General features: G+C 42.7%; 1 protein-coding gene and 2 pseudogenes across 2 annotated transcripts; 2 read left to right on the plus strand and 1 right to left on the minus strand.

The window, feature by feature from the left end:
* The first annotated feature begins 51,720 nt into the window (after positions 1–51,720).
* On the plus strand, positions 51,721–385,106 carry CFAP46 (cilia and flagella associated protein 46). Of its 2 annotated transcripts, none has more exons than XM_073596084.1 (60): positions 51,721–51,782; positions 61,940–62,017; positions 69,219–69,343; positions 73,261–73,392; positions 76,498–76,562; positions 77,986–78,150; positions 78,245–78,368; positions 83,460–83,554; positions 92,378–92,488; positions 95,398–95,497; positions 99,556–99,654; positions 101,307–101,497; positions 102,237–102,465; positions 116,011–116,131; positions 119,607–119,733; positions 122,238–122,365; positions 131,339–131,481; positions 138,970–139,103; positions 141,834–142,046; positions 150,506–150,713; positions 153,414–153,563; positions 156,451–156,558; positions 161,394–161,557; positions 171,223–171,354; positions 177,446–177,611; positions 182,891–182,978; positions 184,899–185,058; positions 204,669–204,852; positions 205,023–205,176; positions 207,147–207,424; positions 208,955–209,071; positions 214,162–214,323; positions 215,857–216,005; positions 225,896–225,994; positions 245,180–245,270; positions 254,424–254,567; positions 256,770–256,970; positions 260,839–260,945; positions 274,567–274,749; positions 277,566–277,698; positions 283,210–283,407; positions 296,229–296,417; positions 296,738–296,854; positions 301,671–301,850; positions 305,405–305,572; positions 308,552–308,649; positions 314,342–314,424; positions 314,549–314,721; positions 322,147–322,271; positions 326,132–326,208; positions 330,027–330,191; positions 336,263–336,330; positions 339,921–339,981; positions 346,271–346,306; positions 347,057–347,159; positions 353,375–353,487; positions 359,003–359,084; positions 363,137–363,273; positions 380,155–380,238; positions 384,934–385,106. In XM_073596084.1, the coding sequence occupies exons 2-60, from the start codon at positions 61,969–61,971 to the stop codon at positions 385,053–385,055; spliced, it is 7,908 nt and encodes a 2,635-aa protein (XP_073452185.1). In that variant the 5' UTR covers positions 51,721–51,782; positions 61,940–61,968; the 3' UTR covers positions 385,056–385,106. The 2 variants fall into 2 exon arrangements, with proteins under 2 accessions (XP_073452185.1, XP_073452187.1); XM_073596086.1 differs by having other exon boundaries at positions 207,150–207,424.
* Positions 234,732–235,309, minus strand: LOC141105422 (ras-related protein Rab-8A pseudogene; annotated as a pseudogene).
* Positions 294,717–295,481, plus strand: LOC141105423 (proteasome subunit alpha type-5 pseudogene; annotated as a pseudogene).
* Positions 385,107–432,708: the final 47,602 nt, after the last annotated feature.

The following is a 432,708-nucleotide window of genomic DNA, read 5'->3' on the forward strand; positions in this document are numbered from 1 at the left end:
CAGTTGTGTGACAATAGAAAATTAATATTTGCTATTTTCACACTGAATCTCCTCCCCGCCAATCAGGAAGCGGGCCATGAGACCTGTTTTCTGATTGGCCAAAATGACAAGTGATCCTATTTGACCACGATGAGGAGGGAGGAGATGTGGAGGCCGCCAGAGGGGACGCAGGGGACAAAGCGCTGCCTGGGGGTAAGTGCGGGGCTCATTGATCGACCTCCTGGGTGGTGCTGGTGGGTGCATTGTTTACAGCCCCCCCCTCAAAATATACCACCAGCCTCCACTGGTTTTGACTCAGAAGATAGAATAAACATGTATATAAGAAAATAAGAAAAGGAGGGGAACAAATACTTGAACTACAATAAAGACCGTCTGAAGCTCTATGCAGAAGAGGAAGGCCGGCTTGCCACATTCTAAATTTATATTTCATCTTATTTTATGACATTTTTCAAAAGAGAAACAAATCACATGGATAAAGCATACAAAAATATATATTAAATAACATCATGGGACAAGGTAGGTCATAACAATATAAGACCAGAATATCAGGAATACATGACAACAACACATATTAATATGTTCCAAGAGCAGAAATTGACCTATCCATACAAATTGCATAGAGAATCAAGCCCATGCTACTTTCATAAGATATGCCTGCCAGGGCTGGGCTCAGGCCTCCCTTCTCAGTGCTCAGCTGCTGTCGGTTAATTGCCAGCACTCATCGTCCCACAGTGCCTAACCTGGTGATCATTTTCTGCACGTCAGCCAGCCCCTTCTGGCTATTTAAACTGCCTGGTTCTTTTCTCCCATGCCTTCGCCTTGGTCAACATATCTGAAGATTCTCTGCTGTGTTCCTGTTAAAGACTTGCCCGGCTAACGTCCCTTCTGGTTCCTGATTCTGTATGCTGTCTCTGACTACACTGATCTCTGGCTTCCTAATTTACTGGCTTGCACTGACTACCCGCTTTGATTACAAAACCTTGGCTATGTATTGACTACATTTACTATTTGAACCATTTTTACCACTATATTAAAAGGTGTGATTTTTACTGCATTTTCTGTCTCCGTCTTATTTATGGTTCTTGACAGTAGGCGAAGGCCATGAATTCAGAAGATGCAGGCAATCCACCTAATGGTAATATTTTTCCCAGATTGAATGAGCAGGATCACCACATGGATCAGTTTGCCATAGCATTACAGATGCTCCTGAATCGTACTGCTCACCTGGATTCTTCCACTGTAGCTGTTCCAGTACAACAGGTGGGGCAGGCCATCCCTGCTGCTGCTCCAGTCTCTGTGCAGGCATTCGCCTTGAATATTACCTCTGTAAGAGATATGTCTGGTTCTGCTCAGCTTCCCCAGCGATTTAGGGACAATCCAGTTCAATGCAGAGGGTTTCTCAACCAGGTTGGGATATACTTTGAGATGCTGCCCCAGGCGTTCCCCACGGACAGAAGCAAAGTAGGCTTCATCAATTCTTTGCTTTCTGATAGAGCCTTGGCTTGGGCAAACCCTCTATGGGAGACACAAAAACCCACTGTCCTGAGTTACCCAGAGTTTGTGGTTTCCTTTAAAAAGGTATTACACGTTCCCGCTCGCTCCACTTCTGCTGCCAAGAGCCTTATGTCCATCAAACAGAGTAAGAGAACTCTTGCTGATTAAGCCATTGAATTCTGTACTCTGGCAGCAGATGTCGTTTGGAACAATGAGGTCCCTGTGGCTGCTTTTTCTCATGGTCTGTCAAATAAGATCAAAGATGAGATATTAGCCCGAGACATACCTACAGATCTGGAGAAGTTGATCCCATTTGCCATTCTGATTGACTCCAGACTCTGAGAGAGACTTTCCTTTAAGGAGTGCGGAATCCTCCTGTACATTTGGCTCCGAGCTTTGCAGTCTCACCCCTTGCCTTCCATACCTCCCATGCCTTCCGGTCCCGAGTCTGCCAGTGAAGTAGAACCCATGCAGTTGGGCTTCACATGTCTCTCTGCGGAGGAGAGGGCCTTTAGGAGGAGGTAGAGATTGTGCCTCTATTGTGGCCAGGCAGGTCACTTGTTGAAGTCCTGCCCTACCTGTCTGGGAAATACTTGCACCTGAGGTCCTGTAGGGGGCAGACCTTAGGTGGCGTTGTTACGTCCCCAGTTATCCTGAAGCATTTTGTTCCAGTTACCCTTTCTTGGTCTGAGTCATCCATCGAGACACAGGCTCTAATCGACTTCGGGGTTGCAGGCCTGTTCATAGATAGTGCCTTTGTGTTTAAGCACTCAATTCCGCTACAGCTGCGTGACACTCCACTTGCCATTGAGGCTATTGATGGGAGACCTCTACAGCCTGCCCATGTGACTCATGAGACTGCTCCATTGACCTTGGCCGAAGTGGCTCTTCACCATGAGAAAATCCAGTTTTAAGTTATTTCCTCACTCCAATACCCGGTGGTTATTGGTTATCCTTGGTTACAGGGGCACAGTCCCTCTTTTGCTTGGCTTTGGGCTGAGGTTCTTTCCTGGTCACCACAATGCAGTAAGACATGTTTTTGAAAATGGCCAAGGTCTTGTGCACCTCTTCACTCACCTCCCTGCCAGAGGAGTACCACGAATTTGGCGATGTCTTTGACAAAGATTGTATGATTGTGCAAATAACCTTCAATCTGGTGACATGCCCACTTGTGGCCGGGTTTACCCTTTGTCAGTCTCAGAGGATAAATCCATGGAGGACTATGTTGCAGACGCACTTTCTTGAGGGTTCATCCGCAAATCTTCGTCTCCTGCTGGTGCTGGCTTCTTCTTTGTGAAAAAGAAGAGTGGAGAACTGAGACCTTGTATCGATTATGGGGGTCTCAATCACATCACGATTAAGAACGCGTTTCCGATTCCGTTGATTACGGAATTATTTGACCGCCTCAAGGGAGCAACAGTTTTCACGAAGCTCGATCTGAGAGGGGCATACAATCTCGTGAGGATCAAGAAGGGCGACGAATGGAAAACTGCATTTAATACTAGGACAGGACATTTGCAATGCTCCTGCAGTTTTTCAAGAAATCATCAACGATGTCCTCTGAAATATGTTGCAGCAATGTGTGGTGGTTTATCTCAAGGACATTCTCATATATTCTAATTCCCTAGAGAGCCACCACAAAGTTGTCTCCTGTGTGCTACAGAGGCCGAGAGATAATAACCTGTATTGCAAGTTGGAAAAGTAAGAGTTCAATCGTGAAAAGGTTTAAATTTCTGGGTTATGTAATTTCTACTGCTGGTTTTTCGATGGACCCAGAGAAACTATTTGCAGTTCTACAGTGGCCTCAACCCGAAGGTCTACGTCCGCTACAACGTTTTCTTGGCTTTGCTTATTATTATAGGAAGTTTATTCGTAATTCTCTTCACCGGACAAACCCCTGACTGATATGACCAGAAAGGATGGTAACTCATAGAACTGGTCTCTGGATTCTATTAAAGCCTTTGAGTCTCTCAAGGCTGCCTTTGTTTCAGCTCCTGTGTTGGCACATCCTAATCACACGTTACCCTTCATTCTTGAGGTTGATGCATCTGAGACTGGAGTTGGTGCCCTTCTGTCTCAACGTCCTACCGCTGAGAGCGCTATGCATCCTTGTGGCTATTTTTCCAAGAAATTGTCTCCTGCAGAATGCAATTACGAGATTGAGGACAGACATACAGTATCTCACAAAAGTGAGTACACCCCTCACATTTTTGTACATATTTCATTATATCTTTTCATGTGGGAACACTGAAGAAATGACACTTTGCTACAATGTAAAGTAGTGAGTGTACAGCTTCTATAACAGTGTAAATTTGCTGTCCCCTCAAAATAACTCAACACAGAGCCATTAATGTCTAAACCTCTGGCAACAAAAGTGAGTACACCCCTAAGTGAAAATGTCCACATTGGGCCCAAAATGACAATATTTTGTGTGGCCACCATTATTTTCCAACGCTGCCTTAACCCTCTTGGGCATGTAGTTCACCAGAGCTTCAAAGATTGCCACTGGAGTCCTCCTCAACTCCTCCATGACAAAATCACGAAGCTGGTGGATATTAGAGACCTCAGCAGCACTGATGCAGCCCCAGGCCATGACACTTCCACCACCATGCTTGACTGTAGGCAAGACACACTTGTCTTTGTACTCCTCACCTGTTTGCAACCACACACGCTTGACACCATCTGAACCAAATAAGTTTATCTTGGTCTCATCAGACCACAGGACATGGTTCCAGTAATCCATGTCCTTAGTCTGCTTGTCTTCAGCAAACTGTTTGCAGGCTTTCTTGTGCATCACCTTTAGAAGAGGCTTCCTTCTGGGACGATAGCCATGCAGACCAATTTGATACAGTGTTCGGCGTATGGTCTGAGTACTGACAGGCTGACCCCCCCACCCCTTCAACCTCTGCAGCAATGCTGGCAGCACTCATACAACTATTTCCCAAAGACAACCTCTGGATATGACACTAAGCACGTGCACTCAACTTCTTTGCTCGACCATGGCGAGGCCTGTTCTGGGTGGAACCTGTCCTGTTAAACCGCTGTATGGTCTTGGCCTCCATGCTGCAGCTAAGTTTCAGGGTCTTGGCAATCTTCTTGTTGCCTAGGCCATTTTTATGTAGAGCAACAATTTTTTTTTCAGATCCTCAGAGAGTTCTTTGCCATGAGGTGCCATGTTGAACTTCCAGTGACCAGTATGAGAGAGTGAGAGCGATAACATAAAATTTAACACACCTGCTCCCCATTCCCACCTGAGACCTTTTAACACTAACGAATCACGTGACCCCAGGGAGGGAAAATGGCTAATTGGGCCCAATTTGGACAATTTCACTTAGGGGTGTACTCAGCTTTGTTGCCAGCGGTTTAGATATTAATGGCTGTGTGTTGAGTTATTTTGAGGGGACAGCAAATTTACACTTTTATACAAATCTGTACAGTACACTCACTACTTTACATTGTAGCAAAGTGTCATTTCTTCAGTGTTGTCACATGAAAAGATATAATATAATATTTTTTTTTTTTAAATGTGAGGGGTGTATTTACTTTTGTGAGATACTGTAGCTGTTAGCGATCATTTTAGCTCTTAAAGGATGGAGGCATCTCCTCAAAGGTACCACTGTGCCAGTTCTCATTTTGACTGACCACAAGAATCTGACATTCTTGTCTGAGGCAAAAGGTTAATCTCCCAGAACGGAGCGATGGGCTCTTTTTCTGTCAAGCTTCAATTACATAGTCTCTTTTTTACCAGGTACCAAGAATGTAAGGGCTGATGCATTGACGCAACAGTTTTCCTCTGCTTCCAAGATGGAGTTGGTTCATGTTCCAGTGATACCTCCTGATTGTATTCTGGTCGCTCAGATCCACTCTCCTCCTGAGAAACCTTGCTTTTTCCCTGAGAGTCTCCGCACTGCTTTGCTCCAGACTTACCATTCTCCCAAGGCAGCTGGACACCCAGGGAAGAATCAACTAATTTGGGCCATTTCCCAACCATTACGGTGGCCAAGTCTCTGCACAGATGTAGCCGCTTTCATAGCCGCTTGTGCCGTGTTTTGCTCAGTGTAAGACACCACGACACTTTCCAGTGGGTCTCCTACAACCCATACTCAATGGAGAGGGGCCTTGGACCACATGTCTATGGATTTTATTGTGGAGTGATACAACTCCCAGGGCTACAGAGTTATTATGGTATTACTATGGTATTACTATTACTATGGTATTACTTATGGTGGTTGACCGGTTCTCGAAGATTCCACATTGTATTACACTTAAAAAGTTGCCCATGTCCAAAGAACTGGCATCCATTTTTGCTTGGGAGATCTTCCGACTACATTGGCCACCCAAGGTTATCATCTCGGATAGGGGTAGCCAGTTTGTCTCCAGATTTTGGCAAGCCTTTTGTGCACAGTTGGGAATTCAGCTTTCCTTCTCCTCTGCGTATAACCCACAGTCCAATGGGGCCTCCGAACGAGCCAACCGAGCCTTGGAGCTGTTTCTACGCTGCTATATTTCTGACCACCATAACAACTGCTCAGACCCCCTACCTTAGGTGGAGTTTGTTCACAATAGTACCGTCAATACCGCCTCCTGATTGTCTCAGTTTTGGCGAATTATGGTTTCCAACCATCCATGTTGCCTGACTCATTTGCTTCTCAAAGAATTCCTGCATTAGAGGAGCATCTCCGTGGTCTTCGTTCCACTTGGGTACAGGTCCAAGAGTCCTTGCAATGTGCCAGTGATGGGTACAGACTCCATGCTGACCGCAGACGCCTACCTGCACCCCGGGCCGACCCAAGACACTGTGCTGCCTGAGCCCAAGAATGAAATGCTGCCCCCCCCAAAAAAAATCACGCCCACCAAAATGCCCACACATTCATTATTTTATATCATGATAACTAAAATTAAATTTATCAGAAAATCAGATTGAAAAATACCATAAATCTAGTCCTTATTTTGTAGACCCTATATAATTTACGCAAACCAATCAATATGTGCTTGTTGCGATTTTTTTTAACCAAAAATATGTAGCAGGATACATACTGGCCTAAACTGATGAAGACATTTTTTTTATAGCCAATATCTATAGGAGGGGTGTCCACCATCCTTGCTAAGTTTCATTGTATACAGTGTGTCTTATTTTCAGTTTGATGTGTATTATATGTGAAGTGGTGTATCAGAGACCGGTATTGACGCAATATTGAAGCCTATTGAGATTTCCATACATTAGAGGATTCCACCTTTATTGTTAACTTATTAACCACTTGAGCCCCGGACCAGGGGCGGACTGACAACTCATGGGGCCCCCGGGCAATAGGGGCTCATGGGGCCCCCTTTGTCCCCACCCACCCACACACAAGCCACACCCTCACAAAGCCCCACGTATATATTGCACTGCTACATTACATGCATTGGTCACAGAATTTCTCTACTTCATGTTCAAAATAAATGTTAAAGATTTAAGAAAATAAAGAAAAATAAACTCACTTTAACCACGTACATTTACTGCAGGACTGCGTCTCCTGTGAGCAGAATCACGTACAGGAACTTGATTCTGCACTTGCGGGTCTGCATGCTGTTTGACCTGCTGCCGCTGTGATTGGACACACCGAGAGCTAAACAGCGGGTCCGGAGGACCCGATGTCCGCCAGGCCCAGACGATCGTTTCCAACAGAGGCAGAACTGTGGTCTGCCTATGTAAACAAGTCCCCAGAGAGCCTCCCCCACTTACATCAGGGGCCCCAGAGAGCCTCCGCTTACATCAGGGTCCCCAGAGAGCCTCCCCCACTTACATCAGGGGCCCCAGAGAGCATCCCCTACTTACATCAGGGCCCCCAGAGAGCCTCCCCTACATCAGGGTCCCCAGAGAGCCTCCCCCACTTACATCAGGGTCCCCAGAGAGCCCCCCTTACATCAGGGTCCCCAGAGAGCCCCCCCTTACATCAGGGTCCCCAGAGAACCTCCTCCTTACATCAGAGTCCCCAGAGAGCCTCCTCCTTACATCAGGGTCCCCAGAGAGCCTCCTCCTTACATCAGGGTCCCCAGAGAGCCTTCTCCTTACATCAGGGTACCCAGAGAGCCCCCTCCTTACATCAGGGTATCCAGAGAGCCCCCTCCTTACATCAGGGTCCCCAGAGAGCCCCCTCCTTACATCAGGGTCCCCAGAGAGCCCCCTTCTTACATCAGGGTAGCTAGAGAGCCCCCCTTACATCAGGGTCCCCAGAGAACCCCCCCTTACATCAGGGTCCCCAGAGAGCCCCCTCCTTACATCAGGGTTCCCCAGAGAGCCCCCCTTACATCAGGGTTCCCCAGAGAGCCCCCCCTTACATCAGGGTTCCCAGAGAGCCCCCCCTTACATCAGGGTCCCCAGAGAGCCCCCCCTTACATCAAGGTCCCCAGAGAACCCCCCCTATACATCAGGGTCCCCAGAGAGCCCCCTCCTTACATCAGGGTTCCCCAGAGAGCCCCCCTTACATCAGGTTCCCCAGAGAGCCCCCTCCTTACATCAGGGTCCCCAGAGAGCCCCCTTCTTACATCAGGGTTCCCCAGAGAGCCCCCCTTACATCAGGGTCCCCAGAGAGCCCCCCTTACATCAGGGTTCCCCAGAGAGCCCCCCTTACATCAGGGTTCCCCAGAGAGCCCCCTTCTTACATCAGGGTTCCCCAGAGAGCCCCCCCTTACATCAGGGTTCCCCAGAGAGCCCCCCCCTTACATCAGGGTTCCCCAGAGAGCCCCCCCTTACATCAGGGTCCCCAGAGAGCCTCCCCCCATACATCAGGGTTCCCAGAGAGCCTTCCCCTTAAACCAGGGTCCCCAGAGAGCCTCCCCCCATACATCAGGGTTCCCAGAGAGCCTCCCCCTTAAACCAGGGTCCCCAGAGAGCCTCCCCCCATACATCAGGGTCCCCAGAGAGCCTCCACCCCATACATCAGGGTCCCCAGAGAGCATCCCCCACTTACATCAGGGGCCCCAGAGAGCATCCCCCACTTACATCAGGGTCCCCAGAGAGCCTCCCCTACATCACGGTCCCCAGAGAGCCTCCCCCACTTACATCAGGGTCCCCAGAGAGCCCCCCCTTACATCAGGGTCCCCAGAGAGCCCCCCTTACATCAGGGTCCCCAGAGAACCTCCTCCTTACATCAGGGTCCCCAGAGAACCTCCCCTTACATCAGGGTCCCCAGAGAGCCTCCTCCTTACATCAGAGTACCCAGAGAGCCCCCTCCTTACATCAGGGTCCCCAGAGAGCCCCCCCATACATCAGGGTCCCCAGAGAGCCTCCCCCCCATACATCAGGGTCCCCAGAGAGCCCCCCATACATCAGGGTCCCCAGAGAGCCCCCCAATACATCAGGGTCCCCAGAGAGCCTCCTCCTTACATCAGGGTCCCCAGAGAGGCCCCCCTTGCATCAGGGTCCCCAGAGAGCCCCCTCCTTACATCAGGGTCCCCAGAGAGCCCCCCCATACATCAGGGTCCCCAGAGAGCCTCCCCCCCATACATCAGGGTCCCCAGAGAGCCCCCCATACATCAGGGTCCCCAGAGAGCCCCCCAATACATCAGGGTCCCCAGAGAGCCCCCCCTTACATCAGGGTCCCCAGAGAACCTCCTCCTTACATCAGAGTCCCCAGAGAGCCTCCTCCTTACATCAGGGTCCCCAGAGAGCCTCCTCCTTACATCAGGGTACCCAGAGAGCCCCCTCCTTACATCAGGGTATCCAGAGAGCCCCCTCCTTACATCAGGGTCCCCAGAGAGCCCCCTCCTTACATCAGGGTCCCCAGAGAGCCCCCTTCTTACATCAGGGTAGCTAGAGAGCCCCCCCTTACATCAGGGTCCCCAGAGAACCCCCCCTTACATCAAGGTCCCCAGAGAACCCCCCCTATACATCAGGGTCCCCAGAGAGCCCCCTCCTTACATCAGGGTTCCCCAGAGAGCCCCCCCTACATCAGGTTCCCCAGAGAGCCCCCTCCTTACATCAGGGTCCCCAGAGAGCCCCCTTCTTACATCAGGGTTCCCCAGAGAGCCCCCCTTACATCAGGGTCCCCAGAGAGCCCCCCTTACATCAGGGTTCCCCAGAGAGCCCCCCTTACATCAGGGTTCCCCAGAGAGCCCCCTTCTTACATCAGGGTTCCCCAGAGAGCCCCCCCTTACATCAGGGTCCCCAGAGAGCCCCCCCTTACATCAGGGTTCCCCAGAGAGCCCCCCCTTACATCAGGGTTCCCCAGAGAGCCCCCCTTACATCAGGGTCCCCAGAGAGCCTCCCCCCATACATCAGGGTTCCCAGAGAGCCTTCCCCTTAAATCAGGGTCCCCAGAGAGCCTCCCCCCATACATCAGGGTTCCCAGAGAGCCTCCCCCTTAAACCAGGGTCCCCAGAGAGCCTCCCCCCATACATCAGGGTCCCCAGAGAGCCTCCCCCCCATACATCAGGGTCCCCAGAGAGCCTCCCCCACTTACATCAGGGGCCCCAGAGAGCATCCCCCACTTACATCAGGGGCCCCAGAGAGCATCCCCTACTTACATCAGGGTCCCCAGAGAGCTTCCCCTACATCAGGGTCCCCAGAGAGCCTCCCCCACTTACATCAGGGTCCCCAGAGAGCCCCCCCTTACATCAGGGTCCCCAGAGAGCCCCCCCTTACATCAGGGTCCCCAGAGAACCTCCTCCTTACATCAGGGTCCCCAGAGAACCTCCCCTTACATCAGGGTCCCCAGAGAGCCTCCTCCTTACATCAGAGTACCCAGAGAGCCCCCTCCTTACATCAGGGTACCCAGAGAGCCCCCTCCTTACATCAGGGTATCCAGAGAGCCCCCCCTTACATCAGGGTCCCCAGAGAGCCTCCCCCCATACATCAGGGTTCCCAGAGAGCCTTCCCCTTAAACCAGGGTCCCCAGAGAGCCTCCCCCCATACATCAGGGTTCCCAGAGAGCCTCCCCCCATACATCAGGGTCCCCAGAGAGCCTCCCCCCCATACATCAGGGGCCCCAGAGAGCCTCCCCCACTTACATCAGGGGCCCCAGAGAGCATCCCCCACTTACATCAGGGTCCCCAGAGAGCCTCCCCTACATCAGGGTCCCCAGAGAGCCTCCCCCACTTACATCAGGGTCCCCAGAGAGCCCCCCCTTACATCAGGGTCCCCAGAGAGCCCCCCTTACATCAGGGTCCCCAGAGAACCTCCTCCTTACATCAGGGTCCCCAGAGAACCTCCCCTTACATCAGGGTCCCCAGAGAGCCTCCTCCTTACATCAGAGTAGCCAGAGAGCCCCCTCCTTACATCAGGGTCCCCAGAGAGCCCCCTCCTTACATCAGGGTCCCCAGAGAGCCCCCCCATACATCAGGGTCCCCAGAGAGCCTCCCCCCCATACATCAGGGTCCCCAGAGAGCCCCCCATACATCAGGGTCCCCAGAGAGCCCCCCAATACATCAGGGTCCCCAGAGAGCCTCCTCCTTACATCAGGGTCCCCAGAGAGGCCCCCCTTGCATCAGGGTCCCCAGAGAGCCCCCTCCTTACATCAGGGTCCCCAGAGAGCCCCCCCATACATCAGGGTCCCCAGAGAGCCTCCCCCCCATACATCAGGGTCCCCAGAGAGCCCCCCATACATCAGGGTTCCCAGAGAGCCCCCCAATACATCAGGGTCCCCAGAGAGCCTCCTCCTTACATCAGGGTCCCCAGAGAGGCCCCCCTTGCATCAGGGTCCCCAGAGAGCCCCCCCATACATCAGGGTCCCCAGAGAGCCTCCCAATACATCAGGGTCCCCAGAGAGCCTCCTCCTTACATCAGGGTCCCCAGAGAGCCCCCCAATACATCAGGGTCCCCAGAGAGCCCCCCATACATCAGGGTCCCCAGAGAGCCCCCCAATACATCAGGGTCCCCAGAGAGCCTCCTCCTTACATCAGGGTCCCCAGAGAGCCCCCCAATACATCAGGGTCCCCAGAGAGCCTCCTCCTTACATCAGGGTCCCCAGAGAGCCCCCCTTACATCAGGGTCCCCAGAGAACCTCCACCTTACATCAGGGTCCCCAGAGAACCTCCTCTTACATCAGGGTCCCCAGAGAGCCTCCTCCTTACATCAGAGTACCCAGAGAGCCCCCTCCTTACATCAGGGTCCCCAGAGAGCCCCCTCCTTACATCAGGGTCCCCAGAGAGCCCCCCCATACATCAGGGTCCCCAGAGAGCCTCCCCCCCATACATCAGGGTCCCCAGAGAGCCCCCCATACATCAGGGTCCCCAGAGAGCCCCCCAATACATCAGGGTCCCCAGAGAGCCTCCTCCTTACATCAGGGTCCCCAGAGAGGCCCCCCTTGCATCAGGGTCCCCAGAGAGCCCCCTCCTTACATCAGGGTCCCCAGAGAGCCCCCCCATACATCAGGGTCCCAGGGAGCCTCCCCCCCATACATCAGGGTCCCCAGAGAGCCCCCCATACATCAGGGTCCCCAGAGAGCCCCCCAATACATCAGGGTCCCCAGAGAGCCTCCTCCTTACATCAGGGTCCCCAGAGAGGCCCCCCTTGCATCAGGGTCCCCAGAGAGCCCCCCCATACATCAGGGTCCCCAGAGAGCCTCCCCCCCCATACATCAGGGTCCCCAGAGAGCCCCCCAATACATCAGGGTCCCCAGAGAGCCTCCTCCTTACATCAGGGTCCCCAGAGAGCCCCCCAATACATCAGGGTCCCCAGAGAGCCTCCTCCTTACATCAGGGTCCCCAGAGAGCCCCCCAATACATCAGGGTCCCCAGAGAGCCTCCTCCTTATATCAGGGTCCCCAGAGAGCCCCCCAATACATCATGGTCCCCAGAGAGCCTCCCCCCATACATCAGGGTCCCCAGAGAGCCTCCCCCCCATACATCAGGGTCCCCAGAGAGCCCCCCAATACATCAGGGTCCCCAGAGAGCCTCCTCCTTACATCAGGGTCCCCAGAGAGCCTCCCCCCATACATCAGGGGCCCCAGAGAGCCTCCCCCCCATACATCAGGGTCCCCAGAGAGCCCCCCAATACATCAGGGTCCCCAGAGAGCCTCCTCCTTACATCAGGGTCCCCAGAGAGCCTCCCCCCATACATCAGGGTCCCCAGAGAGCCTCCTCCTTACATCAGGGTCCCCAGAGAGCCTCCCCCCATACATCAGGGTACCCAGAGAGCCTCCCCCCCATACATCAGGGTCCCCAGAGAGCCTCCCCCCATACATCAGGGTCCCCAGAGAGCCTCCCCCCCATACATCAGGGTTCCCAAAGAGCCTCCCCCCCATACATCAGGGTTCCCAGATGTAACCCCCCCCAGAGGTTCCCCTGTACCTGGCTGTGCACCTCCAACCCCCAGCACAGGGGAGGTTGGAGGTGGTGATCGTCAGTTCTGTGGTGCCTGTGGATCTCACTGGGGCTTGTAGTTCTCCATCTGATTCTGTACAGTGGATAGGGGAGGGGCCTCTGACCCGGGAAGCAGTCGGCAACAGTGTACAAGCAGAGAGTGAAACTTGTAGCTGCCCGGATCAGAGGCCCCTCCCCTTTCCACTCTATACACTCTGGAGGAGAAATACAAGTCCCAGGGAGATGCTGAGAGCACCATAGAGCTGCTGATCGCCGCCTCCCACTCTCCCCATTGCATTCAAAACTGAAAGCCACAGGTGCAGGGGGAGATGCCAGGTCTTGCCAGCCCCCCCCCCCCCCCCCGCACAGCGGCAGTCGCCAGAACGGCTTCACCGCAGCACGCCTAGCAGCATACCCCTAGATCCGACGAGCATGTCTCACGGGCCCCCTACTGGCCGCGGGCCCTCGGTCGGCGTCCGAATGACCGAATGGTCAGTCCGCCCCTGCCCCTGCCCCGGACCATTATGCTGCCTAAGGACCAGAGGTCTTTTTCCAATTTGGCACTGCGTCGCTTTAACTGCTAATTGCGCGGTCATGCAATGCTGTACCCAAACGAAATTTGCGTCCTTTTCTTCCCACAAATAGAGCTTTCTTTTGATGGTATTTGATCACCTCTGCAGTTTTTATTTTTTGCGCTATAAACGGAAAAAGACCGAAAATTTTGAAAAAAAATGATGTTTTCTACTTTTTGTTATAAAAAAATCCAATAAACTAAATTTTAGTCATACATTTAGGCCAAAATGTATTCGGCCACATGTCTTTGGTAAAAAAAATGTCAATAAGCATATATTTATTGGTTTGCGCAAAAGTTATAGCGTCTACAAACTAGGGTACATTTTCTGTAATTTACACAGCTTTTAGTTTATGACTGCCTATGTCATTTCTTGAGGTGCTAAAATGGCAGGGCAGTACAAAACCCCCACAAATGACCCCATTTTGGAAAGTAGACACCCCAAGGAAATTGCTGAGAGGCATGTTGAACCCATTGAATATTTATTTTTTTTGTCCCAAGTGATTGAATAATGACCAAAAAAAAAAAAAAATATTTACAAAAAGTTGTCACTAAATGATATATTGCTCACACAGGCCATGGGCCTATGTGGAATTGCACCCCAAAATACATTCAGCTGCTTCTCCTGAGTATGGGGATACCACATGTGTGGGACTTTTTGGGAGCCTAGCCGCGTACGGGGCCCCGAAAACCAAGCACCGCCTTCAGGATTTCTAAGGGTGAAAATTTTTGATTTCACTCTTCACTGCCTATCACAGTTTCGGAGGCCATGGAATGCCCAGGTGGCACAAACCCCCCCCAAATGACCCCATTTTGGAAAGTAGACACCCCAAGCTATTTGCTGAGAGGCATGGTGAGTATTTTGCAGCTCTCATTTGTTTTTGAAAATGAAGAAAGACAAGAAAAAACTTTTTTTTTTTTCTTTTTTCAATTTTCAAAACTTTGTGACAAAAAGTGAGGTCTGCAAAATACTCACTATACCTCTCAGCAAATAGCTTGGGGTGTCTACTTTCCAAAATGGGGTCATTTGGGGGGGTTTTGTGCCACCTGGGCTTTCCATGGCCTCCGAAACTGTGATAGGCAGTGAAGAGTGAAATAAAAAATTCACGCCCTTAGAAAGCCTGAAGGCGGTGCTTGGTTTTCGGGGTCCCGTACGTGGCTAGGCTCCCAAAAAGTCTCACACATGTGGTATCCCCGTACTCAGGAGAAGCAGCAGAATGTATTTTGGGGTGTAATTTCACATATTCCCATGGCATGTTTGAGCAATATATCATTTAGTGACAACTTTGTGCAAAAAAAAAAAAAAAAATTTGTCTCTTTCCCGCAACTTGTGTCGCAATATAAAATATTCCATGGACTCAACATGCCTCTCAGCAAATAGCTTGGGGTGTCTACTTTCCAAAATGGGGTCATTTGGGGGGGTTTTGAACTGTCCTTGCATTTTATGCACAACATTTAGAAGCTTATGTCACACATCACAAACTCTTCTAACCACTCGAAGACAAAGCCCTTTCTGACACTTTTTGTTTACATGAAAAAGTTTTTTTTTTTTGCAAAAAAATTACTTTGAACCCCCAAACATTATATATTTTTTTAAAGCAAATGCCCTACAGATTAAAATGATGGGTGTTTCATTTTTTTTTTTTTCACACAGTATTTGCGAAGCGATTTTTCAAACGCATTTTTTGGGGAAAAAACACACTTTTTTTAATTTTAATGCACTAAAACACACTATATTGCCCAAATGTTTGATGAAATAAAAAAGATGATCTTAGGCCGAGTACATGGATACCAAACATGACATGCTTTAAAATTGCGCACAAACGTGCAGTGGCAACAAAATAAATACATTTTTAAAAGCCTTTAAAAGCCTTTACAGGTTACCACTTTAGATTTACAGAGGAGGTCTACTGCAAAAATTACTGCCCTCGATCTGACCTTTGCGGCGATACCTCACATGCATAGTGCAATTGCTGTTTACATTTGACGACAGACCGCCGCTTGCGTTCGCCTTAGCGCGAGAGCAGGGGGCGACAGGGGTGCTTTTTTTTTTTCTTTTTTCTTTCTTTATTATTTTTTTGCTTTTTTATCTTATTTTTAAACTGTTCCTTTCATTTTTTTTTTTTTAATCATTTTTATTGTTATCTCGGGGAATGTAAATATCCCCTATGATAGCAATAGGTAGTGACAGGTACTCTTTTTTGAAAAAATTGGGGTCTATTAGACCCTAGATCTCTCCTCTGCCCTCAAAGCATCTGATGACACCAAGATCGGTGTGATAAAATGCTTCCCCAATTTCCCAATGGCGCTATTTACATCTGGCGAAATCTAAGTCATAAAATGCTCGTAGCTTCCGGTTTCTTAGGCCATAGAGATGTTTGGAGCCACTCTGGTCTCTGATCAGCTCTATGGTCAGCTGGCTGAATCACCGGCTGCATTCTCAGGTTCCCTGTTGAGACAGGAGAGCCAGAGAAAAACACGGAAGACGGTGGGGGGGGGGGGCATTCCCTCCCACGGCTTGTAAAAGCAGTCTAGAGGCTAATTAGCCACTAGGATTGCTTTTACATGAAAGCAGACCGCTGGCTGAAAAGAATGATACCAAGATGATACCTAAACCTGCAGGCATCATTCTGGTATAACCATTCAAAGTCGTGAATGGTGTACCTGAAGACAAAAAAATGGTTAACAATAAAGCACAATAAACGGTAAAGTATAAAAAATTGCATGCCTGAAAAGCAAACATGATAAAACATAATAACAATAAAACATTGCAGAATAGAATACAGTAAAAAAAGAGCAGAACAAGAGAGAGAGAATAGAGAGATAGAGAACAATAAAACGACAACTATTTTTTTTTATTTTATATATATTTTTTTTTTTTTTACACTTTTTTTGTAACTAACTTTTATAACGGTAACCGGTTCCAGGTTCGGGTCTCTCAAAATGCGATGGCATCTTGGGAGACCCTGTGAAAGTGTGCCTAGTCTGTGCAATGCTGTACCCTACGCTAATACTCAACTAATGAATGGTAGCGTTCAAAACATTCACCAATGCAAAGACCAGGATTGTCAGGACAGGAGGGACAATAATAGAGGGTGTCACGCCTATATCCGCGCTTGCTGCAGACACGACATCTTTTTTGGGGGTTCGTTGGGTAGGGGTACTCGGGAGGACATAAAGAAAATGCCTCTCATGCAGCCGACTGCATTTGGTTGGGGATGTGAATGGGGGAAGTACGGGCGCTGCAGAAGCGGTGGGTTCCCAATTAGGATTGGCAAATGCAGCAGGAAGGGCACTATGGGCACGACGGGCCTGTGTTTGTCTTCTTGGTGGCAGCGGGACACTACTTGTGCTTGCCACCTCACCAGCTTGAACTGCACTTATGGGACTCGCCACGTCACTAAGTGTTACTGCAGTGCTGGTTTGACTACGACCGGGGTGTACTAGGCCGCTGGCGCTTGCCAATTCAATAAAAAGCTACCAAAAAAACTGTTAGCGATCACAGGGATCAGGCCTGACTCTGCGAACGCTGCAGTTATGCATTTAGTGTTTTGTAAGTGACAGTGATCGATCGATACTGCACTTGGGTGGGCTGGGCCGGGCAGAGGGGCAAAATGCAGGTGCTAGCAGGTATCTGGGCTGATCCCGCTAACACTGCGTTTTTGGGAACCCTAAACTGCTGGGGACGCTAGTATAGATCTGATCGGATCAGATATTGATCCGTTCAGATACTATACCACTAAGGGAGCTGTACGGTGCGTGCGTGGGTGTTAGCGCTACTGGCGCTAACCTGACGCTGCCTGGGGCTGGTGCTGGCCAGTTCACCAAAATGCTACCAAAAAAATGTTAGCAATCGCAGGGATCAGGCCTGACTCTGCGAACGCTGCAGTTATGCGTTTAGTGTTTTGTAAGTGACAGTGATCGATCGATACTGCACTTGGGTGGGCCGGGCGGAGGGGCAAAACGCAGGTGCTAGCAGTTATCTGGGCTGATCCCGCTAACACTGTGTTTTTGGGAACCCTAAACTGCTGGGGACGCTAGTATAGATCTGATCGGATCAGATATCGATCCGATCAGATACTATACCACTAAGGGAGGCGTATGCTGCGTGCGTGGGTGTTAGCGGTACTGGCGCTAATCTGACGCTGCCTGGGGCGACGCATATCACCACCGGGCGATCAGGGGGCTAAACCTTTATTCGGTAATAAACGGTGGGTGCCCTGACACTAAAAAAAATAAACAAACTAACCAGCTTCACCCGTAACACTTATACGGTGATCAGTGGTGAAAGGGTTAACTAGGGGGCCATCAAGGGGTTAAAACATTTATTCGGTAGTATATGGGGGTCCCTGTCGCTATAAAACGCTGACGGCGAACCTAAATATTTAGGTCCCTAACTAGCGTCACCAGCGACACTAATACAGCGATCAGAAAAATTATCGCTTAGCGACACTGGTGACAGGGGATGATCAAGGGGTTAAAACTTTATTAGGGGGGGTTAGGGGGGTATCCTAGACCTACAGGGGGGTAATACTAACTGTCCCAACACTGTAACTGTCACAAACTGACACCAATGCAGTAATCAGAAAAAAAAAAAAAAAAAAAACTGCTGGTGTCAGTTTGTGACAGGGGAGGGGGGTGATTGGGGGGGGGATCGGGGGGCGATCGGGGGGGGGGGATCGGGGTGTTTAGTGTGCCTGGCATGTTCTACTGTGTGTGTAGTGTTGGTGCACTCACATACCTGTCTTCTCTCCTCAGGCCGGAACGGAAATTACCGAGCCGAGGAGAGATGACATCATTTCCTTTGCTGCTGTTTAGCATACAGCAGCAAAGGAATGATGTGATTGGCCGGCGGCGATCGCGAGGGGGGGGGCCACGAACGGATGGCCTCCCCCTCATCTCCGATCGCCGTGGGACCAAAGACGACCGCCTCGGGCACCGGGGGGGGGTCCGATCGGACCCCCCACCCGCGGAAGGCAAATCACGTATATATACGTGATTTTGCCTGTCCGTGCCACCTTGCCGACGTAAATCGGCGTGAGGCGGTCGTCAAGTGGTTAATCAGTAAGTTAGCTCTGCACTTTCTTTTCTTGTGGTGTGGGAACACTTAACAGTGCTTAGCGACAGGCCTTTTACTGGCACTTTTTTTATTTTATCTCCAGTAGTTTAATGTAAATAGTAGTGTGGTGATTACCTATTATACTAAAGATCGGCATGTGGAATAAATAAACATCAACAAATTTCAGTTGTGCCCCACCAGGCCAGTCCCCCATGGACGATGTGCCTGGCTGCTGAGTTCATTGCCCCATCCTTGCACTCAGTGCACTGATTGGCACTGATTGGCAGCACTGGCAGGCAGCAATGATTGACACTGATAGGTGGCACTGACTGGCACTAATAGAAAGCACTGATTGGCAGCACTGATTGGCACTGATAGGCAGCACCGATGGGCCCTGATTGGCACTGATAGGTAGCACTGATTGGCAGCACTAATGGCACTGATAGGCTGCACTGATTGGCACTAATAGCCAGCACTAATTGGCACTGATAGGCAGCACTGATTGGAAGCATTTAGTGGCACTAATTGGGAGCACTGATGGGCACTGATAGTCAGCACTTATGGGCACTGATAGGTGGCACTCATGGGCATTGATTGGCAGCACTGATGGGCACTGATAGGCGGCACTGATAGGTGGCATTGATGGGCACTGATTGAAAGCACTGGCACTGATTGGCGGCACTGATTGGCACTGGTAGGTAGCACTTATTGGAAACACTGATTGGCACTGATAGGTGGCATTGGTTGGCACTGATATTAGGCGGCAGTGATTGGTACTGACAGGTGGCACTGATTGGAAGCACTGATTGGCACTGATTGGAAACACTGATTAGCACTGAGTGGAAGCACTGATTGGCACTGACAGGTGGCACTGATTGGAAACACTGGCACTGACAGGTGGCACTGGCAGGTGGCACTGATTGGCACTGGCAGGTGGCACTGATTGGCACTGATTGGCACTGACAGGTGGCACCGATTGACACTGACAGAGGAGAGGAAATTTCACACTGAGCTGATATTGATGCTTAATGAATCTCTTTCATGTAATGTAACCGCATGCAGAGAGAGACCAACTGTCAAAATTCTGTGGTGATGTCAGGGGTGGGCGGGACTCGGGGTGGGCAGGACCCAGCAGCTATCAAACACCAGCCAATGATTGCGCTGCTTAAGAAAAGGGGGCAGGGCCACATACACGTAGCAGCCCGCCCAGATCCCATCCCATTGGCTGGTGTTTGATAACTGCTGGGTCCCGCCCACCCCCGACATTAACGCTGAATTTTGACAGCTGGTCTCTCTCTCTGCATTCAGTTACATTACGAGACAGTGTCACACACTGAGCGGCTCTGACAAGTAGAACGATCTGCTCAGTGTGAAACTGTCTCAGCAGGGGCTGCACACTCATTGGATGCCGCCCCTCTTAAAATGCCACCTGGGACCATGGGCCCACTGGGCCCCATGGTAGGGCCTGCCCTGCTGCAGGAATACTGTCAGGGCTGGGCTCAGTCCTCCCTTCTCAGTGTGCAGCTATTGGTTTATTGCTAGCACTCATCGTTCTACAGTGCCTCACCTGGTAAACATTTCCTGCTCATCAGCTAGCCCCTTCTGGCTATTTAAACTGCATGGTTCATTTCTCCCATTCCTTTGCCTTGGTCAACATATCTGAAGATTCTCTGCTGTGTTCCTGTTACAGACAGGGTAAGTACGGGGCTCAATGATCGACTGACCGGGGGGTGCTGGTGGGTGCATTGTTAAAAGCCCTCCACTCCCCCCAAACCCCCCCAAAATATACCACCAGACGCTGCTGGTTTTGACTCAGAAGATAGAATAAACATGTATATAAGAATATAAGAAAAGGGGAAAAGAAATGCTTGAACTACAATAAAGACCATGTGAAGCTATATGCAGAAGAGGAAGGCTGGCTTGCCACAATCTAAATTTATTAGGGCTGTGGAAATTAAAGATTAACTCCTCGATTAATTGATTCTTTTTTTGATCTATCAAAATTCTTTTGATCAGTACTCACCTCTCCGCTGGTTTACGGGTCTTCAGGGAGTTCCGTCGAGATCCAATGACATCACGCACATTGACGCCACCGGACTCCTCCCCCCTTCCCTTCGATAGCAGACGGAGGCACTTGGGGAAGGGGGGAGGAGTCCGGTGACGTCGAAGTTCTGACTGAAAGTAACGCGTACAGGGGAGGAGCTACGTATGATGTCATCCGCTGCTGCCCTACAGAACTAACATGAGTGTCGGATTTTCATGCTGTGTTTTTATCATCTTTATGTGAGTAGTTTGTGTTTGAACACAAAAATTAAATCTTATACTTAAACGGTGAGCACTTAGATCTTTTCTTTCTACCCATGACCTGGCGTCCTTGCTGAGATCTAAGGAGACGTGAGAAAAGTTTATGGTCCGTGTTAACCCTTTTAATACCCGCTTGCATGGCCACCTGTTTGCACAGGGGTCCATGCCATAAGGTGAGAGTGATTAGTTAGGTGGAGGGATTGTCATGCTACTGTGGAAAAAAAAAATTACTTACGTTGTTGCTACAGTTTAAATTTAAAACGTATTTGTGTGAACTGTGAAGTTAAGTCATGGATTGTGGAAACTAACTAGTGTCGGGTGATTGTATATAATGTATACCACATTTACCACTGACTAATGCAGAGTTGCAATGCAAGGAGATCAGCTAAAAGTAGTTGGATCTGTATGTGCATTATAATTAATTGAAATTAGTCGATTAATCGATTTTTTAAAAATCGATTATTCGAACATGAAAATTTTAATCAGTAACAGCCCTAAAATTTATATTTCATCTTATTTTATGACATTTTTCAAAAGAGAAACAATTCACATAGATAAAGCATACAAATATACATATATGGAATAACATCATGGGACAAGGTTGGTCATAACAACATAAGACCAGAATATCAGGAATACATGACAACAACACGTATTAATATGTTCCAAGCGCAGAAATTGACGTATCCATACAAATTGCATAGAGAATCAAGCCCATGGGACTTTCATAAGATATGCCTGTCAGGGTTAGGCTCATGCCCCACCCCCCCCACCTCCTCCTCAATGCTCAGCTGTCAGTTAATTGACGGTACTCATCGTTCCACAGTGCCTCACCTAGTGGTCATTTCCTGCTCATTAAAGCTCATCAAGCCTGATCTTGTTTGCTGTCTCCGACTATGCTGGTCTCTGGCTTTCTGATTTACTGGCTTGCACTGACTACCCACTTTGATTACCGAACCCTGGCTATGTTTTGACTACGTTGTCTATTTGTACTATTTTTACCACTATATTAATAGGTGTGATTTTTACTGCACTTTCTGTCTCTGTCTGATTCATGGTTCCTGACAATGCCATTAACAAATTTAAAATGGTTAAAAAAAACAGTATTTTATTTAATAAGTACAAATGTTTAAAAAAACAACAACTGGATGATACATAGAATGTGCATCAATAAAAACACAATTGGAGTACTTCCACCAAATATTGGTCTGTAAAGATGTACATAATTGCAGCTTCCAAATAACAAATATAAGAACAGTAACTAGGTTATATCATAAATCTCTCAATGTGTTTTTTGAATACTAGTTCACTTCATCAGGAGAAAGTATGACTGACGTAATGTCTACGAAAAAATATATCACAAGGAGTCAGAAAATATATACACATAGCATTTTGTGTACTTATACCTAATGTTGTAAGTGTATGGGTATTCCCACAAGGTAAACCATACTTACAAACCATATTGTAGAGATGAGGTAAAAGACTAAAAGGCGGCTGCTGAATAGATGAGGACCAATGTCAAAGGTCTGTCCCAGGAGCCAAAGGCAGAGGGCCAAGAAGCAACATCATCTATTATCCATGAACAAAAATGAAATGGGATTCAACTATCCCCCAGTATATCTAGTTGATATAAATAAAATATGACATCCAATGGTAGGATATAGATGGAACTGTATTACAGATAAGATATCAGGGTTTAACTACAGGTACTGTTGATTTTAGGGCTGTAGGCTGAACAAAAAATATTGAACAGAATTCTCCATCTATACAGCAGAAAGAGAGGGGGGGGGGGGGTCAGACCTCTTTATATATCTGTTATACATATCAGATATATCTGCTGTTATTCGGGAGTAAACAACATCAGTTTCTGACATGAACACTTCTAAACTCATATCATTGTTCTATCAGGAAAAGTGTTTGCACAAGTTTTTTGTTGTATATATGGGCAGTTTACATATTTTTTGCTATTACCAGTGTTTTAGAGGAGCTTTTATCAAACATTGGACCCAAAGCTATGTCAATAAGAAGAAACAATAGCTTGACCATTTGACATATTTTATCGATGGCATGTATGATACTATAGTGCCAGCTAGAGATTAGTGTTACAAAAAATGCTTCCCTCTTGGAAACCGATGCAGAAAAGAGGTAGAAAGGAATACACCAATATGGGAATGGTTATCCAAACTTTCAAAAAGGTCAGGCACACATGCTAACAGTGGGACGCTACAAGAACAAGCCATGGGGATTTTACAAGACCAAAGATGAACTGTGCCAGAAAGGAAACCAAGACCCTACCAGAGGGGATAACACTAGAAGCCATACTACAAGCATACTAATAGCAAGAACACAGTTTCTGGTTTCCTGTAATCATTTGAGATGCCTGTTTGCTATGAAAATGGCAGACCAGCTATAACACAAGCTAAGTGACTTTTTAGTGCACCCCTATAGCATACAGGCCATCATCAATGCTCATTTGCTAAGAACGTTATATAGCGTGTACATGTGTGTTGTATGCATGTAGTACTATGTACTGTATATCCTATATTGTTTTCCTACAATTGTAAATAGCTTGTATAGGCAACATTCGTGTTTAGCTTAGTTTACTTTGATATAATACAGGGGTTTACCCTTCCTTGCTTTACCGCAAAGTAGCCGAAAAGATACAAGCAAAACATCACCATAACTTCATACTGAGGAAAATATATCAAAACTCTGTCCTCCCTCACATGATCAACATGGCCAGAAGCTGCATACCCAAACTGTGGAAAAAAAATAGAGCTCCCTCGATCTCAATGTGGCTGGCCAAAATGAATGAAATACTCTGCATGGAGGATCTCATTTCCTCCCACAAGGGAACACATGAAAAAGTCTGGAAAAACCTGGTTCGACTGGATTGATTTTCTATCCACTGCAGAGTATGAAGATCTCCTTTGCAATGACCCTTCATGACTCTTGTAATGCTCTGTTATTGGCTGGATTGCAATTAGTGCACTATGGTCCATGGTTAGGGGAGAGGATTCCCTGTGTATCTACCTCACCTTTCCCCCTTACCCCCAAGATCTCCCTACACCCCCCCCCCCCAAGTGGCATCATATCATTTGTAGACCCCTTCCTACTACCTTCACCCCCTCCATTCCTGTCCACCCTAGACCCCTATATCCTCATTTACATTTCCTTGCCTTTTTCTTACCTTGTTACTTAAATTCATGCACTGTAATGTGTGCCCATATTCCTAACACCTGGAACTGGTTGTTCTTGGGTACTGGCGGATATAATACGAGTATTGGATTAACCACGTACATTTGTGCACCAGAATATCTATGAGTAAGTTATCTGACAGTTTTTAATGTATTGATCCTCGTGACTTATTTGTTGACTGTGTTGCGTAAACATACTTTCTGCATTCTGTCACATTCTGTCAGTACAGAAGGCATGGATCCTGTGTTCCTGAAAAGCAGGGACATGGATCCATGCCTTCCCCTAGTAAAAGCACCTCCCACAGTACAAAAGCACTGGCTAGGAACACAGTAAACCCTTTGATTGCCCCTGATGTTAACCCCTTCCCAGCCAGTGTCATTTGTACAGTGACAGTGCATATTTGTAGCATTGATCACTGTAGCAGTGTCACTGGTTCCCAAAAAAGTGTCAAAGGTGTCAGTTAGTGCCCGATTTGTCCGCCGTAATATCACAGTCTCTGCTATAAGTCGCTGATCACCGCCATTATTAGTAAAAAAAAGTAAATAAATAAAAATCCCATAAATATATCCCATAGTTTATAGACGTTATAACTTTTGAGCAAACCAATCAATATATGCTTATTGGGATTTTTTTTTTTACCAAAAACATGTAGCAGAATACATATTGGCCTAAATTGATGAAGAAGTTTGATTTTTTTTTACATTTTTTTAATTAGATATACCATTTTATAGCAGAAAGTAAAAAATATATATATTTTTATATTATTGGTCATTTTTTTGTTTATAGCGCAAACAATAAAAACACAGAGGTGTTTAAATACCACCAAAAGAAAGCTCTATTTGTGGGAAAAAAGGATATAAATGTTATTTGGGTACAGTGTCGCACGACCGCAAAATTGTCAGTTAAAGTAATGCAGTGCCGTATCACAAAAAATGACCTGGTCATAAAGGGGGGTAAATTTTCCAGAGCTGAAGTGGTTAAAGGAAGTGAAGGAGAATCTCCCCAATGGGGCATGGACACTAATTTTACATCTGTTTAGTAAGTACTATAAGTTATGCTAACTCCCAGTCTTATAATTCGGTCTACTACCTCTTCTGTTAAAATTACATATATTAACACTATACAGGTATCACAAAACTGATTTTTTTACAAATAGCAGACACTGAAATTTATCAGGTTAAAATTAAAATTTAGGAGAAATAACCTAAATCAGACAAATATGTTTTTTGGGGTTTTTTACAGCTATACTCTATGCATATCTCCTCCAAATAAGTAGAGTTAGCTGTTTAATGTTACCGCACGGCTGACAATCTTATGAATAGAGGTATTTTATGCAGCCATAAACAGTTTTGTGTATTCTAATCATATAAAACACTTTAATACCCGTTCCATATTTTGACAGGTATTATGCAGCGTACTGTATGTTGGCTGAGAAGATAAATACAGGATGTTGAAAGGCTCTGTGTATAGGAGCTTTTGGTAATGAATGTTCTTTTCTTCTGCATCTGTAATGAAGCTCTGCTTTATCAAGATTTAATTTCAACACACGGCTGCATACAAGACACCGTGACCTAAAAAGCTTGCCGATAAGATAATTATCTTTTCAGACAGGGGCTGTGGATTTTTGGAAAAGAAAAATGTCCAGGTAGTGTTCTGCATGAAAGGTAGTCCTAATTATCCAGTTCCATTATTTGGCTAATGCTTTGTTCTTGCTTTTAACATGACGGCGACTCGTCTGTTAAAGGAGCTGCGTTAGCACAATAGAAAACCACTGTCAATTAGCTGTCAAGGGTTAAGGTGTATTTCCACTTTTGCAGCCAAATTGGGAAAACACCTATTTGATATTTGTTACCTGTTCCCATTCACATAGCATACCTTTAAGCAAAGTTTTTAAAATTCCTGCCTACATTTTTAAATGCTCTTTCTTGAAAATTCCAAGACTAAACAATAGCTTTCCATTTTCTGTAATATTTATCAGGGGCTTAGGAGTTAATGTTCACCACTATTAACCCTGCTCGTACTGTGCTGGCAGACAGTGGCATCTCCAGCTTTCATATTTAGGGGGGCACACTGGGGACATGGACAAAATTAGGGGGTCCAACTATAAAATGCATTAATTTTGCGTGGGTGGCACAGTAGTGTAGTGGTTAGCACTTTCACCTAGCAGTAAGAAGGGTCGTTGGTTCGAATCCCAACCACGACACTACCTGCCTTGAGTTTGCATGTTCTCCCTGTGCCTGCGTGGGTTTCCTCCCACACTCCAAAGACATGCTGGTAGGTTAATTGGGTCCTGTCTAAATTGTCCCTAGTATGTATGAATGTGAGTTAGGGACCTTAGAGTGCAAGCTCCTTAGGGACTGATGTGAATGTACAATGTATATGTAAAGCGCTGCATAAATTGACAACGTTATATAAGTACCATAAATAAGTTTATTATTATATGCAGCCTTATCAATGCAGCCTTATCAGTGCCCATCAAATGCAGCCTGATCAGTTACATAGTTACATAGTAGGCGAGGTTGAAAAAAGACACAAGTCCATCAAGTCCAACCTATGTATGATTATGTGTCAGTATTACATTGTATATCCCTGTATGTTGCATCCATTTAGGTGCTTATCTAATCGTTTCTTGAAACTATCGATGCTGCCCGCTGAGACCACCGCCTGTGGAAGGGAATTCCACATCCTTGCCGCTCTTACAGTAAAGAACCCTCTATGTAGTTTAAGGTTAAACCTTTTTTCTTCTAATTTTAATGAGTGGCCACGAGTCTTGTTAAACTCTCTTCTGCGAAAAAGCTTTATTTTTATTGTGGGGTCACCAGTACAGTATTTGTATATTGAAATCATATCCCCTCTCAAGCGTCTCTTCTCCAGAGAGAATAAGTTCAGTGCTCGCAACCTTTCCTCATAACTAAGATCCTCCAGACCCTTTATTAGCTTTGTTGCCCTTCTTTGTACTCGCTCCATTTCCAGTACATCCTTCCTGAGGACTGGTGCCAAGAACTGGACAGCATACTCTAGGTGTGGCCGGACCAGAGTCTTGTAGAGTGGGAGAATTATCGTTTTATCTCTGGAGTTGATCCCCTTTTTAATGCATGCCAATATTCTGTTTGTTTTGTTAGCAGCAGATTGGCATTGCATGCCATTGCTGAGCCTATCATCTACTAGGACCCCCAGGTCCTTTTCCATCCTAAATTCCCCCAGAGGTTCTCCCCCCAGTGTATAGATTGCATTCATATTTTTGCCACCCAAATGCATTATTTTGCATTTTTCTACATTGAACCTCATCTGCCATGTAATTGCCCACCCCATTAATTTGTTCAGATCTTTTTGCAAGGTTTCCACATCCTGCGGAGAAGTTATTGCCCTGCTTAGCTTAGTATCGTCTGCAAATACAGAGATTGAACTGTTTATCCCATCCTCCAGGTCGTTTATGAACAAATTAAATAGGATTGGTCCCAGCACAGAGCCCTGGGGAACCCCACTACCCACCCCTGACCATTCCGAGTACTCCCCATTTATCAACACCCTCTGAACTCGCCCTTGTAGCCAGTTTTCAATCAATGTACTCACCCTATGGTCCAGGTGCTCGTGTCTTGTGATCATGCGGACACTCACCAGCTTCTTTAACCCCTGCAGGGGTAATGCACAGTCACAGTGTATGCCACTGTGCGGCAATCCACCGGCTGTTTCTGGGTCACGGTGACGTTTTAGGCATAAGAGAAGAAAGAGGAGATTCCATAGCGTAAAACCATAAAACACTCTTTATTGAACGCAGATGACAGAATGGTACTCACATTTAAGCAGTTTATAATAGGCAACCAAATGTCATCAAAACAGGAGAGCGTCAGATTTAAGTTGGTGATCCTCTGGGAGATGATGCAAAAGCGTCAGAATAGGCCACGCCCTATGCGTTTCGTCATAGGGAGACACGAGCACCTGGTCACCAAGATTAATACAAATACCTGCCTTGTTTTACAAAGATGTCAAGTTTTTCACTTAAACTGCACTGAGCACTAGTCACGATTTAACCTATGTCATTATTCAGCAATGTTATGTTTGTCAATCACTATATGGGGTTTTTATGCGGATGGAATAGTTTTGGCTAAAGTCATTTTTTGATTTCATCCCCTGTTCCCCTTCCCCCTCCCCCAATTCAAAGGGGGCCAACCTAGCCGTTATATTTGCTATATGCGATTTTGTTTATATTTTGTTTATAATTTACATGCGATTTTACATGTGGAATCTGGCTACACACGATTTACAAAGTATTTTTTAAACTAGGACAACGTTACACCTACACACTCCAAAGGGGGTCACTTTGCTGTTTTATGTTTGGTTTTATTTTCGTTGAATTTTTTATTTGCAATTTTGGTTTATACTTTATATGCGACTTTACATATGGGATTTGGCTACACACGATTTACCAAGTATTTCTATGAATTAGGACTGCGCCACACCCACACACTAACCTTTCACTTACCTTCTGTTTTTTCCACCTTGGTGGAAATCACATTTGTGGAGGCAGCAGTCCTTTATGCGATTTCTTCCATTGTTTCCATTTTTTTTCATTTTCTCCACTTTTTTCTCCACTACTACAACGTTACACCTACACACTCCAAAGGGGGTCACTTTGCTGTTTTATGTTTGGTTTTATTTTCGTTGAATTTTTTATTTGCAATTTTGGTTTATGTGACTTTACATATGGGATTTGGCTACACACAATTTACCAAGTATTTCTATAAATTAGGACAGCGCCACACCCACACACTAACCCTTCACTTACCTTCTGTTTTTTCCACCTAGGTGGAAATCACATCTGTGGAGGCAGCAGTCCTTTATGCGATTTCTTCCATTGTTTCAATTTTTTTCCATTTTCTCCACTTTTTTAATTTTCTGTTCCGTTGCGGGGATACACCACTCATATTTCATTACTATACCCTTGAATGTTTGCCAGCCAATCATGAGAGCTGTTGAACCAGGTCTCTGAAATTCCCACAAAATCCAAATCCTCCTCGTACAACAGTATCTCTAGTTCACCCATCTCGTCCGCCATGCTCCTGGCATTGGTGAACATGCCACATAGTTTAGACCGGTCGCATATTGTCCTCGTATTGGGTGTTTCGAGATTGCAACTAGGACTTGCTACTATACTTACCTTGTGTTTTTGTGCTTTGGTCAACCTACCACTAATGCCACCAATACTACCCTCTGGAATATCTTCTGCGCTGACTATCTCTACCTCTGGACCCTCCCCCCATCGCCTAGTTTAAAGACCCCTCTAACTTTTTGGCCATCTTCATTCCCAGCAGATCTGCACCCTCCTCATTTAGGTGCAGTCTGTCCCTTCTATAGTACCGGTTATCGACTGAGAAGTCGGCCCAGTCCTCCAGGAACCCAAACCCCTCCTTACTACACCAGCTCTTCAGCCACTTGTTTACTTCCCTTTTTTTTTTTTTTTTTTTTTTGCCACATCAGCCAAGTAAAGTTCATCAGAGCAAGTTTTCATTTTTTTCAACTTTCGAGTCAAACTTATCTCCTTAATACTTTCACATCATTGTGGCATTTTCTCATATTTAACATTTTTTCTTTTTTCTTTTCTGTTCCATCCATATAACAAATTATCCTAGTTACAACTTACATTTCTAATATTCCTAGACCGGAGTCCCCACCTCCCCCCCCCCCCCAGGACCCCAAACCCGCCCCATACGCACCTACCCTCCCCTCGGCCCCCCCCTCCCCTCCCCTGCTACGCATCCCATAGGAGTCCTGATCTAAATCACTCAATATCCTCCTCCTACTCCTTATTGAAAATGTAAGGGTATTATCTCCAACTCTTATTTTACGTTTAGATTTTTTTTAGGGTAAGTTATCTGGCTCTTTGTCCCATTCCTCCGCCGCCTGGGAAGAGAACTTATACTTTGTCCAGTCCCTCCACGTCTCTTTGTACTCCTCCATCTCCAGTCCTTCACTACAGGTTGGAATTTATCTGTTCTTTATCCAAATAAGTATGAAATCGCACAATGACGTCACGTGGGGCGTCTCCCCTGATTTCCGGAGGCTTTCTAATCCTATGTACTCTGTCCATCTTTAGTTTTCTACTGACTTCAGAAGGATTTATCAGGTCTTTAAATATTACTTCCATTTTCTCTTGTAAATTCTCTGCTCCTCCTTGCGATTCCGGGAGGCCTCTGATCCGGAGGTTCTTTCTTCTGCTGCGGTTCTCTTGGTCCTCCAGTCTATATCTTATATTTCTTTGTTCAATCTGCATTGCTTCCATCTGTTGTTTCAACTTTTGGATTTCAACTCCTTGCTTGTCAGTTAAGGATTCCACTTCCTCCACTCTTTTCAAGATGTGACTCATGTTTTCATGCACGATGCTGATCTCTTCTTTGATTGAAGCCTCCAACCTTGCAAACATTTCTGCTATTTCTCCCTTGGTGGGGAGCGATCTGTCCTGCTGAGTCTCCACTGGAATTTCTGCTCCTGGTTCACTACCTAGGGGTCTTGGTTCCACGTCTGCCATTTGTCTTCTTGTTCCCGTTTTACCTGGGCATTCTGGCATTTTACTTTTTGCCCCTGTTGCCCCTGTTGCCCCAGTTGATTTACCCGGGCTCTCTTTACTACTATCATTCACCATATATCTCCTGATAGTGCCTGGGCTTGTGCTGGTTCTGGGTGGGTTTACTGTAGTCCCTCTTGTTGATTTACCTCTCATTTCCACATTCCCTTCTTCCCTTAGGCAGGCAGACCGGCTGATAATCAGAGGCAAAGTTTACCTAATATTGGTATGAAATAACGTGATATGAGTTGTCTTCTTGACCTTCTCGCGGGGAGCTTAGGGTCGCTTCTATTCCGCGGGGGAGCCTTCTTCCTATTTCAACCTTAGTTGCGCTCCCACCTGTCACCTCCACCCTAGATATATTATGAGGGGCAGGGGAGGCTTTGATTGCTACCCTTGGTCCCAGAGAGGGATGCCCCTTTTCCTCCCAGGCCTCCCGGTATGGATTATTCCCCCCTGCTAGGCCGAGCTTCCCTCCGTTTCTTCCTCTTTACCTCCGACCACCCTCCATGTCTCTTCCTATACCCAATATATCATACAATATATCATACAGTTTCAAAAAATTATGTGCACTTTGAACCTATTGTTGCGTCAAGACTTAGCGACAATACTTAAAGTCATTAAAGATCGTAATCACAGGTAGCATTCTCTCTAGAGGATATTCTCATGTATCATAAAGGGTAGCTGAATAGCTACTTATCCTCCACTCCAGGCTTCGATTTTAGCAGAAAGTCTTACCCACCATACGTCCTTTGTATCACACCTTTCAGACCTTTAAGACTCCTGGGGCTCCCACCTGTGCCTGAGATGGTTGTTACCTTTTTTCTTTAGCTTCTAGTGAAGACGCGCTGTCATCTCCTTTGCTGATGTAGTCATACTTGCGAGGCTCTTTTCCTGTCCTCTGCAGCCGTCAGCATAGCCCCGGGGGGGGGAGGGCACGGCAATCCCGGCTGAGCTCCGGGCTATGATAGCCCCTTGCCTCGCTACACGAGAGCGCCGCTCCCACCGCCCTCACCCCTCGTAGCCGATTCCTGGGGATGAAAGGTAGAGCCGCCGAGTGTCAAGAGCCGCTCACGACGTGCAGCTCTTTGGGACGGGAGAGCGGGGGGGGGCTAGCGTGCGCTCCGTGAGCTCCTGTCCTGCATCATGGCTGGAGAGACGCCGGGCTCCCCGCTCACCGTCTCAGCAGCCCGACCTCGCCCACATCCGGCTCCTCCCTCACCGACCTTTTGCCACTTGTTTACTTCCCTAATCTCCCTCTGCCTTTCTGGTGTGGCTCGATGTACCAGCAGTATTCCTGAGAATACTACCTTGGAGGTCCTTTTCCTCAATTTAGCTCCTAAGTCCCTGAAATCGTTCTTTAGGACACTCCATCTGCCTCTGACTTTGTCATTGGTGCCAACGTGTACCATGACAGCTGGGTCTTCCCCAGCCCCTCCCAGTAATCTGTCCACAAGATCCTTAATGTGCTGAACCTGAGCGCCCGGTAGACAACATACTGTTTGGCGCTTCAGGTCTTGGTTACAGATTGCCCTCTCTGTCCTAAGAATTGAGTCCCCTACCACCAGAATCTGTCTTTCCTTTCCCTTCGCTGCCCCCCCACTCTCACTGTAGGAGTTCGTCCCCCGGCAGCTAGGAGAGTCCCTCAACTCCAGCAGTGCTGGTCCCTGACTGGTTTCACCAATGTCACTCAATGGAGCGTACTTATTGGGATGCTCCAGTCCTTTATCGGATTCCTTGGCACTTCCCCCTCTACCCTTCCTGACTGTAACCCATCTACTCTCTGCTACTGCCTGCACTTCTTTGTCTCCACCCGCCTCTGTGCTGACCCTGCCGGCCCCTGCCGTGTACGTTCCTGGCTCTCCTTTAGTATGGAGGGACTTCTCAGTGCTGACAGTTGCTTCCCCAGATTCAGAACCTGGGCTTCCAGGGAAACAATGTGCTTACATTATGCACAGCAGTATTCGCCCTCAATCGGATGATCAAGGAACGCGTACATGCAGCAAGATGTACAAAGAGTTGCCTCTCCACACCCGCCAGGCATCGTACCTATTAAATTTAGTGAGTATTGGGCATTATACCCTGTCCAAATTACCTAACAGCTAGCTTCCTGGCACTAATCAGTGCCCATCAATGCATCCTAATCAGTGCCCATCAATTCAGCCTTACCAATGCCCATCAAATGCAGCCTGATCAGTGCCCATCAATGCATCCTAATCAATGCCAATCAATTCAGCCTTACCAGTGCCCATCAATTGCAGCCTGATCAGTGCTCATCAATGCAGCTTGATCAGTGCCTATCAAATGCAGCCTTAAGAGTGCCCATCAAATGCAGCCTGACCAGTACCCATCAATGCAGCCTTATCAGTGCCCATCAAATGCAGCCTTATCAGTGCCCATCAATGCAGCTTTGCCAATGCACATCAAATGCAGCCTTGCCAGTGCCCATCAAATGCAGCCTGATCAGTGCCCATCAATGCATCCTAATCAGTGCCCATCAATTCATCCTTACTAGTGCCCATCAAATGCAGCCTGATCATCGCCCATCAATTCAGCTTGATCAGTGCCCATCAAATGCACCCTTATCAGTACCCATCAAATGCAGCCTGATCGGTGCCCATCAAATGCATTAATGCAGCCTGATCAGTGTCCATCAATGCAGCCTAATCGGTGCCCATCAAATGCATCAATGCAGCCTGATCAGTGTCCATCAATGCAGCCTGATCAGTGCCCATCAATGTAGCCTAATCAGTGCCCATCAAATGCATTAATGCAGCTGATCAGTGCCCATTAAATGCAGCCTTACCAGTGTCCATCAAATGCATTATTGCAGCCTGATCAGTGCCCATTAAATGCAGCCAGATCAGTGCCCATCAATGCAGCCCGATCAGTGCCAATCAAATGCAGCCTACCAGTGCCTGGATCTCCCACTGTGTCACGGAGCTTGGATTTGAACATCCCGGTGGCCGCTTTAATAAAGCCCCGCCTTCTAGACCGGCTCTTATGATACATGTCACACTGATCCAATTTCCTGACACTGGATCAGTGTTCCATCTATCACAGAACATGAGCCGGTCCAGGAGGCGGGACTTTGTTACAGCGGCTGCTGGAGGGGGAGGGGAGGACGGGCTCGCCAGGACACCCCTACCTGGTACCCCCAAATGTGTGGCACCCAGGGCAGATCGCCCCCTGTTGACATGGATGCCCTCTCCTGTGATTCCTCTGCTCCTCCTTCCTCCCTCTCACTTACCGGCTCTCCATCTGCCCCCCCTCAACAGGTCCCACACACCTACAGCAGGGCCGAACCTGGGCATCACAGTGTGTGCCATAGAAACTTAAAGCGCCACCGTGCCAAGCCCAGGGAGGCAGCGAGTGGGCAGTGCCACTTGAGCTGTGGCACCCTCCCTCTGTCTCAGCTCGCAGCACCTGGGCGCCGTGCACCCTGTGCACCCACCCCGGATTGGCCCTATTGGGGGGGCACATGTGGGGGCACAGTATAATGTCGGGGGCCATGGCCCCCTATGGCCCCCCTAGTGATGCAGCTGCTGGCAGATATCATTATCAGCTGTGAATTAGATTTGAACACTGTATATCCTAACAAATTATAAAAAAGATCTAGAAGCTGGGCTTCTTGCATTGCATGTTAAAGAGAGAGGATCAGTGTGTCCCTCTTGGTCAGTGGGGACAAAAGTATTATTATTATTAATATACAGGATTTATATAGCACCAACAGTTTGCGCAGCACTTTACAACATTAGGGCAGACAGTACAGTTACAATATAACTCAATAAAGGAGGAATCAGAGGGCCCTGCTCATTAGAGCTTACAATCTAAAAGAGAGGGTCAAGTGATACAAAAGGTAATAACTGTGGAGGATGGGCTGATGAAGAAAATAAAAGAACAGTTGTTAGGTGTGGGCAGGATAGGCTTCTCTGAACAGAAAAGTTTTCAGGGACCACCTAAAAGTGGATAGAGTTGAAAACAGTTGGACAGATTGGGGTAGAAAATTCCAAAGGATGGGAGAGGCTTGAGAGAAGTCCTGGAGGTGAGTATAGGAGGAGGTAACGAGGGAGCTAGAGAGCAGGAAGTCTTGGGAGGAACGAAGAGAATGATTAGGTTGGTATTTTGAGACTAGGTTAGTGCTGTAGCTGGGGGCAGAGTTGTGAAAAGCTTTATTAGTTATTAGTATTTTTAATTTAATTTGTTGGGTTGAGAGTAAGTCAATAGAGGGATTGGCAGAAAGGGGTAGCAGACACTGAGTGGTTTGTAAGGTGGATGAGTCTGGCAGCAGCGTTCATGATGGACTGAAGGGGGGGATTACCTATTTAACCCCTTCCCAACCAGCCACCGCAGTTGTACTGCGGCAGGTTTGCTCCCCTGTGCGAACCGACGTAACTGTATGTCGGTTCACCTTTTGACCACGAGGGGGCGTGTGCGTGGCAAGACGCCGGAGCCGATGCGCCGTGCCTAGCGAATGCGATGACCGCCGGGCACCCGCGATCACGCCACACAGAGACAGAACGGAGATCTGTCAATGTAAACAGACAGATCTCTGTGCTGTCAGGAGTGAGGAGAGCAATCTGTTGTTCATACTAAGTATGAACAACGATCGGTCTCCTCACTCAGTCAGTCCCCTCCCCCCCCAGTTAGAATAACTCCCTAGGGAATACAGTTAACCCCTTGATTGCCCCCTAGTGGTAACCCCTTCCCTGCCAGTGACATTTACACAGTAATCAGTGCATTTTATAGCACTGATCGCTGTATAAATGCCAATGGACCCAAAAATGTGTCAAAAGTGTCCGATCTGTCCGCCATAATGTCGCAGTCCCGATAAAAATTGCTGATCACCGCCATTACTAGTAAAAAAAAAAAAATTATAATAAAAATGCCATAAATCTTTCCCCTATATTGTAGATGCTATAACTTTTGTGCAAACTAATCAATATACGCTTATTGCAATTTTTATTACCAAAAATGTGTAGAAGAATACATATCGGCCTAAACTGAGGAAAAAAATTAACTTTTTTTTTTTAAATTGGGGATATTTATTATAACAAAAAGTACAAAATATTGTGTTTTTTTTTTTTCAAAATTGTCGCTCTATTTTTGTTTATAGCGCAAAAAATAAAAACCACAGAGATGATCAAATACCACCAAAATAAAGCTCTATTTGTGGCAAAAAAATCCACATCAATTTTGTTTGGGTACAATGTTGCACGACCGCGCAGTTGTCAGCTAAAGCGACGCAGTGCCGTATCGCAAAAAATGGCCTGGTCATTGAGCAGCCAAATCTTCCGGGGCTGATGTGGTTAAAGGTATCACTGTGACTGACAGAATCACTGTAATGCCCTGTACACACGGTCGGACTTTGTTTGGACATTCCGACAACAAAATCCTAAGATTTTTTCCGACGGATGTTGGCTCAAACTTGTCTTGCATACACACGGTCACACAAAGTTGTCGGAAAATCCGATCGTTCTAAACGTGGTGACGTAAAACACGTACGTCACGACTATAAACGGGGCAGTGGCCAATAGCTTTCATCTCTTTATTTATTCTGAGCATGCGTGGCACTTTGTCTGTCGGATTTGTGTACACACGATCGGAATTTCCGACAACGGATTTTGTTGTCGGAAAATTTTATATCCTGCTCTCAAACTTTGTGTAGATAAGAAATGTTTGCGCTGCGCTTGATAATCTAAAAAATGGTGTCAACGATCACTAATATATAGATATCGAATAAACAAATGAACTTCCTGTATATAGTGTTCACATTAACATCTACATTGTGCTTACATATCAAACAATTAAAGTGCAATGTGCATATACAATAACGCCAAAGCAAACTTAATCAAGTGGTGTATCAGGCAACATGCAATTTCTCGCATCTAGTGCAGCATGCAAAAAATCAGATAACATAAAATTGAAATAGCATAAAAGTGCTCAGTGCTTCCTAAACGCAGTCAATATAATCTGCGCTCAGTGATCTCCATATTTTAGTGTCCATAAAATGTCCAAATCAGAAGTGCATCTGTGTCCAGCGAAATCCAAAACATCCAGTGCAATAAATTCGAGTGCTGCAAACAATCGTGATGAATTCTGGTAACCCCCCAAAGTGATTGCGCTCACCTCAGAGCGTGTGACACAGTGGCTAGCTATGTCAAATCACGCTTGGTAGCCACTCATTGGGCTCTGCAAGGTATAATAGATGCGATCTCCCCTCACTCTGGGTTGAAAGGCTCCATAGACATCCAATCATAAAATGAAGAGAGACTACATAGTGTAATACTATCAAACACTATTTTATTAAATATAAAATCACTTCCCACAGAGGGGTACTCACATTCTCCTGGTGCTGCTGTGCACCAGACAATAAAACGCTGTGTAAAACCGCTAGTTAGTATGCCGCAGGGTATGTGTTTTCTCCCAGCTCAGCTGTGTGCTTTTTCGTCCGTCCTGGCCCCTCCTGCAACTTTCCTTATCAGAACCCTGAAAGTGCATCAGCTGCTTGTATCAAATTAGTCATTCCCTTTTCAGAATCAGTCCTGCACAAGACATGATCTAACAAAAGGCTATTCCTTCAGAGCAGAAATAAGTAAGAATCTGCACTTGAAAATCCTTGCAATGTACATAGATCGGCCAGAGGGGGTTGTTTTTTCTCAACAAAAGTGGAGTTACTCTTTAAAGCCTAATACCAGACCATTTCTTGATGGATTCCCCAATCTCCTAAAAAAACAAAAAAACACTGCCAAACCAGTAAACCAGTACTCATCCTCTCTTTCTTCAGGTTGAATGAAGCCCAGTGTCATCATAAATAAGCTTTTGTTGAAGTGTTGACAGTGGGAACTATGGCTCCTGCTCATTTCTATACATTTTTGTTAGCAGTCTAATGCCCCGTACACACGTTCGGATTTTCTGACGGAAAATGTGTGATAGGACCTTGTTGTCGGAAATTCCGACCGTGTGTAGGCTCCATCACACATTTTCCATCGGATTTTCCGACACACAAAGTTTGAGAGCTTGCTATAAAATTTTCCGACAACAAAATCCGTTGTCGGAATTTCCGATCGTGTGTACACAAATCCAACACACAAAGTGCCACGCATGCTCAGAATAAATAAAGAGATGAAAGCTATTGGCTACTGCCCCGTTTATAGTCCCGACGTACGTGTTTTACGTCACCGCGTTCAGAATGATTGGATTTTCCGACAACTTTGTGTGACCGTGTGTATGCAAGACAAGTTTGAGCCAACATCCGTCGGAAAAAATCCTAGGATTTTGTTGTCGGAATGTCCGATCAATGTCCGGCCGTGTGTACGGGGCATAAGAGCCTATGTTGACAGGCTTTAAGCCCCGTACACTCGATCAGAAAATTGTATGAAAAATACTGCTTTCAAATCGATCGAACGATAATCTGATCGTTAGTACAGAGCTTTCGAGAGCCGATCATGACAGTTCATCTGGTATTATCCGATCCGTTATGCACAATATTTTTTTTTTTGAACGATACCAGATGGTATGATTTTTGTTTAATCAGTACAGCTGCTGTTCGAAAATGTAATACAAATACATTACAGCACATTACACCACTTCCAATTTTTTTTTTCTTTCGTACGAGAATTTTGGTAACTTTAGTAAATGGACGATCATTCATCCGATAATCTCATCATGTGTACCAGGCATTAGACTTGTGTCAATGGGCAGATGCAGCATGCTTTCAGGTGCAATCTTCTTGCATTTGATGTTATTTAGAGATGCTTATGACACATCACAGGAGGCACCTCCATGGTTAACAGAGGACAGAATTAAAATTAGACTTGAGAAACTTAACATTAATAAATCACTGAGAACAGATGGCTTGCATCCGAGGGTACTTAGGGAACTCCGTCAAGTAATTGCCAGACCATTGTTCCTAATTTTTACTGACAGTCTACTGACTGGAATGGTACCAGCTGATTGGAGAAAAGCCAATGTAGCACCAATATTTAAAAAGGGCCCAAAAGAAATCCCTGGGAATTACAGACCAGTTAGCCTAACATCGATAGTATGTAAGCTCTTGGAGGGGATGATAAGGGATTATATACAAGATTTAAGTAATAAGAACGGTATCATTAGCAGTAATCAGCACGGATTCATGAAGAATCATTCTTGCCAAACCAATCTATTACCTTCTATGAGGAGGTGAGTTGCCATCTAGATAAAAGAAGGCCCGTAGAGGTGGTGTATCTGGATTTTGCAAAAGCATTTGACACAGTTCCCCATAAACGTTTACTGTACAAAATAAGGTCCGCTGGCATGGACCATAGGGTGAGTACATGGATTGAAAACTGGCAACAAAGGCGAGTTCAGAAAGTGGTGATAAATGGGAAGTACTCGGAATGGTCAGGGGTGGGTAGTGGGGTCCCCCAGGGTTCTGTGATGGGACCAATCCTATTTATTTTGTTCATAAACAACCTGGAGGATGGGGTAAACAGTTCAATCTCTGTATTTGCAGACAATACTAAGCTAAGCAGGGCAATAACTTCTCCGCAGGATGTGGAAACCTTGCAAAAAGATCTGAACAAATTAATGGAGTGGGCAACTACATGGCAAATGAGGTTCAATGTAGAAAAATACAAAATAATGCATTTAGGTGGCAAAAATATGAATGCAATCTATACACTGGGGGGAGAACCTCTGGGGAAATGTAGGATGGAAAAAGACCTGGGGGTCCTAGTAGATGATAGGCTCAGCAATGGCATGCAATGCCAAGCTGCTGCTAACAAAGCAAACAGAATATTGGCATGCAATAAAAAAGGGATCAACTCCAGAGATAAAACAAAAATTCTCCCGCTCTACAAGACTCTGGTCCGGCCGCACCTAGAGTATGCTGTCCAATTCTGGGCACCAGTCCTCAGGAAGGATATACTGGAAATAGAGCCAATACAAAAAAGGGCAACTAAGCTAATAAAGGGTCTGGAGGATATTAGTTATGAGGAAAGGTTGCGACCACTGAACTTATTCTCTCTGGAGAAGAGACGCTTGAGAGGGGATATGATTTCAATTTATAAATACCGTACTGGTGACCCCACAATAGGCATTAAACTTTTTCACGGAAGGGAGTTTAACCCCCCTGGCGGTATTCCTGAGTCTGGCTTGGGGTGAGATTTTAGTACCAGAAGCGGTAACGCCGAGCCAGACTCGGGATCGCATCGCTGGATCCTGGAAGACGTGACTTACCTTGTCTCCGGGATCCCGCGATGTTCTCCCGCTGTGTTCGGCGGCTGGATCTTCCGCCCAATGCACTGTGTGCCCTGGCTTCCGTTCCCTGCGAGCGTAGCGACGCAGGGGGTGGAACTGGCGGCAAATTCAAAATGTATAAAGAACAAACACACTGACACATTGTAATCCTATTGGATTACATTACTAAATAAAATAAAATAAAATTGACCTCAGATTGCCCCCCAGTGCTTTGTCCAGTGCCCCTGCCTGCAGTTTTACAGTACTTTCTGTCTGGAAACTGCAGAGCGACCATGGCATCAAAAAAGCGCACTTCAACCTCAAAACAGGCGTATGACCTGCTGGAAAACAGCGACAGCAAGACAGAATCGCTTGCAGAAGTGAGTGATAGCGATTCATGGGGAAGTTCGTCATCAGGCACGGAAAGCGATTTTAGCGATGATCCTGTGCCCAGCGATGTGCAGACTTGGTGCTCGATTGATTGCGGTACGGAGCACACAGCGCCCCCAAGGTTCCCGTTTACCGAAGCGCCTGGTATCAAAGTGGAGGTTGAAGATGACAGCCCCTTGGGATACCTCCAACTCTTTTTGACTGATGAAGTCATAGAAAGAATTGTTACAGAGACCAATTGGTACCAGGAGCAACAAGCTGCTATACCTCAGAGGTTTTCAAGGAGCAGAAAATGGGAACCAGTGACCAAGGAGGACATCTGGAAGTTTCTGGGCCTAATTATTCTCCAGAGAGTGGTGGGGAAACCCCTGCAAAAGTGGTACTGGACAACCAACAAAATATTAGCCACTCCTTTTTTTGGCACCATCATGTCGGAATACAAATTTTCTCTCATAAATGAAATATCTGCATTTTCAAAATAATGAAGAATTTGATGAGACTTCTCATCCAGCTCCAAACCTGAAAAAGATTTGGGACCTATATCAAATTATTCTGAAAAATTTCCAGCAGACCTATATACCAGACAGAGACATCAGTATCGACGAAAGTCTAATGGCCTACAAAGGAAGACTTAGCTGGATACAGTACATCGCATCTAAGAGAGCATGATTCAGCATAAAATCATTCATGCTCTGTGAAGCCAGCACTGATTACATATGGAATTCGGTCCTTTACACCGGGAAAGGGACCAAATTCAACGAAAGATTCAATAATTATGGAATGGCAACCGATTCTGTTCTCACTTTGATTGAGCCATTGCTGAATCAGGGGAACTGTGTAACCACAGATAATTTTTATACTTCTCCAGAACTCTATGAGTTCCTTCTACAACACAAGACGGATGCATACAGGACTGTTAGAGCTAACCGGCGTGACATGCCGCCAACCTTTGGCAATAAAAAGCTCAAGGCAGGAGAAATAGTTGCCTGGCAAAAAGGCAAAATGATTGCACTGAGATGGCGCGATAAAAAAGATGTGTGCCTAATGAGTACTATTCACAACACCTCTACTCTCATGGTACATACAAAAGGTGGAAAAGACGTAATGAAACCTCAACTCGTAATAGACTACAACAACACCACGGGAGGTGTTGACAGAGCTGACCAGGCCATGACTTTTTATCCTGCTATGAGAAAGCAACAAAAAAAATATTACAAAAAAATCTTCAGGCATCTACTTGAACAGTGCCTGTGGAATGCGTTCATTCTTCTAAAAAAAAAGAGTGACAAGCCTGTGATTCATGCAGACTTCGTTTGGAAAGTTGCCGAACTTATATTTCTCAAGTACCAAACACCAACCACTGTAAATAGATCTGGACGTCGTGCTGCTGGTGTTGTGAACCCGGAACACCTGACAGGTCGACACTTTATGGACCACATTCCACCAACGGAAAAGAAGGCAGCACCCACAAGGATGTGTGTGGTTTGCTGCTCTAAACGTGACGACACAGGAAGGAAAATCAGAAAAGAAACCTGGTTCTACTGTCCTGACTGTGACGTCGGACTTTGTGCTGTACCCTGTTTTAAAATTTTCCATACCCAAGATGTTTACTAAAGCAATATGACAACAAATATTGCACTCTTGTTTGGCCAAAAAAAATTTCAGTGTTTTTGATTTATATTATTTACTAAAATTTATTGAATAAAAAGTATTATTACTATTATATTATTATTTGTTATTATTTATAGTTATTTATTATATTATAATTTATGATTTTGTGTTTCAAACTTTATCATACCCAGGATGTCTACTAGACTCTTGTTTGGACAGATTTCAGTGAGTTATTCCTAAGAATTACAGGCCTACAATATAAAACGCCACATTTCCATGCAAAAATAATGGTACCGCATTCAGCACCTAAAATCCGAAATAATCATACCGCCAGGGAGGTTAACAAGACACGTGGCCACTCATTAAAATTAGAAGAAAAGAGGTTTAACCTTAAAGTACGTAGAGGGTTCTTTACTGTAAGAGTGGCAAGGATGTGGAATTCCCTTCCACAGGCGGTGATCTCAGTAGGAAGCATTGATAGTTTCAAAAAACTATTAGATAAGCACCTGAACGACTCCAACATACAGGGATATACAATGTAATACTGACATATAATGACACACATAGGTTGGATTTGATGGACTTGTGTCCTTTTTCAACCTCACCTACTATGTTGTATAGAACTCTCTAACAGCTGTTGTTAACCTCCTTCTGAGCTGCATTTGACCTCTTTCTAATCTACATTAACCCCTTAGAGCCGACACCTCCCACCCTTTAAGGAGTTGTGGTGGAGCTTATGAACATGTGACTGGCTGTCATGGTGGTCATATGATCAGAAAGCTTCTGTTCACAAGCAGTGATCGGGAGCTTTCCGCTAGCCGCCAGTAACTGTGCCGGGAGCGCGCTCTCGGCACAGCTGTTTTTTGCACTAATGCGGGCAAATATGCGGCCACTCAGTGCCAAGGCTCACCCGTCGAGAGGCCACATATTTGCGTGCAGCCAGTACTAGGAGGTTAACCTGCTGGGAGTTGCTTCTGTATCCTTTTTGACTTCTATGGGGAGAGAAGCAGTTTTATGTGAACAACAGCCCATTGACATAGTCTTTACTCCGTGGTGTTATTGTAAAAAAACAATATGTTTTTAACACCATATTTGTAGTTTTGTCTTAGCTCTTCTTCTGTGGATTCAAAATGGTTTGTGATCTTTGTATATTAAGTCTATCGGGTTGATTAAATAAAGGCAAATAGGCTGTTCTTTTTGCAAGGGAAGTGGAAATGTCCAAGGACATATACCCCAGAGCTTGGAAAAAAGTGGTGAAATTTCACTTTGCATAGAAAACCCAATCATGCACATTGGAAATGATTGGATGAAAGAGGTCAGCGTCTCTTCACCATCTTCACTAAGCTCTGGGGAAACTGACCTTGCAAAGTGAACAGCCTTGTTTCGTTTTGTAAATCAACCCCTATCATTCTGAGTTGTTTGGAGACAATTTGACACAGAGATCTAGGTGTAGATCAACATCTACACTGAATTATCTCTTGAAAAAACCTTCATCTAGAGTAACCTAATCTATTTCCCACAAAGCCGCAAAAGTATGAATTTCTCTGCCGCAGAAAAGAATGCTCTGAGAATCTTGGAATCCCCCTGAAAACAAACACTTAGGTTTTGGAAATGAGGGTCTGCAGGGTTTTATCCGGCATGTCAAGGACTTTTTGATATTTTGTGAAAAAGTGCATAATCAGCAAAAATGAATGCTCTGTGAAATTAAAGTTATCCGTGTCTTCCTTGTGCCATGTGACAATAAAGGATATTTTCAGTTGGCTAGTCTGTTTTCCTTACAGGCGTTGCAGTTCCCAAACCTCTCATTGATATCTTCAGACATTCTCACCCTTGCTTTTGTGTTTTATGTTGCTAACTCTGTCACTTGACATAAGCCGGTAATTGGTAACTGAAGGTGAATGACAATGCCCAGGACATAAAGTACTTGTTTTGTCTCAAAGCGACATGTGCGGTTCGTTTCGCATAGAATAAATATTCAGACAAATTTTTCTTATTTGGAGATTCGGAGATATATAAATACCTCAATTACAGTATAAACAACCTTTACCGAATACTCCGAATAACTAAATTAAATTTGTCCGAATTTACAAAATTCAAATTGAAATTTGAATTACATTTTTCATCAAATTCCATTCAAATTTGAACTGTAAACATATATCTGAAATCAACGACTGTGGGGTTTATTTACTAAAGGCAAATCCACTTTGCACTACAAGTGCACTTGGAAGTGCAGTCACTGTAGATCTGAGGGGGACATGCAAGGAAAATAAAAAACATTATTTTTGCTTGTACATGATTAGATGATAGAAATTAGCAGAGCTTCCCCTCATTTCAGATCTTCCCCTCAGGTCTAAAGCAACTGCACTTCCAAGTGCACTTGCAGTGCACTTGTAGTGCAAAGTGAATTTTCCTTTAGTAAATCAACCCCTGTGTGTGTTATTAGAGTATCGTTTCAAAATAATGCTGTTTTTGTTAAGCCAAAGGTAATTTAAAGAGTCATTGTAATCATTTGATGAAGATTTTTCTTTTGTTTGTTCACTTTGCCGCATTCGAATATAAAAAAAAAAATCTAAAATTTTCAACTGATTTAGAATTTATCGATTCAAACGCTTTGAATCTAAAAAATAGATAAATTCAAAGAAAATTAAAAAAAGACATAAAATTAATTCCGAATACGAATACGAAACGAATCAACCAAATTTAACTAAACGAAATAACTAGATTAACAAATCTAAACTAAACTAATTTTTTCGTCATGCACATGTCAAGTCTCAGGTAGTCCAAACTCTCTCAGCAGCTGCAAAATTGCTGGCAGGTGCTTGGCTACAGCAATATGGAGAATGAAACATTGGGGCAGATTTACTAAAACTGGTGCACATACCTCCCAACTTTTTGAGATGGGAGCGAGGGACACCTATTAGCAAATGTATGTAGGCATAGGACACATCCACTGCCACATCCCCTTAAAGGAGAATTATACAAACAAATTATTAGTTAAACCCACAAGTGTTTTATTTTTACCTCTACTATTCCTTTATATTGGCTTTTGAAGTTTTCAAATGCAGCAATTTAGTAACTGGATGAAAGATTTAGCACTGGGAAACACTTTTTGAAAGATAAATAGTGCATTTTATATACAACTATATAGATCAGACCAAAATGAGGGACATATGAGGAGGAATGAGGGACAGAGGGACTTTGATCAAAATCAGGGACAGTCTCTCGAAATCAGGGACAGTTGAGAGGTATACTGGTGCACACAGAAACTGGTGCAGCTGTGCATAGTAGCCAATCAGCTTCTAACGTCAGCTTGTTCACTTAGGCTTTGATTGGTTACTATACAAAGCTGCACCAGATTCTGCGTATCCTAGCTATAATAAATCACCCCCATTTCTTTTTATCTTTCTCCCTCCTTACTAAGATACTGTTGTTATGCTGCACCATTCTTTTCCAGCCAACAGAGGGAGAGCTAAAGCCAATCAAGGGCATAGACTTCTACACAGATCACTGAGAATCCTGGGAGTTGTAGTTTGAGACAGCAGTCATATAATGGGATGCATAAACTCCTTACACTATAGATAGTAGATATAAATCTGAGAGTACAAAGGCACTGTGCATCTTTGTCTGGATATTAGTCTGCCAGCAGGGGACCATAGCAGCAGAGAACCAAGTCTAAAACTTGGAGTGAAGACACCGGGGGCAGCGCAGCACCACCTACATCTCAGCACGTGCACTGCTGCAGCAAGGAGACTGGAGCACCCACTCACCCTCTGATTCCCACCGCTGATTTCTCAAGGCTTTTGGGAAGAGACGGAGGCCCCCGCTCTACAGCGAGAGGTCACCACAGCACTGGTGAGAGGGCTATTCGCCCATTGCTGATGCTGCTAGCATGGACTGAGCCCCTGAGAGCAGGACATCAAATGTACTCAATCCATACCCCACCCATACTTCACTCTTCCCAAACCTAGACTGCACCAACCCTATACCACATTATACCAAACCTTTACCACATCTCAACCACATCTAACTTGCACCTGGGCCAAGGCTTTACCATACCTATACTGAACCTATACTGCATTAAGGTTAACTGGGACTGTGGTTAAGCACAAAGGGCCCCAGCGATAGCCGGCAGATGAACAACCCAAAGGACTACCGCTCCTGTAATAATTACCCTGCCCCCTCCGCACTCATCCTCCTTTTCTTTTGGACAGTACATACACAGTCAGCCTAGGACTAGCATCGCCACCATAAATTTTCTCTGGCAGTATAGTTCCAGCAGTCAGTAGATAAAACTTTACTACTGCTCACTGCTACACTTGAAGTGGCCTTGCTATTGTTTATGCTGGTCTGGATGACAATTGTCTTCTTATTCCTAGTTCCTACTGTCAATCACTTTGTTTGTTAAATTGTATTATTACCATTTTATGCTTGCCTAGTTACTAACTATATTGGATGTCAATTTATTAGGTTTGCTTTTAATACGTGGTTTTGTGCCTGTTTTCTTTGATAACGCACTACTATTTGGTATGATGTCGTACTTTAAGTAAACTCCTGTGATATTGTATGTTTGTGCACCCAACATGGTATGTCAGAGGGGCTGAGGTTCATGAGAAGGTTGAGGCAAAGAACAGAGGACCCATTCTATTCAGCAGCTTCTACAGGGGAGCACTACACATCTTTTTGTGATTTTTCTTTGTTTGTAATTAGTTGGGTTGGAATCTTCTGCGTGCATATTTTACACTGCCCTCCTATCAAATATTCCATCTGTACAGTACATACTTTACAATTGCCTTTCTTTTCAGATGTGTAGCATTTTTTACATGTAAAATTATTTTTAAAAAAATTCCTTCTGACTTTTCAGTCACTTTTAATCTTGTTCATCCGTCAAGATCTTTACTATATTGGAGTTGCAATTACAGGTAACTGCAATTGGTATCACATAAACAAATGCTAAAAAACACAGTGAAGAAGAAGGACATGGGTGCAATTCTTGTAGTAATGTAGTTGCAAAACTTCCCAATTTTTACAATAGTAAGTCTGGATTCTATACTATTAGTATGTTGGACTGCAGTCGTTTCTGAATGTTAGCCAACATTATCTACTAGATTTTAATTGGTATAAATCCATAGCATTATACATGGCATTCTTCACTTGTGCTTAGCTATTACTGAAACCTGGCTTTATGAATCTGACACTACTTCTCCTGCTGCCCTCTCCCATGGTGGCCTTCTTTGGACTCACTCCCCCAGACCCAATGGACAGTTTCTCTAAGGATAGCTGTAATCTACCGGCCCCTGTACCATTATCAGCTTTTCTTGATGAATTCTCTTCCTTGCTCCTCTACTTTCTCTCGTCTGAAATCCCCACCATCATTCTCGGTGACTTCAACATCCCTGTTGATAATAACACTACTGCTACTTCTCAGTCCAACCTCCTCCTTTGACCTGAGGTAGTAGATACATGCTTCTACACACTCTGACGGAAACAACCTTGACCTTGTTTTCTCCCACCTATGCACTCCGTTCAACCTCTCCAACTATCCTTTCCCTCTCTCGGGCAACCACCTTATTAGATTCTCTCTCTCCCTCTCTACCACCTCCTCTCCCTCCAGCCGCCTAACAGTTACCCGAAGAACCTACACCTCCTCAACCCTTCTCTTCTCTACTCTGCTACTGACCATCTCTATGACCAAATCTCACCTCTGTCCTGCCCCAACTTAGCCACTTCTGTCTACAACACTTCACTGTCATCCTTCCTAGACAAGCTCGCCCCCCTCACTACACACAGATTTAGGGCACGTCCCCTACAACCTTGGCAAACAGATGCCAGTAGAAGTCTAAAAAAACATAGCCGTGCACTTGAGCGCCAGTGGCTGTTGGCTCCAACTTGTCTTGCATACAAACGGTCACACAAATGTCGGCCAACGAACGTAGTGACGTACAAGATGTATGACGAGTTGATAAAAAGGAAGTTCAATAGTCATGCGCCATCCTTTGGACTCCTTCTGCTAATCTTGTGTTTGATGAGCATTGATTCCGAACATGCGTGTTTTTACTTTGGACTTTTGTCCGACGGACTTGTGTACACACGATCGGAAAGTCCGACAACATACATTTGTTGGCGGAAAATTTGAGAACATGTTAGCCAACATTTGTTGGTGGAAAGTCTGACAACAAATGTCCGATGGAGCATACACACGGTCAGACTTTCCGCCAACAAGATCATCTCCCACATTTGTTGTCAGAAAATCCGATCGTGTGTACAGGGCATAAGTCTCAGAAAGATTTCAACCATTATAAATCTGCTCTCCAAAAATACAATTCCTGCCTCCTCACTGCTAAGCAGACCTATTTTATCACTCTCATTAACAACTTATCATCCCGTCCCCATCAATTCTTGTCTACCTTCAATTCTCTACTTCGTCCTCCACTGCCTCCACCCACTAACTCACTCACTGCCCAGAAGATCGCCAATCACTTCAATCACAAACAAAAGATTGAAGCAATTTGTGAGGAGACCTCCACTGTACAGATGCCTTCTCCACCTAACACCCCATTTCCACAGGTACAATCATTACTTCCTTCATTCACCCCCGTCACTATAGATGAGGTTGCTAAACTTTTCTCTAACATCCACCTTACCACCTGCCCCCTGGACCCTGTTTCCTCACAATTGCTACGTCACCCTCTGGCTCTATTCTACACTCCCTAACTGACATTTTTAATCTCTCCTTCTCTTCAGGCAGCTTCCCAAACGCTTTAAAACATGCATTAGTCACCCCATTCTTAAAAAGCCCTCACTAGACCCCACCAACCTACGCCCCATCTCCTTGCTCTCCTTTTTATCCAAACTCCTTGATAGTGACCACCTCACCAAAAATAACTTTCTTGATCCCCTTCAGTCTGGATTCCACCCTCAACACTCCATGGAAACTGCTCTCCTCAAACTCACAAATGATCTGCTAACAGCTAAATCCAATGGACTCTACTCTGTGCTCCTACTCTTAGACCTCTCTACTGCCTTTGACACAGTGGACCACCCCCTCCTCAAAAAAAAACTCCATGCCTTTGGTCTCCATGACTGTACTTTGCTGGTTCTCATCCTACTTATCCAACCGCTTAGTGTCACTTACAACTCTACTGCCTACTTTCCTCTCCCTTTCTCTGTTGGGGTCCCCCAAAGTTCTGTTCTTGGACCTCTCCAATTCTCCATCTACACCTCCTCCCAGGGTCAGGTAATAACCTCCCATGGCTTCCAGTACCCTCTCTATGCTGACAACACCCAAATCTATCTCTCTACCCCTCAGCTCACTCGTTCAGTCTCCTTATGTATCACTAACTTACTAACAGACATATCAGCCTGAATGTCACACCATTTCCTCAAACTCAATCTATCCAAAACTGACCTCATGATTTTTCCTCCTCCACGTGCCTCTGCCCCTGATCTCTCTGTCAAGATCAATAGCACTACTATCAGCCCGTCCCCACATGCCAGGTTCTAGGCGTAACCCTGGACTCTAAACTATCCTTTTGGCTCCACATCCAAACACTTTCCAAATCTTGCAGTCTCAACCTCTGCAGTATCTCCAAAATACACCCCTTCTTAACCAATGACACCACAAAGCTCCTAGTTCACTCTCAGGTCATCTCCCGCCTCTACTACTGCAACTCCCTCCTCACGGGATTACCTTTACACAGGCGATCCCCCCTTCAGTCCTTTATGAATGCTGCTGCCAGACTCATCCACCATACCAATCGCTCTGTGTCTGCTATTCGTCTCTGTCAATCCCATCACTGGCTTCCCCCCAACTAATTAAATTCAAAACACTAACAACTACTTACAAAGCCATCCACGACTCCATCCACAACATCCACAGCTCCCAGCTACATCACTAACCTAGTCTCAAAACACCAACCTACTCCCAAGACCTTCTGCTCTAGTTCCCTCGTCACCTCCTCCCATGCTCGCCTCCAGGACTTTTCCAGAGTCTCTCCCATCCTCTGGAACACCCTACCCCAATCTGTTTGACTATCTCCTACTCTGCTTTCTTTTAGACAATCCCTGAAAACCCTTCTCTTCAGAGAAGCCTATCCGGTCCCCACCTAACAACTGTACTTTTACTTTCTCCATCAGATCATCCCCCGCAGCTATTACCTTTTGTATCACTTGACCCCCACTCCTAGATTGTAAGCTCTAACGAGCAGGGTCCTCTGATTCCTCCTGTATTGAATTGTATTGTAACTGTACTGTCTGCCCCCATGTTGTAAGACACTGCACAAACTGTTAGTGCTATATTAATCCTGTATAATAATAATAGTAATAATTCCTGGGTCTGCACTCATTATATTATATTTTTGGGTCTGCACTCATGATATAATATTCCTGGGTCTGCACTCATTATATTATATTCCTGGGTCTGCACCTATATATTATATTCCTGGGTCTGCTCTCATTATATAATATTCCTGGGTATGCACTCATTATATAATATTCCTGGGTCTGCACTCATTATATAATATTTCTGGGTCTGCACTCATTAGATAATATTCCTGGGTCTGCACTCATTATATTATATTCCTGGGTCTGCACTCGTTATATAATATTCCTGGGTCTGCACTCATTATATAATATTTCTGGGTCTGCACTCATTATATAATATTCCTGGGTCTGCACTCATTATATAATATTCCTGGGTCTGCACTCATTATATAATATTCCTGGGTCTGCTCTCATTATATAATATTCCTGGGTCTGCACTCATTATATAATATTCCTGGGTCTGCTCTCATTATATAACATTCCTGGGTCTGCTCTCATTATATAACATTCCTGGGTCTGCACTCATTAGATAATATTCCTGGGTCTGCACTCATTATATTATATTCCTAGGTCTGCTCTCATTATATAACATTCCTGGATCTGCACTCATTATATTATATTCCTGGGTCTGCTCTCATTATATAACATTCTTGGGTCTGCACTCATTAGATATTATTCCTGGGTCTGCACTCATTATATTATATTCCTGGGTCTGCACTCATTATATTATATTCCTGAGTTTACACTCATTATATAATATTCCTGGGTCTGCACTCATTAGATAATATTCCTGGGTCTGCACTCATTAGATAATATTCCTGTCTGCACTCATTATATTATATTCCTGAGTCTACACTCATTATATTATATTCCTGGGTCTGCACTCATTAGATAATATTCCTGTCTGCACTCATTATATTATATTCCTGGGTCTGCACTCATTATATAATATTCCTGCACACATTATATTCACCTGGTGCACTCTCAGTGTTCTGATGAGAAAAGCTTATCAGCACAGTGGCTAATGCAGGGCATACATGGGTCAAATTCTGAATGAATTTTCTTTCTAATATCAGAACTTTTGTGTGTTTTGTGTTCTGATGTTGCCACCATTAATTTTCAAAATTCCACCAACCAAGCCTTCAATTTCACCCCATGTTGTTACAGAAAAGAACTTTTGTGGCAGGGATTCTTCTTTTCTTTTTAGGTCACAGCTCACGCACATTTCTTTTTCGTCTATATTTTTCCCACGATTCTTCCATCATTTATTAGAATTTTTTTTTCTTTTCAAAAAATTTCCAAAATGCCGATCACTCAAATTCGATGGCTGCATGAAAATCTTGTTTGTTGCAGCCCACTAATTCTTAGTTACAATTTTCAATAGAAAATTCTTTTGGAATTCGCTCCATGTATGCCTAGCCCAAGTGGTTAGCACTTTCTCATAGCAGCACTGGGGTTGTTGGCTCAAATCCCAACCACGACATGACCTGCCTGGGAGGGGGAGTATCACTATAGTCATTGGGAATACTTTTTATTGCTTTTGCTGCAAACGACTAAGTCTGTGACAGGCTCTCTTTAACCCTTCAATACACTCTGATCTGTGAGGCTCACACGTAAACTCTCCATATTTAATACACAGGACATTCCCTCCCTGGTTCTGATCAGGAGGGGGAAGAAGTTTGACCCAGTGCGGCTCCTGTAGGCGGAGTCAGCGGCGTCCCTGGTTGCCTGGATACAGTGTTGTGTACACGTTGTGCGGCTGCTGGATGGAGGTGAGCAGGTTGTGTGTGGATGAGATCGGGGTGGTGTGCTGTCACGTGTCCCTCCTGGTCCCGAGGAACTGAAAGTCCCAGCATGCCCGATAGTCAGAGAACGAGGCAGCCTGCTGGGACTTGTAGTTCCTGGAGAGAGCTCAGTGATGGCAGGAGGGGCTGAGTGCCCGGATCTCACTGTTCTCCCAGGGAGATGATCAGCATTCACTGTTCTGATTTATTTATTGTATTCATATTTATATTATTTCTATATGGGGATATGTGTGTTATGATATGCAGTGATCAGAGCTGTGTGAAGTGTCCTTGTCTTATGATATGCAGTGATCAGAGCTGTATGGAGGAGGACTGTGTTATCTTCTTATAAAGACATGGTCCACCATGTGACAGCCATATTTATGGCTCATTTAAGCTTGCAGCTTTGTTTAGCATCTGCAGTAAATCACTTTTCAGAGGCATCTGACAGGTGGCTGGGAGGTGATCTACTGGGTGCTTCTTTTAACCCTTAAATGTCCAGAGAACCGCCCTGCAACCACATACATTACATGCAAATGCAGGGTGGGTGTGGTGAGCCCCCATTCACCAGTGCCGCCTCATCAGTGCCCATCAGTGCAGCCTCAATAGTGCAGCCTCATCAGTGCCCATCAGTACAGCCTCATCAGTGCCCATTAGTAGAGCCTCATCGGTTTTCCATCAGTGCAGCCTCATCAGTGCCCATCAGTACAGCCTCATCAGCACACACCAGTACAGCCTCATCCAAGCTCATCAGTGCCCATCGGTGCAGCCTCATCAGTACCCCCTATCAGTGAATCCTTATCAGTGCAGCCCTATCAGTGCCATCTCATCAGTGCCCATTAGTGCCGCCTCATCAGTGGACATCAGTGAAGGAGAAAAATTACCTGTTTCAAAATTTTATAACAAACTATGAAAAATGTTTTTTTGTTTTTTTTAATTTTCGGTCTTTTTTCATTTGTTTAGCAAAAAATAAAAGTCTCCACTGGTGATTAACCACTTGCCGACCGGCTCACGCCAATATACGTCGGCAAAGTGGCTTGTTCCCGCGAATCGATATACGGGTACGTCTTCCCCTTTAAGAGCCGCTGGCAGCACGCACGTGTGCCTGTGGCACAGCGTGACATTTACACAGTAATTAGTGCATTTTTATAGCTCTGATCGGTGTATAAATGTCAACGGTCCCAAAAATGTGTCAAAAGTGTCCGATCTGTCCGCCACAATGTCGTAGTACTGCTATAAATGCAGATCGCCGCCATTACTAGTAAACAAAATGCCATAAAAATGCCCTAAATCTTTCCCATAGTTTGTAGACGCTATAACTTTTGCGCGAACCAATCAATATACGCTTATTGTTAAGTAGAAGAATATATATCGGCCTAAACTAATGAAGAAATTTATTTTTTAAAAACATTTTTGGGGGTATTTATTATAGCAAAAAGTAAAAAATATAGTTTTTTTTTTTTTTTAAATTGTCATAGTTACATCCTTCCTGAGGACTGGTGCCCAGAACTGGACAGCATACTCTAGGTGCGGCCGGACCAGAGTCTTGTAGAGCGGGAGAATTATCGTTTTATCTCTGGAATGAATCCCCTTTTTAATGCATGCCAATATTTTTGCTTATGCAATATGGAATATGCAATATGTTTGCTTTGTTAGCAGCAGCTTGGCATTGCATGTCATTGCTGATCCTATTATCTACTAGGACCCCCAGGTCCTTTTCCATCCTAGATTCCCCCAGAGGTTCTCCCTCCAGTGTATAGATTGCATTCATATTTTTGCCACTCAAATGCATTTTTACATTTTTCTACATTGAACCTCATTTGCCATGTAGTTGCCCACCCCATTCATTTGTTCAGATCTTTTTGCAAGGTTTCCACATCCTGCGGAGAAGTTATTGCCCTGCTCAGCTTAGTATCGTCCACAAATACAGAGATTGAACTGTTTATCCCATCCTCCAGGTAATTTATGAACAAATTAAATAGGATTGGTCCCAGCACAGAACCCTGGGGAACCCCACTACCCACCCCTGACCATTCTGAGTACTCCCCATTTATCACCACCCTCTGAACTCGCCCTTGTAGCCAGTTTTCAATCCATGTACTCACCCTATGGTGCATGCCAATGGACCTTATTTTGTACAGTAAACGTTTATGGGGCACTGTGTCAAATGCTTTTGCAAAATCCAGATACACCACATCTACGGGCCTTCCTTTATCTAGATGGCAACTCACCTCCTCATAGAAGGTTAATAAATTGGTTTGGCAAGAATGATTCTTCCTGAATCCATGCTGATTACTGCTAATGATACCGTTCTCATTACTAAAATCTTGTATATAGTCCCTTATCATCCCCCCTCCAAGAGTTTACATACTATTGATTTTAGGCTAACTGGTCTGGTCTGGTCAGTTTTTTTTACTCTCCTCTGCTATGTGTCTTTCATGTTTTGCACCCTTACATTTCTTCTTGCATTCTTTATAAAGTCTGAATGTTGATGATGATCCCTCAACCTTGTATTTTTTGAAGGCCTTCTCCTTTGCTTTTATTCGCATTTTTCATTGGAGTTAAGCCATCCAGGACTTTTGCTCGCTCTTTTAAATTTATTACCCAATGGGATGCATTGGCTAATGCCCTTATTTAATATGCTCTTAAAGCAAACACATCTCTCCTCCGTATTATTTGTTCCTAAGATTTTATCCCAATCTATACCTTCTAGCAAGGTTTGTAGTTTAGGGAAGTTGGCTATTTTGAAATTCAGTGTCTTTGTATTCCCCTTATGTTTCCTATTTGTGTGATTCTAGTTGGTGCGTTTACCATCTGACCCATAAAATTGTCCTGCAAGACATTTAGGAACTGGCGAGCCTTAGATGAATGTGTGGTCCCCCCCAGTCTATGTCTGGATAGTTAAAATCCCCCATTATAGTAACACTTCCCATCCTTGCTGCTAATCCAAATTGTTGCTCTTTTTTTGTTTATAGCACAAAAAATAAAAACCGCAGAGGTGATCAAATACCACCAAAAGAAAGCTCTATTTGTGGGAAAAAAAGGACGTCAATTTTGTTTGGGTACAACATCGCACGACCGTGCAATTGTCAGTTAAAACAACGCAGTGCCGTAACACAAAAAATGGCCTGGTCAGGAAGTGGGTAAATCCTTCCGGGGCTGAATTGGTTAAATGTGGACTTGAATTCAAGAAATACAGATTTGTTATATCATAAAAAACATCTAGAAATGTCAAAAGAAAAGTATGGGATTTTTTTTTTTGCAGAATCATACTTACCTATGTGGATGCAGGACCTGTCCTCGGCTCTGGGACCCGAGCGATCAAACACCGCCGATTGCTTGGTTCTCAGAGCTCCATTAGCAGAGAGCTGGTGATTGTCAGTCACTGCTCTCTGCTGTGCTCACTGGAGCACTGGGCTGTGGAGGGAGTGGCCTGCTCAGGCTCTCAGCGGCTTGCTGAGAGGCTGAGCCGGGTGCCGGTCCAGGGATGTGGTCAGATCCTGACTTGGCCATATAAACTGACCCTCGTTGCCACTTCATTCCCCCTTTGATCATAATCATAGCGATTAATATGAGCGAGATTAAGCATCACTAGTTAACATACAGTTTTTGTTTTTTTCCCCTCTTTATGGTGGCCTCACTAGCAGGCACAAAACATTCTTCTAACGAGACTATTCCCCATTGTCAGCTCCAGTCAGGTCTCTCATTAACTTATAAAACACTGGGATAGGGACCCTTGGCCCATGGTAACAATAAGAATACAAAAAGAGTAAAAATATTACTATTCCCCATACACTATAGGGAGAATCAGAAAATAATTAAAACTTGTCTCTGCAATACTTGAGTTGGTGATCAAGATATGGTTTGCCAGCTTACTGGTGGAGCTAAAGCTCCGAGCAGTTAGCCAAGTTTTATAGGGTGCATAAGTGGTGTTATAACAGGTTATCTGTTTTTCAACAGAGCACATTGAATAGGTAGTCTCATTATGTATGCAGGTACCAGCTACTGTGCCCTTGCATTGATAATGAGAGTGCCACAATAACATCTTTGTAACTATGGATCCTACTCTGGTGGTCTTTATACAAGGGTCACATGAATTACCCTCCCCCTTTTTAATATAAAGATTTTAGTAAACATTACATCGATGAATATCCTCAAGCTTCAGCTTATGCGTAGACCAGCCAGCGTCGGGGGTGTGGTTGGAGCAGAGCTTAGTAGATATCCTTTATCTTCCGCCGTGCGTTGAGCCAGCAGCTTCCAGGAGTGTGTTGGCCGCAGGGCTGCAGTCTGTCTATCTTCTGCTGTGCGTAAATTCAGCAGCTTCCAGGGGTGTGCTGAACACAGGGCTGGAGTTCTTCCTTCTGATTTCTCTGGTCAATCTCAGTCTCAAAGGATCTTGGGGATCTACTGTACTGTGCCAGGAGTCTGTAAGGTCAGCAGCTCGTTTTACCCTGGAGTGGTGTATCCAGGGTGTCACCTCGGCTACCTTAATGGCTGTTGGGGTAGATAGCAGAACAGTGTAAGGACCTCTCCATTTTGGCCCTAGTGGGGTTAAGTTCCACTCCTTTACCCACACTGTATATCCTGGTTTAAAGGGGTGTACTGGGTTCAACAAGCTTATGGGAAGTTTCTCTTGAACCCATTTCCTTATGTCTTGCTTACTCTCCCCAAGTCTCTGTATCAGTTCACGGTTAACTACCCCCCCCCTATCTGATGCAAGTCTCCTCTTATCCCTCTAATGATGGGTGGGGGCCTACCATACAGTACCTTAAAGGGGACAGATTTGTCCTCTTTGTTGGGGTACTCCGAATTCTCAGTAAAGTAATGGGAACATCAAGGTCCATTTCATTTGGATTTCCTAACAGAGCTTGGCCAGTTGTGACTTGAGCATGCGGTTCATTCGTTCAACTTTTACAGAGCTTTGGGGCCTTTATGCGGTGTGTAGTTTCCAAGTAATCTTAAGTGCTGTTGCTAATTCGCGGAGGCACTTGTGGACAAAGGCAGGTCCATTGTCTAAGCCTATGGTGGAGGGGATTCCATATTTGGGGAAAAACATCTTTTACAAAACTGCTTCCGTCAATAAAGTACTTAACGTTTGGATTTTCCAAGGGGCTGTCTTTCAAGTCTGGTCGGCTTGCATATCCATTACCTGGATACGGTCATAAGTTAGGGGTTCTTGTGAGGTGGGGAGCAGAGTGGCTGGGTTTAAAGTGTTTACAGTCTCTAAGTGGATACGAGGATTTTCACACAGCATAGCTTGATATTTAACCATTCGACTGTTAGTGAATCAGTGATTTCCCTTGTAATCCATTAATGCTTGTACTTGGTGTGGGACTTGGACATAAGTCTCCTGACCTAATGACAACTTGTCAGCTTCGGCCACAAGGAGGGCTGTTGCTGCGATTGCCCGCAGGCAGGATGGCCATCCCTGAGCTACAGTGTCCAGTTGTTTCGAAAGGTATGCTACAGGGCGCTGCCACGACCCCCAGAATTGTGTCAGGACTCCTACTGCTATTCCTTGTTTTTCACTGACATATAAATAGAAGATTTTTTGGCTATCCGGCAGGCCTAGTGCAGGAGCCTGCATTAGGGAGACCTTAATGTCTTGGAATGCTCTGTTTTGTTGTTCTCCCCATTGAAAGGGTTACTTTTCTCCCCCCTTTGTGGATTCATAGAGGGGTCTGGCTTTTGTGGCAAAGTCCGGTATTCAGATTTGGCAGACTCCTGCCGCCTCCAGGAATTCACGTACTTGCCGTCTGGTAGTCGGGGTGGGAATCTGACAAACAGCTTCTTTTCTGCCTTCTCCCAATTGTCTCTGTCCTTGCGATACTCTGAATCCCAGGTACTTTACAGTCTCTTGGCACAATTGCGCCTTTCTCCAGGACACCTTATAACCTGACTTCCACAGTAATTGTAACAATTTATTAGTAGCTTGAAGGCACTCTTCTCTATTTTTGGCGGCGATCAATAGGTCATCCACATACTGAAGGAGGACTCTATTCTCAGGATCAGACTTGAAGGATTTCAGGTCTTGGGTCAGGGCTGTTCCAAATAGTGTAGGGGAGTTTTTGAATCCCTAGGGTAAACTTGTCTATGTCAGTTGTCCCTTACCCCCAGTCTCTGGGTCCTCCCCACTGGAAAGCAACAATGTCCTGGGATTGTTCTGCCACTCTGAGACAGAAGAAGGCATCTTTCAAATCCAGAACTGTGAAATAGGTGGCCTCCCCTGGTATTAATCCCAATAGGTTGTATGGGTTCGGGACCGCTGGGTGGATGGTCATTACAGCCTGACTGACCGCTCTGAGGTCTTGAACAGGACGACAGTGAGCTGTTCCGGGTTTCTGTACTGGGAGTAGAGGTGTATTCCAGGGAGACTGACAGGGTTTTAGAACTCCATAGTGTAGGAATCTGTTTAAGTACTTTTGTATTCCTACTAGGGATTTTCGAGGGACTGGGTACTGTTTCAGGCTGACTGGAGTGGCTCCTGATTTTAATTCAATAAGGATTGGGGGAATGTGTCTGGCTTATCCTGGTGGGTTGTCTTCTGCCCATAGTCCCGGGATGTCTTGCAGTATGCGGGCTTCAAAGGGATGGGGCAATTTTAGGATAGCCTGTCCGTCAGATTGGAAGTATATGTGTGCTCTGAGTTTAACAAGTAAGTCTCTGCCCAGCAAGGGAATAGGGCATCCGGCATGTACAGGAACTGATGTTGGACTTGATGCTCCTCCCAAAACTACAAAGTCTTTCTAAAAGGAAGGGTCTTTTGACTTTATACTTCTGCACTGTTTGGTTAACTGTGTCTCTCCTCAGTATTAAAAAGGGTCAATAAAAGTTGCTGGCAGTCCGACCAAGTGGGGTTATGGGTCTGAATTATTGACCGGAGCAAATCTATCATGGCTTGGGGCTTCTCAGAGTAGGCAGGGTTATGAATCTTCCAGTTCAGTAAATCTGTTGTGGTAAAAAGGGGTGTAAACTAGAGTCCGATGTTCCCCCACCGCCTGTTTTCTTAGGGGCATTTGCAGAGGTATGTTGAAAGATGGGGCAAGGGTCCGGCCATTTGCATCAGGATTTCTTGGAGTGGAAGTGGACACTTGATTGGGGAGCCCATTGACTACTACTGAGTTCCCTATTTCTGTCCTGCCTATACCCAGAGTGTTACGGTTCGGAGTATATTTACTGAGATTTGGCATTGACAAACTTGCTGAATCTGATGTAGGTGGACAACAACTTTTCTCCTAGCTGACTGACTGACTGAGGATTTGTCCAAAAGATGCACAATCGTCTGGAGGAACATTCCTCCTGACTGACTAGCTGAGGATTTATCCGAGAGATGCACAATCATCCGGACAGATATTCCTCCTAACTGACTGGCTGAGGATTTATTCGAGGGATGCACAATCATCCGAATGGACAGACCTCCTGGAAGGTGCGTCTTGGTCATGTTTCTGTGAGTCTGACATAATATTCTCAAATAATCAGTCAATGGTCTCTAAGTCAAAGGTTCCCTGTGGGGGCCACCGCGTTCCATAGCAGGGCCAATCTTTCTCACACAATGTTATCAATTTCCTCAGGGCTAAGTTTTAAATTGCAGTTCTTAGAAAATCCCTTCCTAAAGTTGGAGATCATGGATTGTAGGGGAGATTCAACACTATGTTTCCCACCCATTCTTGTAACCTAAAAGACATTAAGACAGACACAGAGGTAGGGTAAATGATGAGAATTCAGTAAGGGGTCTGAATCCTCGACACAAGTAGAAACAATAGACAATGCTTACCGCTTACCTCGGTCAGTAGCCTGGGCGCGGTCTCCCGGCCAGAAAACGCACTTAGAAGAGGTCAACTGTTACCTCACCGCAAAGTGATGTCTCATACACACATGAATCATACCAGACAATCAAAAAGAGAACAAATCAGCGCAAATATGTATATGAAACACAGCAGCTGAACACCAGGGTCAAAAATCAAATCCCTAAAAGACAATAAAAAAAAGGTGGTGCAGCGCTAAAATAAAAGCAGCAATTAAAGTCCATAAATAAATCAATCAATCCGACCGATCATATGTGATGTGACTTCATGCTGACATCTCAGTGACTTTCTGTGATCCCTCCACCAATGTAAAGGATGGCCTCTCACCTTATAGCAGGGACCCTTTGATTATAGAGGGTCAGAAGTGCTTTCCCTTACGGGTCATATGTGGATGATACACCGCAGATCCAGATCGGTCAAACAGCAGGACAAGGGCAAGCATATGGCAGCATATGACACAATTTATTAACTAAAATGACAAGTGTAGCACTTACAAACAAGGCACTCATCCAGTTCCTGATATTGTATCGTGTAGCGTGTATAGGAAAAAAGATGCGAGATGGCTGCGGGTGATGTCACAAGGTTTCCTTTCTTCCATGAAGCAAGGAAGCGTCGTGACATCACCTGCGGCCATCTCGCTTCTTTTTTCCTATACACGCTACAATATCCGGCACTGGATAAATGCCTTGTTTGTAAGTGCTACACTTGTCATTTTAGTTAATAAATTTGTATTTTATGGAGAGCACTATGTTGTACTTTTTCATTAAACCTTATGCAAAACTTTCGTTTTCCTTGCACAAAAAGAGGAACTCAGCAGGTTTCTGTATGGGAGGGGGAGTGAGTAAGTCCAGTGTGTCTTTAACTACAACCTGTCATAAGTAGTTTCGATCATGAAATACAAGAAATATGATTCCTAGCTGAAATTCTAAATCAGTCTTACTACACACATAACTATGGCCATATAAACTGACCCTCGTTGCCACTTCAGTATATGTGTGAATATAACACCCCCTATGCAGTCTATATATACCCTCCCCCTTCCTGTTCATGTATGAGTATGACACCCCTTATGTATATATATATACCCTCCCCCTTCCTGTTCATGTATGAGTATGACACCCCCTATGTAATGTAATGTACTATATATACATTCCCACGACCTGTAAATGTGTAAGTATGACCCCCCCAGCCCCTATAAAATGTAGGAAAGCTGGATATAAAAAAAATTGAAAAAAAAGATATATATGTGTGTGTGTATCTATCTATCTATCTAGGCCCAAGTGTGTATGAGCCCTAAGGCTCCGTTTCCACTTGTGCAACCTGTCCTGCGACTTGGGACTGCAAAGTCGCATGACAAGTCGTACCCCATGATTTCCAATGACTATCGTTCATATCTGTGTGACTTCAAAGTAGTCCCTGCACTACTTTAGTCCAACTTTGATGCGACTTGAGGTCCATAGACCTCAATAATACACAGGCATTCCTTCAAATCGCAGCAAAATCACACGACTTTCAGGTCGCAATAGTGGAGACCTAGGCTAATACATCATTAAAACCACATGTACTGAGGTTATTGTGTGGTATATGACACAACCATAGTCAGTCTTGTTTTATTGCTACAGCCTTGTCATTTTCAGTAAGAGAACCTGTCAGTACACAAATATGGCAGCAGCCATTGCTCACTTGCTTTTGAGGGTCCTGATTATGAGGCTGTCATCTTTAATCCTCAGGAACTTCCTGACCCCGAAAAAGTAAATGCGTGTTAAGAGCTCTGACCCCTGATATAAATGTGTTTGCTGTAGGGGAGTGATTTGCCAAGAAATAAAGTAAAGATGAAGATGACAGCACTGGAGCTTCTACCTTCAAAAATGATTTACCAACTGCAGCTCTCGAATGAGTCACAACAATTTCCCCTTTCACACGGACGCTTCCGCCTGACGGACTCCGCTGATCCCCGCAGAGCAGGCAGATGACAGGTCCGTCTCTGCTTGCTGAGCACAGTGGAGATTGACCCAGTCCCGCTGTCCTCTATGGGGAGATCAGATGAAAATGGAACGCCTGTCCATTTTCATTTGATCCGCCAGACAGATGGAAAATAGGATCATCATCTGTCTGGATTTTGCAGACAGGATTGGATCGGATAACGGCAGATGTCGGCAGACATGTCACCGCTGACATTCGCCTCTCCATAGGGGTGAATGGAGGGTTCGAACAGGTCTGTCTGAAGAAAACTGACAGGCGAACCTGATCGGAGAGCCTGTGTGAAAGGGCCCTTAAATCTCCTGGACTCAAATGTGAAATAATGTCTGCAACATGTAAACCTTTTTTTTGTTCTTACAGTTTATTATATTTTGAAATACAAAAGCTCAATGGATCTGAATATAAGACAACACCTCTCTATAGCTGAAAATCAACAAGGTGAGTCTAAGCTCCTGCAATCTTCTCCAACCTATACAATGAAGTAGTACAAGAAGCAGAGTGCTCTTCTACAGTATGTGGCCAAACGTATGTGGACATCCCTCCACATAATGGAGTTGAGCTGTTACTTGTGATAGGTGCTGTTTAAGCTGGTCATGCACTGCCAGAATTTCAAGTTGTGGGTGGCCCTGTGGGTACCACCAAACTCCACAAAATTAAATTGAAAAATCAATGGAGCCAGGTGGCAAATCAGATGCAGTCATTGTCTGGGAATTCAGATAGCTAAGGGTGCTGCAACTGTCTGAATACAATAGCCAGTAGGAGAGAGTCCTCCTTCCATAATGTTTAGTGTGGATAGGAAAATCAAGTGATCTCTGCCATTTACCCCTTATGTTTGGCTAACCTAAATGCTACAGCATACAAAGACATTTTTGACAATTGTGCACTTGCAACCTTGTGGCAACAGTTTGGGGAGGTTCCTTTTTATTCCCCTGTACACCAATGAATGTCCATAAAGACATAGGTTGACAGGTTTGGCAAGGAGGAACTTGAATGGCCTGCAAAGATACCCGACCCTAACCCTGTTGACTAACTTTGAGATGAAATGGATAGATGCCCAGAACCCAAGCAGTCTGCGTATTGGCATTCATCCCTGAGCAAATACTGCCCCAAATGTTATTATTGCTCGGAGCACCGTCCAGCCCCATCTAGCAGCAGCAAGAAAGTTCCCAGTATTCCACAGAACAACAAAGTGAAAAAAAATAAATAAATAAAAAAAAAAAAAAATATATATATATATATATATATATATATATATATATATATATATATATATATATATATATATATAATGTTATATTGCAGAAAGTATAAAATATTGTTTCTTTCTCGTACATCACGGGACACAGAGCCTCAGTAATAACTGATGGGTTATAGGGTATCACTAGGTGATTGGACACTGGCACACCCTAACCAGGAAGTTCAACCCCCTATATTATACCTCCCCTTACAGGGATACCTCAGTTTTTTAGCCAGTGTCTTAGGTGTTGGATGTGTAAAGATGTCCTGTGCTGAGCTCCAAAGGGAATATCCTATATCCTATACTGGGGCAAGCCAGGCGAACCGGATCCATTTCAAAGTGTCCTTTCTAGGCCGAATTGGATGGTACCCAGGCCTCGTGTCCGAAGAAACGAGGTTTTACCTGTAACGCTTCCTCTTTTTTAGAGAGCTGGACCCTGCATTTCAGAAAATGGTTTTTCTAGCCTTATTTCTGGCCGGGTGCTTTACAGGCCCAGAACTGTGGATCCCCCTATCTGTAGGCGGCCCCAGTCTCTGAAGGTTTTTTCAAACGGAGCCCACCGTGAGAGGTGAAGATTGGGTCTGTATAACAGAACCCTGCGGCTGGATAAGGTAAGGGAGATTCCACAGAATTTTTTTATTCCAGTAGGTTTCTCCTTTAAGTAAATGCATGCTATGCCTATTGTCGCCACCGGGGACTGCCAAGAGCACATACCTTCTCATGCTGATTGTCTGTCTCAGTGTTTCACGCTGCACAAGCTCCTCCAACCGAGTTCCAGGTAGGACGGGATGGGGGGCTCTCCTCAGGGATATTCCCCCCCAAATTAGGGGGCCGCAGGTGGTCTGTGAGGCGGTAGTATACCGCACTATCGCCGCCGCCGCCATTGCCAGGTGCAGGCCCCATCACTGCCGGCCTCTCTCCTTCCTTCGCCACCCCCAGCCTTCCTCCACGCTTATCCAGCGGAGGGTCGGCTTGCGCAGGAAGCGCTCGTTTGTTTGAAAGACGAGGGGGGGGCGGAGCATCAGCGCAGCGTCCAGCGTGCTCAGACGCCCACATTGCCGGCTGCAAGGCTATAAGAGGCACACTTTATAGGTGCACACAGCCTTTGGAGGGACACTGAGCTGACGGTTGCATGTAAGGTGGGACACAGGCATTCCCCTAGGCAGCATTTACTAAGGAAACACTAGACTGGGCATTGGTAGCAGGGCTGTTGCTAGACTACATCGCTCAGCAGTCAGTGTTCATTTTTGTGATACCTCCACCTTGTTGCTTTGCACTATGGGTAGAAGAGGTTCAAATACCCCAAGAACCTGAGGCTCTAGGGGATCTCCTTCGGGTTCTGAGGGCCCCCTGTCTGCAGCATCCTCCCCCCCTGAGGGGCCAGGGACGGCTAGCCAGGGAGAGCCGTTGGGGTCAGGGGCTTCACCTGCTTCTGGCACTTCAGCCCCTGTATATATTACGCAGGAGGTTTTTTCCTCAACCATTAATGGTTTAGAGGAAAGATTAATGGCCGTGATCACATCTTCACTCAGTGGAAGAAAACGCACTAGGCCTTTCTCTGCTACCCAGGAACCTCAGGCTGAGGAGCTCTGGGATAGGACGGATGATTCCTCTTCAGAGGAATCAGGTGGAGAAGGGCCCTCTGCAGCTTCTCAGGATGAGAAAGTCTTAGTGCAGATCCTTGCTGGATTGGTCTGCTCCACATTTAAGTTGCCCGTATCTGAATCAGTTAAAGAACCCTCTTCTTTGTTGGGGTCACTGAAACCTCCTCAAACAGCACTTGCTTTTCCTGTTCATAATTTACTTGAAAAGCTCCTTTATTCTGAGTGGGATTACCCAGATAATCGTTTTTTCCACCGAAAAAGTTTTCAACACTTTATCCTATAGAAGAAAAGTTTATTAAGATGTGGGAATACCGGTCGTTGATGCCTCCATTTCCTCCGTAAATAAAAGTCTGACTTGTCTTGTAGACAATGCTCAGATGCTCAGGGATCTTGTGGATAAAAAGATGGAATCCCTGTTGAAAGATGTTTTTGCCTTAGCAGGTTCAGTGGCTCAACCTGCAGTAGCAGCGATTGGAGTCTGTCAATACTTAAGAGACCATGTTAAGCAGGTCATCAAAGTTTTACCTGAACAGCAGGCCCAGGGGTTGGCTAACCTTCCAGCGGCCTTATGTTTTGCTGTTGACGCCATCAGAGATTCTATCATGCACACCTCTCGTCTTTCACTTGGGTTGGTGCATATGCGTAGAATCTTATGGTTAAAAAATTGGTCAGCTGAAGCACCATGTAAGAAGCTCCTGGCTGGGTTTCCATTTCGTGGTGCAAGGCTGTTTGGAGAAGACTTGGATAACTATAGCCATAGGATCTCTAGTGGGAAAAGCACTCTTTTACCTGTTAAGAGAAAGAGTAAGCGTCCCTCTTTCAAACTGACTCTTTCCCCAGTGCCAGGGGCATCAGCCTCCAGGCAGTCGCGACGGCCTCCTCCGTCTGGGTCAAGAAACAAGAGTCAACCCCAGGGACAAAAAAAGTCCTGGGGGAAGAAGTCTACTAGACAAAACACTAAGGCCTCTTTATGAAGGGGCGCCCCCGCTCGAGTGGGGGGGAGACTGCTACAGTTCTCAAAGCTCTGGCAGGAGGACTTCCAGGACAGATGGGTAATCTCCACAGTAACCTTAGGTTACAAACTGGAGTTCCAAGAATTTCCCTCTCCTCGTTTCCTCGGGTCAAATGTCCCCAGGGATCCAGAGAAAAAGCAGTCGCTCCTTCTAGCGTTAGAGCGGCTTTTGTCGCAAGAGGTCATTATGGTGGTTCCCACGAAGGATCAAGGATTGGGCTTCTATTCCAACCTTTTTACGGTCCAAAAGCCAAATGGGGATGTCAGACCCATTCTGGATCTAAGGGATCTGAATCGATTCCTAAGGATTCGGTCTTTCCGCATGGAATCAATTCGGACAGTAGTCTCCATCCTGCAGGGAGGAGAATTTCTGGCATCGATAGACATCAGAGATGCATATCTGCATGTGCTCATTTTTCCTGCTCATCAGAAGTTCCTGCGCTTCGAGATAGGAGGGCGCCATTTCCAGTTTGTGGCTCTGCCTTTTGGAATAGCCACTGCACCTCGAGTGTTTACAAAGATCTTGGCTCCTCCTCTGGCCAGATTAAGGGCTCAAGGTATAACTGTCATAGCATACCTAGATGACCTGCTCTTGATAGACCGGTCGATAGCCTCTTTGAACGGGAGCTTGAGGACCACAGTTAAGTATCTGGAACACCTAGGTTGGATTCTCAACCTAAAACCAGTAAGAAGACTGGAGTATTTTGGTCTGATCATAGATACAAGCCAGGAGAAAGTTTTTCTACCTCAGGCAAAGATCACGGCTTTAAGGGAGCTGATTCTGGTAGTCAGGACCAAGAAGGGTCCTTCTGTCCGCCTTTGTATGAGGCTGCTAGGAAAGATGGTGTCTTCATTCAAAGCAGTTCCCTATGCTCAGTTTCATTCAAGACTGCTGCAACACAGTATCCTGTCGACCTGGAACAAGAAGGTTCAGGCATTAGACTTTCCAATGCACCTGTCTCATGCGGTGCGTCAGAGCCTCAATTGGTGGTTAATACCTGAAAACTTGCAGAAGGGGAAATCCTTTCTACCGGTTACCTGGATGGTGGTAACAACGGATGCCAGTCTTTCGGGTTGGGGAGCAGTTCTGGAACAGTCTGCGGTCCAGGGGGTATGGTCCACAACCGAGAGGACCTTACCCATCAACATTCTGGAGATCCGTGCGGTATATCTAGCCCTAAGAGCCTGGACTCTCAGGCTACAGGGTTGCCCAGTCAGGATCCAGTCCGACAATGCCACAGCAGTAGCTTATATCAATCATCAGGGAGGCACCAGGAGCCGAGCTGCTCAAAGAGAGGTGAACCAGATCTTTGTTTGGGCAGAGAAGCAGGTGCCATGCATATCGGCAGTTTTCATTCCAGGGATAGAGAACTGGCAGGCGGACTATTTAAGTCGCCAGCAGTTACTCCCAGGGGAATGGTCTCTGCATCCCGACGTCTTTTGGGCCATATGCCAAAGATGGGGGGTTCCAGATGTAGATCTCTTTGCATCCAGATTCAACAGAAAGATAGACAGATTTGTAGCAAGGACAAAGGATCCTCTTGCATACGGGACGGATGCGTTGGTGATTCCGTGGCATCGGTTCTCACTGATTTATGCATTCCCGCCTATTCTGCTACTGCCAGGACTTCTTTGCAGGATCAGGCAAGAAAGGAAGTCGGTACTGCTGGTAGCTCCCGCCTGGCCCAGGAGGACTTGGTATGCAGAAGTAAGGATGATGGTGGGTTCCCTGTGGACCCTACCGTTGCGCCCAGACCTGTTGTCTCAAGGTCCAGTGTTCCATCCTGCCTTACAAACGCTAAATTTGACGTTTTGGCTATTGAAACCCACATTCTGAAGAGTCGTGGGCTTTCAGGTCCTGTGATATCTAGCTTGATCAATGCAAGGAAGCCATCTTCCATAGTAATTTATCATAGAGTCTGGAAAGCTTATGTATCCTGGTGTGAATCCAGGGGTTGGCATCCCAGAAAATATGTGATGGGTAGAATTCTTGATTTTCTACAATTGGGATTAGAGATGAAGCTGGCCTTGAGTACCATCAAGGGCCAGGTCTCGGCCTTATCAGTATTATTTCAACAGCCACTTGCTACACATTCTTTGGTCCGAAACTTTATGCAGGGGGTGACGCGTCTTAACCCACCAGTTAAGGTGCCCCTAAACCCCTGGGACTTAAATTTGGTTCTGTCTGTTTTACAGAAACAGCCTTTTGAAACAATACGCCAAATTCCTTTGGTCTTGTTGACAAGAAAGTTAACTTTTCTGGTAGCCATTTCTTCTGCTAGAAGAGTATCAGAATTGGCAGCTCTTTCCTATAAGGAGCCTTATTTGATTGTACACAAGGATAGAGTGGTATTGCGCCCTCATTCTAGTTTTTTACCGAAGGTGGTTTCAGATTTTCATCTAAACCAAGATATTGTTCTGCCTTCCTTTTTTCTCGATCCCTGTTCTTCGGAAGAAAGGTCACTACATTCTTTGGATGTAGTAAGAGCAGTCAGTGCCTATCTGGAAGCAACTGCTCAAATTCGCAAGACGGATGTTCTGTTCGTGCTGCCAGAGGGTCCCAATAGAGGACAGGCAGCGTCAAGAGCTACCATTTCTAAATGGATTCGACAAATGATTATTCAAGCTTACGGTTTGAAATGGAAGATTCCTCCGTTTCAGATTAAGGCACATTCCACAAGGGCTATTGGTGCTTCTTGGGCAGTGCAATTCCGGGCCTCTATGGCTCAAATCTGCAAGGCCGCAACCTGGTCTTCAGTCCATACATTCACCAGATTTTATCAGGTGGATGTGAGAAGGCATGAGGATATCGCCTTTGGGCGTAGTGTGCTGCAGGCAGCGGTACATGGTCCTCAGGTCTGATTGAACCCTTCTTGGTTATGGTTCCCCTCCCCTCAGATAGCATTGCTCTGGGACATCCCATCAGTTATTACTGAGGCTCTGTGTCCCGTGATGTACGAGAAAGAAAATAGTCCCGCCCCTCTTCTAATACACTTATATTGCTTTGCTACAAAACTGAGGTATCCCTGTAAGGGGAGGGATTATATAGGGGGTTGAACTTCCTGGTTAGGGTGTACCAGTGTCCAATCACCTAGTGATACCCTATAACCCATCAGTTATTACTGAGGCTCTGTGTCCCATGATGTACATCAAAAGAAAAGTATTTTACAGGTAAGCTGTTATAAAAAAAATCCTATTTTTCCTTCCCAAAATTGTGGGTGTTTTCTTGTTTATAGCACAAAAAATAAAAAACGCAGAGTAAAAGAAAGCTCTACTTGTGGGAAAAAAAGGACACAAATTTTATATGGGTACAGTGTTGCATGACCGGGCAATTGTCGGTTAAAGTAACACAGTGCTCTATCGCAAAAATTGGCCTGGTCAGAAAGGGGGGTAAATCTTCCGGAGTGGTTAATGGAGACAAAAACAGTAATAGAAACCTGACAGTGGTTCAGACCCCTCACCACTCTATCCACCTCTACAAGAAAAGTTTTTTGACTAGTTATGCTGTGAAAAGAAAAAAAAAAGATTTAGGTTGGAATTCCAGTTTTAAATTTCTTAAATTGAGGTATCCTTTTATGTTTGTATTTGGCGATGTTCATAAATGTTCTTCTTTGCTTGTTTTTGTTATCTTTTCTTCTATCCAGTCTTAATTAACTAATATGTTATGTGCAGTGCCTCAGACTACTGTGCATGTGTCTGTCTTTAAGCAGGGATCGGAGGGGCACCCCTGACACTAATTGTGTGCTCTAACAGATGTTTTTATCTTATTTTCTAACCTCTGTCAAGATGCTGATGCCCTGAACAGTGCGTACAAATTAATTAAAGCCGCTAACAGGGATGGATCAACAAGAGATGCCCCAGAAATGTTCAGCTCTGATCTGTATGTTCTATGTGCAGAACAAGCCCTTCAAGTAAGTGTCTGTAGCAAGAAGATATGGAAGAATGCTAGGTTAAGCTGACTGAGCCTTAATCAAGGTCTTCTTGTACTTGTAATGATCAAGTATCAGGATTGTGTGAAAGGAAAGGCATTGTGTTGCCTGTAGCAGTCTGTCATATCTCAGTTACTCTTCCTGTAGTACAGATTGGAAACTAATATATTTAAAGCCCAACTCCAGGCAAAAAAAAAAGAAAACAGTTCCGCCTTGCAACTCCCTATGTGTGCCTAATCTGGTGTTGTTTAAAAAAAAACAAAAAAACATAAAAACTTCCTTGAATGCGCTGTCATGATGTTTGGAGCTCCTTTTCCAGTACCATTGACCAGTGGCCTCAGCGGGTTTTCTATTTTTTTTTTTTTTTGTCCCATCTGGTTGACCAGTCTTGTGTCTGCCCCTTGTATGATGTCCCTGCTGAATGCTGCTGGACCATGTAAGGATCCTATGGGCAGCCCTCACATCACCAAGAAGCAGACTGGACCCCCCTACACTATGGAGCAGATGAAAGAAGACCTGAGACCCAACGTGTCACGAGATAATAGATTTAAGTAGGTATTTGGGGCTTTTAGACTTTTAAAATATAAAAACTATCAAATAGGCGCAGAGTTTCTTACCCTTCACCAACCAAAACTAAAACAAAAAGTTTAGACTGGAGAGATACATAATTGTGCTGAAGAGAACCTCCCATGATCTAAATGTGGAGGCTGTAGTTTTTCATTTTCAAAGGTTGAAGCATTGTCGGTTTCATTCTTTTTCATGCTTTGTCACTGAGCTGGAATAAGTTTTATTCCTGACACATCACTACCTCCAGGTCAGTGACATTAAAAATAATAATACAAAAGTTAGAAAACCCTGGAGTCAAATTAGCAATGGCTTATTTCAATCCAGCTGTTATGTGACCTTCAGGCACTTCAGGGGCACCAAGAAGCAATGTGGGAAGACCAAAAAGGCCTGAGACCCAGTTTGTCATAAGACAAGAGTTTTAGATAAACATTTTGGACTTTAGGATTAGAAAAATAAAAACTATAGAAAAGGTTCAGAGGTTCAAACTCTTCACCACTCTATCCAAAACTAAAACAATTTAGTAGAGATATGCATTAAAACACATCTCTAGGAAGTACAAAACTATTACCCTTGCAGTGGTGCGTCTCTGCACTGCAAGGGTTAAATGCTTATTATCCCAAGGGGATGAGGCATAAGATGTAAATCTTATCTTCCTCCGCTCTAGGTTGTGGGTGTTCCCTTGCCGTCCTCATTTACAGTGCAGGACTAGTGGCCCTGCATTGCCCTTAATGACACTGATGTAGGACCATAGCTTGAAGTGTCCTACAGAAGAGGCTTAGTGGGAGCAGTCACACAGAGGGAGGGAACCTGCCTGAGCGAGGTATTACACCTTTTTCCTTCTCCCCTAGAGTTATAGTGGAACTACTGTATACTTGCCTTCTCTCCAGCATCAAGGTGTCCCAGAGCTCCTGGCCAGCCGCTGATATCTTTGACCAGTTAACTTCCAAGTATCGATCTTCGTCCATTTTCATTGGCTGGGCCAAGTTGACTTTACGCCAGCACGTGCACAGGAGTTCATTCACTTTGGCATTGCCAGAATTGTACATTGAGCTGTGTGTGCACAGCTTAGTGTGCAGGGTGTACTGGCAGATAAGGAACTTTAATGCAAAAGAAACATAGTATATCTCTTCTGCAATAAAAATCATGTCTGTTTCCATTGTTCCACCTAAACAAGCATTTAACCCTTTCAGTGTCAAGGGCTCCACTGCAAGGGTAGGTTTTTGTATTAGAGTTGGACTTTAATTGGTCTAAAGATAATCTGTCATGATAGAAATGTGGAGACTGCTTTTTCTCAGTTTGAAAGGTGCATGCATCAGTGGTTTCATTCTTCTTCTTATTCTTCCAGGTCAACTGTGCTGACACATCCCTCCCTGAATGCTTGTTCCAAGTCATTGACATACAAAATATTAATGCAAAAGTAAAAAGAAAAGCCCTGGGGCCAAACCAGCAATGTCTTTTTTTCCATCCAGATAGGGCCTTAAAGTAGAACTATAGGCAAAACTTTTTTTTTTCATTTTGGACAGAGCAAGGGAGGGCCATAACCCCTGTCAGTGTTTTGTATGGCCACCTGTGTCCCATTGCAGAGATTTCCCTTCATTTCCTGTCCCATAGCCTTGGGGACTCCCGCTCAACATAAATAGTGTCCCCATAGGAAGGTTTCCCCTCTATTACTTTTCTGGGGACAACCCACAATTTGGGATTTTTTTTTTTACCTTTACTTTTACTTTCAATCATAATGGTAAACAGGACAAATAGAGAGGATGAATCTCCTTAAGGGGGGCACAGACGGCAAAAAAAAACTGAATGTTCTAATCCCTCTCAACTTTATCCAAAACTAAAGAAAAAATTGCCTTTAGTTATACTTTAATGTTATTTTAGGATCCAGATCCCTAAGCCTGCACTGGATCATGACCTGAGATCCTACATTATAAAAATGTGGGAATTCTGCCCTGTGTGTCAAAAAATAAACATAACAGAGGCAGCTAACACATGAGTAGTAATACCAACTTACATCACAAATCACATAAAGAGTGTAGCGCCCAAAAACACAATAATAAAGTAAATGATCAATAAGACAAAAAAATAAATGAAATCACATATTTGTACTTTCTATTGACTGTAGATGGTAGTCCAAATTAATATCAAAGAAATAGTCCATATACATAAGAATCATTCAATAATTGAAATCACCAATCCAGTGAGACAGATGTATAGCAGTGATGTCCAACCAAGTGAACCACCACCATCAAGTGGAATGAAAACTCATCGGACTTTGTGGCTGCCGTTACAGCAGCATAGACGCCTTAAACATGTATGGAAATCCCTCTGGAAATGTCACAGTGGATCAATCTCGTAGATAGCCCTGGCCAGGATCCAACTAAGAATAAATACGCTCACCAAAAGCCCAGAAGGAATCTCATAGTGTAGTATATTTATTGCAATGATAAAAGCAAGTAAACAAGCATAAAAACTCACACAAGGCAGAAAGCGCACAGCAAGAGGTCAGAACCAAGTAGCCCACTCCGACGCGTTTCATTCAAAGGGTGGGCCAAAGCTATCTACAGGATTGATCCACTGTGATGTTTCCAGAGGGATTTCCAAATGTGTCTAAGGCTTGTATGCTGCTGTAACGGCAGCCACAAAGTCCAGTAAGTTTGCATTTCACTTGATGGTGGCGGTTTACTTGGTTGGACATCACTACTATACATCTTTCTGGTGGCTTCAATTATTGAGATCCTACATTGCCTGAGAACCTTAAGTGGAAATAAACCCTCCTATCCATTACAACGAAGGAGGCTGCCATCTTAGCCTGTTCTTGGTTTGATCTGCAGTTGCTATGGTGTTGCACATGTGATCAGTTATGGCACCAGCCATTTGATGGCTTGCTGTTTTTGTTGAGAGCGCAAGCAACTTTGACAGTTATCATTCACGGCATACCTTCAATGTAACTATTTTGGGAAACCATTAAATCTAGAGGTTTAGTTCCACTTTAAGGCTGTATAATTAGTTTTGTAAACTTAATCTTTGTTCGGAAACTTTGCACAAAGCAGGATAGGGACTTGGCGTTCTGTGTTTTTTTTTTTTTTCCCGGTAAATAACGTATGTAAGTGACCTTTACAGTTCCTGATTTGTTCTAGCTTCTTATTGATCTGTTACTTTTTAAGTTTGAATTACACCCACATGCTTGTCTGAAAGTCTGCGCCTGTAATGACTCCTATTTGGCTGCTGTCTTTTTATTTTTGTGCAGCATTTTTAGTCTGTAAAGTAATTGGTCTTTCTGTAGTAACTTAACAATAATGGGCTCTTTTTTCTATCATTTTGCTTTGTTGTAGCTTGGAAATCATGCTGTGACCAAAGACTGTCTTCAAATGTATTTCAACAGCAAACCTCCTCCAAACCAGTTTTATGGGAGAGCCTACCTGTGCAAAGCCCAATTACACACCCCCCTGTCTGCTAATAATGTGGTATGTTTTTTATATAGGAAATGCTTCAGAGAGGTTCCGTTTGTTAGATTTAGAGTATTAGATTTAAGCGGACCTTTCAATAACTATAAATCTACAGCTTTCTAATATGTTACAATACACAAATACCTTGTAAATATTTTCATTTTAATCCAAAAGTTTTTTATTAGTATTGAAATGAGCATAACGTAAAAACACCATTGCTGACAAAGACATGCACCTATGTTGTACATATTCAGTCAAAAGAATAGAGGAGCCATTGTCGGCGTAGTGCTGTGATTGCTGTGTGAAGCAGTAAAATACTTTCTTAGCATGGATGCACTTACATTTATCAATGCCTCGCTTCTAAATGGTCAGGGAGGTGATTTAGGAGAAAAATTACTGCACTGTTAGGCCCTATTTACTCTTGCAGTTGGGGTGGGAGGTGGGGTTGAGCCACATTTTTAATGCCCCCCACTTCTCCCTCTTAAAGTAAGTAAAACTTGCTTAAACTGAGTGCCATTGTGTGCATACAGGGTTTAAAGGGGTTAAAACAGGTGGTGAGGATAATATCTAATGCCTCCTCACCGCCTGTAAAATGTCCAAATATGTAAACGAAGCTTCAAAGAGACCCTGTTGCCAGACCATTAATTTCAACACTTATATGTGCTTTTAACACATTTTATGCATGTTATTTACCTGTATAAACCTTCCTTTCCTAAAGCCTCTAGACCACGTTGGTTTCCACCATCCTGTAACTGTGTTGATTAACAGCCCAAACTCAGAGCTGCCACTCAGATGACCCTCTATATAGGTGACACTCTATAGTATTTCCCTTCACTCCTTCCCAATTGCTATATTAAATGGCTATGCAGGGAGGTGAGGGGAGGGGTGTAAGAGTTAGGCCAGCACAGACAGTATTTAGACACTCCCAGAAGAGGAGAGGGATATGACGTGCAACGAGAGAGGGGCTATGCTAGAGAACTAAAAATAATTTATGGAAAGGAAAAACACCGCAATTAAGCAAGTGAAATTCCTGATTGATCTGTGCTTCTCCCTGAATTGGTGGCAGTTTTATGAGCTAAACATATAGTTCTGACTCCTTTGGGACTTTTTAGGCAACCAGTATTGACAACGTGCCATAAAACATACAGTATCTCACAAAAGTGAGTACACCCCTCACATTTTTGTAAATATTTTATTATATCTTTTAATGTAACAACACTGAAGAAATGACACTTTTCTACAATGTAAAGTAGTGAGTGTGCAGCTTGTATAACAGTGTAAATTTGCTGTCCCCTAAAAATAATTCAACACACAGCCATTAATGTCTAAACCGCTGGCAACAAAAGTGAGTACACCCCTAAGTGAAAATGTCCAAAGTGTCAATATTTTGTGTGGCCACCATTATTTCCCAGCACTGCCTTAACCCTCTTGGGCATGGAGTTCACCAGAGCTTCACAGATTGCCACTGGAGTCCTCTTACACTCCTCCATGACGACATCAAGGAGCTGGTGGATGTTAGAGATTTTGCTCTCCTCCACCTTCTGTTTGAGGATGCGCCACAGATGCTCGGTAGGGTTTAGGTCTGGAGACATGCCTGGCCAGTCCATCACCTTTACCCTCAGCTTCTTTAGCAAGGCAGTGGTCGTCTTGGAGGTGTGTTTGGGGTCATTCTCATGTTGGAATACTGCCCTGTGGCCCAGTCTCTGAAGGGAGGGGATCATGCTGTGCATCAGTATGTCACAGTACATGTTGGCATTCATGGTTCCCTCAATGAACTGTAGCTCCCCAGTGCCGGCAGCACTCATGCAGCCCCAGACCATGGCACTCCTACCACCATGCTTGACTGTAGGCAAGACATTCTTGTCTTTGTACTCCTCATCTAGTTGCCACCACAAACGTTTGAAACCATCTGAACCAAATACGTATCTTGGTCTCATCAGACCACAGGATATGGTTCCAGTAATCCATGTCCTTAGTCCGCTTGCCTTCAGCAAACTGTTTGCGGATGTTCTTGTGCATCATCTTTAGAAGAGGCTTCCTTCTGGGACAATAACCATGCAGACCAATTTGATGCAGTGTGTGGAGTATGGTCTGAGCACTGACAGGCTGACCCCCCACCCCTTCAACCTCTGCAGCAATGCTGGCAGCACTCATATGTCTGTTTCCCAAAAACAACTTCTGGATATGACGCTGAGCATGTGCACTCAACTTCTTTGGTCGAGCATGGCGAGGCCTGTTCTGAGTGGAACCTATCCTGTTAAACCACTGTATGGTCTTGGTCACGGTGCTGCAGCTCAGTTTCGGCATCTTGGCAATCTTCTTATAGCCTAGGCCATCTTTATGTAGAGCAACAATTCTTTATTTTCAGATCCTCAGAGAGTTCTTTGCCATGAGGTGCCATGTTGAACTTCCAGTGACCAAGTATGAGAGAGTGAGAGTGATAACACCAAATTTAACACACCTGCTCCCTATTCAGACCTTGTAATGCTAACGAGTCACATGACATTGGAGAGGGAAAATGGCTAATTGGGCCCAATTTGGACATTTTCACTTAGGCGTGTACTCACTTTTGTTGCCAGCGGTTTAGACATTAATGGTTGTGTGTTGAGTTATTTTGAGGGGACAGCAAATGTACACTGTTATACAAGCTGTACATGCAATACTTTACATTGTAGCAAAGTGTCATATTTACAAAAATATTTACAAAAATGTGAGGGGTGTATTCACTTTTGTGAGATACTGTATATCACCATACCCATGAGCAAAAGTAACTTGGAGCTGGAGCAGATAATGTAACACTGAGCAGCAACAGACTAAGGAGGTGATCTCTCCTCCTGTCAATATGGTTGTCAGATTGGCCCCTTGAACTTCCCTAATCTCTTCCAGTCTGAGTAATGCTGTACAGTAAATTACCAGAAGCAGAAATCAAGTATCAAATATAGGTACTTTCACTAGTTGTATTTAAAAATACACTTTTTCCTTTTAATAAATACTAAAATGTATCGATTGGTGTTTTTATATCTGCCTGGAGTTTAGCTTTAATATTTTAACCTGAGGATAGATATGTGTTATCTGTATACATATTGTTTGATGTGATAAAGTTATTACGTATTTTTCTTTTAGGATGAATTGGAAAAGTCAGTGGTCCACTATCTGAAATCAATTGATTTTGCAATGAAGAAGCAAAGGTTTGAGCAAAATCAAAATGTATTGTATTAAGCATGTGATACAGATATCTGATCTTCCTCATAGCAACTTTATAGAGTCACTAAATCAGCAGTTTACAAATTTCAGTTAGACGTGCCACTGTCACAACCTTTTGCCAAGTCCAATTGTCACCTGTAATAATGATGTTCATAATTGGACAAAAGTCTTTGCCTGCTGCATTCACCACCTGTCTATGCTGTAGAAGCCATATGTTTCAGTTTTATCTGCTAAAATTGTCACTTGAATGCCTTCCTTGTGCCCCTGGGACTCTGATCTGGATCCCAGTGCCATTTGCAACTACGCTTCAAGGGATCCAACAGCTCGCAGAGAGACCCGGCTCTCTGTTCACCAGAGCCTGAAGTAGCAGACACTTCAGTGGTTTAAAGAGCATTTAAATATTCAAATTGAAAATAGAAAAAACAGTAAATTCCCAATTTCTGCTTTCTTTTTTTTTTTTCTTGAATATTTACAGCAGTCTTTCAGAACCTTTTTTATCAGAAAAAAACCTTTAAATTAACATTCAGGTCACAAGGAACTCCTGCTAATAATCATGTCTTCAGCTCTCGGTACATTTGTGTAAGCAGTAAGCAGAGCTATAAGAATAAATGAAATAAGGATGTGGCATACTTAGCATATTTGACACTCAGGTCTATTCTATACAAAACTATTTGTAGCAATAGTAATAATAAAAAAAAAAAAACAACTAATTATAATAATGGCTAGAATTATTGTAGACCGTGAAAACTCTAGTGTTTCCTCTTTACATTGGCAGTCAATCGAAGAAAGACCCCTTTACACTGGGAATATTGCTCCTTGCATTAGTGATCAATGGGAAGAATGCTGCTCAGCCAAAAAGATAATTTGTGTCGTGGGTACTTATCTGAGAGGCAGAACTTTTTATTTGCGCAAGGAACCCCTGGCAACCTTTGGGAGAAACCCTGGGGTTCCCCAGAACCCTGGTTAAGAAAGGCTGGTTTAGAGTAATAAAAAGAAGAACAATCATTTTTTGCGCCTATAGCACAAAAGCAACTGTATGATGCTACAGTCTGTTTCTGCCATTTTTGGAAACCTCATGAGCTACTAGACAGAAAATCCACAATTCCATCCAAAATTGGGCCTCTGTTGCTGTAACCTCTGCAGTCAAACCCCTGGGTCCTGTTCAATATGAGAGGCACCGCTCTCCCTGCTAGTTTTTTCATTATTGTATATAATGAAGAATGCAGCATCAGGAGCAGAAAATGCAGATCTTCAAGTTTGACCAAAAAGGAGTCAGGAATTATGGCAGGGAGATCTTGCTTTTGGAATATGGAAGACACTTAAGAAGTCGTAGGCTGACTTGAGCTGCCAAGTGGCACCTAAATTCTACTTTTACGTGAACTGGTCCTTTCATCTGTTCCTTTCCAGATACCAGTTCCTGGTGTACAATGCCTCTGTCCTATACTGGCAAACTGTGCGTCCATTTCTGAAGCCAGGCAGTCGCCATCTCCTTACTAATAGCCTTGCTAGTGTTGTAAAGGCTTTGGGTGAAACAGATGATGATGACAAGATTTGGAGAGCTGACTTGATGATGTGAGTATTTTGGGTTGTCTTATTGATAGGAGAAGAAAGCTTGCAAACGTTTAGTCATGTCATGTGGGCAAACATTTCTCTTCTGTCTTATTAGGGAGCTGCTGGAATGTTTTCTGGATGGCCAGAAGATGAAGGAAGCTGTGGACTGTGCCTCACTGGCTGCTGAGTTCATTAAAGCCAATGTCCCTCACAAATACCCTCTACTATTTTCTAAGATGGTAATCTGCTTTGCCTTGATTTCATATGTGATCGAAGTATCTGTATTAATGACCTTTGAAGATGTACTCTTAAAGCGAAACTACATGGCATCTGAGCACCACAAACCAAAAATGCTATTTAATTGATTTTTAATTTTCAAAGCAAACTCCCTCATCCATCCATGACTCCATGCTTTATTTTGTTGAGAAATCACTTTGTAAAACACCCCCTAGCATTTCTGGCCAGGGCCATCTTGAGTAAAGGCAAATGATTCATGTGGCATTTACTTCCTGGAATCCATCTGCCCTTAGCTCAGGCACAGGAGGATGTGCTTGGCTGAGAAAGCCCCCCTCCTGAAGACTTCTGAGATGAATAACATCATTTGCCTATGCATGGAAACCAGAAAGTAACTGAAAAGATGTAAAAAAAAAAGTTAAAACAAGTAAGTATGATATACTTTATTTACTATTGCTAGCAGCATAAGGATTAAGAATAGTCAAATATGATTAAGAGAGTGAAGTTCCACTTTAAAATAGTGTATTGTCTTAAAAACAAGGAGCTGCTTAGGTCCCCAAATACCATTAACTTAGGCCCCTTTCACATGGGAAATGCTACTGAAATACAATCTGTGGTGGATCAGAATGTCAGAAGCTGCTGGCCTACAGTAAGCAAGTGATCAGGAGGCGATTGCAGCGCAGCCCTATACATCTCTATGGAGTGCTTTAGCAGGCACCTGTCGAGGGCGACATGCCCTACTTTTTTTTCTGAGCCGCACTGCAAAGTTTTATAGTCATGGCAATAAAAAGGAGAGAGTTGGGGCAATGAATGAGGCATGCAACACACAGCTGGTAATAAAGATTCACATATTTATTAGCACGTAAGTATACAGATAAAAACATGAGATATTACAAAAAATTAAGAAGGTTAGTATGAGCTGATAAGCATTTCCTTGACATCAAATTGATTAACCGCTTGCTGACCGCCTCACGCATATATACTGCAGCAGAAGGGCTCGTACAGGCAAAATCACGTACCTGTACGTTGCCTTTTAAGAGGCGGCCAGCGGGTCCCGCGGACTCGATCGCCGCGGGGATACCGGCGATCGCCTCACAGGGAGGAAGAACGGGGAGATGCTGATGTAAACAGCATCTCCCCGTTCTGCCTAGTGACAGTGTCACTCGATCTATGCTCCCTGTCATCGGAGCAGAGATCATTGACGTCACATACACAGCCCCTCCCCCTGACAGTTAGAAATCACTCCCTAGTACTGATTTAACCCCTCCCCGCCCCCTAGTGGTTAACCCCTTCACTGCCAGTGTCATTTACACAGGAATCAGTGCATTTTTATAGCACTGATTGCTGTATAAATGACAGTGGTCCCAAAAATGTGTCAAAAATGTCCGATGTCCGCCATAATGTCCGCCATAATGTTGCAGTCACAATAAAAATTGCTGATCGCCGCCATTTAAAAAAAAAAAAAATATTAATAAAAATGCCATAAAACTATCCCCTATTTTGTAAACGCTATAACTTTTGTGCAAACCAATCAATAATTGCTTATTGCGATTTCTTTTACCAAAAATATATAAATAAATAAAGCGTTTTTTTCAAAATTGTCGCTCTATTTTTGTTATAGCGCAAAAAATAAAAAATGCAGAGGCGATCAAATACCACCAAAAGAAAGCTCTATTTGTGGGAAAAAAAGGACATCAATTTTCTTTGGGAGCTACATCGCACGACCGCGCAATTGTCAGTTAAAGCGACACAGTGCCAAATCGCAAAAAGTGCTCTGGTCAGGAAGGGGGTAAATTCTTCCGGGGCTGAAGTGGTTAAAAATACATGATCTCTGAGAAATTCCAAAAATTCATATACATGATTTAGATCACAGGTGTCAAACACAAGGCCCGTGGGCCGAATCCTGCCCTCCAGGCCATTTCATGTGGCCCTTACACCTCTCCTGCAGCTGCAGGAGAGCTCCAGCCCTCCTCTGGTCCTCCTCCAGACCCCTACTTTCTGCTTTCAAGCAATGCATCCAGCTTCTTCCCAGCAGCAGCAGCATAAGGAAAGAGGGTGCACTGTGATGTTAGGGAGAGTAGGGGACTCAACTTCTGATGGTGGGGTGACTCTTGACATCTAATGTAAGGGCAGGGGATGCGCTGGACATCTAATCTTACAGATACAACCGGCCCTTTTGAGGACAATCATAATGCTGATGTGGCCCACGATGAAATTGAGTTTGACATCCCTGATTTAGATGCAAACGCATGATTAAGATAAACTGCATCCAAAAAGCTTGACGCGTTTTGTGGAATGTGCTCCACTTCCTCAGGAGCAGATGCAGGACATAAATCCAGAATATAGTCATGTCAATGTGCACAAGACTGCCTAACCGGTGACTGAAGTGCATTAAAAACATGTCCTAACTGCATGGTTTTGTCACACCGACAATGCCCACATGAAAGGAGCCCTAAAGGCCTACTTCGATGGGATGGATGAATTGCTAAATGGCTTCCCATTTCTTGCATCTAATGTAAATTTTTTGTGTGTGTGTGTGTGTGCACTTCACTGCGTTACGCTGATTGATAACAAAACCTACACAAACAAAATATACGGACCTGTACTATATCATGAGTACCTGTCGGAAAACATATACTGTTTTTGAGGTGGAGCAAGAATGGTAAGTTCTGGAGGAAGTACACAAATAAGCACAGTTGGTGAGACATACTTAAAATGCACTAAAAGCAGGTAAACACTACAAATAAAAAACAAGGTAGCCAATGATACACAATGATAAATAGAACAGGTATAGGTAAACTATAAATCAATGCAAAAGCAAACTATATACAGTGATGTACATGGAGGGTGAGAGATTGGTAGAGAATAGCAGGATATCAGTTCATGAAGTTTTAATGACCAGCACCACAAGGCAACTGGTAAAATGTCAACGCTGAATTTCAGCCAGGAGGAACAGATTATCATTATAAATGTGCTTTACTGCCTTGTGCAAAAATGCTGAGCTTTTGTTTTAAAAGTCCATTCTTTTTAACATGCCCCTTTTTCCTCATGTTTCATGGTTGTTCAAGTTTGTGCACTGCAGTTTTATTCCTATGAAGAATTGTCTCCTGGTTGCATGACCTTTCCCTTGTATTTTTCTAAAGGGAATGGAGATGTGCTGACAACATGCTTTTTTCTATAGGTGGGTATGATCTCTGCCACACTCTTTTGCGGCCCACTTTCAATGAAAGCACACTCATGAGCACCTCCTGCTTGGATGTCATTGAATTCCCTTGGTATAATGGGTAATGCAGTTTCCCAACTTTGGATGTGCCTAGATCCCCAGCACCCAGGCTAAGTAAAACTGAAAGAAAGAGATGATGACATCATATAAAATAAAAACGTTTCTAAAAAAAAAAAGGCATTTTTTTTTTATTTAAAAGTGTTTTATTGAGGATGTTGAAAGTAAGCTAAGGGTCAACATGGCCAGGATTCTGGAGGTCAGCTATAGGCTATTTGCCAGGTCAGGTGACAATGGGTGAAAGAGGAAGACATCCAATAGTGGCCGGCAGTTGCTGGAAGACAATTCCAATAGCAGGTGAAAGAGGGAAATGGCGAGTTTGTGGCAGCTTGGGATTTTTCCTATTTCAGCTTTATGCCCCAGAAGGAGATTGGACACACAGAGCACCATAGGTGTGCACCCCCAGAAAGCAAGGATAACTTGCGACAAATTTGTGGCTGTGTTGAATTGTTAGTCTGGTAACTTGCTGCACATTTTCCCTTTCAAGTTGTACACTTGCAGAGCACTTGAAGCACACGTTCTGGTTGACACTTTTCCAATTTGTAACAAATATGTATGGCAAGTCTCTAGCGAGAGCCGAGTTTCAGTGATGAGTCTACATCAAGAGCTCTGCAAGTCTACAGCATGAAAATTCAGCCACAGTGCCCCCTGTGGTGGGATGACTACAGCACAACATAACTGAACCAGAACTTGCAGCAGACTTGCAGAATGTTTGCGAAGAAACTTGATCTGGAGTCATGCAATGTGGACTTGCTGCAATTATGAAACAAACTTGTGAAGCCTGGCAAGTCTAGCAATAGCTTAGCAAGTCATTTTCAAACTTGCTGCACAATTGCTTGCTATCTGGGCCTCAAAGCGCTAACACATATTTGTGTGTGCATGTGTATATATACTGACGGTGTCAGCAGGGCAGAAATTGGTGTCAGTAGGGCAATGGATGGTGTCAGTAGGGCAGTGGATGGTGTCAGTAGTTTTTATTTTTATTTTATTTAAATTTTTTTTTTTTTACACATTTTTTTAGGTGCTCCATTAGGGAGCTTTGGTGAAATATCAGGGGTTTAAACAGGGGTAATCTGCACCACACAGGGTAATTAGAGTGTGTCCAGGCACACCTAGCACACCCCGTGCGCACGCCTATGCACAGCACCAAAATACTTAACAGTTAGAATAGCCCATCAAATTTAGCTTTATTTTAGCCAAAAAGGAAATCGTTTTCTGAAGTTATAGCATGATTACTTTATGCAGCCATTTAAGATAACAAATCGTTTTTGATGAGTTCTTAAGTCTTTATTTCATGGCAATTTTAGCTGCTTTTTTGAGGCTTTCATGTGTGTCAAATGTAACATAGCAGACCTAATAGCAGCCTTGAAACAGTGATTTATAATTCTGCATTAACTTTTTATTGCTGCAGAAAGAAATGTAAAAGAAAACCTCCTTCAGGGGGACGTCTGCTTGTGTTCACTGAGATGTAGCCATAATTTCAGACAGGCTATGGTTTCCTATCAAAGGAACATGTTGGCTAGCTTTCCCTTTACCTGTTGTGTTCAGTTGGAGGTGGGATACCAACCTGAGAAACCTGCTATGATAGTATGTTATTGAAATTCCAGGGTAGAATGTGAAAATAGGTGAATCTGTGTGTATTTAAGAGGTTCGCAAAGTCTTTTTTTTATCTGTACTTAGTATTGTGGAGTTCGTCTAATAATTTATGTAAAACGCCTCTATCCATGTGACTAGTCAATTAGATCTATACATGCAAAGTGCATTTAATGTTTGTTTTCTGTCTGCCATGAATAATGAATTCTTCTCTTACATTAAGGTGCATCACAAATTAATTGACTCTGCTAAAGCGGCTAAGGAAACTAAAAGTTCAGCAAGTTTGTCAGTCATCTATAAAATTCAAAAGCTCAGATCGTAAGTACCGCTTTTTCACTGGGGAAATTCACCTTCCAGTTTTAATGCCATTCCTACGTGATACAACAGATTAATTGAGAAGGTTGTTGAGTGGGTATATAAAATAATCAGTGGCAATTAAGCCCTATTGAGGGGCCCCGTGTGAGCACAAATCATGAGCCCCTAATCTGTGCAGATTTCCAGATTAAAGATAAAATGACAACTGCATCTTTAATGTTTTGTCTTTTTTAGATCATTAGTATTAGAATTGTTAACATTTGGTTTAGCTGTGAAATGCCAATAGAAAAACTGCACCTCTCTAAGCTCCTAAACAACCTCTTGGGAAGTCCACTGCTTCTATGATTTAGCCCTAGGAGGGGAGAAACATGTTAGAGGGGTGTGGCCTAAGGACGGGGACTGTCTAAGACCAGCTATACACTTAGCAGTATAAGGTCCATGGATTCCGGCCTCGATTTTACTAGTTGGTTTAGCTGTTATAACTTTTCCTTCTGTGCAATAAATAAATATTTCCTATTGATTTTTTTTTTGTCAGTTTTGAAAAGCTGGGAGGACAATCGAAAATTCACATTACATTTTTACCAAGACCAGATTCTCAAAATTTGTAGGCGCCTACCCTACCGAAAAAAAACAAACACAAGTTTCTTTTTAATAAAATTACAAAAACATGCAGAATTACAATTTTTTTCTTATTAAAAAAATACTTGGTTATATTGTCAGCCCTCTTTCTCCAAATAGAGCTTTGTTTCTTTCTCGAACATCACGGGACACAGAGCCTCAGTAATTACTGATGGGTTATATAGGTATCACTGGTGATTGGACACTGGCACACCCTATCAGGAAGTTCAACCCCCTATATAATCCCTCCCCCTTGCAGGGATACCTCAGTTTTTACGCCAGTGTCTTAGGTGATGGACGTGTATAGATGTCCTGTGCTGAGCTCCAAAGGGAATATCCTAAGATCCTATACTGGGGCAAGCCAGGCGAACCGGATCCATTCAAAGTGTCTTTTCATGGCCGAATTGAATGGTACCCGGGCCTCGTGTCCGAAGAAACGAGGTTTTACCCGTAATGCTTCTCTTTTTAGAGAGCTGGACCCCGCAGATCAGAAAATGGCTTTAAACTTCCTAATTTCTGGTGAGGTGCTTTACGGTCCCAGAACTGTTGGATCCCCCTATTCGTAGGGGGCCCCAGTCTCTGACGGTTTTTTCAAACGGAGCCCACCGTGAGAGGTGAAGATTGGGTCTGTGTAAACAGCACCCTGCAGCTGGATAAGGTAAGAGGAGATTCCACAGAATTTTTGAGTTCTAGTGGCTTTTCTCCTTTAAGGTAAATGCATGCTATGCCTATTGTGACCACCGGGGGCTGCCAAGAGCACAAACCTGCACATGCTGACTGTCTGTCTCAGTGTTTGTTCATCGCTGTTTATGTCCCAGCGTCTCAAGCCGGCTGCAAGGTAAGATGGAAGGGGGGATTTCTCATGTTTGAATGTTCCCCCCAGGCTAGAGAGGGGCCACAGGGGTCTAGAAAGTGGTTATTCCACCCGGGCTCTGTGGCCTAATGGCCACCATCTCTGAAGATAGCTGTTCAGGCAGATCTTGTTACCAGCCTCTCTCCCTCCACCCCCCCCATCCCCAGCCTTTCTCCAGAAGCATGACAGGAGAGTCAGCCTGCGCGGGAAGCACTCGTTTTTTTCAAAACTCGAGGGGGGGGGCGGTAGAGGAGGGGGCGGGATGTCAGCACAAGTGCTTAGACTCCCACTCAGGCCAGCTGCAGGCTATTAAAGGCACTCTGTACAGGTGCACACAGCCTTCTGAGAGACACAGAGCTGAGGGTCGCATGTAAGGTGGGACACAGGCATTCTCCTAGGCAGCATTTACTGAAGTAACACCAGACTTAGCCAGACTACATCGCTCAGCGGGCAGTGTTCATTTGTATACCTCACACCTTGTTGCTTTGCACTATGGGTAGAAGAGGTTCAAGCACCCCAGGAACCAGAGACACTAGGGGATCTCGTTCAGGTTCTGAGGGCCCCCTGTCGGCAGCATCCTCCCCCCCTAAAGATGGGCCAGGGACGGCTAGCCAGGGAGAGCCATTGGGGTCAGGGGCTACACCTGCTTCTGGCACTTCAGCCCCTGTATATATTACACAAGAGGTTTTTTCCTCAACCATTAATGGTCTAGAGGAAAGATTAATGGCCGTGATTACGTCTTCACTCAGTGGAAGAAAACGCACTAGGCTTTCCTCTGTTCCCCAAGACCCTCAGACAGAGGAGCTCTGGGATAAAGGAGATGAATCCCTTTCAGAGGATCGGGATGGGACGGATGATTCCTCTTCGGAGGAATCAGGTGGAGAGGGACTCTCTGCGACTTCCCAAGAGGAGAAAGTCTTAGTGCAGATCCTTACTGGATTGGTCCGCTCCACATTTAAGTTACCCATACCTGAAACTGCTAAAGAATCCTCTTCTGCTTTGGGGTCACTGAAACCTTTCCAAGCAGCACATGCTTTTCCTGTTCATACTTTACTTGAAAAGCTCATTTATTCTGAGTGGGATCACCCAGACAAACGTTTTTTTCCGCCGAGAAAGTTTTCAACACTTTATCCGATGGAAGAAAAGTTTATTAAAATGTGGGGAATACCGGCTATTGATGCCGCCATTTCCTCCGTAAATAATAGCCTGACTTGTCCTGTAGACAATGCTCAGATGCTCAGGGATCCTGTAGATAAAAGGATGGAATCCCTATTGAAGGATGTTTTCTCCTTAGCAGGATCAGTGGCCCAACCTGCAGTAGCAGCGATTGGAGTCTGTCAATACTTAAGAGACCATGTTAAGCAGGTCATCAAAGTATTACCTGAACAGCAGGCCCAGGGGTTTGCTAACCTTCCAGCGGCCTTATGCTTTGTGGTTGATGCCATTAGAGATTCTATCGTGCAAACCTCCCGTCTTTCACTGGGGTTGGTGCATGTACGTAGAATCCTATGGTTGAAAAATTGGTCAGCCGAAGCACCATGTAAGAAGCTACTGGCTGGGTTTCCATTTCGTGGTGCAAGGTTGTTTGGAGAGGACTTGGATAACTATATCAAGGGAATCTCTTGTGGGAAAAGCACTCTCTTACCTGTCAAGAAGAAGAGTAAGCGTCCCTCTTTCAAACGGACTCTTTCCCCAGCGCCGGGGGCTTCAGCCTCCAGGCAGTCTCGACGGCCGCCTCCATCGGGGTCCAGAGACAAGAGTCAACCCCAGGGACAAAAGAAGTCCTGGGGAAAGAAGCCTACTAGGCAAAACACTAAGACCTCTGCATGAGGGGGCGCCCCCGCTCACTCGAGTGGGGGGAAGACTGCGACAGTTCTCAGAGCTCTGGCAGGAGGATTTCCAGGACAGATGGGTAGTCTCCACGGTAACCTTAGGGTACAAGCTGGAGTTTCAGGAATTCCCCTCTCCTCAGTTCCTCAGATCAGGTGTTCCCAGAGACCCAGAGAAAAAGCAGTCGCTCCTTCTAGTGTTAGAGCGACTTTTGTCGCAGGAGGTCATTATGATAGTTCCCGAAAAGGACCAGAGATTGGGCTTTTATTCCAACCTTTTTACGGTCCAAAAGCCAAATGGGGATGTCAGGCCCATTCTGGACTTAAGGGATCTGAACCGATTCCTAAGGATTCAATCCTTCCGCATGGAATCAATTCGAACAGTAGTTCCCACCCTGCAGGGAGGAGAATTTCTGGCATCAATAGACATCAGAGATGCATATGTGCATGTGCCCATTTTTCCTGCTCATCAGAAGTTTCTGCGCTTCGAGGTAGGAGGGCGCCATTTCCAGTTTGTGGCTCTGCCTTTCGGGATAGCCACTGCACCTCGAGTGTTCACAAAGATCTTGGCTCCTCTTCTGGCCAGATTAAGGGCTCAGGGTATAGCTGTCATAGCATACCTAGACGACCTGCTCTTGATAGACCGGTCGGTAGCCTCTTTGAATGGAAACTTGAGGACCACAGTCAGGTATCTAGAACACCTGGGTTGGATCCTCAACTTAGAAAAGTCTTTCCTAAAACCAGTAAGAAGACTGGAGTATTTAGGTCTGATTATAGATACAGGCCAGGAGAAAATATTTCTACCCTAGGCAAAGATCACTGCTTTGAGAGAGCTGATTCTGACAGTAAGGACCAAGAAGGGTCCCTCAGTCCGCCTTTGTATGAGGCTACTAGGGAAGATGGTGTCTTCATTCGAAGCAGTTCCCTATGCTCAGTTTCACTCAAGAATGCTGCAACACAGTATTCTGTCGACCTGGAACAGGAAAGTTCAGGCATTAGACTTTCCGATGCACCTGTCGCATGCGGTGCGTCAGAGCCTCAATTGGTGGCTCATACCCGAAAACCTGCAGAAGGGGAAATCCTTTCTACCGGTTACCTGGACGGTGGTAACAACAGATGCCAGTCTGTCAGGTTGGGGAGCAGTTCTGGAACAGGCTGCGGTCCAAGGGGTATGGTCCAAGACAGAGAGGACCTTACCCATCAACATTCTGGAGATCCGGGCGATACATCTAGCTCTAAAGGCCTGGACTATCAGGCTACAGGGTTGTCCGGTCAGGATCCAGTCCGACAATGCCACAGCAGTGGCTTATGTCAATCATCAGGGAGGCATCCGGAGCCGAGCTGCTCAAAAAGAGGTGAACCAGATCTTAGTCTGGGCAGAGATGCATGTGCCATGCATATCGGCAGTTTTCATCCCGGGAATAGAGAATTGGCAGGCGGACTATCTAAGTCGCCAGCAGTTACTTCCAGGGGAATGGTCTCTGCATCCCGACGTCTTTTGGGCCATATGCCAAAGATGGGGGGTTCCAGATGTAGATCTCTTTGCATCCCGATTCAACAAAAAGATAGACAGATTTGTGGCAAGGACAAAAGATCCTCTTGCATGCGGGATGGATGCGTTGGTGATTCCGTGGCATCGGTTCTCACTGATTTACGCATTCCCGCCTATTCTGCTACTACCACGACTCCTTCGCAGGATCAGGCAGGAAAGGAAGTCGGTACTTCTGGTGGCCCCCGCTTGGCCCAGAAGGACTTGGTATGCAGAAATAGTAAGGATGACAGTAGGTTCCTCGTGGACACTACCGGTACGCCCAGACCTGTTATCTCAAGGTCCAGTGTTCCATCCTGCCTTACAAACGCTAAATTTGACGGTTTGGCTATTGAGACCCACGTTCTCAAGAGTCGTGGGCTGTCAGGTCCTGTCATATCTACCTTGATTAATGCAAGGAAGCCAGCTTCCAGGATGATTTATCATAGAGTCTGGAAAGCTTATATAACCTGGTGTGAATCCAGAGGTTGGCATCCCAGGAAATATGTCATAGGTAGAATTCTTGATTTTCTACAATTAGGATTAGAGATGAAGCTGGCCTTGAGTACCATCAAGGGCCAGGTCTCTGCTTTATCAGTATTATTTCAGCGGCCACTTGCTTCGCATTCTTTGGTCCGAAACTTTATGCAGGGGGTGATGCGTCTTAATCCTCCGGTTAAAGAGCCCCTAAACCCCTGGGACTTGAACTTGGTCCTGGCTGTGTTACAGAAACAGCCTTTTGAACCAATAAGTCAGATTCCTTTGGTCTTGTTGACAAGGAAATTAATTTTTCTGGTGGCCATCTCTTCTGCTAGAAGAGTATCAGAATTAGCAGCTCTTTCCTGTAAGGAGCCTTATTTGATTATACACAAGGATAGAGTGGTACTACGCCCTCATCCTAGTTTTTTACCGAAGGTGGTTTCTGATTTTCATTTAAACCAAGACATTGTTCTACCTTCCATTTTTCCAGATCCCTGTTCTCCGGAAGAGAGAGGCCTATCTAGGGGCAACTGCTCAGATCCGCAGGACGGATGTTTTGTTTGTGCTGCCAGAGGGTCCCAGTAGAGGACAGGCAGCGTCAAAAGCTACCATTTCTAAATGGATTCGACAGTTGATCATTCAAGCTTACGGTTTGAAACAGAAGATTCCTCCGTTTCAGATCAGGGCACATTTCACAAGGGCTATTGGTGCTTCTTGGGCAGTGCATCACCAGGCCTCTATGGCTCAAATCTGCAAGGCCGCAACCTGGTCTTCAGTTCATACATTCACCAGATTCTATCAGGTGGATGTGAGAAGGCATGAGGATATCGCCTTTGGGGTTGAACTTCCTGATAGAGTGTGCCAGTGTCCAATCACCAGTGATACCTATATAACCCATCAGTAATTACTGAGGCTCTGTGTCCCGTGATGTCCTTCGAAAGAAAAGGATTTTACAGGTAAGCTGTTTTAAAAAATCCTATTTTTTGATCACCACTGGTATTTGATCACCACTGTGTTATTTACTTTTTGTGCTATAATCAAAAAAGATTGACAATTAAAAAAAATATATATATTTTTTTTTTTTTTACTTTCTGCTATAAAACATATCCAATAAAATAAAAAAAAAATGAATTTCTTAAGTTTAAGCAATTGTGAATTCAGCTACATGATCTTGAAAGAAAATTACAGTGAAGCTTTTTTAAATAGTTTACAAAAGATAGAAAAAAATGAATCAACTCAAAGAAACAAAATTTTACATTAAAGACTCTATAGAGAAAATACTGTTTTAATGTAATGTACCCAATAACAACTTAAAGTACATAAACCTTAGACATCAGATTCACATTACAGTTCATCATCTTTCAGATGTCAGTTTGTAAAAAAAATAGGTGTAACCTACGTACATATAATGTACATTAGTGATGGTCATCTCCATCTAGCAGCCAACGTGCATCCTACTTAGTTCTATAATATCCTAATAGAGCGCAAGCACAAAAAGCCTCCAGAAACCTGCCAGGGGGGCCCAAAGGGTTCGACTGCCTAGGTGTCTCTAAAGAGTTTAATCCAGCACTGTGATGTAGGTGTACAAATAATGTAAAATGCTACTGTCCCTAGCATTTGGCAGGGCTGTGCCAACCAGGGAAGGTAAATGGAAAGTATGAGGCTGGGTCTTGCACAGGTAATTCAGGTTTATGGCTGGTTTACAGTAATTTTGGTGAACACGAATGTATGTCTTGTCCAGCCCTGGTGGAGGGAGGGTATAAGGTACTTTTTAGATGGTACATGGTGCCAGACCGCCTCTCGAAAATGTACCAATGGGTCTCCTCTCTGTGCTTTTAGGGTTGTGGTCAACCTTGCATGATTTTCCACGTGGTGGACCTGTTCCAAGGTGTGCTGGTTTTGGATCAGAGTTCATTCCCTGATCTATTCTGTGACAATTATGAATATATTTAAGACCCTAAGGTGGCTCTTCCTAACGAGCTTGTTGCTTGCGCGCCCAAACATGTTTAGTCTTTAATTCACTTTATGTTTCTTGTGGCACAAATTGCTATAGCGACTGCTTGAAAGAAACTAGTGGTAGATCTGGCTACTATGAAAAATAACTTGACATGGATTATGCTCAACGAAAAGCTGGTTCATATCTTGAAGGGTAAGACTGCTATGTTTGACCGTGTTTTGGATCCTTGGATTAAGTATTTCAAAAATCCAGCTGACTGAGGAGTGTGGGCAGTGGAGGGGAGGTGGGCGCTTGGACGGTCTTTCTTCTTTCTCCTTTTTGTTTTATTTCTTCTTTTCCCCTCTTTCTTCTTTCTTGTTCCTTTTCCTTTCGTTGTCTCTCCTTCCCTTTTGTTCTCTCTTCTCCCCGTTCTTTCTTGAGCTTGGCAAAATTATATGTTCTAATATAGGATTGTTGTATGCTTTATGAGAACTTTTTGTTGAACTTATACTGTACTTTACACGGCAACCCTTTGTGTTAAAAATGACTGGTAGTATATTATTTGGATCCTTTTTTACTTGTTCTTATAGAGGAAGCTTTCTCCTCCCCCTCCGGTGCCACATTTTGCCACCTTTCATGGGGGAGGGGGGAATGGGTACCTGTTTTTGACCGGTATCCTTACCCACTTCTGGGAGACAGCGCCGCAGTGCCGTCCCTCTTAAGTTCGGCCCCCCTCATTCTTCCCTCACTGCCAGGCCAGCTAGAAAGCACAGCGCGCTTTGCACATGCGCAGTAGGGAACCAGTTGTGAAGCCAAAAGGCCTTACTGCTGCGGCGGCAGCACTCAACAGCCGATCTGAAAATCGGCTGGGTTTGCCGACAACGTGGGCTCCCTGGACAGGTAAGTGTCCATATATTAAAAGTCAGCAGCTACTAGTAATAAAAATAGTATTTATAGCTGCTGGCTTTTCTTTTTTTTTCCCCCAGGCAGAACTCCTCTTTAAGCTTTACCTATAGGTAAGCCTATAATAAAGCTTACCTATATGTAGTGTAAATATCTCCTAAACATGCACCATTTAGGAGATATTTACTGTACATGCAGCCAGTTATCACTGGCGCATGCGCGCTGAGGGAACGGCCGCCTGTGCTGTTTCTTCAGAGCCCTGTGCCATGGCCCGGGAGCTCCCGCATGCACGTGCAGGAGTGACTTCATCACGGCTCCGGCCAGTAACAGAGCTGGAGTCCGCGAACCCAGAAGGAAGACCGGGTGAAGATGGACACTGTCTCCAGCGATGACATTGCATCGCTGGAAGGCTTAGTTTTGAGGTAAGTTTCACATAATGTGCTAGTATGCAGTGTATACTAGCACACTATGCCTTTGCCTTGCAGATAAGGAAAAGAAAAAAAAATGGTTTACAACTGCTTTAATGTTTTGATATGTTCCACCTGCGTTGTGGACCTTATCCCTGATGTCATTCTTTGCCTACAATCTGTGTCCTCTTTGGAAAAAACCTTTCAGTAAACATATTGAAACAGAAAATATGTCTTGTCCAATGTCACCTCTTTTACATTTTCTCTCTTAGGCAACTAAACAGCTCTCTGACAACAAAGGACATTTTTACAAGTCTAAGTGAAATTTATAAACTTGTGGCTGTTGCTCAGGAACCCGCTTTATCCTTATCCACATCTGAAAAGTAAGCTTAATTACTTCTTTTGTCGTTTGGTTCTTTTGGTGTCATGAATTTTTAAAGTAACTGAATGATTTTACAATTAGCAGAATCTCCCAACTGTTTGAATAATGAGAAAAGGGCACAGGTGTCTCTTGCTGATCTGAATGTGCTTGCTAAGAGCTACTTCACTTTGTACATGATCTCTTCCTTATTTGGGATGTTACACCCGGGACCGTTATGGCAGCACCTTAGTGCGGACACAGAGTCTGTGCGTTTGGATGTATTGACGTGAGAGTGGCTTAGATAGGAAAAATCATATATAGGATCAAGCATGCTGTTCATGTATTATGGACAAGGAACTTTCATTTTAATAGAGGTTGAATTTCATTTAACTATGTTCGCTTGACTCCATTATGAAAGTTAATAGGATGATTTGATTACAACATTAAAAATAGTCTTGGCTGTGATGCTGGAAAATGCCACTGTATTGTTTAGCATGTTTCATTTTATAAAATTGTACTCAAGGTTTATGAGAAATCACATTGAGATAATTAAAGGCACCCACCTCCTTCCCCCTTAAAGAAGAATTCCAGGCATCAGATTTTCAGCGCTGTCACACTTTGAATGTCAAATACTCAGCCACGCAACACTGTACCCAGATTACATTTTTTGAATTTTTTTAGATGGAGCTTTCTTTGGTGGTATTTAATCACCACTGTTTTTTTTTTTTTTTTTTTGCTAAATAAATGAAAAAATACAGAAGATTGAAAAAACCCATATTTTTTACTTAGTTTCTGTTTTAAGTATTTGCAAATAAAAAATCTTTCTTCATAAATTTAGGCCAAAAGGTATATTTCTTTGTTTAAAAAAAAACACCCAAATCCCTGTATAATATTTAGTCTGTAAGAAAGTTATAGAGTCTACTATCTATGATTATCTAGATAGATAGATAGATAGATAGATAGATAGATAGATAGATAGATAGATAGATAGATAGATAGATAGATAGATAGATAGATAGATAGATAGATAGATAGATCTAGATATATATATATATTGGAAAATTGATCAATCCTCATCATATGACTGGTGTGGCGGTGATCAGGGACTTGTGACAGTATGTTAAAAAAATATATATAATGTAAAAAAAAAAAAAAAAAAAAAAGTTTAAAACTTTTTTTTCTTTTTTTTACATACTGTGACCAGAGCAGTGCAGTGTTGCCATAGTGACACTGTACTACTTTGGGGAGGTGATCATGTTTTTTTTTTTTTTACACTGTGATAACTTATAAAAGTGATGATCACGGTTATAAATAAACATTTTTATGAATAGTATCCATTCATAGCCATTATGTACAATTGTGATAGCTGTGACTGGCCACAGCTATCACATGGTACAGGTATGCTGTGATTGGTCCTCTCTGTACCAATGCGATCACTGCGACCATTCACAGAAATCACAATAGTACACAATGAATGGCTATGAATGTGTACAGATGACATGTGACCGCTGTGATTGGTCACAGCAATCACATGGTACCGGGGCTGGGCAGGAATAGGGTAAAAGATTTCGATATTTAAATGATTAATGAGATTTCTAGCCATATGTGCTGTACAACATCCACATTCCACATTAATAATTATGCTTCCAAAATCATTGTGTGCTGTAAATTGCCTCCGGCATTGTTGATGTTTCTTCTTGCTGGCTGCCATTTTGCTGAAGCCCAGAGCCCCCTGAGCAGGAGAAAATATTTAGTCTGTCAGCAGATCAGCCTCTACATTTTTGGCACAGTGCCAAAAAATTGAGAGTAACTGAGCAAGTGCAAAGCAGGGTGAGATTGCATTTTTGTAATTTAAAAAGTATAGAATTATTGGTAATGTTCAGTGATGAAGTTATATAGCAGTACTTAATTTTCTGACTAAAGTTCCACTTTAAGAAAAAGTTGTATGTTCTACTATGTCCTTACAATACTGATTCCTGAATAGGAGTGTCTGTGTTCAATATAATCAGTTGATGCACTTTCAGCTTTACAATGAGAAAAACTGCAGTGTCTGCATCCCTTTAGAAATAATAAACTTAGGGAGTATCTCACCAAAAATATAATTCCTATTGCAGAGGATTCCTAAGATTTTGTTTTATCTTTTACTGTATCTTAGTGCAGACTTCTGTCAAAATCAGTGAGCCAATTACACAAGCAGGAAAGGACAATTCTGGGGGAGTTCTGTACACCAACTGTGGACAGAAGGTCTCCAGGTTGCCACATTGCATTCATTACTTGACAGTTTTTTTGTTTAAGCTTCAGTGGCTGCACATTGAAATGAAAAAGTGATTTTTAATAACATTAAATTACAAAACGGCTTGTGCAGCAGCTTTTTATGCTATCATTATTTTTTCAACAAAAGTTGACAGAAATTTACAATGGCTGCAAATTTTTTTTTTAATAAACTAAATCACATATGACTTGTGTAACTATGATAAATGCTCTATCTATCTATCTATCTATCTATCTATCTATCTATCTATCTATCTATCTATCTATCTATCTATCTATGTATATATATATATATATATATATATATATATATATATATATATATATATATATATATATATATATATATATATATATATATATATATATATATATATATATATATATATATATATAATATATCTATATATCTATAGATAGATAGATAGAGATATATATATATGTATATATCACATAAGCAGAGTTGCCCTTTCATGGTTATCACTGCCCATGCACCGTGGTTATTTAGTTACAGCTCTTTAATGAATATGAGGTAGTTTAGTATAGTATCAAAAAATGTTTTGTTTTTTTTTTTTTTTAAAGAATTTACTGAGCCACTTTATTTGCTGTTTTTTTATTAAGCCATGATAATTTACTTTGAATTGTCATATTTATTTACAGAGTTCCTCTGCTGATTGAACTTGCTCATCTCTCACTGGAATTAAAATGCAATCAACTTGCCGCAGCTTGCATCAATGATTTGAAGTTGACAGATCTCGCTGTATGTTTCAGAGCTATTATGATTTGCACATGCTGTGTGCTGTATTAGAAGGGGCAATTTAATAGATGGGTTTGAATGCCATTTTTTTCCTTTGTTCGCTAATTACAAAACAACTTTGGATGTTCCATCATTAGGATCAGGAAAATGCTTGCTGTTTCTTTGATTTTTGATGTGTATTTGGTCACTCAGATTGTATTGACAAGTACCTTTTCTGCTGTACTGCTCACTGTAACAAGCTGTTAAATGGATTCTATTTTGTAGTAAATCTTAGACTGCAAAGGTGGTGATAGAGGAAGGGTACAAACTGCCTTGTCTTCTTCAATTCAATTTTAAAAGTTGTTATTCTGTCCTGTTATGTACAACTTACCCCCTGTTCTGTACGGAACGAGGCCCCACTCGTCTCCCCCTCTTCTCTGCGGCGCCGGCATTGTCACTGTGGGCCCCACACTTGGGCACGCACTGCGCATGTGCAAGCTGCGCTGTGACTGGCCGGGCAATCATCTGGGACCTGTGACGTGTCCCAGATGATTGCCGAAAGGGAGGGGGGGGAGAGGTGAACTTCCTTCTAGCGCCGCAGTGCCCCGGGAGGAAGTGGGAGCTGCAACCCTCTTAAAAGAGGGTTTCCACCCCCCCCACACCCCTCCAGAAAAAAATGACATGCCAAATGTAGCATGTCTGGGGGTCACCTTCCCTTAAAGCAGAAGTTCCATTTTTGGGTGGAACTCTGCTTTAAAGTATTAGTTCACCTTTTCATAAAAAATGAAAAGGTGATTTAACACCATACACTCTCTCTCCACCCCCCACCTCACTGCACTTACTTCTGTGTTTGATTAGCTATCACTGCCCAGTGCCCACGCAGCTACTGCAACAGCCCTGGGATTTGAAAGCCCTGCTCTTCTTCCCCATATTTCCTTAGGGCTTCTGGGACAGATCAGAGTGATTCCGATTCGTCACATGCCATAACTTGACCACTTTGACCCGTCGGAATCTCTCTGATCCATTATGAAAGCCAGAAGGAAATATGGGGAAGAAGAGCAGGGCTTTCAGATTCCTGGACTGCTGCACCAGCTGCGTGGGCAGTGACAGCTAATTACCCAAAAAGGTAAGTGCAGTGGGGACCGACAGGGTTGGGATGTTGTAGGGTCTTAGTTCACTTTCTAATTTTGTTCGAAAGGCCATACACTAGTAGAATTTTATTTGATAGTTTGTTTTAAGAAAATTGATTTGATTTTCTAATCATTAGTGGGAATAAAGGGGTTGTAAAGTCAGAAGTTTTTTTCTCTTAATGCATTCTATGCATTAAGAGAAAAAAAACCTTCTGTGTGCAGCAGCCGCCCTCCAGCACCCCCTAGTACTTACCTGAGCCCAATCTTCCTACAGCGATATCCACAAATTCCTCGGCCTTTCGGGACTCTCCTCCTGATTGGCTGAGACACAGCAGTGGTGCCATTGGCTCCCACTGCTGTCAATCAAAGTCAGTTAGCCCATCAGGAAAGAGAGTGGACGGGGCAGAAATGGGGCTCCGTGTCTGAATGGACACAGGGAGCTGTGACTCAGCTTGTGTGCCCCCCATAGCAAGCTGCTTACTGTGGGGGCTCTCGACAGGAGGGAGGGGCCAGGAGAGCCAAAGAGGGACCCGAGAAGAGGAGGATGCAGGCTGTTCTGTGCAAATCCACTGCACAGAGGAAGTAAGTATAACATGTTTGTTATTTTAGGAGGGAAAAAAAAAAACGAGATTTTACAATCACAGTAAATTGACCTTCGTTTTTGACTTAGAAAGAGCAGGATACATTTTTTTTCTTGAATGAACTTATCAGTGAATGTGGTTTTTGTTTGGTAAAGTCCATTCATTCCAAAATCAAATATTGAAAGCAAACAAAACAAAATTTTGAAGCATTTTCTAATGACAGTTGTCAAGTCATCTTATGTATTGAGAATTTTCATACAAATTTTCGTATCATATACACATTTGTTGGAAAATCTACTTTTGGATGACTTGCTTTAACCTTGGTGCTTTAATTTCCATCTGTGCTAAAAGCTGGTGTTGCCACAACAATAAACCACACGTTTCCACTATGAGGACTTGCACTTTTATGGTTGACTTCCGTTTTCCACCCACTAAAAGTATTGAGGCAAGGGGTCTCTTGCTTACTTAAGGGATTGCGAAAAAAGCAACTGCCTGGGCAAATTCTGGGGAACAAAAGCAGGAACAAAGTGGCTAATTAAACGTACATTTCCTTAGGGTTTTCCTTGGCAAGAAAAATTTAAATACAGTCAATGTAACGTAAGTGTCATATTGATTTCAGTGATTTGTGATGGACCATTTGGAGCTAGCTATAGTAGCTAATCATGTTATCCAAGGCATCTGCTGAAAATCATAGTATACCAGTGATTTGCAGTTTCATAGACAAGCACAGTAGCCAGGTAACTATATACAAATAGTCAGGGAATACATCTAGATATGTGTAGGTGCATTTCTGTATCAAATTAGCAATAAAATAGGCCGCCATTATTCCTCAAAATTCCCCTATTGTGGTAACTACAACGTCTTCTTCAGCTTGTTGGTGTCCTGACAAGTATGTCTTGCAGTTTAAAGTTTCATCTAAACCCAAATCCAATAAAAATGTTGCGTTTTTCAGCTTACCATCCCCTAGATATGGTAGCTGAAATAGTTTTTTCTTTTTTCAGGCTTTTTTTTTTTCCCTTTATTTTTACCTGGTGATCCTGCCAGTAACACACTTCTTGAGCTAGGTCTGATAACACTCACTCACTATACTGTATCTATAGATGATCATTGTTGTCACACTATCACAAGAAGTGTGTTTAGGAGTACAGAAGGCCTGCCCTTTCCTCTTATTCATAGTATAGGATAGTGTTTTATAGTTCACAGAGCTGACCCCGGCAGGGCTGATAGAGCTTAACCACTTTAGCCCCGGAAGGTTTTACCCCCGTAGCGACCAGGCCATTTTTTGCGATACGGCACTGCGTTACTTTAACTGCCAATTGCACGTCCTTTTTTTCCCACAAATAGAGCTTTCTTTTGGTGGTATTTGATCACATCTGCGGTTTAAATTTTTTGTGCTAAAAACAAAAAAAGAGCAAACATTTTGAAAAAAATAAAACAATATTTTTTACTTTCTGCTATAAAACATATCCAATAAAAAAAAAAAATCAAATTTCTTCATCATTTTAGGCCAATATGTATTCTGCTACATATTTTTGGTAAAAAAATGCCAGTTATTGATTTGGTTTGCGCAAAAGTTATCGCATCTACAAACAATGGGATATTTTTATGGCATTTTAATTTTTACTATTAACAGCGGTGATCAGTGATTTTTAGTGGGGCTATGACATTGCGGTGGACAAATCGAACACTAAGTGACACTTACTGGGGACCAGTGACACCAGTACAGTGATCAGTGGTAAAAAAAAATGCACTGTTACTGGCAGGGAAGGGGGGGTTAACATCAGGGGCGATCAAAGGGTTAAATGTGCTCCTAGGGAATGCTTTCTAACTGTGGTGGGGGGGGTGGACTGATTGGAGGAAGAGGGAGATCTGTGTTTCTGATTAGCAGGAATCACAGATCTCTCTCTTCCTCTGTATCAGAACGATGGTCTGCCTTGTTTACATAGGCAGACCGTCATTCTGCTTCTCCTATGAATGACCGCGAATGGTCGGCGGCCATCGCGGCCGCCAGACCCGCTGATTGGCTTCTGCAGTGTCAAATCACAGCGGGAGTGGGTCTCCAGCAGTGCGCGCCCCAGACCCAGGAAGAGGAAACTACGTACAAGTACGTTGTTTCGTGCATCTGGGCCACCCTGCAACAGTATATGTACGGTGGGCGGTCCGGAAGTGGTTAAAGTAAGACTGCAGAGTGCAAAGGACCGCATTGGATTTCTGGCAGGATTAACAGGTCTTTTATTGCAGTTATTGAATAGATATAATTCAGTGCTTTAAATTGTATATTTAACAGCCCAAACGGGAACAAATAATAGATGCTTATTATTAGGGTTTAAACACACTTTAAAAGTCATTTTAACCATTTCCCATATTCTAGGATCAAAGAACTCTTATAACTTTAGAATGTCTACAGAGTGAACTTGAGGTTCTGTCTCTTGGTCCTCGGGTTGAAATGTACACCAAAAGTGTTGTTGAGGTATGTATGATTGTAGTTGATTTGTACTGATTTTACTTATGCAGGACACAGTACATCTTAAAGTTTTTCAATCTGCCACACTATCAACATAGATGTTCCTGAAACAACTACCTATACTGATGAAAAGTCCAATAGTAAAGTAAAAGTATTTAGTGCTGCTACCCAATCAATCCAGCATCAGTAGAACTCATGGGCGCCCGATCTGCAGTCTCACAGCTGTAACATGTATCCATAAAAGTGATCCGCACCACTGCTGCTGCTCTTAAAATCTTATTTATTGTGGAAACCACAGTGTACAAGTCAGGAATACAGTGAGTTGATGCGTTTCAGCCTACACGGCTTATGACTGAAGCTGTGTAGGCTGAAACGCGTCAACTCACTTTATTCCTGACAGCAGTAGTGTGAATCACTTTTATGGCTATACTGATGAAACAGCTACATTGGGCTTCCATTGCACCATGTGACTAAATACTGTTCCACTGGTATTTGTTCATGTAAACTCAAATTACAGGCTTCAGAGAACTTCTAGTCAGCCAGAGCCTAACAACAGCTGTTCTCAGGTGACCAAATACTAGCATTAGGTAAGTCTGTGAAAGTGGTCATTTATCCAGGTCATGGTATATCTATTAGTAGTTAGTGACATTCAACTGGACTTGTTCTGTAATGTTGAAGACCTTTCGTTCCAGCATTTATATGCACTTCCAGGACTAACTCCTTGATCCAATTACCTTCAAAAGCCAGATATTATTGTCTAGGAACAGGATGGGAGGGGTGAAATTTGGGGAACCACCCTGTGCTAGTTACATAGCCCCAACATTGGTGTCAGGAAGGGCTTCATCAATTGAAGAATAAAGCCCTCCTGACACCAAGGATGGGCTTATCTAACTAATGCATGGTGGTTTTACAATGATCTCACCTCCCATCCTATCCTTTTAACATTAACATTCACCCTTCCATGGTGATTGGATCAAGGATCTGGTGCTACGTGTTTGGATATAAATTCTGGAAATATTTGAAGAAGTGGCTTGTAGACTATATGAAACATCAACATTACAGAATAAGTCCAATTGAATATGACTCACTATCATTAAGTACAGTATTTGGTAATATATTTGGTCACACAACCATCTACCATGAATGCCCAGATTTATTTAGATTAAAACAAGTATTTCAGGGGAATTCTGATCAGCTGAGTGCTTTTAAATGCTTACCATGTTCAGCTTTCTCTTGAATCAAAGAGTTGATTTAAAACTCCCAATAAAACATTTGGATGTACATCTCACAGCAGGGGGGGATTTGCTAAAACTGGAGTGTGCAAAATCTAGTGTGCCTCTGCATAGAAACCAATCCGCTTCCAGGTTTTATTGTCAAATTTTAATTGAAGAAGCTGAAGTTAGAAGCTGATTGGCTACCATGCGCAATTACACCAGATCCTGAGTGCTCCAGTTTTAGTAAACCTCCCCTTATGAGTCAAAGTTAAAAGCACTGTCGGAAGAATATTAAAGAAACCCTTATCTTTGACAAATACAGGTTTATCAATAGATGATTATTGAGACTAAGCGTGGAGAGTATTTATAACTATGCACACAATCATACATAGAACTTGTATTTTCCAAGAATACATTACCTAAAGGTTGTTTTCCTTAACATAGGTACAGTTAAAAGTTATAAGGAAACTAGAGACAACATTACAGGATGCAGTACATCTTGGTGACCCAACCTCAATCCAGGGTGTGTGCACAACTCTGTGGAATCTTTGTTTGCCTTTACTGCAGAGGTATCTGCGCAAGCACCTGAAGAAGCCTCTGGTGGCTGTTGCCGAAGCATTAGAAGACATAGATAGGCAAGTATTTAAAGTATTTGTATAGTGTAAAGAAGTCAACTAGACACAAATCAATATGTTATTAGACTGTTAGGGTTAATATAGTAGGTAGAGCTGAGTCTATCCGGTCCATTGTGCACAAAGTGATACCCACACCATCCATCTGCCATTTCTAAAGATGCCGGGATATCCAGGGGAACCTAACATTTTCTTTACATATTACTTATAGTATGCATGCATACTAAGTATTTTAACCACTTAACCTTAGGTGGACGTCATATGACGTCCTTAGGTTGAAGTGGGAATATCTGAATGATGCCTGCAACTTCAGGTATCATTCAGATATCGGATATCGTTTTTTTCAGCTGGCGATTCCCTCACATGTAAAAGGGTGGAAGTGGTTGAATTTTGTAATGTATGGGAAAAGTATGATGGGTTTGTTGAAAACCATATAACAGGCAAGGAGGTTAAGACATTTGGACCTCCTTAATTGATGAAATGCTTTGTTCAAGTTGTCCACGCACAAATTGGCTAAATAAACAGAGGAGGCATCAGTTAGGGTGAGTGATTTGTAAAAGGTGTACCTTGTATGAAAAAAGTTCAAGGGGTTTATGCATCTATAGGCAAAAAACAAAACGAAACAAACTATAACCATCAGTATGAAATTAAGGGTATTCTAAACAGTTCCTTTCTTACTGTGTTTTTTTCCCTTGTAATAGTTTTGCTGCTCATAATACAGACCATTATCTTATGTCTTTAGCTTGTTGACTGTGATGCGCTGCCAAATTCACATGGAAATAGCACAGATAGAGGATGAGGATGATCGAACTGAAGTTGCCATAAAACACATACAGAAAGCTTTAGACCTTGACGGTACTGGACAATACCAAAACTTCCTGAAAATGTATCTACATCGTCTTCAGCTCCGAGCTACATTGTACACTAAACCAGAGCGTGTAGAGGATCAGGCAGCCATGATTCTTGAACAGGTGATACTCCTCAGTGTCCACTCACTCACAATTCATGATCCAACAAGTTGTGACACTGCATTTATTTGATTGTGTTTTATTGATTCAATTTAATTATAGAACTAAAATCAAAGGAAGACCAATCGATGCTTTAAAATCTCATTAGTTTAACTTTGAGCTTGATTAGAAGTAATGAATGAAAGTCACAGCTCCCTGTGTCCATTCAGACATGGAGCCTTGACCCACCCCCTTCTCACCCCTGATTGGCTAGCTGACTTTGACTGACAGCAGCAGGAGCCAGTGGCACCGCTGCTGTGTCTCCGCCAATCAGGAAGGAGAATCTGGGGTGGGGGTGAGGGGGGCTGCTGCACACAGAAGGCTTTTTATCTTAATGCATAGAATAATTATAAATAGATGTCAAGAGCAACTCCCCCCCAACATCAGATGTCAAGAGTTCCCCCCTTATATCAGATGTCAACAGTCCACCACCCTCTCTTACATCACTCTCTTCACCCCTCTTTCCTTGTGCTGCTGCTGGAAAGAAGCTGGGGGTGAAGCTGGGAAGCAGAAAGTACAGGGTCTGGAGGAGGACCAGAGGAGGGCTGGAGTCAACTGTTGGCGTCTGCTGAATTCTGATTCCAGGGGAGGCGGAGACGAGGGGGTGCTGCAGCTGCACAGAGAGGCATAGGATCTGTAGGAGGAGTTCTGTCCTTCTCTCTGCTGCCAACTGCTGAGATGAGGGGGCAGAGGCAAGCCTCTCTGTGGCTGCACAGAGAAGCGCAGGATCTGGCGGAAGTGTTCTGTCCTCCTCTCTGCTGCCGACCGCTGAGATGAGGTGGGACGGAGTCAAGGGGGGGAGGGGTTCTGCAGCTGCAGGAGAGGTGTGAGGGCCACATGAAATGGCCTGGAGGGCTGTATTTGGCCCCCGGGCCTTGTGTTTGACACATGTGATCTAAAGTGAACAAAAAAATATTTTCTTTCTCGAACATCACGGGACACAGAGCCACAGTAATTACTGATGGGTTATATAGGTATCACTGGTGATTGGACACTGGCACACCCTATCAGGAAGTTCAACCCCCTATATAATCCCTCCCCCTTGCAGGGATACCTCAGTTTTTACGCCAGTGTCTTAGGTGATGGACGTGTAAAGATGTCCTGTGCTGAGCTCCAAAGGGAATATCCTAAGATCCTATACTGGGGCAAGCCAGGCGAACCGGATCCATTCAAAGTGTCTTTTCATGGCCGAATTGAATGGTACCCGGGCCTCGTGTCCGAAGAAACGAGGTTTTACCCGTAATGCTTCTCTTTTTAGAGAGCTGGACCCCGCAGATCAGAAAATGGCTTTAAACTTCCTAATTTCTGGCGAGGTGCTTTACGGTCCCAGAACTGTTGGATCCCCCTACTGATGGGGGCCCCAGTCTCTGATGGTTTTTTCAAACGGAGCCCACCGTGAGAGGTGAAGATTGGGTCTGTGTAAACGGCACCCTGCGGCTGGATAAGGTAAGAGGAGATTCCACAGAATTTTTGAGTTCTAGTGGCTTTTCTCCTTTAAGGTAAATGCATGCTATGCCTATTGTGACCACCGGGGGCTGCCAAGAGCACAAACCTACACATGCTGAATGTCTGTCTCAGGTGTTGTAATCGCTGTGTATGTCCCAGCGTATCAAGCAGGCTGCAAGCAGGTAAGGTGGATGGGGGGATTTCTCATGTTTGAATGTTCCCCCCCAGGCTAGAGAGGGGCCACAGGGGTCTAGAAAGTGGTTATACCACCCGGGCTCTGTGGCCTAATGGCCACCATCTCTGAAGATAGCCGTTCAGGCAAATCTTGTTACCAGTCTCCCTCCTTCCCCCCCCCCATCCCCAGCCTTTTCTCCAGAGCATGACAGGAGAGTCGGCAGTGCGGGAAGCGCTCGTTTTTTTTCAAAACTCGAGGGAGGGGGGGGCGGTAGAGGAGGGGGCGGGATGTCAGCACAGAGTGTTTAGACTCCCACTCAGGCCAGCTGCAGGCTATTAAAGGCACTCTGTACAGGTGCACTCAGCCTTCTGAGAGACACAGAGCTGACGGTCGCATGTAAGGTGGGACACAGGCATTCTCCTAGGCAGCATTTACTGAAGTAACACCAGACTGAGCATTGGGTAGCAAGGCTTTTAGCCAGACTACATCGCTCAGCGGACAGTGTTCATTTGTATACCTCACACCTTGTTGCTTTGCACTATGGGTAGAAGAGGTTCAAGCACCCCAGGAACCAGAGACACTAGGGGATCTCGTTCAGGTTCTGAGGGCCCCCTGTCGGCAGCATCCTTCCCCCCTAAGGATGGGCCAGGGACGGCTAGCCAGGGAGAGCCATCGGGGTCAGGGGCTACACCTGCTTCTGGCACTTCAGCCCCTGTATATATTACACAAGAGGTTTTTTCCTCAACCATTAATGGTCTAGAGGAAAGATTAATGGCCGTGATTACGTCTTCACTCAGTGGAAGAAAACGCACTAGGCTTTCCTCTGTTCCCCAAGACCCTCAGACAGAGGAGCTCTGGGATAAAGGAGATGAATCCCTTTCAGAGGATCGGGATGGGATGGATGATTCCTCTTCGGAGGATTCAGGTGGAGAGGGACCCTCTGCGACTTCCCAAGAGGAGAAAGTCTTAGTGCAGATCCTCACTGGATTGGTCCGCTCCACATTTAAGTTGCCCATACCTGAAACTGCTAAAGAATCCTCTTCTGCTTTGGGGTCACTGAAACCTTTCCAAGCAGCACATGCTTTTCCTGTTCATACTTTACTTGAAAAGCTTATTTATTCTGAGTGGGATCACCCAGACAAACGTTTTTTTCCGCCGAGAAAGTTTTCAACACTTTATCCGATGGAAGAAAAGTTTATTAAAATGTGGGGAATACCAGCTATTGATGCCGCCATTTCCTCCATAAATAATAGCCTGACTTGTCCTGTAGACAATGCTCAGATGCTCAGGGATCCTGTAGATAAAAGGATGGAATCCCTATTGAAGGATGTTTTCTCCTTAGCAGGATCAGTGGCCCAACCTGCAATAGCAGCGATTGGAGTCTGTCAATACTTAAGAGACCATGTTAAGCAGGTCATCAAAGTATTACCTGAACAGCAGGCCCAGGGGTTTGCTAACCTTCCAGCGGCCTTATGCTTTGTGGTTGACGCCATTAGAGATTCTATCGTGCAAACCTCCCGTCTTTCACTGGGGTTGGTGCATATACGTAGAATCCTATGGTTGAAAAATTGGTCAGCCGAAGCACCATGTAAGAAGCTACTGGCTGGGTTTCCATTTCGTGGTGCAAGGTTGTTTGGAGAGGACTTGGATAACTATATCAAGAGAATCTCTTGTGGGAAAAGCACTCTCTTACCTGTCAAAAAGAAGAGTAAGCGTCCCTCTTTCAAACGGACTCTTTCCCCAGCGCCGGGGGCTTCAGCCTCCAGGCAGTCTCGACGGCCGCCTCCATCGGGGTCCAGAGACAAGAGTCAACCCCAGGGACAAAAGAAGTCCTGGGGAAAGAAGCCTACTAGGCAAAACACTAAGACCTCTGCATGAGGGGGCGCCCCCGCTCACTCGAGTGGGGGGAAGACTGCGACAGTTCTCAGAGCTCTGGCAGGAGGACTTCCAGGACAGATGGGTAGTCTCCACGGTAACCTTAGGGTACAAGCTGGAGTTTCAGGAATTCCCTTCTCCTCGGTTCCTCAGATCAAATGTTCCCAGAGACCCAGAGAAGAAGCAGTCACTCCTTCTAGCGTTAGAGCGACTTTTGTCGCAGGAGGTCATTATGATAGTTCCCGCAAAGGACCAGGGATTGGGCTTCTATTCCAACCTTTTTACGGTCCAAAAGCCAAATGGGAATGTCAGGCCCATTTTGGACTTAAGGGATCTGAACCGATTCCTAAGGATTCAATCCTTCCGCATGGAATCAATTCGAACAGTAGTTCCCACCCTGCGGGGAGGAGAATTTCTGGCATCAATAGACATCAGAGATGCATATCTGCATATGCCCATTTTTCCTGCTCATCAGAAGTTTCTGCGCTTCGAGGTAGGAGGGCGCCATTTCCAGTTTATGGCTCTGCCCTTTGGGATAGCCACTGCACCTCGAGTGTTCACAAAGATCTTGGCTCCTCCTCTGGCCAGATTAAGGGCTCAGGGTATAGCGGTCATAGCATACCTAGACGACCTGCTCTTGATAGACCGGTCGGTAGCCTCTTTGAATGGAAACTTGAGGACCACGGTCAGGTATCTAGAACACCTGGGTTGGATCCTCAACTTAGAAAAGTCTTTCCTAAAACCAGTAAGAAGACTGGAGTATTTAGGTCTGATTATAGATACAAGCCAGGAGAAAATTGTCACGGGCATGGCCAGAGCGGAGGCTGTTGGAGAGGACTGTGTGCAAGCCTGTTGCCCACCGATTATGGGCCCTAGCATTTGAGGTGAATGAGAAATCCAGTCTGAACTGTATTAATCGGACTCAGTCATGTATATATTGTATGGGGACTCCTTACTGTATATTTGTGTCCCTGAAGAGGGAGGGGGGATTCCTCCAGCAGCCCCCTGCTGATAAGACTGATTCATTCTGCTGGGACACATCCTGTGAGGAGATGCTGGTGTTATCAACATGTGTTTATGTTAATTGAGAGAGCTGATCACATTAGCCACCAGCCCTGGCTAATAGACGAATGGTCTAGGCTGAGGAGGGGGGAGATTGTTGTTTGTATTGTTAATTGTATTAATGTGTGAAGCCCGGTGCCCACAAGACTGTCATCTGGTCTGGGTACATTTTGTAGTAAATTAGGTCATGTTAATTAGGTTAGCTTTGAGTCATCCCTGATATAAAAAGGTCTGTGAGATCTCAAAATAAAGGCAGTTCTGATGTACTCCAAGACTGGTGTTGTCTAGTTCTTGGGGTTTCTATAGCCAGATCCATTGGACTCGTGTTCCAGAACTTAGGAAGCGGTATACAGACGGAAGCACTCAAGCGGAGTGTGGGGCGTTCCGTGACAAAAATATTTCTACCCCAGGCAAAGATCACTGCTTTGAGAGAGCTGATTCTGACAGTAAGGACCAAGAAGGGTCCCTCAGTCCGCCTTTGTATGAGGCTACTAGGGAAGATGGTGTCTTCATTCGAAGCAGTTCCCTATGCTCAGTTTCACTCAAGAATGCTGCAACACAGTATTCCGGTCGACCTGGAACAAGAAGGTTCAGGCATTAGACTTTCCGATGCATCTGTCGCATGCGGTGCGTCAGAGCCTCAATTGGTGGCTCATACCCGAAAACCTGCAGAAGGGGAAATCCTTTCTACCGGTTACCTGGACGGTGGTAACAACAGATGCCAGTCTGTCAGGTTGGGGAGCAGTTCTGGAACAGGCTGCGGTCCAAGGAGTATGGTCCAAGACAGAGAGGACCTTACCCATCAACATTCTGGAGATCCGGGCGATACATCTAGCTCTAAAAGCCTGGACTATCAGGCTACAGGGTTGTCCGGTCAGGATCCAGTCCGACAATGTCACAGCAGTGGCTTATGTCAATCATCAGGGAGGCACCCGGAGCCGAGCTGCTCAAAAAGAGGTGAACCAGATCTTAGTCTGGGCAGAGATGCATGTGCCATGCATATCGGCAGTTTTTCATCCCGGGAATAGAGAATTGGCAGGCGGACTATCTAAGTCGCCAGCAGTTACTTCCAGGGGAATGGTCTCTGCATCCCGATGTCTTTTGGGCCATATGCCAAAGACGGGGGGTTCCAGATGTAGATCTCTTTGCATCCCGATTCAACGAAAAGATAGACAGATTTGTGGCAAGGACAAAAGATCCTCTTGCATGCGGGACGGATGCGTTGGTGATCCCGTGGCATCGGTTCTCACTGATTTACGCATTCCCGCCTATTCTGCTACTACCACGACTCCTTCGCAGGATCAAGCAGGAAAGGAAGTCGGTACTTCTGGTGGCCCCCGCTTGGCCCAGAAGGACTTGGTATGCAGAAATAGTAAGGATGACGGTAGGTTCCCCGTGGACACTACCGGAACGCCCAGACCTGTTATCTCAAGGTCCAGTGTTCCATCCTGCCTTACAAACACTAAATTTGACGGTTTGGCTATTGAGACCCACGTTCTGAAGAGTCGTGGGCTCTCAGGTCCTGTCATATCTACCTTGATTAATGCAAGGAAGCCAGCTTCCAGGATGATTTATCATAGAGTCTGGAAAGCTTATATAACCTGGTGTGAATCCAGAGGTTGGCATCCCAGGAAATATGTCATAGGTAGAATCCTTGATTTTCTATAGATGGGATTAGAGATGAAGCTGGCCTTGAGTACCATCAAGGGCCAGGTCTCTGCTTTATCAGTATTATTTCAGCGGCCACTTGCTTCGCATTCTTTGGTCCGAAACTTTATGCAGGGGGTGATGCGTCTTAATCCTCCGGTTAAAGCGCCCCTAAACCCCTGGGACTTGAATTTGGTCCTGGCTGTGTTACAGAAACGGCCTTTTGAACCAATAAGTCAGATTCCTTTGGTCTTGTTGACAAGGAAATTAATTTTTCTGGTGGCCATCTCTTCTGCTAGAAGAGTATCAGAATTAGCAGCTCTTTCCTGTAAGGAGCCTTATTTGATTATACACAAGGATAGAGTGGTACTACGCCCTCATCCTAGTTTTTTACCGAAGGTGGTTTCTGATTTTCATTTAAACCAAGACATTGTTCTACCTTCCTTTTTTCCAGATCCCTGTTCTCCGGAAGAGAGATCTCTACATTAGTTGGATGTAGTAAGAGCAGTTAAGGCCTATCTAGGGGCAACTACTCAGATCCGCAAGACGGATGTTTTGTTTGTGCTGCCAGAGGGTCCCAATAGAGGACAGGCAGCGTCAAAAGCTACCATTTCTAAATGGATTCGACAGTTGATCATTCAAGCTTACGGTTTGAAACAGAAGATTCCTCCGTTTCAGATCAGGGCACATTCCACAAGGGCTATTGGTGCTTCTTGGGCAGTGCATCACCAGGCCTCTATGGCTCAAATCTGCAAGGCCGCAAGCTGGTCTTCAGTTCATACATTCACCAGATTCTATCAGGTGGATGTGAGAAGGCATGAGGATATCGCCTTTGGGCGTAGTGTGCTGCAGGCAGCAGTACAGGGTCCTCAGGTCTGATTGCACCCTACTTGGTCGTGGTTCCCCCCCCTCAGGTAGCATTGCTCTGGGACATCCCATCAGTAATTACTGTGGCTCTGTGTCCCGTGATGTTCGAGAAAGAAAATAGGATTTCTTTCTCGAACATCACGGGACACAGAGCCACAGTAATTACTGATGGGTTATATAGGTATCACTGGTGATTGGACACTGGCACACCCTATCAGGAAGTTCAACCCCCTATATAATCCCTCCCCCTTGCAGGGATACCTCAGTTTTTACGCCAGTGTCTTAGGTGATGGACGTGTAAAGATGTCCTGTGCTGAGCTCCAAAGGGAATATCCTAAGATCCTATACTGGGGCAAGCCAGGCGAACCGGATCCATTCAAAGTGTCTTTTCATGGCCGAATTGAATGGTACCCGGGCCTCGTGTCCGAAGAAACGAGGTTTTACCCGTAATGCTTCTCTTTTTAGAGAGCTGGACCCCGCAGATCAGAAAATGGCTTTAAACTTCCTAATTTCTGGCGAGGTGCTTTACGGTCCCAGAACTGTTGGATCCCCCTACTGATGGGGGCCCCAGTCTCTGACGGTTTTTTCAAACGGAGCCCACCGTGAGAGGTGAAGATTGGGTCTGTGTAAACAGCACCCTGCGGCTGGATAAGGTAAGAGGAGATTCCACAGAATTTTTGAGTTCTAGTGGCTTTTCTCCTTTAAGGTAAATGCATGCTATGCCTATTGTGACCACCGGGGGCTGCCAAGAGCACAAACCTACACATGCTGAATGTCTGTCTCAGGTATTGTAATCGCTGTGTATGTCCCAGCGTATCAAGCAGGCTGCAAGCAGGTAAGGTGGATGGGGGGATTTCTCATGTTTGAATGTTCCCCCCCAGGCTAGAGAGGGGCCACAGGGGTCTAGAAAGTGGTTATACCACCCGGGCTCTGTGGCCTAATGGCCACCATCTCTGAAGATAGCCGTTCAGGCAAATCTTGTTACCAGTCTCCCTCCTTCCCCCCCCCCCATCCCCAGCCTTTTCTCCAGAGCATGACAGGAGAGTCGGCAGTGTGGGAAGCACTCGTTTTTTTCAAAACTCGAGGGGGGGGGGCGGTAGAGGAGGGGGCGGGATGTCAGCACAGAGTGTTTAGACTCCCACTCAGGCCAGCTGCAGGCTATTAAAGGCACTCTGTACAGGTGCACTCAGCCTTCTGAGAGACACAGAGCTGACGGTCGCATGTAAGGTGGGACACAGGCATTCTCCTAGGCAGCATTTACTGAAGTAACACCAGACTGAGCATTGGGTAGCAAGGCTTTTAGCCAGACTACATCGCTCAGCGGACAGTGTTCATTTGTATACCTCACACCTTGTTGCTTTGCACTATGGGTAGAAGAGGTTCAAGCACCCCAGGAACCAGAGACACTAGGGGATCTCGTTCAGGTTCTGAGGGCCCCCTGTCGGCAGCATCCTTCCCCCCTAAAGATGGGCCAGGGACGGCTAGCCAGGGAGAGCCATTGGGGTCAGGGGCTACACCTGCTTCTGGCACTTCAGCCCCTGTATATATTACACAAGAGGTTTTTTCCTCAACCATTAATGGTCTAGAGGAAAGATTAATGGCCGTGATTACGTCTTCACTCAGTGGAAGAAAACGCACTAGGCTTTCCTCTGTTCCCCAAGACCCTCAGACAGAGGAGCTCTGGGATAAAGGAGATGAATCCCTTTCAGAGGATCGGGATGGGATGGATGATTCCTCTTCAGAGGATTCAGGTGGAGAGGGACCCTCTGCGACTTCCCAAGAGGAGAAAGTCTTAGTGCAGATCCTCACTGGATTGGTCCGCTCCACATTTAAGTTGCCCATACCTGAAACTGCTAAAGAATCCTCTTCTGCTTTGGGGTCACTGAAACCTTTCCAAGCAGCACATGCTTTTCCTGTTCATACTTTACTTGAAAAGCTTATTTATTCTGAGTGGGATCACCCAGACAAACGTTTTTTTCCGCCGAGAAAGTTTTCAACACTTTATCCGATGGAAGAAAAGTTTATTAAAATGTGGGGAATTCCGGCTATTGATGCCGCCATTTCCTCAATAAATAATAGCCTGACTTGTCCTGTAGACAATGCTCAGATGCTCAGGGATCCTGTAGATAAAAGGATGGAATCCCTATTGAAGGATGTTTTCTCCTTAGCAGGATCAGTGGCCCAACCTGCAATAGCAGCGATTGGAGTCTGTCAATACTTAAGAGACCATGTTAAGCAGGTTATCAAAGTATTACCTGAACAGCAGGCCCAGGGGTTTGCTAACCTTCCAGCGGCCTTATGCTTTGTGGTTGACGCCATTAGAGATTCTATCGTGCAAACCTCCCGTCTTTCACTGGGGTTGGTGCATATACGTAGAATCCTATGGTTGAAAAATTGGTCAGCCGAAGCACCATGTAAGAAGCTACTGGCTGGGTTTCCATTTCGTGGTGCAAGGTTGTTTGGAGAGGACTTGGATAACTATATCAAGAGAATCTCTTGTGGGAAAAGCACTCTCTTACCTGTCAAGAAGAAGAGTAAGCGTCCCTCTTTCAAACGGACTCTTTCCCCAGCGCCGGGGGCTTCAGCCTCCAGGCAGTCTCGACGGCCGCCTCCATCGGGGTCCAGAGACAAGAGTCAACCCCAGGGACAAAAGAAGTCCTGGGGAAAGAAGCCTACTAGGCAAAACACTAAGACCTCTGCATGAGGGGGCGCCCCCGCTCACTCGAGTGGGGGGAAGACTGCGACAATTCTCAGAGCTCTGGCAGGAGGACTTCCAGGACAGATGGGTAGTCTCCACGGTAACCTTAGGGTACAAGCTGGAGTTTCAGGAATTCCCTTCTCCTCGGTTCCTCAGATCAAATGTTCCCAGAGACCCAGAGAAGAAGCAGTCGCTCCTTCTAGCGTTAGAGCGACTTTTGTCGCAGGAGGTCATTATGATAGTTCCCGCAAAGGACCAGGGATTGGGCTTCTATTCCAACCTTTTTACGGTCCAAAAGCCAAATGGGGATGTCAGGCCCATTTTGGACTTAAGGGATCTGAACCGATTCCTAAGGATTCAATCCTTCCGCATGGAATCAATTCGAACAGTAGTTCCCACCCTGCAGGGAGGAGAATTTCTGGCATCAATAGACATCAGAGATGCATATCTGCATGTGCCCATTTTTCCTGCTCATCAGAAGTTTCTGCGCTTCGAGGTAGGAGGGCGCCATTTCCAGTTTATGGCTCTGCCCTTTGGGATAGCCACTGCACCTCGAGTGTTCACAAAGATCTTGGCTCCTCCTCTGGCCAGATTAAGGGCTCAGGGTATAGCTGTCATAGCATACCTAGACGACCTGCTCTTGATAGACCGGTCGGTAGCCTCTTTGAATGGAAACTTGAGGACCACGGTCAGGTATCTAGAACACCTGGGTTGGATCCTCAACTTAGAAAAGTCTTTCCTAAAACCAGTAAGAAGACTGGAATATTTAGGTCTGATTATACATACAAGCCAGGAGAAAATATTTCTACCCCAGGCAAAGATCACTGCTTTGAGAGAGCTGATTCTGACAGTAAGGACCAAGAAGGGTCCCTCAGTCCGCCTTTGTATGAGGCTACTAGGGAAGATGGTGTCTTCATTCGAAGCAGTTCCCTATGCTCAGTTTCACTCAAGAATGCTGCAACACAGTATTCTGTCGACCTGGAACAAGAAGGTTCAGGCATTAGACTTTCCGATGCACCTGTCGCATGCGGTGCGTCAGAGCCTCAATTGGTGGCTCATACCCGAAAACCTGCAGAAGGGGAAATCCTTTCTACCGGTTACCTGGACGGTGGTAACAACAGATGCCAGTCTGTCAGGTTGGGGAGCAGTTCTGGAACAGGCTGCGGTCCAAGGGGTATGGTCCAAGACAGAGAGGACCTTACCCATCAACATTCTGGAGATCCGGGCGATACATCTAGCTCTAAAAGCCTGGACTATCAGGCTACAGGGTTGTCCGGTCAGGATCCAGTCCGACAATGCCACAGCAGTGGCTTATGTCAATCATCAGGGAGGCACCCGGAGCCGAGCTGCTCAAAAAGAGGTGAACCAGATCTTAGTCTGGGCAGAGATGCATGTGCCATGCATATCGGCAGTTTTCATCCCGGGAATAGAGAATTGGCAGGCGGACTATCTAAGTCGCCAGCAGTTACTTCCAGGGGAATGGTCTCTGCATCCCGACGTCTTTTGGGCCATATGCCAAAGATGGGGGGTTCCAGATGTAGATCTCTTTGCATCCCGATTCAACAAAAAGATAGACAGATTTGTGGCAAGGACAAAAGATCCTCTTGCATGCGGGACGGATGCGTTGGTGATTCCGTGGCATCGGTTCTCACTGATTTACGCATTCCCGCCTATTCTGCTACTACCACGACTCCTTCGCAGGATCAGGCAGGAAAGGAAGTCGGTACTTCTGGTGGCCCCCGCTTGGCCCAGAAGGACTTGGTATGCAGAAATAGTAAGGATGACGGTGGGTTCCCCGTGGACCCTACCGGTACGCCCAGACCTGTTATCTCAAGGTCCAGTGTTCCATCCTGCCTCACAAACGATAAATTTGACGGTTTGGCTATTGAGACCCACGTTCTGAAGAGTCGTGGGCTCTCAGGTCCTGTCATATCTACCTTGATTAATGCAAGGAAGCCAGCTTCCAGGATGATTTATCATAGAGTCTGGAAAGCTTATATAACCTGGTGTGAATCCAGAGGTTGGCATCCCAGGAAATATGTCATAGGTAGAATCCTTGATTTTCTACAGATGGGATTAGAGATGAAGCTGGCCTTGAGTACCATCAAGGGCCAGGTCTCTGCTTTATCAGTATTATTTCAGCGGCCACTTGCTTCGCATTCTTTGGTCCGAAACTTTATGCAGGGGGTGATGCGTCTTAATCCTCCGGTTAAAGCGCCCCTAAACCCCTGGGACTTGAATTTGGTCCTGGCTGTGTTACAGAAACGGCCTTTTGAACCAATAAGTCAGATTCCTTTGGTCTTGTTGACAAGGAAATTAATTTTTCTGGTGGCCATCTCTTCTGCTAGAAGAGTATCAGAATTAGCAGCCCTTTCCTGTAAGGAGCCTTATTTGATTATACACAAGGATAGAGTGGTACTACGCCCTCATCCTAGTTTTTTACCGAAGGTGGTTTCTGATTTTCATTTAAACCAAGACATTGTTCTACCTTCCTTTTTTCCAGATCCCTGTTCTCCGGAAGAGAGATCTCTACATTCGTTGGATGTAGTAAGAGCAGTTAAGGCCTATCTAGGGGCAACTACTCAGATCCGCAAGACGGATGTTTTGTTTGTGCTGCCAGAGGGTCCCAATAGAGGACAGGCAGCGTCAAAAGCTACCATTTCTAAATGGATTCGACAGTTGATCATTCAAGCTTACGGTTTGAAACAGAAGATTCCTCCGTTTCAGATCAGGGCACATTCCACAAGGGCTATTGGTGCTTCTTGGGCAGTGCATCACCGGGCCTCTATGGCTCAAATCTGCAAGGCCGCAACCTGGTCTTCAGTTCATACATTCACCAGATTCTATCAGGTGGATGTGAGAAGGCATGAGGATATCGCCTTTGGGCGTAGTGTGCTGCAGGCAGCAGTACAGGGTCCTCAGGTCTGATTGCACCCTACTTGGTCGTGGTTCCCCCCCCTCAGGTAGCATTGCTCTGGGACATCCCATCAGTAATTACTGTGGCTCTGTGTCCCGTGATGTTCGAGAAAGAAAATAGGATTTTTTAAAACAGCTTATCTGTAAAATCCTTTTCTTTCGAAGGACATCACGGGACACAGAGGTCCCACCCCTCTTCTAATACACTATATTGCTTGGCTACAAAACTGAGGTATCCCTGCAAGGGGAAGGGATTATATAGGGGGTTGAACTTCCTGATAGGGTGTGCCAGTGTCCAATCACCAGTGATACCTATATAACCCATCAGTAATTACTGTGGCTCTGTGTCCCGTGATGTCCTTCGAAAGAAAAGGATTTTACAGGTAAGCTGTTTTAAAAAATCCTATTATTTCCTCTGTTCAGGTGGATGATGATTGGCGTGATTAGTCAATTGTGCTGCAAAGTCAGGATTGAAATCATTTCGTTCCCATAGTCTGCCCTAACTGCCTTATTTTTGTTTTAAATGTGTCTTTTCATTCCCATATTTTCATCAATTTTTTACAAATCCAGTTTACTATCAAAACATGCTAGAACACAAAGAAACAAAAATATTCCTTCAGTTATAAAATACATGTCATGTACCTACCGTAAATCTTTACCAATCCGCTCGTTGCATCCTCTTGCAAAAATTATCCTCAAACAAGGACACACAACCCAAATAAACCAAAAATGAGAAAAATCATATCAGAAGCAATTTTCTGTAGTTCAGAACTTCAGGAAGATAAATTAGCCAATGCTAGTTCTTGTTTTATTCTTGTTGCAGGCAAAACAAAGCAACTCTAAGGAATCTGTAAGGAAGAAGCGTCCATTACTTGTGAATGTTGGCCTTTGTCTGGCCCCTGATGTTTTTCAGATGGTTCTGGATAGTGAAAACGAAGCCAAAGGTAATCTGCTAGATGCTGGTTGTGTGCATCTGTAGTGTACATTTTCAGGTCTGCTTTAGGAGATCGGTGATTAGAGATGGATTGTGGCCTTTTCTTTATTTTATTCTTACAAAACAACCCCCAGGTAATGCAGATTTAAACTGTATGCAAAAGGAAAACTTTTTTGCTTTTAGTTTGGTGAATTTGGTTGGGAGGTGCTGGGTACAAAATCGATTTGCATTGAAAAGTTGAGAAAGGTTCCATGCTGTAGAGTACAATGGTCCGGACTTAGAAGCTCCTACAACTCCTCTAAGCCCCGATGCAGTCAGCATGATATAAACACTGGAACACATTAGCTTGTTATGCTGAAACTGGGATGGACTTCTATAATGAAATACATTTTTTTTGACTCTTAAATTGTTGAGAGCACTTCTTTTTCCTTCTACCTACAAGGTTTTATTTCTGTTTGTGTTGGCATTGGGCATATTCACCCATCTATGTCTTGATGACCATTATAACTGAAAAAGAAAGTGATTACAAATCCTAAACTTTTGTTATGGGAGCAGGAATAGAAAGAAAAGGTTATCAATGGGGAAACTCTGTTCTGGTAACAACTGTCTAAGGGGAGGTTTATTCTCACTTCCTGTTGTGTGTTCTGGACAGGAAATGAAGGGAAATCTCCTCAATGGGACACAGTCAGCAAACAAAAAACCCAACAGAGGTTTCAGCTACTCCCCAATTATTTAAAACCATTGCCTGTATATGTTGTATATACAAATGCAGTACGGTAAAGGGTATAGTGTATATTTGTTATTGTACATGTCTAATTGTTTTTACATGTGACTCTGTAATTCTAGATTCTGACATCATTTATGCAAATATTCTTTACCTTACATTCTGATCAGGTTCCAGACACAAGGGCGTATCGCCCAGTCTGCTCCTACAAAGACTAATTTCAGCTGAGAGCAACGCTGGACAATATTTTTACACTGGAGTGAGAACTAATACTCCTCTTTTGATATGGCAAGCGCAAATGTTTTTTTTCAACTGCACAAAAATAGTAATTGCATTTATGTGAGTAGTAACCTGAAAGGTGCACTTCAATCAATACTAAAAATTAAACTCTGAAGTGTATACAGGCAGCACTGTGTTTTGGCCTAGGCTGAAAAGGCCCAGGCCTAGGGTGGCACTTTGCGAGGGGGCAGCAAAGAAGCTGCCCCCCCTTCAAAGAAGCTTCCCCCCCTTCTCCCGAGTCCAGCACAAAAACAGTTCCAGCGGCCGGCGGCTTGCTGTAGCCCCATGGTTATTATGGGGTGAACTGGGCAGGGACTGGCACCAGTTATGGGGCGTACTTGTCGGGGGGAGCAGGGAGGGGCTGGTGACTGGCTAGACCGTCCGCGCCTAATGTGACTGTTGGAGGCGGGGCCTAATGCTCCGCCTACCCTCCTCCGCAGCATCCTTACATAGCGCAACTTCCTTCCGGGCTCTGTGTCGATAGGAGAGAGGAGGACGAGGGGAACCCCCAGGCCAGCCAGGTGTGATTAAAATGCAATTAGAGACCCTTATTGGGGCAATATGTACTAGGAAAGTATAGTTCTTCCCTTTTAGATTTTTTACATCAGAAAAGATGGGGAGCGTTGTTATTTTCAGAGTCAAATTCTTCTGACTTTAAAATGAAACATTTGTCCATCATTTTGGCAGCAGAGCCATAACAGTCCTGCAATTTTCTACTGAAAATGTTCAATGTTTGAAATCCATCTGACAGTCATCAGTAATATTACATGCCATTTCCTCTTGTATGTAACAGAAACCACTTATGTGTTAGTAACAGGGGCAGTTATTTATTTATTATTTTAGTCTTGCCACCTATATATTTTTTCTGATTTAAAGACATCCAGTACATTTTCAGAAATATAAATGCACATAAACTGAGTTTTCTTCTATATAGCACAAGGTACTATTTTTGTAAGTCATGTGCCACTCAAATATAAAATGCTCAGAGACCCGAGCAACCAGCCGGCGCGGCTTTGCTCTGCTGTTCGTAACAGTAAACCAGAAGCGATGACATGACATCACTTCCAGTTTACTCGGGAACCATCAGCACCAGTTTTGAAAAATTTAAAGCATTCAAAAACATGGATCTTGGTGCAGAGTGCAGAGGAGGGATTTGGGGTCCATTAGACCCCAGATGTCTCCGTAAGGAGTACCTGTCACGTCCCTATTGCCATCACAAGGATGTTTACATTCCTTGTGACAGTAATAAAAGTGATTGAAAAAAAAATGAAAGCAAGTGTAAAAAATAAATAAATTCATAATTTAAAAAGAAACTGTAAAGTGCCCTCGTCCCCCCATGTTTGCATGCAAAAGTGAATGCGTGTGTTGGTCCCACACATGTATCACAGCAAACGCCTAATCATGGACAGTAATCTTAGCACCAGACCTCTGTAAATCTAAAGTGGTAACCTGTAAAGCTTCGCCTATGGATAGTAAAATTTACGTCGTTTGTCGCCTTTGCATGGGCGTGCGCAATTTTAAAGCGGCTGGGGTAGGACAAACTTAGATGGGGGGGGGGGGGTGCTCATTTTTAGTCTTGCCTAGCACAAAACCAAAATACACCACTGTATACAGGGAGCACAGCCTTCCTGCCTTAAGCCGCGTACACACGAGCGGAATGTCCGTCAGAAAAAGTCTGACGGAAGCTTTTCATTGTCTATTCCGATCATGTGTAGGCCTCATCAGACTTTTTTTTTCTAAAAATTCTGACGGACCTAGAAATGGAAAATGTTCTAAATATTTCTGATGGAACCAATTCTTATTGGGAAAACTGCTCGTCAGTATGCTGTTCCGACGTACCAAAAACGACGCATGCTCTGAAGCAAGTACGAGAAGGAAGCTATTGGCTACTGGCTATTGAACTTCCTTTATCTAGTCCTGTCGTACGTGTCGTACATCACCTCATTCTGGACGGTCGGACCTTAGTGTGACCGTGTGTAGGCAAGACCGCTTGAGCGGAATTCCGTCGGAGAAACCTTCAGAGTTTATTCCGACCGCAAAACCGGTCATGTGTACGCGGCATAACACTTTAGTTTTTTCTACCCAGGCATCACTGTAATGCGCCAGTCTGCACCACTGTCTTTTGCCATGTGACCTGAGAACCCCCTCTTGCAGTGCCAGGAGAGGAGTTCCAAAACACATCCACTGCAGGCTTCTTGCCATCTCCTACACTTGGACTTTATAAACAGAACATCTCCATACTAAGAAGCTTTTCACAAGCAAGAAAATGCACACCTGCCTTGGAAACTGAATGTGATTAGTGATTCAGGAAGAAGAGGAAGTACATTCCCAGTGACCCTGTGAGGTGCTGTCTTGATTCCGCTTACAGTTGTAATTGGAATATGAATATGAAGTTATATTAAATGAACATATTGCTTTCAGCAAAGCTGCCTTGTTTGCTATCTTCTTGATTTGGCTATACTTACAACTTGTCTTATATTAGTCTCCATAGGTAAAGGTAATAAAGGACGTTTAAGTCACTTATGTATGAGAGCACAGCATCATACAAAGTGTGTTTTGAAGACTGAAGGCCATTTAATCCGAACAGACAATAAAAATGATGTTGAGAGGTATGTCCACATTTTTTTTTTTTTTTTAATTATGAAGGGGCCTATTTATAAAACAGTTGTTGTGCAGGTGTGATAAACATCCACACCATCAGAATGGAAATTGCTGTACTTCCTGTATTATGTGTTTTTCCTATATCATCAACATCATCTAGTTTTTTTTTTCTTGATTGAGGTATTTCTGGAAAAAACACAATTATGGCCACCAGGTGGCGATGGCAGTATAGTAACTACACATGTTAGAGAATTTACGATAATTTTCACCTTTAATGTGCGGATGTTTGTCAATCTGCACAGTGAACCTTTTATACCCCTTAGTACCTTCCGTTGCTTTCTTCTTTGGTTACCACAATATAAATCTGCTTTGTAAGTCAACTGCAGAATAGCAGGTGCTATATTGTGGGTAAAAAAATGTAATTGGTTTTTGCAAAACTGCTTAGTAACACAAACCTTTGAATTTTATTGGTCACTAAACATAAAGTGCATAATTCTCCCAAAACACTTTATGTAAAGAGGATAATAATGTTCTTGGGTGAATATGCCACTATTGCAGAATATTATCTATGACAAGATGGAATATAGGACAAATAAAACTAGAACACAAGCTATAGGAGGTAGCTGGCAGCATAAGATGGCATCTTCAGGTTTTCTCTCACCAGTATCTCCTGGAGTCCTCCTAAAGTGACAATGCATATGCCAACTTTGTCAAAGTCGGTGCCTAAAGCTGAACTGCAAGAATGATCTTCATCACTTACTTACATTTGTCAAACGTTGCACAATGTATGTATGCCTATCTCACACGATGGATCACTGGGGAAGCTGAAAGTCACTGTAGTAGTTAGTGCTACTACAGTGATGGCTGCAGTCTTCTGGGTCTTGCCTAGGTTCTGTATGAGTGGCTTCCCCTCTGTATAGTGACCACCCCTCTGTAGAATGATCACTCGGTCAGCAACATCAGCATTCATAAAAAGCCTTGTTTTTTTAACAAATACAAGGCATTTTCTGATTGGACAAAGTGGAGAGGAGGGGTGGAGATGTCACCATCTCCACCTTATCCAATCAGAGGATGCCTTGCATTCCTTTAAAAATCCTTCTCATTTAAGTGACCCTTCTCCTGTGGTCATTGTGCAGTGGGAAAGTTGCTTACACAGAACCTGAGCTGTGCCTGGAAGATTGCTGCTATCACTTTAGTAGTATCATATACTTCGGCTGTTGTCAGCTCACCCAGCGGATCATCAGGTATGAGATATGCATACTTGCATTGTGCCCAGCTGGATAATTACTCAGTATGCAATAGAGATAATTAATGTCGTTCAGTTTTAAACATGGCCATATGCACATTGCTTCTGTTGGATAAAGCCTGTGTTTGCTGATAGATTGCTTAGGTGCCGAGCATTACCCCTTCAGATGGGAATGGGGAGTGCATAATCTCCATAATGTGCTAGTTTAGTTGTTTTATTTTTCCTGGCAGATTTTCTTTGTAAAATGCATATAGCTTTACACTGCTACTCACAATTCAAAGCAGTAAACTCTAGGTGTGTGCCTGTTATTAGTCATCTCCTGGACTTCTGTGGCTTTGTAAAGGGGGCGCTCTTTATGTTTATCTGATAAGAGCTTTAGCCTCCACATAGGAAAGGATTCTTCACAGTAAAAGATGTGAAAATGTGAAATAGGTCTCCTCAAGCACTAGTTCTGGCCAGCTCGGTAGATTGTTTTAAAAAAAAAAGCTGGAAGCATTCCTAAATGCACCAACTGGATACCAACATTTTGTAAGTAATACCATCAAAGATTGTTGATCCAGTGTATATACGATTGCGCTCCAAGGGATCAGGAAATTTTTTTTCCCTGGTGGAGCAAATTGAACCATGCTTAATTGGGGTTTTTTTAGCCTTCCTATGGATCAACTGTGGAAAAAGGACTGTGAATATGGAGGTTTTCTATTTATATATTTATAATTGGTCTAAATGGACTTTGGGATGTCTTGGATGTCTTTTTTTCATGTAAAATCCAACCAGTTTCCATAGCCACTGGCTCTGGTCTGCTCCTTATTGCGCTTCACTATTAAAGGGTGGCTTCACTAACCAGTAGCAAGACTAGTGAGCTAGTCGTCGAAGTTAGGTCCCTTGGAAGCATGTCAGAGCATCTATCTGGTTATGGCTTTGGGGTGTTGTATGGGGGATCTGAGTTGACAGGCAGGTAAAGGGAGGTGCCTGCCTTTAAATGTAAGTAGCAGTTTGATAGGTAAGCCCAGAAGTACATTTTAAGGTAGCAAATAAACACATAGTTGACTTCCTGCCAACTGCATCCTGGTCTTCTCTCATAACTAAACTCCAGACATTTTTTGTGGCTCTATTATTATATTATTATTTGTACTGATCTATGTTTTGTCAAATCAAGGGCATTAATGAAGGAAATATTTTTACCATACTATATTGTACTTCATGATATTATATCATTCTTTATTACATCCTGTTGTACTTTTTTCATGGTTGTTGATGTTGCACTAGGGCCAGACTCTGGGCAGATTTGGCCAAAGTTGCTCGGAAACAGGAGGTCTGGGATGTGTGTAGGACAGCGTGCAGATTTTGCCTCTTATATGATGATGGCCGCTGGAATGTGCCCACACAAGCTGTTTGTAAGTTTACTTACTTTTTTCCATCATTCATAATATATGCAACATCTTTGACATGTCTAACCTTTTTATTCTTTGAAGTGTAAAATGAAAAGTATGTGCTATACATTTGTTCTAAATATAGATGGGTATCAAAGGGTTAAACATCTGGTGTTTGAATTATGCAGGTCTACTGTCTAAAGGAACATGAGTGTAAAAAAATATTCTATACAAGCATATATACTGTCATTGGTTTGGGTCAACTTTAATTTTACTGCTTTTAAGTTTTCATATCAAAGTTTTATATTTGTTTTGGATGCGTGTGTCAGCAATTGTGCATGTCAACTAGTCAACCTCTATCTTTCATTTTTAAAGCTTAACTGAACAAAATGAAGATAGAAGCTGCTTGGTTGCCATGCACAACTGCTCTAGATGCTGGCTGCTCCAGTTTGGATAAATTCCCCCCATGGGTGTTGTTCAGAGACAGTACAGCAGCAGTTGTCTCCTTTCAGACACTCTGGGGGAGATTTACTAAAACTGGAGAGTGCAAAATCTGATGCAGCTCTGCATGGAAACTTCCAGGTTTTTTTTTGTCAAAGCTTTATTGAACAAGCTGAAGTTAGAAGCTGTTTGGCTGCCATGCACAGCTGCATCAGATTTTGCACTCTCCAGTTTTAGTAAATCAACCCCTCTGCCTGTGATTGAAATCTTGGAAGGAGAGGGGGACAGGGGTCACTAATCCGAGTCATTCACTTGTGTGTAAATTTCAGATTGAGCTATTAAGCAGCATTATATACACCTTGGGGGTTATATACAAAAGGCAAACCCACTCTGCACTACAAGTGCACTTGGAAGTTCAGTCGCTGTAGATCTAAGAGGGACATGCAAGGAAAATAAGAAAAGAGCTTCCCCTCATTTCAGATCTTCCCCTCAGATCTTCAGGACTGCACTTCCAAGTACACTTTCAGTGCACTTGTAGTGCAAAGTGGATTTGCCTTTTGTAAATAACCCCCCTTGTCTGTATAATTACCTGTAGCACACCCCACATAGGAGCTGCAGATGAACAAGGATCCTCACTCCTACACAGGCAGGCACACCAAATCTTTACAGGAACACAGAGTCAGGGAACAGTCTGTAGCTTTGTTTTTTGTTGTTTATTAGGGGGTTAACAACTTGGATGGGGATGGGAAGTTATGGGATGCCCACTCTCTTGCTCAACCTCTACCGGTACACTCCTGGGGGAACTTGACAGTTCAGTATTGGCCCATACAGGCAGGAACTCATAGTCCCTTAACATGTGGAGTGACACAGCATGTAACTTTTCCTTCTGCTTCCTTTGTGGTCTGTGAACCCAGCACCACCTCTTGAGGCCCTGCCAGCCCACCTGGCTGCAGCTGCCTCTTTCACCAACCCTCCTGGATGCCTCTTCACACCAGTCCACCTGACTGACTCTTCACCAGCCCACCTTGCTGATTCTCAGGAGATCTCTCAGGGAAAGGACTGAAGACTTAAGCCCAGTGCTGTCTTCAAGGGAGACTGGCTACATGTGACAGTCTCCCCCCTTTATTGGCCTCCAACAGTGTTGAACTACTCACTTAGTCCTCTCCTTGCTCCCATGCCACCAGTAAAGATTCCTTCCTTTCTGTCTTTGGCAGGATATCTCCAGCATCCAAGCCCTGGTCCAAGGCAGGTCAACCCTCCCAGACTAGGGGGTACTCCTCAGGGCCACCGACAGCTTCCTCAACACTGCATCTCCATCTTCCACCCGACTGCCCTGCTGGCATGGCCCATGTCTATTTATGAGGTGAACTCAGTCCCCTGCCAGCCCACTAGTGGAGATTGGCTGAGGCCTCATTAATATGCATGGAAGCTCCTCCTAACCCCCGCCCTCTAATTCTAGAGGGTTCTTCAACCTTCCAGAGACCAGAGGGCTGCCAGAATGAGTCATCTAGCCATGAGCTCAAATAACCCTGACCTTTTGTAAAGACTCACATATGCACACTATGAGTCAGAGTATAATTTGCCTATTCTACACACTACATCTAGCACACACTAGAGTGTGTTACATACCTCCATAATTTAACCCCCTGCCTGAAATACCCTCTAGTGCCCCAGTATCTATGTATCTATGCTGTCAATCATATTAATTTGTTTGACAGATTTTGCAAGTAGTGGCGGTGTAAAGAAATAATTTTGATACATGTTCATCCCATAGTAACGAACACTCTTTGCATTAATCAAATTTTTCATAGCCTATATCTGAGCAGTAGTTTAAGATGTGAAATATAGATAAAGTGTATTTCTTTTCTCGGACATCACGGGACACAGAGCCACAGTAATTACTGATGGGTTATAGGGTATCACTAGGTATTGGACACTGGTCACACCCTAATCAGGAAGTTCAACCCCCTATATAACCCCTCCCCTTCCAGGGATACCTCAGTTTTTACACCAGTGTCTTAGGTGTTGGACGTGTAAAGATGTCCTGTGCTGAAGCTCCAAAAGGAATATTCTAAGATCCTATACTGGGGCAAGCCAGGCGACCGGATCCATTCAAAGTGTCTTTTCATGGCCGAATTGGATGGTACCCAGGCCTCGTGTCCGAAGAAACGAGGTTTTACCTGTAACGCTTCTCTTTTTAGAGAGCTGGACCCGCGGATCAGAAAATGGCTTTAAACTTCCTAATTTCTGGCGAGGTGCTTTACAGGCCCAGAACTGAAGGATCCCCCTACTGATGGGGGCCCCAGTCTCTGACGGTTTTTCCACAAATGGAGCCCACCGTGAGAGGCGAAGGCTGGGTCTGTGTAAACTGAACCCTGCGGCCTGGATAAGGTAAGAGGAGATTCCACAGAATTTTAATTCTAGTGGCTTTTCTCCTTTTAAGGTGAATGCATGCTGTGCCTATTGTGACCACCGGGGGCTGCCAAGAGCACAAACCTTTTCATGTTTGATCTGTCTCAGCGTCCGCTGCATTAGCTCTTCCTCCAGCTCCAAAGGTAGATGGTGGGGGGTTTTCTCTGCTGGGATGGTCCCCCCAGGCTAGGGAAAGGCTCAGGTATGCTGTAAGGCGGGTGAGACCGCACTGTCACAGCCGCTGCCGCCGCCGCCACCGAAGCCGCATTGCGATGCAGGGCCCATCACTGCCGGCCTCCTCCTTATTCCCCCAACCCCAGCCTCCCTTCAGACTTGTCAGAAAGGGTCGGCTCGCGCGGGAAGCGCTCGTTTTTCAAAAACGAGGGGGGGGAAGGGGGGGCGGGGCGTCAGCACAGCGTCAGCGTGCCCAGACGCCCACAGTGCCAGAAAGCATGGCCATTTAAAGCACACTGTACAGGTGCTCTGAGCTTTGGAGAGACACAGAGCTGACAGTCGCATGTAAGATGGGACACAGGCATTCCCCTAGGCTGCATTTACTAAAGAACACCGGACTGGGCATTTGGTAGCAAGGCTTTTAGCCAGACTACATCGCTCAGCAGTCAGTGTTCGCTTTTGATACCTCACACCTTGTTGCTTTGCACTATGGGTAGAAGAGGTTCAAGCACCCCAAGAACCAGAGGCACTAGGGGGTCTCGTTCAGGTTCTGAGGACCCCCTGTCTGCTACACCATCCCCTCCTGAGGGACCAGGGGCAGCTGGACAGGGAGAGCCATTGGGGTTAGGGGCTACATCTGCTGCCGGCACTTCAGCCCCTGTGTACATTACACAAGAAGTTTTTTCCTCAACCATTTCTGGATTAGAGAAAAAGCTAATGGCCGCGATTATATCTTCACGCAGTGAAAGAAAATGCACAAGGCCTTCCTCTGCTTCCCAAGACCCTCAGTCAGAGGAGCTCTGGGATAAAGGAGATGAATCCCTTTCAGAGGATCGGGATGGGACAGATGATTCCTCTTTGGAGGATTCAGGTGGAGAGCGACCCTCTGCGACTTCCCAAGAGGAGAAAGTCTTAGTGCAGATCCTCACTGGTTTGGTCCGCTCCACATTTAAGTTGTCCCTACCTGAAACTACTACAGAAACCTCTTCTGCTTTGGGGTCACTGAAACCTTTCCAAGCAGCACATGCTTTTCCTGTTCATAATTTACTTGAAAAGCTGCTTTATTCTGAGTGGGATCACCCAGATAAGCGATTTCTTCCGCCGAAAAAGTTTTCTACACTTTATCCTATGGAAGAAAAGTTTATTAAGAGGTGGGGAATACCGGCCATTGATGCGGCCATTTCCTGTGTAAATAGTAATCTGACTTGTCCTGTAGACAACGCTCAGATGCTCAAAGATCCTGTGGATAAAAAGATGGACTTCTTATTGAAAGATGTGTTCTCTTTAGCAGGATCAGTGGCCCAACCTGCAGTAGCAGCGATTGGAGTCTGTCAATACTTAAGAGACCATGTTAAACAGGTCATCAAAGTATTACCCGAACAGCAGGCCCAGGGGTTTGCTAACCTTCCTGCGGCTTTATGTTATGCTGTTGATGCCATTAGAGATTCTATCGTGCAAACCTCTCGCCTCTTGCTTGGGTTGGTGCATATACGTAGAATCTTATGGTTGAAAAACTGGTCAGCCGAAGCACCATGTAAGAAGCTACTGGCTGGGTTTCCCTTCCGTGGTGAAAGGTTGTTTGGAGAGGACTTGGATAATTATATCAAGATGATCTCCTGTGGGAAAAGCACTCTCTTACCTGATAAGAAGAAGAGTAAGCGTCCCTCTTTTAAACGGACTCTTTCCCCAGCGCCAGGGGCATCAGCCTCCAGGCAGCCACGAGGGTCTCCTCCGTATGGGGCAAGAAACAAGAGTCAACCCCAGGGACACAAGAAATCCTGGGGGAAAAGGTCTTCTAAGCAAGACACTAAGACCTCTTCATGAAGGGGCGCCCCGCTTGCTCGAGTGGGGGGAAAGACTGCTGCAGCTCTCAGGGCCCTGGCAGAAGGACTTCCAGGACAGATGGGTGATCTCCACGGTAACCTTAGGGTACAGACTGGAGTTCCAAGAATGTCCCTCTCCTCGTTTCCTCAGATCAGGTGTTCCCAGAAAGCCAGAAGAGAAGCAGTCGCTCCTTCTAGCGATAAAGCGACTTTTGTCGCAAGAGGTCATTGTGGGGGTTCCCACAAAGGATCAAGGATTGAGACTTTGTTCCAATCTTTCTATGGTCCGAAAACCAAATGGGGACGACAGACCCATTTTGGATTTGAGAGATCTGAAACGATTCCCAAGGATGCAGTCCTTTCGTTTGGAATCAATTCAGACAGTAATCTCCGTCCTGCAGGGAGGAGAATTTCTGATATCAATAGGCATCAGAGATGCAGGCCTATATGTGCCCAGTTTTCCTGCTTAACTGAAGTGTCTGCAGGCAAAGATCACTGCTCTAAGGGAGCTGATTCTGACAGTCAGGGCCAAGAAGGGTCTTTCTGTCCGCCTTTGTATAAGGCTGCAGGGGAAGATGTTGGCTTCATTCGAAGCAGTTCCCTATGCGCAGTTCCAAGCAGAACTGTTGTAAAACAGTATTCTGTTGACCTGGAACAGGAAGGTGCAGGCATTAAACTTTCCAATGCACCTATCGCATGCGATGCGTCAGAGCCTCAGTTGATGGCTCATACCCGAAAACCTACAGAAGGGGAAATCCTTCCTACCGGTTGCCTGGGATCCTCTTGCAGGCAGGACGGATGCGTTGGTGATTCCGTGGCATCGGCTCTCACCGATTTATGCATTCCCTCCCATTCTGCTACTGCCACGGCTCCTTCGCAGACTCAGGCAAGAAGGGAAGTCGGCACTTCTGGTGGCCCCCGTTTGGTCCAGAAGAACCTGATAAGCAGAAATAGCAGGGATGATGGTGGGTTCCCGGTGGACCCTACCGATACACCCAGACCTGTTAGCTCAAGGTCCGGTGTTCCAGCCTGCCTCACAAATGCTAGATTTGACGGGTGGGCTATTGAATCCCACGTTCTGAAAAATCGTGGGCTTTCAGGTCCTGTCATATCTACCTTGATCAAGGCAAGGAAGCCAGCTTCCAGAATGATTCATCATAGTGTCTGGAAAGCTTATGTATCCTGGTGTGAATCCAGGGGTTGGCATCCCAGGAAATATGTCATAGGTAGAAATCTGGATTTTCTACAATTAGGATTAGAGATGAAGCTGGCCTTGAGTACCATCAAGGGCCAGGTGTCGGCCTTATCAGTGTTGTTTCAACGGCCGCTTGCTTCGCATTCTCTGATCCGAAACTTTATACAGGGGGTGATGCGTCTTAATCCTCCGGTTAAGGCGCCCCTAAACCCCTGGGACTTGAACTTGGTTCTATCGGTGTTACAAAAACAACCTTTTGAACCAATACGTCAGATTCCTTTGGTCTTACTGACGAGGAAACTAATTTTCCTGGTAGCTATCTCTTCTGCTAGAAGAGTATCAGAAATAGCAGCTCTTCCCTGTAAAGAGCCTTACTTGATTATACACAAGGATAGAGTGGTACTGCGCCCTCATCCTAGTTTTTTTACCGAAGGTGGTTTCAGATTTTCATCTAAACCAAGACATTGTGCTACCTTCCTTTTTTCCAGAACCTTGTTCTTCGGAAGAAAGGTCATTACATTCTTTGGATGTAGTAAGAGCAGTCAAGACCTATCTGGAGGCAACTGCTCAGATTCGCAAGACGGATGTCTTGTTCGTGCTGCCGGAGGGTCCCAATAGAGGACAGGCAGCGTCAAAAGCGACCATTTCTAAATGGATTCGACAGTTGATTATTCAAGCTTACGGTTTGAAACGGAAGGTTCCCCCGTTTCAGATCAAGGCACATTCCACAAGGGCTATTGGTGCTTCTTGGGCAGTGCATCACCGGGCCTCTATGGCTTAGATCTGCAAGGCCGCAACCCGGTCTTCAGTTCATACATTCACCAGATTCTATCAGGTGGATGTGAGAAGGCATGAGGATATCGCCTTTGGGCGTAGTGTGCTGCAGACAGCGGTACAGGGTCCTCAGGTCTGATAGCACCCTACTTGGTTGTGATTCCCCCCCCTCAGTTGGCATTGCTTTGGGACATCCCATCAGTAATTACTGTGGCTCTGTGTCCCGTGATGTCCGAGAAAAGAAAATAGGATTTTTTATTACAGCTTACCTGTAAAATCCTTTTCTTTCGACGGACATCACGGGACACAGAGGTCCCGCCCCTCTTCTAATACACCTATACTGCTTTGCTACAAAACTGAGGTATCCCTGGAAGGGGAGGGGTTATATAGGGGGTTGAACTTCCTGATTAGGGTGTGACCAGTGTCCAATACCTAGTGATACCCTATAACCCATTAGTAATTACTGTGGCTCTGTGTCCCGTGATGTCCGTCGAAAGAAAAGGATTTTACAGGTAAGCTGTAATAAAAAATCCTATTTTTATCACTCCCCACTGATTTTGCTCTTGGACAAACTAAAGTAAGAAACTATAAAGACGCCTGGTCACCAGTGATTTTAAACAATAAAGCTGCCCTCCTTATAGTGAAAAACTATATACACATTAAACCAGAAAAGCATACGGCGCTAATTGAGCCATAATAACATACATTAGAAAGTGTTATAAAAATCACCTAAAAAGTCCATAAGGAAGCATGATAAATCCCTCAGCATGTGGAGTAATCTTCTATGTTCAGGTGAATAATCCTCCAATAAGACAACAAATGCCACCACCACAGTGAGAAGTGCGCATTCGCCTACACTTCAGTGACCTCTAAATGAATTAAGGTCAATGAACGCTTTGGGATATTTGATAGCTCATCCAGATCGATCACAACCTCTTCATTAGATCTTCCAAAATTGTCCTATATCTCCCATCATCACTCCAAAGGATACCACCACAATAAGCCAGAAAAAAGTAATATAGTGTAGTATTTGCACCAAGTTTAAAAAGGTAATAAGGTATTGCACTCACTTGTAAACGTGCCCTGACTCGGCACAGATGTATACAGTCTTTCAAATATTAGCATGGCCGCATCTCCCTCAGGGATCCACGTGCATTCCACCACCTGGAAATTCGGGATGGACATAATGTCAGAACAAACCCACAAGTGAGGACACCCGTGGGGCCTCGACTATTTTCTCTACTTGTGTCCTCAGGAGGCCTCTTGGACAAACTAGACTGTGTTTACTACACTGTGGCGACCCATCACAAACACGTCCACGACCCAATTTGGGTCTCAACCTTTGGTTTGGTAAAGCTTTAATTATATAAAATATCTTAAGCCTCAATTCACAACTATTCATTTATGCTCATGTTTTTTGTGCCTAACCCTAATAGAAATCCCATTCTCTTCAACACAGGCTTTTTATGTCTTTATACTCAGTCAATTGAAGCTCGCTTCTCAAAGGTTTTTGTATCCGTGTCTTGGCTTCAGAGACTTCAATGGAAGTGGCTGTAAACACATGACATGATGTTTTCACCTGCATTTTTGGGCCTAACAACTGTCATCTACACTTCTCCTCCTCTCCTCCCACCCAGAAGTTTACATACATGTACAAAAAAGCCTGTAAAACACTTTAAAAACTTGTGGATGTGCATGCAAATACGTGCAAAAAAAAAAGATGTATAAGCACTTACTACGTGGCTACCAGGTGTTAATGTACAGTGGGCTAAGGGCCCATTCATATGGACATATTAAAAAGTACTCCTGTGCGAAGGGCTGTGTTTGCTGCACAGAATGCATAGATGTTCTGTGCATCTGTGTGCAGGCAGTCCCATTCAAGTCATTAGGGATTCATCGGCCACCCCCAATTTGACATCCGTGTGAGTACGGGTGAACTCACACTGTCTTTCAGATGTGAAATTGGGAACAGCGGCTGTGTCTGTGCAGCTGCTGCATCCCAAATGACAGCAATGGGACTGCCTGCACGTTTATTCATATAATACCAGTGCATCCCATGCAAGAAAACCTTTAGGAATGCCCCGTGTGAACAAGGCCTCAATGGGAAATGTAAATATCTGTGAAACTGCATTGATTGAACTTGTTAAACTTTTGGTTTTATTTACAACCTATCATTAGCACAAAAGGCAAAATCTGTGTCCAGCGCAGTGGAAGAAGGCCGAAGTTCAGAACTGGAGTCATCTAAGTCCAAGACTGAACTGTTCAATGACGAGAAGGCTTTATTAAGAATGCTTGCAGAAATCCGATTCATCAATGCAGAGGTTAGTGTTTGAGCTGAAAATACTGTTTCCTTTTGATTTTATCCATAGCGCATTAATCACGTTGCTTTCGTAGCCCAAAGCGTTAGAAATCAAGTTGTGAAGAAGAAACCTAAAAGCACCAAGAAGTAACATACATGCATATTTCTGCACATTTGAGGGGTTTCATGTTATTTAGGGATAATTTACGTAGGAAGGTTCCTTCTTTTGCTGCTGAGTAATTTAAAGGAAACCTACCACAACATAAACAAGGAGACTGCCATTGGTTATCCTTCCTTCTGAAAATGCTAATTGCTTTGGCTGTTTTGCTAACGTGATTATCTTGCTTCAAAAACAATATGTAAATTAGGAGTTCTGACCTATCTCTGTCTTTCCTGATTTGTGTTTTCAGAGGTAAATGGAAACCCCCATTTATTTTAACCGCCTGTAAAGATTAATTGTTTGTGGCACATTGGCTAAGGCTTCATGCACATGTAGAAAGCATTTTTGCAGTAGCGTTTTTTAGCTTTTGCGTTTTTCAGCCTTTCTTTTTAGCAAAACTATACTCCCACAAAAGCTTATGGCTCAAAAACGCTCACGTACGCTGAATAGCTGTGTTTTACTGTGTTTTCTAGCTTTTTTCAGAGTTAGAGCATTTTTACAGCTGAAAAACTCCTCTCAAAACCCACTAGTTCTGGGTTTTTTTGCCAGCCAGAAAATGCCACTGCCAAAAAAAGCTGATAACAGCCTTTGTGTGGATGGACACATAGGATAACATGCTGGGGAATTTACTGGCTGCAGAAAAAATGCCTGAAGCCAAAAACAGGAGCCGTAAAAACGTCCAGTGTGCATGAGGACTTAATGGCCCAATAGTATAAAACTATTCATGGCCCAAAATGGTATAAAACAAATTCATGCTCTACAGGTAGATACTCTAAATTTAATTAAAATGTTAGTGGAACCAAAACTGATATTTCAATTTTTAGTAGCTGCTTGAGAGGTAAGCCACTTAAGGGTTTATGCTATCTAGGGATAGATCTCTGCTCCTCAGTCTCTAGAACGACACACCTATCGCAATTGTTAGAAGGGGTTTGCACTCTACTTGTTGGATATTGCATGCAAATAACATGCTTACTTGTTCCTCCTGTAGTGTCAAAGATTAAAAAAAACGCCTGCAAGTTCATTCAGTTTTTAGCCAGTGTCACTGCTCAATTCCAGTCTAGACTTTGGTTGCTAATATTATTTGCTCTTTTCAAAATAAGCCTCCCTATTATGTGGGTTCCCAAGCAAGTTTGCATGAGAAGGAACCAAGCGCCAAACGATCAATTCAAAAGCCTGTATATCTTTTATTCTTGACAGTAAAGTGACAACTGGTGGAAAGAGGTATCTAACACATTTCAGGGGGGGGGGGGGGATCCCCCTTCATCAGGGCTTTAACACAGATTAATACATGAATAATGAGTGGTGCACATGGTTTTCACACAAACTCTTCAAGTGCGGCTGCCGGTCCCGTTCACTATAACAAGGCAGCTTCAGCAATCCGCACAGCCAACAATTATCTGCAGTGATCTCTGGCTGTGCAAACAACCACGAATAGCTTTGGCCACTGGGCAACCTGTCATTATAATGTACGAGGCCTGCAGCCGCACCTAGCTGCTCACAGCAGCAGCATCAGAATCAGGAAGAATCCTGCTGCTGTTATTCGCACTGGGCTAAATTGCTGGTATTAAAGTGGATGTAAACCCAATGTCATCCTTTCTAAACTACTGCCATAGGGGTTATCTATAAGGATATACATGCCTCCTGCATGTATCTTTACCTGTCAAATGTCTCCCCTCTGTCTGGTATTAGACCCGAAAAACTGCAGATTCTGTGGGTGGGTCTGTTGTCTGGAGCTCGGTGGGTGGAGTCGTGATGTCAGTAGACTCCCCGCCCACCTCTACACTCCCCTTGTCAATATGCATTTTCTCCTGTGTATTTCTAACACTGAACTTCTGCTATGATCTCTAACATCCAGTGAAAAGACAGGAAAGTAACCACATGACTTCAGCATGCCAAATCATGGTGAGGTGTGGAACAGCCAATCCTTGCAGAGCTGCTGAAGAAAGGAGTGGGGTTGGGAATTAAAACATACTGCATGTCTCTTAGGCTAGTGCACGAGATATGTAAATGACGTGTCACTCACAGCAAGGGGGAGAATGTGACAAAGTTTTTCTCAGTTTGTCAAGAATTGTCTCACTGAACAATAAAAGGGGATTGCTCAGAGATGGATTAACTCTGTGTGGCAAGACTGGGCTCAAATGATAACAAATCTTATACTCTACAGTATGATTAAAAAAAGAAAAAACATTTCGGGTTTACATCCACTTTAATGTAGTCATAGGCGGGGGGAAAAGCAGCTTCAAAAATGCGCCTTTTCAAATGTGTTTAGGAGCATCAAATGCTTGGGAATCTATTTTTTTTTATTGGCCAGGATATTAATTTATTCTGGCCATTGAAATTAAAAAATGCTCAAGCGCTAAACACTTTCCACACCTTTATTCAGATTTAGGAACATCAGATGCTTTTTATGCTCAAAAGCTACTCCCCCTGAATGTGACTTTGGTGGGGGGGGGGTGGGGGAGGGGGGCGGTTCTGCCTCTAAACTCCTAAACTCCTAAATTCCTAAATTCCTATAATGTGCATGGACAAACAGGTTAATATGGAGTGGCTAAACAATAAAGGCAGCGCTACATATGCAAAAAGTGTTAAATCATAAACCATTTAAAGTGCAATAAAAATAATATAACAAATAAATAAAGTGCGAAGTGCTTGCTTGTGCAACAATGTCCATAAATTAATTCAGGAATTTTGTAATTAAAGTGATACTAAACCCAGGACCCTGCATTCACTATATCTGGTCTCCCACAGTACACAGAACATGGAAATGCAATTATTTTAGTAAATATAAACCGCTAAATACCTTTTCTCATCAGCAGTACATAGCAGTCTTATGACTTCTACCAGTGTCTGGTTAAGGCTTGTAGGAGGAGTTGTCATTCTCCTCTTAATGTGCTATGAGGCTGCATGACCCCAGACCCTATGTCTGGACAGTGCTGATTGGCCCTTTCTTGGCCCCAAGAAAGAAAAAAAAAAACACTCTCTAGCAATACACACCAAACTGAGCATGTGCAGCGTCCCCCCAAGGTTCTATTCTATCAGGAGATGGATTGCTGACTATAGAAGATCAAAGAAGACAGGATCAACAGCCTTTTTACACAATGCAGAGGATTAACCCCTTAGGTTCCACAGTGAGCATAACAAGCATGCTTTACTGCATATACACAATGATTTTACCATTGTGGGTTTAGTAACACTTTAATACTGATTATTAAGCAAAGGTCCATGTATTTGGGTAAAGTAAAAGTGTCCCCACACTTCCACTTCCTGTTGAAAATAAAAGTGCTTCCATCACAGTGTGCTTCTACCACTCAAGGAGGCTCTTACCAGATCCAATGGATCATTATATTATAAATGGTCAGACAGAGCTCAAATAAATTAGACTACCTGGTGTCCCGACCTTCACTAGGTTCCTCTCATCCACCATGAAATATTACCACCAAAATGAAAATGAATACAGATCCAGCTTGAAGTAAGACCTGGTTTTAATAAAATACACAATAGCACCAAAATTGAGTAGCACAAAAATGCTCAGAATATAAAAAGACAATTACAGCATTTCCAATAGCAGCTATCCCAATGTAGAAAGCTAAAACAAAACTGGTCGGGGCTCCAGAGGTCGGCGGGTGTTCGCGATGATGTCACGTTGCAGCCATGCCCAACATGTTTTGTTGGAAATGACGTTGTCGGGAGACAGGCTAGCCTGTTACACATTGTTGCACAAGCACATTACACTTTATTTATTTGTTTTATTAATTAAGAAAGTAATTCGTTGGACTTGTTTACAGGGAAAACAGAGACAGAACTCCCAATCCCTAAATTGCAAACCAAAAACATGAAGAGGGAGACTGATGGCTGGCTGATCATTATTGTTTTCTGAAACGCAAGCTATTGCATGGTCATCCTGACGTTTGATTGTTAATTCTGTAATGTATTTTTTAAATATGTTAAAATAAAATTTATACTTTTATATTAACCTTCGCTGGATTGGCTCACTGTTAACAGACACACTATCTCCCCTTCAAAATCCCATTTCATTAGAGAGAGTTTTATCTCCCTCTTCATTTTTTTGGTTTATATGTTATATTATTTTTATTGCATATTTAATAGGTTTATGAATTAACACTTTTTGCATATGTACCGCTGCCTTTTAATATATTTACTGTTTAGCGATTTGTATCACAATTGTTTGGTGGCTGCTTCATTTTTTAAATTTTTGATCTTGTACGTGGATTTCTGTATATTTTAACATGAAGGGGCATTTAGAGGCGGAGAAAAAAAAAAGCTCAAACACCTGTAATAGCAGTGTTTTTGAGCTCAAGTGTGCATGAGGCCTTATAGATTTGGGTCAACTTTTCCTAATGGTCAGATAATTTGCTACTATTACAAAATGAGTCCCAGGTGTTTAATGACTCAAGCATAACCTTACAACTTCATATACTGTATGTAAAATGTGCATTACAAAGTGACAGTCATTTCTGTATTGCAGTGGTATAAGATGCTATTTCCCTTTTATGCTGCCAAGTTTTTGGTTTGGGCACTGGCTTTATAATGGCCTTGGGAATGGTAGGGTCAGTCTTGAGGCAGTGGATGCTACATGAGGTTACACGCTTAAATTGAGGTGCTGTCAAAGATTTGTAAGTACTGGTGCTATGGAATATATTATCTATTTGGAGTATATGGAAACATTTACCTTGCCTTTAATTGCTTGAAGTGCAAAGGTTCTCACTGCTTAAAGAAGAACTGCAGTCTGCTCACACAATTTGTAATAATAAACATCTTTGCCATTCTGAAGCTTCCCTCCAACCACTTTGAATATTATTTTATATACAGTTGTGCTCATAACTTTACATACCCTGGCAGAATTTATGATTTCTTGGCCATTTTTCAGAGAATATGAATGATAACACAAAAACTTTTCTTTCACTCATGGTTAGTGTTTGGCTGAAGCCATTTATTATCAGTCAGCTGTGTTTACTCTTTTTAAATCATAATGGCAACAGAAACTACCCAAATGACCCTGATCAAAAGTTTACATACCCCAGTTCTTAATACCGTGAATTGCACACTTTAACATCAATGACAGCTTGAAGTCTTTTGTGGTATTTGTGGATGAGGCTCTTTATCTTGTCAGATGGTATAGCTGCCCATTCCTCTTGGCAAAAAGCCTCCAGTTCCTGTAAATTCTTGGGCTGTTTTGCATGAATTGCACATTTGAGATCTCCCCAGAGTGGCTCAATGATACTGAGATCAGGTGACTGAGATGGCCACTCCAGAACCTTCACTTTATTCTGCTGTAGCCAATGACAGGTCAACTTGGCCTTGTGTTTTGGATCATTGTCATGTTGGAATGTCCAGGTTCGTCCCATGCGCAGCTTCCTGGCTGATGAATGCAAATGTTCCTCCAGTATTTTTTGATAACATACTGCATTCATCTTACCAACAATTTTCACCAAATTTCCTGTGCCTTTGTAGCTCACACATCCCCAAAACATCAGCGATCCACCTCCATTCCACAGTAGGAATGGTGTACCTTTTCATCATGGGCCTTGTTGACTCCTCCCAAAAGGTAGTGTTTATGGTTGTAGCCAAAAAGCTCAATTTTGGTCTCATCACTCCAAATGACTTTGTGCCAGAAGGTTTGAGGCTTGTCTCTGTGCTGTTTGGCGTATTGTAAGCGGGATACTTTGTGGCATTTGCGTAGTAATGGTTTTCTTCTGGCGACTCAACCATGCATCCCAACTTTCTTCAAGTGCCTCCTTATTGTGCATCTTGAAACAGAGAGTCCTGTATTTCACCTGAAGGTATTTGTGGGTTTTTCTTTGCATCTCGCACAATTTTTCTGGCAGTTGTGGCTGAAATTTTAGTTAGTCTACCTGACCGTTGTTTGGTTTCAACAGAACCCCTCATTTTCCACTTGATTAGAGTTTGAACACTGCTGATTGGCATTCTCAATTCCTTGGATATCTTTTTATATCCCTTTCCTGTTTTATACAGTTTAACTACCTTTTCCCACAGATCCTTTGACAATTCTTTTGCTTCCTCCATGATTCAGAATCCAGAAACGTCAGTGCAGCACTGGATGAAAGGTGCAAGGGTCTGTCAGGAGTCTAGAAACTCATTGACCTTTTATACACACACACACACTAATTACAAGCAAGCAGATCACAGGTGAGGATGGTTACCTTTTAATAGCCATTCAAACCCCTTTGTGTCAACTTGTATGCATGTTATCAGGCCAAAATCACCAGGGTATGTAAACTTTTGATCAGGGTCATTTGGGTAGTTTCTGTTGATTTAAAAAGAGTAAACACAGTTATAATAAATGGTCAGACATAATAAATGGCTTCAGCCAAACACTAACCATTAGTGAAAGAAATGTTTTTGTGTTATCATTCATATTCTCTGAAAAATGGCCAAGAAATCATAAATTCTGCCATAAGCTCATGAGCACAACTTTATACTGTGATTCTGTACTTCCCAAATATGCTGCAGAAATCTCCCTCCACTAAGTCTAGCTGCATCCATTTTAATGGTGGGCAGCTGAAGCTGCTGCCTGTTCACATCCTGGATTTACACAGAGGCACACTCCCAGCTCTGCAGCCCTGCAGCTCTCATTGGCCCTCTTATGACTCACCCCCCCCCCCTTTCCTGGCAAACTCTTACAAGAGTGCGAGAGAGCTGTGCATGATGTCATAAGCCTAGGCTTTTTATCAGACAAGATACAGGAAGAAAACTGGCAGAAAAAAAGTTTTACTATCCAAAGTTAAAACAACAAGAGCAGATTTATTAGATGGAAAGTTGAAAAAATGACTGAAGGTCCGCTTTAAGACACTTATGAGTAGACAATGTTCTAACAAAGGAAATATTATGAACATTATATCTGTATATAAAGAAAAATAACATAATCAAATCCTAAACGCTGCAAGACCATTCATTACTAAAGCATATTATGTTGAAAGGTAAGAACAGCTCATTCCTGTGGTTTTCAAGAACAAGACATTCAGTACCTTATCGATTTAAAATAGTTTAGAATAGCAATTTTTGAGCAGTGTTTGCACCAAAATACTTGATCAATATCCATAAGCTAGTCCAAAATTATGCATATGAGCTAAAATATCTAAAATGTATTTTTGTATTTTCTGCTACTGATGTACAATGTTTCCACATTATAATGTACTCATATGGGGGTGGATTTACTAAACCTGGTAGCCAATCAACTTCTAACTTCAGCTTGTTCAATTTAAGCTTTGACAATAATACCTGGAAGCTGATTGGGTATTATGCAGAGCTGCACCAGATTTTCCACTCTCCAGCAAATCAACCCCATGGTCTTTGTTGACTGTCTTTCAGGCTACGATACACTTATTGAAGTCAGAGGGTTGTAAAATCAATGAACGTCCCATCCCACCAGAAGACACAAGTATGCGCCCAGCATCTTATGTCCCTGTGAATCTGGAGGAAGACCCAGAATGGATTGTTTATAGGTAAGAACGTGCTACCATGCTTACAAGTGATAAGAATAAAAAAAATATTAATAGGTTGACATATTTTTATAATTGGCATATAATTTTATATTTTTTCGCTCATTAGCGCCTTGAGGCGATTCAGTTCGCATTTGCAGCGCTCTATAAATTTTTCATTCATGCATTCATATTTTTGGTAAAGCAAACCCATAGTTAAAGCTGAACCAGATATATAAAAAAAACACATGTAAATGCAATGACTCTGTATTAATACCATCCTCCTGTTATTGCACCTGCACTAAATCGAGAGTGGTAGGTGCCATTCTAGGAGCCAATCAGGTGTGCTGCATGCACATTTGTGTACCTTGCTGAGAGAAGGAAAGCAGAGGGATGACTTCATTGGTCTGCTGTTGCTCCCTAACTATCCAATTAAAGGCTGGGGACAGAGAGGTGTCCATTGCGTCCATGGTGGTTTGCATAACTTTTATAGAGAAAAGTCAGCTCACCAATCCAGGTGTGCTGTCTGGAAGGCTTTGTATATCTCAGCAATTGGTGAGCAGAAATACAGTACTTTTCCAAGTAAAACAGGAAACTTATTACGTATTTCAACTTTGTAATGTAACTGTTTGCCTAGAGTTTAGCTTTAAAAATATAGTCTTTATTAAAGATGAATACAAATTTCAACGTTCTAGCAAATTTTAACATTCCAAAATTTGTTTTGCACTCACTTCTAATACTTGGCCGCCCGAGGCTGTGATCTGGACAGTGGGCCATTGCACCTTGCAAAGCTTGCGAGCTGTCACTTGATCGGTAATTTCCCTCCTCCTCAATGTCATACATTATTGCCTTAGCTGAAATTCTGATAAAAATTCAAGGTAGAGATATGCCATAGAAAAACTCTATGGAGCACACAGGTTACTTTTATGCACCTCAAGCATGGGCTGCTCTCTCTTCTTTGTTTTTACCCGTTTTGGGCAGCCTGACCTTTCATTTTTAGCATTGCCAAGAAAGATATAATCTATAAGAAGGATTCTTTATCCTGTTGAAGCTTTAGTAATGAAAACTTTTTAGCTCTGGACATTGAAAAAGTTACGTGAATAGAGACTTTCCAGGTCATTTGTGATATATGTTGACAATGTTGATTCCTGTTTGTGATGTTAGTGCCTGGAGCCGCTTGTGGTTCTGTTTATCTGGTTCCCAGCAGGTTCTGGTTCAGTGATCATACGTGTACTTTAGGGATGCTGTCATTATCAATAAAGAACAATACAATTACATGGAATTGAATAGCATGAGAATCACAAGTTAGGCTGTGAACACACAAGGTTGGTCGTTAAATGGGGACTAAAGCCTAAATTATATTTACATGATTTACTGCATGTAAGATAAGGATCTTCTAATAAGATCTTTGTAAAGTAGATATAAACAATAACAAGATTTTATTTATCCTTTTTCTTTTCATAAAATATTGTTTTTCTTATTTGTACCTTTCTGATACTAACAGCCTTGGACCATACTTGGCAATGTGTGTTGGACACCTGACCATCATGCTTAGCGATCTTGCCCATTACATCCCTCTCCAAAGCCATAGGCATATTATGGAGTTGCCCCCAACCCCCCCCTCCTTTGGATTTTGCAGTTATTCTGCAGCTATTTGTGCCCACTCAGCCAAAAGAGCAGGTTCTGATGTTAACCACTTCAGCCCTGGAATATTTGGCTGCCGAATGACCGGGTCATTTTTTGCGATTTGGCACTGCGTCATTTTAACTGAGAATTACGCGGTCGTGCGACGCTGTACCCAAACAAAATTGATGTCATTTTTTCCCACAAATAGAGCTTTCTTTTGGTGGTATTTGTTCGCCTCTGCTGTTTTTATTTTTTGCACTATAAACAAAAAAAGAGCTACAAAATACAATATTTTGTACTTTTTGCTATAATAAATATCCCCCTTTTTTTTTTTTAAGCAAATTTTTTCTCAGTTTAGGCTGATATGTATTCTTCTACATGTTTTTGGTAAAAAATAAAATCAAAATAAGCGTATATTGATTTGTTTGCGCAAAAGTTATAGTGTCTACCAAATAGGGGATAGATTTATAGCATTTTTATTATTATAATTTTTTTTACTAGTATTGGCGGCGATCTACGATTTTTATCAGGACTGCGAAATTATGGTGGACACATCGGACACTTTTGACAAATTTTTGGGACCATTGGCATTTATACAGTGATCAGTGCTATAAAATGCACTGATTATTGTAAAAATGTCACTGGCAGAGAAGGGGTTAACACTAGGGGGCGATCAAGGGGTTAACCGTGTTCCCTGTGTGTGTTTCTAGCTGTAGGGGGAGGGGACTGACCTAGAGGAAATGACAGATCGTGGTTCCTAGCTATTAGGAACACACGATCTGTCACTCCTCACAGAACAGAACAGGGATTTGTGTGTTTACACACACACATGTCCCTGTTCTGCCTCTCATGCCAGCGATCGCTCATGTCCGGCGGTCATTGCGACCGTTGGCCACGAGCATCGGCACCCCCGCAGTGCAGCGGGCGCAAATGCTATCCCAATCCCGCGAGCCGACGTATAGCTACGGCGGTTTGCGGGATCATGCCAGCCTGCTGCAGCATAATGAGGGCGGCTGGTCAGCAAGCGGTTAAACAAGCAGACCTGGTTCTCAGTCAGTGGGCTTAATTCACAAAGAGTTATTTTCCCCCCACCCCATAATGTAGATTTGCTTTTTATATTTCTTTTAGAGACTGGATTACCCAGCTTTCGGCATATGCAATGGATAATTTTTTGAAAGCTGCAGAGTTGGGTGTGGAGCTACAGGAGGCGTGGGTTACTCACAATGCAGCTGTGTACATCCTTAACCACAACAAACATATTATCGGTTCTGGGAGGTTATCCATTCTTGTTGAGCCACTGAAGAAACTTCTTACAGCAGTCAAGAAAACTGGACATAATGGGTGAGTTTCTGTTTTTTCATGTCTCCAGCCATGGTTGGCCTTATTGTCATACTTGCAACAGAAATACAGACATGAACCATTGGTAGGTACAATGTAGCAACACGGACATCACCTCCTTGTATGGCCAGCTTTCCTCTGCAGAGAATCACTTGCAGTCAATGTAGTCAAAGTAAAGTAACCACATGTTAAATATGTGCATGTTGACCGATAAGAGAAGTTTAGGACTTTTTAAAACTTTCAGTCCACCTCCCTAGTCCCCCAAATACTCTGAGTACTCTAAGCACTCCTGCTCATTCCCAACACACATTCTTACCTCCAACAGCAGCAGCCTCCCTTGTCTACACCCTGGTTCTTTGTGCACAACCCAATAGATTTTTACCATGCAGGATGTAGACGATGCAGGAGGCTTCTGCTGTTAGAGGGCATTAGTGAGCATCTCTGGGGTAGGGCCTTCATTTTTTCTGGAGTCCTCATTGTTCAGACGTAATGAATGCATATCATTCTGAAATAACATGCTGGTCTAGTGATGATACAGCCATGACAATTCTAGTACCTGAATTGCAGTCTTTTTTGTTTTTTGACTGTGTGAGTTGTCACTGGGGAAAGGTGACTAAGCAAACATTTCTGCTGGCCTTCTTCAGCAGACTGGTGACATCATTAAACCAAGATGCTCTTCTCAGGTCTAGGCACAGTCACTTGGCTGGCTCTCAAGGACTGTTTTTTTTAATGGTTCAGTGAAAATATTTCTTTCTCGAACATCACGGGACACAGAGCCACAGTAATTACTGATGGGTTATATAGGTATCACTGGTGATTGGACACTGGCACACCCTATCAGGAAGTTCAACCCCCTATATAATCCCTCCCCCTTGCAGGGATACCTCAGTTTTTACGCCAGTGTCTTAGGTGATGGACGTGTAAAGATGTCCTGTGCTGAGCTCCAAAGGGAATATCCTAAGATCCTATACTGGGGCAAGCCAGGCGAACCGGATCCATTCAAAGTGTTCTTTTCATGGCCGAATTGAATGGTACCCGGGCCTCGTGTCCGAAGAAACGAGGTTTTACCCGTAATGCTTCTCTTTTTAGAGAGCTGGACCCCGCAGATCAGAAAATGGCTTTAAACTTCCTAATTTCTGGCGAGGTGCTTTACGGTCCCAGAACTGTTGGATCCCCCTACTGATGGGGGCCCCAGTCTCTGACGGTTTTTTCAAACGGAGCCCACTGTGAGAGGTGAAGATTGGGTCTGTGTAAACGGCACCCTGCGGCTGGATAAGGTAAGAGGAGATTCCACAGAATTTTTGAGTTCTAGTGGCTTTTCTCCTTTAAGGTAAATGCATGCTATGCCTATTGTGACCACCGGGGGCTGCCAAGAGCACAAACCTACACATGCTGAATGTCTGTCTCAGGTGTTGTAATCGCTGTGTATGTCCCAGCGTATCAAGCAGGCTGCAAGCAGGTAAGGTGGATGGGGGGATTTCTCATGTTTGAATGTTCCCCCCCAGGCTAGAGAGGGGCCACAGGGGTCTAGAAAGTGGTTATACCACCCGGGCTCTGTGGCCTAATGGCCACCATCTCTGAAGATAGCCGTTCAGGCAAATCTTGTTACCAGTCTCCCTCCTTCCCCCCCCCCATCCCCAGCCTTTTCTCCAGAGCATGACAGGAGAGTCGGCAGTGCGGGAAGCGCTCGTTTTTTTCAAAACTCGAGGGGGGGGGGCGGTAGAGGAGGGGGCGGGATGTCAGCACAGAGTGTTTAGACTCCCACTCAGGCCAGCTGCAGGCTATTAAAGGCACTCTGTACAGGTGCACTCAGCCTTCTGAGAGACACAGAGCTGACGGTCGCATGTAAGGTGGGACACAGGCATTCTCCTAGGCAGCATTTACTGAAGTAACACCAGACTGAGCATTGGGTAGCAAGGCTTTTAGCCAGACTACATCGCTCAGCGGACAGTGTTCATTTGTATACCTCACACCTTGTTGCTTTGCACTATGGGTAGAAGAGGTTCAAGCACCCCAGGAACCAGAGACACTAGGGGATCTCGTTCAGGTTCTGAGGGCCCCCTGTCGGCAGCATCCTTCCCCCCTAAGGATGGGCCAGGGACGGCTAGCCAGGGAGAGCCATCGGGGTCAGGGGCTACACCTGCTTCTGGCACTTCAGCCCCTGTATATATTACACAAGAGGTTTTTTCCTCAACCATTAATGGTCTAGAGGAAAGATTAATGGCCGTGATTACGTCTTCACTCAGTGGAAGAAAACGCACTAGGCTTTCCTCTGTTCCCCAAGACCCTCAGACAGAGGAGCTCTGGGATAAAGGAGATGAATCCCTTTCAGAGGATCGGGATGGGATGGATGATTCCTCTTCGGAGGATTCAGGTGGAGAGGGACCCTCTGCGACTTCCCAAGAGGAGAAAGTCTTAGTGCAGATCCTCACTGGATTGGTCCGCTCCACATTTAAGTTGCCCATACCTGAAACTGCTAAAGAATCCTCTTCTGCTTTGGGGTCACTGAAACCTTTCCAAGCAGCACATGCTTTTCCTGTTCATACTTTACTTGAAAAGCTTATTTATTCTGAGTGGGATCACCCAGACAAACGTTTTTTCCGCCGAGAAAGTTTTCAACACTTTATCCGATGGAAGAAAAGTTTATTAAAATGTGGGGAATACCAGCTATTGATGCCGCCATTTCCTCCATAAATAATAGCCTGACTTGTCCTGTAGACAATGCTCAGATGCTCAGGGATCCTGTAGATAAAAGGATGGAATCCCTATTGAAGGATGTTTTCTCCTTAGCAGGATCAGTGGCCCAACCTGCAATAGCAGCGATTGGAGTCTGTCAATACTTAAGAGACCATGTTAAGCAGGTCATCAAAGTATTACCTGAACAGCAGGCCCAGGGGTTTGCTAACCTTCCAGCGGCCTTATGCTTTGTGGTTGACGCCATTAGAGATTCTATCGTGCAAACCTCCCGTCTTTCACTGGGGTTGGTGCATATACGTAGAATCCTATGGTTGAAAAATTGGTCAGCCGAAGCACCATGTAAGAAGCTACTGGCTGGGTTTCCATTTCGTGGTGCAAGGTTGTTTGGAGAGGACTTGGATAACTATATCAAGAGAATCTCTTGTGGGAAAAGCACTCTCTTACCTGTCAAAAAGAAGAGTAAGCGTCCCTCTTTCAAACGGACTCTTTCCCCAGCGCCGGGGGCTTCAGCCTCCAGGCAGTCTCGACGGCCGCCTCCATCGGGGTCCAGAGACAAGAGTCAACCCCAGGGACAAAAGAAGTCCTGGGGAAAGAAGCCTACTAGGCAAAACACTAAGACCTCTGCATGAGGGGGCGCCCCCGCTCACTCGAGTGGGGGGAAGACTGCGACAGTTCTCAGAGCTCTGGCAGGAGGACTTCCAGGACAGATGGGTAGTCTCCACGGTAACCTTAGGGTACAAGCTGGAGTTTCAGGAATTCCCTTCTCCTCGGTTCCTCAGATCAAATGTTCCCAGAGACCCAGAGAAGAAGCAGTCGCTCCTTCTAGCGTTAGAGCGACTTTTGTCGCAGGAGGTCATTATGATAGTTCCCGCAAAGGACCAGGGATTGGGCTTCTATTCCAACCTTTTTACGGTCCAAAAGCCAAATGGGGATGTCAGGCCCATTTTGGACTTAAGGGATCTGAACTGATTCCTAAGGATTCAATCCTTCCGCATGGAATCAATTCGAACAGTAGTTCCCACCCTGCAGGGAGGAGAATTTCTGGCATCAATAGACATCAGAGATGCATATCTGCATGTGCCCATTTTTCCTGCTCATCAGAAGTTTCTGCGCTTCGAGGTAGGAGGGCGCCATTTCCAGTTTATGGCTCTGCCCTTTGGGATAGCCACTGCACCTCGAGTGTTCACAAAGATCTTGGCTCCTCCTCTGGCCAGATTAAGGGCTCAGGGTACAGCGGTCATAGCATACCTAGACGACCTGCTCTTGATAGACCGGTCGGTAGCCTCTTTGAATGGAAACTTGAGGACCACGGTCAGGTATCTAGAACACCTGGGTTGGATCCTCAACTTAGAAAAGTCTTTCCTAAAACCAGTAAGAAGACTGGAGTATTTAGGTCTGATTATAGATACAAGCCAGGAGAAAATATTTCTACCCCAGGCAAAGATCACTGCTTTGAGAGAGCTGATTCTGACAGTAAGGACCAAGAAGGGTCCCTCAGTCCGCCTTTGTATGAGGCTACTAGGGAAGATGGTGTCTTCATTCGAAGCAGTTCCCTATGCTCAGTTTCACTCAAGAATGCTGCAACACAGTATTCTGTCGACCTGGAACAAGAAGGTTCAGGCATTAGACTTTCCGATGCATCTGTCGCATGCGGTGCGTCAGAGCCTCAATTGGTGGCTCATACCCGAAAACCTGCAGAAGGGGAAATCCTTTCTACCGGTTACCTGGACGGTGGTAACAACAGATGCCAGTCTGTCAGGTTGGGGAGCAGTTCTGGAACAGGCTGCGGTCCAGGGAGTATGGTCCAAGACAGAGAGGACCTTACCCATCAACATTCTGGAGATCCGGGCGATACATCTAGCTCTAAAAGCCTGGACTATCAGGCTACAGGGTTGTCAGGTCAGGATCCAGTCCGACAATGCCACAGCAGTGGCTTATGTCAATCATCAGGGAGGCACCCGGAGCCGAGCTGCTCAAAAAGAGGTGAACCAGATCTTAGTCTGGGCAGAGATGCATGTGCCATGCATATCGGCAGTTTTCATCCCGGGAATAGAGAATTGGCAGGCGGACTATCTAAGTCGCCAGCAGTTACTTCCAGGGGAATGGTCTCTGCATCCCGATGTCTTTTGGGCCATATGCCAAAGATGGGGGGTTCCAGATGTAGATCTCTTTGCATCCCGATTCAACAAAAAGATAGACAGATTTGTGGCAAGGGCAAAAGATCCTCTTGCATGCGGGACGGATGCGTTGGTGATCCCGTGGCATCGGTTCTCACTGATTTACGCATTCCCGCCTATTCTGCTACTACCACGACTCCTTCGCAGGATCAGGCAGGAAAGGAAGTCGGTACTTCTGGTGGCCCCCGCTTGGCCCAGAAGGACTTGGTATGCAGAAATAGTAAGGATGACAGTAGGTTCCCCGTGGACACTACCGGAACGCCCAGACCTGTTATCTCAAGGTCCAGTGTTCCATCCTGCCTTACAAACACTAAATTTGACGGTTTGGCTATTGAGACCCACGTTCTGAAGAGTCGTGGGCTCTCAGGTCCTGTCATATCTACCTTGATTAATGCAAGGAAGCCAGCTTCCAGGATGATTTATCATAGAGTCTGGTAAGCTTATATAACCTGGTGTGAATCCAGAGGTTGGCATCCCAGGAAATATGTCATAGGTAGAATCCTTGATTTTCTACAGATGGGATTAGAGATGAAGCTGGCCTTGAGTACCATCAAGGGCCAGGTCTCTGCTTTATCAGTATTATTTCAGCGGCCACTTGCTTCGCATTCTTTGGTCCGAAACTTTATGCAGGGGGTGATGCGTCTTAATCCTCCGGTTAAAGCGCCCCTAAACCCCTGGGACTTGAATTTGGTCCTGGCTGTGTTACAGAAACGGCCTTTTGAACCAATAAGTCAGATTCCTTTGGTCTTGTTGACAAGGAAATTAATTTTTCTGGTGGCCATCTCTTCTGCTAGAAGAGTATCAGAATTAGCAGCTCTTTCCTGTAAGGAGCCTTATTTGATTATACACAAGGATAGAGTGGTACTACGCCCTCATCCTAGTTTTTTACCGAAGGTGGTTTCTGATTTTCATTTAAACCAAGACATTGTTCTACCTTCCTTTTTTCCAGATCCCTGTTCTCCGGAAGAGAGATCTCTACATTAGTTGGATGTAGTAAGAGCAGTTAAGGCCTATCTAGGGGCAACTACTCAGATCCGCAAGACGGATGTTTTGTTTGTGCTGCCAGAGGGTCCCAATAGAGGACAGGCAGCGTCAAAAGCTACCATTTCTAAATGGATTCGACAGTTGATCATTCAAGCTTACGGTTTGAAACAGAAGATTCCTCCGTTTCAGATCAGGGCACATTCCACAAGGGCTATTGGTGCTTCTTGGGCAGTGCATCACCGGGCCTCTATGGCTCAAATCTGCAAGGCCGCAACCTGGTCTTCAGTTCATACATTCACCAGATTCTATCAGGTGGATGTGAGAAGGCATGAGGATATCGCCTTTGGGCGTAGTGTGCTGCAGGCAGCAGTACAGGGTCCTCAGGTCTGATTGCACCCTACTTGGTCGTGGTTCCCCCCCCTCAGGTAGCATTGCTCTGGGACATCCCATCAGTAATTACTGTGGCTCTGTGTCCCGTGATGTTCGAGAAAGAAAATAGGATTTTCTAAAACAGCTTACCTGTAAAATCCTTTTCTTTCGAAGGACATCACGGGACACAGAGGTCCCACCCCTCTTCTAATACACTATATTGCTTGGCTACAAAACTGAGGTATCCCTGCAAGGGGGAGGGATTATATAGGGGGTTGAACTTCCTGATAGGGTGTGCCAGTGTCCAATCACCAGTGATACCTATATAACCCATCAGTAATTACTGTGGCTCTGTGTCCCGTGATGTCCTTCGAAAGAAAAGGATTTTACAGGTAAGCTGTTTTAGAAAATCCTATTTTTAAAATAAATTATACTGTTATTTAATAAGTTGGAGGAAAAATGTAATGCAGTCTTGCAAAAATGTTGACCAAAGGTTAGTTCTTTCCACAGAAAAAAGTGTAACTAATACTTCATCTAAAATTTTTCTTATGCACAGGCTATTATGTCATTGAAAGCATTTGCCTCCTTTTATCAAGCAAAAAATTGTTTTACCTACATTCTCTAATTTTAAAAAAATGGCAGCACCATGCTGGTCCTCGTAACTTTTGTTTGTGCATCCATAGCCTAGGCGTTAAAGCAAAGACAATGTCCATTTTTTTTTGTATAGTCCCTTGGCACAGGGTCATTCACACTTTATAATGGGATTGATTTACTAAAACTGCAGAGTGCAAAATCAGGTGCAGTGCTGCACAGAAATCAATCCGCTGCCAGTTTTTTTTTTTTTTTTTGCCAAAGCTTAATTGAACAAGCTGAAGTTAGAAGTTGATTGGCTACCATACACAGCTTCACCAGATTTTGCACTCCTCAGTTGTAATAAATCAACCGCAATGTCAGTAAAGTGCTGCTATCCATTACAGGGATGTGTGTAATGCACATGGAGTAATTCATTCCTTTGGCACATCCCACTCAGCACTCAGAACCCGGACAGGGTGGTGCGCTATTCAATGGCATGTCCAGCTGTACTGATAACAGGGGTAGGCATTCAAGGTGACAATGCAACCCATGTATACATGCTCTAGACAAGCAGCATTGTTTAGCCATTAAGGGAAGTCCTTAGGGACAGATTTTTGTATTTTTTTTTTAAATGCTCTGGAGTTCTGCATAGGCATAAACTCTCCAAACTGAGTTCTACATAAGGAAAGGTAAGATATACCTTTTATATATATATTTTTTATTAGGAAGGTTTAGATACTCTTAATAGTTTGTTTTGAATTAAATTGATGATCAGTCCACCAAAAACTGACATTTGAGATATGGTTAAAGAGGTTGTTAAGCCATGCAACAACCTTGCAACAATTACCTCTGCTATGTTAAATAATGTCCCCAGTGCATTTGTTTCTTAAATGAGCGCCTGAAATCAGGTACACAGCCGGAGTTTTAATAAAAAACAAATGCACTGGGGACATAATTTAACATAGCAGAGGGGATTGTTGCAAGCTTGTTTTATTATGAAAGCAGTAGGATAGGAGGATCATGGAGTGGACAGAGCTGACAGGCAGGGAGGGGAGGGGGGAGGAGGACACAGGAGAGCTGCAGATAGCAGTGGATGACAGAGACATGTAAACTGACCGGGGTGTCAGGGTTCAGCAGCCATAATCAACCGTGGCCAGTTTACGGGGGGGGGGCAGAACCAGGCAGGTTCAGACAGGTATTTCAGGTGACACGGGGGGCCAAATGACACAGCACAAGCACTGTGCTGTATAACATGCTTTAAGGGAATAGGATCCAATTTTTTTTTTTTTTTTTTTTTTTTTTTACGGTAGCAAATACTTTAAATGATAATGGTGTAATAAACCTGTTGCTATCTGTGACCTTTAAAAAGCTCCACCATTGAACAAATGGGACAGTGAACACAAATGTTGAGAACTATAAGCAGTGGGAGGGTGATTCCGTCTATGGCCATAATTTCAGATAGTGATGGGATGATTGGATACGATAACTGTGAATCTTGTTTTATGAATGTCAGAATTTTTTCTTTTAGAAAGCGTCTTTTTTTTTTTTTCTTTTTTTTTTTCAAATTCTTCAGTTCCAATAAAATATAACCTTCCTAATCCCCTTCATTTGTATGTACTGAACAGTTCACCAAAGTTCCAGCTTTTCCTATTTGTTGCTTAGGAACCCAGTGCTATTGGTGATCCTCTCCAGCACTTTAGCCAAAGGATTAATTCAACCTTGGATACCTGTGTCAGAAAAAAGACCAGAGACAAGTCCGCATACAGAGAAGAGAAAGAAGGTGTCAGGGAAGGGACCTGAAAAATCGAATGCAGCACATGTTATATCAATTGATCCAAATGGTCTTCCTGATATAAAACTTGCCCTGGAGGTACTGTTTAATTTTACAGCAGTATTCATTGAGAAATTAATGACGTTTATATGGTGCTAACATTAACCGAGATTGGACAACGCTGTTAAGCTGCTTGGCTCCTCTGAATAACGATTCTAAGGTTTCTTTGTAGATAATCACCTCATTCTGTGCTTTCTTCGTAGAGCCTTAAACATAAGGCCACTTTTTCAATGTAATAGTAGATTTCAAAAGCCATCAAAAAATGACACTGACATTACACTTTAGCCTTCAGGTTACCATATAATCTCACAAGTATATTGTGCTTTGAATATCAAAAGACTAGAACTCATGAAATTTAATTAGTTCAGTTCTGCAGAATTCCTGGGGACACTGAAAAGAAATATCTGATTGTTACAATTGTCATTTTTTGATTTGGTCTGTAACGTTGTCATTTGTCGTCTTCCATTGAATAATGGGATTTGCGGTTTTTCTTTTTTTTATGTGATTTTTGTCAAAAGTAGACTTCATCCTGTAGGTATTTTTTAAGAAATTGTACAGGGTCATCTAAAATGTTTGGTGCCACATCCTTTATAATTTGGGAACTTTATGTCCAGGATGTTTAGAGAATACATTAATTATTATTAAAAAATTTACAGGTATTATTACGTACAGCATATTGCGCCCACATTAAAGTTGTGAAATGTTATTCTATCTATGTAGTGAAGTGTCTCATGTCAAAGTGCTGTACTATTTATACTAATACATAACTCCAGCTAAATTTATTTATTTTTTTTTAGTGGGGAAGGTTTATGCCCCGTACACACAATCGGATTTTCCAACAACAAATGTTGGATGTGAGCTTGTTAGTGGAAAGTCTGACCGTGTGTATGCTCAATCGAACATTTGTTGTCGGACTTTCTGCCAACAAATGTTGGCTAGCAGGTTCTCAAATTTTCCGCCAACAAATGTTTGTTGTCTGACTTTCCGATCGTGTGTACACAAGTCCATCGGACAAAAATCCATGCATGCTCGGAATCAAGTACGAGCCAGAGATATAACTAGCGTTCGTAATGGAGATATCATGTACCTATTGTACGTCACTACGTTCGTAATTGTTGGCCAACATTTGTGTGACCGTGTGTATGCAAGACAAGTTGGAGCCAACATCCTTTGAACAAAAATCCACGGTTTTGTTGTCGGAAAGTCCGATCGTGTGTACGGGCATTAGAACCTTGCTCATGTTTTTACCAACATCTCCCATAGGAAGGATTTTCTTTTTATTCCTGCCCCAACGACAGTTGCTACTGAGACACTACAGATTGTTGTATTTTATTTATTTATTTGTTTTGCAATGTTTAATGGTTATATCCTGTGTCCGGTTTTATTACTTTAGATGTTGCTGTTTCCCCTCCTTTTCATTCGTGCTGAATGTGGTCACTGGGAATGGAAGTGCAGGGAATTTTCCTGTGGGGAGACTGACAGCAGTCCAAGTTTTAAAAAAAGTTTTTGATGGAGTTACATTTTAAAGATTTAAACACAATTACTTAATAAGCAGGTGGATGTTTTACCTATCAGTAAGGAATTATGGTTTCATAAAGTCTAGATTTTTTCCCCCTTCCTCCCTGGATCAGACAATGTTTGGAATTTTTTTTTTTCTCAATAAAATTTTATATTGCAAGAGAAAAAGATAATAACAATTGTACAAGAATAATAACATTTGTACAAATATATATTTGTGGCATAAGCTTAATAATGAGTACATAAATTCACCAAAGTAATTGTTAAGCAATAATCAATATAACGTAGATTTTACGGACGTCTCCTATCTGCTAGACATACATCCTGCCTCTAATCAGATGAGGAAATTTTTGTAACAGAATCTCAGGAATATACATAATAAAGCTATTGAGATGTATAACAGGTATTGTCTTTGTAACATATATTGTTGAGTATTCTGTATTACCGCACGATATACCCTGATAAATAAAGAATTTACAAAAAAAAAAAATATATAACTTTGATTGGTAGTGCAATCCGTAAACTATTTCTATAGCCGTAACAAAACGTGACCGATTGTCAACGTTATTTCTTAGATTGCATTTAATCTGAAAATGTATTCAGTGTTATTCAATCAATATATACTCAATGCTTGTATAAGCTACACAAGAAAAAGAATAATATAGAAGAAAGGTAAAGAGGGTGAAAGAAGATAAATAGGTAAATAGACAAAGGTCCAAAGATTGTCAAAGTTCATTTTCTGTTAGGCTACTTTCACACTGAGGCGTTTTACAGGCATTTTTGCGCTAAAAATAGTGCCTGAAAAGCGCCTGTAAACTTACTTTTCGGCAGCCCTAGTGTGAAAGCCTGAGTACTTTCACACTGGGGCAGTGCGCTTGCAGGAACGGAAATAAAGTCCTGAAAGCAACATCTTTGGGGAGGTGTGGGAGTGGTGTATACGGCGTAAAAGCGCCCCACTAGCGGCCGAAAAGCGCCGCTATAACAGGAGTAAACCGCTGCTAAAACTTGCGGCGCTTTACCGCTAACGCCACCCCACCCCAGTGTGAAAGTAGCCTTAATGAGTCATTATCTTCAGAATATTTGAAGATGACCCAGGATTACCATGTATGTTTAGAAATTTTAAGTCACAATTCAATGGATGTGCAATGGATTCAATATACACACCTTTATCTTCCTGGTCCTATTTACTTTTATTCAGATGATCTTTGTATTAACATTTAGGTGTGTGAGTTTTGTTTGGATTTGACAAATGGAAGCAGTCCAGAAGATGTAGTACCTATTTCCATAAGACAACAGTTGCTATCAACATGGGTGAAAGTTAAGCAGCTGCTCCAACAACAAATAGGGCAGAAGCTGGGGACGGATGATGAGGTAATTTGGTGTGGGAGTTGTGTTTTAATTTCCATTGTTAGATACTTTGGTTCTTTCTTCCTTGTGCTCTACTTCATACATTACTATGGTCATAACAACTTGTGTGTATATATTGAAGCAAAGTGGGACTTTAAATGAAGCATAACTGCAAAATAAATATGCAAGGATATGTCTGATATTTCTATGTCTACATACAAGATTGGGGGTAAAAAGTGTAGCAAGTGTAAAAAATGATAACCATAGTAGTTAAATAACTTATATTTCATATATATACACACATATATTACAACATAGTCCATGGGTAATGGATATATTGACATAAGGTACACAGTAACAATAATGGTTAGATAACTTGTAATTCATATATGTACACGCATTCTTCACAACATAGTCTATGGGTAATAGGCATATTGACATGAGGTACATATTTAAGGAAAATAACATAGATCTTAAATTAATTAAGGAATAAAATATTGTAAATGGGATAACTAAATCCAGGGAGACTTCAGACATATGCTTGCAAGTGGTAGCATGTATGTTCTCTACGCGTTTCGTGGAGTAACATCCACTCATCAGGAGCAATTCCAAGGGTAAAATATCTATAAAAGGACAAATGAATAGAGAGGGGTCAGCCAGGATAGCACAGAGGCAGAGAGGGGAAGAAAAAGAAAATAACTTCCCCAAATATTCTTACCTATAACAGGACTGGTAATAAAAGGTAAAATATAGACAGTTGAGGGCACCATATGACGTGAGTCTACACAACAACTTGTGTGGCTTTTCCGGAGCTCAGCAGCATTAGTAGTTGGTAGAAGTCTATGCTTCACTGGTGTTGTTTTTCAGACAAACTAAGTTGGCTTGTGCAAGAAAGAACAGTGAGTTTTTTGGGGAAAAGGAATTAGCTCCACATTACAACAAGTTTTGGCATGTTTACAAAATTTTGCCCCATATTTCACTTGTTTTAGCCTCAATACAATGGTTGTTTGTTGCTATGCAGTAGATTTGTAGACGAAGATGTGCACAGAGTATGTTGGGATACCGCATGCATGTTAGGAAGCCTGCTGGAGCTCATTATAACGAAAGTGGGGGTCACTGGGCCTTGTCTACTCCATAGCTATCAACTGTCCCTCATTTGTAGACAGATGCTCCCTCCATATTTCCTTCTCAGTTGTCCCTCTTTTTGGGCTGATGTATAGACCTTTAATAAAGGTATACTGTTTAACAACATTAAGCATGTTCCTAACAAAAACTTTAATCCAACCTCTAATTTTTTGCGTTTTCTATTTTGAAAAGCCTGTGTAGTAGAAGTAGTGGTGGGAAATAAAGCACATGTGAATTTACCCACAATTTTTTGCATATTAAAGGGGTTGTAAAGGTAAAAATTTTTTCACCTTAATGCATTCTATGCATTAAGGTGAAAAAACTTTTGACAGTACCGCCGCCCCCAGGCCCCCCGTTTTACTTACCTGACGCCTCGAATCTTCGCTGCGCGTCCTCGTCATCTTCATTGCAGCTCAGCCTGGTCGCTGATTGGCTGCAGTGGATGGATTGAAAGCAGCGCAGCCATTGGCTCGCGCTGCTGTCAATCACATCCGATGACGCGGCGCGCCGGGGGGCGGGGCCGAGTGATACAGCGAGCGGCTATAGCCGCCGGCTGTATCACGGGAGCGCGCCCGCAAGCACTCACCACCATGCGAGCCCTCGCATTAAGGTGGTAAATGCTTGCGGGGAGGAGTTGAAACAGCCGCCAAGGGACCCCAGAAGACCAGGTTCGGGGCCACTCTGCGCAGAACGAGCTGCACAGTGAAGGTAAGTATAACATGTTTGTTATTTAAAAAAAAAAAAAAAAATAACTTTACAACCCCTTTAAGTCTTCATGGGTCCTTTTCCTAGAGGCAAGATTTAGTTTGTGTACATACTTTGTGCTGAAACGTATCCCTCTTTTTCAGAAAGTTGGGGGGGGCGGGGGCGACTTACTGGCTTACATGAAAGCCATTTTTTCTATTGGTGTACCTCCATTGGTATTCCCTTGTGCTTGCTAAAGAGAGCACCCATGCGAAACAAAACAAACCCACCGACCAAGAGGCTGCCTATACAGCCCTGATGAACCCAATACTAGAGAGAATGTGTCTTGGGTAAAGACTGATATGTGCAAGCGATGTGTGTCCATTCTTTAGTTCAAAGCTGAAGATCCCTCTGACCTCAATTTTATTTTATATTCCTAGGCTTTCTCTTAGTTTGCACAAACAAGATGATTATATTGGTTGCTGACTTGATTTTGCAATTCAATTTGCCGCTATTTCCTTTGGGATGTAGATGTGGTTATACATTGATGTCTGCTGATTGTGTATGCAGTTATGGAAACCTGTCTAAATTACGTTTGTGTGCTAAGTGTCCATGTCTTTCGCATTTCACAATATGTGTTTATGTGTTTGCTGAAGCCTACCAAGGTCTGATAGAAGATGACCTTTTACAGTGATATGCCTTAGGAGGTGTTTAAATAAAGCTGCTGTAAGAGAGGTCTGTTGGCATATTGGGCATATCAATAGATTCGTATTTTTAAAGGGCATATCTCATGTATTTGTTTGCTTGCATACATGTTTGCCGCAGATACTACTGTAGTCTTCGATACTCTGCATTTTTGTATGTATTTATTTATCTTTATTTGCTGCTGCAATGTGTATTTGGGGACAGTTCTATATAGTAATGAGTGGACTTACTCTGTGATATTGTCTCTAAGTGTAAAAATGCTTTCAATAATTTCCATTAAAGAACAGAATTCATGCGTGTACAATGCAACAGATGGGCCCTTACTCATCTTTTTGAATATTCAGCCAAAAACAATGCAATATACTGTAATTTTTCATCAGGTATTTACTGTTTCTAGGAAAATAATGACGGACAGAATCCAATGACCAAAGTCCTCGTCGCTTTAGAAATGCATTCCTGCAATGGACTTGAACTGATGGAATTTACTGTCCCAAGCCTAACTCAGGTATTTATGGTTTTAAGCTGATTGTAAATATATAATATAATGTGCATATGATTACAACGAAAACGCCACCAAAGTTTCCAAGTGTTTTAACTTGGTTAGTTCTAACTGAGCACTGAAAAATGCTAATAAGGAGCAGTAGCTTTTACTACTAAGCTATGAGCATTAAAATAGCTACTGATTTTTAAAGGCATTCAAAAACTTTCCTGCCTGCACCTTGTGTTTTTCACATGCATAAGATGGTATTGATAATGTAGTTACGTGGTGTCATTTGTTGTCCCGAACGCACATGCTATGGTACCCCTGTGTTAGTGGGGGGGAACAGAGGAGCAGGAGAGGAACGCAGAAGCATGTGGGGGAACAGGGAAACATGTGGGGGACCAGGGCTGCATGGGGGACCAGAGGAGCGGGGGGGTACCAGAGGAGCATGGGGGGACCAGATGAGTATGGGGGGGTGATAGAGGAGCAGGAGAGGAACGCATAAGCATGTGGGGGACCAGAAGAGCATGGGGGGACCAGAGAAATAGGGGGAGGACCAGAGGAACACAGGGGGGGGAGCACGGGGTGGGCAGAGGAGCAGGGGGGAACAGAGGAGCATGGGGGGGACCAGAAGGAGCACGGGGGAGGGGACAGACAGCTGACAGCTATGGCCTGGGAGTTTCTCACTTTCCTGCCTAATCTTGTCCCATTCCGGGGGGGGGGGACCAAACTGATTCTTTGCCCCTGGTGAAATAATGTCTAGCTTCCCCACTGGTACTGCCTGTAAGAGAAATAAAGTAGAACGGCTAATGGCTAGTGAAGGGGGGGCTTAGGTGGCCATCGGGGTTGGCCGGCCGGGGGGGGGGGGGGAGGTGGGTTTGTCCGGCCGGCTTGGGAGAGACCTGTCACCTGTCAAAGTGGGCAGGTCTGGATGAAGTCCAGGGCAAAATTTTTGTCCCAGTCCAGCCCTGATTACAAGGTAAGGCAAACAAACAACACAGTGAATATAACTACACTAATACCTAGTTAAAGTATCAAAACATTTTAAAGTGTACAGTGCCTTTAACGCGAAGTAAATAAGCTTCAAAATAAGCCTTCACTAACCTGTGTAACTGCAGGCACTGTAGAACAGTTTATTCCTAAAGTTTACAATAGCTCAGCTTACCCTACTCCCCACACCCAGCATGACTTGGCTGATTGCCAGCCTTCTGATCTCTAATGATATTGTGGTCTATTTTCTTCTTGACATCACCAAAGCACAAAACATACTATTTAGAGAATGCAGCGCTACAGGAATCTGCCAGAGACTGCAGACACTCATCAGGAGAAGGTCAAAGCCTACAGACATGTTACAAGAGATGGTCAGAGACTGCAAACATGCTAAGGAGATTGTCAGAGGCTTGGAACAAGCAGAAGTTATTGGAGACTGAGGGCATGCTTTAGGAGAATATAACAGACTGGAGTCATATCACATTACATAAGACTACTAGAAATTACTGTGAATAAAGTCCTTTTTACACCTCAATGCTTCCACATTTCTGATCCTTACCTTACTGCCCTTTATTAGATTACTTGTGCCACATTTGATATTTCTCTCAGCAAGATCCATAATCAGATCAATAAAAGATCAGAAGGAAAAAAAGGAGAGAACAAGTAAAAAAGAAATAAACCATTTGTGGAAAAAGGGGCTCCACACAGCGCAAACCCCTCTCCTTAATTTTTCCCTGCTCCTTGTGTGTCTGTCTGCTTGCTCCTGACTCCCCATCGCCCGCCCGCCCGTCTGCCCGGCCGCATCATTCATTCAGAGTCCTCTGTGAATGGAAAACCACAAGTCCCGACAGCCTTTGCAGCTGTCGACTTGTAGTTCTCAATTAACTACTCTATGCAGACCAATCAAGTTCCTCCACCACAAACTCGCTCATCCATGTCTTTATGGACCTTGCCTGGCCTCAACCCAATAGAACACCTTTGGGATGAATTAGAGGGGAGAAATCAAGCCAGGCCATCTCGTCCAACATCAGTGCCTGACCTCACAAATGCGCTTCTGGAAGAATGGTCAAACATTCCTAAAGACACACTCCTAAACCCTGTGGACAGCCTTCTCAGAAGAGTTGAAGCAGCTGCTGCAAAGGGTGGGCCAACTCAATATTGAACCCTACGGACTAAGATCGGGATGCCATGAAAGTTCCTGTGTGTTAAAGGCAGGCGTACCAATACTTTTGACAATATAGTAATATATGCTGTGTGTGTATATATACAGTATCTCACAAAAGTGAGTACACCCCTCACATTTTTGTAAATATTATATTATATCTTGTCATGTGACAACACTGAAGAAATGACACTTTGCTTCAATGTAAAGTAGTGAGTGTACAGCTTGTATAACAGTGTAAATTTGCTGTCCCCTCAAAATAACTCAACACACCGCCATTAATGTCTAAACCGCTGGCAAAAAAAGTGGGTACACCCCTTAGTTTAAATGTCCAAATTGGGCCCAAATTGTCAATATTTTGTGTGGCCACCATTATTTTCCAGCACTGCCTCTTGGGCATGACATCACGGACCTGGTGGATGTTAGAGACCTTGCTCTCCTCCACCTTCCGGATGCCCCATAGATGCTCAATAGGGTTTAGGTCTGGAGACATGCTTGGTCAGTCCATCACCTTTACCCTCAGCTTCTTTAGCAAGGCAGTGGTCACCTTGGAGGTGTGTTTGGGGTCGTTAACATGTTGGAATACTGCCCTGCGGCCCAGTCTCCAAAGACAGGGGATCATGCTCTGCATCAGTAAGTCACAGTACATGTTGGCATTCATGGTTCCCTCAGTGAACTGTAGCTCCCCAGTACCAGCAGCACTCATGCAGCCCCAGACCATGACACTCCCCCCACCATGCTTGACTGTAGGCAAGACACACTTGTCTTTGTACTCCTCACCTGGTTGCTGCCACACATGCTTGACACCATCTGAACCAAAATGAGTTTATCTTGGTCTCATCAGGCCACAGAACATGGTTCAAGTAATCCATGTCCTTAGTCTGCTTGTCTTCAGCAAACTGTTTGCAGGCTTTCTTTTGCATCATCTTTAGAAGAGGCTTCCTTCTGGGACAACAGCCACGCAGACCAATTTGATGCAGTGTGTGGCGTATGGTCTGAGCACTGACAGGCTGACCCCCCCACCCCTTCAACCTCTGCAGCAATGCTGGCAGCACTCATAGGTCTATTTCCCAAAGACAATCTCTGGATATGTTGCCGAGCACATGCACCCAACTTGGTCAACCATGACAAGGCCTTTTCTGAGTGGAACCTGTCCTGTTAAACCGCTGTGTGGTCTTGGCCACCATGCTGCAGTTCAGTTTCAGGGTCTTGGCAATCTTCTTATAGCCTAGGCCATCTTTATGTAAAGCAACAATTCTTTTTTTCAGATCCCCTGAGAGTTCTTTGCCATGAGGTGTCATGTTGAACTTCCAGTGACCAGTATGAGAGAGTGAGAGCGAGAACACCAAATTTAACACACCTGCTCCCCATTCATACCTGAGACCTTGTAACTCTAACGAGTCACAAGACACCAGGGAGGGAAAATGTCAGATTGGGCCCAATTTGAACATTTTCACTGAGGGGTGTACTCACTTTTGTTACCAGTGGTTTAGACATTAAAGGTTGTGTGTTGAGTTATTTTGAGGGGACAGTAAATTTACACTGTTATACAAGCTGTACACTCACTACTTTACATTGTAGCAAAGTGTCATTTCTTCAGTGTTGTCACATGAAAAGATAGAATAAAATATTTACAAAAATGTGAGAGTTGTTTTCACTTTTGTGAGATACTGTGTATGTATGTATGTATGTATGTATCATTCTATGTATCTATCTATCTATAGAAATATATATAGATATATGTAGATATATATAGATATATCTATATATATCCCCTTTTGTGTGCACCAAATGTCTTTACAAACACAGATATTGCTTTGTATAAATAGCAGTGACATTATCACTGTGCTGAACATGGCCTGTGCAGCCAGTAGAGCAGCAGGTGGGATCTAGGAAGTCCACTCAGAACAGGCTGCCTGCAGAAAGCTATAGGAGGGGATGGATACAAGACCAGTTACCCTTCACAAGACCAGAGAGCAGCAGTGACTGGTCTTTATTACAGGAAAATTGTAGGTGTTATTTTATGCTAGATAACTGCAAAGATTTGGAAGAAGTACAGAAGGGATACATTGTGGGGGATTTACTAAAACTGGAGCACTGAGAATCTGATGCAGCTGTGCACGGTAGCCAATCAACTTCAGCTTTTTCAGTTAAGCTTTGACAATAAAACCTGGAAGATGATTGGTTTCTGGGCAGAGCTGCACCAGATTTTGCACTCTCCAGTTTTAGTAAATCCCCCCCCCCCCCCAAAAGATTTAAGTAAGAATATTCATTGCTGTTCAATTTAGCCAATATTTGTTTAGCCCAGATTTCTGTCTGAACTTTGCCCATGCATGAACATAATTGAGCCATGTGAGAGCTGCCCCAAATACATTGTTGAGATTGACAGGCTTGGTTATGTACAAAGATGGACGATGCTGTCATAAGAGAGCCGTATTGACATGTGTCTATTGACATTATTCTGCTGCTGGTGCTGAACATCCAGTGTTGGGAAGATTTGGCCATTGCATATCACGCTCCCTGCAGCTGAACACAAGGAGCGTCAGGCAGCACAATCTGCTTTTTATGGTCAGAATAAGACTAGACTACACAGCTGAAGGATTTGTTTATTTCTCTGAATGAAAGTGAAATCATTAATCCAATGTGCCTTAAACTAAAATTCTACCACTCCAAGTCATTCAGTGCTAATATTGTGTATCATTGCTAGGTGCTGAAAATGACGCTGGATTGCATTTGGTCGGATCCCCTTGTGGAACTGCAGACATTAACCAGGTTGGCGCATTTTGCATACAATGCGCAGGACTTAGAATTAGCATTATCCAGTACCGAGAGAGCTCTAAAGTTTGATGACAAGACAAGAAAACAGGAAGTGTAAGTATGTTTTCTATGTATTATTTGCATTGGCTGCATATATGGAAATAGAAATCATAAATTAGGCAATACTTAGGTAGAGTGTATTGTCTTATCTGCTGATAATTTTCATGTATAGACTTCTATTGTCAACTTATCTTTATGGTCACAGAAGGGGAAATTTACTAAAACTGGCGCACATGGGATCTGACGCAGCTGTGCATAGTAACCAATCAGCTTCTAGGTTTTAGGCTATGTTCACACTGATCCGACATGAAAGTCGTAAATTTGCCCTGCGACTTCATGTCTGACTTCCATGCGACTTCAGTGAACAGGATCCGTCTTTGATCCTTGCCATTGAGGTTTATATGAATCTTGAGGGGGAAACCCACGCCAAAATATAAAATAAAAAACGGCGTGGGGTCCCCCCAAGACCATTCAAGACCCTTCGGTCTGGTATAGATTTTAAGGGGTACTCCCCGCGCCATAATTAAAAAAAAAAAAACATTGTGGGCCCCCCCCCAAAATCCATACCAGACCCTTATCCGAGCATGCAGCCCGGCAGGTCAGGAAAGAGGGGGGAGGAGCAAGCGCCCCCCCGGCCATACCAGACCACATGCCCTCAACATGGGGGGATGGGTGCTTTGGGGCAGGGGGGCTCTGTCACCTCTTCCTGACAACCCTGGGCAGTGGTTGTTGGGGTCTGCGGGCAGATGGCTTTTCGGAATTTGGAAGCCCCCTTTAACAAGGGGGCCCTTCTTCCACCACCACCCCCACCACCCCATGTGATTGAGCATGGTACTGCAACCCATTCATCAAAAAAAAAAAGAAGTGTAGTGTTACAAAAAAACAAGAGACAGTTTTCAAAAAGTCCTTTTTTAACTAAGGAAGAACATTCCCCATAGTAGCTCTGTGTCTTCTTCCTCCGGTCTTCTCCCTCCACTTCTTCTCCTGGTTCTTCTCCCGGTTCTTCTCCCTTCGCTTCTTCTTCTCCCGGTTCGACTTCCTCCGCCGACCCAGTCCTCCTACGACGTTGGCTTCTGCTGTTGTGTCAGGTCCAGTGTCTGCCAGTTTTTATGTAGCCATGCGGCGTAGCCATCCGAGGACGTCACCTGGAGACCCCCACCTCTCGTGATGTCACACGGAGACCCCTCCCCCAAGGAGGCAGTAGTATGGGAGTTGGGTTGAACTAGTTCATATTTGGCCAAGCACTCAATAGCTATGGCTAACCAATTAGTTAGATGGCCAAATCCAGTGATATACCGAGACATATGCCAAACACTAAAGGGTATATTTATAAGAAAAAAAATATGGGCAGATGTGACAAGGAGTTCCCAAGCCCCGACTAATTCTGCCTGTATTTTCCCTTAATGTAATTATTTCCTGATGATTGGTAGCTCCATCTAGTGACCATAATGAGTTATTTTTTCTGAGGTATTTCAGAAAAAATACTGCTTTATGGCCACTAGATGGTGCTGACCATCAATAATCACAGCAATAAAGTGGATATAAAACACAAAATGTAACATTTATTACATCCTTTCCCAAACTTTTCAACATAGAGGAACCCTTGAAATATCTTTCTGGTCTCAGGTAACCCCTGCTAAAAATGACTAGAACTACAACCTATTATACATTAGTGTGATGGTCATTGGGAAGAATGCTCATTACACTTGTGGTCATTGGGAAAAATGACCCCCTTACAGATGGCTAAAAAGATCAATGGTGTCTGTGGGAACTTATCTTAGAGGCAGAAATTGCTCATATCTCAAGGAACCCCTAGCAACCTCTGGAGGAACCCTAGGGTTCCATGGACCCTGGTTGAGAAAACATGATTTATTATATTGCAGCTTACCAATTCTTAGATGGCTGCAATCATTTTCTTTTTAGGGTTTCTTTCCTATATTTTCACCTGGTGATCCTGCCAGGAAGCCTGTTTTTATTAACAAAACAAGCTGCCCTGCAGATGTAAAAGTTAGAGGGTTAATACAAACCATTAAACACTGACAGGGGTGCTTACAATAGTCAGCTTTTATTTATTTATGTAAAACCTTTATCCCAAAAGGAAAAAAAAGCTGTTATTGTAACTGCCTTTAACCACTTAAGGACTGTCACAGATACATATACTGCTGGAGGATCAGCCCTTAAACACAAAATCACGTACCTATACGTGATTCCTGTGATCGGCTCACAGTGGGATCCAATCAGCAGGTCCGGTGGCAGCAATGGCCGCCGACCACTCGTGATCATTTACGGGTGAGGCAGAACAGCGGTCTGCCTATGTAAACAAGGCAGACCGCTGTTCTTCCAGAGAGTAAAATTGAGATCTTGTGTTTCTGCTAAGCAGAAACATGGAACTGTTTTCAAAGCACATCCCCCACAGTTGGAAAGCACGCATAGGAAACACGTTTAACCCTTTGATTGACCCTGATGTTAAGCCCTTCCCTGCCAGTGTCATTTCTACAGTGACAGTGCTTTTTTTTTTTTTTAGCACTGATCACTGTATTGGTGTCACTGATCCCCAAAAAGTGTCACTTAGTGTCAGATTTGTCCGCTGCAATGTCGCAGTCCCGCTAAAAAAATCGCTGATCGCCGCCATTACTAGTAAAAAATATTTAAAAAAATAAAAAGTCCCTAAATCTATCCCACAGTTTGTAAACACTATAACTTCTGCGCAAAAGTGAATTAATATACGCTTATTGGGATTTTTTTCACCAAAAATATGTAGCTAAATACATTTTTTTTTATCGGTTGTTTTATAGCAGAAAGTAAAAAATATATGTTTTTTTTTTTTTTTTCAAAACCTTTTTGGTTTATAGCACACAAAAAAATGCAGAGGTGATCAAATACCACCAAAATAAAGCTCTGGGGGGGGACGGGGGGGACATCTATCCCATAGTTTGTAGACGCTATAACGTTTGCAAAAACCAATCAATATACAGAAGCTGGGATATTTTTTTACCAAAAATATGTAGCAGAATACATATTGGCCTAAACTGAACAAGAAATTTGAGTTTTTACATTTTTTTTATTGGGAATGTTTTATAGCAGAAAGTAAAAAAATATATTTTTTTTATGAAAATTGTCGGCCTTTTTTTTTTCTATATAGCTAAAGAAATAAAAACTGCAGAGGGGATCAAATACCGCCAAAAGAAATCTCTATTTGTGGGGAAAAAAAGAACACAAATTGTATTTGGGTGCAGTGTTGCACGGCCGTGCAATTGTCAGTTACAATAAAACAGTGCCGTATTGCAAAAAATGGCCTGGTCGTGAAGTGGGGTAAATCTTTCGAAGCTGAAGCATCATATGTGGGCATGCCTAAAAATGCCCACTCCTTCAGACTGACAAGCACCCACCATGGACCCGCCAAGAGCCGGCCCATTATCTTACATTAGTGCTGAGGGCTGTTGAGAGAAGTACTGAGGCTGGGTGCTGTGATGTGTTCAGGAAGCTGTGTACTGCATTAATAGTAATCTTGTTTTTGTTCAGAATATGACATTTACTGTTATTTATGATCACTGAGCAATAGAACCTTGTTCAGAAAAACAACGCTCTATAAATGAAACCTGTGGAGACTCGTTACTTTCCTTTTTCTTCTGAAAATGCGTGTTGCTTGGCTGAGTCTTGCACCAGCACTCTTAGTCAATGACTCTGTGTCAGTATGCAGATAGGGACCTCTGACACATCGTTAACTCCTGAACGGCTTGCTTGTTCTGGATCAGTGTCTCAGAAAGCACTAAAAACCAGTGGGTCAGTATAACAGCCAGGTAACTAGCGTTTTTAGATGGGGTCAAGACAAGCTGTCCCCGTATTTTCCTTCATACTTTAACTAAGGACGTGGACAAAATGGATGATGCTGTCATCTCCATGTATGGATCATTTTAGATCTTCAATATTGTGTGCTGTGGTTGACTTTTTTAGATTTTATACATTGTTAATTTATTATATTATTTTCTAAATAAATAGCAATCTGATATCATTGTTAATATTTATATACTTTTATACTTTTGTTATTCTTCTGTCCTTCTGGCTTTGGTGGTAAACACACAGAATCTTCCTGTCTTTATTTTTGTTTAGCAACTTTTATTAGGTTATATAAAATTTACATAGACTTTTTTGATTTACAGTGAATTGGGTGCTTACAAAAGAGCTGTCTACAGCAAGGCTGTATTTTAGACCAGCGTTACAAAGTGGTCCATTACCTTACTGTCACCATCATTTATGAGCTGAGCCCAACTGAAAGGCAACACTGACATCTGCTGCCCAAATATAATATTGCACAATCCTTTCATGCATTTAATACAAGGATTATGTCTGCCTCTTTTATAGAGTGATATCTATACCACTCCATAGCTGTATTATTATTATTAATAATAATAATATAAGTAGTAGTTTTAAACCACTTGCTTACTGGGCACTTAAACCCCCCTCCTGCCCAGACCAATTTTCAGCTTTCAGCGCTGATGCACTTTGACAATTTCGCAGTCATACAACACTGTACCCAAATTAGATTTTTATCATTTTTTTTAACTCAAATAGAGCTTTCTTTTGGTGGTATTTAATTACAGCTGGGGTTTTTATTTTTTGCTTAACAAACAAAAAAGATGGAAAATTTTGAAAAAAAAAAATCATGTTTCATAGTTTGTTATAAACTTTTGCAAACACGTAATTTTTCTCCTTCATTGATATGCACTGATGAGGCGGCACTGATGGGCACTGATGGGCACTGATAGGTTGCACTCATGGGCACTGATAGGCACAGATAAGGCGGCACTGATAGGCACAGATAAGGCGGCACTGATAGGGACGGATAAGGCGGTACTGATGGGCACAGATAAGGCAGCACTGATGGGCCCTGATGGGTGGCACTGATGGGCACTGATAGGTGTTACTGATAGGTACCACTGATAGATGGCACTAATAGGTGGCACTGATAGGTGGCACTGATGGCCACTGGTAGGTGAAACTGATGGGCAGCACTGTTGATGAGGCACTGATTGGTGACACTGATAGATGGCACTGTGGGCACTGGTAGGTGGCACTGGTAGGTGGCACTGGTGGGCACTGGTAGGCGGCACTGGTGGGCACTGGTAGGCGGCACAGGTGGGCACAGATGAGCTGGCGGGAGCTCTTCTTGATCGGGACCGATGTCCCTCTGGGAGCCGCCGGTGATCGGCTTTTTTTTTTCAGTGCTATCAGCGCAAGGAGAAAAAATAACTGATTACCGGCTCTGTTTACATGACATGATTAGCTGTCATTGTCTGACAGCTGATCACATGGTAAGGGGTCAGGATCGACCCCTTACTCCGATCTGTGATCAGCCGAGTCTCATAGACTCGCTGATCACAGAGCGCTCCAGGGGTATGTAGGCCGCTCAGGCATGGGAGGATGCCTATTGACGTCCTCCCCGGAAAGTAGGTCCATGCTGTAGCCATCATTCGGCTATAGCGCAGATCTGAAGAAGTTAAAAAAAACTAGGAAGGAAAAAAAATAGAGCCTTGTGTCTAGTGATTAATACATAATTAGACTTTTTTACATTGGTATTTAAAAGTCTAACAATTACATTTTCCTATTTGCCCTGTTTTTGTCTGTTAAATATACTATCAGAAGTGTTTTGTTTTATCTGATGGATAAGTGCAAAAAATACTAATTGATCCTGCCAGTAATGTGACCTGATAACATAGGACAGCTTAGTGGTTAGCACTTTTTTGCTTGCAACACTGGGGTCCCCAATTCAACTCCCAATCAGGCCACTATCTGCATGGAGTTTACATGTTCACCATGTGCTTGCATGGGTTTCTTCCAGATACAGTGAGGGGAAAAAAGTATTTGATCCTCTGCTGATTTTGTACGTTTGCCCCCTGACAAATAAATGATCAGTCCATAATTTTAATGGTAGGTTTATTTTAACAGTGAGAGACAGAATAATAACAAAAAAAAATCCTGAAAAATGCATTTCAAAAAAGTTATAAATTGATTTTCTATCTTAATGAGTGAAATAATTATTTGATAATTATTCAGTTCTCCTCTGAATCATTCAGATGTTTATTAGCAAACTTCAGACGGGCCTGTACATGTGCTTTCTTGAGCAGGGGGACCTTGCGGGCGCTGCAGGATTTCAGTCCTTCGCGGCGTTGTGTGTTACCGATTGTTTTCTTGGTGACTATAGTTCCAGCTGCATTGAGATCATTGACAAGATTCTCCAATGTAGGTCTGGGCCGATTCCTCACCATTCTCATGATCATTGAATCTCCACGAGGTGAGGTCTTGCGTGGAGCCTCAGACCGAGGGAGGTTGACAGTTATTTTGTGTTTCTTCCATTTACGAATAATCACACCAACTGTTGTCACCCTTTCACCAAGCTACTTGGCGATGGTCTTGCAGCCCATTCCAGCCTTGTGTAGGTCTACAATCTTGTCACTGACATCCTTGAACAGCTCTTTGGTCTTGGCCATGGTGGAGAGATTGGAATCTGATTGAATGATTGCTTCTTTGGACATTTGTCTCTTATACAGGTAACGAGCTGAGATTAGGAGCACTATCTCAGCTGGTTACCTGTATAGAAGACACCTGTGAGCCAGAAATCTTGCTGATTTATAGGGGATCAAATATTTATTTCACTTATTAAAATGCATATCAATTTATAACTTTTTTGAAATGCGTTTTTCTGGATATTTTTGTTGTTGTTCTGTCTCTCGCTGTTAAAATAAACCTACCATTAAAATTATAGACTGATCATTTCTTTGTCAGTGGGCAAATGTACACAATCAGCAGGGGGTCAAATACCTTTTCCCTCACTGTACTACACTCTCCTCCCACACTCCAAAAACATGCTGGTAGGAAAATTGGCACCTGTCAAAAACTGACCCTTGTATGTATGCAAGTGTGATAGATTGTGACCTCCTTCACGACAGGCACTGATGTGATTGTACAGCATGCATACATTGTCAGTATAAATACCTGTAATAAAATAATAAATCGCTCCCTGCGCTCTCTCTCTGTGCTCCCCTTTTATCACTTATCATCTCTGTGTACAACAGAACCCCCCCATATTATGGAGAAGATAAAAAGGGAAGGTGTTCTGTAATAATGCTCCCCCATAGTAGGTTGTCACCCTAGGACAGCACATGTGTTACTGAAGGAATCATCAAGTGAAAATAAAGGGAAGCAAGCCTTAAAACCAAACGAATGCAGCCACCACATTTAGCGTTCATGTACACTACAGCTGCTAAACTTGAGTTTAGGAGCTTTTGGCATTTGTCAATGTACACATAGGCTTTTACATGAGTTTAGAAGCTGCTGCGGTTAGGGGAGGTTCAACCCGCCTCTCCTGAACGCAGAAGAATCAGGTTCAGGATAGGAACGTTTTGATTTCTGTTTACAAAAACATGGCAAAATTGCAGTAAAATTGCAGTTTCCCGCAGCTGGTGGCCAACCTAGTCTCTGTGTACATGAGCCCTTATGGACTGGTACGCTGGAATATATGACACCGATGTTCTTGAGTTTAAATACGTTGTAATCAAGCTATTTATTTTGTTTGTGGTCTGTTTAAAGATGTTTATTCTTTTATGAAAATTGGACATAAGATATAAACATATAGAATTTTGGGGGACATTTACTAAAACGTGCACACAGATTCTGGTGCAGCTTTGCATGGTAGCCAGTCAGCTTCTAACAAAAAACCTTCTGTGCTGCAGCTGCCCCCCCAGAGCCCCCCCCTTTTTTTTTCTTACCTGAACCTTTTCACTCCAGCCACAATCACGAGCTCCAGCCTCTGTTTCTGTCCTCATTGGATAGATTGATAGCAGCAAGAGCCATTGGCTCCCACTTCTGTCGATCAAATCCAGTGACACAGGGCCGAGGACTTGTGAGCACGCCTGCATGGGTGCCCCCCATGGAAAGCGGCTCTCTGTGGGGGTACTCGATAAAGAGGAGGGGCCACGAGCACCACCTGGGCACCCCAGAAGAGGAGGAACAGGGCTACTCTGTTCAAAACCCTTGCACAGAGCAGGTAAGTATGACATGACAAGCCTATTTCTGACATTTGTTGTTTACAAGTGTAAAACTGTATTTTTTTGCTAGAAAATTACTTAGAACCCACAAACTTTTTAATATATTTTTTAGCAGACCTAGAGAATAAAATGGAGATTGTTGCAATACTTTATGTCACACCATATTTGCGCAGCGGTCTTACAAACGCGATTTGTTTGGAATAAATACACTTTTTTGAATGAAAAAACTGTAAAGTTAGTACCAATTTTTCTGTATAATGTGAAAGAAGATGTTACGCCGAGTAAATTGATACCTAACATGTCATGTTTTAAAATTGTGCACGCTCCTGGAATGGTGTCAAACTACGGTACTTAAAAATCTCCATAGGCGACGTTTAAAAATGTTTACAGGTTGCCAGTTTTGAGTTACAGAGGAGGTCTCTTGCTAGAATTATTGCTCTCACTCTAACGATCGCGGCGATACCACACATGTTTGGTTTGAACACCATTTACATATGTGAACGCGACTTGCGTATGCGTTCGCTTCTGCGCGAAGGGATGGGCGCTTTACATTTTTATTAATTTTTTTCTTATTTATTTTACTTTTTATTTTTACACTGTCCCTTTAAAAAAAAAAATGATGGATCACTTTTATTCCTATTACAAGGAATGTAAACATCCCCTGTAATAGAAAAAAAGCATGACAGGACCTCTCTAATGTGAGATCTGGGGTCAAAAAGACCTCAGATCTCAAATTTACATTTAAATGCAATAAAAAATAAAATCTTTTTTTCAATAAAAAAAAATGTCCCTTTTAAGGCCGCTGGGCTGAAGTGACATTTGATGTCGCTTCCATCATCCAACGGCATTGAGTCGAGTGGGGGCCATCTTTCCCTCACTCGACTTCCTGCCTCTCAGGATTAAGGACCGGATTATCTCCGCCGCTACTGACGGCTCCGGTAAGCAGCGGAGATGACCGGGATGCAGCGGGAGGAGTTTGGGTACTGAGGGAATCCGCCACGTGGACCACATTTAGCTTAAAGCGGACCGCCATAATCCCAGTATTTAACGTCAAAGTACTGACGTATAATGACAGCAGGCGGTCCGGAAGTGGTTAAACTGCGTAGAGGGTTCTTTACTGTCAGAGTGGTGAGGATTTGGAACTCCTTTCCACAAGCAGTGGTATCAGCAGGGAGTGTCGCTAGTTTCAAAAAACTTTTAGATGAGCATCTTAATGATCACAACATACATGGACATGGGATTTAATATTGGCATAAACTCACACACACATACCACAGGTTGAATTTGATGGACTGGTGTCTTTATTCAACCTAACAACTATGTAACTATATCGTGTATGGATAACCTCTGACCTTCTGTTTTGCAAGCCCCAGAATGCTAGGCCTGAAAATGTCTGTAAGTAAATGCTGGATCTTGTGGTTTCTCAACAGCTTTGTACTTGTTGGTTATGTGCCATTTCCTACATCATAGAAGTGGCACCAGTTATTGCCAATATATTTTAAATCCTTTATTTTTTCCACATTTAGACTAAGTATATTAACAATTGAGTAAATGCTTATTGGTATTTTATAGCTATTCCTGTTGTGCAGAAGAATACTAAAGTGTGATTGTAAACATTACAATGCCAGTGCATGCTTCAATAAATAATTCGGAAATTGCTGGGCACTCTTCTAGGCACAGTTCTAAGTTGGGATGTGAGATGTTAAGCGTTGCTGCCTGCATCCAGGGCCAGAGCATAATGGAGAACTTGGCTGGGAAGAAACACTTGCGTCTCTCTGCCATAAAAGCCTTTGAAACAAGTGCAAGGTACGTTTTAATCCCATAATAGAAGAAATCTGTTTTAATTTAAGTTATTTGGCATATCAAAGCAGTAAAGTAAAATAATATATAGCTTTTTATTTAAAGTAAGGAATAATTGTGATAAGAGCTATCCATGGGTGTAGTTTTTATTCTTTTTTATTACACACATAAATAGGCATATTAAATGGTAAAATGCGTAGAACAACAGTCCTCAGTAAACAGTTCAAGATTCATTTGTCAATATTGACCTAACACTTTTAGAAGTTCCTCACAATGGTTTTTTTTTTTTTATATCCTGTTTAGAGAGACTTCTCATCACTTCCTGCCCAGACAGGAAGTGAGGTGAAATCTGAAATCTCCCCAATAAGAACACAAAAAAAACCAAAACAAAACAGACAGTGGCTCTAACCTTTCCCTGTTATATCCAAAATGAAATAAAACATTAGGGTTGATTTACTAAAACTGGAAAATGCAAAAGCTGTTGCAGCTCTGCGTAGAATCCAATCAGCTTCCAGGTTTTTTTTTTGTCAAAGCTTAATTGATCAAGTTGAAGTTAGTAGCTGATTGGCTACCATGCACAGTTGCACAAGATTTTGCACTCTCCAGTTTTAGTAAATCAACCCCATTGTGTCTGGAATTAGGCTTTAAAGTAGATCTAAACCATAACAGGGTGAAATTAAATTTCATAAGTTACTGCGGTTGAAACAGTTGTTGTTTTTTTTTTTTAATACAGTTTTTGCCATTTTTCAAATAATTTTCCTTCTCATCCTTTGAAAGACATAGGAAATAGTTCACTTTTGGGTTATATAGCCACTTGGACACTTGTAAAAAATTGTAGGTCAGCCCAGGATAATCCCTCCTACTACTAGCATGCCTGAGTTTTTTTTACTAGGAGGTTGGACATCTTTTCTTCAACTCTGGTATGTAAAAGACTAACCAATTTTTACTAGTTTCAATTTTTCTTCAATGAAGACTATACCCTACACTGCTGCTAGAGCCGATCTCTGCAATTGCAGCTACCCAACATGACAGCCCTCAGCCTGTCTTTTGGAGTGCTGCACCCAGACCTAGGTGGACTGGATGTTGTGGTGCTAGGAAGTCACTTGTAAGTTCCATATAAATTTCTTTCCAGACTCCGTTCTGGTAAAAATAAACTGCAGAGAGATTTTCAGGTTAAGAGCTCCTGGTATTGCCTCAGTGCTTGCTCTGTCTCTAAAGACTCACTTTTTGAGTGAGCCAGTCAGACTGAGGATCAGGAGTTACCTCAAATATGTAGGTCACTGGACACGTTTCAATTTTACCACTTCTGCCAGTTTCCACTGTGGAAGGGGTTATTTCTATGGGACTGAGCACTGTGGAAAGGATTGAGGCTGCAACAGTGAACACTCCATATTGAGACTATGACAGTGAGCGCTCGATGATCTTTCCTGCCATACAGTGTCAAGGAAGCATCTCCCCACTGCTGCTCCAGCTTTGCAAAGGGCCGCAAAGAACTTTGATCATTGGAACGTTAGTGCTGCCCACCTACAGTGACTCCAGTAATCTCTGGCCATCTGGCCCTCACCTGCTAAAGTACATGCTGTTGGGGTTTTGTGAGTAACTGAGGCCATGCATCTTACCTGGAGCAGACCCGTTGTAACAAAGTGCCCCCTGCTCACACTCTAGTAATTGGCTCCGGTGCTGCTTGCTTCATGGAATTATGTTTTTATTTGATCTGCTGTGGCCTTAACCGCCTCTGAGTCAACAACTGGCTGATTCTGAGTCTCCCCAGTCCTTATCGGTTAAGCTTGCATTCAAGGAGTTTGTCTCCTGCCATTATTCCTAAATTAGAAGAGACCACTTTGGCTTTTATTGCTTTGGTGCGTGCCACTAGAGAATCAGCCTTTTATTTTTACTAGTGCTATTCCGAGTTTCGGATCCTTTGGAGCCCTGAAGACCGCAAAGGCCTTCCTATTGCACCCACTGACAAGATGTTTATTTCACAAATGATTATTAGCCTAGTACCCATTTAAAGAGGACTTTGGTAAAAAGTGGTCTGTTCAAACCTCCTAGGGTATCTTTCTTAATTCTCCTCTGCTTCACAGGATTGAGAAAGAAGGCATTCTGGGAATCCTCATTGCTATGGATTGGCCCAGGCAGATGTGTACTGAGACCTGGTAAGACTTCTGAAGGATGTGCTCTAGGCTCTACCAATTCATCAGGGTGTTGTGTCTCATGGACTGATTTACCATCCTGCTTCACAGTCCCTGACTTTAATAGCATGGCTGTTGAAGTCCTGAGAAACAGGCATCTCTGAAACAGTGATTCCTACAATGTTAACAGTTAGGAAGTTTACTTTCCTACAGCTAGATCTGAATCTACATTTGGCTTACAGTACTATTAGGGGCGGTTGTATGTCTTTTCTATCTTGTTTCAGAGGTCACTGGCCTCTCATTCACTGATTAAGACCTTTGTACAGGGTGTTTCCCATGTAATTCCTCCTATTTGTATCCCTGTGACTCTGTGAGATCTTAATCTAGTTCTCTTTTTGTTCAGAAACTTAAATTTAAACCCATTAGGGACATTCTTTTGTCTGTTCTCACCCACAAGGTGTAGCCATCACTTGAGCAAAGTGTCTGAACTGGCAGCTTTATCTTGCAAGGGCTCCTTTTTGTTTTTTTTCGGGGATAAGGAAGTGTTGATGCCTAGAACTTTCTTCTTGTCTATGATGGTTTTCTGCCTTTCATCTCAACCAGGGCATCATTCTTCTGTCCTTCTGCCCAGCTTTCATTCACCAAAAGGAAATTTCCCTTCTTCTGCCTGGATGTGGTTTGGACAATGAGAGTCTATTTGCTGTTTTCAGAAAGACTGTGATTCCCTTTTTTGTCATCCTAGATTAACCCACAGGATTGGGTTTCACTCTTTGCAGTCAAGGCGCACTCTTCTAGACCTGTGAGTGCTTCTTGGACTTTTCAACATACAGCAAGCAAGTTCTACCAGGTGTATGCATAGGCGTCATTTGAAGCCAACTTGGGTTTAAAATCCTTCAGGTTGTCCCACAGTTTTCATTATTTTTCTTGAGCCTGCTACCAATCGTTTACTGTGTGCCCACCCCTTTTTTGGAATACTTTTTGATGCCTCAAAGGTGAAAGACATTCTGTGACATTCTACATTCTAATATTTGAGAAAAAGATAATCAGATTTTGTCCTCACCATAAAGCTCTTATCTTGGAGTCCATTGAGGGCTTAGGCATGCTAGTGGTATGAGGGATTATCCTGGACTGGCCTACGTTTTTTCTTTTTTTTGTTTGCCAAAGTGCAATCCTCCTGCACATGACAGTGTGACCCAGAAGTGAATGACTTCCTTTTGCTGTTCCGGTGACTCCAAGAAAAAGATTTTTTAGGTGAATGCAAAAATCATATTTTGCATCTCATTGCTGCTGATCTTACCCAGCCTTTTTCAGCCACTTTCTGTCTACACACACCAGCTCTAGCTTTGGCTGCACATCATTGTTGAGGACCAGTTTACCGAGGTTAGTGTACTATGCCTGTGAAATATCTATTAACATGGCCATTAGTACTCTCCACCAAATGTATGCACTGTATAATGGTGTAACAAAGCAGGAGCACAGCTGAGACAGTTGTCACCTGATAACAGGAAGTGCTTGAACAAGGAAATTAATGGCATGATCATCAGGTATTTTTTTATGTTTTGATGCATCCTAAACTTTATTCAGTTTTGTGTAGTTAACACAGGTCATAGCTGGTACATTTAATGAGGATGATAACATCATGACGTTGACATGCAAATAATAGTATAAAATGTACTTAAAGTGGTGTTCCGGCCGAAATTATACTTTTTAAATAAAAATACCCCTATAATACACAAGCTGAATGTATTCTAGTAAAGTTAGTCTGTAAACTAAGGTCTATTTTGTTATTTTATAGCAGTAGTTTGTTATTTTATAAACTTACAGCAGGCCGTGGCCATCTTAAGTGTGGGCATCTGAAGCCAGACTGTATTTCTTCCTGGATCTCATCCTTGTAGATCTCGCACATGCTCAGTGCAGCACAAGCAGTGTAATAGGTTTCAGGTCAGATTTCCATAGCAACGGCAGTTTCAGAGGAAGTTGCCACCCCTTCCCAGAAGGCATTGCAAACAGGAAATGATGCGATGGGCCGCGGCCAGGGAGGAGGAAGTGAAAAATGAATACAGCAGATATACAGTAGGTGCTGAGAAAAAAAATAAAAAAAATATCCAATTTGTTTACAGTGCACAGTTTAGTGAGGGATACTGAAGAGTTGTAAAAGTGGGTGGAACTCCACTTTAATACAGCATTATAATAAGATGATGTGGCACTTAGACAATTGTACCAAATTTTTTTTTTATGTCAAACATATTGTTTCACAGAAAACAGCAATAAATTGCAGTGCCTTGCAAAAGTATTCACCCCCTTGGCATTTTTCGTGTTTTGTTGCCTCACAACCTGGAATTAACATGGATTATTTGAGGATTTGCATCATTTAATTTACAGAACATGCCCACAACTTTGAAGATGTGTTTTTTTTTTTTTTTTTTTTGATTGTGAAGCAAACAACAAATAGGACAATATAACAAAAAAAGTCAATATGCTTAATTATTTACCCCCCCACCCTAGTCAATACTTTGTAGTGCCACCTTTTGCGGCTATCACAGCTCCAAGTCGCTTTGGATAAGTCTCTGTGAGCTTGCCACATCTTACCTCTGGGATTTTTTTTTGCCCATTCCTCCTTGCAAAACTGCTCCAGCTCCTTCAAGTTGTATGGTTTGCGCTTGTGAACAGCAATCTTTAAGTCTGACCAAAGATTTTCTATTGGATTGAGGTCTGGGCTTTGACTAGGCCATTCCAAAACATTTACATGTTTCCCCTTAAACCATTCAAATGTTGCTTTAGCAGTGTGTTTGAGGTCATTGTCCTGCTGGAAGGTGAACCTCCACAGAGTGGTACAGGTTTTGCTCAAGAATATCCCTGTATTTAGCACCATCCTTCTTTCCCTCAACTCTGACCAGTTTCTCAAGCCAAACTGCTGAAAAACATCCCCACAGCATGATGCTGCCACCACCATGTTTCACTGTGGGGATGGTGTTCTTTGGGTGATGTGATGTGTTGGGTTTGCGCCATACATAGCGTTTTCTTTGATGGCCAAAAAGTTCAATTTTAGTCTCATCAGACCAGAGCACCTTCCTCCATACATTTTGGGAGTCTCCCACATGCCTTTTCGCAACTCAAAATGTGCCATTTTGTTTTTTGCTGAAAGTAATGGCTTTCTTCTGGCCACTCTTCCATAAAGCCCAACTCTATTGCTTAGGTGTTGCAGCCCCTGGGGCCTTTCAAAAAGGTGTGTATATGTAATGACAGATCATGTGACACTTAGGCACACAGGTGGACATCATTTCACTAATTATGTGACTTCTGAAGGTAATTAGTTGGACCAGAGCTTTTTATGGGCTTCATAACAAAGGGGGTGAATACATACGTACATGCGAATTATCAGTTTTTTATTTCTGAAAAATAGTTTTATGTATATATTTTTCTAATTTTACTTCACCAGCTTGGACTATTGTGTTGTGATCCATCACATATAATTCAGATTAAAAGAGCTAAAGGCTGTAATGTAACAAAATTGGTAAAAAGCCAAGGGGGTGAATACTTTTGCAAGGCACTGTAGGTTAATTAACCATATAAATACATTGTAAGTGTTAGAAGGGGAAATAAAAACAAAGATACTGGAAATGTCTACAGATAGAATGGCATTTGGGGCTGATTTGGGATCTATATCATATTCAGAACAGTGGATGGTAGCAGCTTTAGCATTCTTGACAACAACTTTATATTATGTTAACATGGATGGTAATGGAATATCACTAATATAGTGTAATAACTTGTCCTCAGAATAGGTTTGTTTAGACGGATAAAGAGTATGGTAGCACACAATAATTAGTACAGGTTGTAAGCACACACTTATGGAGCAGTCAAGGTGGGCCCCCCTCTCCACCCACTGTAGGTTAGCACTAGTATATTATATGTGTGATTGGTATGTTTCAAGTTTGCTTCATGGTATAATGTGATCTCTTCAGATTCGGGAGTGAAGCCGGGAGCCCCTCTCTGACACTACAGGCAACTAAACATTTCTGGTATGCTTGCTCGCCACTGACAAAATCTGCTAAAGAGCGAGAACCTCTTAAGGATTCTGTTATTTGTGTTATTAAGGCCCTGAATGAAGCAGAAACCAAGCAGAAACAGGTAAAGAATCACAGTACACTATATAATGGGCTATACGATGACAGCGAATGCTTGTTGCTTCCCTTCTAACTTTAGTGTTAGTCATTACAGGAAGTGTTACCATAGGACCCAGATTACACGATTACCAAACCTGTGGTCAGTGTTGGATATTATCTAAAAATTAAGATACATTCTCTGCCAAAAGGATCCAAACTAAATACAGATGGATCTCAAAAAATTTGAATATCATCAAAAAATTAATTTGAGTAACTCAATTTAACAAGTGAAACTCGTATATTACAGTATATAGCTTTATTACATACAGAGTGATATATTTTAAGCATTTATTTCTTTTAATTTTGATGATTATGGCTTACAGCTAGTGAAAACCCAAAATTTAGTATCTCAGAAAATTTGAATATTACATATATTATATTACATATTACAATAAAAAAAGGATTTTTAATACAAACATTTTGGCTTACTGAAAAGTATGTAGATGTACATTTTAGTATGCACTAAATACTTGGTCATGGCCCCTTTTGCATGAATTACTGCATCAGTGCAGCGTGGCATGGAGGCGATCAGCCTGTGGCACTGCTGGGGTGTTATGGAAGCCCAAGTTGCTTTGATGGCGGCCTTCAGCTCGCCTGTGTTGTTGAGTTTGGTGTCTCTCATCTTCCTCTTGACAGAATCTCTATAGTGTTTAGGTCAGGTGAGTTTGCTGGACAATCAAGCACAGTGATACCATGATCATTAAACCAGGTATTGGTACTTTTGGCAGTGTGAGCAGGTGGCAAGTCCTGCTGGAAAATGAAATCGGCATCTCCTAAAAGCTGGGCAGTAGAGGGAAGCATGAAGTGCTCTAGTTTCTGGGTAGAGGGCTGCGCTGACTTTGGACGTGATAAAACACAGTAGACCAACACCAGCAGATGACATGGCTCCCCAAAATATCACTGACTGTGGAAACTTCACACTGGACCTCATGCAACTTGGATTCTGCTCTCCACTCTTCCTCCAGACTCTGGGATGTTGATGTCCAAATGGAATGCAAAATGTACTTTCATCCAAAAAGAGGACTTTGGACCCCTGACCAGCAGTCCAGTCCTTTTTCTCCTTAGCCGAGGTAAGACGCTTCTGACGTTGTCACTGGTTCAGGAGTGGCTTGAGAGAGGAATGCGACAGTTGTAGCCCATGTCCTGGATACGTCTGTGTGCAGTGGCTCTTGAAGCACTGACACCAGTCGAAGTCCACTCCTTGTGAATCTCCCCCAAATTCTTGAATGACCTTTGCTTCACAATCCTCTCAAGGCAGTGGTTATCCCTGTTGCTTGTACACCTTTTTCTACCACACTTTTTCCTTTCACTCAACTTTCTATTAATATGCTTGGATACAACACTCTGTGAACAGCCAGCTTCTTTAGCAATGACCTTTTGTAACTTATCCTCCTTGTGGAGGGTGTCTTCTGGACAACTGTCAAGTCAGCAGTCTTCCCCATGATTGTGTAACCTACTGAACCAGTCTACGATATTGAACTTTTTCACAATATTGAAATTTTCTGAGATACTGAATTTTGGGTTTTCACTAGCTTTAAGCCATATTCATCAAGATTAAAAGAGAGACGTGCTTGAAATATATCACTCTGTGTGTAATGAATTTATATATTATATGGAGTTTCACTTTTTGAATTGAATTACTGTGTAACAAGCCCCTGCTTGCTCGGTTCCACTCTCCCGACACTCCTCTGCGGCTATAGAATCAGATTGCAGATCGCAACGTCTGATGGTTCAGTCATCCGATGCTCCGGGATTTGAACTACAGCTATGTGCCCTTCGAATCCAGTTAAGATAGCTCAGAACAAACACCAGGCAGGCTGTATGTAAGTTAAAACAGGGATCTCTTTTATTGAAAGGAATGCAGACTCTTTTATACAGTAAAAGAGGAGGTGCATACCTCCTGCTCATATTACTCTGAACATACACCTGTGACCAGAAACCTAATTAACATGGGCTAATTAACTAATCCCTTTAGACAGCCTAGATGACTCAGTCATGACCTTTAGGCCAGACTGGCTGTCTTGTAGCTCAGAAAACACAATCAACATGATCACAAATCAACACAGAACTCTTCTTCACACAAGAGCAGAGTTAATTAACACAAACAACAATGGGGATCTAATGACTCTTAGATCCCATACTAGACTTATTTACAATAAACACATTCTAGCAGGCAACAGACAGGTGGCTGGAATTGACATCAGCATCTCCTAACATCATTTGTCCAAGCATTATGAATAAAGCCACTATTTCTAATATGGCAAATCCAGGGTCCCCAGAGTCTGTGTCTCTTGGGGGGATATGGACGCAAATCTAAAGTAACGCCACCACAAGGGTCCCCAGGCATACAGCTCACAAAGAGCACCGTTCCGCCAAATGCCAGGGCCGTAATTGGTAGGTAAGAGGCTAGAATTCTGTCCCCTCCAAAAGTCTCTCTCCCGGCTAGGTCTGTCACATACTGAAATAACTTTTTGATGATGTACAAATTTTTTGAGATGCACCTGTGTTACAAACTTTAAAGGGGTTGTAAACCCTCGTGTTTTTTCCCCTTAATGCATCCTATGCATTAAGGTGAAAAAACTTCTCTCACTGACCAGCCCCCCCACCCCCGTTTTACTCACCTGAGCCTGTTCATTCCCACGCCGGAGACGCGCTCTACCTCTCTGTTCGCGGCTCTTGATTGGATAGATTGATAGCAGAGCAGCCATAGGATCCCGCTGTTGTCAATCAAATCCAATGACGCGGGGGGCGGGGCCGAGTCCAGTATTCTGTCTCTCTGGACGCAAATGCTGGACTCGGGAGCACGCCCGCACGGTAACCCCCAGGGAGAGCGCTTCTCCTAGGTGGTGTACTGATGCGGGAAGGAGCCGTGAGCGCCGTTGAGAGACCCCAGAAGACGATGATCTGGGCCACTTTGTGCAAAACGAACTGCACAGTGGAGGTAAGTATGATATGTTTGTTATTTATTTTTATTTTTTAAGTGAGGGTTTACAACCCCTTTAAAGCTGAATTACAATTTTCTTTTCACTAGAACTGAATGGAATGATCAATTCCAGCATAAATCATGCCTCTGTACCATGTTGCTCTGTTGTCTGCAGATCCCCTGATATTCTGGTTTTAGTTGTGGCTTTGTATCATGTGACACTCTGTATATCCTGCTAATAGACTCTGTCCCTTCCACTGCCTCTTCCTGCAGCAGCTAGAGTCTATAACACTCCTCTTTGTAGTCTTTCGGACTCTGCAAATGATGTAACTTCCTTCACAGCTCTGATGGTGGGTGGGAATGAATACATCCTAATTAGTATTCAATCCCGCCCAGTCATACCTACAAAAAGAGTCCAAACCTCCTAAGTCCTGCCTCACAGATCACAGCATTATTTAGGAAGAAAAAAGTTTCATAGACAACCTGTTCTGAAAGCTAGCTGTGCTGCTGCTGGGCAGGACTGAATGGATCACAGTTAGAATGCAATCCTGCCCAAGTAGATATGCCAACCAGTGTGAACAGGAAGAATCCCACCCCTCAGTTCCTGCCTTCCCAGATCCCCTCCCATAGCCCTTTCTCTATAGTCTTGCAGTAAGCCATTATTCTTTGGCATGCTGCAAGACAGGAATGACACAGGTGGAGGTATGACACACTTTTCACCACCCACACGAAGGCCCAAAAACACCCAGAGTAACCCTAGTACCCACCCACATCAACTCCCAGAAGTAGTACACATGACTCCCATAGCCTACCCCAAAGCTACAGAGGCTCAAAGGTTCATGGGACATGTAGTATCAGAACTGGAAAAGGAAGGAAACAGGAAGTCAGAGAACTTTGAAATTCAATAATGACAGAATGTCCCCTGTGCATAAGTGTAATAGCTTGGTACATGTGTAAAAGATGACACCACGTCGTTGGGGAATGCTTTGAGTCTTGCTTCCCTCTAGGACTGGAAATGTCCTGAAGCCACTACAAAAAACAAAAAGAGGACACACCAGCCTAATGCTTTATCCCACAGCATTTATTTTAGATCAACAAGGGTAATACATGTGAATTAAAATTACTCGTCGAGCTACTCCTCTATAGCCCAGTAGTCCTAGACTTGGCACACTCCAGAGTGCAAGGGGACCTCATGGGGTCCTTTAACATGTTTCAAAGGTAACCACTTCTTTATCATGGCTCTGAAGAAGAAGTGGTTACCTTTGAAACTCGTTAGCCATAAAGGATCCCAGTGAGGTCCCCCTGCACTCTGGAGTGTGCCAAGTCTAGGACTACTGGGCTATAGATAAGTCGCTCGATGAGCAATTTTAATTCACATGTTTGTGAGTATTACTCTTGTTAAACTTTAGTAAATTATGTGGGAGGATGCACCAGGCTGTTGCACCCTCTTTTGTTTGTTTTTTGTAGTAACTTTGAAATTCAGCCAAGAGGAGGAGTGAAATCACAGACACAGAAATCTGCTGTATACAACTAAAGTAGGTAAGATATAGATAAACTGATACTGGGGTTGTGATTCATTTACATGCATAATGCATCTGTTGTTTTGGGGAGGAAATGCTGGAGTTCTTATTTATAAGTCAAAGCCCACCTTTGACATACAATAAAAAAAAAGCTGTTTTCACTTAATTACTTATCAGACCAGACAGATTGTTGAGCACAAAACCCTACCAAAAATACAATATTTTGCACGAAGGAATCACCTGCACCTTTTCAAAAATCGCACCATAGAGAATAACGTGATTTACATTGTCATGCATTGCTGAGCATTAGCAGGCAGAGGAGAAATTGCACTTGTGTGAACTGGATTTTAGGACTTGCAATCCTGCCGTTCACATACTGTAAGTGTCTTATTGTAAGGGACCCATTTTAACAAACTATCACTCCTTCTGTCACGTTCTTGGACAATCAGCTTCTCTCCAACAACTTTAAAGACACAATTGTGTTTGGCTAAAATGACTGCATTGCCAGTGTGGCTATAAACATTGGGGTATATTATCAACACTCGTTTGAGGAAACCATTTGGGTGTGTGATGAAACAGCGTCAATGGGATAAATAAAAAATCTTCACAGACATGCTAAAACTAATCAAAAAGAAGCTGTTTCTTATTCAAAGTAGTTCAATTAATTATTCATTTGTTCTTATTTGAAATTCGCCCAAATGAAAAGTAATGAGATTTTAAGAAGATATAACTATTCCATATTTGTGCTTAGGAGGTTCCCCGAAGACCTCATTGTTAATAATGTGTATTTTCTTTTTTCAGGGGTCAGAGAATGATACCACTTTATTTCACCTGTGGCCTATGATGGACATGGAAAACCGTAAAGTGCATGACCGAGATAGTCCTAAAGGTACGTGAGTTAGTAATCCTGCTCAAAAGAGGTCTTCAACTGTCTGTTCTTGTAAGTTATCATAAGAAGAATGTTCATTAAGGATTGACAAGCCTTGAGTTAATTAAGTGTATGTCAAGATTTTCCATACTGTAAAACTGCTCACTATTATTTATTAATGACTGGAAAAGATTATATGTTGTTGGATGATCCAAAAGAGTGGAAATGTACATGTTTGGAATGGCTCAGATGTAAATTAGTAAAAGAAGGTCTTTGTAATTATAACAGCTACTGGCCAACTCTGTTGTCTAGAGCTCTTGGCAAATCTTCTCTTAAAGGGACTCTCTAGGGAACTATTTATAAAATATTTTGATTTTTTTTACTAACTTTATTGCAGATTTTGTTCCTGTTTTGAAGATACTGAAATAAATCATTACAGTGTACTTATTTTTAAATATCTCAATATGACATGACCATACTCACCAGACATGGCCAATCCTTCATTTGCTAATATATTGTTCTAGAAATGGCGACAGTTTTCTTTTGAGAAAAAAATACTCTAAAACACATATGCATTAGTGTCAGATTATATAAATATAATTCTTCCAGAAATTTGCATGCATATTACTGTATATACCATCAGTTATCTTGGATAGTTTTGGTATATCTAAAGGAAATATAGGGAAATTATACTCTCAGACTGTAACATGCATAGTCAGCTTAAGAAATATACAGTGGTACCTCGGTTCAAGAACTTATTTTGTGGTCGCAAACCGAATTGGTTTGTGAACCGAGGAAAGTTTTCCCATAGGAAAACTTTTCAATGTAAATCAGTTTTCAATGTAAATCAGGTTAATCTGTTCTGAACTTTTTTTTTTGTTTATATATATATATATATATATATATATATATATATATATATATATATATATACATACAGTAAAATTATGAAATGTATGTACAAAAAGAAAAGGATTTTATACCTATATTACATTAAGCTGACCTATTTAATGTGTACATCTAAAAAGAAAAAAAAAACTATAGCTCCTCTTTAATACTTGTTTGAAACAATCCCAAACCCCAATTTAAATGACTAATCTAGGGGCCAGCAAACAGCACTGTGCATCCAGGAAAAGATCATCTGAGAGCATAATAATGTTGTAGAATTCATATGAACTGTTTTTTCATTATTCCCAATCAAGTGGGCCCACCCTCATGGTAGTTAGGGAGCAGAAACTCCTATCTGAGTGGACAGGTTCTCCTAAGACTCTCCCCTTGCATTGCTCTTCTCAATATGAACATGTCAGAGCAGGGAAGATGGCCATGGCTCGTTTTCGTGAACTAAAGCAATTTTTTGTGAACTCTTCTGTTTGTGAACCGAGTTGTTCTTGAACAGAAGCGTTCGTGAACCGAGGTATCACTGTACTTTGCATGAATGATCTTTCTTAAGCTGACCATACTCGGTCTCAATGTACAGTATTCTTTAGAGCTGCCAACATATTGGAGGAGGGTTGCTGTCATAGTTAAAATGATGGAAGAACCTTGTTGGTCATATTCATGTTACGATATGTGGATCAAATGTTAAACATGCAAGTACTCTTCCTGGTATAGAGTTCATCTACTCAGATTTATATCTTCTAGTTAGTGAAAGACAGACTGTCAGTGAAAAATACACACATCTAGAGAAGCATGGCTTATTATTGACTGTCACATGTAGACCCATAAGGATTTCTGGGTCCTTTCATGTATTCATTCTAATTAGTGGCTGTGCAATACATTTTGGGCCAGTAACACATTGATGTATCCTATTAACAGTATTTATCCTACTCAGACTCTGAAATCAGTTAATTGTACAGCTCCTGTCATACCTTAACCTCTTTGGCTTTAATCTGTTACCTTTACCTCTTTGGCCTTAATCTATGTAATGTTATTGTGTTGCAGCCATCTCCAGTGAATCAGTTGGGTATAATGAGGAGTTAAGCCTGAAAGCTGGACTTTATGAGCTCTTATTCATATTACATGCTGATAAGAATGATTGGGAATCAGGTCTCAAAGTACTGGATGAGGCCATCAACATTCTGCCACGTACTAAACACAGACTGTAAGTTTGTTACTTCTTTTTCGCTCTACTCATTTATTAAAGCTGAACTCCATGCAAACAAGCTAAATGCTCACATATATGGGAGTTATTTACCTGCCAAAAGATTTGCATCCTGTTCATCTAGTTTTGATATTTGCACAGCTCTGCCACATGACCGGAGACCTGATTTTTCTCTGCAGCTTTCCTAAGCACTGTGTAACCTTAGCTGGTAAAAGCAGAAGCAAAAAAGCCTTGAGTGCAAGAAGCCTGGACTTGTACTTGCCTTCAGTCCTAATCTAGCTAGCTAATCGTAGAAATTGACCGAGACGTCTTCTCTTCATTATGTGAGAAATTTGCCAGCGGAAAGCTAAATATAAACAGGGGATACAGGGGATACCATGACCCAAATATGGGCAATGGTCATATTTGTGAAACAACTTGTTACTAGGTGGGAGGAGCATGATGGGGAGCTGAGAGACTCAAAGTCGCTATTGGACTGTATAATGGCTTTGGATCCACCCACTGTGTGCTGTTAGTGAAAAGTAAAGAAGACATGATGGGGAACTAGTCTCTCAATTCCCCATCAGGCCCTGCCCACCCTAGGACAAAACGCCTAAGCCACGCACCTGTTAGTGTAACACTAAGTGAGAGCACTAAGGAAGAAGTGTCCAGTGTGGACAGTCCATTCTCAGTGCAACACAGCATTCAGCATAACAGCAGAAAGTGAAAATAAATTGATTGTGAAGAGTGAAATGTCTCCTTCTCCAGGGTTCTGTAGTCCATAACCTGGATACACTATGATGCTAAAGGAAAGCTTCTTCCCACATGGTCTTTCATCAGATGTTGAAGACCTACTTCTCAAGGCTTCTACCCAGGAGTTTTCTTGGATGAATCCTCTCCTTTCTGCAGCTGTTTTTTTGGACCAGCATTTGGCTCCCAAGCAGCCATATCAAGTTCAGCACTGTCAAGGGCCAGGTTTCTGCCCTTTCTATGTATTTTCAGAGAATACCAGCTTTTCACTCCTTGATTAAGACCTTTGTGCAGGGCTAAATAGCAAGCAATTGTGCTGAAAGTTTGAAAATACTTGCAAGTGTACAACTTGCTAGTGAAAATGTGCAGCAAGTTAACAGACTTACAATTCAACATTCCTACAAATCTATGGCAAGTTATCCTTACTATCTGGGGGTGGGGGTCTCCCATATAGCTCCTCTGTGACTCCTGTGTCCTGGTGACCATTAGAACAATGGGGGCGCCTGTTCTGGTGCCAACTAAGAGAGGGATTCCCCTGATTTTTTTTTTAAATGTCCATGTTGCATCTCCCACATAGGAGATGAAGGTTTTCTTTTTTCCAATGGCAAAAGAACAAATTACGGGACTGAACCTTTCCCTAATATGCCCAAAACTGGAAAACCATTTTGGCAATACAAACTTTATAGGGCCCTTATAAATGCTTTCTGAATCTGATGATCCTTACAGTACTACCTTTTAGAAGCTAAGACTTTACAGTACAAAGGCTAACAACTCATCATCTCCAGTTCTCAAATGTCGTAATTATCAGTACTGTTGTATTTGAATTTGGTAGGTCTACTTTTAGCCTGATCGCCAACTGCAATGGCAGAAAGTGTATAAGCTTAGTTCTGGTAATACATAATGATAAATATAATATGTATTGTTTAGGTTAAATGTTATTGTTGAATATGTTATAGAAACTCACTCTCACTCGACTCTGTAATCATTGTGAATGTGCCATGTGCATTTTATATACTTCCTCGCCTACGCAACATTTACTGTCAAGCATGCTAAAATAAAACAAAAGTCATACTTTGCAAATTAGTCATATACCTATGCACCTTTTAACTTATCTTCTATATAGTCCTGATCTCATCCGGGTTCAAAAAATAGTTCCTGGGTGGTTTTGTAAAGGCATAAACGGATTAAAGCACCTGTCTATAGCAAATCCAATGTCTTTTTGAGCAAGGGATTTGCATCAGCTTTATGTGTGTCTTCTCCATCTATAATATGAAATGGTTGACTGTTATACCTGCTTTAAATGCATGGCAACGCTTGTCATTTTGTTACCCTTCAAGCAAATATCAGCCTAGGAGCATGTCTAATCAGCAGGTGGGGGAAATAAATCAAATCGCAGTCTCATAAAACCCTATTTCAGTTAAATAATACTCATCATTTTCAATGCCTTTTTCCCCTCCAGTCCCGATCAGGTCTTAGGACTTAAACTTTGGAATCATATCACATGATATCTGTAAATAATTTGCCACAACATCATTACTATAAGTACCTACTAGAGTTTCAAGTGTTCTCAATGCCTTTTACACATTTCTTGACTTTCTGTATAAATTCTGCAGTGGAGCATCTCTATATTTAAAAGGCCAAAAAAAGAATTGACTTGTTCTTATGTGCCTTTTCTGTATTTGAAGTCTCATGGGCTGGGTTGTCGAGATGTTATTATTGGCATTCTAACATGACTAACCAGTCAGGAGCTTAAGGGCCATGTAACACTTGTGACCCTGTCACTGGTGAGAACTTTTGATCTTTACAGATATAGATATGTATGATTGCTGGAACAAACTGGGGGTAGGTTGTTTACTTCCCCGTTCATTTATTACTTATAAAGGCTGTTGGATTATTTTCTTCTGTTTCCACCTTATTTCCTATGATAGTATTGGATTATTTATAGTAAACAGAGAACAGAGTTAGACTCACAAGCATTAGGAGGAAACTGGACCAAGGCATTGGAAAGCCTCAGGTACACAGGTGTATACTGTGTGTATGTGTGTGTGTGTGTATGTAGATATAGATATAGATATAGATATAGATATAGATATATATATATATATATATATATATATATCTATATCTATATCTACATACAGAATCTCACAAAAGTGAGTACACCCCTCACATTTTTGTAAATATTTGATTTTATTATTTATCTGATGAGACCAAGATAAACTTGTTTGGTTCAGATGGTGTCAAGCATGTGTAGCGGCAACCAGGTGAGGAGTACAAAGACAAGTGTCTACAGTCAAGCATGGTGGTGAGAGTGTCATGGCCTGGGGCTGCATGAGTGCTGCCGACACTGGGGAGCTACAGTTCATTGAGAGAACCATAAATGCCAACATGTACTGTGACATACTGAAGCAGAGCATGATCCCCTCCCTTTGGAGACTGGGCTGCAGGGCAGTATTCCAACATGATAACGACCCCAAACGCACCTCCAAGACGACTGCTGCCTTGCTAAAAAAGCTGAGGGTAAAAGTGATGGACTGGCCAAACATGTCTCCAGACCTAAACCCTATTGAGCATCTGTGGGGCATCCTCAAACGGAAGGTGGAGGAGCGCAAGGTCTCTAACATCCACCAGCTCCGTGATATCATCATGGAGGAGAGGAAGAGGACTCCAGTGGCAACCTGTGAAGCTCTGGTGAACTCCATGCCCAAGAGGGTTAAGGCAGTGCTGGAAAACAATGGTGGCCACACAAAATATTGACACTTTGAGCTCAATTTGACATTTTCACATAGGGGTGTACTCACTTTTGTTGCCAGCAGTTTAGACATGAATGGCTGTGTGTTGAGTTATTTTGAGGGGACAGCAAAGTTACACTGTTATACAAGATGTACACTCACTACTCTACATTGTAGCAAAGTGTCATTTCTTCAGTGTTGTCACATGAAAAGATATAATAAAATATTTACAAAAATGTTAAGGGTGTATTCACTTTGGTGAGATAATTTGCCATAAAATGTGATCAGATCCTCTTAAAAGTCACAACAATAGACAAACACGACGTGCTTAAAGCGGAATTCCACCCAAAAGTGGAACTTCCGCTTATCTGATTCCCTCCCCCTCCAGTGCCACTTTTTTCCACCTTACGGGGGGAAGGGGGGTGGAGCCGGCACCTGTTTTTGACAGACACCCTGTCCCAACTTCGCTGGATTCCAAGACAGGTAAGTGTCCTAAGATTAAAAGTCAGCAGCTACAGTATGTGTTGCTGCTGACTTTTCATTTTTGGAGGGATGAGGGTGGAACACTGCTTTAAGCTGATAACACACAATCATATTCTCATGTCGGTATTGAACACATCCATTAAATCTTCACAGTGCGGAAGGAAAAAAGTAAGTGAATCCTAGCTGGTCAAACCTCATTGGCAGCAATGACTTCAAGCGAGCACTTACGGTAGCTCAGGAATACAACTGCACAATGTTCGGGAGGAATTTTTTACTTTTAAAGAGGAATGGACAAAAATTCCTACTGAATGTTGTGCAGGTCTGATCCAGGGCTAACAAAAGTGCTTACTAAACCACTTCAACCCAAAAGATTTTACCCCCTTTCTGACCAGAGCACTTTTTACAATTTGGCACTGCGTCCTTTTAACTAACAATTGCGCGGTCATGCAATGCTGTACCCAAACCAATTTTGTGTTCTTTTTTTCCCACAAATAGAGCTTTCTTTTGATGGTATTTGATCACCTCTGCGGTTTTTATTTTTTGAGCTATTAGGCTACTTTCACACTGAGACGCTTTACAGGCGATACAGCGCTAAAAATAGCGCCTGCATAGTGCCCTTAAAGAGCCTCTCCTGTCTCTCAGGCTTTCACACTGGAGCGGTGAGCGTGCAGTACGGTAAAAAAGTCCTGCAAGTGGCATCTTTGCAGAGTTGTAGGAGCGGTGTATACACCGCTCCTAAAGCGCCCCTGCCCATTGAAAACAGTGAGGCAGCGCCACCAAACCGCTGGGAAACCGCCGCTGCAGCGGCGCTTTACGGGCGGTGTTAACCCTGTTTCGGCTGCTAGCGGGAGTTAAAACCACCCCGCTAGCAGCCGAATAGCGCAGCTAAAACAATGGTAAATCATTGCTAAAAATAGCGCTGCTTTACCGCTAACGCCCGCCCGCCCCAGTGTGAAAGTAGTCTAAACAAAAAAGAGTGTCAATTTTGGAAAAAAACAATATTTTTTACTTTTTGCTATAATAAATATCCCCAAATTAAAAAAAAAAATAATTTCTTCATCAGTTTAGGCCAATATATATTCTTCTACATATTTTTAGTAAAAAAAATAGCAATAAGCGTATATTGATTGGTTTGCGCAACAGTTATAGCGTCTACAAACTATGGGAAAGATTTATGGCATTTTTATGATTTTTTTTTTTTTTTACTAGTAATGGCAGTGATCTGCAATTTTTAGCGGTACTGCGACATTGCGATGGACAGATCAGACACTTTTGACGCTTTTTTGGGACCAGTGACGTTTATACAGTGATTAGTGCTTTAAATAGGCACTGATTACTATGTAAATGTCACTGGTAGGGAAGGGGTTAACACTAGGGGGCGATCAAGGGGTTAAATGTGTGTTCCCTCAGTGTGTTCTAACTGTATGGGGATAGGACTGACTGGGGAGGAGACATATCTTTGTTCTTATTTAGTAGGAACAAACGATATGTCTCCTCTCCCGTGACAGAACAGGGATTTGTGTGTTTAAACACACAAATCCCCGTGCTGGCGCTCGTGCACGCGAGTGCAGCTGGTGCGTACCCTCTGGCAGCTCTAAAGGGAAGGACGTACCCATACAGGGTTTCGCCCAGGAGAGCCATTGTGCCACAATATATATGCGTGAGCCGGTTAAAGTCGACCAGGTAGGGTTCACTCCAGTTAGGTTTTCCTCCAGCACTGTGAATGTTTAATGGGTGTGTTCAATAAAGACACAAGACAATACAATTGTTTGTATGTTATTAGCTAAAAACACATTGTGTTTGTCTATTTTGACTTAGATGTGGATCAGAACACATTTTATGGCATATTATTGCAGAAAACCAGTTAATTCCAAGGGGTACACATATGGTTCCACCGGGTTAACTTACTTTTTCTTGCCACTGTATATGTGACAATGCTGCGGTGCTGCACCTTGTCATGGTGTCAGAAGGGTTAGATGTCACCTAGGATTCTCAGTCAGGCTGATTGCAAGGCTCCTATTTTGTTGTCTGATGTCTGTTCTAAATGTTAAAAACTAGTTTTGCAGCTATCTCCAAAATTAGTAACTCCTGGACTGTGGGTTCTTGAGCCCAGATGCTTTGTAGAGACTTAGGAGGGATGAAGTCTCTAACTCCACATCTTACTGGAAACCAGCAACATGTCTCAAAAAAGTTGGGAAAGGGCAACAAAAAGCTGGCAAAGTAAGGGGTACTAACAAAGAAGAGCTGGAAGAACATGGAATGAATTTGGTTTGAATTGGCAACAGGTCAGTAACAAGATTGGGTATAAAAAGGGCATATTGGAGAGTCAATGTGTCTCAGAAATAAAGATGAACAGAGGTTCACCAATCTGTAAAAAGCTGTATCTAAAAATTGTCGAACAATTTCAGAATAATATTCTTCAACATAAAATTGCAAAGACTTAAAATATATATTCTTAGATTGTAAGCTCTAACGAGCAGGGCCCTCTAATTCCTCTTGCATCAAATTGTATTCTAACTGTAATGCCTGCCTTCATTTTGTAAAGCGCTGTGCAAACTGTATAATAATAATTTAAAAAAATCTTAAAATGGAGGATGCAAAGTGTGCTGATCTGCGCACACATATATATCTTCCAAGCCAAGAAAAAAAATAGATGCAATCCGTGTGTGACAGACCTAGCTGGGAGAGAGACTTTTGGAGGGGACTGCTAGCCTCTTGCCGATCGATCGTGGGCCCTGGCATTTGGGGGAACGGTGCTGTTTGTGAGCTGTATGCCTGGGGACCCTTGAGGTGGTATTACTGTGGATTCGGGTCCTGGTCCCCCAGGACACACAGACTCTGGGGACCCTGGATTTGCCATATTAGAAATAGTGGCTGATACATAATTCTGGGACAAATACTGTTAAAAGATGCTGATGTAAATTCCAGCCACCTGTCTGTCTTGCCTGCTAGAATGTGTATTGTAAATAAGTCTAGTATGGGATCTAAGGGTCATTAGATCCCCATTGTTGTTTGTGTTAATTAACTCTGCTATTGTGTGAAGAAGAGTCTGTGTTGATTTGTGACAATGTTGATTGGGTTTTCTGAGCTACAAGACGGCCAGTCTGGCCTAAAAGTCATGTCTGAATCATCTAGGCTGTCTAAAGGGATTAGTTAATTAGCGCATGTTAATTAGGTTTCTGGTCACAGGTGTATGTTCAGAGTAATATGAGCAGGAGGTATACACCTCCTCTTTTACTGTATAAAAGAGAGTGTATACCTTTCAATAAAAGAGATTCCTGTTTGAACTTACATACAGCCTGCCTGGTGTTTGTTCTGAGCTACACAACTGGATTAGAACGGCACATAGCTGTAGTTCTAGTCCCGGAGCATCGGATGCCGAACCATCAGATGTGCGATCTGCAATCTGATTCAATAGCCGCAGAGGAGTGTTGGGAGAGTGGAACCGAGCGAGCAGGGGCTCGTTACACCGTGCGATTATAAAAGTATAAAAATGTGCATATCCACAAAAAATACATATATGATGTTGTGCCTATAATCACATGACAAATCTGCAATAATGAATACAGATAAAGGATTTCATAGTCCACAATAAAAAAGTGATACACAAATGATTGTGACGTGAAGGTTGAATGTCCAATCCGACTGTGCAAATGTCTTTTAAAGTTACATGGTTTCACCATTAACTGCGTGTGTCCATGTAGATTTACTATCTTCTGTTTCACCGTGGTGTCACCTCTGTGCTATCTAACCTCGCACCTCAATTCAGCTTAAGATAAGCATGTAATAATAATCTCTGATCAAGTGGTGCTGTTGCATCCCCTCTCTTCTGGGGGTCATCTATCTGCCCTTCCCAGCTGGCTGATCTCTATAATAGATAGGATTTCCATGGTGGTCCTGGGGGTCCCCTCTTTCCATCCCATCTGTAATTATGCAAATGTAAAATCAACTGCCATAGTGTAGTATCGTTTAAAAGTGTATTAAGAATAAACAGCTATTACCCACTCATTCATTTAATATGTTAAAAACGCATGAGTGCCAAACTTGTATCCGTGCAGATGCCACTTCGGGTATGCCTCCGCTCACTCCCTACGCGTTAAGTCACTCCCACATGACTTCTTCAGGGAATAGCGGTAGGTCTATGTGATGTCTTTATATAGCTTAATATTGTTTAAAGTAGATGTAAACCCTCACATATACCCAGTGAATTGAACAGCCTCAGATGATACACAGAGATGAAAAAAACCTCCCTACATAAGTTTTACATCAGGTTAGAATTTTCACTTCGCTTATACTGGAAGACAGCTGATTAGAGGAAATGCACCCCCTGCCCTCCACATTGACAGAAGAACAAAGATACTGTCAGTGCTGTGCTGTGACAAGACAGGCTCTCTGCTAAACTATTTAAAACAACCACCCACGACACAAATTTTCAGCTGCTTTTATCTCCCATCTTGTGAACTTGTCAGAAGTTATCATGCGGATAACAGAAGAACAGAGCAGCATAAAGACACGGGACTTAGAGCTTTGGAGAGAGATAAGAAAACACTGCAGATATATGTGCCTAGGTCAGATTTCATGAGTTGGGTTTACATCTACTTTAACCATGTGGTATCTATGGCCACCATCTTATCTTAAGCTGAATTGGGGTGAGAGGCTAGATAGTACAGAGGTGACACCACAGTGAAAAGGGACAGTAGTACAGTAAATCTTCATGAACACACGCAGTTAAAGGTGAAGGGATGTACAACAGCATATATGTGTTTTGCGGATTTGCACATTTTTATACTTCTATAATCACACTGATTGCATCTATTTGTTGCCTTTGGAAGATATATATGTGTGCAGATCAGTACACTTTGTATCACCAATTTTAAGTTGCATACATTTTTATAAATTTTGTTGGTTTTGTAGGATACACATAGCACATGGCACATTTATTCTGGTAGCGCAGCACTATTTACTTTATACGCACATTCACCATAATAGCTAAGGATAATCTTCTGAGTGTTTGCAGCAGCTGGATCACCTTCTTTTTTTATTTCACACACAAGGTAGCACGAGAGTAACCGACCATACACAAAAAAAATATCATCATCTCCAGTAGATAATATCATCAAAATATTGAGAGAATCTAGATAAATCTCTGTGCGCAAGGGACAGGGCCAAAATACAAGATTGGATGCCCGTGATCTACGGCCCTCAGATGGCATTGCATTACAAACAGGCATGAAGTTTTTGATAGACATCACTGCATGGGCTCAGGAATACTTCCAAAAGTTACTGTCTTTGAACACAGTTTACCATACCATCCAAAAATGTAAGGTAAAGCTCTATCATGCAAAGAAGAAGTCATATGAGAAAATGATCCTGAAACGCCACTGTTTTCTCTGGGCCAAAAATCAATTATAATGGTCTGGTGCAAAGTGGAAAGCTCTTCTGTGGTCAGACAAATCAAAATTTTAAATTCTTTTTGGCAACCATGGGCACTGCGTCCTCTGGACTAAATTGGAAAAAAACCTCCTGGCTTGTTATCAGCACTCAGTTCAAAGCTTGCATCTCTGATGGCACAGGGGTGCATTAGTGCGTATGGAATGGGCAACTTGCACATCTGGAAAGCCACCATCAGTGCTGAAAGATATATGCAGGTTTTAAAGCAGCATATGCTACCTTCCAGGTTATGACTTTTTAAGGGAAGGCCTTGCATATTTTAGCAGGAAAATGCTAAACTGCATACTGCACCTATGACAACAGCATGATATCATAGTAGAAGAGTCAAGGTGCCTACCTGGCCTGCCTGCACTCCAGACCTTTTACCAGATGAAAATATTTGGTGCTTGAAATGAAAACTACAACAAAGAAGACCCAGGACTATTGAACAGTTAGAATCCTATATCAGGCAAGAATGGGACATCATTTCTCTCCCAAAACTCCAGCAATTGGTCTCCTCAATTCCAAGATGTTTTTAGATTGTTAAAAGAAGAGTGTATCTTTTGCCTGGGTGCATATATGGAGCTCTTTCTCAAGCCGAAGCAGCCGGCGGCATCAACCCCGGATCCTGCCAAGATGGCGACGGTATCAGCCACGAGGACAGAGCCTGATGCGCCTGCAGGAGGAGGAGAGTGACATGATCATGGTAACGATATGCTGTCATTCTCTCCATCTAGCGATCTCTCCCCCGCTCTCTGTCTCTCACATCCCTGGGCAGTCCGGGGGGGGGGGGGGAACCCAGCAGCTCATTACAATGGGTCTCACAGGGCATCCAGCACTCCCAGCAGCGGAGATCAGCGGTCGGTGTGCCACTGCCCGTCTCACTACAAGCCTCCATAAGTGCAGCACCACTGACTTTGCCCTTACATGAGCCCCCACCCGCACTCAATGGAGAGCAGGCACTGTGGGCGCTCTTACAAAAACTGCCCACTAGAGATGATCTGGACTCTGTGGCAGCCAAAATGGAGGCAGCACTCCGCAGGGAGATTGTGGGAATTAAACAAACAGTGGCAGAGGTTTCCACACGTGTCACCTCTGTAGAAGCTGACACTGCTGCCTTACGCCAAGATGTTACTGCCTTACATGATACACAAGCGAAAGTGACAGACCAAATCGCACAACTACATTGTACACCTGGAAAATCGTAGGCGCAACATCAGAATCCGCGGCTTGCCGGAAGCAACCCAGCAAGCAGACCTCAAGATGACGGTGACTGCTATATTTAATGATTGCCTAGAGCGCCCGACGGAAACACCTATTGCCATCGACAGAGTTCACAGAACCCTTGGTCCCAGAAACACAGCAGACGACAGACCTAGAGATGTCCTTTGCTGCTTGCATAATTACTCCATCAAAGAGGACATTCTGCAACGGGCTTGGCATAGAGGGCCTATGGACTTTGACGGAGCCCAGGTTTCTCTCCTGCCAGATGTCTCTCGGAGGACCCTGCAAATGCGACGCTGTATGAAACCTCTACTGGAGAAATTCGGAGAACGGGGAATCACATATAAGTGGGGTCACCCTTTCCATTTGATTGCACAGAAGGGAGGCCCACCTTCCTCAATTCCCTTGGGCTGCCATTGATGTCATTACCCAACTGGCTAGCGTTTGTACTGACTCCCAGCATCAATAACCCAGCAGGGAAGCCTCCTGATAGGTCTCAAAGGCCTCGACGCAACCGCCAATCTCAATGCAATGCAATGCTCGGCCCCGGTTCTCTGGGTTCGCCCCCACTTCTGCCGGCCTACAGTTCTGGTGCAGCGACCGGTTTGTGAAAGCTAATTATAATAACCTCTAGAGATAAGTATCTGCTTAGCGATAATGTTCTGCTGCGGCTGGTCCCCCCTCTGTTCTCCCCCCTCCTCCCCTTCCCCTCCCTCCTTCCCCTCACCCTCCCTCCTTCTCCTCCCCTACTTCCCCTCCCCCCCTCCCCCTTTTTTTTTGCCCATGGGACAGAGTAAGACATTTTTCAATACAAATGCCCTGTATGGGGACCCAGGGATTGTTCCGGTTGGACCTTTATCCCCCTCAGGGGTGTTGGCTTGGGGGTGGGGTGGCTGTTGGCTCCCATTGGGTCTAGGCTCGGTGGGGGCGAGCGGCCCCTCCATTAGACGGAACCGGGGGCAGGTTGTTGGTGTCTGTAATAGTTCACCTAAGATTCCAGATACTACTGAATGTCACATTATTGACTGTTAAAAATGTTTTAGAAACTGTTATGCCAAACTTAATGTTTAAAATTTCTTTATAGCTTGTGTTTCCTTTTGGATCTATTTCTGTAATATGAAGCCTAACGTAATAATGCGGACCCTGATAGGACCGTTACCAGTGAGATGTATTTGAGGGGGGGCCCCTTGCTCTGGGAGCCCGACCTCTGAAGTGCCTTGCCTCTCCCCCCACCATAAAAGGTTCTGCGTACCTTCAGTAGGCGATTCTTAGAATGGAATAGAGAGTGCTCTCGGATTTACTCTTGGAGGTTGGTTACCTCTGCTTCTATAGTCCTGTCTGGGCGAGTTTTATGGCGTTATTCACATTCATGGAGTTTTGCGAGCAATTCGGACAGAGTTTTCTCTCTGGCTACTTTGAGTCTGTGGTTTGATGAATATACTTCTTATGTAGCACTTATGCGCTGCCCAAATAGATAAAGAATTAGGGACCGACTGGTTGTTACTCTCGAAGAGTCTCAACTCTCGTAAAATGTCTGCTCTAACTGCTGGATCCTGGATAAGAGATTTGTTTAGTCGCCATGTGGCTGTTTTAGGTGCTGATCGCTGCAAGGTTAAGGTCAAAGAAATCGGAGCAATGTGCCCTATCTGGGCTCCCGAGACCAGTGGGATCGTAGTGTGGGAGACCAAGAAGAGGTCAATCCTGGAGTATGAGCTATGAGCTGCCGAGAAGAAAGTGTAGTCCCTCTCCTGCGGATGGAGAATCCGCCAAATGTCAACTAATCTTTGGGAGTGTAACAATTTCCTGATTCAGTTCCGGGACCTCAGATACAGGGCCGAAGAACCCGTCGATGTGTCTTTGCGAGGATCAATGGTAAGATTAAGGTCTCCTCCTAACACCAATGTTCCCTCTGTGAAGGAGGCCAGGGCGTTCAAGCATGATTCGAGCACCGGGAGCTGGTCCACATTTGGCAGGTACAGGTTCGCAAAGGTAAATGTCTGTGACTGGAGAGTACCCTTAACAAAAAGGTTCGGTAATAAGTGCAGCAGGTCATTAGCAAATGCCATAAGGACCCAACGCAACCTATCCTACATCCCTGCCTTATCTTCCTCCACAGGAACCAAAATTCATGACTCCGCAGAAATGGCAGAGTCCTTCAGGGTATTCTATGAGGCTCTCTATAATCTGCATTCCCACCCCCCGGGAGAACGGCCCCAGAATAGTTTGGAGGCCATAGAGGCCTACCTGGCGGCAGCGAACCTGCCTTCCCTCAACGAGGGAGAGGTGGTCTTGCTCTCGCAGCCTATCACTACGGATGAGCTCACGCAGGCCTTAGCAGGCACTCTGAGGGCGAAAGCGCCCGGTTCCGATGGCTTCACAATTTTTTATTATAAAACCTTCCAAGCTCAACTGGCAACTCACTTTGTCACTGCCTTCAATGCAATATTAGATAATCACGCCATACCATCAGACCTCTTGCAAGCCAGCATATCTGTCATCCCTAAGCCTGAGAAGGACCTGCTCCTCTGTGCAAGTTATAGGCCTATCTCCCTCCTTAATTGTGATTTTAAATTATTTACGAAAATTTTGGCTGAACGAATAGGCTCTGTTCTCCAACGCATAATCCCACTAGACCAGGTGGGCTTTGTCCGCAGATGCCGAAAAGGCGTTTGACAGGGTGAACTGGACTTTCCTCTTGGCTACCTTGCGACACCTCGGCATGCCAGCCCCCATCCTAGCTTGGATATCTGCCCTTTACTCTTCCCCTACCGCATCAGTTAGAGTAAACGGATGACCTCCAACCCCTTCAAAATAAGTAATGGTACGAGACAGGGATGCCCACTTTCCCCGCTCATTTTTATACTTTCCCTAGAACCCCTATTACAACACATTAGGCTTAATCCGGACATTGAAGGACTCGAAACGAGCACCTACCACCATAAAATTGCTGCCTATGCGGATGACCTGCTATTTTACATTTCGGACCCGCATACGTCTCTCCCAATCTTATTATCAGAAATACACCAATATGGAAAGCTCTCAGATTTTAAAATTAATCTCCAAAAGTCAGAGGTGCTAAACATTTCTCTTACCCGTGGCGCCCGGGCTTCCCTTAGCGGCAATTTTCCCTTCCGGTGGACACCCCAGGCCATCCAATATTTTGGCACTAAAATCCCCTCTGACTTACACCTCATTTACCAACTCAACTTTCAACCACTCTTGAGCGCTTTCTCCTCAGACCTAGACAGATGGAGGAACCTGGCGGTCTCCTGGTTTGGTAGATGCAATGTCTTAAAGATGAATATCATGCCGAGACTGCTTTACCTCCTACAAGCACTGCCTGTTAGGATACCACAGATCTTCTTCCGTAAGTTACGCTCAGTCTTTATTAGATATGTATGGGCGGGGCAAACCAACGAGGCTCAAGAGATCTCTTTTGCAACGATCAAAACCCAGAGGGGGTCTTGGTCTCCCTGACCCAGCTCTGTACTACACAGCAGTCCACATGAACAGAGTGGTGGACTGGTGTAGGCACTCATCACATAAGCTATGGATTGGTTTAGAACAGGAAACAGTTCCTTTTGCCCTTGAGGGTCTACCCTGGAGTGGAACTCGTTCCTCCAGAGTATCCCCTTCACACCCATTAATTGAACCTACCCTACAGGAGCTTTGCAGATACTTTAAGATTGTGGAGATGCCCAGTTTTCCCTCCCCGCTGACACCCATAATTGGACATCTGGACTTTTTACCAGGCCTCACTGATAGGTCCTTCCGACCCCAATTGGATCAGAGCCTAGTTAGAGCCTCATCTTTTTGTGGGCCATCTGAATGGATCCACCTCTCAAGCATGTATCCTTCACTCCTCCATGTTGGGCAAATGGAAGATCTTACAACTGTCACATTTCCTCAGATCCCTACCGGAGATCAGCGGTTTTTGCAGACAACCAACGCCCTTTGAGGAGTTATGCCTAGGAGAGGAGCCAATATGGAAATCTCTTTCTTATTCTTGCAATATCTTACTGACCCATACATCCCAACAGGATCCCCCGTATCTGAGGAAGTGGGAGAGAGATCTTAATATTACGTTTATGGAAGATCAAAAAGTTTGGATCCTCTTTTTTGCACATAAATCCTCCTTGTGTAGCAAATACCAAGAAATCGCCTACAAAATCCTGACGCGTTGGTACAAGACCCCCTCTGTGTTAGCATCCATATTCCCGGGACATAGTCCCCTCTGCTGGAGATGTGGCACACAGAACGGCACATTACTTCACATTTTCTGGGAGTGCCCAGTCTTGACTCCCTTCTGGAGGCAGGTCCTGGGAATCATCCACAAACTTACTGATGTGGCTCTCCAGGACAACCCAGCAGCTATACTCCTGAATCTGACTCCAATGTCCAGCAAGCGCTACCGCAAATCCCTATTGAAACACCTCTTGAGCGCGGCCAGGGCATGTATCCCCAGCATGTGGAAACAGCAGTCCCCCCCCCCGACAGTTACACAGTGGTTTGTTAGAGTTTGTGATATTCAGCGGATGGAGCACCTTACATATATTTAGGCGTCCTGTCCTTGGATGGCTTGGGGTCGCGGGTCGTTGGCCTCGCCGGAGCTTCACACCCACCCCCCTTCCTTGTTATTCCCTCACTTTTGATCCTCTTTATCCCTATCCCATTTTTATTAATCTATTTATTTTTATTTTTTTATTTTTTTCTCTCTTTCTCTAATGACACCACTGGTGTCACTTACCCCTCTTCCCCATAATGAAGAAAAACCCCCGGTTTACGGCATCCCATTTTGGTATTGCTCCTATGTTCCTAGGATTGAGAACCATACTTTATAGGGAATACGACGTTTAGAATTAAATTACCAAAACATAGTAGCGTAATATTTGTCCAATAGGGACAAGCAGGTCTTACTCCTTGTGAGGTCACTTATCCCCCAGTTCATTATACTGAATAATTGGTGCAGCTCCATTGGAACTACGTTTAGTTTATTTTTATTCTTGTTTCCGGTTAGAGGGATTAGAGGGATTTCTCTTCTGTACTGCTAGATAAAGCAGACTAAAGTCGCTAATTCACGACTTCCTGCATCACTAGCACATTCCAATGGAACCCTGAATCACACCAATGTACATTGTCTTGCTTGAATTTTTGTGAATAACTATTAACGGAAATGCTTGATTGCCATGTTGTATTCCTTGTTTACTTGTATAAACCGCATTCCTTTAACCACTTGACCACTGGGCACTTAAACCCCCTTCCTAACAAGACCAATTTTCAGCTTTCGGTGCTCTCACACTTTGAATGACAATTACTCAGTCATACAACACTGTACCCATATGAAATTTTTGTCCTTTTTTTCACACAAATAGAGCTTTCTTTTGGTGGTATTTAATCACCATTGGGTTTTTTATTTTTTGCGCTATAAAAGAAAAAAGACTGAAAATTTGGTAAAAAAATGAATTTTTCTTTGTTTCTGTTATAAAATTTAGCAAATTGGTAATTTTTCTTCGTAAATTTTGGCCACAATTTATACTGCTACATATCTTTGGTAAAAATAAGTACAACTTGGTGTATATTATTTGGTCTTTGTGAATGTTAGAGAGTCCAAAAGCTATGGTGCCAATATCTGAAAATTGATCACACCTGAAGTACTGACGGCCTATCTAATTTCTTGAGACCCTAACATGCCAGAAAAGTACAAATACCCCCCAAATGACCCCTATTTGGAAAGAAGACATTCCAAGGTATTTGAAAAGATGCATGGTGAGGTTTTCTTAAATTGTCATCTTTTCCCACAATTCTTTGCAAAATCAAATTTTTTTCATTTTTTTTTTTCACAGAATTGTCATATTAGAAGGTTATTTCTCACACACAGCATATGCATACAACAAATTACACCCCAAAACACATTCTGCTATTACTCCCGAGTATGGCGATACCACATGTGTGAGACCTTTACACAGCGTGGCCACATACAGAGGCCCAACATGCAGGGAGCACCTCCAGTCGTTCTGGAGCACCCAGGCCAATTCTTATATTTCTCTCTTACATGTAAAAATAATAATTTATTTGCTAGAAAATTACATAGAACCCCAAAGCATTATATATATTTTTTTAGCAAAGACCCTAGAGAATACAATGGCGGTTGTTAGAACTTTTTATCTTGCACGGTATTTGCGCAGCAATTTTTCGAACGCGTTTTTTTGTGCTTAAAAAAAAACAAAATAGTAAAGTTAGCCCAATGTTTTTGCATAATGTGAAAGATGAAGTTACACCGAGTAAATAGATACCTAACATGTCACCCTTCAAAATTGCACACGCTCGTGGAATGGTGCCAAACTTCGCTACTTAAAAATCTCCATAGGTGACGCTTTAAAATTTTTTACTGGTTACATGTTTTGAGTTACAGAGGAGGTCTAGGGCCAAAATTATTGCTCTCGCTCCAACGTTCGCAGTGATACCTCACATGTGTGGTTTGAACACCGTTTTCATATGTGGGCGGGACTTACGTATGTGTTCGCTTCTGCATGCGAGCACACGGACAGGGGCGCTTTAAACATTTTTTTACTTTATTTATTTTAGTTTGACACTTTTTTCCCCCCAAAAAAATTTTTGATCACTTTTATTTCTATTACAAGGAATGTAAACATCCTTGTAATAGGAATATGGCATGACAGGTCCTCTTTACAGTGAGATATGGGGGTCAATAAGACCCCACATCTCACCTCTAAGCTGGGAAGCCTGAAATTAAAAAAAAAAAAATGATCCTGGCTTTGATCGTAGCGGTGAGTCGGTAGAAGCACCGGAGGGTGGCGGGAAGGGGGGGCATCCCCTCTCGCCTCCCATAAGAACGATCAAGCAGTGGAACAGCCACTATGATTGTTCTTATGGTGTAGGGAATCGCTGGCTGAAAAAGATGATATCTGAATGATACCTGTAGCTGCAGGCATCATTCAGATATCCCCGCTCAAAGTCAAGGACGTCATATGACGGTGGGCGGGAACTGGTTAAAAATTGAGGAGTATTGCAGAGTATTGTGGGGTATTGCGGAGTAGTGCAGGGTATATTGCAGAGTATTGCTGGGTATATTGCAGAGTATTGCTGGGTATATTGCAGAATATTGCTGGGTATATTGCAGAGTATTGCTGGGTATATTGCTGGGTATATTGCAGAGTATTGCTGGGTATATTGCAGAGTATTGCTGGGTATATTGCAGAGTATTGCATGGGAAAATTGCAGGGTACATTGCAGAGTATTGCAGAGTATTGCCGGGTATATTGCAGAGTATTGCCGGGTATATTGCAGAGTATTGCCGGGTATATTGCAGAGTATTGCCGGGTATATTGCAGAGTATTGCAGGGTATATTGCAGAGTATTGCAGGGTATATTGCAGAGTATTGCTGGGTATAATGCAGAGTAGTGCGGGGTATAATGCAGAGTATTGCGGTGTATATTGCGTATATTGCAGAGTATTGCGGGCTATAATGCAGAGTATTGCAGGGTATAATGCAGGGTATATTGCAGGGATGGCTGAGCATGGAGGGATGGATGGATGTGACTACAATTGTCACTGAGCACCACCGTGGGCACTACACATGCAGCCCACAGCGGTGCTGCCATCCGATTCCTCCCCCTCTCCCCTCGCACTGTACCGATCGGTACAGAGAGGGGAGGAGAGGAACCGGCGTCATGACATGACGCCGGTCTGTTTACATGTGATCGCTCCGTCATTTGACGGAGCGATCACATGGTAAACAGCTGCGATTAGCGGCCATTTACCGTGATCCGTGAGGACCCGGCGGTCACGGAAGTTCCCGGGTGCGCGCCCCAGGGGGCGCGCGAGAGCAGGATTCTGGGATGACGTCCATGGACGTCCACCCAGAACTAGCCGACCGCGCTGCAGCCGTCTTTCGGCTATGGCCCGGTCGGCAAGTGGTTAAATAAAGATTTTTTAAAAAAAGAAAAAAAAAAAAGAAGAGAATATGCTACATCGTGGTAAACATGGTTCTGTCCCAACTTTTTTGCTGCCATCAATTTCATTATGATCTAATTGTTTTCTTAAAATGGTACATTTTCTCAATTTAAACATTTGATATGCTTTTTATTTTCTATTGTGAATAATATATGTGTTTATGAGATTTGCATATCATTGCATTCATTTTTTTTGTAGATTTGTCCCAACTTTTTTGGAATTGGGGTTGCATAAAAATGGTTGTTCACTTTTTCAAAATGCTGCAGTTACTAATAGACTAACACAAATCTCAGTAATCTGTTTGTTACAGAACTTACAATTGATACAAGGCATGCAGAGATAATTATTTAATAAGCAGTGGAATGGTCAAGGTTCGTCCATAGCATCTAACCTCGATATAGATAGATGGAGTATAAATGATTGTTAAAGCGTAACTCCACCTTTGTTGAGAAAAAAACATTCCCCTCTGGGTGGTGTTTTTTTCTGTGCCTCTGTACTGAGTGGGTCTTATGGGAGTGGTTTCATAATTAACTGTCAGGTGTGCAGCTACATGGCACTAATGAGGAAATCTGCTGGGCCTGCATCCTTTTAGACGTGTTCCTATTGAAAGTATATCTCAAAAAATTACATTTTTGTTGCAAGGGATGCCTGAAATCTGACTTGTATCTTAGGCAGACTTCTGGGAAAATTGGTGAGCCAATCACACAAGCAGGAATTATGTTTCTGGGGAGTGGTCAGTACACTCTCTGTGTACAGAACAACTCCAGGTAGCCATATTGCAATGTATTCTAAGAAAATTACATTGGCTGCAGATTGAAAAGGAAAGGTAATTTTTAAGAACATTCAGTTACAAAATGATTAGTGTCGCAATCATATGCGCTATATTATTTTTTCTTTATGTGCTATTTTTTTCCCCACGAAAGTGGAGTTACCCTTTAAATGTTTAAATTCTACATTAAAAAAAAATAATGTCTTTTCAGGTAGGCTAAATTTGTTTATTGATTCATTTATCTAGTAATGCATTTCTCTTTTCTCAGTGTCATCTTCAAACACCGTGTTCTTGTAAAGGCACGTTTGGGTCATAACTTTTTCATGGACATCCAGAAGTTCAAGGATGAAAGTGAAGACTATGTGTCATACATTTGGCATCATGTTGCCAAAACCTGCAGAAGCAGCCGTGAACAGTTAGCCTGCTATATGAATGCAATTGATGCTTTGAAGGTTTGTAAACCAGATCTTTCTATAGACATGTCAGTTTTGAAGTTTCAGGGTACACTTAGACCCTAGTGTGCTCATTAACACCCTGGAAACTACCCAACACACAATTTGTAATATTTCAAGTCAGTTTTGCATTATTCATTACATACGTAATCTGTATTTTGTCTTTAAAGAAGCCAGAAAATGATTGGCAGAAAGTGGAGTACTTGCTAGAACTGGCAGAATGGTTGTACTGCAAACAGTTTTCTCTAAGCGATGTTATGAATATGCTTGATTGGGCGGTGGACATACTGCTTCATATGAAGTTTTCCAGTAATGCAGAGGAAGGTGAGACACACATCTGTATAGTTTATAATATAATATTAACTTTCTTGAATTGTGTTTTTAAAGTCAAACGCTGCTTTTGTTTTAGCCTTTTTTGGCTTAAACAGGCTTAAACCCTATCTAAAGCCTATCCTACTCCCCCTCCTCTACCCAATTTGGCATGTCATTTTTTGGGGGGGAGCATGTACCTAGTTTTGACAGGTACCTGCTCCCACTTCTGCTTTCACTTCCCCTCTCCTCCTCCCTCCCTGCAGTCTTCTGGGACACGTCACAGCTCCCAGAAGACTGCAGAACCATTCGCAAATCGCAGGGTGGCTCACGCATGCTTTGTGGGCAGCCATATGTGAAATCCCAAGCAGCACAGCCAGTTGCCCACAGTTAAGATGCAGTACTGGGAACCCAAAGGCTAGTAAAGAATTGAGGACGGTACTTGATCCATGGACAAGTGAGTGTCCTATTATTAAAAATTAGCCGCTACAGGATTTGTAGCTGCTGACTTAATTTTCTGTTATAGCGTGGAAAACGGCTTTAAAACCCCTGCCAGATTTTTTCCATCTGTGTCACAGATTTTCCTTAATTTCCTGTTATATAGACACAAGAGGAAGTGAGATAAACTCTCTCTCTTTCTCTTGAGAGAGAGAGAGAGAGAGAGCTAGAAACTCTCGTAGACCACCCAGAACAAGTATCCCCGTGGAGTGATTTCCCCTATAATACTTCTCTGGTGACAACTCAAATTTTTGTATTTTTTTGTTACTTTACTTACAGTCCCAGTGACAATGGTCACCAGGAAAAATAGAGAAGGAATCTCATCAGCATGGACACAGCAATAAAAATTGATGGGTTCTAACTCCTCGCCACTCAATCCAAATGTAAAAAAAGTTTTAAAACATTAAAAATGAATCTATGACATGGAAGAAACCAATGTTATAAAAACAGAAACTACAACTCAATTCCACAATAGATGGAGACCTTGTTACATGCTCACACTATCAGAGACCTTTAAAATAATTTTTTCCAATTAAAACTTCCTGTGGATTTTTTTCAAGAGCTCAATTTACTTTTAAGAGCTCCACTAATGCCCATACAACACTACATAAAGTAGTACTCCTCTTTTTCTATTCGTTATTTATTACCCATTTCCTATCTTTAAAAGTTAATACCAGTCTTCATAAGCTTTCTTAAGGCTATTATCACATATCTTAAACATATTAATGTTCCTGATAACAGATGAATACGTGTTTAAACTTTGTTTATTCATAGCTATCTTAATTTCCTTTGAAAAGAACAAATAATTATCATTTATTTTGCCATACTTCATTTGTTCTTTACAAGTCATGTATATTTGAAGTATATTTTACCTCTTGTTATTGTTGTTTGTTTGCATATTTGGTATTTTTATATACCTCACTATGTTCTGTATTTCATTTTTTTTTCCTTTGCAATAAACTTTATTGTGAAAAAAAAAATAAAACATTTTAAACCCTTTACTCAAAAAACATATCTTTGCCTTTATTTGCTGATGCGTTTTCCATTGAAATCAATGCAAATGCATTCAAGTGCACATCAACAGCTGTCATAACGCATATCAATGTACATCAATGCAGATTGCTTTGCCATACACAATTAAACACACAGCAGAGCACATCAATGTTCATCGACATGCATTAAAATGCATTTCCATTGATTTTGTGAAGAAGGTATCGGGGAAAAGATGCACCATAAAGGATAGGCCTTTAAATTCAGCTCTGTGTATAAAAGTGTCTCAACCCAGAAGTACAACTTAATTAAAAAATCTGAAGTTCTGATAGACTGTATTTATTTGTGATGTATTGCAGTTTATTGTTGTTTTTTTATCTTTTATGTCTGTTATTTTATGTATTCCATTTTTAAATGTAGATAAAGTTTATAGGTATTTACTAGATTTTTTTTGTGCATAAATGCTTTTTCGTTTCTTCAATTGCCTGAAATGTAAGCAGGTAAAACTCAAAAAATAAAACCGAAGCCTAGAAAGAAATTGTCCCAGAATAAGGAGCCAGCAAATGAACAAGATCCAAACCCTGAGGTTACCGAGACAGGACCTGGAGAACAGCCTGGCAGCCCTTGTAACTCCCTGGAAGACTTGAAGAACATTAGACAGCTAGAGACCTTAGCACGAGCTCACACTTTATTGGCTTCTCTTAGCGGTCAGGGTTCACATAATCATGAGCAAGACTGTCTGATGGCATATGGGTATATAATCCGTATTTGGCAGGTATGTTGGCAAATTACTTTCTTTTCTGCAGCAAACTTCAATTTGCTAATGCAGACAATAACATTCTTTATATTGTATATATATATTGTGTATGAAAATTATTAAAGTTAATGATCAGAGATATTCTTAAAATGTTTAAATTAATTGGAAATCTCAGGCATCCAGGAAAGGTAGAATGGGAAGACGGGACTTAGTAGAGCTCAGCGTAAGGATTGCACAATGGTAAGAAGACAAGATATGTTTATACACTAACCAAATCAGTGCGATTTACCTTTAAATAGACACTTGTACTGCCTATAAAAAGTAAAATGTATACAATTTACAAACTACAAAAGATGTTTTACCATTGGTGCATGCCCATTTTAATAGAATCTTCAGTATTATATACTGTAGATCTATTATTAAGTTGACGTATAATTGCTAGCAAACCTGGATACAGATTGAGGTATAAAAATTAAAAAACTGACAGTCCAATGAGAAATTGCAGTCACATTGCTACAAGTGTAAAATAAAGATCCTTTTGATAAAGCTTTGTGAATTAGGCTTAGTCTGCTTTGGCTGCTGCCTCATTTCTCTCTTGTCTTCTGGAACATAGGGAAGAGTGCAGAATCTGGTGCAACTGTGCATAGTAGCCAATCAGCTTCTACTTTCAGTTTGTACAATTAAGCTTTGACAAAAAAAACTAGAAGCTGATTGATTTCTATGCAAAACTGCAACAGATTCTGCACTCTCCAGTTTAAATAAATCAACCCCACCGTGTCATCTAAAGACTGCCAGAAAAATAATATTGTCTTGCTGTTTATGTCTAAAGCCACAACTTTTTAGAACTTTTTAGAAACTATTATACATGATGATGTTTGTTAGCTTTTTAAAAGTAGGTGGAGTCACAATTGCCACCTGGTACTCTTCTGATACCCTATGCATTTTGTATCTTGTTTTGTAAAAAAGCTCAGTGTGCATATATTACATATAGAAATGTCACTAAAAGGCCCCTGTGCAAGAACCATAGCTGAGCCTTTTATTTAACTTCTGCCCATATACAAACACTGGGAGAGAAAGGGGCAGTACTAGAAGCCAATCTGGCTCCGCTGCTGTGCCCATGTGCTTTCAGTGGACATGCTGACAGTAGAAGAAAACATAGTGAGAAAGGTAGAGGGGGTTGAAGGTCCATTGCTGTTCTGCTACTCCTTCAATGTGCAGTCAACAGTCTAGGATAGTTCTTGACCAAGCTGCAGTGGAGGTTAAGGGTCTGGCTGTGATGTCTGACGGGAGTGCCTGGATAGCAATACTGGCTGCACAGATGTACAAGTCCTTTGGCTGGTAAACTGTTCTCATGTGTATTTCCACTACATCTTTAGCTATATACTATAATATATGAAACAGTGGTCATACTGTTTGGAAGCTTGGTTATTGAAATAGATCATGTATTTTGAGAATCGCTATTTGTGACTTTATTTGTTCTAATATTAATAATGCACACTGTTCTAATGCATTATTTCTAAAGACATCTGATTTATCTTTTCAATGAAGGCGTCATTGCCTGCAGCATCTTCTTTCATGAAATCATCACAAAAAAATCCTGCCTCTGTTCAAAATCCACAATCTGCATCATCCCGTAAAGAGAAAGGAAAGAAAGAAACAAGTGAGGTAACTTGTATGTGACTGAATGAACAATATGATTACTAGATTTAAAATGTTTAATTGGAGTCTATCACCTTTACACTCAGCTTCTTTAGCAAGGCAGTGGCCGTCTTGGAGGTGTGTTTGGGGTGGTTATCATGCTGGAATACTGCCCTGCGACCCAGTCTCCCAAGGGAGGGGGTCAGGCTCTGCTTCAGTATGTCACAGTACATGTTGGCATTCATGGTTCCCTCAATGACCTGCAGCTCCCCAGTACTGGCAGCACTCATGCGCCCCAGACCATGAACCCCCCAACCACCATGCTTGACTGTAGGCAAGACACACTTGTCTTTGTACTCCTCACCTGGTTGCCGCCACACACGCTTGACACCATCTGAACCAAATAAGTTTATCTTGGTCTCATCAGACCACAGGACATGGTTCCAGTAATCCATGTCCTTAGTCTGCTTGTCTTCAGCAAACTGTTTGCAGGCTTTCTTGTGCATTATCTTTAGAAGAGGCTTCCTTGTGGGACGACAGCCATGCAGACCAATTTGATGCAGTGTGCGGCGTATGGTCTGAGCACTGACAGGCTGACCCCCCCCCACCCCTTCAACCTCTGCAGCAATGCTGGCAGCACTCATACATCTATTTCCCAAAGACAACCTCTAGATATGACGCTGAGCACGTGCACTTAACTTCTTTGGTCAACCATGGCAAGGCCTGTTCTGAGTGAAACCTGTCCTGTTAAACTGCTGTATGGTTTTGCAGCTCAATTTCAGGGTCTTGGCAATCTTCTTATAGCCTAGGCCATCTTTATGTAGAGCAACAATTCTTTTTTTCAGATCCTCAGAGTTTTTTGCCATGAGGTGCCACGTTGAACTTCTAGTGACCAGTATGAGAGAATGAGAGCGAGAACACCAAATTTAACAAACCTGCTCCCCATTCACACCTGAAACCTTGTAACACTAATGGGCCACATGACAACGGGGATGGAAATTGGCTAGTTCGGCCCAATTTGGACATTTTCACTTAGGGGTGTACTCACTTTTGTTGCCAGTTTTGGGTAGAAATATACTCTATGTCAGTGGTCTTCAAATGGCGGTCTGCTAACCACATGTGGCCCTTTGTTTACCTTTTATCCTTGGGGCACTATTTCTCACCTTGACACCAACAATGGAGAATGGTTCCTCCTACTGACACCAACGATTGGGACATTATTCCCCCCAACAAGGAGACTCCTCTATGTTAAGATACATTAGCCTTTAGTAAACAGAAAATCTCGGGAGCATGCAGTAACCTGCAGCAATCAATCAGAATTCACTGCTAAAGTCTGACTAATGCAAGATAGATTCTGAGCATTTTACTCCATGCTTTGCTTTTTTAAATAAGCATGTTTTTTTTTGTGCCTAACAAGGATCAGATAATAACATAGAGCATATTTTTTATATCCATTGTAATATAACTGAATATGTAGGCAAGGTGGATCCGTTTATGCCCATCACAAAGCATTGTGGCTTGTGGCATTGACTTCTTTACTTCTTATATAACTTGTTATGCACTGGTAAAATGGAATTGCCTGAACAACACATTGCACCCTATTTCTAGTACCACTAATTTGCTCAAATGCACTAACCTTGGAAAAACAAGCTTGGTTCTTCAAAGACTTCTGCATTATTCCATTGCGTGCATGAATATGCTGGTAGCATTGAAAGAATCAATTGGATGTAACTAAATACCATTGTTATGTAGTCTTTTCTGCAGGAGATAAAATGTAGAAAGTCTCAGAATAGTTACCTGTGACCTGTGAACCAAGCATCCCTCATACACGGAATGCCTGTTGTTTTATTCAACGCGAAGGGTGAAAAGTTCCCAGAAGCACATGTGGCTTTCATTCATAATGAGAGGCTTGTCAACACAGACCAATGCAGAGTGCCCTAATACTGGCCCCTGCACAATGAATGAAACATGGCTACATCAGCTACATTTTGTTAATTAAAGGGCTAGTATATTACTTGTCAGCTTATCAAAAAAAAAAGGCCTAATAATTACTATAATATTCTCAAAACTCTATGTAATTTCTTACACTTGTATAGAGAATATAGCAGAACTCTGGGCCCAGAATAATTACAGATTACACATTTGAATCTGTAAAATTGAATTGATTAAATTAGAAGTCTTGATTAAAATAGAAAGTTTAAATTTAGCAACTGGTTGAAGGGGAAACAGCAGCGGTACCAAGGCTTAGGCGTATGACTTGTATACAGCTACACAATATACATATCCCATGGGTTTTCCTCTAGCCAGCATCAGCATCATTACCACTGCTTGTCGCCAATCCAGACACCAGTCTGCTGTGGAATGTTGAGATCTGCAGCAGTGACATTACAGAAAGGTGCCACATCCCGCTGAATATATGACAAGTCAGCTGACAGTTCTCTGAGTGATTTGAGCTTTAATGAACTGACAGGTGACATAGGAAGTGACACTTCAGTGGCCATGTCTTTCAGTAGTCACCGGACCGCAGAATGTGTACTGTAACTCATTCCAGAGTCACTCTGATGATTGCAAGATATGGGAGGTGACACAATGATTATTATGGTGTAGTCTGGCAATATTAGCATGCTAAATGTTCTATTTTATCAAGCATAGATGGCCAGATATTGCTCTGAAAATGACAGCTCCGGAGCTATCTGCCCATATTTGCACTGTTTTTAAAGCGGGCCTTCAGTGATTTTTTCAAATTTCCATCTAGTAAATCTTCTGCCCTTGTTGTTTTAACTTTGGATAGTAAAACATTTTTTTTTCTGCCAGTAAATACCTTATACAGCCCACTTCCTGTTTCTTGTCTGGTAAAATGCCTAGGCTTATGACATCATGCACAGCTCTCTCTCTCTCTCTCTCTCTCACTCTTGTGAGTGTTTGCCAGGAAGGGAGGGAGGATGAGTCATAAGAGGGCCAATGAAAGCTGCAGCGCTGCAGATCTGGAGGTGTGTCTCTGTGTGTCTGTGTAAATCCAGGAAGTGAACAGGCAGCAGAGTCAGCTGCCCACAGTTAAAATGGTTGCAGCCAGACTCATTGGAGGGAGATTTCTGCAGCATATTTGGCAAGTACAGAATCACAGTATAAATAAAATAATATGCAAAGTGGTTGGAGGGAAGCTTCAGAATGGCAAAGATGTTTTTATTACAAATTATGTGAGCAGACAGCAGTTCCTCTTTAAGCTATTGCTGGAATCTACCACTGTTTTCATGAACACTTCTGTAGTTCACGCCTGATCCTCCATGCTTCACCATTGTAGTATAAAGGATCAGGACCTGCTAACCTCCCTTTAAAATGAGAAGCATCTCCAAATGTCTTTGGCAATCGTTGCAGCCAACTAACACGTAGATGTGGAAAAATTTGGAGCATCGCTTGCTTATATCTCCATTTGTGGCTAGCAATCAATTCAAATCCAAATAATTATCTTAACAAAAGACCTTTCTGTAAACCTTAGATGCCTGAGTGCATGTTTATACCAATGCAAAAGGTGGGGGAACATAGGGCAGAAACCTCCAGCTTAATTCAGGGGTTAGCTATAGTGATCAGGGCTGATGATAAGGCAGTACAGCTGGCCTTCCTGTACTGGACCAGGCCCCATCAATTCAAAGGGGGGACCCGGGCACCTGCTGAGCCGGAGGGCCAGCTGTACTGCCTTATTGCTGACTCTTGTGGATCCCCCTGCAGTGATGCCGGCTCCTACTCCTGTTTTTCCCTCCAGCTGTGCTGCAGGAGGATCAGTTCTATTAACTGTGCCCCCTTCCACCTGCTCTCGGGCCCCCTTGTGTGCCCCCCTTCCCTCCTCTCCCGTTGGCAGCTGCTGTGAGGCACACAGGGATGATGTTTCAGAATGGAGAGCAGGGGAAGGGGCCGGTAAATATGTCCTTTCCTGAATTACCACAGTTAGTGAAAGGTACAGATCACTCTTGTGTCTATTCATCACTGAAGCATAGTAAAACAAAGTTTAAATAATAAAAAAAATAATAATTTAAAAACAAGTAAGGACTTGTTCACTTGTGCTTTGCTCTCTGAAGAGCATTCAGCATTTGGATCGCTCTTTGAAGAACATTAGACAGGCAGTGAAGAAGCATATTACCTGCTCACCGTCTGCTGTAACTCCACACTAGCGCACCACAACCATGAGCTTTGTAAGTGGTTGTGGGGCACTTGCAGAGCAATGCTTTTCACTTGAATGGGTCTTGTTCGACAAGGGTATCATTTCTGCCAAGGTTGCAATGCATAGCATCGTGGCATTTTAGTGAAAATATAATTTGATATTTTTGGAGTGTCGGATGGGGCCCTGTGATTTCTTACAGCAGCCCTGATAGTGATCATCCATGACAATCCAACCCAGCCAATCAAATTTCTGGGATAGGTGACTTGGAGTGACATTTTTCTAGTAAAGTTGTAACATGTTGACAAACATAAAATGAATTCCCCTTCTCATCAACATACTAATAACATTTTTAAGTAAAACATTTTTAGTTTTGAATGAGAAAAAAAAAAAAAATTTTTGGTTTCATTACATTTTTTCATTGCATACCTTATTTTAGATCCAGTGATGACAGACCATGGCTGGTGGGAGAGGCCTGCCTCAATACTCCTCTCATGAGCCCTGATGCAAGCAGTGGGCTGGCTCTTGAGAGGAGCTATGCAAAAATAAAAATACCTCAATGGGTCGAGGTCAGTTTGGATATTCCTAGGAGGCTCCATTTTCATGCAGACTACCCTAAGTAATACCCATTTGTGATGCTGAGCCTCCACGATTGGAAGAAATTAAATCCATGTATACCTACCCCTGGAAAAAGTCACACCCACCTACAATGCAACAATGATTCAATTCAATAAATTAAATAAAAAATATGGAGGAGATTATCAGTTCCCTTAAGGTCACTGATGAAAAATTTAATTACACTTGGTTTAGTTGGTTTCATCAATACGGAGGAATATAAACGCTACTGGAACTCGTGAGAAAAGTTGAAACTTACCACAACACAGATCTCCTCTCTCAATTTATATGGCTTATAAAACCCTTTAAGACTATTTGTTTCCCAACATTTTTTTTTCTTTTATTTCAGCCTGTCACGGTCAAGGAGAAGCCTAAGCGGAAAGGACCAATTGACGTACTACCTTCAAACGCAGAGGAGTGGGCTGTGTATGATTGCCCTGATGAGCTCAGAGATGCATTTAAACAAGATACATCTTCCCAAGTCATAAACAGAAGTACCATTGTAAAACCAGTAAGTCTTATAAAGAACTGTGACCAGCAGGTGACAGAACTAATCATACATAGAGGATGGAAGTCAGATTCTGAGAATAAATGACACTACGGTTTGTTAATCTTAATTACCAGTATGGTAAAAATTAACATGTTAGCAGCAGCCCTCATTGTGGGAAGATCTTTATATTGTAAAACATCACTACTCGAGCCTATGTTACAGATTTCATAGACTCTAATAAATCACACCTCACACTGCAACAGTGTGTGTTACATATTCATTGCAGAAAAAACAAATATATATATTTTTTTTAATTATAATGTTTTTTTTGTTTTTTTAGGATTTTTTTGAAAGTGGTTGTAAATTCTAAAAAAAAAAATAAAAAAAATAATGCAAGACAAAGGCATAATGAATGAGCTAGTATGCATACTAGCGCATTATGAAATACCTTAGATCAAAGCTGTTGCAGCAGTCCCTGTACACCGCTGTGACCGCCGACATGTCTCCCAGAGCTATTTCTGTGTTTGCGGGCTGCAGCTCTGTGATTGGCCAGAGGCCTGATGATGTCACTCCCGCACATGCGCATGGGAGCCGCCAGTCATGGCACAGCTCCCGAAGAAACATCACGAGTGGGCTACAGTGAATATCTCCTAAACGGTGCAAGTTTAAGAGATATTATAGGCTTGCCTGTAGGTAAAAGTGGTGTAACTAGGTTTACAACCACTTTAACACACTTTGACCAGATCAATATTATGCTACCACAGTAACATTGTACTACTCTGGGGAAGTGATCAGTGTTTGTTTTTTGTTTTTTTACATATTATGTTTGCATATAGCAATGAATTTCATTGCTACAGTGCCTTAAAAAAGTATTTATACCCCTTGAAATTTTCCACATTTTGTCATGTTACAACCAAAAACGTAAATGTATTTTATTGGGATTTTATGTGATAGACCAACACAAAGTGGCACATACATGTGAAGTGGAAGGAAAATGAAAATGATAAATGGTTTTCAAGCCCGTAACATAACAAGATGTGGAAAAAGTAAAGCGCTGTGAATATTTTCCAGATGCACTGTTGCTCAATCTCTATCAGATTGGATGGAGAGCGTCTGTGAACAGCAATTTTCAAGTCTTGTCACAAATTCTCAACTGGATTTAGGTCTGGACTTTGACTTCCACTTCACAATTATGTGCCCCTTTGTGTTGGTCTACCAAATAAAATCCCAATAAAATACATTTACGCTTTTGGTTATAACATGACAAAATATGGACAATTTCAAGGGGTATGAATACTTGTTCAGGCAATGTACCACATGCATTTATTGACCAACTGTAGTGATTTGAACTGATCTCTACAGAAGGTCCTTTGTAATGTATTATCAAAAAACTATTAACTATCCATTTTGCGCTTTTAAGTTTTTCTCAGCGGAGGGGGTCACGGAACCAATACTGACTTTGTTTTATTGTTTGCTATTCTTTAACACATTTTTCTTAATTAAGGAAATCAAATCTGATAAGTGTTATTTTTAAATGATTGTCTTATTCTGCAGACATACAGTCTTTACTACCTAAATCTGCTTGTAGAAGAATTACACAACATCTCGTATACACACTTGACACTTCCTGTTCTCCAACTGGCAGAGGTTATCGCACATGATGTTGTGGAAAGTAAAAGTCTGTCAGATCTCTACCATCTAAGGTAAGTACTATCTACTACACTACTATATTTGACTGATTTAGTGTACACGGGTTGCCTTTTGATATACAAAATGCCATGTTTCACATTTACACTCTAAAGTCACTTTATTAGGTACACCTGTTCAATTGTTTGTTAACACAAATTGCTAATCAGCCAATCACATGGCAGCAACTCAGTGCATTTAGGCATCTAGACGTGGCGAAGACTTCCTGAAGTTCAAACCGAGCATCAGAATGGGGAAGAAAGGGGATTTAAGTGACTTTGAATGTGGCATGGTTGTTGGTGCCAGACAGGCTGGTCAGAGTATTTCAAAAACTGCTAATCTCCTGGGATTTTCACACAAAACCATTTATAGGGTTTACAGAGAATGGTCCAAAAAAGAGAAAATATCCGGTGAGCGCCAGTTGTGTGGATGAAAATGTCTTGTTGAAATCAGAAGTCAGTGGAGAATGGGAAGACTGGTTTGAGATGATAGAAAGGCAACAGTAACTTAAATAACCACTCGTTACAGCCAAGGTATGCAGAATACCATTTCTGAATGCATCGAACCTTGAAGTAGATTGGCTACAGCAGCAGAAGACCACACTAAGTGCCACTCCTGTCTGCTAAGAACAGGAACCTGAGGCTACAATTCGCACAGGCTCACCAAAATTGGAATATTGAAGAGTGGAAAAACGTTACCTGTTATTGTTTTCAGCCGTGACATTCAGATGGTAGGGTCAGAATTTCGTGTAAAATACATGGGGGATATTTTTTTGGCATGCTTTGGGCCCCTTAGTACCACTTGAGCATCATTTAAATGATTCATCCCTTTATGATTACAGTGTACCCATCTTCTGATGGCTACTTCCAGCAGGATAATGTCACAAAGCTAAAATGATCTCAAACTGGTTTCTTAAAAATCACAATGAGATCTCTGTACTCCAATGGCCTCCACAGTCACCAGATCTCAATCCAATAGAGCACCTTTGGCATGTGGTGAAACGGGAGATTCGCATCATGGATGTGCAACCAACAAATCTGCAGCAACTGCGTGATGCTATCATGTCATTATGGACCAAAATCTCTGAGGAATGTTTCCAACACCTTGTTAAATCTATGCCACAAAGAGTTAAGGCAGTTCTGAAGGCAAAAAGGGGGTCCAACCCGGTACTAGAAAGGTATAACTAATAAAGTGGTCGGTGAGTATATAAGATGACATACTCTAGAGTACAGTAGGTTTAAATACAGTATATTACACAATAGATACGAGCCAGACTTAATCTGGCAAACTGTTGTTCAGTCCGATTAATCAGCGTTGAATATCTTAGAATCTCAGTCAGTCCACCTCTTGGTTCGCTTAGAAAAGCTAATTGTTTCTGCCCTACCATTCTGACACACTAATGAGACGTGCAGGATTCATTATAGAAAGAGGGCTGCAAGAGCCTTTCAAGGACAAAGAGGGCAAAAAGAACCCCCGTGAGTCCATTCTCCCAAACACCTACATTGTAAAATAAAAAAGTAAATGAGTTTGATCCATACAGTAGAGTATCATACTATGGGGTTTGATTTATTTAAACTGGAGAGTGCAAAATCTGGTGCAGCTCTGAATAGAAACCAATCAGCTTCCAGCCTTTTTTTCAGCACTTAATTGAACAAGCTGAAGTTAGAACCTGATTGGCTACCATGGACAACTGAACCAGATTTTGCACTCTCCAGTTTTAGTAAATCAACCTCCATGTCTTTTGTTGTTGGTCTCCTATTTTCTTAAAAAGACACAAAAGTAGGTTTAAATTAGTAGATACAATGTTTCCAGAATTAAACTTTAGCACCACATTTGACAAAAAAGATATGGCTTTTTCCCATAATAAACCATGGGATCCTGACAGTTTCCAGCATTCTTAATTGTTCTGCACCCGCCAGCCTGTTTCAAGATATAGTGCTAAAAGGGCATCACAACCAAGTGACCACTTTACCAGTTTTCCATTAAAAAGGGAGCATCATTTGCACATTAATTTGTCTCTCATGCAATTCCACTGCCTAGGGAGGTCTGGAAAAAAGCCTGGTGTGCCTTTAGCAAGGGACTCTTGTCTGGTGCAGGTGCCATCTTTCTGTGCCACAATAATGTTTTGTTTGGCAGAATGGTAACTTTGACAAGATGAAAATAAAGGAACTTCAATTGATGAGACAGTTAGAGAGTCTTCATTCTACTGAACTGTTAGGGCCTGTGTAGATGGGCTTGTGCCGATGGCATTCGTTTGCCATGGGATTAACCACTTCAGTACCCGCATATAGTCAAATGACGGCTGCAGATGGGATCTCCCATCCTGGGGCGGCCGTCATATGACGTCCTGGGCTTCCCGGCCGTCTAGGGGGCGCCCGCCGCATTGCCCGGGACCCGGTGCGTGTGCCCGGCGGCTGCAATGTCCGCCGGCCACCCGCGATTGCCCGTTAACCGAGCAGGACCGTGGATCTGTGTGTTTAAACACACAGATCCACGTCCTGTCAGGTGAGAGGAGACCGATCTGTGTTCCCAGTACAGGATCGGGACCCGGTGCGTGTGCCCGGCGGCTGCAATGTCCGCCAGGCACCCGCGATTGCCCGTTAACCGAGCAGGACCGTGGATCTGTGTGTGTAAACATAAAAACAGACACACAGAGAAATAGGTGTCAGTTTCTTCCCCCTTGCTGTGAGTGACAGGTGATTTCCTTATCTCATGCATGTGAGAGAGGCATTCTATGTACTTCACATCCCCCCTCCTTTCTTCTCCAGCTCTGCCAGGTTTGGCTGCTCCACACCTCTGCATGATTGGGTATGCTGAAGTCGTGTGGTGCCTTTCCTGGGTTTTAACTGGATGTTAGTGATCATGAGGCATAATCCACAAGACCAGCAGAAGTTCAGTGTAAGAAATATCGATGCCTGGCCAAGGGGAGTATAGAGGTGGGCGGGGATTCTACTGATGTCACAACTCCGCCCACCGAGCACTGAACATCAGACCCGCCCACAGAATCCAGAGTATTACGGGACTACAAACAGCTAAAGGGGAGATTTTTAACAGGTAAGGATAAATGCAGGAGGCATGTATATCCTTATAGATCAGCACTATGGAAGTAATTTAGAAATGATGAGAGTGGCTTTAAATCCACTTTAATTACCACCTTAATCAGCTACAGAACCTGTGTAATTAACTAATATGTGTTTGGTTTTAAAGGGATGAGGTGGCAACCCTATCTGACCCTTTGACACCTCATTTAAAGTGTGAGGCTCAAGCAAAGTGCATAAGGCTAAATAAAGCAGAAACATAATTATTTCATAAGTAGTCCCGCACAGTTATAATAATAAGACTGAACATTCAGCTTCCTCTATAAGCTTAACCTTTTTGCCAAAAAAAAATCTTCTTTTTGAAGAGGTTCTTTTATCACATACAGACCAGATGCTCATGAACTACGTCTCAAGTAACATTTAAGTACCTATTTAAAATACACCTGTCACTAGATCCTTATGGCCTGCCATTGTTAACATTTCAGTTTGAAAATGTTAATTTCCCATCTGTCATGCCTATACTGTGGCTTCAGCGATTTCTAAGTCAATGACCCAGAACAAGGATAGCAATATGTAATGCTAGAAGTTTTTTGACACTCATTTACAGAATGCTTGCTCTGTAACTGTGATTCAAAAGTATTAAATTCAGACTTGGCCTCTACTTCTCTCATGACAAGTGTTATTTTACAGCCACATAACTGTAGATATAAACTAGTAATACTTTTATGGCTGCACCGACCACATAATCCCAGCGTTTCAATTCTTTTATTGTATTTGAGTGGAAACCGCTAACCTACTTTCTCCTCCACTTTGGTACATTTCACCCCACAGGTGGCTTGAAGATTTTGATTTACAGCCCATGAACATGTATGCTGCAAGTTAGAAGTTAGAGCAAGTTTAGATCTTCTGATCTGTGTACTTATTTTAGGTAGTTTTGAAACCAGTGGATTAGCATGACCGGTAATGTTTAAGGGGAGTTACTGGTGCACAGAGTTAAGGGTATATGGTCCAGCCAGCACTGTGTGTGTATATATGTGTGTGTGTGTGTGTGTGTGTGTGTGTGTGTATATATATAAAAAAAATATATATATATATATATATATATATATATATATATATATATATATATATATTATAATATTATAATATTTTTTTTTTTTTACCAGTGTTCAGGGTAAATACAGGATTTAAAAATCTGTCTGACTCTTTTAGATGTTGAATTTTAAAATTGAATATCAAAACAGACGGATTTTTAAATACTAAATTTCACTATATAAGCTCAGTGTACTGTTAAAAAATAAGTGTGAAGTGCAAAACTCCAGTGGGTGTAGCTAGATGTCCGCTTGCCGGCTTCTCACTGTATCCTTACTGTGGACAAGTGCAGGGTGTAGCAAGATGGTGACAAGGGAACGTCACTTCCATTACAAAATCTGACGGGATGCCCAATCTGTCAAAACACCGGGAAGCCAAGCTGATCAGCGTGGACGCACGGCAGAAGTGATGTCACTGGAAGGAAAGGCGGTACCAGAGGAGAGGGGAAACAATGCAAGCTAAGCGCTCGGAGCATTCGGCTGAAGGACTACAAAGACCAGCGACTCCACCATATAAGAGGAAGGGGGCACAAAACTTACTCAGAATTCACAAAAATCATAAATACATATAATAATTAAATATGAAACTATCCAATTGGTAATAATAACACAATTTGCAGAGGATAGTAATAAATATAGAATGAACTAGACAAACCTAATAGCAGAAAAAAAATACATGGATGTAAAAAATAAAAATTTAATTAAAATTTAAATTAAAATAATAATAACGAAAAAAGGGGATGAAATAATAATGATAGAAAAATAACAACTATAGTAGTATTGGTCAACATGTAGAAGGGGGGGGAAACATTACTGATATAAAGATGGGAATTCATGAATAGACCCCCCCCCAATAATCTGAAAATTCGATAATTGAAGGAAGTGACATTAAGGGTCCACTGTAAAATAATTGTTAAAGTAAAATTAATATGGTGCAGTGATAACTAAATATATCTTTAAAAAATGATGAACAACATAGGGCTAACAGGTAAGACATATATGATAAGGGGACCCCAACCATTTAAAACAATGTGTCAATTTCCTCATTCAACTCTCCCGGAGAGAGAGTATTGAGAGAATAAATCTAGTATGTCTCTTGTTGGCATAGGCGTTTGAACCGTTCTGCAGCAGGGTATGTGGCAGGTTTGGCCTCAATGACCCACACCATGAGTCCCGAGGGGGATTTTTGGTGATATTCAAGATAACGCCTGGGGACACTGTGTTTATCACAAGCACTTTTGATAAACCGCCTGTGCTCCTCAAAGCGTTCACGCAGGGTTCTACCCACGTAAAACAAACCACATGGGCATGTCAGACAATAGACAAAATACTCAGTAGAGCAGTTGTAGAAGTCTTGGATAGTGCAAGTCTTACCCTGGCCTCATGCACACTGGACATTAAAATAATGTTATAAAAACGCCAGTAGCTTTGCAGTGAGTTTTTCAACGTTTTTGCAATAGCGTTTTTTAACGCTTATTAGCGATTTTTAAAAAAATAAACAATTATTTATATTTTTTACATCCATTTTTTTTTTTTCTGCTGTTAGGCTTGTCCAGTTCATTCTATATATATCACTATTCTCTGCAAATTGTGTTAGTACCAATTGGATAGTTTCATATTTAATTATTGTATATATTTATGATTTTTGTAAACTCTGAGTAAGTTTTCTGCCTTTTTCCTCTTATATGATGGAGCCGCAGGTCCTTGTAGTCCTCCAGCTGCGGCTCCAGCCATTACTATATAGAGTCACCTGTACTAATGCCCACTTAGGCCTCTAGAAGGAACCGAATGCTCCAAGCGCGTAGCCTACCTTGTTTCCCCTCTCGTCTGGCACCTCCTTTCCTTCCGGTGACGTCACGCCTGCTGTGTGTTCCACGCTGGTCAGCCGGGGCTCCCAAGCCAGCCATCTCCATGCCCAGCAGCAGAAACAGATTACAGCGGTCCTGCAGGATGGGATCAGGAGGATTCACATCCATACCAGATGTGACCAGATGAGCCTTTTATATATTTTTACCTTGTGAGTGTTTTTAATCTGTCTTCATTAAAAACATTTTAATGGGATACTACACTTAGCTGGCACTTCCTTCCCTCTCTGCTTTCTTCCTTCAGCATGAAAGGTAGGCAGCTAGCATTTTTGCAGAAGGAGATATGCAAAACTGAAATAATAAAAACCTGGCTTAGACTCAACTCCATTACATTCTATACATATATTGTAGTATGGGTGAAATGTAGTTGGGAACACTCCAGTGACAACCTACAATACTTAACCATGTAGCTTATTTTATTCATAACCATGCAGAAGAAACATATAAAAATACATAAGATACACATATTGGCCAATAATTAAAAACAACTGAACAAAGCCTCTGCCCCTTGAACAACTGGGTGTTTAAATATAATACAACGGGAAACCCAAGCATCTGAAATTGGTAAATTAATCTTGTATTCCACATAACGTACAGTGAGGGAAAAATGTGTTGTTTGCCCACTGACAAAGAAATGATCAGTGTATACTTTTAATGGTAGGTTTATTTTAACAGTGAGAGACAGAAAAACAACAAAAATATCCAGAAAAACGCATTTAAAAAAAGTTATAAATTGATTTGCATTTTAATGAGTGAAATAAGTATTTGATCCTCAATCAATCAGGCTCCCAGGTGTCTTCTGTACAGGTAAGCTGAGATTATGAGCACCCTTTTAGGGTACGTTCACAATGGAGGCGGGTCTGAACTCGCACGATTTCAAACTTGCATTTCATTGCGAATTTGGGGGCGATTTGAAAGACATCTGTGCTGGTTCATGCACAGATGTCTATTGAAATTGGCACCGAAGTCAGCATAAATAGTGCAGAAACTACTTTTGGAAATTGGTGCGGTACCGCAAAATCGGTGTCACACCGATTCGGAAGGTGGCATTCGCTGTCGGCAATAGGCTGTGATTTGGCATGTCAAATCACCCCCAATGTGAACGGGGGCTGAAAGGAAGTGCTCCTAATCTCAGCTTGTTACCTGTATAAAAGACACCTGTCCACAGAAGCAATCAATCAATCAGATTCCAATCTCTCTACCATGGCCAAGACCAAAGAGCTGTCAAAGGATGTCAGGGACAAGATTGTAGACCTACACAAGGCTGGAATGGGCTACAAGACCATTGCCAAGCAGCTTGGTGAGAGGGTAACAACAGTTGGTGCGTGTATTCGCTAATGGAAGAAACACAAAATAACTGTCAATCTCCCTTGGTCTGGGGCTCCATGCAAGATCTTACCTCAAGTGAGTTTGAATGATCATGAAAATGGTGAGGAATCAGCCCAGAACTACACGGGAGAATCTTGTCAATGATCTCAAGTCAGCTGTGACCATAATCAAAAAGAAAACTGGTAACACACTACCCAGTGAAGGACTGAAATCCTGCAGCGCCCGCAAGGTCCCCCTTTGCTCAAGAAAGCATATGTAAAGGCCTATCTGAAGTTTGCTAATGAGCATCTGAATGATTCAGAGGAGAACTGGGTAAAAGTGTTGTGGTCAGATGAGACCAAAATCAAGCTCTTTGGCATCAACCCAACTCGCTGTGTTTGGAGGAGGAGGAATGCTGCTTATGACCCCAAGAACACCATCCCCATCGACAAACATGGAGGTGGAAACATTATGCTTTGGGGGTGTTTTTCTGCTAAGGGGACAGGACAACTTCACCGCATTAAAGGGACGATGTACGGGGCCATGTAGCGTCAAAACTTGGGTGAGAACCTCCTTCCCTCAGCCAGGGCATTGAAAATGGGTCATGGATGGGTATTCCAGCATGACATTGACCCAAAACACAAGGCCAAGGAGTGGCTCAAGTTGAAGCACATGAAGTTCCTGGAGTGGCCTAGCCAGTCTCCAGACCTTAATCCCATAGAAAATATGTGGAGGGAGCTGAAGGTTCGAATTGCCAAACGTCAGCCTCGAAACCTTAATGACTTGGAAAGGATCTGCAAAGAGGAGTGGGACAAAATCCCTCCTGAGATGTGTGCAAACCTGGTGGCCAACTACAAGAAATGTCTGACCTCTGTAATTGCCAACAAGGGTTTTGCCACCATGTACTAGGTCATGTTTTGCGAAGAGGTCAAATACTTATTTCACTCTTTAAAATACAAATCAATTTATAACTTTTTTGAAATGCGTTTTTTCTGGATTTTTTTGTTAAAATAAACCTACCATTAAAATTATAGACTGATTATTTCTTTGTCCGTGGGCAAACGTACAAAATCAGCAGAGATCAAATACTTTTTTCCCCTCACTGTATATCACTTATATCACTTGTTGGGTCCCAGCATCCATTGGACTAAGCAAGAATTGTCTTAACCCTACACTGTAAAGGTATGTATTCACACATTCTCCAGTAGGTGTTGTTCAAAGGAACAGTGCTAAAAGGTCCTGTCAATGAGCCAGACAGCAGAAGGCTCGTTGACAAGACCAAGGTGCATATAACGTGGGTGTTATGGACAGTCACAAAGCTCAGCACACATTTGCACTTTGTAAGTTCCACTTCAGGCCAACTGGCTGGTAACCCCACCACTGAGAATAATGATATATCGCTATCCATGCATCAAACCATCTCCACTCAGGCACAGTAAGAGAGGTAATTGGTAAAGCCTTGGTCAAATTAAATAAACGTTAGATACCCAATAAGTGGTATAATGCAAAACACCTCATCCACTTCATCCATATACAGCAGCTTAGGCATGCCTCAAATATATTGCACACATGACATCCGGTGCTTGGAACAGTGAGCAAATTCAAGTTTAGGCCCCTTTAAGGATAGCAATAATACAAGGCAATGCATCCTTATAGGCATCCAAAATGAAGGCAGATGTGAATAGCATATACTTATCAGTCTCAATCTGGTCCACTCAGCACCCCACAGGAGCAAAGGGGCTTATCCAGGAAAACCTGGTTTCGCCATTCAGGCCAGCTTTATCAGAGGTGTTGAATTTACTTGTCTCAAGGCCCATAAATGCACTTGAAAATGGCCGCCAAACACTGGCACATGCACCGTGCGCAATAATGTCACAGTGCATGTATGTGATGATGTCACAACAGCCGCATGCACATGGGCACGCCAGCGTTATCACGCATCCAAAAAAAACAAGAAAATACAGGCTGTAAATGTTTTTATTCTGCTGACACCATAAAGAAAAAAACTTAAAATTCCCACTTAAAACATTAGAGGGCAGCACAAATTATAAGCCCAGCAGTAACAGCCGTCTGATCAAAAATGTAACAAAATATATTTCACTAAAAATAATAATACATGAAAAATAATTGTTAAAAAACAATCCACCAGCGACTCCTCTCAGTTTATCATCCCTTATGAAATACTATTTTTTTATATGTGGGTAGGGACTTACAGAACTATTAATGTTGGTATTGTTTGTAGAAGCAGATATCAGCAAATACAGATTGATAACTTTACCATGATAGGTTTCCTTTATGTGTCACCATGTACACCTTTGACTTTGAAATGTTGTCATTCTGGCAAATTGTTAAAAGAGATCAATAAATCTGAAAATTGATTTCCTCATTTATTTTCAACCCTATACCCACTGTTGCAGCAAAACTGAAAACATGCTTTCCCCTTTACAGACTCCTATGTCTGACAATTTACATTCAGTAAATAATAATAAAAGTATTTTTCTTTGTGGTTTCCTGTTTTTACTATGTGTTTCAGTGATTGTTTTTTTTAACTTTTTTGAAATTGATGTAGCAAATTAATTATTCCTTTTATTTTCCTTTTTAATAGAATTTCCCAAATATGTGGAGATTTAAAACTCTACAATGCAGCCGGTTATCACCAAAGAACAGTCAGCAATATGTCCATTAGCGAATATGAACTGATAAGGTATGTTGCATATGTTTGCTTAATTTATAGCATTGTTATATAATATAATGTTCCTCAAATCATGGGATAACATAAGAACAAAAAAAAAATATATAAAAATAAACATATATATAAAATATATATATGTATGTATATGTATGTAAAATCACACATTTTGGGTTGTCCCCAGAACAGTGATAGAGGAGACAACCAATGATTTCCTCAGATGTGTCCATGGCAGCCTAGGCCAAAAGTTAATGTTAAACATGGTAGGACAATTAAACCCTATATCCTGACCTCCCCCCACTCAGTTATATCACAAGGAAACATTATATTCCCGGCCTGCAGACCTTCGTCCACTTCCATGGTGTATTTTCACTCTCAATGGAGTCATGGGAGGGGAGTAAGAGACGGCACCCCTTCCATAATTTCCCTCTACCCTCCATCTCCCCAATCCCCCCTTTTTTTCTCTCTTCCCCTCCCCCTTCTTTCTTCTGCTACACCAAAACGGTTAACTATGCATTTACCACAATCTTACGCCTGACTATAGCTCATCTTCATCCAAACTTCTACGAGACCTTTGTTATACTTGGGCATGTATCCTCTCTCAAACTATTCCAGTTGACTTGTGAGAGGCTGTAAATCCACCAGTTACACTCTTTGGTCATGATAATCATATCATTTGGTATAATGCACACCAAGCATCTTTTACATACAAGATGTGGTGTATGGAATGAATACAAAAAAATAAGTTATAGCACTTTACAGCCTGAAGTACACAGTGAAATCACTGGAGTGGTTAGCGGTTTCATACACAGCCAAGACACATTATAGGTAAAATCTGTAATTGCAATATAGTATACACCTGAGGCATGGGCGGCCATGACATTTTGATAACCATCAATATTGAGAACAGATAGAAACATTCAAGAAAAGAAAATACTAAAAATAAAGCATTTGGACATGTCTATAAGGTGGAGCAGTTTAGGTTACTGTGCTATAAAAAAAGTGACATTTCTAGACTCTGTGGATTCAGGTCGGGCTCTTTTTTTTTTTTAAATATAAATCTATTTTTCCTGAGCATTGCAGAGAACACTGTTTAGAAAATGAAATTTTTTGACATTCGTCAGCAAAATGTCTGCCTAAAGTATGCGCATACAGTCAGAATATTTATACAGATGGTTTTATGAAGGAATGGTAATCACTGCAGATTTCTGCATGTTAACATTGTACAAATGATATAAAAAGGACAAAAGATGTTATGACCATGATGTTAAAGTTGATCAACTTTCATAGAAGTCGTTAGTGACAGCACCAAAAAAAGCTGCAGGAATCATCTAATTTCCAGCTTTGGGGCTTATTCACTGCAACGGTAGAAAATGAAAACAGGAGTTCCAGCAGCAACCAGTCAGGTTTTGGCTTTCTGAGCAAAGGACTGAATGGTTATGAATGCAATTGCACTTTGTTCTCATTTTCTTACTCTAGTTGTTATGAATTAGACCACCATACCACAAATGAAATGTGACCACATCCATATCCTCTATATTTTAGGGCTGTTAATATTTCTATTTCATATTACAAGCATTTAATTAAAATAATAAACCATGCCAATTTAATTACATACAGAAAGTATACATTAAAGATTATTTTCCTCTTTTAATGACTTACTAGATCATAAAAGATGTACAACCTTTACTAAAAAATAAAGGAACGAGTTATTTATTAACAGTTTTCAGGAAAACCATTGCAATAAATCATCTGAAAGTGGAGAATTCAAATTGTGAATTAACAATCCAAATTTTCCAAAGAATCCAATGCAACTATCCATTGTTGGTCTGTTTATAAATGTCTTACCCAGATTCACACATTTTTTTTAATTGGAACCCAGTTCCGAAAAAAAAAAAATGTGACTCTTGGGCAAAAGTTTTGTGAATCCTGTGTAAAAACGTAAAGACCCATATGTGCTCAAAGAGAATATTTTGCCAATTCAAACTAAAGTTCAGCCCAAATTTTTCTTCTTCGTTTTGGATAGAGTGGAGTAAGAACCAAATGTCAGGTTTCCACTGCTATCTGGAGCTTTACCAGACAGGAAGTCTGGAAGGAGAAGAACTCTCCATCAGCAACACAAGCAGAAATAATAGGATTTTTATAACAGCTTACCTGTAAAATCCTTTTCTCGGAGTACATCACGGGACACAGAGCCATAGTAGTTACTATGTCGGTTATAGGCCACCTTCAGGTGATGGACACTGGCACACCCTAAGACAGGAAGTCCACTCCTTATATAACCCCTCCCACTACTGGGAGTACCTCAGTTTTTGTAGCAAAGCAATATACGTGTATTAGAAGAGGGGAGGGACCTCTGTGTCCCGTGATGTACTCCAAGAAAAGGATTTTACAGGTAAGCTGTTATAAAAATCCTATTTTCTTTATCGTACATCACGGGACACAGAGCCATAAGAGTTACTATGTGGGATGTCCCAAAGCAATGCCAACTGAGGGGAGGGAGACACAACAAAAGTAGGGCACCATGAGACTTGAGGACTTATACTGCTGCCTGCAGTACACTACACCCAAAGGCAATAACCTCATGCCTTTTTACATCCATCTGATAGAATCTGGTAAATGTATGAACTGAAGACCAAGTTGCGGCCTTGCAGATTTGAGCCATGGAAGCCTGGTGATGCACATGAAAGCACTAACAGCCCTAGTGGAGTGTGCTTTAATTTGAGAGGGTGGAATCTTCCTCTTTAAACCATAAGCTTGAACAAATACTTGCCGAATCCATTTAGAAATAGTAGATTTCGATGCTGCCTGTCCTCTTTTAGGACCTTTAGGCAACACAAAAAAAAATCAATTTTTCGAATCTGAGCAGTCGCCTTCAAGTAGACTTTGACTGCTCTCACCACATCCAGAGAATGTATTGACTTTTCTTCCGTAGAACAGGGTTCTGGAAAAAATTAAGGTAGAACAATATCCTGGTTTAGGTGAAAACCTGACACTACCTTCGGTAGAAAGTTAGGATGAGGACGCAATACCACCTTATCCTTGTGAATAATTAAATATGGCTCTTTACAAGAAAGAGCAGCCAACTCTGATACCCTTCTTGCTGAAGATATGGTTGCCAGAAAAATTAGTTTCCTTGTCAAAAGGACCAAGGGAATACGCCATATCGGCTCAAAAGGCTGTTTCTAAATTTAAGAACTAAATTTGGGACTTAAATTTAAGAACTAAATTTAGGTCCCAAGGGTTCAGGGGTGACCTAACTGGAGGATTAAGCCGCTTTACCCCCTGAATAAAGCTACCAACCAAAGAATGCGAAGCAAGTGGTCGTTGAAATAATACCGATAAGGCCGAGACCTGGCCTTTGATTAAGGCCAGCTTCATTTCTAACTCCATCTGCAGAAAGTCAAGTATTCTTCCTATGACATACTTCCTTCGGTGCCAACCCCTGGATTCACACTAGGAGACATATGCCTTCCATATGATTCTGGAGGCTGGCTTCCTTGCATTAATCAAGGTAGATACCACTGAACCTGATAGCCCATGCTTCTTCTGAATGTGGGTCTCAAAAGCCAAACCGTTAAATTTAGAGGTTTGTAAGTTAGGATGGAATACCGGACCTTGCGAGAGAAGGTCTTGACGTAGTGGTAGGGTCCACGGGTCCCCTACCACCATCCTTATGATCTCTGCATACCAGGATCTCCTGGGCCATGTTGGGGCCACAAGAATCACCGACTTCCCTTCCTGCTTGACCCTGCGAAGAAGTTGTGGAAGCAGCAAAATAGGAGGGAATGCATAAATCAGTGAGAACTGATTCCACGGGAACACCAAGCCATCTGTTCTGCACGCTGATACCTTGTTCTTGACACAAAGTTGTCGATCTTTTTGTTGAACCTGGATGAAAACAGATCTGTGTCTGGGATCCCCCATCTTTGGCATATTGTCAGAAAGATATTGGGGTGAAGGGACCATTCTCCCGGGAACAACTGCTGGCAACTCAAGTAGTCCGCCTGACAATTTTCTATTCCTGGAATGAAGACTGCCGATAGGCAAGGTACATTGTTTTCTGCCCAAGTTAGGATATGATTCACTTCTCTCTGGGCCACATGACATCTCGTGCCCCCTTGGTGATTGATATAGGCCACTGCTGTGGCATTGTCGGATTGGATCCTGACAGGACAATTCCGTAACCTGAACATCCAGGCCCTCAGGGCCAAGCGCGCTGCCCGAATCTCTAGAATGTTGATGGATAAGGTCATTTCTGATCTGGACCATTTCCCTTGGACAGTCACCTCTCCCAGGACTGCTCCCCAACCTGAAAGGCTGGCATCTGTTGTTACCACCTTTCAGGTAACTGGTAGGAAGGATTTTCCCTTCTGCAGATTCTTGGTTATCAACTACCAACTGAGGCTTCAGCACACCCTTGGAGACAGACACATTGGGAAATCAAGAGCTTGGACTTTCTTGTTCCAAGCTGATAGGATACTGTTTTGCAGCAGCCTCAAATGAAACTGAGCATAAGGAATGGCCCCGAATGAGGCCACCATCTTTCCTAACAACCTCATGCAAAGTCGAATAGAAGGATTCTTCTTTGCCTTGACCGCCTGAATCAATTGCTTTATGGCACTGATCTTCGCCTGGGGCAAAAATACCCTTTTCTGGGCTGTATCTATGATCAGACCCAAGTATTCTAATCTCCCTGATAGTTTTAAGGAGGATTTCTCTAGGTTGAGAATCCAACCTAGGTATTCCAGGTAGTTGACTGTGGTGACCATACTTTGGTCTAAGCGGGCTACCGACAGGTCTACCAAGAGCAGATCATCTAGGTAAGCTATAATCGTTATATCTTGGGCCCTTAATCTGGCTAGAGGAGGAACCCTTGTAAACACTCGAGGTGCAGTAACTAGACCGAAAGGCAGAGCTACAAACTGAAAATGAAGATTTTCTACCTAGAAACATAGATATTTCTGGTGAGCGGGAAAAATAGGCACATGGAGGTATGCATCCTTAATGTCGATTGAGGCCAGAAGTTCTCTACGGTTTTGGTACCGTGAAAAGGTTTGAATAAAACCCCAATCCCTGCTCTTTCATAGGGACCACTGAGATCACTTTTTGAGACAAAAGATGGTCTAATGCTTGAAAGAGAGACTTCTTTTTCTCTGAATCCCTGGGAACGTTTGATTTGAGAAAACGAGGATACGGGAACTTTCGGAACTCTAGTTTGTACCCTAGAGTTATTGAGGAAGTCGCCCATCTGTCTCGACACTCTTCCTGCCAGACACTTGAATACTGCAGAAGTCTTCCCCCCCACTCAGACGAGCGGGGGCGCCCCTTCATAAGGAGGCTTTAGTATTTTGTCTTGTAGTTTTCTTTCCCCAAGACTTCTTTTGTCCCTGGGGTTGACCCTGGGGTTTACCTCTTGAACTTGATGGCGGAGGCCGTCGTGACTGCCTGGAGGCAGATGCCCCTGGCACTGGAGAAAGAGCTTGTTTAAATGAAATACGTTTACTCCTCTTCTTAACTGGTAAAAGGGTACTTTTTCCACTAGAAATTTTTTGGATGTATTTATCCAAATCATCCCCGAACAGCTGTTCACCATGAAAAGGAAAACTAGCCAGGAGCTTCTTGCATGGCGCTTTGGCTGACCAATTTTTCAACCATAAGATTCTACGCATATGCACCAGCCCAAGCATAAGGCGTGAGGCCTGGAGAATAGAATCCCTCATAGCGTCTCTTGCAAAACATAAAGCCCCTGGTAGCTCGGCTAAATCCTGGGCCTGCTGATCGGGAATAACCTTGAGCACCTGTTTAAACTGGTCTCTCAAGGATTGACATACACCAATTGCTGCCAGCGCAGGCTGAGTCACTGAACCTGCCAGAGAAAAGTGATTTTTAATAGGAATTCCAACTTTTTATCTGTTGGATCCCTAAGCATTTGAGCATTGTCTACCGGACAAGTCAAACTTTTATTCACAGAGGATATAGCAGCATCAATTGCAAGTATCCCCCACTTATTAGTGAATTTTTCCTCCATAGGATAAAGTGTTGAAAACTTTTTAGGAGGGAAAAAATGCTTATCTGGATGATCCCACTCAGAATACATAAGCTTTTCCAGCAATGGATGGACAGGAAAGGCACGCACAGCTTGAGGAGGCTTTAGCGAACCCAAACAAGAAGTGGGCTTATCAACTGACTCAGTTAGGGGTAGCATAAATGAGGAACGGACTATTTCAGTAAGAGATTGCACCATAAATCTTTCAGATTGTGCAGCTGCTCCTTCCGCATTTGACCCCTCAGAAGAGGAGTTATCAGCTTCTCCGCGGTCCCCTAAGTTAAATTTGTTTGCAGTGTTGGAAACAGTTTCAACATTTGACAGCCCTGATGGCTCAACAGTAAAGTTAGCCCAATTTTTTTTTATATAGTGAAAGATAATGTTACTCCGAGTAAATTGATACCCAACATGTCACACTTCAAAATTGCTCCCACTCGTGGAATGGCGACAAACTTTTACCCTTAAAAATCTCCATAGGCGACGTTAAAAAAATTATACAGGTTGCATGTTTTGATTTACAGAGGAGTTCTAGGGCTAGAATTATTGCTCTCACTCTACCGATCACGGCGATACCTCACATGTGTGGTTTGAACACCGTTTTCATATGTGGGTGCTACTCACATATGCAGTCGCTTCTGCACGCAAGCTCTTATTTATTTTACTTTTTATTTTTACACTGTTTACAAAAAAACAAACACATGTGTCAGTTTTATTCCTATTACAAGGAATGTAAACATTCCTTGTAATAGAAAAAAAAGCATGACAGGACCTCTGAAATATGATATCTGGGGTCAAAAAGACCTCAGATCTCATATTTACACTAAAATGCAATAAAAAAAAAAAAATAGCCCTTTAAGAGTTATGGGCAGAAGTGACATTTTGACTTCGATTCCGCCCTGCAATGTGGAGACGGGTGGGGGTCATCTTCCCCTCACTCTTCTCCATACCCAGCAAGGGGTAACATCCGATCGCCTCCGCAGCTGCTGACGGTGCCGGTAAGCGGCGGAGGGCACCGGAGCGCGGCGGGAGGGGGCCCTGCCTCCCGCCGCCATTAAAAGTGCTCTTGTGGCAAATCCTCCACAGAGACCACTCTTATCGGAAAGCGGACTGCCGGCTGAAGAAGAAGATACCGGGGTTATGGCAGCTAGCTGCTGCCATAACAACGATATTCCTCTTCAAACTTAGTATGTGTATCGGCGTGCCGCGGTCCGTAAGTAGTCAAATCCTTCCCCACTCTATCCAAAACTAAAACAGTTTTTGGAACTTTAAAATATAACGCGAGTACAACTTCTTTTTTTTTTTCTGGAAGTGCATATATAATTTAGCTGCGCATTTAAGTTCCTATCTACCTCTCTAACCACTAGGAGATGAAAGCAAGGGCAATTAAATAATCACTGTAGACACCTGTATTATGTGTCTGCTTACACTAGAAAATGCTTCTGACGTATGCATTTTCCCCCAGAGAGAAAGGTTTGCATTTACTGTAAAATGCTGTGTCTATACAAAAAGGTCAGAAGTAACTTTATAGATGTCGATGGTTGAAATGGGAAAAAAAAAAAGGAAGTACTTCAATGCTTGAATGAACATGGTTTGCAATGCATATAATTTGCAAACCCACTTGTTTCATTGCCTTTTCTCCTTCCAATACTATATTGATCAGAAAGTTGGAAATATTCTATAACAAAGGATATGTATTCTTCACAGCCTTCTTTGTGCATCATGGCCAGAGAGATATTACAAGGAAAGGACCTGCAGCAATTTTAACATTTTTGACATTTTGTTCTCGGTTATTTATAGTTAGTCATACTACACATGAATGCACATAATGTCAGATTCTGATATTGATGCCAGTCTGTAAATCAGCTCTGTAAACTTCAAACATCTGTTAGTACTCTTTTTACAACTTTAAGACATACAAAATTTGGGGAAGTAATCGTCCTAGTCACAGTATATGACTTGGCAAAAAAACATTTATAGAGACCTTTGACCATCTCATTAGCTATAGCTTTTATACTGCTTGCTTGGAACTTTCAAGTTAAAGTCAAGATTATGAAAATGACCATTACTTTTATTTTCTAGATGTATAAGCTTTTATAAGCCAACTTAACTGGTCATATTTCAAATCTAAAGATAAGAAAGCATGACAAACCTTGTGACTTATCCCTGTATAAATGCCAGTTTACATTGAAAGAGGGATACACTTGAGACACAACTAAATGGGTCTTATTTATGTGTATTATTTCTTTAAATTATTATACAAAAGTCTAGAGCACTTTAAATTAAAGCAAAAAATAACTTTTGGTTCCACCATCAGATATGACAAGGAAGACTAGTTTTGAAATACAATGTAAAGGTGCACATTTGTACATACACCTATGGGTAGATAACACACACCTTTTGTATTTGTGCGCGTAAAGATCATATGCATATACCCAAATATAAAGCAATTACATTTAGAGGTTAGTTAAAAAAAGGAAATATGGCTCTATATGAATGCTTGGATTTATAGACAACAGACCTTGAATTAAAATAAAAAATTCTGGTTTTCATTTTAAAAAAAGAAAATAATGAAGAAATGTACCAACTTAGAACATATTCCAGAACTGCTTAGTAAAACAGAGCTTATCACTCTCATTCAGGTAGCCAAGGTTTGGCAGAGCTGGTGCTTTAGGGTTCTAGATCTGTGATAACAGGAATTGGATCAAGAAACTTCATTAAAGCAAGGTCCCTCACAGAAGAACACATTGAAAGAAACTGCTCTTCTTCTTTTGTTCTGGGGTTATTTTCACTCCTTGATTACTGCCCTGGGAACTGTTTCCCTCCATTTTTTTTGTCCATTTTTGCTTTGATGTCTCGCACCAACATAAAAAAAGCATTTTCCACATTAATATTGGCCATTGCACTAGTCTCCATAAATTGAATTCCATATTCAAGTGCCAGCTTTTCCCCCTTCTCCTTAGAAACTTGCAGTTTTTCATTCACGTCACATTTGTTTCCAAGAATAATTTTTCAACATCAGCGGAGGCATGCTCTTCAATATTTTGTATCCAGTTTTTTATATTGTTGAATGACTTTTCATTGGTAATATCATATAGCAGCATAATACCCATTGCTCCTCTGTAATATGTGATTATACAAAACCTCTCTTGTCCAGCAGTATCCCATATCTGTAGCTTAATTCGCTTGCCATCTAATTCTATAGTTCTATTTTTAAAGTCAATACTTATGGTGTAGATGAAGGTAGAGTTGAAGTCATCCTCTGATAACTGCATAATATCCATACCATCACAGCCAGCATTGATAGGCTTATAAGTGGCTCCGGCTCTCCTAATACTACCACTTTCTCGGGTTATCAGCCTTGCAGCCCGAAGGTCTACACAGACCTCTGCTCTTACATCCAAGGCCACGGGTGACTCCTTTAACTCACATGTATTTCTTTGTTTCTAGTTCTTACCAATTGAGACAAAATTACACTCAGCATAACTGCTTTATGCATGGTCAACTTGAATATACTTGTTGTACTTTGTTCTCTGTAAATCATTGTACAATTAGTGCTCATACTTATTGTACGCTTTACTTTTATTCAAATAAAAATTTGTTATGGGGGAAAAAAAAAAAAGTTAAATGTTAAACAAAATACAAAAATCACTTCAATTGCTGCAGCTGTATACCCCTTATAATTGTAAAAAATATTACTTGCTTAATGTATTAATTGGTGTGTTTTGTATTTATTAGAGGTAGTAGATAGAATTATTTTATGTAATGATTTTTTAATTTTATTTGAGAAACTGTGTTCTTATTTTAGAATTTATTTGTGTTTGAAAACAAATCCATTCTTAGTACTTTGCCGTGAAGTCAGTATAGCTACTATTGTCCTTTTTCACCTGCTAACTTTTAAATGAATGGCTTTGCTTACCTTCAACCCCATTCATACATTAGCAAACCCATATACACCAACAATCCCTGGAGGCTGTTGCTGTGTGTCGCGGAAGGGAGAGTAGTCGTCTGACAGGGAGACAGGTGGCTGGGAACTATCTGACAGGGGAAGGGGGTGCATGGGCAGGGAAGAGAACTTTGACTGGGGAAAAGGAGAAAAGGCTGGGAGAGGAGGATTCTGACAGTGGGAAAGATGCTTGGGAACAGTGTGACTGATGGGGACAAGGCCATGGGAGGATTAGTTGTCATCATTCCTGAACTAACAAGCTGGGAGAGGTGTGACAGCCATGAGAAGAGTGGTGGTCAACACTCTTGGACTAACAAGCTGGTGGCTTTTGTTTGCACTCCTACAGGAGCGAGGCGATCAGCTTCTGTAAGGGTAAAGGCATCCCTGTGCTTCAGACTTGCACTACTAAGGTCTGGAACACTGTGGGCCATATGCTGAGCTTTAGCGGGCTACATGTTGGGAACCAGGACTCTAAAGTAATAGGTATTGATAGATGATGATAACATTCTATAAAACGATGGAGGTTTTGCACATTTTTTGCAGTAAAAGTTATCCATATTTCCCATCTAATAAAGATAGGATGTCATAATATTTAAAATGTCTCTTGTTCATCTGATGTGCAATATACTGTTACTTTTTATGGATGAAATCATGTACAGTGAAAGACAACAATGCTACATTGCTATGTCAGAAATAATTTGCAAAAACTGGAACAAAAAGGATTAGATTTATTGCCTTAAAGCAGAGTTCCACCTTCCCATCAAAAAATGAAAAGTCAGTAGCTACACATACTGTAGCTGCTGACTTTTAATATTAGAACACTTACCTGTCCAGCGATGTCAGCACCGCAGCTGATGTTTCCTGCGGCTGTCGTCTTTCCTTTCGGCTTCACGGCCGGGCCCCTACTGCACTCTCCTACTGGCCCGACAGTAGGGGAAGGAGGATGAGGGGGCCGGACTTCTGATGTATGTCACCGACAGAAGTAGGGACAGGGTACCTGTCAAAAACGGGTACCCGCTCCCCCCCTAAATGGTGCCAAATGTGGGGGGAGGTGACAGATAAGCGGAAGTTCCACTTTTGGGTTGAACTTCGCTTTAAACAATCACAGGGCTTCCTTTTTCAAAAGAAGAAAGCTATTTGGGAAACCTTCATTATTTGCTCCACGTTTCCAAACTTCTTCCCACTACCTCCTGCAACTGGTGCACTCAGAATCTGGTGCAGCTGTGCATGGTAGCCAATCAGCTTCTAACTTCAGCTATTTCTATTAACCTTTGGCAATAAAACCTGGAAGGTGATTGGTTTCTATGCAGAGCCACCCCAGATATCACACTCTCCAGTTTTAGCAAATAACCCCCAAAGTGTCAATCGTTGGGCACCATCCTTTTTAAACTTGCTGTTAAATAACATATTACATTAAAAAACAATAATATGTAAAAAGTTAGATTTGTGAACTGCAATCTATTTAACTATGTATTCTAGTGATGGCTTAGGAACTTTGAAACGTTACAACAAGGCCTGTGGAGTGGAGTTAGTGAGAGAGTTCACTGGCAGTATCATGAAGTGAAAAGAATGTAGGCCACAAATCCCCTGGGCTTCTAAAGTTGCTTCAACAATGCAAATCTCTTTAAACTGTTGAAATGAAGGATTTTAGATTGAAGAGTTGTTGAGAAGGTATGCGTTTGCAACATTTATATATTTTTTTAATAGGCTTCAAAATATTTTTTCAATATATGGATATATGCATTGGTATGAAAAAAAACTCTTATAACATAATCAATGGGAATTCATAAACAGATTGAAAAATGATTGAGCGCAGCCTATTAACTTAGGCTTAAAGTTACCTTGTCGCTAGGAAACTTAAACTGAAAAAGCCACACTCTCCAAAATTAGATCACTCATACTTTCCTTTCTGATGGGTGGAAACTTCAGTTTGTATTTAGAGCTATGGTTGCCACTGGAAACCAACACTTTTGGGAGTGTCACATATCTGGTCCCTTTTCTACAATGTGGTTCCTCCAATTGGTGGCTACGTCACTGTGTCTTGTAGTGACGTGGGAGATTGTGAACTACAGTGTACAGCGGGGAAAACATATTAATTAAAGCTGACGTTTATGTATTTTTTGGAGCCACAACTATCAGATAACTATTTGTTAGCATAATGGGGAAGAATTAGAACCTCTGTCAGGTTTTAATTGCTTTATGTCCTGTTACAGTGGCTGAGGGTAACCCAGACAGCAATAGTCAAAAAGGCTCTAACAGTGGTCATCAAACCTGTCCTCAGTGCCCACTAACAGGCCAGGTTTGCAAGATAACTGAAATACATCACAGGAGATATAATTTGCTTCTCAGTGATTGCAGTATTCTAGTTTGCATCTCCCCAAGGTAATACATAAAACCTGGCCTGTTAGTGGGCCCTGAGGACAGGGTTGATGACCACTGTTCTAATACCCCTCTGCACTCCAACCTTAATCCCTATAATTAACTTATTGCCTACAGGCCCACAACTTGTAGCCACCAAAACTTTGATTTGTTTTTGTTTGACCTCTGTATGTATCCAATGTAACCACTTGGCCAAGCAATTATAAAAATGAGTGCATGCTTTCCTCCCAATTTCATTAAGCCAAAGGCCATTTGCAAATGCAGAAAGATTTAATGTGCAGATACGTATCTAAGGGATACCTTTCTCAAGTAAAAAGTGTGTGTGTGTGTGTATATATCTATATATATATATAGATATATACACACACATATATACACATATTTACACATATTTATTGCAAGCGAATAATAGTAGTAAGTGCTATTTTTTTTTTTTCAGTTCTCTGCTAATGTCTTTTTTGGTTGGTGGTGTGAGGGCTAAAGGGATGTTTATTCCATATTTATTGTATTTGAAGTATAGCTGTCTTATAAAGGCATTTCCTGCTTTACACAAAAACTGAGCCTTTGATTAAGGTTTAGCAAACCAGAGACTTGCTGCTGTGGGAACTGCCAGACAGTACAATTGTCAGTCTTCACTTGTGACAGTGAAATTGCAGCCTGTCATTGTCAGCATATTGATGCTCTTGCTGTTGCTTATGAAAAGAGCACATCGATATCAGCCTTCTGTGAAATCTGTTTCAGGGTGCCACCTTTTGGACTAAAGCTGGCTATACATTAGTAGAATTTATTTCTACATTTTTTGTTTTCAGAAGGATTACTTGATTTTCTAATGGATATAGTGGGGTCAAACTGAAAATAATTTTCAACCAAAGTGACAAGAAAATTTGCAGAAGCAGGATGGAAATTTTTTCTTGACTGAAGAAATTTCTAACTGTGTTTACGGTTTTCGTTTGGGAAATTATATTCATTCCAAAATTGAATGTTAAAAGCAAACAAAATTTTGACATGCTTGTGAATGACATTCGTCCGAATGTATGCAGAGTTTTTGTACAAATGTTTGTACAAATATTCGTACAAACATTAGTTAGTAAATCTACTAGTCTATAGCCAGCTTTATTAATGACAAGCAATGTTTCAGTCAAGCTGCAGTGCTCTGGCATCTTTATGTAACCCTATTAGCTAAACCCTATTTGACAGTAGAGCCAAATAAGGTGTGCATTAACAGTGTCCATAACTTAAATATTACAGCTGAAGTACCTTACTGCCCTTCTCTGCATTGCAATCCCAATCCCAATACAGACTGCACCAGTCTATGCAGTTCTATTACTTGCAGCTCAAGCATGCAGTTGTGGCTCAATACTTATCACTGGGTTTTAACCTTTCCCCTACTCCTATCTTTGGTATGATGCAGCAGGGCCCTGTACAAAAAAAGTTTATATCTCAATGTTATGCCATGCTCTTGTCTACCAATTCGACAGCATACCCATGCCGGGTGTTGGAGATATGGTTGCCAGATGTGGGTGACTTGCCTGGTGAGCAATGGGAGATGCCGCTGGAAGTGGTGCGCAATAGCTCCTTAAATACATCTTAGCGCCTGTCCCAGTTATACATACTGGTGAGGGTACACTACACCCCTTTGAAACTATTTAAAATGAGCCTCCTTAAGGAATCACTATGTCCCAAATGAAGCAGGGATCACGGTACTCTGATATACATGTTATTGCACTGCCCGAACTTGGAGAGATATTGGGAGGCAGTTCTTAATACTATTAATCAAGCCTTCCAAACTAACCTTACTCTGGACCCTAACTGTTGTATCCTAGATATAGTAGATGAGGTGGTGACAGACCAGTTTGACAGGGAGGCGGTCTATAGAGCACTATTTCAGGCACGTAAAGTTTTACTACTCCATTGTAAAATCACTTCCCCTCCTACTCTTAAAGAATGGGTGGAACACATGGGTACTACCCTCAGATATGAGCGGGTTATTTACCAGCATAGGGGTTATCCGGCTAAATTTAACAGGGTCTGGGGTGGCTGGCTGGATATTCCCGGCCTAGCTCCAGCAGACCTAGACATGGATAGAATATAATGTTGACATCTTTGTATCTATATCTACTGTACCCTACATGTACAGCCGTAGCCTGTCTCAAGTGCGCAGCAGGATGGTGGAGTAATTCTTAGTGACTCTGCGGTAAGGCATGGAATTTGACTAGTACTTCCTTGGTATGCTGTTGATTACTGTACCTTTGAAACCCCATTGTAACAGTCTAGTCTCTTTATGACTCTGAACGTTCTGGAACATGCTGTTTTGTATATGTGCAATTGTTTCATAGTTACATAGTTGGTAAGGTTGAAAAATGACAGCCAGCCATCCAGTTCAACTTGTGGTGTGTATGTGTTTATGTCAATAGTAATTTCCATATCCCTGTATGTTGTGATCATTAATATGCCCATCTAATAGTTTTTTTAAACTATCGATGCTCCCTGCTGATACCACTGCTTGTGGAAGAGCATTCCATATCCTTACCGCTCTAACAGTAAAAAAAACCCTCTACACAGTTTAAGGTTAGGCCACTTCTCTTCCAATTTCAGTGAATGGCCATGTTTTTAAACTCCCTTTCACTGAAAAGTTTTTTCTCTATGCTGGAGTCACCAGTAAGGTATTTGTATGTCCCTATCATATCCCCTCTCAAGCATCTCCTCTTCAGAGAGAATAAATTCAAAGTTTGTAATCTTTCCCCATAGCTGAGATCCTTTAGTCCCTTTATTAGCTTTGTTGCCATTCTCTAGACTCTCTTCAGTTCCAGCACATCCTTCTTGAGGACTGGTGCCCAGAACTGGATGGCATACTCAAGATGCGGCTGGACCAGAGTCTTGTAGATTGGGAGAATTGTATTTTCATCTCTGGAGTGAAAGCCATTTTTAATGCATGCTAATATTCTGTTGGCTTTGCTTGCAGCAGCTTGGCTGGCATGCCATTGCTGAGCATGTCATCTACTAGGACCCCCAGGTCCTTTTCTATCCTGGATTTCCCCAGAGGTTATCCCCCTAGCTAGTAACTTGCATTCATATTATTAGCACCCAAATGCATTATTTTACATTATTCAACATTAAAAATTTGCCATGTAGTTGCCCAACCCATTATTTTATTTAGGTCTTCTTGTAGAGTTTCCAGATCCTGCGCAAAAGTTATGGCCCTGTATAGCTTTGTATCATCCGCAAATATTGAGATTGAGCTATTTATCCCATCCTCTATATTGTTTATGAATAAATTAAGCAGAATTGGTCCCAGGACAGATCCCTGGGGGACCCCAATTACCACACCAGGCCATTCTAAGTACTCGCTATTTATCACCACCTTTTGGGCCCACCCCAGTAGCCAGTTTTCAATCCAGGTACTCACCCTATGGTTCATGCCGACAGACCTCAGTTTGTAAAGTAAACGTTTGTGGGGATCTGTATCAAATTCCTTTGCAAAATCCAGATGCACCACATCCACAAGCCTTCCTTTATCTAGATGGCAGCTCACTTCCTTGTAGAACAATAATAGATTGGTCTGGTAAGAATGATCCATCATGAATCCATGCTGATTACTATTAAAGTAGAAGTCCAGCCTGAGCTTTTTAGACTGAGCTTCTCCTAAGGGTCATAGAAGTGCAATTCGTTTTGCACTCCTGTGACCCATTTTCAGCGGAGAGCGATCTGATGTCCGCTCTCTGCTGATGTCACTGCCATCAGTCGAGGCAGCACGTCATCCCAACTTCCCAAGTCTGGATCCGCCAGCTGCCTTGAATGATGGCAGTCTCAGCGAGCCGCTGAGATGGCCGCTCCCTGCCCCTCCACAGCTCAGTGCTCCAATGAGCGCGGAGAAGCAGACCAGGAGCGATGCAGTGTTTGATGGCTCAGTTCTCAGTACAGAGATGCCGAGGGACAGCTGCAGCATCGGTCTGATGCTCCATCCACTTAGGTAAGAATGATTAACAGAAAAAAAAAACCATACTCCTCTTAATGATACTGTTTTCATTACTAAAATCTTGGATATAGTCCCTTATCATCTGCTCCAATAGCTTACAAGCCATTGATGTTAGGCTGACTGGCTTGTAGTTTCCAAGGATAAATCTCGCCCCTTTTTAAAATATTGGTACCATGTTGGCTTTTCTCCAATCAGTTGGTACCATTCCAGTCAGTAAACTGTCCATAACAATTGGGAACAGTGATCTAGCTATCACCTGACTGAGTTCCTTAAGGACCCTCGGGTGCAAGCCATCTGGTCCTGGTGACTTATTTATGTTAAGTTTTTCAAGTCTATTTCATTGCATTATGTGATGTGTTATTAACCTCACTGGCGGTATGATTATTTCGGATTTTAGGTGCTGAAAGCGGTACAATTATTTTGCATGGAAATTTGGCGTTTTATATTGTAGGTCTGTAAATCTTAACAATAACACACTTAAATCTGTCCAAACCAGAGTCTAGTAGATATCCCGGGTATGATAAAGTTTGAAACACAAAAACATAAATTATAATATAATAAATAAAAATAAATAATAAAAAAAATAAAAAAAAATAGTAATAAAATAAATTTCCCCACAATTCAGTATCGCTCAATTCTCAAGTGTTCTAATTTACTATCGCTGTTTTCTAGCTGGTCTAAAGCCACTTTTGACGTAAAGGGACACTTTTTGGTTGCTATGGACAATCTCCAGTTTCCAGGCAGAAAGAACAGTGTATATCATGTAAAACTGCATGCAGGGCATGGGCCAAAGCACTGGGGACAAAAGGGATGTGAAATCATTTCACACAGTACTGTAATCTGTAAGATTACAGTACTGTATGTGTTATGATTTTTACTTTTTTTTTTAATTTGCCGCCAGGCTCCGCCCCCGTGCGTCGCGACGCTCGCATGGAACGGAGCCTGGCAAGGAGAGGCTTCGGAGGAGGACGGAGCACTCGGACACTGCGGGTGACATCGCAGGATCCCGGGGACAAGGTAAGTAAGGAGGCACCAGGATCCTGCGATGTAATCCCGAGTTTGGCTCGGGGTTACCGCTAATGGTCCTGAATTTTAAGCCCGAGCCACACTCCGGAAAACCGCCAGGGAGGCTACCATTACAGTCTTGGTTATTATACCCCCCTTTTTCCTTCGTGAAAACTGAGAAGAATGCCTTATATTTTCTGAAGGCCTTTTTTTTTTGTTTTTATATGCATTTTTACGTTAGAATTTAGCCACCCAGGATTAATTTTAGCTCTTTTAAAAATATTTCCCTTTCGAACGCACTGCCCAATACCTTTATTTAGTATGCTCTTAAAGCACTCCCATTTTTCCTCAGTGTTCCTAAGATATTATCCCATTTATTATCCCATTTATTATCATATAGCAAAAGAGCGCAGTTTAGGAAAGTGGGCTCTTTTGAAATTCAGCGTACTTGTATTACCCTTGTGCTTCTTATATCTATGAATTATACTGAATCTAATTGATCTGTGATCGCTGTCTCCAAAGTTGCCACATATTTCCACATCCATGATCAGGTCTGTGTTGTTTGTAATGAGTAAGTCTAGTAATTATCTCTTTTTGGTGCATTCACCAACTGACCAATGAAATTATCCTGCAATACATTTAGGAAATGGCGAGCCTTTGATGAATGGGCAGTTCGTTCTGCCCAGTTGATATCTGGAGAATTAAAATCCCCCATTGTAATGACATTGCCCTGCCTTGCCGCTATTCCAAGCTGTGATAGGAGGTCCGCCTCCCTCTCAGGTTAGAGGGCCTGTAGCATACGCCCAGTATTACTTTGCCATTATTTTCTTCCCTTTGGAGTACCACCCACAAGGATTCCACCTTCTCCCTAGCTCCATTAGTAATGTTGTCCCAGCTAATCTGTACTAACCCATACCAGCTGCTGGGTTTTGTCATGTGTTATTGGGCTCATAGTTTTTTTTCTTTCTTGTCCACTGAGGGACACAGCTAGCTACACCGGAAGAAACCATTTCTTCAGCTCTGTTTTATAAAAGAATAACACAATTTTTGCTAGCATTTTTTTTTTAATTCTTCATTTTTTTTCTTCATTCAAGCCTGTTCTGTTTATTTGCTGCTGAAGATGTCTCTCTGATTGCAGCTATCTGGCTTGGTCATCCTCAGCTCTGTTTTTGGAATACCGTATCTGGACCCCGCTGGACTAGATGTTACACTGATAGCCTGGAAATGACTTTTGGGCACTGAATCCTGCGCAAGTTGCTTTTGAGACTTTGTTCTCAGAAGTTGGTTGTAAAGCACCTTCTAATTTAGCTGTACAGGGTGCATAAGGCTCATGCTTTTCTAAAGACCCTAGGACTTCTTGCAGCACCACTTCTGATGGTGCTAAAATCTGCAGCCTGAAGTCCTACTGCTTTCTGCTCTTGGAGTCTGTTCTGTGCTTGGAGTCAACTTTAGCTCCATTTGTTATGACTAGAATCTCTTCCCTTTCAGCTGAGGTTTTTATTACGGCCATGGGAGCCTTTATGGCCCAAATTGCCCAGTTATTTGCTGACTCAGCTCAGACGAGCTCTATAAATTCCAGACTTTGAAGGTATGTAGAGAAGAGAAGACTGCAGATAAACACGTACAGCTTTCTGTATGTAGGAGGATTTTTATCATCTCGGTGTATCACCTGAGGCTATTCACTTCTCACTGGGTATATGTAAGGGTTTACAACCACTTTAAAAATAATGTAGAGTTTTAATCAGTAAATTGGAACCTTATTAGGATTTCTATAGTTAACAGATATAACATACTGTATGTATAACATATAACATGTGTTTTTGTAATAATTTATTTTAAATATTGTAGCTATAGACAAGAAGCTGCAGTGGCAAAGGAAGAGAATCAAGATGGCAGTAATGATGATGTAACAGACCAGCCTCTAAGTGGTAAAAAAAAGGTAAATGTGTTTGAAAAAGAGCTAAATATATTATTCACTACTTACTATTACTTGCTTAAGGTGTAGCCCTCCTTTCCATTTTTATCCTTACCTGTCCCAAATCCAGAGATGTCACCTTTAAAGCCACAAAGCAGCTTGTCAAAATATTCAAAGCTTGGCCTACACATACAACGTAAAGTCATACTTCACCTCCAGCCTTTCCATGGGATTAAATGAAGAGCACACAGTGCATGCATGGGCCTGGCTCAGAAGATTTTGATAAGAGGCTCTGTACCTATATGGGAAATATCTCCCTGGACAGGTGAGTATCAGACTGGCATGGGAGTCAAGGGCTGGGTAACCTACAATACAAGGGTGCAGAATAAAGACACAGTCTATAAAGTTTATTAGAAAGTGGCTGAACCAGTTAATGTAGAGTCTTTATAACTTCAGTGGGCAGGGTTGACAAAGTTATGCCTGCTAAAAGCTCTATGAAATGATTTCCATCGAACAAAAGTACCCCACCATACACACACACACTTTCCAGTGCAATAATACAGAGCTAGCTTAGAACAATTATACCTACATATTACACCTTGCATACAGTATAACCATAAACTATGTATATATAAGAAGTTAACAGCTTCCCGACCAGCCGCCGCAGTTATACTGCGGCAGGTGGCTCCCCTGCGCGAGCCGTCATAGCAATACGTCGGCTCGCAGGGTCGGAATAGCAGGCACGTGCGCCCGCTGCACAGCAGGGGTGCCGATGCTCGTGGCCAACTGACGCGATGTCCACTGGCCACAAGCGATCATGAGCACGAGGGACAGAACAGGGAAGTGTGTGTGTAAACACAAATCCCTGTTCTTTTCTGAGAGGAGAGGAATGACTAGCTAGGAACCACAATCCGTCACTTCCTCTAGTCCACTTCCTCTAGGTCAGTCCCCTCCCCCTTCAGTTAGAATCACCTCCCAGGGAACACAGTTAACCCCTTGCTCGCCCCCTAGTGTTAACCCCTTCACTGCTAGTGACATTTTTACAGTAATCAATGCATTTTTATAGCACTGATCGCTGTATTAATGCCCATGGTCCCAAAAATGTGTCAATATTGTCCGATGTGTCCGCCATAATGTCGCAGTCACAATAAAAATCACAGATTGCTGCCATTACTAGTAAAAAAAAAAAAATCATAAAAATGCTATAAATCTATCCCCTATTTTGTAGACGTTATAACTTTTGTGCAAATCAATCAATATACGCATATTGTGATTTTTTTTTTTTTTTTACCACAAATATGTAGAAGAATACATATCAGCCTAAACTGAGAAAAAAATACCTTTTTTTTTAAAAAAATGGGGATATTTATTATAGCAAAAAGTACAAAATATTGTTTTTTTTTCAAAATTGTCGCTCTTTTTTTGTTAATAGCGCAAAAATAAAAACCACAGAGGTGATCAAATACCACCAAAATAAAGTTCTATTTGTGGGAAAAAAAGGACATCAATTTTGTTTGGGTGCTACGTCGCACAACCGCGCAATTGTCAGTTAAAGCAACGCAGTGCCAAATCGCAAAAAGTGATCTGGTCAGGAAGGGGGTAAATTCTTCCGGGGCTCAAGTGTTTAATACTTAGATGGGCTTCATTCATTATGTTGTTGTTGGTGTAATAGTAAGCTTTAAGGCTGCATTTATACCAGAGCCAATGGATTTTCAGGGGTTTTTATTTGTTTTTGCATGCGTATACAGTTTTTTTAGAAGTGTATTTCAAGTGTTTTACATGTGTATTCACATGTAGGCCTTTTTGTTTTAGCCCATAGAAAACACTAGGGGGAAGCAACTAGTTCTTACAGGCTCAAAAATGCCCGAAAAACACCTGAAAAATGCCTAAAAACTCTCAATTCAAGCATTTTCAGGCACTCCCATTAAAATCTATGGGGCCAAAAATGCCCAAATCTGCCTCCAAAGTAGCTGATGTTACATTTGGAGCTTCAGGCTTTGAGCTAGAGGCGTCTGAGCGCTCATATGTGAACAGCCACCATTGTAATAATTGGGAATTTGGATGTTGAGCATTTTGGAACTTCAAACTTCAAGCTACAAAACGATCAGGTGTGAATGGGGCCTTGGTCTCTGCTCAGGTATAGGAAGAAGGTCAAATTTCAGCATCCGAAAAAAAAAAAAAAATACTCATACATTCCAGCATAAGAGGATATGTGAGTTCATAATAAGTCTAATGATTTTACCCATATGTATTAATGGTAAAAAAAAACCTGTGTTTCAGTGTTTTTCTCATCTGCAAGTCTATGACTGCTTGAGTTTTCATGTCAGTCACTGTTCAGCAAGGATGCTGACTGCACTATCTTCTGTATAGACAGTAACCTAACCTAAACATCTATTTATAAAATCCGGTCATAGCAGTATGTCATAGGAACAAGTAGCTTTAACAAAATCTTTTAAAAATTAGAAAATAACTTAAAATGTGTATTCATGGAAAATGCACTGTTCACCTTAAAACAAAGATCATATACCAGGCTTGCATGAAATTATATTGGATGATTGGGGGAATCCACTCAAAATTAAAGGTGCCCGAAGTAACTAATCTCCGAGAACAAATCAGGGAACACTCCTTATTTCAATCTAAGAACAGTCTTTTAAAGGCGAGCAGAACCTTTTATGAACACGGAGACAAATGCAGAAAAGCGTTGGCGAATGCCATTCGAACCCAACGCAACTTATCCTACATCCTTGCCTTATCCACCCTAGCAGGAACCAAAACTCATGATTCCACAGAGATGGCAGAGTCCTTTCTGGCTTTCTATGAGGCTCTCTATAATCTGCACCCCTACCCCTCGGCAGACCTTCCCCCGGATAGGATGGAGGCAATAGATGCTTATCTTGCGATGGCAAATCTGCCCTCTCTCAATGATGAGGAGGTAGCTTTGCTCTCACAGCCTATAACCACAGAGGAACTCGCAAGCGCTATTGCAGGGTCTCCGAAGGGGAAATTTACAATTTCCTATTACAAAGCTTTCCAAGCACGATTGGCGACGCACTTTGTCACCGCCTTTAATGCAATTCTAGACAATCATACCATTCCACCGGACCTTTTGCAAGCAAGCATCACCGTCATCCCCAAGCCAGGAAAAGATCCGCTTCTTTGTGCAAGCTACAGGCCTATTTCCTTGCTTAATTGTGACCTTAAGTTGTTCACCAAAATTCTGGCTGAGAGATTAGGCTCTGTCCTCCAACGTATAATCCCCCTAGATCAGGTGAGATTTATACGCAATAGAGAAGCACGGGACAGCACTACAAGGACAATAGTTGTGGCAAGGGCTAAGCGTCTTAACATCCCATTCATCCTGTTGTCTATGGACGCCGAAAAGACGTTCGACAGGGTGAACTGGACTTTCCTCCTAGTCACCTTGCGACGCCTTGGGATGCTGACCTCCATCCTGTCCTGGATTTCTGCCATATACTCCGCCCCCACAGCAAAGGTCAGGGTAAACGGAGTCACTTCCAGCCCTTTCGCTATTGGTAATGGCACGAGACAGGGGTGCCCGCTTTCTCCGCTCCTCTTCATACTTTCCCTAGAACCACTACTGCAACACATTAGGCTTAACCCTGACGTTAGAGGACTCGCAACGAACACTTACCACCATAAAATTGCCGCCTACGCGAACGATCTTCTGTTTTACATCTCAGAGCCGCATACCTCTCTCCTGGTCCTCTTAGCCGAAATGCGCCAATATGGTGATCTATTGGATTTTAAAATCAATTTGCAAAAAGCAGAAGCGCTCAACATTTCCCTCACTCCAGACTCCCAGGCTCGCCTTGATTAGTAACTTTCCATTCCGATGGACTCCTCAGGCTATCCAATACCTAGGCACTAAGATCCCTTCTAACTTACATTTCATCTACCAACTCAAATTCCAGCCCCTCCTGAACATTTTCTTTTCAGATTTAGACAGATGGAAGAGCATGGTGGTTTCCTGGTTTGGTTGATGTAATATTCTAAAGATGAACGTCATGCCAAAACTGCTCTACCTTTTACAAGCTCTGCCAGTTAGGATTCCGCAGAGCTTCTTTGGTAAGCTATGTACAATTTTCATCAATTATGTCTGGCAGGGTAAGCCTCCACGACTTAGCAGATCAATTTTGCAGCGGCCTAAACTCATAGGTGGGGTTGGTCTCCCCGACCCAGCCCTTTACTATACTGCGGCCCGCATGAACAGAGTAGTGGACTGGTGCAGACACTCACCCCATAAATTATGGGTCCGCCTGAAACAGGAAACGGTGCCGATTCCCTTAGCGGGCTTACCTTGGAGCGGGACCTGGTTCTCGCGATCTTCCTCCCCGCATCTATTGATCAAGCCCACAATGCAGGAACTCCACAGATACTTCAGGGTAGCAGAGACGGCCAGCTATCCCGCCCCGTTAACGCCCATAATTGGACACCCAGACTTTACACCAGATATCTCTGACAGGTCCTTCTGGCTCCAATCAGACTGGAGCCTGGTTAGAGCCTCTTCTTTTCTTGGCCCTTCTGAGTGGGTTGACCCCTCAGGCCTATATCCAATCCTTAATTCTTCCATTTTGGGCAGGTGGAAGATTTCACAACTTTCCCACTTCCTCCGATCCCTCCCTGAAAACGGTTGTTTCCGTAGACAACCTACGTCCTCCGAAGACCTATGCCTTGTTGATGAACCCATACGTAAGTCCCTCTCCTATTCTTACAACATCTTACTTGCTCACACATCTCAACATGACCCCCCATTTTTGAAGAAATGGGAGAGAGATCTCAACACCACATTTACTGAGGACCAAAAGAATCATATCCTCTTTTTTTGCACATAAGTCATCTTTGTGTAGCAAGTATCAGAAGATCATCTACAAGATCCTGACGCGTTGGTATAGGACTCCTTCGGTGTTAGCGTCAATATTCCCAGGACACAACCCTCTGTGTTGGAGATGTGGTACCCAAACTGGCACATTACTTCACATCTTCTGGGAATGTCTAGAACTGTCCCTTTTCTGGAGACAAGTTCTACAGATAATTCACAAGTTCACCAACATCTCTCTTCAAGATAACCCGGCAGCAGTACTCCTAAACCTGACACCGATGTCTTGCAAGCGATATCGTAAATCCCTACTAAAACACCTTCTGAATGCAGCAAGAGCGTGTGGCCCCAGCGTATGGAAGCAACAATCTCCAGCAGTGGTGTCACAGAGGTTTGTCAGGGTGTGCGATATACAGTGGATGGAGCATCTTACAGCTGCCCTAGGGGATAGAGAGAAGTAACACAACACCCGCTGGACACATTGGGATCTGTTCCAATTCTCAGATGATTACAAGTCCTACCTTTGAGTACTCCTGTTGGCCTTGGGCCATCGACCTTGCCAGAGCTTTCTATCCCCCTCCCCTCCTTATGTCCCTTCTACTGTTCATTCTCTCTTCCTTCCTATCTTTCCATCCCCCATTGACACCTTCGTTGTTGTCCACTTTTCCTTCCTAATAATGAGAACATTCTCTCGGCTTGCGGGGTTCCATTAGTGCCATTCCTGCGAATCCAGGACTAAGAGTCACACTTTATAGGAGGTAGACTGTTTTGTTTTAGTCCTCTGGAGTCCAAGGGCTCAGTACCTGCCAGTTAGGGATAAGGACGTTTTACCTCTCTGGTTGTCGTTCTTCCTCTCTATTGTAATTACCCAATGGTATACATACTGTAAGTCCAATAACATTAACCCTCTTTTCAGTTTGGTGGTTCCCGCCGCGGTTCAGATTAACATACAGGACATAACTGTTGCGGAGTCTATAGACCACAGTTTCCTGAAGTATGACAATGTTATGGAACCTTGACTGCCATGTCACTAATTTATGTAGTTTTTTTTTATGGGTTTCTGTCGTTGCCTTTCATTTGATATTGTTGATTAAAATGTGTGATATAATGCCATTTTGTTTAACCCGCATACCTTAAATAAAGATTTAAAAAAAAAAAAAAAAAAACAATTAAAAGTGCCCTTACCCTATTATATATTTGGGGGTCACCACAAATTTAGTCATAATACAACAAGAAAAAAGAAACAGTGGAAATGCAAAACCATCTTGAACTACAAAATATTTATTTATTAAAAAAATAGTATACAAGTTGTATCAAAAATGCATTTTTTTTTTTTTTTTTTGCAATTTTGATACAACTTACACTACAGTGTATACTTTGTTTCAAATAAATAAAATATTTGGTAGTCCGTGTTGGTATCGCATTTCCACAGTTTCTTTTTTCTTGTTGTATTAGATCATATACCATGCTTCACAAAGAAAAGAAAAAGATTGCAGATGTTCAGGCACAAAGTACAGCAATAATCTTGCCCTGTGTGGTTTGTAGGAGTGTATTCTGTGATTGCGATCACCCTTAAGTGAGCTTAGCTCAGGCAATATTTCTGCATCATTTCATCATCTTGTTTACTTCCTTGTTTGTTATGTTGGATTGTTTGTTGACCACTGCTTGAACTTTCTGAAACTTAAAATTGAAACATTCCGAATAAAAAGGAAAACATTTTTTTCCAAAGTTTTAAAAATGAACATAGATTAAATTTGTGTTCTGTTCCTTTTTGTTGTTTGTTCAAGTAACCGTATACCTGAAAATGTATTAGAGGACTATTCCCTCTTCAGCTATATTACATGAATGTGTTTACTTTTTCTCGCCCTTCTAAGCTAGTAATGAAATTGACAAATTGTATTGTTGTTTTATTTATTTTGTATTGTATTATAGTATAGAGTAGATTGAGAGAAAAAAAAAAGGTTATTTTGCTGCTGGTGTCATTTCATATTCATTTTAATGTTCTTAATCCTTCTTGGAGATGATGCTTTCATTTTTTTCAATCTGCATCCCTTTTCACATTTGTTTTTGATTAGTTCTTTCACAATCAAAAGACTTTCTGAATAGCCGAAAAATGGTGAAAAACATCCCAAGACTAATGAATAAATGACTTTGGCTTCTCTACAACCAGGCTGCTCATACATGGATCAATATTCGACTGGTCCCTACTGAACCGGCCAAATTTTAATCCATGTATGGCCACCTTAACAGGTAGTAGATTTCACAGAATGGTGTAGACAAGACAGCAGTGGTCCTGTGCAGCAGATCAGCTTAAAGTGGTTTTAAAGGCTGAAGGTTTTTCACCTTCATGCATTCTATGCATGAAGGTAAAAAACCTTCTCTGTGCTGCTCCCCCACTGCCCCCCTAATACTCACCTGAGCCCCCTCTTGATCCAGCAATGTGCACCAGAGCCTCGGCTGTCCTGGGACTGCCTCTTCTCATTGAGATTGCAGTGGGAGCCATTGGCTGTCAATCACAGCCAGTGAGCATAGAGAGTGAGGGTAGGGCCGATTCACAGCTCTATGTGTCTTATAGAGCTGTGGCTCTGCCCGCCCCGAGCATGCACCAGTGCCCCCATAGCAAGCGGCTTGCTATTGGGGGCACTGGTCAAGAGGGACGTGCCAAGAGTGTGGGAGACCTAAGAAGAAGAGGATCGGGGTTGCACTGTGCAAAAAACAGTGCACAGAGCAGGTATGACATTTGTTTTTTGTTTGTTTTTTTAAAGCTGAATCTTTAATATCCCTTTAAAAGCCACTTGCGGACCACCCATTGTACATATACTGGGGCAGGGCAGCCGCTCTGTGCCAGATCACACACAGTGGGAGCCCAGCGGCACTCACCGATCAGACAGTACATAGGCAGAAGGACAATCTATGTAAACAAGGCAGATTGCCTTTCCATCAGAAGGAAAAGTATTGATCCTGTGTTCCTGCATTGATTTCAATGGGCAGAGGCGCTTTAGGAGCGGTGTATACACCGCTCCTAAAGTGCCTCAAAGAAGCTGCTTGCAGGACGTCCTGCCAGCGCAGCGCCCCAGTGTGAAAGCACTCAGGCTTTCACACTGGGATTGTAGATCAGGCTTTTTTCAGGCGCTTTACAGTCGCTATTTTTAGTGCTAAAGCGCCTGAAAAATGCCTCCAGCGTGAAAGGGGTCTAAAGGGATGCAGGCCCAGCAGATTTCCTCATTAGTACTCGGCAGCTGCACACCTGACAGTTAATTATAAAGCCACTCCCATTAGACCCACTCAGTACAGAGGCACAGACAAACACACATGGATTTATTCAAAATAACAAAAGGTACATAGATCACCCAGAGGGGAATGTTTTTTTCTCAACACAAGTGGGGTTACGCTTTAAGAAAAAATTTGTTTTGGTTTTACATACACTTTAATATGGATAAAGCAGCCAGTACCTACATTATGTTTTAGTTGTGTCTGAAAAACACTACTGTAATCCCATTAGCTCCACTACTGATGGATGAGCTCCTAATCCATGTCAGACACTATCATGCTTATTCAGTTAATCGCTGCACAGTGCAATAACCTGTAGCAACTAATCAGGTTTTAACTTTTGAAATTAAAACATTTAAAGCGGAGTTCCGTCGAAAAAAAAAATAAATAAAAGTCAGCAGCTACAAAAAGTGTAGCTGCTGACTTTTAATAATTGGATACTCACCTGTCCCACAGTCCAACGGTGCGGGCATAGGAAGCCTCGCTCCTTTCTCCCTCCTCTCCACGGTGCCGGCATTCTTACTGTGGGCGCCATGCTGTAGCTTCTCAGCTGGGCACGCACTGCGCATGCGCGAACCACGCTGCGCACTGTGAATGGCCGGGCAATCTTCTGGGACCTGTGCCGTCCCAGAAGATTGCAGGGAGGAGGGGGGAGAGGTGAACTTCCGAGGCCGTGGAGCCCCGTGTGGAAGTAGGAACCGCATGGCTCTAAAAAGAGGGTATCTGCCCCCCCCCCCCAAAAAAAAATGACAAGCCAAATGTGGCATGTCAGGGGGTCACCATCACTTAAAGCGGAAATTCCATTTTTTGGGTGGAATTCCACTTTAAAGGTGATTTCTAATTGCTTTTAGGTTACTTTTTTTATTAGCGCTAGAGAATAAGTCTGCATTTTTGTTCAGTTGATAAAGATTCATAGTGGATAAAACAAAAAAAGCACAGGCTTGCTTGTAAGAATGAAATGCATAATATATGAAGGGTCCTGTAAAGACCTATATTGTGTGTGAAAATATTCTGGACTAAGAGTTTATCTTGGTGGACCGTTTCATTTTAATCCTGTTGTTTTTCCTTAGCTGCTGAGCGTACGTGCAGATGGGAAAGGATTAAGTGGACTTTCACTTACTTATCTGTGGCTGGAGAAGGCTGATATATTGATACAGCTTGGGCATTTCCAATCAGCTAGAATCCTACTGTCACAAGCATATAAGTCATTCCAGGTGAGAACACATTTCTTTAAAATCTGACAAACTCTAACAAAACAGTAGCTGTATAAAATATTATGAAAGATTAAATGATATTGAAAAAAAACATAACATTGATGTAAAACATCTGGAACAAAGGTAACAGAAATCTATAAATATCACTCCTTTATGGGAGCAGCTTTGTAAATTTGAAGGCTTTTTTAATGTGTTTATTAGATATAGTTGGTCCTTCTGTTTTTTATTGATACCGGTCAGATGCAAACTATTAATTTAGGTTTGAACCAGATTGGTAGCTGTTAAAATGTGTCCCCGATTAATTTAGTACAGACACTTTGATTAATCAGGCTTTGTAATAGACAATGAACCTGCAAAGGTTGTTTTTGGGCATTTCCTCTTTCAAGTGGAATAGCAAGTGGGGGTCCCGGATCACTGATGAAAGGAAATAAGGTGGACTGGTGCAGCACTATAATGCTTAGGTGAAAAACTGAAGCCCTGAGCAAGTAAGAAGCATTCTATATATTCATTTTAAGACATCGTAAAGGGGCTGAAAAACCTAATTGTGCTGATTCCTTCAACTTTATTCTTTGATAAATCTTGGTAGAAGAATCCTATCATGTGTATGGGTAAATGTGGCAACTGTAGAGTAGTGGCAGGTATTAATACAGACTTGTTGCACAAAGCAATCAATTATTTTTAGTATGCTGTACTCTGTAACCCAGGGGTGCTCAACCTGTGGCCCATGGGCCACATGTGGTCCTTGGAGGCCTCTGATGTGGCTCCCGACCTCAAACCAGGGAAGTGCTTGCCCGGGGTCTTCATTAATGGTTATCTGAGCTTGCCAACCGACTATCCCAGAGCATCAGAGTGCATCAAGCCCCCTCCTGTCCCAGGCAAGATGATAACAAGTGCCCATTACCTGGGTCCTTTTATAGCAGCCTGGAGAGCGATGTCAGCAAAAGCTGGAAGAGGCTAAAAAGGTCAGTGTATTAAACAACACATACACTACACTATTCGCACCTATAAAAGGGTTAAAAACTATTATGCCCCGTACACACGGTCGGATTTTCTGACGGAAAATGTGTGATAGGACCTTGTTGTCGGAAATTCCGACCGTTTGTAGGCTCCATCACACATTTTCCATCGGATTTTCCGACACAAAAGTTTGAGAGCAGGATATAAAATTTTCCGACAACAAAATCCGTTGTCGGAAATTCCGATCGTGTGTACACAAATCCAACGGACAAAGTGCCACGCATGCTCAGAATAAATAAAGAGATGAAAGCTATTGGCCACTGCCCCGTTTATAGTCCCGACGTACGTGTTTTACGTCACCGCGTTTAGAACGATCGAATTTTCCGACAACTTTGTGTGACCGTGTGTATGCAGGACAAGTTTGAGCCAACATCCGTCGGAAAACATCCTAGGATTTTGTTGTCGAAATGTCCGAACAAAGTCCGACCGTGTGTACAGGGCATTAGGCTGCTTTGACACCGATCCACTGGGTGCAGTGCAATGTACCTGCAGCTTTCCTGCGGGTTACCTGTGCTTTGCCGTAAACTTCTATTATACGTTTTGGGTCTGGTGCACTTTCTAAAAGCACTCTGAAACTCTTGCATTCAGGAATTTTGATACGCTTTCAGAAAATGACCACACCTGGGTAAACCGCAGCACATCAGTGTAAAAGCAGCCTTATAGGGAGCTCAAGAGAGTAAGGGCTTGTTTACATTGCTGTTTGGGGGGGGGGGGGGGGTAAAACCATATAGTTGAGACATGTTTTTACTACACCCCCCAACCACTGGTGTAGCGTCAGGGATCACAAAGGCGGTCCTGTCATTACACCAGTAGTTAGGGGGTGTGTCACTCTCTGTTTTACACTTGGACAGGATGGGTGGTGGCGGTTACATATACAGGAACCGGTTCTCACCATTTTCCTCCTATAACTGCTGAAACCTGGCTTCTCCTGGCATTCAGTGACTGCAGGTGGAAAATGATCATTATGCTGTTCAAAATAAAAAAATGTGAAATTCTGAACCATTTTATTTTATTGTGGCCCATGACCGGTTACCAAATCACTTAAGTGGCCCTCGCTGTTCAAAAGGTTGAGCATCCCTGCTGTAACCTGGGCTAGTTGAAGTTAAACACGATCTTTCACTCAATAGGAGTCTTTATTTAAAAATTTAATTAAGTTGGCAAATTTAACTATTATATTCATTGCAGGATATCGGCGACAAGCACGATCACCTAAGATGCCTTTATTTATTATCTGTGCTGGCAAACTGTGAGAAGAATCATGGACAAGCCAGGTCTTTGCTTCTGGAAGCCAAAGATCTAAAGAGGGATGCAAAGCTTCTGTATGAAACCACATGTTCATTAACTGAGGCAATTTTAGGTGAAGAAAAAGAAGAAAAAGAACGAAAGGTATAGGTCATTTAATTGTCTTGTTACATCAGTAATAGGGTTGGGCCGAACATCTTCCGTTTTGGTTTGCACCAGAACTGTCGAACAGGCAAAATTCTAGTGAACATGCGAACCCTATTAAAGTCTATGGGACACGAACATGAAAAATCAGAAGTGCTCATTTTAACGGCTTATATGCAAGTTATTGCCATAAAAAGTGTTTGGGGACCTGGGTACTGCCCCAGGAGACATGTATCAATGCAAAAAAAAAAGTTTTTAAAGCAACTTTTTTCAGGAGCAGTGATTTTAAAAATGCTTAAAGTGAAACAAAAAAAAAGAAATATTCCTTTAAATATCATGTCTGGAGTCCCCTTAGTCTAGTAAGGGGACCCCAGTGGCGCAAAGTGGCGCATCTGTGTGATGTGCAGAACAGTGCCGCAGCAAAATTATATTTTTAAAGGAAAAAAATTTAATTTAAACTTGCTCGCAGTTGTAATGTAAAAAATGACGTGCGGTCCCTCCAGTATATACCAGGCCCTATAACAAGGGGACCGCCAGATCCTGCCCCCCCCCCCCCTTATGTGAATGGGTATCGGATATTATACCCATACCCATTCACCAAAAAAGTGTCAAAAAGTAAAAACCACAATAGACAGTTTTTTACAATTCCTTTATTAAGAAAGAAAAAGTGTCCCGCGATGTACATCCATCGTCAATCACGCCGCCCGATGGACCCGAAAAATAGAAGAAGAAAAAAATGAAAAAACTCTACTTCCATGGGAGAGCTCCTGCTGACTGCTGTCTTTTACATTTGATAGCTCTTATATAGTCAAGGGCAGGGCCACCCGCTGGCGTAACCGGATGACCCCGCCCTGGCTCAACATGGGGACAAGGTGCTTTGAGGGGCACCCAAAAGCACCCTCCCCATGTTAAGGGGAAGCGGCCTGGTATGGTTCAGGAGAAGGGAGTGCTTGCTCGCCCCCCTCCTTTCCTGGCCTGTCAGGCTGCTTGCTCAGATAAGGGTCTGGTATGGATTTTGCGGGGGCCCACACCATTTTTTTTTACATTTTGACGTGGAGTTCCCCTTAAAAACTATGCCAGATCCAAAGGGCCTGGTATGGATTTCGGGGGGGACCCCACGCTGTTTTTTTTTTTTTATTCTGTCATAGGGTTCCCCTTAACCACTTTAATACACTGTATTATATACTCTGCACTGCACTATATACCCTGCACTGTATATATGTATTCTACACTGATTGCACTCTGTGTGTGTGTGTGTGTGTGTGTGTGTGTGTGTGTGTGTATGTATATATATATATAGTCTACACTGAATGCACTGTATGTGTGTATATATATATATATATATATATATATATATATATATATATATATATATATATATATATATAGTAATACACTGCTTGCACTGTATATATATATTCTACACTGACTGCACTTTATTTATATATATATATATATATATATATATATATAAATATATATGTATTAGGGCTGCGGAAATTAACGATTAATTCCTCAATTAATCGTTAATTTTTTTGATCGATCAAAATTCTTTTGATAGGTACTCACCTCTCCTCCGGCTTCAGGGAGTTCCGTCGGAGATCTGGTGACGTCACAGACATCGACATCACCGGAGTCCTCCCCCCTTCCCCAAGAGCCTCCGTCTGCTAACGAAGGCCTTACAAACCAGAGCTGGTTTGTCAGGACCTGAGGCAGGTGTCCTACCTGAAGAAACAGTTGAAGTCACGAGCCGTGGCTCTACATTCTGCAGGGATAGCGATCTAGAGCTCCGGGTGGAGTGTGGACAAGGAGATGAAGGTCCAAGTCCAGGAGGTGGAGGAGAGGTGAGCAAGGTCTTACGTTGTACGGTGCTGAAAATGATTCAGGGATCTTATCCATGTACAGTTATCTTAATGCAGCAAAATATGACCCTTCAATAATCCCAAGGTCATCTTAAAGTGTATCTAAATGCCAAATAGTTGGATGCTCTTGGTGGGGAAAAAGGAGACAGAATCTTTTTTAGGTTTATCAGTGATGGATGGAAAAAATATCATGGCATCACTAACATGAAAACTGGGTACAACACTTGTGGGGCGGTGCAGTGGCAGTAAACACTTAGATTCCAGTTACAGTAGCAGAACTGTGTTGAAGTTGATTGAAGTTCAATAAAACACAACTACCCAATGAAACTAACTAGTGTCGGGTGATTGTATATAGTGTATACCACATTTACCACTGACTAATGCAGAGTTGCATTGCAAGGAGATCAGCTAAAAGTAGTTGGATCTGTATGTGCGTTATAATTAACCAAATTAATCGATTAAAAAAAAAAATGATTAATCGAACACGAAAATTTTAATCAGTATCAGCCCTAATATATATATATACATATATATATATATATATATATATATATATATATATATATATATATATATACACTGCCTGCACGCCACTAACTAACCTGCCTAATCTAGCTCAAGTTTTCTCAATCTCCTCCACATATCACACTACATACGGCCGCCGTGTAAGCAGCCTTATATAGCGTGGGACGTGGACTTAGCCCCCGAGCCATGATTGGCCAAAGGCACCTTGCCTTTGGCCAATCATGGCTCTCACAGCAGATTGCGCTGTGATTGACCAAAGCATGCAGGTCAGGTGCATACTTTGGCCAATCTGCAGGCCATCAATGCACTGCGATCTCGCAGTTGGGGAGCGCTCTACGGCGCTCTAATTTGCCGCAAATGCCCCATTTGTTCGGTTCATCTGTGAACAAACACCCGATGTTCGAGTCCAACTTACGTTCGATTTGAACATTGGGACCATCCTTAATCAGTACCCAAGATGCTTCTTTTTTAGTGAAAGCTTATAGGCTCAAGTGGTTGAGACACTGTCATATCATTGAATGGTAGTTACCCATGAACAAGCATGTACTCAGTGTTGCAGTGTCTGGTTGGCATGCCATGTACTTAGTGTCATAATTGGGCTATGGAGCAGCCCTGACATGAAAATTAGAATAGTTCAAAGACTTATAATATACTAATGTTAACAAACCTCGGGTACTGGAAACACAACCATCCACTATTTACAGGGAGCTGGTATTGGCCGACCAGCCCATAAAAACTTTTAGCAGCTCCTCACTATTTTAGAAAATGACAAAATTGCAAGTCCAGACCTACCCGGACTTAATTTTCGTGAAGTAATTGAACATGACAGCCTACATATTTTTCCTATGACAGCTTTCATTCAAATTGTGAGCATAGCTGAGCTTGCATGTAGCAAGATCATCCTCTGACCAGAAACACCTTTATGTAATGTATAAAACATGTTTTCAACCATAGAAGAAGACACTTTGGAGTACCTAATGTACAATTGCAAAATTAACCAAAGCTCCTGAAATATAGCATTTTAGTCATTCAACCAACAATACTGCTTAGGTGTTAAGCTGTAAATTTGTCATTTACATAAAAATGCCTAAGGTTTAGGCATTATGTATGATGTGAACGTTAAAGTGTATGTCCAGTCCTAACTTTTTTTAGACTTCAGATAAAGTCAGAAAGACTGGGCTTATGCTTTAGGAAAAACAAAATGAAGGTAAAGGGAAAGATGAGAGAAAAGAAATGGGAGGCAAGTGGCTTTCAGTTCCTATGATCCCAGTCTTAATGCAGGGCTGATCACCAAATGTACGTGTAAAGTCAGCCCACAGCTATCAGCAAAACAAGCCGTAATTGAATCTTGGAGAACATGGCTGAATTTATTTTCAACTTTATGGAGTAAACTCAACTGACAAACCACAAATATCTTACAAAGATCCACATGAGGCAATTATTTTACACTGTTAATCATGTGTGTGTAATAATTTTTTCAGGCCTGTAAAATTTTGGATACCGCAATAAATGCTCTTAAAACCATGTTGCACAAAGAAAAAAACAGGGAGTCAGAATATGGACTTTTTATAGCCAAACTGAATGCAAGGTAAGAAGTTGTCTTTTCTTTATTCACATGGATATAAGTTATCATCCCCGTCTGTAGCTGAAGGCTGCCTGTGTCAGGAAAACTCTACTAAAGTCGGTCTTACTTTGCAGGGTTTTGCAGATAAGACTAATGTGTTTTTTGGAATTTATTTTGAACTTAATATTAGCTTGTTAGCAGGGATACTAAGGGTTTAGACTGTTTGTCCCATTTCAGGCCCCAGTACCCAAAGCAGATCCACAATGCTTAAGTGTGTACTGATGGCAGGTTCGAAACCCCACTACACCACCCCCCTGACCCACCGCAAAACCCCACTGTTCACCATGGAGCTACTTAGATTGTAAAGCCTTGCACTCTCCTCTTGGTTCCAGGCTAAGGATCAGAAGGACCAACCAAGCACCTGGGGCCATAATATGAGAATAACATTATTCGTACAGCTGCCTGTGGCCCAGTGGCATTCAAACTCACTTTACATGCTGACACTTAAATACCCAAGTATCCTCTATGAATAACAACACATCCAGCTAGAAGCCAAGTTTGTCTTTTCTTTAGCGTACATCACGGGACACAGAGCAGGCTATATACTTAACTATCTGGTTTATGCACCACCTATGGGTGAATGGACACTGGCAGATCAATCAAACAGGAAGTCCTCCCCTATATAACCCCTACTATAAAGGAAGTACCTCCGTTTTTTTGCCAGTGTCTGATGGTGGTGGGCACTGATGTGCTGTTGGAGGTCCGGAAATGGTTCTGCTGAGAATCATGGGCTTCAGTCACAGCCAAAATGGTTAGTATCTGAGCTTCGTTGGATAGGAGAGAAGAATCTTTGAGGTTGGCCTGTAATGCAGCCTTACGGTGCTGGACCCTGCGTAATGGAACCCTGTGCAGGTTGCTATACAGATCCAGGGGTGTGGACCCCAGATTAAGGGGGAGCAAGTCCTTGAAAGTCTTTTATGACAGAGCTCGCCATGATGGGTGAAGGTTGAACACCTGTTATGATTCAGATTCCTGTAGCAGGAATGGCAAGTTTGCATTTGCATTATCTCTTTTTTTTTTTTTTTTTTTTCTTTTTTTTAAAAAGAGCGATCTGACTGTCTGGTCATTCTCCCTGTGGTCACTGGGGGCATTGTGCTGTTTGGTCTGGCCAGGTTGGTCTCTCTGTGTGGCCATTTTATGTTTGAAATCACATGTGGGCTCAAGGATCAGCGAGGCTTCTAGAGACACGGAGCAGGCTATGGCCTGATAATGAAGTGTGAGTACTTCCTAGGGGAGAGCTGCGTGACCAAACAGGACATGATTATATACTGCATTAGTGCATAATTTGCATAAAGGCTGCCTAATCTTGCTGCCTAATCTGGGGTGGGGCTTGTACAACTGTTTGTCAATACATCCCTGTATGGGTATGAGTTCACGTTAAGGAATTGTGTCTCCAGAGTAGTGTGCATTTGTTCTGCAGGAGCTTACATTGTGACTGCACTGAAGCATCATAGAGGCTGTATTCAGGCTACGTTGGATGCATATGTACTTGGCTAGCCCTGCAAAACTAGTATGGGGCCAGATGCAGTTGGGCAGGTGCAACATAATGTATCATTATGGCATGCATACCTGTGTATTTGCATTGAACTGCATACATACATGCATATTTGCATTGAACAACATATTTACATGCATATTTGCATTGAACTGCATACATCCATGCCTGTTTGCATTGAACCGCATATTTATATTTTTGCGTATATTGAACTGCATATTTACGTTCGTATTTTCATTGAACTGCATACATACGTGTGTATTTGCATTGAACTGCATACATATGTGCATATTTGCATTGAACTGCATACATACATACATGCGTATTTTCATTAAACTGCATACTTCTATGCATGCTTGCATTAAACTAAATACTTATATGTTTGCTTGTATTGAACTGCATACATACTTACATGCTTATTTGCATTGAACTGCATACATACATGCCTATTTGCATTGAACTTGCTTGTATAGAACTGCATACTTACATGCTTGTTTGCATTGAACTGCATACTTACATGCGTATCTGCATTGAACTGCATAGGTACATGCTTATTTGCATTGTACTACATACTTATATACCTGCATAACTGCATACCTGAGTACCTGCGTACTTGCATACCTACAAGGTTGCATAGCGGTAAACCTACAAGATTTTGGACCTGCATCCTTGGGAACTGCATATTAGGTTTTGGCAAATATACCTGCTACATTATTTACTTGTTATACGGGTTAAATGGCTCCAGAAGGGAGAGGCAGTAGGGGGAGGCAGGTGCACCACCTTCAGGATCAGTGATCTGGCAGTGTTCATATCTCCCAATGGACCAGTGGTATCAAGTTAATCTGAGCCACTGTGGTGTTTGGAGTTGCAGTGATTGCTGACGCATTTGTCTTTTTGTAAGATGATCTGCGGTTGCATCACCCTGAACACTCCTGATCTCAGAGCCTAAGCAGGATTGAGCCTGGTTAGTACTTAGATGGAAGACTGCCCTGGAATACCAGGTGCTGTAAGCTTTTCCCCTTTAGAGTGAGCGAGGCATCTGAGGCTGCTGTTTTTTGAGAGTATCTCAGGCCAGAGGATCTTAGGGCAGTCTCTGAAGTGATTTGCTCCATCTTTAGCCAGCAGAAACCTGGTAGGTTAAGAACACCTCTTTGGAACCTTCAGGGTCTGCCACAGAGTCATCAGCCTTTTGCTCTACATTTGGTCTTGGAGCAGAAGTTATGGCCTTATTATTGTAAACACTCAACTGGTAGCAACCCCAAAACCAAACGGGAACATGAGGTCTATCTTAGATCTCAAGGCATTAGACAAGTTTCTAAATGTCCTTCTGTTTTAGATAGGATTGGTCCAATCAGTGTTGGCCTCTCTGCATGAGGTAGATTTCAGGTGCATATCTTCATGTGCCAGTTTTTTCCAGGCTCATCAAAGATTTCTGCGATTTGCAGTAGAAAGTCGCCACTTTTATTTTTTGTGACACCACCATTCAGGCTGGCCACAGCCCCTGGAGGGTTCACAAAGCTCCTAGCCCCGGTGCTGGACTTGCTGAAGATGCAGGGGACGTCAATCTCAGAATACCTCAATAATCTTTGCTCAGGGAGCAGTCGGTTCCAGATTTAAATCGAAATATAGGAAGCAAAGGGTATCCTTTAATACATCATTGCATGAGGAAATCATATTTATGTTGAAGCAGTTCCCTATGTGCAGTTCTACTCCAGGTCTTTTGTAGAAGAACATTCTCTCTATCTGGAACATGAAGATCCAAGCATTGGATTACCGTAGGGCTCAGTACCCGGGGTATTGCAGAGCTCAAATTGGTGGTTGATTTTTCAGAATCTGGTAAAGGGGAAATTTTTCCTTCCAGTGATATGGAAGATAATAACCCCTGTTGCCAGTCTCTCCAGTTGGTTTGGAGGTTTGAAGGTGGCTACAGTTCAGGGGACTTGTTCTCCACAGGAGAGAATACTGCCCATCAATATCTTGGAACTTTGGGCTGTACACCTTGCTCTGGATTATTGGACGAACCAGTTGCACAGGTTTGTGGTCAGGGCTCAGTCTGACAATGCCATTGCAGTGTCATATATCAACCACCAGGGTGGCACCAAGAGTTGTGCAGCTCAGGAAGGTGGACCACATTCTGTCTGAGGCAGAACAGCATGTGCCGTCTCTGTCGCCAGTACATATTCCAGGTATAGAAAACTGTCAGGGAGTTTTTTCCAGCAACTAACATTGGGATAATGGTCCCTGAATCCTGAGATGTTTTCGGCAATCTGCCAACATTGGGGAACTCTGCAGGTGGATCTCCTGGATTCCAGGTTCTACAACAAATTGGAAAAGTTGTGTTTGGGACAAGAGTCCCATTGGCAATAAGGGTAGATTCACTTGTAACACTTAAGGGACCATTTCCCCCTAATCTACGCCTTTCCCCTGTTTTAACTACTGCTGCATCTTCTGCGAAGACTCCGGGAGGTGGCAACAGTGATAAAAGTGTTAGCCGGCTTAAGCTGGATACACACTATACAATTTTCTGTAGATTTTTTTCTTCAGATTTACCAAAACCATAAAGTATGAGGTCAAACCTTAAGAGTTTCAATTTTAATGGAATCAGGCAGGCCCTTGCACTACATGGTTTTGGTAAATTTAAAGGAAATCAGACAACAAACGATGTATAGTGCGTATGGGGTCTTAGTCCAAGAGGGCTTGGTACACTGACATAGTGAATCTTGCGGGGGATGCTCCTTGGACACTCCAGGTCCAGCCATGTTCTTGGGTCCTGTTAAGTCCGCACTGTTGAGTGCCAGGAAGCCGGCTTCAGGAAGCTTCTATGGAAATTTTATATGCCTGGTGTGAAGCCAGGAAGTATCACCAGCAGAAATATGTGGGGGGGGGGGATTTTTCCTTTATCGGGAGCAGAAATGAAATCGGCCTCAAGTACTTTAAATGGACAGATTTAGTCTCTAAATAAAATATATAAATATAAAAGAAAATCTCAAATTTTGGGTTATCCCCAGAAAAGTAATAGAGGGGAAATCTTCCAATGGGGACACTAGTTCTGGTAACCTGGGGGTCCCAAGGAGTTCCTGTTTGGCTATGGGACAGTAAGTGAAGAGAAATTTCCACATTGGGACACCAACGGCGAAAATAAATTTGACAGGGATTATAACCCTCCTTTGCTTTATCCAAAATTAAAAAAAAAACAAATTTGCCTATAGTTCTACTTTAAGTATGTAGCCTGCTCTATATCCCATTGATGTACGATAAAGAAAATTGGATTTTTTCTACAGACTTACCTTTAAAACCCATATATTGGAGTACATTACAGGACACAGAGGTCCCTCCCCTCTTTTTGGGAATTCATTGCTTGCTACAAAACTGAGGTACTTCCTGTATAGGAGGGGTTATGACTTCCTGTTTGATTAATCTGCCAGTGTCCATTCACCTATAGGTGGTGCATAACTCAGATAGTTAAGTATGTAGCCTGCTCTGTGTACCATGATGTACTTCAAGAAATGGATTTTACAGGTAAGTATATAGAGAAAATCAAATTTTTTACTTCAGCAATAAAATGGCAAAATTTCCAGATAGTGATGACATAAAACAGGTACATTATAACACTTTAACCACTTGAGCCCCGGACCATTATGCTGCCTAAGGACCAGAGGTCTTTTTCCAATTTGGCACTGCGTCGCTTTAACTTTTAATTGCGCGATCATGCAATGCTGTACCCAAACGAAATTTGCGTCCTTTTCTTCCCACAAATAGAGCTTTCTTTTGATGGTATTTGATCACCTCTGCAGTTTTTATTTTTTGCGCTACAAACGGAAAAAGACCGAAAATTTTGAAAAAAAATGATATTTTCTACTTTTTGTTATAAAAAAAATCCAATAAACTCAATTTTAGTCATACATTTAGGCCAAAATGTATTCGGCCACATGTCTTTGGTAAAAAAAATGTCAATAAGCGTATATTTATTGGTTTGCGCAAAAGTTATAGCGTCTACAAACTAGGGTACATTTTCTGGAATTTACACAGCTTTTAGTTTATGACTGCCTATGTCATTTCTTGAGGTGCTAAAATGGCAGGGCAGTACAAAACCCCCACAAATGACCCCATTTTGGAAAGTAGACACCCCAAGGAAATTGCTGATAGGCATGTTGAACCCATTGAATATTTATTTTTTTTGTCCCAAGTGATTGAATAATGACAAAAAAAAAAAAAATATTTACAAAAAGTTGTCACTAAATGATATATTGCTCACACAGGCCATGGGCCTATGTGGAATTGCACCCCAAAATACATTCAGCTGCTTCTCCTGAGTACGGGGATACCACATGTGTGGGACTTTTTGGGAGCCTAGGCGCGTACGGGACCCCGAAAACCAATCACCGCCTTCAGGATTTCTAAGGGTGTAAATTTTTGATTTCACTCTTCACTGCCTATCACAGTTTCGGAGGCCATAAAATGCCCAGGTGGCACAACCCCCCCCCCCCAAATGACCCCATTTTGGAAAGTAGACACCCCAAGCTATTTGCTGAGAGGCATATTGAGTCCATGGAATATTTTATATTTTGACACAAGTTGCGGGAATGTGACACCTTTTTTTTTTTTTGCACAAAGTTGTCACTAAATGATATATTGCTCACACAGGCCATGGGCATATGTGGAATTGCACCCCAAAATACATTTAGCTGCTTCTCCTGAGTATGGGGATACCACATGTGTGGGACTTTTTGGGAGCCTAGCCGCGTACGGGGCCCCGAAAACCAATCACCGCCTTCAGGATTTCTAAGGGCGTGAATTTTTGATTTTACTCTTCACTGCCTATCACCGTTTCGGAGGCCATGGAATGCCCAGGTGGCACAAACCCCCCCCAAATGACCCCATTTTGGAAAGTAGACACCCCAAGCTATTTGCTGAGAGGCATGGTGAGTATTTTGCAGCTCTCATTTGTTTTTGAAAATGAAGAAAGACAAGAAAAAACATTTTTTTTTTCTTTTTTCAAATTTCAAAACTTTGTGACAAAAAGTGAGGTCTGCAAAATACTCACTATACCTCTCAGCAAATAGCTTTGCGTGTCTACTTTCCAAAATGGGGTCATTTGGGGGGGTTTTGTGCCACCTGGGCTTTCCATGGCCTCCGAAACTGTGATAGGCAGTGAAGAGTGAAATCAAAAATTCACGCCCTTAGAAAGCCTGAAGGCGGTGCTTGGTTTTCGGGGTCCCGTACGCGGCTAGGCTCCCAAAAAGTCTCACACATGTGGTATCCCCGTACTCAGGAGAAGCAGCAGAATGTATTTTGGGGTGTAATTTCACATATTCCCATGGCATGTTTGAGCAATATATCATTTAGTGACAACTTTGTGCAAAAAAAAAAAAAAAAAAATTTGTCTCTTTCCCGCAACTTGTGTCGCAATATAAAATATTCCATGGACTCGACATGCCTCTCAGCAAATAGCTTGGGGTGTCTACTTTCCAAAATGGGGTCATTTGGGGGGGTTTTGAACTGTCCTGGCATTTTATGCACAACATTTAGAAGCGTATGTCACACATCACTCACTCTTCTAACCACTTGAAGACAAAGCCCTTTCTGACACTTATTGTTTACATGAAAAAGTTTTTTTTTTTTGCAAGAAAATAACTTTGAACCCCCAAACATTATATATTTTTTTAAAGCAAATGCCCTACAGATTAAAATGGTGGGTGTTTCATTTTTTTTTTTCGCACAGTATTTGCGCAGCGATTTTTCAAACGCATTTTTTGGGGAAAAAACACACTTTTTTAAATTTGAATGCACTAAAACACACTATATTGCCCAAATGTTTCATGAAATAAAAAAGATGATCTTAGGCCGAGTACATGGATACCAAACATGACATGCTTTACAATTGCGCACAAACGTGCAGTGGCAACAAAATAAATACATTTTTAAAAGCCTTTAAAAGCCTTTACAGGTTACCACTTTAGATTTACAGAGGAGGTCTACTGCTAAAATTACTGCCCTCGATCTGACCTTCGCGGTGATACCTCACATGCATGGTGCAATTGCTGTTTACGTTTGACGACAGACCGCCGCTTGCGTTCGCCTTAGCGCAAGAGCAGGGGGCGACAGGGGTGCTTTTTTTTTTTTTTTTTTTTTTTTTTTTCTTTATTATTTTTTTGCTTTTTTATCTTATTTTTAAACTGTTCCTTTCATTTTTTTTTTTTTTTTTTTTATCATTTTTATTGTTATCTCGGGGAATGTAAATATCCCCTATGATAGCAATAGGTAGTGACAGGTACTCTTTTTTTGAAAAAATTGGGGTCTATTAGACCATAGATCTCTCCTCTGCCCTCAAAGCATCTGACCACACCAAGATCGGTGTGATAAAATGCTTCCCCAATTTCCCAATGGCGCTATTTACATCCGGCGAAATCTAAGTCATAAAATGCTCGTAGCTTCCGGTTTCTTAGGCCATAGAGATGTTTGGAGCCACTCTGGTCTCTGATCAGCTCTATGGTCAGCTGGCTGAATCACCGGCTGCATTCTCAGGTTCCCTGTTGAGACAGGAGAGCCAGAGAAAAACACGGAAGACGGTGGGGGGGGGGCATTCCCTCCCACGGCTTGTAAAGGCAGTCTAGAGGCTAATTAGCCGCTAGGATTGCTTTTACATGAAAGCCGACCGCTGGCTGAAAAGAATGATACCAAGATGATACCTAAACATGCAGGCATCATTCTGGTATAACCACTCAAAGTCGTGAATGGCGTACCTGAAGACAAAAAAATGGTTAACAATAAAGCACAGTAAACGGTAAAGTATAAATAATTACATACCTGAAAAACAAACATGATAAAACATAATAACAATAAAACATTGCAGAATAGAATACAGTAAAAAAGAGCAGAACAATAGAGAGAGAGAATAGAGAGAGAGAACAATAAAACGACAACAATTTTTTTTTTATTTTATATATATTTTTTTTTTTACACTTTTTTTGTAACTAACTTTTATAACGGTAACCGGTTCCAGGTTCGGGTCTCTCAAAATGCGATGGCATCTTGGGAGACCCTGTGAAAGTGTGCCTAGTCTGTGGAATGCTGTACCCTACGCTAATACTCAACTAGTGAATGGTAGCGTTCAAAACATTCACCAATGCAAAGACCAGGATTGTCAGGACAGGAGGGACAATGATAGCGGGTGTCACGCCTATATCCGCGCTTGCTGCAGACACGACATCTTTTTTGGGGGGGTTCGTAGGGTAGGGGTACTCGGGAGGACATAAAGAAAATGCCTCTCATGCAGCCGACTGCATTTGGTTGGGGATGTGAATGGGGGAAGTACGGGCGCTGCAGAAGCGGTGGGTTCCCAATTAGGATTGGCGAATGCAGCAGGAAGGGCACTATGGGCACGACGGGCCTGTGTTTGTCTTCTTGGTGGCAGCGGGACACTACTTGTGCTTGCCACCTCACCAGCTTGAACTGCACTTATGGGACTCGCCACGTCACCAAGTGTTACTGCAGTGCTGGTTTGACTACGACCGGGGTGTACTAGGCCGCTGGTGCTTGCCAGTTCACCAAAACGCTACAAAAAAAACTGTTAGCAATCGCAGGGATCAGGCCTGACTCTGCGAACGCTGCAGTTATGCGTTTAGTGTTTTGTAAGTGACAGTGATCGATACTGCACTTGGGTGGGCTGGGCTGGGCTGGGCGGAGGGGCAAAACGCAGGTGCTAGCAGGTATCTGGGCTGATCCCGCTAACACTGCGTTTTTGGGAACCCTAAACTGCTGGGGATGCTAGTATAGATCTCATCGGATCAGATATTGATCCGATCAGATACTATACCACTAAGGGAGGTGTACGGTGCGTGGGTGTTAGCGGTACTGGCGCTAACCTGACGCTGCCTGGGGCTGGTGCTTGCTAGTTCACCAAAACGCTACCAAAAAAACTGTTAGCGATCGCAGGGATCAGGCCTGACTCTGCGAACACTGCAGTTATGCATTTAGTGTTTTGTAAGTGACAGTGATCGATCGATACTGCACTTGGGTGGGCTGGGCTGGGCCGGGCGGAGGGGCAAAACGCAGGTGCTAGCAGGTATCTGGGCTGATCCCGCTAACACTGCGTTTTTGGGAACCCTAAACTGCTGGGGACGCTAGTATAGATCTGATCGGATCAGATATTGATCCGATCAGATACTATACCACTAAGGGAGGTGTACGGTGCGTGCGTGGGTGTTAGCGGTACTGGCGCTAACCTGACGCTGCCTGGGGCTGGTGCTTGCCAGTTCACCAAAATGCTACCAAAAAAACTGTTAGCGATCGCAGGGATCAGGCCTGACTCTGCGAACGCTGCAGTTATGCGTTTAGTGCCTTGTAAGTGACAGTGATCGATCGATACTGCACTTGGGTGGGCTGGGCGGAGGGGCAAAACGCAGGTGCTAGCAGGTATCTGGGCTGATCCCGCTAACACTGCGTTTTTGGGAACCCTAAACTGCTGGGGACGCTAGTATAGATCTGATCAGATCAGATATTGATCCGTTCAGATACTATACCACTAAGGGAGGCGCATGCTGCGTGCGTGGGTGTTAGCGGTACTGGCGCTAATCTGACGCTGCCTGGGGCGACGCATATCACCGCCGGGCGATCGGGGGGCTAAACCTTTATTCGGTAATAAACGGCGGGTTCCCTGACACTATAAAAAATAAACGAACTAACCAGCGTCACCCGTAACGGTTATACGGTGATCAGTGGTGAAAGGGTTAACTAGGGGGCAATCAAGGGGTTAAAACATTTATTAGATAGTATATGGGGGTCCCTGTCGCTATAAAACGCTGACGGCGAACCTAAATATTTACCTCACTAACTAGCGTCACCAGCGACACTAATACAGCGATCAGAAAAATGATCGCTTAGCAACACTGGTGACAGGGGGTGATCAAGGGGTTAAAACTTTATTAGCGGGGTTAGGGGGGTATCCTAGACCTAAAGGGGGGTAATACTCACTGTTCCAACACTGTAACTGTCACAAACTGTCACCAATGCAGTAATCAGAAAAAAAAAACAAAAAACTGCTGGTGTCAGTTTGTGACAGGGAGGGGGGGGGTGATTGGGGGGGATCGGGGGGCGATCGGGGGGGGGGATCGGGGTGTTTTGTGTGCCTGGCATGTTCTACTGTGTTGTGTAGTGTTGGTGCACTCACATTGATGTCTTCTCTCCTCGGCGCTGCAACGGAATACCGAGCCGAGGAGAGATGACATCATTTCCTTTGCTGCTGTTTAGCACACAGCAGCAAAGGAAGTGATCTGATTGGCCGGCGGCGATCGCGAGGGGGGGGCCACGAACGGATGGTCTCCCCCTCATCTCCGATCGCCGGGGGACCAAACGGGACCGCCTCGGGCGGCGGGGGGGGGTCCGATCGGACCCCCCACCCGCGGGAGGCAAATCACGTACATGTACGTGATTTTGCCTGCCCGTGCCGCCTTGCCGACGTACATCGGCGTGAGGCGGTCCTTAAGTGGTTAAGTACTATGTTAAAGTCTATAAACCCACATCGTCTAGTATAACGTTAAGGTTATTGTTCCCATATGATAATCAGCTCCTGTCAGGTACTAGAAAGGCCATAGCAGGAGAAGTCCAAATAGGGGAACCAAGAGAACAGTTTCATTACCTCACTTCTACATTTTGCTCCACCAGGCCACAGTACACCACTAACTTTCACCCACTATATATATAATAAATCTGCCAAAAGGGGCAGAGCTATAATGTTACTTCCTGCAACCACACATGGTTTTTAGAACATATAGTAGGATCCAGTGCAATTCTAAAGCCCAGGTGTGGGTTAACAATATAGTTCAATTCAGGGATTGGACAAAATTATGGAAACACCAGGTAAAAGAACAAAATCGGTACCTAATATGGTGTTGGAGCACCTTTGGCATCCAAGACAGCCTGAATTCTCAGGGGAATTGCCAAGTATGAGTCTTGGATGGTGGATAATGGAATCTGATACCATTCTTTGCAAAAATCATTCCGGTTCTCGCACAGATGCCGGAGGCGGAAAACAAGCCGTGCCTTGTTCTCCAAAATAGTGGCTCTGTGATATTGAGGTCTGGTGACTGAGGTGCCCAGGGAAGGTGCGAGACTTCATCAGCATGCTCGTCAAACCACTATTTGACAACACCAGCTGTGTGACATGGCTGTGAGTGGTGCAGCCCATATTCACTTGATGATTATCCCTGATCTGCTGATTGAGTTTAAATTCCACTACCAGGGCAACACTGCCTCTTTTTTCAGATTATATTAAAGTGGTTGTAAACCTCTGAAATTAAAAATTAACAAAGCATATCCTTCTGTAGTGTGCCCCAATCCAAAGCACATCGGTGTGATTTCTGTCTGTCTGCTGTCTCCTTCCTCTTCTACCTGCATGACTCACTTCTGACATGTTATGCCTACTCCAAGGAATCCAGGGGGAGGAGGAAGGGGACTCCAGCACACAGATGGTGATTGACAGCCTCAGCTGTGCATGTTTCCCTATGAGACTGTATAGAGAAGGGTGTGTCCATTCTCTCCACTCAGGTCTCCGATTACACTCAGTTCTCTGTGCAGTGTGACATCAGATTACTAGCGCCCTGCCTCTGGAAGCTCAGGAAAGCTGTGTAAATCTGTAGATTCTCTCTCTACTGACTTTTTTTTTATCAGCATTCCTACTAACAGATGAGATAAAAACCAGTAACCCATCTAGCCATCTTGCTTTTTTTGTACCATTTATTGCCATCCAGGGGTTGGACAAAAATATGGAAACACTACATGATTTGTAGGTGTAAACATGACGACATATTTTACGTTGAAAGCCGAAGTGATGTAACATTCTTTTGCTTCCACTGTCTGATGAGACACCCAGCTAACAGGTGGGATGCCTCACATTCGTCATTTACTGCGTACGCTGCTAGTAATGCTGAGTCATGTCAGAGCTTACTGAGTTTCAAAGAGGGCAAATTGTTGGTGCCTGCTTAACTGGTACCTCTGTGATTGAAGTTGCCAATTTGAGTCGTGAGCTACAGTATCAAAGTTTATGATGGAATATACAGTTATCAGGAAAACATCATCTAATAAGCATAAGCTCGGCGGACATGGTCAACTGACCGAAAAAGAGACATAAGGACATTGCGCATGATTGTGACATGGAATAAGAAAACAAACTGCTGCTAAAGTGACTGCTGAGCTCAGTCACAGTCTTCCAAAGCCTCTGTCCACAAAAACTTTGCGGAGGGAACTCCATAAGCAAAACATTGACGAGCAAGCTGCAATTGTCAAACCACTATTGACCGATATTAATGCTCAGAAGGGGTGAGAGTGGTGCAACACCCATAAATCGTGAAATATTGTTCAATGGATGACGGTAATATGGTCCAATAAATCAAGCTTCGCACTGTTCCCAACCACTGGGCTTGTTTACGTGTGGCAAACATCATCCCAAGTTTACAAACAGGACTGTCTTGTACCAACGGTAAAGCATGATTGCGGCGCAATCATGGTTTAATGCGGCATATCTTGGTATTCTACAGGCCCCATCATCACCTTGAATGGTAGAGTGACTGCCAGCGACTATGTACAAATTTGGTCAACCATGTGCACCCCACAGTGTATACATTTTTTCTCAAACAGTGCCATTTACCAAGAGGAAAATGCACCGATTCACACAGCTGATGTCAAATTGTGGATTGATGAGCATGCAGACGAAGTCTCGCACCTGCCCTGGGCGTCGCAGTCGCCAGACCTCAATATCATAGAGCCACTATGGTCAATTTTGGAGAACAGGGTTCAGGCTCGTTTTCTGCCTCCGGCATGTCTGCAAGAACTGTAACGATGTTTGCATTAAGAGTGGTATCAGATTCCATTATCCACCATCCAAGACTCATGACTGGCAATTCTCGCAAGAATTCAGGCCGTCTTGGATGCCAAAGGCAGTCCAACACCATATTAGGTAACAATTTTGTTCTTTTACCTTGTGTTTCCAAATTTTTGTCCAACCCCTGTACATATGAATAAAAATTACAACATAAGAAAACGATGCCAGAGGATTCATGGTTTTTGCATATTTATATTTTAATTTTTTTACAGGAAATTTTTAGTTCTAGTTAAAAATGCTCAAGATTTGATCAGTAGTGGAACTACAGCGTCTCAGACTGTTGTGATGTTGCTTGATATGTGCGATAAAATGAGTCAAATAGAAGCTGATCTTCTGCGCTATGGACACAAGGAGTACAGAGCTGAGTTCCTAATGGACCACTCAACTATCCTCAGGTAATTCAATAACGTTACGTGATTAAGGCCACTTAGGCCGAAACACATAAGCAACTGTTACCTAATGAAAATTATTGAGTTTCAATAAAATATGCTGCAGAGAATTTCCGGAGTGCTGCCATTTTGTTTTTCTGCATGTGTGATTCTGTGACCAGGCTGTTCAATTGAACAATTGAATTGTGGTCCAAAAGGATATACCTCAGATTGTTGAATTCAGTAACTTACAATGCTATATCCCATGTTACCTGTACATTGTTGAATCAAAAGAAATCTCTACAAAAGAAATCTCTACTTTTAAGATGATAAATATTTTTAATTGCTACACAAGCCATCAAAGATTTTTAGTATTTTGAGTATATCTATCATATTCCAGCCTACTAAATAAAAAAAGTATAGAGCCATGAAAGTATGAAATATTACATGTGACATTTTCTATTTACCACTTGTAGGCAACAGGTGGCATTTTAGAGGCTGTAACTGTGGGATTTCAGCAGTGATTTACTTGTATTCCACACCGTGAAAATGGAAATAAAATTCTAATGCAATTCAGGATGTGGTACTGTAATTAAGGCTCTGTTTCCACTAGTGCGACTTTTCATGCGACTTGGGACTGAAAAGTCGCATGACAAATTGTTTCCCATGATTTCCAATGAGTACCGTTCATATCTGTGCGACTTCAAGTCGCAGCGACTTCAAAGTAGTCCCTGCACTACTTTGGTCCCACTTTGATGCGACTTGAGGTCCATAGATACAGGCATTGCTTCAAATCGCGGTAAAAAGTCGCGGTAAAATCGCGGTAAAAATCGGGGCAAAATCGCGCGACTTTGGGGACGCACTAGTGGAAACATAGCCTAAGCCCACACATGCAACATAGATTCTGCAGTGATTTCTTGGTGTGATGTGAACAGCCTATGTATTTCCATCAGCTGTTCATGTCTTATCACGGCAAATGAGTCAGAATGAATGAATGAGTCAGGGGTACACTTTCCATTCCCTGTCTTCTAACTCATACCAATCCATATAAATTATTAGTTAGACAAGGGCATTCAACAAGCTGAAAAGCAGAGCTCAACTCTCTTCAAAAACATGCTCTGGAAACTGCAAATGTTTATTGGTGAAAAAGTTTACCAGTAATGAAAACAGATATAGAAGAGAAGAACTTACATTTGCTCCCTTTTGGTCTGTTAAATATTGCATTGTATTTTGGTATATCTGTTCAATACGTGCAAAATATACTTGTTTATCCTGCCAAAAAATTATGGCTGCCCTGTGTCTTGTGTAGATACACTATATTGTCAAAGGCATCCCAGTCTTAGACCACATACACACTATACAACTTTTGTTGTCTGATTCTCTTTAGATTTACCAAAACCATGTAGTACAAGGGCCTTCCTGATTGCACACAAATTGAAAATCATAAGGTTTGACCTCATATTATTATATGGTTTTGGTAAATCTAAAGGAAAAAAATCTAAAGAAAATTGTCTAGTGTGTATACAGCTTTAGTCTGTAGGGTTCAATAATGAGTTGGCCCACCCTTTGCAGCTATAACTCTTCTAGAAAGGCTGTCTACCGGGTTTAGGAGTGCGTTTATGGGAATGTTTGACCATTCTTCTAGAAGCGCATTTGGGAGGTCAGGCACTGATGTTGGATGAAAAGGCCTGGCTCGCAGTCTCTGCTCTAATTTATCCCAAAGGTGTTCTATCGGGTTCAGGTCAGGACGCTGTGCAGGACAGTCCAGTTCCTCCACCCCAAAATCGCTCATCCATGTCTTTATGGACCTTGCTTTATGTACTGGTGTGCAGTCATGTTGGAACAGGAAGGGGCCATCCCCAAACTGTTCCCACAAAGTTGGGAGCATGAAATTGTTCAAAATGTCTTGGTATGCTGACGCCTTAAGAGTTCTCTTCACTGGAACGAAGGGGCCAAGCCCAACCCCTAGAAAACAACCCCACACCATAATCCCCCCTCCACCAAATGATTTGGACCAGTACACAAAGCAGTGTCCATAAAGACATGAATGAGCGAGTTTGGGTTGGAGAAACTTGACTGGCCTGCACAGAATCCTGACCTCAACCCGATAGAACACCTTTGGGATGAATTAGAGTGGAGACTGCAAGCTAGGCCTTCTTGTCCAACATCAGGGCCTGACCTCACAAATGTGCTTCTGGAAGAATGGTCAAACATTCCCATAGACACACTCCTAAACCTTGTGGACAGCCTTCCCAGATGAGTTAAAGCTGTTATAGCTGCAAAGGGTGGGCCAACTCAATATTGATCCCTACAGACTAAGACTGAGATGCCATTAAAGTTCATGTGTGTGTAAAGGCAGGTGTCCCAGTACTTTTGGCAATACAGTGTATACTAAGTTGTCACAAGAACCTTAATTAGCCCTCCAAGATAGAAAAGGGTGTCTCTATCATGCCATGAAAAATCCTGGATGTTGTTCACATAGCCTCTGCTATACAAAAGTCCGGTGTTCTGGCAGAGCCATAGATTGTCTGAACATCACAACCACAAGCCCCTTCAACAAAAGAAACAACTTGACAGGTGGGTATTCCCTGAGAGCCAATTATTAGGCAACTTTTGTCCCTCCCTGTGGGTTTAGGATTGGTAGAACAAGTAATATTTATTTTTAGACTATAGGTCTACACTAATGTGTTTTAGAGTAACTGCATTACTTAAATATTTACCTGAATTTCCAATTTAATGAGAGTGGTTGAAAATTTTTTATAGTTTTTTTTCCCTGCTTATTTTGGCCTCCTGATTCCAGCATTCTCGTTATTTTTGACTCACTTATTTCCATTTTTTGAAAGGATCCTTGCCAGCACAGTGGAAGATGAACAACGTAAACACAGTTTCTATTTGGATGCATATATTATGGTAGAGAAAGCAATAAGCATACTAGAGCAAATACTGCACAGTATTGAAAATACTTCTCGAACTGAGGTAAACGATGCAATTAACCTCCCTTTGGTAACAAAGATTTTTTTTTTTTTATTTTGTCTTGATTTTATTTCATTTCTGTCTTATGCCCCATACACACGGTCGGACTTTGTTCGGACATTCCGACAACAAAATCCTAGGATTTTTTCCGACGGATGTTGGCTCAAACTTGTCTTGCGTACACACGGTCACACAAAGTTGTCGGAAAATCTGATCATTCTAAATGCGGTGATGTAAAACACGTACGTCGGGACTATAAACGGGGCAGTGGCCAATAGCTTTCATCCCTTTATTTATTCTGAGCATGCGTGGCACTTTGTGCGTCGGATTTGTGTACACACGATCGGAATTGTCGGAAAATTTTATATCCTGCTCTCAAACTTTGTGTGTCGGAAAATCCGATGGAAAATGTGTGATGGAGCCCACACACGGTCGGAATTTCCGACAACAAGGTCCTATCACACATTTTCCGTCGGAAAATCCGACCGTGTGTACGGGGCATAAGAAGCATTTTATATCTGATTTTTAGATGTATTTGTATATGTATGGCTTAGTGCTATTGTGCCAGCATCAGTGTCATATAGAACATTCAAAAGCAAAAGTTGAAACTCAATCTGTAGATTCTCTTAATCATACTTCTTGTTAGAACTGTTATCTATGTATCCATGCCTTATACTTTCTATGCCCACTGCGTAAATTATATATTTTTTTAATTGGATGCTGGTATGACTGGTAGTGCTGTTATACAAATGCAGGTTATTTCTAATAATACAATGTACAATTAAACCTTCACAAGGTGAAATATGTTGGTATTCATTGTAAAACTCTTGGTCATTCACAGCACTTTGCACTAGTTTCCTCAGTGCACGAATGGGGTGCATCAAATGTAATACAAAACATGTTGAAGGAGTTGGGCAGACTAAAATGATGAATTTTGTTAATTTAGAGCAGGGGTCTCAAACTGGCAGCCCTCCAGCTGTTGTGAAACTACAAGTCCCATGAGGCATTACAAGGCTGACAGTTACAAGTATGACTTCCAAAGACAGAGGCATGATGGGACTTGAAGTTTCACAACAGCTGGAGGGCCGCCAGTTTGAGACCCCTGATTTAGAGATTCTTCAAATTTTTCTCTTTTCAAGGGGGAAACAATTGAGGGTGATTCATGTGGGATGATGATTCAGAAGATTTGGTGACAGCACACAATGAGCTTTATTTATAGACTCTTAAGGGTTAATTGGAATTTTTCTTTTTGACGATTAATTTTATAGATTATAAATTCTGGAGAGGTTTTTGAAAGTAAACCTAATGCCGCGTACATATGACCGGACTGGTCCGACGGACAATTCAACCGTGTGTGGGCTTCATCGGACCTGCAGCGGACTTTTTCGAAAATCTGACGGACTTTAGATTTGGAACATATTTCAAATCTTTACGTCTGAACTCCGCTGGACCCAGTTCCTATCGAAAAGTCCGCTTGTCTGTATGCTAGTCCGACGGACGAAAACCGACGCTAGGGCAGCTATTGGCTACTGGCTATCAACTTCCTTATTTTAGTCCGGTGTACGTCATCACGTACGAATCCATCGGACTTTGGTGTGATCATGTGTAGGCAAGTCCGTTTGTTCGGAAAGTCTGTCGGAAGTCCGCCCAAAGTCCATCACATAGACCGTCGGACCAGTCCGGTCGAAAAGTCCGCTTGTGTGTACGCGGCATAAGTAGAACGACATTTAGTTTGCTTACTTACCCATCTTCAGGCAGCTAAAAGAACCAGAGTCTTACCCACTTTCTTCTCTCCTGGGGCATGCGCCTGTTCCATGCGATTTCTTTGACTTTACCATCAAGCTTCTGTATCAGGTTCTGTATCGGGTTATCACTCTCTGCTGCTCTCAATCCCTCCTCTCCCCTTTGATCCCGGCGAGCCGTCCCATTAGGTTCTGATGGGTAATGGACCGTGCATGTCTCCTCTCCTCTCCCCTCCTCTCCCCCCTCTTCCCGGCAAATACCGGCACCCGTTTGCGGAGGTTCAGTGGAGCCGTCCAAAATCCCGTCTGCAGCGGCCGCTGCAGCTAAGGAGTCAGGGCACCGCTCCCCCCGTTTCCACCCTCCTCCGTTGGAGCCCAAGGACGAGAGACCGGGAGCTGAGACCGCCGGAACCGACAACGCCGTTCGGACAGGGGCGAAGGGGGGGGCGGCCAGAGACTAGTGCATGGTCCACGGGCCTGTTTTAGCAGGCATCACGGTGTGAGGGACACCCAGCAGCCCAGGCTCAGCTCCGACCCCACCCCACCCACATCCGGCTTCTCCTCCTCTCCGTGGGATAGATGAGCGACTTTAAGGTCCCGAAACGCGTAGAGTTAACAACTACCGTTACAACAGTGTATTCATGAACCTACCACGGCCGTTTCTCTTCACCCAGTATATGTACTCCTTTTTTCCCAAGTGATGCTTTAATGCATCCATTTTTGTTTTCCAGTATCATTTACACTGCAATTAATCACGCTCTGAAGTGACCCGTGCAACTGTAAAATACTGATATATATCTTCTAACAGAGTCATTATGTATGTTTTTAGATTATTTTTCCTGCTTATCTTATCTTTACTATTATTTCTAATAGCGCTTTAATGCGCAAGCTACTTTTATGAGTATTCCCTGCAATGCAATTAATCATGTTATTACGTGACCCGTGTACTTGTAAAATACTGTTTTAAACCTTGGTTGGGCAATGCATTTATATGTGATATGTAATTTGAGGTATTGATATGCAATGTATGTACTGAACTGTATACCCCCAACTTATGCTCTAAGATGACTCAATTAATAAACCATTTTCTAAATTCATTTCTTTAATGCATCCGTGTGCTTCACTCAAAGTCCCGCCCCTCAACCCCTCCATTTATACTAATATGGGATGGAGGATGGGATCTGTACGGCCCCCCTTCCTCACACAAAGTCCCACCTTTTGTTATTTTCCTACTTTTGTTCAACCTACAGGGATGGAAGTACACGGCTGCAATGCTAATTTAGCCCTAGTACTTGTTATGGCTGCTTCTCAGCCGTCTACACTATTCCCTTATTTCCTTTCCAGTTCTCCCTGTGCAATAGGTGGTTATTTGCACATACCACTGGAACAGCTTACCTCACCACCCAAACCCCCCCCCCATCCATCTCAACAATACTTTTTATTTTTTCTAATGCCATTCTCCTATATGTGTAGTGTGAGCACGCATGGGGGTCACTGTCCGTCATTGTGCATATCCTGTGTCACTCTTGTTACTTCCCGGAGCTGTGACTAGCACTGTGGGTTTTCCCACCGCCCCCTCCTCCAATAGGGCGGGTGGGATTTCCCCCACTGCTCGTCAGCGTTATGCAATCAGTGTCAGCTGTTTGGTGTCTACTCGGCACCTATAAATCAGCTGACCGGCTTCTCCATCTCCAGCAGTGGGGAGACCAGGTTGACGCCCAGGGCCGGCTATGCCGGGCTCTTTTGGTGTGTTCCCTGTTCCTCACTTGGCTACAGCATGACGTTGGAGGTCGGATCTGGACGGCTCACCCGGCTGGGGTTTTTTACCCCCCCAAGGTGTGATTGGCACCTCTGTCTTTGATGCTTAATTCTATCCTCACACCACTTTCCTTGGTTTTCTTGTCCAATTTCACTGTGCAGCAGGCAATCTTTTTTCACTTTATTCATTCTCATTTGCTTTTTCCCCCTTTTCTTCCCCCTTCTTTCTTTCCTCCTCTCTTCCCATTGCCCATCTTTCCTCTCCTTTTCCTTTCTTCTCTTCACTTCTCTTTGTCTCTTCACTATGATCCTCATCATTTCTCACTCTCCATCACCACACATTCCCCCATATTCCCTTTCCATTCCAGTGCACCTCATTCACTGGCTGTTTTTTCTCCAGCAGGTTCCCCCACCTGGGGTCATTCACTTCTCCCATGCACCATACCTCCCATTCACTTTTTTCCTGTCACTACTTGGGGCTATTGCCGCTGCTGGCTGCGCTGCCGGGTCGGGCCCCCTCAGCTCCGGGGAGTGGCATCCTTGGCCGGATTGTCCTGTGCGGCGATGATCTCTCCCATGCGTGGCCACGCTCATGTAAGTTTGTGGGACAAATGTATGGATATGTGTGGGGTTTTTCACATTTTCTGCATTTGCCCATGCATTTTTTCAGATAACCACCCATGTCCCTATTTTTTCATCTTTTTAGATAACCAATACGGTTTTGCTCCTGATGAGCGACTTTAAGGTCCCGAAACGCGTAGAGCTAACAACTACCGTTACAACAGTGTATTCATGAACCTACCACGGCCGTTTCTCTTCACCCAGTATATGTACTCCTTTTTTCCCAAGTGATGCTTTAATGCATCCATTTTTGTTTTCCAGTATCATTTACACTGCAATTAATCACGCTCTGAAGTGACCCGTGCAACTGTAAAATACTGATATATATCTTCTAACAGAGTCATTATGTATGTTTTTAGATTATTTTTCCTACTTATCTTATCTTTACTATTATTTCTAATGGCGCTTTAATGCGCAAGCTACTTTTATGAGTATTCCCTGCAATGCAATTAATCATGTTATTACGTAACCCGTGTACTTGTAAAATACTGTTTTAAACCTTGGTTGGGCAATGCATTTATATGTGATATGTAATTTGAGGTATTGATATGCAATGTATGTACTGAACTGTATACCCCCAACTTATGCTCTAAGATGACTCAATTAATAAACCATTTTCTAAATTCATTTCTTTAATGCATCCGTGTGCTTCACTCAAAGTCCCGCCCCTCAACCCCTCCATATATACTAATATGGGATGGAGGATGGGATCTGTACGGCCCCCCTTCCTCACACAAAGTCCCACCTTTTGTTATTTTCCTACTTTTGTTCAACCTACTGGGTAGTCATAATGTAATGCCTGATTGGTGTATTTCTATACGGAAAAGATAAAAGGTGTTTTTTTGCATATATTTATATAGGCTCTGAATGTTTGACCAGAATAAACCACAGGCTTGTAAGCCCTGTAATTACTAACTACTCTTGTACCCTGTTTTTTAAGGATATGTAATATTTTTTTATTTTGTTTAGTTTTTTTTAATAAATATCCAGCTCAGATCAACTATTGTTGGCTTACAAATGGTGCAGCAAATATTGATGGGATTTTGTTCTCTCCCCATACCAATCTATGGGAATGCAATAACAGCTGCACCTGCAATTAATTCTGAATGATCTCAGAAATGTTTCAAAGTGATGTCAATGACTCTGCCCATCAGTGTCACTGACAGCTATTTGCTGTGATCACCATAGCTGACGTGCTCATATGAATAAATGCTAATACTAAAGAAATAAATAAATGTGTTAATTCAATAGCCTTTATACAAAGTGCATGCCATACATTTTACGGTTCATCTGAAGTATTTATTTTCTTTTCTGCCTTTTTCTCACAATACATATTAGTCATTCTTTAGACATTGTGAATTATGTCTCAGCATGAATTCATTTTGTGTTACAGGCAGGGGGTATTCGTCTGCCTGTCTTGAGAAAACTTGCTAAAATGAAACTGGATTTTGCTGAACTGTCACTGGAAATAATGCATCTTGTCATCGATGAGGAAAGTAAAAAACTGCAGGAGGAAAAAAGCAAAGGAGCCCTTTGCGTCATGGTGGAAGAGTTTGTCAGAGCCACCCCAGATTATAATTCTGTTGAACAGGTGTGAAAACTTTTACAGTTGCATTTCGTGATCTCCTGCCTGTGGGTACACACCCCGGGCTGAACTTGCTTGGTGTGGGAGTTATACACTATACAAATACATCTGATTGCAATTGTTTTTCTTAAGTCTTAAGATTGCAAATGGCGATGGAGAATAACTTTTTCTGGTATCATAATCAATTTTATAACCAGATAGAGGTTGCCATGGGAGCTAAAGCTGCGCTTTAAGGGAATAGTCATTTTTTTAAAAAAGCAAGTGAAGTTTATTGTGGATGTGTTATGAATGGGAATGGAGAATAATAATTTCTAGTATCAAAATACATTTTATAACCAGATAAAAGGAGTTTCTATTGAAGTTAAATATTCCTCAAGTGTTGACAATTTTTTTCTGAATAGATGCTAACAAGAGGATTTTTTTTAATAAATACTAGCCCCAGCTAAAAGTGTATAAAAGATATATAATGTTATTGGAGGACACACTCGAAGGGCTAGAGGATTTTTGGAGGCACATAAATAAGAACGGGTATGGCATCTGGTTTACAGGGAATATGCATGAACAATACATAAATGTATTTTAAGGAAGTAGACAGGAATGGGTTATGCCGTGTACACACGGGCGGACTTTTCGACCGGACTGGTCCTACGGGACGAATCCGGTCGTATGTCATCACGTACGAATCCGTCGGACTTTGATGTGATCGTGTGTGCGCAAGTCCGTTCGTTCAAAAGTCCGTCGGAAGTCCTCTAAAAGTCCGTCGAAAGTCCGTCGGAAAGACCGTCGGACATTTGATGCCGAAAAGTCCGCCTATGTGTACACGGCATAAACCCCTACTAACAGCTGTCACACCCTAAGTGGTTTCAATGGTATACTCAAAGGGCAATTCACAAGGATCAGACGGAACTGTGATCTAGAGTCTGGTTATGAGGCCCAAACTGACATACTAGCTCTAGTAATAGTACTAGCTCTGGAGAATGCAAAAAGGTTAGTTAAGAATCTGAATAGGGAACGGTTTCTAATCAATAAACAAACTGAACAAGGTTCAATAGGCAACACACAAAGATAAAAAGTACTGGCCCATATTATTTGGGGACCTCACAATAGGACCAAATCAAAGTTTATATATAGGAAAGCCCCTGGATTAAGAACCAAAATTGTCCAGAACGTTCCAGACCCCTTCTCCCACCAAAAAAAGTTCACGTTTTTGGATACAGGAACAGGATTTTATAGAAGTAAAATATGTCTCCTGTGCAGAGCTACAAAAAGTAAAGAGAAAAAGAGAGCTGAAATCCAGTCCAACTATATGCATAAACAGTAAATAGTTTAATTTCATGTGAAATACCAGGAAGCTTTCAGTTCATATTATTGAGCATATTAATGTGGTTTTAAGGGCTCGAGGTTTTTTACCTTCGTGTATATGCATGAAGGTAAAGAACCTACTGTGTGCAATGCCCCCCCCCACCTCCTACAACTCACCTGAGCTTCCTCTTGATCCATCAATGTGCACGAGAGCTAAGCTTCTACTGGGTCCCTCATTCCTTATTGGCTGAGACAGCAGTGGGAACCATTGGTTCCCACTACTGTCAATCACAGCCAGTGAGCCAATGAGGAGGGGGCGTGGCTGAGCCGTGGCTCTATGTGTCTTATGGAAGCATAGAGCGGGGCTTGGGAGAGAGCATGCATCAGTTCCCCTATAGCAAGCTGTTTGCTACTGGAGGCACTGGCTGAAGAGAAGGAGCCAGGAGTGCAGGCAGGGGACCCAAAAAGAGAAGCATCGTGGCTACGATGTAGTGCAAAACTACTGTATAGTGCAGGTAAGTAGGACATTTTTTTTTTTTTTTTAATGAGCCTTTAATGTCACTTTAATAATATTCAGAGAGGTTTAATAAAAACACAGTGTCTCAACCCAAACCGTTTTAGAATGGCTCATAATAGAGACCCTAGTGGTCTTGGTATTGATAAGGTAGAGAGACACTGGAGAGGATCTAACCTGAAACAAGAGTTTTCCAGAAAAGAGACCCACAGAATACATGAGTTGGACACACTAAACCCGCATGGCAGAACATCCATATAGGTTTAAACTGTTTTATTAGCAATTTTTAAAGCTTCTAAATTATGAAAGCTATATTTTATATGCACTTGAATTGCATAAATAGGTATTTTTATATAGTTTAGTTCTAGGGTATACTTATTATTTTTAATGCTATTACTATTATTTATCTTTTCCTATCATCTAATTAATATTATGTTTTGTATTCTAAGTACCAGCAAGAGGTAGTATGAATTTTAACCACTAGGTGGCACCAAATATTATTGAGCGTTATTTAGTTTTATGCAGTATTTTGTTTTGATTGTTTTTAAAGTCAAATGACCCCCCATTCTGTCTGTATCATGATATTAATAATTGGCAAGATATGACCGACCGATTATTTAAAGAATGTGGCAAGATTTTGTGACCAGTTTGGCATAGAATTATTGCATATGTTAGGTGGAAGAGATGGCGTCTGGCTTGCCTCCCTCCTGATGATGTCCTGGAGTAGACAAAACATGTAGAGGTGGGACTTCCAGTTGTAACATCACTTTAGCCATATGGAGCGCACGCTAGCTCCATAGTAGTATGGAGCAGTGGCACTTCCTGACAGTTGTTGGCTGGTCATTCCAGGTGCCAGGGGGGCACTGTAGGATGTGAGTGTAATACTTTTTATCGTGGGAAATTTATTAAAATAATAATATTACGCTATGACCATTTCTCAGGTCTGTTCTCTGAGCATTATATGTGAAAGAGTTGGGCAAAATATTGCCTGTGTGATTCCCTGGTGGTCTGGATAAGTGGTGGAGAGTGGAGACTACAAGTGGAAAGGAACAGCATATTAGTGCAATTTCACATTCTTCTCTTTATTAGAAGGTCAACATTTTTTGGTGAGCGGGCATCCTGAACAGTGGCATTTGGAGTCACACCAAAGGTTGTTGGATTACACGTGAAAAAGGAGCATGTTTATCACATAGAATCTTTATGGACTGATTAAGCACTTTATGTTCCAATGTTCTGATTGCACTTTCAGCACTTTTTCAAAAGCACTATATATGTACTGTATGTTTTTCAAATGATTTGGGTTCACACACTTTATTACTTGATTTATTGATTCATTTCTAGTATTTGCATAGATTTTGTTGCACTTGCACTTTATTAATTGATAGGTCATTAGTAATGGTGATAGTGCTGCTCTTTTGTATTTAAGATTTGGTCACTTTAGTGTATGAGGGTTTCCACTTCAGTGCAGCAGCTGATTTTACACAGGTCACCAGATAGGAAATATTTTGTTTTATTAGCTCACTTCATATTTGGATTGGAGGTTTATTTCACACATAGCACAAGTGCAAGTGCTTGTGACCCTTAATTTTTCGCAATTTTTTTCCTACCTGAGATAAGCCAGCCTTGGGGGCTTTTAGCTTCTTTTATGCAGACCACCTCTATAAGAATACCAAAACATTGTGTGAAATCAGTAAAACCATAACAACATTCTGGCGGTATGACCCCTTTAACATGGCCTGCACCTAATTCATGAAAGATTTGAGCCAGTTTCAGTACCAGCATTGAAATGCACACCTGATTCAGGTAGTTCTTACTCCCACCACTTTTGGACTCTGTCACTATAATTGCAAAAAAAAAATAATTTCTGCCAGTCAGCAGATAAGGTGGGGGCAATTAAATCCAACTCGAAGTTGACATACAGAAAGACTTCAGTGCTTGGGGTTCTGTTTCAAATATCGCAGTCTGTCCGAACAGTAAGGTCACCTGCTGACCGTTCACCTTCCACAGGCAGCTTAATTCTTCAATAAGACACAGAAGTCAATTTCCAGTGCAATTTTGCTTCCACTAATTGCAGTACAGAGGATGTTTTTCCAGTCTTTGGAAATAGAAGAAGACTTTCCTAATCCCTGTCTCTGCAAAGAACAAATGCTGACTTAGGGAACATGGAAGAAACAGGAATGGGTTAACTAAGATTAATCTAACTAGCACTAAACCGGAGAGGAGGACAGAGGGATACACCAATCACATAAGTAAACCAGCTGTAGTGGCTCTAAACCATGCATCCCTAAATGGCAGCCCACAGGCCAGGAGCCAGTTTTTTGCCTCAGCCTCCATCACTGCTAGGAGTATCACAGCAAAGCGGAGAGGAAGGCCAGATTGCCGGGAGGTTCAGCTTCTAAGGATGGAGGGCAGGTGCAGGAGCTGCCAGAGTTAACTTTTGAAGTTAACCAGCCAGTGATTGGTTTTTAGGATGCAGGGCGGTCCCAGCACCCAATCACTTGATGGTTAACTTGAAAGGTTAACTCCAACAGCTGCCGATCCCGCCCTCCATCCAGAGCTGTGTTTACTCTCGCTCTCTGCTCCATGCCCGAATAAGGTTGGAGAGTAATAGATGTAGCCTCTATACCAATAATCATAGTACAGGATATGTAAAGAATTGTATCATCATCCAGAAACTTTGAGGATATGTAAAGAATTGTACCATCATCCAGAAACTTGGAGATATGGGAATCGGTGGCTTGGTCCCCAACCGAGCCTACCTTAGAGGACAGGGGCAATTGGACTATCTTGGTACAAATTAAACAAAAATAAATTCAAATGTATGTACAAGTATATAGAAAAATATGTTAAGATTTATTAATACATAATTAATAAAAAATGGCAAATAACCAAATACAGATTAAAAGCATGGTAACAATCCATGTGTATCACCAAAATAATGGTCCCCAAATAGGGAATGGGATAGCCAGTCACGGATAACATCTCAACTAGTTTTGCAGTCTAATGCCGCTTCGTCAGGAGGATATCTGTCATTTGATTGACAAATGATCAATAACAATACAGTTGACCAAAATAATAACATTTCATACAATAGTGTCAATAACAAAGTATATATGGGGGAAGAGCAGAGCTGCTTACCTATAACCCTGGCAGACACAGGACGTCACCAAAGGGTCCCCCGCGGCGACTAGGGGGGACATACAAATCAATGGACTGGTATCTAAATAGATGGGGTGAAACAGTTAAAATGGGTGGAGCTGTGGGTGGAGAAATGTGACTGTGGTGAAAGTGTGGGGAGAGGGAGGGAAAGGGTGGGGAATTGTGTATGAGTGAGGAAGTGAAGAGGCAAGGGGGGGAGTGGGGGCGGGCAAAAGAGGATCAAGGGATGGGGGAAAGGGATTAGGTGAGGATGGGGAGATGTGGAGACAGTGGGTAAGTCGGGTGGGGGGGAAGAGAAGGAGGGGGGAAGGGGGCTGCGAGAGGGGAGGGAGGGAGAAAGTTGGGAAAAGGAGAGAGAAGAGAAAGTGGGAGGAAGAGGGAATGGGGGGGATGAGGTGCAGGAAGGGAGGGAAAAGGGGAGGACAAAGACGCCAGAGGGAAAGAGGGTAGAAAAAAAATAAGAGATAGAAATTAATAAGGAAGAAGGGGGAGGGAAAAAGAGCGGGAAAGACAGAAAAGGAAAAGAGGGGAGGGGAAAACATGAGAAAAGGAGGAGAAGGAAGGGGAAAAAAGAAAAGGGGAGGGAAGGGAGAAAAAGGGAGTGAGGGGGCAAGGGAGGGGGATAAAAGAGAAGCCCTTCTCCTTCCCGCCCCTCCTCTCTCACTCCCCTCCCCCTTTTTCTCCCTTCCCCCCTTTTCTTTTTCCCCTCTTCCCCCCTCCTATCCCTTGCCCCCTCCTTCCCCTCCTTTTTCAACATTCCCCCCTCCCCCTTCCCCCTCCCTCTTCCTTTTCTGTCTTTCCCTCTCTTTTTTCCTTCCTCCCCCTTTTCCTCTCTCCCCCTTCCCACCCCCTTCTTCCCTATTAATTTCTATCTTTATTATTTTTTCTACCCTCTTTCCCTCTTGCGTCTTTGTCTTCCCCTCCTCACTCCCTTCCTTCGCCCCATTCCCTCCCCCCCCTTTCACTCCCCTCCATTCCCTCTTTTCCTTCCCCTATTCTTCTTCTCCCTTCCACTTTCTCTTCTCTCTCCTTTTCCCAACTTTCTCCCCCCCTCCCCGCTCGCGGCCCCCTTCCCTCCTCCCACCCCCGACTTACCCACTGACTGCACATCTCCCCATCTTCACCTAATCCCTTTCTCCCATCCCTTGCTCCTCTTTTGCCCCCCCCCATTCCCCACTTCTCTCCCCCCTTGCCTCTTCACTTTCTCACTCATACACAATTCCCCACACTTTCTCTCCCTCTTCCCACACTTTCACCACAGTCACATTCCTCCACCCACAGCTCCTTCAAGTTTATAGTCTGCCAGGGTTGATAGGTAAGCAGCTCTGCTCTTCCCCCATATATACTTTGTTATTGACACTATTGTATGAAATGTTGTTATTACTTTGCTTAATTGCATTGTTATTGATCATTTGTCAATCAAATTACAGATATCCTCCTGACGAAGCAGCATTAGACCGCAAAACTAGTTGAGATGTTATCTGTGACCAACTATCCCACTGTGATCTTCCCCATTTGGGGACCATTATTTTGGTGATACACATGGATTGTTACCATGCTTTTAATCTGTATTTGGTTAATTGCCATGTTTTATTAAAGCGGAAGTACACCCATTCATAAAACAGTTTCATTTCCGGCACGTGCCGGAAATATAACACTTCCAATGGTTGTGCTCTCAACCAAACTGTCAAACCATCCAATGGCTGCTGTCATAACTGATCACATGGGCAGCATCATGGCAGTTGTAGATCAAACAGAGGCAAAGATGGCCGCTTCCTTGGCTTAAAACGATAGGGGGGTTTACTTACACTTTAACTATGTATTAATAAATCTTTATATATTTTTCTATATACTTATTCATACACTTGAATTTATTTTTGTTTAATTTGTACCGAGATAGCCCAATTGCCCTTGTCCTCTAAGGTAGGCTTGGTTGGGGACCAAGCCACCGATCCCCATATCTCTAAGGTAGGAGAGTGAAGAGACTGCAAGGGCTGTAGTGTGAATGGAGGGGCTGTAATGTGAAGGGGGAACAGAGCTGCAGGGACTGTAATGTGAATGGGGGGGAGAGCTGCAGGGGCTGCAAAGTAAATTGGGGGGACAAAGCTCAAAGCTGGGGGGTGGTAATGTGAGTGGGGGGGCAGAGCTACAGGGGCTGTAATGTGAAGGGGGGCAGAGCTGCAGGGGCTACAAAGTAAATTGGGGGGACAAAGCTGGGGGGTGGTAATGTGAGTTGGGGGGAACAGAGCTACAGGGGCTGTAATGTGAATGGGGGGGACAGGGCTGCAGGGGCTGTAAAGTAAATTGGGAGGATAGAGATGGGCGGGTGGTAATGTGAATGGGGGAGGGGAGCTTTAGGGGCTTTAATGTGAATGGGGGGCAGAGCTGCAGGGGCTGCAAAGTAAATTGGGGGAACAGTAATGTGAATGGGGGGGGGGCAGAGCTGCAGGGGTTGCAATGTAAAGTTGGGAGACAGAGCTAGGGGGGTGGTAATCTGAATAGAGGGGCTGAGCTGCAGGGGATGCAATGTAAATTGGGGGGACGGAGCTGGGGAGATGCGGTGATGTGAATGGGGGGGCGAGATGCAGGGGCTGCAAAGTAAATTAGAGGGACAGAGCTAGGGGGGCAGTAATGTGAATGGAGCAGAGCTTCAAGGGTGGTAATATGAATGGGGGGGGGGGGGCAGAACTGCTGGAGCTGTAATGTGAATGGGGGGCAGAGCCGTAATGTAAATTGGGGGGGTAATGTGAATGAGGGCAGAGTTGCAGGGACTGTAATGCAAATGGGAGGGGCTGGGCTGCAATGTATTAATTATGAGGACAGAGCTGTGGGGGGATGTTAATGTAAATGGAGGGGTGGGGGCAGAGCTGCAAGGGCTGCAATGTAAATTATGAGGACAGAGCTGTGGGGAGACAGTAATGTTAATGGGGGGGGGGGCAGAGCTGCAATGTAAATTATAAGGACAGAGCTGTGAGGGGACGGTAATGTGAAATGGAGGGGGGCAGAGTTGCAAGGGCTGCAATCTGAATGAGGGGACAGAGCTGCAAGGGGGGGTGTGATGTGAAGGGGGGCAGAGCCATGAGGAGATGTGATGGGAAGGGGGACAGAGAACACTGCTGTGGGGGGGTGACGTGAATGGGGGGCAGAGGATACTGACGTAAAAAGAGAATTGTGATATAAGAAAAAGGGGGCTGTAATGTGAAGGACCTGAGTCATCGCAGAAACTTGTGATTTGGACCTCTGCTAGCAGAACATTTATCTGATCGGACCTCAATAAATTTTAATTCAATACCCCTGCTCTAAACCAACACTAGATATTGGCATACTACAGAACAATAATAACTTGATGCAGTCCTATACAACACAGAGCAAATACACATAAATGGGACAGAACATTCAGAGTTGAGTTTGCCGGGGATAAGTCTTCAGTTGCTAGGAGGCTGTCGGCTGCAGAGTCAGTAGTGTCCTAGCTAGCAAGAGCCTAAACATGCACTGAGGACTGCGTGTATGCAGTATGGACACTCCAGTATTAATGCCATCCCCTTCATGCATGTACCTCTTCCAGACAAGTACTGTACATGAATGTGTCACGTGCACTCATATTTGTCATGCGGAAGAGCAAGAGAGTGCCTAGGAAATGCTTTGTATATTCCCCGGTTGTGTTACTGGGCAACATTTCCTGAAAAAACTCTTCTAGTACTTAGATTTTACCTGTGGTTTACTGTTGAAAAACAAATTTAGGTCCACATGCTGCTACCATTTAAACAAACCACACCTACAACCAACATTTATTTAACCATCTCCTGGAACACACTCCTCTAGAGTCCGAATTTCATGAATTCCTGTGTAAATTGAGGCACTGATTAGCTGCTCAAGCAGAAGACTGCATTTAAAGAAACAAAGTTTTCCTTTTTAAAAATATATATATATTTTTTTAATAATCAACAGCTGTAATATTCTTTAATTTGTAGTTGTTTTTATATATTTAGACAGTTTCTTCATTTTTATGCAACACTTTGCAGAGAACATATAGCCATTACCATCAGTCGTTGTCTCATTTGAACTTTCATTTTAATGTGGTTGTGAGATATGCAGTATGTGACTAAATAGTTCTGTTGAGCAATTATATTAACACGCATACTGGATTATGTGAGCATTATTAGTATAGTGCTTGAAAATAGTACTTTAGAATGTGGTTTTGGTGCTTTGTTTCCTCAGGAAGGTCATACAGTATTCTCTGTAATCTTAGCAACTTAAAATATCAAGCTTAAGTTTAAAATGCACTGATGCAAATAGAGTCCTAAAAACAGAACTGCCCTAATGTAGCTAAGGAAAGACTATACAGGGACAAATTGATGCATTGCCAACATATGCTGTGGCCAAGGGCAACAAGCCTGAATGGTTGACCGTTTGTCTTCTAGTCATTGCTTCTAGGTGTACCAACGGCAAACCATTTCTTGTTTAACATCTCTGTCCCCATAAAATGATTGCCCTTTGTAGCTAAGACATCTGATCTAGTTATTGTGATACTAAGGCAACCCAGGAAGATGGGGTAGGAAATGGCACAATACAGTTGGCCTAGGGGGGGTGGGAAGTATAAATCCAGCCATGATTATACCTATACCCATAATGCTAACAATTATGTCAGTGATGAATAATCAGCATCATAGTAGTACAGAGATTATCACAGCCTCGTAGCACTGGATTTGACTCTGCTTGAAATTTGCATGTTCATTTTACACACAGGTAAAAAAACTCGTGTTACTTAATTTTTTTTGTAAATTCTTTACTTAAAACAGGAATGGCATGTAACAAGAAAATTGCAAGAATATAATGCATCTACATTGTTACAATCAATGGCATAGGCAGCAATACTATATGCTGTGCAGCAGTGCATTGTAGATAATAAAGTGCAGTAAAAAGCATTATTATTATTATTCAGGATTTATATAGCGCCAACAGTTTACGCAGCGCTTTACAATATAAAAGGGAGACAATGCAGTTATAATACAATAAAATACAAGAGGATTAAGAGGGCCCTGCTCAGAAGAGCTTACAATCCTAATAGAGTAGGGCAGGTGGTACAAAAGGTTGTAACTGTGGGGAATGAGCTGGTGGAAGTTGTAGGAGATTAGTTGGAGACGTGATAGGCTTTCCTGAAGAGATGAGTTTTCAGGGATCGCCTGAAGGTAGCAAGAGTAGGGGATAGCCGGATAGATGGAGGTAGCGAGTTCCAGAGGATGGGAGAGGCTCTGGAGAAATCCTGGAGACAAGCATGTGAGGAGGAGATGAGAGAGCTTGAAAGCAGGAGGTCTTGAGAGGAGCGGAGAGGTCGATTTGGATGATATTTGGAGACAAGATTAGTGATGTAGCTCGGGGCAGAGTTGTGCATTACATTACATATCATCTGGTATGATCTTTGATGATCACGAAATGTGCAACCCTGTTTGTTTTTCTATTTTAAGGAGGCCCCAAAAGGAGAATGGATAGTGGAAATAAGTAAGAATTCAGGGAGTAAGAAAGAACAAAAGGATAAAGTAGTTAAGAGGAAGAGGAAAAAAAAGCCAAAAACAAAATCACATATTTGTGTCTAAATCCCCCTCTCCTATGTGTTCCTTGAACTCAGAATCCTGCATATACTAGTATATTCCAAGTTGGTGTCCACAGTAAACAAGCATGCTCCAGAACATTCAACAGCTCAAAACACAGGCCTCTCTGTAGGTTGTATTTTCTATTGTGGGATTCGGTGGATGCATATGGAATTTGACTGTGCCATATGCTTTGGCCAAGTCAGAATTAGTATAGGGTACCCTGGCGATTTGGGCTGAGATGCCACAGCAAACAGACATCTTAAATGATTGTGTGCTTCCAACCTTGTGGTAAAGGCCCATTTCTGTCCCAACATGACCTTGCCCTGTGCACAAAGCCATGTCCATAAAGTTCATGTTTGGCGAGCTTGGCTTGAAGAAAGTGACCTGTTAAGAACCTTGACCATTAACACTACTGAACACCTTTGGAATGAATTGGAACATCTGTTAGGAGCCAAGTCTTCCAATGCTTTTTTGGTTAATTGGGCACAGATTCCCACAGATGCACTCAAAAATCTCCTGGAAAGCCTTTCCCAAAAAGTGAAGGCTGTTTTTATCATTATAATACAGGATTTTTGTAGTGCCAACAGTGGGCCCTGCTTTTTAGAAGGGAGGGTCAAGTGATACAAAAAAAATAACCGTAGAAGATGAGCTGATAGAGAAAATAAAAGTTCAGTTGTTCCTTGTAGTTGTGGTCGGGTTTGAAGTAGTGTAGCGGGATGTTTCTCACACGCTCCGAGTATGACTGTAGCTGTGGTCGGGTTTGAAGTGGTGTAGTGGGATGTTTCTCACACGCTCCGAGTATGACAGGGGGGCGAACACATTCTCTCCGGAAGGCAGACTCTTTCAAGTAGAATATGTCATTGAAGCAATCAAGCTTGGCTCTACAGCCATTGGTATCCAAATTTCAGAAGGAAGGAGTATGTCTTGCAGTCGAGAAGAGAATCACATCACCTTTAATGGAGCCCAACAGCATTGAGAAGATTGTAGAGATAGATGCTCATATAGGCAGTGCTATGAGTGGATTAATTGCAGATGCAAAGACCTTAATTGATAAAGCTTGAGTTGAAACACAGAATCACTGGTTTACTTATAATGAAACCATGACTGTAGAAAGTATCACACAGGCAGTCTCTAATTTAGCGCTACAATTTGGAGAGGAGGATGCTGATCCTGGAGCCATGAGTGTTCTATTTGGAGTTGCTCTTCTCTTTGGTGGTGCAGATGAGAAAGGGCCTCAGCTTTTTCACGTGGATCCTTCTGGAACTTTTGTTCAGTGTGATGCTCAGGCCATTGGCTCTTCTTCTGAGGGGGCTCAGAGCTCACTACAGGAGGTTTATCATAAGTCAGTGACTCTCAAAGAAGCCATTAAATCATTGCTCACTATCTTAAAACAGGTGATGGAAGGAAAATTAAATGCCATAAACATTTGGCTTGCAACGATAGAGCCTGGAAAGAAATGTCATATATACTGTAAGGAGGAGCTAGAAGAAGTTATAAAGGACATTTTAACATGACTGAACTACCAGAGCAGATTGGACCACAACTGCCACATCTTGCTTTCAATTCCCACTTTTTTATTATTTTGTCTGTATTTAGATGCCGGTTTAAGTTGTTTCAAATAAAATGTTCTTACTCTTAAAAGCTGAAAAAAAAAAGATGGATAGTTCGTCAGATTGGGGTTGCAAAAGAGGGCAAAACTCCATAATAATGCCCATTCTTCAAAAAGGGATGTCTAACAAACTCATTGGGGTTGATTTACTAAAAGCAAATAGACTGTTCACTTTGCAAGGGATGTTGCACTTTGAAAGGGAATGTTCCCCAGAGCTTAATGAATGAGTTCTACTGACCTCCATCATCCAATCATGTGCAAACACAAATGATATATTTTTGTTATTTTATTTTCCTTGCACATGATAGGGAATTCTTTGCAAAGTCAAATTTTACTACATTCACCAAGCTCTGGGGAAATTCCCTTGCATTGTACAATTTACCTTGCAAGTTTCACAGTCTATTTGTCTTTAGTAAATCAACCCCATGTACTTGTGATGGTTAGATGTTGACAAACCTTGGGCAATCTACTGTAGCTTATATGTGACCTACTGTTAGGAAAAATGTATCAAACTGACCAATATCCCGAAGTGTAATTTCAATTGATGTCATTGCCACAATAACACACTATAGGACCTATATTTTCTTTATCTATGATAATGATGTAACTGTGTTCAGTAACTGTTCTCCTGACTTTTTTCTGTTTGGTACAGGAGTGGAAAACGCTTAGCCGTACAATATCTTCCTCCATGCTGTCTCAGTTGGCGAGTGCTTTGACACTAGCAGGTGGTTGTAATGATCTAAAGGCACAGTGTTTGTATCTAACTGGAAGATGCCTCCTGCTGCAGTCTTTTACAGTCGATCCGCTTGATGCAGACATGTACTGGAATGAACATTATTTGGTATGTTGATTTCTTGTCATCTGCGCTTGCTGTTATTAGAGAAAAGAGATGCACAGCAAAAACGAAGAGATTTACTCTTCTAAAAAGCCACAGCTGTGTACAAATAGCTTCGAATTTTATATGTTCTAATCAGCAATCTGGAAAGACCTTAAACAAAATAACACTGGCATGGCACTCCTGCTGGTTGCTGGCAATTTCTATATACAGCCATATTTTTGTATTCTGTTTGATGTAATATACAGTATATCTGTGCCTTCAAAACTTGCCCAAAACAACACTTCACTTAAATTGTTTATTTCACATTTCATTTTCTTTTATAGGATGAAAGAAAAACTACAGGCGCCAATGGAGATAGTGAATCTGAATGGCCTGATGCCAATACAAAGCCAACTAATAAACAGCTGAATCAGCTAGCAAGGAAAGCTGCGGCTTTTAAGGTAAGCATTTTTTAATTTATTTTGTGTATGGAAGCTGTATTGTATATATTTTAGATAATTATGTATATATACACTATACTATATTACCAAAAGTATTGGGACACCTGCCTTTACACACACGTGAACTTTAATGGCATCCCAGTCTTAGTCCGTAAGGTTCAATATTGAGTTGGCCCACCCTTTGCAGCTCTAACAGCTTCAACTCTTCTGGGAAGGCTGTCCACAAGGTTTAGGAGTGTGTCTATGGGAATGTTTGACAATTCTTCCAGAAGCGCATTTGTGAGGTCAGACAATGATGTTGGATGAGAAGGCCTGGCTTGCAGTCTCCACTCTAATCTATCCCAAAGGTGTTCTATCAGGTTGAGGTCTTTGTGGACCTTGTTTTGTGCACTGGTGTGCAGTCATGTTGGAACAGGAAAGGGCCATCTACAAACAGTTCTCACAAAGTTGGGAGCTTGAATTGTCCAAAATGTCTTGGTATGCTGACGCCTTAAGAGTTCCCTTCACTGGAACTAAGGGGCCAAGCCCAATTCCTGATTAAACAACCCCACACCACAATCCTCCCTCCAATGATTTGGACCAGTGCACAAAGCAAGGTCCATAAAGACTTGGATGAGCGGGTTTGGGGTGGAGGAACTTGACTGGCCTGCACAGAGTCCTGACCTTAACCCGATAGAACATCTTTGGGATGAATTAGAGCAGAGACTGCGAGCCAGGCCTTCTCGTTCAACATCAGCATCTGACCTCACAAATGTGCTTCTGGAAGAATGGTCAAAAATTCCCAAAAACATACTCCTAAACCTTGTGGACAGCCTTCCCAGAAGAGTTGAAGCTGTTATAGCTGCAAAGAGTGGGCCAACTCAATATTGAACCCTACGGACTAAAACTGGGATGCCATTAAAGTACATGTAAAGGCAGGCATCCCAATACTTTTGAAGAAAATATACTGCAAAATAAAATATAAAGAAAATATAGGCATTGACTTTTTTCTTCGAAAAGGATTATGTTAAAGGACAGCTGTACCTTTAGTAAATTATCCTTAAAAGCCAACTCTGGGCAAATGTATTTATTTTTTACTATGCAGTGGGGCTGTCCCTGCACTACATGGGTCAGCCCGTTTTTTCAAGGGATGAGCACAAAGTTCATACTCACCTGATCCGCCAATCCTCTGGAAAATTGCGCTTCCCCGCAGTCCAGCGGTGGACTGTTCATGTCTATGGAGCATGCTGACATCAGGAGCAGTCCATTTTTATGACCACTGGAGAGCAGTGTTGCCGGAGCGGTCTTGTGCAGGGAGGATTGGTGGGTCAGGTAAGTATATCTCCGCTGTCCTCTCCCATAGAACAAAACAAGCAGTTACCCTTTGTAGTATGGGCACAGAACCACTGCACAGGGGGAAAAAAATGTGCCCGGAGTTCTGCTTTAAATTACACACCCAAATGTAACCTGCCTGGTAAAATACATACCTTCTTCACCATGCCTTTTTCACTGTGCTGTCCTGTCTGGCACCACACAGTCTTTGAAAGGAAATCCTCCCAGCTCCTCTCCCTACAGCTCATACCTGCTGTTGCCCCTTTCATTCTATAGATGAGCTATACCGGTGACGGCCCCCAACAACCTACTGGAGTATGTCTCATTTATATGATTGAATAGGGCAATGGCATGCATGTGCAGTAGGAGCCAGCCAAAATGTTTTCCCTGCAAAAAAATTCTCACAGCATTTAATCGCATTTATAGAGCATTAAAATAGATGTTTACCTTGGTCTGTATATTACTATCCAGTATCTCGATATTAGACCTCTAAAAAGAGCTAGTCATGCTGTTTTACATTAACTGTAACATTCAGTCATAAATGAATTGGTTTGTGAGACTTTTGAAAGATTTACTTTGAGCGTGGCATGAGGGTCAGAGGTCAGAGATTGCCTGAAGTCTGACAGTGTGTGAGACCATATATTGGGTAAGGGTATAAAAGTTTTTTTTTTAAAACAGAGCCCTATGGCTACTTCCATTCCTCCTAACTGCAGGAGACTCCTGTGTACCCTTGGGAGATGGAAGACATCTTGTAAAACCAGTTGAGAACATAGTAATTGCCAGATTTCTGTTAAACTCAGGACCACGACTCTCAAGTTGAAAAGTCAGATTTGAAGTATGATTAACCAGGGAGGTATACACTAAATGAAAATCACTCACAAGTTAGCCTGTACAATTTTAATAATTTATAACTAGGAATACAGATTCTTACATTGGTCTGGTTTCGATCTACGTGCAGCCCTCTCTGTTTGACAGAATTCAATTGTTACATCAAATTCTGTCAAACGGACAAGCTGGAAAACCATATTTCCAATCAGCCAATCAGCTGCACCAATGATCATTGTATTCTGACAGCGCCAGCAGGTCCCACTGTCAGAATACAATGCCCCGACAGGGGGGAAATCCTCCAACCACTTCCTTTGCTTGGATAGAGGAATATGTTCTTTTGTTTCTGTTGTTCAGCCCGCTGGCTCAGTTCAGCTCATGTTGCTTTGGTATAGTGTATTTTTTTTTTTCAGTGTATCATGTGCAAACATATAAAAGCAAATATTCATGCCACAGTTCAGACTTATCAGTTATCAAAGACAGCAAGGTAAATAAAAAAAAAACAGGAAATAAATAGATTTTTTCAAATACATTGATACAGAAAGAAAGCTATCCTGGGTCTTAATGTGTTAAAACCTACAGAATGGACATGGAAAGCATTTTTTCTACATAGTTCAGCATGCTGCCTTACTTCACTAATTTCTAATGTAAATGCACTTACAGCACCTAGATGATCTGAAATATCATTATAATATACAGTTTAACGCATTTACTTATGAAAACACATTATGAGGGATAGTACATTAACAGCAGCATTGGTATCTCAATCAGGGGCACAGAAGACTAATACACTATATTTTGCATGCTGACACATTACTGTCTGTTGACTGACTGGCTAACAATGCTTTTAATTATACAAAGGTATCATCATGAATAAGTGTCATTTTCGTTATACGTAATACTTCATATTCCCATCGCACACATTGCTGGTATAAGCTCTCAAGATTTTGGTGCTGCAGCAACAACCAGCTGGATACTGGTTCAAGGCACAAAGTAGATATTTGCCAGCACACCAAGGACCGGCACAAAGTGGCGTCCAAACGGGTAGTTTATTGCATGATCAGAACACAAGAAAGGTGCAACGTTTTGGAGTCACGCAGGACCCCTTCGTCACATGCCTGACGGGAAAGGGAAAGTAAAAGAAAATCCCAAATTTTGAGTTGTCCCCAGAAAAGTAATAGAGGGAAAATCTTCCACTAGTTCTGGTAACCTTGGGGTCCCCATGAAATTCCTTTAATTTGCAGGGATGTTCTCTAGCTTCCTGTTTGGCTATGAGACTATGCAGGACTGGATTAGGTGAGTATATGTGGCTTCACAAGGTAAGACTGGAAAGAAGACTATCGGTAAGGGTTAGAGAGGGGTGCCAGTGAGGACTAGGAATAAAATAGTTTTTGGCCAGAATGGGGGCTTTAAAAAAAAAAGAAAATATTTGTGTTTGCATAGCAAGAAGGAGATTTTAATAAGTGTATCTAGTTTCACATTGCCACGCTTATATTAACAACATAAATTTAAAAAAAGTGAGCCTTTATATCAAGAATAAGCAGAAATAAAATGTAAATAACAGTCCCAAAGGAATTTAAGTCCAAATCCACCCTTGTGACAATAATAATAAAGAAATCTTGTGTAATCCAATGCTTGCAACATCCAAGTGCAACGCCACCTCCGATTAAGAGGACTCTTACCAGAATCTTTGGCCCCCTTATTTATAAAGAGTCAAATGGGCATGTGAAGTAAATCCCATTTGCAGGGGACCTGACTAGAACACCGTCTCCTGGGTGCCTAATAGCACATTCAAGTCTCCAGACAAAGTCCGCTTAGTGTCCAATCCAGTGACCAGTTTGCCAGAAACCGGAGAAATGGTCCTCTGCGGCGATGATGGCCACCGGTGGAGCATAGTATGGTGAACTTTTATGGGTCACTGGATTGGACAATAAGCAGACCTTGTCTGGAAACTTGGAGGTACTATTAGGCCCCCTGGAGACGGTGTTCTAATCAGATCCCCTGCCAATTGTATTTAATTCACATGCCCATTTTACTATATATATATATATATATATATATATATATATATATATATATATGTGTGTATATATGTATATATATATATATAAAGAGGGTCCAAAGATTCCAGTAAGAGCGCAATTAATTGGAGGTGTTGCAAGCAACAAAATGTCTTTATTATTGTCACAGTGGTGGATTTGGACTTGAATTCACTTTGGGATTGTTATTTACATTTTGTTTTCTGCTCATTCTTGATATAATGGCTATAAATTTGAGGTTGTCACTATAAGCTCAGCAATGTGAATCTATATCTGTATACAATGTATCTAGTTGTTTTTGTCTGCTGATATTTTTTGACCTACCAGTGCAATTTCTGTTTTGTTTAGGCTCAGTTCACATATGAGCCGCATCCGTCGCACAGCAGGGGTCCGGTGCGTGCTGGTTCACCATTTCAGGTCCGATTTCAGCCCAGCATTTTGGGCTGAATTTGGACCTGAAACGGACCAAAAAAGGAGCACGTTTTTCCTGCAAAACTCACCAGACCTGCTGCGGAGATATGTGAACCGGCTCCATAGAGAGCCAGTCACATTCATGTGCTATGCAAATTGGATGCGGAGAAATTCGCATAGGTGTGAACCCAGCCTTAAACTAATCATTTATCTGTTTTTGTTTTTTCCAGATGAGACGAGCATTGGCAGAAGTCTACCTTGCCCAGTCCAATGAGATTTTACTTCAGTCCATTAATGCTGCAATAGACAACAAGCTGATGGACACATTGTCAGCAGCAAGTCTTGAGATCTGTTCATGTTTTGGGCAGTTTGACTCTCTAACATCAGGTTTTTTTCTTGCTCTTCATCAGGTACAATTATGCCAGGCAGTTTTTTGTTATTGACTTCCGTTGAGTGTAAGTTTGAATCTTGGTACTTAGCACGATTACTGCGTATGCTGAAAAGCCTTAATTCTTGGTTACCAAGACTTTCCATCGTTTTGAAAAATGTCTTTTTGGAATATTAAACACATCCACAAGTGTTTGCTAGCTCTCAACATGGTCTAAATTTCTCCTGTAGTGCTTTTATTAGTTATGTCCTAAGCAAATAATTGGGTGTTTAGCGATGGTTTAAAGCCAAACTCCAACCACAAACTTCCATAGAAATTCTTAAGAAAAAAAAGTTACCTTTTGTAATGATTAATTAGTGTACCAGATACTATAGCCAGCATTCAGCTTCCAGCACTATGGTTATCAGAGCTGCAGCTCTTATATAGTGAAGTCATCCTTATGTTTATCCATTCTTTCACCTCCTCTTATCCCTTCACAAAACACATTCCATTCTGTGAATGGATAAGGGGAGAGAGGGGCAGATAAATAACAGGATCACTTCATTACATGAGCACTGCAGGGCTAAGCGTTGAGTGCTGGCTATTGTATCTGGTACACTACTTGATTAATTTATACAGTAAACAAATATGATGTGAACATTTTACACCCCATTAGCAAAGGTAGCTTTTTTTTTTGTCTTACAGCAGACCTTCCCCCCCAAAACATGAAAAAACACATTTGCACGCAGCTCTGCCTGCTCAGCAGGAAACACATTATGCATGCATTGTAAATTGGCACCATTTATGTACTGGTGATGTAGTCCTGGGCCTGAGAAGACTACATCACCAGTGCCTTCCAGGGAGTTATTGTAGTTCATCTGCGAGATCTTACAAGAAAAAAAAAAATGAGGACTATTTCCTGAGATCTTGCAAGATTTCTCAGGGAAATGCATGCTTTATTCTGCACAGAGGATGTGGATATCATTGGTGAACTAAAAATAAGAAACCTGTCGCTGATAACTTTGATTTTTAAGAAGGCAGCATGGGATTTGTGAAGATTACTATTAATGAGGTATTACTAATCATATGTATATCTTGTCTATACTTATTTAATCACTTCAGCCCCGGAAGATTTTACCCCCTTCCTGACCAGAACACTTTTTGCGATTTGGCACTGCGTCGCTTTAACTGACAATTGTGCGGTCGTGCGATGTTGCACCCAAACAAAATTGACGTCCTTTTTTTCCCACAAATAGAACTTTCTTTTGGTGGTATTTGATCGCCTCTGCGGTTTTTATTTTTTGCGCTATAAACAAAAAAAGAGCGGCAATTTTGAAAAAAACGCATCATTTTTTACTTTTTGCTATAATAAATATCCCCCAAAAAATATATATAAAAAACTATTTTTCTCCTCAGTTTAGGCCGATATGTATTCTTCTACATGTTTTTGGTAAAAAAAAAATCACAATAAACGTATATTGATTTGCACAAAAGTTAAAGCGTCTACAAAATAGGGCATAGTTTTATGACATTTTTATTATTTTTTTTTTACTAGTAATGGCGGCGATCTGCGATTTTTATCGGGACTGCAACATTATGGCGGATACATCAGACAATTTTGACACATTTTTGGGACCATTAGCATTTTTAGCAGCGATCAGTGCTATAAAATTGCATTGATTACTGTAAAAATGTCGCTGGCAGTGAAGAGGTTAACCACTAGGGGGCAATCAAGGGGTTAATGTGTTCCCTAGTGTGTGTTCTAACTGAAGGGGGTGGGGACTGTGCAGGGGAGATGACAGATCGCTGTTCATACTCTGTATGAACAGACGATCTGTCTTTTCTACCCTCAGAGAACTGGAAACTGTGTGTTTACACACACAGATCCCGCTTCTCCATGTGCCCCGGGCGATCAGGGGCACTGTCATCGGCTCCGTGTGCGAGCAGGGCAAAGCGCACGCGCCCCCTAGTGGCCACAGGGTGAAGCGATGTTACATAACGTCATTTCGCCCAACTGTGCCATTCTGCCGCAGTACAACTGCGGCGGATGGTCGGCAAGTAGTTAATAAAGAAGAGGGCAGGGGGGTAATGTTAGCTTTAGGAATTTATATAGATGCCCCTGGCTAGAGTTCCACTTTAAGATACTGACTGAAACATAGCTACATGGGCTTTATGTTTAAATTGCATTATTTTCTAAATATAAATGTATTTTTTTTTTTGCTTTACTGCATGTGGGAGGGCCTTATTGCTTTGCACTTATTCTAATCACCATAGTGCACCTCACCCCTTGGACATATATATATATATGTGTGTGTGTGTGTGTGTATATATATATATATATATATATATATATATATATATATATATATATATATATATATATATATATATATATATATATATATATATATATATATATATATATATATATATGTATGTATATATATATATATATGTGTGTGTGTGTGTGTGTGTGTGTGTGTGTGTGTGTATACACACACTAAATTGTCAAAAGTATTGGGACGTCTGCCTTTACACGCACATGAACTTTAATGGCATCCCAGTCTTAGTCTGTAGGGTTCAACATTGAGTTGGCCCTCCATTGCATCTATAACAGCTTCAACTCTTCTAGAAAGGCTGTCCACAATGTTTAGGAGTGTGTCTATGGGAATGTTTGACCATTCTTCCAGAAGCACATTTGTGAGATCAGGCACTGATGTTGGACGAGAAGGCCTGGCTTGCAGTCTCCACTCTAATTCATCCCAAAGGTGTTCTATTGGGTTGAGGTCAGGACTCTGTGCAGGCCAGTCATGTTCCTCCACCCCAAACTCGCTCATCTATGTCTTTATGCACCTTGCTGTGTGCACTGGTGCGCAGTCATGTTGAAATAGGAAAGGGCCATCCCCAAACTGTTCCCACAAAGTTGGGAGCATGAAATTGTCCAAAATGTCTTAATATGCTGACACCTTAAGAGTTTCCTTCACTGGAACTAAGGGGCCAAGCCCAACCCCTGAAAAACAACCTCACACCATAATCCCCCTCCACCAAATGATTTGGACCAGTGCACAAAGCAAGGTTCATAAAGACCTTGAATGAATAAGCGAGTTTGGGGTGGCGGAACTTGACTGGCCTGCACAGAGTCCTGACGTCAACCCAAAAGAACACCTTTGGGATAAATTAGAGACTGCGAGCCAGGCCTTCTCGTCCACATTAGTGCCTAACAAATGCTCTTCTGGAAGAATGGTCAAACATTCCCATAGACACACTCCTAAACCTTGTGGACAGCCTTCCCAGAAGAGTTGAAGCTGTTATAGCTGCAAAGGGTGGGCCAATCCAATATTGAACCCTACGGACTAAAACTGAAAACTGGGATGCCATTAAAGTTCATGTACGTGTAAAAATCTATCTATCTATCTATCTATCTATCTATCTATCTATCTATCTATCTATCTATCTATCTATCTATCTATCTATCTATCTATCTATCTATATAATATGTTCAATGAAAGTGAGTGGTTAAGGTTATTATGCGAAGTAAGATTTTGTCAAAGTTGATCATGATTTCCACTATGTTGGTTTGTATTTGTATCTCCACAGAGCTGTTCTTCATGTATGATGATTAAAAACATAGTGCTAACGGCAACACGCAATACTGGCAGCTCTCAGTTTGCAGCATTACTGAACCTCCTGCATTATCTACAAGAGAAAGGAGATGAAGGATCTCTTCGGAAACAGGTTGAGCAACAACTGGCCACCATCTCAAGAGTAAGAATCATACAATACAGTTCGAAAGTATATACAGTACTTTCAAAGTGCTGACATTAACATACGTGAAATACAGTTTATCTCTAATTAGTCAGTAATATCTTCAAGCATTAATTGGCTTGAATTGTTGTGCTTTATGTGTACACATACATATAAAGTATAGCAAAGCAATATTTAGATATTGTTGCAGCACTATCATGATATTTTTGATTTTTTTTTTTTTTACGTTCAATATGTTTTTTTTTTTTTAACCACTTTCAAACCACCCACCAGACATATACTGAGGCAGGCTGGCCTGGCTGCGCGGACGGAAATACCTGTAAGGTTTGTGCATGAGATACAGTGGGCGCGTGCCCAAGGGTCCAGTGGATTCTGTCTGCCACCCGCCATCGCACTACAGAGAACAGGGATCTACCTTTGTAAACAAGGCGGATCCCCGTTCTGACAGGGGAGAATACTGAGATCTGCTGTTCCTAGTGATCAGGAACAGCGATTGCTGTGTTGTCCCAGTAAGCCCATCCCCCACAACGTTAGAACACACCCAGGGAACACAGTTAACCCCTTTATCCTTCCGGGGGTGAAGTGGTTAACAGGGTTACAGTCAAACCAGTAAAGACATAGCAAGTAAAAATCAGGAATCTGCTATTGAGTGTACGGAAATCCCCATGCTTGTGCTCCACCCTGTGCCTATTTTCTTAGAACACCCCTTCTTTCTGGACTCGTACGAAAAAATGTACGAAAAATACTGTTTTTGAAGCGATTGTATGATAATCGTATCGTTAGTACAGAGCTTTTGAGAGCCGATCAGGTCAGTTCATCCAATATTTGATTGGACATGCACAGAAAAAAAAAAATTTGTACAATGCCGCTTCAGCCCTGGAAGATTTTACCCCTTTCCTGACCAGAACACCTTTCTGCACTGCGTCGCTTTCACTGACAGTGTGATGTTACACCAAAACAAAATTGATGTCCTTTTTTCCCACAAATAGAGCTTTCTTTTGGTGGTATTTGATCACCTCTGTGGTTTTTATTTTTTGCGCTATAAACAAAAAAAGAGTGACAATTTTGAAAAAAAGGCAATATTTTTTACTTTTTGCTATAATATCCCCCAAAAATATATAAAAAAACAAATGTTTTCTTCAGTTTAGGCCGATATGTATTCTACATATTTTTGACAAAAAAAATCGCAATAAGCATATATTGATTGGTTTGCACAAAAGGTGGGCGGTACAGTGGTGTAGTGGGTAGCACCCTCGCCTAGCAGTAAAAAGGGTCGTTGGTTTGAATCCCAACCATGACACTACCTGCCTGGAGTTTGCATGTTCTCCCTGTGCCTGCGTGGGTTTCCTCCGGGTAATCCGGTTTCCTTGCACACTCCAAAGACATGTTGGTAGGTTATTTGGTTTCTGTCCAAAATTGGCCCTAGTATAAGAATGTGAGTTGGGGACCTTGGATTGTGGGCTCCTTGAGGGTAGGGTGCGATGTATGTGTGGAGCGCTGTGTAAATTGACGGCGCAATATGGGTACCTTAAATAAATATCTTAAATAAATAATAATATAATAGATGAGTATCTTAATGAGACGCAATGTACAGGGATAGGGACAAGTGTAGACACGCACCCACACTCATTCCGTTTGAACTGGATGGACTGGTGTCTTTATTCAACCGTACTGTATGTAAAGTTATAGCGTCTACAAAATAGGGGATAGTTTTATGGCATTTTTATTATTCATTTTTTTTATTAGTAATGGCGGTGATCTGCGATTTTTATCGAAACTGCGACATTATGGTGGACACATCGGACACTTTTGACACTATTTTGGGACGATTGTCATTTATACAGCGATCGGTGCTAAAAAAATGCACTGATTACTGTGTAAATGACACTGGCAGGGAAGGGGTTAAACACTAGGGGGCGATCAAGGTTAAGTCTGTCCTAGGGAGTGATTCTAACTGTGGGGGGGATGGGCTACCACTGACATGACAGCGATCACTGCTCCCGCTGACAGGGAGCAGTAGATCCCTGTCATGTTACTAGGCAGAACAGGGAAATGCCTTGTTTACATAGACCTCTCCCTGTTCTGCCGCTCCGTGACACGATCACGGGACACCTGCGAACATAGAGTCCGCAGGACCCGCGAGCACGGTCACGATGTACGCGGCGGGTGCGTGCGCCCTGCCGGCAGCCGCCGACGTAGATCAGTGTGCGGCGGTCGGCAAGTGGTTAATCAGTACAGCTATCATTCGAAAATGCAACACAAATGCATTACAACACTTGACATCACTTCTGAATTTTTATTCTTTCTTACGAGAATTTTCGTGACTTTAGTAAACTCTTCAGATTCGATCTGAGATTAGCATGCAAAAATAAACAGACGATCATTCGTCCGATAATCTCATCGTGTGTACCGGGCATTAAAGTGTGTCGCTTGGCTGGGACCTAAATGGGTGTAGCAAGCAGGGTTTGGGCTAATTGGTGCAGGTGGTTAACGTTGTCCTGGCCTAATATCCAATGTTTTGGCTGTCTTGGAGTAATGTAGTGGGGCTCCCATCAGATACAGTTACCTTGGTTGTTAATGCAAGTGTTTTTTCAATTAAGTATAATATTTCAATTCATGAGTGGATTAACCAAACATCTACATGTCTTGTGTTAGACCTACTTTTTTTCCAATGTTTTTACAGGTGTCCGTCCACCTATCGAAAAATGTACAGCTTTCATTATTCACTTACCACCATATAAAAACAATATTTGAGTTAAAATAAGACAGATAGAAATGTAACATAGTTCAAGGCAAATGTTCTGTAAGTCACCGCACATTTTATTTGATCTTCAGAAGACTGTTGTCTGAAAATCACCAAAAAACGAAATGTTTTCATAGCCCAAGTTCAGTTATGCAAAAGTATGTCTGTTGGGTTAACGGCAGATAAGCTCCGTGTAGCTGTGCAAAGTAATATTTTCTCATTTTCATATCTTTTAGGTATGGGGGAATCTGCATGTCCCAATGCAGCATTTCAGTATGTTTGGTGAGCTGCCACCAAACTTCAGTATTATTATTCTGCAACATTCAGAAAACAGGTAAATTTCATATTCTATCTAAAGCTTTCCTTGATTTTTAGGAGCTTGCATCACTTTCTTTCGCTTATTTTCTGTTCACTTTATCAATGTATTACAGGTTGCTTTGTTGTATAGTTTGGTACAGTGTTTTGAACGTCTGTTCTCAAGTAACATAGAAAAGCAGAAAAAAGTGGTCCATTGAGTCTGTCATTTTTTTTTTTATTTAAACATGTTTGTATTTTTTTATTTTTTTTTTGTTTGTTTTTAACCTTTTTGTCTGAGTATAGATCTATGTTTTACCCATGCATGTTTGAAGCTACTTACTGTTGACTGACTCTCTACTTCTGCTGGAATTATATCCAAAGCATCAACTACCTTTTCAATAAATTAATACTTTCTAAGATTAGTTTTGATCTTTCCTCGTGCTAGTGTGAGGCCATGTCCCTGTGTCCTTGATCTTGGTTTCATATTGAAAATACCGCCCTCTTGAACCTTATTCACCCCCTTGATGTATTTAAAGGTTTCAATTATGTCTCTCCTTTCCCTTCTTTCCTCTGTCTAGACTATACATATTAAGTTCCATCAATCGTTCCCGATATGTTTTTTCCCGCAGACCTTTCACCATTTTTGTTACCTGTCTCTGGACTCGTTCTGTCTTATCAATATCTTTTTGTAAGTAAGACCTCCGGCACTAGACACTGTATTCTAAATTAGGTCTTACTAAATATCTATATTGGGGAATCAGGACCTCCTTCCTCCTACTGGTGACCCCTCTACCACTCTAGTGATGCATTCTCAAATTCTGTTTGTTTTTCCCACTGCCTGACCACACAGTTTGTTCATTTTGCAATCATCTGAGATAAGCGCTCCCAGATCTTTTTCCTTTGTAGTGTTGGCCAACCCTGTACCCCCAATGTTGTACTCTGTCAAGGGATTCTTTTTCTCTAGGTGCATTATTTTACATTGATAATGCAATATTGAAATGCAGTTTCCACTGATTTGACCAATCTTCCAGCAATGAACCACCCAAGGGTTAAGTCCTAGCTTGTACAACTTTTGTATTGGATCATTATGTGGAGCTGTATCAAATGCCTTGCTGAAATCAAGATAGGCTATGTCCAAAGCACCACCCTGGTCCAAAACATCGGTAATATAGTCAAAGAATTCAATCAGATTAGTCTGACTTGATCTGCCCTCAATAAAACCATGCAGCTTTGGGTCAAGCAAGCTATGTATTTTTAAGTGATCAATGATCCTTCTTTTCAGGAGTGACTCCATTAACTTGACTACAACCAATGTTAAATTCACTGGCCTGTAATTGCCAGCTTCTACTTTGTTGTCCTTCTTAAGGATAGGTACAATATTAGCTTTCACTAGTCATGTGGAACATGTTAGAAGAGCTTGAATAAAAAGATCTGTTAATGGTCCAACTACTATACCTAAAAGTTCTTTTAGAACTCTGGGATGAATACCATTGGGGCCCATTGCTTTATTAGGCTTTAACAAAGCCAGTTCCTCTGTTACCTCTGTCTCCTAAATCCTAAAGATGAACCATCATTACTAGAACCAAAGGGATTTGCCAACTTGTTATTGCTAGTACAATTCATTTCTGAGAAGACCTAACAGAAATACTGTAATTATTTAAATGGTTTGCTACTTACAGGTCTCCTTCAACATAAGTGTTGCGCCCAGTTTTCATTTTAGTGATCCCATTGTATTTCCTTCTATCGTTGATGTACCTAAAAAAAGGTTTTATCTCCTTTCCCCATCAGGTCACATAGTTACATAGTTACATAGTAGGTGAGGTTGAAAAATGACACAAGTCCAACCTATGTGACACAAGTCCAACCTATGTGACACAAGTCCAACCTATGTGTGATTATGTGTCAGTATTACATTGTATATCCCTGTATGTTGTGGTCGTTCAGGTGCTTATCTAATAGTTTTTTGAAGCTATCGATGCTCCCCACTGAGACCACTGCTTGTGGAAGGGAAATCCACATCCTTGCCGCTCTTACAGTAAAGAACCCTCTACGTAGTTTAAAGTTAAACCTCTTTTCTTCTAATTTTAGGTCTAGGTTTCAGTTTCAGTCTTCCATTGCTGTTTTCCCTTCTGAAAACATTATTCATTTTTTGTGATGCTTACTTAGTGACTGTGTTATCCTGGGTCACCAACTAGTTAAACAAGTCAATATTTCTGACTTAATTTGCTGTATGTTTGTTGTGGGTAAGTGGGAACAGCGTTATATTAGACTCCACAGGGTGCAAAAGGAGCACTGAACAGGTCTTTTTGACCCCCACCAAACTCCTTTTAACTCATTTTAAGTCTAACAGTGTGCCAAACAGCCTAGTACATACTTCTGTATTCACTGAGCTTTTCATCCCTTCCCATCAACCCAAGTATTGCATGCAGTGTTTGGACCATGCTACCCTATTCAATTACATTTTTCGTGGTAGGGTGTTCTGAACAAGGGGTAAGTGCAGGTGCTGCTACTGTCTCCATAGTCTATATACTATATACTCAGCTTTGTGTAAATGAACAGCAATAATGATTTCACCAGTGTAGAGAACTCAAAAGCATGCACTGTTAAGGGGCCTGGGAATGGCAGTTGACCACCACTGCCTCAGAACATAGAATGAGTTTAAACAAAGTAGAGGAAGGTGAGAATGTTGCCTTTAGCTGTCTTTTGTATGCTACATGCATTTCCTATGGTGTATAATAGATCGGTGTTTCCCTACTGATGTTGCACTGAAAGGTCAAAATCTTTTTTTATAATTAAATTTATTCTCAGATTTCTTCCACAACAGCTGCACTGTTTGACCTCATGCTAAAAATGCTGCATCCCACCTTCTGAATATGCATATTCACATCAAATAACAGAGCCCCATAACTGTTTACACTCTTAAAGTGGTTTTGAAGCCTGAACTTTTTTTTTTGTACCTTAACCACTTAAAGACCGCCTACTACAGATATACTGCAGCAGGGTGGCTCTATTACATGAAACAACGTACCTGTACTTCATTTTGTGCAAAAGACACTGGGGCGCACGCGCACACGTCGATTGGACAGAGGGTGTGCCAGTCAGCAGGTCTGGCGGAACCGATGTCCGCTGGAAACCCGCGATCGCTCTCCAGAGAGGCAGAATAGCGATCTGTCTATGTAAACAAGGCAGATCGCCATTCTGACAGAGAAGAAGATAGAGATCAGTGTTCCTGCTAAGCAGGAACACCTATCTCTGTATTCATCCAGTCAGACCATCCCCCACTCACTTAGCGAGCACCTTCTAGGGACACACTTAACCCTTTGATCGCCCCTTCCCTGCCAGTGTCATTAGTACAGTAACAGTGCATATTTTTAGCACTGATCACTGTAATAATGTCACTGGTCCCCCAAAAAATGTCAAAAGTGTCAGTTAGGTGTCCAATTTTTCCGCCGCAATGTCGCAGTCCCACTAAAAATCGCAGATCACCGCCATTACTAGTAAAAAATAAATACAGTCAGGTCCGTAAATATTGGGACATCGACACAATTCTAATCTTTTCGGCTCTATACACCACCACAATGGATTTGAAATGAAACGAACAAGATGTACTTTAACTGCAGACTTTCAGCTTTATTTTGAGGGTATTTACATCCAAATCAGGTGAACGGTGTAGGAATTACAACAGTTTGTATATGTGCCTCCTACTTTTTAAGGGACCAAAAGTAATGGGACAATTGGCTGCTCAGCTGTTCTATGGCCAGGTGTGTGTTATTCCCTCATTATCCCATTTACAAGGAGCAGATAAAAGGTCTAGAGTTCATTTCAAGTGTGATATTTGCATTTGGAATCTGTTGCTGTCAACTCTCAATATGAGATCCAAAGAGCTGCCACTATCAGTGAAGCAAGCCATCGTTAGGCTGAAAAAACAAAAGAAACCCATCAGAGAGATAGCAAAAACATTAGGTGTGGCCAAATCAACTGTTTGGAACATCCTTAAAAAGAAAGAACACAACGTTGAGCTCAGCAACACCAAAAGACCTGGAAGACCACGGAAAAAAACTGGGGTGGATGACCGAAGAATTCTTTCCCTGGTGAAGAAAACACCCTTCACAACAGTTGGCCAGATCAAGAACACTCTCCAGGAGGTAGGTGTATGTGTGTCAAAGTCAACAATCAAGAGAAGACTTCACCAGAGTGAATACAGAGGTTTCACCACAAGATGTAAACCATTGGTGAGCCTCAAAAACAGGAAGGCCAGATTAGAGTTTGCCAAACAACATCTAAAAAAGCCTTCACGGTTCTGGAACAACATCCTATGGACAGAGATGAGACCAAGAGCAACTTGTACCAGAGTGATTGGAAGAGAAGAGTATGGAGAAGGAAAGGAATTGCTCATGATCCAAAGCATACCACCTCATCAGTGAAGCATGGTGGTGGTAGTGTCATGGCGTGGGCATGTATGGCTGCCAATGGAACTGGTTCTCTTGTATTTATTGATGATGTGACTGCTGACAAAAGCAGCAGGATGAATTCTGGCAATATTATTTGCTCATATTCAGCAAAATGCTTCAGAACTCATTGGACGGCGCTTCACAGTGCAGATGGACAATGACCCGAAGCATACTGCAAAAGCAACCAAAGAGTTTTTTAAGGGAAAGAAGTGGAATGTTATGCAATGGCCAAGTCAATCACCTGACCTGAATCCGATTGAGCATGCATTTCACTTGCTGAAGACAAAACTGAAGGGAAAATGCCCCAAGAACAAGCAGAAACTAAAGACAGTTGCAGAAGAGGCCTGGCAGAGCATCACCAGGGATGAAAACCAGTGTCTGGTGATGTCTATGCGTTCCAGACTTCAGACTGTAATTGACTGCAAAGGATTTGCAACCAAGTATTAAAAAGTGAAAGTTTAATGGATGATTGTTAATCTGTCCCATTACTTTTGGTCCCTTAAAAAGTGGGAGGCACATATACAAACTGTTGTAATTCCTACACCGTTCACCTGATTTGGATGTAAATACCCTCAAATTAAAGCTGGAAGTTTACAGTTAAAGCACATTTTGCTCGTTTCATTTCAAATCCATTGTGGTGGTGTATAGAGCCAAAAAGATTAGAATTGTGTCAATGTCCCAATATTTATGGACCTGACTGTATAACTATTCCTGAAAATGTTTCCTCCTCTGTCCTCCTACCTATCCTGCCTAACCTGTATAAAAAATCTGATCTGCTCCAGTTCTGTCACGTGATTCTGTAGCTCTGTGTAAGGGAGCGCTCAACAGCGGCTGTGAATTTCAGAAGCCATGACCCATGGGCTTCCATTGTCCAACCATTGTCGACGTTCTCTCCTTTCCTCATTGACACTGGGGAGTCGGAGCTGTGGGATTATGTGACTGGACCAGATTAAAAATAGTTAAGTACACAGATCTTTTTAATACAAGTTGGGCAGAATAGGTTGGAGGAGAGGGGAGGGAACATTTTTACCAATAGTTGGACTTTTCTTTCACGGCTTACTGGTCCTATATCCATGTTGATCTACGCTGGTTACTAGAATTTGAAGGTACATTACATTATTTCTGTAAAACCATTTACAAGAAGAAGACAATTATTTGTTACAGTTTATCAAACACTCTGCATTTTATGTTCATTACTGAGTTTTGAGAATCTGAATCTAACTGATCTGTGTTTTAGTAATTACATTGAATTTAAATCTGCTTTAATATTTCCAATAGATCTTTCTTGTACGGAGCTCTACTTGAAAAGCCAAAAGTTATCTCAACACAGAAAGGAAAGTTACACCAACAACAAAGAACCAGTAAGTTTGTTAATGGCACTGTTCAATGGCAGGAACATTTGTGCCGAGAAGTATCTGTTCTCTTTTTGTTAATTAGGACTGTTCTTGTTACTGCATTAGTTAGTTTTCTACTTCATTTCATCAGTGCGAGCCAGAGTGGCCCGATGTTCTGTGAATCGTCAGATGTTTTCCAGCTTGTTGGAGAAAATGGAGCTGTTCAAACAAGATACCATGCAGAATCTCCTCAAAAGGAAACATCAACTGAGCTTCACAAGGCAGAAGAATGCGTTTGAAAACATTAACAACAATCCAGCAATGGTAATGCTTGCAACGCTAATATAGCTTGATGAATCTGTAAGATGATTGTCCCTGGTTGACATTACTCATTTTCTGTTTCTTGTGTGCCTTTAGTATGGGCACGTACATTTTATTAAGGACTAACTCCTTGTTTATGTTCACTTTAAAAGTTATTTTGGGCCAAGCTGACCCATATGAACTATTTCCTTTACTAATTGATGCTCCCGCTGTCATTGCTGTATAAACTGTATGCAGCATTAGCTCCATACAGTATACAGAATTGTGTTCCGGCAGAAGTACAGCGACTTCCCATCTGCTGTCGGGACAAAAATCTAGTTGGGGTGAGTGCTACTTGGCCATTCACCGGAAGCCTTGTATTTCATCAATCAATACAAGGCTTAATTTAATTAACGGAGGTGGAAAGGTGAGTGAATGACATCACAATCTCCACTTTAGCCATTCAGAGAAAGTCTTCTATTCATTGATAAAATACAAGGCTTCCTGTGAATGGCTGTGCCCGACTCCGTTTTGTTCCTGCAGCAGATGGGAATTCTCCATACCACTGCCAGAATACAGCACCGTTAAGCGTATGTAGCTGGTGCTAAATATAGCCTATATAGCACTAATCACAGCCGTAGCGATTAGTAAAGGGGATCGTTTTTTTACCAGCTTTGTTCAAATAAATTATTTAAAGTGAAAGTAAACCTAGGGTTAGGTTTTAGGATATATGCCTGATTTTTTTAACTCATTTGCCCTGTAAATTCCTCACGTGAATATGTATCTGCTATTTTCTCTGGTATGCCATGTTTACTTCTTCCCTGAGACTGTTGTGAAATGCACTGTCTGTAACCCGTCTAGTTTATGTACATGATGGAGGTTCTGTGGGTACAGGAATGATTGAAAAGGAGGTGCAGAAGGACACTGCATTGTGAACAAGCATGAAAAGGATAAAGTGAAATAAGGGTTTTTAAGGACAGACAGACTTCTTTCTCATCCTTTGGGCCATTCACATTCAGGATCTACAGCTGCCTTCAGAAAACAAGAGTTTTTTTTGCTAGTGTCCTAGGTGGATAGACCTCTTTTCTTCAGCTCTGCTGGGAGTCTAACTACATTTTTACTATCTTTTTTGGATCTTTCTTCAGTCGAGATTCCTTACTACACCGCTGTTTGATCTGGTCCTTACATGGCAGCTATCCAGATTAGCCTTTCTTCAACCTAGTTTTGCAGACCCTTATCCAGACCCCCCTGTACTAAATGTTGCAGAACTAGCCTGGAAGTGATCTTCAGGTACTGGGTTCCGCTCATGGTACTTTTTTAGGCTCAGAACTGGTAAAATTTAGCTGCGGAGTGCTAACCACATCGGCATTGCCTCAGTGCTTGCTTTGTTTCTAAAGAATCACTAGGTCTAACTAAGTAGGCCATTTTGGTGGAGCACAGGGAGCTATCATTAGGCAAACTAAGCAGCCGCCTAAGGCGCACTGCCACCTAGGGTGCAGCCACAGCTGCTGGGAGGGAGAAGGCAATCACAAGCCGGAGGTAGAAGGGTGTGCAGTGGCATTGCTAGAGGGGGGCTGGGGGGGTCACATGCGGAAGCGGTGCTCACATGGGAGCTTTCTCTCTCCTCTCCCCCACATGCTGCTGCAGCCCAGCACACACAGCACAGGACACAGACATAGGCGAGTGGAAAGCATAGAGCGGAGGGAGGATTTACCAATCGCCCCACCCACCTAGACACTGGTTGAAGGACCAGCGCTCCCTCGGAGGCTGTGCCCAGCCCCGGATCCAGGCTCCTGCTGTCACCATTCTGGCCTTCGATCAGGATGGGAGATCGTGGTGTGGAGTGGAGTCGGCTGTTCTTGAGGTGCCCTAGGCTGTGTTGAAGGATCTGACAGAAGAACTCAGGGGGCAGAGGATCAGGCCACCAGGCCAGCTGACTACCAGGAAGAGAGGTGAGGGAGTCATCACACTGAGGCCGAGCAAAGTCCTTAGTGAGGTGACTGGGGTCGAAATTTGTAAAGAGAGGGTATCCGTGGAGAGTGGAGGGGGTATTTGTGGAGAGATGAGGGGGGTATTTGTGGAGAGTGGGGGGGTATTTGTGAAGAGGGGTATATGTGGAGGGTGAGGGAGGGGTATTTGCACTGTTATTTATATATATATAATATATATATATATATATACAGTGCAGTCAGTGTAGAATAGATATACACTGCAGCCAATGTAGTGGGTGTAGTGTGTGTGTGTGTGTATGTGTATATATATATATATATATATATATATATATATATATATATATTAGGGCTGTTACTGATTAAAATTTTCATGTTCGATGAATCGATTTCTTTTTTTTTTTTAATCGATTAATCAACTAATTTTGATTAATTATAACACACATACAGATCCAACTACTTTTAGCTGATTTAGCACCATTGTTATGGCAGTGGCCGAAGCTGGACATAGCGGGACATGGCTAGGATGTCACACGTCATAATCTCAGCCTCAACGTGCCCATAATCGCAGCCTCACCATGCCCATAATCGCAGCCTCACCATACCCATAATCGCAGCCTTACCGTGCCCATAATCGCAGCCTCACCGTGCCCTTAATGCAGTCTCACCGTGCCCATAATCTCAGACTTATCGTGCCCATAATCTCAGCCTCACCGTCCCCATAATGCAGTCTCACTGTGCCCATAATCGCAGCCTCACAGTGCCCATAATCGCAGCCTCGCCGTGCCCATGATGCTGTCTCGCCGTGCCCATGATGCTGTCTCGCCGTGCCCATAATGCTGTCTCACTGTGCCCATAATGCTGTCTCACTGTGCCCATAATGCTGTCTCCGTGCCCATAATCACAGCCTCGCCGTGCCAATAATTGCAGCCTCACCGTGCCCATAATGCAATCTCACCGTGCCCATAATCACAGCCTCACTGTAGTCAGTGCCTGTGCCTGGAGTACACAGTCTGCGGGCATCTCCCGCTGTGTGTCTCGGAGCTGAGTGTGAAAACTTTGGCCGCGCTGTGAGAAAAGTCCCGCCCTCCTCCTAGATCAGCTCGTGTGATAGACAGAACACTGCTTCTATCAGACGAGCTGATTTAGGAGGAGGGTGGGACTTTTCTCACAGCGCGGCCAAAGTTTTCACACTCAGCTCCAGGACACACAGCGGGAGATGCCCGCAGAGGGAGGGAGCGGAGCTCTGCACCCACAGCTTGGCCCAAAGCGGCCCCAGAGCAGGCAGCCTACTGATCCAAAAAATTTTGATCGATCAAAAAAATGAATGATTAATCGAGGAATTCATTGTTAATTTCCGCACCCCTAATATATATACTAAACTGTCTGCACGCCACTAACTAACCTGCCAAATCTAGCTCAGTCTACACTGAATACACACACAAAAACAGTCAGTGTAGAATATACAGTCCCTGACAAAAGTCTTGTCGCTTCTCTATTTTGTAGAAACTCCTGCTATTAACCTGACTTTTAATTAATCAATTATTGTTAGAAATAGCTCATATGAAAAGCTAAAGCCCTCCCAATTATGTTTAATGCACTGAAATAAATTAGTTTCACTGAAAAAAGATTTATCATTTAATCAAGACAGACAGGTCTTATTTGGCAAGACAAAAGTTTTGTCGCCTATACAGAAATTGAACAACTTTACTAAAAATCCAAAAATATGTTAGCAAATTAAGTAGTAGTGCTGTGAGATCAAAATTTAATATCTTGTATGACTTCCATGAGCTTGAAGGACAGCATCCATGCGGTTTGGCAAGGATTAATACAATTTATTGATGAAGTCATCAGGAATAGCAAAGAAAACAGTCTTGCATGCCTCCCAGAGTTCATCAATATTCTTTGGTTTCGTCTTCCATGCTTCATCTTTCATCCTACACCACATATGCTCAATGATGTTCATGTCTGGTGACTGGGCTGGCCAATCCTGGAGCATCTTGATCTTCTTTGCCTTAAGGAACTTTGATGTGGAGATGGAAGTATGCGATGGAGCACCATCCTGCTGCAAAATTTGGCCTTTTTTATGGTTGGGAATATAAAAGGTAGCTAAGATTTCTTGATATTTTAGACTAGTGATGTTGCCTTCCACCCTGCAGATCCCTCGCACACCCCCATACTGGATGTAACCCCAGACCATGATTTTGCCTCCACCAAACTTCACTGTTTTCTGGGTAAATCTCGGCTCCATGCGGGTTCCAGTAGGTCTCCTGCAATATTTGCAGCAACTGTGGTTTAATTCGAAAGAAGATTCATCTGAAAAATCCACCTTCTGCCACTTTTCCAGAGTCCATCCTTTTAGCAGGCTGTGGCCCTTGGCAAATGCCACACGGTTTTTCAATTGTCTTTTGTTTAGTGCTGGCTTATGGGCACTGATTCGACCATGGAGGCCATTTCGAGACAGAATCCAACAAACTGTTCTGGTTGACACAGGTGACCAGGTCTCGTGGAGCTCTGCTGCAGTGGAAAATGGGCTGGCCTTGGATTTTCGTGCCAACAAACGATCCTCTCGAGCAGTTGTCTTGCGGGGTCGGCCTGACCTGGCCTTGTCCAAAACGTCTCCAGTCTCTTCAAATCTCTTTTTTATCCTCTGAACTCGACGCTGAGACACATTGAAGGTGTCTGCCACATCAGCAGTGGATCTGGTCTTCAGCCTCTTGATAATCAACACTTTAGTCTCTGGGTGAATCTTAGGCATGTTTGCAGAGGTCTAGTTGCAGTTGAGAAGGTCTAGTGTACTGTTGTTCTTTTTATACACACCTGAGACCTAATTGATCCATTATTAGTTACAGGTGAAGCTCATATAACAAGGCGACAACACTTATGTCTTGGCAAAAATTGACTCAATGGGCTTTACCAAGCTGTGAATATTAGAATACTTTTTGTCAGTTTCGTTTTGCACTGAAACATTATTACAAAAGCTGTTGGGATTAAAATGACCCATTTCTTGTAACAAAATCTTGATTAGAAATATATTTTAGCGGCACTTCAGGTCAGAACAGGCCTCGCTATTGTCGACCAAAGAAATTGAGTGCTCGTGCTCAGCGTCATATCCAGAGGTTGTGTTTGGGAAATAGACGTATGAGTGCTGCCAGCACTGCTGCAGAGGTTGAAGGGGCGGGGGATCAGCCTGTCAGTGCTCAGACCATACGCCGCACACTGCATCAAATTGGTCTGCATGGCTGTCATCCCAGAAGGAAGCCTCTTCTAAAGACGATGCACAAGAAAGCCTGCAGTTTGCTGAAGACTGGATTACTGGAACCATGTGCTGTGGCCAAGATAAACTTATTTGGTTCAGATGGTGTCAAGTGTGTGGCAGCAACCAGGTGAGGAGTACAAAGACAAGTGTGTCTTGCCTATGGTCAAGCATGGTGGTGGGAGTGTCATGGTCCGGGGTTGCATGAGTGCTGCCAGCACTGGGGAGCTACAGTTCATTGAAGGAACCATAAATGCCAACATATACTGTGACATACTGAAGCAGCGCATGATCCTCTCCCTTCGGAGACTGGGCCACAGGGCAGTATTCCAACATGTTCACGACCCCAAACACACCTCCAAGATGACCACTGCTTTGCTAAAGAAGCTGAAGCTGAAGGTAAAGGTGATGGACTAGCCAAGCATGTCTCCAGACCTAAACCCTATTGAGCATCTGTGGGGCATCCTCAAACGGAAAGTGGAGGAGCGCAAGGTCTCTAACATCCATCAGCTCCGTGATGTCATCATGGAGAAGTGGAAGAGGACTCCAATGGCAACCTGTGAAGCTCTAGTGAACTCCATGCTCAAGAGGGTTAAGGCAGTGCTGGAAAATAATGGTGGCCACACAAAATATTGACACTTTGGGCCCAATGTCAACATTTTCACTTAGGGGTGTACTCACTTTTGTTGCCAGCGGTTTAGACATTCATGGCTGTGTGTTGAGTTAATTTGAGGGGACAGCAAATTAACACTGTTATACAAGCTGTACAAAAATGTGAGGGGTGTACTCACTTTTGTAAGATACTGTATATACAGTGCAGCTAATGTAGTGTGTGTGTGTATATATATATATATATATATATATATATATATATATATATATATATATATATATAATTCAGTGTAGACTATATACAGTGCAGGCAGTCCAGTGTATATATAATATGAAAAACCAAGATAAAACTGCGCTAGTAAGTAACTAGACGTGTAAATGGCAACACCACTAACGTGAGATATAATCGCAAGACAATAAAAGTATGAATATGTGCAGAAGGTCTAATTCACTCAGCTCCTCCACCACCACCATAAGTTAGGATGTACTTTTACCAGAGTCTTGACCACCTATTACAGGGGCTCATAAATCTCATATGCTCCATCCACGGTTGTTCCTTAGCATACAAAGAGCAGGAGGATCATCCAACTGTCACATGCCAAACGATACTCCTCTGGTCTAAGATCGTAGTATCCAGTAGAATGCATCAGCAAAGAGATAAACGCCACATATTGTAAATCTTTAAAATTAGGTTTTATTCAAGTAATGCACTGACATGCCATTACAATGAAAGAAAAAACCTCATCAGCCAAAACAACGGGCTCAATCCAAACATGAAAACAGAAAACTATGCCTTTACCCAACCGGTTTTCGTCGCAATAGGACTTCTTGCGGGGCTCCTGTCTGGTCTTTTGTTCAGATGTTTTCTAAGTTCTACCAGATGGATGTTCTAGTCTCATCTGGTGCCAACTTCAGGCATAAGGTTCTTCAGCCGGCTTTTGGACTGCCAACAGTTCCAATTTCTCTTGTTTATTCTTGAGCCTGTTACAGTTTGTTTACTTACCGATTAGTTGGGTCTCAAAAGTGAAGGACTTTATGTGTCCCTCAGTAGATGAGAAAGAAATTAGAATTTTTGTACTCACCATAAAATCCTTTGAGGCACGCAGGCCCTGCCTCTCTGTATTTATGTTTATGCCTTCGGTATTGCTTTGCTACTAAACTCAGGTATGCTGTGAGTAGGAAACTTGGGGGGATCAGAAATTACCCAATTATGGCTTGAAATCGAGTTATTAATGGTATTTTCAGTCTGTTTATGGCTAACTTTAGTGTCAGTCATAAAAAATGAAAACTCACAAGAAATTAGTTACTAGTAGAATATATAAAAAAAGTTTAAATTTTCTTTCCTAGCATTCAGTAACGTTGCAGCTCACAATTCAAGCTAAGCACCTTCATTGTTTGTACATAGCTTTCACTGTCTTTTTCCATAAAATGCAAACCTCCACTTCCTCCAAGGAAATTTTAAGGCAAGTCAGCTAAAGATATACACAAGGATACTGTATGTAGGGTGAATCAACCAACTAGAAATATTTTTTTTTTTTTCTGGTGGCTCTGTGCTACAGATAGGTAAAATCCAGTTAGCTCTTGTTAGTTTTTTTTAAACTATATTTTCTGTTAATTATTCATTCTGTATAGGATGTGTCCAGTATTTCAGAAGATGAGACTGAGAAGAAATGCAGTACACAATTTCATGAGATAGTAGAGGACTTGAACACATACCTGAGCCCTGTACTGCTACAACTGGAGGTCTCTCTGCCAAGGTACGCATTGGCTTTCTCCTCATTTTAGTGATTTGATGCAGTTATTTTTGTATATGAAGCATTTGCTACTTTTATTTAATACACATCCTGATGGATGTTTTTTTAATGGATGTCAGGGGAGAAAAACTGATCTACTTATCCCAAATAATCTATTTTGCTTATAATATTCATATATATATATATATATAGGATCTCCATAATCGTCTATTGTGTAGCCATAGTATGCTTCATGCATAGGACAGTGTAGAAATTTTAGATCTTAGGCCTTTCTCAACTAGGGTTTCTCTACAGGCGTCTAGGGGTTCCTTGGGCTATTAGAAACTTTTGCCTCTCAGATCTCAGTAACCATTTACAACAATTGTGTTTTTAGCTATCTGTAAGGGGGGATTCTTCCCAATAACTACAAATGTAAAGAGCATACTTCTTAGTAACCATCTCACTGATGTACTGTGAGCTGTAGATATAGTAATTATTAGCAATGGGTTCCCTGAGCCTACAAAGTTATTTCAAGGGTTGCCCTGTGTTAAAAAGATTGGGAAAGGCTGCCTAGAGGGTCATGGACTTAATTGCGCACACCTTTCTAGCTTGCTCATTTATGCACAGGGGCTGACTAAACTGGAGCAAAGAATTAGAGCAAAGAGTTAGAAAAACAAACCATAGAATGTTTTTGGTTGCCATGAACAAAAACTGTATTTTCATGTGTCCTAGTGTTTGTAAATTTGCCTAATATCCCAAATTTCTGTTTGGAGTGATGTTTATCTATCAGCAAAGCAGTAAACATACCATCAGACTTGTATGTCCTTTAGGGGTTGATTTACTAAAGACAAATAGACTGTGTACTTTGCAAGTGTAGTTGCTCCAGAGCTTAGGAAATGAGGGGAACTCTGCTGACTTCCATCATCCAATCATGTGCAAGCAAAAATGCAGTTTGCTTCCTATTTTCTTGCATGTGATTGGGTATTCTTCGCAAAGTGAAACTTCACCTCATTTAGTAAGCTCTGAAGTAACTACACTTGCAGAGTGAAGTCTATTTTCCTTTTGTAAATCAGCCCCCTATTGTCTACAGTTCTGCATAACAAAGGATTATATGTAACACAACTGGCTTTAAAAATATACAAAAGACATAAAACATTTTTTTTTAGATGTTTGAATAAAATTCTATCAATGTTTACTGAAAATATAGATCAGTTTTCCTTTAACCACCTCAATACCGGGCACTTTCACTCCCTTCCTGTCGAGGCCATTTTTCTTTCAGCGCTGTCACACTTTGAATGACAATTGTGCAGTCATGCTACACTGTAACCATGTGAAATTGTTATCATTTTATTCACACAAATAGAGCTTTATTTTGGTGGTATTTAATCACTCCTGGGTTTTTTATTTTTTCCTATAAAAAAAAAAGAAAAAAAAAAAGTTTTTCTTAGTTTCTGTCAGTAAATTTTGTAAATAAGTAATTTTTCTCCTACACTGATGGGCGCTGATGAGGCAGCACTGATAGGCTGTACTGATGGGCACTGATTTGGTGGAACTTATGGGCACTGATGAGGCGGCACTTATGGGCACTGATATGTGGCACTGATGAGCACTGATGGGTGGCACTGGTGGGCACTGGGCACAGATAGGTGGCACTGGTGGGCACAGATAGGCAGCACTAGTGGGCACGGATGGGCGGTACTCATGGGCATTGTTGGGCAGCAGTGATGGCATTGATTGGCAGCACTGATAGTCAGCACTGACTGGCATCACTAATGGCCACTAATTGCTGGCACTTGTGGGCACAGATTTCTGGCACTTGTGGGCACAGATTGCTGGCAATTATGGGCACTGGTTTGCACTGATTGCTGGCAGTGGTGGGCAATCATTGCTGGCACTGGTGGACACTTAATTGTAATCAGGGCACTGATGATCAGTGCCCTGATTACATACCAAGCTGTCCCCTGTGAGGAGATGCCGCTGATCGGCTCTACTCTCCTCACACGCTGTCAGTGTGAGGCAAAGAGCGCCGATTACCGGCATTTCCGTGTTTACATGTGACCGGCTGTGATTGGACACAGCCGATCACATGGTTAAAGCGTCGCAGCCACGGCTCTTTACACAGATCGGGGTCACGCCGTGTCCTAGCAACACAGCGTGGCCGCGATCACCACGCTGTGCGCCCCCGCAAATGGCTAAAGGGGTTGTAAAACCTCAGGGTTTTTCACCTTAATGCATTCTATGCATTAAGGTGAAAAACCTTTTGTGATGCAGCAGCCCCCCCAGAGCCCCCCTTTTTTCTACCTGAACCCGGTCTTCCCAGTGACGGGGACAAGCACACCATCTCCAGATGGTGTCTCGGGTACTGATTGGCTCCCGCTGCTGTCAATCAAATACAATTACCTGGGAGCTGGGGGCGGGGCTGAGTCCTGCTGTCTGTGTCAATAGACGCACCAGCAGGACACGGAAGCGTGCCCGAGGGAGAGCGGCTCTCCAACGGACACTCAAGAAGAGCAGGAGCCAGGAGCGCCGCTGAGCGACCCTAGAAGAGGAGGATCGGGGCCACTCTGTGCAAAACCAACTGCACAGAGGAGGTAAGTATAACATGTTTGTTATTTGTTTTTGTTTTTTTAAACTGACCTTTACATATCCTTTAACTATTCCCTCCGCAATAGGGCTTAGTGCAAAATATTTCTGTTACGCAACCACATTGCTTAATGGGGAGAGAAAACTATTTTCTTTACCTCCAGTGGAAAAGTCCAGTTAAGAGTCTTGTGTAACGCCTTCTAAGGATGTTCTGGCATTTTTAAAGATTTTGTCAATTCATGACAATGCCCCATCAGTTATGATTTATTATTTCTGTTTATTTGTTTTTCAACATGTATATATTGAGCTAGCATCTTGCATGCACATAAATATATAATTTAAACTTTGGGAGTTGGACCATCTCCAGGATTTCTCCAGAGCCTCTCCCATCCTCTGGAACTCGCTACCTCCATCTAGCCGGCTATCCCCTACTCTTGCTACCTTCAGGCAATCCCTGAAAACTCATCTCTTCAGGAAAGCCTATCACGTCTCCAACTAATCTCCTACCACTTCCACCAGCTCATTCCCCACAGTTACAACCTTTTGTACCACCTGCCCCACCCTATTAGATTGTAAGCTCTTCTGAGCAGGGCCCTCTTAATCCTATTGTATTGTATTGTATTATAACTGTATTGTCTCCCTTTTATATTGTAAAGCGCTGCGTAAACTGTTGGCGCTATATAAATCCTGAATAATAATAATAATTTATAGAAGGTCCTAGTTATACTCTGTGATAAAACATATTATTATTTATCATATATAGCGCTGACCACATATGATACCGTTAGATATTACAGTTCACTAAATTTAAGTTAAAGGGGTTGATTTGCTAAAACTGGAGAGTACAAAATCTGGTGCAGCTTTCAGCATCTTAATTCAGCTTGTTCAATTAGGCTTTGACAAAAAAACTGATTGGTTTCTATACCAAGCTGCACCAGATTTTGCACACTCCGGATTTAGTAAATTAACCTCAAAGTGTACAAAATATATGGAGTCGATATTGGGCAGACGTTTCCCCAGCCATTTTTCCTTGGAAGACATCTGCCTATTTATGGCTACTCTAAGCAATTTTGTAAGGAAAAAAAAACTCTCTACCGAACTGTTATTAATCAACCAGGGGTTGTTTGTTAAGTTCATACCAGGCATTGGCTTTTATAACATAAATTTGAACTGACACATTTGCTTCCAGTAAATAAATGATACAAGATACACGTATCTTTTTGAGAAATGTCTTGCTCAGACATGAAAAAAGTGAATGATATAAACACTATTCTGATTTTGCGATAATTTCTAATTTGCAGACAGCCAACTTCACCACTATCATCCAGCGGGTCAGTGCGAGCAAAGTCCGGAGAGAAGGAGGAGAAGCCAGCATCAAGTATGTACCACCAATCAGGGCTGTTTGGAGCTTAAGCAGTCTTTTGCTTGGTGCTATTATCAAGTATTTTCTAAATTAGAAATCTGGAAGAGTGCTTGAGAAGTGCTTAGTTATTAAAAGAGAAGTATGGGTTTCCCAAAAAACAATACTCACCTAAGTGGATGCAGCATCTATCCGATGCTGTATCTGTCCCCCACCACCTATGCACTGAGAACTGAGCAATCAAACACGGCTGATTGCTCAGTTCTCCCCTCAGCTCTGAGCAGAGAGCGGTGACTGTCAGTCACTGGCTCTCTGTTCTGCCCCTCCAGCGTTCACTGCAGAGCTGAACTGTGGAGAAGTGGGATGGGCTGGCTCCATCTCCTAGTGGCTCACTGAAAGGCTGAGACACTTGCTGGTCCAGGCTGCTGGGTGCATCCCGACTATAAAGTTGGAATTGATCCAGTGCCTGGACTGGCTGAGTGACGCCAGCCGACATTGGGCTTTAGCCTGCTGTTGGGGGGAAAATGAGTCACTGAAGTGCAGAAAGATCTTGCACTCCTATGACAGTAATTTTGTGTGGCTCTAAAAATTGAGTCACTGGTGTACCAGTATATTGACTGGAGGAAAGAGAGTATTTGACCAGTTTCAGTACTTCTGTGTACACTGGAGACAGAAAACATTGCAGGCCTGAAGGTAAAGTGAAAATATCTGTGGCAGATGGCCAGGTTGTTGAACTGAGTGGAGCAGTGCAGCTCATTTGTATTATCCCCAAAGGATATGTATTTTTTTCATGTTGTACCTTTTTATTGAAAAGTACACAAACCTGACTTTTCTGTACTGCATTTAAAGCAGAACCTCACTCAAAAAGTGAAGTAACGCTGGTTCCCTCCCTCCCTTTAGCCTGTAACTGGGTTACAGGTTTTTTTGGGTGGGGGGTGAGTACCAACTTTTATTGATGCCTGCTCCCAATTCTGCAATTCCTGCCTAGACGAGGATGACACTACTTCCCCCACCCCCTTCACTTTCCCAGCCTTCTGGGACATGTCACATGCCCCAGGAGGTTGTAGGACCATTCGCAAGCTAGCACGTGGAAAGTGAGGTTCTACAGCTGACTCCCATATCCAAGATGGAAGCACCAGAGACCCACAGCTCTGAACTCCAGGCACTAAGTACCTGATTTTTAAAAGCTATTTGTAGCTGGTGGTGTAAAAAAAACAAAAAAAAAACAGTTGAAGTCCCTCTTTATGTAATACAACTAAAATAAGCCAAGCCTGTGATTTGGAAATTAAGGAAAACCAGCTGACTGATGAGCTCATCTATTTGTGACTCTGCTCTCTCCTCTTGTCAGCGGGTTTCTTGTTAGCACATAAGCACTGCAGGATAATTGACAGGCCTCTTGTGCTGCTTCTTTTTCTGCATTCTTAGCTTTGCTGTACAGGGGATAGTATAAGGAAGTCAAATTTAGGTACTTTAACTGCAGGAAAACCTTGGATTGCGAGCATAATTCGTTCTGGAAATGTACTTGTAATCCAAAGCACTCATATATCAAAGAGCGAATTTCACCATAAGAAATAATGGAAACTCAGATGATTCGTTCCACAACCACAAAAACAAAAATATGTCAATAGGGAATGCATAAAGCAGAATCCAGCAGGAGCTAGAGTATAAAAGAGAAGACGGTGCCTATAAGTGTAGCAATATGGTTACATTTAACCACTTCAATACCAGGCACTTAGACACCTTCCTGCCCAAGCCAATTTTCAGCTTTCAGCGCTGTCGCAAATTGAATGACAATTGCGCGGTCATGCTACACTGTACCCAAACAAATTTTTTATCGTTTTGTTCCTACAAATAGAGCTTTCTTTTGGTGGTATTTGATCACCTCTGTGATTTTTATTTTTTGCGCAACAAATAAAAAAAAGACAGAAAATTTTGAAAAAAAAAGTTTTTCTTTGTTTCTGTTAAAATTTTTTGTAAATAAGTATGTTTTCTTATTCAATGACGGGCACTGATATGGCTGCACTGATGGGTACTGATGGGCACTGATAAGGTGGCACTGATGGGCACCGATGAGGTAGCACCAATGAGGTGGCACTGATGAGGTGGCACTGATGATGGGCACTATTAGGCGGCATTGATGGGCACTCATAGGCGGCACTGATGGGCACTCATAGGTGGCACTGATTGGTACTTATGGGTGGCACGGATGGGCACGGATGGGCACTGATAGGTGGCACTGATGGACACTGGGTGGCATTGCTGGGCTTCACTAATTTTTATTGTGCCATAGATGTGCCAGTCATGGGGGATGTACCTGGACATCCACATGTTAGGAGCTTCCCTGGTGGTCCTAGCGGCTCCCCTGGTGGTCTAGTGTGGGCATGCGAGGGCGGGCTGCACTGATAAACAATCAGCACAGACCCCCCCCTGTCGGGAGAGCCACCGATCGGCTCTCCTCTACTCGCGTCTGTCAGACGCGCGTGAGGAGAAGCCGATCACCGGCTTTTCCTGTTTACATCATAATCAGCTGTGATTGGACACGGCTGATCAGGTGGGAAAGAGCCTCCGCCAGAGGCTCTTTACCGAGACTGGTGTAGCGGTGTGTCAGCGGTGTGTCAGACTGACACACCGCACCACCGATCGCTGCGGGTGCGCGGCGGCTGTTATCCTGCAGGGCGTCATATTACGCCCAGTCAGTATAACTGAACCACCGCCCAGCCGCCATTCTGCTATAGGCTGGGCGGGAAGTGGTTAATGAAGGTACAACATTTAGCAACTCACATGGTTGATGAGTAAAAGAGACACATCTAAGTATGCAGGCATCCGGGGTAAAGCTGTCCACATAGATCACCCTCCGCACCGCCATCAACGTCATCCCTTCCACGCTGCGCTCCATGAGTGCTTCAAGCCACGATTTCAGTTCGCTCTACTGCAGGGTAGTCTTTCCGGTCACAATTGCAGGCTGATAGTGGTGAGAGCCGGCGGTGCAGAGGATGGTCTATGTGGACAGTTTTACCCCGGATGCCTGCATACTTAGATGTGCCTCTTTTAATCATCAGACATGTGAGTTGCTAAATGTTGCACCTTAGTTAACTGTAACCATATTGCTACACTTAGAGGCGCCTCTCTTACCTGAGCCTGAAATAAGCTAAATATGAAGCTAGTTAAACTTTTGCTCATAACATCACTGTCCCTCCCTGTGACATTGACAGCCTCTCAGAAGTAATGGTTGAAGTCTGGCTTTAAATGGCGCTACTTTAAATCGTATCCGAAGTGACCGCAGGCTTCTACTCAGTTGCTACTCAAATTGCAAGACATCGTACGTTTTTTAAGTTAAAATATATTTTTAAAAATTGTTCGTCTTGTAAAACACTCACAGACCAAGTTACTTGCAGTCCAAGGTTTTACTGTATTGCTTTTAAGACATAGCTGTGTGAGTTGTCTTTTTTTTTTCTTTTATTTGCCTAGAAATCATTTTTAAGGAATAAGCTTCCCTATCATCCTGACACAAAGACAGCAATGTGTTTCCTGGAATTAGTATTTAGGCCATGGGTGCTCAACCTGTGGCCCTCCAGCTGTTGCAGAACTACAAGTCCCATCATGCCTATGTGAGTCATGCATGTAATTGTCAGCTTTGCAATGCCTCATGTGACTTGTAGTTCCGCAACAGCTGGAGGGCCACAGGTTGAGCACCCATGATTTAGGCCATAAAATTCTACATGCCAGTGAAGCGATGAATATTAGTTGAACCCAGAACAGGTCTTTTTTTCCTACTGGACATACCTTATTGTGTATACTCTGACTTGTGTCTTATGCAATCATTTCAATTCCTGTAGGTGCCTCAGTAGAAGTGGGAGATTGCATTATCATATTGGCAGATAGATTCCTTCAGCAGATGCCCCTGGAGGCGCTGCCAGTTTTCAAGGATGATGGTGGGAACTCCGTGTCTAGAGACTTTTCTCTTCAATTACTGTATAACCGGATTCATACAGAGCAGACAGGTAATGTCTAATGTGTATGTCACAATGATGGTCATAAATGATAACATTCTGCTCTCTGTGTGAATAGTATCTCAGTGTATTAATGAAAGCAGTATTCATCATTGCACAATGTTTTTTCTCGTATATACAAAATTGGTAGTCTTTTTAGTAGGTAAAGTTCCTCAAGATGAATTTACTTTAAAAGAGAAGTGCTGGAAACCAAAATAATAAACATACATACTTAGATGGCAGCAGCAGCATTTAACCAACCGCCGGCTCTACATCAAGAACCGAGGGATCAAAGACCGCTGATGGCTCAGTTCCCAGGTCTGTTCTGAGCACAGAGTGGTGACTGTCAGTCACCGTTCTTTGCTCTGCCCCTCCAGCGCTCACTGGAGTGCCGGGCTGTGGAAGGGTCAGGGGCGGCACACTGAGAGGCTGAGCCAGCTGCTGTTCAGGACATTATTGTCCGGATCCCTGCAGAGTCTGGACCGGCTCTGTGATGTCAGGCGAAGACGTACTTAGTTATTATTCAGGAAAAAAAAAAGATGTGCATTTATTATTTTTCTTCTTAGGAGCCTGCAGAGCATTGCACTTATGATTTAGCAGATCGTCAGTGCAATGTTAGGCTCCTGCAGACTCTTAGTACAGCTGTCTGCCTGTACCTTTTGTAGGGGCAGATAGTTAGTGAAGTGCAGGAAGAGTAATGAGCTACAAGGGAGCTCATCAGCACCCTTGCAGTTAATTGAGAACTACAAGCCATCTGCTGCGGTGACTAATGGGACTTGTAGTTCATTCAGGCGGAGTCCTGCACAGCCACGCTGTTGTTAAATTGTGACAGCAGGTGCTCTGTCATGGGGGGAAAATCGGGAAGTGTAAGGAGAGGTGCACAGTAACATGTTACATTACACCCTAACTACGGGGCTAGCAGGTTACTATGGGTGAACATATCCTTTACACTTCTTAAAATCCTTTACAATTTAAATAAAGCAATTGATAAAAATACACTGTATAGTCATAGATTTTTTCATTGAAAACATTCAGTCAAAATGATTGTATAGGCAGCTGAAGTTATATGCAAATCTTGACCCCACCCCTTTCTGCAGATGAGCCTTTCTGTTGGCCAATGAGACCATCCATCACAATAAAGGAGCAACAATAAGAATCTGGATGCAGGTGGGGCTTGAGAGCAAGCGTAACTCTTACAAGAAAAATAGAGATTTGCATATTACTTCTGCTGCCTATACAGTATGTTTGCATTGACTCTACTTATACATTTTTTTAAATATTTTGCCCAACTCTTTTACATTTTACTGTATATATATCTGTACTAGTGTTGCACCGATACCGGTATCAGTATTGGTGCCAGTAATAAGCATTTGCATGAGTACTTGTTCTCGTGCAGATGCTCAGATACCTGAAACTGATACCTTTTCCCTGCGGTGCGATTTAAGCCCATACAAAATGAATGGGCTCAAATCGCACTGCAAAGAATTGCATGTGATTTGAAAAGGAATACAGTGCAATTCCTGTCCCAATCACATGCGGTTTCCCACATCGCTCCTGTGCGAACCCAGGCTTGTCATAGTAACTCCAGCCTGGTTGCACAGAGGAGCGGTGCGGGAAACCACATCTAGTTCGGAAAGGAATAGCACCATATTTCTGTTTAAATCACATGTGATTCTTTGCAGTGTGATTTGAGCCCATTCATTTTGTATGGGCTCAAATCGCACTGCACAAAAAAAAATAGGTATTGGTAATTGGTATCAGCAAGTACTTGAGGAAAAGTATGGGTACTCGTACTTGCTCTGAAAAAACTGGTATCGGTACATCCCTAATCTGTACCCTCGCACTTTTTTAATATTTTGTTAGTTTAACAGCTAGCACTTCATACTAATGAAGAGGAATTGGCTTTTAAAAATTATACTAATCCACCTGTGAATAGTGCAGCTTACAGCCATACCTATCTATGTGAGTCCTGTGCAGTTTCATTGAGTACCATCCTATGGTGGCACCTACAACAGCATTCTCACCTAACTTGCCCAATAATGAGAGTGAAATTCATTAAAAGTGGACAAACAAAAGAAACATCTAATTTGAATCAATATTTGGTGCGATCATCCCTTGGCTTCAAACCAGCATCAATTCTTCTAGGTATGCTTGCACACAGTTTTTCAAGAAACTCTGCAGGTAGCTTGCCATGCCATACCATCAGAGAGGTGTGTGATTGGCCCCAAATGTATTCTGCAGCAGGACAACAACCCCAAACATACAGCCAATGTCATTAAGAACCATCTTCAGTGTAAAGAAAATCAAGGAGTCCTGCAAGTAATGGTTTGGCTGCCACAGAGCCCTGATCTCAACATCATGGAGTCTGTCTGGGATTACACAAAAAGACAGAAGGATTTGAGACAACCTACATCACTAGAAGATCTGTGGTTAGGTCTCCAAGATGTTTAGAACAACCTACCTGCCGAGTTCCTTCAAAAACTATGTGCAAATGTACCCAGAAGAATTGATGCTGTTTTAAAAATATTGATTTGATTATTTCTGAAAGCATTCTTAATTTACATTAAAAAATTCACACACGCCTAAAACTTTTGCACAGTACTGTGTGTGTATATATGTGTGTGTGTGTGTGTGTGTGTGTATGTATATATATATATATATATATATATATATATATATATATATATATGTATAACACGCACTTTTTCCCCTTTAAAATCAGGGGAAAATCGTGGGTGTGTGTTATACGCCGAACCGCTGCCTCGGAGGGGAAGGCGGGAACGAGCACTGCTGATATAGACAGAACTGAGTGTACTGTGTACTGGGCTCGGCTCGGCTCGGCTCGGCTCGGCTCCGCTCACAGTCACGCCCAGTCCCGCCTAGGGACAAAGGGCGGGACTGCGAGACGAGCCGAGAGGAGCCGAGTACACAGGACATCTGGCTCTGTCTATCTCGGTGGCGCTAACAATTTAAAACCTCGGTAACAATTTAAAAAAGATCATGCTGCAATTTTGGGCAAGGCTGCAGATGGACACTAATAAGGCTGCATTGATGGGCATTTAAAATGTAAGTTTTTTTCCTTAAACTTCCCTCCTAAATTTGGGGTGGATGTTATACGCTGGAGCGTGTTATAAGCCGATAAATACGGTATATATATATATATATATATATATATATATATATATATATATATATATATACTCTGTCCTTCTTGTTCATCTGTAGAAGCCCTTTGAGTGGCTACTATATAATATTGATTATCTCATTATAATGACATCTGAATATCTATATACAGTGTATATATAATATATATATATAATAATCCAGATGTGTTGGAGGCATTCACAGGTCTTAAATAGAACCTTGTGCAAATCAGCAATGTTTGTTGAATTGATATTTCGACAGCACATCATTGATATGTTGATACAATAAACATTGCTGATTTTTTTGCACAAGCTCCTTTTTCGAGACCTGCGAGTGCCTCCAACACATCTGGATCCTGTATGACTGGTATCCAACACATCTAGATTATGCATTCTGCATGAGTGTACCAGGCCAGTGTTCCACCGGAGTAGTGCAGAGGCTACCTATGGATATATTGTGTGTGTATATACTGTATATAGTACTCATACCTACACACATATTTTTTGTCTTGTTTAATATATAAGCATTTAGCTTTTTACCTACATTGTGTTTCATGTTCATCTTTTTACAGATGGGTTCGTTGTTTAACGTTCTGTATATTTTTCTAAGGTTCAAAAATATGTCAAGGACACCAGTGATTATCGCACATGCTGTCAGCACTGGATGGAGGAAACATGATTATTATCTGAACACAAGATGTACAGAACATTAATTATATTGCACTTAGGCTGGCATGCTTCAAGAGGTGTTTTTTTTGTAATACTGGAGTGAGTTTATAACTCAGGAAATGAATATTTGAACTCTGGAACTTGCTATAAATATAGTTTCATATGCAGTTCACAGGGGACATGTAGCACCTTTTACTCCCCGGAGAAATGACACTATCAATTTCTAAGCTAAGACTTGGTCAATTTACACTAGTCACTAAAATCTCATATAGTTCTTAGAATGTTAATGGAGTTTTAAAGGTCATTTTCAAGCTTTTTCAATTTGAAAATTTAAAACAATACCTGGTGTTATTTTCATGAAGATCTTTGTTGACCCTTTATGGGGTGACAGCGCTCTGTGCCTGGCTCCTGCATTGTCACTCTGTCACATGCTCTATAAGTGGCAATGCCAACCCTGATTTGCAGGTGTGATCTGCTATTATCACCATTAGAAAACTGACATTGAGAAATGCCATTCAGCCAACAGTGGAATGCCTGTGGACACGTGTTCTGTTGCCTTATGGTGAAACCTGTCTTGAAAAAAATTTGGAAGCAATAATTGTTGTTATTATTATTATTATACAGGATTTATATAGTGCCAACAGTTTTCACCGCACTTTACAACATGAGGGCAGACAGTATAATTACAATACAATTTAATACAGTAGGAATCAGAGGGCCCTACTTGTTAGAGCTTACAAAAAAATCAATTTTTTTTTTCTAGTTGCTGAGTTGCCAAGCTGATCCTCTGGTTTCTGTACCTTGGCTGATGTAGAACATGTATGCAGCAAGCAGAGTCGGAGCAAAGTCCGACTCCTAATATGCTTGCTGCAGATCAGTGTTAGAATACTAAAGGTATTAAAGCGAAGATCCACCCAAAAATGGAATTTCCGCTTTTCCAGTCCCCCCCCCCTCCGGTGTCACATTTGGCACCTTTCAGGGGGGAGCACATACCTGTCTAATACAGTTATTTGCTCCCACTTCTGGCAATAGATCGCCGCAGATTCCGCGGCAATCAACGCTATGTCCGACCCCTCCTCCATCCCCCTCTGCTGTCTTCTGGGAGACAGACAGGTCCCGGAAGACAGCAGGGACCAGTGAGGACACTCAGTAGGGAACCAGGCTGTGAAGCCACAAGGCTTCACTTCCTGATTCCCTTACTGAAGATGCCAGCGCCTGCACCCGGGAGCCAAGGGACAGATCGGCTTCGGGTGAGGACATCACAGGCACCCTGGACAGGTAAGTGTCCTAATATTAAAAGTCAGCAGCTAAAGTATTTGTAGCTGCTAACTTTAAATTTTTTTTTTTTTTTTCGGCGGAACTCCACTTTAAGGGGTCAACATGACAATTGGGGAGCTGGGTTTTTCAGAAGCAGGCATCTAGTAGCTGCAATACAACCTATTTTTTCTTATACTAATTTATAGGTTACCTTTTGCAGTAGCTAAGGAGTTTTGTCTTTGGCTCATACATTTCAGTTTTGCTAGTGAGAGACAAGGGAGTTGATATACTAAAGTCAAATAGACTGTGCACTTTGCAAGTGCAGTTGCACTCTGCAAAGTGCAGTTGCTCCAGAGCTTAGTAAATGAGGGAATGCTCTGCTTACTTCAATCAATTATTAATCCAATCATGTACAAGCAAAGCTGTTTTTAATTTCTCTTGGGTAATTTTTGCAAAGTGAAGTTTTGCCTCGCCTACTAAGCTCTAGTGAGGCAACCGCACTGACAAACTGCACAGTCTATTTGCCTTTAATACAGCAACCCCAATATGTAATGATTTTCTGCAGGCACTATTACTTACTAATCCTCTAACACAGGGTGCTGGCTACCAGTGGTCACTGGCTGCTCCACAAGCGACACGCACCAACTCTCAAAGAGAAAAGGGCGCTGCTCACCATTTAAAAGCCTTGGTTTCAGTTTATTAAACCCTTTATTGTATAGACAATACAGTTTGTGATAGTGTTGCCCTAACAAATCATTGTCATTCTAGATTGATTGATCCACCTGCTGGTTTGTATGGGTACATTAGAGTGTTTTCCTACTGTGCAATTCTTCATGAAACCACAGCAGTGTCCCAAATCAATGATTTATTTATTTTTTTTAGCATGCTTGGCAATACAACATCTTTGTTGCCATGATCTGCGCTGTGGACTTTATATCAATTATTAATTATAGCTGATGTTTTGACAAGAAACAATGCATTTCTGAGTTATTCTTTGTGAACTTCACCTTACAGAAGAAGACGAAGGAAAGCGAGAGGTGAGGAGTGCAAAAGAATCCAAACAGAAAAAAAATATAAAGGCTGTGAGTATGTCTGGTTTGGTATACCTATTGTTAAATGGATAGATTTTTTGTGTGCTTACTAACGTGATTTTGATTGATCTGGAGGATGTGATATCTTTGTTCTTGAATTTTCATGTCAACTTCATTAATAAAACCATCATCGCTTACACAGGGGAATTTATAAAAGGAACAAAATAAGTAGAAATTATTCTTTAGATCCTTGTATGTGCTTTTGGATAGTAGTTTCGGGTCACCAAACTTTGGTCCCAAAGGGCGACACCTTTGTTTTTATTGCACCAAACTTTGGGGTTGATTTAATAAATCTGGAGAGTGCAAAATCTGGTACAGCTCTGCATAGAAACCAATCAGCTTCCATTTTTTTTTTTTGTCAAAGCTTAATTTTACAAGTAAAAATTAGAAGCTCATTGGCTACTATGCACAGCCTCACCAGATTTTACACTCTCCCAGGTTTAGTAAATCAACTTATACAAATTAAAAATGCAGCGCTGGACTGAGTGATGTAAGCGGGTAATGATAAACTCTATATGTCAATATAGCAAAATCACAGTGAAAAAATAAATAACAGTCATTAATAACAAAACAACCATTAATAACAAAACAACGGTGCATTGAGTGCTCATAAATCGTGAATTATATATTAAAAACAAATAAACCAAAATTTGTGTCATAAAAGTCCAAAAATTTTGATAGGTAGATGTTTTTGCTAGCAAAGAGAGACACACACACTGAATCATTTCAGAAGACAGTCAATCTTAGCTGGTCCGTTTGTCAGAGAACCTGAATTATTTAGCAATTAAGCATAAGCACAGCAGCAGAACAATAGTGAAGCAAGCTACAGTTCAACTTAACTTTTTCATAATAATCTGCTGCTATTGTGTTAGTGTTGTGAACTTGATAGTGATACTAGTGTTGCTAGTGTTGTGATAGCCTCACAGGCTGCCCGTGTTGTGGGGGGGATTTATTATTATAGATTCTATATTATAATGCCATATCAATATCTGACACAACTTCGTATGCCGCGCCCGCCATTGCACTTGGAGATTGAGAAACGAATGTGAAAGTTGGCTGACTGTTGGGGTAGAGTAGACTATTTAACATGAACGACGAAGATTCGACAAAGCAACTAAAAACATACAAACGTCAAATCTTTGGCTTATGGTGTCTGTCGAAAGTTCTAAGAAGATTCGATGGAGCAGCTAAACTGTACGACGCTGCAATCATACATTTCCGGTCAAATGCATCCACCCATAGGCTATAGAAAAATTCTAATGTTGGTTGACTAGTAAAATAATAAATATAATTATTACTAGTCATACAACATTAGAATTCTACTACAGCTAGCTTGTAGACAGAAAATTCGACCAGAAATGTACGATTACGGCGTCGTACGGTTTAGCTGCTCTGTCGAATCTTCTTTGAACATTCAACAGACACCATAAGCCTTCAATGACAGATTCGACCTTAATTAATTTGGATTTTTGGATGCATGCAATTTTTAACGAAAAACAAAATAAATAAAAACGAATTTCGGAAATAATTAAATACATTTATTTTTCGGATGAAAACGAAATTCCGAAACGAAATATTTTAGTGTGCACATGTCTAATAAATAGTAAGGAGCACAGATTGTGGTATTGAAAATATCAGGTCAGCATATTCAAACACACTACCAGAGTTTGAGTGTTAACGATATAGGTCAGGTGCAAAATGAGAAAGCACTCTGGCCTCCTGCATCACCTTTGCCACCACTTTATTTAAAAAATCCAATAAAATACTCACAAGAGTGTTAAAATGACAGATGTAATCATCCATCACATTCCATAGTCAAGACATCCTCACATCACTATCTTTATAATTATCAATGGAAGTACTCCTTCACCATATTGCTTTGGACCCATGTTATCTGATGTGTTTTGAGAGACAAGCCCGCTGTCTCAGAGCTTTAAAGGACTTGATTCTCAAAACACGTAACATGAGTTAGTCCTGTCAATGGGATGTAATGGAGGAATACATGTCTGTCATTTTAACACTCTTGTGAGTATTTTATTGGATTTTTTAATAAAGTGGTGACAAAGGTGATGCACAAAGCCAGTGCACTTTCTGTTTTTGTGATTTTGGACCAAATTACACTGAATAAATTGATTCTTGCTGATGGGATGGTCTAGAACACTGTAGATAGTAGCTAATGAAAAAAAACCTTTGTACTTTGTAAACTTGTCAATGCTAAATTTTGCATTTTAACTGGAGTATACCTTTACATTTGGCTGCTGCTCAGTTATCATTGGATTACAGTATTGTTCTTCGTGTGCTAGGTCTTTAGACTTTTTTTCTTGCATGCTTTGAACAAAATGTAACATCATACCTGTAATTTTAGTAGATTTACATCCATCTTTGAGCTGTTTAAACTTCTAAATAATCTGTAAGGCCTCATGTACGCTGCTGGTAAACGGATGTTTAGGAGCAGTTGGGTGTTTTTTTCAGCTGCCCCTGAACTCTCCTCTGTTATTTTATAGGTACATGTACACAGGGTCCTTTATAGTTGTTTCTAGGCAGTTGAGTTTAGAAACATTTTTTGGAAAGCAAAAAAATGCGTTCAGGACAGATGTTCAGAGGCATTTGAAACGCCAAATGCCTGTAACAGCTTGTAAACGAGGTAACTCACATTTAGCCACGTTTCGTTTACAGGCTTTTTTCATTTTTGGCTATATGGAAGAAAAAAAAAACGCTTCTAAACGCAAACACGGCTAAACGCGGCATGTAAACATGGCAAAACTGAAGTTTTAAACATCGGTTACTATCTGTCAAGTTAAATCATTCAGGAAAGGTTGTAAAAATGTCCCGTCTACATGAAGCCTAACTCTGCAGTCTGTTTGGGAACCCTGCATGAGGTTCCTTTTCTGTAGGTCCAGTTAGTTTTATTATGGGTCAGACATTTGGGTACCAACAAGCAGTGGCATTAGTTATTGATTCCTTATGGGATATATTGTATATCTGTGGTCAGATTTTAGTCTTTCAGGCATCTCAACAATTGAGGTTTGGAGCACTGGGAGGTTCTATTTCCTTTACCTTCATTACTGCTACTATATCCCCCCCCACCCCTATAATACTTGGTGCCAACAATGTTTACCACCACTGCCCCCACCTCTCCATTTAAATAGTGAGGAACCATTAACCAAGCTGACAGCATCACCTGCTTCCTGCTGCTTGTGTAGGTAAGGATCATAAATGCATATCTTGGCAACTATTGAGGACTATGGAATGGGTGTAGAGAAAGCTCAAGGATCCCACTCTACTTTCCAGCAAGCCACCTTCAGCTCAGGGCATACTGAGTGTGGTACATAGTAGTACACCCCTTCAAACATCCAACACAACGTATGAGGAGACAGCCAGCCATTCCCCAGTGCTCCAGAAAATCTGTATAATGTATAATCAACTTCACAGTCAACAATCCTGTCTGATGTATTTGGACCTAGAACTGGTCCTCAGTCATAGCTGATCATTGATCCATTTTGTTCCCTTAAAAACAGTAAATTTATATCAATTTAGCATTTAGTGGTGTTTAATACAGAAATGTTTGCATTTTTTTTTAGGTACCTATCAATCGAGAGCTGCTAGCTAACTGCATGCCAGTGGAAACCCACCGTTTCAAGTGTATCCTTAACCACTTCAATACAGGGCACTTTAACCCCCTTCCTGCCCAGGCCAGTTTTCAGCTTTCAGCGCTGTCGCACCTTAAATAACAATTGTGCGGACATGCAACACTGTGCCCATATTAAATTTTTATCGTTTTTTTTTTAGACAAATAGAGCTTTCTTTTGGTTGCATTTAATCACTACTGGGTTTTTTATTTTTTGCTAAACAAACAAAAACAATCAAAAATATTGAAAAAAAAACACCTTTTCTTTGTTTCTGTTATACAATTTTGCAAATGAGTAACTTTTCTTCTTCACTGATGAGGCTGCACTAATGGGCACTGATGAGACAGCACTGGTAGGCGGCACTGATATATTGCACTGATGGGCAATGATAAGCTGAAATAATGGGCTGCACTGTTTAGCAGTGTAATTTTCCCTGTAACTGTAAAGCCGGTTATCGGCTTTCCTTTCCTCAGACACTGACAGCACTGAGGAAAGAAAATGCCAATACCTTGATTTCTTTTTGTGAGGAGGTACTGTAAGTAAAACCTTGTACAAAGGGTGGCGGTGGACGTGGTATATTTGGATTTTGAAAAAGCGTTTGAGACCGTTCCCTACACACGGCTAATGTGTAAGGTAAATTCTACAGGCTTAGAAAGATCAATTTGTAATTGGATAGAAAACTGGCTAAAAGACCGAATTCTGAGAGTAGTGGTTAATGATTTGTACTCTGAATGGTCTAAGGTTATCAGTGGTGTAGCCCAAGGTTCAGTGTTGGGACCCCTACCTTTTAATATATTTATAAATGATATAGGGTCTGGGATTAAAAGTACAATTTCAGTGTTTGTTGGGGACACCAAGCTTTGCAGTGAAATAACGTCCTTACAGGATGTCTCCAACTTATAAGCCGAACTCAATGCACTGTCTAATTGGGCAGCTGTGTGGCAAATTAGGTTTAATGTTGATAAATGTAAAGTTATGCACTTGGGAGCTAAGAATATGCATGCATTATACATACTAGGGGGAGTACAACTGGGGGAATCCATAGTGGAGAAGGATCTGGGGGTTTTGGTAGATCATAAGCTTAATAATAGCATGCAATGCCAAGCTGCGGTTTCCAAAGCGAGCAAAGTCCTTTCTTGTATTAGGAGAGGTATGAACTCCAGAGAGAGAGATATCATTTTGCCCCTGTACAAATCATCAGTAAGACCTCATCTGGAATATACAGTTCAGTTTTGAGCTCCAGTTCTCAAAAAGGATATCAGGGAGCTGAAGAAAGTGCAGAGAAGGGAGACTTAATGCAGTTTCTGTCTCATCCCCAATAACACTATGGGAGGCTTATAAAGCTGTCCTCCGGGGTCGCGTTATTCGAATAGCGTCTCAACGCAAAAGAGAAAGGATTCAGGCCCGATGCAAGTTAGAGCAGAGCTTGGAGGACCGCTCGGCAGCCTTTAAATTAACCCCCACCCCTGCTAACTGCAGATCTTTAGACAAGGCCCGTACAGACTTGGATCTATGTCTGACAGACGAAGCGGACCGTACCTTACGTTGGGCCCGCCAGAAATGGTATGCTAAGGCAAACAAACCCAATGCGCAGTTGGCTAATAGACTGCGTACCTTTACCCCGAAATTTACTCCCATATCCTTGCGCACCCGCCATAACATCCTCACGGGAAACCCCCAGCGGGTCTTGGAAGAATTCTGCCATCCACTTACCAAGCTCTACTCCCCCCCAGATCACTCTTCAACACAGGGCCTGAATGCTTTTTTAAAAGAGTTATCTTCACCTTCCCTATCCGAATCCGAATGGACCGAGATATACAGGTCTCTGAATATCTCCCTAATGGACCGAGATATACAGGTCTCTGAGGTTCTCCAGTGCATTAAGGAACTGAAAGTGGGCAAAAGACCAGGCCCGGATGGTTTCACTGCTTTGTATTATCGAAAGTTTGCAGAGGTTCTGGCCCCACACCTAGCGGCTATGTATAACTCGGTCAAAGGAGGTCACCCATTTACATCAGACTTACTGACTGCCAACATAGTGATGATTCCTAAGCCAGATAAGGACCATTCTTCCTGGGCAAATTTTTGGCCAATCTCTTTAATTAATATTGACATGAAGATATTGACGAAAATTCTGGCCAATCGCCTGAATTCCTTTCTACCGCGCCTGATAAAAAAGGATCAGGTGGGATTTGTCCCCCGTAGACAGGCAGGATATGCCATTAGACGACTCCTCCAAATCCAACATATAGCACATGAAAGGTCCCTGGTGACAATGTTTCTTTAGATGTTAATAAGGCTTTCGATACCTTATCCTGGCCCTATTTGACACAGGTCCTCACTCACTACGGTTTCGGCACCTCCTTTTTGAGTTGGGTCTCAGCCATATGTCACTCCCTCCAGGCTAAAGTCCGTTATTATGGATATGAATTGCCTACTTTCCCTATTAAGAGGGGAACCCGTCAGGGATGCCTGCTCTCCCCACTCCTATTTATACCAGCACTTGAACCCCTGGCAGAGGCCATACGCTCTCACCCAGATATATCAGGAGTAGAAGTAACAGGCACCGCGCACAAACTGTCACTGTTTGCGGATGACATTTTATTAGCCATTACTAAACCCAGAATCTCCCTCCCCAATTTATTCTCTCTTAGACTCCTTCGCCTCGTTCTGAGGCCTCTCAGTTAACCCGGCAAAATCTAAAGCGATGTCTATCAACCTTCGGGCCCCGGAATTAGAATTCTTACAATCGGCATTCTCATTTCAGTGGTTAACCTCACTACCCTGTTTGGGTATTAAACTTACTCCGAGGTACTCGGGATTATACCAAGCCAATTTTCCTCCGCTTTTCCGAAAGCTGGAGGCTGTGCTTGCCTCTTGGTCCACACTTCCGATTTCTTGGTTCGGCAGAATAGCGACGGTACGCATGATGTACCTCCCTAAATTGCTCTATTATTTTAGAGTTTTGCCAGTCCATGTGCCCCCCCATATCATTCGAATACATCAACGTAAAATCATGCAGTTTATATGGGGCCCCAAGAGACCCAGGATCAAGAGGCAAGTGCTTTACGCGTGCAAAATCAATGGTGGCCTTTCAGTCCCTAAGCTGCAAGCATATTATACAGCTGCGGGTATCGCCCCTTATCTCACCTCCATGAGAAACAACAAATGCCACTATGGGCCACCATGGATTTAGTCGACGCACACCCAACGCCTCTAGCTTCTCTTCCTTGGCTTCCTAAAGCACATCGCTTCTCTACCATAGGTCCCTGTCTGGCTCACTCCCTTAACCTCCCTGGCGGTATGATTCTTTCGGATTTTAGGTGCTGAAAGCGGTACAATTATTTTGCATGGAAATTTGGCGTTTTATATTGTAGGTCTGTAAATCTTAACAATAACACACTTAAATCTGTCCAAACCAGAGTCTAGTAGATATCCCGGGTATGATAAAGTTTGAAACACAAAAACATAAATTATAATATAATAAATAAAAATAATTAATTTAAAAAAATTAAAAAAAATAGTAATAAAATAAATTTCCCCACAATTCACTATCGCTCAATTCTGCAAGTGTTCTAATTTACTATCGCTGTTTTCTAGCTGGTCTAAAGCCACTTTTGACGTAAAGGGACACTTTTTGGTTGCTATGGACAATCTCCAGTTTCCAGGCAGAAAGAACAGTGTATATCATGTAAAACTGCATGCAGGGCATGGGCCAGAGCACTGGGGACAAAAGGGATGTGAAATAATTTCATACAGTACTGTAATCTGTAAGATTACAGTACTGTATGTGTTATGATTTTTTACTTTTTTTGAATTTGCCGCCAGGCTCCGCCCCCGTGCGTTGCGCCGCTCGCAGGGAACGGAGCCTGGCACGGAGAGGCTTCGGAGGAGGACGGAGCCCTCGGACAGTGCGGGGGACATCGCAGGATCCTGTGGACAAGGTAAGTAACGCCGCCCCAGGATCCTGCAATGCGATCCCGAGTGTGGCTCGGGGTTACCGCTAATGGTACTGAATTTTAACCCCGAGCCACACTCGGGAATACCGCCAGGGAGGCTACACTGTGGGATGCGGTTAAGTACTCAGCAGGCCTAATTTTGCCTCATCTCCCACTACTTCGTCTCCTCCACTGCCCTTTATTTCAACCAGGTTGTGATAATCCACTGCAGTTTAAATGGTGGTCTGATAATGGCTTTACAGATATCCATTTGTTATTCACCCCAACCAAGATCATCCCTTTCGCTGCTTTAAGTTCCTCACACGATATCCCCCTTAAGGAGCATTACAGTTACCTTCAAATTAGACATTTTCTCCAACAGCTTACAAAATCCCATTCTTCCCCATTTACCATGACCCCATTTGAAAGCCTTTGTAGATCGCGCCCCCAATCCTCGGGTCTGATTTCCCTCATATATATCGCTATAATTAATTCCAAGACACCACCATTGAGACCCTACCATCTCCAATGGGAGGCCGAGTTCGGGAAACAATTAGACCCGGAGGACTGGCAAAGTATGACTGTTATGCTATCCAAATGCTCTAAGAATGCTCTCTTTTTGGAGAACGCTTACAAAGTCTTCTATGGATGGTACTATACCCCAGCTAGATTAGCAAGCTTCATCCCATCTTATTCCCCCCTCTGTTTTCGTGGGTGCTCACAGGAGGGCACGATGACGCATATCTGGTGGACCTACCCCAGGGTTTGCAGATTATGGGTCAGAGTATACGCACTACTACGCAATCTTTTTAATACCACTATAAAGTGGGACCCTTTTGAGGCCCTTTTATGGAAACCGATTACAGAACTTCTTCGTCCTGAACGCCAATTAGCAGCACATATTTTTACTGCAACTAAATTGACCATAGCAAGGGCCTGGAAAACTCCGAACCTTAGCTTTGAAGCAGTTAAAAATAGTGTGAATGATATCATGGTACATGAGAAACTTACGGCCATATTGTTGGACACACATGATAAGTTCCTCAGGATATGGCAACCCTGGGTGACTCATAACCGTCCATCAAGATTTGACCTAACTCTTCTTTCCCTATAACGAGCCTCCGTTCCCCCCACCCCAGGGTCCTCCCCTCCTTTCCCACCCCCCTCTTCTCCCACTTTCAATTTCTCTTTCCTTCTTCTCATTCAGGCCCTTGGGCTTAATTCTACAGAGATTGGATATTTAATGTAACAAAAAAGTTATTACATACAAAGGGATGTTATCTTCTTTGAAGTTATTCAATTTAATCTGATTTTATTTCTGGTTCTTTTTTTTTTTTTTTTTTTATGCAATGTTACGTATCACAACAACATCTCGCTATGCACCCTTTAGTTATTTATGAGTATTTGCAAACATAATATTCTGTGCTTACAGTTTACCGCTATGTCAGTAAATGCGAGATGAAGACACTGCTTAGTATGTCGCCTGGCCTCGGCTTTGAACCGCCTGAGACCAGGCTTAAATCCTTGAACATCAGTTCTACCTGCCGGATATGGGCAGTCTTATACCTGTTAATTCTTGATGTATCCATCACTGTTTTGTACTATTCTGTTGATATATATTTTCAATAAAACTCTTTGTACAAGAAAGTGCAGAGAAGGGTAACCAAACTGATAAGAGGCATGGAGGAACTCGCCTATGAGGAAAGATTAGAGCAGGGGTCTCAAACTGGTGGCCCTCCAGCTGTTGTGAAACTACAAGTCCCATGAGGCATTGCAAGGCTGACAGTTACAAGCATGACTCCCACAGGCAGAGGCATGATGGGGACTTGTAGTTTTGCAACAGCTGGAGGGCCGCCAGTTTGAGATCCCTGGATTAGAGGAACTGAATTTATTCTCTCTTGAGAAGAGGAGATTAAGGGGGGATATGATCAACATGTACAAATACATAAGTGATCCATATAGTGAACTTGGTGTGGAGTTATTCACTTTAAGGTCATCACATAGGACAAGGGGGGTACTCTTTACGTCTAGAGGAAAAAAGATTTAATCTCCAAATACTAGCTGTACAAATGTGGAATAGACTTCCTCTGGAGGTGATATAGCAGATATCGGGGTTGATTTACTAAAAGTGAAGAGTGCAAAATCTGGTGCAGCTGTGCATTGTAGCTAATCAGCTTCTAACTTCAGCTTGTTCAATTAAGCTTTCACGAAAAAACCCTGGAAGTTGATTGGTTACTATGCACAGCTGCACCAGATTTTGCTCTTTCCAATTTTAGTAAATCAACCCCATTGTCTTTTGGAGCAACTGCCATGCTAATCATATCTTATTATTGTGTTTTTTTTTTCTTTAACAACATGTAACAGATATTGTGGATCCTTACAATGAAATACTAGAACCAGGTAAGGATGTACACTGTTAGAACACTAGAGTAATAAAGGCGTTCTTTCTATTGCTCTGCACATTATTCACAAATAGCGTTTGTGCAAAGTAACAACTTCATTAAGTGCCTGCTCTCCTGCTGACTAAGCTCCAAGTCAATCTGGTTGGAGGTTACACAAAGTTAAGGACTCTACCTCTGCCTCCCAGCAGCGGTCAGGCCTGGCAATAGGCTGTTTAGGCACTGCTGCATCGTGAGAAATAGGGGAGAGAATCACGTGCCCCTCCCATTCCCTGAAGGTACCAGGGGTGTCAGGTATTGAGCAACAGGTTGCCCCAACAGGTGGTCAGAGCAGCAGTAAAGGGAAGTATAAGCAACAAAAAGCAATCTTTTGAGTTGTCTACCTAGCACTGCATGGGCAAAGCACAGGTTTACTTTAAAGTTATTACCCTAAGTTGTGTTTTTATGCCAAAATGTTTATGTAGATCTATTCCACAGCTAACACAGGAACAGTTTATTTGTTCCATAAAGATAACTTAATCATGTCCTTCTGCAACCTTTCTATCTTCTATCTTGTCATTCCACACAGTACAGATGATGCTGCAGTTATTTCATATCAATTTGTTAGGGTCTAATGTTGGTAAATACAAGGAGACCTTATTTGTCTTCGTATTATTCATTGTTTCACACATGCCAGAAAAACAAAACAAAGTAAATGCTCTGTATTAGAGCTGAAACGCTCAATTTTCTGTTTATTGTGTCTCATTTTCAGAAACATTCAGCCCGGCCTACAGAATGAATGAGGTGCTTGTAAAATACGGACAGCAATTTACAGCTCATTGGGAAGGAATTATAGGCAGCACACGTGTGCCCAGGTTTGTTCTCTATGCAAGATACAGCAATTGTTTTTTTAGCGTCGATAAAAGCTAGTCAATGTACTTCATTGTTATCTTTTAATTGTTTTGAGTTGACTGTTGTATTGATGTTTTTACAGTCAATATTGTATAGTCCTCACTGAAATGAAAGGTGACACTAAGACAAGCCAGACATGTTCATTTCAATTTTGAAAGCCACAGTAGAGATTAACAAATGTAAAGTGCTTGTCCAGACAGTTTTGTTTTCTTTCTAGTTTTGATTAGTGTAGAGAAGTGGTAGAACCTCTTTCAGACATTTGCTTTTGTCATTGTTGCTACAGGGTACCAATAGGTCTCAAAAACAAAACACCTAGGAATTAAATGATTTCAGAGCATCTACAGTGCCTTGAAAAAGTAATCATAGCCCTTGACATTGTCCACATTTTGTCATGTTACAACCAAAAACATAAATTCGTTTAATTGGGATTTTATGTGATAGACCAGAACAAAGTGGCACATAATTGTGAAGTGGAAGGAAAATTATAAATGGTTTTCCAAATTTTTTTCCCAAATAAATATGTGAAAAGTGTGGCGTGCATTTGTATTCAGCCCCCCTGAGTCAATACTTTGTGGAACCACTTTCACTTCAATTACAGCTACAAGTCTTTTTGGATATGTCTCTACCAGTTTGCACATCTAGAGAGTGAAATTGTTGCCCATTCTTTGCAAAATAGCTCAAGATCTGTCACGTAGCACTGTTTAATCATCAAAAGAAAGGGTATGGCACAACTGCAATTCTACTAAGACATGGCCATCCACCTAAACTGACAGGCCGGGCAAAGAGAGCATTAATCAGAGAAGCAGCTAAGAGGCTCATGGTAACTCTGGAGGAGCTGCAGAGATCCAAAGCCCAGGTGGGAGAATCTGTCCACAGGACAACTATTAGTCGTGCACGCCACAAATCTGGCCTTTATGGAAGAGTGGCAAGAAGAAAGCCATTCTTAAAAGCATAAGAAAGTCCATAAGAAAGTCCCGTTTGCAGTTTGCAAGAAGCCATGAGGGGGACCCAGCAAACATGTGGAAGAAGGTGCTCTGGTCAGATGAGACCAAAATTTAACCATTTGCCTAAAAGCAAAATGCTATGTGTGGTGGAAAACTAACACTGCACATCACCCTGAATACACCATATCCACCATGGTAGTAGCAGCACCATTTTGTGGGGATTGTTTTTCTTCAGCAGGGACAGGGAAGCTGGCCAGAGTTGATGAGAAGATAGATGGAGCCAAATACAGTGAAATCTTAGAAGAAAACCTATTAGAGTCTGAAAAAGACTTGAGACTGGGGCGGAGGTTCACCTTCTAGCAGGACAACAACCCTAAACATACAGCCAGAGCTACAATGGAATGGTTTAGATCAAAGCATATTTATGTGTTGGAATGGCCCAGTCAAAGTCCAGACCTAAATCCAATTGAGAATCTGTGGCAAGACTTGAAAATTGCTGTTCACAGACGCTCTCCATCCAATCTGACAGAGCTTGAGCTATTTTGCAAAAAAGAATGGGCAAACATTTCACTCTCTAGTGATGCAAAGCTGGTAGAGACATCCTCAAAAAAACTTGCAGCTGTAATTGCAGTGAAAGGTGGTTCTACAAAGTATTGACTAAGGGGGGCTGAATACAAATGCACGCCACACTTTTTACATATTTATTTGTAAAAAATGTTGAAAAACTGTTATCATCCTCCTCCCACTTCACAATTATGTAGCGCTTTGTGTTGGTCTATCACATAAAATCCCAATAAAATACATTTACGTTTTTGGTCGTAACATGACAAAATGTGGGAAATTTCAAGGGGTATGGATACTTTTTCAATGCACTGTATGCATTCTCTACACATTTAAAAATATGTTTATGTTGCCTTCTATGTCCCTATTAGAAGCATTTCCCTTCACTTCCTGACCTGATGAATAGTAACGCTAAGTCTCCCCAATGGGCAAACAACACTAGAATAACAATGTTTTGGTTGGAGTTCCATTGTAATAGTTGCAATTAATAAAAATCGGAGCATGTCTAGGGAAAGATTAATACTAACTTCACTTAGCAATTAAGGTTCACTGTTAACAATGTGTCCACTATTGGATCACATTGCATTTTCCACAATAGGATTTTGGAATGGTACAAGTCAAAACTTAACAAAAAGGAGGTTTGGGACTTTAAATGAGGCTATTGACTTGTTGAGGTTTGATTGTTGATATCTTTTATTGGCATGGATGAATATATAACAATGGTACAAAACATGTTTAAAAGTAATTTCATATATATACACATGCACACATGGCATTGACATTGTAAATTCATAGATATACACATGTCAGCTTGGCAGCACCTGACAATATTGAATAAAAAAAGTTGGTAAAATTGTATAAATTCATATATATATATATATATATATATATACACATGTCATCTTGACAGCACATCACAAAATTGAATAATTATTGTATAAAATGATATAGACATAATTGGAGATAGTAAATCTGAATTGAATCCTATTAAAGGCATTAGACAACCTTTCTGGCCCTTGCCCCACTATATACCATCGTAATCTATTTTATGTAAGTACCCAGGACTGGCAATCCTGTCCATTCCTGCTATGTTTAGTGTAACATTAGATTATGCTATGTGCCTCATATAAAGTCCCAAATACCCCGCTTATTCTACAAGTCAAAGGTTGTTGGGAGTTTTATCAATAACGCCATAAATAACCAAATATGTACCTCTGTATTAGAAATGTTTTAGTTTGTGGTTTGCATTATTCTTTTTGAGATATATATTTTTTAATAGTAAATAAAGAAGGCACTACATTTTAGGGTGTAAACTTCTCTAATAATGTGCTATAACTTTTTTTTAGTGCTATAGAATTTAGTAAAACAAATAGATATTTATGATCAAATTGCAGCCCAAACTCACAAATCCAATATACCGCCCACAGATCCTGGGCCGTATTCACTTCAGTAATGGGTGCTAGTTACCCCTGCAATCTATCACTTATGCACTTGCAAGCACTTGAGAGAAACGTGAAGCCACACAAAATTGATTTGTCCAGACGCAACTGTGACATTCCACCCATGACCTCTTCTCTGACAGGTTCTGCCCCCTACTTGGGCTTAATTGTAGAGCTTTGGTGTGTAACTTCACATTTTTCCTTTTGAAATATTAGTTATTGGGCAAAATGGGAAACCATTGGGCAGTATGGGGGCAGGTTCTAGTATATTCAGCTACCTTCTTGTCCATTAACAAATTCAAGTACCAGTTACAATGTTAATCAATGTGGAATATAAGTAATGAACAACTAGAACACATAGACAGTAACTCATATTAACAACTGCTCAAATGCTGTGTTGCATTGTTAAAGGTGTGCACAGGAAATATCTTACATTTTGTTTCCTTCTACTAAACCTTATCAACATTGTAGGCAAATTTAGGAAAACCTCTCTTAGCCCAAAATGGCTGTTTACATTCACTATATAGCCAAAAGCTTGTGGACACCTGACTATCACACCTATATCAGCTTGTTGGATATCCCATGCTAAAACCATGGGCATTATTATGGACTAATTCCCTCTCCCCTTTGCAGCCATAACAGCCTCCACCCATTTGAGAAGGCTTTCCAGAAGATTTTGGAGTGTGAGTCTGTGCAAAATTTTGCCCAGTTAGCCAAAAGAGCATTTATGGGGTCAGGTGCTGGTGTTGGGGTAAGAATACCTGGTTTGCAAACAGTGTTCCTATTAAAGTATTACTAAAGGCAAAACTTTTTTTTTCAGTTTTTGGGTGGAATGGAGATGGATTAGAACACCTATTAAAAAATTTAAAAAAATTAAAAATGTTGGGTTGTCCCCAAAAAAGTAATAGAGGGGAAATCTTCCAATGGGGTGACTAATCCTGGTGACCTGGGGGCCCCAAAGGATTCCCTTAAAGCGGAGGTTCACCCTAAAATAAAAAATGACATTAACATTCTAAAAAAAATATAAAAAAAATTTGAAAAAAAAAATGTTTACTTACCAGAAACCCCTGTTGCTAGGCAGTCTTCCTAATCTGCCTCTTCCTATTCAGCAGCGCTGTTCTGTTACTTCCTCCTCTTCTGTGAGCTGGCCCGTTGTATTCTGGATTATGTGTGTGTCCCAGAAAACAACAGGGCCATTCACAAAGCGCCGCGCAGTAGGAAACAGGCAGTGAAGCCGCAAGGCTCCACTGCCTGTTTCCCTTAGTTAGGATGGAGGTGCCGGGCACCCGATCCAATGGACGGATCGGCCTCTGGGGGCCAAAATCGCAGGCTCGCTGGACAGGTAAGTGCCCTTATTAAAAGTCAGCCGTTACAGTGTTTTTTTTTTTAAATGGCCAGACCTGCGCTTTAATTTGCAGGAATTTCCTCTCACTACCTGTTTTGGCTCTGAGATGGGACACAGATGACAAAAAAAAAAAAATCTAATGGGTCTAAAAAAAAATCTAACTCTCCCTTACTCTATCCAAAATGATAAAAAAAAATGTTTGCCTATAGTTCTACTTTAATCCCAGAGTGTTTGAATGGGTTGAGGTCAGGGCTCTATGCACACCACTCAAGTGCCTCACACTAAACTTGTCAATCTATGTCATCTATGGAGCTGGCTTTATGCACAGGGACACAGTCATGCTAGAAAAAAGGCCTTGCCCAAACTGGTGCCACAAGCACACAATTCTAAAAATTAATATGTATGATGTAACATTAAATAGAAACAACTTAACTTAATAAATTGCAAGGGTTTGAACAAACGTTTATCTATTTTGGTCAGGTTGCTCTTATCTTTACTGCAAATGTGAACACTATGGGGGAAATTCATAAAGGGTGCCCCAGACAACCTTTAGATATCTGTAAAGCTGCTGCAATTAAACCGTCGGTGCTTGTGCCCAATTCATGAACCTGTTGGAGCCCAGCACTGAAGTCTAAGAATCCTTATTGGACCTCTGTACACCGGCTGCTCAAGGCTGGTCTTAATTATCGCCAATTTCCTAATCTGTGAACTGGCAATAATTCTTTAAAAATCTTGCACTGCCATAGTGGCAGGTTCTCAAAGTGGCAGTAGTTAGAATTATCTGAATTTGGCACACATGTCAGCAATGATACTAATGCCCCGTACACACGAGCGGAATTTCCGTTGGTAAAAACTTGGATGGTTTTTCTGACGGAATTCTGCTCAAGCTTGGCTTGCATATACATGGTCACACAAAAGTTTGCTGAACTTTCGACCGTCGAGAACACGGTGACGTAACAACACTTGGTCGAGCCGAGAATATGAAGTTCAATGCTTCCGAGCATGTGTCGAATTGTTTCCGAGCATGCGTAGGAATTTTGCGCGTCGGAATTTGGTACAGATGATTGGAATTTCCTATCGGAACTTTTTCCGACCGAAAAATTGAGAACACGCTCTCAATCTTTTGCTGGTGGAAATTCCGCCAGCAAAAGTCCGATGGAGCATACACACGGTCGCATTTTCCGACCAAAAGCTCTCATCGGTCTTTTGCTGGCCGAATTTCCGATTGTGTGTACGTGGCATAAAGCCGCGTACACACAAGCGGAATGTCCGACAGAAAAAGTCAGACGGAAGCTTTTCATCGTCTATTCCGATCGTGTGTATACTTCATCTGACTTTTTTTTTTAGAAAATTCTGACGGACCTAGAAATGGAGCATGCTCTAAATATCTCGGAACCAATTCCTATCGGGAAAAACGCTCGTCTGTATGCTGTTCCGACAGACCAAAAACAACGCATGCTCTGAAGCAAGTACGAGACGGAAGCTATTGGCTACTGGCTATTGAACTTCCTTTTTCTATTCCCGTCATACATGTTGTACGTCATCTCGTTCTGGACGGTTGGACTTTGGTGTGACCGTGTGTATGCAAGGCCGCTTGAGCGGAATTCCGTCGGAGTTACCTTGGAGTTTATTCCGATGGCAAAACCGGTTGTGTGTACGTGGCATAAGACTGTGCTTTCCCGAAATAGGTGCAGGTAGTTCTAATAGAAACTACTGCCACAAAAGTGTTGTTAATGCTTTATTGAATTCCCCAAATTGTCTTAAATTGTGGACTGTTGTGGAAATTTTTATATACATATTGTGGGTGTTAATAATGCAACATTTTATGTAAAGTAAAAATATTCATGCTTCTGAAATAAAACAACTAAAAAGATGACTCTTTTTTTCAGCCATGCAGAGTGGGAAAATCTCATGACCAGTTGCAGTGCATTCATTTTCTATGGCGCAGAGAAATTTCTGGCTCATGTAATGCTGGATAAAATTCTTGTCATGGATTTTAAAGGTGAGCATAAAATACAAAAGTAACTTCTGAAACTCTGAACGGAATTGATAATTATATGGCAAATAACTGCTTCTTTAAAATTTAATAAAATGATAATAGTAAACAGGACAAATAGAGAGGGTGAATCTCTGTAATGGGGACAGAGACAGTAATACAAATCTTCTAATCCGTCTCCACTCTATTCAGAAATAAAAAAAAAAAAAAAAAAGGTTTAGCCTTTAGTTATACTTTAACCTACTGTAAATGTATTACAATTAATGGAAGATAGCAGGTAAAGGACTTGTAATGCCGCGTACACACGAGCGGACTTTACGGCAGACTTGGTCCGGCGGACCGGGGTCCGGCGGATAATTCAATCGTGTGTGGGTTCCAGCTGACTTTTTTTCCCCAAAAGCTTGACGGACCTAGAAATGAAACATGTCTCAAATCTTTCCGACGGACTCGAGTCCGGTCGAAAAGTCCGCTTGTCTGTATGCTAGTCCTACGGACAAAAACCGACGCTAGGGCAGCTATTAGCTACTGGCTATGAACTTCCTTGTTTTAGTCCAGTCGTACGTCATCATGTACGAATCTGTCGGACTTTGGTTGATCGTGTGTAGGCAAGTCCGTTCATTCGCCTACGCACCGCCGGACCAAGTCTCCCGGAAAGTCCGCTCGTGTGTATGCGGCATTATGGTTACGAAATATATTGTGGGTTTTTTTTCTTGTTTTTTTTTTTAAGATTATCCTAAATTTGACCTGCAAATCATAAATGGGTATAAATATGACAACAGATTTCCAGCAATGATTTATAGCCAAAATTTTAAAATAATTGTAAAAAGAAAGTTTTATGATAGCAAATATAGGTTTCACGTCATCATAGACATTTCACCATAACCTAAAAAACTATTAGAGTAATACATTTACATACATTTTGATTGTTGTTAACAGGTTTAAGAACCCCCCCCCCTTTAAACCTGCAAGAAGTATCCCCCTGGCATACGTGTACCACGTATCTTTTAATAGATTTGATGCTATAAGAGATTAGAGTAGGGGAGGTAGACAATGTACATGAATCTTCCAATTATCATTTCTAGTTTTTCAGACATGTCATATTAAAGGTGTTCTCTATTCCTGGGTATCTCCATGCTGTGTGTAGGTTACCCTAGCAGCTATAGGACATTAGCTTGATAAACATTAGTAAAGTCAGGCACTGTTCTTATATAGACTAATAAGTATAGACCAAACCATGTGTACAATGATTTGACCCCTCATCTGATCAATGCTCAAAAAAACTCAGTACGAATAATATCATGTGACCATTAAAATCATAAAATTAATAAATAACATGGGTGAAGATGCAAATCACATAATACCGCATCCATGAATTCATGTGCCACAACCAATGCTGAAACTTGTGCAAAAAAATAAGACAATAAAGTCCACTATAGTGTTCATTCTTTATAGCCTATCCACCATACTATGTAAAACGGAAATCCTGAGGACCTGAATCGTGCTCTTCTTCCAAAAACAAACAGGTGCTCCACCACATGCGACAATATAACTACACTCACCAGAGCCCCAAGGTCATTAAGACCAATCAAGCATTTTATTAATTAACAGGATTTAATAATCAAAAATTCTTTAAAAGTTCTGACACTTCTTCAGTGGTGGTGTTATCCCATCAGGCAGATGGCCCCAAGTACCAGGAAATGAACAGATAACAATATGATCGTGCAATACGGTTTCATCAAAAAAATATGATCATAAAAACTCTCTACACAAAATTTGCTTACATTAAAATATGCCCCGACCCGCACCAGCTCAATCAGTCTGCACAATGCCACTGGCAATCCAAATACCACTCCAGAGGACCTTCGCCCCGCTGTTGCCTAGTAAGGCCGGCATGCGTTCCACTGAAAACCCGATATAGGGCACTTTCACATTGAGGCACAGGGGCGTTGGTGGCAAAGCACCACTAGTTTTCGTGGTGGTTTTCGGCCGCTAGCGGCACGCTTTTAACCCCCGCTAGCGGCCGAATAAAGGGTTAAAAGCGCCACTGCCGAGGCACTGCCCGTCAGGATTAATTTATGAAATGTGTGCTAACAAGAATATTTCTTGTTTTTCTTCTTTTATTTCCAACATGCCATGACAGTTGAAAGCTGAATAATTGATAGGAAAAAATACCTTTACCTGTTGGCATACTTTTTATACATAAACCACAGAGTGTTGTCCCCGTAATTCCCTGTATTAAGGTTCGGGGTGTGTAATGCGTTGAACCTTGGTTTCTGAGATTTCCTGTTTACCATATTCCAGTACTTAGAGAGGTTTATGTGATAGCATTTGTAATAAATAACAGTACAGTGACCGAAATGATAAATCATCCCAATCTGCACGGAGATGACCTTCTCTTACAGCAAGATAAGATCCATTAACCTTATCTGGACAACCTTCAGCAGTGGTGACACACTTTTGAAATTGATAAATAATAGCAATGTGCAAGCATTTCCTTTACAGGACTGCCATTGGCAACTCTTCCCTTTAATTACTGACATATCATATACTGTAAGTAAATAGGTTTGGTCAGTAAGTTACCTTTATTTAATCAGTTTCAGCACTTCAGTAATCCATGACACTTCAGTGTCAGTAATTAGCTGAACTGGCAACTCTGCTGCTGTGTTAGTTCGTTTTTTCATTTAACATATTACACATATTTTTTGCATGCATTTGCTAAATTTTGCATACATTTCATTTTCTGTACACAGTTCTGAGAAAAGATGTTATGCACGCTTAAAATGTAAATTAGTCTGCATTTTAGGAACCATTTACACAGAAATTCAGGAAATTCATAATGCAGGCAGCTCCCCTATTTGTAGATATGTATTCTCCACGGATTGATCATTATTGATAGAGAAAAAAATAACCTCTCGGTCAGTGGCACAGGCTAATTATAGTCAGGTGTAATATTCAGTTTGGGTATGAGCTTGACTTGCCCTGCTAATAGTAAAAAAAATAATTCAGAGAGTTTTGGTAGCTGCACCTCAGAACAGAATTCCGTTTAATTGCGATTGAACCAATCAAAAGAGATTTTAGTGAACCAAGTGGCAAATAAGGACCTTTGTACTGAGAGAGTATGAAGGTTGCCATTAATAAACTCATCTTCTAAAAATACTAGTCATTTAGCTGTCTTGCCATTCTGAAAATGTTTGTTGCCTGGCAGTCATTCTTTCAGAATCACTTACAGTGCCTTGAAAAAGTATTCATACCCCTTGAAGTTTTCCACATTTTGTCATGTTACAACCAAAAACGTAAATGTATTTTATTGGGATTTTATGTGATAGACTAACACAGAGTGGCACATAATTGTGAAGTGGAAGGAAAATGATAAATGGTTTTCAAAATTTTTTACAAATAAATATCTAAAAGTGTGGCGTGCATTTGTTTTCAGCCCCCTTTACTCTGATACCCCTAACTAAAATCTAGTGGAACCAACTACCTTCAGAGATCACCTACTTAGTAAATAGAGTCCACCTGTGTGTAATTTAATCTCAGTATAAATACAGCTGTTCTGTAGACCCTCAGAAGTTTGTTAGAGAACCTTAGTGAACAAACAGCATCATGAAGGCCAAGGAACACACCAGACAGTCTTAGAAGAAAACCTGTTAGAGTCTGCAAAAGACTTGGGACTGGGGTGGCATTTCACCTTCCAGCAGGACAACAACCCTAAACATACAGCCAGAGCTACAATGGAATGGTTTAGATCAATGCATATTCATGTGTTATGCCGCGTACACACGGTCGGACTTTTGGACCGGACGGGTCCGACAGACTTTCCAGCGTACTTTTGCCGGACTTTCAACGGACTTTATAACGAACGGACTTGCCTACACACGATCACACCAAAGTCTGACGGATTCGTACGTGATGGCGTACACGGGACTAAAATAAGGAGGTTGATAGCCAGTAGCCAATAGCTGCCCTAGCGTCGGTTTTTGTCCATCGGACTAGCATACAGACGAGCGGATTTCTGGGTCCGGCGGAGTTATGACGTAAAGATTTGAAGCATGTTCCAAATCTAAAGTCCGTCAGATTTGCGACGGGAAAAGTCTGCTGAAGGTCCGGTGAAGCCCACACACGATTGGATTATCCGCCAGATTTGGTCTGTCGGCGTCCGTCAGAACCAGTCCGAAAAGTCCGACCGTGTGTACGCGGCATTAGAATTGCCCAGTCAAAGCCCAGACCTAAATCCAATTGAGAATCTGTGAAAAGACTTGAAAATTGCTGTTCACAGACACTCTCCATCTAATCTGACAGAGCTTGAGCTATTTTGCAAAGAAGAATGGGGAAAAATGTCACTCTCTAGATGTGCAAAGCAGGTAGAGACATCCCCAAAAAGACTTGCAGCTGTAATTGAAGTGAAAGGTAGTTCTACAAAGTATTGACTCAGATGGGCTGAATACAAATGCCCCCCACACTTTTCAAATATTTATTTGTAAAACATTTTGAAAACCTTTTCATTTTCCTTCCATTTCACAATTATGTGCCACTTTGTGTTGGTCTATCACATAAAATCCCAATAAAATACATTTACGTTTTTGTTTGCAACATGACAAAATGTGGAAAATTTCAAGGGGTATGAATCCTTTTTTAAGGTACTGTATATGGAACAGACATGCAAGTAAAAGGTGAGAGTGAAGAGAGAACATACAATCTGCAGGTAGCTTTTCTGAAGAAGGTCAGCAATAGTAGCGTCAGCTATACTGTAGTTTTCCCTTAAGATAACAAGACTTGTCATAGATTGCAAAAGGTTACAAAACATTTTCATTATTTAACAGGCAGAAAATTCACAAATGGGAGGAATTCAGCACTATATCTACTCCAGCGTCATAGGCAAAACTTTTTTTTCCATTTTGGATTTAGTAAGAGAGGGTTATAACCCTTGTTGGTTTATTTTTTGCCATCTGTGCCCCATTGGGGGAATTTACCTGCACTTCCTGTCACATAGCCAAAACAGGAAGTGGGAAGAAGTCCCTACAAATTAGGGGAATCCCTTGGGGACCCCCAGGCGACCAGAACCAGTGTTCCCGTTGGAAGATTTTCCTCTATTACTTTTCTGGGGACAACCCAAAATATGTGATTTGCTTTTACTTTCAATGATAACAATAAACAGGACAAATAGGGAGGCTAAGGCCTCGTACCCACGGTACGATTGTTGGCAGGGGATTGTCTGTTGACAGACTGTTGTCCTAAAATCTTACCGTTAGTACGCTCCTTTTGACAATTGTTGTCCAATTTTCCACCAACAAATGTTGGATGACAGGCTAGTAAATAGTAAAAAAAGCTGGCATTTGTTCTAATCCCTCTCCACTTAATCCAAAAATAAAGAAGAAGTGTTGTCTTATACTTTAAACACCAGCTATCGTTCTTTCCTTTGGTTCATTGTCTTAAATAAACCAAAGACAGAAGAATTAACGTAATTTACATTTTGACATTCGTACTGTATATATACTTTTTTTCTATGGAATGTCTTTTTCAGGCTGTCAGTTGATGATTCTGATAGACCAGATGCGGACAAGTCAAAGTTTTTCAAGGCAATCAACAATCGATGCACAAAAGAGGTAAGAATGTTGACTAAACTAGTAAGTAAATAAATTTAGATATTCTGGCTTCTCTCAGGGTTTGTTAGAAGCTGCAGCAAGTCAGATAGAACCCACATCATTTCCTGGCTGGAAGACATCCAAGAAAATGTAGCATTTTCCTCGCCAGCCCTACTGTTTCTAGATTTCAGTTCTTTCAATCATGGGGCTCAGCATCACATGTGGGTGTTACCTAGGGCACTCTGCATGCAAATTCAGCCATATTACCAGGTGAATACAGAGATGAAAAGCTTTAAAAAAGAAAACTGATGTCACATCTAATGATTGGTAAGCTGCAATATATTACATTTTGCATTTTTTAACCGCTTGCTGACCAGCTGCCGTCACTATACTGCGGCAGGTCGGCACGATCCCGCGAGGCGTTGTAGCTATACGTCAGCTCCTTTAAGCGGGATAACAGGCACGCGCACATGCCCGCTGCACTGCGGGGATGCCGATGCTGGTGGCTGATGTTCACGATGACTGCAGGCCACGAGCAATCACGGGCACGAGACGCAGAACAGGGACCTGTGTGTGTAAACACATAAATCCCTGTTCTGTTCTGTGAGGAGAGACGATCTGTCATTTCCTCTAGGTCAGCCCCCCCCCCCTCTACAGTTAGAAACACACACAGGGAATACAGTTAACCCCTTGATCGCCCCCTAGTGTTAACCCCTTCCCTGCCAGTGACATTTTTACAGTAATCAGTGCATTTTTATAGCACTGATCGCTGTATAAATGTCAGTGGTCCCAAAAATGTGTCAAAAGTGTCCGCCATAATGTCGCAGTCCCAATAAAAATCGCAGATCGCCTCCATTACTAGTAAAAAAAAAAATAATAATAATAAAAATGCTATAAATCTATCCCCTATTTTGTAGACGCTATAACTTTTGCGCAAACCAATCAATATACACTTATTGAGATTTTTTTTTTTTTTTTTACCAAAAATATGTAGAAGAATACATATCGGCCTTAACTGAGAAAAAAATTTGCTTTTTTAAAAAAAAATGGGGATATTTATTATAGCAAAAAGTACAAAATACGTATTGTGTTTTTTTTTCAAAATTGGCGCTCTTTTTTTGTGGATAGCGCAAAAAATAAAAAACGCAGAGATGATCAAATACCACCAAAAGAAAGCTCTATTTGTGGGAAAAAAAGGAATGTCAATTTTGTTTGTGTACAGGGTCGCACGACCGCGCAATTGACAGTTAAAGCGACGCAGTGCCGAATCGCAAAAAATGGCCCGGTCATTCAGCAGCCAAATCTTCCAGGGCTGAAGTGGTTAATACCGCTATCAGCTTTTAACACCCCCATGCTTTAGCAAAAACAAACCTCTTTATATGCATTCTGGCTGTGAGAATTGGAGCTGTTGTGTAAAGTAATGACAGGCTGATGATTCATTATTGAAGACTTGTATATTTTTGCCTTAAGCTGGCCATTCATTATTGGAATTTTGTTCAAAATGTTTAATTCTAAGAACATTTGTTCAACTTTCTAATCATTAGTGAAATTGACATTCATTTTAGACCTCATTGATGAGAACATTTTAAGGTTGTATAGAAAATATTTGCAAATGAACTAATTTTGAAAAGCGTATGTGGTTCGGTAAAGTCCATTCCAGTGGCGGCCCATCCATTAGGGGTGCACACAGGCGTCACCCCCCCCTCTCTATCCATGCATCAGGCCCCCTAACCTACATGCAGGGCGCCGGGTGCATGGATTCCAATGAGGTTTTTTTTTTTTTTTTGAAGCACGTGATTAGAGCCAGGGGCTCTAATAGGCTTTAAAAAAGGGTAGGCTCGAGGCTCAGAGCACTGCCCCCTGAGCCCACCCAGTTGTGTGACAATAGTGATTGAATATTCGCTATTGTCACACTGATTCTCCTCCCGGCCAATCAGGAAGCAATTGGCTGAGAGGACAGGCGACCCTATTGGTCACCTAGGAGGAGAAGGGAGGAGACACACAACCGCTATGAGGAGACCCACAAGAAGTCGCCGCTCGTCACCCAGAGGGAAGCGCTGCCAGCTTGATGGGGTGTGTGCAGAGCCAACCAATGGACAGGGGTGGCGGTTGCGATTGGACCGTATATACTGTGTATATATATATATATATATATATATATATATATATATATATATATATTACAGTATCTCACAAAAGTGAGTAGACCCCTCATATTTTTGTAAATATTTTATTATATTTTTTCATGTCACAACACTGAGTAGTGTAGTAGTGTACAGCTTGTATAACAGTGTCAATTTGCTGTTTCCTCGAAATAACTCAACACACAGCCATTAATGTCTAAACCGCTGGCAACAAACGTGAGTACACCTCTAAGTGAAAATGTCCAAATTGGGCCCAAAGTGTCAATATTTTGTGTGGCCACCACTATTTTCCAGCACTGCCTTAACCCTCTTGGGCATGCAGTTCACCAGAGCTTCACAGGTTGCCACTGGAGTCCTCTTCCACTCCTCCATGACAACATCACGGAGCTGGTGAATGTTAGAGACCTTGCGCTCCTCCACCTTCCATTTGAGGTTGCCCCACAGATGCTCAATAGGGTTTAGGTCTGGAGACATTCTTGGCCAGTCCATCACCTTTACCCTCAGCTTCTTTAGCTAGGCAGTGATCGTCTTGGAGGTGTGTTTGGGGTTGTTATCATGTTGGAATACTGCCCTGTGGCACAGCCTCCGAAGGGAGGGGATCATGCTCTGCTTCAGTATTTCACAGTACATGTTGGCATTTATGGTTCCCTCAATGAACTGTAGCTCCCCAGTGCCGACAGCACTCATGCAGCCCCAGACCATAACACTCCCACCACCATGCATGACTGTAGGCAAGACACACTTGTCTTTGTACGCCTCACCTGGTTGCCGCCACACACGCTTGACACCATCTGAACCAAATAAGTTTATCTTGGTCTCATCAGACCACAGGACATGGTTCCAGTAATTCATGTCCTTAGTCTGCTTGTCTTCAGCATCATCTTTAGAAGAGGCTTCCTGCTGGGACGACAGCCATGCAGACCAATTTGATGCAGTGTGTGGCTTATAGTCTGAGCACTGACAGGCTGACCCCCCCACTCCTTCAACCTCTGCAGCAATGCTGGCAGCACACATACGTCTATTTCCCAAAGACAACCTCTGGATATGATGCTGAGCACGTGCACTCAACTTCTTTGGTCGATCATGACAAAGCCTGTTCTGAGTGGAACCTGTCCTGTTAAACCGCTGTATGGTCTTGGCCACTGTGCTGCAGCTCAGTTTTAGGGTCTTTGCAATCTTCTTATAGCCTAGGCCATCTTTATGTAGAGCAACAATTCTTTTTTTCAGACCCTCAGAGAGTTCTTTGCCATGAGGTGCCATGTTGAACTTCCAGTGACCAGTATGAGAGAGTGAGAGCGATAACACCAAATTTAACACACCTGCTCCCCATTCACACCTGAGACCTTGTAACACTAATGAGTCACATGACACCGGGGAGAGAAAATGGCTAATTTGGCCCAATTTGGACATTTTCACTTAGGGGTGTACTCACTTTTGTTGCCAGCGGTTTAGACATTAATGCCTGTGTGTTGAGTTATTTTGAGGGGACAGCAAATTCATAATGTTATACAAGATGTACACTCACTACTTTACATTGTAGCAAAGTGTCATTTCTTCAGTGTTGTCACATGAAAAGATATAATAAAATATTTACAAAAATGTGAGGGGTGTACTCACTTTTGTGAGATAATGTGTATGTGTATGTATGTGTATATATGTATATATTTATAGTATAACATGTATAATGACCATAGTGTCCTCTAAGTAAAGCCATCCATTTAAAATGCATGTTACTTTAGTTGTACCATTCTTGTTGCAGTGAAACTGTAAAAATGTTCAGACCATTCTTCCTATGTGCATTTTCAGCTGTTAAAGTATTGCACATTTTTATTTTCTATTTAAAGCCCTCTGTTTTTATATTATTGCTAGCAGAAATCACTTCCTGCAGCAATTAACTCATGAAATCATTTTTTTCTGCTGTTTGATTAGTAAAAGTCAGTTGATACTGGAAAGGCCAGTGGAGACGGCCCTCCTGCTAAGTGTGGCAGGCGTCCGCTCTATAATGCTCAACCAGTGGAACACAAGTGTGGAGCAGAACGCTAAAAGATTGGACTTCCTCTCCGAGTGTGAGTAGACGTGTTGTATTTTAGTAACCATAGTTGTCTTTCACTAGGCTGATGTAGGTCATCAAACTTCAGGATGTATATATGGTGCTTGACAAATCCAGGTTATAAATGTCAAGCTTTGTATCTATTGAACAAATCTTAAAGCAGATGTCTATGCCAATGGAAAAGACTGTGTAGGTTAAAGTGGAACTTTACCCATAACAGTTTGATTACGATTAATGATTTTTCCTTGTCAAAAGAAGTTTATTGAGTATACAATGTTATAAAGATACATAAAGTAAGTTTACAAGGATCTATAAAGTAAGCTTATTGTTTTACAGTAGGGTTTATATAGGTAAATATCATGAAATTTCAAATATTAAACATTGGGTTTACGTAAACCTAAATTAAAGATATATATCATTTCCTTAGTTACTTTTGTAGGTATTTAAATGATTTATACCTACTATACATATTGTTTACAAGTAGAGTGTATATAGGTCAAATAAATTCTGATAATGAGCTTTAATCGTAAGGTGGAGAAAAGGAAAGAGAAAGAAGAAAAAGGGTTGAAAGGTAGAGGTATGGTCCACAAGGTTGTCCCGCTCGTCAGTTTATTATTCTTTTTAGTTCTCTTTGAAGCCTTAGAATGGGTGTCTCTGTAAGTCATTTAATCTGTTACCATGGCAACAGGACAGAGTCATTGAAGTTTGACAGGAACTGTTGTTTTATCCAAGGATGCCAAAGTTTTTCAAATTTTGGAATTTGATTTTGATCGATGGCTACCATCTTAGCATGGGACATTGTATTATTCATTCTGTGAATTGTTTCTGCTAGTACCAAAGTAGGAGATTTCCATGCCTTGGCCACTGTTTGTGCAGAAGTTATTAGTTGGATCATAAGTTTGAATTGAGAGAGTGTTAACCATTCCGGTTTTAGATTAAGTAAAGTTAAATATGGATCTGGTTGTATTATTTTTTTAAATATTTTAGATGCAATCACGAAGACTTCCTTCCAGAAGGTTTGGATTACTGGGCACGTCCACCATATGTGTAAATATGTGCCTATTTCTGGGCATCCTCGAAAACAAAGAGCTGAGGTATTAGGTGAATATTTTGCCACTCTAGCGGGTACAAGGTACCAGCGAGTTAGGACTTTATAATTTGTCTCCAGTGCTAAGATGTTGGGTGAAGATGACTTAGATGTGAGCCATATGTTAGACCAGTCCGTGTCTTCTAAAGTTCGTCCCAGGTCCTCCTCCCACCTCTGAATGTAAGAGGGTCTATTAAGATTTGCTACTCCATATAATTGATTATAAAGTGATGAAATTGTACCTTTAGCAAATGGATCTTTTGTACAGATTGATTCAAAAATGGATAATTGGGATAATTGTGTATCCCCCTTTAGGAATGGTGTATAGAAATTTTTGATTTGGAGATATCTAAATATCTCAGAGTTTGGTAGATCATATTTTTCTCTAAGCGATGGGAATGAAAGGAATGATTTAGATGCTATGAAGTCATTTAGTGTCTGAATGCCTGATGTTGTCCAAGCTTTAAAAGAATTTGGGTAGATCCATGCCAGATAAAAGGCCGGATTTCTGATAAAAGAAAGGAGAGGATTGTGTGGAGATTGTAACTGATATTTGGTTTTTAGTTTATCCCAGAGAGATAAGAAGTGTTTAGTTATGGGATTATGAATTTTAAAGCGGTCTTTAGGATCAAGCCATAATAAATTTGATATTAATAGAGGGTCATTTTCTGAAGCTTCTATAAATACCCATAATGGGATTTCTTTCTCGAACATCACGGGACACAGAGCCACAGTAATTACTGATGGGTTATATAGGTATCACTGGTGATTGGACACTGGCACACCCTATCAGGAAGTTCAACCCCCTATATAATCCCTCCCCCTTGCAGGGATACCTCAGTTTTTACGCCAGTGTCTTAGGTGATGGACGTGTAAAGATGTCCTGTGCTGAGCTCCAAAGGGAATATCCTAAGATCCTATACTGGGGCAAGCCAGGCGAACCGGATCCATTCGGTTCGCCGAAGAAACAAGGTTTTACCCGTAATGCTTCTCTTTTTAGAGAGCTGGACCCCGCAGATCAGAAAATGGCTTTAAACTTCCTAATTTCTGGCGAGGTACTTTACGGTCCCAGAACTGTTGGATCCCCTTACTGATGGGGGCCCCAGTCTCTGACGGTTTTTTCAAACGGAGCCCACCGTGAGAGGTGAAGATTGGGTCTGTGTAAACAGCACCCTGCGGCTGGATAAGGTAAGAGGAGATTCCACAGAATTTTTGAGTTCTAGTGGCTTTTCTCCTTTAAGGTAAATGCATGCTATGCCTATTGTGACCACCGGGGGCTGCCAAGAGCACAAACCTACACATGCTGACTGATTGTCTCAGGTGTTGTAATCGCTGTGTATGTCCCAGCGTATCAAGCAGGCTGCAAGCAGGTAAGGTGGATGGGGGGATTTCTCATGTTTGAATGTTCCCCCCCAGGCTAGAGAGGGGCCACAGGGGTCTAGAAAGTGGTTATACCACCCGGGCTCTGTGGCCTAATGGCCACCATCTCTGAAGATAGCCGTTCAGGCAAATCTTGTTACCAGTCTCCCTCCTTCCCCCCCCCCATCCCCAGCCTTTTCTCCAGAGCATGACAGGAGAGTCGGGAGTGCGGGAAGCGCTCGTTTTTTTCAAAACTCGAGGGGGGGGGGGCGGTAGAGGAGGGGGCGGGATGTCAGCACAGAGTGTTTAGACTCCCACTCAGGCCAGCTGCAGGCTATTAAAGGCACTCTGTACAGGTGCACTCAGCCTTCTGAGAGACACAGAGCTGACGGTCGCATGTAAGGTGGGACACAGGCATTCTCCTAGGCAGCATTTACTGAAGTAACACCAGACTGAGCATTGGGTAGCAAGGCTTTTAGCCAGACTACATCGCTCAGCGGACAGTGTTCATTTGTATACCTCACACCTTGTTGCTTTGCACTATGGGTAGAAGAGGTTCAAGCACCCCAGGAACCAGAGACACTAGGGGATCTCGTTCAGGTTCTGAGGGCCCCCTGTCGGCAGCATCCTTCCCCCCTAAAGATGGACCAGGGACGGCTAGCCAGGGAGAGCCATCGGGGTCAGGGGCTACACCTGCTTCTGGCACTTCAGCCCCTGTATATATTACACAAGAGGTTTTTTCCCTCAACCATTAATGGTCTAGAGGAAAGATTAATGGCCGTGATTACGTCTTCACTCAGTGGAAGAAAACGCACTAGGCTTTCCTCTGTTCCCCAAGACCCTCAGACAGAGGAGCTCTGGGATAAAGGAGATGAATCCCTTTCAGAGGATCAGGATGGGATGGATGATTCCTCTTCGGAGGATTCAGGTGGAGAGGGACCCTCTGCGACTTCCCAAGAGGAGAAAGTCTTAGTGCAGATCCTCACTGGATTGGTCCGCTCCACATTTAAGTTGCCCATACCTGAAACTGCTAAAGAATCCTCTTCTGCTTTGGGGTCACTGAAACCTTTCCAAGCAGCACATGCTTTTCCTGTTCATACTTTACTTGAAAAGCTTATTTAGTCTGAGTGGGATCACCCAGACAAACGTTTTTTTCCACCGAGAAAGTTTTCAACACTTTATCCGATGGAAGAAAAGTTTATTAAAATGTGGGGAATACCAGCTATTGATGCCGCCATTTCCTCCATAAATAATAGCCTGACTTGTCCTGTAGACAATGCTCAGATGTTCAGGGATCCTGTAGATAAAAGGATGGAATCCCTATTGAAGGATGTTTTCTCCTTAGCAGGATCAGTGGCCCAACCTGCAATAGCAGCGATTGGAGTCTGTCAATACTTAAGAGACCATGTTAAGCAGGTCATCAAAGTATTACCTGAACAGCAGGCCCAGGGGTTTGCTAACCTTCCAGCGGCCTTATGCTTTGTGGTTGACGCCATTAGAGATTCTATCGTGCAAACCTCCCGTCTTTCACTGGGGTTGGTGCATATACGTAGAATCCTATGGTTGAAAAATTGGTCAGCCGAAGCACCATGTAAGAAGCTACTGGCTGGGTTTCCATTTCGTGGTGCAAGGTTGTTTGGAGAGGACTTGGATAACTATATCAAGAGAATCTCTTGTGGGAAAAGCACTCTCTTACCTGTCAAGAAGAAGAGTAAGCGTCCCTCTTTCAAACGGACTCTTTCCCCAGCGCCGGGGGCTTCAGCCTCCAGGCAGTCTCGACGGCCGCCTCCATCGGGGTCCAGAGACAAGAGTCAACCCCAGGGACAAAAGAAGTCCTGGGGAAAGAAGCCTACTAGGCAAAACACTAAGACCTCTGCATGAGGGGGCGCCCCCGCTCACTCGAGTGGGGGGAAGACTGCGACAATTCTCAGAGCTCTGGCAGGAGGACTTCCAGGACAGATGGGTAGTCTCCACGGTAACCTTAGGGTACAAGCTGGAGTTTCAGGAATTCCCTTCTCCTCGGTTCCTCAGATCAAATGTTCCCAGAGACCCAGAGAAGAAGCAGTCGCTCCTTCTAGCGTTAGAGCGACTTTTGTCGCAGGAGGTCATTATGATAGTTCCCGCAAAGGACCAGGGATTGGGCTTCTATTCCAACCTTTTTACGGTCCAAAAGCCAAATGGGGATGTCAGGCCCATTTTGGACTTAAGGGATCTGAACCGATTCCTAAGGATTCAATCCTTCCGCATGGAATCAATTCGAACAGTAGTTCCCACCCTGCAGGGAGGAGAATTTCTGGCATCAATAGACATCAGAGATGCATATCTGCATGTGCCCATTTTTCCTGCTCATCAGAAGTTTCTGCGCTTCGAGGTAGGAGGGCGCCATTTCCAGTTTATGGCTCTGCCCTTTGGGATAGCCACTGCACCTCGAGTGTTCACAAAGATCTTGGCTCCTCCTCTGGCCAGATTAAGGGCTCAGGGTATAGCTGTCATAGCATACCTAGACGACCTGCTCTTGATAGACCGGTCGGTAGCCTCTTTGAATGGAAACTTGAGGACCACGGTCAGGTATCTAGAACACCTGGGTTGGATCCTCAACTTAGAAAAGTCTTTCCTAAAACCAGTAAGAAGACTGGAATATTTAGGTCTGATTATACATACAAGCCAGGAGAAAATATTTCTACCCCAGGCAAAGATCACTGCTTTGAGAGAGCTGATTCTGACAGTAAGGACCAAGAAGGGTCCCTCAGTCCGCCTTTGTATGAGGCTACTAGGGAAGATGGTGTCTTCATTCGAAGCAGTTCCCTATGCTCAGTTTCACTCAAGAATGCTGCAACACAGTATTCTGTCGACCTGGAACAAGAAGGTTCAGGCATTAGACTTTCCGATGCACCTGTCGCATGCGGTGCGTCAGAGCCTCAATTGGTGGCTCATACCCGAAAACCTGCAGAAGGGGAAATCCTTTCTACCGGTTACCTGGACGGTGGCAACAACAGATGCCAGTCTGTCAGGTTGGGGAGCAGTTCTGGAACAGGCTGCGGTCCAAGGAGTATGGTCCAAGACAGAGAGGACCTTACCCATCAACATTCTGGAGATCCGGGCGATACATCTAGCTCTAAAAGCCTGGACTATCAGGCTACAGGGTTGTCCGGTCAGGATCCAGTCCGACAATGCCACAGCAGTGGCTTATGTCAATCATCAGGGAGGCACCCGGAGCCGAGCTGCTCAAAAAGAGGTGAACCAGATCTTAGTCTGGGCAGAGATGCATGTGCCATGCATATCGGCAGTTTTCATCCCGGGAATAGAGAATTGGCAGGCGGACTATCTAAGTCGCCAGCAGTTACTTCCAGGGGAATGGTCTCTGCATCCCGACGTCTTTTGGGCCATATGCCAAAGATGGGGGGTTCCAGATGTAGATCTCTTTGCATCCCGATTCAACAAAAAGATAGACAGATTTGTGGCAAGGACAAAAGATCCTCTTGCATGCGGGACGGATGCGTTGGTGATTCCGTGGCATCGGTTCTCACTGATTTACGCATTCCCGCCTATTCTGCTACTACCACGACTCCTTCGCAGGATCAGGCAGGAAAGGAAGTCGGTACTTCTGGTGGCCCCCGCTTGGCCCAGAAGGACTTGGTATGCAGAAATAGTAAGGATGACGGTAGGTTCCCCGTGGACACTACCGGAACGCCCAGACCTGTTATCTCAGGGTCCAGTGTTCCATCCTGCCTTACAAACGCTAAATTTGATGGTTTGGCTATTGAGACCCACGTTCTGAAGAGTCGTGGGCTCTCAGGTCCTGTCATATCTACCTTGATTAATGCAAGGAAGCCAGCTTCCAGGATGATTTATCATAGAGTCTGGAAAGCTTATATAACCTGGTGTGAATCCAGAGGTTGGCATCCCAGGAAATATGTCATAGGTAGAATCCTTGATTTTCTACAGATGGGATTAGAGATGAAGCTGGCCTTGAGTACCATCAAGGGCCAGGTTTCTGCTTTATCAGTATTATTTCAGCGGCCACTTGCTTCGCATTCTTTGGTCCGAAACTTTATGCAGGGGGTGATGCGTCTTAATCCTCCGGTTAAAGCGCCCCTAAACCCCTGGGACTTGAATTTGGTCCTGGCTGTGTTACAGAAACGGCCTTTTGAACCAATAAGTCAGATTCCTTTGGTCTTGTTGACAAGGAAATTAATTTTTCTGGTGGCCATCTCTTCTGCTAGAAGAGTATCAGAATTAGCAGCTCTTTCCTGTAAGGAGCCTTATTTGATTATACACAAGGATAGAGTGGTACTACGCCCTCATCCTAGTTTTTTACCGAAGGTGGTTTCTGATTTTCATTTAAACCAAGACATTGTTCTACCTTCCTTTTTTCCAGATCTCTGTTCTCCGGAAGAGAGATCTCTACATTCGTTGGATGTAGTAAGAGCAGTTAAGGCCTATCTAGGGGCAACTACTCAGATCCGCAAGACGGATGTTTTGTTTGTGCTGCCAGAGGGTCCCAATAGAGGACAGGCAGCGTCAAAAGCTACCATTTCTAAATGGATTCGACAGTTGATCATTCAAGCTTACGGTTTGAAACAGAAGATTCCTCCGTTTCAGATCAGGGCACATTCCACAAGGGCTATTGGTGCTTCTTGGGCAGTGCATCACCGGGCCTCTATGGCTCAAATCTGCAAGGCCGCAACCTGGTCTTCAGTTCATACATTCACCAGATTCTATCAGGTGGATGTGAGAAGGCATGAGGATATCGCCTTTGGGCGTAGTGTGCTGCAGGCAGCGGTACAGGGTCCTCAGGTCTGATTGCACCCTACTTGGTCGTGGTTCCCCCCCCTCAGGTAGCATTGCTCTGGGACATCCCATCAGTAATTACTGTGGCTCTGTGTCCCGTGATGTTCGAGAAAGAAAATAGGATTTTTTAAAACAGCTTACCTGTAAAATCCTTTTCTTTCGAAGGACATCACGGGACACAGAGGTCCCACCCCTCTTCTAATACACTATATTGCTTGGCTACAAAACTGAGGTATCCCTGCAAGGGGGAGGGATTATATAGGGGGTTGAACTTCCTGATAGGGTGTGCCAGTGTCCAATCACCAGTGATACCTATATAACCCATCAGTAATTACTGTGGCTCTGTGTCCCGTGATGTCCTTCGAAAGAAAAGGATTTTACAGGTAAGCTGTTTTAAAAAATCCTATTTTCCTGTTTTGCATGGTATTTGGACAGACTGGCCAAATGTGCTGCTCTGTAGTAGTTAGTAAAATTAGGGTATCCCAGGCCTCCTTTATTTTTGGGAAGATGTAGTGTGTGTATAGGTATACGTGGTTTAGAAGAGCCCCATATAAACGAAGTTGCTCTTTTTTGTACTATTCTCAAAAAATAGGAAGGAATTGGAATAGGGAGGACTCTGAATAGATAAAGCAATTTGGGTAGAATAGTCATTTTGATTGCATTAATCTTCCCTATCCAGGATAAAGGAAGTTGCGACCATTGTTTTATTAGATTTGTGATCTGTCTTAATACAGGAGGATAATTGGTTGAGAATAAGTCAGAATGAGATGCTGTTAAATGAATTCCAAGATATGGGATTGATTTTTCTGCCCATGTGAATGGGAGTGCAGCCCTAGCCGGGATCAATTCCATGTTTGTGAGTGAAATATTAAGCACTAGGCATTTCTTAGGATTAATCATAAGGCCGGATAGGGCTGCAAATCCATCAAGAGCTGGTATTAAGTTAGGACCAGAGACCTGTGGTGATGATAGAAAAAGTAATATATCGTCTGCAAATATACATAATTTGTGTGTAATACCTCCTACTTCAATGCCAGTTATAGTTTGGTTTGTTCTGATGTATTGGGCCATGGGTTCGAGTATAAGGGCAAATAATAAGGGAGATAATGGGCAACCCTGTCGGGTACCTCTTTCGATATTAAAGGCTTCAGATTTGTATCCAGCATATTTTATATAGGCTTTGGGTTTATTATATAATGCTTTGATCCATGTTAAAAAGTGGGGTCCAAAACCCCATTTTTGTAATGAATATTGCATATATTGCCAGGATACTGTGTCAAATGCCCTCTTAATATCGAGAGATAGAAAACATAAAGGGCTTTTCCGTTTTTTAGCAATATGTGCCAATAACACTGCCCTGCGTATATTATCGCCTGCCTGTCTATTTGGCATGAAGCCTACTTGATCTCTATGTATTAATTTTCCTATAATGCTATTGAGGCGTTTTGCTATTATTTTTGCTAATAATTTAATATCAAGGTTTAACAGAGAGATAGGCCGATAATTCACACAGGAAGTATCATCAGAAAGGGGTTTTGGGATCATACAAACAATTGCCATTAGTGTTTCTTGCCGAAAAGAATGTCCATCTAGAAGTTTGTTAAAAGTTTCAGTGAGAATGGGAGAGAGTATTTCTGAGAATGTTTTATAGTATAAAGCCGAGTAGCCATCTGGGCCTGGTCTTTTGTTAAGTTTTAGGTCTTTTATGGCGTTAGCAACTTCATCTATAGTTATAGGCTCATCCAAACTGCTTTTTTGATTCTGAGATAACTCAGGTAAGGTTATTTTTGAGAAGAAGGATTCAGCCTCTGTAGGATTAAATTCATTGTTTGTCTTGTATAAAGTTGCGAGATGTGAGTGAAATTTATGGACTATTTTAACTGGATTACAAGTGTAAACATTTTTTGATAATTTCAAACGTATTGGTTTGAAAGATTTGTTAGTTGAATTTAATGCCCGAGCCAAATATGTACCTGGTTTGTTTGTATTCATGTAGAAATTGTGTTTGGAGCGTTTGAGGGATTTATCAACTGACTCAGTGAGAAATAGATCGTATTCCAATCTAGATTTTTCCAGATGAGATTTTGTACTCTGAGATGGATTATCTTGAAATGATATGTAGGCTGCATTAAAATTGAGTTCTAGTTTTTTTGCTAGATTTTTGCGTTCCCGTTTAAATAGTGCCATTTGTCTTTGTATTGTACCACGCAAGACAGGCTTATGAGCTTCCCACAGTGTTATTGGGGAGATGTCTGTTGTATTATTAATTGATATGTATTCCTTTAAAGCTTGTTTAATGGCCATCTGATGTAGTGGGTGTTTGAGCATTATGTCCGGTAAGTACCACGTTGGGTCATGCGCTTTTGGTATGGCTGAGGCTATAGTAGTGTATACTGCATTATGGTCAGACCACGGAATCGGAATTATATCTGATGCAATAATTTCTGGTATCATTCCTATTGTTAGAAAAATATGATCTATTCTGGTGAAGGTTTGATGAGGGTGCGAGAAATAAGTGAATTTCTTTTTCATTGGGTTACTTTCTCTCCATGAATCTACCAGATTGTATTTGGAAAGAAGTTGAGAAAAAGGTAATCTAGAGGTTATTTTGGATGGTGTAAAAGGTGATTTATCTAGAAATGGGAGGAGGACCTGGTTCGAATCCCCACACATTATCACTGTTCCTATTTTGTGTGTATTAATCACTTGTAATATATGTGAGAGGAATGGTGTAGGTTGTTTGTTAGGAGCGTAGTAGGAAATCACCGTGATTGCTGTATCCATTATATAACCCATGAGTATCAGGTATCTACCTTCTGGGTCTTTAATTTCTGATGATAAGGTGAATGGTGTGGATCGGTGAAATGCAATTAGAGTTCCCCTTTGCTTGGTACAGGCAGAAGCTGTGTAAATTTGTTGATAAAAAGGAGAAATATATTTTGGAGTAGAATCTTTGGTGAAGTGTGTTTCTTGGAGGCATACTATGTGAGCCTTCTTGTTATGGAAAGTACGGAAGGCTTTGGTCCTTTTTTGAGGGACATTTATTCCCTGAACATTCAGGGAAAGTATATTCAGTGGTGCCATGGCAATAGATCAAATAGTTTTGACTTACTTTTTGTTATGCAGAGCTGACTGCGCAGATCAACCTGTGTGCACTGAAGAGATGAATAGATAGAAAAGAAACCAGTGAATTCTGGAGTAAAGAGTAAACAAAAAACATATGAGATTAGATGATACACTGTATAGATTATTTTTTGCAAGTAATCACAATTTACCCGTGAAAGAGAATAAATATCTCTCTCAGGGGAATAAGTGCCTTCGTCACACTCCCACATAATATGATTGGGAGAATGAGGAGGGCTAATGGGGGTACACGGATCTTCCGCTTACAGGAGAGAAGTGCTATGTCAAAAGACATCAAAATGATGTTTCATTAATTGGAGTGCAGAATATAGTTTTTGTTGAAATTATTTATTCCAGGGTGGTTGTATATGGTTAGTCTTGCCCTAGGCTAAATAATTCAGTTAGAAAGGTACTGTTAATAACATTGGTATTGATGAAGATAGTTTGAATTATTTGGGGATTTTAACCCTTTTAGAGTAAACAATTACATATTTTATTCATATGCAACTGTTTAGAAATGTTAACTCATAAAATTGAGGTTGTATTGCTTCAGATTAGAATAAACAAAAACATAATTCTAGGAATTAGTTAGGTAATAATATATTTGTTTTAAGAAAAGAAAGAAAAAGCTTCCATTTCTTCTGGATTATTGAACATATTTGTCCTAAAAAGTAATAAATCTATTGTTATTACCTGATATTATATAACTGAACAAGAATTTCCTTATTTCACTTATATATTCTAAGGCTATATGAATCAGAAGTAATAAGAATTATAACTGGAATGTAACATGATCCCACACAGTGTGTGACTATCAGAATGCAGTTACATTCAGTTATAAATATAGTTTTTTTTATAGAGAACCATCTCTTAGCATAATAAATGAAGAGATATCAGGAATTAGGATGTCAGTCCATTGAATCTTCTTGGTCCATGGATGATGTGGCATAACGGCCTCTTTTGTGAGAATGATGATTCCCATTTTGTTCTGAAATTTTCTGGGTGCTGCCTGAAGGTGAAGATGATGCCATTCTTCTGCATGTGGGAGTGTTGCTGCTTGTGGGTTCTGTCAGATTTAATTTTAAAAGGGTTTGTTGTAGTTCATCTGCTGATCTGCTTCTGTAAATTGTACCTTGGTAGTTAAATCTGACTGAAAAGGGGAAGCCCCATTGATACATAATGTTGTGGCGTTGCAGTTCCATTAGTTGGGGTTTCATGGATCGTCTTTTAGTAATAGTAATTTGGGATAGGTCAGCAAAAATTTGATAATTGTGTCCTTGAAATTAAGTTCCTTTTTTTCTCTTGCAGCAATTAGTATTTGTTCTTTCGTTCTGTAATAATGAAATTTTGTGATTATATCACGTGGGGGTCCATCTTTCTTTTTGGCTGTGAGGGCTCTGTGTACTCTGTCCAGTTCTAAACGTTCAATAGGGATATCTGGCTTTAGTTCTTGTAATAGAGCAGTAATAGTAGATTGCAGGTCTGTCACAGTTTCAGGTATTCCCCTTATGCGCAAGTTTGAACGTCTGGCTCTATTTTCGTAATCTTCGAGCTTAGTTTGAAGTATTAAATTCTCTTTTTTTAATTGTTCCAATTCTGTTATATTTTCTTGGGTTGTAATTTCAATTTCATCCATTTTTATTTCTAAGGCTGCGGTGCGGTTTCCCAGCTCTCTTATTTCTTTGGTTAGGCTTTTTGTTATTTGGTCTGAGGTTTGTTTTAAAGCCTTATGAAGCATCTTTTCAAATTGTAATAATATTACTGGGGATACTGAGGAGGCTTGTGGAGAAGTTTGTGAGAGGATTTGTTCTGTATCTGACTCAAATGGAGAGTCTTGCTGTGACATTTTCTGTCTGTGAGAGTCACGGCGTATCCTCGTTCTGGACGCGTTGCATCCCAGTTGATAAATTTTATCCAGTTTTTATGCATCTCCTCCTTATTGAATTGATGTACATTTTACTCATCCCCCGTCTTTTGTGCCTGAACATCCAGTTCCGTTTAGCGCATATTTTATCATGAGGGGTTATGTCCGGATTGATTTCCGGGTTAGTGAGAGGTTAATTGTACCATGTGGTTCGTTGTCATGGATACTTACCTTGTATATAGCGCGGGTGCCCACGTCGTATCCTCATCTGCTGATGAAGTCCCCGCCCACTGGGACGCAACGCGTCCAGAACGAGGATACGCCGTGACGTCACCCGCGGCCACTGCGCATCCACACTACTAGACGGAGGTTCGCATTGCTACCGTTGTTTACATGCATTTACCCAGCGGTTCACATGTGAGTGTCCTATTTTAGCTTTTTTATAATAAAGCATTGCATACAGAGAGCACTATTCTTTCGCCATTCCTTTTTTTATATATACCTTGGTCATATTGGAGTGTCGGTTACCGGAGCCCTATGGTCCCAGAGGAGTGTCTGACACCTGAGCCCTGACGGATGCCTGTATATGCTGTACCTTGCTTGATTAAATCGATTTACGACCCTCTATAACTAAAGTGTCCATTCCTTCAGGTGAGAGGCCAACCTATTCCTTGGTGGTGGGCTGCCTGAAATCACTTCTCTGCTAACGGGTGTTCGCTCGCACTTGAGGATGATTCACTGAATACCCATATCGATATTGATATCATGGTGGACTATAGTGTTTCATTTTTATTTTAGCGCTGCACTATCTGATGTTATATTTATATTAAGGGATTTGTTCTTTGACCCTAGTGTTCAGCAGCTATATAACGCATATTTACCACTTCGCGCTGATTTGTAACTTTTTCTTTAGTTATTTTTACAGAGTAAACAGGCTCATCAATGTATGAGTTGATTCCAGTTCATATAAATACAGTACAAGTCCAACTAAGAGTAGACTGTTAGCAGTGCAGCAATACAAGTTGCTTCAATACAGGACATGGAGAATGGCAAGTAGGAAGGGTTCTGCAGGTGTTATATATGAAGCAAGGTTCTAGGCCTCCTTCGGTCTAATGACAATCTCCAGGGCCAGAGATAGCTGACATCCTTCTGTATGTAGTTGGCTGTGAGGCATAGTTGGTGCAAAGATGATGAAAGTAATTGGGCACCAGACACTTCTTGGATGTAAAAGAGGTTTTATTTCCCTTAACAGTCCTTTTTGTATTTTTGGGGGGAAAAGAGGGTTAGGGCCAGGACACCCTTAGATAGTGGCAGGAATACTGTCTCCTATGGCAACAGTCTTTAACAGTTCCTAACACAAGGCGTAACAGTTCTTTCAACTTCACTACAATTTTTCCTTCCATACACTGAGCTCCCGGTCTCTCACTAGACCCTCTGATTCACTGCCACTGAATCCCTTAAGCTCCTCCAATCTTCACGGTGGTATCTTCCTCAAGCGTCACCCCTGCTTCTCTGCTGGGTCCCTAGCTTGGCACTCTAGATACCTCTCAAGCTTCACCCACACTGGCCCACTCGGTCCCTAGCTTGACACACAAGGCTGCTCTGCAAGCGTCACCTCCACTGGCTGGGTCCCTGGCTTGATTCCCACTGAAGTTCCCCGATTCTTCACCGTCCCCATCTGGTGAGAATGCTGCTCTGGTACTTGCTTCAGTTACTCACTGTGGTCCCTGGTAATAAGGTGGATAGTCCCTTCCTGGCGACAGCTTCCCCTCTACCGCCAACCACAACAGGTTCTCCGGCCGGGAAAACTGTCACTTTCAGTTGGACTGCAAGCCACAATCCCAACCCTGCGCTGCTCTATTGCTTCTGAATAGGCCCTCAGACAGCCTAGCAGCCAGATGTGCCTGGAATAGGCCCAATCTCTGGCCTAGCAGCCCGGATAATATGACACACAACCACCCAGACAGCCGTCCAGGTGGCACAGAACCTAGATCACCTGACTCCACCCAAATATACAGGCTCTCCCAGCAGGCCAAGGGGTTCAACTATCTAGAACCACCAAGTACCCAGCCACCTAGTGGTAGAAGAGAAAAGTGCAACAAGGCCAAACTTAGGGAGAAATCAATAGATCTCTATCAATCAACCAGGATAACTACTCCTGGCAAGTAAATTTGTGACGAGCTCCCTTCCTAAACTACAGGGTGCTACATCTACTAAGGATGAGCTCAGGAGTGTTTGCAACGCCACGTGCCAGCACCCGCCAGGAAGCTGCCACTTGGCAGGGCTAATCACAGGCAGTGAGACATTTCCCGATCCGTGGTTGCACAGATCGGGAAATGTCTCACTACATGTCATTAGCGCTGCTAATGACATGACTGGCGGGCACGTGGCGTTGCGAACACGCCTGAGCTCATCCTTACTATATACATTTGGGATCATCCAAGATAGTAGGATAGCAAGCTGACAAGCACTCGAGCAGCACTTACAGGAGAAAAGCATGCTCTGGATAGACAAAGGTATGCAGAGAAAGGTGCTTCTAAGTGCAGTATGTTACCTGTCCTGCTTTTCTTTTCTTTCTCTCTCTAATCTGTGTCATTCCTGATGCTTCCTCCCTTCCCACTTTGCTCAGTAGCAGGGCTGTCAGCAGATCAGCCTCTAATGACTTACTGATTTTAAGCACAGTGCCAAAAATAGGGAGCGACTAAGCATGTGCAGGGCAGGGTGAGACAGTGCATTACCAATTTTAAACAGTATAGGCACTTATCTTTAATATTTTACATAGCTATACCTGCAAAAGGGGCCAGCCTGAGGTACTCTATCAGGACTTAATTTTCTGACTAAAGTTCCATTTTAAGCTACAGTATTTGTCAAATGTTCAACTATCCATAGACATGAGATGACACTTGCCCAGTCTGTTCAAAAATGACATTAGGCTTGGCGTGTGGGTGACCATTGATGAGATTTAGAGGAAAACAATCAACCTGACAGGTTAGAAATCCTGCATCAAATGCTATTGCCCATCCATTACATCAGTGGTCATCAACCCTGTCCTCAGGGCCCACTAACAGGCCAGGTTTGCAAGATAACTGAAATACATCACAGGTGATATAATTTTCTGCTCAGTGATTGCAGTATTCTAGTCTGCATCTCTCCAAGGTAATACATAAAACCTGGCCTGTTAGTGGGCCCTGAGGACAGGGTTGATGACCACTGCACTACATGATAACCCACCTTCTAGCTGCCTGCCAAGCAGTGCTCTGGCATTTATTTGCCCTAAGGCCACCCTCCAAAGTCTTTGGCCAGCTTTAGTTTGCTGACATTTACCTGTGACTTAAAAGCACCATATCATAAAAATCAGATTCAGCTATATCTGCAAAATAGGAGATGGAATACTAACCCTTTCTTGCTCATGCCACCAGAGTACCCATTATTTTGTGGGCTTCAGTGAACCCCCCACCCCCTCCATTGGTGTTCACTTACCTAATCACGCGCTCCTGCACCACTCTCTCCAGGCCAGAACTTTATTTGGCCTGAGATGGCTCCACCCACATTACAGTCTTTCTTTCAGTGGTAAGTGCTGGAACACAGAGTGTTCCAGCTCCCAAGACCCCACTGCCACTCTGCTGCCAAGCTGGTGCCCAAAAGCTTGAGGGCCAGCAGGCTCTGCGTTGGACACCTGGGCTTTACATTGTTCTATTAGCGCATATGCTTGCTTTAAACTGGACCTTATAGCCAGGGCTTTTTTTCAGGGGGAATGTGGGGGAACACAGAGCTGGCACCTCCAGCACTGAATGTATGCAATAACAAAGGGTGCTGAGGTATGCTGGAGAGTCTATTGATGCTGGCTGTTGGGGGATTTATTGTTTCTGGGGGTCTCTATTGTTGAGGTTGGGGTCTGTTGTTGCTAAGGGGGGTCTTATGTCGCTGGGGGGCTGATTGTTGCTGGAAGTGGTCTACTGTTGAGGGAGGGATCTAGTGTGTTGGCTGCTGGAAGATATGTTGTTGCTGGCAAAGGTCTATTGTTCCTGGGGTGGATTTATTGTTGCTGTGGGATGATTTGTTTCAGGGGGTCTATTGTTGCTGGGGGGGGGTCTATTTTTGCTAGCTGGGGGAATCTATTTTACTACTTTTCTTCTTGTCATTAACACATTCCATACAAGTTGCCTAGCATCACAAAATTATACTTGTTTCTGTTTTCTCTAAAAGTAGTGATACTGGGTGTACAAGAGACGGTGCTCGGAGTTGGGTAGGGTGCAGAGACAAGGGGTGACTCAGAAGGTTGGGTACCTGCAGATATTTTCTTAGAAATAAAAAGCCCTGCTTATAGCTGTGTTTTTCCTGGAGTATCTATTGCATAGATTTGCCATTTTAGAATTTACAATGATCCACCTGGGAATTTGTTATGTGCCTTTGACTCTGAAGATAATTGGATAATGTACTCCTGTAGCAGTCTGAAGACCAGATGTTAGAAATTCTGCAATGGATAATGAGTGGATGTGTATAAGGGAATAATACAACATGCCAAACTTAGAACAGTGCTTTCTGTCTTTTCCTCTGCTCCTTTCTTTGATCAAATCAAGAGGGAGCCTAAACAAAATGTTTCATTGCTTCTGTCATTTAGATTGTTTGATGATCATATTTTTCATGTTGCATTCTGTTATTTAATATTACAGACCTACTAGCACTTGGCAAGACAAGTGGGCAGACTGTACATGGCCAGCGAAAACTCAAGAGTTGCTCAGAAGTCACTGTCAAGGGTATGTCTTACTTTAAATCAGGTTTTGTGTTCTGCTGGGTGTATTCACAGTATGAGTACATTTCAGGACAGTTTCACTCATTCATATTGTATATGTTTGTTTCTATAATGTATTATGCACAGCCTTTTCATGAAGGATATATTACTGGTCTGTAGGATCAAAGACCTTCACAAGAACTTCAAAGCTTTGGGTGGAGGGAATTTATCGTGATCACTCCTGCCTGTACTTCCCCAGTCTTAGAGTACTGTACCAAGCATATTATCTGCCTTCTATCCACTCTACCTGTGCATGAATGAGTGAATGAGGATGTTTCCTTTATAACTTAATAGCAACTATCCAGGGTCACCAATGAGGGGGTACCACAGGTGCTTCTGTACAGCGCCTGGGCCAATAGGGGGTTAGGAATTTATAGTCTCAGTCCTTTTCTCTGTCCTGATATTTCACCAAAGTCAAAGTATTTCACCATGTCTTTGTTAAAGCTTCTCTTCTAATACACCTGTAAATGCCTAAGTGTGCATGGACACATAGGCTTACATAGCAGTGCTTTTACAGGTGTAGCGCTGGTAGATTTTCAATCTACTGCTTATAGGTAAATTTAGTGGGTTATCTGTTTATACATAGTCAGATTTGCCTCTGTTCCAGCTTGGCTGAGTTGCATGTAGTTTCACGCTGTGCCTGTGGGTGTCGTTGTCACCATGGGTCGGTGTTGGAAAGGCAACACGTTGAAGCATATGAGTGCTCCTCTGTCCCGGAGATAACTCGGTGGAGGTGGTCCTCCGAGTTGCATTCTGGGAGAGGGTGTTTATGGGACAGACGCCATGTTTTAGGGTTCGTTTTCGTTCCACCTGCTGGCTCTCCTGGCCGACAGGTATGTGCTAGGAGTACTACCTCGTGGTCCTCCGACCGGGAGGCCCACATCGCTGCAGCGTGTGGGTGGGCCCAGAAGCCTGTCTGGGGCCTACCACAGCGGCAAGGGAATGGTCCTGGGCTGTCTGTCCTATGGGAAGAAGCTGGACAACTGAGAAGATCCCAGGGGAGGACCCGTCATGGAAGGATCATGCAGAGTGCTGGTCTGGAGAGGGGCCTGGTGACTCAGTTGGAGGACGCATCCTAGAGTAATCCTACCGCATAGTACTGCCGGGTCGGCTTAAAGGTTCTAGTGCTGTGTTTGCTGTTCATCATAAACCATTACATCCTGTAGCAGAGGATTGTACGGGTTTTATTCCAATCAAGTCTGTGGCAGAGACTTTTGTTCGTGCTACGTACTGGCTGCTAGGTTAGTGAGAGAAACCTATCCAGGTGGGCAAAGATTCAACCCTAAAAAGAGAGTACATTCATCTACAAGCTTTCAATTCCTAATATTACACTAAAAAAGGTATTTGAACTTCCCTGCAACTCTTCTTCTACCTCTTTCCTGCTACTTCCTTCAATTTTCGTTTATTAAAGCATTGGAAAAGATACTCAAGTGTCCGGTGCCTACATTGTCTGGTATTAAACTCAACGGGACCCTAGACCCGGTTCTGGTGAAATAGAGGTAACGAAGGTGACGGTAACAGCCCGCTTTAAACCAGCAGCTCCTTAAACCAAAAGTGGTGTTTTGTTTTTTTTTGTAAGCCCAGTATGCATTTGGCCTCACTTATGACCCCCATGTTCAGGGTGTAACATGAGGGGCCTATTCACTACCCTTTACCACATGCGGTAAACTAAGTCCAATTCACAAAAAAACTAAAAAAAAAATGCTTATACGGTATGTACTGAAAAAAAAAAAATATGCGGGAAAATACTGCATAAAAAGCTCTAAAGTCCAATTCACAAACGGAGCACAGCGTTAAAATGCATGCGATAATTACCAGGATTTAGCTGCAGTATTTGTCAAAAAATAGCCAGGGGGTCAGGGCGATCAAGGGGGGGGTCCCCCCCTAGTCCATACCAAGCCCTTAGGATCTGGTATGGATTTTAACGCCAAAATCCACGCCAAAATAAAAAATAAAAAGCGTGGGGTCCCCTCCAAAATCCATACCAGACCCTTATCCGTGCATGCAGCCCGGCAGGTCCGAAAAAAGGGGGGAGCGAGCCCCCCCTCTTGAACCATACCAGGCCACTTGCCCTCAACATTGGGGGTTGGGTGCTTTGGGGCAGTGGGGTCTCAACCCCCCCATCCCAAAGCACCTTGTCCCCATGTTGTTGTGGACAAGGGCATCATCCCCACAACCATGGCCAGTGGTTGTGGGGGTCTGCGGGCAGGGGGCTAATCATAATCTGGAAGCTCCCTTTAAGAAGGGGGCCCCCAGATCCTGGCCCCCCACTCTATGTGAATGAGTATCGGATACATCATACCCCTACCCATTCACCAAAAAAAGTGTCACAAGGTAATAAAAACACAGAGAGTTTTTGACAATTCTTTTATTAAAAAAAAAATTGTCCAAGGATGTAAATCCATCGTCCATCACACCGCCCGCCGGACCCGAAAAATAAAAAATAGCAAAGACTCTCCCGCCGTCGGTGAAGGCTAGCTGCCTACTGCAGGGTCCACCGCCGGATTTTTTTTATAAAGGTAAGGGATGGGGCCACCTGGCTACGTTACCTGGTGGCCCTGCCCCCTTGTGACATCACAGTCCGGTGCATGCTGGGTCGGTGACGTCACAAGGGGCAGGGCCACTAGGTGATGTAGCCAGTTGGCCCCGCCCCTTACCTATATAAGAAATGTCAGACGGCGGAGCCTGCAGTAGGCAGCGAGCCTTCATCGACGGCAGGAGCGTCTTTGTTATTTTTTCTTTTTTGGGTCTGGCGGGCAGCATGATTGAAGGTGGCTTGGTGGCTGGGCTGCATGCCCGGATAAAGGTCTGGTATATATTTCGGAGGGGGCCCCACACCGTTTTTTTTTCTAAATTATGCCATGGGATTCCCCTTAAAATCCGTACCAGACCCGAAGGGCCTTGTATGGACTGAGGGGGGGACCCACACCATTTTTTTTTTTTTATTTTACTTTTTATTGTCTGCTTTTTTATTTACAACCAGCTGTGAGCGGGGAAGCCCGCTGACAACTGAGTCATCGGTTGTTAAGGGTGCGACGGACGCTCCTTAGCAACCATGCTAAATGCGGTAAATTACCACATTAACGAATGCGGTAATGGCCTCTAAATCAAATAAATACCTCATTCGGTATTTACCTACAAATTCTTAGTGAATTGAATACTTTCACAATTGTTACCGCATGTGGTATTTTGCCGCATAAGATTAGCTGTTATGTAACTCTTAGTGAATCGACCCCATGGTCCCAAGTGGACCCCCACTCTACCTCCAAAATGCTTTTTTCCCTCTGTTAGCATTCCGGGGTTCTCGCCCACAGCAGCTGTCAGATTTGAAATCAGCATGCCTGTGCATGGCTTTCCCACACAGCCATATCAATTTACAGAGATTTTGGAATGAGTAAACTACAAGTTCTCCAACTGAAAGGCTGTACTTTATTACGGACAAAGGACTGGTAGAAGAATTTGCAGGAGCCTGGCATGGTACGTGCGATCAGCTGATCGCAGTTGCAATTCTTTGCAGGTTTATTTCCAATAATAAATGCACAGTTTTTGTAAATATTATTGTGCATTTATTACTATTATGTAATAGGTGAGTTTAGCCTATAAAACCCAAGTCATTCAACCCACTTCCAGTGAGACCAAGTTGTCAAAGGAATGCCCTCTCTGGCAGTGTCATCAAGCCATCCCGAACTCACAAGAGAATGATGCAGAGAACAGTGCTGGAATGTCCTCCATAGGAAAAAGAGAACCCATATTATGTGACCAAACCAAATAGAGTTCCAAAAAGGTACATATACAAAAATGTTTTATAAAAAGGAATGCAGAAATATGTTCCAAAGAGTTTGGTCACATTCCGTTATTGAGGGTCTGCCAAACCTAGAGTTGGGCTTTAAAGGCAACCTGTCTTCAAGCTTATTAATTTTGTGATGCCATTGACTAAATCACAAGCTGTTTGCCAATATCAGGGCAGTGAAGTATCTGCTCAGTAATATGCCCCGTACACACGGTCGGACTTTGTTCGGACATTCCGACAACAAAATCCTAGGATTTTTTCCGACGGATGTTGGCTCAAACTTGTCTTGCATACACACGGTCACACAAAGTTGTCGGAAAATCCGATCGTTCTAAATGCGGTGACGTAAAACACGTACGTCGGGACTATAAACGGGGCAGTGGCCAATAGCTTTCATCTCTTTATTTATTCTGAGCATGCGTGGCACTTTGTCCGTCGGATTTGTGTACACACGATCGGAATTTCCGACAACGGATTTTGTTGTCGGAAAATTTTATCTCCTGCTCTCCAACTTTGTGTGTCGGAAAATCCGATGGAAAATGTCCGATGGAGCCCACACACAGTCGGAATTTCCAACAACACGCTCCGATCGGACATTTTCCATCGGAAAATCCGACCGTGTGTACGGGGCATTACAGTTATTACCTCAGTGAGGTGACTGCCTTCCTTGGAACTAGTATACAGTTTGTAAGTTAGATCATGGAAACTTTCAGCAAATTGTTCTCTGGCTTCAATTTTTCTGATCTCATCTTTACTGGATGGAATGACTCTTTACATATGTTTACAGTTGTGGTATTTATCTATAAAAGTGTTCCTTTCTTGTGTGTAGCAGCAGGAAAATACAAGTTTGTCTTTTATATGTTTCCACAGAAGGAGAGGTTTCCGAAGAACGCAGTCAGCTAACAAGTCCAAGTAATCCATCGTTACCCGATGCAGACTCGTCCTTTTTTAACTATACGCTGTATGGCCTGCCTAATATGGTGGTTATGTGAGACTTTTGTCAGTGACAATCCAATAAACACTCTGTTTGGTTATACTTGACAGCAATCTTGTATTATTGACAAAGGGAAATTATAGTTCTCTTGTCCATCATCAAAGACAAAGAAACCTCCTTCTTTACATCGCTGTGATGTCCACAGTGCTTTCCAACCTTCATTCACACATTTCCCTGGTATTTATACAAGCAATCTTAATTTGGGCAAGTTCAATAACTATTTTCTTTTTCAGCAAGTATTGTTTGTGACAATACACGAAGGCTATATATGGGATATTAATTGCAAGAGAACACAGTGGCCTTAGGCCAAATACCTGTGGCTGTTTTATCTGTAAGAATCAGCCACAAACCACATTATATGTTTATGTGTGGAAATGTGTCAGTAGAAGAATGCTTTCAAGAAGTAAACCATGATGTTTTTATTCAATTGAAAGAATAGCTATTGCATTTAGCTACAGCTTAATCCTTTTTATTACGTTTAAGGCCAGCAGCCTCCTCTTATTCTCTTCTTCCGCCATCCTTTCCTGTTCCCTCTCCTTCTCTCCCCTCTGTTCTGTTTCCTCCTCTTCCCTTTCCTCCACCTCCCTTCCCTGCTATCCTCATCTGTTACCCCTTCCCTCTTCTCCACATCCCATCCCTTCTCCTTCATTCTCTCCTATTCCTTCTCCTCTCATCCCTTCCTGTTCTCTTTCCCTAGACTCCTCTAACCTCCCCTCTATTCTATTCTGTTCCCAACCCTCTCCTCACCTCTCCTTATCTTCCCTTCTCTTTCCCTATCCCTCCCCTCTCCCCTTGATCCTCCCCAGTTCCCCCCTCTCCTTTCCTTGTGTTCCCTTACCCTCTCCACCCTCTTCCAAAGACATGGATGAGCTAGTTTGGGGTGGAGAAACTTGACTGGCCTGCACAGAGTCCTGACCTCAGCCGGATAGAGCAACTTTGGGATGAATTCGAGCCGAGACTGCGAGCCAGGCCTTGTCGTCCAACATCAGTTCCTGGCTTCGCAAATGCGCCTCTGGAAGAATGGTCAAACATTCCAATGGACACACTCCTAAACCTTGTGGACAGCCTTCGCAGAAGAGTTGAAGCTGTTATAGCTGCAAAGGGTGGGCCAACTCAATATTGAACCCTACGGACTAAGACTGGGATGCCATTAAAATTCATGTGCATGTAAAGGAAGGTGTCCCAATACTTTTGACAATATAGTGTAACTTACATTACTGTACCTCTCCGTATCCTATCCAAACAATCCTAAATTACTGTTTTTTGGAGACTGTAGTGCATTACTAAGTTCTTATTAGAAAGTTTACCTAAAATTATTTTATGTGAATTTCTTATTTGTATATGCTTACTGTTCCAAATTTCATAGTCACATTTAAAGTGAAACGGAAGACACACTCAGTTAATATATAAATATAAAAGCTGTTTTAGCTACCAGAATTTGTATTTCTGTGCAGCCAGTCTGATTATCCAGACACCTCTATCAGACAGCACAGCTACGCCCTTGGTGAAGAAGTAAACTTGGTTAAGAATGCACAATAAAGCTCACTGATGAAGTCATCCTCCTCTTCAACTTACAACTAGCAACTGTTTTTTTTTTTTTTAATTTATCTGTCTTGAGTTTAACTTTAAAACGCTTTGATATTATACATTTGTAGACTCTTCCTGTAATAGATATACGTAAGTATATCAGACAGTGTAGTCGCCAAGCCTGCTAAGTTTCTGAGATACACAACATGTTTATTGTTTGCACTTAATCTGGCAGACTGGTAAACTTGTATTTATAGACATGTGATGATGGTCACTGATCTGGCTGTTTTCGACTGGATCTGGTGAGGATCCCATGTCTGGGAGTGGTCCTCAAGCCTGGAGGAGCAGTCATTTATGCAGGTTAGAAATCCTGTCCTAAAACACCAACATTCCTCCTTATAAGCCCACACTTGGCCACTTCCTCTATGCCCCCTTTACTATTCACATGTAAGGTCAGCAGAGCCAGTCTTAAAAACTCTTGGATTGTGCCTGTAGGAGCCATTGTAGTCTCAAAAACATTTGTTTATAATCACTTTTTTTTTTTTTTCTAGAATAACAAACATTTCAACCTTACCTGCTCTGTGCAATGTTTTTGCATAGGGCAGCCCTAATCCTCTTCTTCTGGGATGAGGGCTCCTGGGTCCCCCCCCGCCAAGTGCCCCCATAGCATGCCACTTGCTATTGGAGCACTTGTGCGAGTTCGGCCGCACCCTCTGCTCTCTCCTCATGGGTTGTGATTGACAGCAGCAGGAGCTAATGACTTCTGCTGCAGCCTCCATGTCTTCTAAGGGGAGTGATAAGAGAGCTGCTGCTCTTGGGCACAGCTCTGGATCGAGAGCAGGCTCTGGTAAGATTTTAGGGGGCTGGGGGGGGGCTGCACACAGAAGGTGCTTTACCTTGATGCAGAGAATTCATTAAGGTAAAAGACCCTTCTACCTTTACAAACTTAAAGTGGAGGTCTGCCCACCCCACAAAAAATTTAAAGTCAGCAGCTACAAATACTGCAGTTGCTGACTTTAAATATATGGACACTCACCTGTCCAGGGAGCCCACGATGTTGGAACCGCATCTGATCTTCGGATCAGCTGTCAGCTGCACCTGCCACCATTGCCGGTAAGGGAATCCGACAGTGAATCCTTTTGGCTTCACAGCTGGTTCTGTACTGCACATCCACAAAGCGTGCGGCACTTTCTAATTGGCCCGGCGGCAGAGGAAGGAGGGAGGGGCAAACTTCCGAGAGACAGCGCCGCGGCCACATCTCCCAGAAGTGGGGAAGGGGACCTGTCAGGAACAGGTTCCCCCCCCCCCAAAAGGTGCCAAATGTGGCATCTGAGGGGGGGAGGAGACAAACAAGTGGAAGTTCCACCTTTGTGTGGAACTCTGTTTTAAAGCCATTTAGCCCTTTAAATCCCCTACCACTTGGTAAAAGACTTGTCTTTCTCCCCATCCCAGCAATCTTCAGTGTAGAGCCCTACCCAGCACTGCACAGCCTTTGTAACAAAAGTGTCCCTGCTGAACCTCCTTACAGTGCATGCACATGGCTCCATTACTGCCTTAAGGTGAGCAGCCAGCAGCCACCCATCCAGCAGAGTACAGCATAATAAGAGGAAAGAATGGGTCTGTGGCACACAGTAAAAAGAGGACCCCGTGGGAATGTTTTGAAGATTACTGGAATGGGTAGGAAAATTTGTGTTTGAACAACTTGGGTGCTCTCTAGTAGGATTAATTGAAGGAAACTCTACCAAAGGTATTGTTGTTCTTAAAGTTGTAGTAAAGTCTGTTCTACCACTTGTACCTACAGGTAAGGCTTACCTGTAGGTACTGTGAATATTTCCTAAACTTACACAGTTTAGGAGATATTCAGAGTGCATGCAGCCGCTGATGTTACCGACACGTGCTCTGTAGGTCTGGCAAACCGTGCTGGATCTTCAAAGCCTGTGCCGTAAATGGCGGCTCCCACGCACGTGCGCTGGAATGACATTATCCTGCCCCCAGCCACTCGTGTAGCCGGAGGACGTGAACCCGGAAGGAAGACCAGGGGAAGTTATCAGCCCTCTCAGCGGTGACAGCTTGGCATTGGAGGGCTTAGTTCCAAGTTTTGTCTCTCATAATGTGCTAGGATGCAATGCATCCTAGCACATTATGCCATTGGTTGCAGGGGATTTGTATTTCATTTTTCTCATCAATTGCGGTTTACTACCACTTTAAGGCACAGGACCTATAAAGCACAACCACTATGCAGCACTGAAAAGCGGGAAGCACAACATTTGTAGGTAATGCATATTGCTGCCAAGTAAATACGGTATATTAAGAAAACTATACAAAGAAGCCAATTATTTTTTTAAATACTCACACTCGGTTATGGTAAAGCTGGACTTCAGGAAGCAAAATATCCTTGCAGTTGGGTCCTCCTATGCTGTAAGGGTTAAATGCTTGAGAAGTCTAGAGGTAGAGGAGTAATCTGTAAGGCTGGGTTCACACTGCCACACGGAGCTGCTCACAGCAGGGGTCCAGTGCATCCCTGTTCACCATTTCTGGTTTGATTTCAGTCCGAATTTTTGGCTGAATTTGGACCTGTAACGGACCAGAAGACATACAGGACTCCTGTGCAATTTGCACCGGAGCTGCTCTGGAGATGTACACCGGCTTCATAGACAGCTGGTCACAATCTCCTGACAAGGGAAAACTGCATCCAATTCAATAGTGTGAACACAGCCTAATACTCACCTTCTTCCTTGCTCTGGCATGCTTCTAGCACTCACCTCTTCTCGCCTATGATTATTCGTCCTGCATTTTATGTGATGACGTCAGAGTATGACTACCAACTGGAACAACTTAGAGAAAAAGTTTTGGTAGGCCAGTCACACAGTTTGAATAGCAGCCTGCCAGAGTGAGAAATAATGTATGCAAGTTTTACAGCTTATTCCTCTACCCAAAGACTTCAGGCTACAAGCTCAGTCCATTACCTTTACTATCCTATCTTAAGCATTGCTTTGGTATGTTTATAGTTTACTTTGCCAATGGCTGCTGCCAGTGTGGCATACCACAACCTGCTACACTACACTAAACCATGCTGTGCTATACATCACATTCCACATGCTGCTGAACTCTACACTGTATTGCACATTATTACCATTTTAGAAATCCATTTTTTTATCCTGGGCACGGCACGCTTTTGCTAGTCCTGTAATAAACACAACTTTAGTAAGACTTTATTATGGTTTTAAATTTCCTTTAAGAAAATCATAAAGAAGAAAATATTGCATTCAAAGTATATCCTAAAGTGTAGAGGTTTTTGCTATGTAACAATCCCAGTGCTTTTAATGTAAGACTTTGTACTGAAGAAAATCGATCAGGCCCAGTCATTCAGATGAAACCACAAAGTACCACCTGAGATACCTCCACCACCTTCATGACTTTTTTGCTTTTGTGTTTTTTTACTTGCCTTTTCAGATGTTTCCAGGTCAGTCACATAATGCACAGAGACTGATTACTCTCTCCCTCGTCTCCCACCACTGGGTGGTCCTCAGTGATGTAGAGAATGGCACCGATTTCAGCTATGTATCACCGTATGTGAGTGCAGGGTGCCGCGGTGAAGCCCTTTTTTGGGGACAGGTCTATGATGGTACCCTGCACTTACAGGATTTCCTCAGTCTTTAGTCTGCAAATACTGAGGACATCAGTTTGAGAAAAGAACCTGCTATATAGGACAGCACTGAAGAAGGAGGTAGGTATTGCACCTAGAGCTGTTTGTTTCCATTTAAGCACCTAATGGGTAATTTTAAAGTGTTTTGCCTGGAGTTGGACTTTAATCTTGTGACACGTGCTTCAATACACAACAAATGCCCCATTTTGTCCCTAGATTAGTCTGCTCAGGTCTCTGCTAAGGTCTATTAGTGCCTTATCCTTCCAATATTTTCCAGGCTCCAGAAGCAAACATCTCATGACTCAAAGAACTTTTATACTGCAAGAACATATAAACTATGATAAAACAACTTGGCTGATCAGGTTAATTTATTTTACAAAGTATTTTAGGCCACATGTTTTGCTCGGTTTTCATCCAGCTAATAGGCCCTTGTGCTTGTGATTGCCTAATTGGCCTTAGCCACACTGAGATCAGTGTAGTGTAACACATAAGCCATTGAGTATTATGGATATAAAGGTTTTTGCCCTCTGTCCCTTTCACTTTATATCATAAATGTGTTCAGAAGATATTATTGCTTTTTAAGCACTGCTAAATACAAACCTTTGACTTCCCCATGAATATGGGCCTGTGTGCGGCAGTCGCGTGGTTGTAGATAAAAGGCATTGCTTTAGGATTCACAGGAGTTGAGGACTTGTTCTTTCTTCACTCTCCCCTTATTTTAACTGTCTCAGCATATCTTACAAATCTGCATTATTGCGTGGCTGCCAATTGTGCTCATTTAAAAGAAAGAGGATTAGGTAAGAGCACAGAACCTTAAAATCCTTTATATTGTGTTTTGCCTTTTCATCCTGCCAAAATGTTCTCTTTCTTATTATTCGAATATAAAAGCTATTGGATTTTAACTATTGAAGGAAAGCTTCTCTTAGGGAAAGATGGAGCTTGCCATTGCTGACTTCTCATTCTGCAAATTTCCTTTTGGTGACAACTGTGAATCATGGCTGTGCGATCTGCAATGGCCCAGCCACTTGCAATCTCCTTTGGCAGAGTATAAGGCAAGCTAACAACGCAGCAGAAAATTTGGGAGACAGCAACTGAGCATTTTTACACTATTCACACATTAGCAACTGAACAAAGACCTTCATGGCAGTGAATTCTTTTTTTTTTTTTTTTGATACTGTGGGGAAAGGTTAAACCTCTGCTAGGATTTTATTGTGTTTGTGTTCCCAATGGTGAGATTCGCTCTCTCTGATTGGCCTGGTGACGGAGTGGATGCAATTCCAACAGCTTGTGTTGTCACCAAAACAGGAATAAAAAGGATATCTGCCAATGGGGGCATGCATTCCAGTGACTACTATCTTTCCCTTTGAAAATGTTCCTCTTTTTTCCAACTGTATCTCAAATAAAGTGACGAAAATCTCCACAAAAAAAAAGATGAATTGACATAAACTATTCTTTTCAAAAGTTCAGGCTTTAGATATACTTCAAAGCTGAACATCGGGAATGATCTGTATTGCATACTTACATTGGTCCAACCTGGCACAATGTAAGGGTGCCTATCTAATACTTGAGGGGTGACTGGGCAGCTGAAAACCACAGTAGCGATTTTTCAGGTTCTGCCCTGGTTCTGTGGGAGCAGCTTTCCCAATGCACACTGACAACACTTACTCGGCAATGCCGCCATTAATAGAACACTTTGTATTCTTACAATGCACACAAGGTGTTCCCTGATTGGACAAGGTGGAGAGGAGGGGTGTTGAGCTCTTGTTCCGCACCTTGTGCAATCAGACTACTCCATGTGTTCATTTATGAAAAATACTTTCTATGAATGGCGGCGGTACTGAGCAAGCGACCCCTTGTGGTCAGTTGCACAAAACCCTAGCAGGACCTGGAAGATCACGGCCATCATTATAGTAGTACTGACTACTACAGTGATTTTCAGCTTCCCCAGTGCCCCATCAGCATAGATGTGGGCCTGGGCACACACTAAACACCCCACATGGGGCAGATTCCCCCTGCTGCCTGGGCCCCTATGTCATTTACTGGCCCCTTCCTTTTGTGAATAAACACAATGAGTGATCGGTACTGATCACTCACTGTGTTCATACATAACTGAAGCATAGTAAACTGTGTTATGTACACACACGGATGTGTGTTTGAGTTTAAGGCTGCATACCCTAATGCAATAGGCTGCGCACACCTATGCCTATCAGGTATGAGATATGCATACTTACATTCTGCCGAAATGAAGCAATGTAATTATGTAATACAAATAATTCCTCTAGTTCATTTTTAAGGAAACCGTTAATGTTTGTAGTGCAGCTAAGGCAGTACAAGCACATCATACTTGCAAGGCTATTATATTCTCTTTATCTTTGCTTGTTAATCTGGAAAAATATACTGTATCTCTGGTTTAGAATTGAGAGATAATTTTCTTTGCCACATATTTTATATATAAACTACAACAGTGGCACCTGTAGTTTGTAAAAGGTAAAGTATTGCATTTCATTAGTATTTTTTAGTTTAGTTAAAAAAATGGCAAATTTCAGTTTTACTTACCTATCACTAACAAACACATATTTTTGTGATACCCTCCATTTAACTATTTTCAATAATTTACATATAAAACCTTAATGATGTATTTATATGGTTGTACCTTCTAAATGGGAATTTACAATAACCATATACAATGTTTAGTGTATGGAAACAACCATACTTGTAGTGCTGAGTTGCTCTTTCACAGAAGAATATGTACAAAAACTAATTTCTGAACACTGAAGCCAAAGAAAAAGTTATTGTCCATAATATTTAAACAGACCTAAGTTTAATTTTATCATATTCATGAGGAATAGTATGGCAATGGCATGGCTATCTCAATGATGAGAGATAGAAGCCTATAAGAAAATGGGTAACCCTCCTGCGATGGACTTGTGGGAAAGAAAGAAGAAACAAAGCACTGTGCAGGAAAGTCGCCTCTGGAGTTCTAGATAAATATAGAAATTTGAGGGTGTTGTAAACCCATGACACCAGTAGTGTAATATGAAGTAGCTGACCAAGTACTGATGTTACCAAATATGTGTATTGGATGGGTAGGTCACCGAAGACTGACATTGGCCTTTAGTTAAAGCTATATTTAAAGTAGATGTAAACCCCAAAAAAATCACTTAAAAATCTCATGTAAGTTTTAATTTTAAAAGTTGTTCTCAGTTTTTTTAACCTGTAGCTTTTATGAAAAGACAATTGGGCGATCCTAGAAGGTCCTTGTCATGTGCCTGTATGCAGAGCCTGAGATGATGAGAGTGGCCTCTTAGTTCCCATTTGATCACCCCTGGGTGGTGAGTTAAGGACTGCAGGGGCGAAGAAAAGGCACAAGTGCCAAGGTGTAGACACTGTGGGGCTGATTGACTAAAGGCAAATAGTCTGTGCACTTTAAGTGCACCTGCAAGTGCAGTTGCTCTAGATCGGAGTTAGGTCCCACATCTGGTTAAGTGACAACCAAGTGGAAGGACACCAGGACATCAGCAGAATCAGAGGCAGGAGCAGGCAGAAGTTGGCAACAGTTGGACAGCGTGGGACACAGTCACTAGGCAGAAGTGTGGTCAGTAGTCCAGGCTGAGGTCAGTAGCAGAGGCAAACAGCAAACATGAACAAGAAGGGTTTTCCAAGAGCAAGGTCAGAAAATAAGCTGGATCAGTAACAAGATCAAGGATGCACATCAAGACTTGATCACAGGAACAAGACTAAAAAGCAAACATCTAAGAGCTTGAAGGGTTCATTTTCAAATATTATTATTATTGTTATACAGGATTTACCGTATTTATCGGCGTATAACACACACTGGCATATAACACGCACCCCAAGTTTAGGAGGGAATTTTAAGGAGAAAAAAGTTTTAAGGAAAAAAACTTACATTTAAATGCCCATCAATGCAGCATTATCAGTGTCCATCTGCATGCTTGTCCAGTGTCATTTGCAGCCTTGGTGTCATTTGCACCCTTGCAGACTTGGTGTCATTTGCGGCCTTGGTATCATTTGCAGCCTTGGTGTCATTTGCAGCCTTGTCAGTGCCCACCTGCAGCTTTGTTAGTGTCCATTTGCAGCCTTGCCCAGGTTGCAGTTAAACTGCAGTGACTTGTCAGTGTCACTGCAGTTTGAAAATGGCGCCGCCGAGACACACAGAAACGATCCTGTGTATCTCGGCGGCTCTCGGCCGCTTTCGGCTCCTCTCGTAGTCCCGCCCGGGATGGGCGTGACTGAGCAGAGCCGAGTGCCACCCATATACATAGATAGCTGAGTGTACTCGGCCAGGTTCGGCTAGCTCCGCTCACAGTCATGCCCAGTCCCTGTGTCCATCATAGGGCGGGACTGGGCTTGACTGTGAGTGGAGCTAGCCGAACCTAGCCGAGTACACTCAGCTATCTATGTATATCGGTGGCCGGCACTCGCTCCGCTCACAGTCAGTGGGGGATCGGCGTATAACACACACCCACGATTTTCTCCTGATTTTAGTGGGGAATACGGTATATAGTGCCGACAGTTTGTGCAGCGCTTTACAACATTAGGGCAGACAGTACACTTACAATACAATTCGAAGCAGGAAGAATCTGAGGGCCGTGCTCATTAGAGCTTACAATCTAGGAGGGAGGGTCAAGTGATACGAAAGGGTAATAAATGTGGGGGATGAGCTGATGAAGAAAATAAAAGTGCAGTTGTTAGGTGGAGGCAGGGTAGGCTTCTCTGAAGAGAACATTGATAGATTTGGGGATAGTCTGACAGATTGGGGTAGGGTATTCCAGAGGATTGGAGAGGCTCAGGAGAAGTCCTGGAGGTGAATATGGGAGGAGGTGATGATGGAGCTAGAGAGCAGGAGGTCTTGGGAGGAACGAAGAGGACGATTAGGTTGGTATTTTAAGACCAGGTTAGTGATGTAGCTTAGGGCAGGGTTGTGGATGGCTTTGTAACTTATTGTTAGTATTTTGAATTTAATTAGTTGGGCGAGTGGCAGCCAATAGAAGGATTGGCAGAGAGGGGTAGCAGACGCTGAACGGTTTGTAAGGTGGATGAGACTGGCAGCAGCATTCATGATGGACTAAAGGGGGATAGTCTATTTAAAGGTAAGCCAATGAGGAGGGAGTTGCAGTAGTCGAGGCAAGAGATAACCAGGGAGTGAATCAGGACCTTTGTGGTTTCATTGGTTAGGAAGGGATGTAGTTTGGAGATGTTGTGGAGGTTGAGCCGGCGAGTTTTGGAAAGGGATTGGATGTGGGGCCAAAAGAAGTGTTCAGAGTCAAGGATAACACCTAGCACCCTGGCATGTGGGGATGAGAGAATGGTTGTGCCATTGCTCCTGACAGAGAAGTCAGGTGAAGAGGCACGTGGGGGAGGAAATATTATGAGCTTGGTTTGGACAAGTTGAGTTTGAGAAAGTGGTGTGACATCCAGACAGATTTGTCTCTTAGTAGGTTAGTGGTGCGGGAGGAGACTAATGGAGTGAGTTGAGGGGTGGAGAGATAGACTTGGGTGTCGTCAGCATAGAAATGGTATTGAAAGTTGTCTGAGGCTATCAGCTGACCCAGGGAAGAGATGTAGATTGAAAATAAAAGAGGTCCAAGAACAGAACCTTGGGGGACCCCGACGGAGAAGGGAAGAGTAGAGGAGAAAGTAGAATTGTAAGTGACACTGAAGGTGCATTGGGATAGGTAGGATGAGAGCCACCGAAGAGCGCAGTCATGGAGGCCGATAGAGTAAAGTTTTTTGAGGAGGATTGGGTGGTTAACCATATCAAAGGCAGCCGAAAGGTCCAGAACTAGGAGTACAGAATTGTGTCCGTTGGTTTTTGCAGTTAGTAAGTCATTTGTGAGTTTTAGAAGAGCAGTTTCTGTGGAGTGCTGAGGGCGAAATCCAGACTGAAGGGGATCAAGAAGGTTATTCTTTATGAGGTGGTCACTCAGTTGGTTGTAGACCAGGTGTTCAAGGAGTTTAGAGGAAACGGGAGCAAGGAGATAGGGTGTAGATTGTTAAGATTGGTAGGGTCCAATGATGGCTTTTTAAGTATGGGGGTGACCAGTGCATGTTTTAGAGCATTGGGGAAGATGACAGAAGAGAGGGAGAGATTGAAGATGTGGGTTAGAGAGTGTAGGATAGAGTCAGAGGGTGACTGTAGTATTTGAGAAGGAATAGGGAACAGGTGGTTAGGTTGGCATTAGAAAGGAGTTTAGCAACTTTGTCAATAGTAGCAGGTTTGAATAAGGGGAGTTTCAATTGTACCTGTTGACATGGGGTGTTAACTGGGGATGATACCTGTAGGTATGCTAGGGGAGTGAGTCCAGAGAAGGCCACTGTCATGGAGCCAGGTTTCGGTGAAAGCAAGTAGATGAAAGGGGTTAGTGACAAAAGAGGTCATGAACGGCGGTGAGTTTGTTGCAGACAGAGCAGGCGTTCCAGAGGGCACAAGAGAAGGGGAGCCTGGTTTTGAGAAGAAGAGGAATGGAGACTAAATTGCGTAGATTGTGACTACTGCCAGAGGATGTGGGGTGATGGGTGTGTTGGGTACAGGTAAATAAGGGAGGCCCAGGGTTTGGTGAATTATCTCCAGAGGTTAGGAGAAGCAGAAGTGTAAGGGAGGTAATATGAGAATACGATTTATATAAGGGGGCGTGCTTCAGCATCACGGGGGTTTTGTTAGCATGTGGGATTGGGGTTAGAAAGAGGAGTTGAGTACAGTAAAGGGGAGAAGTGAGGGTGATATGTACAGATTGTGGGGTGGAGAAGAGGGGTGAAGAAAAGAGTGTTTGAGGAGAGCAACTTTGAAAAGGAGAGGTAAAGATTGCATGTTTCAGAGAGGAAGGAGAGTTGATTTGGAAATGAGGTTGATTTACATCGGCAGAATGGCACTGGTGGGCAAAAGGGCGTACAGGTACGTCCCCTTTAAGAAGTGGCACCACGAGCGCGCGAGCGCCACCACGTTCTCCATGACTGTGACCGTGGGTCCCGTGGACTCGATGTCCGCAGGGTGCCCGTGATCCTGTCATGGAGAGGTAGAACGGTGAGATGCTTTTGTAAACAGAGCATTTCCCTGTTCTGCCTTGTGTCATGACAGAGATCACTGCTCTCTGTAATCGAGAGCAGTGATCGCTGTCATGTGTGTTGAAGCCCATCCCCCCCACAGTTAGAATCACTCCCTAGGACACACTTAACCCCTTCATCGCCCCCCCAGTGGTTAACCTCTTCACTGTCAGTGTCATTTACACAGTAATCAATGCATTTTTATAGCACTGATCGCTGTATAAATGACAATGGTATCAAAATAGTATAAAAAATGTCCGATGTGTCCGCCATAATGTTGCAGTCCCGATAAAAATCGCAGATCGCCTCCATTATTATTAAAAAAAATTAATAATAAAATTTGCCATAAAACTATCCCCTATTTTGTAGATGCTATAACTTTTGCATAAACCACGCAATATACGCTTATTGCAATTTTTTTTTTTACCAAAAATATGTAGAAGAATACACATCGGCCTAAACTGAGGAAAAAAAATGTTTTTTTTATATATTTTTGGGGGATATTTATTATAGCAAAAAGTATAAAATATTGCTTTTTTTTCAAAATTGTCCCTTTTTTTTGTTTATAGCGCAAAAAATAAAAACCACAGAGGCGATCAAATAACACCAAAGAAAGCTCTATTTGTGGGAAAAAAGGACGTCAATTTTGTTTGGGTACAACGTCGCATGACCGCGCAATTGTCAGTTAAAGCGACGCAGTGCTGAATTGCAAAAGGTGCTCTGGTCAGGAAGGGGGCAAATCCTTCTGGGGCTGAAGTGGTTAACCATTTGCAGACCGCCACACACCGATGTACGTCAGCACAATGGCACGGGCAGGCATAAGGGCTTACCTGTACGTCCCTGCCTGCCCGCGGGCGGGGGTCCGATAGGACCCTTCCGGTGCCTGCAGCGGTCGGATTAATCCAGGAGCGATCCGAGCTGAGGGGGAGGCCACTGATTCATGGCCACCCCCTCACGATCGCTTCTGGCAAATGACAAGCTTCCTCGGTTTCTGAACTGTAAACAGAAGCGGAGGAAGTGATGTCATCGCTCCTCGTGAAGCCTTTTCGTTCCAGCTTCCGAGGAGAGACGGCATCAAGTAAGTTTGCACCAAACACTACACTAACAGTGGAACATGCAGGCACACTTTTCACCCCCCGATCACCCCCTGCACCCCCTGTCACAGTGACACCAATAGCAGTTTTTTTTTTGTACTGATTATTGCATTGCTGTCATTTGTGACTGTTATAAGTGGTAGGACAGTTAGTGGCCTTTAGGTTTAGGGTACCCCCCTAACCCCCCCTAATAAATATTTAACCCCTTGATCACCCCCCGTCGCCAGTGTCACTAAGCGATCATTTTTCTGATAGCTGTATTAGTGTCACAGGTGATGCTAGTTAGGCAGGTAAGTATTTAGGTTTGCCGTCAGCTTTTTATAGCGTCAGGTACCCCCATATACTACCTAATAAAGGTTTTAACCCCCTGATTGCCCCCTAGTTAACCCTTTCACCAGTGATCACCGTATAACTGTTACGGGTGACGCTGGTTAGTTTGTTTTTTAAAGTGTCAGGGCACCCGCCGTTTATTACTTAATAAAGGTTTAACCCCCTGATCGCCTGGCGGGTGATATAAGTTAGGTTTTAGTGTCAGATAGGGTCTGCGTCATCCCAGGCAGCATCAGGTTAGTGCCAGTAACACCCACGCACGCTGCATACACCTCCCTTAGTGGTATAGTATCTGAACGGATCAATATCTGATCTGATCAGATCTATACTAGCGTCCCCAGCAGTTTAGGGTTCCCAAAAACGCAGTGTTAGCGGGATCAGCACAGATATCTGCTAGTACCTGTGTTTTGCCCCTCCGCCCAGTCCAGCCCACCCAAGTGCAGTATCAATCGATTGCTGTCACTTACAAAACACTAAACACATAACTGCAGCGTTCGCGGGCCTGATCCCTGCGATCACTAACAGTTTTTTTGGTAGTGTTTTGATAAAGTCGCTAACAGGAGCTTTTTTACCTGTGAGTCTCACTACTGTACCACTAAATTTAGAGGCCAAAATGGCAAATCGAAGGTACAGTAGTGAAGAGGCCTACACGTTTCTGAGCATGACAGATAGTGAAGAGGAAGTCACTCATCTGTCAGATTCAGGCTCAGAACACGAACCTGTAGACAGCAGCGGCTCCATGACACATAGCGCTGATGAGTTGTGGTCCCTGCCAAGGTCAAGCGTACCAGACCCCAATCTTCTTCTGCTGTGCAAGAACCGCGGGGCTCTCATATGGAGCGGAGAAGTACTATGCCGCTATTCCTTCTGGTGAACTTGCAAGCACCAGAGGCCTAGTACACCCTGGTCGTACATCCAGCACTGCAGTAACACTTGGTGATGTAGCGAGTCCCATAAGTGCAGTTCAAGCTGGCGAGGTGGCAAGCACAATTAGTGTCCTGCTGCCACCAAGAAGACGAACACAGGTCCATCGTGCCCATAGTGCCCTTCCTGCTGCATTCGCCAATCCGAATTGGGAACCCACCATTTCTGCAGCACCCGTACTTCCCCCATTCTCTGGCCAACCCGGCATTCAGGTGGAAACAGTTGATTTTACGTCACTTGATTTTTATTCTCTGTTTTTCACCGAAGATCTCTATAGATCTATTGTGGACCAAAGCAATTTGTACGCTGGTCAACACATCGCCACTATTCCCCAGTCCTCCCTTGCCAGAGATTGGAAACCAATTACGGTTTCCGAATTTAAGATCTTTCTGGGCCTATCCCTCCTCATGTGCATAACCAAAAAGAGTGAGTTGCGGTCATATTGGTCCACTGACCCAATTCACCATATGCCCGTGTTCTCTGCTTCCATGGCCAGGGCACGATACGAGCAGATTTTGCGGTTCATGCACTCTGTCGTCCTCGTGGAGACCCTGGATACAATCGGCTCTACAAATTCGGCCCCTCGTAAACCACTTCAATGTTTTGCAGACTTGTTTACTTCCCATCAAGTTGTCTGCGTTGATGAGTCCCTGATTAATTTTTCTGGCCGCTTGTCATTCAGACAGTATCTTCCCAGCAAGCGTGCCAGATATGGGGTCAAGATGTATAAGCTCTGTGACAGGGCCACAGGCTATACATGTATTTTTATGGTTTACGAGGGAAGAGATAGTCACGTAGAGCCGACAAACTGCCCTGACTACTTAGGAAGCGCTGGCAAGATTGTGTGGGACTTGGTGTCACCCTTATTCGGAAAGGAGTACCACTTGCACGTGGACAATTATTACACGAGCGTGCCACTTTTTATTCACTTATTTGATTATCAGATTGGAGCGTGTGGCACCGTGCGATTTAATCGCCGGGGCTTTCCACAGCGGGTTGTAGCTTCCCGTCTTAGGCTGGGGGAGAGAGCCTGCTTGAAGTGTAATAACTTGCTCGCTATGAAGTGGAGGGATAATAAGAATGTTTTCGTTCTTACCTTCCTTCATGCAGACACGACGGTCCAAATTACTACGGTGACTGGTGTTGTGGAGAAACCCCTCTGTGTCCACGAATATAACCAAAATATGGGAGGGGTGGACCTCAACCACCAGTTGTTGGTGCCGTACCTAGTTGCCCGTAAGGCCAGACGCTGGTATAAAAAAGTGTCTGTATACTTATTTCAATTGGCTTTGCTGAACGCTCATGTGCTATACAGAGCTTCAGGACAGATTGGATCCTTCCTTAAATTCCAGGAAGAGATCGTCAGAGCCCTTCTGTTTCCAGATGGTGCTCCACCTCACCTTCACAATCCAAATGCAGTAAGCCGGCTGCATGAGAGGCATTTTCCGTATGTCCTCCCGAGTACCCCTACCCAACGAGCCCCCGAAAAAAAATGTTGTGTCTGTAGAAAGCGCAGATATAGGCATGACACCCGTTATTATTGTCCCTCCTGTCCTGACAATCCTGGTTTTTGCATCCGTGAATGTTTTGAGCGCTACCATACAATAGTTGAGTTTTAGGATAGGGTACAGCATTGCACAGACTAGGCACACTTTCACAGGGTCTCCCAAGATGCCATCGCATTTTGAGAGACCCGAACCGGTTACAGTTACAAAAGTTACAGTTAAAAAAAAAAGTGAAGTAAAAAAAAAATATATACAAAAAAAATATAAAATAAAAAAAACAAAAATAGTTGTTTTATTGTTCTCTCTCTGTCTCTATTATCTCTCTATTGTTCTGCTCTTTTTTACTGTATTCTATTCTGCAATGTTTTATTATGTTTTATCGTGTTTGCTTTTCAGGCATGTAATTTTTTTATACTTTACTGTTTACTGTGTTTTATTGTTAACCATTTTTTTGTTTTCAGGTATGCCATTCAGCTGCAGCGCGGATTTATTTATCTTGACAGCAACAGCGTTTGCTCCCACGATTCATAAAGCCATGACTCCAGCGCTGTCGGAGGTGATTTCACCACCACAGTTAAAAAAAGAGCATATATGCCGAAGCATGGGGGCAGCAGGGGGGGAGGAGCGATTTGCATCTACTTTTTGCGGGTGGATGCGCCCATGCTTCGGCATATATATATTTTAGGCAGAGGTTGTATTAAAAAAATGTTTTATTTTTTACTAGTTTTTTTTTGTATTTGCTTTGCAGGTATGGTATGTCTTACTGTTATACTGTAATGTTACTTTGTTTTATCATTAACCATCATTTGCTTAGCAGGTACGCCATTCAGTTGCAGCACGGATTTATTTATCTTGACAGCAACAGCGTTTGCTCCCACAATACATAAAGCCATGACTCCAGCACTGTAGGGGGTGATTTCACCACCACAGTTAAAAAAAAGAGCATATATGCCGAAGCATGGGGGCAGCAGGGGCGAAGGAGGGATTTGCTCCTAACATTTGGGGCGGATGCCCCCATGCTTTGCATATATAAATGGTGCATGTATACCCATCATTAGGAGGTATTCTAATGGTGGGCATACCCACCGATCAATCTCTTTTTTTCATGCAGCCCACAGGCTGCATGAAAAAAAAGATTACAATATATGCCCAACAAGGACCAGCAACGTACTGGTATGTTGCTGGATTTTGAGTGGTTATACCAGAATGATGCCTGCAGGTTTAGGTATCATCTTGGTATCATTCTTTTCAGCCAGCAGTCGGCTTTCATGTAAAAGCAATCCTAGCCGGTAATTAGCCTCTAGACTGCTTTTTCAAGCAGTGAATGTCCCCCCCAACCACCGTCTTCCATGTTTTTGTCTGGCTCTCCTGTCCCAACAGGGAACCCGAGAATGCAGCTGGTGGTTCGGCCAGCTGACCATAGAGCTGATCAGAGATCAGAATGGCTCCAATCATCTCTATGGCCTAAGAAACCGGAAGCCAGGAGCATTTCATGACTTAGATTTCGCTGCATGTAAACAGCGCCACTGGGAAATTGGGAAAGCATTTTATCACACCAATCTTGGTGTGGTCAGATGCTTTGAGGGTAGAGGAGAGATCTAGGGTCTAATAGACCCCAATTTTTTCAAAAAAGAGTACCTGTCACTACCTATTGCTATCATAGGGGATATTTACATTCCCTGAGATAACAATAAAAAAGGATTAAAAAAAAATGAAAGGAACAGTTTAAAAATAAGATAAAAAAGCAAAAAAAAAAAGAACTCCTGTCCCCCCCTGCTCTCGCGCAAAGGCGAACGCAATCGTTGGTCTGGCGTCAATTGCACCATGCATGTGAGGTATCACTGCGAAGGTCAGATCGAGGGAAGTAATTTTAGCAGTAGACCTCCTCTGTAAATCTAAAGTGATAACCTGTAAAGGCTTTTAAAAATGTATGTAGTTTGTTGCCACTGCACATTTCTGCGCAATTTTAAAGCATGTCGTGTTTGGTATCCATGTACTCAGCCTAAGATCATCTTTTTTATTCCATCAAACATTTGGGCAATATAGTGTGTTTTAGTGCATTAAAATTAAAAAAAGTGTGTTTTTTCCCAAAAAAATGCGTTTGAAAAATCGCTGCGCAAATACTGTGTGAAAAAAAATGAAACTCCTACCATTTTAATCTGTAGGGCCTTTGCTTTAAAAAAAATATATAATTTTTGGGGGTTCAAAGTAATTTTCTTGCAAAAAAAAAAAAAAATATTTTTTCATGTAAACAAAAAGTGTCAGAAAGGGCTTTGTCTTCAAGTGGTTAGAAGAGTGGGTGATGTGTGACATAAGCTTCTAAATGTTGTGCATAAAATGCCAGGACAGTTCAAAACTCTCCCAAATGACCCCATTTTGGAAAGTAGACACCCCAAGCTATTTGCTGAGAGGCATGTCGAGTCCTTGGAATATTTTATATTGTGACACAAGTTGCGGGAAAAAGACCACGTTTGTGAGACTTTTTGGGAGCCTAGCCGCGTACGGCACCCCGAAAAGCACTACCTTCAGGGTTTCTAAGGGTGTAAATTTTGGATTTCACTCCTCACTGCCTATCACAGTTTCGGAGGCCATGGAATGCCCAGATGGACCCCCAAATGACCCCATTTTGGAAAGTAGACACCCCAAGTTATTTGCTGAGAGGTGTGTATTTTGTAGACCTCGCTTTTTGTCACAAAGTTTTGAAAATTGAAAAAAGAAAAAAAAAAAAATGTCTTCATTTTCAAAAACAAATGAGAGCTGCAAAATACTCACCATGCCTCTCAGCAAATAGCTTGGGGTGTCTACTTTCCAAAATGGGGTCATTTGAGGGGTTTTGCCATCTTGGCATATGGCCTTCAAAACTGTGATAGGTAGTGAGGAGTGAAATCAAAAATTTACGACCTTAGAAATCCTGGAGGCGGTGCTTGGTTTTCGGGGCCCCGTACGTGGCTAGGCTCCCAAAAAGTCCCACACATGTGGTATCCCCGTACTCAGGAGAAGCAGCAGAATGTATTTTGGGGTGTAATTCCACATATGCCCATGCCATGTTTGAGCAACATATCATTTAATTACAACTTTGTGCGAAAAAAAAAGTTTGTCATTTTCCCGCAACTTGTGGCAAAATATAAAATATTCCATGGACTCAACATGCCTCTCAGCAAATAGCTTGGGGTGTCTACTTTCCAAAATGGGGTCATTTGGGGGGGTTTGTGCCATCTTGGCATTTTATGGCCTTCAAAACTGTGATAGGAAGTGAGGAGTGAAATCAAAAGTCTACGCCCTTAGAAATCCTGAAGGCGGTGATTGGTTTTCGGGGGCCCCATGCGTGGCTAGGCTCCCAAAAAGTCCCACACATGTGATATCCCTGTACTCAGGAGAAGCAGCAAAATGTATTTTGGGGTGCAATTCCACATATAACCATGGCATGTGTGAGCAAAATATCATTTAGTGACAACTTTTTGTAAAATATATATATTTTTTGTCATTATTCAATAACTTGGGACAAAAAAATAAAATATTCAATGGGCTCAACATGCCTCTCAGCAATTTCCTTGGGGTGTCTATTTTTCAAAATGGGGTCATTGGGGGGGTTTGTACTGCCCTGCCATTTTAGCACCTCAAGAAATGACATAGGCAGTCATAAACTAAAAACTGTGTAAATTCCAGAAAATGTACCCTAGTTTGTAGACGCTATAACCTTTGCGCAAACCAATAAATATACACTTATTGACTTTTTTTTTTTACCAAAGACACTTGGCTTAATACATTTAGGCCTAAATGTATGACTAAAATTGAGTTTATTGGATTTTTTATAACAAAAAGCAGAAAATATCATTTTTTTCAAAATTTTCGGTCTTTTTCCGTTTATAGTGCAAAAAAAAAAACTGCAGAGGTGATCAAATACCATCAAAAGAAAGCTCTATTTGTGGGAAAAAAAGGACACAAATTTCGTTTGGGTACAGCATTGCATGACTGCGCAATTAGCAGTTAAAGCAACACAGTGAAAAATTGTAAAAAGTGCTCTGGTCAGGAAGGGGGTAAAACCTTCCGGGTCTGAAGTGTTTAACCACTTGCTTACTGGACACTTAAACCCCCCTCCTGTCCAGACCAATTTTCAGCTTTTAGCGCTGTCGCACTTTGAATGACAATTGCGCGGTCATACAACACTGTACTCAAATGACAATTTTTTCATTTTTTCCCCACAAATAGAGCTTTCTTTTGGTGGTATTTGATCACCTCTGCGGTTTCTATTTTTTGTTGAAAAACTTGAAAAAGACCGAATTTAAAAAAAAAAATTATATATTTTTTATATTTTGTTATAAAATTTTGCAAACAGGTAATTTTTCTCCTTCATTGTTGTACGCTGATGAGGCGGCACTAATGGGCACCGATAGGTAGCAGCGATGGGCACTGATGGGTGGCAGTGATGGGCACTGATGGGTGGCAATAATGGGCACAGATTACTTACACTGATGGCAGCACTGCTAGGTGGCACTGATTGGCACCACTGGTGGACATTGATAGGTGGCACTTGTGGGCATTGATAGGTGGCACTTGTGGGCATTGATAGGTGGCACTTGTGGGTATTCATAGGTGGCACTTGTGGGCATTCATAGGTGGCACTGCTGGGCACTGGCAGGTGGCAATGACAGATGGCACTAGTTATCTCAGATGAGGCATATGTGCCTCCTTCCTCTTCGGGACCGACGTCCCTTTAACATAAGCCGGTGATCTGCTTTTTTACAGCGTGAGGAGAAAACGAAACCGATTACCAAGCTTTTGTTTACATCATGTGATCAGCTGTCATTGGCTGACAGCTGATCACATGGTAAGGGGCCGGGATCGGCCCCTTACTCGGATCTGTGATCATCCGAGTCTATGGCCCGGACCTCAAGTGGTTAAAGAACCCCCACTTCTTTGGAAGAAGCCCCTGAATGTGCTTTCCCATAAAGAAGGCCTTGTTTTATCCTGTGATGGGTGTGGATGGAATTCGGCTATTAAATAAATCAGGAGGTAATATTAGGCTCAAAGCTAGCACAGCAAACTTTTCACACCGCAATCAAAAAGCCAAGATTGTAAAGATAAGGGAACCCATAATTTAGGTAAGACTTAAAAACTAAATACACATCAAAATATTGTGCACATGGCTATAGATGGATGTGAAACAGCAGTAATATAAATGCAGTTTACCAAAAAGACATTTTTTGCAGTCAGTCTGTATTCAGTTTAACCACTTCAGATTTGCCCCCTTAATGACCAGGCCATTTTTTGCGATACTGCACTATGTCGCTTTAACTGACAATTGCGCGGTCGTGCAACGTTGTACCCAAACAAAATTGACATCCTTTTTTTCTCACAAATAGAGCTTTCTTTTGGTGGTATTTGATCACCTCTGCGGGTTTTATTTTTTGTGCTATAAACAAACAAAAAGCGACTATTTTGAAAAAAATACTTTTTTTTTTTTTTACTTTTTGCTATGTTACATATCCCAAAAAAATATATAAAAAACAAATGTATTCATCAGTTTAGGCCAATATCTATTCTTCTACATATCGTTGCAAAAAAAATTGCAATAGGCGTGTATTGATTGGTTTGCGCAAAAGTTATAGCGTCTACAAAATAGGGGATAGATTTATGGCATCTTTATTATTTTTAATTATTTTACTAGTAATGGCAGTGATCTGCAATTTTTAGTGGGACTGCGACATTGCGGCGGACAGATCGGACATGTTTGACACTTTTTCGGGACCATTGGCATTTAGACAGTGATCAGTGCTATAAATAGCCACTGATTACTGTGTAAATGTCACTGGCAGGTAAGGGGATAACACTAGGGGGGTGATCAAAGGGGTTAAATGTGTCCCCTAGGTGTGTTGTAACTGTAGGGTGGATGGGCTGTGAGGGATATGACAGAGATCACTGTTCCCAATCACTGGAAACAGTAGATCCCTGTCATGTCACTTGCCAGAACAGGGAATCGCCTTGTTTACAAAGGCAGTTCCTCGTTCTGCCTCTGTAATAGGCGATCGCAGGTCGCCGTCGGACATTGAGTCTGCCCGACCCGCAGGCACGCACCACCGTACAGCTATGGCGATTTGCGCAGGACAGCCGACCTGCCGCCGTATAATGACGGTGGCTGGTCCGAAAGCGGTTAAGGTAGATGGGTTGTAGCAAGATATAAATGAAGTTTAGCAAAAAGACATTGGAGAATTCAGTCTGTGTTCAGTTTAAAGGCCCTTACACACGATCAGAGAATCAGAAGTAAAATTTTGTCCGATGAATGATCTGCCGATTTTCGGATCGTTAGTACGGTGCTTTTGACAGACGATTCAGACTTTTTGGAGGACAAAAACTGGATGTGCAGGCTATAAAATCTTTGTTGTATGTGAACACAATGTACAATTTTTATTTAATTAGTACAGGTTTCATCCGGAAAAAAAAAACGTAAGAGCAAGACTACGCATGCTCAGAAATAAAAGAACACATACAAAACAATTTAACACATTACATCACTTCTGAAGTGGAATTCGGTCATATGAGAATTTTCGTATGTTGAGTAACCTCTTCACTTTCAATATGAGACTAGCATGCAACAAAAAAACTGATGAAAATGTGTCCGATAATCTGATTGTGTGTACCCAGCTTAAGGTAAATGGGAGTAGCAGGATATAAATGCAGTTTACCAAAAAGACATTGGAGCAGTCAGTCTGTGTTCAGTTTAAGGTGTACACATCCAGAATTATAAATCATTCCTGTCAGGCTGTCATCTACTTGCAGGTTAAATAAATCCTTTACTGAGTTAAGTATGGAAACAGTCAGCACTCCCTTTGTTTAAAGTTGGCAGTCTCTTTAAACTAGTTGCTAGCAGACTGTAATAGGTCTCGGCACTAGAGATGCAGGCATCTTCTGAACTAATCTCAAACTCCAAACTCTCACTTTTATTGTACTCCTAGGAGCTTGCAGGCGGGATCATTCTGGGTTAGAGATGAGTTTGGTGGAAGCCTGAGCTCTTCTCTACTTTGCACTTTGTAAAGCTTGTTGAAAGCTTGTTGAAGCCTGCTAGCTGCTTTTTTTTTTAGGTGACAGCACCTTCATTAACTGAGCAATTAACAAGATTTAAACTGAGAATTATCTCAAGTCTACTCCAGAAACACAACTTCCAAACCACCTATTTAGATGCAAATTAGTTCAGTTAATTGATTCATGAGGTTTAAAAAAGTTGTGTGCCATGAAATGGTATTACAGACAAACAGTTATTCAGCTACTTAAAGAGGAGTTCCACCCAGGGGGTCCATTAAAAAAAAAAAAAATAAATAAAAGTCAGCAGCTACAAATACTGCAGCTGCTGACTTTTAATTGGAGACTTACCTGTCCCTGGGTCCAGCGATGTGGGGGATCGAAGCCCCGCTCCCACCCCTCCGCTCGTCGGCACCGACATTTCAACTGTGGGCGCCGGGCTGTGTCTTCACAGCCTGGCACCCACTGTGCATGCGCGAGCGGCGCCGCACGCCGTGATTGGCCTGTAATGGGTCCCAGATGATTGACAGGAGGGAGGGAGCAGAGCCGAGCCCTTCCCGTGCCGAGGGGGAAGTGATGTCACCAGCCCAGGCAAAGGAAGAGGCAGACTACGAGGGACCACCTAGCAACAGGCATTTAGAGGTAAGTAAAAAAAAAAGCCATCTCTTTGGATGATTTGCAGCCTTCTTCCACTAGCTTAGAAAGTATGCATTACTTTCTAATGGCAGTTAACAGTGACATTCATGTACTAAACAATTTAATTATCTGTCGATAATGCAGCCATAGCTTACCGGTTAAGAACTCTGACGGCCAGTGTAGCCATGGGAGCCACTTCCTGAAAGGCATGGGTTCGAATATCTGTGCTGGCTCTTAACAGTGAAGGTGCTACAGCTTGTAGGTTAAGTACTCTAAAGACCAGTGAAGCCATGGGAGACTTCCTGAAAATGTGGGGTTTAAACCTCATCTTGGACAAGTCACTTTATCACACTATGTCCCAGCCTCCGCTCCTTAGATTGTAGGAATAACATGAATTTGTTGCTGATATATGTATTCGGCTTGTAGAATATAAGAACAGCCACTCTGAACCATAGTAGAGTGGCTGTTTATACAAAACTATTATTCATACGATTATATGCTAAGAGTCACACATCCTTGAGTCCTCATCAGGGATTGAACCAGGGTCCTCACTGTGCTACCACAGAGGCAACACTTCATAATCTGAAAGCTTAACCTCCAGACCAACTCTCTGAATGTTACTTTTCGTTTGTTGATTTATGACTGCTGTTGTTAAAACTATTTGTAATATATTAAGGGATAGCTAAAGAATATTCCAGGTTTCGAACCAGAGCTTTCCTCCAAACCACCTATTTGAATGAAAATCACTTCAGTTTATTGATTCATGAGGTTTAAAAAAAGTTGTTTGCCATGAAATGGTATTACAGACAAACAGTTATTCAGCTACTTAAGAAGTGCTTTGGCCTGGTTGAAAGAAAGGCTCCTTGGTGAAAGAAACACCAGTCCCAGGCTTTGCTACTATTATCAAAGCAATTAGTAATACATTAATGTTTTTAAAAGCAAATGAATGAATGCTCCAGGATTCAAAACAAGGCCAACAGTAATTCTGAAGCATGTGTTGCTAAAGGCTCAAGCTTTAACCACTAAGCCATCTCTTTGGCTGATTTGCAGCCTTCTTCCACTAGTTTGGAAAGAATGCATTCCTTTCTAATGGCAGTTAACAGTGACATTCATGTACTAAAAAATTTAATTATCTGTTGGTAATGCAGCCATAGCTTGCAGGTTAAGTACTCTGACGGCCAGCGTAGCCATGGGAGACTTCCTGAAAGGCATGGGTTCGAATCCCTGTGCTGGCTCTTACCAGTGAAGGTCCTACAGCTTGCAGGTTAAGTACTCTGAAGGCCAGTGAAGCCATGGGAGACTTCCTGAAAATGTGGGGTTTAAACCTCACATTGGCACCTTGTGACCTTGGACAAGTCACTTTATCACACTATGTCCCAGCCTCCGCTCCTTAGATTGTAGGAATAACATGAATTTGTTGCTGATATATGTATTCGGCTTGTAGAATATAAGAACAGCCACTCTGAACCATAGTAGAGTGGCTGTTTATACAAAACTATTATTATTCAATCAATTATATGCTAAGAATCACACATCCTTGAGGTGAGCCTTCATCAGGGATCGAACCAGGGTCCTCACTGTGCTACCACAGAGGCGACACTTCATAATCTGAAAGCTTAACCTCCAGACCAACTCTCTGAATGTTGTTACTTTCCATTTGTTAATTTATGACTGCTGTCCTTAAAACTATTTGTAATATATTAAGGGATAGCTGAAGAATATTCCAGGTTTCGAACCAGAGCTTTCCTGCATAGCAGGCTACTAAAGACCCAAGCATTAACCTCTTAGCCATTGCTTCAGATGCTTAACTTAGCAACTAAACAAGATTTATACTGGGAATTATTTCAAAACTGCTCCAGAAACACAACCTCCAAACCACCTATTTGAATCAAAATTACTTCAGTTTATTGATTCATGAGGTTTGAGACTGTCATAAGACTTCCCGAAAGGCATGGGTTTGAATCCCTGTGCTGGCTCTTACCAGTGAAGGTGCTACAGCTTGCAGGTTAAGTACTCTGAAGGCCAATGAAGCTATGGGAGACTTCCTGAAAATGTGGGTTTAAACCTCATATTGGCACCTTGTGACCTTGGACAAGTCACTTTAGCACACTATGTCCCAGCCTCTGCTCCTTAGATTGAAGGAATAACGTGAATATGTTGCTGATATATGTACTCAGCTTGTGTATATAAGCAACAGCCACTCTAGAACCATAGCAGGATGGCTGTTTATACAAAACTATTATTATTCAAATTTGTACTATTATATAAAGGCCCATGCCAAAGATCATGCAGTTCTTGAGTTGACCCCCCCTCAAGGATCAAACCAGGGTCCTCACTGTGCTACCACACATGCAACACTTCATAATCTGAAAGTTTAACCTCTGAATGCAATTGCCTTTTGCTTGTTGATTTATGACTGTTGTAGTTAAATCAATTAGTAATATATTAAGAGATTGAAGGGCAACAAACTCAAGAATTTTCCAGGATTTGAACCAGGGACTCATTGTGCAGTAGGCTGCTAAAGACCTTAGCATTAACCTCTTAGCCATTGCTTCAGATGTTAAGCTGAGCAATTAACAAGATTTAAACTAGGAATTATTGCAAAAATGTTTGCCATGAAAAGTTATTCAGCTAGTTAGGAAGTGCTTTGGCCTGGTTCAAAGTAGGGCTCCTTGGCGAAAGAAACACTTCCCAGGCTTAGCTACTTGCAGCCATTGTCAAAGCAAATTAATGAATGCTCCAGGATTCACATTGAGGCCAACAGTATATCTGAAGCATGCATGTAAAGGCTCAAGCTTTAACCACTAAACCATCTCTTCAGGTGATTGGCAGCCTTCTTCCACTAGCCCAGGAAGCATGCATTATTTTCTAATGGCAGCTAACACTGACATTCATGTACCCAAAAAAAAAAAAAATGACAGGATCTGTGGGTAATGGTGCCATAGCTTGCAGATTAAGTACTCTGATGGCAAGTGTAGTCATGGGAGACTTCCTGAAAGGCATGGGTGACGGCGCTACAGGTTGAGTACTGCGAAGCTATGGGAGACTTCCTGAAAACCTCACATTGTGACTTTGGACAATTCACTTTATCACAGCAGTCAATCCTTAGATTGTAGGAATAAGATGAATGTATTGCTGAATAGGTATTCGGCTTATGTAGATAAGAACAGCCATTCTGAACAAGTAGAGTGGCTGTTCTGTACTAAAACTAGTATTTTTTTTATTTATACAGGCCATGCCAACAATCACATGTCCTTGAGTTAAGCCTTCATCAAGGCTCAAACTAAGGTCCTCACTGTGCTGCCACAGGGGCTACACTTCATAATCTGAAATCTTAACTTCTAAACCAACTCACTGGATGTGATCACCTTTCGCTTGGTTGATTTATGACTCCTGTCGTTAAATCAATTAGTAATATATTAAGCGCTTAAGCCCTGGTTCACATTGATGTGATTTGACATGTCAAATCGGCAGCAATTGCTGGCAATGGCAGCGTCCGAATCGGTCCGACTCCGCACCAATTCCCAAAAGTAGTTTCTGTACTACTTTTGGCGATTTCGGGGTGCGATTTCCATTGACATCTATACAAAAACCCGCACAGATGTCTCTGAAATCTCCCCGGAAGTCACGACTGACATGAGGGAATGAAATTGTGCGAGTTCAGCTGAACTCGCACGATATGATTCCAGCAGTCAGTGTGAACCAGGGCTTAAGGGTAACCTTAAGAATTTTCAAGGATTCAAACCGTGGCTACAGTTTGAGGTAGGTTACTAATGACTCAAAATTCACCTCTTAGCCATTGCAACAGATGCTAAACTCACTTCACTAGCTTTTGTAATATGCATGCATGCTCTCTAGGCAGCTGTCCCCACTTGCTCATGGAGAACTACCACAATTACTTCCGGTTCCGGCGCCGCATGGAGTAGCTGCTCTCCTCATCAGCTCCCGCAGCTCGACTCCAAAACCTGCTTATAAAACCAGATAACCCGGAAAAAACACCGCCACCTACCCCACGCCACCCCAGGGCACAGGATGGACCGTTTTCTTGAAAAAACCGGCACGCGATCGTACGCGGCCGCGGCGGCGCGGGCCCCACAGCCGCAAATCGAGGCCCCGGCTTCGGCCTGCACGGAACCTCACACAGAGCCAGAGCCTGATATGGAGGTAAGCGGCGCTGCGGCCCCCTCCTCACCTGCTGACACAAATCTACAACACACAAATCCACCTAGCACATCCAACATAGAGATGATAGCTCAGGCTGTGGCAGCCCTCCTCTCCCCTATGATAACAGCCTCGGTGGAGAAAGCAGTCAGCGCAGGCATGCAGCAACTACAAGCCCAACTAGGGGAACATGCCTCCAGACTTAATGAAGCTGAACATCGCATAACTAATGTAGAGGAAGAACTGTTCCACTCCCAATCCCAAATACAAGCCCTAAATAAAACCAACAAATATATCCTAGAAAAATTGGACGATTTGGAAAATAGATCCAGAAGAAGCAACCTGCGATTTGTGGGCGTCCCTGAATCGCTGCAACCCTCAGCCCTCACAGACCTATGCGCCAGACGCATCCCTGAAGCTCTAGGACTGCCAGGCCCCTGCACAGTAGAACGGGCACATCGCATGGGATCTTTTAACTCAGAACGTAAATCGCCCCATCCCATAATCGCAAAATATCTCAATTATTCGGATAAAGCCTACATCCTGCAAAAATTCAGGCAATCCAGATCTCTTCAAATCGACGACATGAAAATCCTAATTTTCGCAGATTACTCTATGGAAGTGTCTCAGAAGAGGAAAGCCTTTCAACGGATATGCTCGGAACTGCATCATCAACAACTCAAATTCACTTTGGCATTCCCAGCTACCTTCCGACTCAAAGCCCCAAATGGTGACCAACTCTCCTTCCAAGACCCAAAAGAAGCTGAGGCCTTCCTACGTTCGCTACACTCAGGCCCAAACATCAACCCATCTCCTAGAGCCGCCCCTATCAACCGTGCTCTAGACCAAAGGAGCCCACGCAAAGACTCTCCAAAACGCTTCAGAGCATCACTACCGGACCAACACCGCTCCACTCCACACTGAAGACCACAAGCACTGTCCCTTACTGCCAACCCTTACCGCCTCGCTCCTACGGCTATGGTGATCTGACTCTTAACGGGATATTCCCATTTTAGAGACGAAGTTAAAAGGTTCTCTTTCAAATTTATTCTTTCCTCCTTATCAGGCATGACAACTGCTGGTAGGCCATGCGTTTTCTCTTTCTCTTATGTTTTATACTTACAGTTTACATTTTAATAACTGGTAAATGTGTTCTTTATTTGTGATAACTAAGGTTTTGACTCGCTCCCCTGGCTCACCTGTGTTTCCAACCCCCCATGCCAATTATGGCACAACTCAAGCTGCCAAGGCGACTCACCCTTTTTAGCAAGGGTTTTCAAACATAACAGCCTCTGAGTCCTGCGATGGGAGCTGGAACACACAGACGACTCCATGCGGAAAAAAGTGAAGTTCTATGAATATGTTTTATTGTTTTTCTTTTTTACCCCCTCTCTTTTACATCCCTTCTTACACCACGCACCCCCACTTCAAGTCACACACTCCCTTAATGATCTAACAAAACATCGTTCAAACATAAAAACTCCCTCTACATCCCAGCCTACTTCCACACCACATCACCACTTGTCAATAGGCGAAAACTATACAATATCTTCACATACCCCCCCAGTGACCCCCCCCATATGAAACTAGTCTCCTGGAATGTTAAGGGACTTCGATCACCTAATAAGAGAATGAAAATCCTCCGTCACCTCAAAAGACTTAAAACAGATATTGCCCTACTCCAAGAAACCCACCTTTCCACCCCTGACTTCCATCGAATGAAAAAACTATGGGTAGGTACAGTATTAGGCTCAGACTCTAATGGACGCAAAGCAGGAGTCCTGATTCTCATCCACAAAAACCTGCCATGTGAGGTACTATCCACCAAAGCAGACGCACAGGGTCGCCTTATCTCAGCCCATATCAAAATAGGAACAAAGGAAATGATAATATCAAACATATATGCACCCAACAACCCCACAAAACAATTTTATAGTGAATTGTCAACATGGCTCCTCAGCGACCCGACCCTCCCGCACATTGCTGGCGGAGACTTTAACTCCACGATACACCCGATAGATGACAGATCCACCTCAAAACGCATATACCCCCCCTCTGATCCCAACTCACAAACTCTACTAGCCTCAACGATAGAATCTCTCCACCTACACGACATCTGGCGACTCCGACACCCAGCAGATAGAGATTTTACCTTTTACTCCAACCCCCACAACGTATTCACCAGAATTGATTATCTCTTCTGCTCAGACGACCTTCTACCACTGATATCAGACGCTGTCATTCACGACATTGCCATATCTGACCATGCACCTATCTCGACCACGATTGACAACCCTGACCTACACCCGAATCCTAAAATTTGGCGCTTCCCCTCATATCTCCATAACAACTCTGACTTCCGTCAGTACATGGAAAACGTCTGGTCAGAATATACTACTACCAATGACGAACACTCCGACAACCCCAATTTATTCTGGGAAGCAGGCAAAGCATTCCTTAGAGGCCGCATAATCTCATATGCAGCTTCCTTTAAAAGAAACGCACTCAATAAATACAAACAAGCCAGCTCCCAATTACACCTAGCCCAAAGATCACTCTACATCAATAACTCCAATGACAACAGGAAGGCATGGCAGTCAGCAAAACAATCTTTTGATACCTGGGCTGAAACTCTAGAAAAAACCAAAAAAGCACACATGGATGCCACCTTCCACAAATTCGGCAACAAGGCAGGTAAACTCCTTGCCAACTTATGTAGGGGACCCTACCGACCGACACACATCCCATCTCTCCGTGACTCACTAGGCAACATAAATACCACCCAAAAAGACATAAATAGAACTATGCTGCAATACTACTCATCCCTATACGGACCAGATCCCATAAACCCAACACAAGCACAATCCTTTCTTGAAAAAGTAACCCTCGCTCAAGTAACTCCCGCACAATTAGAAGCACTAAATGCCCCAATATCCCCCCTTGAAATCTCCGCTACAATCAAAAACCTTGCCCCCTCCAAAGCTCCAGGACCTGACGGTTTCACGGGAGAATTCTACAAGTCACTACAACTACTCTTAGAACCCACACTTCTTAAGGTTTATCAACACATATGGTCAGGAGGAACATACCTACCCACGGGTAATCAAGCCACTATCAAATTACTAGCCAAAAAAGGTAAAGACCCCCAAGAACCAGGCTCATATAGGCCAATCTCGCTGCTAAACCTAGATGTCAAAATCCTTTCCAAAATCATTGCTACAAGGTTAGCGGACATCATTCCCTCTCTGATACACCCTGCCCAATCAGGGTTCGTGAAAGGCAGAACTGCCACCATGAACATCAGGAAAGTAATGATGGCCCTGGAACACGCCAAATACAACTCAGAGGGTAAATATGCTATTATCACCTTGGACGCGGAGAAAGCCTTCGACAATGTCAGCTTCGAATGGCTTTCTCTGGTCATGAACAAAATGGGATTCTCCGGTTCCTTCACCCATCTTATTAACACTATGTATACCGCCCCAGCCGCTAGACTGGTAGCGGCAGGTCTCCTATCAGAAGAATTCCGCCTATACAAAGGAACTCGGCAAGGCTGCCCCCTATCACCTCTCCTCTTTAACATCGCGTTAGAACCACTATCCAGGTTCCTATCACATGTAGCCCCACTAAATGGCATCCCTATCGGCAAACAGGAAATCCGCACCTCACTCTTTGCTGACGATGTCCTTATATTCACAGCAAACCCCTCCTCTGACATGGTCACGATTAAGCAAATCTTTGACCAATTTAGATTATGCTCGGGCCTCCGCATAAACTATAATAAAAGCGAAATCCTCCCTCTAGGCACCGTATCCAATCCTCCCTGGACACAGAACTCCATATTCTCGGTAGCACATTCTCACATCACCTATTTAGGTATAAGAATAGGTAAACTACCCTCCTCTCTTTATCACCTCAATTACCCACCTCTACTCAAAAAGATCTCTCAGGAACTAACAAACTGGATGGATCTCCCTCTCTCGCTACTGGGAAGATGTCATCTAGTGAAAATGGTCAGCTTCGCCCGCCTACTCTATCCACTACAAACCATTCCTTTACTCCTGAAACATAAAGCTACAAAAATTCTAAATGAGGCAATATCCAAATTTTTATGGCGGAACAAGCGACCACGAATTGCACTCTCGAAACTATATCTTCCCAGGCGCGAAGGGGGCATTAGTCTCCCTAATGTCAGAATCTATAATTTAGCCTGCCTCCTGAGGATAAGTCTAGATTGGGTAGCACAAACATCTCGCTACTCCAACTTCTACCTCGAAACCGAAATGGTCAACCCATATTCCCTGGTAGCCCTCCTACACTGCAAGTGGAAAACCATCCCTCCACCCCTTCAACACAACCTACTACTCCGGGACACAGCAATTGCTTGGAGGGAGATCCGGAAAATTCTCAAACTGTCACCATTCATCTCCAGACATCTCCCAATACAAGGAAACCCGAGCTTTCCCCCAGGTCTGGAACGTCAACCATACAATTCTTGGCAACAAAAGGGCATCTCCAACTTTTCCTCGCTCTGTGACTTAGAATCCGGCCGCCCCATTCCTTACAAGTCATTAGCGGAGACATTCCAACTTCCACAGTCACACGTGTTCCATTATGGTCAATGTTTAAGCTTCCTCAAAAACGTCTGCAGAGACAATCAAAAAAGATTTAAAACGTCCCTATCGGACTCTCTTCTCTCAAAAGGCTCCTATAAAATTTCAGACATATATCAGCCTCTCCTCCTAAAAGCCATTCCCTCACTGGAGACCTCTTCAGTGGCTAATTGGACAAAAGACTTCCCGGAGGCCGACTTGGTCAACAAAATTCTTCAAGGCCTCAACACTACCCACAAGCTGGTACCCAATGAATCCTGGAGGGAAACCCAACTTAAGATCACACACCGGGCCCATATACCTTTCCTCTCGAACAAACAAGCTCAAACCTCCCCCACATGCCCCCTATGCATCCACCCCAGACCCTCCTTGACCCATCGCTTCTGGGCTTGCACATACATATCCAGCTTCTGGGACCAAGTTCTGCAATACATATTTGAGGTGACCCTGCTAAAAATACCTAAGGACCCCCTACTTCTCATTTTTGGGCACTGGGATCCCCAACTGCTACCCTGGTCTTCAATCTCTACCCCTTCATGCAAGGACTGGATTCTGATATGCCTCCTCTTCGCTAGAAGAGCCATATTAAAAAATTGGATCTCCAATTCCTGTCCCAACACCTCACAAATTAAAAAGGACCTCCTTCAGCTGCTCTACAAAGACAGGATCAACACGGACTACACGAATGAAAGAATCAGGACTCGCTTCCACCACAAATGGGGAACTTTCATGACCTCGGCACTCTCCCCCACGGAGATAGCCCATCTGGAAACTCTCTCTTTCCTTTACCATGAACCTCCCCCCCCCATCTCAGACGGAACGATCCTCCCAAACCAAGATTCTCCACTATATGGAATCCAACTTCTACCAAATACTACAATATAAAACAGGACGCCCTCACGCTCTTCAAAATTCCATATTCTCTACATACAGAAAAGTGGTGACCACAACTGTCACAAAAGACATAAACGATATCAACACAAAAATCACAATCAGCATTATCATCTTAACCTATAGTTATCATTTTAACCTGCATTTTTTACCCACAGGCTGCTTATCTTCATCTTCATCTAAAACTTGATATTGGTGCTCTTCCTTCTCACCCCCCCCCCTGATGTTGTTTAATTTGCACTACTTGACTCTTCCCCTCCCCCCCCCCCACCCTACGGGGGATACATCCAGTAATACTTCGCTAGCAACCTCAGGGAACCCCTCTCCCCCCCCACCCCTACCTAGATCCATCCAGTTTACCTCCCTTTTCCCACATAAAAGGTCAACTCTCTTCCCATTCCCCAGGTTACTTGTCTTTACCAACTGCTCTTTATTTTCTACCTCTGTATAGAGCTGATGTTTTCTTTGTTATTCTCTCTTTTTTTTTGTATAAAACACAAAATACAATGATACTGTCTTTTTCTTTTTCGATGTTATTCTCTGTATATTACACCTTTCAATAAAAATTTATTAAAAAAAAAAAAAAAAGAACTACCACAATTTACAGGTTATGTATTCTGAAGGCCAATGTAGATATGAGTGACTTCTTGAAAGAGCTTGTTCCAATCCCAATGTTGGTCCTTACTGGAGAATTTACCATTGCTTGGAGTTCAGGTGCTCTAGAGATCAGTGAGGCAATTGAAGACTTCATTAAAGAGTAGGATCTTATTGTGACCTTGGACAAGTCGTTTTATTATACAGTGTCCAAGTTTTCACACCTTATATTTTGGGGATTAGTGAATATGCATTTAGCCTGTCAGATAATATTCTTTTATATTAAAAAAAAAAGTAAAAATGTTACTCCAGGATAGAAAGGCTGTTTAAAAGTGTCTAGTATCATTACATATTTATTTAGACATTTTTCTTCTTTGCCCCAACATAGCCCTAAATCAATGACAGTCTGGCTTGATTAAGCAACAACCAGGGATGAAAGTATGCTCTTCCACCTTCTACTTCAGATGAGACATAATAATTTGAAATTGCAACATAAAAAGCCAAACTTTTGGATAAATTATACAGTGGGGACGGAAAATATTCAGACCCCCTTACATTTTTCACTCTTTGTTATATTGCAGCCATTTGCTAAAATCATTTAAGTTCATTTTTTCCTCATTAATGTACACACAGCACCCCATATTGACAGAAAAACACAGAATTGTTGACATTTTTGCAGATTTATTAAAAAAGAAAAACTGAAATATCACATGGTCTTGATTAGGACTTGATTAGGAAATCCACACACCTGTCTATATAAGACCTTACAGCTCACAGTGCCAGAGCAAATGAGAATCATGAGGTCAAAGGAACTGCCTGAAGAGCTCAGAGACAGAATTGTGGCAAAGGCACAGATCTGGCCAAGGTTACAAAAAAATTGATGCTGCTCTTAAGGTTCATAAGAGCACAGTGGCCTCCATAATCCTTAAATGGAAGACGTTTGGGACGACCAGAACTCTTCCTAGAGCTGGCCGTCCGGCCAACCTGAGCTATCGGGGGGGAAGAGCCTTGGTGAGAGAGGTAAAGAAGAACCCAAAGATCACTGTGGCTGAGCTCCAGAGATGCAGTCAGGAGATGGGAGAAAGTTGTAGAAAGTCAACCATCACTGCAGCCTCCACCATTCGGGGCTTTATGGCAGAGTGGCCCGACGAAAGCCTCTCCTCAGTGCAAGACACATGAAAGCCCGCATGGAGTTTGCTAAAAAAACACCTGAAGGACTCCAAGATGGTGAGAAATAAGATTCTCTGCTCTGATGAGACCAAGGTAGAACTTTTTGGCCTTAATTCTAAGCGGTATGTGTGGATAAAATCAGGCACTGCTCATCACCTGTCCAATACAGTCCCAACAATGAAGCATGGTGGTGGCAGCATCATGCTGTGGGAGTGTTTTTCAGCTGCAGGGACAGGACAACTGGTTGCAATCGAGGGAAAGATGAATGTGGCCAAGTACAGGGATATGCTGGACGAAAACCTTCTCCAGAGTGCTCAGGACCTCAAACTGGGCCGAAGGTTTACCTTCCAACAAGACAATGACCCTAAGCACACAGCTAAAATAACAAAGGAGTGGCTTCACAACAACTCCGTGACTGTTCTTGAATGGCCCAGCCAGAGCCCTGACTTAAACCCAATTGAGCATCTCTGGAGAGACCAAAAAATGGCTGTCCACCAACGTTTACCATCCAACCTGACAGAACTGGAGAGGATCTGCAAGGAGGAATGGCAGAGGATCCCCAAATCCAGGTGTGAAAAACTTGTTGCATCTTTCCCAAAAAGACTCATGGCTGTATTAGATCAAAAGGGTGCTTCTACTAAATACTGAGCAAAGGGTCTGAATACTTAGGACCATGTGATATTTCAGTTTTTCTTTTTTAATAAATCTGCAAAAATGTCAACAATTCTGTGTTTTTCTGTCAATATGGGGTGCTGTGTGTACATTAATGAGGAAAAAAAATGAACTTAAATGATTTTAGCAAATGGCTGCAATATAACAAAGAATGAAAAATTTAAGGGGGTCTGAATACTTTCCGTCCTCGCTGTGCATCTGTTCATTATATTTAAAGGAGCCATTTGGTAATTGTCATTAAAAGCTACTAAAGAACATACTATTTTCAAAGTGGAAAACAGTTCAATAACAGGTTCATTAGTCTGATAATGAAAGCCCCCTTGAAAAAAAATAAAGGTTAGAGTTCTAGATTTGTATACTTACAGCTGTAGTTTAAAATGATGCTGTTAAACTTCCAGGTGATTGAAGCTAAAGCTGAAGTTTTTTCTTCCCTCCCTCATCTACATTCTAATGAAACATTTAATTTAATGTAATTATATACCTTATTTTAGACCAATTGATGTCTCTATTTAAGGTGGGTACACACTATAAGAAAATCAGGCGAATGATCGTCTTGTTTTCTTCGATGTTTCACAGAAAGTCATAAATGAGGATGGAAATAATGTACGAAAATTCTTGTACGACAAAGGCTTTTTTTTGTTTGTTCGATTATTTCTGATCGTGCGCAGTCTTTTGTATCTGATTTTTCTTGTACGAAAAATATACACATTGAACAAAAATAGTTCGTTCTGTTCACATACAGGAAAAAATTTTGAGATTGTCGCTTGGGAAATTTTTGTTTGGAAAGTCTGAATTGGATTTTGAAAGTTGTGTACACACTATGCAAAAATCGAACGATCGTGCCTTGTACGGAGTTTTTCTTCAGATTTTCTCATAGTGTGTACCCAGCTTTAAGCTGGGCAATGTGCAGCCTTTAGTCTCTGTGCAATGTAGGCAGATTATGGGTGGTTGGAAGGGCCAGCTGGGTACTCCACTCAAAGGCCCTCAGCCCCGATACAAGTAATCAGGATCTCGGGAGGAGTTATACGACAAATATCAAAATGCCTTTAAGGAACGAATGTTAGTCTGAAGGAATGGGCATTCATAGGCAGGCTGCATATGTATGCAGACTACACTACTTAACACCCACATATGATGCTGAGTTTCATGATTTAAAAAAATGAAATACAATCAATATAAATGATGGGCCAAGGAATTAAGGCTTGGAAGAAAAGGACTAAGTGATGCTGGAGTATTCTACCCACCAGTGTATCCCTGGAAGACATCCTAAACAACATGGGTTCTAATTTACATTTCAGTTCTCACCTGTGATCGGAGCAGAGGTTAAGTACTCTGATGGCCATGATAGACTTCTTCTTTTTAAACGGCTGAGAAGATTGAGCATCTATCCTTCATACTTGCCCCACATCAGTGACTAACTCAGGGGTCTTCAAACTATGGCCCTCCAGTTGTTCAGGAACTACAATTCCCATCATGCCTAGTCATGTCTGTGAATGTCAGAGTTTTACAATGCCTAATGGGATGTGTAGTTCCGCAACAGCTGTAGGGCCGTAGTCTGAGGATCCCTGGACTAACTGGATAGTCAAGGCAGGATCATTATGACAACCCTAGAGACAGCACTTCTAAAAAAAAAAGTGAAATACCCTGGTGAGAACCCTTCAATGGTATTTGCCATTTTCTGACTTCCATGCCAGTAGCACTTAACTTGCTCTGCTTCAATACAAGTGATGTCCCTGGAACTAACATGCATCACAGAAATTGGAGATGTAATAAGAAAGCTGCCACTCTCTAACTTGGGTATTATATTTTGAGGCAATCTATCTTCAGTATCCAGAAACCCCAACATACCCAGAAAGGCTTAGTCAGGCAGGCCATACATTATACCTTTTTTGTTTTCGTTCAACTAGCGGTTTGAATGAAAAAAAAAAATGTGCTGATTCTCCCATCAACACACTCGGTGTTGATGGAGGAATCCTTCCTGCAGCACCATTGTGTTTTTGCCATCCCCACCAACAGAATACAATGAACAGTGATCTTGATTGTTATCAGCAGTCCATAAATTCTGTCTAATGCCGCGGACTTTTCGACCGGACTGGTCCGACGGACTATCCAACGGACTTTCGGCGGACTTCCAACTGACTTTCCCAATGAACGGACTTGCCTACACACAATCACACCAAAGTCCAACAGATTCGTACGTGATGACGTACGACCGGACTAAAATAAGGAAGTTCATAGCCAGTAGCCAATAGCTGCCCTAGCGTCGGTTTTCGTCCGTCGGACTAGCATACAGACAAGCTGCCTTTTCGATAGGAACTGGGCGCAGCGAAGTTCCGACGTAAAGATTTGAAACATGTTCCAAATCTAAAGTCCGTCAGAAAAAGTCCGCTGCAGGGCCGATGAAGTCCACACACGGTTGAATTGTCCGTTGGACCAGTCCGGTTGAAAAGTCCACTCATGTGTACCCGGCATAAGAGTGTCAATATTCAAGAACACTGATGAAAGTTAAATTAATGCCTCATATTGTCAATTTATTGATTTACCTTCCACAACGAAATTTGATGACAGTGTATTTTTTATTAATGTATTAGTTATACAGACAAACACACCAAAGACATGGTATATGACAGAATGGAATTGTGGTGCTAAACAATATTAATGGTGCTCTTTTTGAGGATTGTATAAAAAGACACTTTATTATACATTTATGCAAGAGCTTTGGTATTCATCTTTGAGTAGTAGATACACAAATACATTACAAGAACAAATAAGACACAACTGTGTGATCTAAAGACAATAAAAGTGACTTTTTACACCATTACATATACACTTACAGTAGAAGAAAATACAGTATAAAATGAAAAGACATATTTTGGAAATATATCTGCTTATGAGAAAATGAAACATTAAAAACACATTTTTTCCAATGTTGACTTTTACACATAAATAGAACAGACCAAACCAACATGTAGAATTGGAAATTACAGTGGATTGATGTTATCTAATGAAATATTGCAAACATAGAGTATTCTATAGCAATACGTTGAGTTCAACACTTGGTCATAGAAATTAAATATATAGTCTGACTGAACACAGTGGATTAAAGAATTTTACATTGGGAGTGCATTATTAAAGTGGCTGAAAGTAGAGATGTTTCTGTTGGCTACATCAACCAGATCCTGCGTATCTTTTCCCCAATTTGCATTTATAACAAAATGTGCAAAATATGTTTTACTTCATACATTATTATTCATGATGCCTTTTGCTCTTTAGGGTCAAAGGTCAATTAAAAAAAAAATTGTCTCCGTATGTGGTCCCAGAGGCCCAGATGAAAGTCAATGGTGTGTTACCTTAAGAGCCCATTCACACAGGGACGACTTGTCAGGCGACCTAGTCGCCTGACAAGTCGCCTCCCGTTCTGTGCTATGGAACCGTTCTAAGGGGAGCGACGCAAGTCGCTCCGACTTAGAAAAAGGTTCCTGTATGACTTCGGGGGCGACTTGGGGCGACTTGCATAGACTTCTATACAGAAGTCGTTTTGCAAGTCGCCCGGGCAGTCGTTTGCAGGTTGCCTCGCTGAGGCGACCTGCAAGTCGTGTTACCCCTGTGTGAATGGGGTCTCACAGTTCTCCATTTGTAATGGGATAAAAGAAGAATCGGGTTGCCGACTGCCCCCCTTTTGTTCGTACTCATCTTAGAGCCCTTACTTAGGAGGATTAGGTCAATTCCTAATATTCACAGGATCAACATAGGCAGTTGAGCACAAGCTCTTGGCATGTGTGAACAATGTCCTGTTCTACATACAATTTCCAACCATTTCATTACCTAATATATTGGCAGGACTGAAAGAATGTGGACAAATTTCAAAAATTTCTTTTCACATGATTTTTGGAGAAGAATGTTGGTTCTTATCTACTATTACTTCAGGTGTTTTGGTGCTTAAAGTGCATGGCAAACCGACAGGTTCACTTAATTGCCACCCCTCCACAACCACCAAGGGAAGATAGTCATGTGATCCATCTTACCCAGAGGTAGTGGATATCTCTTTGCTCTGGCAGGTGCATGGAGTAGCTGTGGAGCAAACTGAAGGTGAATAAATCTAATGGTGATTAGGGGCTAGCAATTGAGGTAGACCCCTTTCACACTGGGACGCCCAGTTGTTAGTGCTAAAGCACCGCTCGTTTTAGCGGCGCTTTTCGACCACTGGCAGGGTGCTTTTTATAAAAGAAAAAGGTAAAAAGTTCCATTTTCCAGCACATTCAAATCACTTTTAAGGAAATTTGGAAGCGCTGCCCATTCATTGCAATGAGCAGGGCGTTTTGAGAGCGCTAAATACAGCGCTCCCAACCCACCCCAAAGATGCTGCTTGAAGGACTTTTCAGAATGTCCCACAAGAGCACCGCCCTAGTGTGAAAAGACACACTGCATGGAATGTGAGGTGCTTTTCAGAAGCAATTTCTAGCGCTAAAGCACCTTAAAACTGCCTCAGTGTGAAAGTAGCCTTACCCTGATCTTTTGCCCTGCCATTCAACAGATCAACATTTCCAAACAGCTATTATGGTAGCCTCAGCTTTTTAGAAAGATATACTTTCCAGCATGTATGCATGTGAGATAGGGACCTTAGACTGTAATCTCCTTGAGGGCAGCAACTGATGTGAATGTACAATATACGTAAAATGCTGATTAAATTGTCAGAGCTTTATAAATAACTGTAATAATGATAACATTGGAACATTATTGTATCTGATAATGACAATTTACATTCAGTAGCGCTTTGTCTATAGCAGTTATTTGATCATACACTCAAAGACTATTGTAACAAAGATTCACTTGTACTCACAGTTGTCTTTATTGCTTTATTGTTACTATGGTTTTGTAGAGAGAAACATTGTGACTAAGGGCTCTTTCACACGGGGCGGATCAGTGATGATCCGCCCCGTGAACACCCGCTGGCTCAGCGGGGATCGCTCCGCCGATCCCCGCTGAGCAGAAAGATGACAGGTCCATCGCTGCACGCTGTGCAGCTACGGACCTGTCAGAGCGCCGCTCTCCCCTATGGGGGATCGGATGATGACGGACCGTAGTGTCCGTCGTCACCCGATCCGATCCGAAAACGGATGGAAAAGTAGGTTTTTCCTCCGTTACACTTTTCGGATCGGAGCGGCGTCGGATGTCAGCGGACATGTCACCGCTGACATCCGACGCTCCATAGGGATACATGTATGTCCGTTTTTCATCCGAAAACGGAAGGATGAAAAACGGACATACGGATCCCCCGTGTGAAAGAGCCCTAAATTGGCCACATACAATTATTAGGACATGTAGATGTTTCATCAAGAAAAGGTGTCATCCTTAAACCTGCTGGGGCCATATATAGTCTTCAATGTGTCACCTAAAGCCATGTAACTATATCCAAACAAATCCTTTTGTCAGAAGTTCTCATTATCACAACCCCTGGAGAAGCCCTATAATCCCAATATTCACCTGAATGTCCTGGTCTATGGAAGAAATTAAAGCACACCATGCTTTGCCTATGCAAGAGTTGTAGGATCAATCTTTGCTAATGGATGTGTGAAAATAGCAGTAAAAGTCAGGAAAATTGTCATTAATTGTTGGCAACAACATCACAGACATTGTACAAATCTACAGTTTAATTCAGCACAGATAAAAGGTACTGAATGATGAAAGGAATAATTTATTCATCAGAGTTTCTGGAAGTCAATTTAAAAGTTATCTGTTTTTTTTTTTTTATTATAGCAAAAAGTAAAAAATAGTGTTTTTTTTCAAAATTGTCACTGTTTTTTTGTTTATAGCGCAATAAATAAAAACCGCAGAGGTGATCAAATACCACCAAAAGAAAGCTCTATTTGTGGGAAAAAAAAGGACGCAAATTTGGGTACATCGTCAAACGATCGCGTAATTGTCAGTTAAAGCGACGCAGTGCCAAATTGTAAAACGTGCTCTAGTCTGGAAGGGGGTAAAATCTTCCGGGGCTGAAGTGGTTATACAATTAGAATTCATCCATAACCATCCCTTAGCTTACAGTGCTTACAACTCTAAAACCTAATTTATTAAGGTATTAAAAAATTTGGACCGGTGGTCTATTTAATTTTTTAGACAAGTTGCACAGTAGAGTATTAGGACCAATTTATAACTGCAGAGAGGAGGTTTGTTAATTCCCCTGTGCAGGGTAAAGAATAAATACTGAATATGGGTTAGATGCTTTGGACACTAGTTCTGCAGCTTTCACTTTGATCTGGAACAAAGTGTCCGTATAATGAAAAAGTTTTTTTTAGTTTTTTAGCTTAAAAAAAAGTATGGACGGATTAAAACACATCAGTTTATACTGTACATTGCTGTCTTTGTCCCATTGGGGAGATTTCTCTTCACTTCTTGTCCCAGAGACCCAACAGGAAGCGAGAGAAAATGTTACAAAGTGAGGGTAATTCTCCCCTTATGCCCCGTACACACGGTCGGATTTTCCGACGGAAAATGTGTGATAGGAACTTGTTGTCAGAAATTCCGACCGTGTGTGGGCTCCATCACACATTTTCCATCGGAATTTCCGACACACAAAGTTTGAGAGCTTGCTATAAAATTTTCCATCAACAAAATCCGTTGTCGGAAATTCCGATCGTGTGTACACAAATGTGACGCACAAAGTGCCACGCATGCTCAGAATAAATTGAGAGACGAAAGCTATTGGCTACTGCCCCGTTTATAGTCCCGACATACGTGTTTTACTTCACCATGTTTAGAAAGATCGGATTTTCCGACAACTTAGTGTGACCGTGTGTATGCAAGACAAGTTTGAGCCAACATCCGTCGGAAAAAATCCATGGAATGTCCGATCAATGTGCGACCGTGTGTACAGGGCATTAGACAACTGTCACCAGAACAAGGTGTCCTCATTTATACCTGGACAAATAGAAAGGTGAATCTGCCGAAAAGGGGCACAAACAGCAATACAAATTGTATCCAACTTTAATTTCTAGTACTCAGAGACATCTTTTAATAAAACTACAGCAATATGTATGTGAAAGTCCCAAAACTTCCCACATATGACCATTTAATGGAAAAAAAGCAGCCTAGTAGATACATGAGTTTTGCTAGCTCTAAAGGAAATTAAAAAGAGATGGCGCATGTAGATTGCAAGGTGTATGGCCAGCACTAGCGTTTCCTGTGGTGAGCAGAGATTTCAGTTCTCCATACTCATACTCTTAGACCGTTCTGCTACCTTTGACACAGTTGACCACCCATTCCTCCTTAATAAACTGCACTCCATTGGCCTCCGTGACTCTTCCCTGGTTCTCCTCCTACCTATCTCTGTGCACTTTCAGTGTCACATACAACATCCTCTTCCTCTTTCTGTTGGGGTACCCCAAGGCTCTTTCCTTGGGCCCCTCCTATTGTCTCTCTATATAAAAAATAAAATAAAAATACCGCGCTCGGAGCACTAAATTGAATAAGGGTACAGCTGCAACAAAAATTACAAATATCAGCGTGATACTCCAAAACAAAAGAAATAATAAGTGCGCTTGCAATACTAATTGTTTAGTAATAATGAATCATAAAAAATATTTAAATCACAAAATATTAGTGAAAGTTCTGAAAACGTGAATAAAAATTCATTCACAAATGAAACACAGTGATAAAAAGTCAGTGATAAAAATGATGTGCATCCAATAGATGGGGATCCAACATCCAAAGTCCAACCACCTCAACCCACATAAGAGGGAAGGTGGAAGAGCAAGATGTGAGGGAAAAACATCCGAACTTCGGGTGCATCCAGGTACCAGTGGGATTGAACGCTTACCGGAGTTGGTGGACCTCCTCTGTGGCAAGGTCAGACAAGCAAGCAGATACAACCCTCTGCAGGGATAAGCGGGCTCCCACGTCAGAATCCTCAGGTGTTTGCGATATTCCCAGGGCAGACAGGTCACTCTGCAAAACACTCACTGGTCCAGGGGGCCGCGAGTATAAAAAACAAAAGCTCCGATGGTGTAGTATGAATAAAAACAAGCCTTTTTATTGCATATAGGTGCGGGGAACACTCCACCGCAATAAAACATGTTAAAAAGCCGGCAAACAAAACAGTAACGAACACCCGTGTAAAAGATAGGGCTATCAGCGTGATGGCATATCGTGCGCAGCCACGCCCTACATGTTTCGTCATAAGTGACATCTTCAAAGGTGCCTTTGCCCCTCTCTGCCAATCCCTTCACTGGCTTCCCCTACCCCATCGTATAAAATTCAAAATACTAACCACAGCATACAAGGCCATCCACAACATCGTCCCCAGCTACATCACCAACCTCATTTGTAGATATTGCCCAAATAGCCATCTCTGCTTCTCCCAGGATCTCCTGCTTTCTAGCTCCCTTGTTTCCTCCCCCCATGCTTACCTCCAGGACTTCTCCAGAGCCTCTCCCATGCTCTGGAACTCCCTGCCCCAGTATGTCCAGTTAGCTCCTACCCTGTCCGCCTTTAGGTGATTCCTGAAAACTCACTTATTCAGGGAAGTCTACCCCACCTCCACTTAAGAACTGTAATTTAGTCACCTCCATCAGATCATCCCCTGCAGCTATTATCTTTTGTACCAGCTCCATGAGCAGGGCCCTCCTATTTCTTCTGTATTGAACTGTATTGTAATTGTACTGTCCCCCTTTCTATTTAAAAGCTTTACATAAACTGTTGGTGCTATATAAATTCTGTATAATAATAATATTTCAGCCATTAAAATGACAAATGTATATGAAACAGCCATGTAAACAATTACATGATATGGACACTCCTTGGTAAACGTAATTCAAGGTTGTAAATGTAACCCATTGTCTGATTTTCTGTTCAGCTCTGACAATAAATCACAGATGATCACATATTACTACATTCTAATCAATAGTAAGATATTGAGTGGCATATAATGGATGCTGGATAAAGAAAAGAAGGATGTATGAGTTACAGAGCCTTCATTGCCAAATAGATTCTCCAATACCACCCAACATACTACCAGCCTAAGGAAGTTCACCAAAGCATTATGTAGTTCTCTTCAACTGAAGCACTGGTCAGGAATTTATCTGCATGCTGGAAAATATTTCACCAGTGGTGACATTTCCCCATAGCAAAAACGCCCTGCCCCTTCTAACGTCTTGCCTTCTTCAAAATAGCTGTACTGCCAAAGGATGCATTTATTCTACATTATGGAGAAGTCATCAGAAGAAAGGAACAACATTATTTCTCCTTTTAATGGCTGAAACATCTGGAATTTCTGCTTGTCACAACAATCGCTAATGCTGGCCATACACCTTGCAATCTAAATGAACAATTTCTATTTAGTGTCTTTGAGATTTAGCAAAATGAATGTATCTACTTAGGTGGGCTCTCATACAGAGGCGGAACCGGGGGGGGGGGGCAACGGGGTAATTGCTCCCCCTGAGAAAATATTACTGACTCTGAGGCTGAGCGTGCCCCGGGAATTCAGAGCCGAGGTCGGGATGGCACACAGCCATTCTCAACATTAGGAATTACTGCCCAGACACATCGGGACCGGACACTCTGCCCCCTGTACCACCCCCAGCAGTTTTCCAGCCTCTCTCCTGCAGGCTGCTGCTTGAGTAGGTGGGAGCCTCCTGGTTTCTGCTGCTTGGGTGGGAGGGATGGGGATGTGCCTGCCCCCCAAAATCGCACCCGCCTGGAAGAGGGAGATGTGAGCAGCTGAGCAGAGGGAATGTGAACTTCCTGGAGGTAAGCTCTACTAACAGTACACTGTGAATTTGTTTACAGGTACCTCTATGCTAAGTCTGCTGAGTTACTGCAGTTTAGCATAGAGGAGCTGTTAGCTGACAAATGAGATTGCATCTCCTTTTCATGTGGCACAGTGAGAAATTGGGCTCATTAAAGCATTGTGACTGCCCCCTGGTGTGTCCCCTCCTGACCCCCTCAGTGTTTGCCCTCCTGACTCCCCTGGTGTGTGCCCTCCTGACCCCCAGTGTGTGCCTCCTGACCCTCCCCTGGTGTGTGCCCTCCTGACTCCCCCAATGTGTGCCCTCCAAACCCCTCCCCCAGTGTATGCCCTCCTGACCTACCTGGCGTGTGCCCTCTTGACCCCGTACTGTGCCCTCCTGGCCTCCCTGGTGTGTGCTCTCCTGACTCCCCTGGTGTGTGCCCTCCTGACCCCCAGTGTGTGCCTCCTGACCCTCCCCTGGTGTGTGCCTTCCTTACTCCCCCGGTGTGTGCCCTCCTGACCCCCAGTATGTGCCTCTTAACCCTCCCCTGGTGTGTGCACTCCTGACTCCCCCAATGTGTGCCCTTTCTGACCCCCCTCCCCCCAGCGTGTGCCCTCCAAAACCCTCCCCCAGTGTATGCCCACCTGACCTCCCTGGTGTGTGCCCTCCTGACCCCCTACTGTGCCCTCCTGACCCCCCCCCGTTATGTAAGCAACACCTTATTTTCTGGCAGTGCCCCTCCCAAGACTAGACTCTGGATCCGCCCCTGCTCTCATACTACATAATTGTTCACTCATCTAAAGAAGATGAGTGTATTTCCAGCTTAAGAGATATAAACATGATCCCACTTGCCAAAAACACTTAACAGAAATCATCTGGCCTTTTTAAGGAAACCAAGCCTTTCAATGGTACAATGTATCACTTATGTAGCCCTCAGAATAGATCTAATTCATCCTAGTCTGGTAAAATTGTCATGTTCTTTACATGGAATAAAGCCTGCTCTTTGTATGATCAATATTTGCTCCAGATCTTAAACAGATGGGATGGAGTCTGGAGCCCTTCCTGCAAAAAGGAAATTGCATATGTGTGCATCCATCTCTACTATTCCCTACATTGGTTTTGCTTTTGTTACCTCTAAATATCTAAAATTAAGCAAAAGAAATGCGTGCACTAGTCTGCAAATATTAGCTGCATGCACAAAAGGTGTATGTAAAAATTATTAAAGTAAATTTAGTGCTGCGTTTTGAACCAAATGATGCACTCAATAAAAATAACAATGCTGTAACAGTAATGATTATGATGTTAAAAAAAGGGTCATTAAAAGTCAGTGAAACAAGCAATATAGCCAAAGAATGTTTGTGCTTGAAAATCAACGATGGGGCAAAAGCGTGAGATCAAAATGTGAATCCAAAGTGGTAAAAAATTAGGCACTCCCACCAAGTGTTTGCTCTCACCTTATAGAATTTGACCCCCATTACAAGGGTCAAACCAGCATATTTAGATGGCTATCTTCAAATGTGATTTTTCATATAAGTTCTCCCTCAATCTCCACAAACCATAAAAGGCTCAACAAAGAAGTATATTGTATCATAGTGTTCACTGTTATAGTTTTATTAAGCCAAACAAATAAAAATGTACTCACATGGATCAAAGAAATACAGCCATTGAACCACTGCGAAGCAACTGCTGAACTGTGAAGCTGAGATCACTCCCACACATACAGCTGGTACAACCGCTCAGGGATGGTAGATGGATCAATGCAAGCATCCCTCACTCAATGTCTTTCACTCTCCTGGATTGCTGCAACTCCTCCTATCCTGACATCATCGGGGGCACGATTGTTATTTTATTTTTATTGAGTGCATAATTTAGTTTATAGCGCAGCACTATACAGTGGCAAAAATACTTTTTTTTGCCTGCTTACAGTGGCAAAAATACTTACAAAGAAATGAAAGGCCTCTCATTTTTATCATGGATGTATTTTAAATTATAGAGACAGAATATCAACTAAAAATGTAGAAAAAACACATGATACAAATGTTATAAATTGAGTTGCAGACAGTTCAGTGAGTAAAATAATTATT

Source organism: Aquarana catesbeiana, linkage group LG08 (genome assembly GCF_042186555.1).
Source record: "Aquarana catesbeiana isolate 2022-GZ linkage group LG08, ASM4218655v1, whole genome shotgun sequence".
In the NCBI taxonomy this organism is placed as follows: Eukaryota; Metazoa; Chordata; class Amphibia; order Anura; family Ranidae; genus Aquarana; species Aquarana catesbeiana.

Coding starts and splice junctions, on each gene's coding strand:
- CFAP46 (XM_073596084.1), top strand. CDS start 61,969: ATGGATCTGAATATAAGACAACACCTCTCTATAGCTGAAAATCAACAA. Junction 142,047..150,505: donor AAGAAAACTGGACATAATGG/GTGAGTTTCTGT, acceptor TTTGTTGCTTAG/GAACCCAGTGCTATTGGTGA. Junction 322,272..326,131: donor CTGGAGGTCTCTCTGCCAAG/GTACGCATTGGC, acceptor TCTAATTTGCAG/ACAGCCAACTTCACCACTAT.